This window comes from Corvus cornix, chromosome 7, assembly GCF_000738735.6.
Source record: "Corvus cornix cornix isolate S_Up_H32 chromosome 7, ASM73873v5, whole genome shotgun sequence".
Taxonomy (NCBI): Eukaryota; Metazoa; Chordata; class Aves; order Passeriformes; family Corvidae; genus Corvus; species Corvus cornix.
In genome coordinates, this window is record NC_046337.1 from 31,276,325 (window position 1) to 31,853,040 (window position 576,716).

Below are 576,716 nucleotides of genomic sequence, written 5' to 3' on the forward strand. Positions count from 1 at the left end.
TTTTTAAAAACCTTTGCATGTTTTACATTCATAAACAATTGCTATTTTTAAAAGATTGGTTAACTCCATTGTTTTTGTATAAATGGAGCAGTCTTCAGCCAACTGTATTTAATGAAAAGCACAGTAATTCCCAGGGAGTAGGGATCATGTCTCCGCTGATTGTAAATGACTTACATGATTTCAGGAAGAATATACTTCTGAATTAAAAAACTTTGATTTGCATGTTCAGTTGCTTCCAGAATTTATGTGAACAGGAATTATCCCAAGCTCAAGGTAATGAGATCTTGTCTAATCTGTGCAATCTTGTGTTTTTTTCAAATAAAAGGCATAAAAGCAGATGGTAAGTTGAATTTTATTTGGTCCACAAGAAAATATTTTCCACAAAAAATATTGTAAAAATATATTGTAGTGTGTTTTATTTGGGAATACTGATGTGCCTTACTCCAGAAACGTCAACTTTACAAAGTTGTGCTGCAGTTAATGTATTTTGAACCATTATTAGAATATCAAGTCAGTCATATCATATCCACTCAGATTAATCTTGTTTCCTGGAGAATATATAAAGCAAATATATTTTTAACTCCTAAATAGAAGTAAACAGTTTTGCAGAGTATGCCAGTCCCAAACTGGAGTGCCTTTATTACACAAAATCAAGTCAAAGAATCAATGGTAACTTAGCTGGAAACCCACTGTCAGTGGCTCTATGACACTGTAGCACAGCTTAGCATAATCTGAATTTATGAAGGTAAAGAAGTCTTTATTTTTACACTGTATTAGTATTATGCCTATTAAACGTACAGCAGAGCTCTGGAAAGAGATCTTCCTCAATCTCTCACCAGACTGTAGTACTGAACACATTTATTTTCTGTTAGGGGTAAGTGCATTATTTATAAGGACAGCATCCCGTAAAAGAGATGATTTTCCTGGTGAGAAGCCCTCTCCCTGTTGTTTGCAAGCTTGTTTGCTTTCCATTTGCTGCATGCCTTTCCTGATGTGCCAATGTCATGGAAAGCATCATAAACCAGCTGGAATTGCACTTGGGGCCATTCTGAAGCTGCTGTAAACTTCAGGCACCAGTGAGGGCCGAGGTTGGTGGCTGCAGGTGCGGAACTGGTTGGGCCACCAAGCAGGTGCTGAGTCACCCTATGGGCAGCTGCGGGGGCAGGCAGGGCAGCCACCCCTCGCTGCAGCTCCTCCACATGGGAGTGGTCCTTGGGGCATGTTCAACGTGCCTGGGTAACTTGCTCCTCTGGGGAAATTCCGAGTGCTGATCAGAACGGACGCTGTGATGGAACCTTAGGCTGCTTTAGAACTCTGCCTGCTGTTGGAGCGTGCAGTGGCAGCCTGCCAACGGGGAAGCTGCTTTCAAAAGTGCATCTGATATTCCTGAAGAGCGTCAGATGCTAAGGCTACATCCAGAGGAAGGGTTTGAGACAGGCAACAGGATGCACTGCACCACCCGCTCCCCGTGGCAACTGCCAGGGTCTCTGTACAGAGCCAGGGCAGATCCACCTAAAGGTGCTCTGGAAGTGAGTGCAGTTTTCTACCTGCTCTTCATCTGCCTGGCCAACAATGGCTATGGAGCTTTGGCTTTTTATTTAGTTACTGTGGTTTAGCAGTGTTAACATTCTCAAGTCCAGACTCATCTTAGAAAGGTTGGCCCTTTTCTTCTTTTTTGTAATAAAGCTTTATTTTAGCTAGAATAAGAATAGGAAATAGGAAAAGGAATCTTTTTTAATACTCTGGTTAAGCAATATCCAATTGATATGTACTGACTTGATCAGTGTTTTGGCTTTGCTTTCTAACACACTAATATGGAGATATTTTAGAGCAAACAGACTATGATCTCATGTTTTATATGCTGTAGAACTTGAAGGAATGTCGCTGTTAACAGGAGAATTTAAGTGAACCATAAAACCTTAGTCCCACTTCGCAAATGGCTTTGCAGATGACTATGTAACTTCAAAGAGGACGACATTACAGCATAAGCTGATTGTGTTCCCTATTCCAGCAAAAGCCTGAGAACAGCCTTAATAGCAGGTCACTGGGAATCCAGTCTGCTCATTGGGATTTAATGGCAGCCTTGTGCTGTGTCACAGAGAAGCATTTTTCACCCTTTATTCCTGATAAACCCACTTCCCCATATAGGTGAATTTCAAATACCTAGGTTTGTGTCACAACATTTGCAAAACAGCTCAATTCGTAGACTGTCTTATGTCGGGGAATAAGCTAAAACCAGCAATTGACATGGTCCTCTTTCTGCTTGGTTCCCATTGCTTGAAAAATCATGCTTTGTATCATTTACTAGAACTACATGTACCTTTTAAAAATAGTAACAGCTTCGAGCCAGTATGGAAAGCATTTCTCTATAAAATGAAAGCAAAATGGAAAGCACTTTGATCTCAAAAAAGGAACTATGTCTTTTAAACTGGGCATCACAGAAAAATGAACAAACAGGTGGTAAAAGCCAGGCTGTTAGAAGGCCTTCACTTTGTATAAAACGTCAGCAACATTGTACCTTTAGGATGAATAGGAGAAATTCATCCAAGTCCTGATCTGTCAAATGCCAGCTGTGAGTGCAGAGGGTCAGGCTGCGAGTCCTGGGCAAGCAGGGAGCAGTGTGTGGATGCAATGGGGGAGGAATGCAGCCCTTGAGCTTTGGGCCTAAGGCTTAGTTCCTAACTCTGCCTTCAGAGCACTGCTCAGGGCTGGGGCTCCCGTAGCTCCTACTAGCATTGCCACAAACAGGTTTTCCAACTGGGAAGCAGCAGCCTACAGAAGCTGAAGGAAGATGTCCCAAGGGTGGTACTTCAGAGAGGAATTTCAGTGTAATGCAGCCACAGTTCCCATGAAACAAATTGTCCTAAAGCACTGCCACACCTTTGAAGGTTCATTTCACCAGTTACCCATTTGCACATCTCTCTGGGTTACAGTAAAACAACAAAACCAAATCCTCCCAAACCAGCACCCTAACACAAAAAAAACCCCCCAAACAAAACCAAAAAACCAAGCAGCTTTGGTCTGAACACAGCGACCAGATGTCATTAACCTATCTTACTGCAGGATTTTAGAGACAAGCTCTCATGCATTTACAGAAGCATCTGTTAATGATAACGCACTGCTTATCAACACTGGCATGTTTCTCTCTGGTTCACTTCAATGGAAGGTGAATAGCATCATCATCCATATGGTTGCCTGAACACCACTTGGGTTTACAAAACACTTCTCATCACCTTCATTATTTTATGGTATTACAGATTTAGTTAGGTCACAGAATCCAAAGTAAAATTTATCATAGCAGTAACCTTTGCTACATGCAGACCTTGATTTCACTTTAGCAAAACGCAGACAAATTCACCAAGCACAGAGAGTTCATCTCACCTATAGACAAACCACTCATCTTTTATGCAGAACATAGAAATAATCCACGTTTTGTCCACTGTAGCAGTGCTTGTAGAGGTGCAGGGCAGCCACAGTCTTCCTATCCTCTTTTTAACACTAATTTCTGGTCACATCCAACACATACAAAGACAGAGTATACTCAACATATGGCTGACAACAAATGACACTTGATGAAATAGGTTCTACTGCAATCCAATTAGTTTGTTAGCAATCTGCGTTAAAAGGCAAATTTTCTCCCTGCAAACACCTCCCCACAGTGATGCTCAGAGGACAGCTTGGGGTGCTTTGTCTGCACTGGTGCCACGCAGAGCACTCGCAGGCGGGCCAGGCTGCGGGAGGGCTCAGGGCACGTCGCTCTCGATGAAGGGGATGTCGCTGTACTTGCTCTCGGTCACCGCCCACTGCTTGACCGCCTGCTCCAGGATCTCGCGCGACAGCCGCTGCGCGTAGTCCAGCACGACAGCGCTCGAGGGGCCCTTCTCCTCCGCCTTCACCGCCAGCAGCGACGACTTCTCCCCAGTGCACCCTTCGCTGCCTCCCCCGATCCTTTCATCCTGGACGGCATTGGACCCTTGGAAGGCAGCCTTGGATTTGATGCATCCCATGGTACATTGGAAAATGCAGCTGCAAAATTCAGTTCAACAGCATGTTTTGATAACCTGGAAGCAGTTCCCTCGTTCGATGCAGGGTTGCTGCTTCTTGCCAGTGCCTCCAGTTATTTTCAAAGTACAGAACATCTCCTTTTGTGCTTCTTCTGAAGAAATCTGTCAAAATAGTGTTTCATATAAAGGCAATAAATAGTTTACCATTCTCAGTGAGCTCAAAGGAAACCTAAATTCACTACAGGCGCTTGTAGAAGCGGCTTAAATAAATCTCTGCCCAGTGTGCGTAAAATGTTTTTATCGGTAACATCCATCTACTACAAGTAGGCAAAGTTTGACCTGAATTCGCGCTGCCTTTGAACGCAATTCCCAGTACAGGATGTAAGCCATCTAGGAATGGAAAGGTCTTAGGGAAAAAATAAAGTCTGTTTCTTCCAAGCTGACAATGCATTGCTCTTCTCCTGAAACTGCAAACAAATACTGTTTAGCTCCAGGGACTGCTGCTGCTGCTGGAAATAAACACCAAAACCACCCCACAGAAGCACCACACAACCACCATAACCAGAGTTCTGTGTCATGGCTGTCACACGCCCTCTGGGCACGATGACACTAATTCCCAGTGTCATTCTGCTGTTGCTCAAGGAGGCTTGAGCAGGGCAGCCACCAGAAGGTATTCACAAGGAACAAGAGCTGTTTTTGTTTTTTCCCTGGAGAGGGTAGGGAAAGCAGCAGCAGCCTGCTGTGATCAAGGCAGTTCCAACAGAGCCAGAGCTCTTCTCACTAGAGCAGAACAACTCTACATCTAGAGAAGGGAGACTGACAAATGAAACACCTGATAGGGTCCCTTTCAACTCCTCAAGATCCAGAACTGGTTGACTCCAAATTCTGGTATATGGATTTTTGTTTACTGGCCTACAAAGCTGTTTCTGGGGCTACTTTCTCTCCGCAGGCAAAGCAGAATCTCACGATATGCCTGACTTTGCTTGGCATGCACTTACCCACTTATCAGAGTTAACAGACTGCCAGCCAAAATAAAGACTGCGCAGCACAGAAACCAACTGTTCCCTACAGCTTCACCCAATGACGTTGTGCTAAGGTCAGCCAAAGTTAAAGATTTTTTGTAAATAGCCTTTGAAAATATAATCATGGCAAAGATGTTAAGCCTTATTTATTTTCTTTATACACAGGAGGAAATAAGGGCTCCAATCCAGTAACCTGATCACAAGCAAATATTTGCAGAGGAAATCAATCCCATTTGCAGGCAAATAGTGCTTCACAGGTAGGATGGGACTTCCAGGTCTAGCAGCTGACTCAGGAGAACCAGATTCCTGGGACAAGCTCCTCTCCTCTCTTTGCTGGTTGATAAAAACCATTGCTACCTGTTTGTAGGGCTGAAGTGCAACAGAGAAGGGGTGGCTGGTGCTCCTGGCAGGAAGTCAGCCCTAAAGGGCTTCAGAAACCACAAAGTCCATACAAATGTTTTTACACCTTTAGCTTTGTACCAGGACATTCCAGCATTGTAGAGAAACATTTGTAAACCACTTCAGTGAAGTTCAGCAAGTCTCTTTTGTGCACACTCACCTGCTGCAGCACGTGCCCAGTGCTTTGGGGCAGGCACTGTAGTTCACAGGCCTGTAACACAAACCCTGCTGCCAAGGGCTGACCTCCACTTGCAGTTTTACCCTACACAGAAGAGAGCCAAGCTATCAGGTTTTTATTCCTATAACTTATCATGAAATGAGTAAAGACTGGATGAATAACTTGTCATTAAATGAGGAAACAGCAGGATTCCCTTCACTGCACAAGAAACTACATTTATCCCTATGGAGGTTCGTACCTACGTCTATCCATCACATACACTGACCAAACTGAACGTGCCTACAGACCAGAGGCCAAGGAGATGCCTGAAAGCAATTCAGACAGCTAAATAATTCAAAGCTTTAATAGTAACATCTTGTGCATGTCTAATTTCAATATTTACCATTAATAAAACATTAATACTAATCACTTCGCCTTGCTCTTCTGGACAAATATGTAGTTCCAAGTATATGGTAAAGAATCACTAACAGCAGGTACCACCCAGCACTGCTGACACCTGAAAGCTGCAGTCTTGATCCAGCCAAGGTAATGCACAGCTTCAGTGTGTTTTTATCAGAGTTTATCCCTGACACTTTCCTTAAAATAGACAATTTGAATTTTTTACGCAAGTTTGGAGCTCTAGTTTTTAATTTGGGATTTTGGGTTTTTTTGGGGTTTTTTTTGAGCTTTATAATGGAGGCCTGATAAATAGAAGCCAGCTTTAGTTAGTATTTCATCAGTGCTTTAATGTTTTCCTTGTGCAAGTGGAGATTTCTGTTAGGGAACACCAGCAGATGAGTTAGTGTCTAATGGAAAGGACAGAATGTGAGTAGAGAGAGGATAAACATCGCCTAAAGCAGGTAGGGAGAAATTCCCTAAGGTCAGCATCTTCCTCTGCAGAACCTACCACCTCTGCCTCTTCATTTGGGCCAAGTCAAACATTTGTGGGACTGTCCTACACAGAGCACAAGGTGGGCTCCAGAGCTTGCAGACAGCAAGGCACACAATACAACTCAACTGTTCCAAATCAGTTGAGCTTCAAAGTTACCGATCTTAGTTTAAATTCTTGCCTGTTGCTCATTTCAGTCTTTACAGAGCTCAGTACTTTCCAAGCCACTCCAGTGAGTGTTACAGTTTGCTTGGTCTACTGGAGTTAATAATTGTTGGCACAGAAATGATTGCAAATGAAGCTGCCCTCAACCTTCTGGCTGCTTTCTTGTTTTCCTGACAGCCCTTGCCTGCACATACACAGTGAAGTGCTGTTTAAATCCTCTGTGCCTAACTCATCTCCAGAGTCTTAAGTTCTGACAAGGATTTTAACATCTCTACCTTTCCTTGCAATGCTCGTACCCCAAGAGAAGAAAAACCCCAACAAATTAAACCAGCTCGTTTCACTCCCAGCACAATGTTTCATCCAGTAACTGCACAAGGCAAAGTTGTGTGATAAGAGCCTGTTTCTCTCAGTGCCCAAGCTCTGCTCTGTGGCCAGTTGTGCCCCAGACACCACTGCATAGATGGTTTGGGGCTCAGGCCAAGAGCTCTGCAGCACAGTTGCTCACATGACAAAGCTGCTGGGCTTAGCTGGAGCCAGAGGTCAGTGAGCTCAGCTTGCTCTGCTCGCTCTCAACCAGGAGCTAAAGCAGCACCATCACAAACCAGAACTCATCTTCTCTTTTTAGAGACAGATTTTACAGTAGGTGAAATGCTGATTTATTCATCTGAAAAATACAGGCTCCTAGTTGTGCTCAATTTTACTGGATGTACAGTCAAAATGTTTTTAAAGGCTTCATTTCACTTCAACATGACAAACACTGTATTAGTTTCAGGACAGTCCTAAAAACAATCAAGTCTGTATTGGAATTGGAAGTTCACAAGGATAAGTTCAGGTGTTGTTTCACCTATTACATTATTTACTGTGGTAATACAAAGAGAGAGAAAATATTGAGGGGGTGGTAGCTGAACTCACCTGGCATGTGAGGGCTAAGAGGTCTCTTTGCCAGCCTGGCAAAGTGTTTCCTGCCAAGATAAGTTCATTTCTAACTACTGAAGGAAACAAAACAATGGTGAAAGGATGCCTGCAATTCACTCTTAGACAATATAAAATACAGGAAAAAAAGCATTAATCATATAACTGCCATTTTTAAAAACAAATAGGATTTTTTAAAGACTTAATCAATAAAAATAATTGCAAAAAGGTAAATGTGAAATATCAAAAAATAAGGGTTCTATTGGCCTCTGCAATACACCATCATATGATGAAAACAGGCAGAAGAGCAAGCGTTTTGCTGTTATGCAACATCTGTAGCCATCATAAGCAAGTAAGTTCCTGCTGCCATTTAAATATTTTCCACCCATAAGAACATCAGAAAAAAATCTTGAAGTTCACTATTATGCTATGAGAAACTGCTGTCTGCAACACTTTCTGTTACAGCAGCCACCGGATTAAAAATAAGTCATAGTTTTCAAAATAGCTTCAAAATGTGCAGCTCTGCCCAGCTGAAGGCAGCAAGTAATTCCTGCTGTGACAGAGCCAAACTTTTCGGCTCAAATATGACTCCTCCTCCAGCAGGGAGGCTTTCAGTTTTCCCCTGGGTATCCACAGAAGAAGCTCAGAGTGCCACTTACCAGAACCACGTCTGCTTCTAACAGGTTGTCCCCGTGTCCCCAGGAGAGCACAGACAGCTTCACGTCTGGGACTCTGCAAAGGGAACCCAGGAACAGAGCTTAGCACTCGCCAGGGTGTCAGAGGTACACGTTATTACCAAGGTGATGCATCTGTAGTGCTGGCCTTGCACAAGTCTGCCTGCCTTTTCTCCCACACAGAACTTGACTTTGACAAAGGTAAAAGGATGATACAGCACTTAATAAATTAGACTGAATGACAGGCTGCAACAATTTATATACAGCACCTAATCCCGGGTGCAGGGTGGGGCCACTGCTTGGGCAAGGATGCCCATCTGCAGGATGCCAACCTCCTCCCACAGCAAGTCCAGGTAAGGAGGATTTCAGCAAGGATATGGGAAGGGTAATGTGCCCCATCTGTTGCCTAACCTCAAAAGTTCTCTCCTGTTTTCCCTTCTCCCTCTCAGAGCTTCTGCTGAGACCTGGACCTCGATCATCCAAGGACACAGGGCAAACAGTCAGACAATCCCAGTGCTGCCATTATCATGGAAACAACTCTGGAACAAAGGTATTGAAAGCTGGAGTTTGGGCAGGTGACCCAGCTGACCTAGCAGCAGAGGTAACAAAACAGTACTTGGGCATCCACACCTCTGAACTGCACCCAATCACATAAAATACTCACACCCTCCATTCATAACGGAGAGGAAACCCAGAACATCCTCTGTCTCTCCCTAACAAGGTGGGCTGTAATTCAGGAGCACACGTGGCATTAGCCTTTGGATACTCTGCAGATCCAAGCAGAGCAGCGGCACATAAATGGCAGAGGGATGAATCATTCACTCAGTGCACAGCATCCCCTCCATCGCTGCAGGACTCAGAGCTCCGAGCAGAGCAGCCCCAGGCAGGGGTTCCCAGAGCAGCCCAATCCACCAGGCTTTCAATTCTGCCTCTCCTTAACATCCAGCTTCCTGCAAATCCTACAGAGGAGATGCACTGTGCAACATTTATTATAACAATTCTTCCTAATCATAGGAAAATGAAGTTTTAAATGAAGTTACTTTAAGACAGGCACAATATCAAAGATTCTTCTGCCTCAGGCAATCACTGATACCCAAATATCCCAAAACAACTCAGGACATGAAAAGCAAAAATGGAGATCTCATTCCTCTCAGGGCCATCCCCTCCCTCTCCTGTCGCTTAGTGCCAACAAGAGATAAGAGCTACAGATTGGAAAGGGCTGGATGCAGCAACTGCAAGCAACTGCTGTGCAGGATTAGCGTGGAAGTAAAAGTCTCCTGGTTATCTGTCTCGAGGTACGTGCCGGAATTTCAAAGGCTTGGGTTTTTCCCCTCCATGGCCAGAATTGATAAAGCTTTTCCAGGCTTCTAAGCCAGTTTGTAACTGAATGGGGAAACGACACATTTGCTTTTCCAAATCAGGCAGACCTCTAGTCTACTTTCAAAGGTTTTTCAATAAGAGCACAGTTGATCACAGAATCATAAAATTGGTTTGGTTGGAAAAGGCCTTTCAGGTCAAATCCTACCATTATCCCAGCACTGCCATGTCCACAGCTAAAACCTGTGCCTAAGGGCCACATCTACACAGCTTTTAAATACCTCCAGGGATGGTGACTCTACCACTTCCCCGGGCTGCCTGTTCCAATGCCTGACCACCCTTTCAGTGAAGAGTCTTTGCTAATATCCAACCTAAACCTCTCCTGGTACAACTTGAGGTCAATTCCTCTGGATCTATTGCTTGTTACCTGAGAGAAGAGACTGAGCCCAACCTGCCTACAACCTCCTTTCTCAGAACACTGAGTTACTTAATGGAGGCAATTTCCATGACAAATTTCATCTCAAGCACTTTCAGCAATGCAGTTAAGGAACATGAAAATCTTCAAATTAGAGGGAAAAACAAGAGAGAATAAAATGTTTCTTCTTACTTCACTTTATGATTTACATGCAAGTGGGGTGTTTTTACGGTTAAATAGTACAGCTGTGTTGATGTTTTTATGCTGACAAACTCTGGAAATTTAAAATGAGTACTGACTTGAAAAAAAATAAATAAAAAAGGCAAAAGCCCCCACAAAACCAAGTAACAGACTCCCCCCTCCTCAAGGTACACAACCACAGAAGCCAGGAACAAAAACAAGTGCTTTCTGCACTGTTCTAGCAATCTTACCCAAGCTCTGGGAAGCAGCAAGCAAAGATGAAGTACCAAAAGAAACCTTTAGGTGAAAATACCAGTAGTTCAGAGAACAGCAATACCAGTAGGTACAGTCCTCAGCAGCCACAGTGTTATTCCTCATCCAGGAAAAAGAAGTCTTGTTAGAAGCAAAGAACACTGTGTGCTTGGTAGCTGTCTAATTTCATGAAAGTAAAACTGTACCCAGTCGGCCTGTCCTGAAATCCTCCCTCCTCCCTCCAGTGCAGCAGTTTATTCACCAGAACTGCATACACACAGCTCAGGCAGCAGCCTGAAGAACACCAGAGAACAGGATGCTAAAAACTTCTTACAGGTTCTGCTCATATTTTACCTTAGCTGCCTGTCTAAACAGCTGTACAGACTGCTGTTAGTCCAAATTTGGACAGAATATACTTACAAAAATACTTACAATGTATTGATGGGTTTTTTCCCAATGTCTCAGAATGTAAGCAAGCAGACATGCACCAGTACAGACTCTGCCAGACCATGGACAAGAGGGAACATTAACTTAACTACCCCCATAGGGACAGGAGAAGGATGCCTACCATTGATGGAAGCCTGTTTCCTAGGTGGGTGACAGTGAAGCAATGGATTTCCTTAGCAATGAAAGCCTTGGAGTAAGGCTGTAGAAGAAAGGGCATGAAGAAGATGCAGAGCTTCTCAAAAACTCCATCTGCAGGAAGTTTAGCCAAGACTTAAGGAACTCAACTACAGAAACTATAAAGGAATGCCTTTGGAAGTGGAAGCTAATAGTGATAGAGGAGATCCAAAATTCTCCAAGACCCCTAATACAAAATAATGCTCAAAACTGGTGAGTGAACAGAAACAAAATATCAGAAATCAATATAAAGTTTTTGACATAGATGTACAGCTGTTTCCTTGCCCGGCATAACACAGAAGGATGCAGGTTCAACACATTAGTCAGCACAGCCCACAGTTCTTGTAATTATCAGCCCCTCCCATCTGTACTAGCTGCAAATCCATGGTCTGAAGACCATTCCCACAGCAAGGGAAAACACAAGGTGTCAGAGACACTGGCCAAGTCCCACACCGAGGTTAGACTGCTCTAAGGCACAGCACCAGGTCCAGATGAAGCAGCCTCTTGGTTTATTACAATGCTCTAACACTGGAACAAACTAGAGTGGAAACATGAATTTTGCTACATATACCACAAAATATCCATCCCAACAACTCAACTGTGGAGCCACAGCCTTCCTATTAACAGTCCTCTTCAGGAACACATTAAAACATTAAGCTGCTTACTCTAAGGCTCAGGAACTAGCCTTGTTTGTAAAGGTGCCTTACTGTCCTCCACAGGTGCCAGGCAGAGACAGAGCTGTAGACAATGAAAAGGGATGCACAAATCTTTACGAGCAAGAAAAGCCCCTCCTGCAGCTATTGCTGGCTGCTGCCCAGCCTGGGGATCCTGCCAGCAGGAACTGAGGAGCAGCAGCAGCTAAAACAGTGATCGGTCTCTCAGGCTGAGAGGGTTGGGTTTTATTGTAGTGGCTGTCACAAGACTCAACTACGAACATATGGAGCTGCAGAGCATAAGGTATGAATGAGGGACACTGCCTGGCTTTGTGATGCCCTCAAGAAGCCAAAGGTTCCACTGGAGTAACACAAATGAAAGTCAGAAGGAAGGAGACCATCAAGATCTGCCTAAGATCAACCACAGAAAAGCAAAATAAAAGCAGCACACAACCCCATTCTGTTCTTTAATCTCCAGAAGCCCAATTATAAGGTAATAGTATATATTACAAGAATGGGAATTAGGAATACACCAGAAAAGCCATTTTTCCACATCTCACATAAGAAGGTACAGGAAAACACAGCCCCACATTTTAAAACCACAACTATGTTACTACTGATTAGCACAAATTGAGGAGTAAGAGGACAAAGTGAGGATTTAACAACCAGATGCTCCAACTGTACAAAAAGTGCCCAGAGTCTCAGCGAAGAACTATGTCAGCCTTAAAAATCACTCTGTCTCACGGCTCTCCCCCGGTATTTGTTTCCTTGAATTCCATCACTCCTAACGTGCCAGCTCCTACTTCCAGCAGTTGCCGCCTTCGCGCCTGAGAAGCGGGAAGGCCGGCAGCCAGGCGAGGCAGCCGTGCCCGCACAGCCTGGCACTGCTGCCAGCTGTCTCTCCCCCAGGACCCTGCCCACAGAAACACCTTGTACCCAGAGACACGAGCGTCATGAGGCTCTGCCCAACCCCTTGGGCAACTTGTACAAACCAAGGTGATTTTAAAGCAAAAATGTTCTCAGCAGAATGTGATGTTCAGAAGCAAACTAATTTGTATGTGCTTGAAGGTTAAAAATGCTACTTTGTTAAGGCTACAGGATAAATCCCTGCATTTTTCCTTTTTTTCCCAATTACTATATTTAGAAATCTAATTTGGACTGCTACTTACTGAACTATGAGAAAGCATAAAATATTTCTAAATGTTTAACAATTTTTGCCATGACAGGTCTTGCATTATTAAATCTGTATTTTATAACATGCCAGATGAAGGTAACCTGCTCTGTATAAGGCTTTGTGTGGAAGCCTGGAAAAGGTACTCATGGCAAAGCAGGGGCTGACAGACCCTCGCACCACCTCGGCCAGCAAATACAGTAGTCTCACGTCTTCCCCACAGCAGGAACACCGCTTGGAGAGAAGCAGCCACGCCGTTTACCTTCCCACTCCGCATCACTCTCATTGCTGTCCACAGCATCACCTTTCCTCAGGGTGCCCAGCGGGAGCGGCACCTCCGCTTTGCTCAGTTTGGAGGAGTCCGTGGCCGGCAACCTCGCTGCGAGATGATGGGAGGAGTAAAGCAGCACCGCCGCCTGTCCTGCAAAACCCCACCTCAAAGCACGGCTCTCCCTCCTCTCCTGCACAACACGAGCCTAAGGCGGCTGAAGGCCAGTGCTGCCCACGGCCAGCTCGCCCCGCGGGTGCGGCCGCGCATCCCCCCTCCCGGCTCGGGGCGGTGGAGCGGGCACATACCGGCGCGGCGGGGCGGTGTCCGTGCGAGCAGCATGCTGGAAGCGTGGCCCCGCCGCGCACGGTCCCCGGCCGCCGGGCTGCCCCTTCCTCCGGCGGTGCCCGCGGGATCCGGCCCTCGTCCCACCGACGCCGCCGCCTCCTCCGGGCTCCTGAACGGCAAAGACGCAAACCCACCGTCAAAGTCCATGCTGGGAGCACCTCCCGGCCCCCCGCCCGGCCCCGCGGCGCTCGCACAGGTAGCGCCGGGAGGGCCCCCGCGCCCGCCGCCGCTCACGCCACTCCCGCCGCTCCGCCGGGCGCTCCCCGCCCTCCCCGGGGCGGCGGCGGCGGGGCCGGGCGGGGCCGGGGGGCGGGAGCGCCGCCGAGCCCGGGAGCAGCGCCGCGGCCCCGACCTGTCCCCCCGCCGGCACCTGTGCCCGCCCCGCAGCCCCTGCGCGCCCCCGGCCACGGCGCTCCTGCCCCGCCCGCGGGCAGCGCGGCCGCCGCGCCTCAGCGCCAGCACCGGCCCTGCCATTTAAAGTAAGGGAAAAAAGGGGGAAAAAACACCCAGGCGGAAAGCCGCCTCCCATTGGCTTCTCCTCCTTTAAATCCTCCTCCCCCTCTACTCGGCCCTAGTGAGGCACATCTGGAGTGCTGTGTCCAGCTCTGGGCTCCTCAGTACAAAAACAAGAGGAGCTACTGGAGAGGGTCCAGCGGAGGCCACAAAGATGATGAGGGATCTCTCTTACAAGGAGAGACTGCGGGAGCTGGGCCTGTTTAGTCTGGAGAAGAGAAGGCTGAGAGGGGATCTCATCATTACATATAAATATCTCAAAGGCAGGTGCCAAGAGGATGGTGCCAGACTCTTCTCAGTGGTGCCCATCAACAGGATGGGGAGCAATGGCCACAAACTAAAACACAACAAGTTCCACCTCAACACGAGGAAGAACTTTACACTGAGGGTGGCAGAACACTGAAACAGTTGCCCAGTGAGGTCATGGAGTCTCCAGTGACATTCCAAACCCACCCGGGTGCATTCCTGTGTCCCCTGCTCCAGGTGACCCTGCCTTGGCAGGAGGGGTAGACTGGACGATCTCCAGAGGCCCCTTCCAACAAGCCTAACAATTCTGTGATTCTGTGAAATGTAGAAAAGCATGCTCAAAGAATAGCGTTGGCATATAAAAGCTTAGGGCCATTGCCATTTCGTGTTCCACTCAGCCCTGTGACAGCACTGAGGTGCCAAAACACGTTGAGCATGCAAGGACTGGTGAGTGTTAAAGCAAAGAAAACAGTGGGAAAGACTGGGGAAGAGGCCTGGGTGATGCATCTCTGATTTTATCCTGTCAGGCAGCATCAAATCATGTACAACCACAGAGAAGTATTAATTATACCAAAGCTTTTTAGGAAACGCCCCCATTCCAAAAGAAAGCTTCCAGAATGAAGGAGATGAGCGACCTAAAATAACATTTTCAACTTTCAAAAATAAAAGCGATGCTAAAACTGAAAACTATTTCATAAGAGAGGCTGCAAACAGACATCCTGGGTAAAGCATTCCTGTTTTGGGGGAGTTCTTGACACCCAAACTACTGCACAATACACACGAGCATGCCTGGGCATCACCTCTGGGAGGCTGTCACAGAGCTCACACCTGGCTGGGGCTGGCAAACAGCACCCCAGGACTTGCAGAAGTCTCCTGGCCCTGAGAGTGACAGGCATGGGGACACGAGGCTCATGCTGGGCCCTGGCTTGTTCTGTGGCAACAGGCTAAAAGCCGGGGTGCCGCAGGGCTGGGCACTGTGCTCATGCCCCTCACTGGAGTTAGCACTCGCTTTCAGTGCCTGTGCTGAGCTGGGGCTAAGTCTTCCCATCTATTTAGGCAACAGTTTTATAGAATCAGAGAATCATTTAGATTGGAAAGGACCTCCAAGATCATCAAGTCCAACTGATAACCCAGCACTGCCATGTCCACAGCTAAAATATGTCCCTTAGTGCCAGAGCTACAAAGCCTTTAAATACTTCCAGGGATGATGAATCCACCACTGCCCTGGGCAGACTGTTAAAATGCTTGGCCACCCCTTCGATGAAGGAACTTTTTCTAATATCCAACCTAAACCTCTCCTGGCACAACCTGAGGCCATTTCCTCTGGATCTATTGCTGCTATGTGGGAAAAGAGGTCAACCCATCTCACTACACCCTCCTTTCAGGTAGTTCTAGGGTGCAATAAGGTCTCCCCTGAGCCTTCTTTTCGACAGACTAAACACCCCCAGCTCCCTCAGCCCCTCCTCATATGACTGATTCTCCAGCCCCTTCACCAGCTCTGTTGCCTGTTCCTGGACACGCTGCAGCAGCTCAATGATTATTGCCAAGCAGGTTTCCAATTGTCAAGCCTAATTCTAATTTTCAGGTAGGTTTCTAACACATTTCCAGTCAGTCATGGGCCTGCCAAAGAATCTCTTGCAGCATTTTCAAAGCCGAAGGCAACACTACACTGGTAACATCAGTCAAAAGAAACACCACTGTAACTGTAGCTGCTGGTCACAGATCATCCATTGCACTACTGTGATCATGTCCTGAAGGGACTGTGCAGGGCTGGGAGAGCCAGGGGATGCACAGGTGCAGAAAAACAGGAACAACATCCCTCTGGTCTCCAACAGCTGGGAACCCTCCCTAGCCTGGAAAGCTGGGAGACTGGGAGCAGGCACCCACCCCTGTATACCTCCACCAACAAAATCCAGCAGCTCCTTGTATGAAAGGGCTGCTGCTACAGCTGTTGTGACCACCCAACAACAGCACACAATATTACACTCATTACTTGCAAACAGTCCACCTGTGAATTAAAAACCCCATATATTTTACTAATTACTGCCTTCGGAGCCCAGAGAAAGCATTGTGCTGACAAGTGCTGTGCACAGGGTTTGTACACACTGCGTTTGCTGTGTCATTTCATCCAGCTCTAATGGGAACTATGCTCCCTTACAGACCAAAGGAAGGGTTTCTGGGGCTGGGTTGCAACAGGAGACCTAAGCTCGACCCTCAGCAGCAGTTCCCAGGGCAGGCAACCTCAGGTGCACATCAGCTCCAGGTCCTCACGTGTGATTTTTAATCTGACAAGATCCCCAGCCAGGATTAAGCCCCTTGGGCACTAAACACGTGCTGCAAGTGTTTGCAAGGGCAGGTCTGAGGAGCTCGACCCAAAGCCTGTTAAAGCTGGTGACACTGTGCCCTCTGATTTCAAGGAGCTTTGACTTGGGACCTGCTGACCTGGGTAGATTGTGTGCAGATGTTTCATTACTGTTTTAGGTCACCTGTAGGTGGCTGGAGGAGAAAATCAAATAAACTCCTAGCCCTGAGAATTAAAACAAGATGAAGTATTGGAAAGGCATGGTTACCTTGCATTAACACACTGGTATTATTACAACAGTGATTTTTAAACTATCTCCTGTTTTTTAACAAGAATTTAGTAACTAAATTATAAATATCTTTGTATAGGTTTAGGGCTACTGTGCTCTTTATTATTCTAGCCCGGTTTCTAATGCAAGGCTCTACTTTTAGCTTCAGCTTTTAATCAATGCAGCTCCCACTGAGCAACTTGAAGCTGTAGGGCAGACATTCCACAGGCTGCCTTCCTCTGCATGGCACAGGCTGCAAGCACAGCTGGTGCCTGACTGGATCACTTCATTGCATCCCAACAGATAATACCCTGGTCCTGGTGCACTGCTCATCTCTTGTGTCACGACCCAAAACAAGCCTTGTCTTGAGCAGCCGCACCTCAGTGTGATGTGGCAGGGACAGGAAGCTAAGGAGAGGGAGAGACATGGGATGAGAATCTCGAGCCTGTATTTATTTTTGGGTGCCAAAACAGATTTAATATTTTATTAGCTGTGGAGTTTGTAAGACAGCTGATTATGTTGGGCTGAGGCAAAGCAGTCAGTGCTTTTAAATGCAGAGCATCCATTTGAAATGACTACCACAGGCACAGGCCAGGCAGTCGATGAAATATTTAGATCGTAAAGCATTTCAGTGTGCAAGGCTGGGGCCAGACCTGGGCGCTGTGATGTTGAAAACCACAATACCCAAATCTGAGGTGCCCCAGCCCCAAAATGGAGGCCTCAGAGGTGCAGCAGTTGCCCATGGAGTAGGGCTATGGGACTTCAAGTTCTCCTACCCCCTGCCCGGGTGCAGGAACCCTTGCTGGGCATGAACTGGTTTGGGAGAACACAGGCATCAAAAGCCTTTCCTGAGACTCAACTTGCCAGAAAATGCTGCCTCTTGCACCCCTCTCCTGAATTTCAGTGGCTGAAAGCATTTTCCTGTAGGGGTAAGGAAGGCACTCTCCCTTCAGAAGAAGTTGTTTTGAAGCAAGTTTGACTTTTTGTTGTCACAAGATCTGATATATATTTTATTAGATTTTTTTTATTAGTTACTTGCTTATTGGAGTTTGCTAGATCTTCCTATAACATGGTCCAAATCCTCTAAATTCTTCGCATGCCCTGCTCTGTGTGCACATCTTCACCCCAGAGTGATGTGGATGCAGCATCAATACATCTGCAACGGAGGAAACTGCTGCAAACTGAACCACAGAAGCCAGGGAATGGTGTTAGCATTGGTACTGCTGGAGTGGTACCCAGACTGGACGATAGCTATGCTGAAGCTTCAGAGGAACTTGGGTAAGAAACTACTAAACTACTTCTTTTGGGTTAAAATTTGTCACTTAACAACCTCTGCACCAGATGGCAAAGTTGTAATGAGTTTGTCCAAGGGTAACAGAAAAAATGAAACCTGGTTTCTGCCTCCTCTGATACAATTTCACAGTTCCTGCCCTTGCCCTTCCATCTGCTACTCTTCACAACTCCTCCACATCTGCAAACCCTTCTCCAAGACTTCAACTCCTTCTCTCTGTCCCATAGACCCACAATAACCCACTCTCATTTCTGGACTACTCATGTCCCCTTCTGCCTGGCAATACCTCAGCTCCCTGCCATTTCTCCTGTGCCCAGTTTACAGTAACCCCAGCTTTCTTCCACATCTTCTGACCTGAGTTGTGTGGTTGGCCAGGTGGCAGCAGGAGCACATGCTCTGGCTTTGCCATTGTGCTGCCTGGATGGTCAGTCCTTCAGTCCTGCACACCACAGATGCTGGCTCAGATTCTCCCTGCCTTCCCGACAGAAAGCAGAGAAAATACAATCATTTTTCCCAAGCAGTGCTTAAGTTCATTTAAGAACCCACTGACAAGGAATGCGGCATTCAAAAAAGGGCTACAAAACTCCATGGATTTATCCAAATCCAAATGCCAACTCAATCCCTCATCAGAGGTCACTGGCTGAAACACTTGCTCTGTTTCTCAGTTCATTTTTTTAACTATACACTGGTACTAGGGAGGGCTTTACTGAGGCACAGATTTCTAATTCAGCTGAAGAGTTAAAGGGAAGCCATGACAAGCACTCTCTGCCCCAGGTGTTCCCCCCAGCATGCCCACAGCCACACGGTGACTTTACAAAATCTATTTATACGTGCAGTAATCCACTATTGGTATGGGTTGGAAAATGTTGCGCAGTCTGAGAAGAATCAATATGGAGTCTAAAGAGCTAGAAAGCCCTGAAGATTTTTGTTAGTAACTAAAATCTCCTAATAATCCAAAAGCCTTGAAGTTATACCTGTTATGCTGCGAATACCTTGTAATAAGTACTTAGGTAGAGTTTCAAAATCAAACCCATGATGCAAAGCAGGTCACTGCAACACAGCTTTATAGACTAAGGAACCTCCATCTAAACAAAGGCTCTATTTTCAAAAACTCTGTGCCTGGGAAAGGTGTTCCTTTCCTCAGCTATGGATTTTTTTTTTTTTTACCTAATTCTTCTTTCATTATACACTGCTCTCAGCTGCTCTCGCTGTTCTGCATAGAACTGAGATTTACCAAAGCCTTTTCTCAGAGCTTTTATTTTCTTAGAATATTTCCTTCTTGTTTGCAACCAGGTTGATTAAAAGTAAGGACAAATATGATTGCAGGATACCCAAGCACATGCCATGGAAGTCACTCAGTGCTGCCCTAATTTTCAACTCTGTTACTACCAAAAGTACATGACAGTGGGGATTGCACAATTGCTCTAAACCTTAGGGCACAACATTGATTTCTATGTCATGATTATTTTTGGAATGTGCCATCCTCCTGCTTTCAAAAAAAGGTTTGATAGTTTTTAAGTTAAAATATAACAGAATATAGATATAAAGCCTAATTCCACTTTCTTGTATGAAGAGATCCTGAATATTTAAAATAGGTTTAGCCCATTGCTATTAGTTTTAATTCTTTTGGTGTTAGTTGGATGTGCATGTACTGCTATAACTCAAAGAAGAAACACAAAATCAGTGTATGCACTGAATTCTGTACCCATTAAAGAACCCCCAGCGATTATCACTTTGAGACATTTGGGGAAGGACTTGGTTTGTTTTTTTTTTTTTTAATTGATAAAATATCCCATTTAGCAGCAGAACTTGAAGAACATGCTCAGTTTTACTCATGTACTTACACTTCAGTGTATCCTGCAGGACTTCATTGGATAGGGGCTGAGTTGCAGAAATTCATTTCATCCAGTCAGCAACATCTGTGCAAAGATATTTAGAACTGCTTAAACCATCATATTTGCAAAATTTTCCATGAAAAAAACCAACATTATTTACTTAGAATTTGCCTAGATGCTTAAAAATTTGCTAAAAAATAATTATGACAAAGTTACACTATAAAGGCACTCTGCTCAAAAAAAAAAGAGATGGAATAGGTGGGTATTCTTTTCTCCCATAGAACAACCTATACTTACCATCCAAGTAAAAAAGAAGAAACCAGAATCACAGAATCATTTAGGCTGGGAAACTGCTAAGATAATCAAGAAAATAAATGACGCATTTCTACACAGCACAAATGTTTATTCAACTGACTGTACTAGTTGTTAGATGCTTTTGTTTCCATTTGCATAATTAATCCAGCAATCATTAGGAAGTTTGTAGTGGAAATCCATTTGGGCAATTTTAGGAATCTTTAAAACAAAATCTGTGCTCTTGGGGATTTCCAGGTTTTGTGTCCTGGAACAGAGAGTGGTGCTGACTCCTCGGGACTCTCCAAACTCTCCCCAAGGGCAGTCAGATCAGTGTCTCTGAGTAACCACAGAGCAAAGACACCCAAGGAATTCAGAAGCAGCCAAAAAATTGAGCACTAATTCTCACTGGAGATGACAGTTTTCTGGAAGAGTGGAATTTCTTCCAGCACGAGGAGATTGAGCATTTCAGCTAAGGAATACTCACTGGCAGTGAGCCCTGACCTGGGCCCTGCAGTAACAGAGGAGTGCACCCTGTTCCCCACACACAATGGCCTCAGGCCAAGGGCTGATCTTGGGGCCACAGCAATAATTAGGGGTGTTTTTTTCTAAGAAACCTTTCTTCATGATGGCTCCTTCTGTGGTGCACACAGAAGCTAAATCACCACAGCAGCACTGCACATTCATCATGGAGGAAAACTGAAACAGCAGCAACAAACCCCCCCAGGAGCTCTGCCTGGGGAAGAGGCAGCTATTGCTTTTTTTCAGTCTATTTATGAAACTGAAGACTGTGTTTGGCAGGAGGTCAGCAGTGAGTCTGAGCATACATTGACTATGGACACACGTGGCTTCTGCCACCCCACAGCCTGAGCAGCCCTGGTGTGGTTTGCACCAGCCTGTGCAGCCAGGCACTTACCTCCTGGTGAGCAGAGACCATCCTTACCCTGTGCACAGGGCTGGAAAACATAAATAGATACAATAAATACCAAATCTTATTCACTTTTTTTTTCAAATAAGGCAGTATACCAGCCACAGAAATATTCCTAATTTATATGCAAGTCCTCTTTTACTTAATTTTTTATCAGTACCTAACAGCACTAAGGCATGAGGCCTAGGCAGACATGCAAACTGCAGCCCTGGAAAACCCAGGCAGCAGCACAGCAAGAGGATTAACCAAACATGAGGCATTAGAATATTGCAAAGAGGATCAAAGGAGATTTGTGACTGAAAAGCCACCCACCAGAATTACAGTCAGCTGAGAAGCCGGACAGAGAAAAAGCGGGTAGATGTTTTGCATTTAGATCTCTCCTAGAATAAACTCAAACTTTGGGATGTGCACTGCAATACACCACCAGATCAGGCTTCCCTGTGACATAGAGCTGCAAACAAAGCCATCTTCTTTCTACACTGAAAATTATAGCTTCGTGACAGTCAAATATTAGATGGAAAAAAGCAAGAATCATGTTGAAAGACGGTTGCTGGCACGCCTAAAACAAAGAGCCCTGAGGGCACCAACAAAGCAGTAGCTGTACAAAAATTGCCACACAAAAGGAAACAATACAGAGAAATAAGAGGAATGTAAGGCCCAATCTTGCCATAACATTTCCTTCTCCAAAATAAAAATCACTGTCAGGGCTCCTGCTCCAAAAAGATACTAAAATTAATTATTAAACAGGAAATTGCCTCCCAGCAGAGATAAAGACAGACATCACTGCAGGCGAGGTTGTGGATCAGCAGAACAGTGACACTCTAAAACCCTGCTCCCCCAAATTTTGTAACATCTGTGGACGTTAATGTACTTAATGTAGAGAAGTCGTATGTTTCAGAGGAATGTTGTACCAACATCTGTACCTTCAAATTTCCACACTGAGATCAGCATTATGATGAGCAACAACTCCTCCCTTTTCCTCCCCCTCTGCCTTGCTTTCACACCTTGCTTTGGCTGCACCTGCCTTTATATCCATCCACAAGTCTTTCCTTCCTCCTACTTTCTTCAGATCCATCAGGAGAGAGGAGGGTATGAGCAGCCAGGTGGGTGTGTGGCTGTTAACTGAGCTTAACCCACCACATTATTTCATCCCAGCTTTGCTCATAGTAAGTCATCCTGCCCCTAAGAACTAATTCATCCCCTAAAACATATTCTTCGTGTGTTTTTAGGGACTAGGCTAAAGATGATGAATGGGTGTGAAATTGAGAGTTTTTCCTAGTACCTGTAGTAAGTCCCCAAACCATGTTTCTCTGTGAGACCAGTTTCTCCACCTTGAAAGATTAAGCACTACAAACATGTGAAAGGGTGAACTCTTGCTGCCATAAGAGCAGTGGTGATGGCTTTTGCTGCTTTAAGAGCCTGGCCCACTTCTCTCAATCTTCCTTGAGGGCAGGCATGCATCCCCCCCAACTCTCAGGGATATCACAGGCAGCCTGTGGAGAGACCACCAAAGACTGCTCCTGTCATGCAGTCTGAACTGCTCAGTGCCTTAATGAGGTGGGCAATAAAACTGGCTTCCTTTGAGCACAGGGCAAATGCATTTTCAAATAGGAAATGAGACAGAAGATGCCTTAGGAAGAAGCCGGGGTAGTGACTCCTTCAGAGGATACATTAAAGCAACGACAGGGGACTGAAGGATACAGATGCTGAGGAATCACATCCCTTGGGGAGATTTATGGATGACTGAATTTGAGCTACTGCTGCTGCTGAAAACTTCCATTTCCCTAAATTGCCTTGCTGACTGAGATCAAGCCCTCTGTACACTTTTTCTCATACACCAACATCACCTTTTGCAGCACAAATGGAAAATAAAAATAAAGTGTCTTGGGGTGACTTTATGATGTGTATCCCCTATTGCTGCTTTATGCCCAGAAATTAACTTTGTGCCTTTATACGGAACCTGGTGGGGGAGGGCTGGTTGTAACCTGTTTTCTATTGGAGGATATTTTTCCTCCAAATTTGTCCAAACCGGCACATAAAGTCACAAAATCACTTCATCTGTCACTGAAATGAGAAGATGAATTTGAAATTAATTTTCAGAAGAGTCTAATTTACCAACAGTGTCATCATGATTACCTCACATACTAAATATTTTGATGTCTCCAGACATTATTCAATACCCAAATGTTCTAATTGTCTTATCTGAGATACCATCCAATATTAGATGTCCTTTCCACTTTATCACGAGGTTTTCAGCTGCATCGTCTTCAAATCAGACAGGGAAGTTTATGACATTATATAGATCAAATAGAAAGATGCAAAAACATTTTTTGGAGGTTGTAACTAGAAATATTATCTATAACCACATAACAGCAAAGAACCAAATAATGAATTTCATTCAGTCTATAGGTAGATCCCTATACACATAACTTTGCAATTTGATTTCAAGAAGAAAAAAATAACTTTTAACATTGAAAAAGTCATTTATTTGGGGGAACACAACTGTCTTGAGGACATCATGAGCAAGTGGAACACCTCTGCTGAAATAAATGTCAGTCATAGATAGTCTGTGTAATGGTGACGCTGCGAGACTCAACAGAGCATGAGCTCACATTTCAGGGGCCCTTTTGGACTAGAGTTCTTCAAGTCTCATTTTTCCCAATTTCTCATTAATTTTATGATATCCATTCCTACCTTTAATATAGCAGTGGCAAGAATATTTCAGTTGGAATATGGAGTTAGATGGCATAAGCTTGCTACACATTTACTTCATTAAGGCAAGGCTTTGAAGAAAAGCTAATCTTGAGCGCATATAAAAAAGTTTTTATGACTAAAAAGACTCAAAGTATTTGATCTGTTAATATGCATAATTCTAAACAAGCCATTGCAGCTAAAGATTAGCTACTGCTAAAAAAATCTAGAAACTGAGATGGCATGATTTGAATAGTAAAGGGTTTGTGGAATAAGCTTTGAGACAGAATAACATCAGGATTAATACCTAGGTTTTAGTGTTAATTGAGATATAGCATTCACCTTTGACAGGTGGTGGGTGCACTCATAGGTTTGGGACTGGCAGAGGCTGCTGAGCTAAGCCAGGGCTGGAGCTAGGGTCAAGTCAGACCTACAATACACTACCAGTATGCCCTGAGAGGTGATGCCTAAGCATTGGGTTAGGCAAAGACAAATAGGGTTTAGACTGGAGGAAAACTTGGATCTAAGGCAAAATCTTGTTTATAGAAGCCTGCCAAAAAACAACCAAGGCTACAAAATTTATCCATGGATGTTTAATGGTGGTAGCTCCAACCTCCATCCATTTTCCAGCAAGCTCTGGCTTACGAAAGAGCACACCTCGGGCAGTATGAACTGATGCTGGTTTTGTTATACAAGCAGAAGTGCACGTGAGAAAAATGTGATGAGTATTATATGAGAATTAAACCTCTCTGGATCAGCACTGGGCTGTTGTAAAGTGCAGACACCAAGAGGCATCAGACATACTGTATCGCATTGGTTTGGGATGTGGCCCTAAGTTTTAACAAGGACAGATATGCACAGACATACACACAGAGAGAGTTTTGTACTCTAATAATCTATGATCCAGTAGCTCATAAAACTAGAAAATGCCTTGGAGGGAGTTTCAGTATGATATGGTTATATTTTGATAAAGTAGTTAATATAGGAAAGTAATACAATCTCTGAGAGAAAAACGGGCTACAAAAAATCCAGGAAGGCCATTCTAATGCAGGTGGTCTGCCAACAATTCTATAGCTTAATACTAACTTGAATAACTTCTCACTCTCTTTCTGGCTGTCCCTTCTTCCCCTTGCCTTCAAGTCAGAAGTCTTTTTGATGCTGAATTAAAGATTGTTCATATCACACAGTTCAAAGTTCAAGATCCTGCTTGTATGCGGCATGACCTCTTACTAGCTGGAAAACTTTACTCAAATACAGGCTCTGTGATGAGAGGCCAACTACTGGATGCAGTTTCCACAGCAAAATTTGTGTCACTTAGCTTCAAAACAAGCCTGCATTTAGTGAACTAAAGGAGTTGTTCAGTGGCACAGCTAAGAGCTCACAAACACACACAGTCTGACAAATTCTTTTCAGCCAGCGTCAACAGTATCCACATACAGACAGGCATTTCAAGCCTCAGTTCTTCTGAATCAGACAGGATGAATCAGGATGAATAGTTTCAGCCAAAGAAGAATATTTTGTGTTTTTATCCATCTCATCTAGGAACAGCATCACATACTACTAGTAGATAAATAAATAACTGCTAACTGCCTGCAACCTGTACCATTTGCCACCTTCATACCCAGCTGCCTGCTAACAGAGGTCTCACTGGGGCACTGTCTTGGAACACCATACATTCTGTTCTCACAACTGTCCTCCAAGCAGAAAATTAGATTTACTTTTGAACAGTGGGGAAATGAGAGACAATGAGGGGGAATGGGTGTGGAAGTTTGGAAAATGTGTAGGCTCACCGTATGTGTGCAGTGAGGAGCTGTGCAGAGCGATCTGAGCCAGCACTGCACAAGCCGGGCCATGGCACTGGGCACAAGGAATCGTGTTGTGCCGTATGGCTGTGCTGCAGTGACAGCAGGGATGTGTCACCTCCCTCGGAGCTGGCTCCAGTGCCTTAGCAGAGCTTTGCTTCGTGGGTGCATGGCCAGGAAGCGGGTGGGCCGACAGCTGCCGGAGGCAGTAGGAGGAATACAGTCCCTGATCAACTATTAGTGCTCGTGGTGCCACTGCTGCTGGGCGGGAAACACCAATCTGTCCATGGTGACCCCAACAACTCAGAGAACAGAACCAGAAAATTGGCTCTTCAGTTTGCCATAGTGACTCCATAGAGCAAGATTTCATATAATGAAGAGATGAATCCATATTTGCGTGACAGAATTATCGATTATTTCAGTAGAGCCAAGACCCAAGTTTTAATATTCTGAAACCAAATATGATCCTTTGAGCTTCATCAATCACCTTTCTCTATACCAAAAAAAAGATCCTAGGCCCCTCCATCTTGTTTATGGCTGTAAACAATTTGCTACCCAATTTACTACTGCCTTGATTTTAATTAATAAAGGAGTTCATAAGATTTTTTCTTCTAAAGTCTTTGGACAGAATTGATGTAAAATATACTAGATAGAGACCTGCTATAAGTAAAAATAATTTTGAATAAAGATATATCTATTGAATTCACTTCTGAGATTCCCTTCAGGCTTACAATACAAGCACTCTATTCCAAACATAATGACAGGCACGATAAATTAATGACTTGTATTTATGAATACAACATTATTTCATGGATAGCACATACATACTTATCACATCATACTGTCATAGTATTTGTTTGATGTTCATATAAGGGCACAGTTAAGAAGAGAGTGTTCATCACCTTTTTATTAAGGTGACAAAAAAATGAGAACCATCTCTCACTTGGAAGAAGCTCGTTTGGAAATAATTTGAAACACTAGCCCTCTCAGGAGATGCAGCAAAAATATCTCTTCTATCATCTTACAAGAGTAGCCTGTGAGCCACGTTAATCATCTTGGACTGAAATTTATAACAACATATGGAAGACTTGCCTCACTATTATTAGAAGTTGCAAGTTTCATATGTGTTCGTCAACTAATTTAAGGGTCACTCCTGCTTCGAACATTATACCCCAAGTAATAAGTGCTATAACAGGTCATTTGCATTCAGGAAATTATTTTTGGAAGAAGCTCCTGCTTGATGCAAAAGGGCAAAGGACACTGGAAACTAAAGTCAAGAATTTAGTTCTCTTGGACCCTGATCCCCACAGCTTTTGCAGGTCCATATGATCTTTTAATTCCGTTTCAAAGGATTTTGATAACATTGCCTTTGGAATATTTTGTCTTTAGTGATATTTTTCCAGGTTTTATTAGTATTTACTCATGGCTTTGTGTATGTGCTTCTTAAAGAACAGAATCGCACACAAGATTTGGTCTCTTCAACCAGCACTGTGACTTTTTTGCACTTTTCCCATGCTTCAAATTTATTATTTCATCCTTAGATGGAAGAAAGCCACTTCATGCTATAACATCTCTGTTTGACTCTGTCAGTATTATGGGCATGAATAAAGAATTTAGTGAAAAGCTGTCTCCATCCTTTTGGGGATTGATACAGCTTCTCAGCTCTCCCTAGCAGAAAACTACAAGCAAGGTTTTGTGCTCCGCCCTGCAGTGAATTTGATGGTGTTAGAAATGTTTACGTAGGCATGTTGATGATGATACCATTGCACTGCAATAGTATCCATACCCCACCCTCCTCCCCAAAATCAAAATCCCCCAGGCTCAGTCCTACAGCCATGAAAAGACATTTTGGAAGGTTCTCAGCCACTTCCAAAAGTCGCCACTGAGCATCAGTCAAGTGAACAAAGCCTGTTTATTTAAGCTCTGAAATACTTTTTTTCCCTCATAAATTTTCTTTAAATATAGTCATGCTGCTCCTACACTCAAGCATACAGCAGATGGAAAGTAAATTTATTCTAGCTTATTTCCTCAACACTGAGCATGCAGCAGGCAAAATCATAGGTGGTGGTGTATACACTGGCTGCATGATACACCACTGGGTAGTAGTAAAAACGATATTACATTTTACTTTTACCCTGTGAGAAGTAGATTTCAGATCTTCTAGAGGAAATCAAATCTCATCTTTGAAAAATTTTGTGTTCTTATCCACTGTTAAATTACATTTAAGGGATGTCACTGACAGAAGTATTTAGTATTCTAATTATCACCCCAGTAAACTCAAGTGCAGTACTTAAAACTATTGCATGATTAAAAAAAACCTTAATAATACATTGTTTGCACAAATTAAACCTATGCAAATTTCTTTTTAGATTCAAGACATTTCCGTGTCAATGAAGTAGCCGGAACCACCCAAAGTGGAATAATTTAGAGCTGCTTTTTAAGAGCCACAGTTCTCATGAGGTTTGGCCATAGCTAAATGGGAAGCACTTTGGGAAAAATGCTTCTGTTCTGCCTTCCAGTCAGACAAACCTGTGAAGCAAACTGTTCAGCTGGGAGCACTCAGGCAGCCAGAGGAACAATTGAATTACCTGAAAGGCTTACAGGGTTTCATGTTTATTACTATTTTAAAGAATTGTTATTATTTAAAGAGAATGCCACTGCGGATAGCTTAATTAAAAACTTCTCTTCAACATGCAGCTGGGTTTTTTTGTAACTTCCAAATACAGGTGTGTAGAATGAGTAAATATAAGACAACTCCAGTTTATCTACATCTGTATAATCTATATGTTACCTTGCTAGAAATATTGTAGACAGTTGCAGAATATTGTTGATTACTCCATCTTCAAAGAAAGAAACTCCATGCAGAGTAACCCTAGAGAGACAAAAATGATACAGAGCTGAAGCACCAATACCAAAAAAGCAGAGCTGTTTACTATAGAAAAAAAAGAACAAGATAAATTATCTAAAGTTATGCATGGTACAGAGAAGGCAGATAAGAAATCACTGATTTCTCGTAAAAATAAATTAAAAAAAAAGAGAGTACAATAGACCATATAATGGAATGGAAAGAAAAGACATTTCATATGGGTTAAAAAGACAATACCTAATACATAGAGAGCCCACAGGAAATGCCACCATTATAACTGATTTAGAGCACCCAGATCTACTGCAGTGTGCACCTCAAAGCTTGGAAAGGATTTTTGATCGCAGGCTTTGACACTAAAGCCAGTCCTTAGCAGAGCTCAAGGTGTGATGCAGTAGATTATTTTGCAGGCTTGCTGAGATTTCTTGAGGATTATACAGTTTCCTAGAGTCCATGATTTTGGTAATATAACAAAGGACCTGGTTATATTCAAACAGGTACATGTTATCTCTGATTTCACAGCCTCAGCCAAAATTGGTGGGTTATTAATTAAACAGCAGAAAACAGAAAAGCACATATGTCATAGAACATGCAGCTTAAAGACAGTTTTCCTGGAAAACAAGACACTGGTGAAAACCTGAAGAGAGAATGGAGAGATAAGAGAGGTGAGATCAGGTCAAGTTACAAAGTTTGCATTCCCTGTAGCCATGTTTCCCTTCATACCTCTGGATAAAGCCCTTTGAATCTGATGAAAAAGAGGCCCATAAATTCTAAGGAATTAGCAATTAGTAAGCACAGAAATATAAATCAACTGAATGTTAATGCTTAGGACACTAAATGGCTGAATTAGATCCAAGAATACAACCCTGAGAGTCGGCAATGAGATATTGAAAAGATATTTGCGTTACATCTTTACAAAAGCAGAGGAACCTTACCAGGCTTGTTTGAATTGGAATGAAAGCAACCTCAATTCCTGGCTCCCAAGGATTTTACCATATGGATGCAAAGCCTGCTCTGGAGATGTGACTCCTCAGACACTCACAAGAACTGCCCCAACCCCATTAGCTTTTTGGTTGATTACAACTCATTAAGAAGATTTGTGTTTTATCGTGGTCTTCTCTTTAAACACCTGCTCTTACTCTATCCTTTGTAGAGTGCCACAAAAGATTTTTGCAGGAAAACCCCAAACCAAATCCACTCTATTTTATAGCAGCTACTGCAGTTGTTGCAAATTTGCAAATGGAGTACCTGGATGCAAACTGTGAGGGATATTTTCCCCTGTGCTCTGAACCAGTGTAGATAAGACAAAATAATTTCAGTTCTTTAGCCATGTCTCAGACCAACCTTCATCACCAGCTCAGCTGAGGTAGTGCCAGTGTATTTGGGCAAGCTGGTTCCAGCTTCTCATTTTTCCCCTTGCCTTTGCTTCCCTTCTTGGCACTTCTCAGGAATAAAAAATGTGAGGAAAGTGTCTCCCAAGGCAAAGCTGGAAAATGTACTTGTCCTCAGAGGAAATCTGACTTCCCCCCAGATTAAAGCCTAAATAATACACTCCAAGCTCAATTCACTGCTGGAAGATGGAAAAATACTTGTTTATCATCACCACAACCTGCAGCTGGGAGAAGAGGAACCACCATTCCCATGCTCCATAGCTGTTACTTTACAAACCAGGCAGCTGCAGACCGTGTGTTGGTCTCCTCTAATCCTCCACAAATTCCCGTGATTGGGAATGCTTGTGCTGTGTGTTCTTGTGCTGTCTGCTTTTATGCTGAATGAGAAACTCCATGGGGACCATGCTGTGAGAAAGCCAAAGTGGAAACACCCCCCTCGTACCGTTGGCTGATTTTTCTTATTCTGTACAGAAAGAGGAAAAGTTTGGCCAGGGCACCACAACCCTTCTCATGTGAGGCGATCCTTTGGTGCATTTCTGGCAAGGGTGTGGGCTCCCTGACTGCCCTTCCTTCCAGCACAAGCATCCAGCCAGCCATGCTCTGGTCCCAGTGCCTGTTACTTTCCCAAGGAAGGAGGATATGTGATTTATATACTGCAGATGCCAAACACACTCATTTGAGAGGAAAGAGGTGCACAAAGCATGATGGGTGTGTTGTAGGAACTGCATATTAATGCCAGTTCCCAAAGAGCAACTCAACCCCAATGACTGGCTCTAATGCCCCAGCTTAGGAAGATGGCTGTTTTCAGGAAGCAAAACCCTTTCCAAATGCTGCAAACACTCGGAGCATTCTGGGGCTCTAATCCTTTATAAGCTAACTAAAAAGAGCACATCTCATACCTTCCTATTTGGAGCAATTACTGACAGAGGTGACTTTCTCATGGTCTGCAAACCATGAATGACACCATTATACTGAAACACACTTTTCAATTAGATTCTCTCTGGAAAATAAAAATTAAATTCTGTGCTATGCAATGGTATTTGCTGGTATTATCCTCTGAGTTTGTACTTGCTGCACTGTTCTGTTTTACTCTGGGCTAACACAGCTTAGGGCCTTTCCAAAAACTTCTTGAAACACAGCATATCAAAATGCAAAACTAACATCCTTTCACTTGTAATATGCTTATTTCAAAATTACTCACAGGAAAGGCTACAAAATTGCCTACCAGCTTTGCTCATTTTGTTACACTTTATTAGGCCTAAATGGCTGCAAGAACAGGAAATTTAGCCCTATGCAGCAGCAGCAATGCTCAAACTGAAAAAAAAAAGAAGCTGTTAATCTGAGTTACGATTAATAAATTACTAATTTATATCTATATCAGGTGACACTAAATGTTAGCCCAAAGTGCAAGATGTTAGCATTTTTAAGTACAGCATTCTTCCTATACGAACAGCAAATACCCATTTCATATCATTCCAGATACATACTGAAATAAGTAATTCCTTCACATTATTTTGATAAACCTTATTTCTTGTAAGAAACATTGACCATTCGCCAGGTAGCACAATTGTGGCAAGTATTTTGTGCCATTATGGTCCCCCAGATAATGCCTGATTGACTGATGTGAGGGAAGGGCTATACAGAAAGGAAATCTCATTTCTTAAACCAGCCAGTGCAATGAGAAAGCTGTTGAGCAGAAACTGCTCTTTTGCTTGAATGTCTAATTAAACATATCTATACCTATCTATATGGAATTATATGTACACAAACCATATAACTAGAGATTTACCAACACAGTAATTTTTAACACAGTTTAGGATCTAGTGAAGCAATTTCTCTCTACCAAGTTATTACTAGGATATTAAAATTTACCACACTGCTTTCTCAGAGTTACTCATATAAATCATTAGATACATCAATTAAAGTTCAGAATTAGCAAAGCAGACAACTGCACAATTCAATAGTTATTCACTAATTCTCATTTGTTCTAGAGGCTTTGGACAGAATGACAAAATGCTTCCATTTCTTAATGTTGAGCTACTTCAGTAAATTGTAGAAAGTATAATAAAGTAATTTGATGTCGTCAATTTTATTTCCATTTTGCACTGCATTCCTAATTGTACCATCCCTCTCTTTTCATTAATATGCTCTGGAAAGCCTCAAAAGTTTGGTCAAGTGCTTACATTTTTAATTGATCATAACCTTGGCTTTTGTATGCAGCAAGCCTTTTTTCTTTTCAAAACTTCAGAAGCAATTGTGAAGTTCCTCAGATTTGTGTACTGGAAAAACCCTGGTGCAAAGTTCACTTGACATAAAAAAAGCTTTGTGTAATTATCACAAAATCAGTAGCAAATAAATAACTCTGTATCTATTAATCTGGGTATCCATGGAATATTTTTCTCCATTAGCTCTTCCAGATCTACTCACTAAAAGCCACTCTACAGCCTTCATTATACTAGGATATCTTAAAAATAATCTCTAAAGAAACAACCACTGTAATACTTCAGACTTAATACGTGATCTCTGTTTTTTAAGCACCCTTTCAATTCTTTGCATAGTCAATAGAGAGTATGAAATCTTCACATGATTTCCATGAGTGTGGGGCATATATCCATGGATACAGTGATAGTCAGGCTCTTTGCTATGAAGAGTTAATCCTTAAGTAGTTTTAAATTTCTGCAGAATGGTAGAGGGGGTTGAAAGTCTGTTACTGATGGTAAAAACCCCCCAAACAGTAAACTCCCTTGTGGCTTATTCTTGTTTATCAACCAGTTGGCTAATGTTGCCAACTAGCAGGCTGGTGGGAGAGAAAAACTTGAAATCCCAAGGATAATAAACAAAAACCAAAACCAAACTTTTAAATTTTTAAAGCATCAGCCTTTAAAATTGTTAGGAATTGGAAGTGTCTCCTAGAGGAACCAGAGGCAATTCCCAAGAGAAAAGGGCAGTAAATCTAATGCTTTAGCCAGTACAGGCAGCTTTCCTTCTGTTGGTGCTCTTATGTGATGCTTCATAATGGAGCTCATAAATAGGGAACGTCTTTACTACATCAGCAGGGAGCGAACAACAAATAAGGGAAGATATAAAGGAGAGGGAGTTAAAGCTGAGTTTCTTCTTGGATGCCCCAACACTTGTAAACAGTTGTAGTAGTTACGTGAAAATCCTCCCAAGGTACCTAATTTATTACAAAACGTAGCATTTATGTTCTTTTCCTCCAAGTGAGAATCAAATACATCAAGCAGTTTTACGCAGCCTCCGATCTGCTCTCTGTCTTCTAAAACCCCAAAGCAGCTTATGTGATTTCCTGTCTCTGTATTATTTTGTACAGCAGTTTTCATAAATACCTGATTCTTCAGGGTCCTACTTTAAAAGAAGCAGCTTCCTCAGAAACCACAGCCTTTCATGCCTGCATTTTCCCATAATACACTTATGACGTTAAATAACTTTGTAGGGTTATATGTTTGTAATATGTCATATTTCTTCATAATCAGCTATTTTCTTAACTTTTTCCATAGGGTTATTAAAAATTTACATTAACATTAATTTTTAATGCCAGGGTTAAATCGGGTAGCCTAGCTCTCAGTAGTAAATTCAACCTTTGGTGATGAATACACCAGATTCAAAGGCGTTCTTGAATGAGTGCAGATCTGAATGTTGCTTTATTTCTTCAAGAATGTTACCGCTGCTTTTCATTCAATCCTAGAGGCACTAGGATTGTGCCTGTCTAAACCTGACCATAGATGAGCACATGGCAGAAAGGAAAGTTTAATTTCACCATAATTTCATCTTATTGCTGGCATCAGATGGAATTCAGCTTCCTCAAAGGTCTTTGCTCATGAATCAGCAGGGCTGACTAACAGAGCTTTAAACTAGACTTGATGGGAGAGGGGATAACATCAAGATTGGCCATGACAAGTTGTGGGATGACATGCCAGGGTTAGAGGGATGGGATGCCAGCAAGAGCCCTGAGCTGGTGGCTCCAAGACACAGTGGCTGTGCTGGAGCACACTTCAGGTCTTGCAGAGATGAACCAGGGCACTGTGAGGCAGTCAGAACCAAGATGGAAACACCAGTGAAATACTTCAGAGTGCCCAGCTGAGGTGCCTCTACACCACTGCACACAGCGTGGGCAGCAAACAGGAGGAGCTGGAAGCCACCGTGCTACTAAAAACTGTGACTTACTTGTCATTCCTCAGGTGGGACAAATGCCAGGACGGGGGTGCGGCTATTGATGCCTACAGGCTGTTCAGAAGGGACAGGTGAGGAAAGAGAGGGCGAGGGTTTGCCCTCTACATCAGGAGATGGACAGAGAGTGAAGAGCTGTCTCTAAAGAATAGCCATGAGCAGGTTCAGAGCTTATGGGGAAGAATCAGAGATGAAGTCAAGGAATGTTGTAGATAGTGTCTACTGCAGGTCCCCCAATCAAGGGGAGCCTATTGACAAAGCCTTCTTGGCCCACCTACAGGAGGCATCCCATTCACAGGCTCTTGTCCTGCTGAGGGGCTTCAACCACCCTGACATGCTGGGAAAGCAACACAGTGAGCTGCAGGTGACCCAGAAAACTCCTGGAGTGCAAGGAGGATAACTTCTCTGGCCGGGTAATAGACAGCCCTACCAGGAGGGAGGTGATACTGCACCTGATGGTCACCAGTGCAAGTGAGCAGAAGAGGGAAAAAGCTTTCTTAGCCCTGTATGTTGCTATATTGCTGTGATTTTTCTTATTGCTTATAGACAAGTGGGTGTTACAGGCTGTTCCCATCCAGCCTGTGGATTCAGTAGAGGCAAAAACCACAGAGTGGGACCAAAGCAAAGGAGGCATGCAGGTCATAGAGAAGGCAGCAAAGGGATAGTTTAGGATGACAAGCCAAATCTATTCCACAAATAGCTATCTTCTGAATAAAAAAGCTAATTAATTCAGTCCATAATGGCACTGGGGAAGATTGAACAGAGCCAAATTCACTGCATTTTGCAAAACCACGTTTTCTTGTTCTTTCAGGAACATGTTAGCTTTTAACACCTTATGCATTAAAAACAAACAAACAAACAAACAAACAAAACAAAAAAAAAAAGAGGAAAAAAAATAAAAGGAGAAAGAAACAGGAAAAGGAAAAAGAAAAAAAACCACTTCAGAGCAGCAGCCCTCGCTTCCCAACAGATGCTGTTCCAGAACAACCCAGCAGAGGACACGCCACTCACACAAAATCACTGACCTCCTGGGGTGAAAATCCCCTTCGAAGAGCTGTGCCTTGGAGTAACAAAAACAACCGTTTTTGTGGCTGGTGATGCCAAGAGAAAGTATTTTGGTATTTCAAACACTTTGTGCAAATGCACAAGTGAAACCTCTCCAAGCACGGTAACAACTCTTTAGAGGAATCCAAGGTTTGTCATCAGTGATGCAGCAGCTGATGCAGCTATTTTAAAAGACATTGAAGATGAAAGCCAGGATGAATGTCAGGAACTACAGGTAAAAGTAGAAAAGCTACAACTATAAAGAAAAGAAAGAAAAGACAGCATCCTTTAAGAAGGGCAGAACCCTTAGAATTAAGTTAATGTTTAATAGGGCTCTTTTACAAGATATATGATAAGATACATAGACACCTTAGCAAAGGCTGCAGAATAAAATCCTAAATACAAAAGAACTCAGAAAAACTGGAAGCTTTCACGATAACTGCACCCTTCCTTCAAAGTTTTAAGGAACTTAACATACTTCCCTATCTGTTTCTAGAGTTCATTTCAACTACTGTATCAGGCTAGTTCTGGAGCAATGTGTACTGGAACACGCAGGAGAGGAAAAAGCAACAGGGTATTTTTGGCCCAATTCCAGAGGCACAGTTATGCACGGCAACAAAAAAGCTGCAGGCAGGAGGGAGATGGCCAGGAGCTGAAGGTAACCCTATACAACTTCCCCAAAGGCTATGTTCAGCAGCATCTCTTGGGCAAGCTGAGAGGTGCATCATGGGCTGAAATGGCCACAGCAGCCCTTTGCCACCAGTTTTACCTGTTTGCCCCATTTTATCCATTGCACAATTGCATACCATGGCTTGTGAGACACTCCTTCCCGCAGCTTCTGAGTGGAGGAAATCATCTTCCAGAGAGAGTGACATTTTGTCCTGCTACTCAAACCACAGACCCAAATACACCTCATGGGAGACCACTGAAAATCCCAAATCGCTGAATGTTCTTGGTCTTCATGGGAAAGCCATCTGCCAGCAGGGGTTGAGAAGGAGTTGCAGTATAGCCCATCCAGATGCCAGTGTACCAAGTAATCCATTCCCTGAGCCATGCCTGCTCTTCTCCCGTGTGAAACAGGATATCTAGAACTCAGAACTGGTAAAACCAAGATGGACATATTTCTTTCTTGGCAAGCTGAAGGAATTAAATATTCATACCATCAACATATATGAAGTTGACTTCCAGAATGTTTAAAAGGTTATATATGACTACTTTCTTAGGGAAAAAAAAAAGTATAGCAAAGGACAAACTCTTTCAAGCCATTTGTTACAGAGCAGGAACTCACACGAGTTACAGCCTTCATATTTTAGTTCATGGTAGTAAGTTTAAAAGTGGCTATGCTTGCCCTACAGTGGATGCATTTACATAATGTAATTGCAATCATGTTTCCACAGGCATTTTGTTACTGCAAGAGTTCTTTCTAGGTGTTTTATAGACATGGCCTTATATCTGCTTTGTGGTTCAAAGTAATGCATTTATCTTGTGATTCCAGTGGCTAAGAGAAAGCATCTGGTGAGCTAAGACAGCTGGACTCATAGTTAAGCACTTGAAACACCCTAACTCCACTACATTTAAGTACGTCTGAATTTTTCTATTCAAATTTCACTGTTCTAAACAAAATAACTTCACAATAATTATTTCCAGCTTATAGCAGCAAAGAAAGAGATGAGTCTAGTCCAAAAAGACTTAAAATTGAGTTTTCTATCCATTTCATTTTGCTATTCTGGAATTTAGGCTTTGTGCTGACAAAAGTGAGAGAAAAGCTTACTCAATTAGTATCTTCCACAGCAGCTCAGGAGGAATGTTATCTCTTCCTTATAAGCAAACCAGGGAGCGAAGCCAACTGGTTCAGAGGTAGGACTTGACATCAATGTAAAGAGCAATCACAGATTTACAGTGCATTTTGCAACACCTGCTTTGTTTCTTCAAGTTCTACCTTCTGAAGTGAATCAATTATGAGAAATATTTCATTTAACTTAAACAAGAGATTAAAGAAAAGTGAATTTCTGGTCCTGCAGGCTGTAAAGAAGTGTTTGAAAATGCAGCCTACAGCAGGATGAAGTCGTCCAGTTGCTGCAGGGTTATAACCCATGTCCCTTTCCTCCCCTGCCAGGAAAGCAGCTCCTTCATACTCCTGTAAGTCTCCTTTTTCTCAGAAATGTCCTGGTTCCCTTCCATGTCCGCTTGGTCCTCCCCCAAAACAAGCTGAGATCCCATCCTGCTGTCCCTGCGCACACTGTGTGCATTGCTGGCCGGGCAGGGGTGACAGGCTGGGGATGGTCCAGGGCGAGTGGCGTGCTGAGCACTGCCGAGGGAGCACGAGCTCACTGGCTAAAGAGCCTGCCAAAAAGGATGGGTAATGCTTGGGCTCTGCTCACCTTCTCCTCAGGGAGGGCATTAGTAATCTCCTTTTCCTCTGCACAGTCACTGTTTTTCCATAGAACTTGCAGTTACAGCATGTCTTTGAAACCTCTATATCAATCAAATTTGTAGGGGGTGGGTTTAGTTTCTTTTTCCTTTTTTTTTTTTTTAATTTTTCAAAAAAATTTTTTAAGGTTTTTCCAAGAGCTCATGGTGGAAGGGGGAAAGTAGAGGAGAAGTTGCCAGGTAGACAGATGTATGCCTTTTTCCTTTAAAAAGGAACATTCTTGCAGTGCTTGATTTTGGGGGCCTGAGCCATGATCTCCACATAGTCAGGATTGGGAATACTATTCACTATTGGCAGGCACAACGGGTAGAATGACACAAATCCCAAAGATACTATTAAAATGCCATAACATTCAGTAAGATGTGCATTTCATTTTTAACTCTTCTTTAGTTTTGATAGTGATAATGTGTTAGGGTTTTGTTGTTGTGGTGGTTTTTCAAAGTATTTTTTGCCTAATAAATTTTAGAACAACTTTTACCTGGTCTCTTTATCACTTATTTTCCTCCCCTCTATCACCTTCTTCTATAGTCTTCACTTTCCAAAAACACTACAATGCCAGTCAGACAGAAAAACCACATATTCTATTATTATTATCAAAGAAATTAGATTCTTCAAGAGCTCCCGATCAAGTGCAACTCATTGTGCTCTTCCCTAAATTCTTGCAATTTCAGAGAAAAAAGAATAAGCCAGAAACCAGAAAAGATGAAAAGTATTCTACTAACAGCCCAGAGTTATTCAGAGTACATATGAAATGCATTTTATGAGGGAAATGGAAAAATATTGCTGTTATGCAGCTGCTGGTGAATTCTGGGGTGCTTTTGTCACCCTCAGACAGCAGTGCCTGTGCCACCACTCCAGCTGCTATTGCTGCCTCCTGAACAGCGGTGCTCAGCAGGGTCTGTTTGCCACCATGCGTCACCTGAGAGCAAGCTGAGCTCTTCCTCAGAGCTCACTGGGGTGTCAGGCTTACAGGAGAGGGCCTTGGTCCTGCAGCCATAAATAAGTGCTGCACAGAAGGGAGCAAAGGGACTCTAGTTTGCAGATTAATGGAATCTCTGCAGAAGCCTGGGAAAAGAATCTTGAAGCTCTGCACATTCATGCTGGCCAGCCAGAGCAGGAAGGCTTGCAGGAGAAGGAGCAGGCCAGGTACCAGTGTGGCTGCAGAGCACAGCCCAAGAGGAGGCACAGTGCTGAGGCCTTGCTGAGCACCTCTCTTGCCCCTCTCCCTCATGAGTGGCTTTTAGACATGGTCTGCCACAACACTGAATTACTTTCATATCAATGACTGCATCATTATTTCCATCTGTTTATTGATGAACCATTATCTTAAACTGTTTCTGCTGTGAAACCTGGTACCTGTCAAAGTTTCCACTTGGACTAGATTTCTTTTTACAGCCATCTGGTTAAGTCATTCTAGTTTAAAATAAAGAAATAATTAAAAATGATTTTATGATGGCATTTGCTGTCATAATAGTAAACAAACTCCAACTTAAATCCCCCCAAAAATTCACCAACAGGTCAGTGCTTTTCAGAAAGATTCTTACTGTGAATCATCCTATGCATCTTCCATAAAAACACATTTCTAGCACTTAAAATGTCCTAAGAGTCTGTTTTAAAGGTGTTATAGGCATGGCAGGCAGTCTGCACTGCAAACTCCTGACTTCTAGTTCCAGTGAACCACAGCCCATTTATGTTACCACATGTTGAGAGTAGCTGCATCGGTCTCTGTGTAAAACTCAGATGCTCAAGAGCTAAGGCAGCAAACTGCTCGCTTTGAACATGGGTTTTTGGCTAAAATCAGAATATCAGGGTCTGACCCTAAGGCTGTATGCCTGGAATGTGTGAGCATGATACATCTATCACTTGCATCAACTTTACATCAGGGCAGGACGACCAATTTCAATTGAATACTTGTGATTTATATCACTGGTAATGAGCTGAATATTAGGCTCAGTTCTGTGGTATACAGTGAATTTGCATGCCCTGGGGAGGTGATACCAAAAAAATATGAATGACCAGGCAGAAAAAAATTTTTTTTGAGAGTTCTGTCCACATCTTTACCTATACCAATGTTTTTCTTACATGAACACATGCAAAACACCTTTTCTGACATATTTTTAGGTGTACTCAAAATGGGAAAAGAAAAGAAACCATGAGAAACTGAAAATTCAGTCCCAACTTAGGCAAACTTTGGCGTATTGCATGAAATTCCAGGATTTCCCTTTGCTGTAATACACAGATTCCAAACATACAAATATATACAACACATACCAATTCCAGGGTTTCTGTTTGCTGTGACATGCAGTCTGTGCTGAGCAGTAACCCCCTCCACCCTGTGAGTTCCATAATTATTGGTAACAGCACACCAAAGGCTGACTACATTTGATTTTAAGATCCAATATAAAATTTTATAAGCCATAACCTATACAATTACACATAGATGTATCTCTCTTATGCAGAAAGAATATTAAAACTGTATTTTTAATATATAAGACATAAGAGAATTTCTAAGTATTTGCATAGAAAGTAAAAAAAGCACAGAGATACCACTTAAGTTGACATAATACAGAGACATTTTGAAGAGAAATAAAAGGTTACATGGAAACAGAAGATAAATACACAGTAGCGATTCAAATATTTTAAGGCTTTTAACGTTTTCACTAATAATGAAAATAGCAAGTTGAACTATTCCTGTGTAATATTAAAGTGAGTAGCTAAAGATACTCCTTAAAATACCTTTGTTATTAAAGATACTTAATTTACTGCCCAGGATTCTGGTGACAGCATGAAGAGGGGACAGACTCACGTTTCATAACTGACTGTTAATTCAGTAAAGGATTATTTCTGTGGATTTTAATGTATGTTAAAGGGGCAAACAAATAAGAGAGGCATTTGCATAGTGTCAGATATGCACAAAATCTCCAATACTGCTTTAGCTAATGTCTAGGAAAACCCAGTAAGGTTTTCTGAAATAGGAACTGCTGAATATTTATTAGTTGTTAAACAACATAAATTAGTACTCTTTGCAATCCATTTCTAAACTATTATTTTCCTGCCTGCTAACAGTAACCCCTTGGGATTTTCTTTTAAACAGAACAAACTTTCAAGTCAGAAAGATTGGTAGAAGCCTAAAGCAAGTTTAGAGCAAGGTCTCTCTTGATTCATAGTACAAGTACACAGTTGGTATAATATTTAAGAATGACAGTGCTGTCTTTCAGTACTGCTGCCCACAATACTTGGAAATATATCCTTTCAGAATGTGAAGGCATATCCTCTGCGAAGTATCCAGATAAATCAGTTCACCCTTGGCTGTAACTAAATGCTGTCTAGTGACTTGTGATCGACAGGGCTTTACCCTCTGACAGCCAGATTCATTGTTGGGACAGCAACCAATCGTCGGGTTTGACGACATGAGCCTAATCAAAGTTGGAGTATAAAAAGCCCCCTTGGAATATATAAGGTACACCAGTGTGGCAAGCTGTCTCTCAGATTGCATTTGCTTTCACGGATCTGTTTAGGACTGAAAGGGAAAGGGGGAGGGGGAAAAAAAAGAAGGCAAAAGTGCTGCACTGAATGTGAGATCATGCAAAAGCTAGTGCTCTATGCTTATATTTACCTGTTCATGCTGATTTCAGTTGATCTGGTGGCTCTAGATGACAGTAGTCAGCCCACAGAGAACGCTGAAAAGGACGGACTGTGCAATGCTTGTACGTGGAGACAGAATACAAAATCTTCCAGAATAGAAGCCATAAAAATTCAAATCCTCAGCAAACTGCGTCTGGAACAAGCTCCTAACATTAGCAGGGATGTTATTAAACAACTTTTACCCAAGGCTCCTCCACTGCAGGAACTGATTGATCAGTATGATGTCCAGAGAGATGACAGTAGCGATGGCTCTTTGGAAGATGATGACTATCATGCCACCACCGAAACGATTATCACAATGCCTACAGAGTGTAAGTAACCCTGCTTCTTTCGCCTCCCACTGCCCCTCCGAGAGAGTTGTCTCTCTGCTGTAGAGCCACACAACTCCTCCTCAGGCTCTCCCAACAGGCTGCTGACTGAAGTCTGCTGGAGGGAGGGAGGAGAGCATTATTACTAAAGAATTTGAGCCAGGTTCAGATGACCGTGTGGCAATCCTTTGTTTTACTGTTTGGTTTTCGGCTCCTTATAATGTGTGTGCCCTGTAGCACTTAGGATTTGCCCACTGCCTTAGAAAGCAAAGGGAGATCTGCAGTTTAGTCAACTTCATTATCTGCAGCACTCAGGGCATTTCCTCTCACAAATATAAAGTACAAGTGCAGATAACGAGAGAACTATATTTTTGTGAGGGAGGTTTCACTGGCCAGTATTTTTAGAAGCAATAGAAATCAACAGAAATGCAGCTTAGAGCACTATATCTACCTAACTGCAACATGCTATAGCAAGTGCAAGTAGAGAGTTAAATTCTTGCTTCTTTGCTGATCCCATAAACTAGCACCACCCACCTCGGAGTTAAAACTATATATTTAAAGCAAATATGTGTGTAACAGACTTAAATGTAAAAATGTCCGTGCTATAGCAATCAGCTCACGTAGTCATGCCAAGGAAGAATGAAGGCATTTACTGAATGAGCAGATTCTGAGTTATCTTCCGAGTGCTAAACATCTGCTATGGCTCCTATCAAGTATCTTTTGCACAGCTAATACTGTAGTATCTTATGTTCTTCATCAGCTAAGGTATTTGACTATGGCAGCTGTTTTTTTAAATAACACTTATGAATATGATGTCAAAAAGGAAAAAGATGACAGGACATATAAGACATGTTAGCAGTTAGAGATATCATTATGATATGCAGACTAGAATAATATCAGCTGCTCTCACCAGCTAAAAATGAACCCACAGATGAAAAAGTAAATTCTTCAGTGAAATTTTTCAACTTAGTAATTATTGAGATGGGCACTTAATAGCATTATTTTACTGCAGCCTTATCACAAAGCTGAGGTCTGCCTGCACTTTTATTCCAGCCTATTATGTATAAGGCTTTATAACTATTTTTAATCAAACTGCTTCATAGTTACAGTGACTGAAGAAAAGTTGTTGTGTTTCATTGCTGAGTTCATTTCCTACATCTTATAAAAAGCCCTTGAGCTATTTTAAATGCACTAAAGAGACAGGTATCTTAAGTGACGAGATTTATGAATGTTAAAGCCCTGCACCATTTAGGATTAGTACTACCCATTTTATCCTGGCATGGAAAGATATTGCCATGACTAGGTATGACAGCTGCATCATAGGCTACAGGAAGAAGGAGCGCAGCACTGCACGTGACTTTCCTCTAATATAATTCAAATGAAAACAAAATGATCCTTATATTAATCCTCTCAATTATTTTCTTCCACTGAGAAAAGAAATTTAAATGTTCATGCAGTTTGCCCAGGGCTGTATGGTCTGCAGCACGCTGAGGCTTTGGAGTAAATTAGAAATAGCTGGATCACCACACACGTGTCGAGTCAGCTTATGCAGAATTGCTATTCTGCATGCTTTATGAAGGTCCTCAGGAGGTGACCAGCAGAAATGAATTGGTAGTAGGTGATAGAATAATAATTTTGTTGACATCCATTAATGTTGCTGTAGAGTGTAAACCATAGAAAATCAATTAAGTTAAATCCACTTTATTACTGGTACTCTTTATAACATACTGTAGTATTTCCTATGCAGTCTGAAAAAAAATAGTCAGGTTTATATATGCTTTTTTTCTTGTTCTCTGTTCAGTAATCTGTTCTTTCCATTCATTTATAGCTGATTTACTTGTACAAATGGAGGGAAAACCAAAATGTTGCTTCTTTAAGTTTAGCTCTAAAATACAATATAACAAAGTAGTAAAGGCCCAATTGTGGATATACTTGAGGCAAGTCCAAAAACCTACAACGGTGTTTGTGCAGATCCTGAGACTTATTAAACCCATGAAAGATGGTACAAGATATACTGGAATTCGATCTTTGAAACTTGACATGAACCCAGGCACCGGTATTTGGCAGAGTATTGATGTGAAGACAGTGTTGCAAAATTGGCTCAAACAGCCTGAATCCAATTTAGGCATCGAAATAAAAGCTTTTGATGAGAACGGACGGAATCTTGCTGTAACTTTTCCAGGACCGGGGGAAGATGGATTGGTAAGTCTATTTAGAAAAATCCCATTTCACTGAAAAGCATTTAAGCTCTGTTTTAAGGTTAAAATGGATGCATTGTTTAGGGAATGGAAGATAAAAGTTCTGTATGTCCAATTCTTTCATTCTTTACTCTCTGATCATGCCAAAAATCAATAGCATTCCTCTGCCTGTTTCCCTATTTAAAAAATTGAGAGAAATTGTAGTATTTCAGAGAGACATTTCGAGGCATTAACTAGAAAAGGTTTTGGCAATTACTGATGGATGATACTATCAAAGTAACATTGTTTTCAATTTTGAGTGCAAACACTGCTCAATAAGGAGCTATTTCACATAAAGCTAAAAGAACAGTCTTTAGATTGTTTGATTGGTAGGAAAGATGCCTCCAATATTGCTGAGAAGGCAAGGGAGTTCCTACATACTCTCTATGCACATATTTTCTATTAAACAACAAGAATTGTCTCTTTACGAAGGTGAGAACAGATCTTCTCCATAATGTTAAGTTCTTTATATTCCAATACTTAATAGAGTGCATCATTCTAGAAACGTCTGAATAAAGAAATTCTGCTTGATACAATAATTGAGTCATAATGATAAGAAAGAGCATAAAGTAACTATCTGGTTTGTTTTTATAAGAATAGATGAACAAATTAAACCTGAAGTGTACCCACAAGTACACCTGAAGTAAACCTGAGGTGAAACTACAGTATTTCCCTTGCTATTTGTTTCTGCAAATCACTAATCATCTACAACCTATAAAAATTTCTGAACTTATCACAATGAAGTGATCCCTCCTTTTGAATACAGTATGAAGAATATTATTCTACTTCTATGTAGTAGATGAATCTGTTGATCACAGAAATATAGAAATATTTAGGTTGGAAAAGACCTTTAAGTTCATTGTGTCCAACCATATTTATGCAACATTTAACTTCACAGCAGCATAATATAATTAAAAAGAGCTTAAAAGAAAACTCTGTGATACCTTAATTGTACATCCAATATCAATACGGATCTCCTGTATTTGAAACAGGCCAGCTGGATATCATGATCAGGTATGTCTTCACCACCTCCATCCACTCAGATGATTATACATATGGATAACCCATGGCTATCACCATCTATAAATTAACATTTCAGTGGCAGAGCAGGGTTAGAGGCACAGCTGATAACGGAAGAGGAAATCTCTCCTCTCTTGCCTCCAGCTCCTCTCCAGCAGCTCCCGGTACAGGGGTGCTCCTCTCACCAAACTCCTCCCCATATAACTTACCTTTGGGAAGAGCACTTCCAGCAGCTCCACAGCTCGCAGCCAAGAAGGCGGGTATCGGGGCAGAGGGAAACCTGTGTAACAAAGTTAGCTGGGCTGTTACTCATTCCGGAGGAACGGTCTTTGTGGAATGGCCCCATCAATGCCAAACCAGCACAAGGGGCAGAAATCAGTGTGTGAAAGGGAGCAGCTTCGGGAACTTTTTCAAACTCATGATCATGATGGTTGCAATTCCCTTCTAGTCTCAGTTGGTGACTGTGGAAACACAACCTTGGTAGGAGGCATGTGGCTGGAAATCTGCCAAAAGTACATTCCTGGCCACAGGACTCTTCCAGGAGTCAAAATATTTAGCTGCCCCTCCAATTTCATTCAGTCACAGAGTCATTCAAGCATGGCAGCAATAGAGGAGCAACTTTTGTCCTCCTTGGTCTGGACAAAAAACCTTCCTTGATATCCAGAAAGCCTGAACTCAATATGCTTTTAATGGAGGAAATTTCAGAAGGACTCACAAAAGCTATTATGGAGTTTAAAACAAACAAACAAAACTCACACCAAAAGTAAAAATCCAGCATCCTCCAAATTTCTGAAATGTTCTTATAGCAGTTAAATGATTCTAGCACTGAGATAGTGGGGATTTCAGGGACAAATACTCAGGGTCTTAAAGCTCTGTATAGAGAAATAGCAGGGAAATACAGAGATAACTATAACAGAATTGTAGGAGGTAAAATTCTGTTTTTAAACTTCATTTCAGAATATTAATTTGATACATCTACATCTGAAATATTATTTGCATATTTTTAGTGAACTTGGGCTTACCCCAGAAATGATTCCAGTTCCTTCTCCTCTTCTCACAGAACCCATTTTTAGAGGTCAGAGTTACAGACACCCCAAAACGGTCCCGCAGAGATTTTGGTCTCGACTGCGACGAGCACTCGACAGAATCCCGATGTTGTCGCTACCCGCTGACGGTGGATTTCGAAGCTTTCGGATGGGATTGGATTATCGCTCCTAAAAGATACAAAGCGAATTATTGCTCCGGAGAATGTGAATTTGTGTTTTTACAAAAATACCCGCACACCCACCTCGTGCACCAAGCAAACCCCAGAGGCTCGGCAGGCCCTTGCTGCACACCCACCAAGATGTCCCCCATAAATATGCTGTATTTCAATGGGAAGGAACAAATCATCTACGGCAAGATACCAGCCATGGTTGTAGATCGCTGCGGGTGCTCATGAGATCCCCGTCAGATCCACTGCTTCACAAATCATGGAAGCTACCACAAAAAGAAAAAAAAGAGAAAAAAAAAAGAAAAAAAAAGAAAAAGTTATACCCCCTCACCAGTCTTTCAAACTGTGAAGTTACGTACACAAGGCATTGCCGACCTCCTGTGTGCTACCGTACAGATTTAGTGCAGCACCAGCTACAGAACGTGAACTAAAGGACAATGTAATTACCTGATGGCTGCTTGTGAGCCAGCAAAAGAGAAAAGCTACAGTCAAATCACCGGATTTAATCCATGAAGTTCTTACATTACGAGGGAATCAATATTCAGTCATTCGGATGCAAATTTATATGCAGGTTTCAGTACATGTTGGTAATCAAAAGCAAACTCCTTCTCACCTGAGGACAGAAGGAGCAGGCTTTTAGGTTCCTTTCTTCACAGCTTCACTTAATATCATAGTTACAGGAACATATATACTGGTAACATATACGCCACTACACAATACCACCAGAATCATCCTTAAACACTTGAATATATAGTGCAGACTTGTGAAATGTATCAGATGAAATTCCACATAAATGGACAAATCCTGAAATTAGGGATGGCATAGTGTATTTAGCGTGTTTCCATTCCTTTTTCTCATTAGTATCTTAGTAATCAATGGCAATGGTGCTACGTAAGCAGGCTGAGTAAATAGAAAGATAGTTATGTAAGTGAAAGAATTTAGGCTTAATAATGAATTTGCCCTATCCTCAGGTACACTATTCAACATTCGCAAGAAATCGATATTTTTTAAATGAAAAGGAATAGTTTTCTAGACATAGAAAAACAGAAGGCAGCAGAGAAGTCCAACATTCAAATTGCAATCCTACATTTTAACCTGCCTTTGCAACATTACCATTTGCACTATGGTAAACCAATGCAAATAGTTGGTTGCTACAGATATTGTTTAAAAACCACTTTGATATAACTGACTTGTGTAATATGTATGCATCAATATTTTGTAAATAAATGTTTATTTTTTAATCACTGTTGGTATATGTTCATCACAAGAAAAGAATAACTCTAACCTGTACTTTAGTTTAATAAACAAACCCCAATATTCTCTTCATAATATAATTTTATGGATTTTAACACAAATAATATGTAGGAACAATGCAACAAAGTAAACCATATGTTGAGAATTATTCTACATTTTATATGTTTTTTACATTGGTATGAGCCATCTAGGACAAATGATGGCTGTTGACATGTTTATAAGGTTCTTTGGTTTACTCTTTTTATGGTCATTTTGATCCACAACTGAATTTCCATATTTTGAATGTTATGTTCATAAATAATGATGATACCACAAAAGATTGCTATTAAATGCATTTTATTATATTTAAAAGTTTGCAGCAAAGTATTTTCTGTATTTGAGTAAACATAATACACGGATTTCCACACAAATTCTGTACATTTTCCTTACAGTAAAAAGTTGTTAATTGAAATTAAAAAGATCTATTTACTATAAAGTCCATTTTATTTCACATGTGAAATAGAACTGATAAACCAGGTGTTTGTTAAGACAACACAATCACTGTTAAAACACCTTCATGTTAGTATGATGCACGTTTTTGTTATATTCTGGAATTCAGTTTTGAACTTTCCTTTGTGTAAAACCACCCTAAAATTGCAAAACTGCTTGATTTTCTTTCCCTTCCCCTTTTATATATTTTCTGCCTTGGTGGTAAATATTTTGTATTGAGTTTTTTTACTTTTAAAAAATTTGTATGTAAGGACATTAAAACTTAAAAGTTTGAGCAATGAGGTTTGAAACTTAAAAGCAAACAGATTTTCTGCAATTTCTTTTGAATGATAAGGAGCTCTGCTAAAGCTGTGTCCAAGCATCAAGCAGATGTTCAGCTTCTCCTGATGCAGTTCACCAGAGCAGATCCCTGGGGCCCTTAAATACACTTTCAATTTAGTTTCCCACAAAACACCATCAGACTAAATAAAAATCTAAAAACTTTTGGAATACAGACTCTTGGTGAAGCCACAAGAATTAAAAGTACAACAAAATTCCCCTCCTAACCAAAGTTACAGAATTAAGGGAGAAATCCTCTGTTTGTTGAAGTCAGAGGCAAAACTTTCACTGGCTTTAAGGGAGACCAACGTTTTGCCCTTTGACTTTTAATTCATGACATTCAGGCACCAAGTAGTACCATCCTGCTCATGTGAACTATCAATAGCATCTCCTTGCGTGAGGCTTTTAAACCATTCAGAGACTTCAAATTAACTTCCATATACCCTGTAGCTAAACATTCACTGCTTTAATTGGGCCAGTTCATATAGCAACAGCTGCAGAGATGCAGCAGCATGGATTCTGCAGTTGACAGGGAACAAAATATATTCCCAGTCTGCACCAAAGTGCAGTTACAACACCTGCAGGATTATTTTTATTCATGATGCGTAAAGTAAAGCTAATGCAAATTCATTTACCCCCATACAAGTGACATCATTGGCTGCCTGGTAATAACCGTACCCTGCACAAAGGCAGCGTACAAGTGATGGGATTTTTTGTTCCTGGAATCAATGGAAACAAAATTAAACCAAGAAAATAAGTAATATGAATTCCAAAGAACATCTACTCCAACCAGCATTCCATCTTGACACTCAGACAAATTTTATTCCACGTAAATTTTATGCAGTATGCGTCTTTTATATTTTGCCAAACTTGAAACTATCATAGAGCAGTTCTGGTTCCCATGATTTAATATTGGCCTTACAGATAAGGGGCTACTCACAGAGCATGCTCTGGGCTTTGATCCTGCTGATTTCAGCTGCTGAATAGTTCATAATTAATGTGTTTATTGACAATCAATTTAAGATGTCAATGATTCCTTCTGTTCTTACCGCTACATCCTCATATTTCCAAGGCTCAGGTCTGAGAGACTTCAGCAGCATCTGTGAATACTTTGTATGGCTCTCAAACCTCACTGTTAAGCTGTGTATCCAGAATAATGAAAATAGCCCGTGAGGGATGATGTGTGAGAAACAAACAGCATCATTTCCTTGTCTGGCATCCTACGAATCCCAACAGGAATGAACCAGGTAGAACCCAGCTTTCCAAGGCAGTGTTCAAGTGCCCCAAGATGCACATGCACACCCACAACAGGGCAGTCCCTCAACTCTATATTGCTTCAGCTCTTCCCCTTGGCTCTACTGCCCAGCTCTTCCGCTCCCAAAATGAGCCAGTTGTTTTCCAGTGCAGTTCTACCCCTATTTCTTACCCAGCTCCAGTTACACTGTAACTCAAGTAGCATTTCCCCTCCCATTTTTCACAGCATCTCCCATCCCATCCCATCCCATCCCACTCCAGCCAATGTCCATCCCCAGCACACCCCACACTCTTGCCCCACAGCCCCTTTTGCAGGTGGAACAGCCCCCCTGCAGTACTGCCCTCCTTTCCCTTCTCCAGATCCAGTGCATCCTGCATCTGCTGGAAGCTGCAGTTAGGGGAGAAACCTTCCAATATGCTCAACAGAGCCCGTGGGGAATTAACAGCTGAACACAGAAGTCATCACCACTAAGCACAGATGCACTGCAATTTTCCACAGATGTACTGTTTTGTTAAATATGAGCAGATTTCAAAGGAAGAACTAAAGGCCAAATCCATTCACAGCTTTAGGTAGCTTTTCCTCAATTCTGTGGAGTCTAGGTTTGGGGTTTGTGGTTGTTCATTGGGGGTTTGGGGTTTTTTGAAGGTTTTTTTTGGGTGGTTTCTTTTTTAATCAGAAGGATTATTGAATTGACTCATTCTTGGATGCGAATGACCTATTTTGGCTAAACGACTCAAAAAATAAATCTGCTTGAGATTAGGTTTGGACAGCTCAGTCCAGGCAGACAGATTTTGTTAAAGCTACAGTAAAACAAAGCAGGTTATTATAATCTGAAGCACTGGATGGACAAACTTAACAACCATATTATCCCACCTCAACTTATAAACTTAGTACATTTCAACAAAAAAATAATGTTAGGAAACAGTTCATAATGGAATGCACTAGCCAGAAGCTTTGCAAGCAACACAGTACCTATGTAACTCAGCAAAATTGTCAGTAAGAACCTTAGTGGTGTGTTTTAACTGACTCAAGTTAGCTATGTGCTTCCACTTTAGCTTCCTCCCAACAATGTTAACTGCAGCAAGTAGATACCTATACATCGATTTAACACCAGCAAAGAAACTACTAATGCAACTGCATCTGCTTTTCTGTCAAGTCTTCCCCTGCAAGAAGTAAGACTGTAACTCTGGCTTGCAATGCAAGTGTAACATGTTTGAAGCCATAAAAATAAGATGTAAACAAACTCTGGAAACACTAAAGCTCCGATTCTCCTATTTAGTTTATAAAAGCCCTAACAAAATTCAAAGGAAAAAGTTAGGGCTACAGGCCAACTTCTGAATTTGAATAGGCAAAAAGTACAGTTCTGTTCACTCTTGGCTGCTTCTAAATAATCTCAAAATAAGTGATAGTGCTAACATCTGTTGTAGCAATCTTGCAAAACAAAAAGAAATGGAGAAGTGCAAACGTACAGTTCATTCAACAGTGAACTACTCCAATTAATTACTAGGTGTATTGATAAATTAAGCAGAATTATTCTCTTTGGTGGCTAAACGGGGTGAATTGGAGGGATGAAGAACTATTACAGTGAGTATGAAATGAAAAAACAAAACCTGTCTGTTTTTATTGCTCCAGAATATAGAGGAGAACAAGTTGTGAAGCCCTCTGTAGATGAGGTGTCAAGATCAGCAACAAGCTTTACAGAATTTTGGGTGTAAGTGTGGCTGATTTTCACCAGCCTTAGCCACTAAGGCCTTCTGAGGCTACAGGAAAGACTATTCCTTTTCTTTAGAAGTGGACATAACTCTCACACTACACATGCTTTCAAAACAGTACATTCAGAAAATATAAAATACCATAGTGTCCACAAGTCAACTTGTGATCTTGAACTTGTGTTCTTAATGTAGACACTCTCTGTGCTCTAAATCTAATTACGAATCAAAAGCAATCAGTGGTCCTAAAAGCTATCGCAATTTCTCCCTATAGAAATGCCTTTTACCTACAAGTCAATAACCGAGTAAAATTTCAAACCCGTAGATTTTCCATTATATTTATCATACTCCCTCTGTACAAGTAAAGCAAATCCCTCTTCAAGAGCTGAAAATATTCAGCTTGAATGAATCCTACCTGTGGAAAGGCAGGGGAACAAGCCCTGGCTCAGTAGTGTCTTTCCTGTTACTCCTGATGAGGCCTACAAGGTCTTGGGCGAGATCTGGTTAGGATCTCCAGTTAGGAAAGAATAAAACATGCTTGGTTTTGGCATTATGCTCCATGTTTCAGCAGTAAAATTACCAGGAGTGCTTAAAGGTTATGATGGTATGGGAAGAATACCTAGGAAAGCATTATGAAGGCATTACTTGGTAGACACCTTCCACTAAATTTTAAAAAAGGCAGTTTGGGAGACAGCTGCAACACAAACAGGACAATATCCTGAAATCATGTAAGGTGTAACATTAATTGTAAAGCAGTCGTGTGCTAACAATGGTCTGCTTCTATGCATTTCAAGGAGCTGAGTACAGTATAAAAAGTGAAATTTAAAGCAGTTAAATAATTTGAGGGATGTAACCAAGGCAGCAAGAAAGATTTTCTCTTCCCAAATCCAGGATGATACTGAAGGCATTTGCTAAACTTTTACTTCTTCTACCTTAAGAATGCTTGAACTGGAAATGTCTGCTCTTTGCCAAAATTAAAAGATGCTTTACAGCAAATCTAACTTAAGTGTAATCTGTTGCATCATAATTTGAATATGTAGCAATCCAAAATATAATTACTCATAACTTGGCTAGTAGCTTGCAGTTAAGGTTCATGATTCATGCACTCTTTCTGCAGAAATCCTTATTAGTTTTTTACCTAGGAGAGAAGCAATTATCTTCCCAACAAGCAGTGGTATTAGCGAGTTAGAGCACTATTTCAGGGCACTTTGTGGCACCCAATTAGGCACTCTTAAGCATCATACACAAAAGCACGGAGAGCAAAGATTTTCTTTACGCTTTACCCTCTGTGCATTTGAAGAGGAGGTTTATTATGATTTCAGTCAACAGCAATCTTCTTTCCTACTGACGTTTTCATCATCATGTTTTCCCGTTGTTATTCCTCAAGTCCGGCAATGCTGACATACGAAGCAGCAAGCTGAACACCTGGCTGTCACGCATTATGGCATCAGGTTGCAGCTTCGCCTCTCGCACAGCGCCAGGTGGTCGGAGGAGTGGGAGGCACGTCAAACACATGCCTTCGGGCTGAGCTCAGCTGCCTACTGTATGCTGCTGTCATGTGGGAAAGCTCAGCCTAGGTGCTAGTCCAGGGGAAAATGCCCGTTGCTTTGCTGCTCTAGGTGACACCTACCACAATCTGCTGCTGGCTGGCCAGAGCTTTCTGCTCATTTGTGTTGCTCACCCACTGCAGGGTGGGACAACAAATCTCACAGGATTCCAGTCATGATCCCTGTGTACTCCGAGGTACCAAAGAACATGGGTTATTCCAACTAACAGCAGCATAACTTCATCATAATTGAGTCTTTTCCTTCTAGAGAAGAGTGTTCTAAGAACACCCTAAAACTGGGCTTTTCCCCAATGCAGAAGTGTTCCTCTCATCATATCACAGCATGCAGCCACAGCATCAGAATTTTATACTCTGACCTGCAGTCAGATCTCACAGATCTGAGTCCTCACACCACCATGTATCAACAGTCACCAACCAACTTGATAAATCAAATGAATAATATTTATTTAACCTGGTTTTTGCTACCATGGCACATCCCATTTACAGTTAAACCATTTACCTAAGGAAATAGAAAAGGCAGCTACCCTAAATATTCTCTTCTGAGGTCATTGTGTTGTCTCTGAAATAGTCTCAGCATACTTGACTTACCTTTTTTTTTTTTTTTGCTTTTATGTATAGCTTGTGACTTATTTATCAATAAATTTTTTTGTACTGATGTATTTTCAGTTCTCCAATACCTTAGTAAAGCTGGGAATACTACTAAAGCATCTTCACAGAACTCTCCTTTGGTTTCTAAGAGCATCTTACTCTTCTTGTTCCCAAACAACTGTCTCAACTTTTCTTTTCAACAAACACAGACCTAAACACAAGCTCTAGAGCCCGAAGCTGACTATCAGCCTAGGGATTAATTTACTGATTTATATTTTAAAATTGCAGTCTTAGGAACATTTTAAAAAATTAGAAAAGGTATTTTTCAATAAAAGCACTTTTTCATCTTAACCATAATTTTTAGCAAGGTATCGCTCTGGAGACGGATCCTACATCAAGTGCTGCTTTTTACCACAACCTTCTTTTCACCACAGTGACACCCCTAATGCTTTACTTTTACCAGTGTACTTGTGTGAAGACTACTGGCCTTTACAAAATGCTTCAGAAATCTGTAGCTGTCCTTGATTGCCCACTTCTTTACATCACCCACGGCACTTGTACAAGACCTCATCTGAACAGAGTTGTGGTAATTGCTACTACCACATGAACACATACAACAATCCTCATGGATAAAACAAATCATGTTTATGGAAGGCACAGTGCAATCTTCAGCACCCATTGTTTGGGTTACATACAGCTAAACTTCAGGTCTTTCATTGAAAAACAACTGAAAATTGGTTCCACAAATTTCTCTTGCTATGATTAAGAAGGAGCTTAGTTACAACAAAATGCAATTACTCAGTTTTGGCCACGCAGCCTTCACGAGGCTTTTCCAGATCCGCTCCCACGGACCCTAATTCTGGTTTGGAAGCCAATTGTTCCTTGGCAGCGTTGCCATGGATCTCACTCAGAGATTTAGCAACACATTCTCCACCAGCTTACAGCAAACACCAATGTCTACAGCTAACCCACAGCTTGCTTATACCAGAAGTTGGAAGTTATCCATATAAGATCCTGCCTATTATAATGACGGGAGGGTGGAATGCTGTGCCACATGAGACTGAGTTGCTGTAAGTGTACCTGATACTGCATTTTCACAATAAGAAGTGCCTAAACTTAAAGTCATACATAGAGATAAACATGCAGGAGGAATTAGGATTTTCCAGACATTTGCAGAGCCACTGGGATCAAACTGATGTCCCCACCAAGGGAGACATCATGGTGGGTATCTGTTATGGAACATCTAACCAAGAAATCGGGAAGCCTCCTTTAAAGAGCTAGTTGAAACTTCACAATTCTGGGTTAACACAGGGACTTCAACGACCCCCAGCACCTGCTGGAAACGCAATGCAGCAGGACATCAGCAGTCCTAGAGGTTTCTGGAGGATGGCTGGGATGTGCTGCACAAGAGACTTTTCACTGGTACTGCTACTCACACCTCGGGAAGAACGTGATGACCCAGGATAACTGTTCTGTCCCAACCCAAGCCATTCCATGATTCTGTGACTGAGACAGTAGGGCAAAGGAAATGAGGGAGGCAGAATAATGGAGGAACAGCTTTGGCAAAAGTAAGGCTGTGTGGCATCAACATGGACATCAGAATCAGGTGCCTCAAATTGCCAGTATTTTTGACTATTGCTATAATGATGATAGAAAAATATGTGTTTACAGGATCTGCAAAGCCCCTGTTCCACTGGTTCTCCTACTGCACTGAAGCATCTGACTTTAAACGTGTATTCCGTAGAGAAATAAACTTCTGTTTGCTTTTCTGGTTTTTTTTTTTTTGTGGGTTTTTTTTTTGTTTGTTTGTTTGGGTTTTTTGTTTGGGTTTTTTTTGTTTGGGTTTTTGTGTGTGTTTTTGTTGTTGTTGTTTTGGGTTTTGTTGTTGTTTTGTTTTTTTAAAGTATGAGGAAGCCTTCTAAATTCTGTATTTCTTTTCTTCTGGATGAATGCACGCTCAAGCTAAGGGAGAACTCTCCTGATCAAATATTACTACCTAATGTGAATAAATAGATAAAACTTGGGGTAATGGGAGAATGGTACAGCCTCATTCACCAGGTAGGAGGAGGAATATTTTAATCCTTTGCTCCAATTAATTTTTAAATCTTCTCTCACCATTCATCAGCGGTGTAGGTAATGAGACTCCCATCAAGCACCCCAACTCTGTAAGCTGTGTGGACTTCAGACAGAAAGTCCTTCTTTCAGAAAGAAAGTTACGTAAATTTTTTGTAAAAATAATTATGTTCTTTAGTGATTTAAAAAGAAATATTTAACCTTTTCCAACAATACTTGACCAGCATGAATAATTGGAAGAATTATTGGCATTATTACTAAAAAAAGTCACAGAGAAATTCTTTTTTTCCCCCCTCTTCCCAGATGTCATATTTAAGCAAACAGTAAAATAATGAATAAAAACCCCTTGGACTCAATAACAAAATCCTGGACTGGAATCTGAATTTCATGACCATTATTTTACAAGTGAGACAAAAGTCTTCAATTCCAGATTTCAGTTGTGCTAAAATACTCAAGCAATCTTTATTCTATCCACGTGGAAAGAATGTAAGAGAATATTGCCATTGTGATGGTTTCCTTTAACACACTACTGAGATTACTACAAATAGATGCATTTAATCCCAGGAATTTTTTTGGGAATACCAGGAAACCCAAATGAGCAAATGGATGGAAACACACAAACATTAATTTGACTGCTATTCAGAAACCAGCGGCCTAGATTTCTGGCTTGATTTTTTGTATATGTGTTCTTAGCCCCTTTTCCTTTGGCTATATCTGTTAATAACAAAGAAGTTCCACTCTCACTGTTCGGAAGACAGTGGAATTTGGCTGCTCAAAGGCAAATTTTTAGTTGGACATTTTGAATGCTCTTTTATATTTCACATATTTGTGTCTAAAGGACAATCTGACCGTGAATAAACCCTTAGGTGAGAAAGTGGCTTTAACACACAGCTTTGACTTCAGCATTATTCCATAGTTTCATTCTTTCTTGAGAGTTCAACAGAGCAGGCTATAATTTATAGTAAATTACACTTAAGGCTACAAAATTCTGACAGTTTTACTCCTGTGTTGTTCAATGCACTAAGTGACCCTATCATGAGGCTGTTGACCTGGCACCCTTGGGAAGTACAGCAGATTTTTCTCAGCTAATGCATGGCCTCACTCAGCAGGACAGGGCAGGCTTGCTCTAAGAAAAGGGCAGCACAACAACCCCATGTTCCTGTTACCCGAACTACTGCTACACAAATGAAGAAATGAGAGGCACTCATCAGTTGAAATAAATATTGGAAAGAAATTCTAACATGTATTTGTCCCTTACAACTAACACTTGCACCAAAACTGTCTATCATATAGCAGAATGATTACTCCTTAATCAAAGCCATAATTAGCTGTGTATTTCAAAAACCTATTTTTCATATCAATGTGAGCATGAACTCGGACTGCCACAGACTGGGATACACATGCACTCTGACAAAGGGATACCCTGTTATCTTCTGTGCCACTGCTCAAAAACCCCAGACTGTTGCCAGATGCTAAAAGCAGACTTCATGGCTTGTAGTAATCATAGTAGAGCCACATGAAGTGCCCTACAAAGAAACAGAAACATAATTAAAAAAACCCACAGATGATTTAACAACATTAATCCCTTTATCAGTAATCTAATAATTTCCCCATCGAAAAAAATATTAGATTCATAGATTTTGATTCATATATAGAGTATTTTTAAATGACTTAACTCGAAAGTCCATCTTCCCTAAATGTGTACTGTGCAAACATGCACCACCAATCACAAGACGGAACTAACAAAAATAACCTTAATGAAAAATTGAAGCATAAAAGAGCTTCTGTATCCAGCTGAAGACTTCACAATGAAATTAGGACAATCCTAAACTAATGGTACAGTCACTGAAAGATTTTTCCATTCCTCTTTTCAGAAAACCCTATATGAAATGCTGAGATCTGGGAATGTACCTCTGGCTACGGTAGCTGTTCTTAACCCCACCAGAAGAGTTATGAAATTTGAAGCAGCAACCTTTGTGTTACCCTAATTCACACTTCAATTCCCAGCTAACTCCTAAAACAAAACCATGCAAAAGTCTACCTTGAAGACTAAATCATAAAAACATTCAAAACTACTGTGACCAGAACGGTGAAAGGTAGGTTAGAAGCTAATCCATGCTCCAGACTTGATCTTTTGGGGACACTGGGGGGGCACAAAAAGCCTCATCTTCCTGCAATTTCTGGTAATACACTCAATGTTTCCCTGAGTAATGTGATGAACTGACTGCAACCTTCATTGCCTCCCCCCCTGCACTGCTGGGGGAAAAGGTGGAGAAAACTGGGATGGAAGTTGAGCCTGTGAAGAAGGGAGGGCGGGGGAAAGGTGTTTTTAGGATTTGTTTTTATTTCTCATTACCCTACTTGGATTTGATTGGTAATAAATTCAACTCATTTCCTGAAGTCCCATCTGTTTTGCCTGTGACTGTAATGAGTGAGTGATCTCTCCCTGCCCTTATGCCAATCCATGAGCGTTTTATTATATTTTCTCTCCCTTGCCCAGATGAGGGGTGATAGAGAGAATTTGGTAGGCACCTGGCATCCAGTCAGGGTAAACTCACCACAGGTATGCAACACCTCTGGATTTTTGAAAATTCTAGAGATAAAAATGAAATAATTTCTCCAACTCCTATTATGTACTACTTAGAGCATATGTTAGATTTTTGAGTTTTGACTAGCTCTATACTTCTTGATCAAATTAAGCTCTTTACTGAATGCAAGCATACTCCTATAGCAGAAGGATCCTACACCACCAAATGCCTTTGAGAAAAAAAGAAATTCCCTACTGAATGAGAAGCTTAGAATATCTTATGCCTTTCAGTGAGGATACACTAGTAATGGAAATACAGTTTGCTTTTGAAAGTACTATTCCAGAAGGTGAACTGACTCCAAAAGCAGTAGGAAACTGAAACACCCTAAAACATTTTTTTCCTCCTCCCTCCACCATCATTATAGTTTACCACAGCTTAACTATTCTGTAGGGCCAATGTATCGGTGTGCAATGGGGACCCCAGCTGTGGAAGTCCAAGGTCTAAACAAGTAACCTGAATTAAATCATGGCAGCGGCAAGCCCAGTACTGTACCTTGAAGTGATACATCTACTCTGAGCATAGCACTGCAAAGATTCCCCCAGGACTGCCACTGTTTCCGAACACTCCTCTGTGATTTGGATAAAAAGCTGCCAGGGTGTTTCCTCGGAGACTTCACATCACCTCAAAAGAATGCTGTCGACACCTAATCTTGCAGCACAGAGCGCCAGACATTTTCCAGTAGGTCCATTTCTCTGAAGCTCTTTGCCACCAGGTGATTACCACCCTATATTCAACTGGAAATTCAATTTTCATCCCTAAAGCTAAAAACCCATCAGGTGATAAAAACCCCAACTCATTGCTTCAAGGACACCATCTCAAGCAACTACTAATGGCACAGACTCAGTGCTACTCATCAAGAAGACAAACTGCTAACACTTCTTCAGTATAAAACATTACCAGAGAGCTATTTCAGAATAACCTCTGCACATGGACATTTATTTTTAGGACAAAGTGTATTTTAATTCTGGAAGAATTACTCCTTTCAAATGTAACATACAGAAGAAAGAGAAGAATACCTAACAAGTATCAGTCACTCCTTGATGGGACAAGGATGGATAACACACCATCACCCCATGACCTACCCCAAGAGCAGTCATGCAACAGAAGGTATGTTTTTGGACAGTTGCCAGCTTCTTAGCCTTCCTCCAGGACCTTCACACAGTGTTTGGTAATTCCTGCCTTTCCATAAAGACACACAATTTATCTTACGTTGAGCACTGATGGACACTCAACAGTGATCTGCTGCTTTCAGTTTTCCTTCGTATATCTACCGAACTTATTTGAATATGGTTAATCTGGAAGAAGTTTGCATGGTTTTATCACTACACTCTGTGCAAAATGAAAAAGTCACAGTAAAAAACCAAAAAACAAACCACACCAGTTTTTAAGTCACCAGTAGAAAGAAGCAGTCTCCCAAAATAAAATTACTTGAAAGAGAATGCAATTCTGCTGCGTAAGTACAAAACTCAAGTGAACACAATTTTCCTTCATCCTTCTAAAAGTCTGTTGAAAAAGGATGTAGAGGAGTAGGAAGCAGAAACTTTAAGGATTCTTCAAAGATCCACGTGTCCTTCTGAATCCTATTCCTATAAAGGGAAGCCTTCCTAGTGAAAGGAGACACCTGCTTTTCTGTAGTGCACAGTTCCCCTATGGACCATGAATAATATGATACATTTCAGCAGTGGTTTTCATCCTTCTGAATCCAGTGGTAATCCTATTTAAAATACAGAATGGATTTTCTGAGGTAATAAATTATCTGTTATTAACATAAGATTTTTGTACAAATTTGGCTTTACAAAATTAACTACAGCTTTCTAAATACCTGGATAATTGGTCAGTTGTATTTTGATATCCTGCTTTCTCAGATTGATATTCTACTATTCAAGCTCAAACACAACTCAGACAAGGCAAAATAATATTCTGCACTCTAAAGATGATGTTTGTATTTCATTTGTTCACATTGTTACATGCTGAACTAAACATTTAGACACAGCTAAGAAACTAAAAACATTGATGGAAAGCTAAGCTACATATATATGTAGCACTCGAACATTCATCTGTTTCCCAGGTCTGAAAATCCAAGGCTAGAAGAAATATTTATTATTAAGAATCTCTCTTAGACATTCAATCCAACTAGTCCTGCTCAAGTTTGCTTATGCAAGCTATACTGAACTTAAAATAGTAATTCTCAATTAGTCAGTGATGTTTTTGCTTTCTTGCTTTTCTTCTAGCCTCAGGAATATTACAATCTTTGCTGTGCAGGTTTTTATAAGGCTTATACATACCTGATCATAAAAATAGATGCTCTGAATAGAAGGCAGTAAAACCCTCCTCCCCCCCAGTCAAGGTTATGATCTCACCAAAATTGACCACCTATAGCATGAACCTAGCAAAGCCAAGAAATACAGTTTGAAAACAAATTATTGTTAATTTTATAATTAGCTTTAGTATAGCAACTGTCCCTATCTGTCCTATATTAGGGGCAGCACCTCTGCTGCAGGTATATGCAGCATCTTCACCAGAGTGCTAGTGCCGTAAGAGCAGTACCAGAATACAATCACGAGCTGCTCTCAGACTGCCCCGATGAGTGATCCACTCTCAAACTCCACTTGACACATGGAGAGCAGCAGCAGCTACAAAGTCAGGGATAAGGCCTTTCAAAGCTGTAGCTCAAAGTCTTAAACAGGTTTGAACAAATTAAAACTGAAAACTCAATCAGCAGCCCAGACCTCTTTGGAGGGGTTTCCACAAATATACGTTATTTACTAATAAAAAAATAATTGCAGTTTTGCAAAGGTTTTTGCTAAGTCTATTTGATGAGTTTATTTAGTATTATTTTACATGGCTATGCTCACTTCAGCCACACTGAATGGATAATGAAAATCACTCAATATCACTGCCTTTCCAGCTGTAGTTCTAGCTGAAATATTAAGCTATCACATAACAGTGGCAGCTCTCCAGGCAGGGGAAGAGTGTTTTGCACCTGTTTACAAGTGTATTTAGGCATTATTCATCATTACCTTGACTCTACATCTGACTAAATACATTCATGGAAGACTCATTTTCCTTTATGCCTACTTCAATGCCCTCTTACAGTCTTAGGTCTTCACTCTGTAAATGAGGGGTAACCCCCAAAGGCACTTGCCATTTTGCTTTCCTGCATCACTGTGGTGGGTCGTTCCTGGCTGGATGCCAGGCGCCCACCAAATCTGCTCTATCACTTTCCTCCTCATCTGGACAGGGGAGAGAAAAAGTAATACAAAATATAATAAAAGGTTCATCATCTGAAAGGCAGGGAGAGATCACTCGCCCATTACCCTTGCAGGCCAAACAGACTGGACTTGAGGAAATGAGTTGAATTTATCACCAATCAAATCAGAGTAGGACCCTGTAGCACTCCCACTACCAAAACCTTGCCATGCAAACCCAATCTTCTGTGATTTAAAGAACCCCTAATATGCATTCATTTAACATTTCCTTTAAGATCTTTGAAGCCACCCATCTGCTGACCTACACCAAATTTACATATGCAAATTTCTCTTAGATGCTCCTTTCCAAGAGAAACCTCATCCCTGAGGATTGTCTTCTGCTACTGATCTTACTCCTCAGTGTCAGTAACTTACACAAGCATCATTCCAAGCACAGGCATAAAGGCAAAGGACAGTTTTACTCCTGCAAACACTGACCAATCCCTCTTCTTATTTTTAGTATCACAATTGCTCTAGGAGTTTGAATCAGGCTTGAGCTGTTTTGACAGCGTTATACAACTTGGGAATTGAAATCAAAAGTACAAATCAAACTTGATGACAAAATTTAGTTATTTTAGAGCCATGATATGATGTAATGAACTACTGGGAAAATTCAAAACTAATAGAGCTCCTTTGCTAAGCTTTGTCCAAGATATTGACATCACTGCTAAACCTAAAAAATATGGGAGGTTATTTGAGGAACAAATCGGACCGTAAGGAAAATGTATGAATTTCACCACCCCAAGATTCTGATTAATTCCAGTCACCACTTACCAGCTATGATCAACCTATTCTCCCTTAATTTGTCGGAATATCTCCTGTTCTTAAGGGAAGTGCTAGGCAAGAACCTAAACAATTTAGAGAGGAATAGGTCTTGAAAATGTTTTGCCCACACTGATCTGTATAAACTACACATTTGCTAAATGCCTGTGATGCCCGAAGTGGCTACCTAAAAAACAGAGACTAGACAGGAATAAGGAAATAAAGGCAGATATTTATTTGAAAGGCCTTTAAAGGTACCCCCTGGGGAGCCAGAGGCTACTGCCAAGATGGACCCCAAGATGGACCCCACGTCACTAGTTCTTCACACTTTTGTAAGTTTGGTTCATCTGCATATCAGGGTTAATTCTCCAATTAAAGCTTCAGTTAATGATGTAATTTCCACAAGCCTGCCCCCCCCTTTAGAGGCTTTTGGTTTATACTTTTTGGCCCTAGGACAGTCTGAGTGTCCTTGGAGAGCAGGCCTGGAGAGGCTTTGTTATGTCTGCCTAGCATGAGAGAGCAGAACTTAACAGGCTACAAGAAACTTCAGTTACACACTAGGCAGTACAGGATTTGAAAAATATGAAAGTTAAAACCTAAGGCATCACCTGCAATTAGATTTTTTTAGCATGAGTATTCCTTTAGGTGTGACTGTATCTTGTCTGCCCTCCCTATTGCTTTATAAGGGTAGTAGAGCTTTAACTGCATTTCAGGAGGGTTGGCTGATTGGTTGTTTTGTTTTTAACAAGACAGAATTTTTTAGACTTCAGAGTTTTTAACCTATATTTCTTCAGCTAATTGGGATGGTGGGGCAGGGTGGGTGACAGAAAAGGATCATTGCTGATATATACAAATTTACTTTGAAGGTATATACATGTTTCAGCATAAATGAAATTTATTCCCCAAAGACTCTCATCTATGGGATTCAAAGGTATTCTACACTGAGCTCCAGACAAAAAAGTGCAATTTGAAGACTGAAGAGAGCACACTACAAATCCTTTCTACAATTCTGCGTCAACAGGTAAAAATTTTATGCATAAATCTGATTCTAAACAGCAACACACAAAAAACTCCAAGGAACTGCTGAAGGGAAGCAGCATGGACAGTCAGCGCCTCAGAGGAACAGGACTTTAACACGTTCCTTGTTATTTGATAGCTAGTCTTAATATAGTTAGAAAAGTCTGACACAGATGAAGACTGACTTTATCAAGACAGGATTGGTAAAACTTGTTACTTTTGTGAGTAGGCAAAAGACATGGAGGGTATGAAAAAGTTCTAGGAAACAATGAAAATTCATTTTTCTCTACACTGAAACATAAAAATCGTTCCACATAGCAAGCAGAAAATTTAGCGTGGTTCAGAATAAAACAGGGGCTTTGAGAGGGGGGGAAAAAGATAAATAATTTGGTTACATTAAAAGCCTAAATCTACCTTTTACAGAAAGTTGAGAACATACCTACAACTTATCGCAACATAGGATATGAGATATTTTCCACAAGATCCTTTCCTTATCGTCTCTTCCAGTTGGGGCAACAGCCATACAGAAGACTCTACTTATCTAAAATTCACGGTAGCAGGTAGGTGGTTTCTCAGTGTGGGACCAGTGACACAGTAGACATATGGGAGTCCTCAGAGGCTGCCAGACTGATGGAGCTGTGGCTTTCCAGAGGGTTGCTATCAGGAGCATCTGGAAAGGACATGGACAGCAGGAACTCTGTCCTATACCTACACTGAGCAGAGGGTGAGAAAACCACCAAACCAGGATGAATGAACATGAGTAGCTGTTCAGGGAACATTTTCTTTTGATGCTCTATGGGACAGAGCCAAAAGAGCTTGCAGTGCTAAAAAGGGATTTGGTCTTGTAAGGCAAGAACAGGACAATTAAGGAGACAATCAGACCTGAGGGGGAAGAACCTCCCAGATCTGTGTCTGCTGTACACTGGTCAACACAAAAGCCAGAAGAGCCACAGAGGGGAGAGGGAGGCTGCTGCTCCACTTCTGCCAGTGAAGGCTTCGGCCTGTGGCCGCTGCTTGCCCTCAGTGGAAAGTTAAAACGCCAGAGTGGGAAGAAACAGGAAGGTTTTGCATTATGCTGTTATTTGCCATGCCAGCAACAGCCAAAACAGATTAGTCGGTGTCCAAATTCACGAGCATGTCCTTCAGAGCCAGCTTCCCAGTTGTTCACCATTTATCTACCCCTCATCTCCTTTTAAGAGAGTGTTAACTGTTTCAAACCTTAAGTAAGTCACCCTCAGATTATTTATCTCAATTTCAGTTAAAGTGAGTATTACTGGCATGGCTGGTTTCCCCAAGAGCAAAACAAAATTTTTGTGTAAAAATCCACCTGTCTCCACAACCAAGTTAACAAAATACTTGTAAAGAAATGGAATTTAGAGCAGTCATTAAAGACAACATCCCAAAATGATGATGAATTTTTGGAGAAGCTACAGATACTTCTACAGTTTCACTCTAATGAACTGCAATAATAATCTATTCTTCTGGGTAGACTACATAATCTCCTAAATATGAGGAGGTTGGGGCTCTGAGAAAATTCACTTCAATGCTTTTTTTGAAATCAAGTACGCTTCTTGCAGTTACTGGGACACTAATACTGAAAATTATTTCAAAAACCAAAAAAAAAACCCTACATCCCCCAAAAATTTGCAAGTGAATGCAAATTGACTCATTTTAAAAATCTTTTAGAATATTTAATTATCAGACTGTGCCTTTAATTAAATACAACCACAGAAGGAAATTTGGGTTTGGAGTACTGAAGATACAGGTTGAGAAAGAAGAAAATGGTAACAATGAAGAAAAAAAAAAGAGAGAAGAAACAGGTAGGAGACTAGGTGAAATAGGAACAAACCTTTGTCTTTCAACCCTAGATACGAAAGCTTCTACTGAGTTCTGTAAAACTGAATTTAGAGTGCAACAAAAAGGCATTTCTAATTAAAGTTAATTAGGCCAGATAATGCTACAGGGAACGAAGCTGTAGATGGAGAGTTTGAAAAGAACATGCAGACAGTTGTGGGTAACAAAAGGAAAGAGCAAAAGAAAGTGAAAAAGTTATGAATGAGTAGGAGAAAAAAAGAGCACAGTCCTCCTTTATAGAGGAAGAGGATGCAAGAAGCAGGAACAGCCAACAGAAAGCAAAGGAGAGAATCTACTGGAGAAAAATAAAGTGTGATAGCTTTAAGGGGTAAAGCACAAACAGCAGAGACTATTTGCTGAATGAATATCAGGATTAAGAATAATTTAATATGTAGAAAAATTTAATAAATTGTTTTTTGATATTAATTTCTGGAAAATTAAATTTGATACTTAAATTAATGGAAAACAGATGCACATGTGAGGCAAGGAAAAATATACAAAACAAGAGCTAGAAAGATCACAGATACACAAAATTATGGTTTATGCATTTCTCCAATATCTTGCTGTGAGTCACCTTCCATCTAAATAAAGCCTTTGCCACCTTATTCTATCAGATTACCTAAAATCATGACTCAAAAAAATAAATGTTTCTCTGGTACTAAAATACATGGATTTTTTTTTTCCTGCATGAAAGTTTCCAGGAATTTGTGTCTCATCTTGGCAACAGAACCTAGTACAAAACATGAAAGGATGCTGATTTGCCAAAGCTCAAACGAGTAAAAAAATGTAAACACTTTAGGATGCTTAGAAGACGTGAGTGCATGTGAGAGTTGGTGTCAAGAGTGAGTACAGAGCTCTTGTGCCTGTCAGGAGACCATCAGTGTGAAGAAAGCTATTTATACTTATTTACACTAACTAAAAATAACATTATTCCTTCTGTAATATATTTACAAACTAAAAGCTTTTTTAAACTGTGTTGGTAATAGCAACTATAAAGCATCATAAGAGAAATGCTTCAGAGCACAGCTGTATTTTATGGAAATATTTACTATCACACATTGCAATTAAAAAAGCACATCGGTTACAGTACTAAAACTATACAAATAGCTTACTTACATTCTAAATTGCAAACTGTTTTTAAATAAGAATATGTTTGAATAGATTACAGGCAAGAGAACTAAATTTCTTATTCCCGGTTAAAATCCATTAAAGCCATACTGAGTGGGATTACATAGGTATAACTCATATGAACATCTGGCTATGCAGTTAGTGCCAGCTCCTTTCTAAGCAACAAGCAGTAGAGCACATTGAGCTAAATTTAGTGTCAAATATTTAAATTTATTTCAGCTTTTATCACAGATTAGAGAGAAAGATATGTTTGTAATAGTGTCAGTTTTCATTAAAACACAATGGAAGACCTTGCAAGAACATTTTAAGTTCCAGGTTTTTAAATGATCTGTATTGTATTAGATGAGTCTTTTAAATGTTTTTTATGTAAATAAGAGTTTTTTCAGTTTCTTTATTGGCTTTTTTAATTTTTTTAACCTTTCTCAGCAGCACCAGAAAATGGCTGATGCAGGGTTAGTGCAGATCTCCAAGCATCCTGGCACAGAAGGCAACATAAAGAATCCTCCCAGGATCTCAAGTAGTGCATCACATTCACTTGCACAGGGTCATACATTGATTTTTTCCATTTGGGACTGGAAGAACATTTCTTGTGCTACCAGACAAGTCAAAAATCTTCAAAATCTGCAAAATCTTCAACTTGTCCTGCAGCACAGTGAGTAGCTCACCTGCTTAGGCCACCTTGAGGCATCTTCCTTAATTAGTGACGACATCATGGCACAGATCAACGATGTTCTTTCGTTTCTGTCTGATGTTCTAGGAGAGAAATATCTGATATAAACAACCTTTCAGGCTGTCAGACCAGACTAAGGGACCTCTTGAAAGAAGAGTTTAGCTCATTCAGGCTGGCATCTGTACAAAGGTTTCCTAGGTAGTGTAGACAGGCTTAGTACGAGACACTCCAAGAGTGAAAAGAGAAATCAGTGCTCAACTAAACAGAAAGATGTTCCCCCAGCCTTGCTTTATCCTGTTGGCATGGCATGTATCTGACAGGCAAAAATCCCATATTTAGAGAAGACTGTATTTGAAGTCTCTGTATATTTGGCACATACAGATATTCCCCACTGCCTTGTTAAACATTGAGTACTAATTACATATTTTTCTGCTTATAAGCAACACTTAAATTTACACATAATAAGTCTACTTACAATCAGGATGTAATACCTTAATGAAAATTATAGTGTCTTTATCATAAAAAGCTTTTCTAGAATAAAAAGCGGTAGAAGAAGAGTAACTTTTAGAACATAAGTTTTTAGGTGCTTCTTTTAAGGTTACAACAGAGCCCCTAAGCAGGAGGAATTTTACATATACATATGTATATATACACTTCAATTTGTACTTCAATTGAGGCAAAAATCATATTAGCCTTATTATATATTTCATATTATTCCTATTTTGTAGAGAACCCTTTAGAAAAGCTTCCTATACTTTTAGTTTGATCTTTTACCTTTTTTATCTAAAAAAAAACTCTGGGAAGAAGTTCAACAAGGAATGAGAACAGTTGTTGATGCTTTCTCATTCCGGGTCTGTTGCACACAGTTCACATGCATTCAGGGCTCAGATTAACCCAGTCCATCTTAAACAGCAGATAATTAAAAAAATAAAAAAAAATTAGGCATCATAAATTACATTTCATCCAGAAGGCTCTTAAAATGCTTTATAGACTCTACACACAGATCACTCCATCAGTCACCAAAAGCAAGTACCTCTGGGATGAAATGCAACAACTGTTCCACAGGGCACGGCAGAGAAGAGGAAGTGAGGAATACCAGCACATCGAATTGCAATTGCAGGGGGAATTTAGGTAGGAAGAATGTAATTACCCCGTTTGGAGCCTGGCCAGACCATGGGGGTTAACATCTTATAAAGAGCCCTCTGAGAATTTTAACAACCCCTAGTGCTCAGGACCTTTAATTTATATTAGCCCTCAGGAGCAAGGCTAACTGCTCTGCTCAACTGGGTTTGTGCGCTGCAGGAAACGGGGGAAATCAACTTCTAGCTGTTCTCTGCTTCCACCCAACTACTAAGCAGATTAATACTACTTAGGCTGCAACTTCTCACAAAAATGCAGCAGAAGGCAACAGGAATGAAAGCTGCACAGAATTAGAGCTGTTCTTATCTATCTTTCAGAAGCCATAGAGGAAAAAAATGTTTCCTACTTGAAAAAGTCCTAACTCCTCATACAGAAAGCACTCGAGATCATTTCAGATGGTATAACAATAATAGACACTATAAAGATATACAGGTTAGGAATATAACATCAGAAACACCCGTTCCCTCTCCAACATCAGCCTCTGAGAAAGAGCGTGAAACTAAAGCACGTGTATAGATCAGTTAGTTTCTTAAATGAAGGGAGCAGTTGTCACCAATTATTCTTACTTATATATCTGATGCATGTGCTTTTTAATTTTTTTGTAAGTGAGAGAAAACTAAAGGCAACAATGAAAATAAGAAAGATGAGTAGGTAAAAGAAAAAGAAATATAAGCATGCAGTTCATCTTACTTTTTTTCCATTGTCACCTTCAAGCAATTAAAGAAAAAACAGTAGACTTGATCCCAAGCTTCTTTCCTCTAAAATTAAATATCAAGTGAGGCTATAATGGAGCACAGATTTTCACTCCCATTGAACCAAAAGCATTTGGAGCAAGTTCCAAGAGATTGCCAAACTCTCTTTGAAATTGTTTACATTATGTATCCATACCCCACAGAAGGGTCTTACTCTTCAACTAGGTTACAAACAATTTAGAGTCATACAACTTCTCTATTATAGCCTACTGTAATGCAGTACAGATATTGTTACTTCATTGTTTTTAAACTTCTGAATGTCCACAGGGTTGGATTTCCTTTGACTGATTTATTTTGTCCACTTCAGACATGCAAAATAATAAAAGTATCACAGTATTCTACATTATTTTCTCTTAAAGCCTCTCATTTGTTTCATCTTATAATGAGAAACTGAAAGAAGAAACAATGAAAGGCTCCTCCAAAGCAAGCAAAGCAGAGCCCTTTAGCTTGTAAATATTGCTTGGGCCCAGCAGAGATGCTGTATATCACATGGACAACACTATTGCTGCAGGAGCTTTGTGATTTATGCTAATGAGAAAAGCCACCTTGACGAACAGAAAACAAAGGGCAGAACAGTTCAGTGCTGATGCAGATTTCAAATATTAGGTTTAAGTTTCACAGGAAATACCGAAGGCCAGTGGTTACAGGAATCTCACAATGCTGGCACATATCTGGGAATGCTCACTGGAGGAACGTCAGTCAGAGGCACAAATCATCAGTGATTTGTATCATGCAGTTTTATCCCAGGACTCATCAGCTCTGTGTGCTCTGGGGAAGAGTGGATCCCCTTAAAAAATCCCCTGCTTTTTTGAGGGGATTCACAGACCAGGACTTTTAACTACAGAAACACCTTCGAAAAAGCACATCGTTCAGTCTTTTTACGTAAGCCCATCTTGCAAGACTGCTCCATATCCCTGCAGCTATAAGGGAGAACTTTTCTTGCTACAGGTGTTTATGTTCAAACAGGTCCCAGCACCAGATTGGTGTGCTCCTCTTCCCTCCCACAAACAGCTCTGGTGTATTTCTAAAGGGTTAAGCAAGTGTTTAGGAGCCTAATATTTTTCCTTGACTTTCAAAATTACATGAACTTTTTTGAGTTTCTAAGAACTAGATTTTGAAAACCATTTAGGCACATGGAAGTTTTCACATGTGCTCATCCCTGACTTCCGAGCATTTAGGAAAACCCCAGTGCTGGTTTAGAATCTTTGTGTTCTTCCTATGTTCAAAGATGACCAAACCCAAAAGTGCAAACTTTCAAAGTCCATAAAAGGCAGAAATTTGTAATTCAAGAACTCAGAATGTGTTACACAATACAGATCTGCTCTGAGGTCTGAGTTCATTCCATGGACCTAGAAACTAATATGAATGAGTAGGTAGGTTACTTTTAGGGATAATATCTGTCATTTTAACCATACAAAGAATTGGTCTAAGTTAAAAACTAATTCCTTTTCCATATCTACTACGTGGAGGAGATCATGTCAGCTTATTGGCAAAGAAGAGCAAAAAGCAGCGACTTGAGATGTGGATTTATCCCTTTATAACAACCACACCATGCAAATTATCATGTACATAAATTAATCGCATGTTTTCACTTTTTACTTGACTAAAGTGTCACAGGCCATGGAGCAAATTTTGTCCTCATGATTACTAGAAACGCTGTGCCTCCCAGCTGCTCTAAGGAGGAGACCTGTGGGCATACACTTTGCCTTCAGGCTATTCGGGCCTCACCTTGAATGCAATACAAGCTAAGAAAGTGCTACACAGGTAATGACAAAATGCAGAACACTCTATGCAGACAACTCCAAGCTGCATTTAGGAGGAGTTCCAATTAGGCTCCTGTGCAGAAAACAGCTACTAAGTGTTCCTCTGAACATGAAATGGATCATTAAAATAATACCAATTGAAAACCAATTGAAAAATGCATCAAAACTCACTCTGGTTCAAGAGGCTTAAACTGCAGAAATACCCATCCTATCAAAACATAAGTAAAATCTTTTTCAAGCAACAACAATTAAAAAAGAGCACTTATGTGATTTGCAGGGTCAGCACTGCTAATTTATAGCAAGACCATGGTGAACTGAGTACCCTTTTTGTATTTCTCAAAATACATACTATCCTACAGATGCAGCACACTGTATCACAGGTGCCCAATAATTAAACAACATGGACAACTTCATGTAGTTGTTTGCTATGACCTATTGAAAAAATAACAAAACCCAGCAGTTTTCAGGCTTAATATAAGGTGTGGAAAAACAAGGACTGTATTTTGCCCCATTGGTTAAGGGGAACAAAAGTGGCCATGTATCTTAACACCTGGGAAAAGTCAGAGCATGCACAGCTGGCCGCGAGCTGGTCACACATTCCTGAGGTTACAATTACAGCCAGTGTTCTCAAACCAGGCTCACTGACAAGCAGTTGCAGATGGCCAAAACGCTTATGTATGGAAATAGCTTTACTCAGCAAAATCTTAGAAAAATAAGGTATCAATAGGAGCACTTGTATATGTAGATGTAGCACTTTCTCAGTGATGTTTTCTTCAGTTAGCCCACAGGTCATGTCATAGAAACCAAAAACAGGAAAACTTTTGTGTTGCACATCATATAGGCGATTTGGTACCAGCATATCATTTCCCCCTCAAGTAGAGTCCCCATGTAGTTAAAATGGGGATACTCTATTAGTGCTTTCAGTTCCCAGATTTGCCAAGAGCCAGCCACACAACCAGCCCTCTTTCCAAAACTCCAGTTTGATGAGGGGACAAAGGGGCATCATAAGGATAATTTGTGTACACAACTTCATTTGTGTATACAGTTTCACACTTCTGACACTCAGACAAACAGCTACCAACATTGTAAAGAAGGAAAACATGAAAAAAAAATGTATTAATGTTTTCTCTCTCTTCAGTACTGACATTTAAAAAAATACATCTACATGAATACTCCTCCGAGGCTCACTGAAACTATCAGAATTCAAACATAATAAAAAATGACCTGCTTAGATATGAGTACATAAAATGAAGGCTTTTGTTATTTGCAAAACCATTCTTGCAAGACACTTCTTTAAGGATGGGTCATCATACGATTGGGTGAAATTTTTTGTGATGCTAAAAGCATGGACACTCAATATAAAAGAAATCACAGCAGTTATTGTGTTAAAATAGAAAAGGAAAAAGATATTAGAAATATTTTTTAATAGAAGGAAAAAGATATTTAAGTGTAATATCTATTATGCTTTTAATTAGTAGTTTTCAAGCTCTTGGAGTGTTTGGCAAAATCTATACAAGAATTGATATAATAAAAATTATTAGACTTCGCACCAAACATGGCCAGAGCCAGCAATCAGGACAGCAATATCAACTGACATTTGAACTAGGGCATTGATGACTATTTGCACCACTAAGTAAAAACCTTTTTTACAAGAAAAGAACTGCTCTCTTTTCCAGAACACAATATGCAAAAATTGCATCAAGGTGTGATTATAACATTTTAATTGCGAAATTTTTTCAATTAAAAATGCAGTAGAAGAACAAATACATGAGGGTACTGCTTGTGCCTGCTATTCCCTGAGCAAGAATCCTGTTACTGTGATTAGTACAGGGCAACACACGAACATCCTTCTGCACATGATCAGCAAGACTAAAAGGTCACTATGATTTTAATTTACTATTTGATATAAAACTCATATCTTAAACTACTTTGCATATGTTTCTCAGTTATCACGCATACCTTGAAGTAAAAAAAATCAGAGGTTAGATTACAAATCACTCAACATAAACTTCTATTATTATTCTGTCCCAAACCGGCCAAAAGTAGAGAAGACCTCTCCAAAGCTTCTGGCTGTCCACTTTTTTGGGCCTTCCTCTGTACTCCCTGAGACAGGGAAATCTCCCTCTCTGAAAATCAGGGAATTTTGCCAGAGTAAAGAGTACAGGAACTGACCTCTTGAACAGCAGTAGACACATAGTTCTCTTCAAACTATTAACATTCACACACAACAAAACCTCGTTATTAAAAAGATTTTTCAATAAAATAATAAGCATGATACCCAATTTTGTACATTCCTATTTGTGAAAATGCTTAAGTCTCTTAAAAGTAAATTAGTTGTGAGGTAAATTTGAACCTGAATATTCCCTTCTGTATATTCAGCTTTTCACAGATTATTTTATTCAGCTTGTAACTACCAGCACAAATGCTGATTCTAAATATATCTGCTGAACTCTAAATGACTTCTGTTTATAGAAATAGGACATAACAAGCTATTAAATCTTCCTTACAACAAACTTCTATGCCAAAATACTTGCTCCATATTCTTGAGCTACAGTTAAAAGACTTAGACTGGTAACCAGAAGAAAACTGGCAAGACAGTTATTACAATATATTTTGTCATTTAAACCTTTCTTTAGATGGACTTGATTTTAATTAGTTCTGCATCCACAGAGGCTTAAAAAAATAAATCTAGTGGTGCTTGAAACCTTCATTACTTTATATGGGTAAGGAATTTAGCACAACACTTTGTTGCTCTAGAGCACCTAAATAAACTCAGAAGAAGCAGGACACAACAGTAACTAAAAGATGCATAACTTCTGATGACTTGGATTAATATAGAGTAAGAAATTATACAGAGGATTCCACAAGAAGTTTGCAATCAGGCAAGAATGAACTGCACACACCCATTAAACATTAGGTTCATGCTCAGCATAGTAAAAATACAAGTGTAAAACCGAATTGCAGCATTTGGGGTTTTCCCCCCTTGTAATTCTGCATCCCTCTCATGGCTGACTGAGCTGTTTCTTCAGTTTCCATAATCTACAAGTGGCTGGTGCACTATTAAGCATTTTCAGATTCTACAGCGAAGCTCACTTGAAGTATAAAATACTATTATTATAAAAGGTCAGTATCCGTTTTATTGCTGTTACAGTTGATGGATAACCACATTTACTCATTTGCAAACATAGACCAAAATTGAAATTTCAAAGCCACACTTTCTAAAGGAGTTGGCGGCATTTTCAGTTGCTCAAAGGTCACTGTAAATAAAGCATAAAAGATATGGCTCTCCTAAATGGCAATGATATCTGGGACAAGCAGTTTTGGAAAAGGGCATTTTGAAGCTTAATGTGAAGCTTTAAGGAACGGTTCTGTAACCCTTTTGTAAGAGAAGTAACTATGTGAATTCCTCTTATGAGGGACAGTTTTCGGGAGTTCCACTTGCCTTAGTAACTATTAACTGGTTCCTGTTCTAAATTATACACACATAAAGTGTCAGGGAGCATCAGGAATGTTAACTGACAAAATATTTCTATTCTGCCTGCTTAAGGGAAGAATAGACCTCCAACAATATATTCCTTTAAAATAATTTATTTACTACTAGTCTGTTTTGGCAGAGTCAAGACAAGAATCATAGTTAGATTTGCTTCTCACAAGCTGGAACTTACAAAAACTATTTTATATGAAAAACCTCAAATTATTTCCAAAAGAATATTCCTTTCATTCTCTTGAATTTTGATGACAGGACTCTTAAATCTGCTTAATGGACATGAGAGGGTTTCTCCCTACCTTCCTATTTTTTTTAAATTGAGAAAATAAACTCTCTTACCTTTCATTAGGAACATCTGTCATTTATCTAACACAAGCAGTATCAAGCTAATAAGAACAAAGGAAGACATTCCCTTTTAATTATTTTGTATAATTTTAGATAGTTTTACCTAAGCATCTTGAAGTTTTCCAAAAATACGCTGCCTGACATTAGAATTAAGACAGAATCTTAGTTCTACCAACGCAATTTTATTACTGCAATGACCTGACAAGCAAACACTCACACATAAATGCTTTATAAAGCATTCCTCTGTCAAAATGCTTGCCCCTTGTGAATATAGTAATTTATCAGGCATTTCAAGTGCTGAAGCAAAAAATATCAGTGATCCAAAATATGTAAAAAATGCAATGATTCAATTAATGCTGAGTTACTCCACGCATGAATGAACAATTTGACCTGGGCTTGAATACAGTATTTTTAATAATGCAGCTGCCATATTCGTTGGTCTCTGCATTTCCTGAAAATTAATCTGCCAAACAAGTTATACAGCATGAATCTTCTGCGCTTCCGTTCTTCGAGGGTGAGTTAGTAATGCTCCACCATCACATGTTAGGTCACTGAAATGCTGCATGCTTTAGAACATTTACACATACTGCAATTCTAAAATGAAGACATATGTTTGCCAGTTGAAGAACTCTTACTGTCACCTCTGAGCATCTGAGTGGCCAGTACAGGTTTCTAGGAAACTTCAGGTCAGTTTAGGCACTAATTCGTATTTTGAAATAGTTGTTTTGGGTTTTTTTCCCCTAACTACACAATACCGTGTCTGCAGTTTTGAGATATTTCTTTCCAAGAGATTGTCAGACTCATAGATTCTCTTTTTTTCAAAACGGAGGCAGCACAACACATTTGAAAAGAAATGAACTGAAACTATTTTCACACAAACCAAAAAAAAAAAGACCCTCTCCTGGACTACCTGACTGATACTATGCCAACTGCAGCACTTAACCTGAGTATGCTCTGGGAAAGGTTCACCTGTAATCGACTTCACATGGAGTTCATATTAAATGTGTGATAGCCTAGACGCTTAAGAGCAATTCTGCCCCCCTGCCCCCACCCCCCCCCCCCGGGTAAATACAGCTTGTTTCATTTCAGGGAGAAATCTGAAATACAGAAATAACCTTTGAGCAAAACCAAAATTAGGGTTACTTTGACTGTGTAGTTCAGTCCAGTGAAATCATCAGTAAAATTACCGATGTGAAAAAATCCTTAGGCTGGCTTGATGAAAGACTACAATAACTTTGGATGAACATTTACCACTTCAGATAAAAAAGCGATTAAAATAATAAGTAAATATTCTTTAACTGCAGATGACAGCAGTATTACAGTTAATATTTAATTATGACACTGTGAGAATATTCAGTAGTGGAAGACAGGATTAACATATTGCTTTAAAACATTCCATTACTTTCTGCATCTGTTTACTGATAATAAAAGAAACAGCTGTTCTAAATGTAACATTAACAGGTGTAAACCGTTCATTTGAGATTTTAAAACAATATTTCTCCTCTGTTTGCTCCTTAGCTATTCTGAAATGAAATTACGAACACCCCTCCTATTAGCTTACACAATTAACTTGTAATTGTTTAACCTCTCTGCATGTCCCCAAAACGTATACATGTGGAGTTAGCTTCCTTCTCCTTTTGGGCAAAAGCTCTGTTATCCTGCACTGCACATCCTGAACTAATGCACCAGATGTGTCCCATAAAATGGTTGGTCACACTATTCAGCAGCTTTCCTTTAGCAACTGTTCTATATCAAATTTACTGTAAAAAAGCATCATAATTATGAAGTAACACTGTATCAAATTCACAGACCGAATATCTCACTATGTTCGGTTAAACTATGAATGATAATTGAGCTTGAAATTGTATATTTACTTTAAATAAGTCCTCCAAATCATCTGCAACAATGTGTGCTTAATTCGAAGCCATTAACAAAAGATTTAACATTTCCACATTTATACTCTCCATAATTTCAGATATGATGCTCCTTACTTACAGAGAGAGGGAGAGAGGGGAAAAAAAAATAAAAGCAAGTCCTGGTAGCCTTCCATTTGCAAAATTAAATGGATGTACCTGACGTTTCTTGTAATTGCTAATCCATCCTGTTAAATACTGGGTAGAAAAGAAACAAAATTCTCAAGAACCCTTCAATATTCCACTGGAGCCAAAAAATAAATGCAGAATTATAAGTTTATTTAACAAAAGAAACCAATCCCCACTAAAAAACTGATCTGCTTTACAGAAGATAAAACAAACTCTGAAGACCAAATATTATAAACCTTTAAAAACCTAAAAAGTTGTTTGTTGAGGTTAACTTTCATTAAAGTAATACCAGTAAGTGTGCAGGGGGGAAGAAAAAGGAATGAAATCCTTGAGATTAGGGAATGTTTGCTTGTATAACTAAATAAAGTGCTTGGGAGTATTGATTCTATTGATACATATTTTAAATGTTCCATATCAGAATACAGAAATAGAGAAGAATCAATTCTAGCAAATCCCAAATTACATCATCTAGATTTTACCGTTACTAATGACTGCTAGGTGCTCCTGAAGTAGCTTCAATGTTCCTCTGATTTTTCTATAATTTTCTGAATGGCTACTATTCATGATAAAGAGAAAAAACCAAACATGAAATAATCCAAACTGCTTCTCACACACACTGGTTAACTGAGAGGAAACAGAAACTTCTATAGTAAGATTCCTACTACATTCAGAAAAGACACATGTAAGAGGTGCTACCTCTATTTCCTGTTTATATTCATATTTATATGCAAGAAAAAATAATTTTTTTTAATGAGATTTTCCTGTATTTATAAAGATAAATTGAGTTCAATGGTTTCCCATTAAAGGAATGTGCTTCTCAGAATTTGGGTGAGGGGGACTCCTGAGCTGCAAACATACCACCAGAACCAAACCTGTCCCAACCAATCATACAAACGAGCCTCCGAAAAATGCAAAGCTACATACAACCAATAGGCTTTTTAAGTTTTACTACGAGATCATGATTTGGGCCGGAAAGCTCCTAACTCTCCCCTAGGGAACACTGTTACCCAGATTAGGTGTATTTTAGGAAGCAAATCTGCATGCCACGAGGAGCAAGGTAAGCAGTAATGCTCTGACCTGCTGGGGACACAAAGTAAGAAAGGAATGATGCTCATCCATGGTCAGTCCCAGACCTCGATTTAAGTCCAAATTGTACAAAACCGAAATGCCAGCAGAGGGCAGCGCAAATACGAGAAGTCCCTGGAATGGCCCAGTCCGGCCACTCGTGGGGAAGCAGCTGCGTGGGTGCAGCATGAGGGACACAGGGAGGTGGCTGCCACTCGCTCGCCGCTGGGACACGCGCCCACCACGCCCTGCTCCACAGCTCTTCCTCTAAGGAAAGAGGTCAAGTATAACAATATCCAAGCCCACCCAGCATTACACACTTCAGGTTTTCTTTTTCCTTTCAAACAAACAGCCCACAGAGCTGGGGGCGGACTGACTGCAGGAATAGGCAGCCTTTGTGTGTTTCCCCAAGAGCTTCATGGGGCTCACTGTGGAGCACCCCGTGCTGATGCAATGGTGGAAGATGATGTGCCTTCCTTCTCCAGAACTGCTACCTCAGGCACACCATTTAACTTCTTTTAAGCTCGTAAACCTAGAAATGAGGTACTTCTATTCTTTAAACAAGGAACATAAAATGAATGCATCACTAGAGGAAGATGAACAGTGAGAACATCTCTAGAAACAGAAAGTAACGTTTCTTTTTGTTCACACTGGATAAAGCAAGGAGACCTCCACCCTGTCCTATCTAAAGCCATCTCCCATCAGCAGAGCATCAGTGTAACTCACAGTTGCAGCTCGCAGTCCGAACCACAAGTACTGTGGTGGGGAGACACCCAGACTTACAGCTCCAAAGCTGTGCTCCAGCACTCGCTGCTGCCACCCAGCCACACAACATCCTCCAGTGTTCCACAGAGACAGAAAACAACTTATGTACACATACCTAAGAAAGAAATCCACAGCAGCTCTCTGAGGTGTAAGGACAGCAGACACAGCCAGGAAAGGAGGGAAGACCCAGCTCCCAATTGCCTAACCTGGTGCACCTGCACCCACTGAAAACCCTGATGCTAATTTGCTTCCATAGCAACTAAACCCACCCTGGCACCTACGAATACCATTTGCCAATCTTGTTTGTCCTCAGTCTAAGGCCTGAATAGCTATTAAAACTTGTCCTCTTGCTGTAGACTCAGGTGTTACCAAAGATACTAGCACTGGCTTCAGTATAATTAGGATACAGCTATCTTATATTTTGGAGAAGAACCAGCAATTATTAATCCCATTAAATACTATATATTACAGTCCAAACTGACTAAAATTGGTGCACTATTAATTTAAGTTCCAACAAACTTAGTCAGGAGATAAATTTCTATTCTGCAGCTTGCTTTTGGCTTTTCTCACTTTAATAGCTACTCTCTAAACTCCCAGAGTTTGTATTCCAACAAGAATAAAAATAAACAAAGTATAACCTTCTGTATCCCGTGCAAGGCTGAGATCCTGTTTCCCTATCAGAGCCAAGGGTCACGTCTCCTTCCTCCATCTCTATCCACCTTCTCACTTCGATTCTAAAAATTCACATCTTCTGCACTGAGTGACATTTAGAGCCAGCAAGTGTTCAGTTTGCAAGTGACATTCTCACTTTGTGCCTTGCTCACCTTCAAGCTTGGAAAGATATCCTGCTTGTGCCCTCTGATGATCCTTGCTCTTTATGAAAAGGATAAACTTACTTTAATGGCATAAAGAAATAATCATAGAATTGCAGAATAGTTGGAGTTGGTCTTTTTAAAGGTCACCAAGTACAACTCCCCTGTAGTGAACAGGGACATCTTCAACTAGATCAGGCTGCCTAGGGCCCCATCCAACCTGACCTTGAGTATTTCCATGAATGGGATATATACTACCTCTATGGGTAACCTGTTCTAGTGTTTTACCACCCTCATTGTAAAAAACTTCTCTCATACCTAATCCAAATCGATCCTCCTTCAGTTTAAAACCATTACCTCCTGTCCTATTGCGACAGGCTCTGTTAAAAAGATACTCACTGCCTTTCAGGTTAGAATTTACATGTTGTGATGTATGGCTGGGATGTGATTTCTTAAATTAGTTCACCAGTTCAGCATCAGTGATTACATACTCAAATACTACATTTACTTGTCTGGTCCAACACTCCTGTCCACAAACTAGCTTGTACTTGGGCCTTTCAGCAACCTTCAACCATTTACCCAGCAGGCACAGAAACACTACAAAGCTAGGTCCTACCACCACATCTTCATAGGGCCAAGATTTGTAAATGGCAGCTGGGGATGGACATGAATTTTCAGGTGAGCTTCAAACTTCTAAAACATACTCTTCCAGAGACAAGGCAGCTGCTATGCACAGAAGGCCTAAGCGGGTAGGTTTACAGAAGTAGGCCACTACTTGAAATAGAGGAGTAAACATTGTGTTCTGGTAGAATGAACCAGTTTACCAAAATCAGTAGCTCTCTATATAGCAGACTATGCCCTAGTTATGCCACATTCTCCCCGAGGGAGGACAGTTTAAGTTTCCCACCCCCAAACAGTTTGTGTATAGCACTGCACCAATAAACAACCACGGGCATCTGATTTCAGTGCTAATATGTGCTTCTGTGACTCAGAGCCATTCTGCTTTCAAGTAACTGGCCAGTTTTTGTTGATCTGAAGTTTTTGAAGTGTACTACACTTTTAAGAACCACACTTCCGTAAGTGTAGAATTTTTGGACATTGGACACTAGGACTGTCAATACTCATTTACATGAGCTAAGAATTTCCAAATATAAATACAACACCATAGAAGTCTAACTAAAATACCTGCTTATGGCAGTGCCATATTTAAATACTTACAGCTATCTGGCATTCCTTTGAAAATTAACATCTGATGTCCTTAGTACAGTAAACTTTGCCATGCTCTGTTGAAAGCAACTTCTAACCACTTCACATCTAAAAAATTCTGACATACTGGTATTTCTTAAACCTGCAGCAGTAAGAGAAGGATGAAACCAGTTGAGAACACTTCTTTAATAAATTCTTTTTAAAAAATAGTGGGGAGTTGTTTCTCTACAGTATTTATTTCCAGTTTTCAAGTAGCATTTTTATTTAAATAAAGTCTTTAGGAGGTGAACATATAACAATGAGAAGTCATTATACAAAAGTTTTGCACTAAACATACTGAACTTACAGAGTAGTGATCAAAATTAAGCAAGAGAAGTATGACTCCAAACAAAATGTTCCATTTACTGAATAATTTCCATGGAGTTGTGCTTGTCAGCTTCTGGAATATCTGTTAAGTGATGAAAAAAAGGACGACCATGAACGCAGCCTTTATTTTCCTTTCCAAGCTGTTGCTTCATCCTGTAAATTGTGTTTTGTACATCTTCTTTTGACAAATGTAAGGGCAGCTGCCGAGCTAAACGTACTGCTTCTCCCTGTGGAAAGGAAAAACAAAACCCCAATAGTTTTAAAGTACCATTTTTTAGCACATTAGCCTGGGGCTACCAGAAAGCAGGAATTAAGCACTCACTGTTTAAAGGTCATCCCTTTCTGCCAATTAAATATTCCAAATCCCAGAAATCTAAATGTAACTCTAAACATACCTTACTGGTCAGTTCATGACATTTCTACAATGGAGGCATGCACAGTCAGCCCCTGGTCATGTTTGCTCTCTTTTAGCCTACTTTTTCAAGACGCTTTGTGTTTCTGAAGATCTCATTTCCTGTTTTCACCAGCATCAGCTGTAGATGTTTACCAGTTCACAAGAGACATTTCACACCATAAACTTTAGAACTATCATAAATTAAGTCAAACAGTCAGTGAGTAAAGTTTGAAAAATACTCTAGCAAAACTGCAGATTAATGTTGTATTTGCTATGGTCTATTGCATCCACTTATCTCAACATTCGAAAGCAGATGTGACTGCTAAAGCACCCACCCTCAAAGAACTAAGCAGCTTCAAAAAGAAGTTTTGTTTTCTCCTCCAAGATGGGCCTTCTTGCCATTGCCCTCTCTTCTGTCCTTAAGTCATGTTGCCTAGGCAGAAATGTATGTGGCACACAATCTCCCTTCATACTGTACAAACCTGAGCAGCATTCATAACAATTTAATCGAAATCATCCCATTTTCTTTGTCTGAGTTTTTTTCCCACTCCTCCAAGTGAGAAAGAGATCACTGTGGACTGTGGACTGTTTTATACCCTGGAAGGCTGCTGCTTCAACCATTACCTATTCTTTCTTCTGCACCTATTGACTGACAGCAAAGGCTGCAGACATGTTGCCTGCTCAAACATGAAATGAATAATCAAAGTTGTGATTCTGAACATGACAGTGAATGCCATTTCCAGTGTTTACCTCCCAGAATGGTCAAAAAATTCAGTGCTTACTTCTGAATAACAGCTTTTATAGCTCTTTGGGGTTTTTTACAAACCATTCCTGTCTCAACACAGAACTTACCCCTTCTTTAAGCTTCTTTCATGAATGCATGAGAGTGGTCCAGTAGCACTAACAATCCCTTGCTGCAAAGGCAGCTTACTGCCTCAAAAGACAGGGAAACATTTGTATAATAATGCTTAAAAGATAAAACACATATTCTGTGTAAATATGTGCCTAAGTCCCAATTTGAAGTAACCCAATTCAGGAAGGCATGTTATAAGTACTTAAGTAAGAAGAGACTTTACATATATTTTGGTAACCTTTTTGAAGAGAATTGGTATTAAAGAGCATTAGTGACACAGCCAGACAAGAAGTAGTAACTACTACTGTTGGTTACTCCTGCTTTAACTAGTACCACATTTATTAGCTGTCTCTGAAACTTCAAGCTGTTATTACCTCTGGATGGACAATTTATTTATTTGCATAGACAATATTAACACGAGTCACTGCCATTCTGTGGCAGTTCTGTATTCCAACATGGAGAAATGCCTTTCTAGTCTGAAAAGTGCCTTACAGAGGAAACACCTTGTGAACATCAGCTTTTGGCATGTGTTATATCCCACTGGGTGACTGCTTTGGGTATGTCTAATGGAAGTATTTTGGTAAGGAATACACAACTCAGGAGGATATAATATTCTCTTTTTCAAAAGTAACTTCTGTTTAGAACACAGTAACATTAATTAAAACACAAAGCTGAAAAAAAGATTTTCAAGCAGTTTAAGGAATTACAAGTTTAGCTGGCTAATACTTAAAAAGAAAGCTTCTGTCTCACCTCCAAGTAATTTACCACTTTGAGAGGCCTACATTCATACACTTCCTTTGCATTTCTGTTAACTACTGCATTCAGAATTTCTTTCAAATCAGAAATTCCAAAATATGGCAGACAATTTGCCATCCCTTCTATTTCAAGATGACTTTCTGTAGCCGAAACACCTGAAAATACAAAAACAAAACAGTAATTCATACACTGCTTTAATTTCTATTCTATAGAAATTCACTGAAAATTAAACTGATGCAAAGTCATTTAGTAATTTAGTCCAATACAATTAGGAAACTTTTTTGTTCCTCCCTTGGAATGAAAAGCATTTATTTGCACAATGTTTCATTATGATGATGTGTGTTTATTCACATCACAAATGTCTCAGCTTACATTAATCCAAATCCTAGCTGGCACCGTTTAATGCTTAAAATATTTGCAGCATTCCCAGTCTTGAGCACAGCTTTAATTAAAGCTTCTGTGACTTTAATTAAACATACATAAAACTAAAGTAGAAGCTAGCAATAAAACACAATTTAGTTTGAAAAAAATTAAAACATTGTTCGCACTATTTCCTATGTAATTGGTTGAAACATCTGTAAAGTTCAAATGTTATCATAACAAATTCAAATTCTACTGAAATAAAAAGCAGTTTTTTCTCCTACCACATCTGAGGAAAAACTCAAGCGCATAAAACTAGAGGCTCTGTGACTGACTTCATATTATCATTCATATGGTATCACTGCTGGAGCAGGTACTACTCTGAGTAGGAATGATGAATAAAAAACTAAACAGCCTTTCTAACAGAGTATCTATTCAAGTTTTGAGGTCTACACAATTTCTCTTCTTATTCACATTATGGGAAAAAAATTGATGAAGTTGTTCCCGTACAGCAACCTTTTATCCACTCCCAGTCAGAAGCAAGTTCTCTGGTGGTCAGGCTCACATATTCTCACTCAGTCCTTCAGACTATCCTCTCGTTCATGCTGGGTGCACAGAAACCTCAACCCAACCTGCACAGTCACCTTCTCTTTTCCTCCACTACAAGTTTAACAAGTAAAACGCTTCACAAAGACAGCATGGACAAATTTAATTAAAAATGAAAATAAATCTAATCTGTGTAATGGCTCCAGGTAGGATAAATAACCTTCAGCCCAAGTCACAAATGGTTCTTGTGAAGTCAAAAGAGCTGGAGACAAATATATTGCTCCAAGGTGGATTAAACTAACAAACTGTCACAAGGGATAATTCCTGTTCCTAGTCCAAACAACAATATGAAATATTTCAGAAGTGAGAGAAAATATATATGCAACGTAAGTCAGCAAAATGTACTTTCATTAGCTGGTAGAATGAAGCTGAGTTACCCATGTCCAGGCCCTGTTTACTGGACAGTCATTAAATAAGAGCAGAGATAACAGGATGACTGTGCAGGTTGAAACTTTTCCTAAATATGGGTGTGTCACTGGGCAAACAATGCTCTTGGGCCTTTTTAAGCCTCACGGCACGAGTTACTTTGACCAGTGGGAATTTGATATAGGAAACAATCCCCCATCGCCCCTCCCCCCGAAAATCACATAACCTTCTTCCAGCTATGTATTCAACACTGCTTTACATCCGAAACTTTATTTCGTTTTTCACCCAGCCTTGTCTTCCTTCTCTTTTTCAAGCTGCCTTTCCCTAATCACGGCCAGCAAGCAGAGACATATTTTTATATAATACTGTAAACCTGTGTTCAGATTCAGCTTAAAGCAAAATGTTAAATTATAAGAAAGTTTGCCAGATATAAACATTTCCCCATGGGAAAGCCTTTCAGTAAGGGACAGGGAAAAGATAAAGCCTCTTATAAAAATCTTCTTCAGCTCTTTTCTCTTAATTTTTGTCATATTTTTGATTTAATTACAGATTAGATTTGAGGAACTATTTCAGACCATTTGATTACGCTGCTTTCTCTCTAGAATTAGAACTTAGTTTATTTGAAAACCTTTCAATAATTACCCCTCTATATTTTACCAAAGACAGGACACAATTTTTTTTAAGTTTCAAGTATTTAGATATTCAGTTTAAAAACTTGTACTTCCTGTGCTTCCTTTTAAAATTCTATGACAGTGAGGTTCTGGATTTGCAAAATATTTCCTCATATACTCTTCAGCTTCAACAATAGCCATTGTTCATCTGCAAATTTTCACAGCCAAATTTAACTTCGCTAAGTTTCCTCTTTCATCTAAAAGTCAAAGCAGGCTTGAAAGTGTTTAATTTAAGAACAAACAATACAAACCCTGGCTAAGGGAGGTTTATTTCTTTGGCATTTCTGTTTGTGTGCCAGTCTCCTTTTCTGCCAACATGCTTCAAACTGCAAAGTAGCCCAGTTGCATTCTGATTAACAAGTTTATCTGCAAGTCTTTGCAGGAACTCCGATACTGGCAACACTCGATGATATAAGCAGATGTCCAAGCCTCAGTATACTTAATATATATTTTGTCAAAAATTTACAAGATTTTTGAGTATTCAAACAGCAGTCCTCAAGCAGTTGCCATGGTATTTTCTATGAAATACTTTGCAACTTCCAAGGAAAGTATTTCCATGAACAAATAAACTAGCTTTCAAATTACTTTAAAAATGTGGATTTCTCATTGTTACAAATTTCCCCTTTCTCTTTCCAAACAAAGCATTTACAATCATCTTTGGATAATTCCTTCTTGATGGCCAGGAAAAACTGTTCCCTTCCAGCTGCCACCTAGATTAGGTGACACTATAACACTGTCTATCTCCCAGTCTATGGTCAAAACTCAAACTGAAATTAAATTGCAGCATGCTTTTCCACTGGTGGGTTGCAAGAGCTGAGGCAGTTTATATTACCAAGAACAATGGGCTATTTACCTGTTACTGCTCTTTGAGGCCTTATAAGCATATTCTTTGTACATACTCTCGTTGACTACATGAGGCAGACTGCATTCTATCAGGCAGACAATTCTACCCTAAAAGCCTGCCTTGGAGCATGGCCCAAAACCCACCATTGATACAATACCAGCTAAGGTGTTTCCTTGGTCTCATTTCCTCTCCAGCCAAGAATTCCCATCTCTCTCTAGGCCTTTCCTAAAGGCAAATGGACAGATGTGCAGTGAAGGCACATATAACAAACACATCTTAAGAAGAACTGGACAGAAAGTAATCCATCTTACTTCTTGAAATGTTCCCTGCACGTAGGGGTCACTGTGAGCAAACAAATGCCTGGCAGATCCCAGAACGCTGAGTATTAAGTAATCTGCTTTATTAAGTAAAAGCAAACAGACTGCTCTCCCAAAGGTAGCATCACTTGAAGTCTCAGTAAGGCCAGAACATGAGGGGGTGGGAGGGCAGTGGAAGACAGACTGGAGCTCAGCGTCACAGCTTTGCAAAATACAACTGGCACATTCCACAAAGAAACCATTGATTTTGCTTAACTGACACACTGACAGCAAGAAGTGTTTTCTTGGCTATTTCACAACATGTTTTTCACTGTGAGCTATCCAGAGAAAAATCTAGTTGAAAACTCCTTAGACTTATGAGCAGTTAATACGAAGAGAAACAGGGAGACAATACAAAGATCTTCCAAAGGTCTACCAGAAACATGAAGCAGATGGGGCACTTTCAAAATCTAGGACACTTGGAAAAACTTTGATTGCAGTCATACAGAGTCTCTGAAGAGAGTAAAGGTAGATTACCTTTCTGTCTTCTAGCAGGAACACATTCAAAAGGCAGACTTATCCTCAAATGAAACAACAGGTAAGTAAGGCCTGCAACTCCCATACTCTTGTAAAAATAAACATCCAAAAGTGAAAATACAGAAGTTTAAGCAGTTTTCCCACCAAAATGGCAGAACAAGAACAAAATTCCATGTAGAACTGAGTTCTTGCCAGGAAGAAAACAGCTAATTAGACCTTTCAAAAACCTACTAGGAGTAGAGTATCAGGTGCCACATGTTGCCATGGGGTTCAGAGCAAGGCCTGTGAGAAAGACTCCTGGTAAATTGTGAGAGCAACTAAAACTCAGAACCACCCCACTAGCTAAAATGTCTTGGCCATTAAAGACTTAAAAGACATTAAAGACACTAAAATGTCTTGGCCATAGCTGTATTTCTTTGAATTCCAAGAACTGTAAGGGAATAAGATTCAATTTCTGAATATTAATCCCAAGATTAATGCATGATTAATGAATTACTCATTTTTTTATCCTATGAATGACACTGCCCCTTACATGTCATCCAAATAAGGAAAAATTAATACTTTGGGGGGGGGGGGTTTCAAGTAAGAAACCATAAGAATGAAAATCTTCATAAAAAGCCCGTCTGTGTCACAAGTTGCCAGAAGGTAAGATTCTGAACTGCAAAGAAGGATTTTTTAAAGAGATCAGTTGAGATGCAAGCTTAATGCAGCAAAGGGATTACCGAATTCGCCTTCCAAATTCAGGCAGCTGCTTAGGGTCTTCTTAAATAAACAAACAGTCAGTTCTGTAAAACACCCCAATGCCACAAGGAAATAAGGAATAAATCTATGGTCCTATACTTAAATTTAAATCATTACAGTCATCTAGGAAACTCCCCCAGTGAGGTGCACTAGGCAAGAGGTCCAGTGTTCCAAATTAGTATCTGAGTATTATGAGTAGACTTAATATATGGTAATGGGCAGCAGTACTCTGGGTCCTTCTCTTCTTTGATAGCAGAATATCTGTAGAGATTTAAACAAATAATCAGTGCAACCTACTAGACCAACAGTCCTCTTCAGAGACCACCATGGGTCAAGGAAAGCCTCTTCCATGACTAAAACTGCTGAACATTGAATTGGAGCAGCTAAATTTCCTATGTTCTTGTTTTGGGAGGTATCTTAGAGCTAGTGATGGCATCACAGCCTTATTCACATGAATCAACAGAAAGGCTTGCTATTTTGTAAGAAGAAATTATCAGAAATACCACTTGTAGGTTGAAATTCAAAACCTTAAGAAATCAATCAATCAATCAATCAACAAATTTGCTTGTGATGTAAGGGGATCTCTGTCAGAAAAAGTAAACTTTCTAGTACAGAAAATAACACTCTTCACTCAGGATGAAAAATGAAGGAATGCATATTAATAAGTCCCAATAAGTGGCTATTAATGAGAAATCTATCAGCAGTCAGAAAGGAACATCTAATACGACTGTATGAGGGCAGAAGTCTCAAAGGAAAATACAAACCTTCGAATATGCTACAGTGGACCCTGACAGAGAGAAATAGTTGATAGGACTGACCCAATTAATCCACAAAGTTGGTAAAAAATTACAAGTTACAAAGGTTGTGTGCACAGAGAATGGGTTCTGGTGTGCTCCTATGGATGCTGCTAAGGAGGAACTCTAGTTACCACAGCTTAAGTGCACGTTTCCATTCTAGGACCTCTCCACATCAAGCTGTGACTTTATCATCCACCATGCAAAGTAGGAACCTCTGGCCCAAAAAATGAACAATATATCCTGAAGAAACAAAATCTTTCTTAAGCAAATTCTAGTTCAACATCATCTGAATACCTCTCTTTCAGGATGTGTCTGAATTTCAAAAACGCCACAAAAACAGACACCGAATACAGACAGTGGAAAAAAGTAATGCTTCTATAAGGATAGTGAAAGATGTTTTATAGAACAAACTGGTTCTCTCAGAGTTAAGAAATCCTACAGAATACTCAGGGTCTAAGTGGGACAAATGACTCCTGGTATGCAGGTCTCTTTCTGTAAAGATTATACAAGAACCTATGAATTAAATAACCTTACACTGCATAGTGAAATTCCCAGAGAAGGACACATTAAGAGAGTACCTGTGTGTCTAAAAATCAGCTCTAATAAGCATTTGTAGAAGATAGTGTATTTCAGGGACAAATTTAAGAAAAAGAGGAGGGACTGATTAAGTAGAAATCCTTAGCTCAGTAGGAAAAAAGCCTGGAGAAATTCCATTTGTTTGCTGGTATTTCTACCTTCATCTGCAGTGGTATGCTCTTTTAATAAAAGAGGCTGTAACTGCTATAATGTCACCAGCAGAAGCTTATAAACATGACTGACAAGACTCAGATGTTATTAACTTTTCACTCAAGTAGTTAAAATAGAAGACTGGGACAAAGAACTGAATTAGATTCCCATTCTTCACTGGGCTACTCCTATGGTTCATAAACCTCCACAGGGCATACAAAGCACTAACTGTAAACCAAATGAGAAAAGTTTCCTTGAGATTTCATTTTCTTAAATTTACATCTTAGGAACACGGGATTGGAAGACTACTTCCCAGTTACTGTGTCAAGTCCTTTGCTATTATACTGTTACAATGCTTCTCTTAAACAAACCAAGCTGTCTTAAAAGTAGTTTCCCATTTGGTTTAGGCCAAGACAGCCAATTTTGTTCACAGTAGCTAGCATGGGGCTGTGTTTTGGATTTGTGCAGGAAACAGTGTTGGTAATATAGGGATGTTTTTGTTACAGCTGAGCAGGGCTTACACAGCATCAAGGCCCTTTCTGCTCCTCACCCCACCCCACCAGTGAGGGGGCTGAGGGTGCACAGGGAGTTGGGAGGGGCACTGGGCAGCTGACCCCAACTGACCAAAGGGATATTCCAGACCATGTGGCATCAAGCTCAGCACACAGAGCTGGGGGAAGGAGGAGGAAGTGGGGAATGTTTGGTGTGATGATGTTTGTCCTCCCAAATCACCATTATGTGGGATGGAGCCTAGCTTTTCTGGGGATAGCTGAACACCTGCCTGCCTATGGAAAGCAGTGAATTAACTTCTTTTATTGTTTCATTTCTGTACACAACTTTTGCTTTACCTGTTAAACTGTCTTTATATCTCAACCCACAAGTTTTCTCACTTTTACCCTTCCAGTTCTCTCCCCCATCATGCTCAGGGGGGAGTGAATGAGTGGCTGTGTGGGGCTGAGCTGCTGGCTGGGGTTAAACCATGACATATCTGCAGTACAATGAGATCTGTCAACAACTCTCCACTGCTGCCTAGAAATAAACTAGAAATTAAACTTTCCACCCAGGAGGAAAAAGAAATTGTCTTCAAATTTTCATATTCAATTTATTCACGTCTAGTTTACACTAACTAGATTTCAAGCAAACTTAGAACATCAGGAGGTAAAAAAAAAGTTTGTGAGCAAAACTGCTAAGCCACAATCCCCCTCTCCCCCATTTGCCTAGGGACATATCATAGAGGTCCCCAGCTTTTGATTTGCTAGTCTGAATACACCATGTAATAACTGCCTCTTACAGTACGTTTTATTTCCCTAATTATTCATTTCATGATTTATTACCATGAACACCTCTTCTACAAAGGTGGTGTTATTTATGTAGAGATTTAGTCAGTCAGAAAGAAGTTTCCTTGGTTTTTCTGTGCATGATTCAGTAAGGGAAACAGCTTTGGCTCTGTTCTTCACAAGAGCCAGCCTCTGAGTGAAGGAGTTGGTCTACATCCCTTTTTTGTACCTACCCTTAAAAGATCCCATATGTTACAGTACATCTGTCATCACTCTACATATGTGGGGATCTGTAACACATGAAGCTATAGCATTTCTAACAGCTCTTATGGCCAGTCTTTTCCCTGAGCTGTCAGCTAGGTGCTACCCCCAAAGATGTTTGCTTTTCTTGGAATTCCGCTATAGAATTCGTGATCTGCAGAACCAACAGTGGGTTGCCCCTGTGTTTCCAACACATCCCTAGAAATCATTCTTCAGAAAGATGTAAAAACATCTGAGCTCTCTTACTAAGGTAAAATAAACTTACATAAAATGCATTTATTCTGTGATCAATGAAGAGGTACTGAAAAGTATACTCCCTCAAAAAGTATGTTCAGATCAAACTCTGAGAAAAGGTGTGGTGATCCTATGACCATCTCTTTGCTGGCCCCTTTAGGCTCTGTGTTACAATTCTGATAGGAAAGTATGACATCAACCAGGATCCAGCTCCTTACTGGACCTCCTCAACTGCTCAGCAGTACAGGAGTAGCCAGCTAAAGCACATACATGCAGTGTGTTACTTCTGCAAGTAACACCATTCTGGGCTAAGGAGTTCTTATCCGTCTAATCTAAATTATGTCAGAATGGCAGTTAAGGATATGGGTATTGAGCATTTTGAGAAAAGAAGAAAGAAGTGCGGAAAACATGGATTTCAGAGCATTCTTTGAAATACTATTAGAATTTTCTGTTTAGTCATCAATTTCCATTGCTCAATGTTCTGTGTAGAAGACTACATTCTTTGCCAAGAAAATAAAATCTCAGTATTAAGGAAAGCAAGATGCTAGTGCTTTAAAAGACAAGGTGATGTAGAATAACATGATCCACATTAACAGTAATTTAAATCATTAAATCATAAGAAACAAGCTAAAATGCAATTAATAGTTTTTAAAACTATCATACCTTCTATCACTTTTATCTGGAATCCATTTGCTACAAGCCTTGGATCTGACAAATAACCTGATCCATGGAAACTCTGGTAATTCTTCTGCATCTTATGAAGAGCTGCCATATACTGAGATCCACCAAGAAGACTGGAAAAAAAATCCCCCAAGTGTTAAAAACCAACATCCCTTACGTGAAAATGACAAGCGTGCAAAAACCACAGAAAAAATGCAGCAAGTGGTAAGGAGTGATCAAGATTTTTTAAAATATTTTAAAAAAGCAATTTGTTTAAAGAAACAAAATGAGAACTACTAACTTATCTTAGTGAGTGACCAAGCTAAAGCATACAGTAATAATAATTCTAACAGCCATTTCCTAATTCCTGGGGGAAAGTCAGCTACAGTGAAGTTGTGAATGTGGAGCATTTAATTTTCTTCTGGGGGAGGAAATTTGTATTTGCTTCACTACTAATGAAACTGGTCAAAATCATACTTATTTCAACTAGAGTAAGACCAAGGGCGCTCATTACATCAAGATACAAGTATAAAAACCAAAAATCTGTTTTAATAGGTGAGTGCACAAGTAAGCACAGCATTAGCAAGCAGGGCCTTGCCAGAGTTTACTGTGAATAATTAACAAATGATGCTCAAGTAACATACACATTTTTGCTCAATAGTACTATACCTGTCCGTTAACACAATTGGATTGTCCAGTTTCTCTACTGGAAGCTTATGGTTCATCAGTAATCTCTTAAATAGCAGGGCCTCTTCCAATCTGTATGGATTCAGCAATTTTAGATTTTTTTCAGTAGCAAGTATCCACACATCAGGAAAACTCTGACGACGGATCAGGAAAAGCTCGCGTTCATCGGAAGCATTTTTCTCTTGTCTCTGAAGGTGACGTCTACAGGAACTCAGAGAAAAAGGCACTGGGACAATTTTCACAGGCTGTTCCAGTTTCCCCTTCTTTTCAATCTGGTCATGGAATATCTTGTCAAGCTTCTGCTGGTCAGATGCAGAACTCTTTAGCTTGGGTTTGTGTTTTTCTGCTTCCTTTGCTGGTCGGTGTATCGGCTGTGCATTGGCTTTCTTGACCTCTCTGTTGTACCGTTCCTGGTCCTTAGTGGCTTTTATCTCATAACTTAAAGGAGAAAACAAATCAGAAGCATCAGCAGATAAAAAGCTCCAGACCCCAGCTCCTAACACACTAAAGCAGAAGGCAAGGTAACCATTTCAACAGCCAACAACCACATCCATGGTCCATTCAAGTACCTGCATCAATACGCTGCCCACTGCGATGGAGATGGCGACTGTGCCTCTATTACATCACACCTTGAACAAAAGCTGGAAATTTTCCTTCATCAAGACAGCCAGCAAAACATTAATTACTGTAAGGGGGAGGAACTCTTACTGTAAGGAAGAGACTGCATCATTTAAAGATCTACAGCAAGGGTCTTTTCACCTCAGTCCCTTGTTTAATTTGCAATCACACATAGAGTTTTGGCAGGAGTTTTGTGTCACAGGCACATCCAGCTCAATTCCCAGTCATTTAAGCTTCTAGAGCTCTACAGACTTCCAGGGGAGGCCATGTGGCTGGCAGGAGTTTGGAGCTTGAATAATTTCCCAAGCCTCAGGCCTTACTTAATAAAAGCATATTTGATTTCAAATGGCCTAAAATTAGCCATATGAAGTGTAAGAATACAGAATATGTATGATTATCACAGAATTCTGTAACTAATAATCAATCTTACAGATTTTTCAAAAACAGTCAATAAAAAACTACTCCTAAAATCTGTCTAAATGGTAAAAACATTACTACATACTAAACCTCTACAACATGAACGGATTCTTAATGAGTTTATAAATGTCAGACAGATAGCTAAACTTTTATTGGTCCCAGGTTTATGCTTGCCTACTGAATATGAATTTCACTTTTCTGAAAGCAAAGAGCGTCATTTGCTGAACTCCCTCTTTTTGCCTTTATTTGATATTCTGAATTCTAGAAGGTAATTCAAACCAGTCTAATCTTCAATTAAAACAAAACCAAAAAAAAGTAGTACTATCATATGTTAGTATTGGAAATAAGTATTTTAGCTGATCATATTTATTTATTGCTACTTGCTGGAACAGTTTGATTCAATTATGTGTATGCATGCTGGAAAATTAAGGTCAACAGAAGGGTCACCATTTGCAATTAATTATGATGTGCTAGCATTCACATATGGTACTAATATTTAGTTAACTAAAAAAGTCAGCTTAAATAGTTTCTTGCAATAAATCACATCCTAGAAAATATGGAGCAAACATTAAGATAAAAAACATCTGCTCCTTTTAAAATGAATGGATGAAATCACTTGAACAGATTTTTTTTTTAATCCCAAATTCATTTACAGCTTTGACCAGATCGATAAGTACTTTGTTTTGAATAGACCTAACAGTAATGCACAAAAATATTTAAGTGTAAGAGAACTGAGCTTTCAGTGATCACTGATAATCCAAACCAAAAGCACTTCCAAACAAAGTCCAACTTGCCTGTCAGTTTAGGCTACCACCAGAAAATTCCAGTCTTACAAAATTTGATTGCGAGCATCTTCCAAATTCATACACATCATTATCAGTGATTTGCTCAGAACCAAAGAAAAACTGCAGATTGACAAACTATGAGGGAACACCTTTGCCTTTCTGAAAATCCTTCCACAGAGGAACATATAATCAACAAGCGCTACAAGAACAGCTTTTCTCTGCTTTGTCAATTAAGACTGCAAATTCACGATTCTTTTCTGACGCTACAAAACCTGAAGCCAAGGAAATCTGCAAAACTGGGTGTAAGCACAGAGTGGAAGACTAGAATGAAGTCTAGTTTCAAAGGCAGTTTTGGTTTAGCTAGAAAAACGGATCCACAATATATTCTTTTCCCCTTGCAATGTAAACCCAAACAAAATAATCAGTATACTAAAAACCCCCTTTTAATATGTAAGTCTCTCAGCCCTTATGAAACAAATAATGTGAATTTGAGTATTTGGAGCAAACTCTGACAGCAAAGACCATGCTACCTGAAAAAATGTTTCTCCCAAGGCACAAATCTACTCATGAAGAATTACTGCAGAGTGCTGACAAGGTGATTAGTTAGTCCCCTGGTAATGTGTGTGGCTTTGAACCTTTCCTACACCTTCAGGGTAACTATGCCTGCCACTGTTACGGCACTTGGAAGGATTTCTCCCACTCCTACCTGAGCCTGATAAAACAGGAAACACTAAGGCCAGAAACATGCAAACTGTATTAACCAAGAGCTGAGTGACTGCAAGGACTGAAATCCTTTGCAAAGCAGGGGGATATGCGATGCTGCCAGCATGGACATGCACGGAGCTTTCCTCCTCTATTATAAACCTAAAGACCATAACATTTGACATTCCGGTTGTGTAATAAATGCTGGCTTGTTTTGAAAAGGCCATCCTGTGTCACTGTGAGACATCTGGTGCTTGTACAACTCCCAAAAGGGATTTAAATTAATTTAGACCCGATGGAGGGGCCACAGAGAGAAACAGAGATGCTGAAACCATGCACACCCATTGCACAAGGCAGGACTTTATCACAGAAGGATGGAGGACTAGAGCCCAGGAAACGTGAGGTTATGCCAGCACGGATGCATGAAGGAGAGCTGTGGCACTTGGGCTGCCCTGATGTATATACGTTTGTTGTTACCTCTAGGTGGCCCAATTTATCCAGAGTACCTGGAGGCAAGACTTATGTTCTCTGCTCCAAGTCCTTCTGGATTGCTGCTTTGCAGGAAAAGTTGTCTGTATATCTCTTCCTATTTGTTATTCTCTGAGGCAATTTTAAGAGAATAAAAGTTGAAAGGTAAACCGAAGCTGGTATCTATAGATACAACTAGTGGCGAATTCTTAATTTCTTTCAACATCCATGGGATTCAATCCTACATATAAGGAAAATATATATACTACATATAATATATTGCATTCAATCCTACATCTAAGGAAAACTTGATTACCAGAGAGGTATCCTTCCTGAACTAATGCAAAGTTAATCTGTAGGCACACTCTTTAACATAACAGTTGTACCAGGAAAGCAACCATGAAATCTCAAAAGCTAAAGCAGAGCAAATTAAAATTTTCTGAAACAGCTGGCAGAACCTTTTGTTTCATTTCATTTAAAGCATGAATATAATTGGAGTAGATTTCTACTATTACATTAATATTTCTGCTTATGCAGAGATGGACACCAACACTTTCTCAAGCATGGGTTTGTGACCATAGCGTGTTGCTTGCATAATAAACCATAAATTAGGTAAATCAGAAGCTAGGTGAAAAGGTTTCACTTAACTCTCATATAACTGACATTCAGAACAATGCAGATGTTTTCCTAAAATATTTTCTTTTCTTGCAGATGGATTTCAAAAACTCAGTGACAATTCATTTCAGAAAAATATGGAATTTAGCTGTTCAGATTGCAACCCAGGAAGAGACTTGGTCTTGCTTGAAACAGATTAAAATTTAGACTGTGCTGTTCTCTCTGAACCAGCACTAGAATAGCTGTTTAGGGGAAAAAGTAATTCCTTGTGTCATTTGACTGAGTTTTGCAAATACGAGGTGTCCTAGGTCAGGATACAAACTAAGTTTAGAGGAATGGAATTTACCAAATGTTCAAGGACTAAAGTTCCTAAAAAAGAATTCTCACTTTATAGCAATGAAAGTTGAAAAACCTCTGAAGAACTCTACAGCGCCTCACCCATCACCGTGCTGGTTTTCAAGGACAGTGCATTGGGAGTGACATGCCCTTAGAAGTTTGTAAGATTCAAACAGACACTTTCTTGCCTGTTATCTTAAATAACTATTCAGCAGAACTGTCCCTAACTACTGCTGTCTCTAACCTAACTGCTGCACAGCAGTAGCAAAATGAGTAATTCCAATCAGCAGTGCACAACTGCACACAGCAAAACGTGACAACTCACAATACTGATTCTGATCTTGAAAAGTCAAAAGTCTTTCTCTATTTTTTCATAAATAACTGGAAAGTTACAATTGTTAAATTTCATTACAAGTGACTCTTTGGTAGCTTCCAGATTCAGAAGCAGGACACGGCCTGAACTTACTTCTTTTTTTCCTCTTCACTCAAATTCTTCCACTGCTCTTCAATTGTCAGCAGGATGTCATTCATGCTGGTCTTTGGATTATCATTTATCAATTTTGGACGACATTCATGTGTGAAAAATTCAAACGCAGACTTTGGTTTCTTTATTATTCTGCTATTAATTAAGTCATAAGCTGCCACACGTCCAAATTTTTCACTTATCACATTTTTTTTCTTTATGCTTTGATTTGAGATTTGTGGATCACTGCTTTTTTCACCAGTGTATTCATTTTGCTTATTAGTTGTCCCTCCAGCTCCAGGAATCAAAATCTTAACTGGTTCCAGCTTGTCTCCCAGACTGTCTTTAAATCCACTTCCCATACTCCAACTATCAGCAGAGATTTCAGGTACGTCCTTAGGGACTAAGGCTTCCTCATTTTTATCTATTTCATCAGTATTTTCAGAGCTCAAAAGATGCTCATTGGCTTTTTTAGACTCGGGATCCACAGGAACACTATTACTTTGAATATCAGCCATATTCTGTCCATTCTGTTCCTCCTCATGCAATAAATTTAAGGAACTGTCTGGAAAGGCATCACTCTTAGAAACCTCTCTTTTGTCCAGGTGACTGTGTACATTATCACCACTAAATGTCTGATGATTTAAGCAGATCTCTGCGTTTTTTCCTGCTTGACAGTTTTGCACATCATTGCTGAGTGAAAGGAATGAAGTATGAGCATGTAGCTCATCATTTCCAGATGGTCCCATTTCATTAACAGCCACATCTGTTTGGTCTGTTCTATGAACAAACATGTCTTCTGAGGTAACATCTGTTTTATTACTTTCACCAGGGACTGTAGCAGGTAGTGGCCCATACAGTGATTTCAACACGTTTTCAACTGCAAGTAAGACAGATTCCTGGAAAAAAAGAAGAAACAAAACAGAAAATACACACACACAAGTGTAACTTGTGAAAATATAACAAGTGAAAATGTAACTGCCAGATACCAAGAATATGGAACAATATGCAAAATGCTCTCATTTGGAATAATTTTTAGACAAATCTGGACAGATTATTGTACTTCAGTTGTTCACACATTCTAAAAGACTCTGAACTAGACACTTTCAGCCTCAAGTATTTTGTGACATGTGTTCTGCTTCACTAGTTTACTCTGATATCACAAAACTAATTAAATGCTTTCTTTGTAACAGGGTTCTGGCTGCTTAAACCAGCATCAAGTAAAGCTATTCCTGCCTAATATGGAGTTAGAAGTTTACAGCCAAAACAGGTGCACCAGCAACATCCAACTTCATGTGAATGCTTTTGTGTAGGTGCTTTTATGGTGCGTGTTTCCAAATCAACTTTGCACCAAGTGATGGAAATTAATAAGATAAAAACCCTAAGCCCTAAAAAACAAAAATAAATTTTAAAAAGCAGGAAAAAAAAAGAGAAAAGAAACTCCAGCCCTTTTTCTGATGACAAAGGAAAACTAGATCAAATCTAAAAATGTCGTGTTAATTTTCATACAAGTGACACTTGACAGGCAGTACATTTACAAGAGTAACACAGACAAATACAAAAGGTTCTCATGAAGAAGAGGATTAACATACTGGTGTGATTACCTATATTTACTTTGAATAAGCACATTATAACCATCAATTCAATCTTTCTAATTTCTGTGCCACTTAATTGATGTCATCAATAATCTATACACATAATGACAATATAGTGCTTTGATGAGAAATCAACTCCCCTCCTGCCCACCCTCACCTTAATGGTGGTGTTTAAATAGTGATTACTTGGTTTACATATGAAGTTAAGCATGAGATTTATGTAGGGCCACATTTCGTAATTCCACTTAGCTTCTCTCACTGTAAAGCCATTTGAAACCAAAGTGGTACACACATATATTTAACAGCATCAAAATCTTTTAAATCAACTGGGAAACTAATTTTGAAGAATCCCCCACTTAGCCTGTTCAGTACTTTTTGATGAAAACAGTCCTCTGACAAAGACAAGCTGTCATGTAACTAAAAAAAACCAAAAACCCAGTGGCACTGCTTATGTTTGAACATTCTGGTAGTCCCAAGGCCCTTATTACGCTTATTTAAAGACTGACAACTCAAAAACAGAGTAAAATGGTAATTACCTTATACTGCAGCAAAACTTGTGTTTTATCAGGTGTTATATTCACATCCACAGCAGAGGCAGGTACAGCAATATTCAAAAAGAAAACAGGATATAAACGAGTACAGTCCTTTTGTGTCATCTGACTGTAGTACTGTCGAATTAACTAGAAATTGATTTAATAAAGAGATGTCAGTAAAGGCAATAATATACACAAAAAGGCACAGAAAAAAATTTTGACATTATAAAAGCATAACTGGTTTGCTGGTTTTGTTGGTTTCTGAAGTTAAAGAAAAGCTTAAAAGGTCCTCAAATACATGTATGCCAGAATAATCACCAAAAGGGCAGCTCCTGGTGGTCTCCATGACTTCATAGCATGGAGGTAAAAGTGATATGTAGCCTATTTTCCATGCAGGGCACTGTATGTTTACTTTGTATGGTAGTATGCTGAACCCCACTTTGAATCCAGGCTTCCCTGCTCTCATTAAAGAACCATCTCTGTCATGGGATTCAAGCTGAGTTTTGAACTCCTAGAAGAGCCAGGCACATCAAATAATGCATTGAGATGGATTACCCTTATTCTGCATTTAACATACCAACACAGTTACAAAGCTTTGCTTCCCAATTGAAAACTACCGTTGTGTCCACTTTAAAACCTACATAAACACTTTGGCATGAACATGATTTTCTTCCCTGGTGATGAAAAGGATTAGGACAGCAAGGCTGCTCCAAGTGAAGTGCTGCAAGGTTCAGTAGTGAGAAAAACCCAAGAGTATCAAATTCTGCCTACACAATGCCTAGCTGTAGCCAATGCTGCTGCACTATCACTTTCATTTCTACCCAATGCATACACAAATTTAAAGGGAAAGCATGGGTGTTTGCTTGAGAAGCCCACAGCTGGAAGTGGACAAAATCAAAACTATTTTACAGAAGAATTCTCTTACAAGAAACTACATGAAGTTCCCTTATGGGAAATTGCACAGGTGATTTCTGCAGATTAATACAATAAAGAACCAACTATTCTGGTGTCTTGCACAGAGCATCTGAAATTAGTTTTGTTAAATAGCCAAAAACACAACCTCCAGCTCTGTGGTCTGACTGCAGCAAATGGAATGGAACTGAGGCACCAGCAGCGTCAGATTTGTGGAAGGGCTTTCTGTTGTAAATGCTAGTATCTTCACCTGTGATATTCTTAATTATTGCGTGTGGGAAAAAAAAAAGTTGTACCTTGGTTAGGTGTCTCTGTCCTCAAAGAAATCACATTTCTATTCTTTGAATTACAAGCTAGAGGATGTTACCTTCAGTATTTCCTTCTGAAGAACTGGACGATTATTTATAAAAATGAAACTCCTTTCCGAGCTTGAAAGGCTTGTCAAAGAACTGTCTGACTCAGCTTTTGGGAGAAATCCAGAAAGATTTATCTGTAATGATAAAACAAATACAGTGCAAAAGTCTTCTAAAGAACGTTTCTAAAGAATGTTTCGTTTATAGAGGTGAGATAGTAAAAGAAAACAGTACAGGAGTCCAAGTCATTCAAATGCATGCACTGCTTCTTGACAGTTACAATATACAAAGATAAAGGCAGCTAAAGGAAAAAAAGAAGAGGCTGAGAAAGATGCGTTTGTATCTATTTCCCTTGATCAATTTATTGAGATATTTCCCATTTGGACTGCCAGTTACAGCAGGATGCTGCCTGGAGCTGAGGCTGTGGAGAGCCAGACCAGCAGCTCTTGGCTTGCTGACTGCAGGGTCACCAGCATAAGCCCTGTCAAAGCTAAAGGCACAGAGTGCTGCCCAACCTGGCCAGGGCAACAGTGAACCACCCCTACAGGGAAAGCCCAAAACACACAGTCCCTCCCTTTCTATGTGCAAAGCACCTTAAATAGCCTGTCATAGGGCATTTATTCAGGGCACCTAAATTTACCTACGCCACCTGTATCCAAATCATCTGACTCTCAAGAGTGCTGAGCACCCACGATTCACAGGCTGCAGCAGAACCTGTGAGCACAGCACTGCCAGGGAGCCTTAGAAACAGTACATGATTTGTGTACCTAACATGAACTCCCAAGCTTCAAGATTTTTCTATTGAGACTCTTTAACATGTTTTTTCAGGTCAAAATAAGCCTGCTGACTTGTGCTCCCTGTCCTTATCTCTTCCCCCTCCCCCCACTAAGCAACGCTGAAACTGTTGGATGGATTTCAAATCACTGATAAAGAAGCAGAAATCCCAAAGATGTATTTCCACAATTCCTGTGATAACTGACAGCTGTTTGGAGAGAACAGCCTCAAGATAATGACCTTACTAAGGAAAAGGCAATTGTAACTTTTCAAAAGACAGGAACCAGCAGCACGCATGAACTGACATGCTGGGCAGCCCACATCCTGCCCCACACACTGCCCTCTGCCACCTGCCCAAACTAACAGGTGAAGAACCCTGGGGCAGCACGAGGATGGAGATTTTGGAGATATGGGAAAGTCTGGAGAATGTTCTGGTAGCAGGGTGGATCATTGAACACAGAGATGAGTCCTCATAAGGTCTGCTTTTGGCAGAACCCCTTGTATTTACTAAAATCCAAATTATCATGCATTTGAAATGGAATTTAAAATCCAAATTTGGGATTTGGCCTATCCTTCCCATTCATCTACGTCACACCAGCTATCTGCTCATGTGCTCCCTTATTCCCTCCTGACCTTGCACCAAGCATTCTGTGCTAAAGCTGGCGTGTTCTGGTCAGCAACGTCGCACAGAACCAAACACCACTGGTCAAATTAAAGAGGTGTCAAGTATCTGTTGGATGATTATCAGAAAACAACATGCAGCACTTCTAGATTTTACTCTGCAACTTTAGCACATCCTCCCCCAATGTTCTTCCTCTATGCTTCAAGCTCCTTTTCTAATTCGCAAATATTTGTACAAGTCTTTCACTTCAAGCGATATTTTTACATACAGAAAACATAAAAGCAAAACTGAAAGTCTCTAAATAACTCATTTAACAAGTCGCCAGATTTAGAAATGGCTGACTGCTGTTACTATTTACAGCCATGTAGACTATCAGTATGCTCATTGAAAGTTATCTACAATTTATAAAACTAGTCTTAGTAGAACTTTCATATATGAAAGTATATAAAAAAAAAGGACAAAATTACGGAGACTGAAAAATATTAATGAAACTTTAATTTCATACTAATCAACTGTTTTCAAAATTAATACTTCAATAAAAACACCAACTTATACATGTATTAAAATATAATGTGATGGGTGGACAGCAGAATGCCTTTCTTTAATACTTATCTTTCTCCCAGTGGCACATGTAGCTGCTAAACAGCCTTCATAGGAAAAGAAGGGACTAGGGAAATTTCCTGTGAGAAAGTTTTCAGCCCAAATAAATCTATCCGTTTACAAGACTGGGGATCTGAAAAGTGTAAATACTGCCTTGTACTTGTAAAAAGTTGTGTCATCTCTTTATTTTCTTAGTTTTCTTTTTATTTTACAAGTAGCTCCTGAGTCTGCATGCTTCAAAGCTAATTTGAGATGTGTTCCTGTTTCATTCAGTGCTCATAATAGAGATGTTTCCAAGAAAGCCAGTCTAAAATCCCTGGATCACTTGTTCAAGAAGTTTTAACTCTGCAGTAAGGAACAGCAAGATTAGTTTTGTCTTCAGAGGAGACTTTGCAGCAAAGGAGCAGGAAGCTACACAATGAACAAGTAGGAGTTAAAAGAATTAAAGAGCTGCCCTCTGGTCTATATAGCAAAAAAGACATGGACCTAATGGGAAGGAAAAAAAGCAGTATATGCCTTGCCCTTAAATACCTGCTCCAATACCTGCACTCAAGGGAGAAAAAAATGGTTACATAGGCAACTTAACTCTGTCACTTCGTAGTGTTTGGCTGCCTAGTTTAGAAATGTCAGAAACAGTTTCTGAACATCGACATTATGCATGGATCACTTATACACCTATAAATGATGCACATGGTATTTTACACACTATTTAGAGACAGAGAGAGAGATGGAATGTTCCCCAACTTCTATTCAAGGAATATGGATGCCTCATGATATAGCAGAGAAGTAATGTGAGAACCTGAGTGCCCCCTCCAAGCTAGTCCCTTCTAAATACCCCGTTCTCTTCCCTTTGGAGCTCCCTGCACTTGTCCTGTGGGCACATCCAAGCTACATTCAGGTAAGAATAGCTCTGGATGTTCTATTCAGACATAAACAACTAAAACTTTGTAAAGTACACGAAGTGACCTTGCTTTGATCCCCCTCATTTTACTGCATGTATAAAAGCATTCTGGCAAACTCAGGATTTAAGTCTGAATAATGCTGTTGAACTGTACATATAAACAGTCAGACTTTAAAGTCTGAATAATCTTATTAAGCACATGCTGAATGCAGCATTGGTAAGTTGTCTCATTGCAACCTTACAGTGATTCATCTCATCCTGTCACGGTTTATTACTACAGGATACAGGAAAATGCAGCTTAGAAGGTTCCAAGATAGTAAGATTCCCCTTTAATAAAAATGTCTCCCAACAAAAACGGAAGTAGAGTAAAACATTTTTGAAAACATAAGACAAAGGAATTCATGGGGAATTCCTTCATATTCAGAAGGGGCAAAAGAAGCCAAGAACACGAATTTTTTTGAAAACTAGGAAGTATTTCCTTGAAACACATGGTTGGTGGAAATTTTGCATAACTTGCCCTTCTAAGTATGTATTTCTTTCACTGCTCAGGTGCCCCCACTGAAACTGAGGGGATACTCTTTAGACTACAAGGCTAAGAGGCCACGAAGATGAGGACAATCTCAATGCTTAGATATTAATCAGAGCACAACCTGCCTGTGGCCCAGGAATCCCAACTGAGACAGCTCTGAGCAATCAGCAATTCTGCATTTGTCATCACAACTGTTTTTACTGCCATTTGATCAGTGCCACATGAGTCCTGACGAGATGATTCTTGGAGTGGATTTTCAATCACCAAACCAATTAATTTTACGGAGAGGACAGTAATAGAATCAAATGCATTAATCAGATGTCAATCTGGAGATACACCTTCTTTTTTGAAGTCTCCTTCTTTCTGAATTTTTCTTTAGCTCTCTTCATTGACAGACCTGAAGTGAATTTGGGAGAAGGAAGTTTAAACTCACCTCAGGATATTCGCAGCAGTGTTGAAAAGGTACCATACTGCTCATAACGGCTGTTCCCAGAACTGACATACAGGCCATTTTGTGATCTGACACCCTGGTCTTCTGCCAAATAACTGCCTGAAACAAATGGCACAGAGTCAAATTTTTGACATTATATTGGTTGAACTCATGTCATGTCTATGAACATGCATATGCAACTGCACACACACCGTATATGTAACATTCTGTACCTTGACCCTCTGAAAATCACAACTTTCAGTGTTAACAGACTCGATATGGTACCTTTTGACAAGTCTTCTCATACTGTATTACTTATTTACACACCCAGCAATTGGAAAACTAAGCAAAGCTTGTATTCATGAATGTTTTGTGGCTACTCTGGATTTCTGTACCTGAAGCAACTGTTAAAACCAAATCAATACAAATACTACTTCTCTTAGATATAAAGCAGGGCTTTGTGCTTTTCCTGAGCATATAAATTGAGGGTTTATGACATGTCTCTCACAGGTTGGTCAACATTTGAAGGTGGGCACGGCAATGCTTGTATTATTTATACCAAAGAGGTTGTTTTGGTAGAGATCAGGCTATTAGCTGTCCATCCATCTCTCTCACCTGCATACTCTAGGTCTATGACAAGCCTGCCATTTAGAAAGAAAAACACTTTCTAAGGAACTATATTAGGAAAGCAGTTATTTGTCTAATGAAAATCTTGTACAAGTTAGAAGGATGAAGGAATATCTGCCGTATTAGCTACATGTCTTGAAATACTATTACAAAGATTTAATAAATACAGTAAGGCAATATGAACTGCAACTTGCAACAGAAGTTACTTGTCAAGTCCACTTATGCATACAGAAGGTATTAGCTACTTTGGGAAGTGAAATTTTGTCTATCACTAATGAGAAGTCTTATACCAAACAGTCACAAATTTAACTCTGAATCTGCTTTCATTGCCGTTGTATCAACAATAAAAATGTTATCCTTGGTTAGTTTTCTGCTTCTAGGCAACTGAGACTGCTACATTTAGGTCCACTTCGTTTTTGCCACCGTTAGCTGTCTGGGTGTATTCAATGTGCAACCTTTAAACACAAAAGGAAAAATAATGCAGAATGTTGCATTTTAAATTGGATGTTACAGTGCTGTTACAATTTATGTTTTTAGTAGGTACTAGGTGTCCAGTAAATTCAAAATGAGTTCACAGTATTCAAGCACAGGATGTTAAGTGAAAGGATGTGAGAGAGCAAAAAATACACATGCATCCATCTCAAGAAATGCAATACATAGCCTTAAAATTCCACCTGTCCAGGGGGATATTTGCTGCCCTTCAGGGATGAATTCCACAGAAGAACATGGTGCTCCTGTAACATGATAATCCCTTCCTACAGGACAGGTGGAATTGTAAAGCTTTTGAGACTGTTGACCCTAAACTATTCCCCAAACCTTTTAATTTTCCAGTTCCATGTACAATCTGCAGCATTTGTGAAGTGGGGCTTTTTAGCCCTGCCTGAATGTAATTCATTCCCTATACAGCAGCCTGACAGCCCTTTGCACATGCTGGATCACAGCTCAGTTATCCTACAGTGAGGTGAACCCCTCAAACATAAAACACAATTTACATCAGGGAGAGCAGTGAACAGAAAAAGGGGAGAAGGAGAAACAAGCAAGCAGAGCCATGGGCTGGGTGCCCACAGATCCGGCAGGGAGTCCCCCCACCCCGTGCTCCAGAGCAGGCAGAGGCAAAGGACAGCCCAGGGCTGCCTCTCAGCCTCTCTCCTCTACACCTGCTCTAAGCCTCCTCAAAGACATCCTGGAGTGATGAAAGAATCTGTCCTCTTCTTTATAGCTCCTCTTATAAAACATATCCTGTACTGCTTCTATTTTAAAATTGATTACTTAAAATGGAAACAGAAAGTGCCAAGTGATTTTTTTTCTTTACTGGATGTATTTTAAATTAAATGCATGTGACCAAACTGAGAAAGACACTTGTTACATGACTAATATAAACATCATGCTGTTTATTTTAGGGTATCCTAGTGTGATGCTGCAGGTACAGATATAAATCTTAGCTGCTGATTATTGCAAGGTTATTACACAGCTTGACCTGCTTGAATGGCTGATACTCAGAACTGTGAAAAGATTGCTTGAGTAAGGTTGTTATAAGAAAACTCTGGAAAATAAGAACTTATTAAATGCAAACTTGCTAAAAGTAGATACTGTAATAGGTTCAGCTTAGTTCTTTAAATAGTCATATATTCACCAGATATTTATACTCAGTACTACAGACAAATTTTAGGAAATAGTTACCACTGTAGGTTAAATTAAAGCCTACAAACTGAAGAGGCCATGCAACTCCTAAATTTCTACACCATATAAAGACAGCATAGAGTGTGCATTCATTTTTAGCCCTGGCTGCACATTATGAAGCAACAACACAGGAAGATCTTGTAATTTACAAAAAATTATTCTTCTAGATTCACCAGATGCATCAACAGGCATTAAAAAACATCAGAGAAACAATGCCTGTTCCATTTCATTTATTTTGGAAAGTGTTGCCATGAGGTCCCTGCAACACCCTATTTTTTTAACCTTGCTTATACCCTTTAGTTTAGCTAAAAATATACCCCTCACACACCCCCCATATTTTTTTTTCTAGGTCATATAAAGCGGGTGTCTAGGATGAGCCAAGGAAGAATCTGACTCTAGTCAGTATGATGACGCTGCAGAAACAGCCTACTCAAAGATATATTATTACACATGGCCCATCTTAGGTTTTGCAAGAGCTAGCCAAATATATCCCACCTCTCTGTTTCATTGAAGGGGATTGCACGATGCAGATATTACAAAATGTCATAACGCATATAAAATCTATTGCACATACGCAGAAGATAATTATGTGTGTGTCTGTGTGTACCTATTTCCCCACCCCAGGCAGCCCTAGGACATAGGCAGGAGGATGACAATGTACATTCCAACCTAAGTGATTCTATGACTCCACGCACACATGGACTAGGCATCTGTTATTTCAAGATGAACACCTAAGGCACAGAAGGATTCCTTGAAAAATGTGTAAAGGGTGGAGAAAGAGTGTGCAACCTCTTCCCACTGAGGTCCCTGCTATACAGCACTAGAGAGAATTAAGAGCTGCTCAGTATTTGTTTCTTCAAAGACCCCAAGGAAGAACAGAGAAAAAAAATGCAGTTGCTCTGCATCCCTAACTATCCTTCATATTGTAGAGTTTCTACCAGCAGCTACAGTGATTTGCAATCCCAGATAAAAGGAAAATCTTAATTAGAGCTGGGACTGGATGCTGTTTCCAACTGTGGCTACTTCAGCACAATTATGATGCTATGAGTTAAACCAACTCATTCCATTTACCTTATTACTACATAATGGCAGTAACTTTAAGGAGACTTTTACTACCCAAACCACACCTATTTTCTTCATTTATTTCATGACAGTCATATTCTTCACCCTGTAATAAAGTTTGAGGGTGTAAAAGTCTAGTTGAGCAAGCAGCTGTACATGAGCTATAGGCTGGTAACCTGAGTTAGCTCTGTAAAAGAGAACTGCATTTCACAGTCTCTTTAATTTTGTGCTACATGCTTCAAACATCCTGTCACCCTGGCATCTGAGATCTCACTGCAGATAACTCTTTGGGCCAGTATGTTCCTTAGCGTCTTGACTTCAAACCTAATACCTTACTAAGCTTCAAATGAAAGCATTGCTTCCTACCTGGTAAGAGAGTACACAAACAGGAACAAAGCCAGGCAGAAACATCCCAAGTTTGATTGAGGCCAAGGGAAACAAAACCACATCATCCTGTACGGTGTCTATAAGCTCTTCGGCTTAATGATGCACAGACACCCAGCTCCAAGGGCTGGCACATTCTCTGCAGTGAAAGAAAACCTATCTGCTAAGATCAAAAATTGATCAATATAAAGTCTTCACCACCTTCTTTAGAATACCAGCCTTGAAAAGCACTGGTGTTTTTCAGCTCCGTGCCTTAACTGGTGTCCTGTTTTAAAACCAATGTAAGTTACCTTACTAAAAAGGGAACCCTTACATAAACTACCCTTGAAAACAGAAATCACAACAGTTTTTCAATTTAGCTTATGGAAAAATTAAGCAACTAATCAACTATTTTCCAGGAAATTTTATACTCACCCCATAGGAATCAGTTTGTACACCCCATTTTGTACACGATGCTGGGACAACTACCAGTGGAGATATGCAATAGAGAAACTCAAGGCACCATTTTTCCCCTCATCAGATGCAGTTACATACCTGTCTATCCCATGGGCATTGGATATTAGAGCCATCAAGGGGATTTGTTGAAACACAGTCATGTTCCACAGCACTGTTCATTCTACAAATTCCAGTGTATTCCTTACTCAGATTTCCCGTTCATGACACTAGAGCACCCTCTCAATTAAAAGGGCTTCTTGAGCATGACACCGTGGAGAAATGCTTGGATTTGTGAGTTAGGAGGTTAGTTAGGAGAGGAGACGTATTACAAGGAGCCAAGGGTCTTTATCTGGTAATGTCTGTCTTCAAAGCCTTTCAAGAATTCCAAAGACTATTGAGAGTTGTACTTTTTTTGATTGCTTTAATCACACGTGTTCAGCCATGGGTGTTCAGAGAACCTGATCTCCTTTTATGACCAGGTGACCCATCCAGTGGATGGGGGGAAGGCTGGGGATGTAACCCAAACATCAGTAAAGCCCTGGACACTGTCTCCCACAGCACTCTCCTGGAGAAACTGGAAGCCCATGGCTTGGACAGGTGCACTCTTTTTGGATGCACTCTGTCTGGATGGCCAAGTCCAGAGAGTGGTGGTCAATGGGAGTTAAATCCAGTTGGCAGCTGGTCACTACTACTGCTCCCCAGGGCTCGGTATCAGGGCTTGTTTAATATCTTTTCCAATGATCTGGAAAAGGGGATCAAGGGGACCCTCAGTCAGTTTGCAGGCAACACCAAGTTGAGTGGGAGTGTTGATCTGCTGGAGGGCAGGAAGGCTCTGCAGAGGGATCTGGACAGGCTGAATTGATGGGCCAAGGCCAATGGTGTGAGGTTAAACAAGATGAAGTGCCAGGTCCTGAACTTGGATCACAACAACCCCCTGCAGCACTAGAGGCTGGGGGAAGAGTGGCTATTAAGGTGCCCACTGGAAAAGGACCTGGGGGTGCCGGCTGACTGGAACTGAACATGAGCCAGTGTGTTCCCAGGTGGTCAAGAAAACCAATGGCATCCTGCCCTCTATAGTGTAGCCAGCAGGACCAGGGAAGTGATTGTATTTCTGTACTCAGCACTAGTGAACCCACACCCCAAGTCCTGCGTGTAGTTTTGGGCCCCACACTACAAGTAAGACATGGAGGTGCTGGAGTGTGTCCAGGGAAGGGCAATGAAGCTAGAACACAAGTGTGATGAGGAGAGCCTGAGGGAGCTGGGGGTGTTTAGCCTGGACAAAAGGAGGCTCAGAGGTGATCTTATTGCTCACTACCTGACAGGAGGTCATAGCCAGGTAAGGGTCAGGCTCTTCTCCCAGGCAACCAGCAACAGGATGAGGCAAATGGCCTCAAGGTGCATCAGGAAGGTCCAGGTTAGGTGTAAGGAAAAATTTCTTCACTGAAAGAGTGGTCAAGCATTGGAAAAGGCCCCCCCAGGGAAGTGATGGAGTCACCATCCCTGGAAGTGTTCAAACACTGAGCAGACATGGCACTTCACAATACGGTTTAGTGGGCATGGCGGTATTTGGTCAAAGGCTGGAATGATGCTCTTGGAGTCTTTTCCAACCTTAATTTTTCTCTGATTCTATGAAAAGGTTAATTACCCCGGAGGGTGACTGGGCACTGGAACAAGCTCCCCAGGCCTATGGTCACAGCACCAAGCATGACAGAGTCCCTGAAACAAGTGGACAACATTCTCAAGCACGTGGTGGGATTCCTGGAATATCCTGTACAGGGCCAGGAGTTGAACTCAATGATCCTTGTGGGTCCCTTCCAACTCAAGATAATTCTAAGATTCTATTAAATTCCACTTCCCTAGCAGGAGGAAAAAATAAATAAATAAAGCCTCATAATCAATTAAAGTACAGTCAAAAACCAGTTTCCAATCCAAAATTGTGATTCAGAAAATGTACATCACAGTGAATTCTATTTAAATAAAAGGACGTTTAAAAGCCTTTTGTAAAACAGTAGTTAACAAATAACATATATAACAGTGACAAAGTACTTTGCTAAAGAAGAGGGAAAATTCCCATGCGGCTTTGGAAACATCCTTTTTTCCACTAACCTTTTTAAGCCTACAGTGTGAGTGCAAAAGCCTTGCAAAGGCACATCTCAGATTCTGCAGCACACACTGCATATGTGAAACAGTAATTGTTTTGAGATTTTAGATATATACTGTGCTGTCATTTGAAAAAAGTGATGGATGAGAAACTGGAAACCTCAAGGAATTAGTAATAGGATATAAAGCATTTCACCTCTGGGTCACCAGTTCAAATTCAACCAGGTTGGTAGTGACCAAAAGTAGTTACCATCTGGCAGCTGTTCTCTGGCTGCTGTAAATTGAGTTGAGGGTCTCAGCGCATTTCCTAGTGGACAGGTGTCCTCAGCACAAAAAAACACCATAATTAACTCTCTGTTTGGCTTTCTCAGCAAAGCCACTGAACAACGAATGGAAGCAAACACTGAGATGTATTCCAGGTTAGCATGGAAGCACTGCAGATTCTCAATCGTAATTCCTCTTTATATTTTAAGACACACAGATTAGTGAGGGATTTCATTCATCATCATTACATTAAACAGAATAACCTTTCCAAGTCAAGATAGAGTTTATGTGCTGCTATTTCTGCTCAATTCAGATTTCTTTTCAACATGCAGCTACAGCAGAGTTTGAAAGCACAATGAATGAATGAATGCAAAGTATAACGACATTATTAAAAATGGTAAATTTACCCTAACACACCCACTCTATCTCAAAAACCCCACACTTATTAGAGAGCGCAGGGACACAGGAAAAAAACCCTGGATCTGGATTATTTAATACAAACTGTTGTTTAAGATTATGCAACTTTGGAAAATAGAGGAGACTTACTGTAAAGGAAACAAAGATGGCATCCTTTAAGTCAACACCACCAACGAAAGGGGATTTGGGGAAGAATACCACCCACAGTTATTATAAGACTTTTTAAATTGACCTTGCATCCAAAAGTTTTGACTCATGACTCTCTTGAGAAACAAACAAGAAACAGTTCTAGGCAGAACTGCGTGTGACCAAGCTTCAAAATGTAATGTGTGAAAAACACTGGAAAAAAAGTATTCACTTATGCTGCTCAAAGAGGAACTGGAAAATTTACTGAGCCTACTTATGGCCCATCAGTACTTTTGCACAAGACATGGGACCAGTTGTGCATGCTATGACCTGCTGATAGGCACCATCTAAACCATCTGTTGCTGAAGTTTTTTTGGCTCTACTAAATCTGATATTGCTAAAATAGGTATAGTTACTGGGTGTCCTTGCTCATTTTGGCATTTGTGGAATAAAGGCAACCGAAACAGAATTAAAGCATTCCATGTCATCAGTCTTACAAAACAGAAAGGCATTTCTTCAACATCAGTGGTTTGCAGAGACTGAGCCGAGGGCTACTGGTAGAGAAGAGCATGAAAAATTCAGTTCCAAAAAAGAGCTGGAACTACTAAAAGCTGTGTTGTACCACCTTGGTTAAAACACAGCCAGAGCTCAGCGGTTGCTAGAACATGGCATTTGGGGCTGAAGGGTTTGAGGCAGTTTAAGCAGTAGCTGAGTTTGAAATGTTCTTAACACGCCTTCAGATAACATTAACTTTAAATAAACTTGCTAAATACTCATGTAAATTATTTCCATTTGGCTGTCTCATTATTCAATTTGCTTTCAAGGAACATGGTGATGAAAGAAGAAAAATACCTCTTTCTAACATAACCATACTGGCAAGAGGATCAACATTATCAGTATTCAAAGAATGTCTTGGCAGGATAAACCTTCATAAAAAGAAGGAGCACTAGCTAATCCAAGTTGTCAAAATAGCACTAGTACCTCAAGAGTTGATCTGCAAAGTGATTCATTATTTATTGCTAATGAAAACAAAACATTCTGAGCAGAAAGAGCAATTGAGTGTTTCCTACCTTGGAAGCCCACTGATGGAGAGCCCACAATAAATAAATATGAGGAGGAATAGAGAATATCTACTTTCTTACCCACTAAAAATCAACCAAAGGCTGGAAGAGGATTGTCTGATTTCCTTTCTGTGAAGAACCACACCTAATGGCAATCAGTATTTTCCAAACTAACACAGATATAAAATGTAGCAAGGAGAAAAATTTCTGGAAATTTCATTCACAAGCTTAAGACATACACCTTTCGAAAAAATGCAATCAAACATGGTGGAAATTACACATGCAATGTATCATGCATCCTAAAACCATCTCTACTTCAACAGCTCAGTAAGAGGCCTGACTTGCCAAAGTAAGTTTCTGCTGGAATCAATTAGGCAACCATTTCCAGATGCTTAAGCTCAGACACTTTGTGACAGTTTCAGCATTACTACATTCTTCCTCAGTAAAGCCAGGGCTATGCTTTCACAGAATCACAGAATGGTTTGGGTTGAAAGGGACCTTGCAGACCATCTGGTTCCAACTGTCCAGCCACGGGCACCTTTCACAAGACCAGTTGCTCAACCCCCATCCAACTCACCATTCTCCTTTAACTTCATATAAGTACAGGACTTTAAAAACTGGGGGAATTTGGTTTTTCTGGGGAAGGGTTGTTTTTGGTTCTGTTTTCCGGTATGGCTTTTTTTAAAGCACTGGTTTTGCAATTTATTGAGAAAACTTCCTTGAAATACACTTTCATTTACACTTTTTTCACTTTTTATCTTTTTTACTCTTTAAACCCATCTTTCCTTATCTCCTTCTGTAATAGTTCATCTCTGCTATCTTCTTGCTCTTTTAAGCCCCGGAACCTGATCGTACTCACAACACATATCTTCTTCCATTGCAACAGAAAGTACTGGCTCAGCCTCAAGAATTTGGGATTCTAAGAACTCCTCTGAATATTTGCATATATAACTTGTCTCTTAAATGAAGACATAATCTATGAGCTACATAAAAAATGAAGCTATTCTAAAAAGTTGATTCTTCCTCCTAGTACATTTCTAACAAAAATATAACAGACACCCACTAAAAAAAAATCACCAACAACCCTATTCAGCAGGGTATTACTATAGCACAGATATGCTCTAGTGTCTGTATAGAAAAAACACCTTCCTGATCCAAATTAATAATTGTAATGACAACAATATTTAGCATATAAAGGAAAAAGAAATAAAGAATATTCATGTTCTGTGATACGGTAAAACAAATGCACATTGACCTACTGCAAGTTGCTACACACTGGAAATTCAGAATTTCAAGTTTTTTAAAAGGTATGATACAACAGGTAACTTTTTATTTTGCATGGAATGCTAATGGCAGTAGAAAGGTAGGAATCTGATTTCAAATTTTTTAAAGTTCAGTTCAGTTTTTAATTTTCAGACTATTTTAAAGCATCTCCACATGCAGAGAGACAGACTACACTTTCTGTCTACTTAAGCCTTTAATTTTCCTGTCTCAGCAATAGCTACTGAGCGACCTCTTGTGATGAAATGTTTGAGCACTTTCTCACTTTTCCTTTTTTAAAAAAAAAAAAATTAAGTGAACAAAAGGTTGGCAGTGCAAAATGAAGAGTAAAAATAATCAGCACCACCTCTATCATTACAGTGAACGAAACTGCCTGGAGATAGCTTTTTTACCCATTCATATAACCCCTCAAACTGGGTATTGAAGAACATACCTCTGAAGCTAATAGGAGAGGTGCAAAAAACCCCCAGTGTGCAATGGCAACTATCATGTCACTCTTCACACCATTTTTGCAGGAAGTGTTGCGTAAAAGACATGTGATCACCTTCTTGTACCTTACTGCCATTGTACTAAATTAAGCAGAGAAAAAAATGCCCCGATATACTCAATAGTCTGATCAAGCAGATTAAATCAAAATACCAGAAAGAAAATAGCATTTGCAACTTGTCAGAAAGGGCAAAAACAAGCAACCAATAAGGCAAAATTAGTCTTATTAACTAACATTTAAAGACCAGTATTGTGAACCACTGCTAGATCTGTCGAGGAGGTCAGTACAATCTTAGAAGCAGACAGTCCCCTAGCTGTCTGGTTTCAAACTCTCGGTGATCTCAATGAAATAAGACTGCAAGTAGCTCCACTTTCCTGGCAGCCAGGTTTAGTTTTTCACAGTATCTACACAGTGATATTTAAAAATACATACATAAATACAATCAAAGCATGATAAGCAAGTGCAGAAAAGGAAGGGAAATCTCTTATTGTTTCAGAAAAGCACACAGTGCCATTTACTTCTCCCACTGAAAAGGAACTGAAGTGTGAATGTTTGATTGATGGGGTAACTGCTCAAGTCTCAATGAACACGACAAATACCAACAAACAGCGTTATTCTAGAACAAAAACAGAATTGCTGAGGGATCTGGCCACGAGATGTCACTCTCTACTTTGCGGCAACTTGGAAGTTCATTAGCACAACTTCCCCCTCGGAGGTGTAAAAAGCCAGGGTATAGCCAATAAAATTTGCCATGTTAAATTTGGGTCAGGTTAAGGCAAACTGCTCAACATGTCATTTCAGTAGGTGTGCTGTAGAAATACTATTCAGTATGCAGTGAAGTCAAAGTAACCTCCAAGTAACCTCTGCATTCATCCTCCTAGGTCTAAACCAAGAGCAACTAGCTCAACTAAAGCTTGTTGTTAGAACATACGTTACTGTTCTTACACCAATGACTCAAATTGTTTTGAATTTTCCAGCCTTCTAAAATATAATCATTGTTATGTACTAAGCTCTTATGACTCGGAATACAGCAAGCTGCCTCTATGAACTATAGCTTCTATCCAGGTAGACAGCCTAAAAAGTAAGTTTTGCAAGTTTTTTTCAGGTAGCTTTGGTTAACACTTTATCAGGCCCCGTGGTCTAGTAAGGTCTCACTTCTTTGTTTGCAAAATACCACCATCTTTACTAACCCCTAGCATGTAAAATAATTTTTATATTTCCTATATCTAACCAGGCATCTGCTGCAAGAGACCAAAAATACCTGAGCCTGAGTTTTAGGAGTTTAACATCAAAATCTGTAGCCATTATAAATGTACACCTATGAAAGGAAAAAGTAAGTGGAAGTCCAAAACAAAGCTATGATGAAAGAAAAATTTCAGGAATGAAAGATTTTATATAAGCACTACATGAACTGCAGAGATTCTCATCAGAAACTGATCCCTAAGATAGCTGACAGAAAAAAACCTCATTATTACCTTATTATGTGTTAATGTTATCCTCAGGTCCGGTTTTATGATACCATATGCTGTCAGTAGATCTTGGACTTTTTTCAGTTCTTCCTTACATTTTCTATTTGTTGAGTAAAACTGCTTTCTTACAGGAAGATTCTTAAACAAATTTAGGACTGTTACTGTAGTACCTGCAAGCAGGTGATAAAAATAAGTAGAAATTACAATGAAAGCAAATCACTGACTGGATATTGAGGAAACTATTTTTACTTAAATAGACATGTTTGTATGCTGCTGCAATAGATTAGGTTATTAGCATGAGAAGAAATATACCAAATCAGCAGTCATCCCCCCCAGAAAAGGTATGTCAAGAGCTTTGACTCCTCTTCCCTATTTACAGTTATGGTTGCAGCATTAAGCTTACTTTTATACACCCTAACAATAGCGAGAATCAGCACTAAATAAAGCTGAAGACTCTTTAAGTGCATAAGTTAGCCTTCATTAGTAAAATGATAATTAACAGACTAGAATCTAATCACACATATCTGGAGGCAAAGGAACACTGTGTTTCATTAAGGGCATTTGCTTTAGGCTAGTACCTGAAGTGCCAGATACCTCTGCTCAAGGTATAGCACACGGTAGGAGGAGGAATATTCATCTACCAGCCCAACCACATAAATTCCTAGCCCATAAGGATATTGCAAAGCATTAAATATATGTCAGAGCATTCAACAATTTCAAGAAAAGACAAGGCATTGCAACCTGCAGGCTTTCTGGCTGTAGAAAACACTACAGGCTAAATCTTAAAAAGATTCCTTAGTTAAAAGTAGGTACAGACCCTTCCAGCAGGTTAGAAAGAATTGTGACTTTGCATGGTCCTACAGCCACACTGCTTCCAGCAACTCCTATGTATGGCAGCAGGGCAACTCCTCCTTCTTTAAGCAAGGATTTTGCTACATACTGAAACATTACTTTGGTCCTGAACAAGTATTTCATGTATTTATACAGACTTGGAGTATTTAATTTTTATAAGTTTTATTTCCACTGTCAGCTTGGAGAAGTGAGTCAGAGAATGAGAAACTAGTTTATAACTACAATCTAAACAACTTTCAAGATGTATCATTTCTTCTGCTATGACAACACATTCTCAGCTGACAGACATAAGTCAAGAAATGTCTACAGCTGCAAAGATTTCATACTCAGCCTTCAAGTACCCAACAGGTATTTCAACATCAGATAGAGCCTCCGAGAAACACAAAGTACTTCTGTCACAGTGCAACACCAGAACAGTGATATCCCTACCTTGCCCAAGATGGGAAGGCTTTTTAGAAGTTACATGTCCGCTGCTATTCAAAGCGTACTGAATGCTGAAATCATCAGCAGCTGTCTTTGTTGTGACCAAAACCTGAAGAGAGTGATTTTAAGAAAACTACATTAATCAGGGACAGACAAAGTTCACAATGAGCTTAGATAAGCTTTGCTACCACACTCACCACTCTGTTACTTTAATCACCATAATTACAGTTAATTAGTTTATAAAATTTTTCTTCTACAGGTATTTCTTACAGGCACAGAAACATTCTGCATTATTCTGCATGTTTCCATCCATTTAACTAAAAGCATTTCTAATACACTAATACACAAACCATAGCAATTCCTACTACCTACAACACACACTGCTCTACCTTCTATTCTAGCAAGGATGAAATAAACTTAATCAATTGACAGTTTTGCATTCTTACCCTCTGTGAGTCAAACACACTATAAAAACTTAAATTCATGTGAGATTCCACAAACTTAAAGACTATTCTCAAACAAACAATATATTATCGTTCCACACCTAAACATATCTAGCAATCAGTCACAGCATGTTTTGTAAGCTATTATGGTAATAACCAGATTGCTTTAGCAAGAGCAGTCATAAACCAGAGTTCAGGAGCCAACATTGTGGACAACCAAACCAGTGCCCTTTAACCATCTGAAAGACAAAGTTTGACACACATACAGAGTTTCAGGATATTTTGGTTTTTTATTTTAGTGTCTCATATGAATCATTCAGCATTCAGTCATGCCCCTGGAGAGAAAAACAATAATTGATTAACTGGAAATTACAGTATTGCAGACCTACTTAAGGGCCAATACAGTTTCAAACTGAAACTTCAGGAGACAGTTTGGGTAGGTAGAACACAATTAATGCCAGGAGTGTTAATTAACATAATTACTGATACAAGGAGTAATACCTATTAAAGCACTGCATACACTCAGACCACCTCCCATCTCTTATGAAATGTACCATAGAGTTGATTAGAAGCCCGGAACAGAGGGCATTCTGCTCTGAGAGCTCATTAGAAGGAACCAACGATTGAGGTCTGTCATCATCTTTCAAAACACCAAGACTTTTGAAAGCATCTTTGGAAATCCCCATCCAAATACACAACCCACTCCTGCTTAGTGCAATGTGAATGTAGCCCAAGGTATCAAGGAGTCCAGCTGTAACATCATCTCTCCTGACCTCAACAGCTGATGGTTCCAATCAGACACAGGTATCGGTACCTTCCTGCACGATCTAATGCTCGGCAGACTCGAATCCAAAACTTGACCTTGGTGTAGCATGAATACAGAAAGGCAGAGCACAACAGATCTGGCAGATGCTGTGCCTTTAGCAGCCTGAACACTTTTCAGATGGTTTTGAACAAACTTATTTACTTTTAGCCAACAAGTTAAGTCGCAAATATCAGTACACTGCCAATCCTCCTAACACAAAAATACGGCTCAGACTCAGATAGGTCAGGTAGCAGGTTCCTGTTTAGTCATAGGGACAAAGTTTGTGCAACTGCAGTCACATTCATGTCAAAGAGCAATAAGGAGCCCAGCAAGATCCCATGACTGCTGATCACCTAGATAATGAGGCAGAAATCATTACTGGAATGGTGGCTATGTGAGCCATCAGTTCCCTGAAATTATTTCTCCTGGCCATCATCTGCTGCTCCTTGTCTTCATTTACCCTAATTCATGTAGCCAACTCAGCCATACTCTTTGACATGATACTCCTTGATACAAAAGGAAAGAGAATACAACACAATCCGTCTGTTACATGTTCTGATAGAGGAAAATAAAGAGAGCACTGCTGTGACCTGTGTGACAGAAAGGCAGGACTGACGCTAACAAGAAAGTCATTATGACATGGCTTCTGGGGCTGGGGAGAAAGGCAGCGTACACAAGCATATCCCTGGAAGGCTGCTGGAACATTTAAACTCTTTGCACAGAATAGAACTTTCATGAACACATACAGACAACAAAAATCATAACACAAAGGCTACATATTTATAGCAAGTGCTCACCTCTGACACACTGCAAATCGATCCCAAAGCTTCCCCACGGAAACCGTACGTTGTCAGCCTTTCGAGGTCCTCAGAAGAGCTGATTTTTGAGGTGTAGTGTTTAATTGCCATAACTGGAACATCATCAACCTTGATTCCACTGCCATTGTCTCTTACTTCTATTTTGCTAAACCCGTAGTTCTCCTAAAAGAGAACCAACCAAATTAATTAAGACACAAGTTTGAAGCAGCTAAGGTTACAGCTTCTAACCATCCATACAGAAATGGAAGTTTTGCTTGTTTGGAGGAACTGAGCAACCATTAAATGTCTCTGTTTAAGGAAAAAAACAAAAAAAGAAAAATACATCATGTTAGGATAACAGTGATGGTTTCTCCAATTAAATATCATAATTCATATCCTGTGATTTGGAAACAGCAAAACCTAAGCTCAAAGAGAGACCTATAACATCACCTATGGCCATTTTGTCAATCAAGACAAACACCAGCCAAAGCTTCCGACTACAGTTCACCACTGCCACAACTTCTATCTGAGAACCATTCCATCTTCAGGTTCATTCCTGTCTGTCTGCAAAAAAGTAAATGTTATCTTTGTTCAGGCAAATTGGGTAAACTATGCCCTCTTATCCCATCTGAAAAAGATTAAAACAATGAAAATGCTGCAGTTTCAGGCAAAACCCATCAAGCTGCAAAATGGAATTTCGAAGTTTCTCTTCTCTGCTATGCTTTTGAACTAATCCAGAATTAATGTGGTCATTGACCTCTATTACATGGTCAGAGTTATTTTGATTTCCCATTAAAAAATACCAGAAAAAAATCCACTGTTTTACAGTATTACTGTCGAGAGTTGTGCACAGTGTAGGTTTTCTCTTCTCCCCTAGTATCCACAGAATAATCAGCAAATCTCTTTTAATCACTGAAACTTGTGTAAAGCCAGGTTTGTTTGATTGGAACTACAGTGTTTTGGATTGGGCTGGACTGACAAAGAATGTAAGAGTACTGTAGATGACTCATGCACTGAAAATGGTTGAAAATGCTCTTTTTAATTGATTTGGAACTTCTCACTATGAAAACAGCTGGTTACTGTGCTGTAAAACCCACGCTGGTTAGAGGGCTCTCTCCTCTGCAAGGTTTCTTCCAACTATTCTGGAAAGCTCCAAAACCTTTCTGTTCACTTCTCACAGTTACTGATAAGCTCCCAGGATCTAATTCCAATACTCTTGCACCCACAGCTGTGCACACAATACTCACTTTGGAGTTACCCATGAAGCAAGGTACTCTGCAATCTAAATATTGAAAAGACAGATGTTGACAGACCATAGCAAAGAGAGTATCTTCAGCTCACTTAAGGCAATAAGAAACACATTCCTTGGCATCTCCAGGAAACCATTCTCAGATGGAAAAACTCTAGAGTCATTCAGAAAATATAGCAGACATGGACAAAGAAACAAGCAGAAATTGAACCGCTCTCCTAATTAAGAGCATTTGTCTAATGCTTAATTCAAGAATATCCTACACATGCACTGTTATTTGCAGAAAAGGAAATTGGATACAATTCTGAATACATACATTTATACGGGATATAACAACACTTCTTTCTTACTAAGCAGGAGATACTGCTGCTATACAGCTGCTGACAAAACACTGCAAGAGCAGAAATATGACAGCAAGAGAAGCAGCTTAGTTACCCATTTTACCCAATTTTGGGGAAAAAAAGCTCAAATTCTTTATTAAAAGTAGTATTTTCTACTGTCAGAAACTATCCTTGAGTGACATGTCAACTTTTTTTAACAGCTTATAAAATAAAGAGTTAGAAGTAGCCAGAGTTCACCATGCTAATTAGAGACAGGGTGGTGATTTGTATTATAAAAATGTCTTCTGTTTTGAATGGCCATCAACCTTCGCCATTGTCTCCATTTTCACCTTTCTGAAAATACTTTGTAATGAACACTAAATATGTCTGCCTAGCAGCAAATCCAAGTCAAACATCTTTTAAAACAGGCTATTAGTCAGAAAATGTAAATTTTATGTAGGAAAAGGAGGATTAAGGAAGCTGAGATTTTTTCCCCCATGATACACTCAGAAGCACAAATATGCTTTACTGTTTCAGAGCAGGGCCTCAAAAACACAAATGGAAACTAATTTTGTACCATTTTTAGTTGAGGTAAAAATATATACATATAAACATATAATAATCATCACCATGTCCCAAACCACAATAGCCTAAAAAACCACATTTGCAGGGGAACAATTTTTCATGCTTCTTATTTTATATCCAATTATTTTTGAGAGAAAAACTTACCAGTTTAATATCAATGCCTGTAGCACTGGCATCCAAGGAATTTTCTATCAGCTCCTTCACCACGCTGACAACTGAAGTAATCACCTGAGAACTCGAAAGGAGCCGAATTGTCTCTCCAGGCAGCTGTTTCATGATGGAATAAGATTTAAAGAAGCTGCATAGAAAAATAACAGAAAAAGAATGTAAAAAGGAACACTAAAATTACACATTTCTAAGAAACTGTTTCACAGGAACTTTTAAATGCAGAAAACCCCAACATTATGGCTGGAAAGTGAAATTTTCAAGTTACAGTAGGACCCAGCTTCCTCTGCAGTCAATAGGTGTTGGGAGAGAAATGGGGAGGCAACACCGTGGTGCTGAGGAAAAGCCATACTCAGTGGCAATGTGATCTACTGGCAAAAATGAAAACCAAACAAAACCCAAAACATTTCCCCATTACTATCTTGCCTCTCTGATCTGATGTACTGTGTGTCCTCAGGCAGGTCATTTTAAGTCACTCCATCTCTCACTTAAAAATGAAGATGCCTTATAAAGCAGTGGAGATTTCTTCCTTTAATCATTGGAAACACGAAGAGTTATAAAATTCTTGCTGTATTTTACAGACACTCTACCATGAAGAGATTGTATGTGGATCTGTGAATTTTAGCATGCATTTCTGTTTAACTACCTACATTGAATAAATAGCCAAGCCCCAGGAAAGCTATTTTGCTGATCCTTGTAGCCTGCCAAAAAAGAACTCAACCACAGTTTTATATGCATATGAGAGAGGCGGGGAAAAGCAGTGCTAGGCAGCACTTTGCACCTCAAGAATGGTTCAAACAGGCTTCTTCTCTTCTCTGGGTTATGTTACATAATGTTACTTACACTGAAATGCAAACAATCCTGACAGTCCTGGCTTCCCCATTGATTCAGTCCAAGGTATCTGCTGAAGAACACAGACTTCACACTCAGCACCTGTGCCAAGGATATGAGCACATGTGGAGGAATGGAACAAACCCAGATTTCCTCCTGACACAGTCAGGACCTAGTGAGGGATTGCAGCCAATACCCCTAACCATCACTACCCTGCAGGGCATAAGCAGCTGATGCAATTACAGGACATTTCTCTGTCTCAACATCCTTCTAAAGACAGCTACTCTTTAAACATAAAAGACAAAGTAAAAATGTGGTTACTTGGGTTGAGGGGGAGGAAGTACAGTGTTATGAAGTACAAGCAGCACTGAAACTTTTCTAGGAACAGCTACAATGGGGTTTTCTCTTGTTATTCACATTGCAAAGGGAGTTTGCCTTTCAGATGTGATAAAAGGATCTGACAAATTGTTTTTCCACCAACTGGAAAACAAGAGGAGCAGGAGAAAAGGTGCACTGCTGAAGATGGACCAATATTAATATCATGTACACGTGTTCAGAGAGGCAGGTTTTGAGGCATTCACACATTGTACAGGACTCCTGTGTCAAGTGCTTCATGAGTTACTCATGGGAGTAAATCAGATGGAAGCTGGATGTCTCCATCAAAAGACACTAAGATATGGGAGGATCTTAAAACAGAAATGTTGCAGATCTCAAAGACATATTTTTTATGAGGTGTGACTGATGCAGGCAGTTTGGGAGAGGAACCATCTCCTGGTGTGCCCTCCCCTGCCCTGGACCCAAACTGAGGGACGCGACACTGGCCATGTCTCAGGAACACCTGTTGGGAGGTAGAGAGGGACCTCTGGGACTTCCTACCTATGGAAATGCATCCAACCCCTGAGGACTGTTTGCTAAAATGTTGGGGTCTCCCCCCACTAAAATACACACATTTCAGCTCAAGCCTCCTTACTACTGTAACTCTTCAGGGACCAGACGCGTTACAGCTGTGTTCTGTGGGAAAGCACAGTATTTTCTGCGTGTGAGCCCCATCACTGATGTAATTCCTGTATCCCTCTACAGCAAGTCCGACATACCAACAACTGCGGTTCTACACACCCTCAGCTAAACCGGGAGTAAAATCTCCCTAAACTTCACGGCTCCGGCACCACAGACGTCTGGAGCCACACCAAGAACCTCCCCCCCCACCCTCCGACCACCGCCTTTCTCAGGGGCCCTCCCCACCACGCACTGAGGCAATTCTTCGGTTTATGAGACGAAAAAGCGGGCGAAAAGCTGCAGATAAGCCCTGCGGGCCCTCGAGTTTACCCCAAACCGCACGAGTCGTCCGCAGTTCCCGGTTCTCGCTGCGAGAGGCGGGGCACCGCTCCCGCTCGGCGACGCGCCCGCTACTCCCCAGGGCCTGCCCGGCCTCTGCCTACGGCCTCCCCGGCTCGGCCGCCCCGGCTCGGCCGCCCGCGGGAAGCGGCGCCCCGGCCCCGGCGCGGCCTCAGCGAGGCGGCGGCGCTTCCCCCCTCCTGCTGCCCCCGCGGCTGCGCTACCTGCGCGCCCGCCCCGCGCCCGTGGGCGGTGCGGGCGGCCCGGCCCGGCCCCGCCCGGCCCCTCCGCTCCCCTCCCGACCGGCCCTGCACACGGGCACCGCGGGCTCTACCTGCGGCCGGCGCCCCGCGCTCGGCTCCGGCTCCTCGGCGGCCGCGGGGCTGCGGAAAGGTGGGGCCGCGGCGGGGGGCGGAGGGACGGGCGGCCGGGGCCGCCTGCGCGCCGGGGCTGGAGAGAAGGCCACGGGCACGGGCGGCCTGGGGCAGCGGCGCGGCCGGGGCGGCGGCGACGGAGCGGGGCCGGCAGGGGAGGGATGGCAGAGGAAAAGCGGCGGTGCAGCGAGCTGCCTCTCGGATCGGGCTGGAATCGTGGGGTGGAACGGGAAAGGATGGTGGGTCACCTCAAGATGTCTGTCTAGGTACTGGCTCGGCGGGTGCTGCATCCCAGGGAGAGAGGAACAGCCTCGCGTCGCCCATCTCAGGTAACGCGTCCCCTGCAAGTGCACGGCTTGCAATGCTTTGCGACAGGTACTAATTAATGTCGGCAGTGCCCCGGTTCGGGTTCGGGTTCATTGTATCTATTTTTAGTCTACTGCTGTTAATATTTCAGAATAGTCGGGTATTTTATATTTACTTTATACTCTGTACAGCGCTAAGTAAGTGTCAGAAACAAACTTCTTACCAAAAGCAAGCTGCTTTTGCTGATTAAATAGTGCTTTTGTATTGTGATTCAGATGATTGCTAAAAAAAACCTTCATCCCAGTCCCACAAATGAATATACGTAGTCTCAGAGATGACGTGAGTTTGAACTAAGCAATAGGTTAGGGGTTTTTTTAATTATCATTACAAATTTTACTGCAATAGGACGAGAGTGGCACTTTAGGTAAGTTCTGTCAGTTTCCTGAATATATCAATATACGAAATTATCCTGTGTTATCTCTGCATGGGTCTGTTGCTTAGAAAACTTTTGAATCTGTTTTCTAATTTCAGCCGGATTTAAAAGATGGAAATGTCTGTCTGAAGACTAATAGATGGGGAGGGGAGGAAATCTGCACTTTGCTTCAAGAAAAGGAGGTGTAGATTACTCCTTCATTGTTCTTTCTAGAAGTAGGTGGCTGGGCAGTTGGTATATGCAGAATTCTTCACTAACTTTTACATGAACAAGAAAGAGGAGGAAGATTGTCTGATGTAGGAAGCAAAAGAACTTTGGATATTGTCATGGATGGAGGAACTTAATTCAGAGGACAAAAGTTATTAGCTCGGTTTCTTACAGTTTTGCAACTTCAGCTTCTGACATCACAGCTTACTATTTTTTTTAAAATGTCGCTTCTGTAGCAGGCTAGTGAATTTTATTTGTTTGGACTTGTTTTAAACAAACAGTTCCCAACTGTCCCTTTGTATTGATTTCTCTATAAACCATAGTTTGAAGATCTTGAGGTACATCCTGGTTCATGCACTGTGTTCCCTCCAGACCTGCTTCTTTAAAGCAGCTTTTTCCCACATTTGAAAATTGCATTTAAGTACTCCTCTGTAACAGATCTGTTTTATAGGGTAAAAATGAACGTAGGAGTTGCCCACAGCGAGGTAAATCCAAACACTCGGGTGATGAACAGCCGTGGAATGTGGCTGACATACGCGCTTGGAGTTGGCATGCTGCACATTGTCCTGCTCAGCATTCCCTTCTTTAGTGTCCCTGTCGCCTGGACTTTAACAAATGTCATTCACAACCTGGTGAGTACCCTCTCTTGGAACAGGATTTCAAAAGTTGTTGTTCCTATGTATTTATTTTCAGTAGCAAGGGAAGAGGAAAATAGCCAGTCTGTATGAACAATGAGATCCTGCTATCCAAATCACCACCTATCCTTGGCCTATCCACAAATGATTGGCTGCTTTGGGGAGGAGGAGTGATACATGACCATTTTCGGTTTAAGCATGAAAGACCTGAAATATTCTTTGTGTAGTTATGTATTCTTTTAAATGGCATTTAATTAGGCTGGAAGGTTGCAGACATAAAATCATCATGCCAACCAACTTTTACAGTGTTCTGTATATTATTAGAGAGCTGTGCTGAATCCATAAATTATCACATTTTTAATTCTTGGACACTATCTACTAATTTTTCCACATAAATCTGTTAGCATCCCGAAATGTTTAATTTTAGCACCTTACTTTAAGAGAAGTATTTGTATTCTATTTCTTATAGCTTAGATTTCTGGCCAAGCTACATAACTCAGAATGAGTTCAGCATACAGTGTTGTCACTATACACGATGTTAGAAAAATCATGCTTGAAAGCAGTGGGATAAACTGGACAACTTTGACCCCAGCCCTGAAACCAGTTGTTATTCAGAGAGTTGTGATTTGCATGATGATTTTTGTATGCAAAAGATTTGGTAAGCTGCTTTCTGCTCCTCTCCCCAGGATGCTATCATTTTCTTGTAATCACCTAAAGTAATGCTATCTATATTGGTCCTACCATGCTTAGAGAAAAGAGGGCCATAACCCAGAAATTTTCATCAGACCTGAGGTTTGCTAACTCAGCTTTCTAACACTACCAGCAAAGAAGACTTGACAAAAAGATAGCTCCTTCCTTATTTAGGATAGTTCACTGAGGATGGACAATATCCTCTTGAATGTAAGTTTTTATTTAAGCTTTTTGGTTTTAAGGATAGGTTTAAAACTATTGGTGGAATTTGAACTGTGATTAGAGCATTATGTGTGTTATCTTTGACAACATCAGACATGTCTGACTTCAGAAGATGTTGGCAGAGACAAGTATTACTAAATATTTCCCACATGCCTTACTGAACTCATTGCAAGTAGCTGTAATGACAACAGGGATGAGAGCATGCACTGGCAAGTAGTTTTGTAGTGGAACACTGGAAGATGAGTATAAATTGCACTTTTGGATGTTTCAGAATTTAAATGGCACTTCTTTTGGAAACAAATCCTTGAATGGTTTGACTGAAAAAAAAAAAACCATCTTGGATTTCCACTAATGGAAAACTCTTAGCTAACCTTGAAAGCATTTTTGGTGGTTCTTTCTGCAAGTACCACTGTGAAATAAAATGTGTAGTAAGCATTTGGAACAGTCATAAAAGTGTCTTTATGGTTATTAAAACTGACACACTGCAAACATCATGAATCAAAAAACGAATTTAAAAAAAAACCAGTAGTCCTAGGTTCCCAGGGCTCTGGTCTGGAGGCTGTTCCAAAAAAAGGTGGAAGGAGACATGAAGTGATTTGCTGAGATGTTGCCTCCATTATAAGACTTTGGAAGAAATGTGATTTTTTTTTTTTTTTTATATAAAGCTTTCTATAAAATTTTTTCTAGTATATAAGAAAGGGAAGAAAATCTTTGATATTTTCTGATAGAGACTCTTGCTTGGAGTTGGTGTGCACTCTTTGATAGAAAACAAGTGTTTTTTAAAACTGGAAGAGGGTGTAGTCCCCTATTTGAAACCAAGAGGCCCAAATTGGTCTTTCAGAACAAACCAGACATGGCATGTTCCCATCAAACAGGAACAGTCACAGAGAAAGTCCAGTGTGGTTAAGGAGAAGCAGCAAAGAGGTGGACAGATGGTATTCAGCAGAAGGCTTAGTCAGCTTCTAAGGATTTGAAGCTGGCAGGGGGCTGAGAAAGATTTCAGGAACTCGTGTGATATTGTCAGTATTTGTAGTTAGATTTTTGCTTTGTGCACACTCTACTTATCACTCAGTTCACACTGTGCTACAAAAATGGAGATACAAATCAGCAGCCCCACACTTGTTAGCGTGCTTGTTGAAATTCTGTTGAATTAATGGTATTTTTGCCAGTTAATGTAGAAGGCAAGGGAGTGGATTGGATGTCACACAGACTTTGGCTTTAATTCTGACTCTGCCAATGACTGCACAATCTCGGATAAATCACTTCTTGTCTCTTCCTTCCTTTTCAATAATTTGTCATTATAGGCTAGCAGCTCTTCTGGGTGAGAATTCACTCACTCTATTTTTTTTTTTTTTTTTAATTTTATAATGCACTGAACAATGTAGCAATTATTTAAAAATACTACTAAAAGTGCCTCTGTATTCACTTTTTATTTTCCCCAGGGAATGTATGTGTTTTTGCATGCAGTAAAGGGAACTCCTTTTGAAACACCTGATCAGGGCAAAGCTAGGCTACTAACACACTGGGAACAACTGGATTATGGAGTACAATTCACATCTTCAAGGAAGTTCTTCACAATCTCTCCTATAATTCTGTGAGTTCAAAACTGTGTTGTAGATGAATTGACACATAAAGCCATTTCAAAAGCTGCAACGTAATGGGTTGCAATTTACAGTCTAAAAGCATTTCCTGTGTATTTTTTCTTGTTTGTTTGTTTGTTTCTACATCGCAGATGTAGGGAGTATTTATTTACAGGCTGTGTAATCAACAATCTTTCTTCTGCTGCTTTTGACACTCCACATACTGAAGTCAAAGTTTGTAAACAGTTATTAATGGGGCAGGTTTTAAAGACTAGAGATGCTGTGAGGAAAACTTACTGTTAAGTCTTGAAGTTCTTTAAGAGATTGTGAAGTCATAAATATTGAAAATCTAAACTAATTGCTTTTGTGACAGCGTTTATTAACCATTTTGTGAGCTATGAGTGTATCAGTCCTCAGTGAATGGGGTCTGTTGTCCGTTTTGCTTTGTACATATTGTCTTCTATTTACACTAACTATGTAAATGCCTTAGAAATTCTACACACCTGTCTCTGTTGACAAAAGTGTGGTTGTGTAACTAAGAAAAATCAGATACATATTTAATATCCAATTTTAAAAGTCTTTCTGTTTGTCCCTGAAGAAAATTTACATGTTCACTTACATGGCAGAGTGAGAGGGGAGGGAAGATCTTGCATCATGTTTAGAAAGTTGGCTCATACATGACAGAAACTGAAAAAATATATATAACTCCTCAAAATAAGGTGGTGAGAAGGGCTGGAAGAAAATAGTAGACTAAGAGTTACATTTTAGCACCTTGAGAGGTATGGAAGAAGAGACTTAGACCATAATTTTGCTGTAGCTATTCTAGAACCTCTGGTGAGATATTTAATACAGGAATAGATGTCGTTAACCAGTAAAATCTTATTGATCACTAAAGCACTTCTTTCAACTATGCTTTGTGTGTGTTTTAGAGAAGGCTGCCATCCACTAAGCTTGCTCCCTTTTTTCCTGCAGGTACTTCCTGACGAGTTTCTATACAAAGTATGATCCAGCACATTTTATCCTCAACACAGCCTCTCTCCTGACCGTGCTTATCCCCAAGCTGCCACAGTTGCATGGGGTTCGAATCTTTGGCATCAATAAATATTAAGCAGAAGGTTCAACACTAGCCGTCCCTGACATGGCTACTGCTGCTCCCCAGGTGAAGGAAGCGAGTAGTCTGCTGTGCTGAGTATCTCATCATAGTCAGGGAGAGATGCTTTTACATCTGAGATACAATTCCTGCTTCCTGCAGCATTGTCTGGGATGAAAAATGGCTTTATAAGATGCCTTCAAATACTTCAAAGTGGATTGGAAACCTGTAGCAGAAAGATTTCCATGAAGAACTGGGCAGGCCCAGCTCTAAAGCCTAATCCCCACTAAGACTGTACATGTGGCTGATGCAAGTGGCTTGTAAGTAACAGCTGAAATGGAGAGCAGAGTTTCACAAATACCCCTCATCCATAATGCAGGTGGTAACCTTACGTATAAATCCAGAATCCTCGATGCCAAGGACTGGTGAGGCCGCATTCTTATATTAAGTGAAATTAGGTAGTTTCTGCTGTATGGATTGTAGGTGGTTGTGCTTGTTATTGCATCGTAAAAGTTTGTCCCACAGTAAGTACTGTGACAGTGAGCATAAATTGATGGTATAATTCCTGCCTTCTCTGTTCTTGTGATTTTTTAAATTTTTTTTTTTTTGTCACAGTGACTGAAGAAAGTCCTTAACTGCCAGCTCAGGGGTTTTCCACATCCACTCGATGGCTCAGTTTATGTATACTTTTACAAGTTGCCACTGTTGTGTTTATTTCATTTTGCTTACCAGGATATTGACTTTCCTATGTGTAAATGGGACATCCTGAAAAATTGGAATTTCTTTTTAGGTGTGGATTTTTGACTGTTTTCTCTGATATTGACTGATGGATTATTTCTCAGTAGCTGAGAGGCCTGTGAGGTGGTGGGGAAAGGGGTTACTGCTATGGTAGGAGAAGCTGCTCTGTTACAGAACAAGTGTCAGAACACGTAAGGGAAACTGTGTAGGTTGTAAGCTAGAATAGAAGCTGAACTAGAAGTAGGTGAATAGGCAAATCACATGGACTAACTATGCTTTTGCAGAAAAAGGTATAGATAACTTGCATGTCTTGGAAATGTGGAGGAACGCTGTGTTTTAGGGGTACTGTGTAGTACGGGGTAATCTTGTATATAATCAGCTCTGGAATTAGCGTGAAGGAGGTACATCTACAGTTCTGAGCGCTTATTTCCCTGTTGTGCAAAAAGGATGAATTCTGAAGTCTGCCGTGTGTCTGCCAGCCAAAACCGGCTCAGATTTAACAGAAGACTCCATTTAAGACTTGATTTACATTTTGGTTGCAGTGGCAGCCAGTGAGCTGGAAAAAAATAAAAATAAATAAAGAAAGACAAGCCCACAGTTGTGTACTTATTTTCTTGCTACAGTATTTTCTGGCTATTTACTTAAGCGATAAAGATGCTGTTAAAGCAATGAGTTATAAATTTTCTTTAGCAATTGAAAGTAATTAGTACTTTGTGTTGTTTGCACAGAACGTGGTAAGTGGCTGATTTTTAAATAATGGCCATCACAAGTCTGTGCTACCTTTGACTGTCGCTGCCGAGGGGCAGGGACTGCACGACATGGCCCGAATTTAGTGTCCGCAGGTCGCGGGGCCGGGTGCCTCGAGGCGGCTGGACAAAGCCCTTGGGTTGCAGAGGACTGGGGAGGGCTCCGCGCTCCCGGCCGCGCTCCCGCACGGCGGCTGCGCCGGGCCCGGAGCACCGCCCCGTGCCCCCGGCGGGGCGGAGCCGAGCCCGGGAGCGGGGCGGGCGAGGGGCGGCACGGGGGCAGCGCGGGGGCAACGCGACGCGGGCGGGGCGTCCGGCGGGGGGTTCCGGCCGCCGCTCCCCCTGGCCGGGCGGGACGAGGATCCGCGGGGATGGGCCCCGAGCCCGTGACGGGAAGCGGCAGAGCGGCCAGCTCAGCCCTGCCCTGCCCTGCCTGCACAGCAGCGCTCACCCACGGGCGCTTCTGCTGCGGGCCGCGGACGGGCTGTGACCTCCCTTAGGGCTGCAAGAGGCACCACCAGCAAGCGTGGTGAGGAACTCTCCTAACACGTAATTCAGGTAAAACAAGACATTACCTCCCAACTATTTTTTCTTAGGGTGTTAAATGTCATGTGTGGCCGTTCATAACTTCCAAAGCTCTTCAGAAAATCAGCAGAACACGTGCTTGAAAACCCTCCAGTAATAATAAATTGTACAGTTCTCTTCTAGACGTAACCACCAGGTAGATTATAAACAATGAGCAGTATTGCCAAAAGCCTTTTGCAGTCAGTTAAGCACGGCCGAGCTGCGTGTCTGAGGAGCAGTTCTGCTCACTCTGGAAAGCAGCGTTTTCGAAGACTGGTTTTGGGAATAGAGACAAGCTGTGACGACACCGGCGCTGCTGTGGTGGATGAAGCTGGCTGTGTTCTTGGAGAAGCACTGCACTGTCAGAAGGATGTTCATTTACAGTAAGAATAGACTTCTCTCAAGGCTTCTGCCCCAATAACGATTTTATTGTTATTGTTACTTAGATCATCTTTATAAAAGTCTTGCCTGCTCTGTAAGACTCAGTAAGTGGTGGGTAGGTGTGAAGATGTATCGCTTGGGCCACAGCACATACTGCCCGAGATAGTACTAAGGGGGAGGAAAGAAATGCCATGCATTTAACAAGTTTTCTCCAGTATTTGCGTTCAAAGAGAGATTACTTCTCTAGCTTGAATAAAAGATGAAATCATTGCTACTGTTAAAATCACCAAATGTCTTGACTTTTTAAAGGGAAAATTAATCAAATATAAGCATTGGTGGTTAAGAACATGAACTGACGAATGAGGGGTTGTGAATATTAAGTTATATTGTTTTGGAACAGTGTTGAGATACATTTAAAAAGCATCTGTACCAAAAAAGGGAAAGTTACATCCTTTTCTGACCTTCCACTGATAATTATGCTCTCTTCAGTGCTCTTGACAGTGCATTTGAGAATGCACTAAGGAAACAGGCAGGATAGACAAGGTTAAGAGGTGCCTGAAAACTATTTTTATGGCATTCTATCTGTTATGAAGTACCGATGCATTGTAATTCCTTGGTTTTACTAGAACAGGCGGAATAATTCCCGTGGTGGCACAGCAGCTTCACAGAGAAAACATCGAGCAAGTGGTACAAGAGGCCCTTCGTGCCAGTGGCGTTTCTGTAGCCGAGATTGCGGCTGTGGCGACTACAGTGAAACCGGGGCTTGCTCTGAGCCTGGGCGTGGGGCTGCAGTACAGCCGGAGCTTGGTCAACAGGCACCAGAAGCCTTTCATCCCCATCCATCACATGGAGGCTCATGCACTGACCATCAGGCTCACACATCACCTGGAATTTCCCTTCTTAGTTCTCCTAATCTCTGGAGGCCACTGTCTCTTGGCAGTAGCACAAGGAGTTTCAAATTTCCTCCTGCTTGGACAGTCCATCGACATTGCACCAGGTGACATGCTGGATAAGGTAATATTTTCTTTCCTCCCTTTTTCTTAGTTGTTTTCTTCTTATTATTGCATTTATACTACATAATGGTAGTATTATCATTAACCCGAGGACAGCAATTCAATGCGAGTTTTATGTAACTTTTTTTTCTATTTTGAAGTACCATAGATTTAAGACACGAAAGACTGCTAAAAATGAACACAAAGCATCAATTGCAATGTATGTACATCAATTATATTTTACCAAATAGGCAACAGAACCAAAACTGATGTTGGAAGTTTCAAAGATACTGATTATACAGAGAAGTTGTATTAATTTGAGAAGATTGATAGAGGTATCTTGAAGGATGCTGTCAGGTTTAAAACAATGCATATTAAAACATTTCTTATTAATTTTAGTTTTTACAGTTTGAAAAGTGTGTTTTGGCTTTCAGAATCTAAGTTTTCTGAGTCCCTGAGTACAGTCTGTAAAATTGGTCACTTATGGCTTTGTTCTCAGACGCAAAGTTTTTAAACAGTATTCGTACATATTAATTAAAGAATTGGGGGAGTGCATGGAGTCAGAAAGAGGATTTTTGAAAACTGAAACCAACTTTTCTCCAGTGTATCTAGTAATACAGTATGGCAGTCTCTGTGTGTTTCCTATTGCTTGAAAATGGAGTAATTAATGTTTCCTGCAAAATTTGTTGATCCTTATGTTTGCTCAGATTGTTCTAGAATTGCATTTCTAAATACTCCAGGAAAAAAATATATCCTGCTGGGCTGGTGTTACATCTTATTCTTACCATGCCCTGTTTGTAATTTCACATTGGGTTGGATTTTTTGGTGTCACATTTTACTCTGTGGACTACAGTACAGTGATGCAGTTCCAGGAGGAACTGATTCCAAGTCTGTTGTTTACCATCTCCTTAGGTAGCACGAAGATTGTCACTGAAAAAGCACCCAGAGTGCCACAGCATGGCTGGGGGGAAGGCCATAGAACACTTGGCTCAGACTGGGAGCCAGGAACTGCTCACCTTCCGACTGCCCATGCAGCACTATCGGAACTGCAACTTCTCCTTCTCTGGACTTCAGAACCTTGTCAATAATGCCATTGTACAAAAAGAAAAAGAAGAAGGTATTTTTAGGCAGTCAGATACAAACTGAGCTTTTGATGACCTACACTCAGGAACCCCCTTTGATGATATATTTTTATAGGTATTCAAGAAGGTGAGATCCTGTCCTGTGTTAAGGATGTTGCTGCTGCTGTACAGCATGCGGTGGCTGTTCATATTATCCAGAGGACATACCGAGCCATGCTGTTCTGCATCAAAAACAGCATATTGCCATCAAAAAATGCCACTTTGGTGGGTATACTTTTTTTCCTTTTTATATCTGACTATATAACATCATTTGAAGATGCAGATGCCTTACTGTACTTTCTACCTTGACAGGTGAGGAAGATCTCTGAAGGTATTATGTTGTTAAAATACCAGGATTGAAGTAATGGTCATATAAACATTTAGCTGGGTTTCAAGCTAGAGTGAGATTTTCTTACTATCTATTCTAACCTCCCATAACAATTTAGGCCATATAATTTGACATTGTGGTCCCCAGTACTTGCCAGCTGTTCTAGTTACAGCGGAACCATAGACTGGTTTAGCTTGGAAGGGGCCTTAAAGATCATACAGTTCCAACCCTCCTGCCATGGGCAGGGGCACCTTCCACTAGACTGACGTGCCTCAGGAATGTCTTTTAGCATAATAAGCTCACTTAGCTCTTTTTGGGCATGTTTTAATCTTGAAATGCAGCATTTATTGCTGTCTTTAGAACTTCAACTGATAACCCCTTTTTGAACAGGATGCTAGTTGTGTGTGACCCATCATTAGTTTTGAGTTAATGCCTTTTTTTTTTTTTGGAATGCTGTCAGGTTGTATCAGGAGGAGTTGCAAGTAATCAGTACATCCGAAAAGGTCTACAGAATTTGGCAGATGCAAATGATTTTGCTTTACTGTGTCCTCCTCCAAGACTCTGCACTGATAATGGTGTTATGATTGCATGGTAAGATTTGTTTCTCTTTGTATGTGCTCCTGTAATGTTGTTTAAAGTTGACAGGAACCAGAGGAATCAGTCAGGAACCTCTTTGTGTGCTGACTGAACCCTGTGCTCGTATTCAGAGTTGTGACATACACTTTAATGTAATTGCTTTCTTGCTCAGGAATGGCATAGAAAGGTTACGTGCAGGACTGGGGGTTCTACACAGTACTGATGGCATCCGCTACGAACCAAGGTAAGTGACTGCAGTCCCAGTCTCTTTCCTCACTGCTCGCTGTGGGCAGTGAAAGGGGAAGAGGTCACGATAAAGAGGCACAAGCTGCTGAGGAGTGACTTTGCAGCACATACAAATTTTAAAAGTTACTTTCCAAGGCAGTTGTTAAATACAAATGATCGTGGCTGGCATTTTTGTTCATTTTGGCTCAGAAACTTAGTTTACCATATATCGCAACAGTTCTATGTGTTTTCCTATTATGACTGTGTAGATCTTAGGCTTAAGGCCAAACAAAATGTTGATATTTCAAAAGTACCAGCTGGTCTTAAACTTAGGATTTTTTTCAGGTTTTTTCCCTTGCCCTTTTCAGAAAAACAGACTTGATGGGCTCAATACAAAAAAAAAGTATCAATTTTCACATGAAAAATGATAAAATATCCTACTTCAAAAATAATTTGCTGTATATATTTCAGAGAATAAAAGACCAAGGTTAAGCTGCTGTAGAAAATACATTATTTAATATTGTCCTAGGAGATACCTGTGAATCGCTCGTGTGTCTTGCATTCATCAGTGAGATATAAAATAAATTATCAACTAACATCAGAATCTAAATAAAACAGCCCCAGAAGATGGCTTTGAAATCACAACTGTGTTTCTAGAGTTTGGAATGGCTAAAAATGCAAATATTTCCTTAGTGTAAAGATGTTTCCAGGTACAGCTTCAGACAGATCATTTTAATGGTCACAGTCTTAGAAGTGCAGGGAATGTACTGAAATACTTTGACTCTTATGCCAATTGTAAAAAAAGTCTGTGAAGCTGTACATCTGTGTGCTACGGCAATGATGATGTTAATTTTTAACAAATTCATAATTTTGTTTTCTAGAGCTCCCCTTGGAATTAATATTTCAAGAAGAGTTGAAGAAGAGTCCATTAAGGTGCCAAAATTAAACAAGATACGATGGTTGGCATCTTAAAAAGTAACTTAATAAATGCAACTGTAACTTGTTCAATAAGAACTGTTTCAATGCTGTTACGTTTAGTGACTGCACTTGGATTACAAGTGTTGACAATCACCCATCAGAGAAACAAATGCTGTGTGCTATCACCAAAGTGATTCCAGTTACTATGCCACACTAAGCATTCTCAGTATTAAAACAACAAGAAAAATAAAAGCGCAGGATGCATTCATAGTGAGTCTCTCGTTCACGTACACAAGTACAACTCTGATTTTTAATAATTATGTCCAAGTGTGTAAAAAAAACCAGACTGAACATTCTAAGAAAACTTTAAAGATTTACTGAATTTGCATATAGAATAAGTGCAGCATCTCAAAATATAGCTTTATAATTCATCTACTGAAAGTAACTTCAGTCTGCTGCATGTGTCAGATGCTTTTTCACTGTTGCTCTCTAGTTTTGCAATCCGAGATCCAAACTGTACAGCCCTTTTTGGCAAAACAGTCGAGGCTGTCAGGCCCAACTCCTTGGCTGCAAGGCGCAGAATCAGTTTCTCACCAATCCCTCGAGGTAAAGTCAAATCAGCTTTTTCTGAGACAGGCAGAGAATTAAGGAATGAAACAACATCTTCATCAAGAAAAGGAAACCTGAAAGAGATCCAGGTGGGGAAGGACCCTTTAAAAATTTCATAGGAATAGTCTTGGTTTTCCTCTTTACCACATGCAAAGACTGTGTGAAACTACACCATAAATTTGAAACAAAAAGATTTACACAACAAATTCTGATATCATTCTGAATTTCAGGCATTCACACCTAATCACATGCATGGTTAAGAGCACTGTACATCCACCACTACAAGTGTTCTTGTGCTGAACTGAAAATGTGCAGCTACGAATGGATTTGGAAAAACTCTGGCACAAAGATCACATGAAGAAACCTTTCATGCACCTGAGTGGCCTGTGCTCCTAGTAACACCTAAGGAATTTTTTGCAAGTTAATGGTAGCATGGAGGAATTAGACACAAATAAAATGATTCTTCAACTCTTCAGATTTAACAGCCAGGAAATGTGGTGGATATTGACTGTGCCTTTACTGCATGGACAGTAATACACAACTTCTATTACATGGTCATGCTCCAAAAACACTCCCCAAAGGTCCACACCAGAACACTTCAAAGTTGTGCAAAAGACTGTTTAGCTTACAATTATAAAGCCAGCTTAAATTTCCCTATTTCTACATCTGTTGCTGCTTCTTAAAACTTCTAGATGGAAATCAAGTTGCTGAATTTCCTTAAGTAACTCTTCCACAATATACTACAGACCACTTTTTAAAAAAACAAAACCAACAACTCCACAACACAGTACACATTAACAAAACTGCAGCAGAATTAGACAATAAAACACACAGAAGTTTCAATTAAGATTTTGTTAGGAGTGTTAAAAACTGCATCTAACTGGCAAAACCAGTTTTGCTCCATGTTAAAACATTAATACCTGGCTTCTTTTCCATGATCACTGATGATCCTGTCATCTCTACCAAGATTTCGAGAAGAAATGCGACCTAACTCCATTTCAAGTTCTTTATTAAGACCCTCTAAGCCATCTTTTCTGAAGCAAACACGATGTCGAGAATACCCAGCAAGCTGCTCATCTGCTCCAATTCCTGTAAGCACAACCTAAGAAAACAGAATATAAGAAATCTTAGAGTCTATGCAAGCTAATATGTAACAGATCTTAAATGTTTAACTACATCTTAAGGAGAAAAATTTTAATACACATCTTCTAAAGATATTACCTATCAGGATGAGCTGTGCCTTACACATTTACAAAGCCTGAAGTAATTCCCAGTGAAGTCACTGGTAACTTGAATCATGTTCACAATCAGACATAAAAGTACAGACAAACACTGCTAGTGGAGCAAAGAAAAAACATCTAAATAATGTCATATGTATCATATACACCAGTATATTTGAAGAATGTCTTTGTTCGTTTCTATGATAATAAACAGCATTTGTTGAACACCAGCCTTTAAAAATTATTGCCAAAGATTATGTCATATGTTGTAAATAGTCACCTGAACGTACACCCAGAGTACTATTACTTTACCAGCTAGTGGGTTAGTAACAACTACATTACACAAAGTAAAAATGGCTTACACTACTCAGTAAGTACAGTAAAATGTTATCAAGAGAAAAAACTATTACATCTGGCCCATTACTGTGCCTTCAACAGCTGAAATTAAACAGTTCATTCTTCCCTACACAAACCATCAGGAATAGAGAAGTGAGAAATCAGAATCAAAAATGATAGATGGTGGTTATTTTTTTCCTATTCATATTATTGCATATCCAAGTTCACTGAAAAGCCATGCACATTACATGACAAAAGAACTGAATGTGATTTTTAACTCTAGAATTACACAAATTCTGTAATTATAGAACTATTCTACATCCTGACACTGAATTTCAGAAGCCTTATGAATAGCAAAAGATCCCAGCTGATTTCTGAATCAACAAAACTGTTTTTACATCCAGAGGTCAAACGTAAGGCAGAAAACAAAACAGAAAAACCCAGTACCTTTGCAGGACTTTTATATGGTTTCAGTTCTTCTCCTTGGTTACTAATAAAACCCTCTCCTCTGGAAGCAAACCAAATTGCACAGCCAATACTGTCATCTAAGACTGTATCCAGCGGATAGATTAGGTAATGAATGCGTTGTTTTCTCATTTTTTTCAATTCCTCTAGTGTTACATTAATTTCCACAAAGTTCCAGGTTCTTGAAGGGTTAATGGCTTCTAATTCCTTCAGTCCTGCCCTACCAGTGATTCTGTCAGGAACATCAAAGCAAGATAAAGGAGTACCAGTGTCAGCATCAAGATCCTGACAGCTTTCTTGACGAAGCAAATCAAGCTGTACTTCATGGCTGGTATGTCTTTTAGTGGTACCCTTGTGCTTAGCTTGCTCTTTCATCAGGAAAGCTACATTGAGAAGATCAATTGGCTCCTCCAAAGGCACATGTTTATCAGCCAGGGCTGCAATAACCATAGAATCAATGCCACCAGAAAAGAGCACTGCAACATGTGCTTTCTTATGAGACATGCTTGGAACTTCCCTTGTTTTCTGATCGCGATCTCTGAAGAGACATAGAACTCGTCTCTTGACTGCTTCATTTAAAACATCAATAAACTGACAGGCTAATTTTTTCTTGTGTTCCTCTGCAAGAAATTCTTGAAGGGTTTCTACAGAAACCACACAGTTAATGTTGCTAAAATTAGATCCTGGACATGCACCTGAAGCCTGAGCAACTGTTTTATTTAAGGGGATAACTGGTGCCCTAAGACACAGCTTTGATTCATTCCCCACAAGACATACATGGTTTGGTAAGTCTTTTGACACTCGGTCAAGAACATTAATGCATGTTTTTTCTACTGCTTTCTCTCTGCAGCTGTACTTCCAAGGAAACAATGTTAAAGACAAAGATTTAGTTGTTGCACAAGCTTTGAGATCAATTTTGAAAATTCCAGATGCTGGGACTTCTTGCCATTGGCTGCCTGATTCAGAACAACCACTTACAGATGTGAGACAGAAAGCACTGTCAACCTCATTACTGAACTGCCAAAGCAAACTACGACGACCAAAATAATCTCTGCCAAACCATAAACTGTGTCTGGGTGCTTCATAATAAATAAAAGACCAGGGACCCTGAAGTGATGAGAAGAGTGACAAAATGTCTATTTCACTGCTGCATAAAGCCAGATGATGAAACATTACTTCAGTATCATTCTCTAGGTCTCCTACATGCACTCCATTGAAAATTTCTCCATTCCAAAGAAAAATATTGCTATTGGCATCTTCCAGAGGCTGAGGAGTCACCAGTCCCCTCAAGTGTAGTACATGGCCTGAAAACAGACATTCATAAGAGAGATCAGACACAGTTTTTATCAACTGTTGACTACTGTCTGGTCCTCGTCTTCTCAGATGGCAGAGGATGTCTTCACTAAGGAAATCACAAATCGCACGCTTGCTGCACAAGGTAACAACACAGCAAATACCACACATTGCAACAGGGAATTCACAGGAACTACTTCTTGATTTTAGCCTTTTCTGAATTTTCCAGCTCCTGATGTGCCTTCTTCAACTCATCTAATGTATCTGTGTAAGACAAAATTATACAAATAATCATTTTCATAAACAGGAAGGTTTATGTGTAGATAAGTTTAAGAGTATATCTACAAAGTCAGTAATTCCAGCCACTTGATCAATTTAAGTGATAAACATAAAACACTAATTAACCAAAGTGCTATGTTTGTGTTCCATCATTACTAACACAAGCTATATAAGCTTACTGTAGCATGTTCCTCTTTAATTATACAAGGATGATTGGTTTTTTTCTTCCACAGAAAGCCACAGTGCAATAGGGGAATAGCCAACTCCCACCTATATAATCAGTATGACTTAAACATTTGTAGTAAGAAGAGGGAACTGACAATTAAAATGGCAACACTATTAATGCAAATCAAAGCAAAGAGAAGTAGCAATTCTTCACTCCAGAAAATTAAATTTATACTCTTCTGATGCTCGTTCCATCATCGCCTCTATTATCCATTCTATTACTTGTATTTGACACACAGCTGCCAGTTTCTCATTTTAACATACCTCTGAAATCAGCTACAAATACAGCTTTTAAATATTCAACTATTTGAGATACTTTTACACTGCAAACTTACTTTTGCATTGAGACAGTGTTTCTGTTCGGTCTGCAAGGAAGAATATGTTGCTATTGGGTTGCTGCTTATAAACTTTCTGTAAAACAAAACCCACACTGCATTAAGTCAAATCAGCACATTCTGGAACCACACTGCAGCAGGAGCTGGTGTGGGTCCAAAGAGACACTCCTGGTATAAAAGTGAAGGAGTAAGTTTTGCCCTGCCAACACCAACATTCTAATGCTGTACCATCAAAAGCATTTAACTCTCAACCCAAGACAATTCTGAATTTCTCTTTTCCTTATCCACAAGGGATCACATTCTATTTTAAACAAATGCACAGAAAAATTAAGAACACTTCATGAATCCTTGTAATCAACTCAAACATCTTAATGAAATAACTCAAAACATAAAAAAAGAAGAAATCCCAACAACATACTGTGTTACACTGCACAAGTACACACAAATCATTTGCAGGACAAATTGTTCTGGGAACAGCAGACCACATGTGTATTAAAATCTGTATTAAAACAAACTAAAGACAGCATGTTCTGATTTTGTTTTCCTTCTTGTCTCTTATTTTATTTCTCTGCTAAAATGAAATAGTCAAAAGCAAATCTGTAAAATCTTACCCGGTTCTTCTTCAAATTAGAAAGCTCGTCGACTACAACCTTCTGCTCTTTAATCTGAAAGGCAAAAGACGCATTTGAATTTAATGATAAATACAAGCCATCGTATTATAATCCTAGTGGTGAGCATGTCTACTGATATTTTAAGACAGCAACATGCCTATGTAGCTCCAAATGAATCGCTGAAGACAAAGTAAATATAAAAGTTACATACTTAACTTCTCTAGAAACAAGTTAGCTTGCATGCATTGGTATTTCTCCTACCCTCAAAAGCCTCCGGGAAGCCAGAGTACTGACAGCTATTTATAATCAGAGAGCACATTTATCCCCCTCAGAAGAGAAAACATGTACACAACTAATACAACATCGAATAACTTTAGAAAACAAAATTCAGCATAACATCAAAAATACACTTTATAGTCACATGTATGCTCCAGATTCAAAATGAAATGAATGAAAACCCAAATACTCTAGAACTGTACTAGGAGCAATGGCAACCTTTCTATTGCTCTGGATTTTTACATTAACTTCATTAGTGGGACTTACCACTCTGTTCTGCACTAAGAGATGTGGCAGATATTCCCATTTTCTTTTACAATGACAGCTGTCAATGCTAAAGAGTAATCAGAAGGACTATTGCAAAAGCCAAAAACTACAACAAAACCTGTTCAGAGGGTACAATGCTTTTTGTTAGAAGCAAACAATATGGGTTTCTGTGTTCTTCTTTTGTATCTCCTAGAATTGGTGCAACAGTAGGAAGCTGCCACAGAGCGAGGTCAGCCAAACTGAATACGGCACACTGAAAGTACAATTTTTCCAGCAGCTACATTAATGTCTTATATCTACAACACCAACAGGCAAAGCAGCAGTGCCATCCTCTTCAATGGACTAAACCAGCCACTTAGGCACAACAGAAGTGACAACCTGTAGCTCTGTGATGCCCCAGCTTTGCAGCTTCCCAGGCAATCAAAAACATCACTGGCTCTATACAACATGGCTATATAGAAATAACTTTTTCATAGAATCATGGAATGTTAAGCGGTTGGAAGGGACTTCAAAGATCATCTAGGCCCAACCTGCCCCTGCCATGGGCAGGGACACCTCACTAGACGTGGTTGCTCCAGGCCTTATCCAACCTGGCCTTGAATACTTCCAGGGTTGAGGCATCCACAGCTTCTCTGGGCAACCTGTGCCAGTGCCTCACCATCCTCACAGTATAGAATTTCTGCCTAGTATCTAACCCAAATTTGCCCTCTTTCAATTTGTACCCGCTACTCGTTGTCTTACCACTACAGTTCCTGATGAAGGGCCCCTCTCTGGCTTCCCCTTAGATCCCCTTGGGATACTGGAAGGTTGCTATGAGGTTTTTTGGAGTGAAAGCAGTTCCATAGGGCTTGGCAGATTGCATACTGAGCAAAGCTACGGGCACCAGGGAAGAGGGAGCAGATGCACAAGGAGCACCAGCCTCTGTGGCTGAAATCCCCTGGGACATTTTGGGCAGATAAAGCTGAAGTAGGTACCACAGGGAAGCCAAATGAGAAGCAGCTCAGGACACTCGGTTTGTTCAGCCTGGAGAAGACTGAATGGAAACCTCACAGCAGTCTACAAGTTCCTCAGGAGGGGAAGTGGAGGGGCAGACACTGATTTCTTCTCCCTGGTGACCAGTGACAGTACCACAGGGAACGGCCTGGAGCTGGGTCAGGGGATGTTTAGGTTGGATATCAGGAAAAAGTTCTTCACCCAGAGGGTGGTTGGGCACTGAACTCCCCAGGGAAGTGGTCACAGCACCAGCCTGACAGAGTTCAAACAGCTTTTGGATATCGCTCTCAGGCCCATGCTGTGATTCTTGGGGTGTCCTGTACAGAGCAGGAATTGGACTCGATCATTGGGAGTTTCTTGCAACTCACGTTATTCTGCGATTCTATGAGAAAAATCTCACTGCGCCTCACTTGATATTTCAAGCTCAACTTGAAGCAGTAAAACCCAAAATGCCAATCTGGCAAGCGAGCTATTAGCGAGGCGACACGGGCTCGCTATACGCGGGATGCCCTCGGGGCCTGACGGCACAAGCCCGGGCACAAGAGCCCCGGTCACCGACAGCACCCGCCCTCCTCTTCCTCACGCTGCTCGCACCCGAGGCGACAGACTCCGGGGGCTGCCCGCGCCTCGGCCCAGACCCCAGCAACAGGGCCCCACACAGCCGCCTCCGCTCACCCGCCGGCTCAGCTCCTCCTTTTGGCGCAGCGCCGCGCTCTCCCCATCCTCCTGCCGCGGCAGGAGGCCCGACATGGCCCCGGCGGGCACCGGGCGCTCAAACCCGACGGCGGCGACAGCCCCCACGCTCCGACGCACGGCCGCTAAGGCCGGGCGCAACAGAGCGCCTGCGCGCGGGAGGGGCCGCGCGGAACACCACCAATCAGCAGGCGCGGCCGAGCGCGCGCAAGGGCGCGAGCCGATGGCGCGAATCCTGAGGGGGCTCGCGCCCCCGCCCGGAGAAAGCCAGAATTGCGCCGGCTGCCCCGGGCGGGACAGAGTTCCCGGGAGCCGTGTCACGCCGTGTCCGGGACAGGCCCAAGTTAAGATGTTTGGAATGAGGCTTGGAAACTGTGCCCCTTGTGGAGTGTGCCGGAACACCCGGAAGAAGAAAGGAGCCGGCTTGGTGTGGTGTGACCCCAGGCTGTTGTCGGGCAGCGGGCTGTCAAGCCCTTTTAAGCGGTTTGCTTAAAGGTATTACAGGAGAGATATGAATCATACACTGTTTATAGATATTAGGATCATATGTTTCACTATGTTAATTATTAGGACTTGTTTCTACAAGAAAGATACAGAAGGACTTTTTAGAAGGGCATGTAGTGACAGGACAAGGGGGGATGGGTTCAAACTGAGAGAGGGCAGGTTTAGATTAGATACTTGATGGAAATTGTTTACACGGAGGGCGGTGAGACACTCGCACAGGTTGGCTGTGGCACCTCCATCCCTGGAAGTGTTCAAGGCCAGGTTGCACAGAGCTTTGAGCCACCTGGTCTAGTCCCTGCCTACGGCAGGGGGGTGAAACGAGATGACCTTTAAGGTCTCTTCCAACCCAAACCATTCTATGATTCTATGAGGTTTTTTTATATAAGATGGATGTTTAAGACCATCCACCTAAGATGATCTTAGCATTTCTCCGTCTCTTCCATTCTAGTATAGATATGACACAATGATGCATATGTCTACCTGTCTTTATAAATACATTATTGTCTTATTTTTATCCCTCTTCTTCTTTTTAAACATTGAATAATTATTCTAAACACTCAAGCATAATCCAAATTTACAGACGGCTCAGTTGTAGGATTTTATGAGATTTCTATCCCACTTGTGGTCTTTGTGGTACTGACTGCAGTGCAAATAAAGTTCAAATCTTCATGAACCATAGGAAATATTTGCAACTTTAGTAAGAGAGGTAAGAGTGTTGACTTTTTTTGCTTTATGGCTCACATAATCATACAAATTATAAATTTTGATAGTATTTAGAGTTTGTGAGCAAGATTGCCCCTTGGTTGTATCCATGAGCTTGGTTGTAATGTCTGTGATGTTGATCAAAATTTTTGGCAGCGGTAGAGGAAGAATAAGGATTTTGGCTCCTAGTAGAAGGATGAAGAAAGACAATTTGACTATAAGAATATTTGACACTAATGTGCAAACATGATGCTTATTTGCTTTTAATAGAAAGAGAGACTGAGGTTACACTTCCCTAAAAGGGCAGTCTTGCTCTTCCCTCCACCTTTAAGCACACACTTGTGCCTCCAGCCTTGCCTCACCACAGCTGCATGTGGGGCTGTGTGGTGGGACAGGTGAGGGAGGTGATCTGTTTTTCTCTGCAGTGCACAGTGCTGCTGTGATTCTAGCAGTCCCAAAGCAGAGCAACTGAACCTGCTGCGGAGTTGTTGCCCGGGGTTCTGGGGCTTGTCCTTTGAATTCTAGAAGAAATACACGTATCTGGGTCACACAGATCAGTTCTGGTGCTATTGCTCAGTGCGCTTTGTAGTTTGTCACTGTTGTTCTGTTGAGTAATTTGTTTAATCTGAATAAGTCCCAACCCGCTGCTGTCCAAGTGTTTTATTTGTTGTTCATACGTTACAAAGGTTGAGGATCAAGTAACTCAATAGTCAAAGTATAATTTCTGTACTGACTATCCTTTTTATGTTCAGTAATAAATGCAGTTAATGTTTATTAATCAAAAATCCATCACTCAGTTTTATTGATTTGTTCAGAAGAGTGATGATAATGGTTTTGAGGCATAATAGCAAATGTGGAATGTTTTTAACTTCTGGTCTTACCACAAATTGGTGATTTTTCTACCGATATGGAGTCGGCTTTTGATAGGTCCTTTTTAAAATGAATGGATTCCTGTGACAAGATGACTCCTGAAATTACAGTCATACCCACAATAAGAGCAGCTGTGTTCACAACTCAACAAAGGAAAAGGTCAGCACCTTTTCCCTCCCAGTGCAGAGTGGTGTCATGTCCATCCAAGCTCATTTCAGGGCTGCTGCAATTCTGGTGTTGCAATGTGCCTGCACTGTTATTCCTGAGAGCTGGGGCAGTGACTTAGAGCTCATCTGGCTGACAGCTAAGCGGGCAATGTCATTCAGTGACATATCTCTGGTCATTCTGCTTGTGTCTGTGCACTTGTGCCAGCTCTGGTGCTGTAAACTGTTTTTCTTTTTACTTGCATAAAATTATCTCTGGATATTAATAATGCCTGATACAATGTTTGAAAAGTATCCAGAAATATTTCAGGCTTTTAAAGTCCTCACCTTTTCAGCATCTGACGTCTTTAAAAATATGCAAAACAACACAATTTACCCAACAAGTCATATAAATAGCTAAAGACCAGGAAGTAGTAACTGATGCCAGAAGGTCTTTGAAGTTGCCATCACCTGTTAGCAAACACATGGCCAAAACAGTAATCTTTAAATAACCAAGCTCAGGCTCCAAAAGGCTGCTGTTAAAAGCATGCTGAAAAGGTGAGGCCATCCTTGTGAGAACACTGTCAGTCTTAAAGCCCTCTGTTCATGATGTTGGCAGTACATTTGTGTCAGAGGCACAGGGTAGGACTGATACTGCCTTGGAGGCTTAGACCCTCAAAGTTTCAGTGTTTCACTGCAGGCTGGGAATCTGGAAGTACTTGGTTCTGTATCTCTCAGCTGATGCTTGGTAACATGTTAAGCCACCATAATCAGTTATGGGTTCAAGTGTGAATGGTTTATGAGGTTCAGCTGTAAGTGACTGTAATCTGAGGAAACTTGTCATGCTTTAGAAGAACCACTCACACAGGTCTTTGGAAGGGAATAGCATCAGGACAATTGTAGCTCTAATGTTGGCCACAAGAGAGCAAGCTGAAACTGTGCTGGCTGCTCAGAGACAGTCCAAGCAAGAGTGGGGCAAGCCATGAAAGACAGATGGATGAGGTCTCTAAAAGGGGATGGCACAGTCAGAGGATATTGCATTTTTGTAGGTTTTTGTCTGTTTTGGAACATCCCCAGTTCTGATCTTGGGTTATTTTGTATTCAGACATTATTATCATCATAACCCTCATGAGTAGATTCTGAGATGTAACATCGATCTCTGTGTTAATTTCACAGTTGAACCTATATTTTAGTAATTTGCTAATTTATACCAGTCGAAGAAAATTCAAATGGTTGAAATTAATTGGGTTTGCTTTATGGCAATCCTTCTGCTAATTTGTCTGAGACATCAGGATTTGAAGGGAGTTAGGTTAATTTATATAGCCAGGGATCTGGATATATATACTGGAATTTAGGCAAAATTGTGAGGTTTTTTCCTTAGGTTAAGTATCTGGATTGTCAGTTACAGGAGAAACCTTGCAAAGCCTATAATCATTCTACTTTAAAAGTCCTGTCACTGCAGGTGAAACAAGAAATCTGAGCACTCTTATGGTCTTGAAGTACAGTCAGCTTTTTCAGCTCTTTACTTCTGATACACTGTTAAAGCAATCTGAGAACTCCTTTGCACAAAAATTCTGTGTAGTTCACAAGCATAAAATTATTAATTTTCTAATTAAAAGCAGAATTTCACCACTTTCACATGGAGGATTTTAAGACTGTTGTCAAAATAGCTGGGAGCTATCATCAGTCTCTCATTAGTTTTTACAATCTGATGGCATACCTCAAAGCTTCTAAAAGTGCTGAATCAAACAGCTTGTTTGTAAAATACTCCCAGGGGTCTTTCAACTGATGATTTAAGTAAGAGAGGATTTAAAAATAGACTTTTCTGGGTCCACTCTGTGGACTTCAGTGTAAAACTGAAGACAAGAGCCTTTCTCCTGGTCTTACGTTGCTGTAGTTGAGAAGACAGTTTGACCTTTGATTTTCATAACTTTTGCTTCCTTAGTGTAGAACAATTTGTTGTGCACTTTGTTAGACTTTAAAAGAGAGTTAGGATAGTGCCAGTTTCACTTAGAAAGGCACAACTAAAAGATTTGGATTTGTCTCTTGCATGGCAGTTCCTCACATGCTGAGAATGACCAATGCACAGGTTTACTGCAGTAACCATCTAGTTTGAATATGGGATCAGAGTTCCAGATACACATTTTGAGCAGTGAATATTCAGGGATCTTAAAAAATCAGGTGATCTGCCTTACAAAACAAACATTTTGTTTGCGGTATGAAGATGGAGGGCCTGCTGCCTGGATGCTGGAAGCTATTCTATTGGTGCCACCAAAGACCAGGGGTATGAGAGGCTTAAAACTGCTCAGGAACATTGGATAGACCAATGCCTAATTTGGATTACCTTGGATTGGGCATTGTGATATAAAATCTGATTAGTGCTAATATTTCTGCCTAATGAGAAAAGGAAAAGAACTGCACCAAAAACACTCTGAGTGAAGAGTCAACCTGCCCAGTAAGTCTGCTTTTTGGAAGCTGAGCTAGGAAGTCTGGAGAAGACTGGACGGATAATTATGGACTTGCTTCTCTTTCCGGTTGGGAGTGCCTCCATGACAGTAAGTACTGTGTTTAATATTATGTACAACTGATATTTTCTGGAAGATAAGACCCAGAGATTAGATTGTTTTGAAGGAGTAGGCAGGCCTGACCAGGATGGGCTGAAGGTATGGAAGTAGCAGCCTGCTTTTGCTGCCGTAGTATGGGCCTCCTGGAATGAGGGACTTGGTAATTTTGGCTGAGATAGGTTACAGCCCCATAAAGCATGTTCCATACACAATGGACCTGCCTAAGGGTGAGCTTGGGCAGAACAGAACATGTCTGAGCAGGCTGGAGAAAGGGGGAAATGCATAATACTTTTGCAAGGCTCTCTGAGGCAAGAGTGAAGGTAAGGCTGTTTGCTCTAAGATGCCCAGTTTAATTAGGATCTTGCCTAGGTTTTTTTATTATAAATGCGTTGCTCTCATGCGCTTTTTGTGCCTTCGTTCTTACTTGTCACATAAATTTGGACTTAGCTCTTGCTACTGGGAAAATAGAGCCACTTGGACCCCAAGGAGAGAGATTATTTTTCCAGGTTTGGAGATGGGAGTTATTTGAAAGGAACCACTTAAGTTTTCAAATTCTAATGTGCCAGAAGCCATGTTATCAAACAGCTTGTTGTGCTTCATTTATTTTTAAACTTCATTCTTTCTGTGCTCAAGGCTTCCCTTTTATGCCATTACCCACTGTCCTTATTCCTCTCCAGTTTTATTTTTATTTTTCTTCTCTCTACTAGAAGTTTTGGTACAAATCAGCCTGCACACATGGCAGAACAACCTGGAATCCAAAGAATCTGAACCCTTAGTAGAACTTTCTAGTCTTGAGGTTTACACTTGTTCACCATCCTTTTATGATGAATATGATGCTTAGTGCTTTCGGAAGAACTCAAAGTACTTTCATAGAACTCAAAATGCCTGACTGAGATAGATGAATACAGAGAGGAAGTCTAAGCCAAAGCTGTATGAATTGGCAGGGTGAGGAACAGAACTTGGAGGTCCTGGCTTTTATTCACATTCCACCTATGAGCATTAGTATTTCCATGATTAAATTACTATTTCCATTTTTAAAATGGGGCAATTTTTGCTTTATGAAGTCACAGTCAGAAAACTCCTTGTTGCAGAAATATTCACTGCACTGAATGGCAAATGTGTATCTATTTTAATTTTATCACAGTTTTTGTGTTGACTGTTTTAAACCTTCATGCTTGCTTGGCAGCCTAGACCCTTCACCTCAGTAGCTAGAAGGAAAATATTCTGATCAAGTTCTCATGGAGCAGCAGACTAAGCATTCCACAGCTAGGTGAGCTCTGACAGAAAAGCTCATAGAAAAGAGTTCATGAAACATTTATTTTGGGTTATCACAGAACAAAACATTTCCATTTGTCATGTTGATGTAAAATGAAAAGCAAAATTCCCTGGTTGCAAGTTGCTGTGCCTTAAGCTTTAGTACGATTGTCATCTTATTTAAAGTCTAGACACCACTGAGATTTAACTGCTTTCCCCAAATACTCTCCTGTGAAACACCATCACTGATCCTATACTCTTTCCCGCTTTTAGCACACTTTTTGGAGTAACTACAGCTATTACAATCAAGGAAGAAGGGCCTATGGCAGTACAAAAGGGCAGGCTGTAACTACTGTGAGCTGTAAGAATCTCATGTTTCGGGTAGTGTAATAGCCATCGAAAGATTTCCTTCTCCTTCAAGGCAGAACCACTGGAACTGAGAAACCAGCAATGTAAATGCTGATAGGCTTTGAATGTTTGCCTTATCTGTATCTGATACGGTTACTTAAAATGCAGTAATGCTGCCTGCATTCCTGGTATTTTCAGTGCTGATTTTTTAAAACATTAATTCATCATTTGGAGCAAGAATAACCACAAGGGAGGGAGAGGTATCATTACATTTTAATTGTTGAATATTTAGCAAAATGTTGCCTGTGACTCTGAATTTAACAGTAATTTAGGTAACAAAATTAAGGTCTTTCTGCCACTGACATACATTATTGTGTGAGAGAGGTAGCCTAGATAAATCATAAGATTTTGTAACATTGAAGATTCGAGTAACATCCTTTTTATAAAAGGCATTTCTTTAAAGAAAGGTACTGGTATTTAGCACGTCAGAAATCAGTACAGTAGCTGTCTGAAATACAAAACAACCCCAAACTAGCACTAGATACCTGTAAGTTAATATCTCAGGCTACATGCAATGTAAGTTCAGTTAATACTATTAAAGCAAACTTTAAAAACTTTTTTACAAGGCTTTAAGTATGAGAGTATCAGTGTAACTTGACAGACTTACTCAGAAACCGTGACCTTGGTTAGCAGTGGAAGTCAGAAATAAGAATACTGAATTTAGAATAAACAACCTTTGCCAAATTTTGCTTATAGTCTCAACAGGTTGAAGTGACAGTCATGTCAGCATCAGTTTTCATGGCATAAAGGAGGAAAATTCAGAGTGGCCATTAGTAAAATGGTAAAATTGCAAGCAACATGAACAAGATGCGACTACACTTGACTCTCTCCAGACCAGAACAAAAAGAGAGGCATGACAAGAAATTGTAGTGAAGGAACATACGTTCCTGGAATTATTCCAGTCCTAAAGGATAAAAGTTCTCTCTAAAGAAGGGAAAATGGGCAACTATTTTTCACTTTCTTTGTCTCTTCTTAGCCTTCTCTGCTGTTTTCACCCTCAATGAAATCCTGAAAAATGATTATCCAGGAGATAATGAATTGGTTAAAATCCTCTTATGGACAGTGTTCAGAGCTCAAAAGACAATTCAAAATTTAAAGCAGTTCTTAGACACAGAGTATGGTTAAGATTTGACTGCAGGGTTCTTCAGTTCTCTATTCCAGTAGGAAAAAACCCCTACATCTAAGCCCCTGAACAGTGGTGTCACAGGCTATGCTTGGTTTAGTGGTAAGCAAGAGTTAAACTGATAAATCTGTCACAACTATTCTAGAATTTATACAGTAATCAGCACAATTAAAGCAGAGCAGGTTTGGCCAACACCTGCTGAAAAGTCTTCATCATCCTTGCAACTGTCAGATTTACCCTATTACTTACACTGCTACTGCAGAGATGACATTAAGATATCTGATAAAAAATTGTATTATCTAGAAGGAGGTCCTGATCTCTTTAAAAATCAGAGGAAGACAATAATTGCTCTTTCTTTTTTTTTTTTCTTTGCATTTTACTTTTTATCTGAAGTATTTAATTGACTTTTAATCCTTGTTTAAGTAAGTCCACTATATATAGCCTAACGTAATATTGTTTGCTACTGAAATGGATGCAACAACTCCTCTGCTGCACATAAAGCCATTGGAAGTATTTTTGGCTAAGAAATGAAGGCTCGAGCATTCAGTTACTATTCATGTAACTTACACTTATTTGTTTACTGTGTTTTCCACAGAGTGTTGCCAGGAGACTTTGTCAGGCTTATTTTCAATCATGCACTAAACTAGACTGCAGCAGACTGTATGCTTGTTCCATTAGTGCTCTACCTTTATATTTTTAATAAAACAGCTAACAGCTAACAACTTGGAGAATAAAATACATTATTTGAATGACTGAAAAGCTGGAATATTTTGTTCAGAGGTGACGCTGGGAAATGAAATGCATTTCTTGTTCTGAGTAAGAATCAAAAAAAGGATTTATTTTTTGTTGACTCTTGTATTTGGTATTTTAAACTGTAATTAAAGTCATTATCATCTTATAGAAGAACTTGGATATGTGATCTGCATCTTGCTTGCTTAAATGAATAGTACTCTGCAAAGCTAAATTCTGCTGCTTTCCTCTTGTAGATAATTTGAATCATAATTTGAATCATAATGACTTGATTACAAAGCAAGGTGAGCAAGGTTTAGCTGGTGAAGAACTTTTTGGGTTATTGCATTCTTCTTGCAGGGAATTGAAGCAGCACAGTCTTGAACATCTTGCTGCTGGAGGATTTTCATTAGCTTTAATCAAACTTCAGGTCTCATTTGTATAAATTTAAGTGTATGCAAGTTTGTTAATACAGAAATACAAGTTTATATATATGTACATAAGCCTATTAGATAATAATCCTAGATATTCTATTTATTGTTAGTAGCATTTCTTTATATTGTAGAATTCTGTTTCATATGTATTTATGTTGTCAAATAAGGAAAAATAAGGAAGTTAGATGATACTAAGCACTTAAAAACCCCTGCAAACAAATAATAATAATAAAAAAAACACTTAAGGAGAGCAGAAAGTATTTTAAATAGCTTTATACCTTAAGAGATGCTGTTCTTGCTCCACTTCTGATCTGTCTTGCCTACCGATACACAATTTTGTCTTAGGCTTGATGACCTCTGAGGATGTCAGATGCTGTTTTGAAAAGGATTTTTAAATCATCATGGATAACTCAAATAGTACTTTTTCAATTTTACAGAAGTCATTGAAACCTAAACTCAGGTGAGTTAACACTTGTACAAAATTAGAATTCATACAAAGAGAACAGCAAAGGGGGCAATTTGACAGGCAATGAATCAGACCTAAATATACATCTGATACCACTGCAGTTTGCTGTTTTCTTTCAGGCACTACTCTGCTCCAAAACCATGCAGGATATCTTAGTATTTCTCTTGGCAAGCATATTCAGTATTAAATGTATACCTCAATATATTATCTTGATAGTCAGTGCTCAAGCTGCTTTTAGATTTTCAAAACTGAAGGTATTTTTCTTTGACCAGGCTGCATCATGCATGTAGGTGATGAAGAAAGCAGAAGATTTTACTCTAGTTACTGGACAATTCAATTTTTAGCCATTGCAGGTTGTGAATGTGTCTCATATTCTGATGCTGAGGACAAAGCTGAGGAGACTGAGGGTAAAGGTTTTGTGTTCCAACATGTAGATAGGGAAGCGATTTGGGTGAGCAGAGGAAGAGAAGGTTTGTAGTATTCAGCCTCTTCCCAGCAGAGCTTCTAATGACAGGTTGCACCATCTATTCTGCCTACATATCTAGCCCTATGCAGAACAAAAATGAGGAAATACTTGCTAGATGATTGGCAAGATGTTTGCTAACAGTGTTGACAGTAGCTATCTTTCTGATCTGACACTTCACTGGTTCTGTGTGTTTGACATGTGGGAGAATTATTTACAACTCTATCAGAAATGGAAAAATGGTTGAAAGAGACATCCAAATAGTAGAGATTGTTGCCTCTTTTAAATTTAATTTTATAACAGAAAAAGCACTGAGTGGTGGGGTTTCAATATATTTAGAACTGAAAATATTTATGTTGTTCATGGTTGGTAAGTGAAATGTAATGCCACAGAAATTCCTAGTTTTAAAATGCTGGGTTTTTAATAGACTAATTTTCTGAGCCCTAATGATATTTTTTTGTCATAGAGTACAATTAAATAAGGAGAATGAAATCTCATGCTTCAATAAGTGTCAGAAGGGAATTAATTTAAGCCCCTAAGTCTCCTGTAGTTGTGTGTGCAAAAGGAACAGTGACTTGCAGATCTACCTAAATCTGCTCTGCAGTACTGGCTGTTGTAGGGCAGGTCAGAATGTCAGGAACTTAGGTGAATCTGATAGATCTTACACTGTGGGATCAAATGTTCCTTTTAAGAAGTGAACAGCAACAGCAAAAAGGCACAGTATCTTGCACTGTACTAACTACTGCTGGCTGTTCAGTACTAAAGCAGTTGCACAAATGCTGGTGTAGTCTCAGTTGTCTTGTATCGGAAGATAGGCAGTTGGCAATCCTAAGCCTTGGTTATCATCTTCACTTTTCAGGCTTTCACTGTGCTAATTAGCATGACTAATTAAAAATAACTGGATTCCCTGAAGTTTGTTCCATTTGCATTTTAGCATTAGAACATTGTTTTTCCACTGAAGCATTTACTTGAGTTTTTACTGAGATACAGGTACAGGGAATTCTGCTTAGACATTAACACCATTTTAAATGGTTTTTCTAACTAGTTAATCTTCAAGATTTTGCAATGTATCTGTAGCTAGTAAATAGGTCTTTTTGCAAGGGTTTATTTATTATATATCTGTCAATTTCTGATTTGCAGAACAGAGCTTATACATAGGAAAATAATTTAGCAGCATTTTATTGTTTAATTCTTTATGATTTGTTTCTCATCAGTGTACTGTGTGTTTGGATCAAGTAGTTCTCACTGCCTGTGGAGCATCTTTTGTATGACCCGATAGGTGAAATATTTCTGGTAAACTCAGTTGACTCTGGTTAATTTATGTTCCATGTGTTACTGTGATTGGATGTTAGACTGTACTTCCAGTTCTTTGCATTTGAAAGTCATTAAGCATCCTTCCTGCTTGACTTCAGTGTCATTGCTTCATGTGTTTATTTGCTTATTATTTAATTGCAAAATAAAACTTTACTTCTGAGAATTTTTAAAACTCATCACCCACTCTGCATTAGGTATGAAGTAATCTTCATTTCCTGGCCTTAATTATTGCATAACACTGCAATGCACAGTGGTGGAACAGCTGCAACATCCTGACTGAAAATTCTGCATTATCTGTCCTTGAGCACACTGCAGTGTCTACAGAATCATACAAAACATGCCAACTTCAGACAGGAAGGATTATTAATTGGAGGAAATTTCCTGGGTGATCCTGCCAGGTTTAGAGATTATATTATGAAAGGCTTCTACTAGGCAGTAGCTTTATCTAGCAAGCTGTTTTCCTGCAAACAGAGATTTGATGAAAGATCAGAGTGCCACACCCTGTGCATAGGTGTGGGAAGAACATTTATCATTGTTTGGTTTGGTACCCAAATGACGTTGCCAATTTTTAATTTGCTGACGTGATGGCAGCCTGACCTCTGTCTCAGAGGGCACAAAGGCATACCTCAAAATTAATAAAAATCTTTATCACAGAGTATCTTGCTGTTCTTTTCTATTTCCCTAACTATTTGACTACTTCTTCTGCAGCTGTTGCTCTCGCTTTGACTCTCCACAGTTCTCAGGGTGCAAAATATACAGCTATGTACTCCAATTACTGTTACTATTTGTTGATTATTTTGGCAGGAAATGCTTGTACAGCTGCTTTTTTCCTTCCATAAAACATCCCTGGGGACCGAAGTCCTTGTTCTGATGACAGTGAGAATGTTTTCAGCTTGTACAGAAGTCAGGTGGTTCTCCTAAAAGCACTATGCTAGAGCCTTTTAGCCTGCAGAATTTAAATATAAACTGTGAGACTGTTCATAATATGGCCATCCTCTAATGCTTTATGATCCCATGAACAAAGGTGGGGGGTTAAGTTTATAGCACAGCATCATCTTCCTTGACTCTTATTCTCCTCACAGTATGAAATACTGTATGAAATGTGTAAAAAAAAATTCAGCTAGTAATGTCTCCTTAGCAGAATGGAAAATTCTAAGGTGCCACTATCAATGAGGATGAACCAGTAGCAGATACAGGAGATATTTGGCAACTGGAAGCCTTAATTAATTTCTCAGATGAGATAGAAGAAGATGCAGATGATGACAGAGAAGCAGTGGAACAGGTTGTCCAGGGAGATTTTGCTGTCTCCAGCCTTGGAGGTTTTCAAGACGTAACTGGATAAAGCTTTGAGTAACCTGATCTTGTAGCTGACTTTGCTTGGAGTAGGAGATCAGACAAGAGACTTTCTGAGCTCTTTTCCAACATGAATTTTCCTAGTATTCAAATCTTTGATATCAAGAAAAGCTTGAAGGTGTCTAGCATCTCACAAGGCCCATAAAACCTGCCACAATGTAGCCTGATATTTACCTGCAAGATGTTCCTTTAGTCTATGACCCTTCTTTCCAATAAAGCCTGCTCACATCTCCTGCTTCTGTTAAATGACTTGTGTGGAATGCTACTTAAACCCCATTTCCCATATTTAGTGATTTGACACAGACTCCAGTACAAAGATTGTACTTATCACTTGGCCCCAAGACTGCAACAGAAATTCTGTTTAACTTCTGTGAAGTTACAGTGGAGAGAGAGAACAAGGACAGTGTGTACCATATTCTTTTTATTTGCAGGAAGTCTTATTGACTTCTGCATGCTTAACTACTGAAGTTAATTTCCTTACTTCTTCCATGCTGACAATACTACTGAGATCAATTAATCTGTTTTTCTTCCTTTCATGCTTTTATCACACTGTTTGCTTTGACCTGGGCAGTGAAGCCACTTTCATTGTTTTACTCCAGCCATTCTTTAATTTCCATTTTTTTCTAATACCTAAAATGACTTGCGTCTTGCATTTCAGATGTTACTGTTATTCGCTCCACGTTCCCTATTGTCCCCTCTGATCCTGCAGCTATGAGCTTTGCTGTATGGCTGCACAGTTACTGCTCTAACAGCTACACTTCATCGAACAATTCCTGTGCAGATTGCTCACCAGAAAGCTGTTGCATATCAGAAAGCCGATGGCAAACACATGCAAAGCGTGCAGAGGGGAGAGGGCTCTGACCACCTTCAGGGAAAGTGATGTCTGACTAAACTCAGCACCTCTTTACTCATTACACAAGGATCTTCTTTCCTTGAGGAACTATAATAAGGTGAGACACACTGGATATTAGCTGGTCAGTAGTTTTCAGTGTGACAAGCTCTAGTGCTCTTAGCTAATTTTATATCTATATATCTATATACATAAAATGGTGGTTGAATTAACCAAACAGCTAGTGATGTACACACACACATACACATATATATTGTAACCAAGTAGGTCAGGAAAAATACAGTGGTATCCCCAATACTTTGTCCAACTGCTCTGTTTCCTGAGGAGCACCCAGTACTGTGGACAGTGTGCAAACATGTTTTAGGTGTTAACAGTGTGACTTTTCCTCATAAAGGACAAATCATGACATTTCAATCCTGCAAACTGCCTACAATTTTTTTTTTTTTTTTTTTTTTTTTTTTTTTTTTTGGTTTGGATTTTAAGAAGAGCTCAGCATCCTGCCACAAAGGAACTTGACTGGTACCACTGGGGGAGGAGCTTATTCTTAGTACAGTAGATCTGTAAACTGAATTACACATTTCCTATAAAACCAATTCTCCATAAATAGCCAAACAACATTAGTCAGTTGGTAAAGTATCATCTGCTTATAATGGTCATTAATATCACCCTGGGCACCATAACATCGCTGTTCCCCATCTCCTGCCCCCTAGCCTCTCTGTAGAGTTAATCTTCATGCAGTATACATGTGGTGAAACTAATAAGCAAATTCGTTGAATGCTGTCTCCATTTTCAAGTTTTCAGAATACTTGACCAATACTCATGGACTCAACCTCTTATTGACACGTAAAATAATCCTCATTCTATAGATGAGAAAATTGGAGCACATAAAACTAGACATGCCTGCATATGACAGCGCTCTGAATTTACTGTGCATGACACTATCCATCCACACATTTTAGAAGACTTTAGAAAATATCTCTCTTTTTATAGCACAGGAAATCAAGACAAAAAATGCACTTGTTAGCAAAGACATCCCCTGTGATAGATCAAAAAGTAGACTGACCAGTGGATTCTCACTTTGCAGTCACTCAGCTTCTGATAAAGCTTAAAGGAAAATGTGACAAGCTATTGATATGCTTTTCCTGGAGCTGGTAGCTTGTGCAGCATTAGTTCAGTATTGGTACCAACAGGTTTGGCAGCATGAAGCTTGACATGAGCTTTCTGAGCATGTACCCCATTTCCCTAGCCAGGCTCTGTAGCTGCTGCTGCTCAACTCCATGCTGCCAGAACGAGACTGGAGTGAGAGGCTGCATTCTAGGTGTCCCCTGCATTGGTGACAGACCCCCAGGTGGGAGGAAGCCAAGATTACTGGGATTACTGGTTAGCAAGCTGCTGTATCATTTCATTTTGGTATCAGCAGGGAGAAAGCAAGCAGTGAATTATCAGTGCTTCCATCCAACTTTCAGTTAAGCCAGTTAAGCCACAAAAATATTCTTGTTTTCCTTTCATATTCACATGTGAAGATTTAGATGTAATGTCTCTTTCTGCAACTTCTCAAGTCATGTTATATGTAGCATTCTTGAAAAGTAGCAATTGTGTTCTATAGTTTGGAGATGCAGCCTCTATTTTTTAAACTAGCTGTTATTTTGTTTGTTAAATAATTGCAACTTGCTGTCTTTTTTTACAAAACCTGTATGTGTGCTTGGTTGCGTTCCCATTTGAACATCTTGCAGAGATGGCAAATTATTTTTCACTGGGTTGCCTTAAACTAGAAATGTATTAAGCTATAAAAGTAAATTTTGTCTCAGAATTTAATAATCTTCTGGCCTTTCATCAGGTTTTCTAGTTCTCCTTTGAATGAAAAATATGGCTTATTCACTGATTATGTAGAGGGGAAACAGAAGTGGACTAATCACTTGATTAGTGTGGCATATCTGGTATTTCATATGCTAATTCACACCGAATAACTGACTTTTTTATTCCTATATTAGATCATGATAATATGCTTAAGGAGGCAATAAACACAACAAATCTTAATTGGCAACAAGCTAAAAATTTAGTTCAAAATATTTATTAAATAATTTTTTTGAATAGTTCAGAAATAAACTTTATTTCAGGATGGCCAGTGATTTTTCTCAAGTGAGCTTTCTTCTTTTACACAACATTACCAAATCAGGTGAAGTTGTGATTTCATAGATAGTTGAATCTATAAAGCCTGACACACAAAACTTTATAAGTAGACTCATAGAAAAGTCAGGCATATTAAGTTGGATAGAAATTGCAGTTGATTTATGGCACCCATAAAACACTAATGGCGTAACAGCTAAGACTATTTTGCCTTCCTGAAAGAGCTTAGCCTTGAGCAGAGGAATCATTAGGGAAAGTCAGTTTGTGGTGATTTTTATAAATATATTTTAATAATACAAAATTCTAACAAATGCCTGTCATCAACAGTTTACTTCGATGCTAAGGTAGAAAAAAGCCTTAAAAATGGTCCCAACTTCAGAGAGCTGATGACCAATGCTAAATATATTTGTCATATGTATGATAATCGACAGTACTCTGTATACCATTTACACTTGGAATCTAATTTGACAATCAGTTTGGCACTTGATTAACTTTAGCTGATAAATAGTACACATATGATTTGCTTATCAACAATAATATATAATAATTGTGAAAATAGGTAGGGAAGGGAGTAGATGGCAATAACAAATGGCGATTTCTTTCTTGCTTTCTGTAAGTATAAACTGTTTTTGCCGCAAAGGAATGAGCAAATCAGTTCAGTGCCCTTCTACTTTGAATTTGGCCTTTCATCTTCAAAGTACTCTCCAAACATTTATTAATTATCTTTACAGCAGTCCATAAGGCTAATAGATAAATACCAGTGTGCTTATGAGAAACTGAAACACAAAGGTGGAGCCATTGGTTGGCAGCCACATGGTGAGTCAGCACGGAATCTAAGATCAAAATCCAGAAGGGCCTGGCACCCGCTGTGTTGGTCAGTCGCTGGATTTAGTCTCTTTCTCAGTCTTGTCTTCCTGTGTGCCAAAGAATTGATTTTTTTTTTTTTTTTTTTTTTTGCTTGCTTTCTTCCCATTTGCCTTCTACTTCCTGCAGGCCTCACTGGAGATCAGATCATGTGCAAATTGGCAGGTACAGTTTTCATTTTTCTTTCTTCCCTCATCCTTCCCTACTTAAGTAAATGCCCAGCCTTCTTGTCCCCTTATGTCCTATATTTCGACTGTACATTTCAGAGAAAGTAGTAAACCTTGAATTGACCGAATCTTACATTTGTTAACTTGACATATCAGGGCATAATGATGTAATTTTTCTAATTAAATGTCTGTATCTAAAAAATCACAAGAATGGATCTCATGTCTTGAATTACTTAATGAAATACTTCTTTTTGATGGTTTCCTATAAATCTGCAAGTCTAAGTTCCTACACAAAATGTTAAGGATCTGAACTATTTTATTCCAAACAGTGATTCCCACAGCCCATATCCATATATTTAATTATCTAAGGAATAATGATTGTGAAGGCAGGCATGTTCCCTTGGACACTTTGGGATGATTCTCACCTTCCTAGTGAGTACCTTATTCAGTTACAACTACAGTTCGCTACAACAAGCTCATATGGGCACAAGCCTCATTTTCTTCTTTCAGACTGCCTCCTAAAAATCAGTCAGGATAAGTTCCCACTAAAGACTGCATCCAAGGGTTCTCTTGGCTCCAAGGGATCATCCTGGAGAAAGCTATGTAAGGCCAAATGCAGACCATACAAATGGCAACTAAGTGATACTGTTTCAATTGGTTGGCTGTAGGGTTTTCCAGTGCAAAATGCTGGACATAAGGACTGAAGTAGATTTGGGAAAACTGAATGGGGCTCTCAATCTCCCCAAACCAATGTTCTTCCCCAGTGTTGCTGTAAAACCTGGTGCAGAAGTGCTGCTGAGTCTCAGCATAGAAATACTGGCAAAGTATTCTGAGAAAAGCTAAAAACTTGCCATACTACTAAACACCTGCTGTCCTAAAGATCAAAAAGCCTTAGTAAGGCTATTAGAGAGTAGGAATTTGATCTGTTTTTCTAAATTTAGACATGTATTATCATCTGAGATGACAGAGGCTATCCTGTCTGCCATTCAGTTAATACACCTGTAGAGCTCAGGTCTCCTACAGGACCTATGTTGTATTTGCCTTTTGGTTGTTATACTTTCACAGGGTCTCTTGAACTAGATGCCTATGTTTGGCAGCTTATTTTGACCCTAAATAACATGTAGTCACTGTGCAGTTTTTCATCTAAATTAATCACTGTCTTGAAACTCGTTACGGACAAAGCATAAACAAAACACTTGTTTTGCAAGGGGAGGTATGAAATCGATTGCTGGCAATAAGAATGTGGTCAAAACAGAAAGACTACAGAAGAAAGGAATTCACAAATGAAAAACCTGTGCTCCTCAGGATGGATGTGAATATTGTGTAAGTAGACATTAGTTAGAGGCTTAATTGTGACAACATTGTCTCTCATAATTATAAGTTACAGGAACTCTTGTGTTTGTTCGCAAGGTTAAACACATCACAACAATGCTTCTGACCATGTCTGACATCCAGAATTGCACCTTTGCTTAAGAAACATCCTCTGCCTGTTTATCCTATATAATTTCCCAACCACTTTGGAGACCTATACTTAATTGACTTTGGCATGGATTCTTATCCTGAAAACACTTGGAAGCACGTGCATAATTAATGTTTGAGTATTTCCACTGAATACAGTAATGGGCAGTTATGTGTTTTAAAGGACAGAAGACATAATTAGTGAGCAGCCCATAGATTTAAAAGACTACTTACTTGAAATTTACCTTGAAAAGCAACTTAAGTCAACCTCTTCTGCAGTGAAGCAAAAGCCTTCCCTCAGCCCCAGCTGAGGTCAGAAAAAAAAATCAATGTACTCTATTGAGACAACTTGAAATCCTTTAATCTTGCCATTGTTTTATGTTTTCTATGTGTGAACCCAAGTGGTGTAGTTTAAAAATTTAGCTATTTATTTACATCTGTTCTTTGCAGTACTAGTAATATAAAGACTTCTTTAGATTTTTTCCTTCTCATAGCTGTTTTAAGTTGCTTGAAAATATTTTCCCTTTTTCCTGACATTAATATGTCAGGAAAGGATTCTTGTTACCTCAAGACTCATGTGCCAGGCTTTGTATGACCAGGATCCTATGATGTTGCTAACTTTCCATATCAGTTCCCTTAATTTATTAATGATCATTTCATCCATTTGGGAGTGCTAGCCATAATAATAGGGTGAAGTAGTATTAGATAACAGCAAGCTATCGGTCATATTTGTGTTTTCTTGTTAGCTGACTTAAGGTACTGAGTAGATTTGTGCTTAAGATATTAAAAAAAAAAGAGCTCTGCCAAAACAGGTAAGCCACATTTCCAACTCTGATAGGACAGTGTTTGCACAGAGCTGAAGCTGAGGGCTAAGACCACCTCTGGGACCAAAGGCTTTGAAAAGCTTTCTGAGGCAGAGAAGTTTGTGTCCTGTCCCTGAGCACACTACATAAATATACTGGTGCCAGCAGATTGCATGTTTCATTTCAGACATTGCAGGGTCTCCCTGGCTGTATCTCTGGAATATGATTCAGGCCCTGGGTGTCATTAATGACACAGAGAGTGCTTTCTGTGGTATTATCTTAACTTTCACTTCAGATTAGTTAGAAAATTAACAAAACAATATTAATATGAATGTTCTTATTAGAGCCCTTATAGAAGAAATTTCAGAACAAACTTAAATTTTCATGTTTTGGTTTTTAAAAATTTTTTTAATTGGTTATTATGCTTCCCACCCTCTAAGAAAATAGCCTGAAGATGGACAAAGCTTTCTATGGGAACAGCTTTCCCTGGCTGAAACAATAGTTAGTTGAAGTTTGCTGTGATAGTGAAGGCATATACCATCAGTGACAAGAAGGTATCTGATTGAGTCTGATGGGTAAACTACTCTTTGGAAGCTAGGGTTAGGATTTATGAGAATTGAAAGCTAAGTAATTGTACAATGATGACTAATTACTAGATTATTATGTTGTTATTATTATTGTAAATAATCAATATAGCACTAACACCAAAGGGTTGTGGTAATGACATTGCAAAAGAGAAAGAGACCGGCTTACTATTCTTAATAAGATATGGCAACTTAGTTAATCACTGTCTAACATCAAATACAGGCAGGTGGTAGTATGAGGTTTTTCTCATACTCAGAACTGTGTCAGATTCAACTCTGCAGGTTTTGCTAAAAAGGTATCTGGCTCAGTGTCATGCCCCAGTGCAGAGCCCTGTTCACACAGGGTGCTGTATATGGGTGAAGGGTTCCACCTGCAAGATTGATGGCTACACAACTGATGGCTGTTGAGGTGCATGTTATTTGTATAACCCCAGAACTGTTCAAATCAATGATTTTATTTGCTGACATATGCTTACTTCATCACGTGATTCTAAGTACATCTTGTACTTTTTTGCTTTGCGTTCCAAAAAATTGCTTTCAAGTTGTGGCTAGTTTGAACATAAGTGTATCTTGGTCTCCTAAAGACAAACATGTTTTTATGAAGACTGTTCTGGAGACACCCAGAAACAGAAATTGGTAGTGCAACTGAAGCTCTTTCCTTTCCGTGCTGTGGGATCACTGATACTACAGATTGTTCAGTTCAAGCTAGTGGCAGGTCAAAAGAAACTTGTATTCCCTGATTCACTTATATTCCAAAAGGTTTTTCAATGTTGACGTAAATCTAGAAATGTTTTTGTTTGTTTTTTATTTCATTGAAATCAACGGAAACTAAACGTGCCTGAAGTTAAAAATGTGTTTTAAAGTATTTCGTTGGCATAGAATCAGAATAAAACATTGCAGAAAGGTGAACAGGAATGTCAAAATCTGACTGTCTTAAAGAGGTCAACCATAACCTCCAACAGGAGTTATTTAAGAGAAGAATTTCTTTGACATTTAACAGAGTTTTTTTTTAAGGGATACAAATACTGTCTTGACTTGCTTTCATATTTGATTTTATTGTATGTATCAAAATTCCTTTACAATGAATTAATGAATAAAAGCAAAAATCACAGGTATTAGAAGGCTGTGGGAAAAATAACAAATCCCAGTTTTTTCATATTGCGTACTAAAATACACACAGGAAACAAAATACTGTTTATTGAGCATTGTTGTATTGTTTAGTAACAGAACAATGACACCCTGTAGGAGACAAACTGCAGTAAGTTCTAATGAAGAAAACGAACCAAATGAGCTTAAATTGCAGATAGGCTGTTATCTTACCCTCCAGACTCATTTCAGTCTCTTCCTCAACACAGTGTTCCAGGTCAAGTAAATAATTCCCTCTCTTGAGAATGAATGTGCAGTATGACATAGGGAGTTTGCAGAAATGTTACTCTTGACATTTGGGTGCAAAACATCCACTTGTCCCTAAGTAGATGTGGTGTCTTCTTTTCTTTTAGGCACATTTTTCTCATTTGGTACAAGATGTTTTCTTTATTTGAGTTTAGGGTACAGTGCTTTCTTAGGACTGAGAAAGATTGCACAAAAGGAGTCTCTTCTTGAAACAAGTTGTCATATAACATGTGGCATAACATATAACGTATGGTTTTAAGCAAGTTGTTTTGGTCACTAGTCAGGCTACCACTTATCAGTTACAAACGTCTTAGCCTGCTTATGTGAGCACAGAGCTGGTTCAGCTCCCTGAGCTGGTGCTGTGTATAAGCTATATAATTCTAGCTTCTCCAAATAAACCTCTCAATTTGGAATTTGCAAGAGCTTCTGGTTTTCTCACAAGAGTTTGTCACAGGAGTCTAGCTCTGGTCCTGAAAATAATGATTGTTTCAGGTTAAAATGACTGGTCTATCATCTAGCCCTGAGAGACAGGAGCTGTCACTTTGAAGTCTGAATGAGACAAATCCCATAGCAGCATCACACTGTGGATCTTAGAGAAAGTGGGAGGGAGTAGACGTTTAGTTAATGACCATTAGAAGTTATAGATACTCAAATTGCTAATATGTAAGTGAAATGAACAGTTCTGGAGTAAAATCTGGGAGTTTTCCACCTCACATCTGCCTGTTTCCCTGTGCAAGAGCGTTGCAAGCATGGAGTGTCAGCTGATACGGAGATGGCAGGTCTGAGGGTTGAATGTATGGGGTTATGAGCAGCAGAGCCACAGCTTCCCATGCTTAAGTCATAGCAGAGGGCAGTGCAGTAAAGGCTTCTAAACGTCACCCTTCAAAAGACACAGATTATATATATTCTTTCCAGTTTTGCTAGGCCTTGTGTGAGCTAAATGAGTAAAAAACCACTTTGCACACCAAGAGGTGTGTCTTAATGAAGAATGGCAACAGCATGATAATTAAACTTCATGAAACCTCTCAGCTGAGTGTAAGATCCGAGTGTGCATGAGGTCTCTCACTATGATTCATGCCTGTTTGGTTAAACCATAATGACAATTGCAAGTATTATTTGGTAAAATTGCTATTGTTCTGGGTTCAGCAGCTCTATTACAAGCACAGTGCTTAAAGAAGCTGCCACTGATGTGGGCAGTTGTTTGAAGCCAAAATACATACTCTCGTATTCTTTAAGCCATGTCTTTCCTGGAAGTGTATCTTTGACTATTACTGACATCATAGTTATGAACTTACCAATAATGAAAATATTTTCACTTGTTTACATCTTGTAGTTGAGTTGTTGCCCTTGTTGCCAGACAAATTAAATATAAGGGTTTTTTGTTCTAGACAGCTGTCTTATTAGAAATATTTTGAAGAATGTCTTTTGAATGAAATTATTTTTATATTTTAATCATAAACTTAACCTATAAACCAATTTAGTATTTATATTTCTTCACTCAAATAATAACTAGAGACATTATATTAGTAACACATTTTTAAGAAAGCATATGGAATTTATCCACTGAAAAAACTTTAGCTAGGAAGACTATAATGTGAGTATATGCCTTGTTAATTCACATCCCACTTTTTTGTCTCCATGTCCATTCTGCCAGTGACCATTAGCCAGGCCTGGTCTCAAATCTGTGGCTGGTGTGCTGTGCCATTGTGTAAATTATTGCTGCAAGACTGCTGAGTTGGGGCTGTACCAAGTTAAACTGGTAACTCCTCTCGTACAACTTCCAGCTATTAAACACCTCCCTAAATACATCAGAAATCTGTGAATGTTGTGGTGAAAAGACTCTGGTGAGCCAGTCAACCTGAAAAAAGACCTGCATCTTTAAAAATATATTTACAAGGGCTTCATAAAGCAATCTAATAAAATTTGGATTTCGTGGAGTATTTATAAGAATAATTGGGGCTTTTTTACCAGCATCTTAGACATAAAAATCAAAGTGCTCAAGCTACTGTATTACGTTGGACATCAGTATTGTGAGGGAAAAAAACATGAGCTGAGACTTACTTTAATAAGCATTTGGGGAAAGATCATCAGCAAAGTGGTGGCAATTTAGAAAAAAAAATATGAATTTCCCCTACCTGCCAGCTGCCCTGCTTTTGGAAGGAGACAAATGCCTCACAAATCAACTGGCCTTTTAGCTAAGACCTCTGGACATTTGGCAGGGAAATTGTTAAAAAAGGATATAACATAGATGCCTTTGGATATCAGAAATTCTGGCTGGTATCTGCTGGCAGCAAGTACCCTGTGTCATTGTGTGCAGTGACTTTGGTGTGTCTGGGACATGTGTGACCTGCAGTGGACAAACTGCATGGTTTATCTGCACTATGCAGTCATGTGCATCACACATTGTGCACTATGGACAGACCAACCTCACTGTGTGCACACCATACAGCCTCCCCTGACATCCCATACAGCAGCATTCCAGACACACATTGGGTTCACTCTGTATCATACTGGACAGAGCACACATTCTTCCATGTGAGAAATCGCAGAGAGATATAGCAACCATTGCTTTTCGGATTTCAAAGGATGTTTGCTATGTTTTCTTTGCCTTTTGTTATAGCTGAAATATCACCAAAACCCAAGTCATTACTAGTAGAAAAAATAGCAGAGATCACGATTTCACCTATATAATCCCATGCACTTGTATAAAGTTCAGCGAACACTCAATCAGAAATGATTATTTAAACTCTTAATTCATCCACATTGTTCTCTAGTAACAGAAAAAAGTCTAACCAGCAGTACTGTGCTGGTAAGTGTTCCTGGTGTTACTGGATGAACTGCTGCTGTATTACATATATGTACATATGCATTATATACCTGACAGACCAGATCAGACCCCATCTGGTCCAGTGACCAAACCATAAAAGCGGCCACAAATGCCACCAGGGACAGGGGTGGAAAAGATGTGAGTCAAATGTGATAGTCTGCAATGGAGCATGGCAGGCATCTGTCACACAGAGCTCCTAGAGATTGTGGTCCCTTCCTGCTGAGATACGAATAACAGCCAGGGGTTAGACCCGAGTTAATCTGTGCGTCTACCTGTGGAATACAGTGCCCTTGACAGCAGATGTGCAAGACCTGACAGTTAAGAGACTTAAAACCACTAAATATCAATTTTGGTACACTGTAGGGTTTTTATTTAACACGGGCTTATAATACTAAAATTTTTAAGGTTTAGGAAAAGTAATTATCTTTTCAGCTGTTAGTAAAGAAGAATACAGTTTAAGCAGTAAGGCTTTATAAGACAAATCATAAAGAAAATTTACTCTGCTTTTGCTGCCAATCTGAGAAAAGATTTTCTGCAAATTTGTAAGGAATATACCATAAGAAGAAACACTAAACTCACCTGAGATAACCAATCCCATTAAAATAGCAATTTTAGGCTTCCTATGTTTATATGAAATTTTATTTCTGAATGACTTTTTCCCAAGGTATAGTTTCCATTATGCAAAGGATAATCCATGATTCATGCATAGAAACTCATCTAATTAATGTAAGAATACTTTGAACAAGATCACAGGAGTGGCAACACCAGAACAGGTTATTGGTCTGTTATGTCAGGCATTTGCTTCTGGGGTGGCCTATATACTTGGGGGAAAAAATCAAACAACAACAAAAAAATCAAACAAAAAACCCTCAACCCAAAACAAAAGCAATTTTACACATAGAAGAGGGAACTTTGCAGTATTACCCAATGATAAAATCACCTCAGCTCTGGCAGCCGAGAACAATCATTATATTTTCAACTGAAAAGGACAGATAATTCTTAAGTATTTTCATAGTATCTGCAAAAAGATCTAGCTTATTGTACATTTTAACGTTTTTTAAGTTCTACAAACATGTAGTTTTTCGTGGTGGTCAATACCAGAAAGTAGGTCACACAGTGTGCAAAAAAAGTGTTTGTGGTAGGAACTGGGATGCTTCATCTGAAGCAGAGAGCCTGAACCAGCAGCAACTGAGTCAATTCTGTGCGATCTTCATTAGAACAGAAATGCTATTTCAGTTAAATAGCTTTAATTTTGGTACCTTGTTTAGCTTTTTTTTTTTTTTCCATGGAAGCTCCGATTTGGGAGCACTGTCCTTGGCAATGTTTTAACCAAAGGCTTGTGGTACTTGGTGCTTCTCTTACAACCCCAGCTTCTTGAATCTTCAGATTCCAGAACGTCACGTTTTTAAAATGCCAGAAAACAAAAAGGCAACAGCAGAGTGCCGAGCCAGAGGCAGGACTAAGGGGCCCAAGGCATGGAAAGCCGGGCTCATGGTTGCTGGGGCCCCACCCGCGGTGCCCGGGAGCCGAGGCTGCGGCATCTAGCGCTGCCTGCCCGGAGCCCCGTGGAGCGCCCCTCCTGCTCTGCCGGGCGCTGGCGGTGGCGGGGCCGGGGCCGCCTCGGGGAGGGCCGGGCGGGGGCGGTGCCACCGCCGCGTACAAAAGGCGGTGCGCCGCCAGCTCCGAGCCCGCAGCTTTCGGCGGCCGTGAGCACCGAGCCGGGCGTCGTGCGGCGCTCGGCCCCTTCGCGGCGGAGCGTCCCCGCCGCCCGCGGCGCATAAGGCCAAGGCTTTCCGACTTCAGCTACAGTGCTAGCTAAGTCGGGGAAGGCAACACGAAGCGAAGCCGCGCGTCCCTACTTCTCTCGGCACCGGGCAGCGGCGGAGCGGGCCGGCATGGCGCGGGCAGCGGAGCCGGAGGGGCGGCGGCGCGGCGGTCAGTGCGGGCGGGCCGCCTCCAGAGCGGTTCCTGGGCGCGGAGCGGGCGCGGGTGACCGGGCGGGGCTGCCCGCGGGTGGGGAGCACCAAATCACATCGTGTCCCGGTGGTGCCTCCGCTCTCAGAACGGTGTCCACGGCAGCGAACCGTGCCTGCGGTACCGAAATGCGGTAGATGTGCCCGCATTTGCTTTAGCATCTGTTTCTTATTTCTCATTTAGGATCTGTGATTGCCTATTTTACGTCTGCAAAGTTTCTTCTTTATCTTGGACATGCACTGTCCACTTGGGTAAGTAAAATACTGGCCTGGTAGAAGTAGGATTTGATTAATCTGGCTATGATTTACCTGAGCCTTATTGGTATTTTCCAAAAATGTTCACAAACTAGTACACTAGTGTCTAGAGGTCTTGTTACACCACCTTGCTGTTAAAAGTCTTCATAATCTTTACAAGATACACTGTAGTAGGTTTAGTTTTTGCGCATAGTGGAGGACTCAATTTTTGGAGGGCCTGGTTCTGTACCTTTTAATGTTTTTAAATAACTGCAGAACTAGTGAAACTCCTTATAGAGGAGCAGAATGAGAGACAGCCCATTGCAGCATATATGTAAAGGACTCATATACTTACTGATGGGATATGCTCAGTGTTTACAATGGACCCATTACTGCTACTCACTAGCTAATTTGTTGAAAGCATCAGGAGTTGTCCTCTGTAAAATTGTTTGCCTCCTTCTGTGCTAGTATAACTTACTATGCCCGCTTTTACTCACTTGAAGAATACTAAAAAACAGCTACCTTAAAATATGCACTAAAAATAGACAATCCGGTTCTGTTTCACAGAATAAAATTAGGAATATATGTGTAACATAACAGAATCTTAAGTCTCCATACAACGGCTTGGTTCAAAAATAAATGGAACGTTTCCCCCCATTTTCCTTGTTTTGTGTTTTGGTCCTGCATTTGGACTGGTTTGATGTATGTATTGAGCAAATGGTTGATCTACAGTTACAACACTGCATGCCTAACTGGCAGCTTCTTGCTTTCACTAACCTGAAAGGTCGTACTGATGTTTCTCTTAGTGGAAAAAGGCTTTGGGTGGTATCAAATGTTTGTTTAAACAAGTGCAATATTTTGGCAGTTGTTAATATTGAAGGAGCTGTTTAGCTCACTGCTTTTTAGAGGTCAGGGTTGTTGCCTGCAACAACTTTTGTCAGTCATACCCACAAAGTGCCTCACTGGCAATTTGGCCAACCCTGCTTAGTCCTCTCTGAGCAGTGCTTCACAGCTTCGCGGTGGGATTGCTCTGTCCCTCAGTAAAGGTGACTAAGCAGAGTTAGAAAACAATGTTGCACACAGTAACAAATGTTTGACTACAAGATATCTGTGTAGCAATATTAATGGATACTCCTGGTCATGCCCTGGTGGGTTTTGTGCTGAAAATCTTGGCTCAAAAAACCCTCAATCAAATCTGCTCAATCAACAGAAGTTATTCTACACCACCTTATTTTGACAGAACTGGGTGCAGGACTTCACCTTTTGTATCTCCTAAGCTTTGGTGTTCCTGTAGTGTGAAGGCTTTTGCTAACAGAACAGTAAACAAATACCTGAATCTTCAGAACTCCAAGTAATAGATCATCTTTGTTTTAGAATGGTTCTGTCTACAATACAAAACCTGAGAGAAGTGGGCTTTTGCTGTAACTAGGAGATCTAATTAGGTTTCTGTGTTACTGTACCATTCCCAAATGCCAAGAGAACCTGTAAATGATTAAACACGTCACATCTCCAGAAATGTTCAGACTTGAACAAAGTCTAGACTCTGTTGGACTCTTGCTTAGTAAAGTATTTGAATGTGTGCCTGGCCTCAGGGATCTTAATAGGCTGGACAACAATGCTGAACTGGAGTCTCAGACCTTACGCTATTGCTGTCTATCCCTCAGCAAGAAGGAAAGAACGGCATGGAACTGGGTTCACCTTGTGGCTGTCATGCCTAATGCTTCCCAGGAGATCAGTTGATTGCAACTTCCCAGCCTTATCTGTGCCCCTCAGGCCTCAGGAGGCCTGTCAGTAGGTGGTAGCCTGGCTATTCCTCAACTTGCGGCTCAGTTCTGATGTGCGATTGTATACATTCAGTTTAAGGTGATTATAAAGGTGACTATAATTACAGAAGGGGAGGAGCTGTCTTTAAAAGGATAATGATGCTAAACAGCTGTAGCTATTAAAAAGTTTTGAAATATCCACATTTTGAGACATTTTAAGGTGGGACTAAGGATATGTAATCAAGGTTCTTCCTGTTTCTGAAGACAATATTTGCTGTTCAAATTTCAGTAGATCTTAGCTTGAAATTGCATACCTGCTACAAAGCTCTGCAATTCACTAATACTGTTCTTCTCCTTTATCTTTGCTTGTTCTTCATGGTTTTTAATTCTTGAAAGAAAATCATACTTCCAGGTTGTAATAGCTGTGGTTACCCCAAAAATTATCTCTGTGGGTTGGCCTGAACAAAATACTCTGGGTAAATGTGTTGGATAAAGTTTAACAGTGTTCACAGACTCTTAAGTGAAGTGTACAGCAAAATCATGATGTCTCTGGAGTCAAAGGAACATTTCCATGAGTTTGAAGTGAGATTCAATTTTTCACTCTAACAGTAGTGACTGGCACTGACTTTAACATGCTTAGATTTTTTTTAAAAATGCCTTTTTCATCTTGTCAGAATCCAGTAACTGAAACATCTCTGCACAAATAAAAAACCCAAACTTAATATGAAAGGGTTTTTTTTGGCTCATTTTTCTAGCTTAATAAACAGTTATCTGGGTTAATTCACCTGCATATATTTTAAGTGAAATTGTATAAAATACCACCTCAGGTCATACTAAGTTTAAGTGAAAGCTGGACTTGGGAAACTGTATGCCTGTGGATTCATTGCTGGCATGTGTTCTATGTATTTATACTAACTAACCATGGAATGTAAGTGGAACATATTTACAGCAGACCTTAGGTGTCTCTTGAGTGAAAAATGGTTTATAATATATGAGAGGAGACATGTAAGATGATCATGCTTATAGTAGCATTTGTCACTGGATTTAGTTTAAAAAGCATACAAAATACCCCACGGTTTTTATTGGACGGATTAAATTTTTCTTTCCATGATTGGAATATAATTTTTTTCAGCCTGTGGTTAAGGACATATGTACAAAAGTTTACATGTTACAATGCTTATGGAAATCTCCTTCAGTGAAGTCAAATAACATTAAAAGGCAAATGCTTTTTATGTCTGTACTAAGCTGAAGACTAATCACACTTTGCAATTATTTTGACCCTTCAAATAGTATGCTTTTTTGTGTATCTCTTGACTGCTGTGTTACATGATAAGTTAGATTTGGCAGGCTTTGATTTTTAAAAGTACTTTTATGTTACACCTCCCCCAGCCCTTCTGACTATTTGAGGTCCTTAGAAATTTGTACTCTTTGCTGTATCACATAGCAGTTGTTTATTTAAGATAAATCAGCAGAAGAAAACAGTTTCATGTTTGGTTTGTAGAAGACTAATGTTAGGGACCCTTATTAAACAACCTGTGTGCCCCAGAATGGTATAAATGATTTCTATTCATGTGCTTTGTTAATGATTACATAAAGCATTTTCTGTCATGCATTGCTTGCAATATGTTTAAAAGTAAAGTGAGATGTGACAACAAAAACCTCCGTGTATTTATTAGCAAACCTAAAAATGTTTTGAGTAGTATGAAAATTACTTCACTTGGATGTGTTTAACAGTTGAGGCTTCCTTCTTGTACCTGTAGCAAGTGGTATCAGAACATGAACATGTTGTATTCTAAATACTAGGTTAAATGGGCAATAGGCTAAATGGGCTGAACAAGCAGTGAGTTTACGATAGGTTAAATGAGCTCTGAGTAATATGCTAGTGGTTAACACTAAAAACAGCTGAAGTCCATTGATTTCAGAAACTTCAGTTAACATTTACCCATATCTATCCTGAATTGTATGATGACTTGTTTTCACTTGACTCACTCTTGTGTTATAAAGCAGGACTTAAGCTTTGATCATCTAAGAGCGAACTTCTGTCTTGAAAAGTTATTTAAATAGTGATCGGTAAATCTGTTATTAATATTTGATCTGTGGAGAACTTGTATAAGCTCTTTGAGGTTTTTTTGATGTGGTCGGTGACAAACTTTGCCCAGTAATATAATAATAGAAAATATCTGGGATTTTTGGATTTGTGGTATTATTGTAATGATCCACTTGATTAGGATAGATGATCTTAGTGATACTGGGATAAAATCCATGGTGACAGGATGTAGCAATCAAAAAACCAACAACCACAAAAGAAACCCACATCACCTCTGTATGTGTAACAAACCTTTATTTTAGTACAGACTTTTGACGGGGCTTTAGTAAAATAGTGAACTTGTGTGCTTCTAAAAGTGAAACCAGTAATGTTGTGTATGTTCTCTTATTCTTAAAGGGAGATCGTATGTGGCATTTTGCCGTGTCTGTATTCCTGGTTGAACTTTATGGAAACAGCTTACTCCTGACTGCGGTCTATGGCCTGGTTGTGGCTGGATCAGTTCTTCTCCTGGGAGCCCTTATTGGAGACTGGGTGGACAAGAACTCCAGGCTCAAAGGTTAGATGCCTAGAGCAGGTTATTTACTTTACAGATGGATCGAATTCATGTTAAAAAGGTGAAGCTGACAGATTGAATTTCTCATCAGATATGAGAATGGGGCTTGCTCATCTCCTTTAAGAAAGGCAGAGTGGTTTCAGAGTGGTGATGGTTATACAAAGATACTCTCAAAGACAGGAGGAAAACAGTTTTAAGTCACAATATGCTATTACTCAGCCTAAACCCATGATGTGTAGAGATGTGTGGAAACACAAAAGGTAAAAAATACGTAACTTTAGGACTACAGACCAAGTTCTTCTTGCATTATAACACTAACATACACTTGTATTATTTGTTATCTTCTGTCTGGATACAAACATCTTTCACTTAAGTGTAAACACACTGCATTTGTGTTATGCATATTGTAACTATATATGCTCTAGTCTGTTTTATAAATAAAATGGGATCAAGTTCTTCAAATGAATTTTTACTTCCCAAAAATTTTCAGAATGGTATCCCATCCATGGTAGGTTGAAGATGAATTTTAGAGGCTTGAGCTAGGTTTTCACTTCTTGAAACATACTGCCAGCATTTAAACAGGGACTTAGATTGAGAGAAGACCTACCTGGACTGTAAATCAAGAGCTATGAAGTTACATTAGACATTAGTTTGTTTCTCTAAGACAATGGAAGGTTCAGAATCTACTATGAAGTATACTTTTGCCACTTATATTTTGGGGGAGACTAGGAAAATAAAGTTATTTAAAAAATATGTGCATGTTCCTTAATTATATCTGCCTTAAGGCTGTAATTAGCTCATTCTTATGTTCATAACTGTTGCTCTCTGTTTGGTTTTAACAGTGGCCCAGACATCCTTGGTTGTGCAGAATTCATCTGTCATCCTGTGTGGGGTTATCCTGATGATTATCTTCTCGTTTAAGACACAGCTCTTGACATTATACCACGGATGGCTTCTTGTGAGTGCTTGAACTTGTTGATAAGAAATTAATTTACAAAGAAACTTTGGGGAGCATGGGAAATGGATGAATTTTTATCTTTTCCCTAATCTGTATAGGCTTTTCTGGGAGCTAAAACTGGCAAATGAAACTGCACTGCTTAGGTAAACAGAGATGAAGATTGTTTTCTGCCAGGAATTGTAGACTTGATCTTGTTTTGTCTGAAGAATAATGCTAAAATGTATGGAATCAAATACAAAAGTCTTTTCTGTTTGTGTACAAAGTGGAGATCTCCATCAGTTTTCTCACCTTGTAACTCTTTCCCCTCATCTCTCTAGACATTGTGCTATATCCTGGTTATCACAATAGCAAATATTGCCAATTTGGCCAGCACTGCCACAGCGATCACAATTCAGAGGGACTGGATTGTTGTGGTTGCAGGGGAAGACAGAAGCAAACTGGCAGGTGAAATATGTTGCCTTTATAATACCTTGCATGTCTCACTTTCCAAGATTGATTTTTTTTTTTTTTTTTTTTTTTTTTTTGAAGACTAGAGTTTTACAGAAATCAGTACATCTTTGAATTCCAGATATTATGAGAATACATTAGGTAAAAGGGCAGCCTTTATTTTGCTCTTCCTTACTATGGACTACAGCTACTGAGATCACAAATTACTGTTGTGGTTACAATTCAGTTAGGCATCCCCAAACTTGTTTTGCCCTCCTCTTAGTCCTGCTGCAACTCTGTTAGGAAAACTAGTCTTGCTGAACAAGCCAAGTGTTGCAATACTTTATTTTTAGGTCCCTGGAATGAAACAGAGAACTCTTGCATAACTGGGCTCCTCTCATAGGGATCAAAGAAAGAGATGCATGAGAATGAAGTCCAGAACAGTTAAGTAGGTGTATTAGGAAATTGCCAGTAGGTAATACTGTGCATGCAGGCACATTTGAAACCTTGCATTTCTCTAGCATTCAATGTCTAACTCAGAGCTGTGAACACTTTCCTTCAGCTGGAATCAGAAGCTCTGCTTTCCTTTCACATCTGATGCTTTTGAGCATAGACTATAGACTAAATAATCTTTTCCCCCTGTGCCTTGCACTTGCACGGTGACATTGATACTACTAGGAGAGAGAATTCATTCCCATTCATATTCTATTGCTGTTTGGTAGTCGTGATGCTACTTGGATGTGAGATATTGGGAATCTCACCAACGATACACAAAGCAAATTACATAAAAGGGTGTACAACAGATCTTTGGCTGTCCTGCTGCTCTGATTGTAACAGATAGATAGTGTGGGAAGCAGCATTTTTTTGTGATTAATTTGGTCAGGCTATATGGGCTCTGAATCAATCCCATAAGGGGACTTAAGCCTCCTCAGATTGAGGAACTGATACTGAACTGCAAACAAGGCACAGAGCAGTTTAACAATATGAAGAACTCTATAGGTCACTAACTCTGGAACTAAAGTTTAAGTCTGACATACTTTAGATACCTTCAGGCTTAGACAGCATTTCAGCTTCTGGACTCTAAATTTTCTATAAAGCTGCCTAAATTGCCCATAAAGTTCAGAGTCCTTTTAGAAATTTGAGCCCTGTATTCCAGATTTTTACTTGAGGTTTATCTCCACTGAAGGAGTATTATTTACCCATCTCATCCAGGAAAGGCTAATTCTTAGATGCATTAAAAGTGTCATACTTTTATTTCCCAGTCTACAGGTTATACTCGCTAGTCTTTTATTTTGACCTTGCAGTGCCTTTCTAGGTCATGCCTTCTGTAGAGCAGCACTACAGGTGAACTTTCTTCATGCATGTGAATCACAGGTACAAAAATAGCAGCTATCTGTAAAAGTCTTAGGTTAATGAGAACTATTAAAACTTGTGTCAGATCTTATTCAGCAAATCATCTCCCCCATCCCTGTCCCATATACTACACATGAGATAAAGTACAGATCACACCTGCAGAGAGCTGCTGCCTGGGAGTCAATCCTGCCTCTCTACTGCTTCATGAGCTCAGGCACAATTGTATGACCACTTACATTTTTGTACTGAGAAATCAGGCAAGAGGTTACTGTAAGTTCTCATGCGACTTGATTGAAGAATGAAAACAACCACTGAATTAAGCACCTTAGTTGAACAGATTTATCTAAAGCATTCCTTTCAGGCTGAATAGGCTTGTTTTCTGTTTAATCATGGTGTAACTTGGATGCTGTTGGAATTCCTAACCTTAAAAAAAAAAAAAAAATTAAGTGCTGACACTGACTTTGCAGAAGATACTGTTATCCACCTCTGCGCTGTTACCTTTCCTCAAAGAGACATCTTAGCTATGCAGGTTAGTGGAACAGGGAAATAAAAAAGTTACCTTAACTCTACTTTGTTGCCCTTGATAGTTTTCCTATTCACTCTTTGTACCTTTTCCGAGTGGAATTACTAGCTTCCTCAAATAACTCAAAAAACAAAGGTTAGTTCTTGGAATTTTTAAAGCCAAATATTATGCAAGTATCTAACTTAACTATTTGACTGAAGGTTAACATTGAATTGACTTTGAATTTTAAATAGAGTAACCTGAATGCTTCTTTGAATGGCAAGGAGTAATTCTCTAAAGATTCAATAAAGCAGCTTCATACTCATGTAGAGTTTCACTTGCCCTTCAAAAGCTCTAATTTTATAGTAGGACTCTAAAAGGGTGAAACCCTTTCACATGTGAAACCACTGAGTGTCTAGCAACTTTTAGGAGTGGAAGAATGGCACTATTAATTGGAAACTTACAGGAACCCAGATAGTTTAATGACAGTAAAGTAGATAAGATCGAGCTGGGTGAGGCATTCCCTAGCAGCAAATGAAAGATGAATTTGTGCTGAGAATGAGCTGCTTGTTTTGACTGTAAACATCAAAGGACCAGAAAGGAGTGAGGACTTTGCTCAGTAAGATCTAAGGACGCCTACAGCTGCCATCAACCAGTGTGACTTAACAAGGAAATGTAAAGCCATTTCAAAATTCTGCTGCCATCATGGTGGTACTGTGGCCACCAGCTATTAGAATTAAATAGAGGAGACTCAGAAATATGTGTTCCAGTGTTAGGAGATAGATTACTATCTTCACAAGAAACAATTCCACCTTATGAGATTCCTGGAGTTGTGCATGCTAGGTTTGAGTGTTACAGGGATAGAGCTAGGAGTCCACAGTATCAGTGCTGTGTAAAAGTGATCTGAATGATATCATGATGAACAGTTCTACCTGATCTCATGATGAACAGGACTATGCTGCCACTGTAAACCCAGCATGCTAAACCTGAAAGACCTCACACAGGCGAAACTAACAGCAGCAGGGATTTGGCTTACAAACACCTTGGTTGCTTGCAGAGAACTTAAACATTGAAAGAGTCTGTAGGTGCCTCTGGTTACTCCTGCTGGAATCACTTACAGGTGGAGCAAGACTTGTAGCTTTAACTTTATACATGTGCAATTCACAATTATGTTAGTGAATATTTCACTGTAAGTGTTCACCAATCATTTCATATCATCAAATAATTTCTGACAGATATGAATGCCACAATAAGAAGAATTGATCAGCTGACCAATATCTTGGCCCCAATGGCTGTTGGTCAGATAATGACATTTGGCTCCCCGATGATTGGCTGTGGATTCATTTCTGGCTGGAACCTGATGTCGATGTGTGTGGAATATCTGCTGCTCTGGAAGGTTTATCAGAAAACCCCTACTCTGGCTCACAAATCTGCAAAAGTTGAAGCATCAGAACTGAAACAGCTGAATGTAAAGAAAGGTACTGAAAACACAGAAGTAACTATTCAAATTCACTGTATATTCATTGCATCAGTCAAGCCAAGCGTTGACTTTTGATTTCCACAGGCACTGCTTTGAGGTTATATATCTTTCTATTCGTAGCTTGGAGATTTCATGTTTGGGGTATATATACCAGAGACTCTAATCTAAGTAACAATACTCAGGTTTTTGAGGAATTCCATAAAATTTAGCCGAAGAATTAATTCTCTCCTCTTCATTAATCCCTTAGAGTTACAGTCTGCTCTGTAACTTCAGGCTGATCATAAAGAATGTTCCTATCCATCTGTACTATAGCTAAGGAGCTGGACCAGATCCTTGGCTCTGTAGTGTCTACGGCCTCTGTAAGACTGTTCCTTGCTAACTGATCTCTGCTTACACATAGTACTAACAGGCTTTTGGGAGGTTGCAGAATAGATGGTCATATTTCTATTCTGACATGATTGAATGATTTTTACATGTGCCAGGGAACGATGGAGAAAAAAAAGAAACTCTTTTGGCCTTCAGTTCTGCGTCCTTGGTCAAGTAGTACAAGTGGGATATGCAGTGTAGATGACTGTGGCTATTACTATAAGATTACTATTACTATATCAATAAGAAATTGATACTAACACTACTTTAGGTAGTCTCAATGCCAGAAATTAAAATTGTTTCAGAAACAGACTTATTATTGTGAAGTATTGGAAATGTCAGATGCTGAAATACTAAACTTAAGTGTTTCCCCATTTTTAAGGTAGCAGTATATGAATACTATTGAAAGCTCATGTTACGGGCTCCCAGCTACAACAGGCTGTGGGTTTTTGTTTGGGTTTTTGTTGTTGTTTTTTTTGGGGTTTTTTTTGAAATACAAAGAATTCCTGGGTTTCGTTTAAATACTAGCTAACAATCTTGTCTCAATATATTGTGAGTTAGAAAGCTGCTATTAAAAGTACTGAAGAGATCTATCTTCCCACCCATCAGATCCACGGTGGTAATAGCTGGTCCAGTAAGCTGTTGGACCAGGCTGATGGCACTCTAGTATTAGAGAACAAGAGAGTGTAGAAGGCTCCATAGCTTTGGAACAGGCTCTTATATACTTCTGGAGAATGAAGCATTTAGCAAATGTCAATAAGTAGGAAACACTTCATCTTTGCTGTTGCAGTATTCTGATTTCATTAGAAGACTTGTGTTTTTAAAGTTGCTGAAGTACTTCATGTGTCTCATTTGCTGTATGTGAAGTTAGTTTTGAACTTAACAGTGTAAAAACACTGCTCAGGCATTTAGACATTTGTAGAATTTCTATCCTCCTTACTAGTGTAAATACTGCTGGGAGTTTTTGGATTTTTGTTTGGGACCAGTGGAAGTGCCTTTTTCCTTTATTACAGTGAGAATGGAATTGTAGAAATGCATAGTCTGAGATTTTGGGGTTTGGTTTTTTTTTTGTTTTTTTTTTTAAGTCAAGCTTTGAAAGCTTTTGGCTCTGGACAGGCTTCAGCCTTGGTTCTTCTGCCATGACATGAGATACTGACAGATGTTTAAGTATTCCCTTCTTTTTTCAGTCAGTGCTTTTAAGCATACAAAGCTGTGTGACATTCGCAATCATTAGGCAAATGATTTCCCTATGGAACTGGAGCATTCAGTCACAAGTCTAGAAGCAGGCAATGCTTTCTCCTATCACTGTTTAATTAAATAAATTGATAGGGATAAAATTTACTTGATCTTACTCCCTAGGTAGGATTTAAGAATGCTTTAAATGATTTAATTTAGGTAATTAAGAGAAAGCTTGGTAGTGGAGTTTGACTGATGCACTTCTGCAGTAGCAAACCTAGTGTAAACAATTGTCTGTCACTTTACACTGTGTGCTTTGCAGGCAGGAGTGTATCTGACAGCTCCATTTCTGTTTGCAGAGAGTGACATGAAACCCACTGAAGGAGTGCAGTTAATTATTGAGAAAGATGTAACTGGCTTTGAGCCCCAGCAGGAGAAGGAAGTCGGCTGTGCTACCCGGATTGCTGAACCTTTCATAACGTTCCGGGATGGATGGGTTGCGTACTACAACCAGCCAGTGTTCCTTGCAGGCATGGGCCTTGCATTTCTCTATATGACTGTTCTGGGATTCGATTGTATCACTACAGGCTATGCATACACTCAGGGGCTGAGTGGCTCTGTGCTAAGCCTCCTCATGGGTGCCTCAGCAGTCACTGGAATCATGGGAACAGTAGCTTTCACTTGGCTTCGGCGCAAATGTGGCCTCATTCGTACGGGCCTTATTTCTGGAGTTGCTCAGTTTGCTTGTTTGATCTTATGTGCCATCTCTGTATTTATGCCTGGAAGTCCTATGGATTTGACTGTTTCCCCGTTTGCTGACATCAATGCCAGGCTGTTTGAAAATGAACCATTGCCTACTATAGCATCTCCAGAACCTGAAATGATTTTTGCAACTGGAATGCCCAACTTGTTAAATGGGTCTATTGCTCCTGCTAACAGTGACCCAGAGATGAGTCCTGAGTCTGTGCCTTTAATCTCTGTTAGTCTCCTGTTTACAGGAGTCATTGCTGCTAGAGTTGGTAAGTACTATGTCTCTATTACAATTTGGTTTATTATCTGCTTTTAATTCTAAAAATCATAGTGCCTGTCAACTAAATACAATTGATTTTAGAATTAGAGGCTATAATTGAAGTGTTACATCATGTTTCTGGGGCTAGTTGATTATGCTTTACATAAAAAGGAAATGATCCTGCAATAGTATCACCAGGGTGAAGACTGCAGTACTAATTCCATGTATATTGTATGTCACTAGTAGGAGAAAATTTACCACATTTGGAGATGATTGTAACGTATTTTTTTGGAAAGCTCATCTCTAAATGATTTTTGTTCACAACCAAATGAAACCACTTGTTACTAGGAAACAGAGCTAAACACATCTGCTATGAAAACCTTTAAATTTCACACTTTACTAAATTAATCCACGTATTAAAATTGTCTAATCTTGGACTTCAGAAGGGAAGCTTTGATTTGGATGACAGCCTAATTTTTTGAGGAATTGCTGGTTAGCATAGTGTTAGTATCTGTCAACAGAATAGGCAGTCAAATATATAAATGTAATGAACCATAGTGGTTATCTGTAGAATCTTAATACTCAGTTTCTGCAGTTAGTTTTTGCTGAATTCTGAAGGAATAAAATACTTGATTCATATGTATTAAGATTGTTTGCAAGATAAGCTTCTAAAGCTGAATCACAGACTAAACCAGTATGGAAGCTAGTGTCAATCATTTAAAATTATTGAGTATTCTGCATAGTTTAAAAGAGGCTTGATTTTTTTGCAAAACATTTTGTCCAGAGCCTTAGTGATTGCAGCTAGCATGAATACACTGTAAATAGCTGTAAGCCAGCTATTTAAGCAAGGAAAGGATGAGTAAAACATTGGCTTGATAGTCATGGTGAAACAGGATGTGACAGGCAAGTTAATGTGTAAAGTTGTATGTATTATTTCAGGAAATTTTTGTAAAAGGAAAGTAAATTGCTCTTGACTGTGAGCATGAAACCAGTTCTAGTTAACAAGAGGATATCTTAGCCTGTGCATTTTTGGCAGAAGTGAATTCTTGGAAGGATGAATTTAATTGTGCCAGTGATGAGTTTGCCATGAGAAGCCCAGCTGTATGGATAACTGTTTTTTCTCTCCATAGGCCTTTGGTCCTTTGATTTGACTGTCACACAGTTACTCCAAGAAAACGTCATAGAATCTGAAAGAGGCATCATAAATGGTGTCCAAAACTCCATGAATTATCTTCTTGACTTGCTGCACTTCATCATGGTCATCTTGGCCCCAAACCCTGAAGCTTTTGGCTTATTGGTGCTAATTTCTGTGTCTTTTGTTGCAATGGGCCACATAATGTACTTCAGATTTGCCCAGAAAAGCTTGGGAAAACAACTTTTTGTTTGTCACACTCCTGATCCCAAAGCAGCCCCTGACAGTTCACCACCTGGTAATACATCTACTGTCTGAAAGGATCCACTTCTCTTACTAACTTTGCTTCACAAATATCATGGTTAAGCAGATATACTTCCTTTTATGAACCTGCCTGAGGTGTTTCTCTAGAGTTCAATGCGTAACTTAGCTGTCTGGGGAAGCTGTCCCAAGAGGGAAAATTCCTATTACAGTGACTCTGTAAATGTTTCATGTTTGGCAGAGGACAGCCTGGTTGGATCTTGACAGCTGCTGTATCAAAGGTTCCCCACAAGTCATATGTCTGGTGTTTGATCACAAAAATACTGTTCAAGTTCCATTGCTGACCCCCACAGTGATACTGTTAAGTGGTCATACATACCCACTTAACTTATGAATTCTGAATAATTCTTGTGTGCATTGTGTAAAATGAGGGTTTGTTCTTTTTCTTAGTTTCTTTAGAATAACTTTTTATACAGTGGTTGGTTGGTTGGAGTTTTTCTCCAATATTCTTTTACCATGAACAGTTCTGCTCACCTATCTTCTTAAATTGGTATAAACATCCTCTGTAAACATTAGACTTCAATGGTCCTTGTGGCTTGCTTCCTTCTAACTCACAATATTCTATGATTCTTCTTGGATTCTTCAAATGGACTTGATTTTTTTTTTTTTTTTTCCCCAAAACCTTTATAGTATTTTATGTTTTGGTTTAACTTTATGGAAACACCTTTGCAGGTTTTTTGCATGTTTCCTTACAAATTAGACAAGTGTTAGGTACAAGATATTGTATTACACTTTTGTTGCACTTCATAGAGTGAAACAGCCTCATTTAGCAGAAGCTATTGATGTAATATTACAAAGCACAGCTTTTTAATTGCAAAAGGCAGGTTTGCTCGGGTTTGATGTAACAGAAAGTGCTAAGGTCAGGAGTACTGGTACAGAAAGATAAATTCTAGTGCTAACTTAGTTTTTGCCTCAGAGTACAAGCAGCTTAAGTTGATTTTCCAATATATCAGGCTTTAACAGGGTTTCTGAAAACAATTGCATTTGAAAATAGTTAATATTTCATTCAAAAGATGGATTACTTGCATTTATCTGATGTGTATGTGAATTTTGACTTTGTTCTAAAATACTGCTAAACCAATGAGATGGTGGACTGAGAGGCCTTCTACAGCAACTTCAGAGCAATGAAAATATGTCCCTCTGTTTAATAAGTTCTTGCTTTTCTTTTTTTTGTTTTGTTTTTTTATTACCCTGCATGCATACTAACACAGTACTTCCATAGTCATTAACCCTATGTGCACTTTTGTGGAAAATACGCACTTTGCTTTCTCTGTAGAGTTGAACCTGGTGGTGTTCTGAGTTTTCCTATGGCTTGGCAGTCTGACTTCTAAATTTAAATATTGGTAAAACGTTTGTTTGCAAAATAAGTAGTATGTGAAAACATAATGTTAGCAACTTGTGAAAAGTATCCTCTTTAACTTTTAAGGGGTTTTTTTAATTTTAGGTACCGTCCTTCACAGTCATATATGTTGCCAGACTTCAACCCTGGAATGTGTGTGAACTCCATTGAAACTAAAGGCATGACACCAGGGCTGAATCTAGGCCTGACTACAAAAGTCACCACAACTTTTGTAACAATTACATTATCTATCAAAGAATGTAAAGAACCTCTAGTGGCTTTTGTCTCAGATACAATGTTTTGTAAGAGGTGTGAAATGGAATGAATGGTATTCCAATGTACAATCAATGGACTTGGAGCCCATAGCTTTCAATAACTGGATGTAATGACTTTTCTCCTCTAATGGACCAAACCTAATAATTACTCTATGTTGCTGAAAGCTTCTCAGGGATGTTTTCACTAGGTTTATAAGTGTTTATAGTTTGACCAATCATTTGGATTTTGTTTAGATATAATAAAGAAAAAGATGTAATTTAGAGTAGGTTTAAAATTTGTGACTCAGTCCTGAGTGTAACTTAAGGAAAAGGGAATTTTGGCATCAGCAGAATTTGTCAGAAGACAAATAAAACAAGCTTATGTAGATTTGTAGAGTAAACATGTCCAAAGGATAGCCTTATGTGGTATATGATAAGTACACTAGTAAATAAAATAGCTCTGATTTGCCAAATATATTTTTTCATGTGTATCTAATCTAAATTGGGACCAGATTTTAATATTGTTAAATGTAAATAAAGGCAGTCCAGATGTCAGTGAATGCCTCTATACTGCACTTTGAAAAACATCTGAATGCCACTGTATGTCTTGGACTCACTGGCCATCAGGGAAACAAAGCTGAAAATGCAGCTTTTTTTTTTTTGCACTGTCTACAGTGCACAGAACCCAGGGTGCCTAAAATTTAATGCTGTAGCACTAAGCACCAGACATCCCAGAGAGGATGTATTCCTGAAATCTAGAGAGCTCCAAAAAATGACAAATAGAGCTGGGAGCATGCCATGTTCCTGCCTGCTCCCAAAGGCTTTTTTTTTTCTTTCTTCAAGAACAATTTAGTCTTGTTTAATTTGAGTAGCAATTTGTTTCATAAATAGTTCCACTAGATAGTGCAGTACTACTGGGAGAGGACTGGAGCTTTGTATTTTGTAAACATGATGTGGTTAGGATTCACATGTGCACATCACAGCTGGAAGGCAAGACAATCCTAAAATAGAAAAGTGAATGCTACTTTTAAGAGGAATAAGGAGGTTTAAATTGGAAAACTTGTGTATATTGGTCTGTGTTGGATATCAAAAAATGTATGCTGCTTGAGCACAGCCCATTTGTGTGAGTCCAAGATGTGTGCAGACACCTGTCCTCAGTAGTGCTTTGAAGCAGTGTGGAGCCTGAAGTCTTACTTAGCAGGGCTTTCATTAAGTAAGCATTTTTGGCCTTGTATTTATTTATTTTTTTTTTTAAAGTGTCCAAATTGGATGAAAACTGCCCTTAAAAATGTACGCACTAGAAATCACTCTTACCAGAATATTTTATTATACAACCTTATGCTGGACATAGTATTGATTTATGTATTACTATTGTTAAAGCTAATTAATAAATTTGCATAAAAACTTATTTGTCCTGTATTTTTCAGTTTGTGGGTATCTTGGTATGCTACACTTAGCATGGATTCTGAGCAGAAAACTTGTTTTGTAAGATGGGTTGGAACAGCCATGAAGCACAAAGAAATAGCATTAAGGAGGACACAAACGACAAATGTAGTCAAGATCTTTCAATAACCCTGTAACTCTTTGGTGAATTGCTTTTATTTACTGTCCACTGTGGTAAGTTAAGACACAATAGATGAAGGTCTTGAAACCTCAGCCTGGGCCTTGCATTGGTGATAGAACAGTTTTGTGTCTTGGCCTTCTGAGCAAAAGAAGGCAAATGATACCTTCCCGTGTATCTTTACCATACTGAATTTGAGATGATGGCCTTCTGCAGCAGCAACCTGTAGGCGAGAGCCCTAGGCATAGGAGTGGTCACAAATAAATGCAGTATTTTTAGTAGTCAAGTACGTTTCGAGACTAAACCCAGAATGTTTCATATAGGACTGCTTCTGGCTTTGTGCATTTAAGATATGTTTGCACAAAGAATTGATCTTTATAGATGTTTCATTAGTTCACTAGGAGTTTTCTGAACTGATTCCTCTTTGAACTAAGATTTTTTTAAGACCTTTATGGTTTGTCCCCAGTTGTTAAGGTTTGCTTTCTTCCCTGCCCCTTACAAATTAAGACGTGTTAGAATACTGACTTGAAAATGTAGGTACACCTAACCACACCTGTAAATATAAAAGTAAAAAGAAAAAGATTTGTGAATGGTATTCTGTACTTAGTAGGTAAAGAACACTTCTTTAAACTGAAGAAGTCCCTTCACAATTTACTCTTTGATGGTTTCACTGGTTTTTTCACTCAGTTGTAAGCATTTTGCAAAGTTCTGAGTTTTTAAAGCCCCTGTGGAATTCACTGCTCAGCAACCAAAGGTAGAATGATTGGAGATATCTACTGCTGTTTGTTTGCTTGTTGCACTACTTGGCTTACCAGGTAGTTGAGATACCTGTGGAGGGGAAGGTATATTGTACAATATGTATTGGATTCTTCCCCTCTGAAAGATTTAACTACTTTTGTTTTCAAAAGCATTTTCTTAAAGTGAGCACTGGTAATGGGATGTGAAGGTTGGATCTTGTTAAAGAAAAAACAGTGAACTCAGACCCTTCACTCTAAACTGTTTTGTTTCTTTAATGAGAAATCTGACTCAGAAATTTCAAAGGAGTAAGCAGGTTCATATCTAGTAATTTTAAAATACTACAGTCACTTCAGTATTTGCTTCTGTAAAGTACGTGGTGGATGTCCTAGGAATCAGAGTGAAGACTGTTCCTGCTAGGGAAGAGTTCAACTAGTAGATGTGGCTTTTCTGGATCTAGCATTCTTGAGGTAGTAATGCCTTTCTATCTGCCTCAAGGCTGGCCTGCTTTCAGGTTCTCCAGGAATATATTGTGCTGTACTTTACATTCATGTCTTTCTCAAATACTTAGTACTAGAGAAGTTAGTAAGCGTTAGAGTTATAGTCCTTTATTGTCTTGCCCTCTGTAGTTACACATTCTCTTTCCTGCTTGTGGGTACTTTAACTGCACGCTGTCATAAAAAGTATTTTATTCCTGGAATAAGACTATGCCTTTAGCTTCTGCTTTAAGAAAGACACTATTTTGCCACTCTGAAGGGCAGAAAAAACTGAATAGGGATGTTTGCTTAAAGGCTTGCAGAGAGTATGGACAAAGTGCATGCTGCTCAATAATGCTTTTTCAAATACTTCAGCTTGTCCTTGTGTGGGTCAATATTTCTTTCTAGTTAAACTTTATTGTATTTGGTCACAAGGGAAGCATGCAACTGTGTGCTTTCTACTCTTAGTTATAGAGTGATGTAGCAATCTGTTTTCACACATGCAGAGTTAAGAGTTCTTAATCCTTTGTAAAATGCATGGGAAGTTACTTATGTTTAGGAAATCGGAGTCCTTCCTTTTGGCAGATAAAGGAAAGAGAATGTACAGTAGATATCTAAGCACAACTCATTAGGATCAAAAAACCCCACCCAAAACACATGTTAAGGCTGTACAGTATGGCTCAGAAGACGACCCAGCTTTTTCGTGGTAAGTCATTGTTCATGTCAGCCAGGAGGGAGACAATATAACAGGATATCCTCATTCCAGTGCCACCGTACTCGAGTCTGAAGGTAAGCTCTTCCCTGAGCAGCACAAACACCGAAGCGCGGCTTTCTCTCTCTGCGCGTCCTTGCCCGTACACAGCACCAGCTGCAGTAGCTGTAGCTCCTACCCCTGTTTTATGTAATCCAGTTTCTTCCACGAGGTGGTCCCGCAGCGCTGCCCCTCCCCTGGTGTATCAGCAGAGCAAAGCAGAGCCCGTGCTCTGCCTGAACCTCGGGAGGGCCACGTGTGCAGAGGGCCCGTGAGCGCTCCGGGGGAGGGATGAGCCAGCTGACAGGACAAACGGCACCGGGCAGGCTTGTGCTCTGCCAAAGACCTTGGGGAACAGAAACAGCTCCAGGCTTCTGCTCTGCCCACCTGCTGAAGTCAAAATTGGAGGCCTTTCTCCTGGATGGAATTAACCAAGTGGTTCAAAAGCTGTTTGTCAGGAAGTGAAGGAGGTGGCAGAGAGCAGTGTGATTGAGTAAGTTCTCTGTCCCTGGAAAAAAGTGGGTAAAAATATGTCATGTCTGTAATGTCAATAGGTCTATTGCCAACAGCACACTGTAACAAACAGATGAAGTAGTCCAGGAAAAAAAAAAAGATTAAATTCAATGCAAGGCACTACATTTAGGCACAACCAACTGACTCCTCAAATACTGGGTTGAGAATGCTTATCCACTGGTGTAGAAAGTAATTGTGAGGTTATAGGATAAGAGAAAACATAAGTAATGTGAAAAAATAAATGGAAATGGGTTCTATAACATCTATGGTTCATGAATTGAATCATACAGAACGCTGTTTTCTTTGCAATTGAAAAAAATGGAGATTTGCATCCAATTTTTCCTTTGTGTCTGTCTTGAACAGCAGTGATAACCAGAGAGAAGCCAGAACTGCAACAGTTGTAGGCAGAGCTCTAGGAAGTGCTGAGTAAAGTGCTCTAGGGAACCCTGCTTGGGTAGGGAGGTTGGACTAAATGACCTCCAGAGGTCCCTTCCAACCTTACCCATTCTGTAATTCTGTGAAATGAGTGAAACAATTCAGGTCATTTAGAGACTGAGGTGATGTGCTAACCATACCTGCCTGTGTAAAAGGGAACGGAAATAATGTGTAATCTTGCTTGAGAAGACAAGCATTAGCCAAGTCAGATTACAGCATACTTGAAGCCCTGCAAGTTGTGGAGTTTCCAATGCTGAATCTTCAAGGGCTGGTACCATTTTTTTCCAGCTCTGTTTTTTTCCAGTTGCATGTAATGTATTTCTGCAGTTTTTCCAGTTCAGTGTTGCCTCTAGAACTGCTGCTGAGGCAGTGGAATAGTCTTACTGTTTGCGTTCAGTTTATAAGAAATCTTTGGATTTGCTATTAAAAGTAGTTCTGCAGGATTAGTAAAAAGTTTGGGCAGCTTTTATAATAATTAAGGGGTATTTTCCTAAGTACTGTCAGAACTTCAGAATTACCACAGATTTCATCAAGCACTAATACAGCAGATCGTCACTGTTTTTCAAAATGCTCACATAATATTCCTGTGCAGAGCATGCCTACATTTTATGTGTACATCTCCTATCCAGCCTCCTTCTTTGAACTCCTTTAGCTGTCAGTATCCTGCTGATTTAGGTAAGAGCTGCAGCTCTTAACTTGGAGAATTTGGACAGTGTATTTTCTGGGCCTGCTTCTAGAAAGGCACAATTTAGTTCTCAGGCTGCTGAAAAAGTAAATGCCATGTGTGAATTCTTTCTGGGAGCTTCCTTCCCCTGGCCGACCACATCAGGTGTAAGAACTGACAGGGAGTTGTACAAATATGTGGTCTGTCCAGCTGGGAAAGAGGGAGGAGTTGTCCATGTTAGAAATATTTGCTCAGCTGCTACTGGAGTAAGGCCAGTCAAAGTTATTGTTTACAGTATGAAGTGTGCTGCAGTCCATTTATCTTCTAAAGATAACCAAACAAGATAAAGAATCCATTCTTTGGGACAGTTTTGGCTTTATTTGCTTGACTGCAGTATACTATTCCCTGTCATCCTGTACTGACCTTGGCATTGTTTAGCCATGCCTGATGGGAGCAAACTGTGGCACAGCTGGGGACCAAAGAGACACCAAGCAGCCCATCCAAGCTGTGGAGCTTCCTTAGTGGCTGTCTAAGCACAGACACATCTGCTTTGCACAAACTCCCTGCAAATGTCAGTAGTGTAATCTCGAGGTATCTGTTGACTGAATGGATGGTACGAAACTCTCCTACAACCCCTGCACACAGTGGGGCACTTGGAATACAAACAGCACTTGGAAAGAAACACACGAAATAGCACTAGTGGTATATGCCCATCAAAGGAATGTGAAAAAAAAAATTAAATGCTTTTCCAGGTAGAAAAGTTTTGTACAAGAAGTTCTCCTGAATGTCTTTTGAAAAGTTTCTTCCCCCTCTGGAATACCAAGAAACTTTGTACGTATTGGGAAGCCTCTATTTACTTCCTTTTAAGAAAATGTTTCTCTTATATCTTATTATAAAGCCATTTTTGTCTTGCACACGTCAAGGAGCTTTAGATATACTTTTAATGCCTTTACTGTCCCAGGATAGCCTTGCCAGGGATTTTCAGTTGTCAAAGAAGTAGAATCATGCTTTGGCTTTTTTGTTTTCTTCTTTCTTGCTCTGATTAGTGCCTGAGGCTGGCAGATGCCAACAGCTTCCATGCAAAATCCACAGTAGCTACGAAAGAGCAAAATACATCTCATCACCTTTAATTCCTTCCCCTGAATCTCTGTCATTGGGTTCATCTTAACCAAAAGAGGGAAAAGAAACTGCTCTCCCACTGTTTGTTTCCTCTATTTTCTTTAATTTTGTGTGACTGTGTGGACACAAGGAGGAACAGACTTTCTGAATAGTGGAATCAGACCTGAGAAGGCCTAGTCTTCGGTTTCACAGCAAAGGCAACCTGATTAGAAAATAAAAGAGATTTTCCTTTTCTTAAGATGATTGCTTAGGTATGTCCTCCCTCCACAAATAATGAATTCTTATCCAGTTCTGCTTTGCTAACAGAGAGTAAATTGTCAGTAGTAAAATGGTAACTTTACTTGTGTTTTTAGCACTGCTATAACCTGTATTTAGGTTACCAGTTGAAGTTCAGGGCTGTATAGGAATGTACAGTTTCATTTTATCTGCTTAGCTGTGATAAAATCTAAATGTTGTCTTATCTAAATGGAACAGAGCAAACAGAAGAGAGCAAGGCTGATAGCTGGATGTTCAGCAGAAAACTGTAACTTCAGACTGATTTTGTACTTCTTTTGCATGTTGCCTCTACTGTCTAGTTGTCATTTCCCACTTGGTCAGGGAGGACAGAGGTTAGATCAGTATCAGAGCATGGAAACAGAAGTGCTAGAAGATCATGTGAGTAACCTCAGCACTTTCTGGCAAATCCTCTTAAATGCCACAAAGGAATTGAAGCACAGGTCAGCATTCTCTTCAACCCTCACCCACATTCCTCCACATCCACAGAGCTCCACACCGTGGAAGTTGTGCCTGTGTCTTTGGGACAGGTGCTGATTTCCGGGGCTGTACATTTCCAGTGCATCACATATTTGCTGAAGATAATTTTGTATGCATTGACAAATTTAACACCAGTAAAGGGGGATAAAGAAGGCACCCAATTAGTGGCACCCAGCAGGGTTCTTAATGGTTTTCATGGACTACCCTTGTGACCTAGTGCAAACATGATGGCCAAGGCAACAGCAACTTTTATTTCTGTAGTTCATTGAATGTGTGTAGCATTTCTTGGGCTCCTACTTAAGCATTACTTGAGGTAATTCTGTGCAGATCTCCACGCACTATTATAAATTCCAAGTACCTTAATGATGGGAGAGGACAACAAGCAAATGTTGTACTGAATTAGCAAAAATGCATATTCAGATAATGATTATTACCATTTTGGTCTTCTAATTCTCTTTATTAAAAGACAGAATCAGTAACAAAAATTACAATTCTAATCCTCCTTGTTAATACTTCAGGATAGATCAGTATGTTTTCCTGTTTCTTGTTAGATACATTAAAAACTATTTAGTCATTATATATTGCTGCTTGTGAAAACTGTTACTGAGTAGAAGTTTAAGCAATAAAATAGTGAGGAATAGCTCACTTCACTAGTACTGACTGTAGCAATTCCTACAATGCATTTTTACTCAGCTAACTTTTCTTCCATCTACGAATAACACTGTTAATAAAAAGTGAAAAACCAGTTTCTCAAGACCATCCTGAGGAAGTGATACAAAGCATTATTAGATGTGCTTGAGGATGACTCAGCGGTTCTTAAGTTACATCATGCTAAATAAATTATGCCAGAAGTTTGGCTACGACCACAAAACAACAGGATGGGGAAAGTAAACCAGTTCTGGAGACTGAAGTACAAGCATTAGTTTGAAGTGAGAAAGACAGTTCTGTCTGGGTTTCACAGAGAAGCAAAGTAGGACTGATAGAAGGAGAGGCATGGGAGACTGGGATGATAAAAGGAAGAAGGAAGTGCAGCAGCCCAGCAGGAGTGTGTGACACAGGATATGCTGCAGAGTAAGGATCGCCGGTTTCACGGGATTACCTCTCTTCTGGTCATTTAAATCACTGCACCCTTCAGACCTTCAATTTATTCCACGGACATTCCCATCTTTCCCTGGTCCCTTACTCTGAAGCATCACTTGGTCTCCTGCAGTAAATTGCCTCTAGATCCTCCTACTGCCTCTGAAATCGCCTGGACTAAGACAGTGTGTACCATCCTACTGACACTGACTGAAAGTTAATTACTACAGGTTGTTTGTGTCTCAGGCTCAGTGACTGCAGGGGATCACCATTTCTGGATTCTGAACATCTCTGTTACTTGTTGTTGAAATCTAAACAATTAGGATCATGAAGCAAAATGTGTTTGGGGACTTAAGGAAAAAGAGCAGCCTGTGTGGCAGAGACCAAGAGAAATTACCTAGTTAGAGCTGTGCTGAAGAGTTCAGTGAGTTACTCATGAACTTGTGAGAAATACATAGCGCAAAGGTAACTGTGATTATTGTGTGTTGAGGGTTCATTCTGTATAGCAGAAATATGTTGCACAAAGCACCTGTAACCCCCTATGCCATGTGGATACAGCAGCTTTGCTAAAGCAGCAAATTAACTCAGCCTGTCTCTTCAACAGACCCCATGTGCCCAGCCTCCCACGAGTTACAGTTCTGAAAAGGAAACTCTGGAAACACCACCCTCTGCTTTCTGAGTGAACTGCCCTCCACAGAGACTGGAGAGCCAGGCACCCATGAGATTATTTTGCTTTTCAAAGATGGATTTTATTTGCAAGAAAATTTATGTAATGATATGTAAGTTATAGATAAAATGCAAGAGCTGCAACTTCAAGTGGCTGTGGCACTGCAGACATTTTTCTTACCCCTCCTATATTAAAAAGGGCATGAGAATGTTTCTTTATGTGATACCCAGACTCTTGGGTAAAGGTAACAGAGCAGATGGTTAAAGGGTAATACACTTTCTGCTTTTCCTAAAAACACCAAGGTGTTTTATATGGTCAGAAACTACATGGATGGCAGTCAGCCACTGCAGAGAGGTAAAGTCAGCCAGAGAGGTGGGATGTAACACTCCCACACAGAGCAGAGAAAATATTTCTTCCCTTCTTAGTTTTCCCTCTACAATTTTGCATTGCCTGTCCCCTGGCACTTCTGGTGAGGGGCTGCTCTACTTGACCTTTCTATTCCTTTCCTTATCCCTCTCCTTATCCTTAACTCTCCCAGGGTGAGGCTGGCAGCCGCTGTGGTGCAATGGGGACAAAGCAAGAGGCCCTGCACACTGGCACAGGGGCTGGAAAGAGGATGGGACTTGTGCTGCTGGATGAGGGGTGTCCAGCCACCTCAGACAGATGTGTCCAAGTTCATCCCAGCACCCTGCATGGCACCCTTGCTGCCGATAAACCCAGGACTTCAGTCTAGGGCTCTGTCACACTGGGCCACAGGCAATAAGGCAGAAGGTAATGAGGCACACAGAGAAACTCAGAGGGCACCTCTTGTCTGTCCTTTCACCGAAGTGATGCTGAAGGCCAGAAACCACAGTAATTACAAAGCCTCTTAGAGAACATGATTAACTCCAGCTGGAGCTTTTCATCTCAAGTTTTTAAAACCTCTCCCTCCTCATTAAGGGCATTAAGCAGTGACTTTTTCCTAGATCTCAGAGAAAATCACTTTCCTCATATTAATACAATCTTTAAGTGGCCAAGAAATGTTTTTTTCTCCCCTTTTAAGAAATAACTTACAAATCATATACAGAGAACATCAGAGTTTCAGCAGGAAGGATTACAACTGAGAGATCTAGGTGTGTAAAATAGCAAGTAAAGTTTCTTCTGAGGTGTGTTAGATGCAGAGAGCTCACAGAATGCTTTGAAAAGGTTTTGGTAACTTTCTATTAAAAGCTGATATTGTGAAAGGGAGAACTACTGTAGGAGAAAACATATTTGCTATTCTCTTTCTCTCAAGGAGACAGAAAAGGTAGGAGAATGCTTTTCATGCTTTGTGACCAGCAGCTAATCAGCAGGTTGGAACAATAGGGAACATTTATAGCTTGTATGTGCTTTGCCAAATGCAATGCTATTTTTGGTATGAGTCTAAGGGCATGATTCAGCAGTTTCTTAGCCAGCAAGTAGTTCAGACCTATCTCAAGAGTATTTTCAGACTCATGGTATCACATGTTCCTTAGTAATAGTTTTCCTTTCTTCTTTTATCTGTGATTACATGGTAATTCCATTAATGCACCACTCATTAGTAAGTATGGGAACACATTGGGTTATACAATTTAGTGAGAGAACTCAGTCAAATAGATACACTGATCACTAAAGGTGTTCCTGCTGAATAGAAATATCTGAGGTGCTCTTTAACAAACTTTAATTCTTGTAAGACAGTTAATTTGAACTAAAGATAGCTGAAATCCATGAAATATAATCATGGCAGGGTCAACTCTGTACCATATTAGTTTTACTAACTTTGCATGCAGGTAGGAGGGTTAGCACTCTTCTCAAGGCTACTAATACAGAGGAAGCAACTTGCATGTATTTTTAGGATTGGGGTTCTGATTGCAGTTACTCATTTGACATTGTGAAGAAAAAGATGCAAAGGTCAGAGGTCACCTGTAAGGCTGGAAATTTGAACTGTAAGTGTGAACATAAGTATAATGAGAAAGGTAGGATTCAACTATCTTAAAATACAGGGTGTATGTGAGAAGCTCTTGTTTAATCTGCAGTCAGGTGTGCACTAGTCAAGTTCACTCTTTATATCAGAAATACAGCTTCATGAGCAGCAAGCAATGTTCTTGCTGCCTTTGCCAAAAATATCCTGATTAGAACTAAAAAGGAAACAAAACTCACATGATAGAATCTTGAGCAGTTTAAATCCCCTTTCTTTATTCACAATGAACACTTTGCACAGATCCCCTCTCCCCACTGTCCTGCCATCTCAGTGGGTAACTAGCTAAGAGCATGTGAAGGAGCTTCCCTGGGAAGAATCCTGATGTGGTGGTGTACTGTGGGAAAACACTTTGGCCTTCTTGTTACAGTAGCCTTCTTGTTCCATAAACTCAGCTTTCATGGTTCCTTCTCAATTTTCAGGCAGAAAATAGGATAAAGCACATCATGTCCCTTGGCACATTCACCCCATTCCTTGCATGCAGAGGAAAAGAGCCTGTGTGGGCAACTACCAGTATCTGTGAAATCAAACATGTTCCTCTGGAGAAAAATTTCATGGTATTTCCTTTGCAGGGAAGGGCTGGGAATGAGAGATGGAAAGAATCTGACCTGATAGTGCAGTGCTCACTGAAAAAGTGAAAAATAAACAGCACAGTTCTCAGTGGAGGTAGTGATTCCTGTTGCTCATGTGGGAATTGGGCACCAAAATGCCTTTGCACCTTTGGTCCATGATCTAGCTCTAACGTGAAGTGTCCATTAGTCAGTGGAACTAGATATTGGTTCAGTGACTGAGCTGGGGGAAAAGAGACTTCTTGAGTAGGTGAAAACAATCCCAAACACATGGGTCTCACCCAGCCTCAAGGACTTGGATGTTCTTGGCAAAAACAACAAAACATTAACAACAAAAGGAGACACACTCCAAAATATATTTTGGGAAAGACAAAATACTGAGCCTTATCCAAAGTGTGACTTAAAAAGCTGCATCCTCTAAACAAGAGTAACTCTGCAAAGTAGGACATTAAAATGTCAAACCCCAAACAACTTACTTGTTTTTGGTTTGTTTTTTTTTTTAACTCTAGTGAAGAGGAAAATTTGTGTATTTTGTTCGAAGCTGTTCTGTGATTTAAACCAAATTCACACCAAAAATTCCTCAATGCAATAGTCCCAGCCCACTGATTTGTATTTTAGAGGGGTAAAGGTTTATGAAAACAAAATGGAAAGAATGGGTGTTATGTCACATCAAGGCACCAGATTTAACCAAACAATTAACAAAATAAAACTCTTCCAAGAATACGTCAGTTGTCCTTTGGTAAAGGTAATAAGAAAATGGCTGTTGAAGGTTTGGGGGCTCCCATGTTCCCTCAGCTGTTCATGAGCAAGGTTAAACACTTCAGCAGTGAAATACAAATGTGGGACATGTCATGTGAGGTTTTCTCTTGTGTGTTTCTGCCAAATCAGGGCTCTTTAGGTTAAGAGATGAATAAATCCACCCTATCAGGCAGTATATGGTGTGTGTGGGAAGTCTTTTTGAGAAGGTATGTTAAAAGAATTCTGTCATAGCTGGGTAGCAGAGTAAAAGCCAACCCCTGACTACAGGCTTAGCACAGTATGAATTAGTTACTTACAGTGAAAGCTTTCTCTTCCCCCTGGATTCCCACAGAGTTAACAGTTCTGTAAGCAAGTAAAGCCAAATGAAAATATGAAAGCTGCACAGACCTCTGGCCTTGTCAGCCACTATGTAAGGCAAAGTTCAGCTCGCTGCTCTCCATTGCTGAGATTCTTGGCAGGCAGGACAAAGCTTTCCTCCTACCACTGCTGGAGCCTTGCCACAGCTGTGCTGAACATCTCCCTGCTTAAGGCTCTGAGAAACGGATGGAGGACATTTGACATTGTACCTGTATCTTTTTTTTATGGGGAAAAAACTAAAACTGTACTCTTGCTGCTGTGTTTGTTCCTTGAGAAATTCTCAAAGCACTGAAATTTGGTTGGAAGCTTCAAACACTTCAAACAGATCCTTCTATTAGACAGAAATCTTCGGCAATCTAGAACACTGGTAAAGGTAATTATTTTACAATATCTTGCAGTTGTTTCAGATTCTTTTAGTGAAGGTGCTCATGAAATTCCTAGGTGGTGACAGCCTTTTCTTTCTGTCTTTTCATCTCCTTATAAGAAAGCCCCTTACCAACACACACTGTGCTTCTGGATGGAGATAATGCTTTGCTTTTACCTGCTTTAGCTTTATCCTTCTGTGTGAAATATCCTGTTACTCAGACTGTACATGCCAGTGGTTCTGGATGCCTGGAAAATCAAACACCCTTTGGTGTAAGCACTGAAATCACTTCACCTGGATAACAGTGTTTAATGACAATGGGGAAAAATCCGTACAGGATCTTCCAGCATTTTAAAGATAAAACAATATTGCCTTTACCAGTCAACCTCATTTTTGGATTCTTAAAATGTTTATTACAATGAGGAGGATATAAACTTAAAGGTTGAACACCAGAAATGTGATGTCTATTGATTTGAGGCCTAAACCTTTATTTTTTCAAGTAAACTTTCATTTTAAACTATTGCATCAAGCACTTTACACAGATTCCCTGCACGGACTATTGCCGTCAGGAATGAGAAGGAACTAAAACCCTTGCTTGTCTTACTGGTAAAATGTTATCAGAATGACAGTTACAGCTGATCACAGAGTAACAGTCCACTTTTCTGTCTGCAGTTCTCCTCACAGGGTCAGGAAATGTGTGTTGTCTACTCTCAGACAGGTTTATTACTACTAATACATATTTTGAATTGCATTAAATCACAAACCTGAATTCCGATTGCCGAGTCACAAAACTGCTCTTGCAGAACACAATAATGTATCTCCTTAAGTAGGAAACAATTTGTTGCTTTGAGGTAAAATAGTTCAAATTTGGTTGCTAGGATTTTTAAATTTTTTGCAAGTTCAAGTTTCTTTTCTAGGTTAGCTTCACACACAAGGAATGATAGGAACCAATCACTAGAATGATTTAAGCTTTGTTGCACTCCAACTCAAATAATGAGTTCTCCCTTTGCCTGTAACAGTGCTCGTTATTGGTTCTGTTTCCTGAGTTAAACAAAAGCCAGGAAAACTGCACAGTTTAAGATGAGAGACTACAAGTGAAAAATCTGCATAGAAGTTTTCCAAGCAGTCTGGGTCCTGTTGACTGGCTGAGGTGTAGGAGTGGACACAAGAAAAATTTTCTGCAGTAACCAAAACTCTAAAAGAAGCTCTCATGTTTTGAGAACAGATTGTTGTTGTTCATCACCCTTTGCAGAAAAACAACACAAATTTGTTGATTCTGGTAACTTCTACCTAAAAACTACCAGCAAGGTAGAAATTTCAGCTGTCCTGCCCTCGAACAGAGTGAATAAAGGCTCTCTATGAACTGGGAGTCAGCCACCGTTAAAGGTTACTTTGATATTCAGACCTGCTGGACATCTTTAGCTTAATATCCAAGCTTGAGGTTTTTCCTCCCCTGTGCTTCCACATAAGTGGTAGCACTTTGAAGGGGTTTGTTAAGAAATGTCTCAGAGCTCCTGCCCATACTAGCCCCACCTTCCCCTCCATCCTCCCTGGCACACTGCATCTCTAAACACAGTGTGACACAGGCTCAGTTCTTAGGCCACAGTCCTGTCATAGTGTGTCTATAACTGGAAGATTTTAAGCTAATTTTGGGGCAATATCAGTAGTCTTGACTATATTTTGTTAGGCTTCAAATACTTATTTACTGACAAAATAGTAGAAATACTTCCTTAGAGATGCAGGGTACAGTAAAACATTTCTATGCACACTGAAAAGATGTGGATATGAGGTCAGCAATGTAAAACAGCATCTGCAGTGTATCAAGTCTGTGCTTAATTTACACAATGAACTTCACCTCAGCCATGAAATAAATGTCTTCCATGCAGCCACTGATAAGGAAGATTGTGCTGGAGAGCAGATTCATCTGCTTTTTCCAAGGCTGGGAATAGCAAGGATGCATTAGCCACTGAACAGCCTGCTCCAGTGCCTAGTCAACATTAGGAGGGCTTACTGTGCCTTCTAATATGAGGATCTGTCAACTCCAAAGCATTACTTCTGTGTGAATCAGAAAATTCATGTGGTGCCCTTTACCTCAGGGTCACTTGTTAGAACATTGCTGTTCTTTCTGTACTTAGAAAGAAAAACTCATGTTTTTTCAGCACAGATATTGCAAATGTAATTATGCTGATACTTGTAACTGGAGAGTTTCATTTCCTTGAAGTTCTTCTCTTTCCCCTGTCCTAGGAAAAACAGAAATGCACTTAGGAACTTAAATCGCTGTCCATTGCCTATCTATGGAAAGTTGGCACATTCCTCACATGATCTCTATTTTTGCCTTGAAAAGAGCTAATGTACCCTCACCTTGCATGTGGTCTAGAATGAACCCCTACCTCTTGTTTGCACTCTTTCAGAGAAGTCACTTTTTTCCCTAGGAGAGGCTTAAAAATTAAAACCAAACCAGACCAACTTAAAAAGGAAGATCAATATTTTATGGGTTATAAATATGTGCATAATACTAGTTTCAAGTAACTTCAGATTCTAGGATAAGAAGGGATTCTCAAATGAAATTTTGATTAAAAATTTGTTTTGTAGAAATGGTATTTTGGGCCAAAAGTAATTTTCACATGATGCAGACACTTGCCAGAGAGGCAGGGATGGCAGACAGTGACTGTGGAATGACTGTGTGTTGCCAAGAGGCTCTGAGCAGAAAGATGTTGTAAAGATGTTCAGACACTTTGAGAGGTGAGTGGTGTAAAATGAACTAGAACAGGAAAAAAATCCAGTGATGTATGTAAAATCCTATTCTGTCTGCCTACAGAGCTGTAAGGCTAAATTTGCTTATCTGCTTATCTGCTAAAGTTAGTTAGTCAGGCATTTTTTTTTGCCTTTTGGTGAATCAAAGTTATTTTTCACTCTATTAACTTTACTACAGCATCAGAAAAGCAATTTCTTTATAAGTCCTGAAAATACTTGTGCCTCTACAAACAGGGAATGTGGGTTTCTCAGAGGAGTTTGGTGGTTCTCTCTGGCGAAGACCTACATGTTCAAGGGAAAACAGGTTATGCTAGATCAGCTTTTGCACTTTGGTACCAAAACCACAATATGTGCACTGTGCATAGTGGTGCAACCTCGTCTAAGCATATATGTACCATCAAACTCTACAAGTGCAAAAAAAATTGGTATTTTAGAGGGGAAGTTTCTTCAAAAAGGAAACCTTTGCTGTAAATAGTCTATTTTGATAGATCAAAACCTGAGTTTAGTGCGTTCTGATTCTAGCAATAAGCATGCTCTATGATTTGTCCCTGGGAGCAAGCAAATTCATTGTGCTCATGACATGTAAAAATATACAAGAAATAATACTTCTGAGGTTTCACATCCTTTCACAGTGTAATCAGAAGACCCAGGAGTAGATGTCTGAGCAATGATAGGAGTGCAGTAGAGTCATATGTTTCCCATGGAAATCATTTGTGACTTCCCTCTCTTTACTGCCACACATCTTCAAAGCACAAAACCAGCTTGTATTTTAAGCAGAACAATTATTTGCTTTACATCAAAGTTTTATGTAACTCTTAATTCAAACTGGATTTCAAAGGAGTGAAGTTAAGGGAGGTCTCTGTAACACATGGGTGGTGATGTGTTTTCCGCTCCTGGTACACTTTCTATTGATATATCTTGACATACTTTACAAACATTAATAATTCATCTGCTTTGCCAGAAAGAAAATATGGTTTGCTGTTTCAGAAGAATTATTGCCAATTCCTTCTACTTTTGCAGAGAATTGTAAAAGCAGTCATCTTCACACCTTAACTGCTGTGTGATTGCAGTGTGATTATGGTGTGGTGTATCTCCAAGTGTTTCAGTTGAAGTGTCTGGGTGATCTAATCCTGTATTTTATAATTTTGCCTTTCTGAACCCTTTTTGCTGCTTGTGTTGTTCCTATGGGTCAGAGTTTTAAAAAAACAGGCCTGTTGTATTATATTTAATTGGGTTAAACTGCTGTCTGAACAGGTTGTTTGCCATCACACTTATGATACAACTAGAATACTTGGAAAATTAATTAAAAGTAGAAATGGGATTACTCGTACTATAAAAATCAATACTTTTACTATCAGCAGAGGCAACTGTTAAACCAAATTTTTTATCCACATGTTAGACAATTTGTTTCTTCCTCAAAAGAATAGTTCAGTGTTAACTAGTAAAAAAATGGGGACTGTAATATTATTTTGTTTGTGCTGATTGGATCATAAAACAGCTCGAAGCCTTGTCTGTGATCACTTGGTGTGATTGTGTACAGTTTGTGTGGTGACAGTGGCCCTCCTGTACTGTGGGACTCTTAGTTCTGTCTGTAAAACTTCTGGTGCTGCAGATTATTTGCAGAAGGCTGGTTGTGAACATTTTGCTTTTGAAATTCATGCTCAATCCAAAAGTTGTGTGAACTGACTATTGTTTCTGTTTTCTGGAAAGGTCAAAATGGCTTCAATTCTATAATGAATTTACACTAAACTACCCATTTGAGCTGTTATGTCTGTAGTTCTGTCAAGAAGTTGTATGGCTCCCTAGGACAGGAGGTGCAAGCAGTTGGCTTTCAGTATTACATTTGCCTCATAACCCTTTACAAAGGGCTGTCTAGACTTGATGGTTTTTAAATGGTATTAGGTCCTGATTATGTCAAAGAACAAAACTAAGGAAAAAATTATTTTCTTTTATACTCTAGTTCCTTGTGGTCAGGAGCTGAGGTAGCAGAACTATTTTGCTTTCCAGGTCACTGTTGCACCAGTAACAGCCAGATTAGGGATGTCAGGTCTTATGTCAGCAGATAAATAACTGTGTCTTTCTGGTTTTGTGACTGAGATAGGCAAAGGCTCCTCTCAGAACAGGGAAACCTCTCTCCTCAGCCCCAAACCTCCATCTCAGGTAAAGTCCCAGTCAGGACCAACAACTAAATATTTCCTTTTAGTGTCTACCTCTTTGTTACTCAGTGATGTTAACATTTGTAATTTATAGTTTTACTTTAAACTTCCATGTTTTCTTTTTCTACTTAAAAACTCTTGATTCTTTAGTAAGATGAATTTCTTTCCAGGCCAAGAGACATGTTTAGGGAAGAGAAATAAAAAGGAGTGTCTAAGGAGTCCAGTTTAAACAGTGTGCTTTCTTCTTATGTTTTCAATCCCCTTAGACAACTCTGCCTGCCTTCAGACGACTTGTTTGTTCACACTGAAAGACTTGCTGGAGTCAAATCCAAGGGGAATAAAATATATTCCATTAACCCCTTTGAATAGTCCAGTTCTCCCATGTGTCACTCCTCAGTGGCTCTGTCTGAGGGCTAATTTCCATAGTAAGGGACAGAAAAACTTGAAAATTTAAATTTTTTCTAGCAACCAGAGCCTAGTGGAAGTCATCATTCCCTTATTCTCCTTCAGTGGCAGACAGGGTGAATTTGCATGTTCTGCATTTTTCTTTTTTTTCTTTTTTTCTTTCTCCCTCACAATGGATTTTGGGTCAGGATGGCTACGTGGTGCTGCTGAGGGCAGGAGAGCTGCTTCCACGCCCAGCCCTATGAAATACATGTCGTCCCAGGAGGGAAGCCAGCTTTGGGGAGCTGGAGGAAGGAAATACATTTCCTGTTTTGTATTGGCCCAGAGACTCTAAAGCTACTTTTGTGATTAATTTAGCCAAGTGGAGTTTGAGAGATGTATATGTTGTTAATCTCTGAATGTCTTTCCTCTTTGGAATTCAAGCATGGTATAAAATCCTTGGTACAGGTATATTTTTTAAATAAAAGGCATATTTTTTTTCTTAGTTATGCAGTTACCACACATCACAAATTGAAGATAAAAACACTCACTTAAAGGCCCACTTCATGCTTCCTCTATCTCAGTTATTTTACAGTTGGGTTTTTTTTTTTTCAAAAAAGTAGATTTTTTCCTGGACAAAAGTTGCCTTTGTTGACAGCTTCTGCAGGATGAGGCCACACAGCACAAGGTGTGCTTAGTAGTGTGAAAAACGAGGTTCACTCTCCTGTAGAATTTAAAAGTTTAATAAAAAGACAGTAAGAGACACATAAAATAAAGCAAAGGGATAACGGCCGGGTGCCTTGGCGCTCTGCCCAGAGCACACCTGATGCTCGAGGTGAGTCCTTTTTATACCATTTTTAACTGTCTGTTCTCTATGCATATTCAAACTTTTCCCGGAGCTGTTCTGCATGGCCACTCCTTGGTCCCACCTTTTTAGAGCATGCGTAGTTCTCTGCCTTGCGGTTTTACTTCTTTTGATTCTTGGGCTCAGTAGGTGAGAGTTGATAGTCGGGTGGGCCTCTGAATTCCGCAGGCAGTCAGGACTGATGGCAGCTTTGGGCCTCTTTGCCCCGCCCCGGGCAGAGCGGGGATAGCGGCTCTGGGCCCCTTTGTTCTCCGGGCAGTGCTGATAGCCGCTTTGGGCCTCATCCTCTGTTCGCTTGGAAGTTATCTTGCTCGCTCACACTTGCTAAATTCTCGCTAAAAAGAAAGAAAACTACATCCACACAGTAAAAGCAGTTCTAACATTATATAATATTCACCTTAATATTTGAGAGAAGCCAATATTACGATGTGCGTTTTTAACAGTAGGAAGTAAATGATTAAGGATTGTCTGTGTTTCTTGTTACAGTCCTTTCTGTGGCTCCAGAGGCCTTCGTGGGAATATATTCCAGTGAAACAACAAAACCATCCATTACTTTATCTACTGTGTGGTTCATTCTTTAGCAAAACAGTTAAATAAGCAAGGTATGAAAACTTAATGGAAAAACTGAAAAAAAATCCATGTTAAAACAGGACAGGGGAGCACTAAAACAAAGACTCTGCATTACTCAATAGTTGTTTTGTTTTTTGTGGTTAGTCAAACTGTCCTTTCCCTGCAGAAGTGAGGATTGCTAAGCATGAAACATCCCCTTTTTTAAGTGATCCAAGCCACAGCTTATCTGCTGTGTCGGCTTTCTCATCGCTTTAGGTACTGTGAGCAGCAGAGAAGTGCTGTGACTTGTGACTGGTTCAATGACCACGAGTAATGGTTAAGGAATAAAATCGACCTTCAAGTCATATGATTTTGATCTGGAGAATATGTTCTTGGAATTAAGGCAAAGTTTGCCATGTTTTTCAGCTTTCATTTACTAAAAGACAAGATACTTCACATGGCAATATCTCAATTTAAAAACCATGTGTGAGAAATTAAACACTAGAAAAGATTAAACAGTTTCGGTATACTGTCCCCAGCAATATTATTGTCCCATGCAAGATCAGCGTTCTCAGTAGTGTAAGTAGTTATGGACCATGGCTTCAGCTTTAATCTTTGGGGTATATGGCCTGAAAACTGTCTAATTGTATATGATAATGCAAATCTGGCACTATTTGTATACTGTTTAAGTTTGTGATTGTAAATTGGGCTTGTTTTAGTTTCTCCAGAAGTGAAAGCAAGTGCTATTTATTTAAACATCACCAGTGCGCTTGGAGGCATTGCTGCTCATTCAGGCACTGGTGCCTCCAGCTGGGTATGCAGTAAGAGGCATTTGTTACCCAGTACAAGATTTCCCTAATCCTTTACATAAATACAGCTTTTTTTCTCATATTTATTAAAAGGCTGTAGGTTTAAAAGTTTTTCAACCATATGATACACGGAACAAGTTTCTCATCAGGATCCTTAACTTCTCCAGCAGAGAAGCCTCAAATTGTGCAGTAGTGCTGATGGTTACCCAAATAATCCCAAGAAACAAGCCTTTAGTATGTCCTTGACACAAGAACAGGCTTTTCAAGGAGTTGGTTTTTTTTATCCAAGTGTTCATAATTTAGGATTCATAAATTCCTTGACTGCTGAAATATTGCAGAGTGACATCTTGGCTTCCCTAAGGATGCAGGGAGTTAATATCAAATTACACATGATTTCAGTGCCATGGAGCAAGAGTCCTCGTCCTTTTGGTGGCAGCCTCACTTTCAGGTTTGTGGATGTGTGATATAATTTCTCTCTTAGAATTAAATGGTTTGAGCTTCCCACTGCCTTTACAAGCCTTAGCTCCTTGTCAGGGACTACTGCAGCAGATAACAGTTCCAACTGTGTTAGGTAATGGGTGTGTTACTCAGAGACAGTGCATCTCAGGGGCATGAGGTAACCTATACCTGTCAGGACTCTGAGAAAGGCTTCACTCCATATGCTTGGAGATAGAGAAGTATGTTATGGAAAATGTGAAAAAGCATCCACAGATAAGCATTGGTATTCCAAAGCCATAAATTCTTTTAAGCCACGCAACCTTAGCAAATACAAAGTACAAATATAATTATGTGCCTGATTACCTTGAATTGTTGTTATGCACTAGAGGCATGAACCAAGGAAGATCAAGTTACTGTTTGCTCAGCTGAGACTTTTGCTCAGCAGAAGGGTCCTATCTGCCCAACTTCTCCATCTGATTGATGTCATGGGCTTCAGCAGCATTTGTTTGTAGTCCTAGATGTGGCTGTAGGCACAACTGTTGTCCAAGTAAGCTTTTCTTTTGGTAGATCTAGAAGCTCAGGTCTTCGGGGAGATAAAGAATGTCATCAAATTTTACACCAGTAACATGTGCTTAATCTTTTGGAACCCCTTCACCTTATGTGGTGTTGGAAAACCAGAAGCTGGTTGAGCAGCTGTGGTGCCGACCTCCTTCACATGAAATTTCTGTCTCCTCTCCTACCCTCATTTCCGCTCCCTGAAAGGATCTAGAAGTCTCTGATCTTTGCAAGTGTGTATGTAAGTAATTCCTAATGCATCTGAATTGTCCCAGTAAATTGAATTAGACTAACTTTATGTGCTTGAACTGATGCAGAAGGACTAGGTCTTCCAGTTTGTAACTCTAGTGCTATTAAAGTTCTGAACAGAGAGAGAAACTGAGAAAAATTCAGATCTTATTTGGACTGGTAAAATTCAACACACTAGAACTGCATCTAGTATTGTAGGAACAACTTCTCTGGCAAAGTGAACAGTTTCTCTGACTAGATTTGGTTAATTAACAGTGTCCCTTGGTCTGCTGCTCTACCTTGTCTGCACATACAGCTTTATGTAGGGCTTGATTTGGGGGGAAATACTTATTTAGTGCAAATAAACTACCATTGCAAGCTAACTTAGATTAACTTGAATAGCTTCTTTTTGTCTTTTTAAGTACTACTATCTGCCCCAGTGTTTTAGAAAAATTAAACTAAGAAAATAATAAATTATCTGTGTATATCATCTGGTTCTGATTACCTAGTTTATTTTCTAAATCGCAGTGGAACTTATTCAGCAAATCAGTGTACAGTCCACAAATGTGGTATTAATTAATGAGGTACATGCTTTGGACTTGTCTGCCACCAGCTCAGTGGTTTCTGAGCATGTTGGTGCATTGCAGAGAGTTCCTGATTTCTCTGGCTAGCTCCCAGCTGGGAGTTGATATTGCTTAAACTACAGGCACGGCAAAATACTGAAGGAAATACATTCTTTACTATGGAACAGCACCCTGTATTGTATTTATGGAGTGCTCAGAGGATCATTTTACATTAATTATGATTTCTGTAGAAAAAACTCAGAAGTAATTGGATCAAGTATTATAGGAATATAATTTAATTACAGGCATGAAATTAATGTAAATAAATAGCAGACAGTTTTCTAGTAACTTCTTTTGGCTAAGATGATTATAAAAGTAGATAAATAAAAAACCAAATAGTCCCCAAGATTGTATTTCCTCTTTCAAAGTAACCAGCTGTTTTCAGAGGGCAGAAATATACACCATTGAAAGAGTTTAGTGGAAGAAGTGGTTAGTAAAATCTGTCCAGGCAATGATACCTGTCTTCACAAGAATGATACTTGATAAAGTAAGAAATTCTTGTCTTGTTTTATGGAATATACCACTGAGATGTCAAATTCCTTTAAAGAGGTATGAGACATGTCTAAAATGTGTTCTACCTTTCTATCTTTTCATTTCCTCTGGTTGAAGACAGCCATGGAACTGTATTATATTAGTGATGGGTGCTGTGTTTGCTTGCCAGCCAGTTCTGCAGACCTTCCCTACGCTGTCAGATGGGCCTTGCCTTGTGTCTCTGAAGAGAATATGCTGTAAATCCCAGCACCTGCTCACACACCTGTGGGATGTGCCAGTGCATTTGCAGGAGGTGGAGTAACAGAACAAGTCACAGACCCACTTGCCAGGTTACTGCTGCAGTATTTTCCCTCTCTTGAAAGAGCAGAAGTGTAACAGAACTGTGTCCTCTAGAAACTGGAGGCTGAAGGTAGACTACCACCAAGAAAACCTTTCAGAGTAACTCATACTTCTTTTATTTCTATCCATTGTACAAGTGTGATGTGCCTTCCACCCCTTGCTTCCAGATATGGCTGTAGCAAAAGAGTACATAAAAAATTAAATTAGTTAATTTCCAATAGTCTGCAAACATGCTGCGAACTTTCTAAACTATTTTTTGAGGTTACTCATTACTTCAATCAATTAATGTTTGTTTAAATGCAAACACAGCTGTTTTGTAGGGTTGTTTGGTTTTTACCCCACGCATGAGGGACTCACAAACTGAGCAAATGAAACACTTTGGGTTAACAAACCCCATTTCTCCAAAGCCCATAATCTCAAATGACAAATATTATTGCTCTCCAAACTGGGGGCTTGAGGTTGAATGGGAAATCGGCTCAGGTTTGTTTGACTTTTTTCTGATGTTGTTGCCTTTTGGTTTGTAACCCTCAAAACCATAAAATTCATAAAACTGAGCTTCCAGTAATTGCTTTTAAGATGGATTTTGTCTCTATCAGTGTGCCAAGAAAAGAGAAAAATATGTTTGCAGTGTCCCCCTTGTGCCATATCTGGAATATATATTTGGCCTTGCAGGCCCCAACAAACCTGGTGTTGACTCTCATCCCTGCTTGTGCCAGGGACCACACACAGATCCCCTTTGCCCCAGATGATGTTTGTGCTTTATTTAAACAGCAGACACCCCCCTGTATTACAAGACAGGCTTTGCCTAGTCAGAAGAAGCAATGATAACCTTTCTCCCTCAAAAAACTTGGACCAGAGTAATATTTGCTGGTACGTTTCAACCCCTCTGATCCACAGTATGCACGTTGTAGCCCTATTTCACTATTGTTTTACAGAAAACAGCCCCAGAAATCCCCCCTTTTTTGAATCTCTCTCAATAATACCTTCCTAGAGGGCACTTGAGCATTTCTCAATTGTTCATTTTTCCAGATTTCTAATATTCTAGTTTTTCTTCCCCTAAGCAGATATTTCCTGCATTTACGCTATTTTTTCTTTTGCGAACATAAAACCCTAACCTTTTTGTGGGCAAGTAGTAAATACAGGATTAGCAAACTTGCACAATGGCTTGGTTCACATTTCATTCTTTGCAGTGTGATCTCATTAATGAATTGTCAAGTTGAATTTGGAAAATGAATACAGGATAAAAAAAGCTGCTTTGTACCACTCACATTCTGCTTAAGAAATAATTAATGTTGACTGGATCTAATAAAAAGGTAGACTTTTCAATTTATCATTTTGAATTGAATGTTTGCTATGGAATTTTTTATTCTTCTAATTTCTTGAGAAATAGCAACACCTAAAGATCCTGAGATCATTTCCTTGGAACCCTGCTGATTTCATTCTTACTAAATTCTATAGATCTGAGCCTGTAGTTATTATGAAACTTAAAGTAAAATGACAATTAAAGTGATTATTTCAGTAAAATGTTAGGAAAATTAACCTAATCCCTATTGTTAAGCAGACAGATTTTTTTCCCCTATGGAGAAAAAAGTTATAACTAATAATTCATTAAAAGTTTAAGTTTTCTGAGTTATGTTAAGCTGTTCATATTTTAAATTTTATTTTGATGAGAGCCACATCTGCACAAGTGTGGATGTGGTTTCCTTGTAACTCTTGAATCTCTTTAAAAAAGATGTCAGAAACAACCACATGTTTTAGATTCCTTAGTGAAAGCAGCCTACTTGTCCAGCTCAGGTCTGTTTTCTTGTAATGAATATTTAGCACATCAACCTGAGCACAATGGCTTGTTCCATATTTCAGGCTGGATATCAAGTAGCTGTGAACCCTTCAGTCTCTTGCATTCTGTTTGATCAGCAAATACTTGTGAATGGATTGAAAACAGCACAATTCACAGTTCCTGCCAGGGCTTAGCTCGGGCAAACTGCAACTCACCTATGAGAACCACACACATCATGTCCAGAGCCTGATTATGTGTGGAAATTAAAACAGAAGCAAAACAGTTTCCAGGAGCCATCCATATTATCCTTCCCTCTAAAACTTTGATATTTTTTAAGAAAAATTTTTATTGGTGTAAGGCTCTAGGTTCTGTGAATTTGGAGCAAGCTAAGATGGTAATTAAAAAAACAGAGATCAAAACAGATGAAAGTAAGAACAGCAGATGCTAAAGAAAACTGTTACAGAAGAAATTCATAAGATAAGACTTCAGTAAATCTACAGGAAATAAACATCAGTTCTATAAACGTCCAACTGATAATCACAGGAATAAAAATAAAAGGAAAAAAAAATCTCTATGAAAAAGAACTAAAAATCAAACCTTAGAGTCAAACCTCAGAGTCAAACCTAATCTGTTGTTCTCTGTGGTGTGATCTGCTGCGTTGCACATGTAGAGTTTTTGGGTCATCTCTGGTTGAACAGCTTTTCACTAATTACTGTAATAAAACGGTTATGAAATTTTAGTTATCTTTCAACTCCATTTGATGTGCCTGCAGGAAGCCTCCTTTCTGTTCTTTCCTGATTATTCTTATTTAGAACAATGACCTACACTAACTTTGTTAGATTTCATTTTTTGGAATCTATTTTAAGTCCATGGGTCAGCAGGGTCTTAATGTGAGATTCTTGTCCCTGTGCATTTGTGTGTGATCATCTGGATCCTTTTCCATCCCTGGTACTGCAGGTGGCCCAGTGTGTGAGTACAGGGAAAAGGCACAGCAGCTGCCTCTCCCACTTGGCATGATTGCCTAGGAGGGAGTTATACAAAAGGAGAGAATTATTTCTACATCGGTTCCATGAGAAAAATGAAACTTCCTGCAATTTCTCTGTGTTCCCTCACCCCCTCTCCCCTTCCAAATAACTTTTGAACCCTTTGGTCAGTTGTGGCCCTGTTGGATCGGGAGGTTAGGCTGCAGGAAGTTAATTGAGATGAGCAGTAGGTAAGAGGAGAGAGTCCATGAACATCTCAGTGAAGAGGAGCCTGTGGCTCGGCATCCAAAAATTCGTACAGAAAAGAGACCTGAATGCTCCAGGCAGATGAAAAGTAGCCATTGGAGATCAAATCAAACCCAAACCTACAAAATTATGGGAAAAACTAGCAGCACTGTGCTGTGCACAGAACTTTCTGATTTTCTTTCTCCTGAAGCTTTAAGGAATGTTTCTTTTCAGCCTATTCCCCTTTGCTGCTCCTTCGCTTGCTGACACTACTCTTGCAACCTGCGTGGTACCTGTGAGTCTCTGCAGATTCATTCTTTCTTACCAAAGAGCTAAGCATGCTTAAAATGTATTTCTCTGGATGCAGGATTTCCATATTATACATCACACAGTTGTATTTAGTCTGAAAAACTATTTAAGAACTTCTGAATTTTTTTGGAATGGAAACAGGAAGCTCTCCTTTTTTGACGTTTGTGTTTCCACTGGTATCCATCCCTAAGTTAAGGTCTCAAGCATGGTTGTGTTACATTTATCTATCTTATCTATGGAGAGATCTTTGCAGCATTTCTACAGGAGCTACTGAATTGTTTTACCTGAACTGTGTAAGTGGCTTGATTTACTTACGAGCTGAGAGGGGCTGCTGGAAACCTCCACTGTTTGTATATCCCAGCCTATCTTTAATTCTTTTGTAAGTGGTTCTACTTACATTGCATTATTCCAAGTTGAAATGTTTTTGGAACATTCTTTGCTGGTTAATTGGAAAGCTGTTATTTATGGCTTCCAGGTGATTTCACTGACGGGCATTCAGGGTGGTTTTCTGGCTTCATCTAAACCTGTTGATTTAGAAGTGGGTTTTGATTTTGTAATTGATGTAAGTTTTTCTTTCCACTTAATCCTTGAGATCAGCTAGTAGGTTTCATAGAAAAGGAAAGATAAACTGTCTCTGTATCCTGAGCCTACTCACAGAATATGCAGTCCAGAAATAACATACTGTGCAGACTGAGGGAGCAAGCACTAGGAAAATTTTCCTTTCCTACAGATGTGATAGTTCTCAGAAATCCAGCTTTCATTTGCGCTATGCCAAGTGAAAAAGGGCCCTTTTCAGGATGGTGTATTTCAGGGTCTAAACAGTCTCGTTGTACTAAAAGCTCATGCACTGTTTTTTACCGTTTATATTTTTGGTACTTTTCCTTCTTTGAAGTGATAGGGGAAATGGAGCAATCTGCACTCACAGAAAAATCAGGAGGCCAAAGTGATCTGCCCTGGGACTTGCAGTTCATTGTCTTTGCAGCCATGATCCCAAGAGTTGATGTGCTCCTGGTTGGTCACAGGGTGATAACCCAAGGTGTCAAACCCACTCTGATCCTTCCTCTGAGGCACGATTTAGTTGTCTTTCATACTGAGAATTTATCTTAACATAATTGTAATGCATAAGATGAACTTCTTGCTATGTTAAGCTTGATGTTCAAAGTGGAAAAGGAAGAGGACTGTGAAAGATGTCCCTGCTTTCCCTGTATTTCTTCCGTAGAAGAGTTAGGACTGCAAGTAAGAGAGGAGCAGCACCAAGGAAACTCAAAGCACAGAGGAAACTTAGCCTGAACAAAACCTTTCATTGCAGAAGTGCTTGACTTTGGTGAAAATTATATATTGCTTTTGAGTAGCAAACTTTACGAGAGTGCCAAGTTACTTTATTATTTGTAAAGTCAGTGACTAAAAATGAAAGAGATAACATCTCAGATAATGTTAGAGAGTTTGTTTGTTTGTTGGCTTGTTTCACTGGTTTGAGGAAGAAATGAAAACTCCTTTGGTCACTAAAGGAAATCAAATAGCCAAGATATTCAAAGCTTTGATCACAGTCTTGAATCTAAAAATATAATAAACTGAGTAGCACTGCAAACAAACATAAGTTGAGGCATCAGTAACTGATAGCCAGCTTTATGGCTGGGATAATTTAGCTAGTTTAAAATAAAGGAGCTAGCAGTATAAGAAAGACATTTCGAAAAACTGGCAAAAACTCTTGCTTTTCTGGGCATTACCTTCTACCTATTCCTTTGTTGCTGCTCTCATGAAGGAATTAGATGAGTTAATGACTGCAGTGTGTGTTCTTGAATGATAAGCCTAATTCTTAGTTACACAGTTGCATCTGGAAAGGTCAACAGAGGACAAAGGTCATGGCTCCAATAATGATACCTACATGCTAAAAAGTTCTTTAACAGTTTTCATTTTAGAAGCTAACAGAATAATCAACCCCAACAGTTTAATGCCATCAGTCTAGAAGTATTTTCTTTGAACTGCTGGCCACTGCTTTATTTGTTTATTTATCTATTATTTTAGGGGAGGAGGAAGAGGGAGTAAGGGGAAACCAGGAATTGCTGCATGAGAGCTGAGCTGTCTCGGGTATCACACCAAACAAACATCTCTTGGGAATGTTCTAGGTGTGGTTGCAGCTCTCCTAGCACAAGGGACAGGCTCTGGGAAAAACGAGTGAAGTTTGGGTGTATAACATTAAAACTTCATGTCCTGAGCATAGAAAAACCTCTTGAAGAAAAGTCCTGCCCTGTTCTCAGTGGGACTGCAGTTCTGTGAACATCTTAAACTATTTATTAATGTATTATCTGCTTTCATTATAAGCAGATTTTTTTTCCCCAGCCAGTTCCCCACAAAGGCAATGGGAGCTTGTGTTGGCACAGAGATGCAGGAGTGGGCAGCAGATGTTGGCTGGAAGGTGGGAAAGCTTCTTTCCATGGTGGCCACTTACGTGTTCAAAGCATTTGAGAAAGCCACAGCCTCAGGAACTGCTGATATGCAGGTTCCAGAGCTGTGTGGTAACTTTCCTTACAGCCACATCATGGTATTTACCTAAAGGGCTTTGCTCCCTGTATTACCAACAATATTAACAAGAAATTCTTTGTAAGAAGCTTGGGCTACTTTCAAACTACACATACAACTCAGAACACTGCTTATAGCAGTATTTTAAGGTTTAGTACTTTACCTTGTTGTTGGCAATGTGACTTTGTGACCCTGGACTATAGAGTCAAAGGGTGCTTTGTCAGTGATTTCTGAAGAGTAGGGATTTCATCCTGACTTGGCTTTATGGTACAAGCACAAGTGTTGTTCATGATTTCTGCCCTCTGATAATGATTTCATATTGTGAAGAGACTGTGCTGTGACAAGCTCAACCCTTTACGTTAGTGAAGCAGTTAAAAGGCAGAGCTGTTCAGAGTATTATTTAAATGTCTTTTGCAACCTTAGAGGCGAGTGACCTTGCTGCCCTGGCTAAATTCCAGTTTACATCATTACAATCTACTACTTAACGAAATGCTGTGCAGAGGCCAAAGCCGAACCTGCACTGTTCAGTCTGAACTGGGATATCCACAGAAAACAGTGCCCTGCAGGGATTCTGCATCGGGAGAGGTGTTTGCTGTGAAACACTGGGGTGTTAGCTGATGTATAAATTGCTGCCTTTGCTGCTGCCATCACCAGAAAGACTCAGATACTAAAGGTAATCAGCAAGGAGTACAAGCCAGAACAGAGAAAGAACAGGCTTTAGGACTATCCAGAAATATATTAAATGACCCTGACAGGTTTTGCCCTTGAAATTATAAATTAGTCAGAACAGTATTTGACCTGTAAGCCATTAGCCCAAAGAAGGGCTGAAGGACAATTCTGGTGCTGCTAAGGCCCAGGGAAAAGCAAAAAAAAAAAGTTAAAAGGGATGATATTTTATTTAAAGGAAATAGAGTAGCATGATTTCATTTTTTTCTAAAGATTGTTTTCAAAAATTGGAATAGAAATTTTGCAGGAAAGGAAGATTACTTCTATTAGGAAAAACTGTGTCTGTCAGAATAGGTAAGCACTGAACAGATGCCATACCACAGAATGGCTTCTATCAGAGGTTTGCAAAATTAGACAAATATCTGTCAGGAATAAATATACCTAAGTTCCTCGGCTTTGGGGCAGAAGGTCTGTTCAGGTTTCTCTGAGATATTTGAAGTTGCTGTTGTTTTCCTTTGTCCTATTCTCGGCTGGTTCTAATTCTGGCTGTTAGCATGTGCTTTAGAAGGCTCACTGCAGACTGGGATTTGGCAGATTGAGGTATCTAAAAGAGCCTCCCCAAGGTTAGACAGACAAACAATTGTTAGGCTGAAATACAAAGAGCCAGGTGATCCTAAAACACGTGGCACAATTTGCAGGGTTTATTCCCCCTGTTCTTGAACTCAAAAATCCATAGCAACCACTGTTAGTAATACCAGCCCCTTTCTCACAGCTTTCCTGCCAAGTCGGCCCACCAAGGACAGGGCACGTGTTGGAGCTGCTGTTAACTAATAACTGGTTTGGGCTTCACAAAATACCAATGCACTGCAGTGGTTTTCAGTCTCTGTGGAACTACACTTGACTGGAACAAATGGGTTAAAATGACTAGTCAGCTCTTCTGCATTTAGAGCAGCACCTGAGCAATTTCAGGGAATAGCCCCTCAGTCAAAGCCCATTGCCATGATGTACTCCATAAGGCCTTGCCTGTGTATTTATTTTTTGTAATGCTTGCCATAGCTGCTGGAATTTCAGGCCCTCATGTTTATCCAACCTCTTGTCTGAGTGGAAAATTTGTGAAGTAAACAAGTCCCCTTCTAGGCAGCTGCATCCTTGTGTGGTCTGTTCCTCAGCCTAAATAAAGCTGTGACTGCTTCTGTGAAAATTGCTGTCCTGCTGTGATGCACAAGGCACCCACAGGTATTCAATGCTGACCTCAACATGTCGCTGAGGTATTTTCTTACCTGTTGTATTTATCATATAACTGGAATAGTGAGATTAAGTTCAATCTACTTCTCTGTGGTCTTTTGTGTCAAATCTTTCTAATAAAGAATAATAAAATCTTTGTAAAGTAGCCTTTAGAAGGAAGAAGGAAAAGCCAAAATTTAAGGTTTGACTTAGGGCATTACAGTAAATATGTGGACCGTTCATGGCTACTGAGATACACGAGATTAAAAAAAAAAAAAAAAAAGTAAAAATACTGAGTAACACCAGGAAACTGTTTTAAAACTGAAGCATTCCAAAGCAGCCACAGACGGATCAGTAGCAGCCCTCCCTCTGTATTCTTCATTGTAATTGCAGTATCATTCAGAAGACATTTTCTAAAAGGTTGGTCTAGAATGTGCCTACTAAATGTAGTAAAACTGTAACCAGAAATGTATTTCCTTCTTGAGTAGAAAACACACAGAACTACAAAGTGAGGTCCCTCTTTGTTATCCCAGTATGTTCAGTCAAAGTGCAAATGTGCAAAGCAAAACCACGTCAGTAAAGACAAAAGATTTAAGTCTAACAGCTGTATCTTGATGAAGATTCCTAACAATGCACTACTGCCTGAACACAACACTAAACTGCACCTTCAGATGCTGGCTTGCATGTGAATTGTCTCTTGCTCATACCAGGATGGCTTCCAGGAAAGCACTTGACTTTCACAAGAACATGTGAATTTAAAAAAACCCCACATGAACAGATAGTAAGGTTTCCTCCTTTTTAAAGCCACACTTAAATGTTGCTGACACAGTAACACAACCAGGCTTTGACACAGCACTTTTAAAGCAACATGTGTATAGATCTCTGCTCAACTCACACTTGTTTTTCACAGAGCTGAAGTCTGATGTTATGTAAGAAAAAATACAAAAACCTTTCAGTGTGCCTTTCTTAGTATAGTGCATATTTTGAAAGGGGGAAAATCTATTTACTGATCTCTTTATTTTCCTGTATTTTCTGTTTCTTAATGTTTCTGAGTTTTCAAAACCTATGATTTGTCAGTTACAGTCTTAACACAATTTCCCTATTTGTTCTGTTGAAACTTTTCATTTAGGGAAAAATCCACTGGGTCCAAGGTTCTGAAAAGGCTGTATCAGTTTCAGCTCCACAGATAAGAGGGATGGAAATAAAAATTGCATAACATTTGGGGGAGCTGTGATTTTTTTGCTTCAGCTATATATACCATAAGGTTATCTAAAAAGCTGTTATACAAAGGGAGAAAAATGCAAAACCAGAAAACTGGTGAGGTGGTGATGGGATTAGGGTGTTTTCCTTCTCTCCCTGTAAGTTTGTGATAGAAATAAAAGATACATGAACTTACAGGCAAAGTAAATTTGTAAAACTTTTACTGGTTTTAAAGTATTATTTTTTCTGCGTACCAAGGCCTAAACAAGAAAGCAAGATGCTTAAAAATTAAACACATTCCTAAAATTCTCAGCAATACTAGTCCTAGGTAAGTAATCTGATAGAAGAAAATGTGCCTCACAGTCGTAAGTAATGATGATCTGAAGAGCTGCAGTACCTGACTTTATTGTATGAGAAGATGCAGGAGCCCTTTGCTGCCATGAGACTAAGTTAACCCTAGCTGTTTAGTCTGAAACTGTATCAATTAACTATTTTTCACATTATTGTCTGATGAGAAGGACATATAAAGAGTGGGCAAGGGACTATCATCACTCAATTCAAGCTGCATGGCAGACATTCCAAGGCTCTTTACAGAAACCAATGTCTTCTGAATTATCTTCATATCCCCACATTCATGTTTTGACATCTATGACAGTGAACATAAAGAATAAAAAGGTAAATTTTCTTTAATAACGAGTTTTAAACTAATTTTTGGCTTTTTCTTTTTTTTTTCTGAAGCCAGCACTCAGACCTAGTGGCAGACTTGTTTTTAACAGTTCTTTTCAGTACCTGTCTCTATGGCAGTGTCTCCATTTCTCAGGGATTAAGACTCCCCCCACACCCTCACCATGGCAGGCCCAACATCCAAAGTACCTCACTCCTAAATGCAGAAGTGAAGTCACTGCTGTGCCACGTTCTGGGTACAACATCCATCCCTCCTGGCTGCAGCCTGGGACCCGTTTGACCCCAAGGCAGCTGATGATGGACCTGCCAGCACACCAAGGGCCAGCGCTGCTCACTAGGAGCAAACACTCTGCCTTTGTGTTAAAATGGGAGAGGTAAACCTGCCAGCAAAATAATTCTGAGGTGCTTTCCTTGATGCCTAAGGATGACCTTCAGTCCTTCTGTACATGGGTGCAAGTGACAGATTTTGTCTGTTGTAGGATAATTTCCCCCCAAAAAGGAAAAAAGTGTTGCCACTAACTGCCTTCCACTATACGGTGGTAACAAAAGAGAGGAAGGAAAGGGTCTTCCACTTTGTTGTTTCACTGCCAGGAGTTGGATTGTTCTTGTTCCAGCATTTTTCATCTGAATAGTTTTAGCAAATATTGTTTCTTCAGAACTTTCAGTGACCTGTGCCATTTGCATCTGATTGCCTTCATACTGCAGCACCACAGGCAACTCACTCTTAGGCTCTCAAATTCACCACTTCAAACCAATTCTACACTCTGATATGTATTGTTAAATGATATATAGGAACTCCAGCTGATGCATGAGAGGCCTGTTAAACTGGCTGCCACATAAACTGATACATCTCCTACACGATGCAGTTGTCTTGATATTTGGAAAGGTTTCATTGTGCTCTGATACACTGAGTACCCTCTGCCTAAGAATCTCCATACTCCGTGAACTCCACAAAACACTGATATCTGTATTCTCTAACCAGCCATGTTAAAGCACTTCTCATCTCTCTCCACACCTGGAGAGGAACTTCTGGGGAGGAGACTTGTTACTGATCTGTATACAGCACTAAGAACCACCCTGATTTCCCCTGCCACACCTTGAGCTAAGCTCTATCGACTGAAGGCATTTGCTGCTGCTTCTTTGGCAGCAGTAACCCAGCCTCAGTGGAGAAAATTTTCAGCAGCTGAGCTGTCACTCTGCTAGCTGATCACAAGTCAAATAATGAACTCAGTTTTGCTATTAGCCTTTTAAATATACTTGCAAGAGGGGGGAAAAAAGTCCCCAAACCAGGTTAAATGTTTTCTAAGGTCACAGAGAATCAGTAATAAACTAGGAGCAGAATCAGCTTTTCAAACCTTTAATCCCTCCCCCTAGTTCTGCATTCCTTTGGAAAGAGAAGCTGCTAAAATTTTTGGCCAAAGGACCTGAAAAATTTTTTTAAAGAATATTTAATCCACAGAGCTTCAACTTGCAGTATAAAAAACCATAAGATGTCTGTTTAGAAGGCTGATATCCAACTGTAGTCCGTTTTTCTTATTTTTCGTAGTTCTTTTTCCTGGGATTTAGACAGTTTACATGTCATCTCTCCTAATAATTCCATATGGCTTGTATCTTCTTGTTCCATTTCTGTGGCATCTTCTTCATCTGAATCATCCTCTGCTTTTTCACTTTCCATTTCTACTTCATCAGCAACTTCTTCAGCACTGGAAGATGGTTGGAAACAACCCAATTAATAGGTACTCTCACATACTACAGTACTATGGGGTGAAGTTATCATGCAAATAACTAAGTAAACATTAGATTTTATCTTTTTTTTTTTTCATTTCAGTCTACTTTAAAACTACTATACTTCTCCTGCCATCTCAATTTCAAGCCATTTTTCAAATAGCTTTCTTGTAAGTAAACTTAAAATAGTTTTCTTTCTTGAAATGTAATACATAACTGCAAAGCAGGCAGGTCAGCGTTATGACAAATGTTACAACATCACAGTCCTACAGGATTAGGAACATTGGATAAACTGGTAGGTGAGACAGTATCAAGAAGGCCATTCTTCTCTTTCAAATCTGAAAGAGGTCACTTGGTCTTAAAAAGAGCAACAATACCTAGAGTGTTACTAGGAAAGACAAATTCTTTTTTTTTTTAAACATAGTTGTTTAAAGTGGCTGTTCTGTTCTGAGTTCAAGAGGTTTAAGCCTGTGCTGAAGTAGAAAGCAGAATTCCAAAGAATTATATGGAACAGCTACCATTTACAATGCATTAATTAATAGTATTAGTTCATGTGTCTGTTGTATAAATATTCCAGATCTCATTAGGAGTGAACTGCATGGCAGAACAGTAGTGGTCTTCTAAAAATCATCTGTTCTAATACAAACTATTCATCACTCACAAAATGTAAATGGAGAAGCACACAGTAATATCATAGTGCCAAGGAAAATAAAAGCATTTAATGTTAATAATTATCCACTGTATAATATATACACTGTACAGGGATAAATTCTGGTCAATCTTCAAGGGCCCACTGCTGCAGCCCTTACATGGACCTTTAAATGCACAGCCATACTAACCATCACTGTCAAAGTACAAGCTCTACAAGTGCAAATATTTACACAGGTCACTGAACTCTCACATTCTTCAGAACTGAAACTAGATGTGAGTTTCCATGTATTAGATTTTTGTTTTGTTGATGTTTTGCTGTGCCATGCAGTAAGAAATCTTGCAGCAGTGGCTGGCACAGTGTGGCAGAAGCCAGGACACTGCTGTTATGGCACAACACAGAGCACACTGAGGAGCTGCTCCAGCTGGTGTTTGTTTCCAGGTGAGCCCCCGCCCAGTGAACCACCCGCTTGCCCGTCTGGCAAATCCACAACAGCTGATTCCAAGGACAGGTTTTCATCTCTGGCCTGGCAGAGTTTAATGAAACACTTTAAAGAACAGATGGCACAAAAATGCAATCATTTAACTGGCTTCAGTGTAAATGACAAGATATTAATCCTAAAACAAAACTACTGTCATAATCCCTGGGCCTGCATTCCTTTTTTAGCAGCACACATTGATCCCGAAGGGGTAAGCTACAATTTTAAATACCTCTCAAACTATTCTATTAAATTGGAATGAATGCATTGTAAGCCAAACTGAGGTGTGCTTACACTTGTATTTTGTAGCTTAATTAGAAATGAAATTTGAATTCTAAACAAATTCTTAAGACCAAGCTTCTAACTTCTTGGTGTATCTAGAAACTGAAACCAAAAATTATGCAGGAAGTCACAGTAATTTCAAATAAAGTTGAGAACCTAATATTTAACCAAAAAAAAGCCATTAAATCCTTGCAATAAAGTTAAATTCATAGAGAGCATCTGAGTGCAAAAGGCAGCATTTTGCATATAAGCACATTATGCAAAACCCAGCAAAAATAACAGCAACAAAAGAGCCAATACACTGAACAGCCAGACCATTGCCACACTAAGTATTCCACTAACTTACTGCATAGATAAAGTGTTGGAAAACTGCTTTTACACTTTAAATAAAGAAGTACGTAATTTAAAAGAACTTTGATAACTAAGGAGAGTTCTTGAAATTTTCTTACCTTTTGTTCTCTTTGGAGATGAGCAATGAGTTAATAAATATAGTGCAGAGGAAGGAAGCAGATGGCAAAATGTGTGCTGGAGTGTGCAAAAGCTGCAAAGATAAAACAGAAAGCTTTATGAAAGATTCTGTTTGTTGTGATTTTGCTTGTACATTTGCTGGAATTACTCCTACCTCTTTAACAGCAGGTGAAGCTTGCTCCTGCTTATTATGAACAACTGGTTTTCCAGGGTCTATATCCTCTTGTGCTTGCTGATGTCTGTGCTTTCCCAAGAGCAAACTAAATGGGGTCACAGGAAGACTTTCTTCTACTGCCAGCTTGAAAAAATTTAAGTAGAATTTTAGTGTCACACATCTAAGTTCTATCTCCTTTTAAGTCACCAAAATTCAGAATAAACTCAGATGACCAAAGTTTACACTCCAGTTTAACTCAACTGAGCTATGTGGCTCTTTGTACTCATTCTCAGGGGTCTGGAGAGAATACTGCACAGAGGGTTGCAAAACTCTCCAGAATCTGGACCCAAGAACACCAGATTTTAGTTGGCAGATGTACCAATTAACTTCCAAATATGGAAGGTGGTGCACATGTCAGAAAACCAAGAATGGGTTTTTCAAGTTCCACTTTGGACCAAAAAGGTCTTTTATACTCCAGCATCATCTGCAGAGAGATTAAGTTATGTAACGGGAAGCAAAACATGGCACCTTGTCTTTTGGCATTTTCCTACATCAATGTACCTTGATCTGAGCACCAAATTATTTCCCCACCTTCCAAAGAAACGGATTGCTTATGCCCACATTCCAACAGGATTTTGTATTAGAAAGATACTAACTTCTACTTTGGTCTATTTTATCTAATCAAACAAATCAATCAAATGCTGCTATTTCAGCAAGTATGAAACACGTCTTCAACATGAATCAAAAAAAAAAAAAAAAAAAAAAAAAAAAAATCCAATTTCCCAGGCTACTTCTCCACAGAAATACATACTAGAATGCAATTCTGGAATTCCTCTTCACTGATAAGTCACAATTGACTAACAACTGCTCATCCTCATCAGAAAGCACAGTTCAGACCACACTCAAGGTTCCAAGTGTTACAGAAACCAAGAAAAGGAAAGAACTTACTCAAACATTTTGCTTCATTTGTGTAACCTGAATCTTTTAGAAAATGATTTTTTTTTCCCCCCCCCAGGGGAAATGGAGAGTGTCTTACTGATACTTTTAAAAAAAATTTTTACAAATAGCACTTCTTGTCAAAAAATAAGCAAATCCAGATTACTGCTCCTTCAGCTAAGTGGCTCCAGGTAAGGGTCCGGTGTGCATTTCCATGACAGAAGGGAATTTCAATATGACAGAATGAACACCATCTGAATTGTGAACTGCTCTGTCCGTCTGAGTCAGAACTTCTATGAGAGGTACCTGTTTGCTTGATGGTGTAAGCCTTTCTTCCAGAGACTTTGTGCTAAGTGTCATTAGCTCCTAAAATACAGAAGGAAGTAGCACAGTTATCACATGTGAAACTGCTTTCCATATTTCCATACCTTGCCTAGAGAAGCTTCCAACTAGCCCAAAAGCTTTTATCAGTCAAGTGGAAGAGGCAAAACCATCCCTTCCTCTTTATTTTGGAAAGAACCTGAAGAGAAGCAAGAATGGACCTAGAGGTTCTATAGACTTTTTGGGAAAACAAACAAAAAACCCCCCACCCCCATCCAGAAATTACAGGGAAACTGAACATCACATGGAACATCTGTACAATCAGCAGTAATATATACAGCTTCTAGGTGATTGTTTAAGTTAAACTGCATAGGCAATGTTCCCAAGTTATCTAGTTTCTTCATTAAATATTCACAGTAGAAAACCAGTAAATAATTTTGAGCTTAGGCTGTTCTGGCAGTTGAAAGCCTTCAACAAAGCATGGCTTACACTGACTTGAAATGACAGAAAGAAACTCCTACACTCATAAGCAGAACTCTGAATTTGCATCCAACTATTTTAAAGACAACAGTTTTTCCCCAGGAACCACCTGCCAATTACTTTTCCTTACTTGTGTATCTGTAAGAAAAAATAGCTGGGATTTTCTTAGCCAAAGGTATTTTTCTGAGCTTATAATTTCAGGTTCATCTCTTGGAACGAAGGCAGCAAGCAGGATCTTTTCTTTACAAAGGTTTCTCTGGATGTAGATTGGCCGTGGCTCATTTGGTTTAAACACAAACACTGCAAAACCAAGAAAATGTTCTCATTAAATCAGGAAATTCTTACCCTCCTGGCAGCTGTCAAAGCTCTGCATTGTCAAAGTCCAGGAAGGCTGGACAGGATTGCCTCCAAGCACTATTTGCAGGAATATAACTGGGTAACTTTACTGCATAATAGAAGGTACCTTTCACAGTACTCCAAATCCAGAGAACACACTTGGAAATTAACATTTCTGTAGGAAGAGTTATCTTAATTTAATGTCAGAGCTCTAAAATGTAGCTGTACAGTTCTGCATTTATAAGAGAGGGTCAAGAACATTTGAGACTGTCACCCAGAAAGTGTGGTTAATCCTGAGCTGTATCCTACACCAGAAACTACCTGGAGGAAGAAAAGATAACATGCTTTGTTTGAATGCTGCTGTCAGATATGTCTCTGTTTCCACAGGTGCAAGCACACACTGAAGTCCATCTTGCAGCTTTCAGAGTCTGAATTCTAAGAAAACCTTTTCTAGAAATGGTGCTTTCCCAGTTTTAAATTATGACTTGTCAAAGAAGGCTTTGTACTTACAGCTGGACTCTTTGGAGAGCCATGAGACTGCAGCAATATGTTCAGAAAGGGGATCAGGTTGCAGAACTACGACGTTGAGGTGGGCACTCCACTCCACTGAAAAGCGAACACAGCAAGAGCCAGAGGTGAAAAGGAGCCAAACTAAAGGTCAAACAAACAACGCACAGGCCCTTAGCTGCTGGAAAAGGCAGCTTCACTCATTCCCTGGTGAATAAAAACACACAAATGCTACCAAGTTCTACACAAGTGTAAGAAATACTACCTTTTATTGGGTTATCATTCACCTAACTTACAATATATCTTGCACATGCACACAAAGCACATGCATGCGGGACAGGATACTATCCTAAGTATGAAAATCATCCCATTTCCACAGGGCATTTTGTAGCATGTAAATCTGGAACTGAACTAGAATTATTTCAAGGTTTCACAGTAATTTCAAGTATTAAATTATTGTAGCACACATTCAAGCTGATCTTACATGCACAAGTGAGCAGGTTCCAGCAACACAGAAAGCCATAATCAGTGGCACCAATAAGGTACTTGGAACATGTTAGTCTCCCAAAGCAGATGTTCCTACAGAAGTAAAAAGTCAAAACAAGTTAGTCACCTTCAGAGTTCATCTTTGTTTCTCTATGTAGCAACTACTAATAAATCACAAAAACCATTCAGTTATGATTTAGTTTTGACACCTAAATCAGAAATTTGCTTTTTCAATTAACCTCTAGTGGTACGAAACTCCACACACAACTATAAGGGAAGTTTGATGATTTAAAGTATGCATAAATATATAAGGATTACATGTTTCTACAGCATTCCAATATAAAGGAGGGATTTAAAATGCTTAAATAGATTACAAAACCATACATAATTTTACGTGTTCATATTGGGATTAGAAAATAACTTCCATATTTAAAGAAGGCCTACTATTGTTAAGGAAACAGAAAGATAGGAGTAGTTAAAAAAAAGTTATTATAAGCTGCTCCAGTTGAAGAAAGCATGTGATTTGATTTCTCAGTCTCTTGTTTGAAAGTAACAGAACAGCCTTATGACTTCTAATGATGAAAGATTTTCAAAAAAAGCTAATAAGGGACAGAATTTGTATATTAAAGCATAGCCCTTTGAAGTTATGCAACTAATACACTAATTCATTATATTCCTAGAGTAATTTGTTTCCTTTTAATATAATAAATAGTAAAGGCTATAGGAGCAGCTGGCCTGGGAAAAGCTTGCCACTGCACCAAGCCGGTGGCTCACATGCCTCCCACAATTTCCTGCACACCAGTTTCAGAATACATTTCTCAATTTCTAATCTTAGAGGACCAATACAAAACAGACTCCGTAACACGAAAGAAAAGCTTACAAACATACACACAACACATGGAAGGGACAAATCCCTGTATGCTGCTATGATTCTTTGTGTCAGTAGTCTTTAAAACATTGTGACCACAAAATGTTGATGGTATCTTTTATCATGACAGCATAGAATGGAGCATTGCTGGGATAGTCTGCCAGGCAAACATGGATTTTCCAACAGAGGTTAAGAAGGATCAAGATATGTATTTCATAGTACAGGTAAGGTCATTATGCCTTTATTGATATAATTTCTATTTGCATGTATACATACACAAATAAAGCACCACTTCTTGTATTTATACTTTTCCAGGACTTTGATTTATCCCTGGATTAATGTGGAAAAAGAGAAGGGCTATCAACACACTACTTGTGTGTGCCCCATGATACAGATTTAAGGATGAGAGGTACAGGAGACATAAGCAAGTAAGAAGGAACACTTGATCTTATTTGTAATAGTATTTTTAACCAACGACCTAAAAGCCACTTTAGTCTTTTCTATATATGAATTAATAAGACTGTTAAATTCAATGTTTATGTGAACATATACAAGGTCTTGGACTGCTATGAATTGATTCTTTCTGTTCTGAGAGTTCAAATGAGACATAAATGAGCAGATGAAAAATGTACCTTATATTTCCAGGTGGATGGCAAAATGTACACTTAAGATCCCAAGTAAGTGAATCCCATACAGTGACAGTTTCTTCAAAGCTAACAGCAAGCAAAGAGCCATCTTCTGAGAAGCAGCAGTTTGTAGCTTGGTAGTTGTGGTAGCTGCCTACAAAGTCACAGCTCCAGCTCACACTCTGCTGTGCTGCGTTGAATGAACAAGCCAGTTAATTCAAGTCTATACATGACAAAAGAAGAATTCAAGTATTATTGCAAAATAGGCTCAAGAGAAAGGCAGTTTTCTTTCACAATTTTTGATGAGTACAGAGAATCTGCCCTGTTCTAGTATGAGAAACAGCTGGTAGGGTTTTCATTTGTCCTCAGTTTTGCATTTGAACAGTGAACCCTGAGACTGGCATGGTACAATATTCATGCTTAGTGTGCCAACTCCATTAACTGTGGTCTCAAATAGGCAGAGGTTAGATAAAATGATACTCAAATAGATTCAACACTTGTTCTGAAACATTGTTCTAACTCTAGCAAAAACACGAGCATTACTCAAAATTTGAACACAGGCTGCATTTAAGTCCAACAAAGCTCATGGCTCATTTACAGAAGATTCGAGGATCACCAAGTGACCCACCAGCATGCTTCCGTGTGTTGGTTCACCTGCCACTGCATTCTGTTGGGACACCTTTCCCACTGTGGATAATCACCATAAAATAAACCAGAGCAAAGTGATGTACTTACCACATTAACATACATTTCCCAGTATAAAATAGTTCCTACAGCATGCTTTTGAAACATTTGAGTAGGATGAGGAAAAAAAGGACAGTAAGTTCATCCTATGCTAAAATACCCTTTATATAAGGGCTACAAGTTGATGATTAAAAGACCTGACAGTAAAAAAAGAAAAAAAAAAAAAAAAAAAAAAAAAAAAAAAAAAAAAAAAAGCCAGAAACGATTGAGTACTTCCAACTGCATGGCACCATCTAGGGGCCCAGCAGGAGACCTGCTGCAGTTAACACATACCAGAGTGTACTCAACTGAGGAACTCATTGGTAAACTAGTATTTGCTGCACAGAAGCTGCAGCATGTCAACCCTTTCTACCTGTGCATTCCTACTCTGCCCCACTGGGCAAATACACCACAGCAGTCACCGCTAACTGGTACTTTTACATATGCCATGAAACAGAACCATGTAGTCACTTAAAATACATCCTGATGATGGCAGGCAGCAGATACAAAACTATTTTGTGGAAAGAAAAAAAATTCGGTTTCATCCCCAACTGACACTACACTCAAGACCAAAGTATCTGCTCATTAAGTTATAATTTAAGCTCAGAATAATTTATGAAAAAAAGCAAAACCAACACTCTTTCAGATACCATTGAGGGGGTTACTATTAATGCAGTAAATAACACAAGGTTTTGTCTTTCTTCTCATCAGCAGCCACTGTTGAGGAACAAACAGCTTGGAAAGAGAAAGTTGGTTTGGCAAAGTTTGCCAAATGGAAACCCTAATAGCTCAAAAGTACTTTTGAACATGTTCTCACCTGCCCATGAAAAGACAAACAGATTACTGAACTGCAAGCAGTTCAGCAAGACCACTATCACAGCTACTGGGAACATGAAATGACAAGACATCCAAATGGCAGCAAAGTGCCACTTCACTTAAGTGTGCCTGACACTGTAACAACATTTAAGTAAATGGAAATTAGTACGTTAGAAATCTTTTGTATTTCGCATTCAAAGGCATACAGAGCAATCAAAACACAGATGGTCTGTTTGAAGGAAGGGAACATCATCATGTCTTTCAAGAGGTGAAATTTGGTTATTAAAAGCATCTCAGAAATACCTAAATACCCATTCTATGACCTAATGGAAAGGAAGGAGGTTCAAAAAATGAACTCTGAAGTGGTGCATCTGGAGAATGGCAAAAGAGCTATTATTTTACACTAAGTCAGCTCAAACAGAATAACACATTTCTGCATCCTGCTCCTTTGAGCAGGAGTCTCAAATGAAAAGCCTACCTAGAGGACTGACAAAAATCCATTTTCTCAATATGGAAAAATCATTACCACAAACAATTCTTTAACCAATAAACACAGGCTGCCATTCTCTTCTGCAGCAGCTTGCCAAGGTCTCCCTGGCTATTTCAGGAACCTCAATACCAAACTGTAATACTGTGGAGCTACGGCAGAACTGCACCACAGGATGCTCAGGAGAACACAATACTTCATACAGCAGCAGAAACAGATCAACGCATGGGACTGAGCAAATGAAGGTAAGGTCTTAATTTCTATAGCATGACTTCAAATGTCATTGTAGGTCCTTTCCAACTCAGGTTATTCTTATGGTTCTATGTTACAAGGTGCAAGTAAGAGTAAGTTTATGTTTTGACCATGCTTACTTTCTGGATCAGTGTCTTCTACCATCACCCAGACTTTAAACACACAGTCTCTGCCAGTTGTTACCAGTATGAGAGAGTCATCTCCCAGTTCATCCATGTCACGAAAGCACATGTCTGTGATGTGGTTGTCATGGGGTGTGTTTATTCTGGTATTCAGCTGAAAGCTGTAAGAAAAGAAAACAGAAGCTTGCCATTCTATTTCATTTGGAACTTGGGGAAGACTTCAGTTAAAGCTGATTCTGGAATGGGCAGGGAGAAGAGCAATCAAAGTTCTCATTAAGACAGTTAAATAGTATTGCATTAACAGATCAGATTTCCCTAATGGCTTCCACAAAGTAACCCAGCACCAAGAATGATCACTAGGCAAGCATCTCTCAAAGTCTGAACTCTGGGCAGTCTTTCCACTACTTTAAAAATCAGTTACATAGCTGATCTGTGTAGTAGCTTTCTTTTGCCTTGTTTCTTCTTTAAGAAAATAACGATTTGTAGTCAAAATGTAATTTTTTAAATAGGAAAATTAGGGAAAGCGTTATTAACCAGATGCATATGTTTGCTAAAGACAAAGATCAACAACAGAATTATAATCTTCTGTACCTTCCGGAGAAGGACTAATCAATTCACGATGGATTACACACAGGTGGGAAAACTATATGGGCTATAGAACCATTCTGTCAGCTCCCTGATTTTTAATATCAGGAAAATATGTGAATTTAAGTCCCATGGTTACAACAGCCTCTGATTACTGTAAGTGTATTCAGTGCCACTCTGTGTTCTGTTGCAGATGCTGTAGCATGCAGAGTGAACTACCTAGATCTGGAAAAACCGCCTTTGCAAGGCAACGTCTGTGCAGGGATTTGTGTGACAGAGAGCTGGAAGGGCAGCTCTATTCTCACTACCTTTGCATTTCTTCATGGTAGAACCACAGTTTCAGCTGTAACTCGGGATCAGTCACTTCTTCACTCTCCTCTACTGTGGCCAGCCAGGTGCCCTGAGCACTGAATGCCACCTTCACCAGGTCTGACTGCTTGAGACCCGCCTGGTGGATGTACTGGCGCTGCACAATGTCCAGCTGCAAAGCAAGGCCAGAAGCGTATTTTAAAATTCAGGTAGAGCTATAAGAGATACCACTCATAAAACCATGGAGAAAGGATGTTCTGAAGGCTCCAGTTATACCTGACTGGGCTGTGGCACAAAACAGTGCCCCAACATGTGGGGAAAGCAGATTTGGGCATCTGTATTCCAATGATGCGAAGTGAAGAAAGAATGAAAAATAATTTGAAGTTGTTTTACCTAGAAATTTTTGACATTTAACAGGACAGCACACTGTTTTGAAGTACTTTTTTCAGTATCAATATTTAGACTTGCTTAGCAAGTGAAGTCTCAGATAAAGCCAAGAACATCTCAGTCTGGAATCCAGCTTTGTGGAATAGCTGCAAGGTTTTTTTTTCCCCTTTGCCATATTAAGTCTTCAAATAAATTCTGATTCACAAGTTACTTGACTGAGTAAATTAAAGTTTTGGTACAAGCCCATCCAACTTACACTGAACAACTGCTGGTCACTCTGGAGGGAATAGAACTGCAAGTGGCCTGGCTCCCCATTCAGGACCAAAGCTTTGGTTCTAGGATCAACTGCTAGTCCAGTCTTGACATCCCGACCTGGAAATGAAAATCAGGTGACAAATGACCAAAGCTGTCAAGTGACACATTCCACTCTCTAAGTGGACGATAAATCTTACTGCTCTTACTTTTGATTAGCCCTTGAATACTTCTGGAAAACCTTAGGTTGCTGTTGATTATCGTAATTCCTGAAAGAGAAAGCAAAGTCTTGCAAAAGGCACCCATCTCCTGGTGGGAAAGGGACTGTAACCATCTGTACTGCAAATTTATCTTTGCTCAGTTTATGACACCAAGGTGGAAAGCCAAGTTACAGCAGTCACCAGGCAAATTCACAAAATTAATCAAAGAGCAAAAGATTACTGCAAGCATCTGTTTTTTCAGATCAGTAATGAAATTTTATGCAGTTCCTAGTTAATTAATCCAAAATCAACAAAATAAAGCTCATACAGATTTGCATTTCCATTGAAGTGATACTTGGATGTGTTTTGCCTTACTGTTATCTGTGTGCAAGGTGCAGCAGAGAGCGCCGTCGGAGGACATGGAAATGTACTCGATAGGAGACCCCAAACGAGGCAGGAAATCCTTCTGGCACGAAGATTCATTGTGCCATTGGACTAGAACAGATTCCACTCCACCACTCAGCAACCTGGTTCCTTTTCCAGCAATAAAAATACAGTTAAAAGGTTTTGCTTAAAAATAAAATCAGCAGCCTATGTCTTTACAACAACAGACAGACATGAGTTTCTCAAAACTGTCAAAAGCAAACATATTAAGCCTGGGCAATACACATAAATATGTTTCTCATTATACCCTGTTAAACTGCTAGAGAAACTTGGATTAACTAACAGGAACTTGTACCTACAGTGAAATTTAAACAATACTTTGGCAGTAGTAGATCCATCACTTTCTGAATCAGCTGAGTATTTGTGCTAGGATATGGCTGAATTGTTCTCCTTCTGTAAGAGGTATTTTGCACTAAGAAATACCTTAAGAATAGTTCAGATCACAAAATTCAGATACATGTGTAGTATTTCTGACAGCAGGTTTGAGCTCAGACAAGACTGGCTTGTTTTATTTGGATGGAAGTAAAACTGGAAAGAACTCATCAGTATTATTAATGAAATGGAAGGGGAGGGAGAGCGGAGGTGAGGGAAAAGAGGTGAGAGAAGGGGTTAGATTTTTTTCTACCACAGAAGGCAGATATTTGACATTATAAATGTCAGTCAAAATATATATAAAACAATAACAACTCCGTTAGTTTTTATTTCAGATCCTTCCTGGACATACTTAAAATTCTAGAAATTAACTTGGTAGTAAGTGGACAAACTTGGAGCTTCCTTGTCTGCTGCAACACTTCAAATTTGAGAAGGTTTTGTTTGTTTGATGGAGGTTTGTTGGCTTTTTGGTATGTTTTTTTTTATTGCTCTGTTTTGGTTTTATTTTTCTTTTACTCACCCTCCACAGAAAAAGCCAGATCCATGACAATATCATGATGCCAGTGCAGTGTGGAATATGTGTACTCTTTCCTGTGGTGGAAATTCCTCCTGTGTAGAGAGGAACAGAACAGTTCTTTACTCACAACATCAACAACAGAGTAAACAAAAGGAAATACTGAATTGAATCAATTATATCATCCTGTCCTCTAACTTTTAGACTAGTTTATCCTATGCTTAAGCGATACAGGAGGGCAGGAACCAGGCTACAGGTTTTCAGAACTCTCCTGGTCCACATCTGAGTTATACTGAGCAACTCAGCCCTGGAAGCAACTTAGCCATGCAACGTTTTTAATCATGTATTCCACTGGTGTGTTCTCCTTAGGACTCATCCATAAAGAGTTATTTAAGCTGCTCTTGCATTACCTTTTACACCTAAGTTTAGATTCAATGGAGCATAACTTAACATAGGCATTTTTTCCACATTATACTGTCAGCACTGCAGGTTCATTGCTCATTCTGACTTCTGAAAATGGCAATGCTAAAGACAAATTAGATTGCTTTGCTCAGGTTTGACTTAATTCCTACAGTGAGAGGAGTTTATGGGATACACAGTTAACCAAAATGCACATACCAGAGGCGAATCTTTCCATCAGCATGGCCAGTTGCAATGCAATCCTCCGTAGGATGGCACACGACGCAACTGAAGTGATTGTCTCCTCCTTTTGTCTTCATTGTACTTAAAGAAAACCTTCAAGAGTTAAGAAAGTAACTTCAGTTATAAGAGTTGGGTTGGTTTTTCTAAAACAAATCTTCAAAAGGATCAGCTAGTGCACATAAAAAAAAATTCTGGTTAGCAAAATTAAACATCTTCAAGTTGTTGTGGTTACATGCACTCTCAAAAAATAAGTGACAGACTTACTTTTCTCTTGATTTCCTTAATTCTCTGCCTTCAATCAAGCTGAAAGAGATTTTGCTTCTCTCTTTCTCTCCCTCTTCCACTCTCTTTTCTCCTCCTCCCCTCCCACTTCCTGGGCCCTGCCCAAATGATGTCACTTATTTCAGTTCAGCACCAACCTAAGTATTTAACTGAAAAAAATACATTCCTGAGCTGTAAAGGTAAGGTACCACTGCCACTGATCTGCTCACTGTTCACTTCTAGAGGAAACTTCCTACACAGTGACTACATCCCCTCCAGCAGAAAACCAAATATGAGATCATGTGCGCACACATCATAAGTTAATAAACATTTAGGACATACCAGACTGAATCAATACCTGATATTTTCATTCTCATTCTTACCTGTTCAACAGCTTCCGTTTAAAAAAATAAACTTGGAGATTCACATCCTTCACTGATGCGACATATGCACCCTGTTAAAGTAAAGCCATTTAGGACATACAGATTATGTTCTTACACAAGAAAAAAATAAAGCACATTTCGCTACAAAGTACTTTACACTGGAGGCAACATATAAGCTGATATTAAGTACTTTTCCATTATAAATGTCAAAGTTTCTTTTATTTTTTGTAATATAAAAGAAAGCACAGGTCTTACACTGATTCATTTACTTTCACTTTTGTTTCACTAATGCTGTGCTTGTATAAAGACATAAACAGCATATAGTTCATCTGAGAGGAAAAAAAACCCCATCCAACCAACACCCCAGAGAAGAAAAAAAGCCAAAGGCGAACATACTTCTCTTCCAAATGCAATGTGCTTCATTGATGCACCCACACCATCCAGAACCACTGACAGCTCCTTGGCTTCCAGATCTTGGCCTGCTCCTTTTGTCAGCTTAACTGAGACCAGCTGGAATGTATCTGACAAAAGAAAAAAATCTGTTTGAAACCAACAGTAGTACTGAAGAATGAGGACCAGACACTGGATATCAGTGCAAGAGTAAGCAGAAACCAAGGGAAGCCACACAGTATTTGCTCTTGCTCTGAAATAGCAATATATTATAGTACACAGTAAGGCCTAGATGTATTTATTGCAGACAAAATCCCATAAAAAAATATCTAGGCATGCTGTTAATAGGACAAGTCTCTTTATGTTAATACTGCCTAAGGTGGGAGGAAAATCTCAAGCACTCATACCCAACTTGAGTACTACAACCTGTACCTTGGTGAGCAATGCTCAAAGATTTACTGCATCTACAAGATCACATCCATGCAGTACATGCTTCAAAAGCAAAGATGAGCACTCTTCTAGACAAGTATTGGAAGGATAGGTGTCATAGAATGAAAACAAAGAAGTACAAAATGCAGGACTACAGACATCTGCCACAGGATTTAAGAAATATTTCACAACTAACATATTAAAGCCATTCTTGCAGCACACCGTTCACTGCTGGGACAGTGGCACAGACACAGAATGACTGAGATGACATGGATGATGCTACTTGTACTGTACCTCGTTCACCCTTCTTTGGAATGACAACAAACACTGAGTCCTCAGCACTAGCAGGTGTGTACAGTGCCAGAAGTTTGGATCCTACAGTGAAAGTCTGAAGAAAAAAAGAGAAGGAAATCAACAATTACTACATTTGTGTGTATGTCTTTAAAGTAAGGAAATAATATCTTATAGAAACCTTCATGTGTTAACTGAAATTCTCGACTCTAAGTCAAATAAATATATCTTTATTCTAGCAAGGACTAATACAAATGTTAAAACAGTAGTAATAAAATATGAGACATCCAATTTACTGAAAAACCTTTAGATACCTTACCCCTAAAACAGAGCAGAATACCCACCCAGAGGGAAATATTTAGCAGAAAATGTGAGCAAAAGGACAGTCAGCAGCCCACATTTTCAAGCCATTGTAACAATTCCTGTTGGTATATCCCAAACTGCAGCACACTTTCCAGAGCTACACTGGACTCCAAACTGCAACAGGCAGCAAAGTCAGTATGTCAGTACATCTCCCATCTTCTTCCCCAAAAGAATCTGCATCATCATCATCACCATACATTCTATTACTCCCATAATTAGATGGGTTTTAGGTAGTGTTCATAGTAGAACAATCCATCTCAGACTGATTTGTACCCATTTTTGACATGCTCTTAAAAAGAATAACAACATACTTTAATGGGAATCCCATCCATGAAGTCCCACAGCTTAATAGTGCCATCGAGAGAGGAAGAATAGAGCTGAAGAAAAAAACCAACTATATAAGTAATAGCAATATATCAAAGCCAGATTTTACATACAATCACAACTGCGATTCCAGGTAACTGAATCATAAAAAACTCAGGACAGACACCAGCTCTGTGTGACCTTCAAGGGAGGTGCAAGGGAAGTACAACACTATTACTCTAGTTTAAAATGTACATTGTCACAAAGTGTGAATGCACAGATACCCATCACGTGAACATCTATTAACACCTACATTAGATTTTGCACAGCTAATATGCAGATCAGTCCCTCTTGTTAAATAACTCTTGTTTACATATAGACATCAAAAAAGCCCAAGCAAACTGAGAGCAGGGAAGGCAGGCTGGGGGCAGAGGGAGCCACTGGGCAAGTTAAAGGGATTTAGTCAAATCTGTATCAGTACCAGCAGATACAGAGTGGCTAACACCAACCACAGTATTTCTGATTTTCTCACGTACTTCTTTTACCCTTTCAATCAAAGAACCGGAAATTTTGCTGATATTTCCGTTTTGTTGTCATTCCATTCAAGGAGTGTAATCCAGATGACATTTCACGTTTGTGTTTGTAGGTAACTGACACAGCGTCTACCCTTCTTGTCAGGTTCCGCGAAACATCAGCCCAACGACGCCCTAATGACTCCCAAACTCCAGGCAGCCCCGGGACAGCCCCCGCGGAGCCACATAAGGCTCAGGGGCACCCGCGACCACCCCCAGGCCAGACCTGCCCCCGCAAACCTGCATGTGGTTGTGTGGGTTGAGCTGGATGCCGGTCACCAGGTCGGCGTGGCCGCCCATGAGCCGCAGGGTCTCCTCGGTGTTCACGCTGTACACCTTCACGAAGTCCCCCGAGGCGCACAGCAGGTACCTGCAGGGGGGAAACGCCGTTACCCCGGCGGAAAGGGCCCGGGCGTCCCGCGGCAGCCGCAGGCCGCGGGGACACCGGTGGGCAGAGCTCCGCTCGGAGCTCAGGAGCCCCCCCGAGCGCGGCAGCCCCGGCCCTCCTCCCCGCTTGCCTGCAGTCGGCAGAGAACACGGCCCTGGCGCCGCGCAGGGCGCTGCCCCCGCACCGCACCACGCGGAGCGCGCCCGGCGACACCATCTTGTCCCGCCGCCACCCGCGCGCCGGCCCCGCCCCGCCCCGGCCGGCGCTGATTGGCGCCGCCGCCGCCGCGTGCTGCGGGCGGGCTGCGCGCGCGCCCCCTCACGGAGACACAGGAGCGGCGCAGGTGGGGAACGGCCCCAACACCCCCTCATCAGCCAGAGCCTTGTACCCAGTGCCGCGTCGAGACTCTCCTTAAACACCTCCAGGGACGGTGACTCCGCCACCTCCCTGAGCAACCCCTTACAACCACTTTTTCTCTGAAGAAATTCTTCTTAATGCCCCTCCGCTGGCACAGCTTGAGAATGTGTCCTCTCGTCGGTTGCCTGGGAGCAGAGCCCGCCCCTTACCTGCCCACAGCCTCCTGTCAGATAGTTTGTAGAGGGCGCTCCAACCTCCATTAGTGCCCCTGCCGAGCGCCCCTCAGAGCGCCGGTGAGTGCGGGGAGCTGGGGAGGTAGGGCGTCTGCGGGGCTGCTGCCCCTGCCCGGGGGATGCTGCTCGTGCCCACTGCCATGCTCAGCCCTTCGTCTGAAACATCCCCTGGCCGCTGTCTCCGGCCATTCCCAGGATAAAAGGCGGCGGGAGCGCTGAGCGGGGCTGTGCCGCTGTCACTCCCTGAGCACTCCGGTCCCCCCTGACCTCAGGGCGTGGCACGGGCTGCCAGGGCACTGCAAGGGAGAGTCTTCTGGCTGGGTTTGGAATTGCGCCTGTCTGAGGAGAAAAATGCGTTAACTCCCTTGTTTAAGTGGGCAGAAAGGCTGAGCAGAGGAAACTGATGGGTAAGCTTTGCTAAAACCCCCCTCGTTCGCCGACGTGGACGAGCTGTGGGTTTGTTGAGTTACGGAGCACATCGTGTTCTCGTATCTGGAGAAAAACCGCTGTTAGAAACAATGTGAATGTCTGGAATACACCGTGATTTATGGTGTCTGGGCCCTTCACTGCTGCTTTGGAACAGCAATTGCAGTTCTTGCGCAGCTGTGTAGTTTTGGCGGCTGTTTACGCCATTGAAGGTATCTCTGGTATGCTTGTAATTGATTTTTAAACAGTCGCCCTTCACAGACAGTAATAGGGACAGGTGCGTTCTGGGGGAGGTAGTTGTGATCATCCTGCTGTAAACCAAGTTATGTCCTTTTCTTGCCTGCGGACTGAATCCTAGTTCAGAAGTTAACTGAGGATTGTGTAGGGACAGTAGCACACACCGTGGAGTATTGTGGTCATAGGGAACGGGGGATGAGTGTGAGAGAGCACAATGCACCCAGAAACCTGGCTGCCAATCTCAGATGCTTTGACAATTAAACAGTGCACTCTCTCTGGAGCTGAGAGCAGAATCTACAAGTTCTGCCTAATTGCAGTTGGGTTTAACAGTTGTGTCATGCTCTCATTCTGGTGAATATTTTAGAACCCAAAGGCAGATGCAAGCTAGTGCTCCTCCTGTATGGGACAGTACATCATGTCCAAGTTCTGAGCCAGAGGCACTGAGTAAAGCCAGAGTTCTGTCATAGGGGGAAAAAAGCAAGGTTTCTAGGAAAGGACAGTCCCTTTAATCCACACTATTATGTGAATGGGACTCTTTAGTCCAGGTCTACACTAAACATAGTCAAGTCTATTTAAAGCACAGAAACTTGCCCTGTTCATCTTTTCCCTTAATGAAGGAGAAAGGCAAATACCTTGTGCATCTTCATGCATATGTTTTTGCAATGCACATTTATTTTTATCATTTTAGGAAATCTGCCATAAGCTTTGAAGCTGATAAACCATGCAGAGATCAAGACTACCCCCAAACATATCCTAGGGCAGGAGCACAGATAGATAAAACAAACCATATACCACCAGCACCAGTGCACAGCACTGTTCTCCCACAGCACTGCCACTGCTTTCAGGACTGGGTTTCTCTGCCTCCAGAAGCACAATTAATTCGATTTTCCTTCCCACACTTCAGCAGAAAAACCCAGTAATGCAGCTGCAATTAATGTGATTTCAGTAACAAAAGACTGCTTGCTTGTTACTATACACAGGGCTTTTTCAACTGTAGATGCTCTGTGTAATTCCAAGTAATGCTGCCCAAAGTTATTAGTAGTCCTATTCTAAATATGGAACATGACTGTGAATGAGATTGGGTCACTATGGCAGAGTTTAAAAGGCTTTTGTAGTCAAAGTTAAAATAGCTGCAATAAATTTATTAGGAAATAATAATAATTGTAAATAATTAATTATATATGAGACATAATTATATATAACTATTAATAAATAATGAACACACATGGTGTGTTTTAAAAAAAAAGTTGGTTTTTTTTTTTTAGATGCACTCAGCCTTTAATTCATTGTCATAACCTGTATTTTAAGTGTGGTTTAGTGCACAGGTGTATAAAGAACTAAAGCTTACTTGTCCCAGTTTTTGGAAATTGAGGCAGTAGGAGATATTGAAAGTATTATCTGGTATTCAAGTGAGTAAGCAGCAAAACTAATCTTACCTGTTGTTTGTTTTTATTTGTTTGAAGGGGTGGGTTTGTATGCTTTTTATAATTTATTTGTTTAAATTTACATTTCCAGTATTCAAAATTCATAGGTTTGTCTGTCTGCAGAAATTTGCTCTTGTCTTTCCCAAAGAAGTAACTTGATTCAGTAAGGATTCTAGTGTATTCAGCTGTTGGTTATTTAGGAGGAATCAATCAATTGAATGTGATTGTAAGTATTACAAGGTGTATTTTTGCAAATTTAAAAAAAATTGTATTGCAATGAATTGGGCAAATAGCTCATAGATCATGGCAAATAGTTTTGGCCAAAGATTGTTTGCATTTAGAATTCACTGTGTATTTGTGTAAGTAATTATAGGTAAACTATAGTTTCCCTAGTTGGGGAGAATGCAGCTGTAGTTCTGAGACATCTATTTTTAATGTTGTAAATAAAAATAGAATAATTTTAAATATGTTACCAACTTAGAAGGAAATCCTTCAGGCAAGAGTCAAGTTCTTTCTAAACAAGTGTTACTAGTTAGGTTTATGTACTCTGTCTAGACCGTAAGTTTCTAAACTGTTCCAACACTTGTGAAATCCCATGGAAATAATACAGTGTAAGAGGGATTAAGAGGAAAAAACACTGTGACTTCAAGGAAGCAGAATGACCGTCCCTTAAAGCAGGGTGTGATACACTACAGTACCGCTGCAGTTCATTAAGTCAGTGGTACAACACAGGACAGATGTCTAATTTGAAATGCTAATTACATTTTATATTTGACTTTTTTCAGCAGGTTTCTTACTTTCCTGTACCCTATGTGATCTCAGCCTTGCTCCTTAATAGAATATCTAGCTATGTATCACTATCTGAAGCCTGGGAGCTGTGGTAACTCCCTTGTTGTCCCCTGTACTCTGCTTTCCCACTGGGATGCTGGTTGGCCAACATTTCATCATGGGGCAAGGTATCTGGTATACTTCAAAATCTGTTCTGTTTGTAAACTCCACAGTAGCTCTCAAATGGCTTTTTGTCTTCCATTTTGTGTCTTTCTCAACCAGCTTGTGGCTGCAAAGACAAGAGGGTTCTGAAATACATGCCTTGAAGTCTTCTGTAAGGAAATCAGTGCTAAGAAAGGCTGCTTGTTAAATAATGCCTTCATGTAGGAGGTGATGTGACTGACTCAAATAATTGAGTACTGATCTGCCTAAGTAAACTTAAAGCAAAGACAGTCTACTCATATGTTGACTTCAGTTTGGGGAATATATTTATTTGAAGGGAAATCACATTGTTTTCTTTGTGGTACACAAAATGTAGCATCTCATTTGCTGAAAGAAAAATTAACATGACAGAGGTGAGAAGTGGGTATGCGGCAGGAACACGTGGTGTTGTGGGAAGGTCCTGCAGCAGGACACATCAATAGTTTTCAAGTTGGCAAAGCAGCTGTGCGGGGAGGGGAGGCTTGGTTTATAGAGAGAGGGTGTCCCCATTATAGAAACGAGTCAAAGCCGCCGTCAGCACTAGAGGGTGCTGGAAGAACGACTGCAACATGAACAACTCCGTGTTTGAAGTCCAGAGCCCCCGAAAAGGGGAGCTTGCCAAAGGTGTGGTGCCCCTCAGAGCTCTCTGTTCTGACCCAGCCTTGCCATAAACAGCACACTGATGTTCTCCTACGGGATCCGCTGCTGTCAAAGGGAAGGCAGGCACCTTGGAGGGACTCTCTTGTGTGACACGCTCTGTTTCCTTAGCAGTGCTCCACAGGTGATGGCAAAACAAATGTAAACACTTAAACCACTTTTTCAAAGAAGTTTTGTTTAGAAACATCTCTAACTAGGGGGACTAAGCATATGGTGAGAATGAGTAGAGGCAAACTTTATAAATGGAAATTTGAATCTTGATAGTGATTCTGAAGTTGCTCTTTAAAATAATTTCCCGTCTGTATGTTTTGATGTCTGATAAATTGTGAAAGAGTAAACAGTATAATTTCAGTTTAATTTAAATAGTTGATTTGAATGTCCTTTTTTCTTTTGAAGATCATAAACTGTTTAATACTACAGAGTTCTTGATTATGATGTCATCCCATACTAGTTTGATTTTACAAGTTCTCTAAGTACCTTGGAAATATTGGCCAATACGTACTGCAGTACATTTAGTTTGATGATAGAGCTGTTTGGAATTTTTGTTACCAACTTTTTAAGATAAGGAGATATCAGTTACCTAGTAAGGAGGTAATGACACAAGTGAGAAGCCTTGCAAGTAAATAAAATGGATATTTCATATAAGAATTTGACAACATGGATTCCACTGAAATTTCTTCCCATTTCATGCATTCCTTTTTTTTTTTTTTTTTTTTTCTTTTTATGGGAAAGAGGGAATAGAATTTGTTTTCTGACCATTTCTAGTAGTTAGAATAGAAAATACTGTAACATATAATGACAGCAGGAGCTCACCTTGGGGTGGTGTGGATGTAGTTGACCTTTTCTTCATTCATTGGATTGTGCCTTTCCCTTGAAAAGGGCATTTTGTGGAGATGTGGTACCAACTGACCTCCATACGGGCACAGCTGGGCTGTTGTATCCAGGTTGTGAATAACGAATAACCTTCTAGCCTTGCTGTGGCGACTCTATATGGTCCTGGGTATGTGTTCCCATATGGTGGTTTCTACAAGCTGTGCATTGTAGGGTATGCCCAGCCACTGCCCTGGAGGGACATCTGCTGAGATAAGGAGATTGTTCAATCTCCCAGGAGAACTCCCCTGGAAAGGCAGCCACTTTTCAGTTACGGCAAGAGAAGAAGACAAACCCAGAACCCTCTGGGAGACCCTATGCAGATCCTTTGTAGCCCATTGGCCTTTACCCTCTGACACCCACCCCCTGTATCCCATAAGAGCTAGCCCCCTGCCCCTGAGAGGGCAGAGAGATGCTCATCCCTGGCTTCCCTTTGCTGGGTACGGACCAATAAAGCTGCCTTGTGTGAAACAGCTACACGGGCCTCTCGTCTCTCTCTGGTCTGGCCTGGAGGCTGCCCTGCAGAGCTGAGCTGAAATCACGAGCTGACAATCACTAAAGAGCTGACAGCTTCTGCACGGGCCCTCCTAGCCAGCAGCTGAGGGAAGACACTGGGCCTCAGGAAGGCGATTCCTTTTGGGACCATCTCTCTGGACTGACCCCTCACCAGCTGTCATAGTGCATCATCTGCATTTTCTGCATCAGTATGTGCCTTACACCAAGGCATTTACAGAAGAGTCAGGGTTTCAACTGGAGGAACAAATGCCTGGTAGGTAAAGTGCCAAGAGTCTTCTAGATTAACCCAATAGCGTGGAGACAGTGTGGCTCCACATGCATTATACAGCTCATTTTCCTAATTGAAAAACAGAGATGATGTCTTGTACACATTTGTAATGGCAATGCCAGTCAAATCCCATGGCTATTAACTGCTTATTAATACCAGTCAGGTGTAGAGGCGTGAGGCTGGTTTTGTGTTCTGGTGTCTCTCCTGTATTCTGGTAATGAAAAGAAGCTCTGAAATAAATGATAATAAGTATTTCCTAATTAGCTATGACACTTAAAGACTTTAAGTTACGTTATCAATAAGGCATTGGCTACTGCTGGACACTTTTTCCTTTCCACAAAAATGCGAACGGAGCAACTCATAACTGCTGAAACAGATGTTGAGTATTCAAAAAATAACCTGAGAAGCCAAACAGAACCTGCACCTCTAACTTCCTTCTGAACTGGAACTGTTCAGTGCAGAGACTCTGCTACAAAAAGACAGGCATACTCTATTTTACTGTATGTGGAGGTCTTGCTTCAAGGGTTTGTTCTTTAAATAGTGGGTGTTAGTAAGCAAGGATACAGTTTAATGGAAGCAGTGCTAAAATGGGCCTCCATTTTATTTATGTTAAGCAGCTGCTGAATCTTTAGTATCTCCTGTCTCATGTCTTTGAAGATTTAATTTTTTTCTTACTGGTAGCAGAGGAGACAAAGCTTTCTTCACCTAGGGAAGGTAAGTACTGCAGTAGTTACAAAAAGATTCTGGCTTAAAAGGAGAGACTCTCAGTCTTTTAGAAATGTTGTGCCTGTAGTCTAACAAATGTTCACAGCCTTTCCTCTGATACAAACCAGCTGTAACCATGCATTACTGTGTGTAAACAGTGTTCTCCTGCTATAAGTGTTTCCAACAACAAAGCAGGAGATACAAGGTTTACTGTTCTCTTCTCAACCGACTTGTGTTAATTCCCTACTACTGATAATCATCCCATTTTAAAAAATCCTGTCCCATTCTTGAAGCCAGCAAGAACAGGGGCCAGCACTGGATTACATGCCCAGTGATGGGATGATAGCTGGCCTAAGAGACTGGGATCTTGGTGCAGCTTTTAGTGTCTTTGTGAAAAGTCGCATTGCAAAATCTTGGAACTCATGGAAACAATGTACTTTTTATGCATTAGTTCATCAGGATAGCCACGGCACTACTTTTCAAGAAGGAATTCATTGAGCAAGCATAGACTCTTCTTTTTTTCTTCAGTGTTTCATTAATTAATTTTAAAATATTCCTTACTGGAGGTGGTTATCTTTAATGGGAGAGAACTCTAAGAGGAGCCTCAAGGGTTCATAGATCCGAGTTAGTGATACTTCAGAACTGGTGGGTGTCCTGAGTAATGTAATGTAATGGGTCAAGTAAATATCCACTTTTCCTTTTCTGATACTGCAGCTAGCAGGGTTACTTGTTCCTTTCTCTCATACATCTATTTCTTAAAAGAAATGTACCCTCTACTTTTTTCCTAAATTTTGCACTGATGCCTTGGCATTTGTGGCATCTGTCTGACACAAATGGACTGACTCTGAAGGGTGGATTCCCTTTGCTATTTGTGTCTTCTCTGAGATAAAAAATGCCAACAGAACTCTAGTTTGTAAGTGTATTCAAACTGAGGTAAAACTCATTTCCCAAATTATTTCCAAGCACCAAGTCCAGATGCCTGTTGTTAAGGTTTGGATTTTTCTCTTGCAGCAGCTGCAGAGTGGATTTTTTCTGAACAGTTGTATTGAGTTTCATAGCAGGGAAAACTGCTTTGTTGCCAAATGGTTGTTACCATGATTTCTATTGAAAGAAGGATTTTGGAGGGAAGAGTGAGTCCAAGTGTGCTGTTTATTTCAGAGTTGTGTGGTATCTTTTAATGCACAATGTTTTTAGTAGCCTGAGTAAATTCTGCTGCTTTAACTAACAGGAGAAAACCAGCATGAACCATGATGTATTCTGAACTGGGGCTTTGTAACTGTTAGAAACAACAGTTAGTCATCATGGAATAGCTTTGTATTTTAAGGCCTATTGAACTGAAAAGTGTAAATTAACAGGAGAATATCTCCTAGCTAATGTGCAAGTAACAGGTTGTGTGAAATGTGGTTTAGGCGCTACACCCTCCAAATTCTGTCCTGCCTAACCCAGACATGGCTGCTCACTTGTAGTACTGCATACCTGCTCTTTTCACATTCTTCATCCACAGGCACTAATTCTGTCTAAAGGATCTTCTAAAATGCTGTGCACATCCATTATATCCTTCACATACTCTTTTCCAAAGTTTGCCAGAACTTGGTAGCTGGTGGAACAAAGATTGCCTTTGGGTTTAGGCTCATGTTGCCTTTAGCAATTGTTGCTATCACTGATGTTGCTAATGTTCTGTAGCTTTAATTAAGGCATTTTTTTTCTGAAGGCTGCATGTTCTACTGGCACAGCGTGCTCTATATCCACATGGTGCACCTGGAGGGCCCTGACAGAGTGAGAGTTCATAGTAATGAACTGCAGCTGATTTTGTGGCTTAGGAGGAAGGCATTGCTCCAATGAACTAACAAGGATAGCACCATATTTTTGAAGGCAGCAGTAGCACAGTCTTTGCTGTCTTCAAATGATGGCAGGTCTTATTGAAGGATCCCAACACAAGTAGTTGCATGAACTTCTGGACTTATTTCATGCTATTCCTGAAATGCATTATTGCAGCAAGAACCTGAAGCTGCTACAAACCATGCTTTTGGTTCATCTGGAGCAAACACTGTTAGACCCCCCTTCTTTTAGAAGTCTCAGAAGTGGTGGAATTTACCAGATGTTGGATACAGTTTCTAATTAATTAAATGGAGGTGAGAGAAAATGCTCTGTGGAATGGAATTGTTCATTTGGATTACTTTGGTATTGTTCATGAACACTAAGTCTTCTGTTCAAAATTATGCTTAAATATAGTTTTGCTCTCTTTCTGTTGGACTAATAAGTCTTTTTGAATAAGCACATTAGGTTGTATTGTTTTAGGGCACCTTTGTAAATTTATGCTGATTTAGATTCTTTGTACATTGTGGTAAAAGTAATCTTAATCTGATTCACCTGAGCGTCCATACTTGTTGCTCCTGTGAGAGAGAATCTTACTGAGATACTTGTTCTTCTAAATTCTTACCCAAACCCTTTTTCATTGCAATTATTTGCTTATTTGTCTTGGTTCCGTTTGTTTTTTTTCTTTCATGTAAATGCCTTCTCCTATCTTGACTATGTATTTAATTCATGGCTTGCTGTGAGTAAGTTAATACATCCTCAAGCTATTATGGTTTCTATGGCAGATTTTAGTTTGGCCTTATTACTTCAAGTTCTATTCTATCCTCTTTGAAGGTAATTAGTATAAATTCTTGTGGTATGTTCTGTGTAGTTTCACTTCTAGATTCACAATTGCCTTTCATTGTCTTCAGTGCTATTCTGCTTGTACACTGCAGTAAAACTGTTAAATGTGTTATATGTTTGGGTTTTGTTTTTTTTTTTGTGAAGCTGAGTGTGTTTACTGTGCTACTGCTATATTTTTCCTGCTTAACATACTATTCTTTTTCATTTTCAAATTGTTTCCTTCCAAATTTCAAATATTTCACTAGTTTCTTTATCAGTATCAGTGGTAAATAAACTGACACTCCCTAGAAGTTTCCTCTGTCTCTGAAGAAAAATGTCCCCAGCACAGCCCACAATCTAGGGTATGGTGTGTCCTGCTGTTTTGCTGCCTTAATAGGTAGGTGTCTGGGTAGCTAATGCCCTTTAATTTCAGCAAGATTCTGCCACATGCCCACTTCTATCAGTTAGATTGACATACCACATAGGTATTTCCTATCTCAGGGATGAATAAATAAGATCATATTTGACATTTGTGGATAAATATTTTGCCTCCATTCTTCCCTAAGACTTGCAGCTGTCATGATTTAGGAGAACTCATGGTTACTGGCTGTGAAAGGCCAGACAGAGCTCCTGCCAGAGCCATGAAAATCTTCTGTTTGGTCAGCCAGCAGACTGGCTGTTGAGCAATTTGAGACCCTCCCTTCCCCAGAGACTGGGTATTTTGTTACCGCAGTGTTTCCAGGCACTCCTGCATGGACGAGAGAAAGCCATCGGAAATGTTTAGTGTCTTACATGTTGGTATAGGAGGAACTGCAGAACTTGGCTGGCAAGGCAGAATTTGATACGTATTCAGGCTCTCTATAAAACAGATTGTTTGTTAGCCACACGATGACTTCTGTGGAATCTGTGCTCTTCAGTAATTGTCAGGGTTGAGGAGCAGGACCAAAGGTTACAGTTTGCAAGTTAAATAATCTTGTCCTAAAGGATGTGTAGCTTTGGAAATATCCAAAATAATCTAGGCTGTCAAAGTAAAATAGCAAAGGTATCAGCAACTGACATTTTTTGGCTGAATTTTCAACCTCTGTTGAGCAATAAGGTCTGTGGACAAAAAAAAATTCTGAGAGCTCCACAAGAGAGTGGCTGCCAAATACAACAAAGGTTTCCTGTGCAAATCTAGAGAGCCAGGCTTCAGTCAGCCTTATGGCAATTGCTGAAATTTGCTTACATCTGCATTTTTTTTGACTGGGTGTGCTTCAGGCCCACAGGGGTAACCAGTTTTAACTTTGTGAATTATGAATTTTCAATTTAAGTGGAAAAGAAAATGCAAATAGTGTAAGAGAAAACCATATTAAATGGTTTGAGCGAAATGCCATGAGGTTTACTTTTACTTGTATGCTGCCATTTATTACTAAGAGCCCACAAGCACAAGAACTCTGATGCCGTTGTATTTATAAACTATTTCCATGGGCAGTGCTGCAGTTCTTCCTGTTTTCTGTTACTTGAAGCCAATTGAATGTTAACTGATGAAAGGTAATTTCTGGGTATCGTTCTTTTATGATGTTGTAACAAGAAGTATTTTGTTCCCCACTAGCAGACCTTCCTAGCTGGGTCTGGTGGGCAGGTACCTGGCACCAGCTGCTTAGTTGTGTCATTTTCCATGTTATTCTCTTCCTTGGGTACATGTTGATGTCGTAAGAACGATTTCTCACCTGCTTATGCCCCGCGTTGTGGTTGTAAGTCTCTTACAGCTTTGTGCAGGAGTTGTGGTTGAGATACAGGTGTGTGAAAGGAACTGAAGCATAGCACAAAATAAAATGGAAGGAATATGAAAGTTCTGGGACAAACCCTTCTGTTTGATATGGACTCACCAACAAAAATATTTTTCTCTGCAATATAGTATGTACACTTCTGTAAGCTAGGCTATGTGCTGCTTTGGAAGTCGAAGGGAAATAAATGTTTTATGCATACTTTGTCACACTTTCAATTAAACAGGCTTTCAGTATAGACCCTCCTTTGACCTAGGATGTCCTGATCTTAAAAACACAGTCACCTGAAACTAAATTGGAATCATCTTGAAACAAAATCACTGAAGCTTTAATTTCCTTTTTTATTTGTGGATGCATATGGAATAATAATTTTGCTTCATAACTTCAAGCTGAAAAATAGCTTTTCATATCTATCAAGATTTTCTTTCAAATGCATTTAATATTTTATGCTTGATTCCTAAGAGGTATGTTGATGTTAGGAACAGGGAAATGAAAAAGGACCTCCTCTTCTCAAGGACAGATTAAATTTTTTTTTTAATTGATTAATTTTTTGTCTCTCTGTGACTTTGAAAGCTAGAGGACAGCTGAATTTTCCAGCGGCAAAAGAAGTGATGTATAAAAATACAGGAGGCAGGGCGGGAGAGTCAAGACAATGAAGCAATGTAGTGTGAAAATAGAAATATCAAGTTTTTCTTTTGACAGTATTGAAAAAGCAGTAGGTGAACAGAGCATATATTAGTGAGGGGACAAATCTCAGTGTGATGTTACGGCTTTCTGACTTGTTAGGCACACCAGGAATTCTTACAAAAGAAGGAAAGACTGTTCAAAGCTGAATGTTGTGAACTATGATTAATCTGAAAAGGCAAGTCCCCTCGTTGAAACTTTTAGACTTAGCAAAGAGGAGTGTCGTTCCCTTTGTGCCCCATATGGAAGGATCTGAGAAGATTTAGATCAAGAGACAGAAGAGATGTTTATGGAATGTCAACAGCACACCAAGAAGCAGTTTGTATTTGTGGTGGAGGATCAGCAGAAGCAGAAAGGACTCAGAAGGCCATGAAACTGAATTACTTTCATTTGACCTTTTTCTGTGGATGGTCACTAGCCTAGAGTTTTGGAAATGTGTTGAGCCTGTTGAAGAGATGCTATATTGCCAACTGGCTGTGCCGTGTGGGTGAAATCAGAGATCCTAGTTTTCATCATCATCTTCCACTTCACTAGCCATTAAGTTACACATAGTCTCAAAGAAGTGAAAACTGCCAGCATGATCTTTCACAAAATAACAAAATGAACTTATTTGTGGCAGCAAAAAGAGAAGCCTTTTTTCATCAGGGTCTTTGTATCCCTCCCCAAGGTTTTTCACTAGCGGTCTTTGTACAGCACCAAGTATGGGCATCTAACCTTTCAGTTTGCACTGAATCATCACAGAATTGCATACAACCATACTGTAATTCCATCAAAATGGACAAATTACTTGAGTACTTAAGGTCTGTTTACCCTGAATAGGGGAACAGAAGGACTTTTATAGAGGTTTATTTCTATATTCCTTGTGGATGATGCACAGTGCATAGAGCGAAGTGAACTTAGCTGAGGGGAGCTTGGTGATAATCTTTTTTTAGGACTTGCAACATCATGCAGTCTGGACGAAACCAGCCGTTTTGCTTTGAGGATAATTTGAAAAGCATCTGTTTTCAGATACTTTCATTAGGTCATTCCATTAGAAATGGAAGCGCTGGAAATATTTTTGATGGGAATTATGCAGTGGAAAAAGAATGCAGTTGTATTTTATCTCTAAATGGCTTTGTATTTCAAAGAAGTTTACAAAAAAAATGGGCTTCTAAGCATGTCAAGCAAGTTTGAAAGTGTGAAGATCAAACTGTAAGTGAACTTGATAATTGCATCTCCAGTTTTGATGTAAAAGTGGCATTTTGGTGAACACTTTTGTTACTCAATTTAATAATGAAATTATTTCCTGTGAAACTCATTCTCGTATTAAATTAGAATTTTATCTAGAACTCATATGGCCTATATTTGCTTGAGATTAATGTTAGATGTGCAATGAGATGGACCTTGAGATGTATTTTTAATGTGATTTTATATGTGATACTGAGGCCATGCTATTCTTTGAGAGCAACTTCCATAGCTGCTAGAGCCTGCTGTGCTGACTTGTTGAATGTACCCCCAGAGCTGAGGAAGTCATGGTGACAGTGTCAGAACTGGAGCATTCTCTTGCAGCAGATCTGCAGAGAGGAGACAGAGACAGGTCATTAAATACTACCTGCAGAGGGTATTGCCAGTGTCTGCAGACAGCAGAGACTGGCATCATGATTAATGAGAAAAAGGACAGATTTTACCCAGAGAGGGTATTGTGGATCTCTGCATCAAAAGGGTAATGTCAAATAATGCCTTTTTCTATCATGTAGATAGAAGCCTCTGTCATTGGTACAGCACGTGAAAACAGCCTGGGGGAAATGGTGATTGTAGGAGCTGGAAGTGATGGATTATCAGGTGACTGTGTTGGAACAGTTGGATATGTCTATAGCTAAGAGAGCTGACTGGCGCTTGGCTGTGTCTAGGGAGGACATGGTGACAACACTTGTGTTTTCTTAAGTACTGTTTCCCTCTCGAGTTACTCAGTTTAAATGCAGGCATTTAATTTAAAATGCATTAAAGAAACTAAAACTAAGAGCAGGTATGATGTTGGTAAGGGTTATTCTCTCAGGTAACTAGGTTAGTATTTACAGAGAAGACCTGTTTGCCCAAACATTGACAGCAGTGTTTTCAGTTTGCTTCCAAAGGTAAAAGGAAAAGAAAAAGGAAAATCCAAAGAAAAATCAAAAGATAAAATTTCCGTGGTCTAAATTTGTTGAAATGCTAAATGAGGGAGATGAGAGGAGAGAAGGAAGGTGCTGGACACTCTTTGACTAGAAGGGCTAATATGAAATGAAATTTGAAAACAAATGAAGACAGGAGGTGGATGAATAACTTCTGTGAAGCTTTTGGGTGGATTTGTAGGTTGTTTTGGGGTTTTTTTTGGGGGGGGGTTTGGGGTGGTGGTGGTGTTTGTTTTGGTTTTTGTCTTGGTTGGCTTTGGAAATCTTGATTTCTGTTCTAACTGTTAAGGGTATGGAGTGCTAAAGCAGGGAATCTGAGTGGGATAGATGCTGGTTTAATTGCTCTGCAACTGTCAAGAGCGTGCAACCCCTTGGCAACTTCCCTGTGTTCTGACAGCAGGCTGATGGACAAGCAGGCAGAGGAACAATCTGATCACTTTTTCCACTGAACTAACTCCTGAGCACCTAGTGTTATGCACTGATGTTTAAAAAATCAGCTCTCAGAAAGTGAGTGGGGAGAAGTCACAATTTATGTACAGCAGTAGGATATATGTTTGAATATACACTGTGTAGATACTGATAGCTGCTCAATAAACAGTCACCATAGCAGGTGCTAAAGGACATCCCTGTGTTTGAGCTTTGGGGAGAGTACAACTGTGGTATACATTAGGGAATCTGCACCAGATCATACTGTTCCATGGTGTTTATTAGTTCTTTATCTACTTACACTTTCAAAATCCCTTTCTCTGCTTTCTTTGTGCCAGCTCCTGCTTTTGGATTCAGGGGTCAGCCCTGATTGAATGAGCTTACATGAAGTCAGCTCCTAAGTCGTCCTCCCCACAAGCTGAGAGGTGTTTTGGCATAGAAAAGAGGAGTGGCAGGAGCCTAATGAGTCATACCCAGCTGTTAAGTAAGATTTATGTTGATCAGTTAATTGAAAACAAAATAGTAACATTTCTGTTTCGAATGAACTGCATAGTCTTCTACTTCCCTTTCATAAGGGTCCTTCAACTATTTTCTAGCCATGCTTTTTAGTCCCAGGAGACCTTACCGTAAGTAAAGAGAAGGTTGGAAGTAACTTGCCCTTTGCTTAAAGGCTTAGTTTTGCTTTTAAGTCTGTCCCCTGTCAAACAGAGGATCTGCTTTCCAGAATGTGACTCATAATTTTTAAAGAAAATAAAATACTAATTACTAGCTGAACATGCTAATTGCTAACTGCTCAAGCAAGAGCAGGACAGTCTTCTATTAAATTTAAGTGAATTCTTTTTGGTTCTCTCTGCACTAAGAGAAGCCTGAATTGTGTGTTTCCATTTGGCCTTTGGGAGTACAGCTGAGACTTGAAAAGATATACTTTAAGAAAAATTTTTTGTCTTGGAGAAGTAATCACTTGTTCTGAACTGAGATCTGAGTGCCAAAATGTGTATGGTGCTTAGGCAGGAGAAGGGAAAAGCCTGTATATCACCCTAAATAAACTAGCTCCTCCTAGGTATATGTAGGAAAAAGATTAACTTGTTCTAGAGTGAAAGGTACAGCATGGTTAAAAAGAAAGGCATATTCAGTAGTTAGGAGTTCTCTAGCAGTGAATTTGTTGTGGTTCTTTTGTTAGTTTGTGAATGATAATGAACAATTTGTGGATTGAAAAGAAGCACCGTTCTGCTACATCCAGCTTGCAGGTAAAATTTTGACATGAACAAAACATTGGGAGTCTAGAGCTACACTGGTTAATGTATATAGTTAACAACATGTATTCTGTCAAGGGGTTTCTTACCAACATCTGTCATTACATATCCCACATTCTCCTAGTGGTGAAACTTCTCACTTACCAGTATTCTACACATAGATTACTTGAGCTTATAAACTATTCTTTAATGTTTTAGTTATTTTGAGCATCAAAACAGCCAGGTTTTCTTTCCAGTGTTTACTTAGAACTGCTCCTCCCGGAGAGTAAAAGAAGTATCCAGACCGTGTTATTTTTAAGGTGTTGCCTAAACCCATTCCAAAGCCAGTTCTTCAGAGGAAAGCAAAGACATAATTCATCTGCTGAAAAGGAATAACTTTTTTTTCCCCTAGTTCTGGCGGAAAAAGCATTCCCTCATTTTGTTAGACAGCCAAGCAAATCCATGACAAGTAATTAATCAAAATAATATATCAACTTTTAGTAAGAAAAAGAGAAGACTTGTATTCCTACTCAAGAAGGTGTCTTAATGTTTATCTATACTGCAAAATATGTATTTGTATTAGTGACTAGCAGTAGGGAGAGAATTTGATTGTTGTATGTTTATTTCTGTGGGCCTATTTGAAAGTCGGGGTAAGCATTTTCCTTTGAAATAATTCAGACACCTACAGAATACCATCCTATATTGAACAGGTCAGAGCCAGTATCTTCCAAGGACTTAACATAATGCCATATCAAGTGATACTTGTCTTCCTAATTCTGGGGTTTTGTTTAGCCACCCATCTTCCTGGGAAATTTACATGATCCACTTATTCAGAGAACCAGGCTTTAAAGCTTAGGATTGCAAACAGAGGAATAAAAATATTCACTTTTGGCTTTTTTGTGTTTACCTTTGTTGTAGGGTTTGTTACTTGTAAATATTGTGGATTCCCCCACTCAGCTCTTTTGACTTCATTGCACTGTACAGCAGTTAGCAGTGTAAATTGTGATCCAGGCTGGCCTTGCTACCAGAGATGATGCCACAAAAGGTGGGGATGGGAGTAACTGCAATACTCTCAACCAGAATTTTACCTTCAGGATGACAGCAGTAGTACTATAGTAAGTGGATTCAGGAGGTAAACTGAAAACAAAAGTAATTTGTGTGTTGTAGACTTCAGACTAGTTCAGTCGTAAAGGCAGTTTCATGGGCTATGCTTGAAAGCACACACCCAGAAGAGAAACTTCAGGAGGAGCAGCACAGTACCCTGCACAACCATCCTCATGATGTTGCTTTTCTTCATGTTGCACTGCCCTCTTCACTAACTTCTTGCATTTCACAGACTCCATGGCTGGGCACCAAACTTTTTGTAGCGAGGTTTGTGATTCTCCAGCAAAATTCTATTAACACAAATATTTTGTGTTCTTGCTTCCACCTTGCTTTGGTCAGTAGTGGGATAATTTTCTCTTAATCCACCTACACTGCTTTATGAAAGTGTGGCATTTTAAAAGGGACATGAAAGTATTAGATACCTAAATGAACAGCTTTGGTTTGTATATGAATTAAAAATAAATGAAAACAGATGTGTCTTATTTCTCATTTAAGAATGATTTTCTTGGCTAATAATTAAATTATTCTTAGTTCAAGGCTCTCAGAATAAAATACAGAATACAAATATAGTTGTGCAGGTCACTATTTTCAGTCATATTTGCATAGGTTGGGTGATTGAAAGTTATCTAGAGAGACCAGTTCTAGTGGGAAAATACCAGTATATGTTTGACCTATATATGTGATTGTCTCCTAACACCTGCTGTTGGCTGTGGTTGGTGATAGGAGAATTGGTCCATTGTGTTTTTACAGTAGGATTAAAAATAACTTCTGTTCATTCTTGTTTGTTTTTAGTATACTAAACCCATATTCTCTTATTCTTTTTGAACAACATTTTCAGTGTTCATAAAGGTAGTAATATTTTTAACTTGAAAAAATATTCCTGCTAACTGCAAACTATTTTTCTATATTTTGAAGCTGCCATGAGGTAGTTAAGATATGCTGAATGTGACTCCACAGGAGTTTCTATTCAGCTTTCTGTTTCACTTGGTTACCCTTTCATGCAAACTTAGCTAGTGTTGCTCTAATAAAGAATACAGAAAACCAGTAATTTGATCTTAATATCTAAAAGATCTGTACCATCTTGGTTCATGTCTGTTTGTGCCTTTAGCTAATGGGACCAGAAGGGTTTAGCTTTGTGTTCCAAGGTCTGTTTTTTAATAAGAGATTTGGTAAGTTAAGAAAGATAACATATGTTCATGTGCTGCATTACCCAGTTAGAGCCCAGGCTTTGTCCTGTCTTCAGCTGTCTGGCTATATGTGGCGCATCCTGAGCAGCTTGGCATGTGTAAGATCTTTATCGCCCCGTAGCTCTCTCCGATGGTCAGCACTTGCCCCTGAACATCACAGCCCAGCAGTAACTTCACTTTATTCCTTGCTAACTGGAAGTGTGCAAAGTTCTCCTGCTTTGGAGAAGTGACATTTGTCATTTGTCAGGAGCAGAAAGACTGAATAAAATTACTGATGTCTGTTAGCACTCACTTTGCTTTCTATTGGGTGTTCCCTTGTTAATTGCATTAAGGATGGGATTTGTAACATGTACCTTACAATGCAGCTCAAGCTGTGCCTTAAATTTAAGATTCATTCCAAATTCCTGCTTCAGAGGTGGTGTTCTACCTACTTTACTAAAATCACTGAATCTAATTCAGTTTGTGAATAAGACAAATAGTGAAGTCTTCTAGCAGGACCTGTGGAGAGAGAACTGGAAAAGTTAGGTCATGTTCTTAGTCAGTGTCATGCCCTGCTGGTCACTGGCTTGCATCAGGAAGCTGAAACTTCCTTTTGCTTGGTTTATTGATTATTTAGGGATATTTTTTCAGAATACAGAGAAACAATATTTGAAGACTTGTCAATAAACTTTTTAAACTCCAAGACACTCTGGCATCTGAACTGTAGAGGTTAAATTATTCAGGCAAAATACCCCCAAACAAACAAAACCAAAAATCCACCCCAAAAAGCAGAAAGAAATTCACAGTGATATTTTCACATTATTTAAGAATTGCTGTGTGATGTTTTTTTTTTATTTTGCAAGTCATTACACTTTTAGGATGATGAAAGAAACTATGCTGTAAATGCAGTCATCACAGTTTTGGAATGTCCTTGCTTTGAAATGTATTGCTTTAAAAGTATAACTAGACAACTTTGATTTGTGTTCTGCCAGTGTCAGGTCCCAGGCTTTGATCAGCTTTGACCAGTGCTGTGGTTTTTCTCCAGAGAGAGACTGACACAAGGAGAAGGGAATACTTCAACCCTAAGTATCTGAAGGCATGCTTTAGTGACCATGTTTTTTCTTCATGAAAGAAGAGGATGGAGGAAAAGGAGATGGGAGGCTGAAGGAAAATGAAGTAGTTTTTGTTTTGTTGTTTGCATTATGCCACTGGAATGTTTCATGCACTTACTGGCAATAATTCAGAAAAGTTAGCTTGGTAATTTACACAGTGGATCTCTGGATCTCTCTGAAGCTTTTCCCCTTCCTCTATGAATGTCCGTGTCTTTTAACAGAGACGACTTGTCAGCTGTGTCTTTGCCTGTGATACCTAAAATGGGTACCAGCACTTGCATTAGAGAATGGTATTTTTCTTCAAGTGGTACTTTGTTGGCACCTGGAATAATGAGATTACTGTTGTCTTGTTTTAGGCATCATTCAGGTGTGTGATGTATATAGTTGACATTACAAGTAGGTGTGCTGCCACACACAGCAGGTACAGCTAAAGAAGTATTATACCAGTCCCTCTGTCCCCAAGGACAGTTACAGCCGGAGGTAGTAAATCATATGCTCTTGTTGGTTTGGATCTCTTCTGACTACTCTGCTGCTGTCATATACATCATTAAAGTAGTTTAAAGGGAATTGCTTCTGTGTGTAGCTGTAGTGAAAAAGAAATTTTCACTACTGTCTTGACTATTATTTTTCCATAACATGTTTGAGATGAATGGGAAGGAAAAAATGTGGCAAGCTCCTACTCTAAGATAAATTAGATTGGTATGTTTCAAAACACTTGAGAAAACTTTTGTTAGGAAGTTGACTTACAGATAGGTTGATTTTGTTTATCCAATGCACAGCCATAAATATTTTGAATTTTTGTTAACAAAACCAAAGATGAGTTGATAGGTTTTTTTTCCCCAAGATCTCTATTTCTTTTGATTGTTCATTAGAATGCCTTGATCCATATACTTAAGAGTCTACCTTAAAGCTGTGCCAGTCCAGCTTTTTAGCTGTCCATGTCCAGGTGACTGGTGCATTTTTCTTGAACCTGTCTCTTACTTTCGCTTGACCTGATGTACTCCCCGTTTTGAGAAAAACTAGATAGTTAACCCTGCTGATTTTTCTGCTATTTACAGCTACATTGATTAGCCACCATCACCTGAGTTCAAGGCACAGTTGTCTAGGCTTCTGTATATTTGGGCAAGATATTGACAGAAATAGCCTAATGAATGTTTTTTCTAGAATTCTTAGCAACTGCTTTTGATGACAGTTTTAGTACCACATATATAATCTCCTTTTTTGGAAATTCTACTGACCTTATGATTTGTAAATCTAAAGAAAAGCTCTTCTGTATTTATCTGTTCTCTGTCCTTGCTGTGACAAAGTGCAAAACCTCATGTCTATGGCATGTTTTTTAAGTTAGGGGGGAAGAAAGCGTATTCATTAACCATTTGCCAAAGCATGCCTTTGAATTTTTTCTGTTCATCTCTTTTCAAATATGTATATGCTGTGAAATGAGTGTTTTGTGCATGAAAATGGATTATTGGCAGCTTGTCTTCTGACCAGTATTGTCAAGTACACTTTTTAAAAGCTTTCTTCCCCTTTGTGCAGCATTCCCCAAGAGATTCTATTTTGAAGGAGCACTGAATTTTCTCCTGTATTTCAGTCCCAGTTTGTCTTAATTAAGCTTTTTTTTTTTTCAAACAATAGCCTCACTTTTTAATCTAGTGTTACAGTGAATTCAAACTGAGAAGACATTTTTCTCATGCAGTTCTGTTTTTTTCTGGTGTTTAAATGCTCTTAAACTGCACGTGTTTGAATTTTTAAGAATCTACAGCACTTCTCAGAAAAACAGATGCCATACATCAAAATCCATTTATAAGCTGGTGTAGCTTGCCTTTGCAATCACAAGTTTCTGGTTTGGGTAACAGCTTAAGTTCTAGATGTGTATGTTTTTTACTTTTAATGGGTCTGCTGGAGTGGCAGTCATGACATCAGTCCAAAACAGAATTACACAGTCACTGGAAAATGCACACTTTCACTAGCCAGCAGTGAAAGAAAGAAAGAGTGTGTTAGACTGTCAGAGTTTATACTGTGGAACAGATAAAAGGCCAAGTGTAGCAACTGCCAGTTAAATAATTTCTAAAATAAGCCAGTGGATTTTTTTCAATTGAAAGATCAGTTTTTCCATAACTTCTCTAGTTACAGTTCCTGCTTTAGAAACACTACTGCAAAGCAGAGGCAGCAATACATAATCCAAGCTTTTTTTTTGTTAATGTAGGTTTTATTTACATATGTGTACAAATTACATGTGTATAATTTATTTTTTAAAATCACTCTCATTGCAGCATGAGGCACTATTTATCATCAGTCTGCCTAAGTCTTTGAAATAAGCCCTGGTGAATTTATTTTTTAAGTCTCTTTGAAGAGATTTGGGAAATCTGTGGCATCTCAGATGATGCTATCAGTTAATGAAAATGGGAGCGAGGGTCGTAGGGCAGGAAATAACTTCCAAGTACTGAAGACTTGGCTTCCTGCATGTCTGAAAGTACTGATGTAGGACAACTGGCAACCTCTCCCCCTTTCTCCATCTGGAGCTCTCTAAACTCTTTTTCAGGAATTTTTGAATATTTTTTCTTCAGTTATAAAATTTAAAATATTTTGCATGAAAATTATCAAACAGCATCTTAGTTCTGTACGTGATCTGTTCTACTGTGATCTGTTCATGTTGCTTTAGCTTCAGAATTGAGATTAAAGGTGACCAAGGCTTTCAACAAAACCCCTTTGAATTTCAGTTTGGAGTTTAAATTTACTTATATCTGAATCAGCTGTGACTTGCTCACATTTTTGTCTGTGCTTACAAAGCTTACTCCAAGCAGGATAAAAAACCAAAACCCAACATTTTTCATCTCACCAGCCTTTGGAACATTCTGTGCTATTTATTACAGCTCTTTCCATCCACAGTGTATTCAGTGGCAAAAGATGCATTGCAGCTAAAAACCTACTTCTGGTTTTGTAATCCCACTTCTGGTTCCAACAAAACTCTCAGTACAAATGTGAATTGAAACTTTGTCACAGGTTTGTAAGAGATCAGGCATGTGAAAACTAGGTTAATTTAGTAATTGAGCTATTTGCTCATTTAGAACCAGCCTTCAAAGATCTCTTTCAAGTCAGACTTTGGAGCTATGTGTTTTAAGTCATAGCCTGCTTTCTCGTGAAGTGTAGGATTATAAGGTCCAGGACACATTTTGTGTTTTGTCTTCCTTAGTGTGTTTTTGCTTGTTAAAGACAAAGACTATGTATGATTGTCTCTGGCTTTCTTTGTTTCTTATTTTGGGAGGGGGAAAAAAGAGTAATACAACTAATTGTGTTCATGTAAAAAAGATGTTTAGAGCCTGATGGACCATGGAGTTTCCAAGCTTTCAACAGTTTAAGTATTCATACACTGTAGATTTAATTTTCTCAGTTTCGCATACATAAAAGCAAAACTTGGTTGGATATATACCAGCAACTTTCCAACACAGTAAAATGAAACAAACTTTTGAACCTCTTTAATGGGTTGTTATAGAATAATTTTTCTTTCTCTTCTATTACGCAGTTTCTGGCTCTGTGGAGTATTCATTTTCAAACTAGAGTTGCTTTACCTTACTGCTAAGGCAGTTTCTCCCCATTTCAGGGTTGCTTCACAAATCATTTGGGTAGGTTTAAGGTACAGCAAGACAAAATTTGGAAAAGCTTTGTTGCAAGGGAATAAAAAGTTAAGGGTTTTCCCACTTAATAGGGGGTATAAAACTACAGAAGGAGAATAAACTTGGACAAACTGTAGTAGATATTCCACAGATTATGTCCAACTGGTTTTGATGCCATAAATAGAAATCCAGGAACCATCTAAAACTCTTGCCAGTCAAACAAAAATATCCTGAAATTAACCTTTGAACTTCATTCATATTCCTTGGAACTGCATTGACTAAGTACATAGCATAGCAGCTGCCTGCTTTGTAAATCAATAAGAACTTTATTTACCCATTGATTTCAAGCATTTTAAAGAGTTCCTTTCTGGATCAGTGGAAAGCATGTTAATGGGTTTATGTCTGTCCTCTTATAAATCCATCTTTAATGTGCCAGCACTAGCCTATGCTTTGCAGACATGCTTATTTTTCTTCACATATCACCTTCTCTGCCATCTCCCTTTGCTGTGTTATGACTTTAATTGCAAGTTTGAGGATTTACTAAGCAGTTTTATTGCATGCTTGGTGTTAAAACAACTATTCTACCCTTGCTTTTGATGAATCTGCAGTTGAGCTCAGAGTTGCACTGATGCCTGGTGCTGTCACTTTACACAAGCATATCACAGGACCATTTCCTCACAAAAATATATTTACCACCATAATTTCTGGGGAACTGAATGCTAAACTGCCACCACAGTAAATGCTTTTAGAGAAAAGAAAATAATAAGAGGGTTTTAGTACATGTTTCCATCTGCTATTGCTTATGGCCCTTTCTGACTCTGAAATAACATGTAGCATTGTCATGATAGAATTTTCCATGAAAAAACCTACTGGCAAAATCTTGGTTTCTGCTATTGGAAATTATTACCTATTTCTAATAAGTAGGCCATTTCAGCCAGATAAATTACTCACATTATTGAAATATTAATTGCACTAAGAAATCATCTCTGGAGAAGGTGTGAAGCTTTGAAATGTAGTACGAGTTCAGTTTTGAGAAGTCTAGGAGATCAGTAATTAATAGGACTTAGCTCTGTGGCAGGGCCAAATAGAAAAATGAAGATGTATGAATTATATCAAGAAGTATTTTCTGAACAATGAATAATATTTTTTGAACTAGTACATGCATTGATTTCTCTATCCAGCTAATACCCTGGCAATTATGGAGAGGAGATGAAATTCTATTGTATGAAAAAAAAGAAAGGCCCTGGCTATAAAAAGCTATCAAAATGTATATGTGCCTGTGTTGCATGTTGGATTTGAGAGGCCTTCCAGAAAGACACAATACCTTACAGATTCCCTCAAAACACACATTTGTGGTAACTGCTGCTGTAATAGACAGAGCTTTCTCTTATCTGATGGCCACAGAAATTTAATCCAATTCTCAAAAATCTTTCCTTTTATATTTGTAAATCAAACTTTTAACAATAGCTTCTAAGGAGTACCTCTGAAATCTCTCTCCACTCTTAACTCATTTATCCTACATCAGAGGAATCACAGAGATCTAATACCCAGCTGACCAATTTTTAGTCCGAAGTCTCTTTCAAACTCTTTACAGGATTTGAATAAAGGACCTGAAATATGTATCTAATAAAAAAGTCTATCATGGCCAAAGGAAATAACTTTTATCTGTGTTCAAATATTCTGTTCTGACCCACTTTCCTAGGCATCCATTAATTGCAGTATTTTTACAGGTGTTAAAGGGCATGAGTTTATTTTAGTTTTTTGCAAGCTCTAAATTGAAAACAAAGAAATAATCAACAGCCTGGTAATTAATGTGGAAATAGAAAGAACAGAACACTTAGAAATGTTGAATATGCTCAAAAAGAATCAGCAACTGAACTTGTACGGCCTTCTCTCGAAATAGTCAAATTTCTGTTGTCCTTTGTGGCCCTTCTGTGTGTACATCAGTGCCAGGTAGCTTTGTGCTTCCCTATAATTTATAAACTACCCTTAAAGTTGGTTTTAAAGATGTTTGCTTGAACTCATGGTATTATATTGTTCCTTCGTAAAACTCACACATATAACTCCTTAACAGTAGAGGATACCACATCTATGTAACAAGAAAAATACCATCTGTGGTAGATTACAGAGTAGAACACACATGGTTCAAATAAGGAAAAAAATCCATTGTTTACTAGAATTTTACATTCTGCAACAAATACCGCATGAAACTTAGGCAGGTTTTTTCAGGCTTCTGTGTCAAATGTCAGGGAGTAAAGCAGGAGGAATGCATGAATTGTGGCAGAAAATCTAGTGTTACATGTCTTTTTTCTTGAAGTATGCCCAAAATTTGTTTGTTTTCAGAAAGGGCAGCTGTAAAGCGGGAAGGAAGGAAGGAAAGAAGTACTTTCTCTGACTGTCTAGGAAGTCAAGCTTAGAACAGCCCTAGGTATTCTGTGCATGTCACTATGTTCACATGGATGTAATAAAGCTTTCCAGGCATGGATGCACTCCAGACTTTCGTCCTCACCATGCAGCTTACTACTCAGTGTGCCTCCTGCACAGCAGATGAGTTTTCCATTGCTATCAGCAATGTGGTGGCGTGTACATGGCCACCATCACCCCACCTATTTCATGTAAAGTAACAAGAAAAATCTTCATGCTATTACATTTCCCAAACTACTTGAAGCAGCTGTGAGGAATTTTTAAATTTTATTTTATTGTTAGTAGGAAAATCCCAAATATTTATCCCCTACCTTTTATTGTAAACATAAAGGTGTTGTTAAAAAAAAGGTATTTTACATTGTGAAGCAAGCTGTGTGTTTGACTTCAGGGTGAAAAGCTTGCAAGGGCAGCAGATTTGGTTTTGCCTGGTAATTCTGTAGATTTATGTGCACTTGTAACAAATTACCCTTGAACAGGTGTGCATTAGGGAATGCATGGTCTGTTGAGAGAAGGTTTTGGAGGCACATATCTGCATTTTTAGGATTTGTTTTGGGTAAGTAGCCAAAAATAGCTGCTGCTACATGGTGGCTAAGTAAGGAATCAGCAGAGATCTAGAAAAAAAATTTGAGAATGTAACTTATAAGTAGTTCTGAGCAAGGTGGGTGATACAAGGAGGTGGTAGTAGAAGTGCAAGAACAATTTCTCTGCATACAGGCAGCTTCTGAAGGCAGTGTGTCTGGGTCTGAGTCTGTCTGTTTTTATGATCCTCATGTAGGATGTTCCAGGCTTCCACACTTGTCTGAGCTTCTTGGGTGCCCAGAGCACAAACTTCAGGCAGTATCATAAGCTATCTTGAGGCTTCTGCATATGTATACAAGGTTGGTTTGAAAGCAGACTCCAGTCACTCCTTGGGATCTGTGAGCTGGCTAGTTTTCTGTATGTACAGCTGGAGCTGTCTTGCTGTAAAACCCATCCAGAATGCTGAGAAATTAGCATGTGTGTGTTTTCACACACATTAATGTGTGGAACAGTTGATACCAAGTGCTACATCTCAGGTTAAAATCATATCCCAGTGAAAACAATGGAAGATTAACAATTTCATTGTGTATATTGATATCAGGTTTAACTGAAATTGGTAAAACTGCTTAAAAAATAAGCACAATAGACTGAAGTTGGTCCCAATAAGATTATTATTTCTCCTGTAAACCTTTTTAGATACTACATGTGTATCTTGTTTAATAACCTCTTATTCAGAAGTCAACTGTCCCACTGTAGAGACTGCAGAGGGAGCAGCAATCCCTCGCTTGCTTTCACAGTGCCTGTGAAAGGGTTCTGGTTGACAGTAGTGGAAACTCAAACCTTTCCTTGGCGAGGCCTTCATGCTGGTTACTGCTGGGAAGGGCAAACTTTTCACTCTGGCATTGTGCCGTTGCCCAGGGAACAAACCCGTCCTGGTGCAGACTGCAGTTCCTGGGGCCATCCCATGGCTCTCACCTTTCCTGGAGCTGCTGGTGAGGTGTTTGCTGCAGCCGGGAGAGCAGCCAGTGCAGGGGGATCAGACACTGCCAGCTTGGTGCTCCAAGCTATGCTGGATAGGAAAGGTTACACAAAAGCAAAAATTTTGTGCAAATTGATGTTGGTTGGAGGGCAGGCTCTTGTTTTGTAGCAGAATAAGGAGGAGATACAAGATGAGTGAACAAATATTTATTCTGGTAGTTGAATGTGTGTTACAGTTACTGTGATGAGAAGGGCTTGGAGCAGAAATAAGCTTGGACTGCTTCTGTGATTGGAAATTCTTCAAAGACAGACACTTGCTGACATTGTACACAGGAATCAATTTATATTCATTAAATTCTTAGATCTTCTTGTAGAAACCATTTTTTTTCTAGTTGGTTTATTTGAAGTCTGAAAACAGTGTAGTATTAAGCCCCAACAGGCCCCAAAACTGAGGATGTTTTGGAAGTGCCTGTGTGACAGTGCAAACCCCTCCCTAGTCCTTACAGTTGTTTTCCAGAGACCTGGGTTTATAAGAGCATGCCAGGAATCCCCTTGTCCTAACTATGGAAAGGGTGGGAAAAGGTGAAAAAGAAGGAGCATGACTGAGAGCTTGAAGAAGTCAGAAATGACTACATTGAAGTTTTACAGTCAGACAGGGTACTATTTACTACAGAGAGACTGCCCAAATCTAAAATTGTATAATGATGGGTCCTGAATTTTTACACATACTGGCAGAAGAAAAATATAAATGTCATATTGCAAGTATATGGAAGAAATGTGAATTTGTAGTTCAGTGCATTATTATCAATTGTCATGCAATAATGTTGAGTTTTGAAATTGTAGGGAGGCTTTGTTTCACTATGCCTGTGGGTTGTATCACAGAGAACCTGGTTTCTCCTTGGCCATACTTAGTAGGAGATGTAAAGATGTAGAGGTCAATTAGCAGTCAGTAAAGGCATAATTAGAAAAAAAAGATTTTTCTTTTGGCATTGAGCGGGCAACTGCAACATGTTGTAGTTAGCCAAGCAGTAAAGTTGTTTGTGTTGCAGGCCAGTGAATAGGAAAACAATCCATTCTGGTTGAATAAGCTGTTAGTCTGATGATGAAAATCTGGAAGTGAGATAGAAAATAAAGCAAAAAGGACAGTCTTTACTGCAATGTAACATGATTTGAAATTATAAACTGCATGATGAGCTTTTATAGTAGCTGTGGGAACTTTATTTGCCATTGCTTCTTGCCCAGCTGTCTGCTGCTGTGCTTGAATTGCTTTAATTCCCCTCCCACAGTGAATTCCTTCCATCTTATCTATTATCTAGAGAAGGAGAGTTTCACCTTGTTTTCCACATTCTTTGATTTACAGTTATTTTTTAAAAGTAATGCACACTCCTAATGTAGGGGTTAGAGACCATCTATAATTCAAGTGCAATTCTTGTAGTGACCACATACTGAATTGCAAAAGCAACCAGTAAAATAAAGTGCTGTAAACTGTGTGCCTTCTATACTTGCTCATATTTCCTTACAGCAGAAGCTGCTGCTTATTAGGGATTAGAGAACTGAAATGTCCTGGCATCTCCTGCAAGTGGGAAAATTGCAAACCTCAGCCACGCATCTGCTGAAGTAGCTGTGGTACTTAAATAAAGGTCTTGAAACCTTAATTAATTAAAATGGAGTGAAAACTAGTCAGTAACACTTGGCACTGATCAGGCAAATTGTACTTTAATTTTAGTTGTGGCTATTGCACCTCCTTCCCTGCACATACATTCAAAATCCTGAATAGTGTTTTTCCCTACAAAATATAGTCCCCTGGATTCTGGGATTTCAGTATCCCTTGTTCTGGGATTTCAGTATTTTTGACTGTCTCTATTATAAAATAAAAAAAAGAAAAAAAAAAATCTAAGAAAAAACACAAGGAAACTCTATGTTCCAAAACCTCAAAACTTCACAAAACAAATGCTTTTCCATTCACGGAACTTGCAGAGCTTATTACTGTTTCCGTGTTTTTTTAAGGAGGTGGGGTTACAAAGTTATCCAAAGTGTTCTCTTTGGATGGAGGCTTGGTGTGTTTCTCTCAATCAGGCTTTACTCATGTAATCACAGATTTTTGAGGCAGTGTTAAATTGGATTTCTTAAGGTAACAGAAACCTCTTTGTCTGAAACCTTCAATTCTAGAAATACCAAAGTGCAGCTTAGAAAAAAGAAATAAGAAACATCTGGTAAGTCAGGATGCTGTCTGCACTGGCACAAAGATGCAATAATAAAAAGCCATTTTTTTCCAAGTCTGTTCTTGCAAATAACATTATTACAAGAGTTTGCTGGCTGCAGAGTGCCTTAGGGAAACAAGGACATGTTGCAAAGTGTTTTGCTGCGTGGAACAGCTACACTTTGGAAATAGTTCTCTGTTGGCTACTTGCATGAGAGAACAGTGAGGTTGGCTTGTAATTGGGGCAGGTTTGTGCATCTCGCACAGACACATTCAAGCTAACAGCTGGTAGCAGAACTAAGTGCAGTGTAAAAGCTTAGTTTCTTAGTAGGTAAGACAGTCATACTCTGTTGTAATTGGTTCTTCATAGGCTTGAAAAAAGTCTTTTAAATACCATTGGGATCATCCTCTCTGGTGTGTCAGCCTGTCTTTGATATTCTTGGTAGTGAAAGGCTGTGGCCTACAAGGAAATGGACATTACGTGTGCATGTAAATATTGCACCCCAAGCCTTAACTGTGCTAGACTCATTGATACAGATTGGGCTCAATGCTCCATTGCCTAGGGACAGTTTGTTCTGGGCAAGTAGCCAGAAAATGCTGGCACAGAGGGATTCTCCAGCCCAGAAAATGGGACATGTAGTGGTTGTAGCAGTTCAAGCAAGGTAAGCTCGTGCCAGCCACAATCTAAGCCCTTGCTTTCAGAATGAAACAACTCTTCTGCTTTTTCTAGTGTGCAAACTCTGCTCATCCTGGCACAGATAACCCTAATACTGTTTTCACAAAAATAGAGATCTCTATTTTAGCAGTAGCTAAAATTATCTTGAGGTACGATAGCCAGTAGCACCATTTTGGAAAAAGTGCATTACAGAAAAAACATTACAAATGTTCTCTCATTTTCTTCTCCTGGCTTTAAGTATGTCCCTGGCACTTTTACTGTTTCATTTCTTTTCCCTACAGTCAGACTCTGCTGTGGTTTGGTTCTGAACAGGAGATGCTGATTTGTCTTAGTGTCAAACTAGCAACTCTTCAGTGCAGTGTGAAGTGGGATCTTTGCCCCCGTGTAAAATGGCTCTGCTGGCACCAGATGTCAGTGTTGGCCTGTGCTAACCGGGCACAGGGCCGGGCACGTCTGTGTGTCCCCCTCTGCCCCAGGGGCTCCAAGCGCTTCAACAAGGCTGGATGGTGAGAGCCTACTTGTGAGGAGTCATCGTCCACAATTGAATTATAGATGAGAGCTGCTTTCTGGTTAAGGGATTATTTTAAAAATAAAACCATTGCTTAAAAAAGTGATTTGATAAATTGTATCAACAAAACAATAGCCATTTTGCTCAGTTAATATGAACTGTTGTTATATAGCCAATTCTAGTTGTATTTTACCTCCAGCTGCTCTAACTATACTGAAAGTGCAGCCTGTGGAAATCTTCACAGATTTTGCATTTATGTCGTGCTAATTGTTTACAAGCAAATTATTTTTACTAGACAGTGATTACAAAGAGCAGACTAAGATAAATATATTAGCTTTACCAAGATGCCTCATAACCTAAAGAAATAAATGGTCATTATTGTAAGTGAATAATAGTCCTTGATGTAATGAATGACACAAATGATGCCAACTCAACCCATTGCAGTGTGTGTATGTGGGGAAAAAGGAGTTTGGGCAAACTAGGAAGGCAGATGTTTTGAGGCCAGTGACTGAAACTTATTTCTGGGTCAGATTCTGTGTTTCACCTTTGGGAGGATTGTAGAGAATTCTTGGCTTCTTGTGATCTATGGGCTGAAAGAGCTTTTCACATAACTTTGCCAGGGAAAAGTTGCTCTGTGTAATGGAAGCAAATGCTGGCTGGCTTTGCTTTTAATGGCCACAGTGATGTGAAACCTGGTGCCAGCATGTTTGGCCAGCACTGCTGGTAAAGGATGGCATTCCTGCATAATGGGAGAGTCACAGTTCAGGGTTAGGGATGCTATTTATTGACTGAGACCCTCACTTTCGAGAGGAGTATACAGCCTTTTGAAGTCATTTAAGTGAACCTAAGTAAAACCTTCTGTGCCTTGAATTGCCTCTAGAGGTTCCCGTTCATCTCTGATCATCAAGGGGAATACAGCAAGCAGTACCTTGGGTTATGGACATCATTTAAGTGCTTAAGACTTAATGCGATTATATCTTATTGTTTAATAGATCTTGATAAATTTTTCTACAATTGCTACTAAAAAATTGATACTTTCTACTATCAACTTACAAAAGTGCGTTTTGCATTAGGCCCTCAGAGGAGGGAGAAGGTAAAGAAAAGCAAAACAGTAACTTCAGCTTAGTAGTACTGAAAAAAGAAATCTTTTTGGTAAGAGAGAATACCAACTGTGAGAGAATAGGAACATTGCTCTAATTGAAAGGAATGCTGAACTAATGTTTGTATTAGAATAAATTACTGGAAAAAAAACAAGAGAAAGTATGAAAACATATCTAGACCACAGAGTCAAAATAGATGAAATTTTAAGAGAACATAGAAGTGAACTGGAAATTTCCTGTTATTCTCCTAAGTGTGATTTGTAATAGAAATAAGAAAGTGATCTTAGTTAGAAATGTATTTCATTCTTATCTCTTGTGTCCTATTACCTTGAAAAAACAGGATAATGGATATTAAAAATAAGAGCTCTATGTGCCCTTACATACATGCTTTGCTGGTTTATATTTTTGTTGGAAAAATTCTAATTCATATTTGTGATGTAAATTAGGGTATGAATGATATGAAAAAAAAAAGCTTTTTCCCTAATTGAGAATAAAGGGTACTCCCTATCCTGCCATACCCCAGGATCTGAACAGAGAGCAAAAGGACATGAAGGAATGGGAACACTGGAACTTTAGAAAAATATTGAAGTATTAGCAGGTGCTATTTGATGCTGACATCCTCTAAAAGGAGATAGTGACTAACAATAGACTGACCTTTTTTGTGAATGTATGTGAATATTTATATCAGGTCTTTTAAATTTTCTTTTTAGAAGTGCGAATTCCTACAAACTTGGGCTTTTTTGTAAATATTAAGATTTCCATCCTTTTTTTTTGGGGGGGGGGGGGGGGGAAGGAGATGGACCAAGCTCTACAAACAAACAAACAAAAACCCCAAGGAAGAGTAAGTCTATATCATATTATGGATGTTGTTACATACCTTTTGCAAACTCACCTCAATGACAGCTCAATTTGTCTCCCATCCAAAAGTCTGTTTTTCTGCAAGAAAAGTACAAAGTGTTCTATAAGTTGTAGAGGTTGCTTCTGGGATGTTTGCATCCAAATTAATCCTACTTGTACTCCATTTCACAGTACAAATTTAATTCACTTCTAATAAGTAAAGATATTTTCTCTGACACTCCCTTTTTCAAATGAGTTTCTAGGTTGGAATGTGTAGCTATGAATAAGAAAGGATCTGGATATTTGTATTGTCCATTTAAAAGTTGTATTTCATACACTGTTTCATAAACTATCCTTACAAGAAGAAACCCCTTACCCTTGCCCCAAACCCCAACCCCTACCTGGGGTCCTCTTTATAACTCCTGTCAACCTGGAGGTATCTCAAATACCCAATAATATTTAGCCAGGAGATTAATTCTAATTTTATATTGCTTAATCATCCTATCTGCTTATTACTTTGTAGTTCTGTCTACGATTTGCAGTACCACCTGTCACTCTCACTTCTCTCTTACTATTTCCTGTTCTCACCATAATGCTGTTATGACATAAACTTTGCCTGGCACTTCTAAGGCCTTCCACAAAATAAAATTAAGTCGTCAGTTGTTTGAGTATATTCTGACAAGAGTAATCTAAAATATGTTAAAGTTGTAATAACTTGGTTAATAAATGGAAATACTGGTCTATTTTATAAATATGTAGAAGCCAAAAAGTAGCCACAGCACATATTATAGCTTATAATTCTTGAAGAATTACAACCTGTTAGTGTATTTCTAGCTGTGTAGTAAGACTGCAAATTAAATACTCTATTTACTGAAATTTTCCTTTTTGGTGGTAGTAAGACCAACTGATGTTATGGAAATGGTATGTTAATAATGTTTTGAGAGATGAAGTAATATTTTGAGTACTAAAAAGGATTGTCTTTCTTTAAGGATCTTTGTCCTGATTTACTGAAAAAACTGAAGAGCTTTCATTTGTGTGGATTTTATGTGTTTTATCCAGCGGAAAAAAGTTGTCATCTTCTAGTTCAATGTCACAGATCCAAATACTATTGAAGTTTAAGAACTTTCTATCTGTTCCTGTAGGTTTTTACATCAAGTTAGAAAAGAATATCCTTTTGACTTTCATGTAAGTGATCTACTTGTGTCTCAGATCATAAATCTAACCAGCAGTGCAAGTCAGGCAGAAGAACGCCTCTTTGTAGGCACTGAGCCATTGTCTAGAATTTTTACACTCACTCTTTCTCTTCTTGTGTGCAAGTAATGACTGAGCAGGACTCAGCTTTCCAGAGGTGAGGGCTGATGACTCTCTTCCCCATTTCTTCCTCAGGGAGCAGACAGTTGTTCTCCTTCCCCAAGGTTGCCCAGCATGGTGTCCTCCTAAGAAGGCAAGAATAAGAAGAATGTTTAGCACAATTATTTCTCACATTTCTTCCTTTAATTAGTTCTGTGCTTTATTTTCCTTGTACTGGATTTACTCCAAATTTTACATCATGAGCTCAGAGTTTTACTTAAATCACACATCTGTTAAAATAATCTATTTGTGTGTGGCAGACTGCTACAATGATTAATATTTCCCATCTTGGTATAGACAGTTGATGCAAAACACAGGATAATATTTTCTAAACTGCACATTTCTAACTAAAATCCTATTAGCAATCTTTTCTAGACAAAAATGAAGGGTCATGTCTACACTCAAAGTGAAGTTAGTTTAAAAAGCAGACAGAAAATATAATGTAAAAGCTCACAGCATTTTCAGACCATGCATTGATATATGTAGCTTTAAAAAATTCCAGGGTGTGAGTTTTTTCATTTCTGGAAGAAAATACAGATATTCGAACTCCAGCATTACCCACAGCACTAGTCATGTTTTCCAGGTTGGCTTCCTGGATGGACTGTAGTTTCCAGTCTTATATCTCTGGGATTCCTCTTCAACTACATCAACATCTGGCATAGTGATTTGATACTGTTTTGTTATTACTTTCCCCATTTAAAATACATGCACCATGAAAAATGTTACAGGATGGTGTCATGTTATCATAAAAAGGAAAAAGGTTGTCGCTGCAAAACATCACCTCTGCTTTAATGGTTAAACATGATTTAAGTCATGGGAGGATAGAGACCCTGGTCATAATTTAAATTTCATTCTATTTTTCTTACCTCTGAGTAAGAACCTTCATCAAACAATGATCAGTGATAACCCAGGCATCTGAATTAAGCAGAGAGAGTGGTCTGTGGAGCAATGGAAGCACCAAGAAAGTTCTCAGTCACAGCTCAGTGACCTTTAGCATGGCTGCTGTGATACAGCCCTCCCTTTAGCAACACTGAAAAAATGCTACTGACAGCAGAAGGTTTCAAGGAAGGGAAAGTCAATTATGGGTCTTGTTCATTCTACTTAAGGATGATAAAGCAGGTAAATAACCTATGTGTTGCACAAAACTGAGTTTTGAGAATGAAAATAATGCCCAAGGTGAATTTGGGGCAGACAGGAGAGTGACAAAATCAGCTGACAAAAAGTGACTTAATCACTTTTGATCATTTCTATAAGTCATTAGTTTGTAGAACCCAAATTGCAGGGTTTTGTCTTCAGCCTTAAATCTCTCATAAATAAAAAAATTGACACGCTGTATTTCCATTGCCTTTCCCAATTCCTAATGTAAAACTGTGGGTTTTATACATTTAATTTTATGGGGCCTGTGCTTTATGATGTCATGTAAGGTAATTTCTACTATTTCTGCCCAGTTTCTGTCAGAGTTTCCTTAATGTGTAGTTCCATGTGCTGCAGATACAATCAGTAGAGCTTCCAGAGCTATATCCCCCTGCTATTAAGGTGGCTGGGTTGCACATAAAGCCATCTTGCTGGGGGTCAAAGACCAGGGGTTTTTTGGGACTTAGAGTCAGATTGAACTTGGTGGCTTCTAGGGATACTGGTAAATAAAACATGTCTCTGCCAGGCAGATTAAATGTTTCAATTTTAAATTATGGAAGAGGAAAGTAGTAGCTAGCCAAAGTTCTGTTTTAGTTTAATTGCAGTTTATATAATTAAATTAAATCATCTAGTGCCTTAGAGGTAGATTTCAGAAATTGATTTCAAATTAATAATAAAGACAATTATTAGTGCTTACATTAACCTAGTTCAGACTGTTCCATAACCCAAAGCAGAAAGGTTGGTTTATATCAAATTTTATGTTCTGAATTTTTCATTTCATCAAGTAGTCCTACATGGCTGTCTTTTTCCCTAGCCTGAAAAAGGCAATTGGGATTCACCACTTCTGTGGAATGAAGGAGGGGAGCTGAATTCTGAGTACAGCAGTAAATGTAACACTACCTATATTCCGTCCATGCCCACTACCCTGTAATTCAGAGAGAGATGTCCAAATCCGTCTATAAACACTCCGTCATAAAATATGAGTCTCAAACACTAAACCTTGATATTTTCTTTGAAAAGAATGCATATGAATAAATCACTTAATAAACACATTTACCACTCCCAAGCTTTCCTAGCAGTTATGCCATTGTAAAGTCTTGCTTCCTGCTCTGTGCTTGCATTCTCAGAACTTTGAGAGTACAGCTTTGACTTCCTACTGTAGCATCTCAAGTTTGCCAGAATTTCTGAACTGTAGTCATCTTTGTAGCTGCAACCATGGCAAAGTCTCTTGTCTTGTGCTCCCCTGAGAGTGCCTCTATTGGGATTCTTGGAAAATAAATCAGTGACTGTTTCAGCCCACGTTCTAGTGCGTGGACGACCTCTGTATCCCTTTGGATAGCTCTGTAGTGACTCACAAGTCTTGTCCAGTCCTGGCTTTCTTAGCATTTTTCCATTCACTTCAGTTGCAGAACAGTGTTTTTTCTGCACTTCAGTTCTAAGAACACTAGGGAATTCTATCTAGCTTACTTTAAATTAGCTGACTAAATCTGTGCCTCTTACTGGGTTCTTCATGTGGCAGTTCATTTCCTTGTCCCTGCCATGAGCTTCTGTTGGATGAGGTCGGGCACTGAGCAAACCAGGCAGGCATCACCTGGCTGGCTCTTGACTCTGTGTGCCAGCAGTGTGACCCTTCTCTGGCACTGCACAGATTGCCATGCTCAGCCTGATTTAATTTACCCGTTTGCAAAGATTTTATTTTGGAAAAGAAATCTGACCATGCTGATATGTGGAACAATGTGTTGACAAAACCTCTGTATTGCACTGTGGGAAGTTAGTGATCTGTTTGCAGAAATGGACAACCCAAGTAAAGTATGCAGCTGTGACATAAAATTTTTAAAAGTATAAAAACCTACCAGGAATATAGCAGACATTAGATTAAGACTTAGTTCTCATACAGCATTTTCAATAATAACCCTTAATTGAAAACCAGTTACAGAAAATGACGTTTTATTACATGTACTCCCTCAGCACGGATAATGAGGCCTTGGGAGCTGTGGGTTCACCACTACCGGGTTTCTGTAACCATGGCATCAGTGTTGGCTCCCCACATTTTGAGGAGGTAATGGATTTCAGCAATATGCTTCTATAAGACAGCTTTGTCCAGTCCATCAACAGAGTTCTTTTCAGCGGTTCCATAAACTCTATCTCAGTTTAAAATACCTTGTAATTTACTCTATCAAACAGCATGATTTCTTATAAGAAGTAAAACTGAATGTTTTTATATTTCATAAACTATGAAAAAGTATAATTTTCTTTGTATTTTTCTAATTTTGGGAATTTATCATAAGTGTTGTACATTGGCAGACAAGCAACCTGAGATTTAGAATCATGGAATGATTAAATCCAAGTTAATGAAGGTATTTATCTACCCATCTTAAGATTCACGTCAGATGTCTAAGGGCAGATCTAAAAGACATTTAAACAGACAATAAAATGCTGTTATTTGAACGGTTTTTTACTCCGCCCTCTGAAAGACTTTATAAACTGAGAAATGCCAATTTTAGTTTTGTTCTGGTTTTGAACACAGTATGAATGCCGTTGTTCAGGCTGTACCAGTCACCTGCTCTTGCACAGAACCTGCCCAGGTCTGTGTGGGCAGCCAGGCTGTACCTGGGCATTCCATTGATGTCAGGTTTGGGTTTTAGTCTAACTGTTTCTGGCCATAGCCCAGCCTCAGTTGCTGGGCTATCCTGTCCACATTGCAGACAAAATCCTGTCAAATAAAGCCAGATTTAAGATTGTACCGTGTTCCATGTAAAACACAATATCCATCTGCTGGGACAAAGTTTAGCAATCACAATGATGGGTTTATTGTGTGGTATAAAAGGAGCAGGTCTCCTGATCCAAGTCCTGAAAGTTGTCTTGTATGCATAAACATGTCTATGCAACAATCATTACACAGGGGAAGGCACAGTTGTTTGAAAACAGAATGTGTAATTTTTAAAATATAATGTTGTAACTGGAAATTTTTATCAGCAGATTTGATCTACTTGGCAAGAAAGAGCTATTTTGATGAAAAAGATTGGATCTGAGTGATGGAGTCTTTATTCTGAAGGAGAGATTGCATGCAGTAAGTAGCAGAAATATTTTGTGATTCTTATTATATTCTTAAAATATTTAAGACTCCATCAGAGTGTGCAGTAGAAATGGTTTTATTGTGGCTGAGTTACTCATGTTTAATACTACCAGCTTCTGGAAAGGCTAGAGCTCAATTTCTGTAAAAGGTCAGCTGCCTTACATTGTTAACATTAATTTGGCTTTTTCCCCCCCTTTTCCAGTTAAAATTAACTACTTGAACACGTTTAAGAAAATATTGCTCTATGACTTCACTGAGCTGAATCCAAGGGCACTGATGCCTTTCTGTATTTATGGTACATACTGTATTCTTCCAGCTTTCACTTCCATGTGGTGGTGGATGAAAGAGAAGAGTCACTGATCTCAAGTAAAAACAGCTCTCAATGGCACTTAAAAATAAAGATCTGAATGTTGTATTAAAAAGCTGCATTTCATGTATTCCACTGTTAAATGGGGCTTTCTGTGCTAAACCCTACCCTTTAAAAATTTGTCCTTTTTTAAACACTAGAGGTTACTTGAGAGATTGTTTTTTTCAAATAGGGTAATGTCTTAGCAAACCTATGCCTGAAAGGTGTGTCTTTTTAAGAATAATTAACTGCTGAGAAAAGACAGCTTTGAAAAGGTATAGCAACCAATTATGGCAAAATGTTAATTAAAAAGCTGGCTTTGCATTTGCAACTGATTATGTTTCTGTGATTATTTCTCACAGCAGCCAAGAAATAGGTGCTCACTTGTTAGCAAAAAGAAATCTTAATGACAGTTGTGAATCATCCAGGTTGCTAAGAGGTTAACTCACAAACCAGGTGGTACTAAGTGGAGTTGAAAAAGTGTGCCAGGTAGTGTAGGAGCTTTTCTTCTGACCAGCAGTCAGAAGAAACCTTCTCCAGTAGCGCACAGCTGTGTCAGCTGGAGGTTCAGGGTAGGTGAATTGTAGCCTTCACTAAGATCTTGAGGAAGTAACCCTTGAACGTGGTGTTTCTGAACTGGACTTCTAAATGTGCAACATCTTAAATGAAAGAACAAAATGGATCAACAGTCAAGTGGAGGAGTTGATCTCTTTGCGTTCCTGAGAAGTGAGTAAGGTAGCTTCATTGCTTAGGTACTGTGCTTGCTTTAAAAACAACAACAACAAAAAACCCCATCAAACCAAAATTCTACACTAATCCCCCCCTCAAAAAATCCAAAAACCTACCACCTGAGTATATATATCTGTTAACCCGATTTTTGAGATGTTTGCCCTCATAGAGCTTATATGTGACAGAGTATCTGCTGTTTCAAATCTTGCCTGCATGTATAGACAAAAATGAAAATTGGTAGGTATTAACTAGAGCAGTAATAGAAATTGCTAAAACATTTCCTTTTATCTTTCTGAAATAACCATAAAGAGCTCTGCTGCAAAATTCTACTTTTTTTTTTGGGATTTCTACTTATGTGATAGGACGGGACCACTTGGTAAAAATTACCAAATCCTCTAGATTCCAGAAATCTAGAGGAATGTGGGTGGTGTTGCCACCAAGGCAAGATAACTGAAAATATCAGTTCTGACCTGGTGTATCTTTACTTGAACCAACAGAACTCTTCAGAGATGTCAGTTACTGTTGTGATAAATCTTGAGGAGGGAAATTTTCATTGTTTTCTGTTAAAATTTTTGAGAACAGGGTCTTACAGGCCAACTCCTGAAGTTTATGAATTAGAGATGTGACACACAAAACCCCACAGGCAAATTCCCTGTGCCTCTGGGGCTGGTAAATCAGCCAGTATTTAGAACACTAAGGAATCGGTGGTAAAAACTATAAAATCAGTAACTAGTAACAATTTTTTTGTATGTGCCAGCATTTGTGGCACAAAAAATGTGACCAGTTTTTCAAAGGGTGATCTAAAATGCCTCTTTGAGTTCCTCTGTGCAGGCATGTGTGGTGTTACTGAACTGTGTTTACCCAACAAAATGATTTTACAGGTGTGATATTTTGGATCAAAATAACATACCTGTTTATATAGAGTTTTGTAAGTCATAAAGGTATAATTGGGCATTTTATATGAGCAGTATCTAAGAATGGTTGTGTTTTAATAATTCTGAAAACAGTAAAGCTTGCACAAATTGTTTGCATTAGCCTTTGAAGTCTGTTTTCTTAACATCTTGAATTCTGCTTTGGCTTCCTGGCTTTGTGACAGAGATGCTCCCTGGAATGATTAAAGAATGGTAGCAACTACACTTGAGCGCAGGTGCTTCACTGAGTCCTGTTTTTGGTACATGGTTCTTACAGCTTCCACAAAAACTGTAATTTAAAATTGGCAGAATGAAGAAGTCTCGTTTGTAACATCAGTCACAGTAATGTAGTCCTTGCAACTTCTGCCTGCTAGAAAACTTGTAGAGTTAAAATTGTATGAATTTGTTCTGTATTTCTCTAAAACTGAGCAAAAAAATCTAAACTTTATGCTCATAAAGCTTGAATTCATGTGCTTTTGTTCCCTCTCTCCTCTCATAGGAATTTTAATTTAACAGGCACTTAAAGCATTGAAGTAAGTCACTGTGGGACTGATGCTTTTCCATGCTGCACAGATGTGTGGGGTTTTTTCTTAGCTGTGATTCTCATCAGGTAGTTTGGATTCTTTACTAAGTTATGTAGCAGTAGGGAAAAGAGAAGAGGCTTGTTAAAAGGGAGTTTAAGACCAAGTGATAGATACATGGGAAAGGAGAAGAAAAACTTTGTTATCTCTCTAAAAAAGTATTGGGTTTTTTTTTTCATACAACCATTTCCTCCATATTTGTTAGACTATAATTTTCACATAAATTTCATGTTTTATTGAAAAACATGTTTTTTTTGGTTTTGGGAAATTTTATTCTAAAAAAAAATAAGGTTTTGTGTTTTTAACTAGGTGACTTATTTCAAAAGCACTTCTAAATTCTACTGGGTTTTATGAGGAAGATTTTCACAGCTGTATAGTGAGGTATTCCCATTCAAATTCAGCTGTAGTGGAACACTGAACTCCTATTCTTTGAAAACTTCCCAGAGTACATCAGAGTATTGGGAAAGGGCTGCATGGCTACCTGCAAGCTTGTGCAATGACTGGAACATTCAGAAAGCAGCTTCATTTGTAGCTTCTAAAAGCACTGTATGGGAAAATGAATAATAAATTGTGGTGAAGGATCTAACACTGTTTTAATAATTACACTGATGAAAAATTATGAGAGAACTTGTAAAGAGAGGGACAGCCAAAAGAAACCTCTAGCAACAACAAAATTCCAAACCAACTAAAATGCTGATTTCGGTGTTCTATAGTTTTAATAAAGAAGTAAATGCATGCACCCCACCCCCCCAAAAAAACCCAACCCAAAAACAACTCAAACCTGAGGGTCTATAGTGTTATAAACCCATGATATGCTATTTTTAATGCGAATGTGAAAACTCACAGTGGCCAAATCATGAGTTCCCCAGTTTAATAAATGTATAAGTCAACAGAATATACTTCCTAAAACTCTGCAGTCCAATTGCTCTTTTTAGATTAAGCTGAAAAACCAAAAAATTTGCCTGTTATTAAGGGGTTTGTTTTCACAGTGGGTTAAACTGTTACCAGACTATTTCCCTGAACATCCTTGGAAAAGTGAAATTTAATAGATGTTCTAGAGTGTATTTTTGGGGTGAAAAAGTTTTATAAATACTCCATGCCTGTAGGACAAGAATAGTGCAAAATTAGAAAGGCGGAGAGGGGAATGCAGTAGTGAACACAATGCCAAATCCCAAAGAAGCAGTGCCTGCCCCACGCCCCTTCTTGGCAGTGGTATGGGAACTGTTGTCACCTTGAGGTGCTTATCGCTTACTGGGTGACATTTGCTGACAACTAATTTTACAGTAATTGGAAGAAAAATTTTAAAAAGGCACTTGTAAATGACTCTAATTCCCTTCTTATATGCTATGTATTAGTAATCTAACTCTCAGAGTTAAGCTGTGAATTAAGTGCCTTTGATGTAACGCATCGAAAACCCATATGGGCAGTGGTCTCAGGGTTTTCTGATGTCTGGCACTTTGCCCTGGCTCAAATTTCCATAGATACTCTAGAGAGGAGTAAAAGGACACCTTTCCCTCAGTCTGTAAAAAGCTGATGGAGCATTGCTTGGGTATGAAAGACAAAGACCTGTCTATGAATTATTCAGTGGAAACTATATGGGAGAAATTAATACTGTAGGTATGACTCTCCTTCTGCTGGGTATTGGCAGTAGTTCCAGGTTATTGCTGTGCAGAAGTGCTGTATGTTACTGACAGAGGGGAAACTTCAAGGCCCCATGCAGGTCTGGAATATTGCTTCAGAAAAGCAGTAGAAAAATTCAGTCATGTCAGACCAAGTAAAACAGTAATGAAGGAACTGTAACAGGAACAACAAAAACATTTGCAGTGTCTGCCTTCCTGGTCCTCCCTTGCTACTCTTCCCTTTTGCTCCTGAGCCTCTGGTAGCAGTCAGTACTTGTTGGTCTTGTTTGTGAATGGCTGCTCATGTTCTAATTAACTTACTGAGGAAAAAAAAGAAAACCAAAACCCTCCAGGAATTAGGATGAACAGTTCCCACAGACAGCAAGAGTGGAGTTTAAAAAGGAGGGCTGGAGAGGACTTCGACAATTCCTGTCCTGACCTCCTTAATGCTTTATCTGAAGTTGTATCTGAGTTTTTGTTCAGCAGTTTGGGCAAAGATTGATTTATGACACATCCAGTTTTCATCTAAAGCTGCACTGAAGTTGTGAATGGGTAGGATAGGACTTTCTTTTGTGAAGGCATTATAAAAATAGCACTGTTTGGAAGCAATTTGAAGAGTCCCTGCAACATGAACAGCACACTATAAAGGCTTTCTGATTTGTAAAATATTTCCTGCTCCATCAGACTTAACCCTTTGGTGACTGTAGACATGTAACTGCTGACAAGTTACATACAGTGATGTGATCTAGCAGTAGACAAGCCAAGAAGGACATAAAGTTAAGATATTATAAACTCATATATACTGGTATTCCAAGGATGTGAGGATAGATTATTCATCCAAGTAGCATACTGCAGATTAAATGTCCTAAATATTTGTGGGTTTTTACTAAACATTATATAAATAGATATCATATTTACATATATGCATAGAATTGAAATACATGTGTGTTTCATGCTTTAGGTACATTTTTCATTAATATTAACTGGGTTTGCAGTCTGGAAAATATTTGGACTTAAAGTGTTTACAAACACTGTCCCAAGAGCACTTTCTCTCTCATAAAAGAGAGAGCTTTTATGTAAGTTGGAAGTGCCTTGCTGTTTATCTATAAGTGCATTCATAAAAGGGACATTACAGGTAGGTGTGTAAAACAGCGTCTGCAAGAAGTTTGTGGCCAGCTCAAGCTGCAAACTTTTATCTGTGCCTAGGGATGTCACTTCTTGTAACAACAGTGAAAGGACTTTGCTCTAAAACTTTGATTTCTCAATTGCATTTTTAATACAAATAAAAGATGTGTCTTGCCTGGAAGTAGCTGATAAGATTATTATTCTTAGATTCATGTTGTCTGAGCTGCTCCTGAATTGAAGTCCACTGCAATTTCCCTTGTAGCTTTAAAAGAAAAGTGATCTGTTGGTTTGTGTTTCCTTAAAATTCTGTGTGAACTGTGCCAGCTGAGGAGATGATTGCTGAATATTCCAGTTGCCCCAGGCAGCTGAGGCTGCTGCCTCAGCAGTTATCCCAAGCCAAGTAGTTTGTCTTTGTGGTCAGTGAGCTATGGCTTATTTCTCTTTTCCAGTATATTTTGGACTTTAATGTACAGCTTTTTCTATTCCTTTTTCCTTAAAAAATCATGAATTGCAGTGTTACTGAGCTGAGAAGAAGAATGGCTGGTGTCCCAATAAATGCAAGGTGGCTGAGGCTGGCAGGGTGTTCCTCCAGGGCCAGTGTGGGGAAAGGGAGCTGCAGGCAGTGCAAGTGCTCCAGACACAGTGCAGCATGGAGAGGGCTTGGATGAAGAGCAGTTTACTGCGTGTCTGGATAATCTACATTGAGGAGGGCGTCTTTCTCCATTGAGATGTTGTTTTTCTATGTGATAGGGTAGATTGTCTTCTCTGGCTGGAAAGCAGAAGGCAGAAAACCACAGTATATTAGAGCAAGTCAGAGGTTTCAGGTTCTACAAGCAGGAAAACATACATTTCTGGAGGAGCATATCTTATTGCATAAGCTCTGCTTAGCAGCTAAAGGAGAAAGCAAGCACTTTCTCCAGGCTAACACCCACTCATGACATGCCTTTTGCTCCAATCTGAGAAGCTCATGAAATAGCCATTTACTTTGTACAAGTTTTCCATGTGAGCTGAAAGAATAGCTCAGCTTTATGATTGCAGCTATTACTTTCATCCAGTGTCAAAGCTGAGTTCCAGAAAAGTCTGTGTTTAGTCTCCACCGAATGAAAAAAAAGTTCCCTGCTCCTACTGAAAACTCTCTCATCTTTTCCAAATAGCTTCTGTGTGAAACAGAAGATGTGTCTGAGCAGTAGAGGTGGCAACAGTTATGCTATGCTTTGGCTACGACTGGAATTTGCAGAGAAGTGCTCTCTGTCTGGAAACCAGGCTAAATATCCCTTCCCTTGAGTAACATGCCCATGAAAAAGGCAGGATAACAGAAGGAAACCATGTCGCCTGTGTCTGTGCTCCCTGCTTAGGGATGCACATGAGCAAAGCCGTAAAAGAACAAAGCCTGAGTGAACTTCAAAGTGCTTTCCTTTAATGAAATGTTTCCTGCTTTATGTACTAGCTATTCCTCTTTCTTTATATACCACTAAACCACTTGGTGGAAGATATTTAATCAGGAAAAAAAAATATTGCACCTTCAATTTTGATTTTTATTTTATGTTAGTTTGTAAGATTAGAAGTGCAAGCATTTTAGAATTAAGATTCTTTAGAGTTTTAAAAAAACATTAATTCAGTGTGATTTTTGTTATTTGGAAGTAGTAATGAGAATTGCCATATGGTTGTGAAAAGATTTTTAGGTTATTCTGGTCTAAAAACTGGAATTAAAACTGCATTGTGTCCTTACTGTTCTTCATACTTGTACAGAAGCAATATATGAAGCTGTTGTCTTAGAGAGGTGGGAGTTTTCCACATACCTCCATCAGGTACAAATAGATCTGCAAAGAACAAAGCAGAGGAAATCAGTCTCTGGTTCTCAGTGCTCTTTAACAGCTTTAGCGTATGACATGCAAGGTCTCCGTCTGCTTTTCAGAAGAGAGGAATTGGTTACGGCAGCGCCCTGGCCGGATTCCAGCAGGGAACTCCAGAGCTCCATCTGCCAACTCCCTCCTGCGGTTACAGATGGGTAACTCTTGCCTAAATAAAGCATCCAGCCACTGCAGGCTCTCTCCTGTGCACAAGTACATGCAGTATGCACAGTTTAAGTGTCTTCATGCATATATCTAAATAATCTTGTTATTATGATAACACAGCAACTTCTCACTGTTGGGTGTTACTTGGCATGGATGTTTGACCCCCATCAAATTCTCTGAAATGCTGAATTATTTTCTTCTTTTTTTTCCCCGTCATCTTTGAGCATGATTTTGGCTTTAGAGAAATTTTTTACTCTCTATCAAGTTCAATACTGAAGAGGAAATTGGTAGAAATTTCTTTTGTAACAACGTCTAGAAGTATCAAGTGCAAAATGAAGTACTATTATATAGGAGTTGGGAATCTCTGTGAGGGAAGGCAGAGAAGGCCTGGCATCTCTCAGACTGACGATACTGGAAGGAGGGAAACTTCTCTCTCCATCCAAGAGTTGGATTTAGGTTTTGCAGCAGACTTTGACTTTTGAAGACAAGCTTCAAAGAGGCAGTCATTGTAGTTTTACCTACAGGAAGTCTTTATATTGCTTCTCATGCAGAAATCAAGATGTGTGCCTTTAGCAAGATGTGACTGAGCATCTTTTCCAGCCCTGGATCTTTGCTTTGTTTTGCTTCTTCTAAACTGGCTCCTTTGAACAAGAGACAATGCGAAGGAAACTACACAACAGCCTCCCAGGAAGGACAGTGTTTGTTTTAGTGAAAAGAGAAAAAGAGGTGCAGTTCAACAGAGGCACCTGATTTGAAAGACATTTGCAGACAGTGGCACAAGGCAGTATTAGTATGACATGATGAACATCCTGAGTCAACAGTTGCATTGCCTTTTCATTTTTGCTGTCTGCAAACCAGAGCATTTAAGCCAATTTTTCCTGACCATTAGTGTTATATACATGGTATATGCAGGCATTTTCTGATTCCAAGAGAAGTAACGAACATCTTTATTTGATGCTGAAAGTATATTTAAGATTACTGTTTCAATGTATGTTTCTATTTTAACAGAAACATAACCATTATAGAACCAAACCCATGCTGGTGCTTCTACAGTCTTTGTAGTTAACTGAGGGAAAATGAAGTTCCTTATCTCTAGTTTTCAATAGATTTTGTTTTCCCATTTCCCCAAGGTTTAAGAAAGCAATTGCTCTTTGGCAGTCAAATTTGCAAACAGATTTCTTTGGCATATGTGCTTCTGGCATAGCTGTATGTTGATAATCAATTTTTACAACAGAATGAAAATAAGAAATAGCTGATAGTAATTTAGTATTTCCTTGATAATAAAAGGGTTATTCAGTATGTATTTTTGTACCTTAGCCCCAGATTTATGTTAATTCTTGCTAGACTCCTGCAGAATGCAATTATTTATAAACTCTTGTTAGTATCAGAAAAATGGACAGTAGTTAGAAATCTGGGTGCATCAGATGCAAGTAGGTCTTTCACAGTGATGGGATTTCACCCTTGGATTATGCTGAGAGTTCTCAGTCAAGAGATGCCTGAAAGCTTAAGCAATTCCTTTTTTTTTTCCTACTGAGAAATAAGAAGTTGTTTCAGGCTTATGTCAGAATCCATCTGAGTGGGTATGGAAGCAAGCAAGTTCCAAAATCACTTTACATTAAAAATCAGGCCAATGATAGTTTGCATTCCCTGCAAGCAAAAATTTCTCAGTATCCAAATATAGCTTTAAAATGCATGGCCCCAAGGAAGGATTAGTACCATTTTATGATAAATATGATTAAATAGAATAGTCTATTTGAAGTTCCTCTGGAATTTGCCACTCCTATATTTGTACACCTTTAGCTACTCCTGGAGGAAAGTGAGTGAAAGGAATTTTTCTGAGATTTGTATTTGCAGACTTCTAAGAGCCAAAGAGTCTTAAATTACTCTAAAATTTATTTGGACAATGAGAATGTGAATCTATGCTCTTTTTCATATTTTATCATATTGCTGATAAATAAAATGTTGTGACATTTCAACAACAAATCCAGAGAAGCTGTCAGTCTTGTAATGCAGTACAAGATTTGGTGAACTATTGAGTGAATGGTTTCTATTTTGAATGTTCAGTAAAATGAGTGTGAAGCATACACGGATTGAATTTACATTCTGAAATGGAATATTGTGGTGAAGGGAAGGAAAAAACATACAAGGGCTATCCTCTAAGCAACATTCACAGAGTAAAAGTATGAAAAAAAAAGAATTCTAAAATGTATCAGTTTAATCTCCAGGTTTTGTGAGATGTAGCAGGCTGTGGATCAGGGTCTTGGCAGAAAATTAATGCATTTAAAACTTAATGTGAAAATATGGGAGGGCATGACACATGCAATGAATGTTCAGGGAGTTGTGTACTGTGGTGTTTTGGTAGATGATGGCACAATGTGGCTCAATGGATCTTCTCCTTCCCTCATTTGTTTGATTCCTCATATCCCCAGGACTTTTGTCTGAACAATTATTGTCGTGGAAATCACTGGGTGAGCAGCTCTGATTGGTACCACGGTGATGGTCTTGGGTACAGAGGTGGAATTTTTTTGACTGCTAAAGCTGTTTGTAGCCATAGGCACACTCAAGGGATCAGGAGGTTGTAACTGTTTCCTTGTTAGATACTGCCCTCATACTTCATTCTGTTTGTATGGATTCTATACGTGTGTATAAATATGTGTGTGTAGAGTGTGTATATTCATGTAGAGTGAGTGAATTTTGTGAAAGGAAAATTCTTAATTTGGCCGCATATTAGCAAAATGATTGGGAAGTAAAGGAGAGTCTGTCAGGGCAGTAAGGCCTCAGATTTTTTTTTTTTTTTTAAAATTTAACCAGACATAATACTTGGGAGATATGTCATGTTGATAATACTAAAATATAAAATTTATCTTTTATGAGAACAGACTCAGTTTACACAGGTATAGATCAAGCTGTTAATTTACTTACCCTAATTCAGAGAGACAACTTTAAAGCATGTTTCAGCCTCCAGGGCATCTTTTGATGGATAGTTGTGACAGTTTATGTACTAATAACACTTGTTCACTAGAAAATAATTTTGAAACCATAGATCACCTATGTAGTCATCCCACAATTTAACTTTCAATCATTGTTGGACTCTACATTTGAATCACAAGCCTACCAGTCAAAATATTTATGTTTCTTTACAAAACCTCTAGGTCCTCTTGTCTCCCCAGAATTACTTTATTTAGGTACCTAAATAAGCTGACATCTATTTTAACACAATTAAGGTAAATAATATCGGTAACTTAGAAAATCAAAGTAATCTTTGGCAGGGTTATGCGAAATGAAAAGTCAAGCTGGTGTGTACAAGGTGGGTGGCTTTTATAAAATAGAGCAAATTCATTTAATAGCATACCTTTAAAAATTCATGACCTCAAAAATTCATTCAGGTTGCTGGTGTCTCCTTTGCAATGTAGGTAAATAGGTTGCCTTTGACAGCTGCAGACACCATGATAGCATACAGGCCTCATGTTTACTGTGAAAAGATTGAATAAAATTTGCAATTCTTAGATACTTCTGCTACTTTTAAGACTATCATAAGTGCCTCTTTCCCTTTGACTGGCTACTGTGTTTATTTTTTACAGTGGAAAACCATGGCTGATGGTGAATCATCAGACAAGCAACTACCGGCCTTGTCTGGAATGATGTAACTGGTAGTCAGATGCATGTGAAAGGCAGTCATTATCTGAAACAATGCTAAAATTACAATATTCTAAACAAAGAAAAATAAAAAATCAGGTGCCACAGTATAAAGGTTGCATTTGAGAAGGATACTTAGGTTACTCATGATACTTTGAAAATTATCATAGAATGCTGGATCCTTTCCTGTTTGAAGCAGACAGGGTTGTTCATATGTAAGTTTTCTTCTGAGGAACTACAGACATGGTGTGTCATATTTGCCCTATAATTTTATCATCACATGCTATATGGCTGCATAGTTGACTTTTAAGTTGCAGCTTTAGATGTGTTCATGATGTGTTAAGTTTAGAGTGATCTATATTTAGCAAGTGCAGTGGTTTTCAGGATAGCATTGCTCAAATGTTTTTGGCATATATTACCCTGTCAAAAGGCAGGGCTTGAAACAGGTTTGTGCAGAATTCAGAATTTAGTGTTTGGTGAATGGAAGTTCTTTCTTAGCACCATAAAACGGCAGCAGGTCCATGAGCACTGAAGATTCACAGCCTATATATTTTTAAACAATGGAGAACACTTTAAATGGACTACATTTAAACATTTAACTGTCAGAGAGGTACTATTAATACCTTAATTAAGAGCCGTTCTTACTTTGCTCCTCAAATGCTTTTTAGACTCAAACTAGAAACACAGAGTGCTTCAATGCACTGTTAAATGACTTATGCTTTCTGTTGAGTCACATCCTGCCCCTTTTTTAAAGGAAATGAACATTGGAGACATTAGATTTTATGCCAGCAATTGTATGTTTAATATGAAACACTTGGCGCTAGCAGACCTCACTTTCTTGCTCATGCTGATTTTGCAGATCAGTAGCTGCACTTAGTTTAGTGGCACTAGTAAGATTTCATCTTGGAGAGCAAAGATGTGTTCACAAAGAGTAAAATGCAGTCTTCAAAATGCATTAGCAATGGCTTTGGGGAAAGCAAGAGTTTTTCATTTTCTACTCTACATGAGGATATCCATAATTTCTACACTAAGCTCCTTATGGTAGCTGGGAAAGGCAGTATAAATTCATTAATGCCTGGGTAGAGAGGGTTGCTCTCAAAAGAGAGCTTGAAACAAATAATTTTAGTGTCATGTTATTTTATTGGCATTGGTAATTAGGCACAACAGTTGTAAAATTCTGTAGGTGTTTTAGAGACAGAAAAGAAATTAAAATACATATTTCCTGTGTCTCTGCAAATTTTTCTGCAGAGATTTGTTTTTTTAATGAGACAGAGCTAACAATTTTTCTATCATTAACCAGACCAAAATGTCACTTTGTGAGATGACTTTTAGTTAAACTCCTGAATGGTTTCATGACTGTCTTGAGATTTCAATAACTTTTTATCTTATTAATAGCCAATAGAACAATGAGCTAACATTGTAACACAAATGTCTTGCCCAAATGGAGAATTAAAAATGGGAAATGTTAATGCTGCAATGGTCTGTGAAGTGATTTGTTTATGGTTGTTCTGTGCTGATAGAAGTAATCATCCAAAGAAAACAGATGGGAGAGAGAGGTGCAGTTTTAGGGAATTTGATGACAGATGGATTGAAGGTGGAGAGATGCTTCCTTATTTTGGAACAATTGTTGTAAGCACCCAGAAAAGTCTGCTCCAGAAGCAGCATAGGAGAAACAGTCAGCAGAGTGTGTCCAGTTTGTGGACAGGCAGGAGGTGACCCTGCTTTGCTTCCTTCTTGCAGCAGGACAAGGCTCTCCAGCTCCTCCAGAGAAAGGGGTTGTGCCCAGAGGTTTGTTCCAAAATTTTCATTCTGGTCATAGTGCAGTATTTCCCTTCGGGTCCAGGTTTCAAACTCTTGAATGAATTTTATCATCGGTGTTGAGACTTTGGACACAATTTAGGTTTATATCAACTTGCTTTTTAAAGATGTGTATGAGATTGATCTCTTGCCCATGTTTGCTCAGCAAAGGTATTTTATTAATTAGGCTATGAAATATGACTGCCATACCTAGTTTAAAATTTTGGAGTTACTTTTTAAGTCAAGAGGCATGCAGAAAAGAACCTATTCCAATTTCTTCTTTTTTCGTAGAATCATAGAATGGTTTGGGTTGGTGGCAAACTTAAATGTCATCTTGTTCCAGCTCCTCTGCCATGAGCAGGGACACCTTCCACTAGACCAGGTTGCTCCAAACCCCATCCAACCTGACCTTGAACACTTTCAGGGATGGGGCATCCACAGCTTCTCTGGATAACCTGTGCCAGGGCCTCACCACCCTCACAGTAAAGAATTTCTTCCTAATATCTAAGCTAAACCTGCCCTCTTTCAGTTTGAATCCATCTCCCCTTGTCCTATAACTACATGCCTTGATTTTTCTTATACTAGAGTGTAAACCATATTTACAAATCTTAGAAGTTTACATTTCTAAAACTGCAGATTTCAAAAAGTACCGTCTGCACTGTTTCTTGAAAACATATTAAAAAGATAAGACAAAATGAGTGAGCTGCTCCTTAAAGAAAAAAGGATATTCTAGAAAGTTTGGGTTTGCACATATTCAAAATAAGGTTTTTGTTTCCTCATCTTTTTCTTCTTCATTTCCTTCACTTGAACATAGTTGTGGAGAAGCTTAACCACTCTGGAATACCAGACTACTTTGGTAGGAACATAAATGATGACAGATGAAACTATTTTGGGGACTGAAAACTGCTAATCCATGTAATTGTAAAAACACATGAAACTCCATAATGGCTTTTTTGTACACTGAAATGAAGATGCTCACCGGCACTCGTCTTTAAGCCTAATCTTAAGAACTCAGGGCAATCAGACTTCCCAAGAAACTGTGGTACCTCAAAAATAGAGCACTTAAATCTGAATTGTGAAGTTAATTTTCTCATGTCTTTCTTAAGTAGGGTTGCAATTAGAAAAAATGTTTACAGAGGTGGAAAAAAAAAAATCTTTATGACCCAAATGAACTTACTTGGCCTGTTTTTTCTGAAATGCAAACAAACAGCATCTTTACATGATTTACAGCTATTCAACAATGTTTGATTGTACTCCAGAGGAAGTCTTTTGATTGAATGGAAAACTCGGGCTTATAAAGTGGCTGTTCTGGTTACCATTCCCCAGTTGCTATGCAGAACTACTGTTTTGTTAAAAAAGGAATATTGAGATGTTTGTGAATTACTGTGAATTTCCATATGACTTGCCTCAGATTCCTCACTTGGCACAAGGTAGTTTCTAGCTGCCTTTTCTTTTTCCTCTCAGCTTCCAACCCTCATTTGATATTACTTCAGACTGGTTGAAATAGAGAATGTTTATTATTAGACTACAAGTGTATAGTGGAATTTTCAAAATCCCTTTTGATTTTTCTTTAATGGACTAAAAGGCACACTTGTAAAATCATTTGAAAATTAAATAAGGGGAAAACCAGTTTCATTTTCTCCATATTTGCTTTGCAGAACTTAGAGGAACAATAAGAATGTACGGTCTAATGCCTAAATAGGACTATTGCTTTGCAAATCTGGTTTTACACAGTTGCCGTTTTTTTGGTTTTTTGCAATGTATCTGAATGTCTAACATTCCTTTTCTTCACTTTGCAAAGCAGATGTATGACAGTGGTATCTTGGATACTGGGAGATGTTTAAGCAGTAGGAGAGAAGTGTCATTCAACTGGCATTAGGTTGGTTATTTATACTTAAGACCAGCAAAACCCACTAAAACCCCATACCCTTCCAAACAGCCTTTTCATGTAGGAAGCTCAGTGGTTAAATTCATCATTCTCATGTTTTCCTTGGATGCTTTTTGCATGTCTTTAAACACAGCTAATAGCTTTGGGTAACATCATAAGATGGTTTGCAGTCACCTCTGTGAGTTTTTCATCCTCAGACCCTCCCAGCTCCTTTGCAGTCTGTTTTCATTTGTTTACTTGCTGTTTGGTGGCAGCCCCACATACCTGCTGTTAGTTTCAAACCCTTGCAGCTGGATTATAAATGTTTGTTAACAACATTAGTAATGGCTAGTGCCCTCGATTTGGATGCAATTCAAATACATTTTATCATATATATTTCCTGACTCTGTAAGGATCAGGATGTCTTTGAACTATACTAGCACACAATGACCAACCATTTGTGCTGCTGCTGTATGAGATCTCTGGACTTCTCGGCAGCCTGAGATTCCCTGGTAGGCCATCAGTGGTTCAGGAAACTTCATCAAGCACAGAAACATGTACAGAGATTTAATTTGCGTCATTGCTTTTTTGAAGAACGAAAGGGGTTTGTTTGTTTGTTTTGTAGAAAATGAGAAAACTCAAAATTTTACTTTTCTTGAGTAGAAGTAATTGAAATTTCTGTCTGACTAGAAGTTTACAACAGTGGGGAGGACATTTTCTCTTAGATTTATTGTTGCAGCCTGTGCTGAAACTGTATGGTCTTTTTAAAATAATATCTGCCTGAGCTTTAAATGTTAACTACTATGGCAAAACAGCTATCTCCAGGTTAAAAGAAGCACTTCAACACAACAGGGCAAGATTGATCAATTCAGATTGGGGCTTGGAAGCAAACGAATTCATGAAGAAGAACAAAAATTAACTGGAAAACTTTTGTCTGCTGAGTGTTAGCGTGAAATTAGTTAGTGTTAGTGTGGCTCAGAAATTCAGAGTTAGCAGGGAACAAGGAGCCTCCAGAGCATTTTATTTCAGACAGAGATCAACACTTGATTCTCATTCTTATTGTGGAATTCTACTCCATATAAATTATTTTAAAATATTAAAAACTCACTCCTCAATAGATGGTCTTTTAAAATGTGCCATCATTTTTTCCTTAATACTGTGCAGAATAAGACATAAAGTTAGTGACTTGCAAAAGTGTAGTGAGCTCACAGGACAAGCCAAAATAATATCCTGGTGTACTGATAGTGAATAGGGCTCTGTTTTCCTTGGGCTGTGATTGGATAGAGATGCTTCCACTATAATTGTACCAGTAAGTGAACTAACAAAAATCTCGATTTTTATCTTAATTTCTTTAGCTCCTATTTATTGCAACATTTAATGACTTGGATCAAATGTTCATATCTAGTTCCTGAGAAAAAGTTGCAGGAATTACAAAAAATGTTTTTCAACATTTGAACTCCACCCTTCTCGGTGTTCCAGTGTGTTTTGTGAGATACTCCTATTTAATTAAGCTAGTATGTCCATTTGTAGGTCTGTGAGAACAGTCATAAAGTTGTATCATCTTCCCTCCTCTGTCTCCCAGCTTCATGAAGTAAATACTAATGTCAGCACTGCTGGAAGTTAAAGAATTTTTAAAACACTTCACAAGGAGCAAGAAAGATGAGTCAATCGTGATTCATTTAATTGTTTGGTCCTCCTTAGTCTTGTAGTATTTCACATCTCACTAACTGTATGGTCAAAATTCTGGCAACCCATCTAGTAGTAAGTGGAATAGGCAGTTTGTGCTTTCTCTGAAGTGAAAATCCAGCTGTGATCCCTGAGGATGTCAGCAGGCAGGTTTGCATTGGCCTCCAAGCTAGGTCTTAAATGACATTGTTTAAGGTCCACGACTGCTTGTCGACTGCATCACTTCTACTGTCTGCTCTGAAATGCCAATATTTGGTCATTTAGAGTCTCCTGTTAGATGGCACACAGCTGTTTCCTTTTGTTACGTGTGGCTGCACGTGTGAAAAGACATCTCTTCTATAAGCATAAATTGGAAAAAATTCCATCAGAGAACCAGACTTGTCTAACCCGTATAACTTGGACAAAGTTTTCCTTGGAAGCATAAATTCTTGGCATAAGCAGTCAGTGATGGGTACAAATCAAATTCATTTGAAGATCAAAACTGTAGAAAAGCCAGTTGGCTTCTAGGTTAAAAATAAGGTGGATTGAAGTGAGAGTCTATTTAACAACAATTAATAATAACGGGAACAAGATGATTTACTGAAAAATATTTGCAAAAATATAAATAATATAAAGGTAAATATAAGTACTATATATTAGAAATCAATTACATAAGTTGTCAAGAAAGAGAAATTACATCTGTTTCTACAGAATTATTTCATGTAGCAAACATACAGCAGAACACAAATTCAGTGAAATGTCAGTGTAGAAAACAGCATTGCACAATTGCTACATTTTGTATTTACATGATGGGCAGATAGATTTCTCTGCCTGGAAATGCCTTTCATAATTGTGGTCCCTGTTTGTGCCCCTCAGGTGACACAGCTAGCAAGGGTACAAACATAACAAGGAAGTGTCTGTAGGGAAATTCTGCACAGAAGTTGGGCATGCTGCTGGAAGAGCAGCCCACATTACACCCTACTATATCATGGTGGTAGGGCTGGATTGTTCATCACTGGTTTTAAAGGGCAAGGGTATCATTAAATTGCATTTCTCCTTTCAGTCTAGGATACCACGAGGTAAAACTAAGGGCTGCCTGAAAGAGTTTTGTTTGCTATCAATTAGACTTGCAGTGACTGAAAATCATTAAAATAGCTGAATGTGGAAAGACTTCCAAAGTAAAAAGCCAGTTGCTTGTTTTATACAGTTTCTCAACCTATGTGTTCCCTGCTTACCCGGGAGCATCCACAGATGCTTGGCAATGCAGGAAATGATGCATAAATCATTACTGCAAGGTCTGTAAATTCACTACTGAAAGTTAAACGTTACTTGTGTTCAGAGAGAAGCAGTAAAACCTTTTAAATAGAGGTTGTGGAATTAAAATAAAATTTGAACAAGCAGATAAACATTCTAATATGATATATGTATTTCTACTTTGCTTTAATAATGGCAAATTTAAATTTTTGCATTTAAGGCTAATTTTATCTTTGGTTCTTTGGTCTTTTCTGGAAATGAGAAGTATCACCATTAATGTGAAAACCACATTTTATGTTTTATGGGAAGCTTTTACTCTCTGTATTTTTACAAAGTGATACTTCAGGTAAAGCTGTGACATTCTGTGTCTGAAGCTTGACTGCTCTCCTATTTTTCTGCCAGCAGCCCGCATGCTCCTGGCAGTGTAGCTGCTCTCTGATTCTTAACCCCATTTTTTCTGGATGGATCTGGTATGTAGGCTCTTGGAGCGGGAAAGGAGCAATAGCAGCACAGAGGTCTCAGTCTCTGCACCCGCTACCGACATCCCTGTAAGGCAGCTACGGTTCCCCATTCCTGTGGGAGTTGCCAGCAGGGATGTAGCACATTCCTGTCAGGCTGGGGAGAGGTTTCCCCATCAGGTATTCCCAGGGGTTTGGAGAAATGCATTGAGGCCCAAGAAGTTTATTCAAGGAGTTTCATTTAATTCAAGTGCCCTTATTATCTCTCAGTTAGCTGCTCCCATTGTTATGTAAAGAGCGTTTCATTTCTCTATGGCAGAGCTGCCAGGACACAGGCACAGTCTTGGGTAAGAGCTAAAACTTTGGCTCAGAGAAGGAATTAAGAATTTCCTTTCTGCTTCAGCCCTCTTGTGTAGGACACCCACAAACTGCAGCCTCCAGAACTGGCACATCACAGCACTGTTCCCCTGCACACTGATGCACTCAGAGATCAACAGTTTGGTCATTCCTTCCAGCTCTGGGAGTATGAATATTACATGGACACATGGATGTTTTTAGGCACACAAATGAATTTCATCATTTTCTTGTCTCTCTTCCTTGTAGTTATTTTGTACCTTTCTGCTTATTCTTTTACTTATATTTGTCTCAGATGTCTGTCTTAGTGCCTATGGCCTTCATCTGATTACTGAATAACAGGGTTTGGATGCTGAATCTTTTGGCTCCAGGTTTTCTTCCATCCCTACCTCAAATAAAAGTGAATTGCTTCTACAAAAGTAAATGCAATAGAAGCCCTGAACAATATTGAGGACAGGAGTACTTTTGTATAAAGAGTGGTATGTGGACAAGATTTTTTTTCCTATTTCAAGACATATAATCAGTAGTGCTGGTTATCCCAAAATACTGTTTTTACATGTTGAGCTTGCCCATTCAGGAATGATAGTATACCTAATGTAATGAATGGTCTTGGCTCTGATTTTTCCTACTGCTGGCCTGTTCTTTTAAGCTGGTCTTTGCCTGGTTGGCTATTTTTTAGTGTAATGATCTGTATTCACTTCTGGACCACCAACTTCATTTATCAGGCAAATTCCATATTTCAAGTTTTCCACATAGGCAAACTGATGAAACTCTCATCTCATCTGTAGACATTGGCAAGCTTCAGTCAAGGCATTGCCGATATTGCATCTAGATCTGCATCTTTGTGATCTGTCATGACATCCCATAATGTGGATTTTCCACTGGTTTCCAACATTCCATCTGCAACTTTTTATATGCAGTTGTTACCGCTGTCTTTCCCTTTGCTAATTTGTTAATTTAAGATTTTTCAACTTTATGTTATGCTAGGAGCTATCACCACATTTTAACTAAATAAATTTTAAAAATGTTAGGATTTTTATGGACACTGACTCCATCCAAGTCAAACTTTATTGTGGATATTGATATGTGGATATCGGTGTTAACAGCTGTGGGCAGAAAAACAAAAATCCATGCCCGTTTTCCTTGCTGATCTACTGATTTGTGTGTGTGTGTGTGTGTGTTGGGAGAAGATGAAATACTTTTATCCTAGACCCAAGGCACAGGTACGGAAACCTGTGAGAAAACTGAGACTAAAGGATGAAAGCAATTAGGGAATAAACACCATTGCATAGAAAAAGTACCATTGCACAGTGTTATAAAGCAAGTTATGGAAGTGGCCCAAGTATGCAAATATTTTCTAATCTACTTTTGAGTAGGGAAAAATGTACTATGCCCCAAATACAGAATTGTTTTTCCCATCCAAACGTGCTCGGCACTCCTGAACTTGAAGAGAAATAGGACCTCTTTTAAAATCTATTTTTAAAGGATTGCAACCTAGCAAAAGGAGTGTCCACATAAAACACATTGTGTTTTCTCTCAACTTAGGCAGTTGTACATAATCTTGTATTAAAGCAATGTAATCTTTATGCCCAGTCACTTTGGTTTAATGCTTGAAGTACCCATGGGAATCTCTCAGTTCAGCAACAGCCTCTGTGTCATAGCCTTTGAGGTGACATGATGCATCTCAGAATGACATGTTCATCTCGATGCAGTTGAAGAATTTTTAAGTAAGAGATCATTTTCCTCTGCAAAAGTACAAGGCAACAGGGTTGTAATTACTTCAGTTGCTTTCAAACAATATTATTTTTCTATTATCTTTTGCATGTCCTCCTAAGATGAAAAACTTTAAAGTCTCATTTTTAGCCATTATTAACACTTTGCATTTTAAACCATGTTGCTTCACTGTGGAACCATCTCTTCACTGGATGTTAATAAAAAGCAATTGCAAAAATGGAAAGCAGGCTGTAGTTTTCTCTCTCCTGTTTGCTTATTCTCAGGTTTTCGTTCTGTTTCTCACTTTTTCTTTTCATGTAATATATATCTACCAGGTTGATTAAAAACAAAGTTTTCTTTTCTAGGCAAATGGTAGACCATGTGTTACTTTTGAGAAGTATTTTGGGCATCCTTTCACAAGACTTGATTTATTATTTCTGCAAATTACAAAGGTTACCATTATTTCCTCAGAGCTTTCTTGGATTCAGGAATACCTTAGTCATTGAGCTTGAAACCCTTTACATTTCACCTTTTAATAATTTTCCAGTTGCAGTGGTTGTCTGTGTTGTTTTTTCTAAACCCAACATATGTAAAAAAATTTCTCTAATTAAGTGAAAACAGATTGAAATGTGACTCATCCTGCTTGTCAGGGATTGTTTTGCAGATGTAATTTTACTTTCTATAGCCAAAACCTGGGAATAGTTATAACTAGTCTAACATGATACTATGTTTCTGTTCAACTAAATTAAATTTCAATACTTTTTAAAAAAGTTTCAGTAAGAATTATATTCTTTCAGCCCTCCTATTATTAAGTAAATTTGAGCACTCCACAAATCAGTCCTGCACTCCTGCATGTCTCACTAGAACTTAAAAATCCAGGAGGGAATTTTTGAATAAAATAGCAGCTTTTATGTTCCAGTAAGAGGAATTCTTGGTGGATGACTGCACAGCTGTAGTAACCTCATTGTTCAGGGGAAAGTGAGGTATTCCTTAGCATAATTCTGAGTTTCCAATCTCCCTCTGTATTTTCTGCGGGACTTTGTTAAGAGACCAAAAAAACCCATTTTTAACATTGCATTGCTACAGAAATACACAGGAAGTTAATTTTTGATACATTGTAAATTCTTTGGTTCCGCAATGCTTTAGCTCACAATCTCTTTGCTTGCTGGGAAAAAAGACTTTTAACTTACTTTTAACTTATGTGGGAGAAGGAGGGAGGAGCAAGTAGATTAACATCTGAGAGAGAATTACAAAGCTGGGAAATAAAAATAGCTTTTGGGACGGCACTGTGAAGTGAGTCAGACTTTTGGTTAGGGACTCACATGAAGTAGGACTATGTAAAGCAGAGAGCCAGCTGCTGAGGGATGGCCTGACAGGAGAATCGTTGGCTATCTGATGGAAAGTGGAAACCTCAGGCATGTCTGTTGCTTGAAGAAGATGGGATTTTAAAGGGGGATGATTTATTTCATGTTTCTCAGCTCTCTTAATCTGGCCAGAATTGTGTTTCTTGGACTTTGCAGACCTTTGAATGTCCTGAGCTGGGCACTTGCATGAAGCTTGCACAGGAGAACTATCTTTGAAACAGTTTTTGGTTCTCTGCTTGGCTCTGCCCTAACCCTGACCTGCTATTAAAGCCCCAGCAGCTTTCATAGCAATTTAAAAGGATGTATTTGAAAACCCTAGTGAGAGGTAGAAATGGGCCCTGAGGAAACAGGACCCTGCCAAACAAGGGATCAATTGTGTCCAATCTGCAGTGCTGCTGTGTGAGCCCTTCCGGAATTTCATCACTGGGTGCAGACACAAGCAGCTCTCCTCATGCCCGGGTCTCTTTCTGCGTAGGGGAAAGCTCAGAGAGTAAGAGGCTGTCACTTGGATGTGACCTCCTTTGAATTGGCAGTGCTGGGCTGCCAGGCTGAGTCCCTCACTGTGCCCTGGCAGGGCAGGGACCATGGGAGGAGCTGTGCCCTTGTGAGCCACAGCTGTCGGCAGCTCCATATCCAGTACCCAGAGCTAAGCCTCAAGCTAACACAAATCCAAAGCCAAAAAAGTTGATTTGTCTGTCGAAACATACTGTGGTTTTTTCAATTTTAAATTGTAGTCTGGCCTACAGTCATTCAAGAAGAGCTGCAGCTGTAGGAGAGTGTTTTGCCCTCAACAAATGTATAAAATGTCAATTAAGTTTAATGGGACTTACTCAGGTGCATTGATGACCTTGGGATTTCAAAGTATTTCATTTTTTGTTTGAACACTAGTGACTGAATTTTCCTGCCTGGCACACAGCTGGCTTTCTTACAAAAATATTTATCTCCAGTTAACCATTTAAACCCTTCTCCATTTCCACAATGGGAACAGAGGATTGCACAGATGAAGAACTTGTGCTTATTTTACCTGATTTCCACAAACAAGTTCTGTAATTACTCAATGCGTCTGAGTATACACATAATTAAAAAAACTGAATGTGACATTACACCCTTGGGGGGGTCATTTCACAGTTCTGCATTCATCAATTCAAACGTGAAAAAGTAATATTTACATGAATTGTTTGCTAGCTCTTTACTTTAGAAGTACATTTGCTTTTAAAGGGATATTGTGTCACTCTTAAAGGATACGGAAAAAGTATTCACTGGGAACATTTTGCTAGATTGTTAAATGACAAACTACTGAAATGCTTTAGACACAAATTTTCTTTCAGAGATGGAGGAAATAGGTGAATTTGTAGAATTCCAGGACCAACGGAGATAACTTGGAGAAGGACTAAGTTCCATAAGCCTGGTGTAGATCATGCATGTTTGCTAAAGAAGTGGATCAAACTTTAGTTATGTCAGTCCTCAATAATATGGATAGATTCACTTTCAAATAAAAATAGGACAAAACATTTAGAGCACACTTATCAGGATAAGTATTGGGCATCTCTATGTTTGGAGAGGAGTATTGTTGACAAGCCAAGCTGTAGGATTAAAGCCTTCCAGTAGGCCCTGTGTAAATGTGAATGAACAAAAGACAGAACTACTTTTGGTATATCCTTCTTATTGACAGTGGAGAATTATTTCCATGAATGCTGGTAAATATCAGAGACTTAAGTTTCAATACCACTTACAGTAATTGTTTCTGCAGTTTCTTTGAGTCATTTCTCACCATCATTAGAAACACAGCATTTGGCTTTGGGTTTTCTGACATTGGCTGACCTCTGTGCTCAGGGCACTTAGAGCTGACTTGAATCTGACTGTGTAAATGTAACACTAAATACAGCTTGAAAATAAGCAACTCCAAACAGTCTTTAGATGCATTGAAGGATTTACTGAAGCATCCACTGTTGTAGAAACTAATGGTCTTTTGGGTACAACACATATCTAGAGTTTTAAAACCTTACAATAGCACTGAAGGAGGATGCTGTTAAAAAGGATCTAGCTTCATGAAAATAAAGGAATCGTTCTATGATTATTTAGCTGTTCTTTTCTTTCCTGTATAGCTTTGGGTAGTGTCTTTTTTTTTGGAGTTTGAATACTTTAGTTCCTGCAAAAAGTGCATGATTTGACCATGTTCCTGTTTATACAGACTCATTCTCTGCCAAAGAAAATATTTGTCTGTGTGCCACTCTAACTAAGTACTTCCTCTAGTCTATGTGTGTGTTAAGTTCAGCTTGGCCTTCTGATGGTTTGTTGGAGCCTATATATAAGATAGTGGGCTTTTAAAATTCCTTGTTATAGGTCTAGCAACAAACATTCAAATAGCCACTGCAAGATTGTCAAAATGATGTTGTATTGTGATCTCATGTCCTCAGTGTGGGGTCATGGAGAATGTAAAAGGCTCCATCTGCCTTGTTGGTTTTTTCACAGAATCTGTATTTTGTTATTTTGTTGGTGACAGGAAGGTTGTTTTCCTTTGCCATGGTAGAAGCCCTGTTCCAGGACATGCTTTAGCAGGTCAGTGGGCTGTTTCTTCTAGTACTGATGCTGAAGCTGTAGTGCCATGAGCTCTTCATGGCCTGTAGGTCCCCCTCTTCTCCCTGCTTTTCCCCCCAAATGAAAATGGCTTTATTCTACAATTTGAGTGATTTTTCAGGGGCCTAAAAGGTCTCCTTCATGGGTATAAGTAGTATTCTCAAACATCTGTGGCACTGAGAAGAGGTTAGGAGTAACTTTTTCCACCTCCTTTCTCTTCTCTTCTCTTCTCTTCTCTTCTCTTCTCTTCTCTTCTCTTCTCTTCTCTTCTCTTCTCTTCTCTTCTCTTCTCTTCTCTTCTCTTCTCTTCTCTTCTCTTCTCTTCTCTTCTCTTCTCTTCTCTTCTCTTCTCTTCTCTTCTCTTCTCATTAGAAACCTCACAAGATTATTCAAAAGGGCTGGTGTACAAGCCAGAATCTAAGATTTCAAAAAGACTGAAAAAAAAAGAAAAAGAGAAGATGTATTAAATAAACTGAGTCCTGGAGAATGTCTAAGCCCTAGGGATATTTGACCAAATGCTGGTGACCTTTTAAGAGTTTGCTATATCCTTGCGTTAACATCTGCATGGAGCCCTGTGACTTCAGTGGGGCTTGCGACACTTGTGACAATTCCTAAGGGAGTCTTACAAGGTAGGGCTGGGATCAATGTCAAGTTCCTGATGGGACTTTGCCTCTGACATGTGTTTCCTTTCTCTTCAGAGGGACATTGTCACAGGCTTCCTGAATGCAAATAAATTAGGTCAAGATTTTATATTAAAAGTTTTCCTGTATTCTCAGAAGAGTAGGGCTAGAACTTCAGGACAGTCTCTTATTCTTAGGTGTAATTATAAAAACAATTCCACGAAGCAGATAAAAAAAATCTGAAAATTCCTCCAGCTTCATTAAAGTTGTATATGACTTGAAATTTTCTATTGCAACCTTTATAAGTAATAATAAAAAATATTATATGAAATAGTAATAGTAGGTAGCTAAAACTTGCATTCTAGTTGCAAAAAATAAGGTGTTTTTTCATACTAAGCAAAAGCATCTATTTCATGCTGCTTGAAATTATCCTTCATGCAATTTAAACTTTGCACTTCATAGGAGAATTTAGTGCATTGTTGAATGTTGGAAGTATACAGAAGAAATTGAACCAGCATTTTCATCTATGTTTTCTACCTAGTGTATGAGATGCTTAAATATAAGGATAAAAATAGCTAATTACAATCAAAAATTTCATTCCTGTTCTCCTAAAATCTGTGGAACATCAAGTACTTGCTATTCAGTCCTCTTTTCTTCATAAAGATGTGATCGGGAGTGTATTTAAGAGACAGTAATGATCACATTAAATAAACAATGCCAAACAATCCTTCTGAAGGTACCCTGAAAGATTGGTAGGAATATTATGATCAAAATGATAACACAGTATGAGATATCACTAATCAACCAGCCTGATTACAAGAAATACAAGTTGCAATTAACTCATACCTATACTTGTTTTTTTGGATGTGTTTGTGCTTGGATTGTAAAAAAAGCTTAATCCAATAAAGTTTGAATATATGTGACAATTAGAAATATAAAGTAGTGGATGTGGAATGAAGTAGACAGAGAATATTAAAAATCTGTCTTCCTACTGCACATGTGCAGAGCATCCTGTAGTGCCCAGGGCTGCATCTCTGAGCAGTGGGAGGCTCAGTGGGTGCAGTCTGCACTGCATGGGCATTTTCCACATGACTGTGGGTTTGGTTAGGGGATCCACATGGAAAGCACGTTAGCTGATGGAAATAAGCATGGTGAAAGAGATCTCTGGGGTTTGCTCACATTTTGTGTGGGGCTTTTTCGTACATGGCTCACTTTGTGTGGGCTTTGCTCTGTGCAGCAGTGTTTAGACTTGATTTGCCTGCTGAGGTAATGTGGTTGTAAATTAATGTCCCAGCAGATTTGAGGGAGAGTATATGTGACATGGTCTGATACTTCTGAAGTACCTGAATATAAATCATCTATGCAAACCCTTGCTTTCTAACAAGAAGTCTAAATCTTCCCCAGATAGCAAACAGTCATTAACCGAGGGGAAAAAGAGCAGTCCAGTTACCCACTGTGGCTATTACTTATCTCTGGGTACATTTTAAACCACCCCATCACTGGATCCAGGGTTACAAGGTGAGGTTGTGTTCCTGTGCTGCAGTGCCGCCAGGTTTAAGTATGTCAGCTGCTGTCGGAAGTGACATAACAAGAGATATAAGAAGACCACTTACAAGTTTTTGCCTACCATGGGCATTTAGGGTAGGGGGATTTTTGAGAAGGAAGTAAGTTATGCTATTGTGGAAACGTACAATCATCTCTAAGCTTTAATAACTATTCTGTAAAATGACTGAGACTCATCTAAGCTATCAATCTTTAAAAAGGGTAAGAGGATGATTTCCTGAACTACATCATGAAAGCAATCAGTTGAAGCAAAATAAAGCATATCAGTGGAGGGTAGATATTCTCTTCAACAATCTGCTTCAGCCCATTAAACAGATGAAAATCCACTTGCTGATGAGTCATAACTTTGAAAATAAACCTACCTCATAAAGAATTCTGAAATAAAAACTTCAAGCAGTTTTCTAAAAGGGCTTAGTTTGCACATTTTTTCACAGCAAAAGTTAAATGTAAACTTGATTAAACTATGTTTTCAATTAGCACTTAATGTTTAAAGGCAGTCCAAAATGTGCTCCACACATGCATTCATAGAATCTTAGTGCAATAAGGCTCATAAAAGCTATAAAATATTGGAAAGAAGACAGCATGGAAGGGAAATGGAAAAGTAAAACAGGCAGAATAAACCTTTTTTGCATTCTCTGTTTGAACCTAGACACAACATCACTGACATTTATTTAATGTTCTGGGCTTATAATTCTAGTAGTGACACCAACACCCCCAGTGCTAGAATTATAACTCTGTTACAGAAATTTTTCTATGTTTCAGCTTTGTGTGAATGTGACGCTGAAATTCAAGTCTTATATCCCTGACTTACACAAGTGCTGATTTCTTTTTTCCTCCTTTTTCTCTATTACTTCCTTCCACTGTTGTTGCTATTCCCCTTTTATTAATTATCCATAATTTTATCCATGTCGGCCCAGCTTTTCCCTGGCTGCTTAAAAGAAAGAAATAGGGAATGTCTATGTCAACATGGAAAATACTAAGAATATGACAAATTTTCCTTTTTCATGATTTTTAAAATTGTTTTTAAATTGGGTTTTATGAATGCCCTGATTTTCTATTTATCAGATCTTATCACCTGATAGAGGTGGATCCTATTTTCTAGAAGAGGACTCACTTTTAAGAGAGAATATAGCTACTATATAAATCACATTTTCTTGCTAGAAGAAAAATAGTGCTGGAAAGAATCTAAAAGGATTATCTCAACTCTTCCAATTCTTTAAAGCAGATTAAAGATTATGTATTAACAGAGTGATGAAAAGATGGGTAGAAAGGGGTGGAAGCTTCCTTCACAAGAGAATACATTAATTCAGTAGCTGAACTATTGCTGCTAACTTCAACAGGGGCAATCCTTCACCTGTGTCTACTGCTTTGATTTGGTGTCAAAAATGCCTGCCCCAAAATCATTAAATCTATTTCTTCTTACTCATTAAAGATATTAATTAAAAAGATTACTTTATAAAAAGATGAGCAATTCCAGTAAGATGCTGAGCAAGCTAAGTTCCTTTTGTCAATGGAGCTGAGGCCTTTCCTGATTTTAAATGGTAAGTAAGTAGAATTAAAGGCACTTCAACTATCCCGGACAAAACCAGTATGTTTAAAAATGGGGATTTTCTGGAAAGTGTAAATTTAATATAGGGCATTATAGCAGAGAATATGCTGAGTTGGAAGGGACCCATCAATGTCATTGAGTCCAACTCATGGCCCTGCACAGCACACTCCAAGAATCCCACCACGTGCCTGAGAACGTTGTCCAAACATGTCTATATATACTGAACATTCACTAAACATCTGCTAAGGTTTTTTTTACATGGAAAACAATATCCTGTGTAAATGGATCCCTTCAGTCCTACTTTATAGTGTGTGTAAAGTCACAGGCACTTTGTTTCATATGGATGTAATAATAAATATGGGGTTTTAGGGGGAAAATATATTCCTTATTTTAGTGGTCCTTTCCCTCCAAGGGAAGACACTTCTTGGACCTGTCTCCACTTTTGGCTTGCACAGTACCCCATCTGCTCAAGACACTCCCTTCTGCAGGCCACCCAGGGTGGTTCCCCCATAGCTCCCTGCAGGCAGCAGGCTCAGGCCCAGAGCAACTGCTGACAAAGTCTCATTTTGAGCTAACATTTGGTTACCTTGGGGTTTATCTCACTTGGAAACTCAGTCTGTAGAGCCTGATCAGTAACTAGCTTTCCTTGGAGCATTATGTATATCTTTTTCTCTAGATTAATTTTAATGTATGTATTCTGTGAATAGCTTGGTGATTCTAAAGTCCATCCTGGAGCTGCTTTAGCCATTCTCCAGTCACATCTGTAGGCCAGCTCTGTTAATTGGCATGTAGTGTGTACAGGCTTTTCAGCATTTTTATTTTGCTAGGAAATCAGATGTAACTTGGGAGCAATGTGGTATGTAAGACTGCATTCTGAACTTCTTCCTCATGTTATGATTGGTAAGAATTTTGCTACAAACTTAAATGTTTTATTCCCCAGGTTTCAAGTAGATGACTCCATCAGCTTTGGATATTCCACAAATTCAACTCTAAGGCTGAAGATCAATGCTTTAAAAATAACAGTGTAATGATAGGGAAAACAATTGGCTGGGGTATTTACCATGCTTTGGTCAAATATTACAGAGTCTGATTGCAGCCAATGGGATGTTAGTCCATGAGACCAACAATGGAAACCACAGTCTCTTTTCTTACCCAAAGTGAAACAATTATACAGACAGGAGAGCTGAACACAGGTCCAGGCAGCATGCTGTGATAATATGACTATTTTGCTTCTGGTAGTTGGGGACACACACTTTTAGGTCCTTACCTTGCACATAAATACTGGTGACTATAGGGTTCCATCTGCATGGGACTTTAGATAAGAGCATGGGCAATAAGAGTTTAATTGAGCTCCACATCATCTTCCTGTCCTTTCAGTGGGGTCATTGATGCTTCTTACATTTTTGAGAATAATTTCTGTAATATTTCTGAATATGTGAAACCTGCAGCAATTACATCCATTTAAATAAACAGCAACAGATACAAAACGTCAACAACAATGGATAAAATCAACAGATTGAATCATGTCCTAAGTTAACACAATTTAAGCTCTAAAATACAGATACAGTGTTTTGTTTCTTAAAGACAAGGTATGTTATACTAGGACATGATGACAAGTTACCTAAGGGCTCATTTTGTGCTTGGGGCTGCACTGAGCATATTAAAGCACAGTTTAGTGGTCTGAAATCTGTGTTAAGACGAAATAGTTCTACAGAGTCTTGGACATGAATTTTAAAATAAAGGAATGACAATGAAAAAATATTATTTTAAAATTGTGGATAAAGTTTAGTGGTGGTGATTAAGTAGTCCTGAGCCTCAACACATCTTGTAAAAAGCCTACTCCTACAAGAGAATAGAGTTAAAAATATACTTTCAGCCAGATTCTTTGTTTACAGTCCCATTGGTTCAAGTGATTCCCTGGGTGAGAAAAGTTATTGGAGATATGAATATGCTTGTTGGATAGGACTTTAACTCCTTTTGCAGGGACTTTAACTCAATGTAAAAGAACAAAGTAAGCTATCTTAGGGTCCCTAAGGTAAATTAATTAAATATTAGGCAAAAAAGCCAGTGAAGGCCATCAGCTGGGACCTATTTGAATTACGGATTAGCATTTGCCCTTGCCACTTAAGTGGGTAGCTTGCTGTGATCCTTTAATGTTCTCACTTAATCAGTTTAAGTTTTTATGCAGACAAAAGCCAGCTTGACAATGAATTTGTAATAAGGAATAAAATAATGATGCTGTTTTTCCTGTTCTAGGTAAAGAATAATTTTCAGAAGACTTCATGCAAGACTTTCCATAATTATTTGCCTAATTAATTCCTTGACTTTTTTTTCTTAGACTAATGTTGAGTTTAATTTAATTGAGACATTCTAAAGGAAAGGCTGCCAGTGCCAATAACTTACTGAATACTGGGTTTGGAGTTCTTCATAGCAAAAGCCCATTTATGGTGACTGGCATAATCCAAGACTCCACATTAGCAGTTTTAAAGTGAAGTATCATCCTATGTCCCTAAATTAAAAATAAACTGAAACAACATTACAAAGATTGAATGCAACCAAGAAAGATATCTTTCCTCTATTAGGACTTAAATTCATTTATTAAACCTTCCTACACAAAGGCTGATGGGAATATTCTCCTGCAATTGGGCACCAATATTACTGATACAGCATCGTTTAAATCTCTAGCTGATCCTTGCTTTTTTGGTGGATTTCTCTGCAGGAAGATTATGATTTTGAGGCTGTGCAGTTTGGAATATAGTCCACTTAAAAATATGATTGAAAAGTAGTATAATATTCCTCTGTTTTCATTCTTGCCCTTTTCTATAGCTTCCTATTACATTTTCTCATTTTAAATAGCAGGATTTTCTCTCCTTTTACTATGTGAAAAACCTGTGTAAAATGGGAAAACTGATTCCTTATGCAGGAATGGTCTTAAAAGTGCAAAGTGAACACACTTCAAAGGAAGAACTATTTTCCTCTCATATATTATTTCAGTCATGTTCATTTTAATGGTTAATTCCAAGAAAGGGCAAGCATTTTATGTGGACTATATTTTTGTTAGTTAAATATACGGTGTGGCAATTTGCTGCCTTTTTTTTTTAAGCTAAGTGTGTGATCGAAGAAGTTATACAAGGTGGAAATTTCAAACCGCGCTTACCGTGGATTTAACTGCCTACATAAAACTTGATGGCAACTCTCACATTGACTTGAGCTCCCTTTGGTGAAACGACACTGCTTTGCAAAATCTTGCTTGTCTTTGAACAGATACCTTTTGAATTCCGCTAGAGCTTATTTCCAGTTTCCATGAATGCACTGATTTCATATTGATCTAAAACACTGGCCCAGGTTCTCAATCATAGCAGATAGCGTGCTCATTTAGATGAAGATGTCTTTTGTCAGCTTGGTACAGATTAATTTAGAACAGGAGCACTGTCACACTGTACGTAACAGCGTGAAAGGTGTGAGAGGCCCTTAAACTCTAGTGGAGAGACCCTCATGGAGATTGGATTTTAATTGCTCATACGTATGCATGCTCTGATGCATCTGAAGCTGCTAAATTGGGTTTTTCTGGCCTGACTTTGATATTTTGAAAGGTTTAAGTGTGTGAATTATATTTTAATATATTTCTGAGTCCTCACAACTAGCTAATAGTATTCCCTAGCCTCATCTATCACTCACAATGCTCTTTGACTTTTGAGTAATTTTGAATTTTACATGCAACTTTTAGGTCAGCTATCTGACTAGTACTGACTTACTGGCTAAAAGTAGGTAATATCAGCAAACAGGATATTAGGGAGCATTTAGTTTTGGGGTTTTTTTTCCAGAGTATTGTATCTTGACATTTCTAGGAGTGTCCTAGCTTTGGGGACAGCTTTCATTTCACAGAGACTTTTTAGAGCTTATCATTAAGGAGGACACACTGCTTTTGTGTGAAGATTTTGCTTACTGTGGTGTTGTTTCCCTTCATGTTGTATAAAGATTCTTCAAACGTGAAGGTTGCTCTAATGTGAAGCATGAAATACCTCTCCTGTGAAGACAGGCTGGCGGAGTTGGACTTGTTCAACCTGGAGAAGACTCTGGGGAGACCTTATAATATCCTGCCAGTACCTAAAGGGGGGTCTGTAAGAAAGATGGGGACACATATTTTGGCAGGGTCTGTTGCAATTGGACAAGGGATAATGGCTTTTAAGTAAAAAAATGAAGATTCAGACTAGACATAAAGAAGAATTTTAGGATGAGAATGATGAAATGCTGGAAGAGGGGTCTCAGAGAGGTGGTGGATGCCGCACCCCTGGAAACATTCGAGATCAGGCTGGACAGCCTGATCTAGTTGAAGATGTCCCTCCTTGTTGCAGGGTGCTTGGACTAGATGACCTATAAAGGTCCTTTCCAAACTAAACAATTCTGTGATTCCATTAGGGAGTGATTTTTTAATCATGTCATATCACTTTTTCATCTCCTGTGAGTCAATAATCAGCCACAAATTGGTAACTGAGACCATCCTGAATTCCAAGTGTCTCCTGCTGGTGGAAAGAGCCCAGGTTTGTGTTCTGCATTTCCACATTTATTGCTCTACTGAGATGGACTAGACAAAGAGGATTCGGTCCTACCACTTTGCAATGTCTCTGTCTACTAAATTTGGTGTGGTTACATACTGTAAGCTGGATGTATAGCAATTATTAGCTTGAAGGTGGATTGGAAAAGAATCTGCTCCAGGAGCTGGGGCCCAGGATTCTCCTCCCAAGGAATTTTCTTGTGTAAGTTTTCCTTGGCACAGAAGAAAAATGAGCTCCAAAAAAGGCTTTACTAGTGAATCCATGACCTTGGGCTAATTTGCAAAATTCCACATTCCTCTGTCCTTACAGAATCCTAAAATCTATGGAAAAAAGTGAAAAACCATTGGAGAGAAGTTGCTACATAAATGTACAATATTATTCTATGCAATGTTGGCTGCTCCCCTCTTGGGAGGAGGAGGGGAGAAGTGACACTGAGCATACTTGGAATTATTTATCTGCCCACTCTTAATTGCTTAGTCTGACTCTGTTCACAGTGGTGCTACCTGAAGATTTTCTCTCACTCATATCCAATGGGATGCTATCAAATAGGTCAGACCTGGAAGTGAATTTGTTTAAATGAAAAATGGTAGACTTAATGACTCCATATGGTGCTTGTAATAAAACTGAAAACATCTTTAATGCAGAACCACGATAAAAGGAAGTATTTATGAGGAGGCATAAGGGGATGGATTCAATTTGCATCCTTTTCTGTTTTATTGTTCATCTGTTTCAGTTATATGTCATATTTTGTTGGTGAGACCAAAGCAGAATTAGATATGAAGGGCAACTTCTAGATATCACTGTAGGAATCTCTCCTAGGAGTGAAATGGCAGAAGGTATCTTTGAATACCTCAGGAAAAAAAAAAAAGTGTCAACACTGCTTGGTGCAAGAGAGTAGGGGACTTTGAAGTTGGTCTCTTTCAGTGTATGTTTTCATTAATCTCTGGTTTTACTGTTAGAGTAGGTTTGATGTAGCATCGAAGTGCTGTGCCATTTTCTGGGTTACCTTTCTTCTTCTGGGCATGCTGGTCCTTTGAAGAGACAGAAGAAAACTTCACAGGCTTTAGGATTCTGCATCACTGAGAGGTGCTAAATCATGCTGTAATTAGCCAGGGAGTTTCCAATCTGTATGAATCCAGGTGAAGATATTTACTTCAAATGGGATTGTTCTCAAGCCAAAATGGCTGAACACAGAAAACCTCCCAGCAGATGAATCTACCTTGTCCTGCAGCAAGTATAGATGACCCCATTCTTAGCTAATGAGGGGATTAGTGACTGAGCTTCCTTTCAGCAGACCATAAACACTGTGGGAAGAAAGAAATTTAACATTCTACTCCCAGTTGCAAGTGATCCACAAAAGAGATTTGCTTAGTGCTCACACTAGTATGCTAATTAAGGCACATTGTTAAGGGCTAAATACTAGGCTGGGGCTTAGGTAGGTTTCTCAGGGAACAGAGGCAGAGAACCTTGAAGAAAAGCAGGTAATTGGATAGTTTGAATCGTCATTCTGGTGTTAAAAGTGTAGAGCATCTTCCGGTGATTTCCAACAGTCTTCCCAACTGGTAGGACAGTAAATATAGAGCACGTAGGCATTTGAGGAATGATTATTCAGCAACAGAATTCATTTGAGAATGATTATTTCCCTTTGGGTGAAGGGTGCTTACTTAAAAGTTCCTGAAGCAAACTGCCTTATTTTAGCTCTGTGAGCCTCTCTTAAGGAACTGGAGTCCCGCTTGATAACGCAGCAAGGCCGGGTGCACTTATCAGGGGAGAGGAGGAAATCCTCTGGCGCGCTGGAAGGGATCACGTTCCTAATAAGGGAATCGGCTCCAAATGGGACTATACCCTCCATGTCCAGGAAGCGTGCGCTGGGTGTGTGAAAAGCAGAGCTTTCTCTTCCCTACAGTGTCTTAAAACTCTGCTTTTGCTTGCTTATTAAATGGTCCTGACAAAGCACATGCACTGCACAGCAGCAGGAAAATATCCTGCAAGTGTGCTCGTAAAGAGAAAAGTTCAAGGAAGAGTGAAGCCAGCTCTGATTCGGTTATTTACCATCAATCAGACTGTTGCTTGGCAGGGAGTGGATGATTAGGAGCCTGAACAAGCTGAAAAGGGGCAGGAAGAAAGTGGAGGCAGCATTCTTCCTATTTAAAGCTGCATCCCCTGAAAGGAGCGTTTGCAGACTGCGCTGGAATTGGTGCTGAAAAGAGGGCTCGCAGACTTTGTCCTGGAACTGATGCGGAAAGGCAGAAAGACTCCTCAGCTGGCTTCATGGTGCTAAAATAACCTTACGATTCTGCACTTTTTGCTCCCCGGGGAGGATACATGTCTAATATTTAGGCATGATGGCAGTCTTGGTACAAACGAGAACTTTTTTCATCCTCGCTGCTTTATTAGGCCGATTTGTAACCATCAAAGCGCAAGAAGTGGAGGAGTATGAAGGTGGTGAGTTTCTCTCTACCTCTAAAACAATTATCATAATCCCCCCCTCTTTGCATGCAGTGTGTTTATTGTGTGATTTGGCTAGTAAGCGGAATGGAAAACCTCTGGGGTGCAAGAGTAACTAGACTTTTGCTTTTACCTACTGAGAAGGGGGCAGAGAGGGGTTTGCGCTTAGGGTTTTTGAGCGGAAGACCGAGGCTGGCGGCGCTCGCTGCGGGCACAGAGCGGGAGGGGCGGTCAGAGGCCAAGTGCTGCCGCGGGGCGCTCGGGTTGAGCCCCCCGTCCCGGCGGGGCTGCGGCCGCTGGGAAGTTCCCAACAAAAGAAAGGGCTTGGGACGGGGCTGGAGGACAGCTGGGCAAGCGAGCTGGGAGAGTAAACACCGAAGCCCCGAAGCCTCGCAGGGCGGAGTCGTTTGCGCTGAGCTACATCTGCTTTCTCACATTCTTTGTTTTAGAGAAATGCAGAAACGTGGATTCTCCCTTTTTTTTTCTCCCCTCCCCCTTTTCTTTTTATTTTCCTTTCTTTCTTTCTCCGACTCCTTTCCCCCTAGGCTCTTGCGGAGGGGCTGCTTGATGCCGAGGATAGCACAGAGCCTCCCCTCCGCCCTGGGGTTCGCAGAACGGGGCAGCTGCGGTTCGCGGCAAGCTCTGTGAGGGCAGGAGCGCTGGCGAGCTGCGAGCCTCACCCGCCTAACCTGCACTGTCTGCGGCTGCTTGCTAGCCCCTTTGTGGTTAATGTAATTTCAATGCCTCTGAGAAAGACACTGATCGTCGGGAGAAGGCGTACTGACCCTACTCTTTCATCAGTCGGGATGGATGTGGTCTGTGTTGATTTCCTGAAATGTGAGCAGGCTGGTTGTGGGACAGTCTGGAGCTATTGTACTCCTGAACATACTTCCTAGGCTTCTTATATGTAACACTGACTTCTTTTCCAAATTATGTCCTATAAAGGGACTTTGTAGGGCCTTCCAGCACACTGTAGGATTTACCCTACAATGCAGTTTGCACTTACTTTATCGTGTATTTTCAAGAGTGTAATTTTTCTTGTAACTGAATTTCTCTGGTAATACGCTGGATTGCATAAGTGAGGAGGAGTCAAAGCCTAATGAATAAACCAGTGCAATATTTCTGAGACTTTTGTTCTACAAAGCAAAATGAGACTGTCCTGCCCATGCACAGCTGTGTAAGAAGAGGGGGCACTTTATATAAACTTTTGAGTGTAATTCATATACTTGCCATAAAGGGAGGCATATTTTATGCATTTTTCAGTTACATGTCATACCAAACAAAACATTTGTGAGAAGATTAACCTAATTTTTGGTATCCACTTCATAAAAATTACAGCTTTTTGTCTGTTTAAAAAAATTTCACTATTTATATGAGTTTTCTGTGGGGTTATTACATGCCATTTACTGTTTTGTTGGTATTATGGGATAAACCAATAATGTAGTAACACGTTATGGGACATATTTCCCGTGTCCTGATGGCTGAGGCAACTGAGAGGTACGTGGTAAGTCAGAGAGCAAAATATGTTGTAATAAATTAGTGACATCTGTTTACACTTACTTCACTTACTCATCTTTCTGTTTGAGAATGTAATAGCTTTTGTCTACTATTCATACCCTTCTCCAATGTTTGTTATTTAAAAAAAAAAGAAACCAAACCTATTTTAGTGTGATGTGAGGGTTGGTGCAGTGAAGATAGAAGTAGGGTGCATTCTATACGTTGGTCTGGTTTAATTGCATAAGAAATGGATTTCAGCTTTTATTGAGTTCCTGATTGAAGCCTACAAATGCTGAAGAGTGGACAGGTTTTACCCTTAGTTTGTCTTGGGTTTAGTACTTATGCAGAGGTCTAACATCAGTCAACATTGTATTTTACTGCAGGTGACTTTGTCTATACAGCTGCTTTGTTTCTCCTTCACATGGTCAAATGTACCACTTGAATATAGGTACTACCAGGTGAATAAATATTGGAGGTATCTGGGAAAGCAAGAAAGGCACTTCAGGAAGTGTAGATTAGAAAAAAAACTATCAGACTTTCAGAATGGTAAAATACTGGTTTACATCCTGTCATTTTTCATGACAATCCTAGAAAAAGTAATAATTGAATGCTGCTTGTCAACTTCAGCCACAGTGGAAAAAAGAAGTAGCTCTTGTGGTAGTATGTTACAAAATTTATCGTAAGGGGGATCGATATTGATAGATAATAAACCAGGTAAAATGGTTAAAAAACCTTAATGAAGGAACTGTAATACTTCTTCAAACCAAACATACTGCTTAACAGTAATTTTTTACTTTTTTGGTGCTTACCATTGCTGTGCTTTTAAGTAATGCTGGTTTCTTTATTAATTTTTTTTCCTCTTGAAACCATTGCAGATTGATATGCTCTGTACAAGAGCACTTGGCTGGTAGTGCTACATGGTGCACATGCTTAAAATGCATGTAAAAATGTGAAAACCAGACACTTTCAAACGTAGTACAGCAAAATTGGTCATTTTGAGACTGACTGTTTAAATGTGCCTATTTAAAAGTTATTAATTAATAAGGTCAGTGTGGCACAATCTAGAAGGACTGAAAGATCCTGGCTTTAATTTCTGTGTAGAGACCTGGTCTAGTTCAGAAATGCAATAGGATCATAAAGTGCCCAGGAGGTGGCTGAAATTATGTGCTCTTTAAATACTGAATACTGAAAGCTCTGAACCTTTGGGGTAGGGATTTCCACACAACTCTACAGTCCTTCCTCTTTCCATAGGGCTTGGGATAGAGGAAACTACTAGCAGAAGCTGGGTGTCCTTCTGGGATCCTTCCCCATCCCCTTGGGAGTGTAAAAAGTTTTTTAAAAAATAAATTAGAAACACACCTTTAGTGGAAAATCAGTACACTTGAATCAGATCTGAAATTGTGGGAATCGCCTTGTTCAAGAGGAATTGCCTGTGCAAATTGCATGTGGGCATGGCAGTGGTGGTTTATTGCCGCCATCTCCCATACTTCTTTTCAATCCTATACATGCCTTTGGTTCTCATCAGTTTTTGCAACATACCCTTGTCTGAATTCTGTGGTGAACTATATTTTCCTGTCCACCTCCTGTGGTGTCTACTCTCCTTCAGCTGAGATCATTGTGAGACCTGGTATTGATTTGAAAGTATCTAATTTGCCATGTTTGACAGTGTGAGCAAGGGAAAAAAAAAAAGCATGGTCATTTTTCTGTTTGGATTAATGATCCTCTTTGCCTTCTTTGAATTCTCAAGGTCTTTAATTTTGTCTGGGAACCGTGCAAGGGAAACTTTGGAGACAGAAACAGCTCAGCTGGTGGAATGGGAGCTATTAAATCTGTCCATTATCTTCTCACTGACACTATCTTTAGGGAGATAAGATGTTACATGGCACAGTCCCCATAGTGGGGCAAGTGTTGGGAATAAGTTGACAAGGAAAAGTCCTCTGTAGCTGTGAGAAAGTAAGAGAATTATTGAGTATTTGTGCCAAATGCTTCTTTAGCTTTTATGGCTCTTTCATCTATGTAGAGTCCTCACAGCTCCTAAGGAGAATGATATTGTATGATTCTATATGAAAGCGGAAAAATACCCGTTTTTATGATTGTCACAATTTTAGTGAGGATCTGATGGATAATATTTAGAACTTCAGAATTATTGTTTAGGTTGGAAAAGACCCTTAAGATCATTGAATCCAACTGTTTGCACAGCACTACTTCAGCAGATTGATACTCCAGCTCAGCTTGGTGTTGGCTGTGAACTTGCTGTGATCCCCTCGTGCAGATCATTGGCAAAAACATTAAACAGGACTGGGCCCAGAACTGAGCCCTGGGGAGTACCGGTAGTGACCAGCTGCCAACTGGATTTAACTCCATTCACCACCAGTCTTGGGGCTTGGCCATCCAGATGGTTTTTTACCCAGTGAACAGTGTACCCATCCAGGCCACAAGCAGTGAATTTCTCCAGGAGAATGCCATGGGTAACAGTGACCAAATCTTTACTAAGTTCCAGGTAGATGACACCCCAGCCTTTTCCTCATCCAGTAAGTGGGTTACCTTGTCATCAAAGGAGATCAGGTTGGTCAAGCGAGACGTGCTTTTCATAAACCCATGCTGGCTAGGCCTGATCCCCTGGTTATCCTGTATTGATTTTATTTTTTCCCAAAAAGTTCCAGATCCCCAGATTGTTCTATTATATCTGTACCTCTGCTTTCTTAGTGAGAAAGCATGCATTTGTGTGTGCGTGCATGTAGGTATATATATTTGGGGGTTCAATCATAGCAAATAATTAAAAAATAGACATTATTATAGCTCTAAACAAGCAGAAAATGGCAATCTAGTATCCATTAAACAAAGTCATAATTCTGTGGGGACTAACTCATTGACTTTGAATATTTGGGGTTGACTTTCCTCACTGTAAGGGATATTCTACAAAGAAATTTCTACAAGAAGAGTTCTTCTGTTCAGCCTGAGCAAAACTTTGCTCAAAATTATGGAATGCATGAAATTGAGGGTCATGTTAAACTATCCATATTATCTTGTACTTTTTTTGGAAAATACTTTGTGATTGATGAATAATTGCTTGCTGTGTTTGTTAGTGCATGCATTTTTCCCCTTTTATGTTTACAAATATGGATTATTGCCATAGAAACCAAATGGTCATTTCATGACTCATGCTTTGACATGCTCAGTCTTCATTTCTTGGTGAGGTCTTTTCATCCTTGCAATTTGTTTCAGTGTGATGACATTTTATCAGCTTGATTTGTTCATGTAAAACATGCAGGACTGGTCCTGTTTAACAACAGTTAGTTTAACTAACATAAGTTAGTTAAAAATAAGTATTTTTTAACTTGCTAGCTCTTTAGAAGTTTTCAGAAAAAAAGAAATATCTACCAAATCTCTTGACTGATGATAAATGCACCTGGGAGCACCTCCTGGTGTTGCAGTTGTATTTCCTATCTGGGTGAACTGTGAGTTGTGATTTTTCTGTGGTTAGAATTAAACTGGTCAACTAGCCATATAACTTGGCTTTTGGTGTTTTTTGAGAAAAGAAACACAAATTCTTGTGTGTATGTGCAGGGAAGCAGAAACTGCAAAGGCAGATCTTTGTGCAACAATATAATCCTTTAGAAAAACTGAGCAGATGTTCGTGGCCTGTATACAACTATTTTTCTGTATACAGAGAAAGGCTACAAACTCGGTGCCAAGAAATAACAAAGTAACAATAAAAAATAGTCGAAATTCCAGCTGGAGGCATGTGATCTATCCTTATATGTACACTGTTTCACTTATGTTTGTCATTGTGACCCTGCAGATTTTTGTGTGTGAAGTCCTGATGATATAATTTTCTCAGAAATTCTTCTTAGAAAGAATCAGTCAAAGTGCTAATCCAGTGGATTCTCAGTTGGGTCAGGGAAGAGAGACTGGGCTTGCACTTGAGTTTATTGTATAGACACCCCCCTGCACCCCTCCCCATTCTTAATATAACGAACAAGGCAAACCCAAGTATCCTTTAGTGTAAAATGAATAAATTAATCAGATTAACTTGGAATTTCAGTTTTTGACAAAGGCTTCTTGGAGTTTGAACTTTGAGAGCACGAGGAAGGATTGTTGCACTGCCTGAAATCTCAAGCTGCAACAGACCCACCTTGTTCGACTGTCTTTGAATGCCCTGGTGAGACTGTCATGTGCAGAGGGTAATTTGAACTGGAGCATAATTTAAACTGGAATGTAGGATGCATTAATTCCAAGTTTAATGAAGAAAATATATTTCTTTCCATAGTATAAAATAAGAAACCAGGTACTTTCAAGCTGGAGAAAAATGTCTCAAGTCAGGTAACACTTTGAGGAATAGAGGTACCCAGGGGGTGGCATCATGTATTGCTTACATCTTTTATGTAATCAGTACATTGTGTGTGTATAAATAATACTGTTTCTTTAGATACTTTTTTTTTTGTCATGGGTTGTTCTGTGATTCTGTGCTTTTCCTAACTTAGAGAAATTTGAAGAGTTAGTGCTGTTCCTGAACTACCAGAAAGGATAAACCAATGGTACTGACTATAGGAAGTGACACAATTCTTTTCGTACAAATTCTTTTTTCATAATTTGATTTATAATTATGAAAACAGTAATGTGCTGGAAGCTTTGGATGCTGGTAAGCCCTTGATGCCGTGGTAATTAAAATATCCAAACCGTTGCTTACAATTATCTCTTCTTAGTAAGCAATGTACATTTTTCATAGCCTGCTGTGCTGTCTTTTATTCTTGCAGTGAGAAACAATTCCATTATTCCACTATCCCACCCGCATTTGCTATGGAAAGGTCATGTGTTATATAAGCACGAAGACTGATTGTCAGAGGGCCAGCGGTGGGATACTCTGTGTTCAGGGAGCTTCTATTCATGCAGACCCTCGGGATTCTGCTTGTATCAGCTGCTGAAGATAAGTCTTGTCTTTGGAGAACTGTCCTAAGGTTGTTCCTTGGCCGTGCTGCTGCCAGCTGAAACTTCATTGGAGCTTTGGAGAATTTGCATTTTTCTGCAGCTTTGTGTGAGCAGTATAGTTGGGAGAGTGATATAATGAAGTTGTTTTTATACTGAAAAGCCTTCATGGTATTTTGTCTTCATTACTTTTCATTTATAGCTTTTGGGCTATGTAGCAGTAGCATGGGAGGACTAAAGAATTAATTTGAATCTTTGTGCCCTTGTTCTTTGGATAATGTGGCTGAATAGAAACACAAACAGCGACTCTGATACTGCTGGCAGGAATTCAGAGCTTTGGACATGAACTCATTTAGAGTAAGAACAGAAGAGTAAACTGTCTCCCTGAGGCCTGCTCCCTGCTGTGCAGTAGATGTCTGGCAGAGGAGGTCCATACAGTATCTTCTCCAAATATTCTTTGGTCATTAAATGCTTGCCAGCATCCTTCAGCAAGCTGGCCACCTGAAGTGCAGGATTATGGGCATAATGACAGTGTAGTGCAGGAAGAGATTGAGGGAGGTAAAAGGAGTCATCACAGAATCACAGAACTATTCAGGTTGGAAGGGGCCTTAAAGCCCATCCTGTTCCACTCCCTGCCTGGGCAGGGACACCTTCCACTACACCAGGTTGCTTTGAGCCCCATCCAACCTGGCCTTGAACAGTTCCATGGATGGGGCAGCCACAGCTTCTCTGGGAAACCTGTTGCAGTGCTTCATCCAACTCAGAGGAGAGAATTTCTAAACCTGCCTTCTGCCAGTTCCTGAGTTTGTCCTGGTCCAGTTGCTCCAAGATTATTGCTTCACATTAAAATGATAGTGAAAATACAGCTAAAAGCCAGAAGGAAACTGTTCCTCGTTTGAAGAGAACTGCCTCTGGCCACTGTATTATCATAGGTAACCTCTGAGGTTATGCTGAGTGAGCATTTTGTTTAAAGCAATTCTGTCTCTCAGGAAATCATAGACAAGCTTGATTGATATTAAATCACTGTCTAGTCTGAAATCTCATGTCTTCTGTCAGGTTAAACATCCCAGTAGATCAAGAAAAAATATTTAAGGAAAAAATTAAACAGAACCATCAAACAGAAGCCGTTTTACACTCAGCTTTTCACAAATACTTTCTTTACAGGGTTCTATCAAATCTTTTGATGTAATAAAAATGTGCTGAATTGCCATAGTGATTGCTATTCTTTGACAGTTATTTATGACTTATTTTCTGTCTACCTTAATGTAGGAGTTTTTTTTCCTCAGCTGGAGTGTCTCAAATTTTCCAAATATTGAGGATGATTTAGTCATCTTTAATCCATCCATGCTATTTCAGAAAAGTCAAGTTACCCTGAATTTAGTTGATACAAATTATGAATTATAATTATAGTTAACAAGTGATATAATCAATAAACTAATAAACTTTTTTTTTTTTTAATCAAGTATGATCTATTTTTGGCTTTCTTGCTTACATCAGTGATGAACTTCTTGGTAGGAAAGATACCATTGAATAACTGGGTTATCTCACTCTTCAAAGGCTTCTGGAGGCTTCCTGCAATTCTTCTGAATAATCCTCAGTGTGTCTAAAGCTCTGAGAATAGAAGATGAAGGGAAGCAAGAGGCAGGAACTTCCAAAGAGGTGTTGGGAGTGTGGTGGGGTGTGTACCTCTCAAGGAGCCCTCAGCTCCATACAACCGAGGGGTCATTGTCCTGTTGTGACTTAAGGCTGTGGAAAAGGAATGGAAATAGCCTGCATTTTCCACTCCTTCAGAGGCACAGGCAAAAAATGCTATCTCTTTTCCTCTATATTAATTTTCCATTGGAGTTACTTCTTTTGTCCTTAAAATTCCCAAACCAGCACACATAATGCATGCATTGAAAACCTTTTGGTTTCTAATATTAAAAAGATTTCATGCACTAGAAAAAGAACACAATTCTAAGAGTAAATATCTGTACTTTAGAACTCCCTCAAATCAGGAGTGTTCTGGTCTGTAAAGCTACCCAGGATATATGCTTACATCTTTAAAAGAAAGTAACATGTGTCTGTAACTTACTGCACGTTAAGGATTAAAGTAGGTTAATATATAGTGTGTTAGATACATGTAGTGCATTTTACATATATATGTGAGTGTGGCGTCTTCCCCCTGTATGGGAACTACAGTGCAAGGCAGATGCATCTCACTGGTAAAAGTAATGGAGGATGATTTCCAGATGTTCAAATGCTTGCTTTGGCAAGAGGCAAGAAGTACTGGAACATGCATTGGCGGCAACAAAGGAAGGGAACAACCTGATGTCAGAGGCATTGAGCCTGGTGACAAGGAAAGCAGAACATGGAAAAGGGAGCCATGTGGGGAAGGAAGAGCCAACATGACAGTATGGCTGCTGTCACCATACTAAATCTTGAAATTATAGCGGTGACTGGCAGAGTGCTGGGAGTCTACTTCAAAAATTAGGACTGAGGTTAGACAAATTGTCCTTTACTCATTTTTTTATACTTCTTTCTTTTTCTTTTTCTTTTTCTTTTTTTTTTTTTTTTTTTTTTTTTTTTTTTTTTTTTACCCTGGGGGAAATGTTTGCTGTAATGATAGAAAATTCCATCTCAACCTGGACACTGAGATTGAGTAACTTTAGCATGCTTTGATTTTATATTTTCCCTGTAAAGTGCAGGGCCTTCCTACGAGTTTGTGCAGTGCAGAGCACAAAGCATCCTTGATATCAATTGAAGCCTTAGGGTACTACTGTAATAGACATACTGAGTCATTGTGCTAATAATACATTTCTGGAATGGCATGGATTTTCATGTTGAATAGCTGGCTGATTTCAGAAGTAGAATCTGGATCCTCAGCAAGGAAATCTCTAGCTAGAGAATCACCTGCTTGCTGAAAGGATTCGGTAGGCACTTCTGTGGGGCTGGCCGTCCTTTTTAGGGTACTCTCCAACACTCTGCAGCTTTACCACATTTTAGCAAAATGCACTTCTTGGTTTGGTTTGTTGTTTTTTGGAGAGCAAGGTGAGATGATGGGGAGAGAAGAGCTAAATCTTGATCTCTTTAGGCTGTGCATGTTTGCCCCTATAAAGAGTGCCAGGGCCAACCAGTGGGAAAGGCGCTGCTTTAATTTTTGTTAGCAATACCATTGTAATGGTTTTTAAAATGAGGTTATGGAGCACTTGGTTCTTGGGGTTGGCTTTTTTTTTTCTTCCAGCTGTTCTCTGTTTCTTTGAGTCTTTCCTGGTTTCCTAGGAAAACTTTGCAGTATGGAATTTATCTTTTTTACAGGCAGTTTATTTTGTTTGTGTTTGAATGTAATGAACATGGAAATTAAATATTTGGTTATTTGAATCTCCCATGCAGGAAAGTACTTTAGAACCTAACTTGAGGCACTTGAATAGTCTTATTTCTTGTAATGAGGTGACTTACACCTAGTTTATTTGCTCCTTAATGAATGAAAACTTTAATTACTTCAGTTTTTCTTTTAAAAGAGGGCAACAAACTTCAGGATCTGTTAATCTGAAGTATGATTTGATTAGGTGAAATGCAGCAGGGAGTTATCTTAAATAGAGTAGTTATCTTAAATATCTTTTATCAGTTCCATTGATATTTTTGCACAAATTCATGTGACTTTGACTTCCTGTCATCGGTAAACACAGCCCAGTTTCTGGTTTCACAGGAAACCAAGGGAGTCTTGGTGGCTTTGCTTTGAGTTTGCTTTATGCTCAAATCTGACGTAGTAAAGGACCTTGCATCATCATCTCAGATATACATGTACAGAAGAACATGGAAGTTAAGGCTTTTGGGGTTCTCAAGATGACATGTGTCCTTAATATGATAGATGAACTCCTGGTAAATTTTACATGAAGCTAGAAGAGATTCAGTAAAAGCTTAAGTTCGGGACAGAATTCAGTATGCCTAGTCTGTTTAGTAATTTGGCATTTGGTGCGAGTAATGTCCTGATCTGTACCTTTGTCTGGAAGAATGCTTCAGGACCCCTAGGCTGGAGTGATGATAGCACAAGGGAATGTGACTGCCTGGAAGGGGGATGCTCGTATGGTCCTGTTTTCTAACAGGATACAGCTGTGGCTTACTCTGAGTCCTATAAATGTCAGTGAGTGTTGACTCAATGTCATGAGAAGAAACTTTCTGGTGCGACAGTACCCTGCCTTTCTCTTACTGGGACTGGAATCACAACTGAGCAATCCTGACATGCATGCAATTTCAAAATGCCACAGAAGAGAGCATGACCCTGCTGCTGCTTTTCATGACTGCATCCAACAACCCTGCATTCAAAGCCCAAGTTACATCATTGGTACCACCTGCCAAGTAGAGTTCTCTTGAGAAAAGGAGTAAGGCATTCTGCCTGTGCTGCCTTTTTTTTTTTTTTTCAAGTCTACTTATCCTATTGGTTAAGTGTTTAAACTTCTGAAAAGGAGTCTGCAAATACAGCTGAAATACAGCACTGCTTTTTAGCTAAAGCTGGTCTGTGGGCTGAACAATGAGTTGGAGGGGAAAGCGTGCACTCTTAAATAGTATTGTTACCCAGACTTAGAAGGCACCAATACTCAAATTAGCTGGGATGGTCTTAGGATCCAGGTGTGTAGCTCCTGGGAGTGTACAGCTTCATTGAATAATTCCCTACATGACTTGCTCTTGGACACAGCTGTGAGACACTGTGCAACACTTACTGTAGGGAATTACAGTAGAGGTATAGGGTGTGCTGAGCCCATGTTTAAAGACCTTTACCCAGTTTGTCTCTTTGCTTCCACCCTCACACAAGAAGAAAAGGTATGGCTTTAAAGGATGCCTGTTATCTCCCAGTATAATCATATAAATCTGAATCTGGTTATGAGTAATGGAGTGGTTCACCTTCTGACTTTCAGTTGTTTACTTTGAGAGCATAGATCTGGGGCTGGTTTAGCAAAAGGATATGCTTCTACTAAAATTAGTTTCTAGTTTGTCAGAACTGCCAACTTATACTTCTGGTCACCAAAACCAAAAAATCAGAATTACTTTTTTACCCCAAAGTGGATTTTATTTCTTCATGAGATGGCTAAATAAGTGTTCATCTTTTTCTTGTGTGCATGTACTTTCTCTCTCTCTCTCTCTCTCTCTGTCTCTGTCTCTCTTTCTTTTTATTGTTTTTTCCCTTTAAATCTCCTCCCTTCCGGAAGTTGAAAGACTGAAATTCCTCCTTGAAGTTTGCAAGACTTAGAAAATTCTAAGTAATTTGTTTATACAATGGAATGCAGCGCACAATGAGATGTAAATACCAGCACTCTGATCCTCTGGCTTTTGCTTTTGTCTTGAATTATAACTATTTATTGAAATGGCAGAGTGAGCTTTAGGACATTTTGTCAGAATCAGGCAAGAAAAATAGCTAATTATTATGACCCCTTTTGATATCTAACAAACTGTGAAGCTTGAGGCTAGATCTTGCTTAGGCCTGGTTCTTTTAGTGCTTGCCTGAGTAGACAGGAGGCAAGATTTTTTCACAGGGATGGATGGGGGTGGTGTAAGTGTTTTTAGATTTTTGAGGGGGATGGGCATTATTTTTTTTTTTCCTTCCCCCTGGAGTTATCTAGAATAAGGATGATGAAGACTTGACAAGGGATTTTAGAGCTAATGCAGAAGAAGCTTCTCTTGCCCTTTGTGTGTCCTGTTAAAGCAATGCTTCTTGTACTGCTTGCCTTGCTCTGAGAAGACAACCACAAATGGTATAGGACAAGCCTGGTTAAGGCAAGTTTAATAAAAGAAATTGCAGCGGGTTCTGGCTGACAACAGCCTCTGTCAAGCTGAAAAACTTACCTTAAGTTTGATTAGGAATAGAATTACAATGTTTGAGGAACACAGATATGAAAAAGCAAAGGCATCTGCTGTGTAACTTGTAGGTTATTACAGAGGCAGTTACAGCAATTACACTTTTTGTGCAATGCAGCACAATATCTTCAGGCATCTAAAATGTTTCTTTCAAGTCTTAATGAACTAAAGATAGCCCCTGTCCCTGAGAGTGATGTAGGTGTGTGCCATTCTCTGCTACACGTTTTTGTAGCCTAGTAGGAGATTTGAGGCTGGGAGAAATTGCAGATCTAACTATTATCCCTAATGACAGATATACTACTGAAGAACACAAAGTATTTCCTCAAAATGCCTTTTTTTTTGTTCTAGCTTACACTACTTTTCTTGGTGGTGGTTGTTTTTTGGTTTTTTTTTTTAGTTCCCATCCTGTGGGAAACTTGTAGGAGCCTGCAACCAGACAGCTCTGGTTTTGGAAAGGAGATTGTCTTCATGCAAAGTGCCTGAAGGGTAATGTTTTCCTTTCAGTCCACCTAAATGCATAATGAGTTTTCCAGTACCTGTGTTAGCACACTCACAGCCCTATGAGGAAGAGTCTGACATGATTGCAAAATCCAGGTTTTCGTAGCTGGTGAAATTTCTGGTATGTCATATGTGACTAAAGCTCATGTCTTGTGTTGCACCAGAGCTTTAGACCATGCTTACTCAGAGAAACCGTCTGCAGAAAGAAATGTGAGTCGTAGGAAAGAAATGTAGGTAGTAGGACCCTAATGTGAACTGTTTGGTTAGGGCATGAATATTCCTTTTCTAATAAAAAAGGAAAAATTTGGTGATGCCCTAAACAGGCTGGTCTGTATGTTATGCAGTCTGCATAAGAGTGTAAGAGCCGAACAGAGAGCAGAAAAAATGTACACATATTGCAGCTCTTTTTGATCCAAACTGACTTTTCATTTCTGATTAAGGAATATTCTCTGAGTCATTGGGCATTTGAATTCTCTATTTTCATAACATGTGAATAGTTCAGCAATTACGTGAAATTAATCAGTTGTTGTGTAGGAAAGTTTCCCACTCAGTTTGAGGTGTTACCTGCATTCATAAGAAGTTAATATTAGGGAAGATGGTACCAGGACATCAGGTGCTTGAGGCCTGATTGAAAGGGAGTGAGTTTGTAAAGCCAGTTCTGGAGCCTGTGTGAAGCATAGCTTGGCTCCTGTGCAGTGCACCTCTGAGGCAGTATTATGAGCTTTCCTGGTCTCTCAGGCTTGATACTAAAAATAGCAGGAATATTCAATTGTGTAGCTCAGTTGCAGGAGAATGTTTTGCAAAAGACTGTTACACACATTTTGCTGCCTGGTTTGAAAGAAGATGCTTCTGTAACCAGGTAGATGATTGGACATCAGTGCTGTTCTGTGCTTTCAGTGTTTATTACCAGGTGTGCATCTGGGATTTAATTTATTGCCCTTGAGAGATTCCCAAGGGTAATTATGTTCTGAGTAAAGCAGTCACAGGTTCTGTACCTTACCAGTTGGCTCTTCTGTCTTTGTGCCTGTATCACTGGGCTCCTCAGATCGTATTCTTTTCAGAGAGAGCTTGCCAGTGAGACCTTTTTCCATGTTGACATCGAACGGTTCTTAATTACCTAAATCCAGCCAGCCACAGAAAATATACTTAATGGAGGGACCTTATAGAGCTTAAAGTGCAGTTGAAATTACATAGCAGTTATGGGAAATGCATGGTTAGGTATGCCCTAAGCTGTGCCTTCCCTCAATTCTGCACCACGAAAGAAAAACATCATCTGTATCATTCACTCCAAATTTGCTTTTGTTGTAGATGAATTACTTTGAAGGTAAAAAGGGAGAACTGTTTTCTTTAATATGTATCAATTCCCATTAGTAAAACAGTTAGAAAACTAGTGCTTAATGATCCTAATTATAGTTCTGAGTTGATTCCTGCATTGGAAAAACAGAATAAACATGTACACTTTTATTGTTTGCCTTTATAGATCAGCGTGAAAGTAAGAAAAGTGATTAATTTCAAGGCAATGTTTTGAACAGTGAAATTTTATTATCACAGTTAAGATGGTTGTGAAGTGGAAATTTGATTCTGATATGCTTGGCACTGAACTACCAACTTTAGATATTTTACATGTAGTGAAAATACTTTTCATGAAGTAGGCACTGAAATAGTTTGAGGGAGAGCTGCCTATGCAGATTTTGTGTATAACTGGGATGATAAACACTTTATTTGAATGTGATATTTACAGGTTTATTTGTACAATAAAAATTTTAGCTGAGAAAATGATGAGTGAAACTTTTTTTTCTCTTACCATGCAGCTCCCAGGAGCTTCACATGTTTTATTTGTTTTTCTTCTGGTCGCTGCAGCATGTAGTGTAAATTCAGAGCTTGGTCACCAGTGGTCTTTGGAAAATTGCTTGGAAATGTCTCCCTTTCACCAGACGAGGTTGGGCCTGATGTCAGTGCTGAGACCTAGGAGCAGTTACTGACTGATCCCGGGGTGACATCCAGGCTGCCACTGTGTGTGATGAGCTTGCTCCCTTCTTTTAGGCTGGTACCTTTAAATGCCAAGCCAGTATTTGCAATTCCTGAATTTGACACAGAACCAGTGAAATAAGGGCAAGCCACCATTTATTTACTTCAGCTTTCATGAAGGAGGCCTATCCCAGGCTCTAGGCAACCTGCCATCAATTATCCACACAATTCATAACAAAAAAGGCAAAAAAGCAGTAAACCATACCCACGTTTGCCAACTGCCTTAGCTTAGGGGAAATGAAATCATCCAGCCCCTTGCATTCCCTTAGGCCCTGTAACTGCCCCTATCAAACATTTGTTCCAGAGACAAGCTATGTCTCTGTTGGAGTTAAAAATGTACATGGTAATATATTCCAACAGATCATGAAATTTCCTAGCTTAGAAAGCTGGCTGTGCCAAGCTCCTCTTCTATAGACTATAATTTCCTTTCTGAAGAGAGAAGGAGCATCTGGACCTACTCAGTCCCCAGCACAGAGCTTGTCCACGTCAGCAAACTGGAGCTCCAGTGCAGCTGCCCAGGGTCAGCTCTGGACTGCCTGGAATCTCCTTATTAAACAAGCCCAGAGTTTTGGATCTGGACCAAACCCCTAGAACTGAACATGCTGGGACATTTGAAAAGTCCTGTTTCTATACCAGAACACGCTTGCAAAAGGTCATTGATGCGTGCTGCAGACATTTCCCTGAGTGCTCCAAGTCTCAGATTTCAAGCGCAAAATCTTATCCGAGCATAACTGTGATTAAAAACCCAATTAATGGAGGGGTCTGCTTTCATTTGTCTCTCCAGCGGACAAGGGAATAGACTGTGTTTAACTTTTATGATCAGAATCAAACTGTCAGTTTAAGATTATATTGGTTTCTTTAGAAGAATTTGTTTAGATCTTATATTCTCAGCCATTGTTGCTTGACAGAAATTTTCCAGTAATTAAACTTCTGTCAAAGGCCATCCTTGAACTGTGCTAATATAAAGGTATAATTTGGCATGAATGGCAGATTATTAATTTTGGGGAGAGGTTGGTGTGATATCTAATTTCATTCCTGGTTCTGGCTCCATGGTTCTTTCATAGATGACTGTTCTTCTGACTTTGCTAAGAGAGAATACAGTAACATTATTCTTGGCACTAAACCCAAGAATTATTGGCTACTGACATGCTTGGGTAGAGGGAGACATACAAATGGGATCCTCAGTACACATTAGTCAGGGAGATTGGAACAAGATGCTTCCACTGGACAGCAGTTGTCTCCTGACCCAATTGCCTCAAAAAACCCCAACCCCAAACCCCACACTAAAACCCCAACCCCCTTATCCCCCAAAGAAAACCAGCACCAGTCTGGGTTTTCTGATTTTCAAGGTGCTGTGTTGGCTGCCAAGTCCCACCTAGGATGTTTCTGAAAGGCTTGGTTGAGCAGCACTGAAACTGGTCACATCTGCAGTGGATTCTCTGGGGTTGGTTTACAACACCAAATAATTTTGCAGTATGTTTTTCCTTTGATTGCAATTTTATACTTAGGTAACTAATGCATGAAAAAATGTACTGTCAAGTCAGATCATTTGACTTACTCTCCTGACATTTCTTTTTGGAAGAGGCAGATCTTGGAATAGGTTTTCATCTGGTGTAAATTACAGTGCTACTGTTACTTCAGTGGAACAATTTATGCAAGCTAAAGGTCTGCAAGATTATCCAGAGGCCAGGTGTGCCACACATTCTGTGTTTTACCCCACTCTCTGTAAAATTGTAATGTATTAATGACTGATGGATTCCTATTTTGGTATTTGTTGGGGTGTGTATAGCTAATGCTAATCAGTGTTAGCAATCATGCAATGAAAGTATTATCCTTAGTAAGCTTCCCTTGTGTGTAAAGGACATGCATGAATTTGGAAATATTTCCTAGCCTCCAAGCTGTAATTTGGGGTTAGGAGAAACTCCCACCAATGCGCACACACTTCTTAAATTGGAGAAACAACGCCTGAAAATGTAACAAGTTATTTGCTACCTTTTGGGTTCTCATCCAACACAATCCTGAAAAGCCTGAATTAAAGCTCAGATTAGGGCCTCATTCAGTTGTTGTGATGATGTACTGAGATTCACAGTTCTTTGTCCTAATTGCAGAACATGAAAGATAATTTTTCTGCCCTCCTGGGTGAGAAGCTGGGCCCTGTTATGGCCTCGTATTGAGTGGACAGTGGATGCCATTTCAGGTATCTTGTGATGTTGCCCATGAAAACAGCTGAATTTATAGCCCTATGAAGTTTGCATCAGAGATGAGGACTATGGGGAATGAAACAGACATGTTTCAGTGTCTTAATTCCCATTCAGAAGTAGATAACTTAGTATTTTCACTGATACTACTGTAAACATTTTGAGAGAGGAGCAGATCTTTCTGCCTGCTCCCTCAGGACTTGGGTAAATCCTCGTTAGGACTGCAAGTGTTGCCTTAGATTCTGTGATATTAGTAAAACTACTGATACTACCACCTAAATGTAACCTAGGAAGCTTGTTTGTCTCCTCCTGACTGAAATGTTTTATTATTTAAATTAAACATTGTGGTATCATCAAGCTTGTGATCCACGGAAATGAGTAAAATTAGGCAAATTATGTCCATGTTGTTCTTTCCTGTATTTTAAGTCAGGAAGAAAAGCAACTGGTAAGAGTAGTATCCAGGTAAGTGAACATTTGAAGTTCTGTAATCTCCTGGAAGTATAGAAATCCCCTGATTGCTACAGAGCTCTTCTTAATAGACCGGGGCAAATGCTGAAGTGTGTATAAACAAATATGTGTATGCATATGTGGGGCAAAAGTAAGGAAAACATTTATTATGTTGATGAATGAATATTAGTGTATCACTTAAAAAGAAAAGCAAGACATTGTGAATGTTGGCATAGTGAGATATTATTTCTTTTTTTCCCCCCAATTTTTATGGAAATGTTTAGGAATAACTTATGCTTTAAAATTTCTTTCTCTTCTGGTCAAATTGTATTTCCAAGAAAGAGGTAGAAAATAGTATAAAACAAATTTAACTTGTTTTAAACAAATAAGATTTTTATTTCAGCAAAATTGAATTACTAGAAAAAAATGTACTTAGATGTCAGGCTTTTTACCATAGGAGAATTTCTTAACTGATGTCCATGTGTAAGTAGTCCTCAAATCAATGAGATAAGGGCCTCCCATCTCTTCCACAGCATCTGTAACTGCTGTCCCTAAAACTAGGGAGATCACTGCCCTTGCTACAGCACTACCATGGATGTTTCCAGTACTGCTGACTTGACTGAAAAATTATGTAAACAAGAAAAATGGACATGGAGCCAAAGAATTCACAAGCCGTGAAACTCAATTGGGGAAGAGTTGAGTTCCATGTTGAGAGGAGACATTTGTTGTTTCACTGGTTCCTGGCTTTGCAGCATCACACGGCAGCACTGGATTGTTGGGGAGAACTGGAAGGAAGAAAAGGGGGAAAAGGGAGGTATACCTTTCTTTCAATCTTGTGCTAAATCAGCAGTTTTCAATTAAAACGTAGGGATTTGCTGGTTTTTTAAGATCTTCAATTTCCGTGCTATTTAGTGTTCTCTAGAATTGTCCCAAAACTTAGTAACCAATATGGTTGAATGTAAGTTATTGTTTAATATTGTGTATTGGTTAATAATATGCCTTATGTTCCAGAACAAAAATAATCAAGAAAACATACACAAAAAGAAATGAATTAATGACATGACCTGTTTTGTATTTAATGAATAATTATAATGGGATATGTTTCTTTGTTTCTCTAAATAATTCTGCCCTCTTTTTTCCTGCCATTTGATAAGCATAGTTTGGGAAAATGGAAATACGAAATGTGACACTGATATCAGCTTTCTAAAATTTCATTCTGACAAACATTTTCTGTACTTGATTGGATCCTGACAGAAGTGCAATCAAAATATTTTGTAGCCAGTGCAGAGAGGCAGGAAACACTATTAATCTTTGTGGGCCATGGTCTTTATTTTTGTAGCTAGGGATTAAAGTACTCCCCTATATTTGGCAAGAGAAGACCCTTATTTGATAATACTTAGTAACTTGGCATCACATCAGTTTCCATAATTGCTTTTGCATGTATTACACTGCAGCTGTTTCTTTTCCAGTGATCCAGGTACTGCACTCTGAGTTACCTGAGATGAAACCCTTGTACTGTGTTAATAAGTATCTCTCCTGTAGGTGTAATGGTGGTGAGACCCTTTAAAAAAAAAGACTTTCTGTTTATAAATTAATTGGAAACGTTTCTGACTGTAAGTATGTTTGTCACTCCAGTGTATGGAAAAAACGCTGCAGGTTCTGGCTTGTATTTCTGGAGAGTCAACATAAATGCTTAATTAAAACAACAGCAACAAAAGTTGTGTTTTCCTATTGGAAGGGACCTTAGGTTGTGATGAAGGTAGTGTAAGTAACTGTGTGTAACAGATGATCCTTTTTCATGTGACAAAAGTTTAATGTGGAGAAATCATATTTATCTTAATTACAGAGGGGACTAATGAGAAAAATTACAGAATAGAAAAAATATGCAGAAGTTAATGTGTAGTGTTTAAGTGTAAAATCTGTTCAAAAAGTGCCCCTAGAAAGTTTAAAAACCTGCCTGTGGAGTCTGTGCGTATGAAAATGGGGGTTTCCACCTAGAGTCAACTTAAGCACCTTTGGGGCAGTCAGAAGCCATTTCTTCAACTGCAACAACCACGCCAGAGGATGAAATGTCCTTGCAGAAGAATTGCTTTGAGGAAAGGTACCAAAAACGTGGGAACTGGACATCTTTATTTGTGTTTGATAATTGCTCATGCGACAGAATCGGACTGAAGTAGTACCATTGCTTAGCTGTTGTCTTTGGTTGGGGTCAAGCTGTAGTTCAGCATGACAAAATAGGACATGCAGTGTATTACAGAGACTTCTGGCTGTGAAGAGCAGGGAGTCATTGCTTTCTAGTAAAACTGCAAAAAACCCCCAGATGCTTGTGGATCATCTCAGAAAAAACCAGATTTTTCTTTTTTTTCCAGTGGATGAAAGGTAAGTGGTTGAATGTGTCCTTTCAATACCAGTTTTGTTAATGTTGCATCTGATGTAGCTGTATTTCTAAGTAAGAGATACCTCACTTAAAAAAAAATCTCTAAAATACTTAAAAGAAAACCTTAGCAGAATATACTCAGCAAATTTAACTTCTTGTCCTTCAAAATAAGGTGAAATTAGGTCCGGTCCTCTTGAATACTTTTAAGATGTGACCAGAGAGGCAGATAAAATACAGTATCACTCCTGTAAAATTCTGGGAACAAATTTCTTTCCAGGAAACAGAATTACATGACTTCTCACAATGTATGATCAGGCAAGCAATGGTGAAATAATTATAGAATCATAGAATATCTTGTGTTAGATAGGACCTGAGAGGATTGTGGAGTCCAACTCCCATCATCACATGTTAACACCAAAATCATCATTATTATTATTATTGTGGAGAAGCAAGTAAACTGAACAAAGCAATAGTTTTCAGTCTGATATTGAAAATGCTGTCAAATTTTATAAAAGCTATTAATTGACACAAATCAGGTGGTAAGTAGAATCTAGCTTAAAAAAAAGAGTGGAATTTATCTTTCCAACTTAGTGCAGACTAAGGTCAAATTTCTGCGAAGTGACCTCTAGCTGGCCTGCTAAGAAAAAAAAAGGAGGAAGGAATGTACTTGATGAGTAGCCATCCTTACAGTGTCTCAGGGTGAATGGGCCTACTATTTTGGAGAGGTTAAGATTTCAGTGTTCTAATTTGGGAGACATGTAGGCCTGAATTTTTGAAAGAAGCAATTTATTTGCCCTTTTTACTTCAGGTTGAGTGGTGGTTGTACATCATTTCATTAGAAAACAACAATAAAAGAAATCTTTCCAGCTGAACAACCACAAACAAGGGACAAATACTTTCAAATACTACACATTCCTCAACTGTAATATAGGAACAAAGTAATATTATATAACCTACATTTTTGGTTTTTTTTTTAAACTTTGAAGTATTTGATATCCTTTGATGGAATTAATTAAGTTTCAAAATATTTTATGTACATTAAATTTCATCTTCAAATTGCTGTTTCATGATACAATGGAAAAAGATCCCCTTACATTATAAAATTTTAAAAATAATTTCTTTAATATTAATCATAACTAAAAGGTAGTGTGCTCAAACTACATCTATACATTTGAAATACTTGAGAATGTATACAGAATATATGCATAGTACAGAATTTATGCAATGCAAAGGTAAGGATCCTGATCTTAGGAGGAGATTGTACAGGAAACTTCACAAAGCCTGTGTTTTCTGAATTCATTCAATGAACAGAAAAAGAAATCATCAGGAAAAAATAAATTTCAAAAAAGCTATCTGAGACTAATTAGCATAAGTAGTTTTTAGGCAGGGTATGTGCAAACTGTGTCCCTGCTTCCATTATTTGTCATGCTACCTCAGATGTTTTAAGGACTTCAGAATTAGCCAACATAATCTGTGTTTTCTGTGGAAGGCACTGCATACCAGGAGACTGTTTTCAACTTCATTAGAATTTACAGCACATGGTTCATGTTAATTTGCAAACTAAATATCAGGTAAGTGATTTTCATGTTCATGATAGAAAAAACCCCAAATTATGGTTTAAGGCTCTAAACAATTTTGCAGCTGGAAGATTACCTAATGATTGTATTTGAATTCAAACATCAGGTTTTTGCAAAGCCAGACATGTGCAAGCTGAAATTGGAGTTGAGTCACACCAAAACACAGGTTATTCTACAAATACTAAAAACCTCCCAGCCCTGTGTGTAGGTTATTCAAAAGTAGCATGAAACTTGCAAATCAGTGCCAGCTACAATCCTGTATCTAACAGCATGACCCAACCTGCTGGTGAAGCCATGTGACAGCCTGCTGAATGCACACATGCTTTTTTTGCACACCTCAGAAAAGTAGGTTTTTTTATTTGCTGGGCCTACTTAGAGGTTGTGCACACCTTGGAATATCACTAGATAGCCTATATTTAAGCAACCAAATCAAGTCCAGTATATTGATGAATGTGTGCCTGTGTAAGTTTTTCTTCTGCACTCTTTAAATATGTTTTTGTGGCTACTTTGCACTTGAACTAATATTCAGACGTTATTTTTGTCAAGTGCAAACCTGAAATTGTTTTTTTGGAGGGTAATTCACAGCCACATTTAAATTACTAGTTCATTTAATGTAGTATTTTGAATCTTATAAAATGCCAAGGAATTTCTAAACTGAAACATATATTTTACCTGTAATTTTAATGAGTGTGAAATTGGACAACTAATAATGATGATGCAGTTACAGAATAAAACCAGCAAGCACATTAATAGTCACCTATGCTAAGTCTGTATTGAGAGGGTAATGGTGAACCAGTTGAAAGTTGTGTGGCAGGTCATGAGAAATGCAGCCCAGAGCAAGGTTCTCAGTGATAGACAGACATTGAGGGAAGTCAAGGATGGATCAGGAGAACTAAATAAGGGAATCCAGAGCAGGAGCAGGAATGAGAGCTCAGGAATCCAGAGCTTAGTTTTGTGAGGATGTCTGTCAAGCAGAAAGCTAACCCAATAGCTTTCCCTTATGTAAATAGCATAAATAAATATCTGATATGTCAGGATTTGAGTTTGAGGAAGATTGATTCTGAGTAGAGCAGACCTGCCAGAGCCTGACACTAAATGTGCGATCAGCAGCAGGCCAGGGCTCATTAAGTTTTTTCTATTCTCATGACCTGGAAAGGATTTTATGGCAAAATACCTGAGCTCCATTTTATTTATAATTGAGTTGTTTTCTACAAGGTGAGAAGGTAAACTAAGTTCAAACTACTTGATATGCAGAAAACTGATGTCCCCTTCAGTGTTTTTGGATCAATGCATATGATGAATGCCTGATACTCTGATGCTGACTAAATGGGAATTTATTAGTCATCGGTTGCTTTGTGTTTTTTTGTGTGACTCTGTAGATGGTTTGTGGGAGGAGGACGTAGGAGCAAAGGTAGGAGTTGGGAAATGATTAGATGTGTCTGATACATACATTGCTGATGTTAGGCTTTTCTTGAAAACTGGGGAAATGCACATGCAATTAATTAAAACTTGGGTACTAATAAAGCATTTTGAAATGGAAAACTAGAACTAAACAAAAAGAAGGAACAGTCTGATGATGATAACAGTAAATGAGGTTAATGTCATGAAACTAAAATAGAGTTAATGCTGTGTTGCTCATTAAGATCTTTAGTTTTATGAAAAGTTAGCTGCTAAAAGTCTAAACCATGACTGAACAGTACATTTGTTGCCAGAGATGATATTATTAAGCTTGTATTTTTTGTGTAAAAGACTTTAACCTCTCAGAAACAATAGATTAAATGCAGCCAAAATGTGGGAGGATGTTCTCTGTTTACATGCAGGGGAGATGAGCAGACAGACGTGTGCAGTTCTTGCAGTGACTGCTCTGTGTGAAATCTGTGTTTGAGTGTGATGGCTGCAGAGCAGGCCAGTGTGTCTGGTCTTCCCTGGGGCTTGTTCACATGTGCAGTCAGGTAACTGCAGTGTTCTGTGCAAGGTCTGGGTACTGGGTGTCTTTTACCACCATGATAAGGTATGGAGGGGATTGGTTACAGTTTGCTTCATGCATTTTTTTATTGCACAAAATGTGTCAGTGGGTTGGGCTGCAGCTGTGGGAACATAACAAAGGTCTCTTTTTTAGAAGGTTGAGACAATATACCAAAGAAGAGTCTTCCTGAGTGTTAGGAATTACAGAGTTAAGTGTAAAGTCTTAACAAGGGGCAACTTATAATTCAGAAACATCTTAATAGATTATGTCAACCTTAGCAGAACCTGTTTATGATTTTGCCTGAAATTTGTAAAATTCAGCTGTGGCTGGGACCCCACTGGATTTAAGGTAAAAGGCACAAATGTATGCTTATTTGGGAGCAATTCCACTTTTATTTTTCCTTAATTTATAGATTTGTAGATTGATAGTCTTCTCTGATTCTGTCTCCAGCATAAAATGGAGGTCTAAAACAGAAAAATCAGAACTAAACCTGTGTGGTAGTGAGGCTAATTTTACAGATGTCTTTTGTTCATTTGGCTTCAGCTGCTTATAACTGCAGTGTTTTAATGGTTAGCAGGTATATTGATAATTAAATAATTAAACATCAGGTATATTGATAATAAACACCAGAGGTGCCTCTGGATTAATATCAGCCACCAAAATGAGAGCTGTGCATTCTAAATGAATCTGTGAACTGTTTCAATACTATGAGATGGAATATACTTGAAAACTGATTTTGTGCCAAAGCGAACAAAAAGATAGCTCTGTCCTCAGTGCCAAGAATATGTGTTTTCACCACTAGATAATTAATGTGCATTTACTCATGCCAGTGTGGAAAACCAGCCTGGATTCTGCTGTAAAGTAACTGTGTGAGATAGAGTTACTCCAGTGATGGCTGACCTTGTCTCCACTGGGATTTTACCGTGCACTTTCTAATGCTAGTTTTCCCACTGTGGAGAAAAAAGTCCAACAAAGGAAAAACTAAAAACAGCTGTTTTGCTCTCATTCTGAGAAACCAAATTTGTATTGATAAAGATTTGTTTTTTCATAGTAACAGTTATCTTAGTCTATATTTATTCTTTCCAACCAACTGCAATTATACCAGGTAAGGAACATGAGTAGGGCAGGTCTAGTTTGAAACCTGGAAGCCTAGATAGAGAGGGAGAGAGTGGCAGGGACCGGGGTGTTTCTTTCCTTTGTGGAAGGACAATAGAGAATTTTAGGGGATGGTGAAGGAATATTTTAGGGAATGAATGGGGCTGAAATTCAAGGGACAGAACATGCTGTGATTTGGTAAGGAAGGGGATACACTCCTGACTACACACTTCTAAAGGAATTGCTGGAACAGAAATGTGTCAGTATTTCCAATTCAAAACCTTATGAAATCATGAGTCATATTAAAAAAAATTTAAAATAAGATCAGCTTTTTAGTTATCTTCCCCACTTGTTTAACTTTTTAGGCTTCCCTCCATGCTTTTTTCTTTTTTTTTAAGTTACTTTGTGTTTTAAAGATTTCCTTTGCACACTTGGGGCTATAATTCTCTTTCTTTTCATGAAAGATTAAATCCTTATAAGTAATATGACCCAGAACCTAGAGTTTTAAGAAAAATACCATGCCTCTTCAGACTCATCATCAAATCATGAGAGGATATAGAGTAATTGATCCACTATACGTTACTCCTTGGTACTGACAGATGTGATTATGTTTGGATCATATATAAGGTGGAAATGGGTAGAATTCACATTAATATGCCATTTAATAATGGAATAATAACTCTGCTTATAATAATCTTTATTATTATTGTTATGATAAATATGTTCTACTCAGGACCAGCAGAACAGATGCCTTCCTGAGTCATAATGAAAACCATGAATGTTAGACTAGTCAATGTATAGAATTTATTGTCTCTCTATAAATCACACTTTACTTTAAAATGAAGATTTTAAAACCTTTGCATTTTATTTATAATTTACACACTTTATTTGTTATTTTGAATTACGCAGATATACACATTTACTCAAAATAGGAAGGAATTAGAACACATAATGCATGTGTTTGATACACCTGGAAATGTCCAACCAAACTAAAACTTGGTGCTACACCACACAACATGGTGCAATACAGTTTCTAAATAATTTTTTGTACCATTGCTCTTAGAAATTTCCGGAGCTGTTCACTATCTGTAAGAAAAGATGATACTGACCTGACTTCAGAGGTAAATGGCAACTAAGAAATAAAGTTCAAGTGTTTAAAAACAACCAGTCTGAAACACTCTCTGAAAAAGGTATTTCGGACCACACCGTACCTTAATTTTTCTGTATGTAAGAGAGAAAGAGATGATCTAATGGATTTTTTTCTAACTAAACTCTAGGAAATTATTCTCAGGTTTGCAGCTCCTGTAAGTAAGCGTTGGAACAATGTTTTCTGAGAGTAATTGATAAAACCTGCCATCCTTTATGTAACAATTAAATCCATAGATGAATAGGGGATTGACACTGATTTGCCTCAGAGGGCTTGGTAGTTTTCAACTCAAAGACGAAACACTGTGGTTGGTGGTGTTGGGCTTCTTGAATGCTGTTCCGGTTCATTAATGTAAAATAGTGTGTCATCAGAGGAAAAACTGTGTACTGGTCTCTAAACCAGTATAAAGAGACACAGTTGTCTGAACTGTGTGAATCCATCTCCTTTTGTTATCATTGCTACAAATATATTGATTTGTGCCTTAGTGCAAGCTATGTATAAATTCTACATTTTTTTTTATATATATATCTATATATATATAAAATACATTGTTGTTATAAGCTGAAAAATGGGAGGGAGCTGATGTGATCTTCAGTTGTGCCATTTAATCTCTAGTGAGAAGAATGACTTGTGTGGAAAAATGCTCTTCAGAAAGACATAGTGTGTTTGCAAGGGACCTTTTTGTGGGAATTTTGCCACCAGGGAGCCATTGTCATAAGTAAGCTCTGTGGCTAGTAGCATATATGATTCTGTGTCAGTGAGTGCCATGTGTCAAAAAATGTAGGTGTTTTACATATGAAGAGCATTTTTAGAAATTGAAAATCTGAAGCAATTGAAATTTAACAGGCAGGAAGCTGGGTGGGCATTGCTTTACTGAAAGGAAAATGCTCCACAAGTGCCTGCTTTGCATTTCCCAAACACGCTGTGTGGTGAACGTGCAGTTGCCACACTGAACAAACACTGAGTGTATTCATTGAAGGCTTATTGGAGCTGGTGGGATGTTCATACTCTAGCATGGGTTCCTACAGCTCTCTGGAATTGCTGTGCATTTACTATGATGTTCTGTTTGCTTTATAAAGTAGATGTCGGTTAATGCCATGCCATGAAAATGGTGTCCTCTCACCACCCACTTGGTAATGCCTGCTGGCCATGAACTGCACTCCCCATAAACTCCCCTTTGGTGACATGTTTGAGATTAAAAAGCAACAGTGCCAAGCAAGCAGCTGAATTAGCGCTCAGCTCAGTGGTGCACCTCTGCTGGATTATGCCTTTCTCTTGCCATGAACGGCACCATTTCAGGTGCCGTTGCCTAGAGCAGGCTTTTTCTTTGAGTAAGTCAGGGTGATAATGTGAAATAGAGAGGAAAAAATGCACAAGCAGTGATTTGTTGAGTTTAAGTAAGGAAGGAAATAAACTTTGGCCAAGGGCTGAAAATGAATCTCATCAAGCTAACCTGGGCCTTCAGACTGATTTGTATTCCACGTTTTCTGGATTTAATCTGCTTTGGGATTTCAGAGATATTTTTAAAGAAATAGAATAGTTTTCTGAACTCTGGAAGACTGAAGCTATTTCCGTTTGAAATGGCCTTGCTGGCTGTATCTCAGTATCCCATATGTACTAAAATACTGGAAAATGTGCTTTAGTTCTTTAGTAGTATGATGGGATGTAATTAGTTATAAAGACAGATGAAATGTAGATTTATTTTTTTTTTTTTTCCCATGCTTGAGTTAGTAATTATAACTGTCAGGAATTTTCCCTTATCACTCCTTCATATTTATCTAGTTCTCGGAGTACAAAATATATGGGAACTGCAGGGGGCAGGGGTGCAGTGACTGCAGGAAAGGAAACCCACAGATATTTGCTATGAGCAGCTGATCCCTGGAATAATGGCTTTTCAGCATTTTTTAATATGAGGGCCCTGAAAAATGTTGGCAGTGCAGTGTACTGCAGAGCATTTTAAATCTGCTAACAACACATTGCCTTTTCCGCTGGCTTTCTTTAAGCAGAGGGGCTGAGGTGCATGTCTTGACTGCATCTCAGTTCTATGTTGGAAACAAGGGAAATTTCCACAATCCTGGCTTGTTTGTTTCCTTTTATGCCCTGGCTTTTTTTGGGAAGAAGTGTCAGGGGCTGACTTAGAAGTGGCCTCTGATGTCATCTAGTCAGGGCCCAGGTTTGGAATATCAGGACACCTGGTTTCAGCTAGGATACACAGCTGCATTTGCATTTTATGCACTTCATACACAGCTGTAGTTATCTTAGGGGAACTCTGTATGTTAATACTGGATACATGAAATTCATTTTTAAGGAATGTGAAATATTTTTAAGGAACTATTTAAATATTTTGGGTTTAAATATTTTTTTACCATTTTATATGGAATTTATTGTGTATATTTAATATGCTCTTAGTTTGATAAGCAAACACCTCTATTTGCTTGTAGCTCCCAGAGCTATATGGATGATTTTGAGAGTTTAAGTTTGGTAGACACATTTATAAGACTGGTAAAAGTAGCAATGGAAAAGTGATTGGAAAGACATTTGCTTGATTATATTAAGAAATGTATTTGGATTGAGTATTGCTAGAAATTGGTGGCCATGATAGCAACACCATCCACACATGGAAAAAGAAGTCTTTTCCAGGAATCCCCCCAACCCACTTTTATTGTCTTTCCTGTAGGGAAATTTTCTGTCTTCAGTGCCTCTTTGTATTGCTGCACTTGGATAAGTAAAAAATAGGTAGGATAAAAGAATTATTTAGAATAATATAATATATTCCTAATACAAGTATTTTGATGCCCTCTCTCAAATTAGTTTGAACTTTTAAAAAATGGAGCCCTACCATCCTATTGTGGCCCTGGCCTCCTATATTATTATGGTGTCCCTTATTTAACTGGTCAGAACATACACTAAATGTCTGTTAAATACAGCAAGTTGAATCTGGTACATTTCCAGACTGGACTATTTGAAAGACAGAAGGAAATTTCATGCATATAAATCCATAAAAAATTCTGAATGAATGAAATCCCAGAGTGATCATGTCTGTTTTCCATTTATTATATATGCTATCCTGCACAGAGCAGGATATTATAGAATAATGTAATGCATAAGTCATGAACAAAAATTTCGTGAGGGATTTTAATTCATGGAAAGAAAAAGGAAGACTGTGGCTCACATTCCTTGAAGTCACAAACTCCTTTACCAAGGACAGCAATGTACATTGTAACCTGGTGGTAAGGTGCTACTCCAAGTGAACAAGTTTCTAGAAGAGATTCTGCACCCTTTTTTACCCTGCCATGTAATGTATCTTTTGGTAAACAGTGAAATAATCCACTGTGTCAATAATTTAGATTTTGTCTTGCCAACAGAAGTTATTATTTTGGGTCATTAAAAAATTCTGGTTTAGGCTCGAATCCATATCTTAAGAGTTCCTTTGTAAATGTGAGATAATTCTTGGTTTAGTTTAAAATAGGAAGAGAAGAAGAAATCTCCTGTTACTTTATGCTGTTTACCATTATAGACAGATGTCTGAAAGTACTTTTTAAAAACAGTTGAGGCCATTTCCTAACAGATAAAATAGTTCCTGAATAATGTGCTTGTTAAGTGCAGGGGTGTGTCTGATTCAGCTGCTTCAGGTTTCCAAACCATCAAGCAATGGAAAGGAGTGCAATAGGGTCAAGTCTCCTGTTCCCCGAAGTGGGATTGACTGGGGTCCTAGGGATGAAATAACAGAATCACAGCCTGACTGTGATTAGCAGCCAGTGCTAGAAGATAAGTAAATAGCAGCAGGACATATTTCTCCTCACCATATGAGAGAGAACACTTAAAAGGCAGAGCTGCTAGTAAGCTCTATATAGAAGAGTCTGGAAAATAAACTCCTGCAGCATCGTTTTGATTTTCACTACAGGTCTCAGAGCTTTGAAGTTGTTCTGGCAAGTGATGATTGGTTTGTTGTTGTTGGATACCTCAGCATGTATTCTTTATGCTTGCAACAGACATGAAGATTGCAAATAAATTGGGTAAATCATTTAAAATATGCTATGTGCTGTAGACAGAGGAAATTTGAGGAATGTGTTTAAATGTTAAGCCCTCACCACCTGTTTGCAGTACAAAAAAAAGCTGATAGATGCTGTCTCCTTTTTGACCCTAAGTTATGGGTAACTTCTGTGGAAGGATTCCTGTAACATAAAAGTTGCTTATGTCTTGGGGGTAAGTGTTTTCAAAGTGATAGTTCAAGGTCCTTCATGCAAAAAAAAAAAAAAAAAAAAAAAAGGTAGTTGTTGTTTGCTGTAGTCAACTTCTTAAATTTTACTCTAAATAATTTGTTAGTGCTGGTAGAATTTTTCTAGATGTACTTATTACACTTAATGATGAGGTGAAGCAATATAAACTCACAGAGAGAACAAGGAAAATGGACGAAAAATGGTGTTAATAGTTTAGTTTCTTATCTATCATCTCTTGGCAATATGCCACTACAAGGAATTATCTTTTTTTTGAAAGAGAAAATCCAAGACTGAGCATCAGTAATGGTCGCAGAGGGGAACTTTTATGTGTGTTAAGGTGAATAGCTGATGCAGAAGATGGATTGTGTACTGAAACTTTATGTTGCAAAACTTTGATCAATGCTTTTTTTAAGTTCTTTGATCTGTGTTAAACTGAAATTCCTCCTCTGGATGTTGTGTTCACCATGAGAAGCTGCAGTATGAGTGGGTGGATCCGGCCGGAAACTACCACTTTTAGCCTAGAAAAATGATCTCCAGTGGCATAAAAATAGATATAAAATGTGGCACAGAAACTCTTTTGTCTCTTGAGTTTGGATGAGTTTCTGTGAGGATGGAAATTCATATGAAAGTGCTTATTGGAGGTATTGGTCAGAGGTTTACCAGTCATCCACTGAAGGAAAATGAAAGCCGTACAGGTGACTTTTGAACCACTTGAGATTTGGGAGCCAAGAAATACATCTGCAATAGTTGAATAGAAGTCCAAAGGTGTTAATTGAGTTAATCTTACATTAAACAAACACAATTACTGTAGTTTAAGATAGTTTAAGTCTAGTTACTTTTCAGAAATACTTTGTTAGAAGATTCAGTTTAGTTTTAAAGCTTTTAGAGCAGATCTTCATGAAGAATGAGAAAATCAATGAAGGACAATTAAGGCAGATTTTAGGCTTTGATTTGGAAAAGGACTTGTCTGTTATTGCAGCATGGGAAACAGTGCATCAATGTCAGGGGACAATATGCTTTGCTTGGCATTGAAGAAGTCCTTAGTTACCTGTCTCTCATTCTTGTCAAGTTGCTTTTGGACTGTTTTGTGAGATCTGACATTCCCAGTGGGTCTTTGTAGCCACAGGTCAATATTTTGGTTTCTGCATTTATGAAAATACATGTCAGTGTTTCAGTTTTATTAACTCAAGCTCTTGAGATGAAGACATCCTGCAGAGCACATGGTGACAATCTAAAAAATGTTGGTTTTGTTGAAAATAACCAGTTTACATGTATGAAAGCTTTTACATACCAAAGTGGCAATAAGCATCTATAGTAGGGAAAAAAGTAATCAGTCTAATGTAGTAATTTAAGATTAGTTATTTCATAAAGCTTAGTATGCTGACTCTCCAAACTGTTCTGTTGGTGTGGGCATCCAGGCAGTTCCCAGAGGAACTGCTGGCTTGCTGCAGTGTGGGATTTAGCATCCTGCTGGCTCTGTGCCATTCCAGCCTTTTTCTGGGATCCGTGCTGGAACTGCCCAAAGCTCGAGCTCACCATGCAAGCAGAGTGCAGGTGTGTTTGGAGATGTCCATGGAGAAGCTGCATCTGCCTGGGCAGGCAGAATCTTCTCCACAGTTCTTAAATACCCTCCTGCTGCTCTCTAATTGACTCAGGAGGAGATGGAATTTATCACTTAGGACTGCTTTGCTAGGCACTGCAAATTAGGCTTGGGTTGGGTATCCTGCGCTGTGCTGCATGCTAAGAAATTTGTAGAAATCACTGGTTATGAAAATGCTCAGGAGTATCATTGGTGGCTCTTTTCACCACCCTGTGACATCCCCAAACCTTACCTGGATTTCGAATCCCGGACCACGTATTCTCACAGGCCATTGTGATTTAGTGAAGTTTCGCTTTCCTCTTTTATTATCTAAGGTAGCATCTTTGTCACTGAGTGAAAATAATTTCCTATTTGTGGAGATGGGAAAGTTCCCACCTTTTGAAAGGAGCATTATAACACAGATATGTTAAGGCTGAACCTCATGCTATTTGAGTAACTGCTTAGTGTCTGTGCTGTGTATTTTGACTTCAGGTTGGAAGTGGAGTTTCAGAAGGCAAACATGGAACAAACGTTGCTCAGTTCTATAGATGGTAATATATATATATATATATATATATAAATATATAGAGCATACATAGTGAATACGAAAAGTTGGGGGTCCTTGTGTATTTACAACTTGTAAACCTAAATGGTCAGTCAATGCTGAAGAGGGAATTTCACCACTGTGAAGAAGGTGGTATGATGTTCATCTGTAAGCCATGGGTTTCATCCCAGAACTTTTCTCCAGTATTTAAAGAATAATTCTTCCAAAGTATTTGAGTGAACTCCTTATTCCATAGCACTAATAAAGGATCCTATAAAATCATATAGTTTGGAGTAAAAATAAATAAATCATGCTGTCCAGTTGTAAATATAGATATGTATAAACCAATAAATTCTGTAGCACTTTCTTAAATTTCTGAAAGATTATTCACTGGATTCTTGTATTTGGAAGTACAAGTAACTGTTAGATCATCTATTATCTGACCCTTTAATATCATATTTCATTTGCTCTCACCACTTTACCTTGAATCCAGTATTCTGTGTTTATATTGATTACATCACTATTGAAAAATGTAGTGTGCCTCATTATCCTAGTTTTTCCAGAATTGTTAGAGGTACCTTTTAATTTTTTGATGGCTCCTCACCCATCTAATTGGAGAATACAGTATCTCAGGGAGAGGTTAGGTTCTTGTGGACACTTGGTTCCCATCTGTGCTTCTGGATAATGTCAGTGGGGTCTAGTATATCTGGTGTGGTCTAATGTCATGTCTGTTTGCATGCTGGAAGTCTTGGGATCTCAGACATGCAGATTGAAAGGTATTGTCTGGTATCCACACTCTCATTTCCTAACAGGACATAATCTTTATTATTCTTTAGTGCCTCAGCACTAAAGCTCAGCAGTGATTTCTTTTCATTAGAGACTGAAAGTTTTAGATTATATCAATATTCACATCTACTAGAAATCTTGTCCTAGTATTGTTTGGGGTTTTTTTTGAAGGCTGACTACAATGTGGTTATTCCGCAATAGTGGCCAGGGATCATGGATCCCACTACAACCTGGGAGGCTCCACTGCCTCTTACAGTGAGATTTAGTGGACATGCTTTAGTGGTATTTACCTAGAGCTGTGAAAAGGCCTCAGAGATCAGCTCTAGTACAAATAACTTCCTTTGCCTTTGTAAGAGTCCTGGAACTGCTGCTAAACCAAGTGCGATGAGGCACGAGTCTCAAGTAAATTACATTATGGATAATAAGGAAAGACACTAAGAAATCATACAGAATTGAAATGATTTTTGAGAGAAATAATTTGTTCAGAATCCAATCATTATGCTGAGCTCTAATTGCATATCTAATGTTATTTCTTTAAAAATGAGCAGTGACTGGCCTAGTAACATAATATTTAAGAAAATGTTAGATTAGCAGCATAAATTGAAATACTGTTTGAATCAGATCTTGAAATGTAATTACCAAGTGCTGTATAGTCATTATGGAGAACATGGTTGCTACAGATGTACCTGATAGTGTACAGAGGTGATCTACACCAAACCAAAGCTTTCAAGTCATTTGACAGGTTATATAATAGAATCAATAAATGTCAGTGTCTAAGAATGAGTTTTATGGTGTAATAATTTCAGTTTGATCATTTGCAAACATTACTATCAAATGACATCTTTTTTTATATTTAGAGACTGTGTGTTTTCTGGTGATCAAATAGAAACTAGCAAGTGCAGGTATTTCTGGGTTTTGCATTCAAAACTAAAGAATACTAAGACTTTTAGCCTGTTTCAATGGCCAGATACTCAGCAGCTATGCAAGATTATTTTTTAGAATGGACATTTCTTATTTATAATTAGTTCTTTATTAATGCCACAACTATGTCTCACTCAGCAGTCACCATTCTGATTTGTTGGCAAGATTCTGTGAAGTATGACAAGCAACATCTGAGCTATGTGCTTTTGTAAGTTGTTATATTTGATTTATAGACTGTATGGAGTGTAAACTGCACTGCTCTGCTTAATGTCAAGAGTATAAGGGGCCCTGAAACAACAAAGCTGTTTATATTCTTGAAGTGTTGATATCCAAGGAATGCATCAGAGTGAGGTTTGCTACGAACACAATGTATTTATAACTTTATATTATATATTTATAACTTATAACAGTTATATTTATAACTGTTAAAATGGCACAGCCAACCATGTGGAACTTGGAACTATATAACTGGTATTGTTCTTCTGATACACTGAAAGGATATTTTGCATCCCAGAACCTTGTTGATGCAGCTCTATTGAGTAACTGTGTCCTAAAATATGACTGGATAATTACAAAAATGAAGGTATACTTTGTAGAACCAAAAGAACAGTCTATGTTTGGCATAATATAGTTCAAGCATTAAGTCAGACTGACTTCTGGTATTTGCTCCTGGTAGGAAAAAAAAAATCAGAAAACCTGCAAATTACACTGTTATGGTTTTAAATTACTAGATTTCTAAACTGGTGAGCATTGTATTAAAACCAAATCAGAGTGATTTCTATGTAATATAGCAGTTTATCAGGTGTGCACAGTGGGGCACTTCTTATCTTGAAAGTGATCTTCTCCCTATTTGTCCTGCAATGCATCAACAGGGAAGGTTCTCCACGCACCCAGAACTAAACAAATTTATATCAATTTTTTATGTTTGAACTTAGGGGTTCATAATTGCAGAGGAGGCTACATCCCTGCTGAAATGTCACAGAGCTCAATACTCAGCTGAATTGGTCATTCACTCAAAATTCTTTCAAAAAACCCCCAACCAAATCCAAAAACAAGAGTCTTCAATTTTCTAAAAATTGCCTATTGGGAAAACTTCTCTAGTAAAAATCCCATGTATGTAATTTACATAATATGTAACTTTATATATACACATATATATATATGTGTGTGTGTGTATGTATATATATATATAAAGCTATTGCCTAGCTTTAGGTGGGTGCAACCTTTGTTGCACTTTGTACATTTTCATGGTTTACATATGAGAGTAATTGCAATAGCTCATGGCATCTGATAAAAATTTAATATGTCATGTATTAATTTTCAGTGCCTCCTACAACAGTAAGAAAACCAAAACAGCCTGCCAACCACAAATAAACCCTGTCAAAAATTCCTCTGTCAAGTGGTGAGCAAATTCCTTGTCAAGAAAGGATTTGTGATCCAAATATAGGAAATTCAAATGCCCCAAAGTTTCTAGCAGAAAAACAGAGAGCTAGTCAATGTGAATTCTAAATGTACAAAGAGGAGCCTGATCCAAATTTAATGAGGCTAAAAAATGTTTTTGTAATTGTTAAATTAAGGGGGTCTAAACTTTAACATTAAATTCTGGGTTGGATCTATAACATTGTTATATTTGTTTTCTACATAGGTCTTCAAAATCTTTAATATAGATAAAGTTATTGAAAATACATTAAATTATCCCCAGTAATCTTAATTTCTAGATCAAAGCAGTCAATGCTTTTGGGAAGGAAAAAGCTGAACTAATGTTTTCCAAAATGTATCTGAATGTGACTTGTTAACTGGGGATTTTTTTCAGCAGTAATGAAATCTGTGCTGGCTCATCCATTAGACAGAGATTTTTACTGGTGTGTTTTTTAGGACTGACCTTTCCATCTCTCACAAATAGCTATCTTATCTGTGTTATTTTCAGTTTCTAACAGGTCTTATTCTTGGTTTATGACTATTCTTAAAAATACATATTGTGTCTGCACCTTTGTGCATAGATGGCACAGTGTTTGTGCATGTTGGACAGCCCAGGACAGAGATGCTGTGGGTTGGGGTTCCGTGCGCCGTGGGGTCGCCGCAGCAGTGCCTGAACAGCCGCGGAAGCTGGCTGAGGTATGACCGTGCACAGCCACTCCTTTCTCTCAGGAATCTGCTGGGATACCACCACACCCTCTCCCAGGCTGCCCCCACAAACCCCTCCCTTCTCTCTTTTCCAATGCTAGCTCAAGAATTACTCTTCCCCCAGTTTTTCCAGGTTACTCCTGCGATTGTATCTTGCTATTTGAGGTAGAAATGTTGCCTGCCAGCTGGGAACTGCTGGAAACAGGGAGGCCTTTTATGGAAATGCTGACACAACTTTATCTATAGCATAGCAGTGTAAAACATCTGTTTCCAATAAGGTGGTTATTATCTTTTCTTGTCAAACTTATCACTACAAAAATATTTTCGGTTTCTTCAATAAAAAGGGGTGCAGTTATAGACATAATAAGAAGGAGCTTTATGAAGGATGGTTTTCCCTTTTGATACTAATTTATGCAAGTTTATTTCATTGCCAGAGGCAAAAAGCTATATTCCTTTTATATTCTCCCAGTTCATCAGTTTTGGTAGTTCTTCAGGGATACAACACAGAGGACCACATGTAGACATGCATCTTATTCTGCAGCTTTTAAAATTGCTACAATCTCCTTGTTTAAAAACTGGTGCACAGGTGACTGTGCTGAAGGGCAGTTGTAAACAGTGGGAGAGTCTGTCAGTGAGGATGCTGATCCATGAACTTCAGTGCAACTTTACCTCTTCACACATATTCCGTACATTTAGTCGTGAGAATTTGTCTGGTTTTCTCTTTTGCTCACTTAATGCAGTTCTGTCTGCTGTCTTATCATGTGTAATAGTAAGATTCGTGACAACAGCTAGAGGTTAGGAGAGCACAGGCCTTGAAGGATTTTACTTTAAACATTGAATAAGGCCCTGATGAATAGAAGTAGAGAATTAATTCATACGGTATTATCAACTCAGTGCTGAAGGCCTGCTTCTTGTGGGTGGTCTACGAGTATCAGTTTGTTTTATTACTGGCATCTAGTATATGTTGCAACATTACTGAAAGCCTGAACTCTTACATGAAGTTTTGAAAAGAGCCTGGCAGAAAACCCTCTCCCAAGGAGATGTGCACTGGTGTGTCAGCAGTTCCCTTTTAGATCACTGCTCTCTTTAAGGCAGAAGTTATGTTATACTTGAAGGCTGGTGAAAAGCTATTTTAGAGTACTGGCTGTTCACTGAGTATTTCGGAGGTCTGGGTGCAGCACACAGGTGAGGCACTTCTGCCTGGGATGAGATACAGAGCTTGGCCTCGCTGCACGGAGGACAGTCTGGCTCATTGCCCATATCTCACCTCGGTGTTCATGCAGATCAGTTGTGTCTCGTGTGTTGTAGCTCTACTGTGGGACACTCCTCCCTCAGAGTGCTCTGTCTTGAGCACTGGTGTGCACCTTTTATGGCTGAAATAGTCACTTCTTATGTCCTGCAGCACATTTTATTTGAGAAAATTTGATTCTAACAGCCCTTTAATAAATTTGATTCCGAGCCTACTAACCTGTTAGGATTAGTGATATTTAAAAAATAATATAGTGATGATATATTTAGACTTATTTGCAGAAAGGATTGTTGGGAGTAGCTGCATGAGGCTGTGTTAGCCCAGACCACCAGTGGAGAAGGGGTTAGTGAGGCAGGGCATTGGCAATACTGCATTTCTTCAGTAGTGTAAATAAATTTAGCAATAGGACACTGTGTTCTGGAAATTGTCACAAACCTCCTGTGCACTTTGTGGATAGATGCCAGCTATTTCTAATCCTTTGAGAATTGTCCAGTAGATAGGTATCTATGTGAAAAACAGTTCCTGATCAAGGGACTGTTAAGTCAAAATCTTCAGCTGGTGTAAACTGGAGAAAGTTCCGTCTACTGACAGCTCCTGATTTCTCAGAGCTGACTCTTCTAATCAGCTGTGAATGCAACACCCTATTTCCAGGCTTTTTCTTCAAGAAATATGAGTACTTTTGGTGGTGCCCTTTGTGATTGTAAACTTCTGAAGGAGCTAAAAGATCAGATTTGGTTCAAAAGCTCTGTTAAGTCTGCAGTATAACATCCTTAACTGATTAATTGAATTGCAGTACCAGCTAGAAGAAAACATGTTAATATGCAGAGATGTTCCAGTCCTGCTTTACACAAAAATGTGAGTAGTAACCAGGCAATAAAGCCACCTCTTAAAGGACTTGAACATAAATATGTTACAGGCTTTGAAGAACCAAGATAATGTTCTCACTTCTGTCCTTTGATGATCGCAAGCATTGGACTTTACCGTTTCCTAGAGTGTGTTCCAAGATGTCCAGTACTTCGCTAAACTAGATTAATATTTCTAAATTAACAGTAAAAAATCTCAAATGACTGTCTATTTAAGGTGTTGTGGTTTACTTCTTGCTATAGAATTACTGACCCTTAAAAAGTCTTATCGAGCCGTTCTTGAATGGGACATTGTAATGTTAAGGTGTCTTCTTGGTGTAACACTCGGATGTGTAAGGTGGAAAAGTAAAGTAAATATGTTTTTTACTTAGGGAAAAGGTTTCAAAGAAAGAATTTGGACCTTGAAGGGAAAAAATGAAGTGGAAGGGCTTTGTGGTTCAGAAAATGAAAATGTGTAGGAATCTAAAAAGATAGGAAATGAGGGTGCTTTTTGAGAAGTAAGACCTTTGAAGACTCTGGTGAGCTTGTGTTAAACTGGAGTTTATCTGAACCAAGCAAAACATTATTTGAGCTTCCCCAGGGAGTGATTTGAAAAATACTGCAGAGATTTGGTGAATGGACTTGTATGATGTTTGTATGCCAAACTGCTGTTTCAGTCACAGTATATTGTTTTAATGCAAAACCTGCAATAATTCCCTGTTTAAATAGAGCCCACCAGGCCCTAAAGTGAACCTTAATGTCCTTTATGAAAAGTCCTAAACTGTCAGGTTGAAAGAAGTAATTGGGCTGCTGTTGTTTGTTGCTCATATTGCAGTCTTAAATGCTGTGTGAAAGATGTAATTTGAGATGCATTTCTTGTAGGACAGATAATCACTTCTAATGATCCACTGCATTAGAGAGAAAAACCCCAAAACTATGCTGAAAGGTGTGTATAAGGAATTGATACGATTCATCATGAAATTTTAGTGCCTCTAAATGTAACACAATAATGCTTTACATGGTATCAAAGCCCACTGACATTAATAGGTGTCTTTTGATGCCATTAGCTCTGTCCCCAAAGGTTTATCATTTAATGGCACTAAAGACTGAATTAAAAAAGCTGGTTTTCAGCTGGGTTTGTGCTACTATCATGTAAGTTTGGAGATGACTAAACTAAGACACTTTCACCATTAAACTGAGTCTAAGGTGTTGTGCAGGACTCCTGGCTTCCAGCTGGTGATTTCCACTTCAAAGCCCAAAGTTTGGTCATGTTAGAGCCCAGTTCTATGTCAAGGTTCCCTGTGTTGTTTATACCGATTTCTGGGTGCAGTGAAGGACCAAGTTTTGATATGAGCAATGGGGCATAGTCACACTAGAGTGCCCACATACCCTGAATTGTTCCCTAGAAGTGATCTTGAGTCTAATGTTTGAGTTACATCCCTTAAGAACGGATGCTTCTCTCAACCACACACAGGTTTTCATTCTTTTATAGAAATGTTTTATTTTCTCTTTTGTATTTTATGCATTTACATGAACCTAATTGCAGCTCCTAGCTCTGCTTTCGGAGTTAAGTGATTCAACAAGATGTCAGTATTCAGAATGCTTTGCTTTGGAAAAAAACGTTATTGTAACTTGGATGCTGCCTCCTTGGGCTTTTAAAGGCTGATATCAAAGAAACAATAGTAGGATAAAATTAAAAAGATCTGAAAAATGATGAAATAGTTTTGAAAGGAGGAACTAAGGGAAATGCTAAGTAGATTATGTTCAAAGCAAACAGTAGCTGGAGGTGATGACGGCTGGTTTGTTTTAAACTAGGCATCCCTACTTGAATTTTAATTCATTCCAAACTTTTTAGTATGGATTATTTGCTTGACAAAAGTTCATTATGCTTCCTCCCTGAAGTATGGAAAGATATCCAGTGATTAGGAGCAGGAGAGCCTGCAGGAAAGCCTTTCATTTCCTCTGTCCCAGAAACCATAATCCTGCACCAGAGCAAAGTAATGGCTGGTATGTATCCATTTATTACTGCAGTGCATCTAAATGACAGGGTGGATAGTATGTCGTCTTTGCTGATTTTTTTTCTTTTTTTCTTTTTTTTTTAAACATTTGTATGGACCAAGAATTGGGACAGTAGCAAAGACAAGTTAGAAATTAAATGGAAATAAAAATTTGTAACTTTATTCCAGTGCATCATACAGTAACACAGAATCTCCAAGTGGCAAAGATACCTGTAGTTCTTCTTTCATGGGATTTTTCTTGCCAAGTTAATGTCCTTTTCTACTGTTGCATCAAGGCAAAATAAGAAACTGGGTTTTATTTAAAATTCCTTCTTAAATTTAATGAAGTTATGCAGCACTCTGAAAATGGAGTGAGGACGTTCTTCACCTGACCTAGCTCTGCTCTTCTTCCAGTGGGATTCAAAGTACGTTGTTCCGCAAATATGAGTCTACTTGAAGTCATCCTTGTTGCAGTGTACAATCACCAGCCTATGCTAGAGGGGAAGCTGCTCTTAAATAACTGAGTTTTCCCTAGTCAGCCTGGATGAGTTGGGGCAACCTTGAAAAGGTCTCATGGCTCAGAAATGATGAAAAAGATGGAATTGGGTCAGGTCAATGAAAACATTTTTCCGCAGCTTGACTTGGATGTTTTTTTACAAGACTTTTGTTGGTGTGACATTCCCTCTAGCAAGTCCCAGTAGGTTTTTTTGACTGAAATAGGTGATTTCAAACATTGTGAGAATGAAAGAAAAGGTTTTCAAGTTATGTAGCTAATAAAAGGACTGTCCTTGGTATTTTGGTAATGAAATGCTTTCCAACAAAAAAAAAGCCCTCAAAAAACCCACAACCCACATTGTAGAAAAATTCTTGAGCAATACTATTGTCTTTCTTTTATATTCAGTCTCAAAGATTTTTTTCATCCCAAACCTTTATTGAAATGAACTGAGTCCTACTCACTTGTTACTTACTAACATTGTTACTTTTACACACTGAAAGGAGGAAACTACTTATTGCTCCTGTATCTATAAGTAATAAATAAGTTTCACTCTCTCGTGGGCATGAGACGCATCTAAATCACTGTCTTTTCCTCATGTACATGTGTGATTATCTTCAGGATTACGCTTGAAAACCAGTCTGCTCCTTTAGAACCTTCCTCCCTGATGCTGTGCAGAAAGCAGCCATGGTGCCCTGAGGGCTGCCGAAGTCTGTTCCATGTCAGCTTGGAACCAGAAGCTGCTGATTGAGCTGTCTGAACCGTGGTAAAGGTAATGGTGGCAGAAAAGAAACAAGAGGCTTTGTTCCTGAAACTTTTGCAGACTTTTTTGCTTACCATTCTTCTTTTTTAATTTCTCACAGGCCCAGAATTTCAGCAAATGAATGGCTTTGCTGTACAAACAGTGTATTATGAGTACTTTCCAGCAATACCTTCCTACTCCACCCAAACACTGGGTAGTTTTCACTTCAGTTTGAAATGCTGAGGCTGTTGGAATGCAAGGATTTTTAATTATGGAATTGAATTTTCTTGCTAATTACAAATCTTTAGTTGAAAAAGAGGGTGATATTAGCCAGCAAGGATGCATTTAGGGGATTACAGGAGTCCACTTTGCAAACCGCAATGTAGAATAGCTTTGTGGAAAAGGCAGTGTGTAATGATAGGTTTCTCTTGAACTTTGATGTGTATGGCTTCAAAGAATGAGGGTGTTTGGGCAGCAGCAAGTGTGTTTCTCTTAGATATAATAAGAAAAGACATCCATATGCATTTTGTGTGACTTCAAAAGAGCTAAATCCTACAAAACAAGGAAGGCAAACCAGTTACTTTGCAGTGCATTGCTATTTTATTACTTAGACTCTGAGTATTAGAGCATATGTGAAACTGGTACAGTGGAACTTGTAGGATTTGGAATGGATGGGTGCAGAGAAGAGCAGACAGCAGTTAGGGCTATTTATTTAATGCATTTTCCCCTTTCCATTAAATTGATTGAATCTGATTGCCTTCTACAGTGAGATGATTGGCTTGGTGCATAAGTGAAGATGTTTACTTTTGGTTCAGCAACGCTTTTGACACCATCTCCCGTAACATCCATTGGCAGTTTGGGGAAGTGCTCAGTATGGGACTGAATGGGTGGGCAACAGCGTGAATGAGGACCTGGTGGGACTGTTGAGTTCAAAGAGTAATGGTTGGCAATTCTTAGTCCAGCTGGTGGCTAGATAATGGTGACATTCCTCAGGGATCACTTCTGGGAACATCAAGAGATGGTAATTTCAGAATCTGGCTGACACAGTGCAATCTTACCCCGCATGGCTTGTTCCTTGGGCCATTGCTTTCTGGCTGACTGCACAGCCAAGGTGGTTTCTTGTGAATTGTCCATAGATTTACTACAGGAGTGAGTGGAAACTGTCACTGATAGTGACACAGGAAGCAACTGAGAAAATTTTCTTCCCAGCCAAAATGCTTTATTTTTACTAATTCACCAAGTCCAAGTCTGGCTTTTCGAAAGACCAAAATCAAACATTTATGGATTCCAGAACAGGGAGCCAAAATAGACTGTAGAAGAATATTACATTTTCGCTGTAATCTTGCTATTTTAGACTTAAGTTTAGAAATATTATGTGCAGTTCGTTATGTCCTAATCAGATTGGCTTTAATTTGCAATAGCAGCAAGTTGGGCAGAATTTCCACTGTTGGGGTGTGTTTGCTTTCAAAATGAAACCTCTTATATTTTAGGAAATGTGCTAATTGCAGGTTTAGTTTTGTTTTAATTTTGAAGACAATGCCTGCATTGCTGAACTTGTGTGTGTTCAGCAGTGCCAAGCCCAGGCCCTGCCTCCACCGCCTGAAATGGGTTTGCTATGTGTTCTCTTTGTGAGTTGCCCACCAAAAAAATCTGATGTTTCTCTGGAACCAGCCTGTCTTCATGCAAATGAAGTGATTCCTCTTAAAAATGTCATCCCTTAGTCAAGAATGTGCTCCAGCATTTTGCTTATAAAACTGAATGATCTCTGTTGCCTCAAGCCTCTTTTGAGATAATAAAACATAATAATTGCCCTTGATAAGCACTTTCAGGCTTTTTCTGCACTGAGTCAGCAGTAGCTCAACTGACTTTAACTACCTTTCATGACAAAGTCCAAGCAGAGCGTTTGTGGCCATATGGACTCCAGCAGAGACCAGGGACCCCGCTACCGACTTCAGCTTTTGACTGATTTGCTCCAACTGCTGGAATCTGCAATAGTGTTTTCTCAGGCGTGCCCTGAATGCCTCCTCATTACAGTCTCTGTGCAGCCTTAGACATTTGGAAGTAATTTCATTTCCCACTGTATGCTGGAGGCTTGATTGGTGTCATCTGAGAGTATTTGTATAAGCACTGCTGGCATATCAGACTCTTCAACTCTCTCCTTCACCCTATTCTCCTGCAGGCACCTAGTGTAGGAACCCAGAGTGCTGAGAATATTTCTCTGCCTGTTCTTAAGGGTTTTTACCCCCCTGGACACCACTGGTATAGCTTTAAACCTTGGAAAAAATTACCAACAGTCAGATAACAGCTAGAAAATACAGTGGTGTGAATTAGGTGATAGACTACTATGTAAGATTGTCACAGGGTGAAAAATTTAGAGGTTTTAGGCTTCTCTTTATAGTATATAGATAAGAGTAAAAAATACCAAAATGGAGGATTGTTGTTGTTCTCTAAACCTTCTTCTCCTTCTTCTACCACTCCTTATTTTGCAGTAAAAGTAGTTTGGAATGACTGGATAGAAAATTCCGCAGTTCCTAGTCGTGTTACTGAATAATTGGTAAGAAAGTAAAAATAATGTATGTTTTTAGTAACTATTGGTTAAAATGTCTTTAAAATGCTGTGTGAATCTTGATAATGGCTCTCACTCCTGCTTTTCCTCCCTCCATGCTGTACCTGGGTCACGCTAGTGGCTCAGTTCCTCTGATAAGACTTCATAAACAACTATCTAGAAGCATTGAAACTACAGAAGAAGTCTCGTTTTATCTTTTAAGCGCCTTGCAAGGACTTTCAGCAAATTCTCTCCCATCAGGAGAGACTCGATTTATGGCGCGCTAAAGTGTCACCTAGCAATGTGTCCAGCCAGCCTACTTGTGAACTGAAATAAAACCAGAGAAAAAGAAAGTTAAACATGTTTATATCTAACCTTGTTCTTGGGATAACTCTAATGAGTTAATTTAACTAAGTGCTTTTCAAATAGACTGGTCCAAAACTGGGATAACCAAAAGGAAAGGGCCAGTCTGACTAAACTTTGAGCAAAGTTGCTTCTGCAGTGTCCTGCCTTGTCTGGGGTGTTTACAAGGGTTGAGTCCTGTTTAGCAGCTCAGGACCAGTGAGCTTAAGATGCAGATACACCACCATGATTTGCTTTTGAATAGTATAATTGAATAGTATAATAAACATTGGATAGTGCTGTGGGACCAGCGAGAGAAAGCCTTTTTACTGGAAGGGATCCCAGTGTATTCTGCCTTTGTATTCAGCATGTGTTGGATCTAGCTGTAAAAATATTGTTCTTGATTGTTCTGTCTTGGAAATGAAACTTATCCATAAAAAGGCAAGCAAAACTTCTGCTTGCCCTGATGGAGACATAAATCCATGAACCTGTGAGAAAAAGGGGAAATAGAGGCCACCAACCCAAATGCATGGCAGAATTGATTCCATCCAGATAAGTGTAGAAGCAGTTGTGTACTTCACATATTGGTATAAAATTAATTTGGAGGTTTTTAACTGTATCCTAAGCATGGTTTTTCCTATCCAGTTTTCCCCATTCAGTCAAAATTGAAATCACAATGCTGAGTGGAAAATAGATTTATTGATTTATTTTGGCACAATTTTCTGGAAGAAACAAACCCCAGCTGCCAGGTCACACTAAGAGTGCCCTTTATCTGAGAGATTATTTCTTCTCCCGAGTCAGGGTATATCGTTCTGCTGTTGCTTTCTGCTTCTAACTGGTGTTTAGAGCTTGGAGGCTGGATTTTCTTAGTTGGTGAATCTCAGACGGTGAACTCCCTCCCTGTAGTGCCAGCCAGATGGAGTGTATGGCTTTAGGAAGGCTTCATTGATAGTCACAGCAATTTCAACAATTAATTAAGTCTCTTCTTGGGGACTGACTTGCACCTTCATGCTTCACAGTATTTATTCATACTTACTGGTATTTGTGGCCTCTGCAGGAAAACCAGTTGAGCCTGTAATTTTCCAGGTGAAAATATGTGTTTTAAAATTACCTACATCATTTAAGGGAACACCCTGGAACTTTTCTATTTCTGAAGGCTTGCAGCTCCTTGTCTAGAGAGATGGCCTCCCCAATCACATTGACACTCACTTGGACTTAAAAGCATTCAACATCTTTCATTCTGTGGAATGCTGTTAAAAAGGTTTATTAATTGTCAACTTTGCAAATTATCCCCTAGGATTTTTTTTAAGCAGGAACTCTGGGGGATACCCCACCTCTTTTCCTAAGAAAAAGTTCTGATGAAACCCAGTTTCTTACAGGTTTGTGTTTTAAACTTCATGCTTGTGTGCATTCCCAAAAGTATAATGCAAGGGATTTGTTCTTACCCACTTTTTTACAAGTGAGGTGGGGCAGTAACTTGGAGCTCCCTTCTCTTCCTGAATGTGTATGTCCACAAAACTGTGTATCAGTTCAGTCTTTTATTAGTAAAGTATTCCAGGTTCATCCTCATGTGTGTAACTGTAAAGTACTGATGTGAATTTTCTCTGTTAATCATCATTAACAATAATTGTTTCTATGTAACAAATGCAGAATAGATTTTGTATTTGTTAGCACTCCTGAGAACTATCTGATTTTTCAGAATAATTGATGTTTACATTATAATTTGTAAGTCACAGTAATTTGGATAATACGTTATTATTACTCCAAAAAAAATTACCAAAATATAAACAAAACAGGCAGTCTGATTCTTATTGGAGTAAATGAGAGGGTTTTTTCCATTGATTTTATGGGATCTGGATCAAACCCTACATTATTGTTGCAGCAGGCTGACAGTCAAACATTATTAACACCAAGCTCCCGTTGTCCCTGTCTTGGCAGTCTGCACACATGCACAACAGTACATCTGCAGAATGATTGTTAGCACGTATCATCTTTCACTTTGATTTACTTCTGCACTTCTGCTTTGTGAGTCAGTCAGCAGGATTAACTTTTGTAATTCATATCTCAAAACTCAGCTTTTCATTTTCTAGCTTTTTAAACTTTAAAACCACTGTATCTGTGTAATCTCGTATTTCCCTATGCTTTTCACAAACTAGCACAAGGATGACAAAGAGAGGATGACAAGATACCTGTGCAAGCTGTTTTATTTCTAACCTTTTTTCATTAAATAACTATACCTCTTCTGTTCCAGTCTTTTTATGTTAAGCAATGCAAAAGAATTGGGGTTTGGTTACACTACACATCAAGACGCCCCTCCTAGCAGAAGAAAGCCTAAAACTGGCAGACTGTGCTTTCACTACCAGTCATCATCTTTTTTGTTTTTGTTAGGCTGTGTACTCTACCACTGTAGGTCTGTCAGCCTCTAGATTCCTTTAACTAGCACATTGGTAGGACCACTAAAAATGCAATGAAATGGAGCTGCTTTGATGCCAAATCCTTTCCTTTTCCTTGCCATTTCCTCTATGAACCTAAGTTGTTCATGTCTGCAGAAAAAACTCATATCTGCAGGTTTTGCTCGGGCCATTTATTTTCTTCAAGTAGATCACTGAGAAATGTATTCCTGTCCTTCATATACCTGCCATCACCTCAGCTGAGGGTAGTGGTGGTTCACCCCTTCTACTTTTTATTGTGCACATTTTTGTGGTGTCATTTTCCCCTCTTTCTTTATCTTTCTCTCACTCTCTCAGTCTCTCACTCTCGTTTGTTTCTACCCAGTTCCATGTCCAGGCCTTACTTTCCTTTTTCCATGTGCAAGATGTGAACCAGGAATCAGTGAAAGCAATATGGGCACAGCAATGTGAAGCACATAACTTTAAACAGCAAATGAAGCAGCAGTAAATTTCCAGGTGTTGCTTTCAAAATGATGTGGTGAAAAATTGAAATTATTTAATATGCTGTCTTTTCAAACCCTTGTCCTGCTGTTTGTTGGCTTGTTGAGGAGTGGAATTCACCTTGAGAGAGATGTACTCGAAATGAAAACAAGCTCAGCTTAAGCAGCCCAAAGCAGGGTAGGCCTTACGCGCCTGGTCTGTTCACAGACTTTTGACACTTGCTCGTGAAGACTGATGGGCATTGACGGCCATCTAGTGGCTGGGATGACATGTTGGGGTCCCTGTCCCCTTCTTCCTCCCCCCAGTAATTAGTACAGCTTCAGTGGTGACACCAAACTGGGGCTGGGTAGGTCAGTGCCTGATGTGATTTTTACTTCCAAGCTACTGATGCATAGTCTCTGTGTCTGAGGATCCAGTAAATTACCTGTAACCGACTGTTTGACTGCTGATAAATCAGTTCCTTAAAGTAAAACCCATATTCCAACACATCAATATATAGCAGAAAGAAATTGCATTTTACTTACTGTGCTTTGCATTGAAATCCTCTTTCTCAAGGTTGGTTGTTGTGTAAGCTCATGAATGAATGAGTCCTTAAATATATCATTGGCTATTTCCCCTGCCTCGCCTTTTATATTTGCAGACTGTATTGAAACTCGATGGGTTTTGAATCCTGTCGGATCTTTACTCAGGTCCAATACCAACTGGAGTTGTACTTTTTAGTTGGTAAGAAAAGAACTGGTGAATGGCCTAGCAGATCCTTTTGCCTCATTAAAAATTTCCAAAGCTGCTTCTCAAGCCACTCGGCACCTTGTGTTACAACTGTAGAGGTAGAAAGAACATGTGATATATAAAGAGTTTGTAAGTTGGTCCCTGTGATTAAAACAAACCTGCAAATTTCCAAGCTATAGAGGAAATGGTAGAATGATTTCCTTTGCTGCTCTGGGTGTAGCTGGATAACATGCCTGCAGTTCAGGCCTGGGAATAGAATGTCAAAATGTTCTTGTGAAATGAGTTGGCTTTGAAACAGCTGCTCTTTCCAGGTTACTCTTTCAGTGTAATGCAGTCACAGCAGAAACAAAAACTAGGAGCACTGAATTGAATCAAAAGATGTACAATTGTCTTTTCTGACAATATTATATGATGGTGGGTTTTTCCTTTTGTTTCTTGGTTGGTGGTTTTTTTTAATGACCATCATATCTGCAATCTGGTAGGGGAGCAGACTTAGTAGCTTTCAGAAGTTGGTATATGCTTTTTTCCCCTGTGTTTGTCTGCCCCTGTCTTTCCCAGCCGCTGAGCGGGACCCAGGCAGAAGCTAGTCACCATATGGCTGAGCTCTGATTTGCCAAAGCAGTTGCTATGTGGTTTATTTGAAGTTATGACAGAATGCTGACTTTGGGCTCAATAACTTAGAAATTTCATTTATGCAAACTGCTGCTCTTTTGAACAGCACAACGAGTTCTGCGGGTGATACGTTAAAGAAGACACAGACCATATGCCAGACATCTGGGGCGAAAAGGCTAAATATGTCAGACAGTGCATTATGTCATGCTCACAAGGGAGAAGTGAGAAGAGTGGTTTCCAAAATACGATCTGCAGTTTGGAAAACGATTCTCACAGTGTCATAAATGGACTGTACAGCACACTTGGTTGATGTCTTTACTTCACACTGAAAACATTTCCTCCCGAGCTTCTGCAGCACCTCTTCGAGTCATTTTGTCTGTTGGTGTAATAAAGTGGTTGATGAGGAGCTGAGCTGGTGAAAATTTCAATTTGAGTTTGTGTTAGAGAGCTGTTAGTGATGGCAGGCAACAGTTAATGACACATCTGCTCCCCTTCTTCAAGCTTTGACATTGATGGAGTAACTGGACTTGAGATGAGGCACGAAGCTGAAATTCCAAATCTGCTCATGTTTATTACTTCGTAATTTTCTGTTTACATCTGGTTTAAATTAGGACAGAAATGTATGGAACAGTGAAATTGTCCTTGTGCTTAGAGCTGTTAATTTTTATACTAGTAACAAGTTTGCTTAAACAAACAATGCTTGTGATCTTTGACTAAGGGGATGTGTCCTGTGTATATAATTGACCTTACTCTCAGTCTTGTATCAGTTAGAAGTTAGACCTGTTTGGGAATTTTCAGCAGTAGTTTTAACTGGATTGTCCAATTTCAAAGAGCTTTTTGAGGGATTTCTGTGGTCAGATGGCGTTCCCACCCATGTAAGATCAGTCTTCTCTGCAGCATCTCAGGGGTCAGGAGAATAATTTTTGGACTGTGAGTGACAGCTTTGCCGTGTATGGCTCAGAAACTGTCTTGGCACTGGGATTCTTGGTTTGCAAGTTTTGACACATGGTCTAGGGACAGCCTGGGGATGGTTCTTTGGTCTTGCGGCTGCTTGCTCTGTTAAAGGATGAAATATTCGTTGGGACAAAATGAAAAAATCTTTTCTTGCTGCTAGGGGATTCTGTAAAATACTGGATGCACAATCAAAACTTTCCAATATACTTCATTTTTGAACTCTTTCTCAGACATATTTTAATTTTAGGAGAAGATACTGAGATATACTCAGCTAGTGATTAAAAAAAAAATTCCAAACATATCTGGAGTGTTTGGCTACAAAGTAGGAAAAAAACAAAGGCAAAGACTTAAATATGGGTAAAAACAGTACAAATGTGAGTAAATGTGATTGTGTGAATAAGTACACAGAGAGAGGGTGTATGCATATAGTCAGTCCCTACTGGTCCTATATAAATAGTGATGTAAGATGGTCTTTCATGTATGGTTAAAATATTTAAGGGGTATTTTGTATCCAGTTAAGATATATTGTGTGTGTGCTGGGTTAATCATGTGGGGCCATGACCAGCTGGATTATAAAAACTGAGCATAAATCATGTGAGGAGCCTCTCATCACTCAGCTGGAGACACTGCTGCAAGTGCCACTGCAGTCGGTGCTGCTGTTGCCACTGGACAGAGGCTGGCTCTCCTGTTCAGAAGATTTGATTCTTTGTGCTGGTATTCCCATACACCAATAAATAAATCTTACCCAATAAATGGGATTGTCTTTTTTCTTTCCCCCAACTGCTGCTATGTCTGTCCCATCTGTCTGTATAAGCCAGCAGGGAGCAGGCAGCATGTGCCGTTCTGGACAGAAGTGTCACAGGTTCTTGTCCCCGGTCAGACCTCTCCAATGCCCTGTGCTCAGCACTTACACAGAGCAGGGAGTTGGCAGGAGTTCCTCAGGGCAGAGGTGACACCCCTCTGAGCAGGCTGACATCCAAAAACTCATGAGGCATTCACTTGGTACTGTGGAGGAATTGTGCACTCCGTGGCGATTCTATTTTTCTTCTTTCTGATCAAGAAATAAAGGGGTAAATTAAGAGAGACATGTAAGATGACTGGTATTTAAAAGTCAGGAACATCAGCTTCAGCTATGCTGGTGCACTGTTTCCTCTGCATACGTGATGCTGCTTCTGATCTTGTGCTCTTTCCTTATCCAGTCCTCTTCCTTTGATTTTGTGGTTGGAAAATGTGTTGTATATTCTCTCCTCTGTCCCAGGAGAAGATGGTGAAGAAATAGCCTGCACTCAGAATGGACAGATGTACCTGAACAGGGATATTTGGAAGCCTTCACCATGCCAAATCTGTGTCTGTGACAATGGAGCTATTCTTTGCGATGAAATCCAGTGTCAAGATCTGCTGGAGTGTGAGAACCCCCAGGTGCCCCCGGGAGAGTGCTGTCCTGTGTGTCCCCACACATCACGGGATTTTGACCCCACCATTGGTAAGAGCCTTTTCTAGTTTGAAAGGAGAGACAGCCCAAAGAACTAGGAAGCATGTGATATTGAACTTTCTAAGGCTATTTTTATGGTGAAAATTTAAATCTGAAAATGGTAGGTAGTTGACACTTAAAATCCCTCTTGGGTTGCCCCACGGCTGACTCAAGACAGTTTGCTTTAGGTTATGAATCTGATATAAGCCCAAATGGCTTTACAGCTAAAAGGTTGATCTGAAATCCATCTTGATATTAGGTCGAATACTTGCTTCTTTTTGTGGTTCATCTGAAACATAAATATATATAATAAACATATTAAGATAAATATATATTGAATACATAATGATATGTAATAAGTGCATTCTTTAAAGTGCTCAGTTCAGGGACCCTCTAATGGATGAATAAATGTAAACAGTGGAAAGTGTTTCTCCAAAGTGAAAACAGGGATCCTTTTGTGAGACATAAAAGAAGTGTGAAGTATTATTAGCTCCCTATTTGCATCCTTTCTGTTATATACCTTGAAGATTGTCTTTTCCAGTCAAGTTCTTCTTCCTGGAGAGATGTGGATAAAGGAATCCTTCCTCAATTTTTCTAAAAGAAAATTTCTTACTGTGCAATGAAAGCTACATAACACTGTGCAATGAATTATATAAAACTATGTTCAATGTATAATAGTTAATTTCTTCAGGAGATAAAATTGTTGATCAGCTTAATATTGAGCAAAGTAGTGATAAAGACCAAAGCAGAGACTTGTGTAATTGAGCAGTGGAGCAATATGTGGTGAGTATTAATAAAGAAATGGTGCATCCTGCTCTGTTTTGGGAGGCATTGGGCCAACACCAACAGGGTACAACCAGCAAATATAAAAGCAGTATGGATACATTCCTAAATACCTTACTGGTATTTGAGGTGTTTATAAAATATTCTTCTGAAGGATTTTTTTGGGCATGAGTGTGGCTATATGGCTCTGAATGCAGGCCCATGGTGTAGTACAGGTGCTTTTTAAACAAGAAAAGGTCAAAAATCCCCCTGTGAGCTCTGTCTTCTGAAAGATACCATGTAATATGTTGTGGATCCATCAACAGTTATTGTTGGAGTCAGTATTAAAGCTTCCCTTGACTTTCTGTCAGTCATTAAGCCAGCATCTGACAACCCCCCACAAGATACTCTGCTTTCCTGAAGTGTTTTTCGTTATTCTGTGCAATGAGGAAAAAGGTTGAGGATCAGAGGACATTTTTGCGAAGTGTTTTGGTTCCTCACACCTGAACAAGGGAGTATGTGTGTCCCTGGGATCTCCCCCCAGCTCCCTGTAGGCAGTGCACCATCCACTCTGCATCCAGGATCAGGGATGGCTCTAGCTGCAACACCTTCACTCAACTCTTACTGTATTGTGTCTCTCAGAGTAAAACCACTAATTTCTTCTCTTTTCTCCTTTGTCCTTTCTCATAGGTAGAGGAAGAAAGGTAAGATTTCTTTTACTTTTTTTGTAATGTATTACTACTGTTAAAAGATTCCCATATATCTCCTTGAAGCACATCACAAAAGATATATATATAAGCTCTGTTAAAAACATTTAGTTCTTTCCCTTGACCTTCCTTGGTGGCTAGGGAGATTGCAGTCCACATGAAAAAAATGCTGGGATGCAGGCAGAAATCCCGATCTTAATACAGAGAATCCCCTGGCTGAAAATCCCTGCTGTCTACATCAAAGGAATTCCAGTTTGAGTAGATTGGTTTTCACCTCTAGCAGTGCCACAGACTGAGGGAAGGTAGTAATAATGATGTCAGTAGATGCTGAACTGTTAAAGCTTGCAGCTGGTTTTTGTGCTGAGGCTGAGCTGCCCAGCGGGCAGGAGGTAGTGTCTTTGCCCAGAGCCACGGTTCGTGTGTCTTTGCCCAGAGCCACGGTTCTGTGGGTAGCTCCTCTTGTGTGCAATTGAACAAAGGGAAGACCTGTTCTTACAAGAGAAGTTAAAATGCATTTCCATAAGTAGGCCTCTAAAATAGTAAGCAACTGCAAGAAATAATTGAAATTATTTTTAGATGATCAAGTACATACACTCACCAAAACTGAGTACTCTCTCTGCAGAGGTAGCTCATGGAAATAAATGGACTGTAACATCCTTATTATTACTTGATAGGCAAGGCAGGAAATTTTTTATCTTTACAAAGTCCTCTTTTTTTCCTTAAAAAACCAGTTACCACCAATAGGCCTAAGCCCACGTTATTTGCTGCAACATGTAATCATTGTCAACACATTCAGCTCAAAGAAAAGTCAATTGTTGAATGCTGTTGTTCTTCACTCTGTAGCTATGCAATATCATTGTCTTCTGTCCCTAGGCTGCAGATGGATTCCTATGTTCATGGATTTGATGATACATATTTTAATTTAGTATCTTGAAGAAATGGAAACTGAATGCTGCCCCAGGCTCTGTATTTCACATGAATCAAATCGTCCAACAACAGAACTTCAACATATTTTCTAGCACTTTCTAGTGGTTCTAGCAGGAAAGTTTCATATTTTTTTAGTTTGATTCTTCTTTCAGACAGTATGTTATGCAGCTAGAGAATAATGTTAATTTATAGCCTTCATTTAATCAGTGTCTAGTCATTAAAATAATGCGGATTATTTGTCACAGGTACTTTAATCTTGTATTGTTAGAGAAGCCTTAGTTTTTATCACAGTCACAGGGATGGTATTGGTGAAACTGGTACTGTTAATTGTACTTGTACTTGTTTTCTGGCATCTGATGTTTTGGTGTCTTTTTCCTGCAGGGACAAAAAGGAGAACCTGGAGTAGTGCCACCTGTAAGTCAATATTTTCTTCATCCATCAGCACACCCTAGAAGTGTGCATATTAGTGCTTTAAAGCAGAATTGCAGTAATGTAGTAAATACAACAGAACTGTACAGCCTAGGAATGAAAGGAATGAAATTAAGTATGCTGTTTCACGTATGTAACATTAGAAATTCCTGTTAGTTGCATTTCGGGTAAAGTTCTTCTGCCATAATCTTTATTTTTATGGTTAGGTTTTTGTGGGAGTGTAATGGTAAATTAGTATCTAGAAAGTGGTGAAATAAAATTTCATTATCTATTAATTCCTTTCTAGTGTGAAGGCAAACAGATTCAAATAATCAATAAATTAAGCCTAAACCATTGTAATTCACTTATTTATTTAATCTTTTTTAGAGTAGCAGTGATACTTCTAGGATTTCGCTCACATTGCTAATAAAAAGACTCCAAACTGGAAAAAGATAACCAGGGGAAATTTTATTTACTTTTCTTCTTCCCTTTCCCTAAAAAGCCTTTTAAATTGCTTGGTACTTTAATGTCCTACCTTGCTATTTGGTTTTCAATAACTGATTTTCTGTAGGGCAGTCATGACAAATGCAGCCATGATGTGTGGTAACTTTAATTTGTATTCCCTGCTCAAGGTTTCAGGGATACGAGGCCGTCCCGGACCAGCCGTGAGTACTTTTCGATCTTCTGCTTCTCTGATGAGGCATCTGCCACCTTCTGCCATTTCCGGTTTGTGTTGTGAGGGTGATGTGAAGGAGAACTCTTGCACGCCTCAGTGGGTATTGTCTGCAGAGCCACTGGCTTTGAGGAGGCAAGAAGGTTATGGGATGTTTTTACCAGTGTCAGGTCAGCCCATGGCAAGTGAATGGATGTGTGCTTGTAGCACATGAACGTCTGAGGCCCTTCGTGCCAGGTGGGTGCTGGGGAATGCCTCTCCAGCAGGGACCAAGCAGGAGCAGGAGGAGTTGCAGGATGCTTTATGCTGTGGCTGAGCAGAGAGCAGTCCTGGACTAGCTGGGAGGGTGTCTCAAACCTGTACATCTCCACATGAAGAGCCTCCAGCATTCAGAAAATCTTTGCTGAATTAACCTGTGGAGCATGTGAGAGGTGAAACCATTTTGATCTCTGCATCATGGTTCTGCTCCGTTCAGGCAATGTACAGTTGAGAAGAAATACTGAATACTTGGTGATTATAGCTGGTTTCTTCATGATGATGTAGAAAAACCCCCACAAATTAATTTTCAAATAAGCATTGGATTTCATATTTGCAGAGCTTTATTAATCATTATGTAGTTTAAGAGACTTAATATTTCTGGTCTTTCTTTTAGGGACCTCCAGGCTCACAAGGTCCACGAGGAGAACGAGGACCAAAGGGAAGACCTGTAAGTTATTAAATATCTCAGAAATAAATTACCTGAACCAACCTCAAAAGATTAGATGGCTTTAAACTGTCTCTCTGTCTCCTAGAGTTACCAAAACTCCCCGTATTTTCCAGGAATCAGGTAACAAACAGGAAAACATTACTATTTCATCATTCCCAGAGTAGATTGAAACCTGAATATTTTGAGAAATGGACAGAGGTTTAGCAGTAATTCCATTAAAAGCTATACTTTCTCAACAAACATTCTCAGACAGAACTGGAACATCATGCTCCCTTGATTAGAAGTCTATGCCTGTTTGCTGGTGACTGCTGTGCAGCAGAAGCAGTGTGAGCTGTGTGGCTCAGAGCTCTTCAGAAAAGACAAAGCTCAGAAGTTAGCAGGAGTTAATATGTGACTACATTTGTTGGTATGCTGGTGAATAATGTAACCAGGATTGCTCACTGGAAATAAAGACTTCATAAGGGAATTTCGGTGTCTGCATGTGGAGAACCACAGAAAGGCCAAAAAGGAGTGCTGAAAATACCCAAAATGACATGTTCCTTTTGAAAAAGCTAGGTCAAAGAGCAGAAGCTGCTAAAAGCAGATTTTAGAGTCGAATCATTGTAATTTCAATGTGGATATTTTCCTATCCCTCAGGAAAGAGCAAGCCAATACTGAGGTTAGGCATAGGCCTAAACCAGACTCCCTTGCCCTGTTTCCAGTGTGTGCCTGTTGTGTGTGGATGGTAATGGTGTTTTTAAAGCAGTGGAGTAAGTGTGTAGCCTCTTTGAGTTGGTTGCCAATCCACTGCTGCTCTTCAGATCTCCGTAAGAGATTTGTCTGAAGAATGAGTATCAAAATGCTTAATAGAGCTCTGGGAGTAATTGTGCAATCTTGAGGTGCATAGAGGGATCTTGACTGTGTTTTCTGAATCAGACTGTGTCTGAAGTGCTTTCCCAATATGCAGTATTGTCAATGAGACACTAAATAAATTCTGATTGCCTGCCATGCATCTTTTGTGTCTCTACAGAGTGGTGGCTACAAGCATCTAAAATCCCAAAAGGTTGTAAATGCATTTGAGTCCTTTTGACACAGGTTATTATTCTGCTTTCAAGGAATAACAAAGGATTGAGAATCAGTCAGCTCCTTTGCAAATGTTCCATTAGAGGTTCTGGTGAGCTGTGTGTATGTGAGTGTAGGTCTGAGACCAAGAGCACTGCTCTCAGAGTCACAGTGACTGCTAGTGCAGGGATTTTATTTTTACTTGTGGAAAAGAAATGTTAGCTCACACCTGCAGTTTATATTATGAAAACCCCTCATGGAGCAGGTAGCCTGGTACAGACTGCCTTTATAAAATTAATCCGGGTAAGTACATTACTGACTGGGGTTGTTACTAATGCACTAAGCACGTTTCCAAACTATTTATTTCTTCAGATTATTTTTTGTTGTTCTTTAAAGTCAGGCTCCTCCTGACTAGTGAGCAGAAGGACTCTGCCGTGGGTCTCTGCCTTCTACAAAAGCAGGACCCTTGGGTATAAAATGAATTCAGGAATATTAGCATATTTTTTTACATCAGATTTTTTGCTAGTGTAACAGTGAGAGACAGCTAGGGAATAGTGTGGCTGCATTTGCAAAATGCATCTAGGGAGGGGGAGTTTTGGAGCATGATGATATTTTAGTTGTTTACAAATGATCTTTTGAAGACAGAAAATAAACTTGGACATCCTCAGAACCATTCATATGTTTTTTCTTTCAGTGTGGATTTACACTTGATTTTACTTGCAGTAGCAGTTTCAGTAGATAGAAATTTAGGAGTGTTCTACCATGAGCTGCATTTATTGCAAGCAAAACCTTTGTTTCCTGACCAGCAGCAGCGATAGGCCAGAATGAGACAATTGTGTGTTTAAATGGTGCCACCTCGTGGCATTTGTGAGAATGTTTTTCCTTTTTCCTCTTCGTTTTTTTTTTTTTTTTTTTTTTTTGTTAAACTTCGCTGACCTTGAACTGGTGAAAGAAAAGGGCTCTTTTCTATACATATAAACATGTAAATACTGTAAAATTCATAAAATTAAAATCAATATTTCATTAAAAACCCACCAAACTGGTTATATACCACTAGTTACTTGCTACCTACAAATACAGACGTGCATTTTGGTGACTTTTTGGTTTTCAGGTATGTGGTTGCATTTTTGCTCTTGAAGCAGTTTGAGTTTTGGTGACTAAAAAGCAGGTCCTTTTCTAAAAAATAAATTTAAAAAGGCACTTTTTCTCTATTAGATTTTGTTAAGGTGTCTTGTTTGGGTATTAAAAATCAGCAATCCTACAAAAACTTGCTAAATTCTTTATAGGCAACTGTGGTTTTGTGGGGTTTTTTTTGTCTAATGCTTAGCTTTGTTTTCTTTTTGTTTTGAGAACAAACAAATAAGGTGTCTCCATTCTTTTCCTCCTTGGGACAGTAAGCACTTTTAGGTTTGGCAGTGTATACTTGTGTTTATAATTGATATATTAAAGAATGAAGTTTTGTGCTAAAACCTTCTGTTTCCATCCAACATGCACAGACCTTCTCATTTGTTCAGAATGCCATCTCTTCACAGCTCCTTTTGTGAACCATATGAGTTCAAACCATACCAGTTAAGATACAAATTCCACTGAAATGTGTTGCAGACACAGTCCTCAGCTCATGGAAATAAAAGCAATCAGTCTGATTATTAATTGTGTCTGAAAAGATGACTCAGTGAGCCAGGCTTCTAAAATTTTCTGTTTAAGGATTCTTAAAACAGAAGAGCTATTACATAGTCTAAACTTCTCTTTGCTTTGGTCAAGCATTTTATTCTAATGAAAAAAGGAGTAGTAACAAGCACTTTAAAGTCTGTATTTCTGACTGAAGCATGTCTTTATTGGCCCCATTACTACTCATTTTGTTCCACTAATGTTTTATTACCTGCCTCCATATTTAATTTTAGTTCTTACATGAGTAAAGATGTGTGCAATTTAGGAATTTAAAGTGGGGATGAAAATGAGAGCCATAGGATGGGCTCCTAACCTATTCTGTAAATACTAGCTAGAGGTGACTTCAACACCAGATAACTTACCCTGCGTTTCTGGTATTATAACTGTGTTGAGAATTCAACAATGGTATGAACTGGCTAAACCATTCATGATGTCAAGTAGGCTGTAAAAATCCAGCATTACTCTGGAGTTTCCTAAGCTTCTGTGTGTCTTTACATTTATCTGAGCTGTGCACATTTTAGAAGTAAATTAACTTTATTCCTTATGGTGTGCAAAACCAAATAGTTTTTCAGGAATAGGATACTCTAGTATGGAATGATAGGAAGCCTGAGTTTTCTAAAAGAGCTTCTGATAGAAATTACTGCAGTTTACTTATGTGTTGGATTAATGATTAATGTCAGTGCTTCTGATCTGAAGGTGGGAACAGATCTTTAGGGATGTTGTTTGTTTGAAGATCTTTCTGTAGAAATACAGATTTATCCAAAGAGGCAGGTGTTCATCAGTTATAATGATTTCAATTAATACCTTTGCACACTGTTGACATTCCTGATTTTCTTTGTAGGGTCCTCGTGGTCCTCAAGGGATTGATGGGGAACCTGGTGTCCCTGGCCAGCCTGGTGACCCTGGTCCTCCAGGGCATCCCACTCACCCGGGACCAGATGGAATAAGCAGGGTAAGTTTTACATTTGCTGTAGCTGAAAGTGAAGCAAGTGTTGGGCTAGATCCACACGATATAAATGGTATCTTGCCTTTGGTTCCGTGACCGTGGAACCCTGTGCCCATGCTTCCTCTCTCCCAGTCACGAGGGGCAGCAGCTAGTGGCACTGCAAATCCTGCCAAAAGCTGGGGCAAGCTGAATGTGAGAAACCTTGGAAAGGATGCAGCTTTCACAGCAGCTTTTAGCATCTAGAAAAGCCAAACTACCCTAATCTAGAACCACCACGAGGGTTCTGTCACTTCCACCAGCCAAGGGATCTGAGAAATAGCACAGAGGAAATGAGCGCACCAAATTAGGAATATAGAAAAGAGAAAATGAAGAATTATAAATAGCTAATGAGAGAAACTAAAATGTGGTTGATTATACTTCTTGCTGGAATTATTCAGACCAACACTGAGAAGATTAAGAAAGAAATTGTTTGTGAAAGCAATGCTAACCAGCCATAGATACAGACAAGGTATTCGGCAAGATTTCTTTTCCTCCTCCCTCTTCTATTGGACACTAATTATGGTTGATAATTAAGTACATATTTGAATTTATTAAGTGTATTCAGTTACACATTTATTGCTGTTTTGACACCTGTTTTGACTTCTCATTTCATTGTTCCTGATGTGTTACTGGAAACAATAGAGTTACAGTGACAAAAATCTGCAATATTTGTGTTAGGCCAATGGCTTGCAACTTTGGGCAGCATTTCATGACTTAACCACATTTCCAAATAGTCCTGAATCCAGCAGACTCAGACCAAGTAAATATCTTCAGCAGACAGGAATCTCTTAGAATCACAGAAGCACCATAATGGGTGTTAGGCCATTATCCTACTTAAAATTCCACGGAAAATATGGAAGAAAGGTGTGGCTGGAAATCGAAGACGTTTTTGTTTGTATTCCTGTCTCTGACATCAGGCAATCTCTGGCCTTTAGAAAATGTGTTTGGGGACCAATCTAATGAGGAGCTAACTGTAAATGTTGGGAGATTTGAATCCACGTTTGAGCAGTTGCTCCTTCTCAGCCCCTGTAAACTCTGGCCTGCTGTGAATGAGGATCTGGCTCTGAATGAAGCAAAATAAAACTGTTGATTTCAGCTATGTACTTGCAGAACAAGGAGGGCACTGTAGTTTCTCCCTTCTCTAACTCTTTGGTCTCTGTGAATTGCTAGGAAAAGCAGTGCCTTTCTGCTTTGCTGGATAAGGGCAAGATACTTAAAAATTCTAATCTGCAATCATAAAATTGGCTACATTTCTGTTTATCTTAAGATATTTCTGAACTCGAAGCATGGTAAGTGAAAAAAAAAGGAAGGAATATGGTAGTTTTGGTTTAGATTTGAAGGTCATAAAAAAATGTAATTATTTTAATGGGAGGCTTTCTTCTTTTTAGGTTATTTTACTACTTGTTTAATATTAAAGTGGAAATAGAATAATAAGCATATCATGTATTCATGGTGTCTTTGAAGCTTTAAACACCTCAAATTTACAGGAAGGATAATTTTGTTTTGGTGATTAAAACAAGAATTTAGTTGTTAGTACTGCAAAAACAAGGTAAATAATGAAGATGTGATTACATGGATTTTTGCCTTATAAAGCATCACAATGACTTACAGCTAAAATCACCCATCTTATTTTTCCAGCCCTTTTCAGCTCAGATGGCAGGACTGGATGAGAAATCTGGACTTGGTAGTCAGATGGGCCTGATGCCTGGTGCAGTGGTAAGACCACATTAGCCCTGTACAGTAAGAGAGGCTGGAAGTGGAGTGCATGGACAAAAACCTGAAAGCTTGCTATGCCTCTAGAACCTGGATAGAACCTCTAGAACCTCGAGTAGAGTTTTGCACAGTACCTGGGGAAAAAAGTGAAAAAACCCCCGTTTTTCTGTAAAATGGCAGCTGCTTCTCCCAGCTCTAGCCTCCCACCTCTATCCTTCTCTCCTTCTGAAATATAGCAGCTACTAACAGCAAGGCACAGGAGAAAAAAACAGCTCCTTTTGAGTTGCTGCAGAGTGACTGAAAATTGTCAGGTATAACACAAAGCAGAATAAACAAATATGTAACATCTTTTCACATGGTGACATCAAATCAGAGATTTTTTTTGTAGAAATTTAAAAACTTATTTCCAAAACCAACTCTTAAATCTATGCTTTGTTATTTGAAGACAGACTTCCTGTTTCTCCAGTGGGTCCAGTTTTCTCACTGGCATTCCTCACTATATTAGATATGCCTCACCTCATTAGATATGCTCTTTACTTTGAGTGCACTGGGGACTTTCAATGGTAACATTGAAATTTTCTACTGTCTGTGAAAGCTGTTTCACCACCCTAAGTTTTTTCTTCTGGGACTCTTGGGGTTGTTTCTTAATAATACCTCTCTTCACGTTTGATATCTTGAAAATACTGTTACCCTCTTTACTGATATTTTTTAACATCCATTCTGAAGGAAACCATCTTTTAGTGATTTTACTGCCCATGAGTTTGCCCACCTGAATCGTACCCAAGTCCCCACTGGTAGCCTTCAAAATCAGTTCCAATGCCATACAAAAGGTTCTAAAAATAATTTGATATTTTGCCTTAGGACTAACCTTTGCAATGAGTTCTTCAAAGAACTTTTCGCTGAATGTCTCTCTTCAGTGAATTTGCTTTCTGAACATAACAATGATTTGTTCCACATGTCTGTCCTACTTTGTTGCTTACATTGTTTTGCTTAATCCTTTCACTCAGTTTGTCTCAAGGTATTGCATGTCTTGTACTGCCTCCTCTCTTGTCATTCTCAAATATGGTTAATTTTAATGTTAATATATCTATGGCCTTGCACAAAATCTGCTAAAGTCAGCTGGCACTCACTTGTGGTTTTTGGATCGATTCACCATGTTACGTGACATCCTTTTTTTCTTCTCTTGTAAACTGCGTAACTGACAGCTGAAACATTGTTTTGTTTCTAATGTTCATTAGCTTTTTTTTTAAATGGCCCATTGCTAACTCTTCTACATTTGCTTTGTAAAAATTATTAAAAATTAATGAATTTTAAAAGACATAAATCTTGAATTTCTGTCAAAATGAATGGTTGTCTGTTACAGCTATTTTTGTATTCCTAGAACCAAGATAATGACTTTCAAACAAGAGAATGTTTATTTCATGTTACAAGTTACAATTAGATTTGAGATTTTTCCGAAAAGTCCCATATGACACTTTCTAAGGGACAATCTGAGTTTTGTGTAACAAACCACAATGATTTGGAAAGCTCTTTTGGTGGTTCATATGATATACTTAAACACATCCTTTCATTACTGCTTTTCAGCTCATGACTGAGAAGAACAAGATGAATTTATTTTGTCAGTGATTCCATTATGGGATTCATCTGAGTAATGAGATTCCCTTCAAGTGAAGACTATTCCCCCCAACTCTTATTTTGTTACTACATTTTTTTTGTGGAGCTAGACAGACAGTTTGGTTATTCTGATTCCAGAGACTGTGAGGTTGCAGAAAGCAGCCAAGTCCATATTTTCAGCTGCTAATGAAATTATGCTCCTGTGGCTTTTGGACTTTGAAGATTTCATTCAACATGCATTTGTATTTCATAATGCCAGTTTTGAGTAAAAGCCTTTCTGAGGTTTTACTGTAGAAATGCTCATGGTCACTATCAGGCCATTTTGCTCTTTCTAGTGTGAATGTTACTTGAGAAAGGTTGTTTTCCAGTGTGTAACAAGTTGTGTGTTCAACAGGGTCCAGTTGGTCCACGAGGTCCTCAGGGTCTCCAAGGAAAACAAGTAAGTGCTTCACCTCAGGGGATTTAATTGGCCAGAGCTGAAGGCAAAGCTCGTAGTGATTGGGGTTTGTACGTCTCTGGGGCAGTGTCCCTCCTCAGTGACTTGTGGCTGAATGCACCTTCATCCAAAAGGGGAATTTAAACAAGGGCTCTGCTCCACATGGACTCTATACACAAGAATTGGCTCCAAAAGAACAGTTTATTAGATCTTTAACAGGGTTTTAACCCAACACATTTTTTAATGAGTGAGCAGCAAAAAAATGGAGACTGTTCTGGTTTTGTTATTGGCATGGTGTTAAGTTTCCAGTGGCACTTGTGTATGGCACAGGATTTATCGACAGCTTGAGGGGTTTTAGTATCCAACTTTCACTCATATGGAAATGTGAACTGGTTCTGAATTAGAATCCAGACTCTCACATGGGCTGTGATTTTCCTGGTCATGGATTTTAATTTATATCCTTATAATTGCTTTTGGAATTTGTAACTGTATTAATCTTTGGTTAATTTTAGGGTGGTGCTGGCCCCACAGGCCCACCTGGTGAACCTGGGGATCCAGGACCAATGGTAAGACCAATAAACGCAAATATTTCTACAATAGAATTGCAAATATGCTATACTTTTTTATTTTAGAACAGAATTTTTGTCATGTTGCTTCAGCTGAAACTATTAAGTAACTTCAGTGAAGAGTTGTGGTGTTCAAAGCTTGTTGTCCTGGATCTGTGAATTTGAATTGTTTTGAATGTGAATAGCAAGAATTATATTATGAACAGTCATTGTTTTCCAGCACAGGCCTGAGGATGATTAGGCACTGGTAAAACCATACCTGATAGTGTACGCTTACACAAAGGGTGATAAGACTATTTTTTTTTGAGGCAACAAAATGATTCAAAAGTAAAAGCAAGAACCAGAGATTTGAAGCAACAGCAACTGTGATTTTTAATGTTCTGGTTTTTTTTCCTGAAGAATTTATCCTATAATTTCTTATAACATAATGCAGATTTTTTAGGGTCAGGATGGTTAAAAGAGCACCGCAAAATTAAGCAAGTGTGCTTGGGCGTAAAATCTTCCTTTTTCTACATCTTTTTTTTGTAAAACCAGACTTTGAAATGGAGCAAATAGATATTTTAGTGATGGCTAAACTGACTTCTCAACAAATATATTTATTTTGTAGGGGCCAGTTGGCTCTCGTGGACCAGAGGGCCCTCCAGGCAAACCTGGTGAAGATGTAAGTTTGTTATTCTTTGTATCTTGTTTTATTTTTAATAAAACAAACATTGGCATCTGTGAGACAGTGACTAACTAGCAGATGTGCCTGTTCTAACTCCTATTGTCTGCTTACTTTGCTTTGTAATTGTACTCCTCATTAAATCCACTGTCACAACTGTGAATCTTGGCAACCATTTTCCAACCCCTCCTTTCTTTTCCTTACATGTCATCATCATACCTAAAGTCTAAGCACCAACTATGCTATTTCTTGCTTCAGTAAGTTCTTAACTGAGATATCTTTCTTGAAATCAAACATAATAATAAATCACAGTTACAGGGGGTCAGCTGGAGGCATCTCATGTCTTTTGGGATCGCATGTTGGGGTAGAAGAGCTGTAGTGGCAGCATACATGTGTGTCTGGACAAGATTTTAATATTTAATTTCTTTAAAAAATTGATAATTGATATTCTTAACAGATTTTTTTTTCTCTATCCATGTATGCACACATATATATGTAAAATGTATGTTTTATACATGTTACATGAGTGTATATGTACTGCACGACCTTACTGGTCGATGTATATTATTTGTTTGCAAATCACATTAAATCCATCTGAACTGTAATTTATAACTTGGAAATTAATTAGAAAACTGCAGATGACATTTTAGTATGGAAATTAATTGTGTAATAGCTACTTTCCCATTAAACTGTACAAAAAGTTTTAAGAGTCCTTGGCAACAGTTAACTCTCAGCACAGGGAAGTCAAATCTTGACACTGTTCTAAGAACTTCTTCCATTTCCATTGTTTGGGTGTCTTTAATTGCATTTATGAAACACTTTGCCTTTTCTTTGACCTGCAATTATTTTTCTGAAGCCTTTCATTTTCCTACTACCCAGCGTCCTGGGTGTATTTGAACTGATTGATGCATGTAAAGGACTGTTTGGCTGTGACTCTGAAGGGCTTTGACTAATCTTCAAAATATACTTGTTTGGTTCAGACTGACCGTATTGTTTTTCCTATTGCATTACAGAGAAAATAGTCACTGTCCTAGAATGAAATGATACACATTTTAAAACTTTTGAATGGAAGGAGAGTAAAAAGCTACAACGCAAGTAGTTTTAGATTGCTGTGGGAAATAACAGCAATTTGATGCTCTGTGGGAAGATGACAGTAGGTTGCCTCATTAATTTCCATCAGGGAAACCAGGTGACAGCACCATCTCCTCATGGCTGGGATGCATTGTAGGCTCAGCCTTCAGCTTTCCCAGTCCTCAGTTAAAAACCCTTCATAAGTTAATGTGTCTAATGCACATTTGCTAGGCATGTGTGCAGTTGGTTTATGTTACTGACACTGTTTACAGCAAAGAGAGGATGCGTAATACTGATGTGAATGTCCTCATTTGTTTGAATGGAAGAATGATACAAAAAGTCCATTTTCATATTTCCTGTTTTAACATGTTCCTTTTTTTCCCCTCCTTCCTTAGGGTGAACCTGGCAGGCCAGGACAATCCGGTGAGCCTGGATTTCCAGGATCTCCAGTAAGAGCGTGATTATTTACATTTTAGCAAAATAATCATATGTCGTCATATGATACTGGTTTCTTATCGCTTCATCCTCATGTGACTCATCTGTTTTGCTTTTAATTATGAGTGCAAAGTTCTGCCATTCAGTATCTGCAGTCCTTGTCTTAGCTTGCTCTTTGGCTCCAGATTGGTGTTTGCTTTGTTGCTGAGAGGATAACTTGTTATCTGAGATCTTTGTTCTAAATTCATATGACCAATATTCTGACACAAGGCACTTATCTCCCTTCCATTAGCCTTTCCAGAGAAACTTGGTAGGAAGCTAAGTGAAAGAGAGCTTTGGTTTAATTGCTAAATGTGTTTTAGTAGCAGTGGCTTATCATGTTTCTGGACTGGCATATTCTGAAAGAACAGGTACAGTGTGCAGTTCTGAGTTTCTGTTTTATTTTAAATGATTGTTCTGAGTTTTGATCTCAGCTTAATTAATGTTTCTCCATATTAACCCTCAAAACTTGACCTGCTGCTCCTCTTATTTCATTGCTTCTGTTGAAAGTTGAAGTTTGATCACACAGCAATGTAAATGATAAAGCTTTTAATGTCAGTGAAGATGTTAATAATGCTGAGACTAACTTCAAGGCTGTATAATCTGTGACCTGTTCAAATGTTGTGCCTCACTATGATGAAGGTGAAGGAGTGTTAGCAATATTAGTATTACTGCTGCTGCCCTTGTCCCTGTTAGCACCATTATTGCTCGGTTTATCTGCAGAATCAGGATTGGATTTGTTTTTTTCTTTTTCCTACCTAGGGCCCTCGAGGCTTTCCTGGTGCTCCTGGTCTCCCAGGTCTCAAGGGTCACCGGGTAAGAGACAAGGTTTTCCCTCTGTGTATAGATGATATTTCCTGGCAGCTTCAGAATGAAGTTTTTTCTTTGTATCTGTGCAGAATTGCCTACACTAGAGACGAGGCAGCTGTAGCAGAATTACTGACATTTGAGAGAAAGAGGGCCTTGCAGAAAATCAGCACTATTCCCCTTTAAGCTGACCTCTGTATTACATGCTCCAGTGCTTTCTTCATTCTATTTTCAAATGTTCTGGGAATCTGGAAGGAGTTTGCATGAGCCCTGCCAAGCTTCAGGAGGCGCAAACCTGACAGTTCTCTCACTTTGTTGGCAAGTCTTGTATTAGGGTGGGGAACTTGAGAGGTGGATATGTTTGCAACATGGAGTGATTACAAATTACCAACTTTTCTGGCCAGAATTTTACTTCAGGGAGGAATAAATACGTTTCCTATGGCTCAGAGCCTCCTCCTTGTTGTTTTAGGATTTTTTAAAAAAACTTTCTTGTTTTAAAAAGGAAACCAAATCCAAGGAAATGTACCTTGTACAAATGGTTTCCATTTAGGAAATGTTTAAAAACTTTATTCCATCTGTTTTTTTCTTCTTTATCTTTTTTTTCTTTTCTTACTCTTACCACCTCAGATCCATTTTTAATCCTTTAGTATCAAGTTACTTTAACCATAATAGTAGGAATGTTCTCTGTATGTACATCTATAAATACAATTTCTTCATATTTTTATAACTTACAGGGATTGAAAGGACTTGACGGTCCAAAAGGTGAAATTGGAGCAGCTGGAGCAAAGGTATTTTCATGGCCCAAACAACTAAATGGTTAAGCATGTTTTCTGTCATACCAAAATCATGAAAGGCAGGAGATCTTTCAAACACAGCTTTGCACCCTCCCTGACCTTTGTATGGGGAGGGAGTTCAGTAGTGCCAGTCCCAACTTCAGCTGGGGCTGCTTTAGGCCTGTAAGGGATCACTGGCTGAGCTGAGTGCTCCATTTGTGACACATATGTGATACTGAAGACAGCAGAGTCTGTTAACAAAGGGCCCTTGCACTTCTTGCAATTCCCTACTTGAACAGTTCGTGGTTCTGTTGGCTCTTTGTGACCAAGTTGAACATTTTTTAATATAATCAAATAAAGCAATGCATAACTAAAACCTGATTCTCCTCTTTCAAATTATGAGAGATTGGCATAAAAGAAATAGGCATTGGAGAGGAGAGAGGGGATATATTCTATGAAACTGACTATTTTATTAGTGTATTCTCTTAGAATTTTTGATCCCCACTGGCACTGCACCACTCTTACAACTTTAGATCAAAGCAGTGGTAATACAGGATAGCCAGCTGGAGTCAATCCTTTCAAGATAGGTTAAAAGATGTCTTAAAAGAGCATACTTTTTTCAAGCTTTTTCGCTTTCGTCAGTACTGATACTGAAACATTTTTGGCCTAACATAGGTGATAATTGAATGTGGGACAGAACTATTCCTTTAGATTAAAAAGATAGTAAATGAAGTGAATCTTCCAAAATCTGAATTTAAATGTGAGATCAGTAGTTAAGGAGAGTTTATGTAAGAAAGCATTTCTTTCCCAAGATTGCCTACCACTTTCGGTGGAGGCAGCAACAACAGCAGTCTTGGCAGAGAACGCATAAACACTGAGAACACATTGACATTGCATTTCCATCAGCATGGGGAACAGTGTCCTTGCCATGTGTGATGCACACAGGTACCTGTGCAGATCTGCCCCCACGGTCCAACGTAAGCATGGACGACAGGGATGAGATGTGACTCTATTTTCCTTTCACCTTTTTCTCTAATTGTGTCATTTTGCTTCCTTTTCTAGGGAGAGTCCGGACCAACGGGAGCCATGGGTCCAACAGGTCCTCTAGTGAGTGTCACATGCACTGGGTGTTGCAGAAGTGATTGTAAATATTATTGCCAGTGGGAATTTCAGGGGTTTGGTACCTGTATTTGAGCTCATGGAGCTGAACTTTCTCTTCATGAAGGCTTAATTTTCTATTACTCTGACAGTGAATTTGGTCCACTGTAAGCTGTTACTGCCCTGCATTCACAGACATAGGTAATAATGATAAGTCAGAAGGCTCAACAGAGACTTGGCTGCAGGTGTGGTGCTTGTTTCCCAACTCATGTAAGTGTAGGGTGATAGTTTTTGCTTTTTTACAAGTTGATGCCTCATATAGAGTGATTTCAACATAAGAAAAACTGGCTTAGGTTGCTCTGAGATAGAACTGGAGTAATTTAGATCAGGAGTAAACTAGGTAAGAAAACCATGGACAGAGGGTTTTGGAGGTTATGGTGAGGATAAGTATGCATGACCTGGAAGTGAAATGGAGAAACTTTTGCTTAGAGTAATCTTCATTCAGATGTGGTTTTGGACGACTGAATATGTGTGAGTAGTGTTACATGACAAAAATTGACTCTTGGCAGTGCTTTTGGAAGTAAAGCCTCTTTCTGATATCAGATAAGGGCATCTTTCTGTGAAGCATTATGTTGTGTGTAGAATGTAATACCCCTGAAGTGGAATCTAATTTGTGAATGAGATTTAGTGAAGGAAGTTGCATTATTGTCACTGGTGAGAAAATACAGAATTAATTCTAGTGTGTTTAAAACTGGAAATACTGTTGGAATGCAAAAAGAGAAATTACAGTTTATTAAGTTTCCACTTGTGAGGCTGTAAGGATTTAGATGAGCTGCTACTTCTTTTCTGCTATAGGACAAGATAAGCTACACCTGCAGGAGTGAAAAAAACCAACCCTTTTTATTGTTCTGACATGAAGACCTCCTAAATGAAGCACTTTTTTTTCTTTCTTCAAGGGACCTAGGGGAATGCCAGGAGAAAGAGGACGAATTGGACCACAGGGTGCCCCTGTAAGTAGCATCTTCCTTCTCTCTTGTAATTCTTCTCCTGTTTTACTTAAATTTAAATCCCTGAGCCTAAAAGTGTTTGTTAATGTGACTTGCTACTCACTTGTGTGGTGAGTTCTGCTGTAGCTTAAGAAAGTTAGGTCTTAGCAGTTTTGTGAGGTGAGATCTTTGCTATAAATTTTAGAAGTTAAAAACAGTTTTAAAATGAGAATGGTTACTATATGGTAATTTCTTATAGCAGAGCTGCCCATGAGTCCAAATACCCTCACAGCACAATTTTCTGGGCTATAAAAATGTCTTCTGTGTTTCTGTGGAATTTCTTGAGAGAGGTTCTTTTCAGAAAAAATTATTTAACTGGAAATAATATGTTGCAATTTTGTCTGGAAAAAGGTTTAAAATGAATGTTTAGATGCAGCCTTTCCATTCAGATTTCAATTTAGATGAAATCTAAAAATTTAAATCCAGATAATAAGGCTATCTTCTTAAAAAAATTTTGACTTTCAGCAAAAAGAGAGATTATCCTTGACATGAGATCATATTTGAGTTAGAACTTTCATCCTGCTGCTTTTATGTCCAGTGTCAAGTATTGTTTTTCTGGCATTTCTCCCTATGACTTTCCTATGCTCCACTTGTGTCATGTGCCCTATACAATGACACTCTCAGAATATCGTCCTTTCTGAAAATAGAGAAATCCATTAACTCAAATGGGAGCATAATTTCTTCCAGACGTTTTCCATGACAGTGTTTGGAGGAATTTGCAATCCAGCATTTCTTCAATCACTTTAGTATATGTGGCTTTATCACAAATGCTGACGACACATAATTAAAAAAGTAGGTCGAGGTCTTACAAATAGTCTGTGTTTTCTGTTTTCATGTCTAGGGTGGACGTGGCCAGCATGGTATGCCTGGGAAGCCAGGCCCAATGGTAAGGGATTGGTTCTCAACCACCTACGTTTTCACTTCATATTTCCACTTGCCTTTCGACACTACCCAAAAAAACCAAAAAGAAACATTGGCAGTTGGTGGTATCAGTTAAGTGCATCTGGAATTAATTATCTGAGAATGATTCCTAGTTCTACTGAGTTTTAATGCTGTCCTCTGCAAAATTGTCCTCTGTAGTTTACTTCATCTAAAGGTTTTAATTTTCAGAGGAGTAGGCCATAGCATTTCCCAGGGAGGTGATGCTCTGCTGCTCTTATGGAGTCCATATGGTAGGGAGGAAAGTGCCTGCACTGCAATCTAAAGCAGTTCACAATTGCCTGTTATCTTCCTTCACATGCAAAGTTGGCAAATGAGGCTGTACCCATTGTCAGCAAGAAGAAAGGCGCTCACTGATAGCACAACTTGCTCCCTGCAATTGTGCCATTAGCAAATGTGTAAAAGAGCCGTTTAATTAGGGACAGTCACTTTTTGAACTGAAGAACCAGAAGCCTGTGTCTGAATGTCTGCCAAGCTGAGAAAGCCTGGCCTGCATGGCTGTTCAAGTTCTCCCACCACGGCAACAGGGCTGCAGAGGAAGACGTGGCTGTTTACACTCAGAGTGTCAGCGTAGCAAAAGATGTTGGTTTTGATCTTACAGTCCAATCTCACACTGCATTTGCAAAATACACTTGTGTATTTTGCAATACACGTGAGTCAGGGATTATTCCCATGCATACAGTTAATTTGTGTTGCTTTTGCATGTGAAAACTAGTGATGATTTTGTACTATTTGTGCAACGCCAGCTTCCACTTTAAAAATGTGGTATTTATGTTTGCTTTTTTTTTAAAAGCACCATTTGTAGGATATGGTGGACAGCTCCTATCTGTTGATGTAGTCAGCCTTTACCGTTTTGCAATGTTCAGCTTAGAAAAAACCAACAAACTGAACACAAACCCAACAACCAAACGCCCCAAAAGCAGTGCACCAAAACCCCCCCCTCAAAACCCTAAACCACACCTGTCTGCAATTAGAATTTCCTTCTGTGCATACTCTTGAAGAGACTTTCTCAGACTAAGTTCTGAGAAAAATTCATTTACCTGTTTCATCTTAATGAACATACTGTTTTATTAAAAACTTCATTAAAAAACAATTAACTGTAATAGAAGCTCAAAAAATAAGTGTGAATACCTAAAAGCTACAAAACTCAATTATTTAGTTTATCATGAAGGAAAGGTAAGTTGTTATAAGAAACTTTAAAACAAAGAAACGATTTTAAAAAAAAGTTCAAAAAAGCTGGGTTGCAAGCTAAGAGGTTTTACATGAAGCTTGTAATTTTTCTTTGGCATAGATTGTGAACTCAGCTTCACTGGACATGATAAGTGGTTGGCTAATATTTTTGGAAAATCCTACATAGTGTCACAAGGGAGACACTCGTCCTTAATGCACATGTTTCTCATTGGAGAAAGTGTTAATAAAATGTGTTGTTTGGGTCAGTGCAGTGGTGCACCAAAATCCTGGAACTCTTCCTGCAGAAAGAGAGAGATTTGGCAGACATTATTTGTGATCCAATAAACTGGGACATAGGTTTTCAAAAATATACTTAGTGAGCTGTTACATCAGTTCTGTAGAAATCCAGTGCAAGGTCACAGCAGAAGTGTTGTTAAGCAAAATAATCAGATTGTTCTGATTAAGTTTGTCAGGAGAGCTTTATTACATAGAACATTTTTCTCAGTATGAATCATATTTTACAAAAAGAAAATCAGAAAAAGATAAAGAGGAATTATCTGGGAACAGTGTTGCAGTGAGTATTAATAACCACTGTGTGCCGCTATCCAGAGACTTTGGAATACAGTAGAAAGTTCTGTGAATGTCTTGTTCAACCCAAGAGGCATTATGGAAATGGAAGCATCTCTGCCTCTATAGCCCTGAAACATTGATACAAAATCTGTGTTTTACAGCTTGCAAATGAATTTGCTGTGAATTTAGGAATCTTAATTCCCATAATTGTTAACTGTGAATTGTGTATGTTGCAATTTGGGCATTAATAGCTGAATCAAGAGGTGTAGCTTTGCTGAAATCAGCAAACACATTTTTAAAGAACTGCACCACAATTCCATAAAATGTATATGTATCTCTTAAAAACCTGATATTTATAGTTATTTTGGTTTTGTTATAAACAAATGTTTTATGACCAAAAAATACATGTAATCCTAGACCCACATTTACCTGGTGATGAGATGATAATCTGTGTGATCTAAACTGATGAATTACAGCTTTATGTGTCTGTCTTTTATAGGGCCCACTTGGCATAACTGGTTCTCCAGGTTTTCCTGGTGTTCCTGGTGTAAAGGTAAAAAATAAAATGAAAGTATCTTTTTAAAATGTCTAACAGCACACAAGTAAAAACGTGGACTAGACTACACAAAGCTCAGACTGACGTGTGTACACATCCCCAGGAGCTGCTGTGAAATCAGTCTTAAGACCTTCAGGCAGAAGATAAATGAAAAAAAAAAAAAAGCCAAATGAAGCAATTGCAATTCACCACTGTTAAGATACTTTCCTTTCCCTTTTTCTCATGTCAAGGGGTAATTATAAGATAACTGTCATGCTGTGCCTCAGGAATCTTGTCCAGTATATTCAAAGAATTGCAAGATACATATTTAGAAGTGAGTTTGTGGGGGCAAGTCTAAGACAATATGGAGGCAGGACCTTCCAGTGCTGAAACTGCTAGTTTTGGCCAAGAACACTTTTTGAGTTGATCTGGACTGGTAAAGGAAATGCCTGAACCCCAGCAGAGATGTGCTGCAGTTCATCACAACAGAGCACATCACAATTACTACATTTTGTGGCTTGGAGTGATTGGGCTGTGAAATGAAAAACTTTCATTGGCTGCAGCACTGTCTCTATGGCACTTCCCTCTCTTGCTTTTCAAAAAAGTGTTCAGGTTTTTTTTCTTCTTCTTAGCCTTGAGACAAGATAGAAAATATACCTCATACAGCTTCCTTCACCCAGCTGCTCCTCTTTGTTCCTTTACACTCCTAAAGCCTGATAAGAAAATGTTATACAAGAAGAAACTCTCAATTGGTCGGGTAGCCAAGTTCAGCAGATGTTTTGTGTTGTTGTGAAGCTGGCAACGTTCATGAAACTGTTTGGAAACAAGTCTTAATAACAGTATCAACTTTATAATAGAATAGCAGGTTGAAAGGGGACCTCTAAGATCATCTGCTCCAACCTTTCTTGGAAAAAGTACACTCTAGACAAGATGAGTATACAGTTAAATGACAGCTCTTGTAGTGCATGTCATAAAATGTTTTAGTATGGCTTAGCATGATATTACCTAAGTAAATGTTTGAAAAAGCTGTCACATGGTGAATCGATTACAGCTTTTGAAAAGGAGAAGCTACCTTCAAGTTTGATCATCAGATGATGTAAAATTGGAATAGTTGCTTTGAACTCATGAAAGCTCAGCAGATTATACAATGAAGATGTGGATTTGAAGTATGAAGATGTGATATTAACAGCCACCAGTTCCAAAAGGCATATTTCCTCATAAAATTAAAATTTGAAGAAGATGCTGGGAAGAATTTTTTGTCATCCAGTCTAATCTTACAGGGATTTGATATTTAATAGAGTGCTGTAACAGTGAGTTCATCTGTACTGTGCAAAATAAACCCCAAATCAACCAATTCCAGATGTGTTATCACATCTAAGTCTTGAGTCTTGCTGTTATGAAGGTAAAAAAAAACTTGTAAAATTACAGATAGTAATTACACATAGTGGGATTTTAAAAAGACAGGTCTGTTCGTGATCTGATTTGGACTCCTGGATAGTGCTGCTTTTCTGCAGAGTTTCCTTGTCTTGTATACATTGAGAAAAAACCCCATCTATACTTTTAATGTTGGCATTCACCTAGAAGTAACAGAAGCAAAATTAGGTAAGCAAAATCGTATTTTCAGGGTAATAAACTATGTCAAACATGAATTGGTTTTCTGTTATAGCTCAGTATTCCTCCTGAGATACTTTATAGTGCTGCTTTTTAGAGCAAAGTAATCTCCAGTTGTTTTCTCATGTGGAATCTTAGGGTGAAGCAGGCCCAACAGGACCTCGTGGCCCTGAAGGTCCTCAAGGACAAAGAGGTGAAACAGGTCCTCAGGGACCAGCTGGATCACAGGGTCTTCCTGTAAGTACATTGAATTGAGTTCCTCAGTGCTCAGCTTGTGCATGTTCACCTGCTTCGGGGGGTTTTTACTGCCCCACCCTGACAATGAGTTTTATTCAAATTACCTTTTTTCCCAAGGAAAAAAGGTCTCATTCCTTTGTTTTGTGCTAATTGTACTGATAATAACTATTTGTTATTTTATTACAAGTTGGAAAACTGGCAGTTACACAGCTTGATACAGTCTCAATCCTCAAAGTACTTTAAAACTTAAGCTTAAACATAAGATCTTCAATATTAAAAATCACGCTAACTTGCCTGCTTTATTGCCCTTTTTAGCATTTGCATATGTTGCTGCATTTATTTAGCAGCCTTTATTTTCTAGTCTTGTAACGTGGATAAAATAACTATCTTCTGCTTTTGTAATTGATGCCCTTGTCATTAAAATGATTTTTAATGATTGGTACCGTATCTTCAGGGTGCTGAAGGGACAGATGGTTCCCCTGGTGCAAAGGGCCCTACTGTAAGTAATCATATATCCTGTTGAAGAAATTGCATGATTTATTTTTTTTTATTTCCTTATTTTGCTTGTGTTTCCTTACTGTGCTTGCTGTTTGTATTTGTAGGGATCTCCAGGCACTGGGGGCCCCCCTGGTTCATCAGGCCCCCCTGGTTCCCCAGGACCACAGGGCAGTACTGGACCCCCTGGGATTCGAGGCCAGCCGGTAATGGGGTCCTTGTCTCTTTGGGAATTGTAATGTCTGGCACGTGTCACTCTGTGGAACTAAAGCAGTGATTAGCAGTGGGCTTCCTTGGAATATGGCAGTAGCATGCCAGGGAGAATGCTTACACTCAGATCCTGTGAATCTTCTGTGTGTCCAAAATACCATTACTTCTTTGAGAAAGAAATGTGTCTTTATAAATCTGGGAAAAGAGATGTATTTTTAAGTTTTTGTCTTGATAACATAATAATAAACAAGCTTAATAAGGGTAAAGACAAACCATTATAAGCACTCTATTATATTGCCTACAGTTAGTGACTAAACTAGGAAATGCTTCTCTGTTTCATGGCATAATACAAAATGATGAAGTGGTTTATGCAGATTTTAACTTTACGGGTGCTATTCGTGTGTTTGTTTTCAGGGTGACCCTGGTGTCCCAGGTTTCAAGGGAGAAGCAGGACCCAAAGGTGAACCTGTAAGTCTCCATATGCTTTTTAAGATGAAGAGGAAACACAGAGGCTTATAACCATGTAACTTTTGGCAGAAAACTGGCTCTGCAGACTCTGAGTTGGTTTGTCAACCAATCTTTAGCTTTTCTTTCTCACCAGTTAAATGATCATGTAATAACTGACAAAAATATAGAAGTAATAGTTTCTTTACCCTGTCTTCTCCTTTGAAAATTTCTATTAGAACCTCACTGAATTTTGACTCCTTTGCAGCTTGACCAAATACAAATTATTGTGGGTGATCATAAGAAGCAGTGTACAGCCCAACTGCAGAGTTACAGTTTATTAGCTTATAAACATTGTAAAAGAGAAAAGCAGATGCTGAAAAGCTGTTACTTTTTAACTGATCCAAAACTTTACTATTTTTTTCTCCTTTATTTGGAAAAATGTTTATAGTGTTCAAAAGACAGTCTGTTTCATTATGCCTGAGAAATGGTGAGCTTAACAACTTTTTTTTAAATAACATTTTATTCTCACTAGGGCCCACAAGGTCCCCAGGGTCCCATTGGCCCCATAGGTGAAGAAGGGAAAAGAGGTCCTCGAGGTGATCCAGGGTCAGTAGGTCCACCAGGTCCTGTTGGAGAGAGGGTAAGCAACCTAGAGGAATAATATGTTTTAAGAGATGCACTGCTAAGGTGAAAAACCTTTTGACCTACCCATGGATATTCTTACAGCTTCATTGTGGATGTAGTCAAACTTTATTTTCCTAGCAGTAGTTAATACTGTGTGTTATTTTTTTTACACTGGATACTTTTATGTGGAGATCCAGTGCAAAGGATAATATGGTAGGAGAAAGGGTGGAGATAGGACAAGCTTATCTGCAGACTTTTTCCTACACCTGTACAGCTGTTCATCTTTGCTTTCAATGAGGCTGTTCATGGAGAAGGAGCTGTCCAGCATGCATGAATGAGACATCGATATTTTTACCACTCTAAGTCATAAACCTCCCCCAAGTTTAAGTACTGAAGTAAGAAAACTGTAAGGAAATGAACTGAACCCTCGAACCATAAATCTGGTCTTTTATTTGTAATAAGTTATGTAAAAAATAAGATAATCATCTCATTTCTACTCCTTTTCCTAGGGTGCTCCTGGTAACCGTGGTTTTCCAGGTTCTGATGGCTTGCCTGGACCAAAGGTAAATTAAATTAAATTAAAGCGTCCATCTTTTATTGTGTAGTTCGTTAAATTTTCATATATCCAGACATATAAAAAGCAAGAGTTCCGTTAAAAATGTCTGCTTCTGGGCAAATAGGCAGATCCAATTTACAAATGCCAAAAGGGGGCTGAGTGTTTAGAGGCAAAAATTTTTTGGGAAAAGTCACTTTCAGTTCCCATGATGTTCAGCTTTGCTTGCTTGTCCCTGGCTTAATGCTCCCTCATTTTGAAATGTGCATGGATAAGGGATTGACCTGTTCTACTCCTATATTGCTTTATGTATTGTTCTGTAGGAGGTGGCTCTGAAAAATTGCCTATTCATTGTGTGTGGTGTGATTTTCTAGACTTGCCCCTTAAAAACAGATGGGTTTATCTGGCTTTCCTAACTGCTCTAACACTTCCAGGGAAGTGACTCACATAGGCATTTGTCTAGTACTTCTGTAAATTCCTAACATGGTAAAAATACAGGGATTCTAAAATGCTTCTATGAACTTGCTTTAAGGAAGAGACAACTTTTAAGTAATCATTTTGGGGAGAAAAGATAACAATTAGAAAACCAGTAATAAAAAAAATATTAATGATTTGTAACTTTGTTTGCAAAAATAGGTCCTTAATAGAAGATACTGGTTTTATTTAACCTTCTCCTGCTGTCACTGTTCTAGCTGTTAACTTGTAGCTCACTGGCATCTTTCTAGGGAGCCCAAGGAGAGCGTGGTCCAGCAGGATCTTCTGGACCTAAAGGAGGTCAGGGAGATCCTGGACGCCCTGGAGAGCCTGGCCTTCCAGGTGCACGGGTAAGGGACTAAGAGCAGTACACTATAAACTGCGGTACCTTTCATTTAGAAGCTGTTATACAAGGGCAGACTGGTTTCAGTGGGGCTAAAGGCCAAAAGACCAGTCTTTATTTCCTGCTGATGTTGGGAAGCACAGGTTTTGTCTCAGAAAAAGGAGAAATAGCCCTGATTGAGAACAGCTAAAGCAAATGAAGGAAGTGTGTTTGTAAAGCACAGTTGCCACGGAAAACGTGGGTTGAAGGCCAATCTTCATTAAGTTGGTGATTGATAACGTACAAGGTTGAGTGGTGTATATCACCTGGAGATTTTTTTCAGGAAAATTATTGGAGGAAAATTCAAAATACCAGAAAAGGGGTTAAAGGGAGAAGTAAAATATGATATAGATCATTGGGGAATGTTGGCAGAAATAAGGATGAGCCTGTGAGAAGCTGAAGAGGTGTAAAAGCAAGAAAAGAGAGAATAGGGAAGAAGGAAGATCAAAGACAGTGAGGGATGAAGCTGTAAAGTGAAAATAAGGATGAAGACCTTTGATATAGAGAGGTTTGTGCTATGGTAGTAACTGAGCATTTCTTTGGGATTTATTTCTATTTCTTAATTGTTACAGAATTATAGAACTAACCCTAACACCATACTATTCCTGCTTTTAGGGTTTGACAGGGAATCCAGGTGTTCAAGGCCCTGAAGGAAAACTTGGCCCCTTGGTAAGTGACAAAAATTAGTTTTTTTCAGTTAATGTCATAGTAATTCAAAGGTCCTACTAAAATTGCTTTTATTAAGATGAGTTTCCTTGATTTATTAAGGCTCATCTTCTCTTTTGATAGTTCCCTTACATACTTTCCTAACTTCAAAATTAATACCAGTAATGTTTGTTTAGTTTTGTCTGTGTAGCAGTGTCTTTTGTTTAGCAGCTGCAGCATCATGGTTAAATGTTTGAACTAAATATTTTTCTAGTTGTCACTTTCAGGACACAATAAAGTATTTGTATTTGTACATGATTCAATTCTAATAATTGCATAGCATTTGGTTAAATCCAGCAGTATGGCTATTGCTATGTCTGCTCTGAAGACATTTTGACTGATAAGTGAAGCACTAAGCCACATTAATGTTATTTTCTTTATATGAACAGGCATTTTCTAGGGGTTAATAAGTTCATATTAATAAATATATTTAGAATTTAATGTGGAAAATCCTGTATCTCTGCAGGGTGCTCCTGGTGAAGATGGACGTCCAGGTCCTGCAGGTTCCATAGGAATCAGAGGTCAGCCAGGCAGCATGGGCCTTCCTGGGCCAAAGGGTAGTAGTGTGAGTATGGCAATCCCTGTTTAACCATTTTCTTGTATTTTAATGGATGAAAAACATATCCAAACCTGATGATTTTTATTTCTGCAATTTAGGGTGATCCTGGAAAACCTGGAGAAGCAGGCAATGCAGGTGTCCCAGGGCAGAGAGTGAGTGTGGCTGTTATTTGCAGTGATTACAGAAAATAGTGCTTTTCTGTTATGTGTGTTCACCATACAAGATTTCTTCCCCTGTCATTTCAATGTAGGGAGCCCCTGGTAAAGATGGTGAAGTTGGCCCTTCTGGTCCTGTTGGCCCACCAGTAAGTCAGCTGCTACCTCTCTGCCTGCCTGCCTGGCACTCCATATACTCACTACTCTTTTGGCTTCTATTGTTATCAACCTTCATGCCAGTTGTTGATTCAAAGCAAAAAATTCCAAGAACATTTAAAGAAAAAATTGTCCTGGAAAAATTGCTAGCTTTGTATTAAAATATATATATTAGTAGTTAAGTTCCTTTTACTAACCATCACAAAAAATAGCGCAAGGAGTAAAATATCCTCGTGGTTCGTTTTCCGGGCTTTCTTGGTTTTAATGGAACTGAGTGTTTTTCTGTTACCAGAGAACCTTTACGGGAAGGATTTTAAAGAAATAATACACATCTTACTACATCTTCTAGATAGGCCATCTTGTCTTGGGATAAGTAAAAATGTACAATAAACAAATACCTAATGGAAAATATGCATATTCAGAGAAAAGAAAAATGGTGGAGCCTGCCTATATTCCTCTACTGTTTACTTACTACTTCCTTTTGTGTAGGGTCTGGCAGGAGAAAGAGGAGAACAAGGCCCTCCAGGTCCTACAGGGTTTCAGGTATGTGCATTCATTTTTTTTTTTTTTTCTTTTAATTAAAAAAATAAACAGCCATGTCTTTATCAATTTAAATTGGAGAAATTCAGCCAAGTGATGTGTAACGTAACACAACCTCCGAACTAAGGCAAGGATGTTCAGTATAGTTAATGATACATAATTTTCATATCAGCTGTGCACTAAACCGAACTGGCAAAGGCTTAAATACCAGCTCTGTATCCCTCAAGAAAACCTTTGATGTTATTAAGTTTTGATTTGAAGATTTTCCAAAAAAGTTCCAAATACAGAGCAAAATAATTGTCTTGATAATGAAGTGTTAGTGAAATCATTATCTGTTTATAGAGAACTTTACTTTTAGGGCTGATGTGTCCTGCAAATGTTAAGGGGAAACACTTTGACTTCAATATTTAGAGAGGGGGAAACACTTTGGTGCAATATTCATATAATTGTTCCTTGGGGACCTCTGAGGGTGTGCTCTTGTACTGAGTGTACTGCTACATTCATAATCTTGGTGTCCTAGTTAAATCTAGTTTTACATAACTTTCTATCATGTTAGTGACTATTTTATTTACTTGTTACAGGGCTTGCCTGGGCCACCAGGTCCTCCAGGTGAGGGAGGAAAGCCAGGTGATCAGGTAATATACGTGTAACATAACATTAAAAAGAATACACTTTATAAAGTAGTTTTACATTTTCTTCTCTTTCTAATTGAATTTCCCACTCTTTTTCAAAATACACACTGATGTAGTCTGCAAGCTGTCCAAGAACTGCTTTGGCATAAAATAATTACAATAATCTGTGTTCTTGGACTGAGATGGATTATCACCTCTTGCCATTAACAGATAGTATTTAGAACTGGCCATTTACATTCACAGTGCTTTGGAAATAAAAACATTTGTCTCTAATTTCCATAACTATAAAGTTATGAAAAAGTATTTTATTCTAATGGTGAGTTCTGTTCTGCGTAGGGTGTGCCTGGAGATCCTGGAGCTGTTGGTCCATTGGGCCCCAGGGTAAGTGTTTTCTTTCAGAGTTTAAATATTCATAACAGTTCTCTGAGCTTGGAAGTTGACATGTAATATGGACTTTAACAGCTAAAGTCAGTATTTGACCTTTTTCCCCACCAACAAAATGTTTGTAAATATGGATATGTTTTAAGATAGTTTCTGTAAAATCTACCACCTTTAATTATTTTGTAGCTCCTGAAATGGTGTCGAGTACTAGCTGCTGTATTATTGGTTTATGCTGTGAAATGAGTTTTTAGTTTGCTTAGCAACATATGTCCCCCTCCTCTAACAGTAAAAGCCTAAAACTAGTTTTTATTTGATCAGTTCTCCTAGAATTTGTTCACAGGCTCTACTACACTTACATGTATTTAGGATTTTGTCTACCAGAGCTCTACTCTGCCTTCTAAATAAATAATAATCTTCCATTTTGTAGGGAGAACGTGGCAATCCAGGGGAAAGGGGAGAACCAGGTGCATCAGGACTCCAGGGTGAAAAGGGTATGGCTGGAGGCCATGGTCCTGATGGTCCAAAGGTAAACTGAGTGGAGATTTGCATTGCTGCAGTGATGTGATGTATAATTCTGCTCATTTGCATGAACATGAGAGAGCTTTTTTATTATAAATATGAAAGGCATCTCCTTTGTTTAAGGAAGGACGCATAAGTTATTCCAATTATAACAATATTAATAATTGCAATATACTTAAATGTTGAGAACTCACAGTAGAACTGGGCAAAGCCATTGCTGAACTGCAGAAAACCTCCTAGCAATGTTTTACGAGCCATGCCAGTTTACACAAAGACACTTGGCAGGGCTAAGCAGTTAAAAGAAAATGCTGAAAGCTTCACACCTGCATGCATGTACCTCCTATTGATGTGATTAGGCCAAGAAAGACAGGGCAAGCAGGGAGTGCCTCTAGTTAGCGAGACCTGTAATAGACATGAGCATCTCTGTCCCTGGCAACTTCGACCTGTACCTACTTTTAATATTAAACCTATGTGGCATCAAGGTCAAGGCAGAAAGATGCTCAAACTTCTTTTTATTGTCTGTTTTCCTCTCCAGTATGTGCCAATTAAATACTAATGTGTTTGGAAGAACTATGGTATTACAGTTGAACTTCCTGAGTAACACAATGGGAAAAGAAAAGTATTTGGATGTGAATAAAGTCCAAATTTCACATAAAATTATTCGTTAAAACTGTACCCCAGAGACTTCAAAACAGGCACAGCAAATTCTGCAGCCTAGAGACAAAGATGCTTCTCAGATGAATAGGCAACAACTTCTTTCTCTGTTCCAGGGAAGCCCAGGCCCTAGTGGGACACCTGGTGATCCGGGCCCACCAGGCCTTCAGGGCATGCCTGGAGAGAGAGGGATTGCTGGAACACCTGGCCCTAAGGGTGATAGAGTAAGTCTGCTTGTTTCTGTCCTCCTGAGTAGAATCACCTGTCCCTTAACACTGCAGTTATTCCAGGGTATGACCTGCTCATCATTCAGTGCCATAACTGGGACTTTCTGGGTATTTTCCATAGGGTGGCGTAGGTGAGAAAGGTGCTGAAGGTACAGCTGGCAACGATGGGGCAAGAGTAAGTAAATCTGTCACTCTCTTCAGACCCACTCTTCACACATTGATTTGTTTACTGTGCTAGGGGACTCAGCTTGTGGAGTTAAACACTGTGCAGTGTTATCATGGTATATCATGGGTTTATAGTCATTACCTCACCCTCTAAATTTTCAAATTTTCAAGACTGCTGTGCACAACATTTTGGGGTGTCTGTGTTCCAAGCCCCTATTTTGTGTCATTAATAATGTGAGCTAAGAGGTCAATGGAAAGGATTCACAGTTGATTTGGGATTCCTCTAAGTTGACTATAGTAAAAAATATGAAAAAATGAACAGGTAGAAATGAACAGGCAAAAAGCAGACCTTCCAGCTCTGAGCCATGGACTAAGGCAGATGCCTCCTTATTGTCTACACTGAGTTGTCCACAATCTGTCCTGAGTTTGACAGGTGAAAATTCCTGTAAATGTACTAAGCTTCACATAAACAGTAAGTTGCTGGCGGTTCTGGAAAGTTTTGAATCTCCATTGCATAAATAAGGTCTCTAGTCTGCTCAAGATCTGTTCAAGACACATTGCACACACACTGCTGCATAGACCAACTGTGCAATTGCACTGGGTTTTCTTTGTGTGCACTGACCATTTTTCCGTCCCAGATGTTATTTGAGTTACTTTTTACGTGAATTGAAAATGTATCTGAGATTCTTGGGTTGTGCAAACCAGTTGGAATACTAGCTGCTAAGCATTTGGAAATCTGAGGTACAGTCAAAATATGAGGATCCTGTCTGGATTAAATTTATAGTTAAAGAGGAAAAATGTTTTTGAGAAACCCTACTACAGGGAAGCACTAATGAAATGATCATCTGTGAGCTGGAATTGGTTATATAATTCAAACATTATCCAGAGATACGGAGTGGTTCTTAGCCGTGGTAAGGGATTTTTAGAACTTACAGGGGTTAATGAACAGGTGAAGTAATGGTGAGCTGACGGATCATTATGTGGAGTTGGTGGGTTTGGATGGAGAATTTGCAACCTCTTTGCCTAACTGCCTCATGAAGAGAGAATCGACACTTTTGAGGAGTTTGCAAGATCCAAATGAATCTTCAGAACTAATGGATACTTTAATTTAAAAAGTTAAATGCGAACATAAAAGAAACAGAGCTCTCAGCAAGTGGAAAAAAAGGGCATGATTTCTTATTGAGAGAGTAAAATAAAGCTGGGGCTTTTTTTTTTATATCATTGGCCTTATTTGTGAATACTACATAAAGATGATGAAATTAGAGAAGAGAATGAGGGAAAGTAGCTCTTTTGTGGGGAGTCTGGTCATTGGGAGAAGAAATGCAGGTCAATTTTAGATAAAGGAGACAAAAGAAATTTCCAGAGATAAAGTAGAAGAATTCAAAGGAATGAAAAAGCATATGGGAATGGTAATATATGAGAAGTTTTAAACTAACTGTTTTGGAGCATCACTTTTCTAACTTCCTTTCATCTTAATTGTTCAAAAGGGTCTCCCTGGTCCAATAGGCCCAATGGGTCCAGCAGGTCCCACTGGTGAAAAGGTAAACAGTTTTTTATTCCATTCCCTACTGAAGTTTCTTAATACTATCAGACTTCTTTAAAATTTTAATGAATCAACAAGTAAGTTACTTGGGAAATAAACACCTTCAATTTTATTTTAAGGGTGAACCAGGTCCTCGAGGTCTAGTTGGTCCTCCTGGCTCTCGTGGAAACCCTGTGAGTAAACATGCTTTGTTTTTGTCTGGTGTAAGTTAACAATACCTAACACTGATCCAAACTCTAGGCATTTTTCTTATTTGCTGATATATTTTCCCCTTTTTCTTTCCCTTTCTCTGTAGCTAAATGTGAAGTGCTGACTTGTTGCTGTGCACTTGCAAAACTATTACCAGATTTTCCTCCTGTGACCTATACTTGTGTTAGGGCAGGCTTTATAGAGTTACCCTCACTGACCTCACTCCTGAAACTATGCCACCACTTTTAATTGTGTCAATGTTTTTAAAAGCATGCCCCTAGCAGATACCACTGTACAGACACAAATATTTAATGGGCAAAGTGCAGAGGTCATCCTTAGTTCATCCAGTTATGTAAGTCTTGTCATCTTCCATCTACCAGTGATTTTAAGTATTTTAAGGGTTGACTTCAATTAGGGAATTAGAGGCTCAGCCCTTGTAGATCCTTCATACTGTTTGAAATTGATTATGTCCCTGTCATAAATCAGAACAGTCTTATTTCCAGTATAATTTGGAGCAGCTTCCACCCTTTTAGGGAGTGCTGGAGTTGGCAGCCTTCAGCTACTTCTTTTCCAATCAAATGTTGTGGGGAAAGCTCAGTTGAAGCCTATTCTGACCTTATAGAAGAGTACATCTTTGAACTACTGGTTTTTTGCCCAGTGTGATTGGAATGGTAGGTTGCATGCAGTATGCGCTCTTTGGCCATCCCTGGAAGGGGGTGGGTTGTGACCAGAATTTCTCCTAGTGCTGTTTTAGTGCTTGCCTGTGCCTTCCATCTCTGAATTCTGAAAGCTCAATATAGCCTTGAACACATGGCAGATTTTAACAGCATAGCTAACATCCTTTATTTTATGATTAAAAGATCATTTGATTCTGATTAATAGAGCAAAAATATAATGGCACTTATGACATTAAACAGTAACATCCTTTCTTATATATTTAACTGTAAATGATACTGTTTATTGAAAAATGGTCGTTAAATACAATTATTTCAATTTTTCTGACCAGGGTTCCCGAGGAGAAAATGGCCCAACTGGCGCTGTTGGTTTTGCTGGCCCCCCGGTATGTGTTTTGGAGCACTAATGAGTTTCCTTTACTCATGCTTTGACACACTTCATTTCCTTCATTATGAATAATATTGCAGTGTTCTGGATCAGGAGTCACATTTTTGCTGCAAAAAGAGCTGTTTCTTTTTCCCATCAGTATATCAAGTGAAGAAAAGGGCCAATAAGTGCCCTAGACAGTTGAAAAATGGTTTTCTGGTTAAGATTATGTAATTGCTCACCAGATTTCATATTTTCATTAATATGTTATGTTGCTCCTTTGAGATTAAAATGAGGGAAGTTAAAAACTGTCTACTGAAGGTAGCAAAGATTTGCACCGTGAGTACTGAAGGCTGGAATGAAGTGATGGACCAGATGGAATGGAATACCTTAAACTTTCCCACAGCCTAAATATCCTGTTTCAGGATCCTTTTTGCAAAGAGCCGTGCACCTGCTTCCTTTGGTGGGAAAAAAGCCTAGAAAAGACAATGTTTGTTTTGTAGCTGCTGAGGAAAATAGAGAAGAAAAATATGAGCTAGATAAGTAAAATATTTTAAATGGAAATACTGGCTTCACAGAAGGTTCAGAAAATCTCATGTGTGATCTTCTAAAGACCACGCTGAATTGATAAACAAATGAAGGGTTTTCTGGACTGATTTGTACCCCTGGTATTTTTTTTTCATTTAAAAAATTATCTACAGAATTACTTTGTTGAGAAAGATTTGGTATTGTCTGACCTGATGTTTCTTGTAAATATTATTTCTTATAGGGTCCTGATGGTCAGCCTGGTGTGAAAGGTGAACCTGGAGAACCTGGACAGAAAGGAGATGCTGGATCTCCAGGTCCACAGGGTCTTGCTGGGTCTCATGGTCCACCAGTAAGTATGAATAACATCATCACAGAACCAGTGACATGGGCTGATCTTGCTTAATTAAAAAGTTCTGGGTGTTCACTATCACCCCTCTCTTTCTCCTTTCCTTTTAGGGTCCTCCAGGTGTTCCTGGTCTGAAAGGTGGTAGAGGAACTCAGGGTCCACCTGTAAGTAGACTTTATGTGTTGTGACCTGACTGCAGATAATCTAATACTGAAATTTTATGTAATGTGAGTGTTATTCCTTATCTTAGCTTGTTTTGTCAGTCTGTAAATTTAACATATGCTCACTAAGCTGAGAACATTTGAGGTAACTAGTGCTGTATTCCTTTTGATAAAGATGACATTAAAAAGGGTTATTTTTTTTTCAGGGTGCTACTGGATTCCCAGGATCTGCTGGAAGAGTTGGGCCTCCAGGACCTACTGTAAGTCAATTATAATTTTCCTAATAGGTGTGTTTTAGAAAATGGTCATCAAGAATCTGAAGACTAAATAAAGCAGGAAAGGTGAAGCAGTGTTTAAGGCCTGATGTTATTGAAGAGAGCAGTTTGTCAACACTGACTTCTCTGACTGATTGTTTGTATCATTAAATAAAGCTCATTATTCTTTAGCTTGGTCCAATGCCTGATATTGGTCCAAGGCTTTCCATTGGGTTGAGTAGCCTTCCAGATTGCTGCTTATATTGCTCCAATGACTTGATTGCTTACAGGAACAAAAAAACCACAACTTCTATTTTCCTCTGTATTTTATTTTTTGTCCCTTTAGTGGTGACTGAAGTTAGGACAGTTTTTGGAAGAGAAAGAGCCTCTTCCGGGCTCTCTCACTGGTGGAGTTACTCTCAAGTTCCATTAATATACATTCAAAACAAACCCACAAACACAAAATCTCTTGTGTTCAAACATTTTCAGAAACACTATAAAAAAATAAACTAGCTGTTGATCATGTTGAGGATTGAACTCCACACAGAGAGCTGTGTCATGCTTCATATGCCTTTTAATGTTATGATGAGAAAAACAACTTGCCGTCGTTGTAAGGTTATCAAATGCAAAGTTTATGGAAAACTTAATATACATGTGAAGTCTCAAAAGTATTTGAAAAATAAACAAAGGACAGTTAAAACACTAATTTGTACCATGGGAATGAAAAGTTTGGATGTAGACTTTAGCTTGATGATACTAGAAAGAATGGGCAAGGGTGAGTTTTCTAGCAGTGGTTGTACACTTGAGGGGAAAAAAAAAGAGAAAAAAAAGTGTCTTTTAAAGGAGTGAGTTTGGAATTGAAAATGAGGGGGGCATGGGTGGAGCTTGGACATAATTTGATGAGATGTTTAGTTAATTTCATTTATTTGGTCATAAAAGAGATGATAATAGCTTTTAGCTCATTCACATTTTTTGGCCTTTCTGAGTATGTATATTTATAGTTAATCGAAACACAGTCCTTAGAATTTTATTGTCCTGATCAGAAAAGGGTCCAATGTAATGAGGTGTTTTAATTTTCTTAGGGTGCCCCAGGACCTGCTGGGCCTATTGGTGAACCAGGAAAAGAAGGTCCCCCCGGTCTTCGTGGTGATCCCGGTTCACATGGCCGTGTGGGAGATCGAGGGCCAACTGGGCCTCCTGGTGGCCCTGGAGACAAGGGTGACCCGGGGGATGACGGGCAGCCAGTACGTCCCTTGGTGTTACTGATTGTCCCTACTCCAGTTCCCGGCTTGGTCTCCTTGTTTATTGCTGCTGACATGACAGTGACATTGCTTTCTCCTCTGTGGATTTCAGGGCCCAGATGGCCCCCCTGGTCCAGCAGGAACTACTGGTCAAAGAGGAATTGTTGGTATGCCAGGACAGCGAGGGGAAAGAGGCATGCCTGGGCTGCCAGGTCCTGCAGTAAGTAACAACCAGGCTATGTGCCACCAGCCTGGGTGTTCTCTGTGTGGGATTCACAGCGTAGTGCCCCTTAGCAAGAGCAGAAAGCTGGAAAACTCCAGTTGCAGGAGTGAATAGAGAGAGAATAGTAAAGAACTAAATCTCATACAAATGCATGGAGGTGGAAGGTTTGTTTCTGCCACAATGCAAAGTCTGAACCTGAATTGAGAGTAAGTGAGCAATACCATTAAGGCTTCTGACTAAAATGTTTCTATTTGACTTAAAACTCGATCCCTGAAAAAAACAACCTCAAACTCTTCATTTAGGTACCCAAAGGTGACTTGAATGTGAGTAGATACTCCGTAAGCACTGTTTCATGAATTGTGAACTACAGCCTTCCAAACTGCCATTTGAGCTCTCTTTGCTTCAATGTAGTATTTGGAGATATTTATTGGATAGCCTTATGATCCAGGAGATCAAATAATTAAATAGATTATTAGTAAAAGTGTTGCTATGCAGGATCCGTCATTACCACGGAATCTATTAAGTCACTTTATAGCTAAAGTTGGCCAGAAATTATGCCAGGCTAACAAGATTTGCCAGTGTTGAGACAGAGAAAAATCATGTTAATTATTTCAAACTGCTTTCAATTCTTCTGAAATCTAAAACATCTTACCTATTGCAGATAATGACATCAGACTTACTGATTTATCAGTAACTTCTTAAAAATACAAAGTATATTACGTATTCAAATTCTATAAGAACCTTTTCTTTAAATGTCAGGCTTTTTTTCATTTGCAAATGTAGATGGTATTTCACTCTGGATTAATGAGTAGTTTGGCAGGTAGCAGGGTTTCTGTGCTTTCTTTGATTTATGATTAAATTTTTTATATGATATTTCTCATCTTTTTTAGGGTACTCCAGGAAAGCAAGGTCCCACGGGGCCACCTGGTGACAAAGGTCCCCCAGGGCCTATTGGCCAGTCAGGTGCCACTGGGCCTGTAGGTGAAGCTGGTCCAGAAGTAAGTATTACAGCATTGTAGCATGCAAGAAAAGACTAGTGGTTGTTACCCACAACTTGAAGTTAGAGGTGGAGAACAACTTTCTAGTTACTCTTCTCGAAGTGCAAGATAACAGAGTTAATCAATAGCTTTATTTTACCCATAACTCCAGGGACCTGCTGGTAATGATGGTACTCCTGGACGAGATGGAGCTGTTGGAGAACGTGTAAGAATATATTATTTTCTTAATTTTCTTCTGGAAATCCCTGTTTTATTATTGACTTACTGTTGATTTTCTTTTCATTCAGTTAACCTGGATGGAGAGCTTGTTCTGAAAGTGTATCACAGCTTTGAATGTAGTACCTGTCAAAGCTGAGGATGTCTGGCTAAGAGGCTAAGAACATCTGCCTCCACAAACTCAGAGTTGAGTTTTTGCAGCAGGAATATCTTTGTAGGCTGCAATTGCTCAAAAATAGACTGGCAGTGCTGCAGTTTTGTTGCTTTGGTCTAGACCAGTCCTCTTTAGATAAACAGTTGAAATTCTGCTTTGCAGGGTGATCGTGGTGAACCTGGCCCTGCAGGCTTACCAGGTTCTCCAGGAGGTCCAGGAACTCCGGGTCCCGTTGGGCCTCCAGGAGATGCAGGACAAAGAGGTGAAACTGTAAGTGAGGCTTTTTTAAAAAATCATTTGTTTATCAAAACCAATTATGTATGTTTTTTGTGCATTGCTTCACATACTTTCTGTATGCAATCTTTGTAGGGTTCTCGAGGTCCGATGGGTCCCCCAGGACGTGCAGGAAAAAGAGGTTTGCCTGTAAGTTGCCCATGGTCACTGTGGTTTTATCTGAGATACCTTCTACAGGAAAGTGTGTGAGGAGTTCAGCCCAAATTAGAATGCTAAGCAGGGCTTCACCTTGTGTTCTGACTGCAAGTAGGTGCAGGTAATTCTGAGCTGCAAAGCTGCACAAAGTTGGATATTTGTATTTGGATACTCCAGTAAAACTTGGAAAGCCTCTTTGGAGCATGTTGCTGTCTGGATAATGGTAGGACCTGAGTTAGCAAATGGCTGGAGTCTGGTCTAAATGAGGGTAAAGAAATGAATGCTGAACAAAAAGGGATGTTTTTAGAAAAAAATGGCAGAAATACAACAAAATCACCTGCTACCATTAAAAGGCCTTAATTCAACTCATGAACTTCCGATTTCAGTCCAAAAAGGAAAATAAACAAAACTCCTCTTTTTTATGTTACATAAGTCTTTTACAATCCAAGCCTGGAACAGAAAATTAATTGCAAACTTGGGAAATTCAAAACAATGTTGTCCTGTCCCTAAGCAGATGTCATTTGAGAGACTGTAAAGTTTATTGAGCAGTTAGTGATAATGATGCCATTGATAAACTATTTGGAATCTGGCATTGAGAAATTTAGCATGCAATTTGAGCTGAGAAATACAGAATTGAAAACAGCAGCCACATTTTCCAGTTATTCTTGAATTAGTGTAAGAAGTTTGCAATTATTGAAACTCACAACAATGAAATCGTGACAGTAATAGAAGCAAGGTATTTGTGTTGCCTGGATGTTGTTGTCTACAGTTAGGGAATGAAACTTCAGTTGTACTTTAATCATAATGAATGTGAAAGAATCTGCGAGAAGTAAAGGTGTAGCCTGGATGATTTCATACTCAAAATATGCTTTATCATAATGAGTCTGTGAGAGATCAGCAATATTTCAATCTCATCAACAAAAATATTTTGCCATATACAGTAAGGCAGAGAAATATATACCTATTAAAAAATTTGGTTGTGTAAATTATTTGTTATCATTATTACAGGTTTGGTTTTTTACTGTATTATGTAGCTAAGTAGAATAAATTTGTTTCAACTGTATTTAAGCACAGCACAGTTTTCTGTAATTATTTACTTATTCTTTGGTGAAAAATTAAGATTTTTAGGGCTGCCCTGACATCATCATCTTTCCAGCTTTAAAAGGGAAGGAGGTCTGAGTGCAGTGTTTAAAAGTAAATGAGGGCTTTTTGAGGTCAGGGTTTTTTTCCCAATTCAGAATTTTATGTTTCATTGTTGATATTTACAGGGTCCCCAAGGACCTCGTGGTGACAAAGGTGACAATGGAGATAGAGGTGATAGGGGCCAGAAAGGACACAGGGGTTTCACTGGACTTCAAGGCCTTCCTGGCCCTCCTGTAAGTTGTTCTGCTTTTACTAGAATTTTATTTGCTTGGTAGTTAAATAGTGTATCAGGAACATAGTTACTTAAAATGGGGGGAAAAAAAAAGCACACTAGTTGTTTTTTCCACACAAGGTGTTTGAGTGGCCTGCTGTCTGTACTTGCTAATATTTTTAATGCAATTTTACAATACATGTAAATATTTACTATACATGTTGTGTGATGAGGTGAACCTGTTCTTGCAAGATGTGTGTTCTCCTATTCTTGTTCTCTTTGCAAGACCAATCCCTGACAATCAATGACCTGTAAGCACAAGATAGTAACACAAGCTGGTAGTTTCAGATAAGCAACTTAGAGTGTGAAATGCTTTTTGGCAGTGTTTGAATTTGTAAGAGTCAAGGAATCCAGTGTAAAATCCCAGAAGGACTGTGAGAACATCTCTTGCTAATACTTTCAAAAACTTTGTGATTTCATTGTCAGTTGAATGGAAATATCATGGAAAACTTACTTTTTTTTTTTACATTTATTCACTTGGTCCTGTGCAAACACTGGAAGTTTCAACACGCAGGAACAGCAGCAACAAAAAGACCTTGACACCCAAATTATCTTTTCACTTTCTCATAGCACTATTTACTCTCTTGTAATCCACTCTGATTATAAATACCTCAAAACCAAGGCTTTTCTAGAGAAACAGCTTTATTATATATAGCCAAGCACCAGTAAATTCTATTAAGTTACTAAGGGATTAAGGGAAGGGTACCACCCAGTGTTTATGTATATTTTAGTCCTATTCATACCAACTTGTGTATATCACACACTAATGCCTTCAAACTAAAGTCATATGCTCTAAATGGCACAATGATAAGATAATTTCTTCTGATTAGGGTCCAATTGGTGAACAGGGCAGTCCTGGCATTCCAGGCCCATTTGGTCCTCGGGTGAGTATGACTTTTAAGGTTTTTCTTGCTTGGGTTTTGGTGGTTTTTTTTAATGCTCATATGTCTATTTCTGCATCACTTTATTTCAATAACTTTCTTTGACTTCGGTATCATATGGTGATTACGCTGATATCTTTTGCTGAGACATCACCTTGTTTAATACAGTAAAGCTTTGTCATGAGCATAGTTTATAGGTAGATAAAAATGTCAGCTCAGGATGACTACAGGGCTCCAGTCTCTTTTAGGAGGCACTTTTGCTGCAGCTGATGCAAAGCCAGATATGTGGCAGCTCTGCTAAATTGCAACTCTGCATCTCATTACCCCCATGTATGTCATTCACTCAAAAGTAAAGGAGAAATACTGTCCCTGGGGAACATCCAAGGGAGGCATCTCCCTCTGAGCCTGTATCTGTGGGTGTACAGGAGCTACTCCAGTCTGCACAGCATCTGGAATCTGGAACTGATCCCACTTAAATGGTTAAGGAAAAAATACAGTTGAGCCAAGTTATATTGTCTGAGGTGATTCACTTGAGAAGAGCAGCTTTGAAACTCCCTTCTTGCTTTTACAGAAGATGAAAAAAGGTGATTTTTAAAAGTTTGGTAATAGGCACAACTAATCAGATTGCTTCCTAACAAGATGCTGCTTGTAACAGGCTGTTTTGTAAAACTTTGTTATTAAATGCTAAAATGCATTCCTTCTGTCTCTGTATTTTCTAGGGTCCTCCAGGTCCAGTTGGTCCTTCTGGAAAAGATGGAAGTCCTGGTCCACTTGGGCCAATTGGGCCTCCTGGTGTTAGAGGGACTGTGGGAGAAGCTGGACCTGAGGTAAATTGATGGGAATATGGAGGGGAAAGGTTTTCTTCAAATAATGAGATTTTTTTTTTTATAGTCCATAACATTATTTTCTTAAACATCTATGAGTTCAAGGCAAATGATAAAATGTGATAGCTTCTTCAGCAAACATCCAGGGCAACTGTGAAATTGAAAGGGTTCATTTCTTACTCATTTTCACCTTCTGAACCTGGGATGATCCCAGCCTCACCCACCTGTGCTCTCCTTAGGCTGAGCTGGATCTACTTCTGCAGTTGGCTCAGTGGATCCAGCTGGATCTGTGGTTCAGCATGGCTGTTTGGTGAGTGGGGCCCTAAGCCCTCAGGCCTAAGCATGGGCCAGCAGTAGCTCAAAGCTGGCAGTCCCACAGAGGTGGCACTGAGTGAGCACAGCCACGAGCCTGACTGCCAGCACCCTTCTTGTGCTGTGTGTTAGGGAGATCCTCCAGTCCAAATAAACAGCCCAAACTCTAATATTGAGCCCAGCGGACCTTCACCCTGATCTGAGGTTTACAGACACCAAACATGAGCTGATTCACTACTGATGAAAACTGGTTTAACCAGTTTGGAAATAGTCCTAAACCTTTGCTGAATGGCCTAGACATATTCCACATGTACCAAATCAAAATATCCTGTCAAAAAAGGGTAGTTACACTATTTGAAAGAAGATAAATTAAAAAAAAAAATAGAGGAATTTGAGAATAGAGTGACCTGGGTAATCATGTGGGGAATTAAAAAATTGATATTGCTTATTTTGTGGAAGAGGTGGAACAAAATAATGAGCAAAACAAGGGAGGCAGTTTTTGCTGTCTTTCTGTTTGGTAAGACATGGTGTTTCCTGTGTTTATCATGTGCTAATATTCTCCCCATTTCATTTGAATTTCTACTAATTGTCAGTATCTCCACTTCTGCCCAGGCACCAAGACATGTATGAAAACTTTATGGCAGAGCGTAAGAATAGAATATATCTAGATACTTCATCTGTTAATGAAACCATACAAGAAATATCACATTCCAGTATTTTTAGTGCTGCGTTCCTTGGGGGCTTGCATGCAGCTATAAGTTAGAACCAAAAAGCAAGAAATAAAAGTTGAGATTTCACTTGTCAGACAGTGTGTGTTAGTTTGGATGTGTGCTCTGTAGTAACCATTTGGAGCACTAGTTATGAGTTCTGAAGTACTGACTCTCAAAGGAAGGGCCAGTTCTGATCCACCACCTGATGCACCAGAGCATCAAACTTCCCATAAAGGTATGTTGCAGACTTTGTGCTGCCAGAGAAGAGCTGGCAGGGTGACACATGGTTATTAACAGATACCTTCTCATGTGTCACAGTGCACGGTCACAGACAGACCTCACAACCTGCCATTTGGGAAAATTTACTCAGTCAGGAAAACACCTGCTTTTCCAAAGTGAGGATGATTTAGATTCTTTCCCACAGAAAGACCCAAGTTTGGTGGCCAGAGAGCTCAGCACTGTGCTGGAAAAATACAAAGATATTTCTAGTGCCAAATTTTCCATCCAGGAAAATGAGCCTGAGGTAATTCAGGGGAAGCAGGAATTTTAAGAAATGAAGTTATTAGCCAGGTATCTGCACAAAAAAGGACAGATGATTTAACAAAGGAATGAGGGCATTCCTTGGTGTTTTTCCAGCTGTTTAGTTTAAAATCAGGAGTAAGAAAAAATTGAGCAAGGCGTTAAGGCAATCAGAGAGGACATGAATCAAAGTGAATACCTCACATGCAGTTCTAATCTCTTACCCCTGTTCTTTGAAAGGTGAATTGTTTATATTTGAATTATTCCCTGTGCTTTAAGGTGACCAGTCCTGAAGTTTTGGCTTTTTTTTTCGGTGGGAGGTGTTGCTGTCATTTGGCATAGTAGTTACTCTACTGGACCTCTGTCGCCTTTTTGTTTTGAACCTTAGGGCCCACCAGGTGAACCTGGTCCTCCTGGCCCTCCAGGGCCTCCAGGCCACCTCACTGCTGCCATTGGTGACATCATGGGACACTATGACGATGCTATGGCAGATCCACTACCAGAGTTTACTGAAGATGAAGCAGCCCCTGATGACCATAATAAAACAGACCCAGGAGTCCATGCCACACTGAAGTCCCTGAGCAGCCAGATCGAGACCATGCGCAGCCCAGATGGCTCCAAGAAGCACCCAGCACGGACCTGTGATGACCTGAAGCTGTGCCACCCGTCCAAGAGGAGCGGTGCGTGTTCACACCCTCTGCTGTGTGCTGTGTGAGGCTGCCTTGTGTCCAGCACGGGCTTAGTCACTGGCCTGTTCTGCACTGCTGTAACATATTTCTACTTATGTCTTCCCAATTGTTTCAAAAATCTTTATAAAGTAATGGAATCACTTCTTATGTTCTTTGTAGGTGAATATTGGATTGATCCTAACCAAGGATGTGTTGAAGATGCTATAAAAGTGTACTGCAACATGGAAACTGGGGAGACCTGCATTTCTGCCAACCCATCTACTGTGCCCCGCAAAACATGGTGGGCCAGCAGGTCCTCGGACTTAAAACCTGTTTGGTATGGCCTTGATATGAACAGGGGATCACAGGTAAATAAATACAGTCACTGTTAAGAATTGGCTTCTGTAAAACTTGTTGCCTTGTGGTTTGGAACTTCATCTGCTGCTCTGAGCAGGTTCTGCTACAGTCAGAACATTATACTTGTTGATTGACTGGCATATATTCAATTGATTGTTAGTACCATAAAGTAAAGATAGGAAATAGCTGGGAAAAACAATGCAGTATTGGCTAAAGTAGACCACTGCTGGAACGGATTTATTTTTCTTGATCCCAAAACCATCAGCTTCTCTATCAGTCTTTTACTAAATGTCTATCTTGTCCTTAAGCAAGTGTACTTCTACCCTGGTACATAATCCAGATCCCTGCTGTTTTAATTGAATTCTACTCTTCCTTTCAGAAAACTCTATACTGCTAAGAATTACAAAACTTACTTTATGAATTTGTTTTTGAAAGAAAGTATGATTGTTATCATATGTGTCAGGTTGATCCATGATGAATCCATCAGTCTCTAGGCAGAAAAATTTCCACTCAGCTTTTTGCTGGATTTTTCCTCAATAGTAACATCTAAAATTAGGCTTAATGATCCTAACAAATAACAGAAGTTTAGCCTATGCAAAGTATATAATTAATTAACTAGTTTTTGCCATTTTTTTCCTAGTTTATCAAAAGCACAGAAAATATCTTCAAGTGTTATTTCATTGAGCATTAATATCTTTAAATTAAGTATTTGGTGTGCAAAAAATAATGCTGTTATCAACTGGATTACTGAAAACAGTTCAGAACTTTAACAGCTGAGAACAGATGTGATACTGATGGCTTTTTTGAGATGCTGTCACTTATTCCTAAATTCAGGAAGTCTTGCCATGACCCAACATATCACAGTTGATGTTTAACTGCAGAGCTACACAGAGGGGTTTGTAAGGCAGATGCTCCAAGGCAGATGGAGGAACAAATTATCTTCAGGAATATTGTAAAAGAATATCTCATTATTTTTGAAACACTGTAAGATTTGGTAACTAATAGTATGAGCTATGTAATAGTCACATGCACTCCTTATGGATTTTAAATATTAAATATGTCCAAGATGACTAAACAGAGGAACCACACTTTATACATTATGACGGTGCCAGTAAGATTTTCTCTTCACGATTTCAGTGAAATGCATGAAGCTTTAGTCATTCTTGACTGTTTTTTATGTTGCAAGGATTCACAAAACATGAATAAAATGAAACCTGCACAGATAGGGGGGAAAAAATCTCAGGAATTTTAGAATTTCTGTTATTGCTAGAAAAATTGCTTGTTTTTTGTAGAAACAGTGGCACTTTTTAGAACATTTGTCAAACTTCCATGCAAATTGATTCGTTGATAAAGCCTGTATACAAATGTATAGTTATTTTTATACAGTCCAACTTTGGTAAAGAAAGGGCTTCGGTGGATCGATGCTGCTCTTGTCCCTGCTGCCATCCCGTGGATGGCTTAGGCAGCACTCTGCCAGCACCTACGTGGGCACACAACCTCACCTGCGCAGGTGGTTGTGAACAGCCGCTCACACCCACAGTCTGTGCACGAACCGGAGACACAGAGGCGAGAGGCGTTCTCTGTGTGCAATTCTGAGGTGTTTGATGGCAACACCCTGAAGGGAACAGAGGCAAGAAGAACAACAACCGAAAGCCCGCGCCCATTTTATCCCGAAAACTCCCGAAGGCGGGCAGAGCATCCAAAACCAATAGTCTGAGGGCCCTCCCGAAGGCGGGCAGAGCATCCAAAACCAATAGTCTGAGGGCCCTCCCGAAGGCAGGCAGAGCATCCAAAACCAATAGTCTGAGGGCAAGGGGGCAGAGGCAAGGTTGAATGACATAGCAGGGACCAATGGGAAAAGGGATGGGAGGGGCGAGAGGGCCAGTGACCAGCAGGATCTAGACAGAGGGAGAACTTTCTAGCTCAGTGTTGTGAGGAGAGACCACTTTTAAGGCAATTTTAGGGGTGTAAAGTGGACTTCGCCACTGCAACACATTGGCTGTTTGTGCTGCTTCTAATACAGCACAAAGCCTATAGAAAACAAGTTCCTAAAGTTGCAATATAACAGGTACACTCTAAAATGGTTTTCTGTGCCTGATATATTTTACTTGATTTAAGGTTGCTCTAAGCACTATTTCTTATGTAAGAATCCCTTTTGGAAATGAGGCAGAATTCATTCCAAAGCTTGACATGTTTGTGGAGGCCCAACTTGAGTTGTTCAGTTGCAGAAAATTACAGTTAAAATTCTCCAAAATTCTCCCTGTTACAGAATGTTTACATTTCTTTGTCCTCAAGTGGCAGCAAATTACAAAAGAAACCATCCTTAGATTTTATGTAATAGGGCTCCTACTAGTCATGTCTGACAGATGGCAATAATGGCAGATGTTTCTAAAATTCGCCAACTCTTAATGAATTCCAGTGTACTCTAAGTTGACCTATTTCTTTATCTCTGCAGTTTGTGTACGGGGATACAGCTGTCACTCAGATGACTTTCCTGCGCCTCCTGTCCAAGGAAGCTTCCCAGAATATCACCTACCTTTGTAAAAACAGTGTTGGGTACATGGATGACCAGACGAAGAACCTGAAAAAAGCTGTGATTCTGAAAGGGGCCAATGACCTGGAGATCAAGGCAGAGGGAAACAGCCGGTTCAGATACACTGTTCTGCACGACAGCTGTTCTGTAAGTTTGGGGCTTTTGCCATTTGCTGGGGGGGAAAAGGACTTCAGTCCCTTTTCACTTCTCTCTTGAATTAGAAAAAAAACCCCATACAAGGAAATAATTAAAATGCTGCAGGATTTTATAATGAATTCTAGATGTAACTGATCAAACAGGGGTTTTACTATAATTCTAGCTTCACATAATAGAAATCTGCACTATTTAGAGGCTGTTTGCAAATTCCTTCTTAGCATACTGAGATACGTATCTTGCCATTTTGGATTTCCCAATACTTGTTTACCTCTGTGTGGAATCACACGAACTGGTGAGATAACCACAAACTTCTGTCTGCCAGATGGGCAAGATTATTGCAGCAGTACTGTGGAGGAAACTTACTGGTACTATGACTGAGCTGGAAAGGAATATGTCCCCCAAAACTTCGTGGTGGGCACAGAAACCAGCAAGTAGTAGATTTTTCATGTTCAAAAGCAGTTGCAGCCAAGTCCAACATAACGGCAAATATTCCTTAATCTAGTCTTGTACCTGAAAAAGCTAAGTACTCTCTGTGCTTTAAAGTAAGCCCCCAATTATGTGTGCAGGAACATATTATTAACACATAGAAAAGAATTTCATAGCATAGAGAAGCATCAGCCCTGATGTGTCAGTCTGATAGATCTGCTCATTACTGTATTTAGATACATTTCAAAATAACCCAGGTGCAGGACGGACAGTGTTGCTCAGGGTGTTACATAGCAAAGGTACAGTGAGACCCTCCTGAACAATCAGACAGCTGACTCACCAGCTGCACTTTGGGCTGGTTTTGACATGAGCTCTGGCCTAAAGCCTAATTTTTTTTTTTTTTCCCCCCTCTAGAAACGTAATGGGAATGTGGGCAAGACTGTTTTTGAGTACAGAACGCAGAACGTGGCACGCTTACCTATCATCGATATTGCACCGGTGGACATTGGCAGTACCGATCAGGAATTTGGAATTGAAATTGGGCCAGTTTGCTTTGTGTAAGAGCGAGGGGGGAATATAACACACTACCCAGCAACAGCAGCAATTAAACATGAACTTAGACTGATTGAAGTTAATCCTGAGACTCTTGAAGTAATGGCTGATATTGGATCAGCATTGTATATACAGCTCTTTCTAAATGCCCGGCCTCCTTTTGAATATTTATTTTACTTACAAACCTTCTGTTTTCAAAGTTGAAACCAACTTTTTAGTACAATTTTAAGAGGATTGATGACCACCTTCTAAAAGTAATATGAATCCTTTTCCTCAGTTTTGTTTCAAATTATTTTGCCATTTCCAGGTATTCAAAATAGATAGTTTTCATGCAGAACTATGTAAAGCTGTAATGATTATTTCTTTTGCTTGGATGTGTGCTGAATAACAGAAAAGTAGAGCACTTTTGTGAACCATTGGCTGTATTTCAATCATACCTGCTCCCTCTACCCCAGTTTGTGTTCCTGTGGTTGCCAGTACAATAGCCATTCACGGAAATCTGTGTGTTTTGTAGAAGAAAATCTCTTCAGACAAGACCATCTTAGTTTGGCATTGTTTTTCTTGCACTTTTCTATGTAAGTCTGCTCGGAAGAGTGATCCATAGCCATGGTTAATTTATGAAGTGAAAGCATTACTGGGGTAAATATGAGTTTTCAGTAGGGGTGTCCCATATCTTTAATTTTAAGGCTAGATTTCACTTCTCACAATGTATCTGTGTAATTCCATTAAATTATCCTTAATCTTCAAACTACGTCTTAAACCCAATACTTGTTGATTTTCCAATATTTGCCCATCTAAGAAGCCATTACGTATCAAATTATACAGATGTCTTATATATGGTGCCAATTTCTGTACGTTGCAGACAATTCACATGTATACCAGACCAATTGCTAATAAAGAAAGTTTAGAAATGCATTGGTTTTAGCTGACATCCAGACGTGCATCACCAGGAATTTGACTTACTAGCCTTGAGTTGTCAAGGCAGGAAATTTCCATCATTTCTTAGCATGAGCTACCTCATCTCTGGAAGTTGGGATGCAATTAATACTCCTGTTTTTATTTTAGATATTAAAAGGTGCTATGCTTCTGTTGTTATTTCAAGATAGGAGATAGGCAGGGCAAAAAAAAAGCAACAAAGTGATGGTGCTAAATGACTCTCTAGAAGGCTGACGAAATAAAGATGCCTACTGTCAATGTCATGTTCAGAGCTTAGCTATTAGGCTTACAGTGTTTGAGAGAACAATGTTACAGTGCATTTATTTGTTGGTCATTCAGTATATAGAATGTTTTGTACCTCCACATGCTTTATTTTGTAAAGTATGTGGGTACAAACTTACTTAGATTTTTTGTTTCTTTACTGCATCTGTGGTCTCCACATTTTTTTGTTTGTTCCTTAAAAAAAAAAAAATAAACAGCTGGGGCTCTCCCTAAAGAAAGTCATGCACATAGCTTTATTCATGTATCTTTGCAAAGCATTTAATTAAATACATGCTTCTCGCTATGTAAGTGGTTTCCTTTTTGTAAAACTCCTTCCAGTGTGTTCATTCCGTATCAGTTCATTCCCAGGAAATTAAAAATAGAAGTATTTAATTGTTGTTTCGTTGCTCTTTGCATAAATCATTTGCAAGGCATTCTGAAATATTTTGAAGATAGGAATATAGGACTATTTGTATAATGCCTTCTGTGTCAGTTTTTACAGGTAGGTCATTTGTATGAAGAAAATCAGCAGGCCTAGAAATAATAGCCTAATAATAATAGCAGGCCTAAATAATATTGTTTGAGACTCCAGAGAGAATTTTTATTCAAGAATGAAATGCGATTTGGCCAATTCCTAATGGCAATGTGAGTTAATGCTGATAAAAAACAGTTTCTGGACAAGCCATAAAGTTGCATTTGTAGAGAAGCAGGCCAGAATTTCCCTTCCTTTCCTCCTTCTGAAGGGGCAGGAGTTTCTAGGCTGTCTAAATGCATGTCCCTGCAGGGGAGGGAAGGACTGGGAAGTTGACAGGTTCACACTCATGTTATCTGTTTGCTTTTGCTGCCCATGCAGGAACCCTATGATTTCTTTCTTACTAGCATTAAATAATTTCTATAAATATGTGACTCAGGAGTTAACTTATCATACTGCATCATAGAGAAGTTTTAGATAACATTCATTTCACTGAATAGCTCTAAGTGTAATGGCTTGCTGGAGCCTGCTCAAGCGCAGGGGCTGTAGTCTTATCTCTACAGCACATCTACAGCAGATGCACAAAATCAATAACATTTGGAGTATAGGTTTATGTTTGGAATTTAGTTTAATCTCTAATTTTAATCAACAGTGTGTTATAATCCATGTTTGGTATAAATAGTTTGTAAGTTTGTTGAATGAGAAAAGGATTTCATTACAAAAAGTACTTTTCCTTGTCTTTTCAAGTCTCTGTTTGCATCTCTATCTCCATATGAAGCTTGCAGTATTTCCTCAGCCAGGTGCCTTGAGCACTGAAAAGGAGCTGTAACTAGAGAGTCATTTAAGGTAATATTCTGTAAAACTCAGGGCTGGAGAATCACTGAAAGAAAGTCTGATTTGAAGTGCAAGCTCTCAGGTAGTTAACTGAGGAGTCTGTAATGCAAGTGTTTGGACATGCTTTTCTCTTCTGGCTGTGTTCAGAGCATACGTAGATATTGTGCTTCTTTCCGTGTTCATGCATTTCTCAAAGTATTGTAGAATCATTTTAAGAAGGCAAAAAATAGGGGTGCGATGGGACATTGTCTTATCCAGGCAACATGGCATAGCCTCATGTAAATACAGCTTTAATTTCCTGAACCAAGAATGAAAGAGCGAATAATTTGCAATTTATAAAGTAGCATTAAGTAAATGTCAGCCTATCATTTAGTGAAGTTCTGTCTTAGTGGCACATAGCTTCAAAAAGGGTAAAAAAAAAGCACTTTTGAGTGATTAAAATAATACAGGGTGATTACAATAATATTATATCAGACATTGCATTTAAATTAAATTTGAGTTACAAGAGTTGGTTCTGTTTTCTATAACTGACCTGTCCTTAGTGAGAAACAAACTCCAAGGCTACCAGCATTGACACCTTCTCTTGGTTTCTCAAAACCAGTAGTGCAATATTTGTGTGACAACCGTTCCTAAAAGGCTCATCTAGAAATTAAATTCCCAATCTCCTTCTTTGCCTTCTGTTAGCTTCATTGTAGCTATGATAAGTTGTTCTGACTAAAAAGCTTCTGTAGAGCACCAGCAGTACTACATGCAGTAGAATAATGCACCAAGCAACACAAAAACATAAGAAAGAAAATACTGTGGCATTACAGCTAGAAACAACACAGCCAAAGCCCACAAAATAGCAAGAAAATGGAAGATTTTTCTTCTCTGTAAAGGCAAGTAAAGAGTCTAAAACCAGTTTAAGAGCAAAAAGCATTATTTTTTTTCTTATATAATGCAATTTTTGTATTATTGTAGAATAAGAGGCCCTATGGCTTTCTTTTATCTCCTATAGCTGCCTGAGATTGAGCATAGTAATTGAGCTGGTAAACACTCATAATCTATGGATATTTTAATTACTTTTTCAGGAAATGCAGGCTACACTGAACGTTTAATACTCACTGGGAAGTTTTTCTCACTGAGAGAGGATTCCAGAAAGAGTAAAACGATCACAAAAGTAAAAGCAAAACTAAATAGAAATGTAGAAATGCTAAGGAAGGAAAAAAGATTCTCTGCAAGTATGCAAGTATCATAGAGAAAACAAGGTAAAAATTATAGCATTAGACAGTGATGGCATTATGGTTTAAAAAACATAACAAAAGGTAAAACTAAATCAGCAGTTCAATAGCTGAAACAGAAATGCCTTAGAAGCTGTGGACCCACAGACAAGTTTTATTGTGAATTTGCTGCTCATTCCTGTGAGGTGATTATTGGCCAGCATCTTCAGGAACAGTAAAAGAAAAAAAGCCATTTATGCTTTTTCTGCAAGCCGAAGGAGAAAGGGCACAATATCAGAGCCAAGGGCCTGTGCAGAGCTCAGCAGAACCTGAGCAGAGTGGTGCAAATACTAAAACTGAAAAGTTTCATGGTATTACACAGCACCAGAGAGCTTGATTGCTGATCTATCTACTGTGCTACTGCCATTACATGTTTTATCCTTTGCTGGGAGAAGGTCTGGAAAAGTACAAAAATATCAGGCAACTCTACTTTAAGCAGGATGCTGAAGAGTCCCTTTTTAACTCCCTCCCCATGTTTATTTTGTGCACATTCTCCTTTCCTTGCTGGTAGAGTTAGAAGCCATCTTTCTATAAGCTCTGGCTTAAGTTTTGTTATGATCTGTTATGTTCTCAATATCAGAGAGTAGTGCACTATCAAATGTTTCTATTGCCAAATTAGTTCCTTAACTGAGATATTACTGTCCATCCTCCAGGAAAGGCTGCAGCCTAATTTAGGAATGTTTGTGCATAGAAAAATGAAAAAACAACCAAGCAAGTTCACATGTGCCAAAGCACATCACAGAACTGCTTTTCGGCCTTTAGTCAACTGAGTGAAAAAATCTGATACAAACCCAACCAAGTATAACAAAAGAATGTTACTACAATTCTAGAAATTCAGTGAAATATTTTTGCATGTTTGGTATGGTACGATCTTCCCTGCCACAATGAAGCATGGCAATGACAGAAGAGTGTAATGACTGCAGGAACCATCACTGTAATTCAGGAGCCTCTGCCCTCTGAGGAACAAGCTGTGTGACTCTACACAAAAATCAAAGTCAAGAGCATTTCCTTCTGCCATATTGCTGGGGTTTAACCCAGCCCCTAAACACCAGACAGACACTTGCCTATTCCTCACCCCACTCAGTGGGGCAAGGAAGAGAACTGAGGGGTAAAAAAATATGAGATTAATTGGTTGACAAAAAAGGAAGGGAAAATAATGATAATAACAAAAGAATTCAAATATACAAAACAATTATGTAGAATGCAGTTGCTCACCACCCAGTGACCTATACCCAGCCAATTCCTGAGCAGTGGCCCTTGGCCAGCTTCTACCACAGATTTATGTGCTAGCGATGACTCCATATGGTCTGGAATGTCCCTTGGATCAGTTGAGATCAGCTGTCCTGGCTGTGTCACCTCCCAGCTCCTTGTGCTCCCCCAGCCTCCTTGCTGGCAGGGCAATGTAAGAAGCTGACAAGGCCCTGACTTAATGTAAGCGCTGCTCAGCAACAGCATCAGTCTGTCAGCAGCAGGATTTTCATCCCAAATCCAAAGACAGTACTGGGAAGAAAATTAACTCTATCACAGCTGACACTTATGAGCCATTTCCTAGGAATTTTGATCCCTGCTTTATAGATGCACCCAAACTGAAAAGAGGAGCAAGCAGACTTTTCCAGGTACTTGGAGTTGTTATAACAAATATAGTGAAGTTGAAATGCAAGTTACAATAGGAATATTCACAAAAACCCACAGAAAGCACATCTCCAGTGCCTCCAGGACTGACCTTTCGATGAGTGCCTTTTCAGTGGATGTGGACTCAACAACAAAACAAACTTTAGTCCAGAGATGCCCATGGCTAAGGGGTATACTGAAAGGAGAGAAAGTTTGGATAAGCATAGCTTTGCCAGATACAACTTAAGGATTAAAAATAAAAAAAATAAAAAAAGATGATCAGTGGCTTTCTCAGGAGACATCTGAAGCAAGAGGGGCGGGCTGCTGTGATGGGGAAGCAGGAGTGTGCATTACAGTCACTCTTTCTAGAAGACACTTTAGGGTGAAGCTATTGCAGGATGAGGAGCAGTTGGGAAGACAAGACCCACCAGGATTTGTTCTGGTGGACCTTATCCATTGTGGACCAGCAATCCATCAGTGTAGTGTGAACTACATTTGCTTCCTCCCAGTAAACAGGTAGGCAAAAAAATAGAAAGCATCTCTTCATTTCCCAAATCCTAAAACCTCCAAAATATCTTTCTATTCTAGTTCTTTAAACAGAGGTGTCTACAGGTTTTCTTTAACATCATAACAAGATATAATTGAGGACATCTGATTACAAGCACATGTTGAATTAAATACACTACTGCAGCTTAAGCAACATTATGTATCTCATTACTCACATTTCCAGAAGAGAGGTACTTGGTTTAAATATGGAGTTTGCCAGACCCAGATTCTTTTCTGGTGCAAAGAACTGGATATGCTTTTTCATTGAACCATCAGGCTTTTGGCCTTGTGAAAGGACTATGAAATTTGTATTAGGAAACATATTCTAATTGTCTACGATAACACAAAATAACACCTTTTCCAACCTGTATGAATAACATGCACCTGACAAGGAACACTGGACTTTAGATTTTCCTGGTGAAGGTGTCCAGACAGCCATAGCATAGCAAAGCATGTGTAGGGAAGACCTTCCTCCTTTATTAATTCAAAATTCTTATAGACAGCTCTTCCTCCAAGTTACTGCCTCTAAATGGAGGTGTAACACTATTTAGCTGACACCAAACAAAATGAGGGCTGCAAATTACACCCCATGCTTATTTAAATGTTGATTTGTTTTCAGAGGGGAAGTTATTGACAATTGGCCAGCTTCCAGAAGAAATTTGAGCAACTGCTCAAATCTGGAAACCATCATGATCCCACTCTAAGAGCTGCTTTACCCGGGCCTGGCTTTAGCTGCCAACTTAATGCTGGGAGAGGGGTTGGGGAGTGTTTAAAGACACCGCCAGCCATGGTGGCCATGGCGAAGCCTTGCCTGTCTCCCAGAGGGAGGCTGAGGGTGTAACCCACTGAGTTACTGGTGTTTACAATTTGTTTGCAATTAGGGCCTAATCAGGTAGCAAAGCTTTTCTCTTAGACAGGGGTTGGCTGGGTTGTTGTCATGTTCTAGGGTTTTGTAAGCATAATTTTTGTAAAGAATGTAGAAACAGGATGTTGCAGTAGTCCTTGTGCCACAGACAGTAGTCAGGAAGTCCACATTCACCAGAAGAAGGTCTCTGGTGTCCTGCAAATGAGCTCCACCCTGAGATGACAACTTGCAGTTAACCAGAAAGGCAAAGTTCCAAGGTAATATTAAAGCCTAAATTACTGATATTTTAAAGTCTTTGGTATGCTCTGGGAAACTGTTTGAAGGAGGGCTTTTTTCTCATTTCTTTTCTTCTTGTCTCGGAGAGCCATGAGAATGTGCTGCTGTGAAGCATACGGGTATCAGTTGGTGTAACAAGTGACTGAGAAGCTGTAGATCAGAGTAAGAGATTTCTTGTATCAGTCTTATTGTGGTGTGGGCAACTTCTTTCCTTGTTTTTTTCCTGCCATTCATTCAACTTCATGCCTCTCTTTTAACTGTGTAGGCTACAATATTTTCTTCTTTTCTCCAAGACAGCTTTAAATTTAAATGCCAAAGGAATATGCACTTGAATGTACCTAAAAACAACTAACCTTAAAGCTTGAAAGCAGGTCTTGGTGTCTTCATCTAGACCAGTTTATACTGAGCCGTTCTGGATGCTTAAACTATAAGGAAGGCAAACAGGGAATTCATGGCTTCAGCCCTCTCTGGGTGAGAGGCTTTGTTGAAGCCACAGTTTTGGATTTATGCACCTCAGTTTTAGACTGTGAAGAAAAGTTTACACTTTTATGGATTTTTCCCTCTCTGGAGGCAAGTAAAAAGTCTAAAAATGGATTAAAAGCAAAAAACCGTGATTTTTTACTACTGTAGGGTGAGGGCCCCTAGGTTTCTTTGTTCCCCTGTAGCTACCTGAGACTGAGCAAAGTAGCTATTAGACTCATAATCAATGGATATTTTAATTACTTTCTCAGGAAGCTGAGGCTATACTGAAGGTTTAATTTTACCAATATTACTGATAAGGCAGTTGGTCTGGCTGAAAGAGGGGGTTCCAAGAAGACAGCGAGTAAAACAGTTTCAAAAGGAAAAATTAAACTAAATGAAAATGAAGGAAAGAAGATTCCCTGCAAGTATGCAAATATCATAGAAAGAACAAGACAAAAGTGATAGTTTTATACAATGATGGTATTATAGGTTAAAAAATCATGGCAAAAGGTAACACTAAATCAGCAGTTCAATGGCTGAAGTAGAAATGCCAGAGAAAGTGGGAATCCATTGATGTAGTTGTCCAAACTGTGTTTATGCTAGAAGGAAATCCATAATCTTGGATTATTGTGTCCAGTGGATCACAGTTTGCTTGCTGGGAGTTTAGTGGTTTTGTTGAATGGTGTGATTTCAATCCAATGCTGCAGAGTTCAGAATATCCACAAGGAGCCTGTTTGGGCAGAATTGCTGCCTGAGTAGCAGAAGATTTAAACTGGTTTTAGCCTGCCTATTTTACTTGCTGTCATGCTATTCAGAAATTCAGCCTGTGTTAAGATAAGAGGTAATGCTTCTTAATGTATGAAATAAAGATGAGAGAAGATGAAGATGAAGGCTATGAAGATATTATGGCTGAGAATCACCTGTGTTCAACCAAGGGAGCACTTGTAGGCACAAAGGGAACACCTTGAACAACAGAGCAACTTTCTTGTGAAGCTGTTGCTCATTTCTGTGAGGAATTGGACAATATCTTTAGGAACAGTAAAAGAAATCTGCTTTTTTCCACAAGCCAAGGAAGAGGAGGCTGGGTAGGTAAGTGAATGAGTCACAGGTGTTTATAATTTGTTTACAATTAGGGTCTGATTAGATAGCAAACTCCTTCTGTTGGAGAAGAAATGTTTGCTGCATATCTGCTGTGTTTTAAACATAATTTCCATTAAAAAAATGTAGAAAGGAGGGGTTGAAACAGTCGCCATACTAGGGAGTCTATCTTCATCAGAAGCAGCAGCTCTGGTGTCCTGCAAATAAGATGCACCTTCAGGTGATGACCTCTAAGTAATTGAAGGTGAAGTTTCAAGGCAACATTGAAACCTAAACCAGTGATATTTTGAGCTCTTGGTATGATTCAGGCAACTTTTTGTGGTGGGGTTTAGTTTGTTTGCATGTTTGGGGTTTTTTTTTGTTATATTGAATGAGTATTTTGATTTTTGGGGAGTTTTTTTTGTTTATTTTGGTTTGACTTTTTTTTGGTGGGGCAGTTGTTTTTGTGTTTTGTTGGGATTTTTTTGCATTTTGTGATCATTATTGTTGCTTTTTTCTTGTTTTCCCCAAATAGTAATGTGGTGATATAAAAGTACAGATATATGAGGGCCATGGTAGCATAATGGGTGACTCTCTGAAGAAAATGAAGGTTTTTTACATCAAGTAAATATTTTGTGGTCTTCGTTATTTCTTTGTGTTTTCTACAAATGTTCCACAAATCACCTTGCATTAGTAGAAATTAATGAAAAACTTGATGACTGTGTGTGCTTTAGAAAATAGCCCCCAAAGCTTGAGTTTTAAGGTTGAGTAATTGTTCCCAGCCACCCACCTGGCCCCAGTAGCACTGGAGATTGCAAAGGCTATTTTCTTCTGCCATGAGGATTAAGAAAGGTGTTTCCAATGCATTTTTCCACCAGCTAGCATTCTTACCAGCTGCTTTTATAAAACTCCAATCAAAAGGCTTCCTACCATGTAATTTATGTCGGATTAATATTTTTATGTACATGTAATTCTCATTTTCTGTAAACAGTACTTTATTTTCACCATCTATGAGGAGGGAAATGAGGAGGTTTCCTGCAAGAGCCAGGACTTTTTATGGATTGTTGGCACTATCCTTATATGTTGCACTAAGTACACCCATGCCTGTGGTAATACTGCATTTGTGCTGTTAGGGTCTCCCCAGAGCCTCACTCTCTTACTTCTGTGCTAGCATGTCCAAATTCTGGAATGCCAAAGCAGGACAGTGTCTTGGCCCGGCCTCAAATCTGGTGAGATTACTTAAAAAACAGCACTTCTTTATTAATTTTTCCTGCTTGTGCTAATCAGAAAATATTTTCTGAGGATGCATAATCCATATTGTCAAGGAGAACATTCAAGAATCTGATTTTTTTTTTTTTTAATCCCTAATTTTTGTTATCTGATCATGTTGTAGAGTGTCTTTAATGATCCTGGGCTGTGGAACAATGTATGGCTGTGCAATAATGTTGTGGGGACAGGCTCTGGACCTTGCTCTATGGGAAAGGCTGAGTGGCATCTGTCAGGATGTAGCTGTGGGAGAGGATTCCTGGCCTGGGCTCCTTGGTGCTGTTTTTTTCCTTCTTCTGGCCTCGAGCTCAGGCACTACCAACAACTGTTGCTCCTTAAATGTTGCTGTGGTCTCTGTTGTTCCTTAAATTTTTGCTAAGATCTGGGGATGACTTAGTTGTACAGCTCCATTGGCCATAAAAAATGCCAAGATGTTTAAACTGTCAGCTTTGTCAAACTGCTGGTGCTTCTGGCCTGCTCTGTGGGAGCCTTAAGCCATTTATTTAAGCTGCCCCCTGAAAGGCTGGTAGCCTGTGACTGCCTCGTTATTCAGACTGAGGCAGGTTTCTTGGAGGAGGGAAGGTTAAGATCTTGTATTTCCTCCGAACTGACCTGCTTTGGTGCATGGGCTCTGTTCTGGATGTTGCTGTCAGATCTGCGTCTGTGCTCACCATGCCTGCAAAAGTGAGCCTCTGGATGGAGAGGAGTAGAAAAAGCAAGAAAGAAAATTTCATACTAGTACACCATGAACTGCATCCCTTAGGATTACCAGTGCTACCTTCAAACAAAGGAACTAACCTTTGAAAAATCAGTTATAGTGGTACCAGAGTTGTGTCCTGCCTTGTTCATTTGTTTGAACAAAGGTATAAATAGTAAATTAAAAAAGAAGTCAGTTTTATGAAACAACAAGAATTTTTATTAAGATATTTTATTATGTGTCTCTGTAAGGAATAGACCAACAACCATATAAAAGCTTAAAAAGATGGTTAACCTTCAACACTATAAATGTGTTAACGTGACAGAAGAAATTCACAATTTTGCATCTTTATTGACTTTTACAGGGTGAAGGGAAAAAATTCTCAACTATGACATGCCAATGACAGTCTTTGACAGGAGACATTTACACGCTTTAAATCTTTTTGGTTTTTTGAGCAAGTCAACAACCCCGACTTGCAGAGTTAGAAGTGAAAAATACATTAGCACCATCATATTAGTCTTTTACACTTCCCTAATTTTAGTGGTCTTGACCAGCAATGACAGGAAAGTAGAGAAGCACCTTTGACAACAGAATACAATCCAGCAATAAAATTATGGTGACTACTGACATTAAGGTATTAAACTCTTAAGATACACTGTACCGTTCACAGCTAATCGGTACAGAAATAGACAATTTTGTACTAAATGAATCCACGGAATTGACCACTGGGTCCAATGCATTTTGATTTGATTGATTTTTGTTTGACTCATCAGACACATCCCAGTTTCTGTCCGTGTTGAGGTAGTTGAAACAGGGAGGTCTTTCTAGCTTTATGGACTGCATCTTGGAAGAAAGGGTAAACTTTGGTACTGGGAGCAATCAGTGCTTTTTAAATTGGCTAACATTCAACTAATAGAACACAGTGTTGTTTTATTAAGTGTTGAAGTTTTATTATAGCACCACGGAGACATGTTTCGAAGATGGAATTTGGTAAAAAAAATAGAGCACAAACAAAGCATTTTTACTGTATTTTGTGTAATAGCAAAAAAAAATGACCCTTGATATCAAATTGATTTTTCCCCCAGAAATTTTGTTAATAAATAACTGGGATACAGATGGGCATCTGTGCTAGCTGACAAGGCTGAAAAAAAGGAGCACGGTTGGAGTGTGAATCTGTTTGCTGGGGTTTCAGAAAAAGCGGGATCTTTGATTTATAAGAAGCAGACTGGGCCAATGTCCACACCAAATTCCTGATCAGGACCACCAATATCTAATGGTGCAATATCAACCACTGGCAACCTCATTGTCTTGCGCGTCCTGTATTCAAAAACGGTTTTACCCCATTCACCAGTGTGTTTCTGTGAAGTTAAACAGAAGAGAAACAAATGTTAGAGACATGAGCGCTGGGCTACGTGGAAGTCATCCCACAGTTTATCAGATTTCCTATCTCTGTAATAACGAACCCTCTCAACCTGTTGAAAACTGGTTGCAGTCTCTGTGGACATGACCCCAGGAGGGAGAAGTTGTGGACAGTATTAGTGTTTTCCATTTGTTACTGAAAAGGCTGCAGGTGCTGCCAGACCAGCATGCTCCTGGGTGTTCCTGCTCCTCTCCAGCACTTTCTGCTGCACTGACAAGGCACAGGGAAGCAATGCTGGATCTTCAAAATGGCTGTGTCCCTTCCCCTAACCACAGCCCATAGCTTCAACCAGCTAGCCTTGGTTTGGTATGACTAGTTTTAGCATTGGCATGGGATGGATCAAAACTTGGTGACTGTGACTTGCCTGACATTGACTCTAAAGCAAGGAGATACCTGTGAGGCACAGATTTAAATGGAAGTGCACCTCACTTCCTATGGTTGCTACAGGAATGGCACTTCTGTACAGAATCTAGGTTCCCCCTTCTAGCTGCAGCTGTATCTTTTCCTTACCCAGGCCATACAAAGCTCTTTCTTCCTTTATTATGTGTCTAGTCCTCTAGATGGAATTATTTATTAACTACAGCACTAAATTCCTGTTTACTTACAGTACAGCCATCTTCTAGAACAGCATATGTGAATTTGCTGTTTCCTTCAGCCTTGATCTCACTTTCCATAGAGCTCATCAGTTTCAGAGCTTTTTTAACATTCCCACTGTCGTGGTCCATGTAGGCAATGCTGTTCTTGCAGTGGTAGGTGATGTTCTGGGAGGCACGGCTGGAGAGAATGCGCAGGAAGGCCAGCTGAACTTCGGAGACATCCTCTGGAAGCTCAGGATCTCCATAGCTGAACTGCAGAGTACCAACACAGGCAAGAGTGTTTGTTTAATCATGTCTAGGGACAGTCCACATCATGACTTTTTCACATACTAATTGTCTCATTCAATTTCAGAATTATTTTTTAGTGTGTTGTGATGTACAGTTTGGGCTGTTAAATGTGCTCATTTCTCACCTGGAAGCCTCCATCCATAGATTCTCCAAACCAAATGTGTTTCTTTCCACTGTTTGCACTGGTCCACCAGTTTTTCCTTGGCACAGTCCTGGGGTTAGCGCTGAGGCAGGTCTCACCAGTTTCCATATTGCAGTAGACTTTAATAGCATCCATCTTGCAGCCTTGGTTGGGATCAACCCAGTACTCTCCTAGAGGTAAGGAAAAATGTTAAGGGGCTTAATATATTTGGAGAAGAATCTAACTGCATGGTGGTAAAGCTTATTTCTATGCCAGATTTCTGAGCCAAATTAGGAAGCCTATTCATTTTGACAGAAGAGATGCCACAGGAAATAAGATGATATAGAAAGGTACTGAGTTCATGTGAATACTGTAAGGAGACTGCAATTTGGAATAAATATAGAACTTGTAATTTTTTTTTTTCCCCAAAATTATTTAAACATGTTCACTTCTAAGGACACAAGGAGTACAGTTGAAGTCAAATGTATATTCTGTGTAAATGCATAGTTAATTATTGTTTAAAATTATTTTTACATTTATCATCTTTTTCATGACATTTGTTTGAAAAAAGTCAAATTTTTATGGAAGATATCTGCATTTAAATACTCAGGTTAGAAAAACTAAAAACCAAAACAATCCTCAAGACCTGCTACCATCAGTGAAAATAGAATCTAAACATACCGCTCTTGAGCTCGGGATGGCAGAATTTCAGGTCTCGGCAGTTACGAGCTGGATTCTTCTGGGACCCATCAGGACTAATGATGTTTTCAATCTGGTTGTTAATTGATTTCATTGAAGATATGATGTCACCCAGATTGATATCATTTTCTTTGGGATCATCTCGAAATTCATATTGTCCGTAGAGAACTGGACCTTTCTCACCTCCAATAGCACCACCACCACAACATGGACCAGGAGGACCAGAAGGACCAGGAAGACCAGGCTGCCCTGGTGGACCCTAAAAAAATAGTGAACAGGTTAAAACTAAAAGTCTGTGTGGGCCCTAGTCTTAAAAAAATGAGAATTCTTACACAAATATTTAGTTTACTTATTCATTAATTAAACAGATGTTTAAACATCTGTTAGATTTTCCAGGCCTTTATTTTCTTAAAATTGTTTTTTTCCCCTAATTTTGTCAAGTTTGACTGTCTTTATGTCTGGGCTTTGACAAGGAACCCTTTCCACTGAAATCCAGAGAATGACCATTTCTTTGGAGAGCTTTGGAAAGCTTTTGGCTTTAGGAGGTGACTGTGATAGTGACACCTTTGCAGCCCTGGCCTCTCTAGAGCAGTCTAGGAAATGCATTCCACGGCTTCCCAGACCCAAAGGGAGTCTGTGTGAGGAGGAGATCCTGCTGTATGCAGAAAATTCAATGATCAGCCAAGACCAACACAACACCCAGGGCATCAATAATTACACTAAGCTACAAATGAGCTGCATGGTTTTGGATTTAGCCTTGGTAACTAGATACCTCCTGCCACAGATCTTGTATATGAAATAGAGGATTTCTGAGGGAGATATTTAAAGAGTGGAGCATCCTATGTTTCATGAATATTCCCTAAAGATTTGCTTGTGTGAATTTACTTACGGCAGGGCCACTTTCGCCTCTGGTACCGCGGGGGCCTGGAGGACCAATTGGACCTGGGTAGCCACTGGTGCCATCCTTTCCAGGTGGCCCAGCTGGTCCTGGGGGACCCTAGAACAATGAAGAACACAAATAATATGGTCAAAATAGTTTATCAGATAAGTCAGAAATACATTTTGAGGTATTTCAAATACTTCTGTATGATTTATCTGTTTTTTTTTTTTTCTTTCTTCAGCTGCTGTCCATTAAGATGGCCAATTAAAATTTGTCTGTATCTATCTGAATATTAACTAAACAGTCTGAATTTTCCTTGCAGTTAGACTGAGTAAGGAGTTTTTCTTACCCTTGCACCTGAAGCTCCTGGACCTCCAATTGCGCCTTGTGGACCCAGGGGACCCTATGAAAAAAAGGAAAAGTCAGTCACACACCTCCTGGTAATATCTTGCAACTAGCTGGATGTGCCTTAAATAAAGACACTGAAAACGTCTTTAAGATTATACAAAAAATATCCTTATAGAAAGGCTATGTCAGATATGAGAGAATGGTGGCCATTCTTTAATCACAAAAAAATATTGAGTGCTCTCTATATGAAAACATATTAGAGATGTGTTATTCAAAATGTAAGAAAGCCAACTGACACCAATGAGCTTTGGATGAACTCTTATAAGAATATGTAGCTATAGCCAAAATATAGCTACATACCAGTCATGTTATTTAAATAATTTGACAAACACTCATGATTTCAAATACATTTACAAATTTGCTGTCTGTGCACTGCAAAGCCATTTGTTTAAAAGTTATTGATCATCAAATGAGAATTTATCAATTTTTTTTCTCATGTTATATGTTAGACTCCAGGTTCTAATTTGTTGTTTAATAGGTTGGTATTGGTACCATCTTTGGTATGTTAATAGAATGAGCTTTGGTTTCTTGATCTCACTTGTATCATGCAGAGTATTGGTAAGTCTTTTTCAGTATAAATCCCTTCTTAAACTTTTACCAGTCGTAAATACCCATGGCATGCCAGTCTATTCTTGCCCTTCAATTCTTTTAGCTATGTTCAAATGGTAATGCACGTTTACAGTTCAGTAGTTTACAATTTCCTGCCCATTTTGCCCCAGTATTACTTTCTATAAAAGATACATGACAGAAGAGAGGTATTTGGACTCTGAGTTGCTTTAGTTGTCTGTTTAGGACAGATTTCTAATAGATGTAGACATTTCAACCCCTACTATCTTTCCTAATTGAATCAGGAATAGCCTGTATAAATGAATATATAAGAAGTTTTTATTGAAATGGTTATAGTAAACCCATCTTTACTTCCTAGCAGCTTCTTCCAGTTCTTTAATAATGCTTATGTCAGATTGATTCAGGGAATTTGAATTTTGAAGCACTTGACAATCAAATTTATATAGATTCACATCAAATTAGCTAAGGTTAATTAGGTACCTGGGGCCTAAACACAGAAACAAAGATCAGCTGTAATTCCCAATCCAATGCAAAATACTCACAGGAGGACCAGGGAGACCGGGGGTACCAGGAAACCCTCTGTGACCCTTTATGCCATTGCTGCCTCGTTCGCCAGGTTCACCTTTATCACCACGAGGACCTTGAGGACCCTGTAAGAGTAGATTTGCAATGAAAGGAAGATAGAAGGAGATAAGAGCAATGCCAATATAACAGGAAATTGGGAATGGACGACATCACAGATACTTTAAATATGACTTACAGCAGGACCACGAGCACCAGCAGGACCAGTAGAGCCAGGAGGGCCAGGTGGACCCTGTGACATGGTAAGAATGAGAAGGTATGGATCACTTGGAGCTGCTGAGCCCACCCCTTTATTTCCAGATAAGCTGTATGTTCACAGCTAGCAGGTGTTGGGAAACGGGGAAGCTCCACACACACTATAATCAGCAAGAATCCTGGCCAGGCCATTTCTGTACCAATGCCAGCCTTTCTCAGCTGCCCGTAGGCACTGATCTGTACAGAGGCACTACAGCTCTTCTTCCCTCTGTGAGGGGCTCACTGCTCAAGATGTGCTGGTGGCAGCACTCATGAGAAATAACTTGAGGGCTTCCAAAGTTACTCCCTTAGTTTAAATAACTAACACATTTCTTGTGCTGCATGAGCACCAGATGGGATGGAAATTAGGATAGGGCCTGGTGGGATGATGTACTTTTTGGCATCCTACAGAGCATGTGAATTCTGAGCTTAATATCTATACAGTTGTCAGAATGTAAACAGAGATGTCTTTCCCCTGGATATTTTTATAGAAGAGGTCCTTGATGTCAAGAAATGCTGACAGTAACAAATGTATGACTCTTCAAAACTTCTTCTCTATTACTGCGTGAAATGGGCTTTGCATAGGAAGGGTATGCAAGTAAGCAGCAACCTATTTGCTTAGGTCTTACCTGAAATCCTCTTTCACCGGCTTTTCCAGGTGCACCAGCATTACCTGCAGGTCCAGGGTGGCCAGGGGGTCCTGGAGGGCCAGGAGAGCCACTTTCACCACGGTCACCCTGCAGATAGTAACAGATGACAGGATAATAAATGTCATGTTTTGTAGAACTCAATACAAGGAGTATATTCAGTGGAGCACAGGAGGTTTAAGGAACAAATTTACATAGCACAGAACCACATATATTGCCACGTAAAGTTCATGTGTCATTTATTTGGTAGTTTAAGGATATTGGTGATTTCTTACTTTGCCTCCTGGGGATCCATCACGTCCAGGCAAGCCATCGGAGCCCGGGTTACCCTGCAAAACAGTGGTACAGTTTGTTCATAAACTGAATGAGCAGTAGACGGCTTGTTTCCCATTAAGCTTAAACAATGCTCATCAAAGAAAGGGTTTTCAAGACGGAAGAGTTCCTGGAGGCAGAGTGGCTCCTAAAAGACCTGTAACACCTGCATTATTTTGTGGGCATACAGACAGTGCAATGTCCTGTTCACTTCCAAGTGGGACAGATTAGGTCCCTGGGCAGTGAAGGGGATGGCAGGGACAGGAGGCTAGACCTCCTTACAGGAGGGCACAATGTGCCCAGGCCCCTGTGCATCAGGCTCTTGAGGGAGGCTTTGTGAATCGTAAAGCGTATTTTCTCCCAGAGTTTCCCGTTTGTAACTCACAAACTAGCAGGGAAATCCCACCCACTCACATCTCTGCCAGGCTCTCCAGGTAAGCCTCTTTGTCCAACAGGACCTTGGGGACCAGGAGCACCGCGTTCTCCTGGGATGCCGTTGGTGCCTGGTTTACCATCTTCACCCTGAACAAAAAGGGAAAGGATTCCATTGCAGATAATGCTCTTAGGAAATAGCAGTGTATTTTGCATCTTATTAACTATGCAGAGATTTTGAAGGAGACCTAAGGAAGCGATGGGCCAATGTGGCTTTGCTGGTTGTGAACACACAAGAGATAAAAACTTGGCCAAACTGGTTTCTTTTCATTTCTGGTAATAGTCATGCAAGGCCATTGAATGTTCCTCATTGATTGTCAGCTAAGAAATTATAAATGGGTATGTCTCTTCTCATGTGCCCAAAAATAATGGCCAAAGCAGTTAACCAAAAAATGCTGGTCTGTATTGGTGATAAAATACAAATCAAGCCATACCTCAACTTTTCTGAAGGGAGGTGAAAGTATTTTTCTGTTTGGGTAATAATATTTAAGCAAAAAACATCTGGAGAATTAAGCAAAGGTAAACAGCTAGTGCTAGGTGAGACTATGACTTGGATCTTATACCCAGGAGAGGTTACAGCCTCCTCGTCATGACCGTCCAAAGTGTGTGCAGTAGGTAATATCCTAGATATATAATCTGAAAGACAATCCCACAGCAGCTGAATACCAGATATTTTAAAGCCTCATTTTATCAATGTAAACATAAATAACTGTAAATTCTCTCATCTCTGGACTAAAAAGCGTTAAACCCTCCAGACCCCCAACACATTTACTACTTTTTGTGTCTCTAAGCTGGTTTTAGCACTTTTTGTGTCTCTAGGCTGTTTTTAGCAGCTGGGTTAGGGTTGTGTTAGGGTTGAGACTGTAGCTGCAGTGAAGGGCACTCACCCTGGCCCCTGCCATCCCAGGTGGGCCACTGGGGCCGCGCAGACCTGGCAGACCCGTGTTCCCCCGGCCGCCAACAATGCCTTGAGGACCTGGCTCACCTGGTGCCCCCTGTTTGAGAAAAGGACACATCAGTCAGTGGGAGCATCTTTAACATTCCATAGGTGGCTGCTTGTTCTGGACAGACATAACCCCTGTCTCCTGGTGGAACAGTCCCTGGCTGAAGGGGCACTTACCCTTTCTCCTCGTGCGCCTGGGGACCCTTTTTCTCCTGGTGGGCCGGGCTCACCTCTGATTCCAGCAGGTCCTGGGCCTCCAGGAGCACCAGAACTACCAGGGGGTCCGGGAGGCCCATCCTTGCCTGCAGGTCCTGCATTACCAGGGGGACCTGGACTACCCTGAAAAGAGTTTTAAAGAGGAAAGCGTGAGCTGCACACATGTACTGGCATTGGTCTCATGAAAGGCAGCCAGGCTTGAGTCATTGCCTGGAGGCAGATTTAGGGTCCCGCCCCTGAGCACCCAAATCTGATCTGGTGTTGTAAGAGAATCCTTTCATGTATCACTTTCACAACTGGTATTTTTTATCCTTACTGTCTGGACATAGACCTGCACATTTTGGATGCCCAGTGCCTGTAATGCATACAACACAGGGTACACATTCCTAACTCATGGCTCTACCACAAAAATTGGAAATAGTAGCAGACCCTTCTGCTCTCTTGAATCACTCCTGCCATATGCCTTTAATAGGGTGTCTTAGACATGTGCAGAATGAAATGTCTTTCATTACAATCTTAGCTGAGCCAATGCATAGTAAGAATTGCATTGATTTTAATGGTACCTTAATTAAAATCCTACTTTCTATTTCATAGAGTAAGGAGGGTTAAACTCATTTTTGTCATTTTTTGTCCTGAAGTACAAGCATCATATTCAGAATTTTTTGCATAATATATTTTAATGTATTAATATATGTCTAAATGTATCCACAAAGTAAGAATAAAAGAAAAGGGGGATAAACCAACTTACATTGTTACCAGGGGGACCAGGTAGACCGCGGGCACCAGGGAAACCAGCAGCACCCTAGAGATCAAAGAGATCAATAGTTTAATTGTCATTTTCTGAAGACTGGAAACACAGGAACAAATTTATTTTTACACACTGCTGGGTTTAAATTATAGTCATGTTTTGTTTGAAACCTGAATTAAATGTCCTGCAACTGAACAAAAAAGTCACTTTTTTTTTTTTTCTAGGAGAGTTCACATATTCTCCTCAAACTTGAGCTAATGGACAAACTTGAGCTAATGGCAAAGATGGCAACTAAATATAATAACTGTTGAGATAAGCCATTTTAGAGCTTTGGGTCATCATACCAAAAGCTATTTTGGCACCTTACTTATATTAAAATCAATGTAATCCAGATTACTGAACACTTCCACTTTAATTACTCCTTCTAGAATACTTTAATTATTCTTGAACTACCAATACTAAACTCATTGAAGTTCTTATTTTTCATTTACATCACATGTAAATAGAGGCATTTAGCAGTGACTAAATTGAAGAGATACTCACAGGGCCGCCAGGAGATCCACGGTCTCCTTTTATTCCTTGGGGACCAGGTGGACCCTACATGGAAGGAAGTAGATAAAGCAAATGATTTGATAAAGATTAAAATTATAGGAGCTGTCAATAAGTTTCAGGCAGTTCATCTCCTTGCACTTGGGCCCAGCACCCTGAGGCTGAGGGAACCCTGAAGGAGCCTCTCTGTAGCAACAAGGAACAGCAAACACTTACTGGGGCTCCAGGGCCACCTTGTGGGCCTGCTGCTCCGGGGGGTCCAGCCTCTCCTCTTAGACCAGGGGGGCCTCTTTCTCCTTTCCCACCAGGTTCCCCATTTTGGCCCTGCAGAAAAATTATATTGTTATATTACCACTTAAAAAGGTAGATGATATAGGGATGAGAAATGCTATCCAGGTAGTCTTCTGAAGGGAATTTAAATACTAAATTAAATGTGAATGCAGTTGAACTCTATTGGCCTACCAGTGCAGAAGGGGAAGGACAAAGCCATGTTGCCCTACTTGTGCCTGAGTACAGAAAGAGTAGTATAGACACTTACTGGGGCTCCAGGGAAGCCAGCAGGCCCAGGAAGACCTTGTTCTCCTCGTTCACCCTGTGGAAAACCACATGTCAGCAATGGAAGATATTAGAAAGATAAACTTCGCTTTAAAAGTTAGAGAATACTCCTATTGATGCTGCTGAAGTTTCTTTGTCTTACCAGCTTTTGGAGGAAAAAACCTCAAACCTCTGATCTGGAACAGCTGTTGCTCGTAAGTGCTAAACACAACTGTTCAGGAATTATCTGATAATTACCTAAAATGTGATAAACTTAACTCAGCTACACCTATATAAACCCTGAGCACAATCCATGGTGTTCCCTAGATCCAACTGAGATCCCAATGTGTTCAATATAAAAAAAATAAGTACAAGAAAGAGTACTTTTAAAAGTTTACTTAACTTTAAATTAAGATGGACATGACTATTGCTCACACTCTTGCCCTGCCCTGTCACCGCAGCCCTCGGACCCCTTTGCAGAGCTAAAAGCCCTGATTTTCTGAAGACTTTAGTACTTATAAATCCCAAAAGTCAACAGGAGCTGAATGTGCTTAGTTTATTTACAACCCAAGCCACGTTTTCCTGACAGGGTTGGTGCAGCACTGATGTCTATAGGCAAGAGGAGCCATGGTAAAGTTATACAGGCAGAAAAATTCTGTCACTTACAGGACCTCCACGGGAACCCATTGGACCAGGGGCACCTGCTGGGCCAGTCTCCCCCTGCAAGGAACAAGGATGGTCACTGGGTGTTTGTCTGCTTCCCATGCCCTGGGACTTCTTACAGTACAAGCACCATTATGAGGAATCTTTACCTTATCTCCAGGTGGGCCGGCAGGACCAGGAGGACCGATGGGACCTACATTGCCCTAAACAATTGGAAAATTAGAAAATGGTATATTTTGCATCAAAATATGGCAATGTTAACTCCTCTGTTTTGATCAATAGTGTTTATGTTTCAGTGTAAACAGATTGCCAAAGATATTTAAATGAAGCAAGTCTACTGTGCCAAAGTGCATTTGCACACCATGTTTTGGAGTGATGTTCTGAAATCAAACCATTTTGCAGTGTGAGAGATCTCCAACCGAGTGATTCTTTTTTTTCTCCCACCATCCAAACCTGATCAAAAACCACCTGAAGTTAACAGGTCTCTTTCAATGGAATACAGTAAAAGTGACCTGTTGCCCTAATTTTCAGATAGATAATTGATTCACATTTCTTCAGCATATATTCAGCATCTCCTGACTATCTCCCTGACTTATTTCTTTCTTGGAAATTTAATGTGTACCTTATGGTCTGAAATAAATTTTTTTGTATTTCCTCCAACTCAGCCAAGCTGCATTTTTCTATTTGTCATCCCTCATTACTTTGATGTATATACTGCCTGCAGGTACTGATTTGATAGATGTACGTATTTCAAGTGTCTATTTTATGTGCATTTGCTATATGGATGTGTAAATATATCATATGTAGTAACCTGTAGGAGTATGCTGTATGAGAATATTTACTATCAATGTCTTTTTGTGATTCATTATAACGTTAGTCGGGTAGATTTTCTCTACTTCCATATGATTGCTTTCCCTCTAAAACATTGCCCCAATCAACTGCAATCTTTCTGCCAAAACAATCCATTATGTTTACCCAAGGAGAAGTAATCACAAAAACTAGTATTAGGTCTAATTTAGTTTACAAACCTCATTTTGCACTGCTGGAATGAAACACTATGAGATTACAACTTTATGTGTCCTAGATAGTATTTTTCCACTGTGAAGTTACTCATGTTCTAAGTGCAGGCTGTGTAAAGCTAATGGATAAACTGTTGGATGTTTAAATACTCACTCTCTCTCCTCTTGCACCAGGAAGGCCATCAGCACCTTTGCCACCAGGTTCTCCCTAGGAAGTTTAAGACATAAAAAGCATGAGCAAAAAGGAAGTATGAGATTAGCCTAAATGGGGGGAAGGACCTCATACTGAGGGTCTCTGAATAACCAGATTTCCTTATTGAAACTGGGGATGATATTCTGCCCAGTATTCAGCATCAGGTACTACATACTTTGATCAGAAAAACCCCCAAATTGATTCAAAATGAATCCCAGGCCAAATTGTCTGCCCATTGTATGAACTATTCTCATCGTTCATTAGATTAATTAGAACTGTTTTGATGTACCCATCCCCCAAGAGATCCAGTGCAGCAAGGTATCTAGCATGTATCAAACTGAGGGAAAAATCCCATATTTTTCAACATCTAGGACCCACATCCCATTGCTAACTCAACAGTACTGCTACAAAATCTGCACCTCTGAAATCAGACCAAAGTGAAGACGTGGACAAGCCCAGTGCCTTGTGGGAAGCTAACATTAAATGAGCATAAAATCAAAAGTGTGTATGTGTTACCCTCTCCCCTTTTGGTCCAGGGCTTCCAGAAGCTCCTCTTTCTCCTGGCATTCCCTGTAAGCCAGGCAGTCCTGTGCCTCCAGGGGGACCAGGTGGGCCAGGAGGACCCTAAGGAGTGACAAAAATAATTACAAAAACCAAAATTAACCCAAATGGAATGCAGAATAGCAGAAAAGGAAGAAAGTCTGTGGGTACCTTGGCACCTTCTGTGCCAGCAGGACCTGGTCCACCTCTTGTTCCCGGAGGTCCTGGAGGACCTTGTGCACCACGTTCTCCTGGGATACCATTTTCACCCTGTGATAAAATATGTGTTATTCTTTGTTTTCAAGCTCATACTTTGTTAATTCATTTATGTCATTACAAAAAAGTTGCTTTATTATTTACCTTAGGGCCAGGGAATCCGGGTCCTCCAATATCACCTTTTGGCCCCTAGTTATGAGAAAATAAATGTAAGTTATCCATGAACTTTACTCAGTAAATCTTCATTGTAGTTGGCATCCTGTTTCTCTCCCCTATTATTCCTAAAATCAGGCTTTGCTGCTCTGAAGAGAGCTGAGAGCTGTCTGAATTTGAAAATATAATTTAGGAAGGACTTCTCATTAATTTTTTGTTACTTAAAAAAAAAGGAATTACTACTTACTGGTTCTCCAGGCTTTCCATTCTCTCCAGCTGGTCCTGGTCCACCAGGCAATCCCTGTATTAAGGAACAGTATTATCCATGTTACACAGATAAATTATGCATTTTGCATCTTCAGATTTTTGGTTTTGACACAAAGATGTGTGGCCAATTCCTTCCAATCCTTCAGAAAGAAGGAGATGCCAATTCGATGGCTGAGGGGTTTAGGTGACACAATCTCAGCTAACCACCTGGTTTGCAATGATCTGTGATGCAGTAAATTCTCTCAAGTGGTTGATCTGTTATATTCTATTATATTCAAAATATGATGACATGCACTCCAATGTAAATGTTCAGATGCCTTTATTGTTTTTTTTAATTTTGCATGTGGGTGTTAGTCTGTTAAAAAGAATCAGAAAACAATAAACACACAGCACCTGGAGGCCAGGTGGGCCTGCTGGTCCTGGTTCTCCTCTCTCCCCAGAAGCACCCTAGAATCAAACAAATGAGGAAAGAAAATCCATGAACTTGCCTGAAAACACTTCAACATATCAACACCTCCACACCACCCCTAATCTATGCCTCCTTATCATGACCTGATGACAACATTGCACAGTCTCAAAACCTAATCTATTTTGGTGTTCTGGTATTAGCTCTTTTCACTCCAACTCTTAGATGTGATTCAGCAGACACATTTTAACTTGATAGGAAATTGAAATGACATAAACATTAAAGGGAGCAACAATACACTTCTCTCTGAAAAGACTGAGAGCTCTAAATTGACTTTTCATTTCAATCTACACGAGGTATACCTGAGTCAAGTTTCTCCCACCAAAGTTTCCAATATTCATTCATTAAAATAATGGCAAAGAAGAGCTCTTTTATTTTTCTTCATAAAAGGAGATTTCTTCACATCATTAAAAATATTTTCCTTCCCTTAAATTCTCAGTGTCTATCTGTAGATGTCAGACCCCCTAATCATTGCCTCGGATTGGCCCACCACACTTACAGTAGGTCCTGGAGGACCTGGAAGGCCAACATCACCATTCTTCCCAGCAGGACCCTATTGAAAGACAAAATGAGGCTATGGTTACAGAGTGATACCATTTTTGTAAGACTCGTCAAGTTATTATTAATATTGTGCATTAATTAATATTAATATAATTAAACGAAATATTAGCAAAACTTACAGGTGTTCCAGGTGGTCCACCGGGGCCTCTTTCTCCATTCTTGCCTGGTGCACCCTTACAATAAAGAAAGATTACATTTGAAATACTTGTTTCTGGTCAGTGGACAACAGTCTAAAGCAGCAGTGTGAGATAGCCCCATTGTGGAGCAATTCAGTTTAACATTTGACTCATCAAGGATCAGCACAGAAAAGGAGAAATCCCACTCACCTCATTGCCCTTAGGACCAGGGAAACCCATCACACCTGGCTGGCCACGTGGGCCTGCAGGGCCAGGGGGGCCAGAGCGTCCAGATTCACCCTGATTACCCTGGGATAAGTGAATAAGAACGGGAGATATGGCATCTGTGAGGTGAAATAAAGCAATACCCATGGCTCATTAAACAGTGAGTGAGGGTGAGACGCTGTTCAAAACTCATTATGTGTTTTGTATTGCAACTCTTGTCCCAGAGACTGTATTTACACAGTATGAAATGACAGGGTTTGCAGGCTGCTCTTACAGCATAAAAAGTGCTCAGGTAGTTAAAGCAAACAGAGAGGAGATGATTAATCTGGCTGTGATAACAACCTGTCATGTGGATACTGTGGGATGAGGGTAGGGTTGGGTCAGTAGGAGGACTAGGATAAAATATTTGCACAATATACATACAGGAGGGCCAGGTTTCCCATCACTGCCTGGGCTTCCTGGAATTCCGGGCAAGCCCTGCAATTGAAGAAAAAAAAGAGTGTTATACTTCAGCTTAAAAAGTATATTATTAAATTTTAATTCATAAATATAAATATATATATCTATAAAGACTACTTGCTTGATTTCATCCTCTTTAAAAAAGATTAAAAGTCTTCCCATTTCCCTCATCCCATGAAGGGAGAAGATTGGAGAAAGCAAACAAATTCTGTTATTATGGGTTTATTGCTTTTTCTGAGAGTTGTATATAAACAAGACACCAGACATTAATCAACTAGCACAAAAATTTTGTTCTTTCATAATGTGGGAAGAAAACTAATTTTAGATGGAAAAAACAAGGAATGAAACAATTCTGACTATGTACCTCTACCTGAAAGCAACACAATGTGTAGCACTTTTTCCTTAACTTGTTTAAATTTCTAAACATTATTTTTGTTGTATTTTAAATAATTCATTTTCATTGCCAATAAAATCTTGTTTAGTTCTCAGAAGCCTGCAGTTGGGCTTTTGAATGTCAATATATTGTTGTTAGGAGTCGCTAATTCCTAGTACAGCTCTCAGAATGTTGTTCCATGTACACTTAGACATTGTTACATTCTGTCAGTATTACACAATAGGCCAACCCTGAAATCTTACTGATATGTACTGTAAAAAACTGACCAACAGCTTATTTGCTTTAATTGCAAATAAGCAAAAAATATAATACTTAAGTCTATTGAAATACTTAAATTATTGTCTAATTTAATTATTTAAACATTTAAGACTATTTCCATAATAATTGAAATACAAATATATTTAAATAGAACCTTTAAATACCTAATGTTAGAATTTGCTGAAATGTGGAGAGCTAATGCAGAAAATCATCCAATGCTAATTCATGTTAAAAGCATTTCTCATGGCAGGGCCAGGCGTGCTCTTGGAGCCTCTCCAAAGCCTCCCCAGTTTGTTGTGGCAGTGTCCTGGGAAGGCCCTGTGTCTCTGCACAGTGACCTGTCCCACCATGAATGGATGCTACTACTGCCTAAAGGAACTCATAGAAAGGACTTCCAGCTGGACTCCTCTATCATATCAGCTCAGATGAGTCATCTCTAACAGAGTTTATCTCATTTGCTTGGAGATAGCCTCTCTTACTCTTATTCCAGGAAGACCTGGGCCTCCGTCTTGTCCACGCTCTCCTGCGGGTCCGCTGGGGCCAGGGGGACCTGGGCTGCCACGCTCACCTGCAGGACCCTGGAAAGAGATGTGGAGATTCACAGCAAGGGAATCAGCATCACACTGAATCTCAAACTGTGCACCCAAATTCACATAGATTCTCCAAAGTTTGGAGGACTTTTTTGGAGGAAGATTTATACCTTTTCACCTGGAAGTCCATTGCTACCGGGTAAGCCACGGAAACCAGGGGAGCCCTGCCAGATAAAAGAACAAACTATGGATGGTAGGCAATGTAACACAGGTAATGGCAACTGGGTTTTTCTTCTCAACAATTTACCACTAGACATATCAGTGTGAAAATTAATGGGAAAAAAAAGATTTAAGTGGTATTTCACTGTAGTAAGAAGGACTACAGAATATTTTCTCTGTGGTTATAATGCCCCTGCTGAAATTATAGCCTGTCTTCCTTTAATTTTAACTGGTCCTGAATCATTATTTATGAGTTTTCTAAAGTAATACAAAAACATAAAACATCACATTCAGTATTAAATAATTATTTTCCTCCAATTCAATACTGAGAAGAGCTCTATTGTATTATTTTAATACTTCTATTTACTACTATCTTAAATGGTTACAAGAAATTTGAATGATAAATTTCATTTTGCAACCCCATTTACATATTTAGTATGATTAATCAGTTCATTCTGCATCTTTGGTTTTCTCATAGCTTCAGCAAATACTGCAATCAATTATTAAGTTAGGACCTACAAATAGGTCAGCATAATTTCCTTTACTTCTGATGGGAGCATAAATGTAAAATTTGTAATGATGTTGCTATGTATTTTGTTGAATAAAACAATTAGTGAATTCCTCTGTGAGAATTATTAAATTTTTGGAAAATTATTTAACATACTAGCCAAAAAACCTGTATGTAGTATTGATATTGTAGCATAGAAGACATCCTGACAATATTGCTGTTATTGATATTTAAGATGCATTAACAATAGAGATGTTGACATAAAGACATATCTTGAATGGAGAAGTATTTGCATTAATTTCACTTTCCAGAGTGGATTATTTTTGATTACTGAGAAGTAAGTTTGAAATTTTTATTATTTATTCCCCCTTGTAGTTCTCAGAGCTTATGATTGTTTTTCAGCAAGAAACTTTTGATAAAACTACCAGATACATAAGATCACTGCTTCTTCTATATAAAAAAACTGAAAGAAATTAATTTATTTCCAACTGAGATAGATCCAAGAGCTGCAATTCAGAGGAGAAACTAGATAAGAATTCTTCCCAGTTTTGTAACCCAGTTTTACATCTGGAATTTGCTGAGAAGAGATATGGAGTGAAATTTCTCCTGGAAGTGTTTTGAACTTCAGAAATTGCTGTCTCTGTCTTAGCTCAAAAGGTCGTGTACCACAGCTCACCCTTTCTCCAGGGGTACCAGGTACTCCATTCTGCCCGGGTTCACCATTTGCACCTCTTTTTCCTTCCTCACCAGGAGGTCCAGGAGCGCCTGGGGTGCCATTTTCACCCTGGCAACAACAGAAACCAAGGCTATCAGTTAATTAGAGGTCTCCAAAAAGCCAAACAGGTTTGGTATGGGGAATGATTCAGGGTTCAGACTTCCTTGAAAGAAGTCTCTGGACACATTTTGAAATCACTTACACGCTCGCCTTTTGGGCCTGGCTCTCCTTTTGCGCCATCCTTACCAGGGTCTCCCTAGAAATGGAGAAAATCCCATTAAAATTATGGGTTGCAACTGGGTATCATTCTGGACCTACTAGATGTACTGAAATACTAGGGAGTAGACATGATATTCCAAATTATTGACTCCTTTTTATTATTTAACATTCTGCAAAGAAATTAGCGTGCACTGGCTGGACCTGGAAGTCATGGGACTCCTTAAAAATCCGGTAAAGGAAAGAAGTGATACAATCTTAAACACCATTGAGTAATATTTTATGTCTGTTCCTGAGCTATTTCAGATATCGTTGAGTCTTTTGTTTAAAGTCCCTGAATATTTTCTCTGACAAAGAGCTACACGTGGTGTTAGGCTGTAAGAAAAGGGCCTGCTGGGGTGTCAGGATAAGAGTAGGTACCACTCATGGGGTGTAGTGGAGTGTGGACTCAGCCCTTGGGAATTTAAACGGGTGAAACTAGGATTGTAAAAGAACAAATTTTGTCTGATGTAGCCAATTTACACAAGCTGTATCTTTCTTGTATCTGAATTGGTGGATAATTTAGGAAAGCAAATAGGTATTATTACCATATTTATGTGTAATCCTTATATATAGCAAACGTGTCAAAGAAATGTTATATATTTATAAAAATAATTGCCTATTTTCATTACAAAATAAGTTATTAGGCCATTTCAAGTGGATAAGAGAAGATCAATGGGGTTTTTTTTAATGGTTATCAGGCTTACTTCCACCATATTTGCTTGTACCACCAATGTAAATACCATTAGTAACTCACCGGACTGCCTTTCGCCCCAGGGTTTCCACTTGCACCTGGAGGACCAGGAAGACCACGGCCTCCTGGCAGACCAGGTGCACCAGGAATACCAGAAGGTCCCTGCAGAGAGAGAACAACAGACAGAGATGAAGAGAGAATGGCATTGATGGACTCTACCCAGTCCAGTGACCCTCACCAACACAGTGCAGCAATGGCAGTGATATGAAAAGTACCCACCATTTCACCCTTGTTGCCAGGGCTTCCAGCTCTTCCAGGAGGGCCCTGGAAAAATAAATATATGAGTCACCAATGCTGCTAACCCAGGACCAGAACAAAGGACACCCAGGGCTCTGTGAAGAGCAGGTGACACAGCACCTCTCAGCTCCCATGTGTTACTGATGTACCTGGGGCCCAGGTGGGCCGGCATGACCCTGAGGACCAGGTTCTCCTCTCTCTCCAGGACTACCACTAGCACCAGCAGGACCAGGAGGACCAGCTTCACCCTATGGAAAAAAATAGTAAAAGGAGAAAATGAAGGCAATTTTAATCATCTCTAGGTCAATAAGCATTAAACTAATGGTTTGTTCTACTGTGGCATCTTTGTGTGATTTGGGAAGAAGGCTTCCAGCATCATCACCTGAGTGCAAGAGCCAGATGAGCTGAGGCACATAGGATGCAGGTGCTCCAGGCAGTACATGGTGCACAGCTCCTGAAGCTATGGGACATTGACTCCAGTCCCTCCCACAGCAAAACACAGAGAATGGGGGATCCATCACTTAGTAGTGTTTTGTACACTTAGTAGTGTATTCATGAAGATAATGAGGATTGGGTTTGTCTAGTGCTGCATGTGGCAGCACATCTGTTCTAGGCTTGCAAACTGTAACAGCAGCCAGGAAAAGGAGGACTCATAAAATGGTGATCTACAGTGACATAAGCTGTGTAAGTAGAGAAAGGACCAAATCCCAGGTAGTTATGCATCTTTAGTTGAATACCTTAAAACCTGGAGAGCCTGGAAATCCTGCAGTTCCAGGGGGACCTGGGGGACCCTTAAAAGTGAAAGAATTACTATTAATGCAAAAGGTAAAAGCCATATGGAATTAATCTTAAGTTAAAAAAGAGAGTCTGATTATGGGATTTTTCTCTGAGTAAGGAAACACCTGGCAAAACAGCAAATATAAATCATGCTGTAAAAGATGAAATTTGGCTAGTCCTAAAATATCACACCTATGCCTTAGTTACCCTATTACATGTTCAGCTGAATTTATGTGTTTTAAAACTAAAAACATGAAATCTATCATTAAGGAGATTAAGTTATGAAAAACGTTCAGAATTTGTTCTAATTATAAAAAAGGAATGAGTAAAGAAAGCCAATACAGCTGTTACACACACAAGTGGACATGCTCAGATTTCTAGGCAGATGAGAAAGAAAAATGTTTGCCCACTCCAGACAGCTAAATAATATAATTGAAAAGATCATTCAAAATTTGAACTTCATGGAGTACAGCAATTCCATCCATCTATATGTTCTCTGAGAATAATCTGGGTTTGGATTTTTGCATTTCCTGATTTGGAGTGGTAAAGCTCTCCTATTGCACTGTGTCCTTTAAGTATCTTAACCAACACAATTATGAAATACCATTAAATAAAATGCTCATCCTTCAACAAGTGCACCCCAATTTCAGGTTTGCTGGCACTGCAGAACATCAGCTAGAAGTAATTAGACTAAAGCAGCACAAATACTTAAAGTAAAGTTGTCTCACAGGTGGGCCTGCTGCTCCTGGAGATCCGTCTTTGCCGTGGGCACCCTACAGAAAGAAGAGAGATGTTGGGTACAGAACACTACCCCGACACAGAACCCACATCCTTTCAAGTCCATGACTTGGAGACCATATTCTTGTGTCTGTACATCCCCACTTAGTTTACGAAGACCCAAGGATTCCTTAATTGAGAAATTCTAAAGTAATAATTAACTAAATATTTTGTGAAGGAATATCCAACACTTTACATGACTTGCACTGAGACAGGAAGATGTAAAAATACATTCTTATTACATTTCTTAAGGAAATGACAGCTACAAATCATTGTCTGTATGAATAAGTAAGATTGCAATAGATGTATATTTCAAAGTAACAGTTACTTCTGATTCACATAAGAGAATAAATTTCACTCTAAAAACCTGATGAACACTGATGATTTAAACCCTGTTGCCTGTCTTGTAGTCATATTAGACCAGATCCTCTGCTCAGGTTATGCAGTGTCTGCACAAACAAGGTGCTGGCTGTTAAACTGCTTTGTTGGTTGTGTTGAATGCTATGAACTAAGAATTCCTTCAGGGCAAAGGAAGTACCCCCTAATCTCAGCCAAAGAGGAATTTTATCTCTTTCCTGCAAGTTACTTCTGAGATTGCATTTTTTCCCTCTCTCTGCCTTCTCCTGGCACTCTTTGCTTCCACTCCTCTTCCCTGCTTCTCTTGGCCAAACTTGAGCTTATGCCGAAACACTGAACTCTTCCTCAATGTGTAATCTATTAATTTTAAAAAGCGAAACAGGAAATAGGATCTTGAACATGTTGTGGGTTAGAAGTGTTACATCTTTATTGGGGACTGAAAAGTTTTCATGTGAGATTTTTACAGATGCTACATAGTTTTTTATTCCTTTGCATTAAGACAGCTTTAAGAAAGTAGGGAAATCTCAGCATATTGAACCCAAATATAGGTTGCCTCTGGATAAGAACAACATCTGCAATTACTTACAGGGCCACCGGGATTTCCAGGTCTTCCTCTTTCTCCAGCTGGACCTCTTGGTCCCTAGAAAACATATAAAAATGAATCTGTTAAATGCCTTCTAAAATAAGAAGGCTGAGCAAAGAGACATTGCTCTTATTTGCATAGCTCATTGTTGTTCATTGCATATGGTGGAGTAATTAAAGTTAAAAGATGAGGAACAACTCAGTTAACATTTAAACACTACAGGATGCACATATTTACCGGTTGGCCCGGTGCTCCATTCACTCCAGGAAGACCAGTTTCACCCTGTTATGGAAAGAAAACAAAATGAACTTTGATGAGAACATTTTTTGGTTTATCCAAGGGGAAGAGACACAGAAAAAAGCTCAATTTGTTGTTCCTTTCTAGTGGTGCTGGGTGTCCCCAGCATGAACTGAGTTCTGAGAAGTCTAAACAAGTGTCAAATCAAAAATTAAACAGGATATAAAAATCAGAAAGACTCAGCTTTTAAAATAAAATGCAAGAAAGTCAGATGACCGAGACATGTCCTTTCATTTTGGTATCTCATGTTTATTACAGCTGGAAAATTGGGACATGAAATGGTTCAGAACACCTAAATCCTTTGGAATGATTCCTATTTTTTCATGGAGATATTAAATGGGTTTCTTGAATGCTTATTGTAATTTTATAATTGGTTAAATATGCAAAGCACAGCTATACAACAAATAATGGGGGTCATTCATCTGCCTACTAGAAAGATGACACTCCAGATTTTTACCTTTGGACCAGGAGCACCACTGTCACCTTTGGCACCATCTTTTCCATCAAAACCCTGTGGGAAAGTAAAACCGTATCTGTGAATTGTATTCTTCCTGCATTCTGGAAAACTTGATTCCTCTTGGCAAAATATTAAACCCCCTAAAGGGGCATATTTTCAATAACGAGTGCTATCAGGTGTTGGAACCCTTTTTGGCATTAGGATGGAGCTCTACAATTGAGGTAACCAGAATAAAAGTAAGTCTTTGTTATGGAAGTCCAGATTACATTGTGCAGAAATTAACTTTAATTCTATGATTCAGTCTTGGAAAGGATGACTGAGGGATCACAACAGTGCAACACCATAATTCAAGGAGAGTAACAGACACAGCTATACTCAATATATGCAATACTTACTCGTTGACCTTTCATCCCAGGCATCCCAGGCATTCCAGGGTGTCCTTTGTGACCCTAAGCACATAAAAATAGAAAGATTAATAAATCACGTCCTTATCGTATGAAGGCCACAAGCCAATATTCACTGTGTGTCATGTTCACTTGACTAACTTGAAATGGGCAAACAAAACCTCTGGTAAGAAGACCTTTGTTATTGTGGGCTTTTCCATACCGGTAATCCAGGGATTCCACGATCTCCATTCCTGCCTGGTCTTCCTGGTTCTCCCTATTGAAAGAAAATAATTTTTTTTTAGTGTTTTGCTATTGCTTCACTTACTGGCAAAGCACCAGTTGTGGTAGATCAAGGTGAGTTGGAGGAAGCAGGTGAAACTCCCACCAAAGACAGTGGGGAAATCCTATCAGGGTGACAGTTCCCTCTGTGACCGCTTTCTGGAAAACAATTGCCAGAATTTATAAACTCAGCTTTTAACAAGATTCTAGTTAATTTCTAAGTTACTTGAAGACAAACTTTAGAAAGAGATGATCCCAGAAAACTTATTTTTCTTAGTAAAACACTCAAAATGGACACAAGCTCTAGATGTTTGCCTTGGCTGGTACTACACCTGTTTGTTTGTGACACAGAAAATGGTGTTAATAGCTGTAAGTCCCATAGTAATATTTAAAGGGAACAGAAAACTACCACTACTGTCTAGTTTTCTTTATAACTGCTAATTTATTTTGCGCCAAATAAATACCATGTTTCGTGCTTATGTTGGTTTTGTTGTTTTTTTTTTTTTTTCTGGTGTCAATCAAATTGCCTGCTAAAATTGAACTTTTTATGGAATGGACAATTAGACCTAAAGTGAGACAAATTTACTTTCTTAAAGTCATGTTGTCAAATGGAGAAACAGGGAGATGTTAAAAATTCTCAAATGCATTAATATCTCTGTGCTCTGTTGTCTTGAAATTTAATGAACTTTTTTTCTTCCTATTTATTAATAACTGAATGACTAATAGTGAACTTACATCTTTTCCTGGTGGACCAACTGGGCCTATCATTCCAACCGGGCCTGGAGGTCCCTGTAGAAAAAGAATTAATATTAACTACGATAATAACAAATATTAAATCTCTTTCAAATTAAAATTGCATTAGGCATCATAAAATACTTTTACATTTGACATGCAACATAGTAAACAACTAGGATGAACTGCAAAATTTCCATCCACTCCAGTGGTGACACAGATTCATGCTTTTAAGATCATGCTTTTAACATACACAGTGATACTGAATGGGTACGTACAGGAGGGCCAGGTTGTCCTGGTTCTCCAGGGGATCCTTGGTATCCAGCAGAGCCCTAAAATGCAGCAAAATACTCACTTAAGATGTGAACAACTACATACATGATTTCATAGTGCTGTTATATTTTATAATCTCGTAATTGTAAGGAAAATTGTAGTCAGATCAGTCAACAAATGACTGAAGGTGAAATTACCAGAACCAAGCAGAACATGCCTCCATGAAAACAGAAACTGCTCCTCTAAAAGGAGATGGACACTGAAAAACACAGACCCTTTGTGTTATTCACTGAATGTGTATCTTCCACTTTCCTTTACCTCCTGTTAAATTTTTGTATGGATAAACATTTGGGAATATTAACAGAATGGCAGGCAGTGGCATGTCTTAAAATAATGTTAGCTGTCACCCCATGGACTTGCAGAGATCTCAAGGGGTACACAAGGATTTAAGCCAGCACAATATACTGGCCTCAGCTCTCGAGTCTTGCTGATGGTACGGCCCAAGACGACATTTATGCATAAAATTCTTCAGCATAGTATCCAGATTTATCAGTTGAAAAGGTACTTAATATTTATGACAGAGAAAAGGAGGAGCTAATATAAAAGAATAACAAGACAGTTATGAGAAGATTAATGTTACTTACAGGGGGACCTGCATGACCAGGTGGGCCAGGGGGGCCACTGGGGCCAGGGGGTCCTGGAAAGCCACTCTGTAGTGTAGATTAAAAAATAGTAGTTATATTCATGTAATATAGCTATAAAGCTTAATAGAGGTGCTATAGTCAACAATAACTGTGAAATAAATTTTTACATAATTAGTACAGAGAAAAATCCTTGGTGACCTGGACTTGCTGCAGTAAAAAGGAAGCAGCAGTATCTACACACAGTGCAGAAGAAGTACATTGTCTAGTTGTCCCTTCAGAAAAGGCTTCACTGGGTTGCTCCTTGCAGGCTTGGCTAACATCCTCCCAAGGTATTTTCAGAGCTGCATCTTTTCCTTTTTGAGTCGCTATTGCCCTTCTCTAGACCCCAAAGGGTTGCTTAGCTCAGCTCTTGTGCTGCCTGAAGGGGAAGAATAGAAACTGGATCTGAATTTGTTAACCACAGTAAATGAGCATCAGCATCTCCACTGTGTAACTGAGCTTAATCAGCTCAACACTTGAGATTTCTCATGACCTAGACATGACTGAATTAAGGCCATACTTTTGTTGTTGTCAGTAAGGCAATCATTTTCACCAGTGAAGTTCTTTTCTGAACTTTAACAGTACCAAGCCATAAGAAAGAAATGAGGTCTGGATTAACCAAAACCTCAATATTTCTGCTTCCTGTAGCAACAACCACAAAAGCATTTGATACTGCAAAACAGAAAACATTTAAAAGTTAGCACAGTGGTCTACTGCAGCTATAGGGGGTTCTTTAAAAAAAGCTTTTGTTAAATTAAACTCTTCATGTGTTTCATACAGCCAAAAGAATCACATGTATGAATGACATGAGGATCGCTGTGTGCCGCCGTACTGGCAGAATATTCCATAGTTAATACTGCATATAATGTGTTTCATGGGATGTTGTCATATTGTGTCAGAATAGGTCACGTATTACAGGTGTTACATGAACCTAACTTTCATAATACAAGATTAACAGTATTGCTGTGCTCTACTGGCATGTCTAGGACAGTACTGTGCTATACTACAAAAATAAATAATATTAGTTCACAGTTGTCTTCTGTCTAAAAAACGTCAGCCATTTTAGTATTTGCTATTTTCTAGGACAAGAAGTACAGCAAGAGGCAGAGCTGTTAGGGTTTGGGAAATGTGGTTGCCATCGATGTGTGAATACAATGAGCAGTCCCTGTTAATTGTTAGAACTAATTTGGTATAAGGTAACTATCGATTCAACCAGGATTAAGCCATCAACTCATCAATAGCAATCAATCAATTAGACATACGGCTATAAACAAATGAGATATAATTTTTTCGAGTTACACACTGAGGAGATAAACTGATAGTTAGGGGTGTACTTGCTGCCAGCATCTCCAAACTGGGAACAGATGAGCATCCTTCAGTTAGAGAATGTGCACTGGTGGAAGGAGACAAAGACAATATGTGGAGGTTACGTGAGTAAGTGAAGAGAAACTGTGATGTAAAGCACAAAATCAGTGTACAAGCAATATAAAGCCATGGGAAGAGAGCAATGGAGAGGTGTGTGATTGAGGAAATACCAGGCATGGTAACCACACAAGGACAAATGTTGGTGCTGCATTTTTTTGCTTTGTTAATCTTGCAAATTATTTCAGTTTGGATATTTATTCATTAGGAGTATTTAAGCTGAAAATTGATAAATATATAAATAAAGAAATTAGTCTATATAATGCTAATTATAAGCATTATTTAGAAAAGTGATTTCAGTCACATCTGCCTGTAACTGCTAGTACTTTGTGGTCTTGTATGGCACGAAGCAATATAAAAGACCTTATGACCTGAAACCATACAGACAACCCTGAAGATATTCTAGGGTGCCCAGTAAAGTAGTTTGCTGGGGTTCTTTAACCCAAGTCCAGGAGTCAGAGCACAAGAAATCACTAACCACTTCCAGGGAAAAAGCCAAAACAGAGAGGTGTAGCCATAGTTGTTAACTGAAGGTCTTGGTTACCTGCCTGGTTCAACACATCTGCTATTAAAACACCATGTAGAAGAATGCAGATGGTATGATAGCTGTGAGTGAAAACTGTGAGGAGTGAATATGAATAAATGAATAAACAAAGACACAAATGGATGGTTGAAGAAGACCAATGCGTGGATGAACACAGTAGCAAATGAAGGAGATAGAAATAAAACAGATTAAAATAAAGGGGGGAAAATAATGACTATATTTCAGGAAAAACAGCTGTTGTGATCAGTAAACCTTGTTTCACAAGACGATCTGATGGAACCCTGAGAAATAACATATTTGCTTGGAACTAACTTGATATGCTACAACATGTGATGCCCAGACCGTGTTATGCAGAATTGGGCTGAAAATAATGATTATGCTTAATGAAGCACAGCCAATTTCCAGTAACAGCAATTCACCACATCCTCTATGTAGCAGATTGCTTGAATCAAGAACACTTCATGTTGAATATCTCTAAATCCCAGTGCCTAAAAGGAAAATCATGAGATGCAACATCCAGATTTATTTTATACATCAAGCATAGCCCGGGTATAACTCTTTGAGGCTTTTTCTCGCTTAAAAAACTGAAAAGCTTGGACCAGGTCTAGCAGGCAGATACAGCATCTTTAGCACACAGTCTGAGCAGCTGCGGGTAAAAAGTGGTAATCATAAAAAGTAAAAATATTTTGAGCTTTGGAATGAATAAAGTTTATAAACAGGATTTACTCAATTGTTGTCAGGTAAGTTTGAATTGTGGAAAAGTTAGCAAGTATGGAGTATCATACTGAGTAAAGACAAATGATACTGAGTGGGTAAAGGAAAATTAAAGGCAGTGGAAGAGGTAAAAATTGTTGGAAGGAAGGGAAGCAATTAGTGGAAGAATATCAAGCAGACGAATAAGGAATGTACATGAGGCAGAAAGGGAAAAATGTTTAGGTGGTGTAAGAAGGTGAATCACAGAGATTAGGAAAAGGAAGGTAAGAAACTGAAGAAAGAAACCGAAAAAGTAAAAAATCCAGATGATCTATAGCTACTTTCTAGAATATTGAATTGCTGAACAAACTGCTGCCTTACATCACATTCAACTTCCAGGCAATAATTAAATGAAAACTTATATTGTTAGATTAAAATCAGGATACATACACATCCAAGGTATAATCTACGAGCAGAAAATTTGTTCTTTAAAAAGAAGAAAGAACAGAAAAAAGGTTTTATCATCTTACAATGGGTTGTGGGTACCCGATACCAGCTCCACCAGCCTTCACATCATAGGAGTCATACTGTGGAGAAAAACTCTGTAAAAGAAATAGAGAAAAAAAAAGAAAAAAAAGAAAAATAATGTGATTGCTCCAAATCAAATAAGACTTTTTTTACATTGGTATGGCAGATGCATGGAAATGACTCATTTGTATCTGCTGAGTAGTACTAGCTAGACATACAGCTGCCATATATTTACATAAGAGAAGCCCAGCCAATGTCTTCCTTCTGAGGCCATGGTGACATTAGCTCCCTAGGCTGGGCACATCCATTTTTCTTCTTGACAGCTGGGCCTCAGCTGAACCACAAAATTACCCTTCTCTCTCCTTTTACTCTTGTTTGACTCCTTCTTAGCTTCTTTCTCTGTCTGTCTCTTTTCTGTTGGACTTAGTTGTCACTCAAGGTAGTTGATGAAATATTATCTGTTGCACTAAAAAACAGAACTGTTTATTATTATTATTATTATTATTATTATTATTTTCGTGATTTCTTGCACCTGTGCCTATTGAATGACTCATTTCACATGAGCAGACTCAGTCAAATGGTGTGGCATTAGTGCAGTGATGCAGTGATTAGTGCAGTGGCCCACAGGTAGTTAAGCAGGAAGGGTTGAACACGTGCAGTGTTCTGCCTGCTCTCCCAAACCACTGTGGATCCAGCTCCTGCACTGACCAAGTGCTGGACTCCTGTGATCCTGATACCAACCCTTCTGTCAGGATCCAACACCACATCTTTGATACAGTGTTGGAATGGGAGATTAATTCAGCCTGTTATCCTTTCCTGTGTTTGCATCTTCAAGCCCCAAACCAGTATCACCGTGATGCCCACTGGGACTGGTTAACTGATCCACAGCTCAGTCCTGCAGAGGCAATCCCTTTCAGAATTAAATAAAAACAAGGCATCCTTCCTCGGTTCCTGGCTTACCTGGGAGTGGGAAGTGTTTATGGAAGTTATAATCAGCAGCCTATATTCAAAAGTAGTAATTGTTTTAACATACAGTTTTTATCAGCTTTGTGCTAAAGAAGTCCCTTCTTGTAAATCTCAGCCTGGTGGCCTGAATGGATGACAATGGCACCTCTTAACAAAGCACTGCCTGGGGCTCAGTGTTAATAAACTTTAGTTACTATTAGCTCTCTTGTTGAGTGCATCCAGCTCTTCAGAAATGAATTCAACATTCAGTGAGCCAGAAATAGAGGGATCATGACAAATAGTACTTGCATGGCACTTCCCTGCAAGCAGAGGACCAGTGCTTCAGTCTAGTCTCATTGGAATGTTCCATTATTAAAAATGAATTGATGAAATACAGGAATGTAGGAGAGTTCCCTAACCATTAAGCTTATGGGGAAATCCTCCATCACAGTCTTTCTGATCAGATTATTTCTGAGTTATATAAGTCCTTCAACAGAACTGGCCCTAAAAGTTTTAAAAAATAAGGTAAGGCAGAGATTTAATTGCACTCTGGAGAAATTTTATGGACAAACCCCCAAAACAACAGCAAGACCCCACATACCACCCAGCTCTGTTTTCCAAAGGCATAAATGAGATGGATGCCACCTAAAGCAAAGCACCTGGGGAGGTGCAAGGGACAGGTGCCTACAACATTGCCTTTCAGGGTTATGAGCACCAAGGTAGAAGCTGAACATAACAATGACTTACACCTCCACTTATACTGGGACATGACTGGCAGATTCCAGGGGGCCCAGGAGCTCCAGGGCTTCCTGGTTGTCCCGGTGGGCCAGGGGGACCATTTCTGCCTGGAACTCCAGGAGAGCCCTGCAAAAACACAAACAGAACAGATATAGATGTTGCCTCCAACTGCAAGGACATTGCAGAACAAACCTTTCCATTCCTTACAAAGTCTGTGTGACTGTGGTGGGAAACCTCTCCTAAACAAGGCCACAACCAAACATTCAGAGAGGAGAGACAAAATTCCCACATGGTAACACTTGGTTGCTGGAGCCTTATTACAACTAATATATAATCAAACACATTAGACATATTTAGCAGTTCAGTTCCTGAATCTAAAATTATTACTGCTAGTGGAGTCCAGTAGATTTTTTTGCTCCTTCTGTAAAGAAATATGACAAAACCTAACAAATGTGATACATTTTGGACTAAACTCTGCGTTCTTTCAGTTTAAATTTTTGAGAGTGTTGTTGAAACTAAAGTTCTGCTTCAAAACAACTATGTGGTACAGTCCTGCTGCCGACAGTGCAGACATCAATGAAAGCAGGATATCTTGGCAGCTTGAATGGCATATATAGCACTAGAAGAATGGGGTCTTGATTTAGTTCATTTCCTTGGGGAGAAAAAAAAAAAAAGTTGCACTTACAGGGTCTCCTTTGGGGCCTCGGCTGACTACTCCAGGAGTCTATTAAAAAAAAAAAAAAAAGCAAAGGTAATTAAATTTAAAAAGAGAATCAAAATAAAGCAAAAAATTTGCACATAGATACAAGAGCAAAACATTTAAAAATTTGAATTCAGTTTTATCACATGAATTCTATTAATTCTTATTCAGTATATTTAAAAGCTGTAGAGTTTTTGGTCAGTGTATCTCCATTTGCTTGGATCATCCATAGAATTACACCTCCCCTGCAGGCATAAACATGACACTAATGAAGTCAGTACAGCTTTGCCACTGAGTGCAATGGGGATGGAAGTCCACAGTGGAATGCTGTGACAGTTTTCTTGTGTCCTTCTCAGTCCACCATGTGAAGTGTGATTAGCTATTTTAAAAATTTCAGCTCTATGGCTCTAATTTATTTATTTTTCAGTTAATAATTCAGTTACATGTTACTACCGGGATTTTCAATTTTTGTGTTCAGCTGCTAGCAGTAGCAAAGAATGTCCAGCTGAAACTATCTTGGATCTTTCAAGGTGGCATTTCCCTATACACCACCCAAGGTCATCAGAACAGCTCCCAGTGGGCTGACCTAACCCCTATATCAAAGAGAGAGGCTGGGGGAAGTAGTCCATGTGTTCTTCATTATCAGAACCTCCAGAACTGATGAGTCTCTAAACACAAGAGAGGGAGGTGTACTTAAATCTCCACCACGCTTGTCTATACCCCTCATTTCCACCTCTCAAGAGGTTCAGTGAAGTAGCTCAGGTGATCCCCGAAGCAGTGGAGTTGCACTAGTGTGGTGCAAATAAGACTAGGGGACATATCTGTGTGTGACGTATTTATGTGACTTCCATATTTAAACAGATGTGCTATAGAGCTGCACAAATGCATCTTCTCTCTCTTCCACACATCTCTTTCACTCTCTTATCTTCTAGATAAGGATCTTCAATGTGTCTGTGGAAACAGAGTCTCACGGATCTTTAACACTGTTGAAATGTTCAGATAAGCTGAAAGCTCAGTACAGCTGGCTCACTCACTGAAGCACTTAGGCAGGGGACCTGGCATGTACTAACATTCTTGATTTTCCTGAGGTTAAGTTGCTGCAACGGGTTTATATAATATTGATGTCTATAAAAAACCTGATGATAAATTAGGTGGGTACTGTATAATCACCTTTCCTTTTCAGGGCATTAAGTCAGCAATAAGCCTGCAAAAGGAAATTCATTCTGTGATGATGTAGAATTAATTGAGTTGATAAGAAATGCAGACTCACAGCATGCTATGAAAGTTCTCTAATTTTCTTTCACTCTGTGTTGGTGTTATTTTCATGGATATAGATTGAGTATGCAGTCAAAAATAAGGTGTTTGCATAATTCCTATGCTTTTCCATAAAATGAAAAATATAATGGCTAATTGTGGCCCTCTGTCCCTGTCCACTATTTTTGGTGCCCGTTGTCTGCATAAAACTGAGCTGAAAGGCTTAATATTTTTCAGCTGCATTGTCCATACTAAATATTTGCCTAAATTCAGAAAGTGGCATTGAAAAGAAAAGAGTTTAAGAGCATCTAAGCCAAAATGAATTGAGGTTGACATGCATCAAGAAGGCAGAAACACTAAAGAAACAACACTGAGAATAAACTTACTCTTGGAGGTGGTGTTGTTGTTTGTGGACAAACTGGACAGCACTCTCCAAAAGGAATCTCTGGGTTGGGGCAGTCCAGCTCCTGATCATCACAGATGATGTCATCACAGAGAACAGATCCCGAGTCGCACACGCAGATTTGGCATGGCTCTGGTTTCCAAACATCCCTGTCAGCATAAGCCTGCCCAAGATGGGTACATCCTGTGACTGGAGAGACAAAATAGTGTTGGATATTATTTCAAATGTGTTTTCCAAATTACAAATGAGTAACATGAAAACTGTTGGATAGTTTGTTTTGTTTTCTGGTTCATGCATGTGAAGTAAAAGGCTAAATGCTCCCCTTCAGGCACTGGGAGGATCTGTTACATTAATTGCAGAGTCTCCTCTGAGTCTATAAACAGACATCAATGGAAACCTCCTGGAGCTGAGCCAAAGCCCAATTAAATCTCTGATAATCTTCCGTCTTGAGTAATTTTAGTGTCAGATTGAGTTACTGTCTGATTAGCAATCAAATTCTCTGCTGCAGCTAAAGAGTAAATGTGTCAAAGACTTCCAACAAGAGTACCACTGGCCCCATGAGCCAACACGAGCACTTGTACATGGATGTGGAATAAGCCATCTGTCCAGCACCAACTCCTGTCACCAGCATCTTGCAGTAATAGCTGCCACCAAGGGGTTTCAAAGAGTTTTTTGAAAGCCAGTGTATGTGACAGATCTGAAAGGACGCTCACATTAATTGCCCAAATGGTTTGCAATTATTGTATCAGCTGGCCTGCTCAAATGTTACAAGTGTCTTATTTTCAGAAAAAAACATTGTTCATCTGTAATATTCATGGATTTGTGAATTCATTCCAACAGCTGTTTTACTGATCAAACTTGTTATAGATAAAAACTGCCTTCAAACATTAAACTTTGAGTTGGTATTTTCTTAGAAAAACATGATCCAGAAAGCCAGGTCATTTAGGAAACCAATATAAAATAACACTAAGAGCATCTAATTTGAGTTTTGCAAGCTCATTTTAAGTTTTGCAGACATTATTAGAAGTCTTTGATTGCAAACAGAAGTATCAGTGAATGTCATGAATAATATAATAATTTTTTTTCATGAATAATTAAAAATAATTCTGTTTATAAAAGCAACATTCTGGAGAAAGAGCTATTCTTGTGCCTACATCATTCTTAAAACTTTAATACCAGAATAATTTACCTACTATACACCACCCTTCAAAAAGAAAAACAAAATGACAAAATATGTAATTCAAATCTCTGACATTAAAATTGCCACTGGCTCCAGGCAGATATTTCTGAATACCATAAAATTGTAATGGCCACAATTATCTAGTATGAGACTGAGCCCAAATTTATAGTGCAGCTCCTTCCTATGGGTTATTCAGTCCCCCTTTGTTTTTCTCTCCCTGCATCTTTTATCTCTTTTTTTTTCTCTTTTCCACCACTGCATTAGCACCCTGGTCTCTTTTTTTTCCTTTTTCTTCCCCTCTGTATTTGTGGGTGTGTGTTCCCATTCCACACCACTGTTCTTTGGCAATGTGCACACTTAGATGTGTTTCCTCTCTTCTCATACTTCCTCTGCATTTCACCTTTCCCATAACATGTAGCTTCCCTTTTAATCTTCCATAAATACTCTTTTATTTTTTACCTAAGCAGTTCCTGTTCTTTATTGCCAAGTACTCAACTGAGCTTGGTTTCCCCCTGCTCCCTTCCCACTTTCTCACTCAGCTGCTTTTCCTTGGTCCTATTAACCTGACACTTTCCTCTATTTCGCCCATGAAGCTCACTGCCTCCTATGAGCTCTGGAAGGGCAATGGGGAGCATAATCATGGCTTCCCGAGGGGACAGCCAGAGTGCAGATCTTGGGTCAGAGCACTCCATGGGACAGGAGGGTTTCTTTTCCCAATTTCAATCCTACCACAGGCTGACCATGTCTGTGCACAACCTCTTAAGTTATTTTTGCACTTTAATTATAAAAGAAGCAAACAGGAAAATGTTGACTTGTTAAGACGGGCACTCCTTATGTCTAAGAGTTTATTTCAACCACTCTCTTGATTAAAACAACCAGAACAACAAAGCTTCAAAACCCTTTACACAGACATTTTCAAGCCAATATTTTTTTCTTTGCCTGATATCAGGCTGGGATCCAGTATTTTACCTTCCTTTGACAACACAAAAAATCTTAAAATCAAAAACCTTCCAATGGCATATGAAAACTCAGTCCCCTCAGATGTTCTCTATCACTTAGAAACTCATTTTTCCCTTTTCCACCCCTTTTGGGCCTCACTAGAAACTTCATATTCTGCACAAGAGAAATGGAGAAGAACTGCTCATTTCCAGGACAGCCTCTTCCCCACACCCACATGTCACAGGGTTACAGCATCAGAGGATGCTGCTTCAAAGGACACTGCCTGAGCACCTTTGAAGAGGATCTAGACATCCTTCCTTAGTCTGCCAAGCTAGAGCTAGTTTCTAAAAATGTTGCTTGGCCTCCCAGTTCTCGCCCCATGGAACCATATCAGTGAACCCCAGGTAAATAAGCTGATTCTCTGCTTAGCTAGGTGCTGACTGTTTCTGCAAAAAACACTTTCCTCCTTATCACAAACCAGGACCTTGCTGTGGTCACTTAGGGAAAACAAACTGCCCAGTCTTGACAAGGCTAATGACAAATGTTTCCTGAAAAACAAGAAGGCTGCAACGTAGAAGTGAAAGATTATGAATGAAATCTTTATAGCCTCTGTAGTGACTCAAGAGAAAAACCAAATCATGGAGTGGCTCATTGCACACATGAAGCCCTCGAAAGCTGTGTGTTGTTGGAGGCAGAACGTCAGCAGAGCTGCTGGGGAGGTTAGAGTTTGCAGTCCATCTCGAAGGAGTGGTTGGATGCGCCCTGAAGAGCATGGATGGGCACAGATCCATGTCACTCACAGCAACGTCCTGCTCAGCTGTCACTCTGCTTAAGCACCTCCCAGCTCCACAGGTTAAAATGGTCTTTTCATTTACAAACATAGGAAGGGAAGAAACTACTTTTCTCTAGGGAAAATCATAATTGTAAATACCATTATATGGAACTAAAAGAACTTAATATTGTTACTATTTGCACTTGTACAGTTATATGAATTGCATACACATATAAGACATGTATTGCACACACACCTTTTCTGCACCCAAAAGATGTGTTTGGTTAATTGTAATATTCTCATTTTCAGCTCCCAGTATCACTTTCTTAGTCTTTCAAAACCATGTATTTTTTTTTATTATGTGCTTAAGACAACAAGGTCCTTATTCACTAGGAAATTCATATCCAAGGATTTTTACTTTCAAAAGTCAATTTTTTCATCATTCTTACTTCTTTTTCATTGATTTGTTTTGTTATTTTCAGAGATGTGATCCTGCTGCCTTACAGTGAAGAGGACAGCTCCTATGGGGAGCAGAAAAAGGCCATATTTCCCCTATTTTTGCACTGCTGGTTAGAAAAGATTATGTTTCCAAGACAGAAATAGAGTCTTTTCTCATTGCCCGATTTTTCACACTGAGAATACTCACCTGCCATGTATTATTCAAAAATATCAATAAAAAAAATTATTTAAATTTAAAATATGTCAAAACAACTGATAATTTTACATTAATAAGCAAATAAAAGAGATTTCTCTGCATTTTTACAAGTTTGTCATTCAGTTATGCTACAGTAGATGGCATCATTTAACAGGAAGATGACAAAATTTTTAAGACATATGGATATAATGACATTCATATTTGCTTCTAACTTTCTGGACATTGTTAAATGAATTAAGAAATAAGCTAGGAGAGCTGCAATGAGAAGTGCTGTGGCCTTTGGCAGAATGAAAGTATTAAATAGATTTCCAAAGGAAACTTACATCTGGGAAGACTTAGTGTGTTAAAGACACCCCCTCTGTGCTCAGATGTAGATCTTTGTGTCAGCATGTTATGACATAATGCATTTTGCATTGCTCATAAAGATTAACTGTTAGCTCCAAAATCCTTTGGAAAGCTGATTTGTGCTAAAGCACTGGCGAGTAACATACAGGAATATTGAGGTTATAAAAAAGCTGACTTTTCTACTTCTAGACTTGTGGTATAACAGTCACAGACTTGCCTTAGCCAGTTTTTCTTATTGATTCCTAAACATACGCATTAGCCTCAGATTTAAAAAAAAATTAGAACTCAATGGTATTTGTCTATAGCAGTGCAAAATCTTATTCTTCCTCAAAAAGCCCTAAATATCATGGCTATACAGGACTTCACTTCTGTGGCACTTACTGCAATGCTTTGTTGGAAGCCCTGTCAATCTCTAGTGCACTTTAAAAAGTTTAATATTTGAAAGCCTGAATTAATTTGAAATTATGCTGTTTACTGAGCACTCATGTTGTTAAAGGTTTTGCTGCGAGTAGCACTTCCCCGGGCCAGCGTAAACAGTGAATAAAATAAAAAAAGGCAACACAGTAATTGTCATATGCTGGTTTTGACTTATTTCCCATTCTAAGAAGACTGGCAGCTGTGCATAAGCAGACCAATAGTGAAAGCTGAAAGAAAAACCACAATTTAGTTCCAAAGGACCTATAAGTGTGGTACATAGAAGAGCCCAAATATGTACAAGGGAAACAAATATGGCTGTTGTCATATGGCCTGAAAGATGACAGATGTCATATGGGACATAATCCCAATCCCAGTGAGGTGAAGGGGAATTTGTTATCACATGCTATGACCTGAGAATCTGTTTTGTAGTTGGTTTTGGCTTTGCATTTGTGCAAGCACCATGACTGTGACTTTACCACAATAATATGGCAAAAGGAAAAAATTTCCTAACAGTACCCTCAAAAACCACAGGCTTTTCCACTTTGGACAAAGCTGATGTCCAGCTATTGCATTAGTAGCAGACTCACATATCCCATTTGCAGAGATGTGACTAAAGGGTTAGAAATTAAAAAACATCTTGAACTTGTCTGGTTCTGCTTCAGAGAGGGCAATAGTCCACACAGGAGTGACTCATGATCCTCCAGCAGCTGCCTGATGATGGCCTGGGAAGCAAAACCAAGGAGCTTTGGTCTGTGAGAATCTGATCATAAACACAATGAGTCAAACAAACAATTTCTGCTGTATTTAAAGTGAATTTGGTAAAGGCTAAAGCACCAAGATGAAGAAGGCCTTGCCTCTGACTTTGACAGAATCCAAAGCCTGATGAAGCTAAGAAGGGCATTTCTGTTACTTTTTAACTGTACAAAGCCTGTGCTTCCTCACCCTGACCTAGTTTTGGTCATTTGCTTTACAGGATGAGTACTTCAAAAATTGTTTTACATTTCTTCTGTAGTAAATACATCTGTTAATTGTATACGCCAGCACTGTTTGATACATTGTTTGACCAAAGGACAAAGTAGAAAGGAGATATGCTGTCTATTTTCAATGGAAACGCTATCATTCTTCCCTACTGGAGTAGGTGGAGGAATCCACCCCAGCATGTGCAGAAATGCTGCTTTCCATTTCCTGAGCAGAAAAGAATGCCACAACTTCTACCTCGAGGCAAATGGTTTGGGCTCCCTGTCTGGTATTATGATGATGTTTATAAGAAACCCAAACACACTCATTCCATCCCATCATTAGTAATGGAAACAAGCGGACTCTCATAATGAATGAATTGGCTGGAGGAGACGGGATGGCCTGGTTTGTTGGCATGTCAGGTCACTGCTGAGTACTTGAAAGGGCTCAAATCCTGTCTGGGTCACAGGAGCCAGGAAAAGAGGTGGAAATAAAGGAAAAGAAATGGATTAACAAGTTGGGTTTTTTTCAACTGCAAGGCCTTCAGACATTCTTTCAGCTGGAATTTTCTTAAACAGCTAATTAATTGAATCTGGTTCACACAGTGCATGAGGACATAAGGGCCCAATTTGGGTATCCATACCTATTAGGATATTTCCAGGTTTAATAGTACTGATGTAATATTTTGTAAGGCTTGTCCACGTGATTGGAGGTAATGAAACCTCCATTTATAAAACACTTAAATGCAGACTGTGAAAAGCCAGAGCGGGTCAATCTTAAAAATCCTTTAGTGCTCTGTGAGCTGTAGAAGGACGAGCTGCTATCAGGTGGAATTGGAAAGGTGTATGAACGAGTAGTTCACAGATTTTCCAAGTTTCACACCAAGAAGGACAGCTATATCCTGTGCTTTCAGAATGAAACTGAAGCTTTCTTACTTCTAGGGATGCTTGTCTGCCGAGAAAGCTGGCATTTGAACAGTTCTGCCACTGCACCAGTTCCAGTTTTCCCCTTTCTCAGATGCAGAGTAAGAAAGACAAATCTGCTTAAAAGAATGCTGGTTAAGCATAATACTGTACATGTTTCTCAGAGGTGTTGCAGGATGGAGTCACGTGCTGTTTTGCTGGCAATGTGCAGAAGAGTCTGGATCCTCAGGCAAAGGATCCTTGTGTCACATAGCCAAACTGTCCTTGCTTCGAGACCCACCCAGTCTGTATGTCAGATTACAAAATAAATAAGAAAAACCAGGCCTGCACTGGCACAAAGAAGTGCTTGCATTTTAAACAACTCATTCCTTATTCCCTTCATTCATCTTTATGTGCTACCAATGCTACAACCTTTCTGCAGCCTTTAAAAAGTTTTAGAAATATCAGGATTAGAACATATCCTAAGCATATTTGTTACCAAGTAAAACACAAAATGCTTCTATTTTCCCTGCAGGCTATTGGCTTTTTTCTAATCTTTCAAAGTGTTATTTAAAAACTAATTTTTCTGCTTTATCTTCAGAGGGCTCTTCTTCTCAAAAGGTAATGTGGTCTAAAATAGCTGATTCTGTAATACTGTTCCATCTCAATATATATATTTCACAAATTGATCTATTTGGGCACGCATGCTGACACTGTGGAATGATGTTCTTCATACAACTTCCAAAGGTCACCCTGCCACAGCAGTGCTGCAAGGAAGTAGTAACCAGAGATAGCCCATCAGAGATGTTGTTACGCAACAGCCTCACTGCTTCAGCTGGCATGAGAAGCCGTGGCAAAAGAACTCCCTTGTTTCAAAACTGGTAATAAACAAACAAAGTGCAAGGCTGTTTCTTTGCTGTTTTAGTTGGGGAGGGTTGTTTTTTGGCAGAACAGTCATCTCAAGCTGAGTCATACGAGGGGCAGGATAGAGCACACTGCTGTATGTCTATCACCTTGCTTCTTTTTTGGGGCTGCCCAGAGAATAGTTGTCTGTTCCTGAACTCATAAAGTAATTTAGAGGAAAAACGTCCGATGGGTTCAGGAGCCAGTTATACCCCTTTTGTTCTCAGCTATTCCTTGACAATGTCATGGGCCAAATCGCTTTTTGCATAGGAGGAAGATATTCCTGCTTGACCATCTGTATTGAGATGTTATTCTGGGATTTCCTCTCCAGTGTCTCCTCTCAACAGCCTGACTCTGTGACCCAATTATATTCATGCTTCTGTCTTTTAAGTAGAGATCAACCTCTTTTTGCCATAACATGCAGAATTCACATAATTCCTCCCCAATTAAGTGTAATCACTGCCTGATCAGAATCTCCCTTGATTTTACTGGGCTTTGAATCAGACCTAAAAAATGTCAACTTCTAACTATTCTGGTGGTAACTGCAGCTCTTCAGTGACTGACAGATCAAATCTCTTACTAAGGGTTACATTTGCTTTAGAGCAGGACACAAAGTGAGAAGACATTTCATCATAATTCAGTGCACTCAATGCCTTTTAGACCATTGCACCATACTTCAGCTACTCTTCAATTATTGGTATAATGCCTATGAGATTTTTGCATCCCCTCTCTTATATTGCAATATTTTTTGGCACATCACCTTTATTGCCATTTGGTGTCATGCTAAAAATAAGCAACAGGCTGAGAGAACTTCATTTGTGGCTATTTAGTTGTAGTGATGGCATAAACTCTAATACTATTCTGCAGTAATATGATTTTAATATGTTTCTTGTCTTTAGAGTGAATGATACCAAATTCTTGGCATAAAGACTTGTGTCTTAAACTAAGCAAAAATGGACATAAATTCAAGTTCTAATATGATTTCTGATGATCTAATGGATTTATTAGTTTCCTTAAACATGCATTCCACTCATTCCTTGGGCAGTCAATGAAGACTTCTACAGTCAGAATCCAAGTGTCAAGGTAATGTTAGTTTTGAACACTTGACCACTTCCAATTATATTCCATAAATAGCTGGCCTAACATTTTCCTAAGGAAAAGCAATAGTTCAAGTTCAACATTATTAGGATCAATTAAGGGGAAAAATTTACTAAAATATAGCACAAGATTTTGCCAAACTTAAACAAAAAAAAAAAATCACCCTCAAGGTGTGGCTCAAAGACATTCTTCTGCATTCCTGATTTTAGCTAGAACCAGGAAGAGTTTATAACATTGGAAGGTCCATTGAAACATTTTTTGCAGTAGGTCTGTCCTGGGAAGAATAAAGAAAAACTGGAAAAGTCATTGTACACAGGTTTTCCGGACTTTACAACCACTCTGACAGATCCAAAGCATCATGAAAGAGAGATGGAGCTTTTGATCTGATAAGAGAAAGGGAACAAATGGAAACTTATAATTGTTAAAGCTTGGTCTACATAGCACCTAATGCAAAATATTGAACCACAACTAAATTAATGATGCTTTAAGCTTCTGGCGTGATAAAACTTAAATACTGTGTGGGGAAAAATGTATGACTTTTGGTTTGTGTCATATAAATTTGTAATTAAAACAATTTTTGGCAGGTAATTAAAATTTCAAGAGGCACACAGTCCTCTATTTCCCTTCAACTCTGTGAGAGGGCTAACAGATTTATGCAATGCTGTTTCTGTGTTTTGCCTTGGAAGAGATCAGCCTGATTCAATGCTTCTCTCCTGAGGCTGAAGCAGATGGGAAATGTTACAATGGCAGTATAGTACATGTGGTAATATCATTTGTATTTTCAGATACCTTGGACAAAGTCAGCCCCAATGTAACGCCACAGCCATAGTGAATTTACATCTGAGATGAGTAAAGCAGCAGGGGGGCAAATTCTACCCTAGCCTAAGTCCCTGCACAATTTTATTGGTTTCCCTGTAATTTCAGAAGCTGGAAGTAAATGAAGGGTTTGGTTCTTGCATTTCATATTCCAGTGAAGGATTAAAGTGCTCTGGCATACTGTCTAAGGAAAAGAATCATATCTTTGGCTGCCAATAAATTAAGGGTATTTGTAATTCAGAAGGTTGTGGTGGGATTCTGAATGCATAGAGCATCATTAACCTAGTTTCATCTGTAAAACAGTTTGTATTCATTCAGTCCTTATTCCAGTTTGTGCTAATTCACCACACATCTATTTTGGACAGTTTGTTGGATATGGATGGCAGTATTTGAAATTCTTCTTAATCTGCCTCATAGAGGATATTAAATGGCTATTTGTACACTGGATACAATGCTCTTATTGTCAACCTCCTAGGGCTACTAAAGTAAGTATTGTGAGGGTTTTCTCAGGGTACCAAAGACAACTTAATTTTTGAGCCACTTTTAAATATCAAGTTCTATGTCTGGCCGTTTTTCAAGCACAAAACCTTCCTGACTAATTCTCTCGTGAGGTGAAAAATCACACTTTTGGTGCTATGAAGAGCCTGCAAGCAGAGAGCTGGCTTTTTATTAATATCAGAGGTCAGAAGCCTTGCTACTGAAGTGACTGCCTGAGACCTGGCACACATTTAGCTCTCCCTGCTCTGTGCAGCAACAGCTTCAGCTGGCCCAGGGCGAGAATAAACAGCACCACATAGCCCAGGAGGGTTGGAACATCTGCAGCAGACACAACCCAATCCAGCACAGTTTATCTGCTGCAGCCCTTAAAAGGTATGAGTGGAAGAGCCAGAGCCAGAGAACACCTGATAAATGAAACAGCTCTGTACAATTCACTTTTTTTTTTGATTCTTCACTGAAAGACATTTACAGCAATCTTTCTCTCTTCAGCTGCTCTGAAATAATCAGTTGGACTTGCAAACCTCTCTTCTTTCTTCCCCCCATTCCTCCATATTAATGCTATTCTGTTCATACAAAAAAAGAGGACTCTACAAAGAGGACCACCCTGCCAACAGCTGAGCCACCAACAGCCTTAGAATATTGTGCAAAGAATCTTCAAAATGTCTGAGCAGATTTCAATTACCCTTTTCAAAGATTTGCAATTCCCACTACACAGCCCATTGTTTGCTTTCACTAGGACATTCTTCTCTTAAACAGCTGGCACAGAATGACTGCTGCTCTGTAGGGAAACAAGCAAGCACCATACAGTAGATTTAAAGACAAAACCAGAGAAGATGTAATTTTTTTTTTTTTAAAGAGGCTCTCATGAACATAAAAGTGTTTTCCAAGAAAATATGAATCCTATTTTTGCTGCTTGTAGCTGAAGGAAAGCATGGGGATGTAGTTTATTCTCCTTTGATGCTCAGCATGGCTATTACAGTGAATATCAAAGGAACAATGAGCAATGCTTCCCATATTTCCCATTAACTCTGTTCAGATGAGCAATTGTTTCTGTTGGGTCTGTTTGAAAAAAAAGATGCAATTTTGTTCTTGCTTATTTTCCTGAACGAAAATGGAAAGAAGGAAAAGAGAAGAAGCAGCACAAAGGGAAAGAAGAGAGAAAAAAGGATGTTTGCCACAGACAGCCTTCTAATGCACCGACTGGTCACTGGGCGTGAACTGCAGGGAGTTTCAGTGGGAACTAATTATGTCCAGAAGTTTTCCAAGAACTGCCAGAGCTGAATTGCTGTGGGAAGTAGTTTCCAGACACAGATCATCCTTTCATATCTACTGCTGCAAAACGTGCCTGGGATGTTCCCGTGATTCTGCTGCCCTTTGCAGTGCTGAAGTTGGGAATAAAGCAGTGCCTGAAGCTGCCCTAGCAGCTCACAGAAGAGCTCCACATGGGAGGAAAGGTTTCACCTGGCAGGAGAGCAGAGGTGCCTGTGCCACCCTCCAGGGTGGGATGCACAGTGACCTGAAAGAGAAATCCAGCAGCAGAAAGGGATGTGTCTCCCGTGGCTGTGGATAACTGCATTTTGCTGAAGGGCAAACTCTGCTAAAGTCTTAAATCTACAAGTCACATCCCTCATTTCTTGGCAGTCATTTGGGTGTCCCTTTAGCTGTAGGAGAAGGCCTAGGCTTTCAAAACAAAAAACCACATTCAACCTTGAAATATGTATGTTTTCATTATCCTTCCTGTTCAAAGTCCTGTGCATGCTCTCCCCTCCCCAGCAGACATCTCTTCATGGAGTACTTGTGTGAATCAAAGCAGGACAAAAATGTGCAGACATTGTTAAAGGAGGTACCATTTTCATTCCCATTCTGATAGTTCATGTTTAAATGAAGAGTTTGACGTAAATGGGGGAAAATGGAAGTAGTCTCTGAGCTAATCTGAAAGGAATCTCCTCTGCTAAACTAAACAAAGCCAGAAGTCCCAGAGCTGAAGTTTATCCAAACTAAAGCCAACAAACGGTTGTTGTTGGACGGGGTTATATCATGTTTTCCATTGTCCTGTTGACATGAAACAGGCAAAGGCTTCCACTTTGCAAACTCAGAGACAAGATTGGCTCTGAAGTGAAAATAAATAAATAAAAACAGTGGCTGGAAGCAGGTTAGGTTTTCTCAAAGCAAAATTCAAAGAACCTTTCATATGTAAAAGAAGATGAGAAAAAATATTGACTGCTTGAAAATATAAATGAAAAATATGATTTACTATACCTTTGTGTGAAAGATGTGCTACTCTACAGCCAATGGTGGATCTCATTCCTCCTTGCACCCTTCCAGCATTTAAGATAGGGTTAGCAGATCTCTCTCTCTCTCTGTTGTACTTACAGAAGAGACTTTCTGATTCCTGTAATTTGTAATTTTTTAATGCCTATGGAGGTTATCTCTTGATTAGCCATAATCAGAAACAATGCAAGGGTTACTGAATTTTTTTTTATACAGTCTCAAAGCCACATGAGAAATATTAATAGCATGGTCACCACATATAAATATGTAAATCTTATTACCCTGAAACAAAGTGTCTGACTTTGTTGAATGGAGAAAAATCAGAACATTCTGTGGGATTTCCTTACAGATTTTTCCAGTGACAAAATGCCTCTTGTCAGGGAAGCCACAGAGAGGACAGAACACAAATTTTCACAAACCCTGTGCATTAAAAGATTCAATGGAAGAAAGAAAATCCCTAGGGAAGTAGCTGTCCGGCAGCAGTAACCAAGGCAGAGCACTGGCTCCCATACCTAGAAGCAGCATGGCTGCAGGAAGCCGACAGCAGCCAGACGCCACACAGCACCTCTGCCACAGGGACACCACTGCTGTGACAAACATGGCCCTACACAGCTGTGCCTCCAGGAGGAATCCACTGCATCCACTGGGCTGGAGATGGGCAGCATGCTGAGGGCCAGGGCCTGCAGCATTCTCTGCACCCGGCCACGCTGCCCTCAACAGCCTGACTTGAAATTACAGAAGTAAAATAACACTTCTTGCAGCTCTCCTGGAGCAGGAATCACATCTGTGCCCAGTTCTCCTTCTGTACAAGGTGTATTATCACGGATACATAGATGGAGGGATAGGCTGGTAAAGTATTGCAGCAGGTAAAATGATGACACTAACATTTTTGTTCCATTTCAGGCTGAAGGTTATTTATCATCTGCCAAAAAATGAAATCAGAATGTCTCAAAATTATAGACAATTGGTGGTAGATGCTGAACTCTAAACCATGTTAAAGTCATGTAATCTGCAATTTACCAAGCTACTACATGGAGAATGAGCTAACAGTTGTTGAATCAGAACAGATTTTATTATACCTTTTGCAAGTCTTTTTTATTTTTTTTGGGTGTTGCCAATAATAAACTGAACGGTGTTCTATCATATTGAACTGCAATGCTGTAGGACTCTAATGCAGTTACTTTAAGACCATAAAAACCCCTATTTGTTAGCAACATATTTTTGCCATTGCCAACAATTTCCCTTTTCTTAACAGAGATCTTTTGCCCAGTTTCTTAAACAAGCATGACTAAAGGACAGCACAATCTGGAGTATTAATGGTATGACCATTGCACTAATTTCTAATTGTGACTTTTGATGAGTTATTACTTCAAACCAACAAATTAGATGTTACACTGTTACAGCAGCTGTGGCTTGTGCTCTTCTGCAGACTAGGAACCTAACACAGAAACATCCAGAGCGATACAGTGCTCCAGGTGCCCGCTAGCTGAGGAAAGTGCACTTTGTTATTGTTTGCCCCTCCTGGTAGGCTGAACCTTTCAACTCTGAAGAGGTTGCTTTTAACCCCAAGTGCTAAATGCCACTCTGCATCACTTCCGTTACCGACCCTCAGCATGCTGTCCCAATTATGAGGGCAGGTATGGCCCATTTGCTGCAGATTTCTGATTAAAACAAGGAGTGAACAACGTTAGCACATAACTAGAACAACGACTAATGGAACAGTGTCAGTCTGGTTTCTCAGCCAGCCTGTGGGAAAAAAGTGATAGTAATTCCCTCCTTTCTTTTTCTTGAGTACAGCTCTCCCCCAGCTGTTGTGTAAGGCTGGCATCAGCAGAGTTTGCAAGTGACACCTGGCTGCCTATTTCAAACCTCAACACTCTGGCAGAGGGTGGAAGAGGAAATAGGATCTGCTTGTAATCTGCAGCGCTAAGAGGAGAGCAAACATAATGACTCTGACTGAGGCATCAACAGTGAGGTTTGTGCCAGTGTCAACACCCTTCTCCCTCTGCCTCTTTCCCCTGCAATAAAGCAGTGGATGTTTCCAACTCCACCTCCTCCATTAGAAAAATCAGTCTGTGTAGATTTGGTGATTTGGTCTAAAGTCAAAAACAAATCTGGAAAATAATGAAAGGGTTATATAACAGTCTCATTTTTCCTAAGGCTAATGTGTTCCAGGGATGTGTGATATAAAATGTGTTTATGAAATTTGTCATATTTCCAAGAACATATATATAATGTTTAGAGGGGGTGGATTCCCCAGGCTTTCATTTAGCATGATTTTTCCAGACCAGAAAGGAATGTTTCAATTTTCCTATGCATAACCTTGTCTGCCATGTGCTTGGTAAAAACTAGTCAGAAAAAGTGGAAGAAGAGGAGTAGATCCCTGATATTTCATTACTTCAGATAGTCCAGGTTACTCACAATGGTTAATTATCCCTTGGCACACAGATGTGCCTCATCTGGTTTTACTGTCAAATCTCCGGAGGGGAACTTTACTTGGTTACCAAAACCTTTGAGGAGAGATAGCTCTGACTGTTGTTAGCATTACCCTTAGACTGGAAATTTATCAGCAAAGAACACATGTGTGCAGTGTTCCATACAGCTAAGTGCTAAACATGACAGTCTGGCAGGCTCACAAATAAACTACATCTGTACAGTGCCCATCTATTTCACATGCCATCTAATCCTTGCCAGTTAATTAAGAAAAAAAAAGTAAAATGGCCAAATTAGCTGTTTACAAGTTTTCCTAAAATATCTTTTTTTTTCTCGAGGATCAGGAGTGGGTGCTCAGCAGGAAAAGTCATTTGCATACTGCCTCCTCAAACCTACACGTAATGGTTATATATAGTTTTAAAACTGCAATTTGCAACTGCAAGTAATATGAAAGGTCAGCATTCAGCCTCAGAAATGAGTTTCCTGACCAAACATCCAAGATAATACTTGCATTACAAGGAAAACACTAAATTACATTAGAGCAAAAAATTACTTGGAATAATAAAAAAGAGTTTCTGGCATTGCTCTCACACTGCTTTCAGAGCAGTAGAGTTTTCCTAATGACCTCGGTGAAGGTCCTCAAGGACTATGGGTGTACCTATGGGAAGTGTCCCGCTCTGGCTGCCTGAGGTGTCCTTTAAGCATCGCAGATGTAGCTGAGACAGGCCCAAATCCATCTGGCTTCCCTTTGGCACTGATGTGAGGACGCTGTGGATGTGCTTCCTTTGTAGGCAGTGGAAACTGCCAAATACTTCCAGTCTGTGTAGCTAAAATTTGTGCCGTCTTCTGGAAGTAGCTGTCATGATTGCCTCTACAAATTCAAGATAAATGGGATGAATGCAGGCTGCAAGGCTTAGCAAATGCTTTCACAAGTTATGCTCACTGGGTGGAGAATGGATTTCTTTCCTAAAGAAGCATTCTAAGATCTTACACTTTTGAGTAGTTTAATATGCAGGATGTGAAGGTGCCTTCAAAAAGGTGGAACAGAATACACATTGCTGGACTTGGAATCATCTGTCCTGTCCAAAGTGCTGGCTTCATGTCCTGTCAGCCATCAGCAGGCATCTTATCTTGGACATGGACAGGGCTTGAAAGCTGTGGCACACATCAGAAAACCTGGATTGTGTCAAGGTGTTTTCACCTCCAGGCTAAAAACATCCTTGTGGGTTACAAGGACATACTGCTTTTGGTCATGGAAGTCACAGAACATTCCTTGTTGCACAGTATCCGGATGCCAAGCTCTTGAGGAGGTTTAGCCTGAGACTGTACTCAAATCTCCATTCCAAGCTATTACAGCAAGACAAAGAAACACATAGCCCGGGGGTACTTCTGACTACCCTAAACTCAGTGATACTGAGCAGTTTCCTTAATATCTTGCCAAGTCTTGTCTCCTGGCAGGCTTTCCCAAGGAAAATTTTATATTGACTTACATTTGATACTAACCATATAAACATTTTTCTTGACAAGAGAGAGCATTTTAGCATGTCTGGAAATTCACTTTTCAGTTGTGGAAAATTTGTTTTCCCAGTCCATTCCCTGCCCTGCATGTGAATTAGTGATGCTAATAAGAAACTCCTTCAATTATTATTTTCTGTGAGAAAAGCATATTCAAATGTATGGAAAGAAACAGTCTAAAGTGAGGAAAGAATCCAATTTTTTGAGGGATAACTAGTGATTTATCAGTCTCTCTGTGTAATGTCATCCCTGTAAATAGTATGGAAGTTAGCCCAGTAAGGAAATGTTACAACACCATGAAACAGAAATGTGGCAGAGAAATGAGAATACTCATTCACACTTCATTTGTGTATTGTTCTTCTACCCAAAATTTGACATTTATTGAGTCAAATATATGTTGCACCTCAGCAATGTTCAGGGATATGACTGGAGTGAGGGAAGGAGACCTGGCACTCAGGAGGAATTTGTTTATGGGGAGAAATAAACTTGATGTTCCTTCTCTTTATATTGGATGGTCTCTTAGTCCTCTGATGATAGACATAGGTATGTAAAAGTACACTTACTGCATGTTGAATATAAACAATGTATATATTATTTGCTGCTGTAAGCAGAGAAAATTCACAGCATATATTTGCTCGAATTTAATAATAACTGAATTTTATATTTATAATATTTACTGAAGATTATTGGAGGGAGTTTGTATATGGCAAAGCAGAAACAGAAAAGGATCAGTTCACAGTAAATTCTGTTTACTCTCTACAGAACATCTTTGTATGCATTGGGTGGTTTTTTTTATAGACAGGCTTAGCCTGTGTCTGTGCTGGGTGAGGGAGGCTGCTGTTTGGGCATGCTGCTGCTGCAGAGGCTGACTTGCTCATGTACAGGTCCTCCTGAGCTCCAAGTGCTCCACTGCCAACAGGCTGCCCCTGGTGGACTCACACTCACCCCTCAGCAGAGATTCCTGTCCAGGTATGGTGAGACAGATGGGTTTGCCATGAAATGGCTCAAGTAATTGTTTTCATGATATGTGTCATACACAGTAGTGTAGGGTGTGGTGTTAAAGGTACTTGGCTTTCCTTCACAGTTTCTTTGGCTGCTGCTTATCGAGTTAATTCTAAGGTTATTCCTTGCCTCTGTGTAGGAACAAATAAATTGCCAGTCTTTCATATTTACAGGAAAGAAAAGTGTTTTATCTTAAGGAAGGTCTGGTTTACAATATCTGGCAAGCAGGAACTGAGCACATCCAAAAAAGGTCAGCTGGACTTTTGGAATGTCATCTGTTTAACTTAAATACTCATACCACACTTATCTTCACTCTAGGTTGAACTATTGTATACAAAGTACTTCTCTCCCCTCTGAATTCCATGTTCACTTGGTATTTGGCGTTCTTGCTCTCTGTAAACATGCACACACATACTCGCATGGACTTCCACATACCATCAACTGCTAATCAGTCTTGTGAGGGGCTGAAACAGTCTGCAGATGCCTGATTCAAACTGTAGCGGCTGAGGGAATTAATTTACCCTCCTGGTCTATGCCAAAGTAAAAATTCTGTAAACTGACATATTTTCATATATCACTCTTAAAAACCCCTTCGACAAAACTGGTTAGAATTTTAAGGCTTTTTTTCTGCACACAAATTGTTTAAAGAAACCCCCACTCTGCCGGTGTAAGACAAACAAGTACAAAGGAGAACTTCAAATAAAATAGTTGGAAGCAAAGACTTACTGCTTGTGACAAAGAGCTCCCAGGCAGCACGGAGCTAACAGTTAAAATGTTATTCCAAGAGTTAAAAGAAATAGCTTAGAATCTCTCTGGTGTCTGTAGCAGGAAAACAAGTAAGAACAAGAATAAATGCAGCCAAGGCAGACAGCACTGTACAGTCCTCCCAACTGTATAGAAAGCAAAGCAAAGAGAAACCTTTGGGACGGTACTGCAAGCCCCTGGAGCTTTCAACTTCACCATTAAATATCTGACTGCTGAAATAGTGAAGGAAAAATGTTCTGGTGAGATTCGTGCACACACATTTCTTACAAGCTACTAAAATTATTGGTAAAAATAAAAATAAAATAAAAACATGAAATCATAAGAAGCTTGAATTACTCACCGACTTGTTGTGCCAAAATAACTGAGGGTTGAAACACGGCAAGAATGAGCAAAGTAACTTTTTGCACAGAGCTCATCATGTCTAAATATTAGACATGAGACTCTCTGTGCAAAAATAAAAATGGGGGGGGAAGAAAAAATCTATTCAAAATAGCAACATCGGTTGTTCCCTGCCCTTCCAGCACCGGGCCATGTACAGAACTCAGCCACAAGCATTCCCCAGCTTTGGCCTTAAATAGGAAAAAAATTGGCTTACTTTTCTTTTCCACCCCCTTTACTGAAACATGAGAAGAAGACCCATCCCCTAACAGTAAATGAATGATTAATATTTCTCTTGGCTTTACAGAAGACTAAAGTCAACTAAACAAGATACACAGCACATCTGGAACTTTTGTGTGCGTACAAAATGCACACTGACACTGTATATGAACAGTTAGGGTGCAATCTATGTGACATACATGCATGTGAAAAAAGAGCCCTGTGCCAAAGCCCCCAGGGTGAAGCATTTTTTCATGTTAATTAGGAGTCAATGGGTACAACCCAAAGAGGATTTTTAAATCTTAGTGCTCCCTAACAAAGATAAAAGGTAAGAACTGAAGTAGCTGCACAGACTGAAAGAATCCCAGAAGTGAAGGACCAAACCTGGGTATTTGTGCTGATGAGCACTCAGAGTTAACAAAAGGAAGGACTGAAAAATCACAATCCTGTTCCGGTGCTGTTCTAACCATTTCCACCTCACAACACGATTTCATGTTACCTGGGGAGAAAGCAAACATAAAAAAAAAATTATGAAGAGAACAAGACCGCAAATCACAAGCCTCAATCTCTCAAACAAAATCTTTTCAAATAATTCAGTTTGATGCTGTCATTACAACATTTGAAAGGAATGCAGAAAATTTTTCTTGTCTGTTTGCTCCTCAAACAAGAAGGTAAAGAGGACAAAAAAAAAAAAAAGAAAAGAAATCTTGAGATTACTAATCCCTTTTAAACATAGCTATTTCTTTATTCCACACAAAACTTTACTGAGAATAAGATCAGAACACACAAACTTGTTTTCCAAATCAGATGGTGTGAGCCAGTTTTGTTATGAATGTAGTTTTGCTGGTAATGTAGCCTTAAGCCCAAGTTTGGGAGACCCCAAAGTGAATGTAGAAAGCTCTCACAGTGGGCATCTCTGCTAAAACAAAGATCAAACCAATTACTGCTCTCAGTCGATCAATCTGATCCAGGTCATGTCCTGCAGAAGTGCTCATTCATTTGTTCTCAAGTGTTGCTGAGATTACAGTTACCCAGGGAACCATCCCTCCTATCAATAATTTGTGAGCGCATGAACTGTCATCCAAAAAAGGACCCCATATCTCTGTATGCATCACAAAATAAGAGCAGCCTGAGGTTTAATCTGGTAGGTGTTGGATCTCATTTCAAAACCTATTTGTCTGACATACATTTCCACTTAAACAGAAACACCCTCTTCTGCTGGGGTCACCTGAGGTGGAGGAGGTTGAAGCAAGTATGAAGAGGTCTTAAATAATTTGATGTCATTTTTAACATATCATGAGTCTCTTCTTAGATGTTCATAAGGTATGAATGGCTTGATACATTCCAAATGAATTACACACCACTTTTTTTCCTGAGTCTTCCAATATTTCATGCTGTCTCTGTTGCATTGGCAGAACTATTTCCTGCAGGTCTGGGTTTTCATATCCGATATCATATCACTTAACAGGTTAGGTTATTTGGTTTATAGCATTCAAGTAGCTACAATCAACAAACAGATAACCAGCTCCTGTTGAGCCATTCAGAACATAAGACAACAGGCTTCAAATTTTTATGCATGGGCCTAGAAGGTTTTCTCCTCTTCTGGAGTTATGCTCAGAACATAAGATAGAACAAGAAATAAATCCAAGAACCTGGATTTACTTGCTTGTCTCTCTTCAATAAAAATGTATGAACAGATAAAACCCTGAATACAAACTGTTCTCAGCTGTGGAAAGACAATCAAACTGAATTAACTATTTAGCAAAATCACATGCAAGTCGATTTTCTGTAACAATGTCTACATGTTTGTCACAGCAATTGCTTAATTTTCATGAAGCCTAATGATTGTTACTTGGTAAGTGAAGTGTTCACATTTGAGGGAAAAAAAATTCATGTCTTTGACTTAAAAACACTTTCACATTGAGTTCTGCAAAATATTTAGCCTATTTGACCACAATAAACATTTCCCTAATTTTCTTAAATCTAACCTTTCAAAAAAAGAACACTCTTGGTGACTCCCTTATTTTCACTAATGCTTGCCTCGGGTTTTTACACTACAACACTTTTCTGAGTAAAATTTAAATTCTAACTCTTCTGGATTGCCCACCTTAGATATTATGCTACTCTATAGCTAGATTATGAACCCAAATTTATCCATGACACCTCCAATTTGCCACAGGCACTGGAGTAGCAACATGTGTGCTTGAATTTGCACAGAAATGAAGCCTGAGGTTTCTGTATAGAAGCACAGACCATATCTCTTGATGATTACATCCCATAAAAACAATAACCGTTCCTTGCGTTCTGCAGTGTATTTGCTGTGGTTCAAGTACAGCAATGCTCAGCTACACTAAAATTCCTCATCAGTGCTACCTTCACATAATAGTGGTCGTAGAATTGATTTTGTAATTCTAATGTAAAATTCTCTGGCAATTGCCATTTACTGTCACAAGCCAATTCCTTTTGAGTGGCATTCACCATTTTACTTACATGGCCTGAGGAGGCAGTGGCACAGCAACTTTCCTGAACATCCTCTGCACACTTTGTGTTCAAAGTCTTCCTTTTCACATCCTCTGTGCAGAAAAAGCCCCCCTAAAGAACAGATCTTTGACTCTTGCAGGCAATTTTGGATTACTTAGTTAGTAGCTCCTGGCCAATACTCAGCTTCCTAGGGATGCAATGTCTTGGCACCATGACTAGACTGGGAAAGGTACTTATTTAAAAATTGGTGCAATTTTTACGGAGGAACCTGAAACAATTACTTGTAAAAGTTATTGAATGTACCTGTGCTCTACTGTAGATACCATAAAAGATGTGTAAATAGCAACTGTTGACTACCTCTACATCAGATGCTGGAATATTCATGCAATCTGGGAGTCCTTGTGCCTGTTTGAGTCTTGTGGTTAGTGACTTTCTGCCTCAGAAAGACAAATGAGAGACTTGCTCTTACATATTTATCAGGTGACCTCTGGTCCACCACCCCAAAAGGTCAGTCCTGAAGTAAATTATATAAGTGTTGCTTTAAAAGTTCCCAAAGTTCTGGCCTGTAGAATCAGCTGGCAACTATTCCCTGTTTCCAAGAGCTTAATCTGAACTGAGAATCTTCAAATTTTGCCATTGCAGTTACTCCTATACCAGCAACAAGATAGTTATTTTTTTGGTTTTTGTGGATTTTAATGATAGTAAAGAATCTCCAAATTTTAAAAGGACTGTACAGTCTCACAGAAATAAAGCACTGTGAATAGTGAAAATAATGGCAGAAAGCATAGTGGGGTAAAGAACCTACAAGAAAAGCTGAATCTAGAGCCACTAAATAAAAAAACCCCAAAACACAGCCACGTACTTCTTAACCATTCCTGTTTGGGAGCTAGAAGCAATGAAAACTATGACTGATGCCCTAATGGACGATTACAGGAATGAAGGCAGCCAAGGCAATGAAATGGTTTCAGTCTTCTCCCATCTTGCCATTTTCACTGAAATTTTATCCTAAGACAATGGGAAATCAGGTTTTGAGACCCAGCCTCTTGTTCGCATGTGCTCTTTTTTCAGCTTTGCACATTCTCAAGGTTTCCACAAACAAAAGCTATCTTTTTTTCCAAAGTCCTGTGCAGATTAAATAAAATCCTTCATCTGAGTCATGTTGGGAACTGTGTTACAGCACAGCTGTGAAGTCTCTTAAGGCAGAGCCAACATTATGATTGCATACGGGTGAAGCAGAGACAGCACCCACAGCATTTTCTCTTCACAGCAGGAGGGACAGAAGCCAAACCAGTTTAATGACCTCTGGGTGTACTGAATTCTGGGGAATTTGACATCTATGGCCAGGGCGGGGTTTCTCTGTACTGAACACGCACCTACTCCTGTCGCCAGGGACAGAATCTGTTAATTCAGAACACTGGCTCCACGCCTTTGTGAGGATGCTCCTCCTTTCCATGAGGTGTCAAAATTATTTTGAAAGGAATCCTTTCTTCTTGTCTCCAACCCAGATTTCCACTGTACAACTGAAAATAACCCCAGATCTTCACTTTTTAAAGAAATAGAACAGTTCTATCCACCTAAGGAAGTACTTAAAGAAACAGCTACAGGTCTTTCTGGCAGGAGATTGTCTCATAAAGACTTTTGTGCTCTACAAGTTGTGGTTGTTGAACATCAAAATAATATAAGATGGTAGAAAATATTTAAAAATTAAAAAAACCCCTTGTTTCTGAATTTGTGTCTATGCTTAATTTTATACAATCACAAAATAAATTGTATTTTGGTATATCTCTAAGTAACAAAAATGCGTAAAATTCATCAGAAAGACAGTCTGAGAATGAATTATCATAAAAAGCAGGATATCCTTTCATCCTCGGGGCTGGTGTAGACAGTGAAGTTACATCATGCAAATCATTCCCTCTTGTTGGCTCTGCTCAAATCACCGTTGCTCTAGACAGTACACATAGTTCCCAGAAGAGCCCAGGTTTATCGTACTTCGGCTGTTGGTTCCTATGGGACCTCAGCATCAAAAGTTTCCAGGCTTTAGGCTTCAGCAATAGCAATCCAGTAGATTTTAGGAGCACTTTTTTTTTTTTGGGGTCATCTCTTTTAAACTAAAAAAAAAGAATAATAACACTAAGATATGGTCAATATCTTTTAAAAATCATTGTTTCACATTTTTCTGTTTGCCGATTTATTGTTTTTCTAATGAGGGAATAAATATTCTTGTTTAAGTTTACTAAAGAATAACAAAAGGCCATCCATACTCATGACTCATCCATTAGAAAAAACAGAAAACAGAAGAACACAGGATTAAAAGTTTTAACTCTTAATCTGTTCGATATTAACAGGCTGGGAAGCAAAAGAAATTACCAAGGCAAAAAATATTGAAATTTTGAAAAAAACCCAACCGATTCTAAATGAAGGCCACCAGAGATGTGCAAGAAGGTCAGAGAACACTGAAGTACAAGAGCCTTCCATTAACAATGAAATCTCAGTTTGGAAGGGAAAGAAAAAAAAAAGCAGTCTTCAGGAATAGAGTCAGCCCAGTTTTGATGGTATGAGGCAGGTATGACGTTCTCTTCTGGACTGTAAGAGCTCCACATGTCCCAAAAAGACCACAGATTTCCTGGAAAGGAGAAACAGCATTCAGCTGCTTTTCCCTAATTTTCTGGAAAGAGGGGAAGTGTACCACACTGGGGCCAGCCCTGATGCTGCTCACACTGGTGGGGGGACAGCCTGGAGGGCTGTCCACAAGGATTCTCTCGGCATCGATGTTATGGGATTTTTTCTGATCTGTGACCTCGTCACACTCTTTTCTCTGCTGTTAACTCCAGTATCCTGTCATAGGATCCTGTCATTATGCCTCTGCTACTGGAAAGTGGTGCCACTTATGAATTATGTCATGCATGGAAAAACTTGGGACCCTAATTTAGATACATGGGTTGATCTGTTCTGCTTTTCAAAGGCAGCTTTAAAAGAATCTTTCCTTTCAAGATGAATCCTGTCCTAAGAACATTACATCATCACCTGGTATTCAAGAGTCTTGAAGTTCATACCAACAACATCAAATATAATGGCATATAAAGAAGATATTAAAAAATATAAATAGGTATGCAGCCATGCTACTGATCTGAACTGATTTTGTGGATAAGGTCTCTATGGGCTTGCAGGTTTTGTTTTAATATTACAGAACAGAAAACCTTCAAACAGGTCAGCTGTATGTCAGTAAGAACTGTCTGGGCTATGATAGGAAAGTGTGGGAAAGTTTTCTTAGATACACTGAGTAAAAAGACACCACAACCCCACACCCATCACCCACACCCCCACTCCTCCAAAGTAGTAACAACCAAGCTGTGGTAGGCTCTGGTGACCAAGTTAAATAGTTAGGAAGAATCATCTGGAAAACCAAATGAAAATACCACACATTCATTCATTTTCATCCCTGCAGACTCTGTGGCATGAAGAGTTATAACATAACTATTTTAAAATTATTACTTGAAACCCTTATGCAAATTGGATTCAAACTATTCTGTGAATCAGAAAATTGTTGTGCCTCATTCAAGATCCACTTGCTCTTTGTTTCCTAAAGACAAGGGATGCTTTCTATCTACTATCCTACCAACTCTGTTTCATGGAAAATAGGAATAAATATAATAGGAGAAATCTGCTTTTTAATTGGAACAATATAACTTTTTTCCAATAAAACAGCTTTGAGGTGTGAAATCTTCTTACTCCTGAATACAAGAATGTATTCTTCTCAGCACTTCATTTTCTACACACATGGAAAATACAGAACAGTGCCTCCTCCAATTATCTAAATCCTTATTTGAATGGTATTAAACAACCTTTTTTTCAAATGGCAGAACAGTGAATAGGCTGGTATGATTAGACTGAAAAACAACACTCTTAGGCCAGCATTGTGACTACAGAAGAATACCATAGTCATGATTTTGAGAGCAAAGAATTGAGAGTATGCCTTAAAGGAAGACACATGTTATTCCACCTTCCCAGCCCAGGTAAACTCCCTGTCCCTCAAAGGGATATTCCACCAAACTCTTGCTAGAGATCAGTCAAGCTGCACGACCCACATCACTGAAGAAATCTTGGATGCAGAAAATTAAAAGAAGGAGCAGTTGAAAGAATCTCTTGGTGAATGCCACTATGCCTGATAATCTTATTCCAAGATTAGAGATCTGCTGTGGGTAACTCTTTCCTGATGTTTACAGCAGTGGCAGCATTCAGCCAGTTCAGTTGGCATTACAGGAGAGAAGCAGAGTCTTGATTGCAAAGAGATCCTCTGGTGGGAAGAGAGGACTATACAAATACCCCCTCTCCAGGGCAATCTGTATCCCACTAGCATGGAAAGAGTACCAGTCCCCTGCCACCCACTCTGCATCTCCCCAGTGGCTTCTGCTTGCTCCTGAGGCCAGAACACACAGCTCTCAGGAGGGCATGAAGCAAGCAGACACGTACACAGGACTGAAAGTCTGACCTACTGTGAAGCTTCGGGTTCTTTGCACTACAGATAATTAAGGCTTGTTTCCATTCCCAGAACTTCTGGTGCTGGTTTTGATTTAGAAATTGCACTTCCTAATTTCTAGAGTCCAGGAGGTCAGGGTTGTTATTGTACTATGTTTCCCATAAGCTGCCTTTCTGTGCCTCTTTATGTTTGGCCATTTTGAACTAAACCACTGCATACCACGAATTTTCCAGCTCCCAAGGTATCACCCATGACCATTTTAACTACTCAGAAAGTAAAGGAAAGATTTTCCTTTGGAAGAGCAATGAAATTTCAAAATAACTAATTACTTCACGCATTTACCATCTATAGAGGTCTGAGAACTTTATCAAGTGCCATCCTTATGTTAATCAAATGGGAAACTACAACATAAAGACGGGAGAATATTTTCTAAAAATACAAAATAAATATATGAGCAGAATAATGGTCCCATTCCAGTGCTATATTTAGTGAATTACAGTTTATGGAGACTTTCAGGTATGTCAGACTTGATCCTCAGCAGCCAGATGACACTCACCATTATTCCTCAGAAATATAACTGGCATTCCCATCAAAGTCTTGGTACATTTGGAAATAGAATGATGCCACCAGGGAATGAAACAGTAAAACATTCTGGAGTACAACACTGCGAATTGGTTAGTCCTCTGCGAGTTTTCAGATAGTGCAGATCCCCAGATTCAGATCTTCTATACTTTTGGCTGAACTTCTGAAGGGAAAAAAAAAGGCATTTCTTAAATACAGGCACAGCCTAGAACAAATTTCTGAGGATGTATTTAATTAATATTCTTATAATGGTTAACATTTCTAAAATTTTGCATATGCACAAGCTACAGAGAGCTGCATTGCTGTTGAGATTCATGTTCCAAGCTAAACTGGGCACTGCAGTGCAAAATATATCAACGAACTTAATCAATTTTACTAACTGATACAAAAAATTTCAATACAAAAAATAAAAGACTTTCTGCTCCATGCTTGTTCTTCTCAGTAAGTGCTATTCCTTCCATTTTCGTGATTTGAGGTGATTGTTGTAGGGAAACAACAAAAAAGACAGAACTTGCAGGATGCTTTCCATCAGTGTCTGTTCTAGTGCTTTATAGCCTGGGGTGACCTCAGGATAAGGTCTCACAGTAGCCTTCTGCAGGTGCGTGCATGCACGTTTGCCTGGGTGTGATACAAACCAGGAGCCCTGTAGGTTGTTAAGTATGAAGAACATACTGACAAGAGTATTTACTTGGTTCTACATTGCAAAAGAGAATAAAAGATCCTTTCCTTTTGAACAGCCCTGCAGTTCTCTGTTATGCACCCTTTGCACGCAGAGCCAAGCGGTGCCTGGCTCTGGGCGCTGCTGTGTCAGTGCAGGAACGCACAGAAGCACCTTGAAACCTTAGTGGGAAAAGAAGCAGCAAATTTGCCACATGTTGCAACAGGTTGTCACAGGATATAGTCTCTAATATTTTATAGTCACCTCCTGTTGTAAAGTGCTGAACAGCCTGTGTGTGGTGTGCCACCAGTGCATGCCACTGTTAAAATTAAGGACAAGGGAAGATCATGGAAAGGTTTATGAACTTCTACTGGGATAGATCCTCACTATCCTAAAAATCAGAGCTGCTTTCCATGTGAGCAGTTGCTGTTGAAGCAGATAGCCCCTCCTGCCACACCTGGCTGCCACAGGCACCATGCTCTTCAACAGAACCAAGGGCAAGGGCACACGTCCTCAGAAAACATCAAGGGAATGAAGGCTGGACATTATATTTGGTAAGAATTTGTAATACTTCTGCTGTATGGACTAAAAACTGATACTGTGTGCTGTTATCACCAAAAAAGTTTTGAGTGTCAGGACCTCCATTTAAAATAAAATCTCACAAATTATGCCTTAGGAAAGCCTGAGTTTTGCTACCCTTCAGAGCAGATGATACTATGATACAAAGAAAACACTTGTACAAGGTATGTGTGTGTGTGTGTGTGTTCAGGGCAAATTTATGACACCATCATTTAGTGCATTTGCAAATTCTACCTTAAAGAAGATTTCTAATAAAGATGAACATACATGCAAAATTTCAACAATGGATTTTGGTCATTATTTTTTCGTTAACATGAGAATAAAATGTCATGTAGGTGAAAAAACAACATATATTTAAATCAAACATTTCCTATATGCAAATATGTGAGGAGGAGGAGAATGGGGTCTTTTCTATCACTTTTTTTAAAAACCTTTTCAAAGATGCAATGAGAGGTCTTTTCAGAGCTCATCTTTAAACCGCAATCGAAACACTGCTTTCAAACAAATGACCATTAGGTCAAAGGACTCAAACAAATCACTCATCTCATCAGTGTCTTTGAAAAGCTACAAAGCTGTCAGCAGCATTACTTAAATATTCATATGATGCTTTTAATGTGATATTCGTGAAAGTACACAAGTAGGGTGGACTGCAATTTCTGCTAAGCAAAGGGTAAAAAATAATTCAATCCATAAGAATTCAAAGAATTTGACCTTGAATAACTTATAATGTTATCAATCTAACAATGTGCACTACTTTTTCTTTGGACCCAGTGCTTTGCTATTTTGGAATACAATGAGCAAGGAATCTTTAATCTATTCATGCAGGGCTAATAACCCCTCCAAAGAGAAAAATGCTATTAATCCTTCCCAGAAGTTTCTGCATCTGGCTCTTTCTGGAACTGATATTGAAGTACGACATTCTGATACGTTTCAAGCTGAAAGGAAACTTTGAAGATTCTGTTTAAAGTAATTCAGAATTCCAAAACATGTAGATGCTCATTATGCAAGTGTTAACATAGGTAGGAAACATATTTGTAGACAAACCAAGGTCTTTTTAATGAACTGAGTAGTGGAAAGAAAGCATAAAAACCAAGAATTTTTCTCTATTTTCTGTTTCTGTGAAAGTGTCAGGCAAAAATGGCACATGAAAGAAACACTTGCACTGTAGAGTTATTTCTACCACTGCAACAATGGGTGTGGGAAGAAATGTTGGTTGATTAACACATAAGTCAGACACTTGGATATGTTAAACGCCATATAAACATCACAACTTTATCATGCCAATACAAAGACACTTCCCACACTCCTTATCATTGAAGCACTTTTGATTTCCCTAGAGTTACACTAACCATATCTAGGCTGGCTTGATCTCCTTGGGAATCCAGGCTCAAAGGCATCTGAACTGTGCCTTGAGGAGCAAAAAAAAAAAAAAAAAAAAATTTTTTTTTAAAAATTACTATCAATTTGTCTGGAGAGGGCATCTACTAGGAGGTAGAAATAGGACCCCAATACATATTTTCTTATTTCCAAGAGGAGGAACCTGTGGAAACCTGCAGAACTCAAGGCTCCTGGATGGTGTATATACCTGCCATTTTCACTTGTTCCATTTTCTTGTTTTAGAGCTTCTGATCTAGTTTTCATTCCAATTACACATCATTTGGTTAACTAAGAGCACTGGCAACATCTGGAGTCAAGTTGGACAAAAGGAAAAACCCCAACAACGAGATTGGAGAGAAGCTATTCAGACCTGTGGCAGCCGGAGAGCCTGCTCTCCAAAGTCCTCACCCCTGTCCCCAGAGAGCTATAAAGCAGCCCCCCAGCCAGCCAGCAAGACACGAGCAGGACACTCTGCTTCCACAAGACACTACTTGGCTGACCCTGCAAGCTCTCAGCTATCTTCAGGGAATCAAGAGCTAGAAGCTGCTTGCTCTTTTAACATTTCAGAGTTTCACAGTCATCACACTAATGATTTTTTTTAAACTACTTAGCACAGTAAAAATTCAAGGACAGCTAAATCGGTGCTTTTTTTGTATGCTGCTCTTTCACTGCAACTACATTTGTAGCATGAACAGAAAAGTTTGCCCCAAAGAGTTTACAGTATTTCTTGTGTTTTGCTTTGACAATTACGTCAAATTCAAATTAACTACTCAAGTTTCATGGTTTTAGCACTAATTTCAGAAGTAAGAAATGTTTGTTTTTACAGACCCCTCAATTTTTAAGCTAGATGTACTTACTGTAAAATGGTCTTCACATGTGAGATTGTAAAATAAGTGTTGTAAATTGTTCCTTTGCAAATTAATACAAATATTTTGAATATTTTCACTAGTGATCTTTATCTTTAGCCAGCTCTATTTCCATGAAAGCATGTTTTTCTGCTGTGGGTTACCATCTAAGCTCAGTTGAGTTAACTGGGCGGTTCTGCCTTTTTGCTCTGCCTTCAAACAGGACTAATGTCAAACCACCAAAACAATCACCTGTTTCAACAGGTAACTGTAAAAACTTACAGTGTCATCTGTTCAAGGAGGGAACTATCAAGGTGTGTAGGATAGGCATTGCTGGAGTGACCAGAAAAAGGGATGCTGGGATTCTGAGAGACTTGGTTTTTGGTAGGAATCAGACCAAGCAGTTTTGCAGGCAAGAGGTTGACATTTGAGCAACGGACTCAGTGAATGGAGAAAACTGGAAAATCAGATCACACGAGGACAGAGCAGAAATTCAGAAAGGTTGACGCCTCAGCCCTGCCAGCCCTCCTGGAGCTTTCTGCTCCATCAGTGCCTCTGTGGGAGTGTGCTGGAGGAGCTCTTCTCCTGTCTGCTGCCTCCAAACTCATGAGGCAAAGCCAGCAATAACAGAACAGCATATTTTCTTTACACATGACAACCTCCACCCATTGAACTGGAGTCAAGACATTTGGCAAGTTAATAAATAAAATTTATTCTGTCTGAAATATGTCAATATAAGGACTGATCCTTCTGCGCTCCAGAATGCACTCTGGAATGAGATAACCCTACAACAAAAACACTTCATTCACTTCACCTTTACCCTTTGCCACTTGGTGCATACAGAAGCTTTGGGATTAACAAATTTTGAGTTTTAAAAAATTATCTTAATAAAAGGACCTTGCAAATCATGAGTAGTTTTTAATTACACTGATTTTTAGAATGATAAAATGACATATTTGAGTTTCGGACAAATAACTTATTTTCTTAATTCACAGGACAGTAACAGTTATACTTTCCTGTAGGTCATGCGAGACTATTTATATAACTTTATGGTTTTAGCACGTTCTCTTGGACCAGATTTTTTTTCTTTTAAACTTCAATCTGCATCTACCTGAACTTATAATTCCTTATCTGAAAACATAAAATCTCACTCTGTTTATCCTAATGACAAAAACCATCCTTTTTTTAAAAGTGCAACTTCTTTAAGGTGTAACTCTCCTTTCTGCCTTTAAAAGTATTTTTCTACTTAATACTCTTGAAATAAATATGGTTTTATATAATATATTTTATTATAAACTGTCCTTGCTTTCCCAAGATTTGGCCCGTTTCATGAGATGACTGCCTTGGAAAGCATATTTGGGTGTCCATATTTTCACAGTTGCTAGTTATCCTTTTCCCAATCTCAGTGTATTTTGGGAAGGACAAGGCCTGGACAGAGTCACAGCTATCCAGCTGAGAATTCGAAAAGCAAAAGAAACACCCACAAAATGAGCAGTCACTTCGTTTAGACATTGCTGCAGCAGAAGCAGAAAGGTGTCGATTTGTCTGCCAACCTTCACCAATCCAGCCTTGTAAGCAAATTTCTGGCATGTCTGCCATACAATCTTCTGGAAGGACACATTTTTATTTAAAAGCTGCTTTGATGGCTTTTTTTAAATTTATGGCCAATAAATTGACTAATTTACTGCCCAGAGATTTCTTTTCTAGGGTGCATTTTTTTTCAACATTTATTCCTAAATCTATCAAGGGCAGAAATAATGTGTGTAAACTCAGGGATTATTCTAACTCACCTCAATAAAGTGGTATTTTTGGTGCTGTAGGCATAGGCATATGCAGTGACATGGGAAAACCTTTATGTTTCTTTGAAAACCTGAAATTAATAAGTTAATTGATTAATCACTGAGCACCTTACTAAAATCAGGGAGAAAGCAGATTAGGAATTTGCATCAGGTTGAAATATTTTTGACTCCTCAGCTTTGGAAATCCTTTGATGATCAGAACACACAAAACTAAACACTAATAATGTTGGGGAGTGTTTGCAAAAGATATTACACATTTCTCTGTAATGTTTGGATTGCAGTCCCTTTGTCCTGGCCATATCTGCCTTTTCCATTTTGGACTGAGTTTTACACCTCTGCCCTGTTCATTGTCCTGCACTTTTACTTCCATCTTCATCCTATTTTGTATTTTTTATTCAGGTAACTCAAGGAGAAATGTAACTGATTAAAAAAAAAAATTATTATTGCACCATTTCCTGCAGCCCTTTCAATAAAAATATCCCTGGTATTTTCTAATTAGGAAATATCAGACAATTGCTGGCTGAACTTTCTGAGTGAACTAAAAAATGAAGGTGACTAGATCCACAGACTGTATATGCAGAATTAACTTCTGCCTATGCTGGCATATATGAAATTAATCTTTTATTTACTATGCTTAAAAAATTATTTTTTTCCTAAAACACCCATAGTATTACCTGGACATAAAGTTAGTCATAACTTCTCAATTTTTGGTTTCACACTTCATCACTTTGGTCTTCACTAATACTACAATCCTCAACTGGCCCAGCATCTCTTTTCTTACAAAACATTTCACTGTCTTCCTCTACAGTGTTTTTTCTCAAATGCTCTTTTAGTACCTTCACCTAGCTCATTAAAATCCTCTTTACAGGCTTTTTTGTCCCCTAGATTCTGTAAAATAAGGCAAAGGAGCAATGTTGAGACACAACTTTTTCTGCATGTCTACAGAAGTTCCTGCTAACACTCTCTTTTGTGGAAGTCTTAATGTCAGAGAAACATGAAAATTCTACAAAAATCATAAAAAAGCTCTCACAAAAGTTAAGACACTGGTGTTAAGGCACTTTTATTCTTTTTTTCTGGGAAAAATGAAAAATATTTTCTTCCCGACCTCTATACTAAATAATACATGTTTTGTAATTGTACACAGCATCTCCTTTACTTTCCAAATTCCCATCTGCTGAAAGTCTGATCAAAGTCTCTGTATGGTCAGGAAAACTGTAGACTTCACCAAAGAAAACAATGTAAAGTTTATAATGTCCCATGAAAATTGATACATATGGAAAGTTTGCATTAAATTAGGTTGGAAAGACTTATGTAGAGAAAAATTTGAATCTTTAATATTCTGTTTATCTGATACTGAGGCTTCAGTGTTTACTTTCCATCAGTCTGTGTTTACAGTGGGTTTGTGGACATTAGATTAGATAGCAATGAGATGTGTAAAAGCCTGGGAAAAAATGAAGAGTTGACTTCTTAGTTCCAGAAAACATATAAACTGGCAGTAACTTTGATATCATAATGACCAATAAATACATGCTATAAAGTAAGCTTCATGTGTTTCAGCTTCAGAGTGAATCACTTTGGGGTTTTTTGTGGTTGGGTTTGGGTTTTTTTAGTTATAGGGTATTCTTTTTAAGGCAATCATATCCAGAAGAGCTCTTGGCACTTTCCCAGGAGCCAAAAAAAACCCATGGGCTAGAATTTGCAATTTGATGTTCTAGATTTATGTCCTTTCCCAAATAAAGAATTAAGACAGTTTAATCATTATAACAAATATATTAGCAGAACAAAGTTCAAAATGACTTCCTTGATTAAGTGGAATGATTGGAACTAAGTCTCCTGATTTCTGGGTAAATATCTTTCAAGGTAAACAAGGTATTTTGAAATAAATACCTCTTGGTTCCTGTTGTCAAATCCATTTCACTTGCTCTCATGAAGACCCAACAATCAAGGCAAGCTGGAACTTAATGTTAGGAGAGGTTATAAGCAAAAAGTTTGTGGAAATGCTGTGTTTATGTATGTTGTAAACAATTACTTCCTTGAACAAGGTATAATTCAGCATAAATATCTTAAGACATTTAATGTGTTTTCTGCCCATGTGTAGAAACTATGTTCACTTCAGTAACTGTACTTTATACAATTTCTCATTTATGCTTGTTTTTTTTTTCTTCAAGGCTTTTGCAGTAGTTAAAGAGACCTGAAATAAAAGGTACAATGTTGTTAGGACACAATATGTAGCCATGTGTTAGGAAATAGTTTTTGGTGGATAAACAGCAAAACTCAGAGAAGTGCAGTTACTGAGGTCTTACATCCTCAGTCTTAAAAGAAGAAGTTGCCCAGAATCCCCAAAGAGGGACTGAACAGTTATTTAGAGAACTAAAAGCATTTTCTACATTTTGGAACAGAGCGTGGCAGTTTCTTTGCAAGTGCCTTAAAAGAAGGAAAGATGAAAGAACAGGCCCTGGAGATCTATGCAGATGTTGATATACCAAAGCATTTGTGTTTCCTCTACAATTATGTGAGTACAGCAACAGAAACATTGGACCTACTGTGTACATCCAACCATGAAGAGACATTTGTCTTTGGTTATCCAGAAATCTTACGCCCAAAAGCATTTTAAGTAGCAAACTACCACTTTTATGCTAGCTCTGATAGATATTCTGAGGATCCTTAACTATCTTATACCTTGCTACATTTTTTGGTTTTTTGGAGCTTACTTTTGAGGACTGAATCTCATGAAGATTCCACTGACAGGAAAAAAGTACTTGTAAATCAGTCAAAATCCGAGAAGCATCAGGCGTTGTGCAGGGAAAGAGCTGAATCAGGAGTTAGATAGTGTGGGAGATGGCCCATAGAGCCTCATGTTAACAATGTTTGACTTCTGGAAGACTAGAAAGGTTTTAGCCTGGGGATTATGTCCATAAAGGGAGAGCTCTGCTTAAGAAAAAAAAAAAAAGGAGGAAAAAGATATCAAAAATTGTGTTTCTGAACAGTTTAAATTGTCAATTTTACCCTTTACTCTGTTCCCACACCCAGAACTATGCAAGTTCTGATGCAAATGAGTCTGATAAACAATTGAAGAATAAGCTTCAAAAGTTGTTTTTTTCAGTTCCAATGTAATTTTAAGCCAAAATTACTGCTTGTGGTCTCGGTCGAAAGAAGAATATGCAAAATCTTCCAGACTTAGTGTTAGCTAAGGTGAACAAGACATGCAGAATCTGCAAATGAGAGCCTTTTTCCACAGAATTTTTTGACTGAACTGATAAATCCTGCTTCACTTTGTACATGGCACAAAATGGCAATAGACAAGGAATTAAATATTCACTTCAGTGCAAAATCATGCACTGGCAGATGGGTAAACTGGATGACCTAAAAAGCCCTTTCCACTTCTAGTCTCCAAGACTTTGTAGCATCCTCGAGAGAGTAGTTTTTTATTAAGATGTCAACTGAAGATGATCTTGTTTGGAAAATGAACAATTTTTGTAAAAGAGAGGAATAATTCTCCATGAAGGCTTGTGAGCTGTTGACACAGCATCTGATAGTGTCCAGGGCAGTAGGCAGCTTCTCTACAGGCAGGCCAGACCAGAGGGCTGTTTTGACTACAGCTTTTAGCAAACCCAATAAATATTTTTTTCCCCCCATATGCTAAAATAGGATCCTTAAAATCTGCTTGTGTCCTGTCTGTTCCACTGATATTTCCACTTTCTACGGCTTATGTGGTACTTGAAATATGACCTGAATGCAATGGTACTCCAAGGTACAACATTTAGAAGTCTGATCAGTCCTCAGAGACTGGGCAAGAAAAGAGCTACCACTACTAGGTTATGCTAGAGTTCATTCTGCACATAATTTCACTAAAAGGGAGTGAATACATTACTAGGCATTACCATTTACAGTTCCTAGTTGCTACTGTTTTCTCCCCTATACTGTAAAGCAGAAGTCTAGTAGCATGTCACACATGCAATCTTTATGACAGTCAATCACAGCACCATAATGCTGCTGGCAAGGACAGCAATCTTCACCAGAGACAATTAATGGCTTCCTTTTTTTTTTTTTTTTTTCTATTTTTTCCAGATTCTGACACACAACTGTCTGTGTTTTGCTTTTGGTTTTAATTTTTAACTTCTTTGTCATCATTGGGCCATGTGGAACAGATTCTGGATTGGAAGATGACTATGTAAAGCCAGTCTTGTCAGATAGGGCTGCTGTGCAGCTGTGAGCAGCTACAGAGGATGTCAGTGCACAGCATGCAGGTGTTGTCTGTACAGACTGAGGGTGGGGCTTCCACACTGAATACCATGAAGGACGCATCTGCTGCTGCTTGGTTTGGCAAGAAGCAAAATAACTTGAAAAATTTCTAAAAGATATTAATTGAGAAATCAAGATTCAAATTTTCAAAGTAATAGGACTACATTACAAACTCATGTAGCCTATAAATATAAACAGTTAAATTAATGCTGCTCTTGACGAATTTGAGGCAACATGGTGTGGTCTTAAAGGATTGTAGGTCCTAGACCACATGTTTTCTTAGGGTATGTGGGATGCTACCTAGGGAAAACTTATTTCCTGACAGCGTGGGTAGCATTAGGTTTTATATTGAACCTTTTGTAAAGCTCTGTGTTGCAGAAGCCAGGAAAAAAAAATACAACTCAACTTTGCTAGATAACTCCTTGAATTGTGTTGATTTCTTTGAATAATTCTTCACAAGGATTTTATTAGGACTTTAGAAATTTATATTTTAGTAAATGTATGTTTTACACCAGAAACAATCTCAGCATTTATTTATGATCACTTAGGATATAAGAGTTGTTTATAAAACCACGCAGATACTCACACTTCATAGTCTCATAGAATCAAGAATTAAAAGTAAATACACATTGTTACAAATTATTACATAGGCACTTGTTTTTTCAAGTCTCCATAACGGGGTAAAAAGACAAGAACTAATCCAATGGGTGATATTGCAAAGCATTAAACAGTGTATCAGAAGTAACAGAAAAGGAAAGAAGATACCTTATCTCACTGCTGATGCTTGACTGCATGCATGATTACAGTACATGTGGGTATTAAGCAGTGCTAAACCAGAGGTGAAGTTGAAAAGGCAACTTGACAAAGGGAAAAAAGAATATATAACCAAAGGGGAACATCAAACTTTGCAAAACCCATTCCCTTTAAAAACAACTATTGTCCCAACTTAGTATTAAATAGCCATAAGGTTTATCTAAAGATCAAAAGAAATGGACCTGATATTAAAATGCAGACGTGATTTAAACAACAAAAAAATAGCCACTACGGTGTCTTCTCCTCAGGCAGATTAGAAAAAAGTTTTAAAACAAAGTGCAGTTAATTAGAAAATCAGTTCATTAGTAAAAAAACAGAACAGGATTCTTAACTAACTCAGAAAACAAAGGGTACAAGATCTATGAGCAGCTGATTACCAGCTCAACTTCTTTTTGGAGCAGGGTTACTCTACTGTGAAAATTGCGGGTTTTCATATTCTCAACTGCACACCGTTTAACCAAAGACTTTGTTAGAAACAAAGAAAGCAAATAAGACAAACCATCATTAGCTCTTCAGTCTTGTACAAAAAGAAAAAGGGTATACAATGGGTCTATTTGTTAAACTAAAAGAACAGGATGAAAATCTTTTCTGAATTACAGACTTTGGAACGAATAAAAATAACATACTGAGCATATTTATGTGGTCTGTGTCCCGCTCTCCCTCTGTTTCCATTACAGATTTCATCTGCTGTTGGCTTCTCTGCAGGCAAACTACGTTGCGTTCTGCACTGAAGACAAATTCATCATTAAAAGTTACTCTCCTCTATTCTCTAAGAGAAAGCAGTTAAATTTTAGTCTGTTTTTTACATATTCTGGTTTCTGCAAACTCCTAAAATTGTGAAAAACCATACTGTGTGCTATTCCTATCTGAGTGCACAGGTAACAGCAACATTTTAAATACTCTGGCCTTGTCCTTGTCACCATTAACATGATGGACATAAATCCCTACAAAACCTATGAACTCAGTGCATGTTTTATTTCTGCAGTCATAGATACATGCTGACTACATTACATACTTTCATATGCTATATAGCATATAAATAATTTCCTTTATTCCCTCCCTACTTCCCTCCCAGTATTCCCTGAAATAATCTGCTGTCATGAGACTTCGATTTGAGCTGTAAGAACTCAATGATGAAAGGGACTCTTTCACTGTGCTTCAGACAGATATCCAAAATCTTGACTGCTTTATTTTATAATAACTATTCCTTATTTATTTATATTTTCATGTAGTCCTATAGTTGCCCAGTGACATTATTAACACTTGTAAATTTAAATGAGCCATCAATACTAGATGCCTGGATATTTACAAGAGAAAGCACCTGATTCATAAATATTTCTAGGACTAACACACAGACCAGCATTCTCAGTGTGGCCTTATTCCATGAAGAAACAAACATAACAAGGAATCTATGTCACAGATAACGAAACTGACCCTCTCCTATGCCAAACATCTTTGTAAATATGTGGTGCCCTACGTCCAGCTCATATGAACATAACTGCATTTTGTTAAGAGATGGTTGTACAGAAGCATCCAGCAATTGCAATTTAGCACTGCATTAATTAGTCTGTCTGCTGGGTCATTGCTCGTTACCCCACTTTCTTTCCTTCATTGAACGTGTTACATTGTTAGAAACATATTTACTTCACTTCACACTGTCCTTTTACTGATGAACCACTGTGCATCAGGGAGTTTGCTGCAAAATGCAGTACGCATCACTTAGAATGGGAACATTATTTTCCCTATACTGGGTCAGACTAAAGGCCCTTCTAGACTCAGATTCTAGTTTGACCAGTGACCAACAGCAGATTACTCAGGAGGAGCGTTAGAGCAGGGCAAATTACAAACTGATACTCTCCCAGAGTAAAACTGCCTCTAGCAATTTACAGCTATGGGATTTCCTAAGCAACAAGCAGTGTATCTGGTTTAATATCTTCCAAATGTGATTTTGCTTTTTTTGGTTTATTTTCTGTGTGAGTTCTCTGGGAAAATTCTGAACCTATACAAACAGCATTCAGAGCATCCCATGGCAAGGCCCATGGCCTTGGCAATTTGAATTTCATTGTGTTGTGTGAAGAAATAATCCTTTTGTGTAGTTTGCTATTGGCACTTGCTAATTTCATTCAATGTCCTCTAGCTCAAGGCAGCACAGAGCCATTCCTTATTTATCTCTTTCATTCTCATTATTTCATAAACCACTCAAACTCTTTCTCCAGCATTTGCCTTTCAGGCTGGGGGAGCATTAGTTAGAGAACAACAATTTGACCAAACTGTGATCTCAAAACCTCCTTTGCCAGCTGGGAGGCGCAGGTATGGAATTGGTCTGAGCTCAGACTCATGGACCTGGAGAGAAACAGAATGTGTCCCTTCCCATCTTTCCCCCAAAAGAGTTCAGCTTGTCACATGTATGGTCACTGTTTTGTGGATAGAAGATTGATCATTGTGCCAGGAACATGAATTACCCGCTGACTTTTAAGATAAACTTCGAACTTACTCAAAGTAACAGCTAGGGCTGGGCGAGAAATAGGCAGAGAAGTATCAGAATATTTCATGCAAAGTATACCTGAACTTGTTCTTTTCAGAATCGTGGAATTTTTTTTTTCAGTTGTTCTTTGTGACTTGTTTTTTTCTCTTTACTTTTTTTTTTAATCTTGAAAAATTATAATACAAGATTGTATGACTCTAAAGATCATATGACTGCTTGAAACCTTTATGTTGCATAAACAAAATGAGTTTGGGCAATATCACTAGAATGTCCAGAATATTTTATTTCGCAAAACTTACTGGTTTGGTTTTTGTTTTTGGGAATAATTGGGCTGAAAAGGAATCAGCTGACATATTCAGAAGAAGATACTAACACACAAACAATAATTTTCTGAGAAGAAAACCTAACAAGAAATAAAGCTGTTGCAGACTGTGTATTTCAACATCATATAAGCAAATCTTTCACTCTGTTCTTTCAAAATACTTCCTCACTTTTCATTTCTTGCTCAACAGTTAAACTTCAGTGTAGTCATGAGCTAAAGATTCAGCAAACTTCCTTCATACTGGACAAAGCTGGTGTATCATCCCTTCTGTCTTGCACTGCCTCAGCTGTACTACATCCTTTAAAAAACTATGTTCATAAATGGATATGGACATTTCAGATCCAAAGCTTATCTGTTTCAACTCAGTTCTCCATTTCAGGCTCTGCTGCGTAAGGTGTCTGTTTTCTGAGAGGTTTCAACACCAGAATGATACTTAATACCAAAAAATGGGACAATTTTAAGTAGGCAGAGAATCATCCCAGGCTGTAAAAGATGATTTATCACAAACAAGTCAGCCATCACCACCTTACCTGCATTTTTCTACATTTGGCCAATTAGAAATTAGTATATACAGAAAGAAAAATAATTTCAAAATGCTGAATGAATAATGAGGCTCAGATATCTGTCAGTACATGGATTTGCTTAATTGCAACTTAAACACTAAGAGATATGTAGCTTTAGAAGTGCTTGTTTTCCAAGGTTGTCAAAAGTGCTAATTTGTTTACACGAGCCAATGTTCCTGCATTTTTTATTGAGATTGCCTACAGTGAACACTTATTTTCCTCAAAACTGGAAAATTAGATAGGAATTCTTTTATGGCTGAAATTAGGAAAAAATGCTACGGGAATCTAGTGGATTACAGAAGACATGATCCTTGCCTTCAGAAACTGGAACTAAACGATTAAATTACTACAAAAATGTTGCAGGAAAGAAAATATACAGAAGTCCCATGCAGGAAAGGCATCATGACAACAACTTTCTAGTGTCACATGTCTTAAACAGGGATTTTGTTTGCAAAAGGACAACTTTGAAATTACATCTATTATATGATAATTAAGAGCCCATTTCCACAGGATAAAGTGGCAGCCTTAATTGTAATGCTAAAATCAATAAAAAAAATTAAACTGTATCTTTATTCTATATGAGCTACTGGGATGTAATGTTAACAAGAAAAAAAAGGTCTCTTAATTATATTCAAATATTTTCCATATAATCCTTTAAGGGAATAATTTTTACTCACATTGACCTCAAATTCAATTTCTCAGGTCTTGCATCTGATTTTGTTTCTCTTCTCTGTCTGCAGATTAACATACCAGGGAAGCTGCACGTATCTTGTTTGAGTTTGTCTGGTTTAACTTTCCCATATTTCCCTGTAATTCTGTAAAAGCAAGAAAGATATTATGTTTACACAAAGTCCTAGCTCAGCAAACCTTTGCACTTAATGTTAAATACCTGAATAATCCCAGTTAAGTCAGGACAATATTTCATAGAAGTGATACATATGGTCCAAAACTGTACCTTCTGAATTTTCATGTAATGTGTTTAGGCTAAATTTAACTTAACCTATTAGGTTAAAAGTAATATTCTAAATTAAATACTCTAAATTGAATGTTTATTAGGATATGAACATCTCCATGCAAAGAAAAAAATGTGCACTGAAAGAATAGGACTCAAATATTCATATCATGATGTGGTTTCACTAAATATTTTGTTAGATGTATTAATTACAAAACCTACAAGAAGAAATACATCAGTATACAGGAATACTCTGCTTTTTGTGTGCAGAGAAAACTTAATAGGCAGCAATGCTGGACTACAACACAGATTATCAAGACAATTATCCGTTTGGGCTCCTGCAGACATTGCTCTCTGTGTATGACACAATCAGCAGCAAAATACAAACACATAATCTAACCAGTAAAGGGTGTCCTTTCCTATTATTATTGTTCATTGTGTATCCCAATGAGATTTAGAAGGAGGCTAATGTAAAGGACTGCAATAACTATCACAGAATAATGGAATATCCTGAGTTGGAAGAGATCCACAACGATCATCGAAGTCTAACTCCTGTCCCTGCACAGGACACTCCCAAGAATCTATCCATGTTGTAATTCATAAATTCACACCTGTCCATATTGTAATTCATAAACATGCACAACAAACAACATGGTCTAAGAGTCTTGAGGATTTCCCCTGGTGTTCCAGTCTGGCGAGTACCTGAAAGAGAAAAAAAATTGTGGAAAAAAGGAAGTTAAACCCTATGGATTTCTGAATGGTAAATGAACACCTGAAGGGAAAAGCTTGCATACAGTAGACAAAATGTTTTTCCTCTCCATCTAGTCCAAGGTTTTTGGGAAATATGTTTTGTGAAGGCCAAAATGCTATTAGCAGAGCCCAGAAGGAATGAACAGAAAGGTCAGTCGTGCAGGAGCAAGAGTTTCTTCCGAGAGTCTCCTGTTTTGGAGGCCTCATTACTTTGCTCTCTCTCACTACAGTCTTTTAAATCAAACTATGTCAGCTGCATGGCTGCCTTCCATACATTCTGGCTTCGCAGGGACACGGGTTGCTGACTTGCCAGAGACGTGAGCTGAAGTGTGGGAAGGTTTGTGCCTTATAAAATAATTCAGCTGTGCCAGAGAAAAGTAATAGCCAAAAATCAGAGGAGTCAGTATTTCTTAAAATGAATAAAGCAGGGAAATACCTACTGGAGAGATTTAGAAGATGCAGAACTGCAAGGCTGTGATTTGGGCAGCTCTAGCCACAACCCTGGTGCTCCAAGAAATACTGAGATACTATCATTTTCTGTGGGATGCTTCTTACCTGACTATTATGCAATCCAGATAACAGCTAAAATTAATGAACTCAAAAGTATACTTTAATACTGAATTGGAAACTTGGTAGCATCACTAACCTTCTATGTTTTCTTAGAGGCCAAAGTAGAAAGGCTGGAACTGCCATCGTGATCTTACATGGACTTTCAGTGTGACTTCACTGTAGTATCTTAAAGCATATACACTGATAATTCTCCAAACATCTGTGTTAGAGGTGGAAGAACCAGGTTTTAAATGGGATATCTGTGCTAACCAAAATATCAGGCAAAACAGTAGGCATAGATGCTACAGCTTCCTCTGAGTCACGTGTTTTGTTCCTAGCAAACTACATTAAAAACCATAAAACTAATTAGGATGTTGTCCATGGAACTCAATAAATACAAATGAAACAAACCAAATTTAAGGCAATCCTTTGTTTCACTTGGTCCATCAAAAGTTAGTCCAAACTATCCTAGATTTACAAGAGAAAAAGCTTTCAGAACAGTATTCTGAACATAGGGAGAAAAAGATGACTTTAAGGAAAAAAGGGATCTAAAGACAGAAAGAAAATAGAAGCATGGAGTGAAGGAAAAGATACCAGGAAGTCTGAACTATTGAGAGGACTTCTCTTTTTTCCTCTGAAGACTTCAGCAAGTTAAGTCAGTCTTCTACATTTGTAATAGATGGGACATCTGTTACTTTTTGGCTAAGCATATGCAGCATCGGGACAGGAGAAAGTAGAGACAATAAGAGGAAACAGAACGAAAAATACCTAAAAATATGTATCTAAGTTTGGAATAGCAACATTGTGGAATAAATAAATAAAACACATTTCTTTTGTATTTCATAAGTGATGACTGGATAATAGAGAAGTATGCATAGAAGATGCCTTTAACATTTGTAAACTGGTGTGAAGAATTTAGTTGTGAATGGAATTTTGTCATGAAAGTACAAAAATTACAGCATCATTGTTTTGATTTAGTTACATAATAGTCAACTGTCCCATGAAACTCTGCTGGAAGTCCAATTTCACCTTTTCTTAATCTATGTCTCCTCACACGTGACCATAACCAGCACAAAACTAAATAAGCTTTGTTGTGTGGCAAGAAAAAGAAGATAATAATAGGATGAAAAAAATCTTATTTCCATTCATGCCCTTATCCAAGATATGGAGCTAACTTCCCAGTGGTGAAGGCTGAATGCAGCATCCAGCTCAGCCTGACAGCCAGCAGTTCTTAGTGGCTTAAACTGAATCATGGTCTACTGTAAAAGTATGGAATGGCAGCAAGAATCTGTCTTACTTTACAAAGAAATGGAATACCTGAACAGCTTCCCTAACCTGATCAGAGCTGAAAGTCTGCCCACAAATCCTTACCTCTGCATGGATTTCCACTGACATCACTGAACTGTGTAGGTAATTGTCTGTGCAACCAGATTTCTCTGCAGGTTATGGGCCAGAGTTCGTGTCTACTGGGCTGTCTGGTTTGCTGTGTTCATCTGGGAGACCTTTCAGTTTTGGAATTAAACTTCACTGCTCAGCCCCCAGAAATTTTCCCTTCTCATTCTTCTCCAACTGAATTTTTGGGATGGAAAATGCCAAAGAGAACAAGATTTTCTCAAGGTCATACTTTGTGAAGCAAGACTTTTGCCTTATCTGATGACTGCTGAAAAGTTGATATGTATATAAAAAGACAGATGCATGAACAAAAAGAACTAAATTCAGATTTAAACTTAAAAAAAAATTAAAATACTGAAGAGAGATGATAAATGCTACAAATACTCTTTCAATACCTAGGTTTCACCACTTTTATTAAAAGGCATCCCTGAAAGAAATTCTAGTCTTATTGTTCCTGCCTGTGTTTCCAGCAAGCCAGTAAATCAGAATGTGCTACTTGAAAAGTTAGTTAGACAAGTCCAAGGTATTTGATGGCATTTGCAGAGATTTGGCTCATACTTAAATTATATACAGTATTTAAGTATTTAAGAAAGAGAGATCCACGCCATGATACACAATAATTTTTCTTAAAATAACTTTTTTCTCTTTATACTACTTAAATAATTCATTATGATTGTCATAAATTTGGAAAACAGTTTCCTAAATGACAAAATAATGCTTCAAGAAATCTTGTCTTTCATTTATGCTTAAAAACACCACAGCCAAAAAAACCTATTAAAAGCCACTCTTCAGGGTTGCTTACTTCTATTACTTACAGAGTGTCCGAACAAGAGAAAAGAGAATAGAAACATTTGCCTTTGAAGATCTGACTGGTTTTACATTCCTGAGCATCTTGCCTATGGTTTTAGAGGGTAGAATGCTTCCAAAGGATTTTCTTTGAGCATTTCATTTCTCCTGTAGTGGAATATCACCAAAGAGTGTTTCTGTTTTCTCATTATGAGTCTGATAATTTTAAGTAAGAAATAAGTGAGCAATAAAAAGTATGGCTGTACTTTTAGAGGGACAAAGAGGAAATGCCAAGAGATAATCAGAATCTTGTACTGTGCGTGACCTCTGTAGCACAGTCCCTTTAACAAATACATGGGTCAATCCAAATACTTGTGTGAATGCTACAAAAATTGTAGCATTCATGGATACCCTGACTGACTCTTCACTGTCTCTCAGGAATTATGCTGTGCAGACCACTTGGAAGCAGGAGGAGCTACTGTGCAGGACATGAAGTTTGCCTCTTGTTGATTGAACAAACAGTACTTAAATTTCTTCTGGCCCTGGACCATATCCAGAGCATTCTGAGTGTGTGACTTTGAAGGTTCATGCCCTAGTAGCTCTCCCCTTCTGGCACAGGCCTGGGTCACTGCTGTTCTGCAAGTGCTACTCTTCCTGTCTCACTCTCACTTGGCCAACAAGTTATAGAGTGTCAGATTGCCAGATTACAACTGTGTGCTGTTAAAGTGTGGTTTTTACATTTAGGTTGCCTAGCCAAATGTATCTGTCATTTTCCAGTCTCAATAACTGTGAAAGGTTGAAAAAAACAGAGAATAGAGGTAATGGTTATACTTGGCTGATGTAAGAGCTTTCCTATACTTCTGCAGTGGTCACTTTAAATAGAAAAAAGGCAATAAAAGTTGCAGTGACTGGGAAATCACATGTAGAGGTAGACACAAGCCACAGGATTCATGCTTCCATTATATTTCAGTTCCTTACCATACAAATTTGTGAATGTTTAGCTCTGTGACTCAGCTCATGGTGAAGCAGAAGAGAACCAAGACTTTCAGTTCACAACACAGCAGTCCATATGAAGGTGAAAACCAGGGACTGATCTCTTCTCCTTTGCAGTAAAGAGACTAAATGAAAATTACAGTGGTGCTGAGCAGGAAGGCATTGTGAAGGCTGAAATCTGTCTCTTCCACTCTGTTCCCGCTCACATGGAAGAATAAAACTGCCTCACAACATCAGATCTGACATAACTATGTTGTCATGAGGCAGCACATCAAAGCAGCAGCCCGGTTTCCCGTCATGTTTGCTTCTGATGTACACTGGGGGGTGGTTGGGGGTGACTGAAGGCAGAAAAATATGACATGCTAAGAGAAATGTGTGATATTTATTTAGGATATTCTAAGTGATGGAACATCAGGCTATTATTTTTTCTTCACAGATGCCTATTTTCACTCAAATATTTTAAAATTAATTCCTTTGTCTTTGTCATCTTCCCTCTTGCTTCAAAGGAATGCCATAGGGCCTGCCAAGAGCCAACATAAATCAAGAAGCCTCATTTCGAAGTGTGGCTGTATTATCAAGCAAGACTGTTTACTGTAAGAAAGTACAGTGGTTAGTGTGTATTATAAAAAGCCCCAGCCAAACATGATAGATTTTCTGAAAAAATTTTAAATTGGGTTTGAAAGGATATAAGCTCAGACTACTTAGGATATTATTCAATCAAATTTGGCCACTCAAGTAAGAGTGAAATATTGAAAGGATGTGAACCAAAGTCCTTTTATCCCTTTCTCAACTAATTATCAAGAAAAGATAGACTAATACAGAACAGATGCATGCATCTGTTCAAGTGCAAAAAGCAATGGCTTTTATGGTCCATTTGAGAAGCCAGATAAGAGAGAAGCTTGATCACAGTGTCCAAATACATTACTATATATGCCGAAAATCCAAAATATTGAACAAAATTATTGAGACAAGCAATTTAATTGTAAACATCATACTGTGTAAACAGACGAAAAGAGAAGAAATGAAGAAAATACAGAGGAGGGAAGGAAACCAGGATACTTGGAAACTCAGAAACACCAAGAAATGTAGACAATGGCCTAAACTAAATGGTAGTTTTTCCTGTTTTGCATCTGACATTATAAAACCTTACATAATATTGAATCATGCCTAAATCTAATAAAATTAACTTTTGTTCCAAGAAGAAAGCTATGGAATATTAAATGCAAACAAATCAGAAATCATTCTGATTGATTAAAAGAATTACTCTTTTTGTCCCACATGGCAGCTTTGAAACATGTTCTTAACTACAGAGAGACCTCATTTCAGGGGGAATAAGAAATGGAACAACCGAAACAGATTTAAAGCAGTATTAGTTCCAGGAACAGAGACAAGAATTTTGTTTTGTGACCCTGAAGAGATCTTTTCTAAGCTAATGCATAAAATTAAGTGTTTAGTTGTTTTTTTTCCTCACAACTTGACTTATTTAACAGACTTTAGAACGAAAAAAATGTTCATGTAAAAACAAACAAACAAAAAAAAACAACAACAAAACAACCCCAAACCCACAAAAACCCCTAGAAGTAGAACATACATTGCTTGAGGGAAATAAATTGATGCTGGAACTCAGATCAAGTAACATAAATTACAAAGGAACCCGGCAGTCACTTCTCACTCTGGGCAAGAAAACCTCTCAGTGAAATCGTTTGTATCTTGCAGTAGAAAACCAAGTCCTAGAAATTTAAAATCTTGTTTTAACATGGATTTTACTTTAAACTCTCATAAAAGATTTCATTGGATTTCATTAGTGTCACACCATTGAACGTATGGGGCCAATATTAAACTAACAGCACACTGTGAAAACAAAATCCCTCTAAGAGCTTGAGAGCTGCAGCAAACAAACTATAATTGAGCTTGGATGGCAGGATCACTTCAAAAAGGATTGTTTTCTCATATATATGGGTTACATCAATATTTCTTTTAAAGGAAACAAATTTTCTGAAAACCTAATTTAGCCACAAACCTCTATCTTTTCATTAAGACTGATTTGGGCTATTGCCATTTTAAATGCCAGAAGGGTGGATCTTAACAATTTTAGTGCTTTTGTTCTAAATAATGATTTCTATAACTTAAGATACCATTGCAGTGACTTAATGTTTTCTATAAATGTTTGATATACGCATTACTTTTTCATATCTTCTATGCAGAGAGGACTACAAATAGAAAAAACCATTTTATTCAAGTGAACATTAGTCTCTCAGCAAAGGTGCCTTCCTGCTTGCACAAATGGCAAAGTTGTGGAGACTCCAGCAGGACTAAACCACGAGCCTTTGGTATACAGACAAAAGCACTGAAGAGGCCCAAGGAAACCAATAGTGAAAGTCTCCATGGGGAGACAAAGGCATGAGTTCTTTCAGGCTGGTAAGGAAATGGAAAGCCCATCTGCAACACTCTACCTAATGCTTAGGGCAGAGCCTTCCCTAGACCTTTTAAAAATAAACCAGTATAAACAGAAGTCAGAAGTGCTCCCCTACAGAATGTACGTGTTGTGCTGCATGCATGTTCCATATAGTGGTAGGCAACTCTTCTGGCCTTTTTTAATCTACCACAACTATTACAACTTTAAAGTTCTCAGCTTCCCAAGAACATGGTATATGTGCTCCTAGAGCATGTGCTGCACTGGGGCTGCCTTGTGTTTCATTGTTTCGCTGTCTAGTTCTTGGAGCAAAATCAAGTCTGGGTAGAAAACAGGCTCTGAGCTACCCAGATAAAGGCAGTTCTGGACACGCAAAGAAGCAATGCATAAGGTACATTGTAATATCAAACAAGAAGATTCTGAGGTGAAAACTGGCAGCACCTTCCACTCTGTCTTTATTTCTTTTTTTTAGTAGAGCTTTTGCCTCAGAAGGCTCCCTTTACCCAGGTCTTTCTTGGGGTGCTAAGCTAGTTAAGGTGATACTTAAATTTTGAGGGGTATGACCCCAAGCCATCAGCACAGTCAACATTCAAGCAACACTTGAGGAAAATATAGCACCAAGAGAAGGAGCAGCAGTCTGAATCTCTGGAACTGTCTCAGTTTTGCTGATACGGTGAAAGTTTGGTCTCCTGTGGTCCTGCCACCCAGCAGAATTCAGTACCCCAAAGTTTTCCAGCCTCTTCCAGGCAGAAGCAGGCTAGGCACTGAGCAACTCTTCCTAATGAATAAGTATTTCCTTTCTTGAGTATTCAAACACAACTCTCATTTTTTAACCTGAGCACTGGAAATTTAATTGAATCACCATGTGTTATAGGGTCATACAGGTTTACAAGATTTTTGCATGCTTTTTACAAATGTCTTCTAAACTGTGCTTGCAGTTTTGAAACTAGTATTTGATATATAGGCATATGTAATACACAGAGAAAAAGGATAGAACTTTTATGAGATGACATTTTAGAAATTTTGGTGTGCTATTATATTACTCTGAAAGAAATCTTGTGCACACTTAAATAGCTTTATGCAACTGGACCACATGAACAGATGAAAGTCTCCATTGTCATGCTTTAAGTTTGTTCATATTCAGAGCTGGCCTCACAGTGAAATACAAAATCAGAAAGATTTAGAGAGCTTAGAACATCCCTTATATAAATCACACAAGTCTCTTAAACTCTGTAACAAGAGTTGCTCGTTCAGGAAGCTAAAGTGTTTATTTAAAGCTGCATGCACATACATGAAAAATTCAGACCATATTAAATACCTATTTCATATTTTGCTTTGCTAATCAGTTATCTCTCTTGGATGAAAAGAACTGTTGATTTACTTGTTGAACTTTGCTTAAGACATTCCAGACTGAAGCTAATACCACAAGTAATACAAAATATGAAAGGCAAAATAAGCAGACTTAAAAAAAAAAAAGGTGCTCAAGACTTTTCATTTGCTTCTCAAAATTAGTCACGCAGAAAGTGGTCTGATTCTCGAGCCATGTTTTTCCTACTCCTAGCCAAATCAACAATTTGCATTATTCCTAGTGTTCAGCATGTGAAGCAGAGTGCACAGATGTATGCCTGTCAGCTTTTCCAGTGCAACACACAAATATTTTCCTTCCACTGAACTAGGTCCTTGACTCAGTGTCTTAGCAAACAGACGTTATTCATTATAACATAACACAGATGTAATTCAGATTTCATTTACATTACTTTCATTCAATGAGTCAAGCTGCACATTTAGATGAACAGAATTCCATGTCCATAATACGTTTCAAGGAAAAGAATGGAAAATTACTGAAGTTTTTAGGGGGTTGCAGAGGTGGCTTTCTCAGCATGCCTAACCTATCTACACCTCATTTAAAGACCTTAATAATGCTGTTTATATGTATTTCTAACAGTACCATGACATTAATTGTAGTTTTGGAGATGTAAGTGTGCTACCCCATGCAGCCTTTGCTATCATTGTACAAACAAGGTTATTTCCTTTCCCTCGCCTCAAGACCATGGAATAGTCTGGGTGGGAAACTATTTTGGTTTTGCTTCTTTTGCCAAAGACTTATAATAATGATGGATAAAATAAAAACAAGAGGAGAATTAGTAGTGAAATAAGTATAAAAGCTAAATCAATCTTTGTTAGGTAAAATTCCTTATGTCCAGCAGAAGACTGCGTTTACTAATGTTTGTATTACCCCTTGTAACTTCTAGCATAACTATCATGTAGTGGGTTTAAGGTATTTTCAGCCATGGCTTTGAGTAAAACTGGGACTTCAGCTCTATTAAAGTCAAAGTAAACACCATCCCTACCCTCTGCTATTATTTGGGTTTGATTAAATTTGCATTTAATCAAAGGGTCCTTGAACTAAAAGACCTTAAGTAAAGTTGGAAAATCTGAGTTAATTCATGAGGATTTGTGCCTAACATAACATCAGTATATAACATCAAATAATTCACTTTCAGTGAATTTTATAACATTTCTGTACTTCCACTTGCAAGTATGAGGATCAACATTCCTATAATGAAAGACAAAAGGAATAGGGTTTGAAAATGGCACTCCAAAACAGTTCTGAGAAGGTAGATTACAGAACCCAGCATCAACATTAAGATGTGCAAAAGTGGAAGCAATGTGAGGCACAGCTGTCCCAGAAGGCACAGAAGGATTTCTTTGGACATTAGCTAAAGCTCCCTGAGCCTTGATGCTCAAGGTACTGCATATCATCTGTAAAACAGCAGCGACCACAGATGGTTAAGACTATCTGAAAGTCTTTGTGGTACAAAAGACTCTTACTACTTCCAGCATGGAATTTGGAGGTGAGGACCAGGCAGCTTCAGCTCTGCTGCATCTCCCAAAAGCAGCTGCTTGCTCTCCACCTCCTGCCTCTACTGAAGGTGACAGGTCCGACTCTAAGCTGCTCCCAAAGCATATTCCCACCATCCAGCACAATCAGGGGTCCCACTGTTCACAGAGCTCCCTGTGAGATAGGCACACTACCATGGGAAACTTCCCTATGATTTAAGACACACTGCAATTTTCATTCTATTTCATGCAATACAGATTCATGGAATTTCAGGAGGGAATGGAGGCCCAGAACAATTCCATAGACACCGTAGCACTATATTTTACTGGCCTGAAGCACAAAAAAGGGATTTTTTCTGGGTGAGGACCAGGCAGTGTCAAGAGTTCTAAAGTACATCAGGCATCTCTCAGATTCAGTAACTATTGCGTAGCTGCTATATTCAGGCCATAGGAAATACAACCCTGAGGTCAAGCATTTCCACCTAAGTATCAAAGATACTTCATTTAAACCAAGAGGAATGATTTTCAATCTCCTTATTCCAAGGACAATAGCTTCAAGCTAAAAGATTTGAGCGATTGTTCAAAATTTTGTTCTGAAGAGTGAAAATCTGCCACAGGTTTTCACCTTCAACCATGTACAAATGCGAGCAATATATACAGTGAGGCAGACGTTCCTTCAGGTGTTCCAGGTGAGGGAAAGACAGGATTTAACCAAGTGTTCTTTATACCTAGAGGCTGAAGATGCTGTGGATCATCTCAAGCATAGTATGTGCCACAAATGGGAACGATCAATATTATTCCCAGGAGGGACTTGGGTGGCTCATCCTACCAGCAAGGATGTGGAAAATGTGCAAGAAAATGGTAATACCATGCTATTTAGGAGAGATAGTAATTCAGACGTGGGGAAGCAGCTGACATACAAATCCATATTGCATCATAATTGTAGACCAGTGAACAATATGCTGAACTTCCAACTGAAACCCAGTTCATAAAGGTAAGTGAATGGATAAAATAACCAAATCCACAACTAAAACTCCCCAAGGTTCACAATAAAATAGGTGAATTAAGGCCAATTAGTGAATTTATTACTACTAGAAAAAATCTTTAAAGAGGTCTTATACCACTTTTCACTTAGAGGCATTTTATCCTACCTTCTTTGCCTATTTTAACAGAGTTAATACTAAAATTCTGGTTATCCAAACAGAGATAGCCATCCATAAGCTGCTAAAACTGACTGCATGAAGGCCTTACATTTTGTCGTAAGTAAGCAAAAGAAAATTAACTCTTAAAGACACAGGATTTTTTACATTAAATTTCTGTATTTGAAGAAGGCTCAACCCTGTGGCTGTCCAAGCTGCAGACAGTGTACTCTGTGCAATTTGATCACATATCGCTAGCTTAAGGTATGAAAAACAAATCCTGCACAGCAAAACACTGTGCTAATGTCCCTCAGGATCTCCAATAGACTATCAATCCCATCTCTGCTTGTACCTTAACAATCAGTCAAGCACTCAAAACTTGAGAAGTTAACAAAGTAGGTTCATAAGACTTACTGGCAAGACCTGCCTAAATCAGCCCTCAGTCTTTGCATAAAATGTGCTATCTTTGAAATCATTAAAAAACTTAAGAGTTACATTTTCACAGACTAAGGTGTAACATCTCAACACTCAAGGTTTTTTTCAGAGGAAAGATGTGATGTAACATTACTCTTCAGTTTTCCTTGGCAGATATTTTATAATGTAAGTCTATAATCCAGCCTTATGGATTGGCAAGCAAATGTTAGGTATGCTGTTACCTTTTGAGGTTTAACTTACAAGGCTCAGTAGAAAGAATTTTTTCTTCCTTCAGGACTATTTGTCTTTCCTCAGACAGCTTCTGCAAACATGAAAAAGTGATGGCACAACTTCTAAACCTAGATTGTGCTTACTTCTCCTTCTGTAACTAATGAGTTTATGGGTTAGTCATAAACTGTAGGGGATCCTCTGTCACTCCAGACATCTGCATGTCCAGGAATGTCTTTGGAGTTTTTTAATTATAAGAATTTAACAAGCTTAAGATTTCTTAATTTTCACTCACTGAACTAATGGGGGTTAAATGGTAGCCATCTGCCTTCTTGTGTGAGATTGCTTTTATATTTCATTCATGAAGATATATCGCCCTCCTGTTGTACTCTTGCAGAAACTGTACATTTGGCCAGTGGGTCACAGCTAAACACTACATTCAAGATACAAAAAACCCAAGGAAGAATAGATTTCCATCATACAATAAACTTCTGTATCAGATCAGAACTCCAGCTATTCTGACTTCCATCTCCCATACTAGCTGGTGTCACTTGCTTCCAAGAAAAGCATAAAACATTCTTGCAGAGCTGCTACAGAATAACAAACCATCAAATTAATCTCTCCTCGTCATCTGACATTGCCAAAGCTTTGTTTATATACAACTGTATATAATTCCTTCCAAACCTTGTTTCTTGTTTTGCTGTATTGTAAATGTTTTGATAGCTGTAATTTACTTCCAAGACTATCAATTAAAGTCTGTGAAAAGTTTATCATCCTTCAGTATTTTTTTTGATGGGATACCCTTCCTTCTCGGACTAGGGTAAGAGAGTAGAAGAGACTGCTATTCTGCTAAGTTCTTAATTTCATAGTCTCATAGCTTTCTTGAAGGCAGAGTTCAAGGGGGTTACATGATAAGGCCAAGCAGCAACAGCAAACAGGAGGCAGAAAACAGCTTCTTCTAATTCTAGGTTCTTCTATTATCTAAATATTTTCTTACAGAAGTGAGGATTATATTTGTTAACTGACCAATAAGATTAACACACGATTCTAGTTTTCCTTTTCTTAATCTACCCTGGTCTAATTCTAACAGTCATAAATCTTACACAAGTGTTACATAGGTATTACATAGATTTGCATACATAATTTCTAACAACTCTTATTGTTTATGTGAACACTTTCTAAAAAATGTGAACAGTATAGTTCTAACTTTATTTTGTCTAAAGAAATTCTATGAAAAGGTAACACTGCTGCAATAAGAACTTTGTTTAAGGTCTCTGCTGCAGCTTTTTAATGTTTAAGGCACTTAGCATATATTTCTACTAAAAGTTAAAAATCTATATTTCTATTTCACTTTGTTGTGACTTCATGTATCTCAGCTTGTCCAAAGGTTTTAATTCAACCCCTGTGCTTTGACTTTCCTCTGGGCCTGCGTCCAGAGAAGCTTTCACTCCAGCAGTTTTTTTACTGAATTTTTTAGTAGAATATTTTGGGAAGCAAATAAAAAAATTAAATTCAGCATATTGAAAACCATCCATTGCAAAATTTAATTAGAAGCCCTTCCTACATGCTATGCATATATAACTGAACAGAATGGAAGTGGGTATTCAAATTCCATTTCAAACTCTGCCTGTTACTACATTCAGAGGAGTAATTAATTCCCTAAGAGCCTACTTTTAGTATTTTATATGTAATCGTTCTTTACATGTGTTTCTAGAATGTTTAGAGCATTAACAGTTTAACAGTAGAAAGGGGAAAAATATGAATATTTTTATTTTAGTGAATATATCAGATGATTCTCTGTAATAACATAACATTAAACAACCCACTAAAAGTCCCAGGTATCCTTCTTTCAACTACTTCTCTTCCATTACAACAAGGAAAGCAAACGTTGGTTTTAACTCACTATAGCTGTGCCCCTGAACTATAGTTACACTGCCTTCAGTGGGCACTCTAAAGAGGCTCTATCCTGCCACTTGTGCTAAAGTTGTTGGGCTCCCTTATGTCCTTTTTAAACCCAGTTACATGTAAAAAGTCTAATTTTTTCAGTTGCAATACTCTTTTACATTGACTTTGTGGAGAAAAGTGAGAAAGTTTGGTATACAGGCATGCCAGACACCATGACATTTGATGAAAGAAATTTAAATTCTTTCAAATTCCTCTGCATTAAATACAGAATGAAATTTACGTTCCAAATGAAGGGATGAAAAAAAAGAATAAATTAACCAGCTGCAGAGTACAATAGTGTGTATCTACATTTGTCTGTAAAAGTGCAGCACACATTGACTGAGCTAATGCGCCTTTTGGAGTATCATTCAAAGGAATTGATTAAAGCTATCAGAATTACACACCTGCATCTTTCAAACAGACTCCTTACCTAAAAGCTGTACCATTAATTTTGTTAGAGAAACATTTGGGCCAAGGATTCACACAGCAGGCAAATGATTTGATACCTGAGAGAAAGGAAAGGGTAAAGTAATATTCATGGCAGAATATCCTCTCCCAGAACTTCAGACCTCAAAGGGAAACCACCTTGAGCTTCTGATACTCAGCTTGGGTCTGATCTGAATGAGCTTCACTGCTTAAAATTATTAGAAGATGTAAAAACATGTGGACAGGCATGTTAAAGAGACACTGCACACTGAGAATTTGATGGTTTTTCACACTGTATTGCAAACCTTTACTATTTTAAGGTATAAGCTAATTAAATTTCTGATGGGTTTTCCTTCATTCAGAAAGAAATTGGAATAATTTGAAGTAGTTAGAGATAGGTATGAAGTGAAGAGGGTGACTCACTGCAATGGCATAATGGTTAGCAGCTGTCATTTTGGAGCTCAGAAGATCCTAGCGATAAGAATCTGAGTGCTACTTAGTTTTTCACTCAACATAAACAGATGGGATAAAATACAACATGCTTGGATTTACTCTTGTGAAATCAGTTTCTCTCTTTAGAAACCATTTCCCATTGGATGACATCCTTCTCCCCATTCACATGCTGTGGCCTTTCTTTTCTTAGGTTGGTTAATTTAATTTTTTCTTTTATTAATTTATTTTCCATCAAATTCCACTTTTTTCCGTCATTAACACTAAAATGCTTTAAACAATCTCTTGATCTTCTAACCGGGTCCCTATTTATTCCAACACTTCTTTTTTTGCCATGTTATTTAGGTTAAAATGAAGTTTTAAGGAAAGAGTTTGGAAAAGCGAGGAATACATAAAAGATCCCATGAGAAACAAAGAGTCCCACTTTAATCATGGTACCCACAGAAACCAAGAGTATGCAACAGTAGGGACTGGAGAGAAGCAAGTTCCATTCCTTTTTGTCCCCTAGTGATTCTTAGAAGTACTACATTTGAGATGTCCCTTCTCTTATTTCCTATGGTTTGACATTCATACCCTCTTCTCAATCTCTCAAAACACTTATTTCATATAAAACTATCGCGCACTCCCCATTTAAAATTTATGCCAAAGCTTTCATCTGCACGTTGTATTTTTGACCTTGTTGCTCTGTACTTCAGAGTAAAACATCTCCTTTCCCTAAGTGTGAACAGAACTTAGGTGGCCTGCCAGAAAAGTTCTAAGTGAAGAAAGTTTGGATCCACTAGTGAAAAGGAAAAAACCACTCATAATAGTTTGGTGATTCCTTTCTTTTTTCTTTAGTGAACTTGTTCTCCTTAGAATCCAAAGAATACCTATTTATCTACATAATTTGCTGTTAGCTGTGATTGCTACCACAGTAGATCATGAGAACTTTAATCTCTAAAACGAGAGCAGATGAATTCTGAACAGTGTTTCTGCTTTGCCATGTGACACAGAAATTGTTTTCTCAATAATTCTAAGATATTATTTTGATGATTAAAAAAAAAAACAAACCTGCATTTTTGTTTCTTTTTTATTAATTTTATTAAGCATTCTTGATAGTCTCCAAATTTACCTAACAAAAAACTGGAGACCCTGATAGAATTTTTGAAACAAATTTTATCCTATGGTTACATAAAATGTCTGAAAGTTAAACTGAAGCATGTAAGTGGAATCAATCACCCATACTGACCCATGGGTCAATTCCATTGACCTTAGGGGAGTACGATATGCTCTAAAAATTGACTTTTTAGGAAAAAAGAACTTAGCCTCTGAGAAGATTAATTAGATTTCAGAATAAAATGAATGGATAGAAGCGATAACTTCCTCTTCTGAAATGACAGATATTCTCCCTTACATGTGAATGCCTCTTGGTGAAAACATTTAAATACATTTCTGTTAATAAATTATGGCCCCACCGAAGCAGTACATTAGATGTAAAAGAAAAATGGAGTCCCTATGGAAAGATAAATGTTTACATTGTAGAAGAACTGCATGTCTGGTAGAGTTGTATTTTCTTATCAGGTTGAGATATTGCTAAATTAATGTTTCATTTTGTTTGCATTTTTATCCCCTACCATGTCCCCTCCTGCTTGGCTTTGTCTATTAGAAGCTGTAGGTACATTTCCCATTTTAAAATCATGTTAAGTCATCCAAAATTGACAGGATTTAAGCATAACTCTTCTATATAACTACACCCTCAAAATAATTCCAAATATTTCTAATTTTACATTTGCAAAATAGTGCCATTGCTCATAGCATTAATGTTTTACAGAAGAACCTTTCAAGTGAAGTAGATTTTTACAATTAACATGAATTAATAGGAACAATTATTCCCTCTGAACTCATTTGTGGAACAGCCCCTAGTGGAAAAAAAGAATTAGAATGCATGACTCTATTAAACAAGAATTCCAATTTAGCCTTGTTTTGCTCCACCTATTTTAGGACTTAACTATTTTTACAGCTGTATAAAAATAAACAACGCTTGTTTACGATGATAGAGAGAAATAGAGCAACCCAGAATAAAAAAAGAATCATAAAAAAGGCTAGATAGTTTGTATTTAAAAGTGTAACTCTGGCATGGCAACATCTGTACAGTTGGTTTTCCTTTTCCAAGTTCCAACTGGCTGTGCTGGAGAAGTGTATCAGTGTCCCATCTTACAGAGGATTATGCAGAGCCCTGGAAATCACACCAGGTAGGACAGAAACAACCAACAATCCATTAGATCTTTTCACTCTGGCTATCTACTCATGTATATCATATTGTCTACTTATATATCAACTTATGGTTGTTTCTTGTACTTGTAGATATTTAAGTGATTCAGGATGCCCAGTGGACAGCTGGGATTTAATTTTTCTTTTCCTTCACTTAATTTCAAAGTATCGCTGGCTGCATTCTCATAAGCTTTTGTGATTAGAGAGACCAGGATTGGTCTCTGTTTTTGGCAAAATACTCAGATTTCTTTCTTTGGACACATATGGCTGTTTTGCCCCCCCTTTCCATTCAAGGCTGTTATAGACCTTATTAGACTCTAAAATGTTATATTGTAGTTTCCTGATGAAAAATTTAATGTTCTGTGATTATTACTGTAATTTTATTCTACTAGTTATGCAATTTTTTTTTTTTTGGTAGCAATTTGTGACTGTGACTATGAGAAGATTTCTGCATATCCAAATGTCTGCAGAAAATAAGATAGGACTATCTGAGGGGAGGCAGCCCTGAATGCCAAAGACAAGTACCACAACAAATAAAACAGGAACAGAGGTTTTAGACATCTCATTTTCCCCTGGTTCATGCCTGCACAGCACTTACATATAATGCTAATATGAACCATGTTAATACATATGTGTTTGTAAGACCAGCCCTTTGGAAAAATGCAAGATTCCTAATGGTCCATTATCTGAAATGAGCTCACCACAAAAATATTTCAGATATTTCCCATAGCTTTTAACTTAGGAAGAAATGGCCAGAGCATGGCTTCATTAAGATAGCTCTGAAAAGATGGCTGATCATCACCAGCAACAATCTTTATTCTTAGCTGGATTAAATAAGTTGCTACCTCCTTCCAGCCCCTCCTCAGTTCAAGAAGAACTCTTTTAAGATGTTTTAACTTCAGGTCTGGGGCTTTCCACATATGTCACAGACCCATCACATTTGCATTAGTTTTCCTTTCTTGTATGCAAAATAAATGTAAATTTTTATGCAATACCTTCCACAGATGTCATTTCTGAATCTTTTTTAGAAGGCCTGTGTATGTTTGCCTTGAAATCCTAATTTTCTCCTAAACTTCCATTAGACTTTCTCTCAGATCAGCGTATCATAATTTTCATTTTTGTAGAAGCTATGCCAGTTTGATTATCCTTTAGAAAATTCATGTTGCTGTAACTTATTTGACTTTTTACAAACTTAGATAGTGGTAAATTTTGAAAACCTGACCCATTCCACCACTTTTGTACCCTATCATTTGATGAACTTGCATAAGATGTTTCTACAGATTGTATTTACCAATTTTCACATTTACTGTAAAGATTGTAATTCTAGTATTATTTACTTATTTTTACATCTGCTTTCCCTTCACTCTGTGTCTCCCCTCAGCACTGTCTGTATTCTACACTTGCAGAAAGGTTGTGAGGCCTGTCAAAGTCTAAAACAGAAGCCAATGACATTAGCTCATTTTAAGGTTCTTTAGGAAAATTTAAAATTTCTGTTTATTTTAATCACAACTGATGAATTCTGATATAGGATCAAAGAACCACACTGAGTGACACAGATGCATAGAGAAGACAAATCTGCAGGCACCTGTATCCATCTGACTGGCTGTCCTGATCATGGTTGCACGTCCTGCTGCCTCTCAACTCACCAGATCCTTGCTGACAAGGTGTGAGTCTTTCTTGACTCAGTTCTACATGCAGCTAGCTCATGAGAAATCTCAGAGGAGGAATTTCTTGGAAATCGGGATGAGAGTAGAAGCACAGCAGCCAAGAGTCAGACTGACCTAGCTTTAACAAACTTGCATTTTGCATGTGAAGAGGCTGTGTGAGGTCAGCCCTGTGCTGACTGTCAGCTGGAAGTAAAGCACTATCAATCCACAATGAGAACAGATTTCATGGGTGCTCCATGTCCAGCTCTATATAAAATCAAAATTACTCAGTTTAGGTCACTCAAAGTTTTTTTTATTTTTTATTTTTAACCTAATACATTTTGCATCCCATAAATAGTGCTCCTACCATTTATAATGTGTTGTAACAGAGCCCTACAGAAAGAATTTTAAGCAAGAGAAGGTTTTGCTGCTTGTGGTATTTTGCAATCTCCACTAACTTTAATGACATTGTGTTGTTTCTTAGCAGCATTTGAGTTATGTAAAGAATGCATTTCTGCATCTTATGCTCCCTTGTTGGAAGCTATTACAAGCAGCCAGTGGACGCAAAAGGCACTCTCTTTTGACCAGGCAACTAATTCTTACTGATGGACAACCGTAGGAAGCCAAATTCAGGGCTGGATTATTCTCAGTAGTACTTGAACAAGTTTTTCTTTCCTTCTTTGAATATCTCGAATGACAATCCTTCCATCACTTTCTGATGATTATTCCACCATCACAAAAAGAACCCAAACCAGTACTTTAAAAGACTACAAAAATCTGAAGTTTTTGATTTCATCCTGAGATCAAATCACTGATTATGGATGCTCACAACACTTCCATAGCACCCATTTTATGTTTTGAGCTACCAGGAAAGAATTTAGAAATTCTGGGGTTTGGTTGACCTTGTGGAGTTTAAAAGTTGAGCCTATTTCCTCTCTTGTCTTCATTTTGACAAGCTGCACTCCAAGAAGCACGGTAGTGCTCCAAGGAAGCAATCAAGAAAGCACAGTAGAATTTTTCCAAACAAGCAAAAACCAAACCAATCCAATCTGAAAATGAAGCTAATTTAAATTAAAGAAATTTTTCTTTCATGCAGCCGCATTACAGTATAGGGTCACTTTTGTTGTAAAAAACCCTTTGTGCATAAATATCAGCTTTGTCGAGCATCTCTGCAAACATCAACACCATAAAGATGCAAAATGAACTCGATGAACATCAGACATGTATATTTCATTTTCTTGTCAATCTTTCAAATTCTTTTTCCCTTCAGATCTTCTCACAGAACAAGCAAACTTTTTAAAAACAAAAGCCTCTTTTGAATCTAAGATTTTCTCTTTTATCAAATTAAAACAAAACAACAAAAAAACTCCCCACGTCCTCAGCTAAATCAGGTTTAAAGGCCAATTCAAAACACATTTCCCTCTGTGGTGCTCCTCACACTGATGCTTTAGTTTCTAAGGGTTGTCTGGAGCTATTTTTCTCCTGTTTCAGACTATGTCTGTGTGGCATTTGCTTTGCATTTTGAAAAAAGGCCTGATTAAAGCCAAAGAAAGATCTATCAGAACTGTTCCAGCAATGCACAGCATTACTGTACTGCCCTTTGCCAAACTGAAGCCAGCTGTGCTGACCACTGGAGAACATTTTCAGGCTGATCTCTGCTCTGGGGAAGTAACTGAACTCCCAGCTGTGTCAGGACAAAATGCAGGAATGAGCAAGGGGCTCGCTGCAAACCCTCCTCCAGTGTCACCCAGGTCACAGCTCTGCCTGCTTCCCTCACAGAGCTGAAGAGGGGGCAGCTCCCACGGGGAGTGGTGAGGAGAAAGTGGTGGCCAAAGGTTAGTGCCTGGAACTCTCCACAATGTGATGTGAATGCACAGAAGTTTTATGGAGCTTCCTTGGCAAAGGTTAGGCAGCTGTGCTCACATCCCACTTCCCTTAGCTAGTAGGGCTTGTTTATATTTTTTTCTAATGAGCTATAAGACTGACTTACAATATCAATTTTCTGCTTGCAGTCAAAGTAGGATAATGCAAAGAGCAGCTGCCAGCAGTTTTACTTCATACTGGCCCACATCTAATCACTTTTTCATACCAATCTGCAAGAAATGTTTCAGCCAAGAACTTCAGGCCCAAACCCGTTGGCTTAAGCTACTTCAAAGGTGATTTACACTTGTTTTTACACAATGTCTTCTGCAAAAAAGTTGTGCTTCCTAACATGATTTTTCTTTGAAAATATATTCCATCCTGCATTGCCTTTGCACTGAATTTCAATGGATTGATTGATAGGTGGCGAGTGATGCCTGGCCACAGCAGCAGCCAATGGCTGTGCAGAGCTGTAAGTTAAAATTGAAGGGTCTTGTTTGACAGAGTTTTAATCATTAGCCAATGCTCTCAGAAGCTCTAATCTACATAAATTAGAATTATACATATAGCACTGCACAGTTTCTTGAACAATCTTAACTCCTCATTTCAAGGATATTTTCCTGATGATGTAGCAGTGGAAAGCATAATGCATTTACGATGCTGCTGCAGAAGTACAGGTGCTGCCCTGAACACAGGCTCACACACATGCACATACCTCAGACCATACTGGTAACATCATCTTGATCACATTTGTACCAAGGGTGTCACCACACAGTTCAACTTTTGGAAGTTTGTAGAGTTCTAGCTCCTTAAACTGAAATCATCCAAGACCAAACTCTCTTGCACTAGTATGGAAGCATGATAAGGAACAATCTTGGACAAAAGACTTCTGTCACTTCTCAAAACGAAGCAAAAGAGAGGAATAATGCTTATTCTTTGAAAGCCTTTCACGTCTCCAAACTAAGGAACAGTGTTGAAATTTGACAGGACACGGCCTAACTTTTCTTGTGAAAACCCACCAAAGCCTGCTGAATACAGAAACATTTCAAACATTAAGCCTGCACATGCTTATTAGGATTTGCCTCGTTGTCATTACTCCAGAGGCTCCATCTGTCCTGCAATCTGGCCAAGGATTCAATAGGGATCCTCTGCAACTGGAGCTGTGGGTTGCACTGGTCTCCGCAAAGTTGTGGCACTGAAATGAAGTTCTTTTACTCCCGTATTTTCAGTTATTCATATCAGTCATTGAACCGCTATTTCAAATAATTTTTGTTATAATCCTTACTAAACGGTTATCAAAACCTCTGCAAGCAACGTGGTGCTCAGCATGGAGCCCGATGGATCTTAATCTGTGCAAAGCCTGATGAAGAGGGCTCCGATGTGCTTGAAAGTCCCTGTTGCACCAAGAAAACATGAACTACTGAAAACATAAGCATGGCCCTTGATGTTTCTGTGCTTTCTTCTTCCGGACAGTATAGGAAGATTTACAGAGACCATCTGGACCCTAGTTTTGTTTTATCAAGCAGCAGAGGCTTCTGTGGGTTTTTTCTTTCTTTCCAGTTCTCTCTGAGTGACTCATCCACTAATGTTGTTTAGCCACGGCTTTTTGTCTTTGCCAGAATGTGTTTCCATTGAACAGTACATGAATGGGGGGAAGAGTGGGAGGGAAGAAGAGCTTAATTGCATCTCCAGCTTTGTATGTTTTCTGCAACAAACCTCACTGTTTCAATAATAGTTATTCAAAATGTTTTCATTTAGCTCTTCTAAATATTTGCCCAGGTTTCAAAAGCCATGGGCATCATTCAGGAAATACAGAAATGGGTCAAGACAGGATTGGGTCAAACAGAGTTACTTAAGTAAAAGGGACTCCACCTTACTGAGAAATTTTTGGGGGAGTCTGGGGGAGAATTCATTAGGAAAAAGGAATGGATAAACTTTGAAATTCCAATGCTTTGATGAGGTCACACTTGATGAGAGTCACAGGAAGAAAGGTTTTGGATGAAAATGCATAGGAGGGGAAAAGGAATTAAAAATTAACTATAAAGTGACCTAGTTAAAGTTAGAAGACATTTACTCAGTAGAAAATACTAAATACTGTATTAATGGAAAAAATTTCCTACCCTCACACATAGGAAGTCAAAATGGCTCGTCACCTATGGATCATCAGATTCCAGTCACTTCTCAAAGCTGAAGCATCTCCACAGTTAATAAAGTATCTTTTACAAAAATCACAATTAACAGGTAGAAAATGGAAAAAAAAATAAGGCAATTTATACTGTATCTCATACTTCACCTACATAAAAGGCTAGAAACATACTCTAACATGCTAGGTTTTCATAAAAAATGTTTGCTAAAAATTATAAATAACAGTTACTGATGTCAACTACCACTATGAAGAACATTGCAAGGGAAAGAAAGTTTGAAGCACATAAGAATTTCCTTAGTGAGAGATAAAGAAATCATTCATTCCTACAGTATATCAGTTTGGTTTGTCCTGAAAATGTGGTCATTCATGTGCAGAGACAGGATATGCAGTCCTCAGCAGAGGTTTGTACAAGGTAAATCCCTGCAGCTACCTTCTGAGTCACAGATGGGCATGGACGCAATGTTTGACTATTTTGATAGAGCAGCAAACAACTGAGGGAGCACAGTGAGTAATTCCATACAGCTGAACAGTTGATCCAAAATGTATTATTTACATTTAAAAAATAATTAATAAAAACCCCATAGGATATAATACAAGATTTTTCTTGTCAGGCTTGACAGCAAACACAAGTCAATGCTACTTGGCCAAGCTATTCCAAACTACCTGATCATTTCTGTTGCCAAAGATGACATGAATAAAAGACCCTACTTACAGGACCTGCTGCTTACCAACCTCCTGAAGATCAAATTGCATAAGACATGAACTTAATTTTCCTTTTTTCCTGTATATTTCACACACACACACCACACCACAAAACACCCAAGCCAAACCAAAGAAAAAAAACAACAAAAAACATCCCTGAATGCTCTGCAGCAGTCATGGAACTGTTTTGGAGAAAACTGGAACTAAGTCAGCCATTTGATTCAGAAGTTTGAAAATTAACATCTTTCTGAATAATTCCCACTTCTATTACCGTACCATTTATTTTGTGATACATGACTGGTATGTTACGAGAGAAAAATCACTTTGCAAGGTAAGGTAGAATTTTTTTAAGCCAGATATCCCTGTAGTTGGCTCTTTTGTGCTTCTAAAGGGAGTGTCCAACTAACAGATGGCAATAATTTAATAACAGGCATGTGACTGAGCAGATAAAAGGAACTGGTTGTATCTGCAGTCGACAAAGGATCCTATGAAACTATGATTTCTGGGTCTGGGAGGAGCTCTGCCTTGTACCAGCCATGCTTGCCTGACTGTTCCTGCTGACCATCAATTTGTGTCATTACCAGAACCTCATTTAGCTTGGCATGTGCTGGGGACACGTACTCGAAACTCCTGGAGAGCTGACTGTTCATCTTGGTTAACTTTATGCTACCACTAGCACAGAAATGTGAAACACACTCTTTAAATTGGCCATTTATACAAACACACACAAATGGTGGGACTAAACTGATCACTCTTCTGGAAGTAGGTCTGAGAGGACAGTTTTGGAGACAGGAACTTTGCTGGTGACCAAACCTCTGGGAACTGCAAAGTGGTCTGCACAGCAAACTTCCATTCAGAAGTATTGCAATTTTTATGATAATAAGGTCTCTTTAAATTAATAGGACCTAACAAGGCTCAGGGTTAGAACCCTCGCTTGGTGTAGCAGCTGTTCTTAGGAATGACTTGTTATTCTGTATCAGATGCGTGATGATTCTGCCCCGGTCAGAGCACACATTTTTTAATCCAAAGACTCTGGCCCAGTACACTGCAGCTGGCTTGAGAACACTTCATCTTCCACCGCAGTCACAGAGAAGGAAAATTGTCCTCACTTTGGCTGATGCCTATAAAACGTTGGTTCCAGATAGGTTCTCTTGCTTGGATAAAAAATTGTGCTTCGCTTTTACAAAATTTGTTTAGAAATGTACAAAATTTGTCAGGCAAAACCACAATGTCCTGCAGCTATATTTTGTACACAACATTAAATTGAGGCCTCCCTCAATTTGGGACAGAGATATCATGCAGACATGGACAGGCTGCGTGAGTATCCATAGGTGCACAGAATTCACCTTAGGCATTAGCAGGAGATAAAACTTCAGCTACCGCCACGGGGGAAAAAGCATAGATAGTATTGCTCAGCCACTGTGGTGGCCAAATGCACAGAGATGGGTGAATTATTTTAGTTTCTCCCCATTTCCATAATTCATCTTCTCTGCTTCTGAATTCTCCCTCCACATTTTTCTGGAGAGCTTTTTTCTAGCTATATTATTGTTCTGTAGAAAGATTATTATTTGATTTGTCATTCTTACAAACTCCTATATTTAAGTATAATTTTAAATGACCCATGCTTACATAGCCTTTTCAAAATTGTATGAGTAATATGCAAATTAAAAAAAAAATTGTTTCCCTGCCTTTGGCTGCTTTGTAAAGAATATCTGTCAGTATTTTTTGACATGAAGTGTTACAGTGAGGCAAGTTTTTCCTTTTAGAAAATGTTATTTTCAGACAGGTTTTGAACGTATGCTACAGGTGAGGTTTATATAATTACACTATTCATTTTAGAGGTAGGTAAACAAGACAGTTGAAGCTCACTTTGTCTACCCATGCCAGATATAGTAGTACAATATTCTATATGTACATAAAAGAGATGTGGTTTTGATGGAGTGGTTCCACAAAGAAGGAGAATTTGCTTTGGCCTTAGAGCAAGAACTACATTAAAGGATTTCAGACATTTTCTGTTCACTGATTGACTCATTAGAAAACCACCACTCCATCTGACTGACCAGCCAGTATAAAGGAAGCTGTAATTTTTTAAAATCTAACATAACCTTTTCCATAAAACCGTACTAAATAATTTAAGTCCCAATAAATAGCGATACTTTAAGTGCCTCTCCTCTATATGGTCCTGATGAGAACCACTGCGAAGTCTCTTGCATCTGAAACACAAAACCCAGCTGCTTTCATTGCTGCTGATGACTCAACATGGAATGGCTCCCAAGAGGAACAACTATAATACAGGGAATCAGGAGTCGGAAGGGCAACCAGGAAAGATCACTGTCGGGATGCGATTGCTGTACTCCGTGTACTCTCACATTAAAAGGAAGACAATATTTTACTAGCTGCAAGCACCTTGCCAACAGATCCTTTGTAACATTTTGTGGCACTGCTTAGGAACTGCTTGACTACAAAGCCTGTGCTTAATCCACAGGCATAAATCCTAAAGCCTCAGGCAAGTATTTGCTGGTTCTGGCAAATTTGTAATGGTTTGAAACAAGAGGTTCACAAAACAGTCTTCTGAGATTCAGAAAATGTTTAAAAATGCAACCAGCTGATTAATCGGTGAGTGTCTTCCCTGCACTTAGGCTGTTCTTATGGATAAAAGTCAGCCACTGTGCCTAATCCCACCCAAGGTATGTCCTGCAAATGTGTCCTGTCCTCCCACTGTGTTCTCAGGCAACACTTGACCACCATCATTTAGTGTCTTCACAAAACAGTCAGAAAGGCTGCAACTGCATCAATCTTCAATGACCTCTCTATTATACAAGAATGTTGGAGAAAAAAAAGCTAAATTCTGCTGCTTTTGGACCTACTTGTAATGGTTATCAGCATGTGCTTAAATCTGCTCATTGTAGTTGAACATAAGAAATCACACAGTAATCTCTTTGTTAATTATTTGTGCTTATCATTTCCACAGTGATGAAATTCTGCAGACCTTCACTTATTGGGCTAGCTCTAATTTAGGCAAATCATAACCAGCAGACTGTTACCACCCCTGATGGACACAATGACCCCTTCATGTTGTTACTCCATGCAGGGGATGGAGCATCAGGTTCATTCTGGTGAATTTACATACCTTCTCCTGTGGTCCAATGCCCAGCCCAGTGAAGAAAGAGACATAAAATCTATTTGTGCATTTTACGGAGGGATGCAGATTTTGTGGCTTAGGAGGAAGAGAAATTTTTTTGGGGAAAATGGCTTTATATTTAAATTTATATTTAATCCCTCAAGATTTTCAAAATTCAGAAAGCCTACCACTTAGTACCAAAACTGGAGGTTTAAAAATAGGAATAAAAATGAATTACGTGTTCATTTAGAAAGGAAATTCACAAATATACACATTTTCCTCTCTAATTTTGTCCATGTTTAAGACTCCAGGTCATTAGATTAGTTATGACCATGTTGCTGTGGCTTGAAAATGTACAGGTCTTAGAAGAAAAAAAGTGATGACATAGGAGACTGGATAATACTATACCATATTCTGAGATCTTTAAAGAAAAGAAAAATTAAGTGCAGAACCCTACATGAGTAAAAATTGCTTCTGGCACAGACAGAACACAAGAGGTAAAGTAGTAATACCATCCTGAAGAACTCACTGCATAGATTCATATGAGAATTCCAATGTAAGTGAACAATATCAGTTTAGACAAAATACTGCAATGTCCATTCTTCACAAATCTGAGATACAGAAACAACTCAGATCTCCCCAAATATTTAAATTATATTTTTTTCCTCTACAACCCTTGTGTTTTGTTTCTTGGAGAATGCATTCCCTACAGTAACTGCACAATTAGAAGGTGCTTTCAAGAACTTTTGGAAAACTGTGTTCATTTAAAAAAAAGAAATACAATGTAGTTACCACATTGCAGACAACCCATTACATCAAATGGGAAAGTCTGAAGCAAGAACCTGAATTCCCTAAAGAGTTACTGGAAAAGACACAAGCCAGCCATATGCCAATTTGGGATGTGAAAGCGTTTGCAGTCCTTTCCACTGCCAGAAAGGGACTATCTGACAGAACGAATGAGGTGTTCCCTAGCAAAGACAACCACAGTTAATCACTAAAATATTTTCCTGACTATGAAATAATAATGTGGTTTTAAAATATCCAACTGATAATAGTAATAACAGCTTTCTATTTGCAATATGCATGTTTTTCATGGGAACAAGCAGAATAATTCTGCATAGATCTTTAATTTTATAGCACAGACACATATATATAGCAGCTTCACAGAAAAACATCACTTGAATTTTTTTAGAAAAATGATCCATATTTAAGATCCTGAAAGCTTACAAAGAGATGTTAAAAGATATTTTGACCCGACAAAAATCTTTCTATAGCATGGTTTGAGAAAAGAATATGCTGCCTTCAGATATAGAAGGCATAAACTGCTAATAGCAATTTAGCTCTTTACACCCTTGATGCCATCCCAGTTGTATCTTGGTATTCCTCTTATTGGCATCCTTGTCATTTGCCTGCTGTTCCCTTCCTTTTCTATCCCCAAAGTCTGACCTGGGCCTAATGGTTTTAGCGAGAGCTTTGCCACTGAATTTAGTAACCACCTGTTCTTTCTCTTTACAATCTTTAACAATTTTACCAACATCTTTAGTAGTACTGTTTGTAATAACTTTTACTGCCCATCTTACATTTCCCATTCCCAGGATCATAATTCTGTTGGAATCAAGGAATCTGCCCCCTTTCTCTTTCCCTGTATACTGTACATATTCTTCGATCTTCATGCATCTATCACTCTCTTCATTCTATCTCAGCCCATTTGTAGGGACCTTTCTCTCTGCTTATAGATAATTTCTCTCAGTCACACTGCGACAAAGACTTTGCAGAATGTCTAAGATGCAACTATCAACTTGTTTTTCTGTCTCAACATTGCTGACATTTGTCTTTGTCTAAATCCATCTCCCTAGTGTGTTTTAGATTCAGAGTTAAGCTCCTTCTGTTTGTTCACAGAGCAGGTGGAACATGCCACTTTCTCATCACAGCATTTATGAAATCCTTACGTTAATCTAGCAGTCTACAATTCCAGCTTGTTTACATTTCACATTCATCATCTTATTTCATATTTATTTCAGGAGTCTTTACTGGTTTGGTTAATCTGGTCTTTATTTTGGCAGCTCTTCTATAAAAACTCATTGCAATGTCCTGTGAGATCTTTCTGTTTTTGACTGTCTCTACAGTTCAGCATTCCATTGGATACATGCACTGGAATTATTACAGCATTGCTGATAAGCTTCATTGCTCTTAAACATAACCCCCGTTATTGAACAACACTCTGTTCTTTTACCAAGTCTTAATTATGCATCCCTTAGTCTTTATTTCTCACTGCTGAAACTTATGATAAATACTGGAAGCACACAGGAAAAAAGATAACATGCAAGTCTTGTTTTGTTTCTTTCCCCCGTGTTAACTATCATGTTCAATCCCTTGGGGAATACTGGGTTTTTTGTCTGTGTTGTCATCTGCTGGGAACAAGGGACAGTCATATTTGCTATTTTGAAAAGTCAATTAAATTTATGAAACTACAGTATTAAATATTATACCCATTTAGCCCATTTTGTTTTCAGCTCTGCAGGAAGCCCACAGGAATAGCTGGTGTATTTTCCTAGAAAAATCCTGGGCTTTGAAGTTTTGAACTTGGCTTTTATTTTATGGCTGCAGAACATCATTTCCCATTTATACAAACAAATTCTAAAATGTTTACAGTCTTTGCAACCATTCCTTCTGAACAGCTATTGCCAGAACAGGTGACTTAAATTCAAATGCATTAAAAAATAAAAATTAAAAAAAAATAAAAGTGAAGTTGCTCTTTCCCCAATACTTATATGTAGCTGCTTTATTTCTTGACTAAGGCCATAGCTTGCTTGATGTTAAAGACAACACTCCTACAGAAAATTAAATTGAATATTTTCAGCAAAACTTTGAGCTAGGCAAATGACCCTTGGCATTCCCAAGAAACACAGGAAGAGGAGGAACCACACAGTCAGCATGGAGCTGACTAACAAGCCAAACTACAACTTATTAAACCGTTTCAAGCAAGAATTTGGTGCAAATCATCAGTGACGGAATTTATAAAAGTCCCTGTATCCTACACTAATAAGAAAAAGACTGTGCCACTAAGTCATTGACAAAAGCGATACAGAGAACCTACTCCTGTTAATTAACAAATATTAGAAAAATACCTAAGTTGTGAATCAACTTGATTTACGCAACAACCTTGATACTATCTTTACATGATCACAAGTCTGCCTCATGCTGGAACAATTCCATATCAAAAACCTGTTTAAATGGTGATCTTGTTATCCCCATTTCCCAGCACGTTGGGGCTGTTTGCAGAGCCAGTATGGTACGGTAATATCCCAGAACAATCATATTAACTTCAATAAGCACTGCCAGCAACAAGCTCCAATAAAAAAGCCCTTTAATTGCGTCAACAGAATGCTGTATCTGACTGAAGACCACCGAGAGCAGCATCGCTTGGCAGCAGACAGCTTCTGGCCAAAGCCAAGCTCTGACAGCCACTTCAAGTAAGAGCAAAAGAGTTGATGTCTGTATTTGCTTGTGTTGCCATCCCTGTGCCTGACATAGCAAGCCTTATAGTTGTATTTTAAATCTGTGAACTACTTTGGTCTCATTTCTCTGTGCAGAGTTTTCAAAGAAGGCTCAGTATGCAAAATGCCACTTGAGTGGGTACAAGCCCATGCAGGGTTGCATCTCGGTAAGGAGACATGAAGTATTCTGCAAATAACAGTGTCAGTGTTGGCTTCAAGGTATGTCTATACTGAATCTGCTTTCTTCTATTTGACTTCTTTTGTCTCTATCTTTGTGTGATTCTGGTGTATGACTGACATTTAGAATCAGTGGACAGCAAGTTTAGGACCTATTGTGCTGTCAATGATACTACCAAAATAATCTTTTCTCCCCCAAAAACATATGCCACAGCTTATGTACAACTCATAGTACTTGGTTGCACATCTACTTGATTAGTACTACAAAACAACAGGGAAAATAAGATAAAATGATATCTTAAAAATAAAAGCTCTTACAAATGTATAGAGATTGACACAAGCTGTTTGTTATTGGCAGAGTTGTTATTTGAGGCCTCATTTTGCCCTGGTCATTAAGACTGGTTAACACCGGCATTGGACGATTGCAGCATAATAGTGTCAAGCACGTCAAGGACTATGAAGAATTTCTCAGGGTCTTCTAAAAGTAGTTTTCTCATGATCTTTTGAAAGAACATCTGGACTTGCTTATGCAGAGATGTTCAGGAAAGACTCAATTAGCTATGTGAAGCTAATGAGCATAAATTAAAGCATATTCAAAATCCAAATAGGATCATCTGCAAGGGGATTTAAGATGCTACAGCTCATGACCACTAATCCTCCACCAGTCACTGAGTCATCCATAGCTGTCCTAAATATTTCCACACAAAGCTAGCTACACTAAGAAGAACTCTGTATTCCTCCTCTGGATTCTACTGATTTCCATAAAACAAGAGCTAAATTCTCATGAATTGCACTATTCAAACTGGAGAATTTCACTTTTTACAATGGAAATACTTACTCTTCCCTCCATTGTCCATGAAAGATGACTCACCAAATGTCTGCATAACACTATCCGAAAGTGGCAAGACAATGTTTATTGTTGCACTAATATAGCTGGTCCTGACCCACATCAGAACCATTTCACATATTCTCCAGTAAAGCTAAACTTCCAAACCAGGGGATAGAACAGTATTTACTTATTTGAAACAACTGTTTAACAGCAGAAAAATACACATCCAAACCCACAGAAACACCAAGCTTTTTGGCCTGCATTTTATGGCTTCAAGAACATTTTTTTTCATGTGTCTCTCAGCACAACAATCCCAACAAGCAGGGTTCAACAGGCTCCACTGACATATAATACGATTTTCAACTATTTATTTTTGAAAAAAATTCTTTTTTGTTATAGATATAAGCATCCTCCACAAAATGTAGGCTAAATTCCAGTCCTAATGAATAAAGTGCCTCTTACAGGTGATATTTGTGTTCAGAAAAAAAAAAGAAGAAAAAAGCAAAAAGCATGGTGGCTTCAAGAACTCCCAATCCACAAAAAGTAAATAAACAGAACTTTGACTGAGTTGTCAGTTTGCTTACATATTTTTCTATTGTATTCTCAGTCAATGTACCTTTTATTCCTGCATTTAAGGTCTTTCTTGTACTATTTTCATCAAAACTTGTGTCCAAACCAATGCTTTATATAATGATGCTAAAGTTCAAGAAGAGAAGGACAAATAAGCCACTGAGGTCTACTTTTCTAAATTGCATGGGATCTTGGCAATGGCGGCTTATGCCTCCTCACAAGAGAAATGCACATTCTGTGAGCAATAGTGGTTTGACTAACCAGATATAGAAAAATTTAAAGCATCAACAGACAGCATTGTGTCTCCATACAGAATGATGTGGGTAGTACCAACAGACGGAATATTTGACAGGAAAAATGACAAAGGTGACAAAAACCGCCACTTTTTTTTCCAGAGCTGCTGCATGATGTTTCCCAGTATGTTGGCAATGCCACAAAAGGTGGCTTTTATTTTTAAACAGCATGACTAAGCATTTCAGAGTTTTGTACCAGACTTAAACCAAAAATAATTTTCCAAAGCTAGACTATTACTCTTGCACATTACTCTTGAAATGGAAAAGCAATTGCTCTAACAGACACCTACAGTCTTACTAGACTGACCTCAGCAGTATATGAGATTCAGGACTCATTTGAGAGAATATTTTAAAGTACTTACTGGAAAATGTGGTAGAATGAAACAAAGACCGCACAAAGACATATGGCACCAGATGAAGTGGGTATCTTTCATAAGACTCAAAAGCAAAGGAAATTAAATAGATCTACTCTTTCTAGATGCTACTGAAATATTCAATATTGTGTCACACAGTATACTGCTTGTTGTCCTGGATTTCAGATACAAATGAGTTATGAGAAGGGAAGTTTGGCTAAATGGGAGGTAACTACTGTTGCTGCTGAAGGAAAAAGCAGGACTCCCTAAATGGTTAGTTATGAGGCACACTTTTATAATGTTTACACCAAGTAAACTATAGAGCTCAATGAGATAAAGTGGGGAGTATTGTCAGCAAATATGCAGGAAAGTGACCTATCAAATTTGGTATCTCAACAATAGATACAATGGAAATGGGACCAAACTAAGTGTAAGAAAACACAGCCCCATGCACCTCAGGAATAATAAGAATAATCTAATTAGTTAAAGTCAGAGAAGGATTAAAACCTGGATGCAATAGGAATCACAGTAAGAATATGAACTATCAATACCACTCGAAGGGAAACCTCCCCTAAAATTGAGCAAGTAGAGTGTGGATTGTTCTTGTTTAAGAAAGATAAGAACAGACTGAAATATTTTTAGAATTACAGAAAAACACTCCACTGTTTTACACAGAGAACAAAATTTTACCTGTTCAATATGATAAAATAAAGACTAGAATGGGTGTGATTGCCATCTAGAAGTTCATCAAAGGGATTAAATGGCATGAAAAAACCCCAATAAAACTACAGCTGTTTAGAGTTTATAGCTATAACAAGAGCAAATAGGTACAAATTACCATGACCAACTTAAGAGTATGAATCCATGAAGATTTATAATCATTGAGGGGGTAGGGTGGTGGAGGTTTGATCCCTTTAGGAATTATTTATTCCAATTTATTCATAGTAGTTGAATGAAAACATCAAGACTGCAATCACTGACTCTGAGACCTTTTCCAGTCCTGTTCTACAGGTAAACAGCCATATTTAGGAGTGCACCATTTTAAAACAAAGACATGAATTTTCAAACTGGGAAGATGTCCTATGTACAGGAAAAAGGAAGATACAAAGCTGAAAACTTATCTGCATGATCAGAAAAGATCCTTCCATTCTTATTCCAGTGTTGGCAGATGACTAAGGCTTGTTACTCTCATGTTCCAGATTACTTTGCTAAAACATTTTGGCTAGCTCTACCAGCTAAATTTCCAAATAAAAAGGCTAAACACATATCAGAGCTCATGATGATGGACAGAATCAAGCCCTGAAAAACATCTTAGTGTTTACAAATTTCCACACAATGAATGTCTTCTAGATTTGGATTGGCAAAATGCCAAAACTGCATTGCTTTTAGTTTGTAGTTATAAGAAGGTGAGCTTTTTAGCTTATATATATATCTTCATTTTTACTGGTTTTAGCGGAAAAAAAAATTGACTTATATGACTAATTGAATAACAAAATGATATTACTGCTGGTTCACAAAGTGACAAATAATTAACTTAGGCCAAGGTATATTGAAAAGCAAATCTTTATCTTTGGGAGTCTGAAGGAATTTTAGGTCATTATGCTGAATATTGTTTGCCAGATTCTGTGTTATTATATATTACCCTTGTTACGATGAAGTCAATAAACTCCTCTTTGCTTTCACTAACCAAAGAGCTAATCATCACACTACAAGAAAAGAAAGATTAATAAATATAATTATAGAATATCAAGCTACTTTTTCAGAGTAAACAATTCATATTTACTCTCTCTGTTCCTGACTTCATAATCTCTCCCCACTTTCTCTCTCATGATCTTAATTGCCTATCCTCTTTATTTTTATCCTTTTATTATTTTCATCTATATTTACATGGAAAATCTGAAGATCTTGTGTCTTGGATGATGAGTTAAAACCAAACACAAATTTCAGTATGAGGCAGAATCCCTCAGTGCCATAAATGGAAATAAGGATGGCTAAACATATCCATTAACAAAACAGCAATTCCCCAAGCGCTTAGTGTTGACTTAATTCTTCTCCATTTTAAAATCACAGGAGGACAAGGTCTTCCCCAAAACCAGCCCATAGGAAGTGCTTCTACTATAAAACTTTACACTGCAAGATAACACACAGGTGTCTGATATTTCTGTGTTTATCCTGTGGCATTGGCATATTGTTTTCTGTTTGTTTGCCTGTTCTTTTACTCTTTAAGGCTAAGTTTTTTAACAGCAACTATAACTCTAAACTTCAAAATGAATTTTCATTATTTAGATCTCAGAGGTTGACATTATAGTCGCCCTGTTACTGTTTCTTAAATATTTCAGAGAAACTCCAACTCTGTCCTAAAGAAAAAAAACCAGTTGCTGTTCTGGTTCCACAGCTTTTTCCAATAACATTGGCATCAACTGCAGAGTTTTAGGTCAGCTTTCAGTAGGAATTGCAGGTATCTCTCTTCACTGTCTGTCCTACAAACATGCACAATACATTTCTAACAAATAGCGTGATGCTATACTACTTTACAGAAGGAATAAATTAATGACTTTCTTTCGTTGGATTGTATCACCAAGCACTCAGTTTTTTTTAGCAACTATTTACACTAATGATCAGTCACAGTCTAAGAAAAGGATAATGATGCTGTAGGTATCTCCCAGAGTGCTTTGTGCTCTGTGGCACTGCACAGTCACAGCAATGACTCATTTTATGGCCTCTTCCTGTCGCAAGAGGCGTGAAAGCTATGACCACATTCATTTCATTTAAAACATTCTGATCTTTTGACAATCCAAAAAAAATGACTAACCTAACCGAAAGAAACTTGATAAGGATCACTACTGCCAGCAAGTGAAATTCCTGAAGCAATTGAAGAAGCATACTAACACTTAGTACTCACGGAAGTAGTGCCTCTGCCTTGTTTGAACTAAACCTGAGGACATCACAGCCAGAGGAGTTTCATGTAATGATTAAAGAAGTGACAGCCAAGAAGTGACAGTGCTAGCCCAGTATAACAAAGATTTCCAGCATACTTTTAAGGTTAATTCATTTGATTCATGCCTTACAAACACTCCTGATTTGGGAACTTCATGTAAATTTTTTGCAAGAGTCTCAAAACTCATTGGTGAGTGAAAACACTAACTAGGAGTGGAAGATGAACATTTGTCATGACTGTCAATTGAAGGGGCAAAATTGAAAGCCAAAAATTGATACCTTGATTTATGATAGTCATGGTGACAGTCTTGCAGAGAATTCAAGAAGGAATTTTAGACAGACCAGCCTTTGCTGGTCTCTATGCTTCTACCAACACCAATACCTTGGTTCCTTAGAATCATGGTACACCAGACTCCAAGTTTTGGTGCGCACAAGATAACTCTACTAAAGCATAAAGCATATCAGAGGAAGTGACTATAGAGATTTTATGACTGCGGGAGTCTAGACTATGGTTTTTTTCCAAAATTAGGGTTACAAGAGTTGAAACAAACCAAATGTTCAATGTGCTGGAGCGCAGTAAATTTGAAGCGATTGCACCATTCCTTATTTATTGGCTCTCTCTAAACTAATAATATGCAATTAGTTAATTCTATAAACAGTCATTAAGACAGTACTTCATGTGAAGACAGCATTCATATATAATTTATGTATTATTAAGCCATTACTGGAAAAGACAGCATTACTACTCTCATGCAGCTGTTGGTGGATGCCACATCAACAAATACACAACTGAAGATTCAGAGTACTAGAATATGTTTGCCTCAGAACAGGGAGAGGAGTGGGGCTGGAGAACTTATCACCATTAGTTAAAAGACAGCTGTACACTGCTGGGTTGCTGGAGCAGCTAAGTATGAGCTCAAGCATCATTTCCTAAAAGAGAAAATCTTGGGCTACTGATCCAGAGCCTTCTTCTCATAGAACACCTTATGTACAAGAGTAAGTCCCTTTATTATTTAGGCTATCATCCGTATTCCACAATCTTTTGGGGCTTCCTGTAGGCCTACCAATAAGTGTTTCTTGAACACTGCCAATAGGGTAGAGAAGGATACTATTATGCAATTCAGAACCACATGGCAGACTAGAGTATTAACATGGATAAACTGAAGCCTAAACAGGATTCACAGAGTTTACACATGTTGTATTTTTGGTAGTACTACAATGTGATCATGGATATCCATTAATCAGGGTGCTGGGTCCTCACTGACACACCGAATACGAGGCAGTTCAAATGACAAGGTTACTTCATCAGCTATTTCACCATATTTACTTAAAACTGCCTCACTGGACACCTTGATGCCCAATTAACCAGCAAAGCTGGGCTGCTTTAACGTGTGGAAGAGCTGGAGCTGGAATTGGCACCTATCTTTGCAAAGGAGCCAGCAGTTGGTTACTGGTGGGAATCCCTCCTGCTCTGAAGCCTTCCACTTATGCATAATCTAATCCCTATTAAAAAATAAATCTATTTTTTGAATTTTAATATAAGCAGGATGAGTGTGCATCTTGAGTGGGGGTATAAAGTTTGACACTTTACCTCACTTTAACCTGGTCAAGCTGATGTCTTCCATGGCATTAGTATTAACTGAGAAATCAGTAGAACTGAGAAATAAGAATTCGTCCCTCTGTTAAAGAAGTAATAAGGAATACATGACCAAGTATTATCATGATAGATAACATCGTGATGTGATATAGCTCTTCTTGTGTGTGCCTTTCTCTGAAATTTCTTAAGTGAACTGCCTCAAGGAAGGACTTGAAGGACTTTATTCAAATCCTCAATGTATCTTTTCCTGGGTTGCATACACAGCCCCACAGAAGCCAACAGGAATTTGGTAAGGGAGGTGGTGGTGGGGAGGGGAGGGACAGACACTAGAAAAAACTGAGAAGGAAAAAATACTTTAAGAGTGACATGATATTGATAATGTGCACCAGAACACTCCTAAGACAACAACGGAGTGCAACCATCCTTCCCCAGACTTCATGCAAAAGATTTTGAAGGATTTTAGATGTACATCAAGATAAACCTTCATCACAGAACCACCAACATGATGCTTCTTTGACTTCAGGCACACAAATGCACATTTTTAATCTAAGTAAAATAATGGTTTTTTACATATAGTGATAGACCTATTGTTTTCTTTCCAGATTCTTAGTTATAACAAATGTCAAAATATTAATTTAATCTGACTATTTAGGTATTTTAAACATTTTTTTCACATTCTAAATGAAGAAGTACATTGTTGAAGGTCCACGTTAAATCACCTGTAATGTCTCATTTTGTTTCATAAAAGCTGTTCTTGACAAGAGAGAAATTTCAGTTTATTCAATGTAGCTTATTTACTTCTTGAAAACAACAGGTGGTGTAACTTGTTTCTGATAATAAGCCTCTTAGTCATGAATTATTTTTCCATTGACTAAAGAAAATTATATTATGAATCTTAAAAACCCTAAAAATTTCTAAAGGGATAATTTAATGCTGTGTAATAGTATAATAATTTAACTATCAGTTGTTAGCATTACAGCATCTAGTACAGCAGGACGGTGACTAAGGGGTCCCTGGTATTGCAATAGGACTAATACTGATACACTATCAGCTGACTTTTTTAAAGTCAACTTTAAAACAAAAATAACTTTAGAAAACAAAAAGTTTTTATCATTTTAACAATTCTAATGTAGAAATATACTTTTAGTTTTGGGATTGATGAAAGCAATACAGTTTAATATTTATGTCAGTCTTCCTCAAAGCTTAATGAAGTGTGCATTAGCTGGGGGCCTTATTTTGCAGTGACAACATGTGGACATGAAAAAGACACTTGCTACAAGTCCAGATTAAGCCACTGGACAAAAGCACCTCTTCTTGGAAAGCTGGGTATCCCAGAAACCTGGTAAATCTGCTGTGTCTGTACCCTCTTAGTGCCTCTTCCCTGTTGCCAGAAGACTCTGGCTTTATTTTGCCTACATCCACAGCAGCTCTGAGCCTGGCTTCTGCCGCATCCTAAGAGAGATTCTATTTGTGTCCTCAAAAGTCAACCACAAACTTTGGGAAGTAGCAGCATCTCCACAGTGGAACATATGAGAGGCACCTCTGATGAAATCACATTGTGATACATTTATAAATTCACTGAGATTGATTGAAAATGGATGTTGGGTAGCAGAAAAAAGGGTAGAAAAAGTTCATCGTCACCTGGAAGTGATTTACAAGACTGTGCTGCACTTGGTAACAAAATCAAGATTTCCCAAACATGTAAACATCTCTCTGGGAGCTGCTGAAGTCATAGGTTCCATTTTTCCATTTTCCTTGGGCAGTCAGGAGAAAGCAAGCTGGTCATTGTTGAACCACCACAGAATAGAAAGTACTTTGTCTTGGCCACTGACCTGCTGTGCAGGTAACCTAAAAACTGCTTTGAACAGGGTCTGTCCAGGATGCCCAATTCTTCATTACATAGGCAATTTCCCATTATTCAAGTTCCACTAGTTTGCAAAACAGATTATTCTCCCTTTCAGGTACAGTTTTTAACACACCTGTATTTTAAGAAGTAAGAAATGCCCAAGCAAGATGGAAGTATACCAATGTCTTGGGGTGACTTCATGATGTGTATCCCATATCACTGCCCTATGCCCAGAAATTAATTTTGTACATTTCTATGCCTTTAAACTGAGCCTGAGAGGGGGAAGGAAAAACTGAGCAAAACTTTTTCAAAGCAGTTTGCAGCTTGTTCAAGGTCACACAGAGATACAGATTTTTTTTTCAGCTGTGGCAGGAGAGCGAGAGCAGAGGGAAGCACCCGGCTTGCTTTTCTTTCCAGCCAGCTTTCGGCAGTTTTTTTTCCTCAGCTCTTTTTCCTCCGGAGAGTTGAACTTTTGTTTTCCTGGGACTTCTTTTTTTTCCTTTTCTCTCTGCTGGGCAATTTCAATATCAGAATACATTGGGAGGACTTTTCACCAAGACCTTGGCCCTGGAGGTGGGCCCACCACCCCATCCCAGCTCCAAGGAGGGGGAGAGAGAGATCTATGGAAGGACTCTGAAATTTTCCCAGGTTTCTCTCAGCAGAGCGAGAGGTTTCATTATTTAGCATTATTATCCTTTTCCTGTGTGTTTGTTAAATAAACAGTTTTTCTCTCTTTCACTTTCCTTCGAGGAAAATTTATTTTTCCTGAACCTGGTGGGGGAGGGGTGGTTGTGCCTTCTCTCAGAGGATATATTTCTAAATTTGACCAAACTGGCACAACCAACAAGAAATGCATTTCAGCATCAGAAGTAAAGGCAGAAGCTGCATAATTCTGAACTGTCAGCAATATTCTTAGATTTTCCTTAGACTAACCCATTCCATACACTGTGGAAGAAATTTTATTGCAACTGCACTAAGAAATCAGTTTCATGAATTTCAGCTGCTGTAATAGGGAAAGAGATATTTTAACAGGTGGTCCTTAATATAGAGAATAGTGTTAAACAGAAGAGGGCAGCTCTTTTAGAAGCTGATGGTGATATGATCATGACCACTGGAACATTGGTGTCTCTGGCTGCTCTCTAAATCCCTGTGGAGAAACCATGCCTTTGTTATTTCTAATTTTGCTTGAAGTTTCAATTTGTCTTATATTTTGTTTCATAATTTTTAGTTGTAAGACTGTAAGAAAGTAGCTATACTCTGGGTAAGATTTTTGAAACTCATATAAAAAGTTTATTAGTGTGTGCAAAAGCCTTTGGGGAATACTCATGAGGAAACAGTTCTGCAACACTTAATAAAGAAAAGCTGCAATTGCAGTGGAATTCATTGTTTCAGTCTTCAAACCAGGATAAAAAGGACCATGGGTTGCAGCAATGTCGTTGTGGCAATCAAGGGGAAGCACTAATTGTGAGACTGTGTGAAAATAGTCCCTCTTCTTTCTCTAAAAGCAACAATAAAAAGCCTACCCTGGATACTCAGTCTTTCATCCTTATTGAAGAGCAGCTACAGATGTCTGGAGCCTTAAGTACCCAGGTTCACTTACCAGGTGTTAAACCTGAAAACCACCACCAAGTTTCCACACAGCGCAGACGTTTTTGCTGTCTTGCTGTACTGAGTGTGGTTGGGAGGGAGCTAAGTTTCTTCAGAACAATCTGTAGGGTGCTGGGTTTGACTTGTGTGACCGAACCAGTGTTGACAGCACACCAGTGTTTCAGTTATTGCTGAACAGCTTTGCTGCACCCGTGAGTAGGCTGAGGGCGAGTAAGAGTTTGGGAAGGGACACACCTAGGACTGCTCAGCCCAAAGGGCCAGAGATATTCCATCCCACATGACATCATGCTCGGCAATAACACTTCGGAGGGGAGAGGGGGAAGAGTCTTTCCAAAGTTGCTGCTGCTGTCAGTGAGCTTTGTTTGTGCGATGCTGTGACAAATTCTTTGGACAGGCACACACTGTGTCCAGTATCCTGTTCCACTACCTATTTCCTTTGATAACTTCAAGTCATAAAAGGAAATTTTATGTCATTTAAATGCAACAGGGGCGTGGAAAAGCAAAAAAAAACCCCATAACTAATGTAGCTAGACTGGCAAGGCACTTGAACACACAGTAATTTCCATTTTCATATAATTACTTGCCATGAGGGAAACCCAAGGGAAATCTTCTGTCATCATAAAAAAACCACTTTTTCAATGTTGATGGTGCCTTACTTTTCCTGGCTAAATGCATACTGTCCCGCTATGATTGCTATATCAACACCCCGATGGAAGGCATTCTAACAGCCTTCATTCCGGTTACCCCATCCAGCGTTACAGCATCCCCACAAGTCCTTACAGAACTTAAATCACACCTTAACTCTACTTAGATAAAATACATTGTCTCCCTTGAACTGCTATCCACGACTGCTTTGCAAGGAAGGGAATGGGGGAAAAAATGTGAGCTGCAGTGGAGATCTGTGAGTGGACATCATGCCATGCTGGTCCACCTCTGCACATGGCTGGGCACAAGAGCCAGCAACCATGACTCAAATTTACTGCTCTTAGGTAGCAAATGCCTTGGAAAGAGAGATTCCACTTCATGGCTTACCCTCCTTAGTTAGCAGACAGGCTAATAAGATTTTCTTTGAAAAGGTTTTGGCCAAGGGCACTAATATGAGCCTGTTTTGATAATATTTTTATAGGCACACTACCAGATAAATTACACAGCTGAGAAAATCCCAATCAGTTTGACACAAACACTGAACTTGAGCAGAAGAGCACATGGTCTACTTAGCTATTCCAAATTGCTTCCTAAATCAAGATTAAGGACTAAGGATTATGACAACAGAAGATAAGCTACCCTCAAAGAAAAGTCCCCATGAAAAAGGAAGTCTATTCAAGCCTTCTATTAGGACCTGCAGGCCTGATTTAAGGTAGAGCTTTTAGGTAAGCTGACTTTGGAAAAGGTCGTGTGGAGATTTAGAATGGCCTGTTATTAGACGTGTGTCTGTTCTAAAAACTACGGATCATTGCTTCACTCAGTTTTATGTCATTTAAGCCAAAATAACCTGAGGCAGAAGAGTTGCACCCCCAGATTCTCTTAACCTCAGGTTCACTTTGTGTTCTAGCTGCACTTCTCCTCAACAACTTTGTACTGAGTCCACTGCGAATAAACCTCCCCAAAATGTTAAAGAACTGTGCTCTCTACACTATGATTACAATTTGGTATGGACAAACTTAGTGCTATTCAATGCATTCCAGGACTCACTTTGCCTTACATTTGCACACTATAATTTAAAGGGAAAAAAAACCCAAACCAACATAATCTGCATAACTGTCCATCAAAACGCATGAAAGTATTTTCAGTTCATACCAGAATTCTTGCCACTGAAATCAGGAGATCTATTTGTCAGGTTACCTAAACACATAGCACCTGGATTAGAATCCAGTCCTTAAGGGATGACATATTTACTGCTTTTTCTGCAGTATCTTTTGTTTTCTTAACACAGAGCAACTTCAAAGAGAAAGCAATGAACAAATACATGTAGTAAATATGATGGGAGAAAAACTGAAGACACAAACAGGACTTAGTTCTTTCCAGGAATATCTTGAATGACTCTGTTACCAGAGCATTTGATGTCCTAGAAAGCAAGAAATAGGAAGTGAGAGGTAATCTTTAGGAAGCTGAGTCTGTTTTCTCCCTGCTGTTTCTGGAGTTTCTAGGCACTAAAAACATTCATTTTGTTGAGCTCAACTATTTTTGCTCAGGGTGCTAAATTTTATAGCCCAGAGCAGAAGCTTCCGAATGCGCTCTGAGTTTTTCAGTTATTTTAGCATTGCAAGTTATTTTTTGATATCTTTGAGAGAAAGAATTAAGTTAGAATGGCAGGGAGCCTTTATTAAAACGATATTTTTGCCCTCTTCGCGTACTTTTTCTTTTCACCTATACAAGTACTCATGCAACATTTATTAGAACATGCATATTTTTTCCTTTGTCCCAGCTGGAAGTTTTTGGAATCTTTTTATCACTTTTTAAATCAAAATCTGAGACTATATAAAAATTTAGTTACAAAGAACTGTATGAAGGATATTACCACGGCAAGGAATTTTCACTGTGGACTATTGCAAACTTCTAATGTAGAAGAAGTGTAGGCAGATTCTGCAATACCTTGTATTATCCTGAAACATAGGCCATGGTACAATGAATTTTCAATCAGATGCAACACTACAAGCTGAAAGTAAGCCTAGAGAACAGCAGTGAAGGCCCACAACAGACCTACACATGCAGATGAAGCAAATGCTTCTATTTGCCATGTAAGTGTTTCATGGACTGCAAGCTAATAAATAATTCTCTTCCAGCATAGCTGGATTTTGCATTCTCATAAAATACTGGTCATTTTTCTGGATGGTTCTAAGACACACATGAGTGCAAGAGCACGCAGAAAGAAAACCAAGAATGTGAGAATATCACGGGAAAGAGGCAAGCACAGGTGTGAAAAATATCACTAGTCAGCTTTAGATCAGAAGAAAATGAATGTGTTCTACCAATTGAATCACTTAAGTGTCTGTAACATGAAGTAATTCTTCCCAAGTTTTTTTAATCCTAAAGGGAACTGAAATCTGTAAGCTGATTGAAAATTCCTGGAATAACTTAGCACTAATTTTATCCTGAAGTTACATGCTTCCTTTTTTTTGGAACTTGCCACCTATAATTAAATTACTATGGACCACCTTGAAAACTTGAGCACATGTCAATTGTCTTTTACCTTGTTGGTATTGAGTAGTTAAAGCTGCTTTATCCTCAGAGAATTCCGTTTCAGAAGACGGGATAAGAAGAGAAAGGTAAATGACAGGCAGTAACATGGAAAGCACTTGGTAAGAACCTCAGCTGCTCAGCTGAGTGTTGCCCAGAGCATACGGGTAATCTATAGTAATTTCGGAAGTCTTGCTAGAAGCATAACATTTAGTGGTTTTTTACTTCAATTTTGGCAGAGATGCAGAAGTTCCCCTTTGAATTCAGGATACTGGATTATTCACAGTCAGAGATGGGTAGAGGAGTTCATTCACTTGTGTGTATTTTTTGAGTAAATTCTCTTATGAGTGGTTTCTCACTTCTGTGAATGAAAATAAAGGCAGGTGCCAGCTCAGATCACACCACTCAGTGCTCGCTTGTCTACTAATTCTGGAAGGACATATGGCTCAACTTGCTCTAAAGGTCATTAAGTTTCGAGCAAGGATTTAGTTGAATATTCACCCATCCTGCTGGGTTGCTTGTCTTGCAAGAATGTATTCTACTGGAATTGCTGGGATTGTTAATTTCCACATTTAAAATGTGCCATTTGAAAGTTAGTAAGAATTTCCTGTAGAAAACTAGTGATTTCTCTTTATTTCCAGATCTTTTAGAATGCACTGGCATGTGACATTTGGCAGTGAAATCAGGCGACACAGGACAGGAGGGGAAACCAGTTCATTTTTAGTAAAACTGCTGATTTTGACAGATTTTAATTTCTCCTTTCTTGGGCAGGAAACATTGAATGAATGCAAGAAAAATGGCACCAAGGCATTTGCTATCTAGAAATAATATTTTTTGTCCTTTCCTATTATCTTTGCTTACTTTGGATTGTTTTTTTCTCACTGATTGGATTCCATAAACAAGAAAATTCCATAAGCAAGAGAGAAGATGAAAAAATAACACGACTCCTCCTTCCCTCTAAAATCTTTATTTTAATAAATTTTTCTCTCTCACATCTGCTTTGCTATCACAGAAACCTTTTTGAGGGGTGGACGCAGGGCAAAGATCCATATTTGGGTTAATAACAGAGCCTTTCACACCTAAAATATTCTGTATTGTCGTAAGGACAAAGAAATGACCATCCAGATGTAGGAAGACATTTAGTTTGAAACTGTGGGGGATGATCAGAGATTAAAACCCCCCAAAATATGGGACAAGGGAACGGGAGAGGGGGCAGTGTTCCACTGATCACACACCTTGTTTGGTCTAGACCACAGTTACCTTATTCTATTGATGCATTACTGCAGCACCTAAGGTGACACAGACAGCATTAGAAACAGAAACCAATGGAGAAGACTCTGGCACTTGGAAATTACTACTACTGCAAATAGAAAAATTGAAATAAGGCCTAACTGCTTAAGAAAGGTTTCAGAGAACACCTGCAACTGTGTTGCAAAGAAAGGGCAGTGCAGCCACAGAAATATTGATCTTTTCTTACCGAGTCATTCATTCCCATTACATTATTTTCATTTATTCATCATCTCTGAATAACAGAATCTGCAAGCATAAAGCTTCAAAAAATATTTGGTGCTGGTTTTCCCCTGCCCTGGAAAAATGCCACCATCTTATCCAGCAAGGCATACCAAAGTGTGAAAACTGTACTTTTTTTCCATACCTAAATATACTTGGATATTTTTCCTTCTGTGAAATAGCATCAGAAGAATAATACAATATTTCATATCCTGAAAATATTCAATATTAAAGAGGATATGAAATGGATTTCTGGATTTGCATGTAGGAGGAAGCATAACTGGAACGTACTGCAGCATCAGTCAGAAAGATTTCTGTCTTCAGGGGATAACAAACACACTGAAGTAGTGAAATAATCAGGTACTGGTTAAGTGGACGCCTCATTCACGGGAAATTAAAGCACATAGACCCCTGTCCCCCATCATTGCCTTTAGTGAACACATGAAACAGTTTCGCTGAAATACATAGAAAATTAACTTCAGGTGGTGCAATGAAGCATATCCATTCCATGCCTACCCTAAAACCCAAATATACTTAACAAGATTATGTACAGTTCAATATCTGTTAGCAAGTCAGATAAAAATCGATTTCTATGAGCTTGCTAAGAGTACAATGATTGCAGGCATCTCCTATAATGTTCCTTCTCTCTCCTGTATACTGTAGAGAGCATTCATACCACTTCCTTAAGGTGCTGTAACGTTATATGTTCTGTATATTTTGTACTATGGGTTCAGTATTGCATTTTGGTCAGAACATACCCATGGCAACACTGCTCTTCTGACCATCCCATAAATTTGTTCAGAAATGGTCAAAGCTTTGTCAGGGCAAGAATTGGGTTTTCAGAAAAAGTTCAGTACTAACCCAGTACTTGTTAAGAAGAAGTAAGATTAAAAAAAGAAAAAACTGGCTCCAGAAAGATGTACTAAGTTTCCTGAGCTGCTGATTCATCTTGGTGGAGCTCCACGCATGTGTTTTGACTTCCAAAAACATCTTCCCTCTGTATACAAGCCCTGGCCAAAGGCGTTACAGAATCCAAATTTCAGCTGACAGCATCCAGAAATGTTTTGCAAGCTTGAAACCCTGCACTGAAGAAACAGCATTGCAAACTTACACAGACTGTGTGCTGTGTCCACAATGCAAAGAGGGATCTATGCTGTGAAAACATAAGGAGGACTTTGTCTCACGCAGTTTTGTGCCACTTTGGGGCATCAAGACCACCTTCTCTTCTCTAATAAGATTTTCCTGAAGCTGCCTCTGGAAAATTCTTGCAATATACCAGTGCGATGTCACAACCCTGGGGCAAAGGAAGGCTTAGTATAGTGTGTTCAGACTGTCTGAAGCTACTAGATGGTTTTTGGAGAATGTTCCCTGTTACACTTGATAGAGCCAACCCAAAGTTAAATCAATGTATGCGAAAGTAAAAGCAGAGCTCAGCTAGGCCCAGCTCTAGGAACTGGCAGTGACTCCTTAAAGTTTCCTCTCCAATTTTCTCTGGAATAACCAAGTATTTACTGCTGCCAAGACCTCAGCCCTGGTACCTCTTTTTCAAATGCTTTTTCAGTTCTGTAGAGTGAGGAGCAACTTCACTGGAATACATAATTGAATGAAACTTGGAGCATAGCAAACCAAAAAAACCCTGCAACACTGAAAATAAAGAGCATTTATACAGAAAAAATTACATGCTAGAATTGTTTCACCTAGGGACCTTGCACAGCTTCACCTTACACTGCCTAATGCTACAGTAAGACAAAAAATTACATTTGCATTACTGTGCCTTGGTGATGGAAAGAGCAACTTTAGAAATGTCACGTATAGGAAACCACCCGTAGCACACCCAGTTACGTATTTGAGAGACAGGTTAGGTCAGTGCAGTATTTAATGCTGTAAAAATCTCAAATTAACCCCACATTTTAATGACAGATGCAACATTTCTGCAGTAAAAATAGTTCGGCTGTGATTAAAATGAACACTTCTAAATGGCATAGACCATTATCTATAGACCTTCTATAAAATGTCACAGTTTTCAGTGACTTTTTACTTGGTCAATAGATCTTTTGACTGCAAAAAAAGGTTTGCAACTGAAAAACAAGAGTGTCTCATTCTCAGAAGCAAAAATCACTTATTCCATTATCTAGGCTTCGGGCTCGGGCCAGACACAGAAGATGTTTGCATTTGAATGACTGTACACATAAAAAGAGAGTTCTTGACAGTGTCTGCCCAGTTCTCTTCCACAGCTAAGCCATGCATTGAGAACAGAGTTTTACAAGGGAAAACTAGGTACCAGTACTAAAAACCAGCACAGCAGAAGAATGAAATAAGGACCTTTTATTCCATCGCTTCCTTAACCATCCAAGCACCAGGCTGTGGATTTGGCATAGAGATGACTAAAGAGATAGCTCTAAGAAGGGGGCAGGGGAGGCTGGCTTTAAGAAAATTTTCTTAATAGTCACGGGGAATCAAGAGATACCTACTAAATATCTATATTCACATCTGATTCAATTTGAATGCTAACATTTAATTATTTGATTAATTTTTAAAATGGTCAGTCTCTCTTCAGATTCTGCCTCCTCATCTCTCAACCTTAATTTTATTCTTCAAAATGGTTCAGTCAAATTACTCCCTGTTTCCACAACATCAAAGCACATTCATGTGGAGTACAGCACATTTTCATCTTAAAATCTAAGTGCCATATGCTACCAGTCTGTCAGTTGAACCAAGAGCAGAGAAAGTTACAAGGGGATAATTGCACTGCACGGGAGGTATGCTCTACTTTTTCCAATTTAAAAAGACCATTCAAAATAAACCCCCAAGCAACCAACTCCCTGCCCCCCAAAACCCCCAAAAACAATGACAAAAAAGTGATGTGTATTAAAGTTGTATTTTGCCCCAGTTCTTATATTTTACAAAAAAAAGTCCAAAGTAGTACAATATATACTCCACACAACACATGACAAGTTCTGAGGATTTACTGCTAAGAGTTCAGTAGTCTCCTGTTTGTTTTCCTTGAATCTTTTATCAATCTCTTCCCAAGGTGTCATACCAGATACACAAACTATTTTCCTTGTATTCTGATGATCTTTCATGAATAGGACAGCACTACAGCACCTTCTTTAGCTTATAGAACAATTCTGACTTCTGTTTGGATATAATTTGACTTTTTTGCATATTCTGTAACTCTGGCATACTGTCCTCCTGAAATAAGATATGCCACTCCTGTTCATTGTTATAATGAATGCATGATTAGGTCTAAACCAACCATTTCATTTCTCAGTCTAAATAAACACAGAAACTCAGAGTATAAAGAAAAAAAAAACCCAACCTATTTTAGTTTGCCTTCCAGTTTTATCAGCAAGCAAAAACATCAAACTTTTCTACTCTAAATGCCCCCTTTTTAACAGTTGAACTAAAAGGGATGACCATGTTTAAGTAATTTTTAAATCTTACCTTTCAAAGATATCAACACTGCCGACCACCATTTTGCCAGAGATTAGCTTATGAATCACTTTAGGAATATTAAAACAAAATTGGCATTTTTTTAGTCTAGTTTTTCCAAGTGATATATGCAATCCATGACTTAGTTTTGGCATTCTCTTTTTCACGCAACTCATTCAGCCAGAATGTTTGTGAACTTAGTATTTTAAATTTAATTTCTCTCAGCTAAAGAAACTGCATCTTTTTGTGCAAGTCTTTTGGTGGTTTTTTTTTTGTTTTGTTTTGTTTTTTTTTTGGCTGCATTACTCTTACTATACCTAAGAATACTTCATTACTTGGATTGCCTACATATAACCTTCTGTCCCTTGGCTATTTTCCTTGTTAGGAAATACCTTGCAAAGACATCTGTGCTCATGGCACTTGCTTTAGACATCTGATCCATAAGAACAAATTCAGATTTTGCAACTTCTTAGTGGATGATGATAACAGTTTTATCCTTTTTCTTTATTTCAGTAGACAAAATTATTATTATTTTAGTGTTGCAAGCAACAGAAAAAATACAGCTGCTGAAGATGTGAATTTAGAATTGGTTTAAATGGAAAAAAAGTCAACTTTTCATTCGTCTGTATTTTCTGTTGCTGTATTTCTGCTGTGTGGAGACTGGAAATCTTTCTTTGCAAAACAGAACAGAGTAACATTCATAAAATTTACTATGCCAGCAAGACAGTTCTCAGGGTGATGTTTAATTCATGACTAAACACCAACAGTTAAAACCAGTTTTTGTAAGAGTTTACCATGAGCTGGCTGTAACCTATACCTTAAACTGAGTTTTCCCCTGCTGAAGAAACACAGACAGGGAGGGCATTGCTACACAGAGCAATTTCTTTAGCAAAAATGCATGTCTGGAATAAAACTTTGCTCCGAGTCACCTAAAAAAAACCCAAACAAACCACATGGTGTCCCACTCCCATGTTTTTAATTTTTTTTAGTGTTGCAGGAAAAGAATGGAAATGCATAGAATGTGCTTTTAGTTAACAGTGTTGTAGTGCCAGTTTCTCAAGTGACTGAAGTGTTTCACCAAAAGGTGAAGAGCAAATGACAGTGCACCTAAGCGTTGTTATGAAATATGACATAAGGAATTATGTAAAACAGACTTGGCGTGATACAGAAGAAAAAAAAGTGTATTTATATATCGCTGCTTATTGTATGTAATAAAGAAGAGGGAGATTTTATTTAAAAATAGAGAGTACACTAGTGCTGTCAAACAACCAATTCAGAGAAAATTGAAGTCTTATTAATTTGGTACTTTGCTAAAACAATATTGCAGGAAAATAAGTTCAGCGTCATCTACCAAAACCAAATGTCCCAAACTCCTAGAGTATTTAATGCAAGGACAGATAATTCATGCATCTGGACTAGTTCATATATTAATCTAATCTCATCTGGCCTAGAAATTGAATTACCTCACTTCTTGGAGATCCACAGCATACTGGAGGTCAAGGACAGGCAGGGTTTTTGACCTGGCTTGTTGCAAGGTTATGTAAAAGATTGACACTAGGTTTAGACTCAGTTGAAAAGTGTATTTACCAAAGAAGTCTTAAATAAGGGAAGAAAGCCTGAAATACAAAACTGTCTACAGCAGTGAACTTTAGAAACCGAAGAGGATCACCTGAATACTGCCTTAAGGGTACACTAAATTTTTCCACTTCAAAATGCTGCTGCTTAAAATATTGGACATTAATTTTATTTAACTTATTCTAGCAGTGTTGGGAGCCAGCCTCACACTGGTTCATAACCGTGCTGGGAAACAAAGACACCTAAACTGACAAATACAGCAGCACCACTTGCACCCTGGCTTAGACAAGAGTTTTAGTTACAGGTAACAGTCATATTTCCTGCAAGTTTATGGCACTGTTAGTGAAGGTCATTGGGAAGAAGTTCCTCACAGAAGGAATGATTAGACATTGGAATGGGCTGCCCAGGGAAGTGGTGGAGTCACTGTCATGGAGGTGTTCAAGGAAAGACAGGATGCGGCACAGAGTGCCACGGTCCTCTTGACAAGGTTATGACTGGTCATAGGTTGGACTCAATGATCTCAAAAGCATTTTCCAGCCTAGGTGATTCTGTGATGGAGTGAGAAAAATGGAATTTCCTAGGAATTAATTAGCAGGTAAAGATCCTCCAAACTGCCATAGGATTGTGTCACTTGGCTGATTTGCTGAAAGCTAGCTGTAGAAATGCCAGAAGAGTTTGCTGTGAAACTTGATTTGTCTTCTGAACTCCTCATGCAATTCCAGAAGAGCATCTTTGAAAAGCTTCTTCCATAGGCTTCTGTTTTTCAGATTAGGTTGGTTTTCTCTGGTACACATTATATTTAAAACCCAAACAAATACAACTTCTGCTGTGTGTTTGGGAGGGAGCTGCTGCAGCAAAGCGGTTTGTATCTAAGAGAGCAATAAATACCACTGTGTGGCCAAACACTGCTGTAATGAGGACATAACCAAACCCCTGGAATCCAAGGTTGCTGTAAGTGCATGCAAACTGCAGCATGTCCAGAGTGTTACCAATTCAGCACTACAGCAGATCTGAGTGGGAAGCATATTCCTCTGTCAAGGACCTTGGAGGACACTTCCATCAAAGGCATGCTGACAGTAATCTGCTTTTATACAGGAGGTGTCCCTTTGAATCAGAAAGCAGAGGGCCCTGTGCAAAGAGCAAACTGCGTAACAAAGAAAATGGAGACTCAGATATGCCAGAACCAAATCACTTATTGTTGAAAGATGAAAAATAAATTGAATCCCTCTTTGCAAATACAGCAGACCATAGTCTTTGCAAAGTGCAAAAGCACTCTACTCCCCCAAAGAACATATGCCCAAATGACTTCTGAAAACAACTCTCATCTAAGATGCAAATGGGATTATTTCCAGCACACCACATGAGCCCAATGGCTGATGTAAGGAAAGAGAAATCCACTAAACAGGAATTTCTAGGAACATCCCATCTGTGTCTTCTCTGATTTACAGAATTCTAATTTTCTAACCCTCAGCTATGCCAATTTATTCTCTCCAAAGGTTTCCAAAGTAAATAATGCATTTCTCTGAATCTGTGCTTCAAAGGATACTGATCTGTTGTCTTAATTTTTAAGTCAGTGTGAACAGACCAGAAGCAGGTAAGCTCCAGAGGAATACAGAAAAGCTTAAAGAAATATTTGCAAAGTCTTGAGGCATAAGTGCTAACATGAATATAGATTACATAGACAGTATTTCCATGAAAACACAGCTCAAGCAAAACTCTTCCAGTTTGGGCTCACAGATTAAAAACAGGGTGTGAACCACTTCATATTCCTGGACTTCCAATTTCCCTCCCTCTCCTCCCTACACAAGCCTTCCAAATTTATCTGGAAGGCAGATATTTTTCAACAGCGAGCATCCCATGAAAAGAAGGAATCTGAGGCTGGATTAAATACATACACTGTAAAGAGATTTTGGCAATCTTCCTACTGCCTGGGTCTTGTTAAACTCCTACTGACAGTCATACTTGCATTGTACAAAGGAACAGAAAAGGTCAGGTGCATTCTTAAACAAAATCAATGCCAAGGTTTCTTTTAGATAAATTTATGGTCAACAGTTTATGCATATAATTCATTTGTTGAACTTTTTCTCAGAATTGTTGAAATTAAATGTCAGTTATATAAATTATGCAAAAACATTGTTTGTGTGTATACAGCAGAGGATTCAGAAAACGCTCAGTGCCACAAAGGCATTCCTCAGACTCAGTACACTGAAGATTTTAAAGGACAAGATTGTCTATCTTCTCAATTCTGCCTCTTTGACAGGAGGCACCAATAAAATGCAGTTATTTTTTTTTAGTGTAAAAATTACCAGGTTTTATGCTTAGACTTCTAGTATTCTTTCTGGAAGTATACTCCAAAGAGGTTTTAAAGCTTCCTTCTACTCTCCAGATAAAAGACCTTTGATCATACAATCAGAGAATCATTTAGGTTAGAAAAGACCCCCAGAATCATCGAATCCAACTGATAACCCAGCACTGCCAAATCCACCACTAAAGCATGCCCCTTAGTGCCACAGCTAGGTGTCTTAAGTACCTCCAGGGACGGTGACCCCACCGCTTCCCTGGGCAGCCTGTTACAATGTTTGAGAATCCTTTTGGTGAAGGAGTCTCACTTAATGTCCAGTCTGAAACCACCCTGGCAAAACCTGAAGCTATTTTCTCTGGGCCTGTCACTTGTTACATGAGACAAGAGATTGAACCCCACCTGCCTACACCCTGCTTTCCAGTTCACACACATGTTCCTGTGCCATCCTTCACCAAGGGAAAAGTGTCCTCAAACAAATAGCTGGCTGCTGTAGAGACCTTCTCACAGGATCATAGAATGCTTTAGGTTGGAAGGGAGCTTAAAGACTCAAGTCCCTGTTGTGGGCACACACACCTTATAGTCCCTGGTCAGCCTGTGCCAGGGCCTCACCCCTCTCACAGGGAAGAATTTGTTCCGTTCTCCATCTTTAACTTTGTAGCTGAAAGAAAGCAAGGTCTTCTAGCCTCTTCCATCCCCACTGAGCATCCTCACAACCCTTCCCTGCTTTGGCGGGGAACATCTTTGCCTTTTCTTTAAGGCTGGCAGGGCACCGACTTTCCAGGTCATCTCCCAAAGGCACTTCGTGCAGCACCACTTGTGCTGCTCTGCCGAGCCCCGGCGGTCACCGCCTCCCTCACGGCGGGGCCGCGGGGGCCACTCCTGACGGGCGCCGCAGGGATGCTGCCGCTGCGGGGGGGCAAGCGCAGCCTCCTCCTTCATTCCTTGCTTCCCTTACCTCCCCACACTTATCCGGACAACGACTGCCCTCTGCCTCGCCGAGGGGAGCTGCGCACGGCCCGCGGGGTCCCGAACGGGGGGCAGCCCCGGGGGCGCAGGGCCCGGGCAGTGCCTGAGGGGGCCCGGCGGCGCGGGGAGTGCGAGCGGCCGCGACGGGAAAATTGAGATCTCAGAAATCTTTCCCGACCGAATTAGTTGTGTGAAAAACGGGGCTCCTGAGGCGGGAGCTGCGGCGGGACCTCGGGATCCCAGCGCGGCTGCGGGGCGTGCCTCGGGAGAGGGATGTCTCTGCTCCATGGCTGAGGACTACCGGGAAAGGAAAGAGGGAGATTATCGGAACTGCGCCGACCTTCCCTGGGATGGGTGTGTCAGGCAGACTGTGACAGGGGCATGATCAATTCATGCACATAAATCCAGAGGAATTCATCCCAGGGTAGAGAAAGAGCTGGCCGGCATCACTGTGGACCCCTTTGCATTATTTTCAAGTGTCTCGGGGGTCTGAAGAAGTCCCAGTACACTGGAAGCTGCCTAACATTATCCTGGTTTTCAAGAAGGGTAAGAAGGATGACCCTGTATCTACAGGCCTTTCTGTCTCACTTCAGTGCCTGGTAAAATTATGGGGAAGGTTATTTTGGGAGGTATTGAAAAACACTTGAAATAATTGATCATAGCACAAGTTCATGAGGGAAAAGTCCTGTTTAACCAGCTTAATTTCCTTTTATGACAAGTTCACCCATCTAGGTAGCCAAGGGAAACCAGAAGATTGGTGGGTTTGGGATTTTAGCAAAGCTTTTGGTACTGTCTCACAGCACCCTCTGGATAACCCTTCCAGCTCACAGCTAGAGATGTCCATGGTGTGTTTGCTGAGCAGCTGGCTGACATGGGGGGTACGAAGAGGTAACATAATGAATGGGATTATATCAGGCTGGTCACCAGTGGAGCTCCCCAGGGCTCCATCCCAGGGCCAGTGCTTTTTAATGCTTTTATAGGTGACCTGGATTCATCTACCAAATGTGCATTAAGTACATTTGTTGATGCTACCAAATTAGGAGGAGCTGTGACTGTTCTTAGGGGTGGAGAGACCTTACAGAGGGGCCTGGATAGGCTAGAGAGCTGGGCAGCCAGTGACCATATGATATTTAACTAGAGCAAGTGCCAGGTTCTCCACCTGGGACAGGTAATGCTGGTTGTACCTACACACTGGGAACAAGATGGTGGAGAACAGCCCCATGGAAAGAGATCCAGGGGTTTGGGTTGGTAAAAACTGAGCTCTGACTCATGGCACTGACATCTATACATACTGTCTCAGCAGTTTAGTAGCAACGAAGTATGTGTGTGAAATCTTTTTTTCATTTCAGTTTAACGGAAGTTTCATTGCTGAGTTCAATGAATCCAGAGACCGCATCTTTAAGCGCCCATTCTGTCTAAAGTCTGCATTGGATCACATGCTACATAAGAGCATTTGAAGTGGTGGGCACTCTGTACCACAAACACAGCATGTTCTGGGTATTCCAAATCACCAATGCCTGGTCTTGTACAATCAGCCCTTGTCTAAATAGGAGCACTTGCAGGTAAGTGCTCAAAGTAAAATAAGCGTGGCTAAAATCTGTGCAGCTCCACTGTGGAGGCAGTTCTGAAGTTATGCGGACTCTAGTCTCTGTTAGCTGAAGGATTATGAGTTAAAGCAAATTTAAGTCAGCATGTACTTTTGGTCACAGCCCCACATGTTTAGAAGTAAAAGCAGGCAAAAAAGAGTACTTATTAGGAAAAAAAACCCCAAACCAACATCTCTTGGGATATCTGCTTAGCCCTAATTCAGAACAGGCTCTTGATTTAACAGAGATTACCCTGAACAACCTAGCAAGACATTTGTTTCTCAAAAATAAAAATGCCAAATCTGTTTCTGTAAAGAACGACATTTGTTTTTTTTTTCCTACCAGGACAGAGATGGTTTGAATCAACTGCCTTTACTGATATGTGAGCAGAGGAAAAAAGAAAGTTCTAAAGGATTTGATAGCTTTCCTTTTTGCTATTACTAAACCCACAATAAAATGCTGACTGGAATGGATAACTAAGATTACCAAATTTTGAATTTTAGCTTTTTAGTGGCACATTTCTGAAATATTTTACAAATTATATCTAACACAGTTGTGAACAAAAACTTCTCCTTTATTCTTAAGGTTTTCCTCCATCTGGAAAAATAGTTTTAGCTAGAATTTTGTTGATGTTCTGACTGTGAGGCCTAAAGCAGAATTAAGCAGGATTAAAACATTTTTTTGATTCCCAAACTAGTAGAAAAATGAAAAAGCCCTCAAAAGCTTGAGTCTATTCTTTCTCTGCAAATTGATGTCTCCAATTTGAAGTCCTGGACAGACAAGGATGTCACAGGGATATTTTGGACATATCCCTGGTGGAAAGCCAAGGCCATTAAAGGTTTTAAGGACTTGAGTTGCAACAGAGGGATTTCATGTGAGCAAAAAATCTGACAGTCACATCTTGCATCCTATGTAATTGTTTCCAGGAGGCATTTAAGAACAGCATTCCCTGTTTGCATGCTTCACTGTTCTCCAAAGGAGGGAAGCTCACTAAGGAGCCTGATGTAGTGCTGCTTTGTAGGATATTCGTGTCTCTGATACTTAATTTCAAGTACAGAGCTCGTTCAGAGAAGAGAGGACGAGTGAAAAGGCAGTCTTTTCATGTGCTGCAAAACCAGGTACACATGTCCAACATGCAGAAATTACAGGGAATCAGACCTGAAATTTGAGTAGCAACTGCTCTACATGTTCTCAGAACATCTTGGTGACAAAGTTTTGGAGAATGTTAACAGATGGCATCTTGGGTGATAATAGTTACAAACTGCAAAGTTCGAAAAGGGAGGAGAAAAGCAACAAAATAGTTATCATACACCTCTAAGAGGCCAGCTTCTGTAGGGCCAGAGAATTGGCACTTGAGCACTCACAGAGAGCAAATAAAAACACAGAAATAAAGAAAATTGCCATTAATCACTGGCTAGGCAGATAAGAAGAGATTAATTTGAGACAACTGAGAAGGCAAATAAACTGATAAAACACATCAGGAGTCAGTTACAGGAAGACCACTCAAGTCTGGTCCAATGTTTCCCCTCAACCTTCCATAAAAGGAAGAGCAGCCAGGTAGCTAGAAATGAGTCCTGGTTGTGTGAAGGTCCTATTTTGAGCTAATCAGTGAATTAACAGTTTAAACAGTACTTAGTTGCAATAGGTATTTTCAAAATGGAACTCTCACATATATAGAAATTTGGCACTTTTCTTTGAGACCAGGTAGAAATTGGAGAAGACTGGAAAAGGGCAAATGTAGCGCTAAACATTTAATATGATATGTCTGAGAACTCAGTTCCAGGAGAAACAGGGAAGTCTTTTAAACCTATAAGAACAAAAGGAACTGAGTAATATCCAGGCTGTATTTTTCGAGAACAAGTGGGTATAGCCACTGCAATATTTTTTGGGGACAATATTTTAAGCATTGTGGATAATGGAGAAATCTTGATTTTAATAAGGCCTGTCTTTATTTCACATGACAATCTGAAAACTGGGGAAAAAAGTCTTTGAAAAAACTAGTAAAATGTAGGTGGAAAACTCTGAGTTTTTATTATTGACCCTCCATGAAGTTGAAAGCAGGGCTGGGTGTAGGACACGAGGTTCTTCTGTCTGCTCTGGAGCCAGGGCTGCTCTATTCCAGTTAATGATCTAGATTAAAGAAGTGAGACCAGATTTTCAGGAGCTGACTGTCTTGTAGGACAAGATAAGAATTAAAAAGCACTCTGAAAAATTTGAGATAAGGACTGGAAAAGCAGAATCCCATTAAACAGGAAGAAGAGCCATATACTGCATCTAGGAAGTCACACTTGTTGTGGACAGCTGCATGTGAGCTGTTTTTTAAAGAGGGATGTGTGGGTGTTTGCCTCCCAATCAGAATGTGACTCACTGATGTCATACTGCTAAGAAAAGACAAGCATTAAACTTGCAGAGAAACAAAAGTCTGGGTTATAAATCACAGTGGAAGAATTATTTCACCTAAGCCTGAGAGCATTTGAATTCTCAGAACTGTATTTCAAGAAATTTGTGGATCATTTGAAAAAGTTAAAGGGGAAAAAGCATAAATTACATGAAATATAAAAATATTTTTAATCAATGACTTAAGAGAACAGGACAGGAATTTTATTTCACTCTGTACTCCATAACATAGAAGATTAAATTGAAAGAAATTGAGATGTTCAAAGGAGAGATTGATTTAAAGGGAAGAACATACAGAAATGGTCTTCAAATACATGAAGTAGAATATATTCTCAATACTCTATGGATAGAGCAAGAAACGGCAGGCCTGAATGGGGAAAAAGTGTGTATGGGGAAATGTGGTCTAGACAATATTTCATAAAAATAAATGTAGCAAAGTCATGAATAAGATGGCCTTGAAGTATGGTGCAGTGTTCAACAGCAGAAATCTTCACAAAGAAGCTAAGAAAAACAAAACCAAACCCAGTCCTGTCCAGAATTACATAGATATGCTTTGGCTCAGCTAACTTAGGCATCTTTCATTTCTTTTTCTGGGACTCTGAGATAGATATGTTAGGAACTACCTAATTACACTTAATAAGTTAGTTAAGCTGGATGAGAATGTAAACTTGTAATTAAAAAAAGCACTTCAGAATAAGACATAATTTTCCTATTGGGTTTATTTAGCTGCTAAGACAGAGCCAACCAAAATATCACAACAATGACCAAACTTCAGTGTGCTGAAATCATATACATGCCAACAAACCTGCAAGGGTTTTCTTTTTCCCCTTTAGATGTATTAAAATATATATCAAATGCTAACAAACTAAGAAGATTCTAAAAGCACAACAGTAAATAAGGTGCAATAAATTGTATTAACTCAACATAGATGGATTTCTACTCTGACTACTTAGAGCTAGAGTCTTCCAACCATAAATGGATCAGCCCTGTAGGGAATCAAGAGCTAAATATTTCCTGCAGTCTCTTCAACTGTGTTTGGAACTCGCCCTGTTCTGGACAAAGGCACTGGAAAAAAATCTGGTTAAGTGAGGACCAGGGAACCTCCTTCCCACTCTTGGCTCTTCTAGCCAGTTTTCCTAAATTGTGCTGAAAGCTAAAAATACCACACTGACAACATTGAATGGCAAAATGAAATTAGGTGGTGAGATTTGGCTGCACTGAGAAAGAGAATTGCCTATCACCAAAGGAGTTTAAGTGGATTCCAGAAGAGCAGAGAAGTGTCATAGCACTCCAGCAAAACAGGCATTGTTTTAAAATGTTGTGCAACAAAAATACTGCTCTGGGATTAACAAAGGCAATTCCAGGTGTTTTTAATAAAGAAATCTAGAATAAGAATCAGGCAGACTTTTAAAGTTGTTAGGCCTTTTGAAAATCCTTAAATTATGGTTTCCAAACCAGCTATTGAGACTACTTAGCAATGGCCATTTTCTTCGATATCAGATGAAGGTTTCTTTGGTCTATTTTTAGGCTAACTCATATTTATCAGGCTTAGTTCTATTATAAATATGGCAAGATGTAATATTATTATAAATGTCAATGATAAGGACATAGGATTGCAAAAAAACTGCGTCCAATAACCAGCAGGTCTGATACCAATTTGGAGGTACATGTCATAGAATTGCTAAATTGTAAGGACCCCCAAGATCATCAAGTGCAGCTGTTTAACTATCACTGCCATGTTCACCACTAAACCATGTCCCCAAAGGCCACATCTACACATTTTTTGAACACTTCCAGGCATGGCAACTCCACTACTTCCCTGGGCAGCCTGTTCCAAGGCCTGACCACCCTTTCAGTAAAGGAATTTTTCCTAATATCCAATTTAAATGTCCCCTGGTGCAACTTGGGGCCATTCCCTCTTTTCCTTTTGCTTGTTACCTGGGAGAAGAGACCAACTCCCACCTTGTTACAACCTTGAACATCATCATATGGGTATCAGGCATTAAGATGCTGGTTTTTTCTTGAACAGAGATGCTCTTTGCCCAAGTTCCAGGAGAAAATTGCAAAAAATTCACCCCACACACCATTGGAAAAGTGAAAAACATTTTGACCTAAAAATGTGGATTTTTTAATGTAAACAGTGCACAGTGTGTAGAAATATTTCTTGAAAGCCTATGTCTGACAAAACCAATTATCTGTATTTCCCTTTCTTCTATTACAGCCTATCAATCATTTTTACCCAGATGACTGTTGAGAAAGAACCACTATATTTTGCAACACAAGTTGCACAAGCAGCCCAGTGCAGGTGCAATCTTATGGGAGAGAGGTAAGAAAAGTCAATACCCCAAGACTGCAACTAATTTAAACTTCTGATGACTCAAATATCATTCTGGTATTTTATCTCCTTGGAACAGAAAGTACTTTAGCCTGTAATATTAACCTCCCAGTGCTGCAACTGGTCCAAGTTAATTGGAGAATCAAGTCCTTAACCTGACATCACAGAGGAACAAAAAATCTCAGGTTATTTCACTGTCAGCATTGCTATTCTTTCATGATCCTGAAAGAGAAAATTGGTTGATTTTATATCAGTTTCTAACTCAACCATGTGTACTTTGATTGCAGTAATAAACATACTAAGAAACACTCAAATTTTTATTTTCAAAAATTTCAGAACAAACAATTTATCTAACAGCAGATTGCCACATCACAACTGTGAGAGTGAAAGAAAATGCTACACTACTCTTGCAGTTGACATACCATGACACAATGGAAATTTTTTCCCCCCCATTTATTTTTCTGCTGGTGAATTGTCATGTAGACTACTTCATCTAGATCCCTACCCCCTTGGAATCTAGTAAAGGATTTCTGTCTTGGTTTGAATTAAGGAATTTTTTCTTTCAATCATATGACTGCACAAATAAAGTGTGATTTTCTCCTTTGGGGAAACCCCCTTAGGTACAAAGGCTGACTTCATTTAGGAATGTCCCAGATATGTAACAAAATATATTCCAGATTAGACTAGTCCTTCCCTCATATTTTGGTGTCTGATCCTCTATTGATAAGAAAGTGTCAATTCACAGTTGACTCGGAGTAAATCCTAATTCACACCAAGATGAGTTGCTGCCCGCTGCACATTTTGAAGGTGGTGTATTCTTGCACTTGATAGTTGCTGCAAAGTCAGCTTCAACAACATCTACGATTTTCACATATTCTCAAATAATTGTGATAAGTCTCTGACCCTAGACAAGGCGTTAACATCTTCCTTACTGATTAATTAATTTCCTTTCCCCCGCCCATCCCCATCGGGCCTCTAAACAAGTTGGGTTTGCAATCTGGACTCAGCCCTCTATTTCCAGTCTCAGGTGTCAATTTGAGTGAGTCTGTCAATCGGACACTACTGAGTGTATAGAGAGAATGGATTGGGATAAGACCAGAAAATATTTCTCTCATTGACATATGAAGTAATTAGTTTTTGACTGAGAAATCCAGTAATTTTTAAAGCCCTTTGTAATTTTGCATGCGAGGGTCCTATTCTTTTTTTTTTTTTTTTCATTGCATGAAGGGATCAAAGCTGGTAACAAGCAATACAATAAGCATTGTGTTCACTGTTGCTGGCTTAAGGACTTACCTGACAATATCAAGTAAAAAAAGAAAAAAACCACAAAGCTGCTATAGTAAGATAATTCAGAAAACTATTAGAAAATTAATAACCCAAGGGAAAGAGTCATCCATGATTGATCCCAGTGTATTCTTATGAAGAAACAGAAAGCTTGTTAACTTTCCAGAGCTTCAGAGCCCTAAGTGCAAAGTTCATCAGTTTGCTTTTGACTTCATTCCCTCCACACTGATTCTCACTAATGACTCTCCCAGTGTTATGCTCAAGAGATGAATAGTGATCCCTGTGCCAAAATATTCCACTGAGATTACTCTCATGCACACACACTCCCAGAATGTCTCCATCTCGCATGTGGAGTTCTTGTGCTCTGATTTAAACCACATCCTTCTGAGCATCAACACAAATACCAAAACCTATAGAGAGCACAGAGCTTTTACAGGATTGCTGTGTGGCCATAAATAGGAAGAATAAAGACGATGTAACAGCTACAGTTACACTTCTTCTGCATAGGAGGACATTGTGTAATCTCATGCAAAGGTTTGTTCACAGGGAAAACTTCCTAATACAGCTTTTAATGGAAGACTGAGAAAGTTACAGAGTCCAGGCTATGCCAGAAATATCATGCTAAGGATTTGTGCATACAAATTTTATATTAAAAAGTTTTAGGAAAGAGTCTGAATTCCCCGTCTATCAAGCAGCAATGTGACAGAAGCCTGAAGGGAGAAGTGCTGGAGGAAGAAATGGTTTGTGTCTTTTAATTTCTCTGAAAGCTGGGATGCAGAATATTGTCAGTTCGTGGCAGAGGTGAAGATAACGTCTCATTTTATCTCACTGCTCACTGCTCCTCAGGGGAAAACTCTTAATCCAGAATACATGAACAGCAATTACACTGCTGTGCCTGAGTAAATAAGATCATTTTGTTTTCACATGAAGATATGAAAAATGAAGGAAAATTATGAAAAATTGAATATTCTGTTACAAGAATCTGACTTTTCCAAGAGGACTATAAATTTCACCTTATATTTATCCTGGTAGAGCAAAATTCTTTGCAGTTATATTGGTACAGATATTTATACTAGTGTCAAGATAATTATACCTCCATTTCATTGAACAAAATTACTTCTTTTTTTTCTTCAAGTTATCTAAAGCAAAACTATCCAATAGGGAAAAAAATGAAATATAGGAACGATACAGACCCTGAAGAAAAAAAAAATAGGGGTGGTTTTGAATTAGTTGTGAGGGGAATAAGTTACATAACAACCAATCTGTTGATTTTAATTCAATTATCTTAGTTAAAGAGTACACTTGCACTAGCAACCGTTCAATATGCTTAAACTGAGAGAAAAGAAAAATTAAAACTACAAGATGTTTGGAGATGTTTCTTCAAAAGTAAACTTGCCTCTTAACAAGGTAAAACCCAACAAATTAAAGAAATTAAGTGCTTATCATTCAAGGTTATAATGCTGTCAAGGTAGAAGCCTTCACTAAAATCACAGCATAGCTGGATCTTTCGCCCTACAGCACACCTTTTTAAATTGTTAGCAGTGAGTTCCCACACCCTGAGCACTGATGAGTTTCATAAAGCAAAGAAAGAAAACTCTCAATTTCAACTGTCCGTTAGAGCTATTACTCAGACCTCATTCAGCACCTACAGCTTATTGCAGCTGTGGAAGGACCAAGATGAACAATAACACCAAGGAGCCAGATTCCTACCCAAGTATAGATGGTACTGTACCCTGCTTATTGGAGATTTGCCTACCTAAAATCCATCAAGTGCCATACGCTGAACCCAAAGTTACATCACTGGGTGCGGGAGCTTGGGTGGTTCGGACGGTCGGGACGGACGGAGACGAGAGATCTCTGAAGTCAGATCTTGGAACATGCGGTTTATTGCAAAGGGCGTGGGTACAGGGGCACTGCTTAGAGCTGCCAGCTGCAGCTCGGAGCAGGCCCAGGAGAGCAAGAGAGTAAGCGGGTAAGTAAAGAGAGAGAGAGCGAGAGGAATGAGAGTGAAGAAGTGAGAGAGAGTGTAGTAAGAGTGTCTGAAGTCCTGGTTACAATACAATACAATACAATCTTCTGTACTGAATATTCTAATTTCCACTAACCAATCTAATACAAGATACAAATCCTATAGCATTTACATACAGCCTATAAGAGTTCTTATATTACCATAGAGTGTTACATCTTAACTTCTAAAAACTACTCTTTGGACCCCTTCTGCTGAGCTAGTAGGGTCTGCTCTGACCCTTGGACCTGCCTGCAAGCAGAGGGTATTGTTCCATCAAGAGGGGATTACCTTCAGTCGGCCATACCATTGTTTTCCAGTTGTTCAGTAACTAAGACTTGGTATTTCAAAAATGGCTTTCATTTCGATGTCGCCTGTAGTTTTCATATTCCCAAAATCTTCTGTCAGGCAATCATATTTATAAGGCTTTCCTGTTTCATCTTCCCCAACAACTGGGGATGGCTGATGCTGGCATCTCACCCATTTAGTAGCTTGCCATAACAAAACCCCAGCAAGGCTACCCTGAATCAGACTGAAGAGAGGAAAAAAGATAACAAATGCCAAACCAAACCAAGAACTTCTTCTAGCCAAGTTAAGTTTCTTGCTTGCCTACAAGGGCAGAAAATCACCACATTTTAGGAGCTTAATGACAGAAGAGTGAAACTGCAGGGTTTTAAACCTACAGAATCCAAAGGAAAGCATTAGCACTTAGGTGCTCATCTTCACCAAGGGTAAAGTGGTGATGCTTCAAACATCTTGCAGTCCAGCTAGTCATCCTTAAGCCCCAACTTACAGCTCAAACTGGTCAGCCTCTCACTGACACAGACCAGCACTCAGCCTAGCACAAGCCTACACTCCACATAACCTCATCCTGCATAGTGCAGACACTGCTTTTTATCACTGCTTCTCTTAGCAATTATCATCTCTGCTATCACACAGGTAAATTTGAATCAAGGCCATAGCAAAAGCACATGGCAAGTTATAAAATTAACTAAAAGAGAAGTGTTGCCTCTAAGGGTGAGGTACTACTCAAAAGCAGGGCCAAAATCAACACATTTAGCCTTACTTCATGCTTCCTGACCCCCAGCCCTCTCTTCCTGGGATCAAAGCCATTGTCTTAGCCCCAGTTCCATCTCTTCCCTTGGCAGTGGGCCCTGATTGCTTGATAGATCCCAGCTGCTTTGATCTCTCCTCTTAACTCCCTCCTCCCCAGTACTCCAGCACTAATGACACAGATGGGGATGGTTGTTACTCGCACGTGTGACAAACCTGGTCCCAAGTATCCTTTTAATAAACAGAAGATAAATAAATGTCATAGCAAAAGAATTCAGGAAAACTTTCAGAATATTTTTGTGTAATTGGAACCTCCTAAGCTCTGAGATGGAAACATCTCTGAGAAGCAGCATTTTACATAAATGTGGGTACAGGGAGCACATATTGGCTTAATCCAGCAGCCAGAAGTTTCTGGAGCAGCTATTTTCCCCAGTCCTCCCCTCGGTGTTATTATTAGTAACAGAGATGGCTTGTCTAGCCCTCTCCTTACTTCACTGTCCTTCCTCTGGCAATTGTGAGAGAGACAGAGAGAGAGGCAAGAGGCAGAGGGAGGATTTCTTGTTTCTGTTATCATGGCTTAACGGGTAGTTTGAGATTCATAGCAACATAAACAGGCGGAAAACCAAGAACAAATTACACACACAAACTAACTTAGGCCCTAGAATTAAGAGCTGCTTAGTATGTGTCATGTGGAGGGGCAGAACACAATGCAAGTTACCTTCCAGCTGATTTGCAGACAGCAGTGGATCATCATCCTAGGGATTAATAAGTCTGGATCACATTTCCTATTTACTGCAGAGCTATATGCTATGCTCTGCTACTGACTACAGTGGGGTTACACAGGTTTGAAAGACAGTGATTTGGGCACAAACATGGTATTAATTACACCAGCTTTTGGCAGCTCTGGTCCTGCTGCTGCCCAAGAAGAATGATTTCCACAAGCCTCCCTATTACATAAATCACTGAGTAGGTGCTTGGGGCTGGACAATCCATGCAGAAATACAGATTGGCTTTTCATCTCTCCAATTTTTCCTCTATGACAGTTTTTTCCTTTGAAATTTGAAAGAATGGAAACTATTTTTGCAAATTCCTTTCCAAATTAAAACGTTCAAGCATTCAATTTTTTTTTTTAACCATGAAATTTAATTTTCTTCTTAAAACCTGGATTAAAAGTGACAAGTATACTGAACTCATGAAAATCATACCCTGTTGGGGAGATATTAAAAACCATATGTCACATTGCCTCTTAAATCCAGAACTCAAGTCATGGGAACCAGATCCTCAGTAAGATTTGAAATGCACATGACATATGCAGGGCTCAGCAGTAACAAATATTTCCCATAGTCTGTTATGGGACTGGTATTGCACTTGGGTCCTCTTGTGAGCTCCGAAATGGACTGTTCAGGACAATGAATTTATCAGACCTGCCTGTGCACAAAGGCTGCAAAATTTTTTCAAGTTTTCTTCAACTATTTTGAGAGACCTTGGAATATCATGGAGTTCTTGAAAGCACTAGAGGCCAGCTTAGAAGCACCCATAGGAATGGGTAAAAAGATGCAGTTGGTGAAAATTGAATTCACCTTGCACTTTTTCATCTGTTCTGGCATAAGAAACAGTGAATTCCATAAACAGTGCTATTAGTCTGTACTTGCACAGAAGATCTTCAATAACATCAGCAGAACTCTCAACAGGACCAGAGACAATACAGCAGTACATGCACTTCCATTTATTCCAAGTGCTTCTTTCTGGAGGCAGCTCCAGAGGGGTGAATATTTCAGTGTGAAGAATAGTTATCAGGAAGCAACAAGATTTTAAAGATGATAAGTTTTGACTGTGACATCTCAAAGATCAGGTGCTTAGTAGCGTAGTTCTAATGTTCCCTCAATAGATGACACATCAGCATTTGCACTACTGAAGAAGGAAGATCAGGTAGATCTATTCTGCCCATTAATATAATAAAATGTATTTATGGACAGTTACATACTTTGCAATAGGACAAGCTTAGAAATTCAACTGCCTACCACGAAACAATTAATTTAATTCTCTTGGGATTCTACTGGCTTTCAGTTCTGGCTTTTTCCTTAGAATGTTCTGATGTTGTTATCTATTATTGTAGAAGTTAGACTAAAAATATTCTTTTTTTCTCTTTCATTCTGATAGCAAGTTATACAGACATATGGACTCAAAAGGTCTCATTTCACCCTTACCCAAGGCCAGCAGACTTTTTTTTTTTTAAATAGGCATTGCAAATACATGATCTGCCATCTTGACCCACATACATGAGGGGCAACCAAGTTTCAGAGTCTGATTTATTTGAGCAGCTCTTACAGCATTATATTATTATGAACTTCTTGTTAGACAGCTTACTGCAGTAAGCCTTGGTGTCAGCTGAAAAGGGATATCTGGAACTGTAAGGTTTCACTTGAAAGTAAGGAAATCTGCATGACAAGAAATTTTTATTTCTGGCAATATGGATTCTCAGACAAAAGAAGTTCAGCTGTCACCACAGAGTATAAACAAGTACAAGGAAAGGTGAAAAGAAAGTCAACTGACTATACATGAAGTAACCTAAAATGACCTTCACACCCTACTAGTATAGAAGTCTGCTGTTTACAGACAGTTCAACTCCTCCTCACCCAAACTGAGTAATGGCTGCTACAAAAGCCTGACCTCCCTGCAGCAGAGGGCCCTGCACACCTTGGTATTTGCCCTTCCATTGCACAGTAAGTCTTACAGAATTCCAAAACACAAATCAAGATTAAGGCTCGTAAGAACAGGACTGACATCAGCATCCTGTACATGGAGTTACTTAAAATCAACCACAGGAAGTACTAAGTGGTTTAAATCCTGCTCTTGTCACAAGTTTCTCCTCTCACTAAAGATTCACAGAGGAGTCCTATTGAGGGTGAGATCTAACATGTATTCTGTACAAAATTCTTGGATAAATAGTCCTTCTCTCAAATTTGATTCTGCATTTCCTCCTTACTGAATTAAATACAAAGCAAATGACTCATAAATATATAATGTATTTCAGCAAAGTATGGTACTGGCTGTTGCTGAGTCTTTGGGAGAAAGCATTAAAATGGGTGGGGCATTTTAAGGTCAAATCAGTTTTGTGTTTTTTGAAATACACAAAATGCACTTATATTTGTTTTTAAAACCTTAGGATTGACATGAATATGAAGTAACATTATAGCAGTGGAAATGTTTAAAAACACTTTATAATTGCAATTGGATTTTTCTTAAACAATTATAAATGAAATTATATAGCCACACTGGGAGGTAATTTATAATTTACCATAAAACCACAAATGAGAACTCCCAACAGAGAATCTTCAGTCCACAAAGACACTGATGGATTACAGTTTATAGCCTAAGCAAAAAGAGTTGCTAATTAATCAGATATATAAACAAGTATGACCGATTTTACATGGACTAATCTGTACATTATTATAAAATTACTGGATATAACTTCGTAAGCCAAATGAAAAAATTACAGATAACTCTAGAGTGCAGGGAGGTGGCTATTCTAGCAACTTCTTTTATATAAGACAATACAGAGCCTATCCAAATATCATGTTACTGGAAAAGTGTACCACGGTAAACCCTAGAGATGAAGTAATAGGGTAAGTGAGCCAAGGTTTCTCTTTCCTAGCCTGCTTTAAGTGATGTTTTTGTCACAGATGTACCTAATGACACACACTATTGGAGTGAATATGGAAAAATCTTTGCAAAGAAATGTTATACTTTATTTTCCTTGCCAGGCATAAATTGATTCCATATAGTGTTACCACAAGTCCTGTGAATACTCTGTTCTGTGCAGAAACATACTTCGGTGGCACAGATATTCTGTGTTCAAGTTCTAGTTTTGCTGGTTTTATTCAATATTAAAACTACTCTTTGTTGCTTGAACTCTTATTAGAGGCATAGAGTTTGTATGACTAAAGATGAAGGCTTAGCTTGTACCACTAGAAAAGCTTGTAGAAAAGGAAAAATGCAACAAAATAACCAAACTTTTTACCCCTTTCAGCGAAGCTCTTGTTCAAAGTGCATGTCAATTCTGTTTTTACACAAAGATATTGAAACCAGGGTCAAAAACTTAGACCTCGGTTGTTTTGTGTTCGGGGTGGTTTTTTTGTCACTAAGTTGAGTCAAAATGCCTCCTTGGCTTTCCTGTGTGCTCAAAGGGTGCTGCAATGGTTTGTTTTCCCCTTCCCTTTGCCTCCAGATCCCATATAATTGATTCTGACCAAGTGTTAGCAGTTACATCCAACTCCCAGAAGTTTTTCCTGAACTACAGTTATTCCTGGTGATTCATACGTCTGAGAATCTTTCTGAAAAATAAACGATTGGAACCTTTAAAAAAATTAACTTGGCTCTTCTAAAGCACAGGATCTTTCGAAGAGATTGCAGGGAAGGAAGAAATGTAAGAGAAGTGGAGGGCTGGCCCTTGTGCTTGTGGAATCCTGGCATTGGGAAAGCAGTTATCTTTATCTGCTTCCACTGGGGACAGATGCAGAAAGCCAAGGGCAGCTTACCTCCCAGATGCAGTGTCTAAGGCGTGTAAATGTATCAAAGAGGTCTCCTCTTTTCCAATAGAACAGAGTCCAACTTCATTGCTGCTTCTTGAGAGCGAAGGGGAAATTTAAAATAAAAACTAGAGGTGCAGAAGGCTTGCACTCTTATCTAAACTGGTCAGTACCTTCCTGATAAATATTTGTAAGTACCTTTCCTTTGCCTCATAGGTATTCAGTCTCTTCCACACTAAGTAAGGTTTTAAGCAGGGTAATAATCAATAAAAATTCAAAAGACCTACTGCTAAGCTTGTTGCTGACTCACTCACGGAGGTTAGCAAGCTGTCCAATCTGTTCCTAGTTCTGTTTATTCACCTGGAAAATTTAGCAGCAAGTCATAATTAGTGTTTATAAAGCACTCTGAAAAAACCCATATAATTACTTCCTCATTAAAAGCCTGTATGATTTGTTTGACTCTCTACACCACCAGTACCCTTGTGTGTCCTCCTAACTCAAGGATGTCCTTCTAATCCAAATACTACAATTTCTGAAAGACTTACATTGTTGCTTTTCTGATCCCTTTTAATCCTCTACTTTCTCTGGGATTTGATATTCTCCATGCTAGATTGTATATTGGCCTTAAAAAAGGTGAGAACATATATTTATTCCCTCAAATGCCAAAGTCTAAATATTGGGATTTTCAGAGGATAAAAAGAGAATTTGCACCTGATTCACATTCACAGCAAAAATATATCAAGTAGAAAACAAACTTCTACTCCCTGAGGAGGGGCTTGCTTTCCCAAGGGAGGAACTGGCAACTGATTTGAAGATTATTGACTTGAATCAAGAGCTCTCAAGCTTCAGGAGAAGTCAGGTTTGGGAATAACAGGAAAAACTGAGTTCAGTGAGTCCTTTACTGAGAATAACTCTTTTTTCTTACTTCCTGATACAAACTCTGTCATCTTTCACAACCTTGTAGAGTTCCCACTGGCTGGAATTGTGAGTCTGCTCTGTATAGGAGCTACTTCAACAGCCAAGAGCTTTCTCAGTAATAGCTTTCAGCTCCTGCTCTTCCTGTAGCATGCACTGAAGGGAATGAGTTCCCTTCTCTTACAGTCATTAGAACTTCATGCCCTGTGCTAGATTTGCATTACCCAGGCTTGCTCTCCTTGTTCCCCGGAAGTTTGAGCAAATCTGCCTTCAGATCTCAGTATTTATAGGAGCACATATTGATTGAAGACAAAAGGAAATTAGGCAATAAGTTTTGGTTTTCATTAGTTAGTTGGAGAATATCTGTGTGCATTCAGATAGACAAATGTATAAAAGCCAGACTAGCAACTACTTGTCTGCTCACTTTGCCTCAATATTCCTGAGCCTTCTTTTGGCTGTGCTTGGATTCTTGAACTGTTTGTGCACACTCTGAACAGAGATTCTTTTTCTGTCTTTCTGACCGTTTGGGTCAGTGCTCTTCTGCTCTCCTGCGCACTGTGTGCTCTCCCTCTGAGTCTTTATGTCCTAGCAATTAGACATTATGTCTTTGTTTCTCCACTAGGGAAATTCCATTGTTCTGACTCCTGGCTCTAGGGAGGATGGGCAAAGACTAAGTTTTCCTCTCTTTTCTTTTTTTCTTTTTTTCCCCCCCTTCTTTTTGTCTTAAGCACATTAATTCAGTGTTAAGAACTGACTGGTTCAGGGATGCGCCTGTAAATGCTCTCCTGCTCCTTAGCTCCCATGCACTTAGGGAATCTTCTGTATTATTTCTGTTTTGTTTCCATCTTAACAGAAAACTCAACTACAAACAGTAATAACTAAACTAAACCATCTTCTCTCGCCCATGCAGTGAATCACCAGGACTTTCCATAATAATAAGATGAATAAGCACATTTTTTAGGCTTTTAATAGTCGACTATACTTCACAGAAAAAGGGAGCTTTGACACTACGTCTGGACCTAGAATCTTCTCCCCCTGCAAGCTTTTTGCTCTGTGGATGATAAAGGGGTTATGCACTTTTCCATCAAAACTGAATGTTGTACAGCTTGGTCTTATGAGTCAACACAGCTTTTTAACTAAGCTGCCCTGTAAGCAAGATAGCATCTACAAGATGAAAATGAGAAACAGCTGTATCAGAGGACAAAATAAAACCTTGTTTAGATACTGTGTGGAAATGCATATGGTGACACAGGGGTATTCCAAAAACTGCACCAGCCTCCTGAAAATTGAAGGCCACTATCTCTTTCATTTATTTTTATGCTGTTTTGAAGCGAAATGTGGTACATGATCAAACTGATCTGTCCGTAGGATAGACATAGCATGCAGTGAAAGCTCACAGTGCTGTAGAAATCCAGAAGTTCTCTCTCTCTGGCATGACTTTACAGGGATTTCAGTGTACTATTTCATATCACTGGAAAAAATGACAAGTGGAAATGTAAAGCTTGCTTAATAAAGGTTTTTTCAGTGTAACTGTAGAACTCAATATACTTCTGCTTTTCATAATGTGGTATTTCCCCCACATTATGATGATTTTGCTTTGTAACTCAGTTCAAGCACTTTAGACAAATGCAATTTCTATACCAGTCAGAAGAAAGGAACAGAATCCATCAATTTAACCACATAAACTATATATGAGAAGTTGTTGTTTTATTATGTATACCAACATTCTGTAAATGAACAAGGAATCAGTGAAATTCAAGTCCCAACACAACATACTCTTTGCTGTCAAGAGCAATGAGTGGTGTCATTAAGAGTGCAGCAGTCATGAGGGGAAATCATGTCACTGGGATACAGAAACTGATATTTCATATGGATTTGAGAGCAAGGCCTGCTCTCAAACCTTTTCAATTTTGAAAACAAGCTTGAGGAGTTACCAAAGTCCAGGGGAGGGAGGCAGAGCCCCTGTTAGGACTACTCAGTTATGCTGCCTGATTTCTAAGGCATGGAATGATTGCAAGACACCCTAGAAATACCTAAAGACTGGTCATTTCATCAATGCCACCTCAGAATGTGGTAATTTAAAAAAAACAGTGTGCCTCATAAGGAGGTACCACAAACTACCTGTTATTTTGTGCTCATGTTCCTATGTCTTACGTTTATGGTGGGTTAGTCTGGGGCACACCAAATTTTCTAAGTTAGTATCAATCTTGAACCTCATTGTCAGATGCTGTTTACTTCCAGTTTCAGATAATGCATAAAGTTGTTAATGGAGGCAAAATATTAACTGCTTTTGTTTCTAAATATTCACTCTTAACTGCACATACACATTCTAGTTCAGTCCTATTTATTCATATTCCTTGTCCTTGTGATTTTTATGATCCAGACAATTTAGACTGGGAGCAGAATTTAAAAAAGGTACAACGTGAAATAGATTGCAAAATAATGTACTCTCTAATGTATTTCATAGAGCTATACTGCGCCTATAATAAGCATAGATAAATTCATATTGATGTCTCATGCTTAGCACAGAGGTAAGTGGGCATGTAATTAACTCATTTATTTCATGTCTCTTCACCTAGTAATACTGTAATTATTTTTCTTAAGCAATCAAGTTATTACAGCACAATTTCAACCTAGTGTATGATTTACTGTACCACATCTTGTGATACTGTGAAGGCAAAGAAGTTTCTCCTACCTGTCTTCTTCAGCCTCCCCAACATCTGCCCCATTTCAGCAGGTGAAATGAAGCCACCTGACATGCCCCTTTCAAAGTCAGATTGAGAAAAGGCCTGGAATGTGCAGATGCATGATTAACCCTTTGCTATTGAGAGGGTGTGTTAGTTGATTAAAAAGAGCAGCTATACAGCCCTTGGGAAATCTATCTTTAAACTGAGAAAGTAAAAGAAGCCTAGGACTAACTTTATTAGTTAATATTAGCTTAAACCTTTGTTCCATATTAAATCTGCTCCTGAGAGCTCAGGTTTTCATCTGACAGGTAGAGTTGGTATTTTCTCCAAAGACATCTTGGACATGTGCTGGATATTAAAATGGAACATAAAGCCCAGCTACTGAAGCTTGTTGTACTCTCATTGGATGTTTTTGCTGGGTAGCTGTGTGACATATAAAATGATGAGAGAATGAAGACCAGAGATCCTTCAAGGTCATCTTGGCTGGATGCTTTTCTGTGCCCAAGGAATTTGGCAGGTTGCAGAAAATCCTGTCACATGTGTTTCTCAACATGTAAATTGAGTACTTTCCCCTTAGAAATCTAAGCCATTGTGCCTGTGCAGTTAAGGAAACTCTGCTATGTCCTCAGGAGCATGAAGTTATGTGAAAGGACTCTTCCCTTACTGTGTGGCAGAGACCTTCATTCAAGAGGAACATTGCAGAAATGTTTGAGAGAACAGGACCAGTCAGTATCAATCTCACAAACACTTAATTCGAGCAGCAAGATGACTGCTGTACATTTTCATTGTCTGAGAAAATGCCTTACCCTGCAAATGCTCTCTTTCTGCCTTACAAACAAATGTCAATTTTATTTCAGTTGCTGCCTGCACAAATCAGTTTAATCTACAATGCAGTTGAAGACAGGTGTCAAAACTGGTCTGTGTCATCAAGGATGTAATTTTCTCTTGTGCCTTTGCAAAAATACATGAAAAAACCCCCTAAGATTCCTCTTTGTTTGTATGTAAAAAAATGCTGGTGATGTTTCATGTTTCATATTCTGTTCCTGTAACAGACAGCTGCTCAAGAATCCTTTCTTTTACTGAGAGGTAAGAAGGCTATCTGTCTCATTACAGTTTCAGAATTCCACTTCAAGAGGTTAGAAAACTCATAATTCATGTGGCTGGCAGCAGCCTAGTTTACATCCTTGTATTGGTATGCAAAAATTTTATTCATGTGGTACAGCTCACCCCCCACCCTGTGGAGTCTTGCATCATTCTGTGTTCTGTGAAATCCATAAGGAAAATGTAATTTGTTTGTTTGCACTTGCCTCACCCCTGGCAGCACCTGTATGGAATCAAGTGAATGAAGTATAAGATTACCTATGTTCTGGATAGAAACCAGAAAGGATGGTGTCAGTCATGGCAGTGCAACACCACCCTGAAAAATAATATAAAACTCACTGCCACTGAATGTACAGCGTCTGTGGCAGATCCTCGAGTCATCCCCCATGTGCAGTGAAGGCATGAGCATATCAGACAATCATTTAGTCTAGAAAAGACCTTTAAGATCATCAAGTCCAAAATCAATATGCAGAACTACAGGCAAGCCACAGGTGAACCCAGTGTTGCTTAAAGCCATACTTCGAAAGTGCAAATCTATTCTTTTAAAAAACCCTGCACTACCTGAGACAATGAGGTGCTCTGATGTTGCACTGTTTGGTTCATTTGTGGAAGTCTGGGTAATAATTCTGCATTCTATTGACTTTATGGGAGGCAGTCCACAAATAATAATTCTGTATTTTAGGCAGCATCTGACAAGATAACTAATAAAAGCACAGGTCACCATGGGAAATTGGTTTTTGATGGGCAAGCTCAATCCTCCAAATAGAATGAAATAGCAATCTAATATATGATGTTGTAATGAAATGTATAAGCAAAAAGAATTAAATGGGAGTTGGAAAGGCAACTTCTTCACATGTGATTTTAACCCTTGACTTTGACACCTTGCAACCTCATTGCAATATACTTTTAAAATACAGTGTGTGATTCTAAAATTTTTTTTTCCTATCTGATACAACGTTATTCTTTTGTAAAGAACAGGTGTAGGTACAAAGGTAGATGGCAAAATCCAAATAAACATCTTCGTGCTCCTTCATGTTTAGCAAACTAAAAAAAGAAATTATAAATTGTAATTAATCCATTGATTTGTTAAGAAGAAATTGTTATACTTTTTTTCCTTTTAAATGTGGTAGCCTCCATGTTTCAGCTAATTGCACAGGAATGGGTATAACAATACTGCCTACTTGAACAATACTCAATATAGATTTAGAGCAGTACAAGTTGATTCAGCAAATGAAGTATTTTCCTGACAAAGATGATTTAGAAATAGGAATCACTGGAAATAGGAAAGGAAATTCAGTTACAAGCTGGAAAACAGCTCTTCTCCCACTTTCAGTGAAGGGGTGAGCACCTTAGCTGGCTACTACATAGAACATTCCCTCTTTTCAAATACTGTCTTACAGTTACAAATGTGATTTCTTGTTTAAATTAGGGAAGAAGGATGACAGTGTAGTTGCCCAAATTGCAACACTTAAAAATACCAGGGTATTTTGCTAGAAAGGTACTGTGAAAGTTTGATTATCTCTTCAAGTCACATGCTTCCATGCATAAAAGCAGCAGGAAATATACTCCATTTAGCTGGCCCCTGGGGGTTGTGACTACAGGCATAGTAGTAGAAAGAAAAAACAGCATGCTTCATATACCTGCATAAAAGGAACTGGCATTTTTCAGGCTGACAAAATGTCCCCGTGTGCCAGCCAACAGATGTGGCCAGATTTATGATGGAGTGTGCTAAAGTTTAGAGAGGGATGGAATAAATTACTCTGTTGTTCTGGCAACTGAGAAACAGCAAAAAGGTTGTGTTTAAGTCACATTTTTCTCCTGGTGCTGCTCCCAAAATGATACACTCTATAAACACTCTATTACTAAATTGATGAGCCTATCATTAATTCTGTTGCAGCTCAAGTCCATGAATAGTAACCTTTTCTGTTTCAGAGCCAGGTATTTATGTATTTTGTCTCTTCCATAAACCTGGAGCTCTTCTTATGTCAAGAATCTTACTTTTATACCAAAACTGCTTTGATTCCTCTCCACATCTGCCAGGTTAAAGATTAAATTTATGTAGAGGTTTGGTAATGCAAAAGAGTTAAACAGTGACTTCCAATAAAAAGGAACTATGCATAAACCCTTTCCTTTTTCTATATCTATCATAAGTAATTGATAGTATTTACTACTTGGCATACAGGTTTTATTTTCTTTTGAGTGGGATTAACCAATATTTACTAGGATAACTCAGCCTGGAATACCACACAGAGATTTTAGCTTTATCAGGCAACAAGTAACAGTTAATGAGATCTTTAAGCAGATCGCATGTCCCTTCTTCCTCTTGAGAACCTGAAAATCAAAGCAGAATCTTTTTCTATGGATGTCTTCAACTTCAGATTATTTACTCCTGGCGTGTCTTCCTGCTTCAAGGGACTATGAGGTTTTGGAAAGGGAAATAAGGTTTTCCTTATGGAAAGCTTGATGCCATTGTTACTAGTCCTTGGAGTTGAGTGGACAGATTTCCTACAATTAAACACTTCTGTATCGTGTAATAAGAAAGATGAAAATGTATTCCCAGTTTCAGGAGTACTGCACTCACAGTTTCACAGGAGGGAAGCACAATGTGGTACAGTATAGCACTCCTTCCCACGCAGTGTTTCTGGCTTCTGTGACATAAACCCTCTATGTTCAGCACTCCCCCATGTTAGAACTTGGCCAGGCGCTCAGTTGTTCAAGATTTATACCCATTTTGTTCCTGGGGACAGCACCAGTCATCTTGGTTGGCTGAGTGCAGGTTTCTGAGAAATTCTCTGTGTATCCAGTTAAATGGATGTCATGCTGGATTTTTTTCTGTGAGGAAAAAAAGAGCATTCAGGCATAAAAATTCTGTTCTGTAGGGTATGACATGCACAGATATATTTAGGACAAGGCCATTCAATTTCTTTAAATATGAAGGCGTGGTCATTTTTCAGCCACAAACTTAATCTTGTTTTCTAACTTTTTCTCTAAGTGAACATTATCTTTTTGCTGGTTCTCTTAAGCTTGAATTCTACTCTGAAATATCCTGTAGTACAGTCTGATTTTTGCTCTTTTTACCATGTCTGAGTCAGGGCTCAGTTGTCCCAATAAAAGGTAAAAGAGGATGATAAATTCCCACATGATTAGTCATAAAATGAGCAGTCCAAAGACTGTTTTTATTGAGTCAAAAACTAACATATTCAGATCAAAAAAGTGAAACGCTGCTGTCACCTACCTCTGCCAGCAAACTAATTGTTTGAATGAGGACAACTTTTCACTTTAGCCTCAAGTTTACAACTAAGTCTTATCCATACAGCAGGATCTAATCTGGTCTGATTGTTCTATATGGGTCTCTAATTCTATCATAGATCCCTTAATGACTTGTTTGTTCAGTATTTTTCCACATTTTGCAAAACAGTTGTAAACCTTTACAATCTGAATTTTTATCTCAGCTGCGCAATGCAACTGATTTCACATTTTCTTTGAAATTGACTAATGACATTGATGAAATTGTTCTTTTCCTTCAGATGTATGACTGTCATAAAGTTTACAGCAAAAAAAAAAAAAGTTGTGAGTTAGAGAGCAATCACATGAGGAGCACTGATGCCTTACTGAAAGTAAATAAAATATAAAATAAAATTTCTTCAGGGCAACTTGCATTGGACATTCAGTTGCCCTATATTCCTCCTCTGAATTTAAGTTCCACACTGTAGAACTCATAGCCTCCAAACTACCCAAAATGCAAATTCTATTACACTTAACTTCACTTTCCTCTTGTACTTGATTGTAAGCTATTCAAACTCTAACTCAGATCTGCCCACTCTCCAACTCAATTTAACATAAATTATGCAAAATGCCTGCAAAAACGATGTACAATTGTTCCAGTTTCCCTGCTTTGAATATGCATTTGAATGAACATATTCAAGTAAAATGTTACTACTGCTGTCTGTCCAAATATGTGTGAAAAATTCACTCTTTTTAATATTACTTCATGACTGAAAAATCTTTGAATTCCTGCCAATTAGTTGAAGTCTTTGTCAATGCATGCCAATTATTTGGCATAAATTAGGTTTTGCCTCATTTTAGGTGAACGAGGCAGACTGTACTTCAGCAGCAGGGAACAAAGCTTTCAAGGACATGCCAAAGAAGTGCTTCTAATTTGTAAAAGGAGGTAGGGCTACATGAAAATTACTTTTGAGATACACTTGAAAATGCATAAAATCCACCAGTTTTAATTTGTGTCAGCAATTTTTGACTGACATTTCAGAGCATATATTTTGACATCTTTTGACCTACTAACTCAGAACATTCTATGCATTATGAAAAAAGAACATTTTTATTTGACTTTTTCAGAAAGCCTGAGCAATACTAACAATAAAAAAGTAAACGATTCTTGTTTCAGTTGCTGAATGAAAAATGATAAGTTAAATTAAAACTATCCATCAACATTCCTTGAAATGTTTGCACTTTTTACTTTGTGTCAAAAACACAGCACACTGAAAAGCTGACAGTTTAGTTGAATGTCATGCACAGTTTAACTCTAAATATTATCCAGGAAAAGTTTAAATTTAGGATTAGATGGGTAAATTTCTCTTATGTTAGTGATTATGTATACACCATGTCTTAAATATGAAAAAGCAAATAAAGTCTGATTGGTTTATTGTAGGCCAATATTATTTATATTCCAGTCATATCTCATAAACTTCTTGGGCCTAAAGTATCAATTTAAAAACCTGATAAATATCACTAATTTTCATTCCTTGGGATTGAGGGCTCTGTACTAGCCTAATCATAAAAATGCAGCTTAAAGTAATGAAAATTAGCTGCTAATAAATTGAATATTAACACAAAGGATTTTATGCCTGGACCATGTGCTGAACAAACTGCCAGGTGATTTAGGCTGCTGAAAATGTAGTGATTGAGATTTTCTTGAAGTCTAGATCTGGGTATTTCTGGTATGTACAAAAACTACAATCCATCCTGTGATCTTAAAAAAAAAAGAAAAAAGAAAAAGAAGAGAGGCAAACATGCTATTGACCTGAGCACACAATTATACCAGTATTCTGTGGGAAGAAGAGACTTTGTCCCCTTAGACCAAAGGCAAAAACCACCTTCACTTTGCTTTTGAAGCACCCCACCTATATGTCTGTGGCGCACACAAGCAGCATCTGAATCATCCACGTTGACCAATTTTAGTCATCTGCAACTTGGATCTCTTCCCAGTTTTCTCTTGTGAGGAGTCCCCAGCACACAGATTCCACATGGAGCTCACTGAGTCAGGATGTCAGGGAGGGGGAAAAAAGGAGCAATATTAAAATGTTATCTTGTCCACCTGACTGACTCTGACTCACAACTGCAATGTAATTTAGACAGTTCAAAACATGGGCCACATTTCAGCCCATGCAAGAGGATTATAGTGCCACTCCAAACATCTGCAGTAATGCAAAGGTTGAGCTCTCAGCATGTTCCTTCAGCCTTAATCCTTGGCTTCATTCTCTGTTGGTGGAGCCTAGAAGGGCTTCCCCAGGGAGCAGCCTGCAGCTGTCTTGCAGAGATCCTATGCCAAGGCAATTTTCCTTCAGCAGGAAGCAGGTTTTGGAAATACCTTATATATCCTCAGCCTTCTACTTGTTAGGAAGACGCTGGAACAGACTTGGGGTGTTACTCAGTCACTCTAACTGCACTGTTTCCCTTAATACTGTACTAATGGGTAACACTTTAGCACCGACTTGGAAAGGTGATTGATATTTATTGAATTGCCAGTGCTATTTCCCCTGCAGTTTTGTCTCTAAATGTGTTTTCCTGTCAACCTATAGCCTCTTGCTATAGCTCGACAGATTTGAAGAGATTATAATATTGAGTGTAGAGACTGAATAATATCCTGTATGAATGACATCCTACATGCAGCACAACTATATATAACTACTAAATTAATTACTGGAAAGTACATGCTTTTTCTTAATTTCTTCTCCAACAATCATTACGTACAGAGTAATCATCAAGAAAGTACAAATCACAGATTACTTGAACAATTTCCTTAATATTTTTCTATTTCCTTTTCTGTGTTAAGACAAAATACTGTAGAGTAGATCAATGATCAAGAGGTTGAAAGTGTCAGTGATGTGCCTAGTCTAGAGTGTGAAGTAATGGGTGTACCCACAGCACTCAGTGGAACATTGTACAGAGACCCCTGAACATGGATAACCAAGCTGATGTGACATTTCATGACTTCACTAAAATATTAATGATCTTTCCTAACAGAATATCTTTACAGGTACATCTTTATTTTTAAAATAGACCAATTATAGTTCTTGGCTCTACAAAACAAGTGTGGAGTGACTGGCTTGGCCTTCTCTTCCACAACTTCAGTTCCTGTGTTTTCCTGCTGCAGTGCCCAAGATCATTCCCTAGCTTCTTAAACTGCTATAGTTATATTGAAGAGATTACAAGAAAGCATACATCATTCATACATACACATTTTTTTTTAACTGGATATATTTCATGTAATTTAGGAAACAATAAAAGCGTAGGCACCTTTTTATAAAGCAAAACGAACAAAACTATCAAAGCACTTCTTTGTACAGTGACTAACAGTGATTTATCCATTATGAATTCCTATGCAAGAAGTATTAGAGACTGGACTTCAGCATGTTTCACCACAGTAATGCATCGCCACCTTTTCACTGTTTCTCAAAGACTCCTGTTCTGGTGTACTTCAACTGAAAACAGAATAAAATACTTTCCCCAAAATCAAAATTCCAGAATGTTTCTCCAGGGCTTTAAATCTCTTTAGAAAATGAGTTATCCACACATGTTCCATCATACAGCAGTGTCAGAACACAGAACGAATGTCCTTATCTCAAGCAGAGCAGCAAGGTACCAGAACATCCCCCAACCCCAGCATGCCCCTGAAGCCAGGTGTTTCCACTTGTATCTGAGGCATGTGAGGCAAAGTCCAATTAATCTCATAAAATAGTAATGATCTTGTTCCATTTTGATCTAATGCTTATGAAAAACCTTCCCTTGTTCTAGTTTGGTATTAGTTTCAAGGAAAGATAGTTTACTAGCTCTTCACCGTCTGCAATTAATACACTTGTGAGGGGTTCCTCATATCCCGCTAATATCCCATTAATGAGGGTTGAGTGACAGAAGCATTTCAGTGCGCATACTTTGGAAAGTAGTTTTCCTCTCTTCATGTTGATAATCTCAGCCAGATATCAAAAGGTTGTTAGGACTGATCTATTTTTCCCTCCTTGCCACACTTATGGGTATTATTAAAGAAAGTAAAAGCAAAATTCTGCTATGTCATTTGTCCTGCGCCTATCCACTTCCTATACTGCTTCCTTCCAAGGCAGGAAACATTATGAGTTCATGGCTTTTGCTTTGAGTCCAGCAGGAGATATTATGATGCAGCTTTTCTGGGAATCTATTCATGGCAGACTGAATTAAGCTGGGCTAAAACCTGTTTGGAAAAAAGTTTTTCCTGTCTTGAGAAAATGAACCCAGCAGCTTCCTCCCAAATGCTGCATTTGGAGGCTGGAAGTATAAGTATTGAATGGTATGCAGCGTGTGTAGGAATATTTAGGCCTTAGTGTATTTTTGGATATTGGTCCCTGGTAACAGACTGGGAGCTCCCATTGATGCTGCAGGTTGCCAAGTTGTACTCTGCAATGGCACTAGGCTGTGATGGGTTTTGCATTACCCTTAAAAGCACTGCTGGAAGATACACCACACTGCTGGCTAGCAGCGTGATTTCTGCAAACACCAATTCAGAAATGGAGCAAGCCTCCAAGCATGCCAGCACTCCCCCTTCCTCCCTGAACTCCTATTTTATCTCCAGTAACAGGAGTATACTCACTTCACATATCTGAATTTCTGCTGCTCCTAGCATGTGCTTTCTGTGCAGCACTCATGGAAGCCAAGAGATTCTAGGCACAGGGACACAATGCTGCTTCTACCCATTTCCAGATCTCTCTGCCATTTTACTGCTCACAAACAAGCAAAACCATAGCCACCCATTTTCAGGGAAGGTGGGTCCTGTGCCTTTGATGGAAGGCAATACAGATAGAAACACTTTGGCCACAGCCTTGAGAGGAGTGCAGGAGCCAGTGCTGTGCTCCTGCACCACAGTGTGCTATTGCTACCCAGATTCCTCCCTGTACTACCTTACTTCCTCTTTCTCAGGACAATGAAACGAGATAAGTTCACGAGAAAACAAGAGGATCTTGTTCATCTGTGGGCTGTGAGCAACCCTTGCACCAGGCAGAAACAACAACAGAGCTGAAATTTAGGGGGTCATGAACAAAACAAGAGCATGACCAGAGCACTCAAAGGCTTGGAACTCTCCCCTCCTTCCAGCAGCAGCGATGCACACCTGGGAAGGCAGCTCACCAGCAGCAGGAACCCTACTGCCTCCAGCTGGAGTCATTTCTTCTGTCAAGTCAAGCAGTGTCAATTTTTCAAAGGACTTATGACCTATTGGAAAGGGAAATAAGGTTTTCCTTGTGGAAAACTTGATGCTGCTATTACTAGTTTCTGGAGTTAAGTGGATAGATTTCCAAACAAACACTTCTTCATCCAGTGGTGAAAAAGGCTCTCCCTTCCAAAATGTGTTCTTAGTTTCAGGAATACTGTACTCACAGTTTCACAGAAGAAAAGCATTATGTGGTTCAACATAGGGCTTCTTCTCACACAGTGTTTTCAATATTTTCACTGCTTTAAACTGCTTTTCCTTTATCTTTATGAATTCAGAGACATATTGCAATCTCTGTAGTTAACTTTACATATTTCCCACCCCTGCAGTTCAGCATAGTTGAAATGCTTAAAAGCTTCACCCCGTAGCTTCTGTGAAAGTTATTCCTCACTTGTGTCTTAATTTCTGAGGAATTTGGGATTCCTTCTCCAACAGTTATTGATATAGAATGAGGAAGGGAATGAGAATGAGAATGAGAATGAGAATGAGAAAACTATGTGTCTTCCAGGAAACATTCAGCTTTTGAGATCAACACAGAAAGCTAAAACAAGTTCTTCAGATACTGGCACCAAAGCAGAGGTGTGGAGGAATGCCACAATAAAGAATTTATTACCTTGGGCTTCCACAACATATGTTCCTGTACAGCAGCAATTTTGTGTGGTGATGAGGAAGACATAAAGAAACAGCACAGAGATGAACATAATTTTTTTATTATATAAAAAGGGTATACAAAGTTTCTGTTGAGTGAACCTAGGGCTAAAACTGTCAGCCTTTCTCCTTCCTGGAATCTATTTACTGTCATGGGAAGAAATAGTGGAGGGACAGGAAGTAGAGTTATAAATGATGGCCAAAGCCTGGCTCAAAGACCACTGCAGTAAACAGAAAGATGAAGTCCTGCTGCCTCAGCAGGTATCTACTCAAAACTGGATCTGCAAATCCTCATAGCATTGGGTCAGATCCATGATGGAAATCCAAACAGTAAATGCAGCTTGAAACCACATCTTCCAAACAATCACAAGAGCTAGATATGTTATAAACAGTAGAGAAAAAATAGAAATTATACAATCAAAAGGAGTGTTAGCATCAATCATTTCTTCATTTTATCCTGACTTGCGGGAAATGCATAGAGTCCAAAACCAAATGACATTTTGCATTTGTTTTCTATTCCAGGCCTAATTTAATATTCTTTCTTTAAAGGAAGGACAAAGCTAGTTCATTTTAATCACTGATCCTATATATGATAGAAGGGTACATATGTACTAATAAAGCCTGGCACAATTATAACCCTATTTAGAAGTTTTATTAGGAATAAAGGTTTTAACAGGTTTTCTACCTGGGAATCCTGGAGCTTCTGGTTATACTGAGGTTACATCCTGAAACAGAGGTTTGTGGCCCACATTCCTGCAGCTCAGCACAGCAAAAGCCTGCCCGCCCATTTTAGAAATGGTGTGGCAAATCCACTCTTCTCTTTTGGATTCAGAACAAAGTATGCCACTTTTGCTTTTCTTCTTATTATTTTTACTGTTTTGCATTGTATGAATGCCAGATATAGATTGTCTGTAAGGTTAATCTAACTGTGCTTGGTTCATGTTATTATTAAAGCTGCCTTCCTTTCTGTTGCTTTTGGACAGCTGGCAGACATGAGTAAGCAAATAATTCTGCTTATGGAAAAACTACTTTTATGGTTATTTATAACTTACAGTCTCCGATACAGTGAATCAAGTATTCGAGACATGGTAGCACAGTCTAACTGATCTGGTGCATGCTGTTCTGAATGAACTCCTCATTTTACCCTGTCTGTCCTGTCTCCTGTAGTGAAGAAGTCATTAAGATGGACTGAAAATGACTGAATACAGGGGTAGGGTACATAATGCATTTGGGAATTGAGTCCTGTTGAATTCTTGTCCTTTCTCTTATGAAATCTTTATTTATAAATGCAAGTACAGCATCAAATGAAAGAAGAAAGAATCTTCCAAACCACTCCCAAAACTCAAGGCCTGACACTAAGTCTCCTTACTGGGTAATAGGAAGCATCATTTCAAATCCCCATATTGGGAGGAAAGTTTATAAATAAGTTCATAAGATAGTTTCAAGATGAGAGAAAAACTTTTAGTTATTTAAAACAGATGAAATTCAAAGAATCTGCTCAACTGTAACCATATAATTCATGCCAGTTTTACTTACCCACACTGACTCGGGAGGAGAAAGTAAATGCCAGTTATTCATCATGTGCCTTGGATAGTTTAGAACTTGCTTCCATGTAAATTCAGAGCTCATCAGGATGCACATTTGCTCTGACAGGCACTTGCTCTTTTTTCAGCAGAGCTACTAGAAGAATCTTTTTATTTTATCATCTGTGTAAACCTACCGCAGATGTAAAACAAAAAATGTGCAAGAACATTTTTAGTGCTTGATTAGGCCCACTGAGCCAAAAGGGTGTTCTCGGTGTGAAACCGGGGAGAGTTCAACAAGAGAAGCCCCCTTGGAGGTCAGAAACGGGAATAAGGACAGAGGAGGATTGAGGTGTGGGAGGAGGCCCAGGTCTGCAGTGTCACACTGCATTTCATTTCAGCAATTGCTGAAAGCCAGGCAACATGGACTGAGGGAATAATTACAGGATAACTTAATTCTTTTCTGAACTCAATGAAAAATTTTAACTTGACTTGCATCCATTTACTTGCTTAATTTTGGAATATTGGGCCAAATCCAGCTAAGATCTTGGCACATCACATCATGCTGCTGGGATGTAATAAATAACAAGGATGCAAGTCCTGAGGAAAATAATTTCTCATCACGCTCTGTATATGCACAAAAGCAGAGCTGGGGGCCAAGCTTATGGTAGAAGTACAACTGTCTTTTACTTCCAAACTCCTGCTTCCTTCTTCGCAACTTCAGAGAGCTCTGCTAATCTTTGAAACCTTTATGTCAGGTTTTTCATTTTCTGGGTATTCTGAAGTTTTCTTTCTACTTTTGCTCAGATTTACCCTACACAATACCATGGGGATGTTCAAAACAAAGCTCAAGAAAGAAGACCACATATTATAAGAAGTTCTGGCTTTCAAAGAACTACATAGCTTAAAAGAATTGGAAAGATCCTGAACAGAACATGGCCCTGGAAGTGCATGAAGCTAGATCATTTGACACTGATAACCTGTGACTTTGCAGATTCTAAGCATAACTCAAGCCATTAAACAGTCCCATAAAATGGTTAAATGTGGAAGATTATGTGAGTAATGCAGCATTACAGAGTATAGTATTAAAAACAAAAAAGAAAAAAAGAAAACCCTAAAAAACTTTTCCAGACTAAAAAAGGAATAGCATGAAAAGTGGCATGTCATAGACAGTGAGCCATAAAGCTCTCAGAAGTATTTGCATAAAGCAAATAGGAAATATTTTCCCTTTGTGGAAGAGACAGGGGTATCTAGCCACATATAATTTAATACTGAACACTTCAGTCAGCTCCAACACTATCCTCACTACGAAGTAACAAGCTAGAGGGGCCCGTAGAGATCATCATGGCAAATTTAGCATGTCAGAAGATACACTTAGGAACTGTAACCCTAACCTGCTAGCAAATCCTTAAAATCATCAACCACTTTGTTAAAAAAAAAAAAAGAAGTTGTAAAGCCTTCTCAATGGCTTGCAGCATAAGGCCTGATAACAAAGCATTGCATTCATAAATATACACGAGTCTTTAAACACATGCCTCAGATGTATTTCCACATCACACAGCTAACTATCACCTCTTAATTTTAGGGTAAACAGGCAATTACTAGTTTTCTTTATGGGATTTTGATTGTCTCCACAGCCCATAACAATATTAAGTCCTTCCAAATGAAAATAATTTGATTTGCATTGCCCTCAATGCCTTTGGGTTTTTCTAGAGGAAACATCCTTTTCTGTTTTGGCTTGTCTACAGATATTTATTTTTTATTTTAGGGAAGAGGTTTTATTGGAGATATTGGAGATGGAAAGGACTTAATTAGTCACTTAGGACTGACTTACAACCATAGTCTTTCAGTCCAGCCCATTATAAAGTGGCCTTGGTTCTTGCTGTATTTCCCCATGTTGCTGTCTCCTGATATTCAGAACAGGGAAGTTCCCCTGAGATTTACAACAGAGTCTCTTTTCTCAGCTTTTTCCTTCTGTCCTTTGACATTGACCATTTGTCCCTTACTCTCGTATGCATGGTTTCATCTTCCAAAAAATGTTATTTCATGTATTCAGCTTCATTTCTTCTTTTTCTGATAGAAGTGTTAACAGTGTACCCCTTTCCTTGTATGGATAGACTGCTGTTTGGGAAGTAACACCAAACAGCACTTGCCTGAGACTCTATCATGCAATGAGGATACTTGTGTAGACCCTTACATTAGGGATTAGGCAAGACTGAGGCCTGCACTACTGTATATGAGGCAAATGGTTATAGATGAATTGATTAGCTGTCTTTCTCTTCAATGGTCTACTGTTTTAACTAATTCCTGGTTTGTAAAATGCTTGGCATTAAAAACCCCCTTGCTCCTTGAGCAGAAATTTAAAATGGTATCCAAACTAAAACCAGCAGTTTCTACCTTTCCCTTCATTAGTGACCCTACACATGAAATAATTTGGATTTCAGACTGAATTGAGGGTAAGATAATGGCTTTGTTTTTGTGTTATCGATTACTCCTTTTCCATTAAGTTTTCGACTATGGTGTGTGTTCAATTTGTTCTTCCCTTTGCACGTATGTATTAAAAATCCCTGCTATGTTTTCTTTCCAAATGACATAATTACTTCATGATGTCTTTACTTTTCTCTTGTTATTTTTGCTGGAAACAGTGAAAATGTACTTAAACAGATCTTTGGCAGACATATATCTCATACTGACCCAATTTATAGCATCTGCCTTGCAACTTTGTGTACCATCATTTGCCAAACATTCTGTAACTGCAAAATAATAAGAAAATAATAGTGAAGTGTTCCTACCCTTTCATGCTCTCTGTTCTGTATCCCACATGTCCCACAGAGCCTACATAATGAAATGTTTGCTAGGTTGTTGGGTCAGCATGGAGGAACAGAGTAAAAGCCATGCTGGAAGTACGCACTGAGTAGAGCTCATGGCTCCCCAGGCCAAGGTTCCTGCTGTTAAACCCACTGTGCTGCATCTGCTACTAAGCAAAGCTGGAGAAGAGTAGCCATTAAAGCTGCAAAGTTTAATGGCAGAACAGGATATCCTTCCACAAAAGTGAAAAACAAAAGGGCAACAGAAAACATTTGTATAAAACTGTACCTAAACTATTTGGATTATGTTTAGCTTCGAGTTATGCCTATGTTGTTTTCCTCTGATTTTTAGCACACTGCAATTAGCACTGGGGGGTTTTTTTTGACTTCTAAACCTGTGTTTGTCAACAGCAAGGGTCCAATTCAGCTTGGTGTACTTGGATTATGACACAGATGGTACTTCTAAAGCCTTACTGTGAATTTCAGACCTTTAAAATAACAAATTGGAGAAATATTCACTGAACTTTAAAACTATTCTTTTCTTTTTACCTCCAACTTTGGAAGGCTAATGTAAAATGAATTAGTACATTTCTTTCTGACAACTGTAGATAGAATACTTCCTTCTCTTCCCCTTCTACCTTCCCAGAGACAGGTTGATTTTATACTGAAATATGCAGAAGAGAATTGAAGAATTACATTCCATTTGTTTCCGAGAACTGAATCCTTCATCTCAGCTGTTAGATTTGTTTTGTGTCTTTTTTTTTCTAGTAGGGCTTCCTCCTCAATGGTTTCTGTAACTTTTCCAGTACAAAATGTGTTAGCCAGATTCTCAAGAACTTCTTCATTTCCCTAGACATTCTGCAGCATGGCTATTTTTGCTGGGGCATGTTAAAAATAATGGTCTATGTGGCCGCAAACAGGAATGACCTAGTTGAAGCCTCAAATTAATTCTTTGGAGGATATCACTTGTCCTTATTTTGAGTGATACACTCATTGCATAATTTATGAGAACCAACTATATGGAAGAAGTAGGGAGATGCAAAAACGTGATAGGAAAATTCAATAGCAGAAAACATCTTTTCAAATGGACAAGCTGTATGATGTGCAAACCTAATCATACCTTGGCTTTCTTGTTCAATATAGGTCTATTTTTCAGAAGGATGAGTTGCAAGATGCAAATCAAAGTACAGCATAAGCTTATAGAACCACAGAGGCATGAATGTTGAATGTTAGACCTACAACTTTCATATGGATATATCAGATTCCCTAGTGTTTCATTTAACGGAAACTGTTTTCCCATCTAAATTGTATAAAAGTTTCACAGCACATGTCTAGCAACTCAAACACTCATATAGGATGTAAAATACTTGTATAATTTTAATGGTTTTGGTGTTCTAATTTAGCTGAGTCATAACAGGTGTGGAGAGGTCAGAGCAGTAGGGCCATTAAATCAAAATGAAATCATCAGGTTTCCCTGAATACACAGAAAAAAAAATAGCATTTTATGTCATGGACCTGGGCCTAAATAAATGTACTTTTCTCTTTCTGCATGACTTGGATCTGCAGCTGACCAACTTTTCACAGAAGCCAAGATATGGTGGGAGAAGTTGGCATCTTGCAGCTCTCCCACACATACTGTATATCATCTCTGTCCCAAAATTGTCCTCTCAGAATAGTCTGGCACCTCCCACAACCAGGAATTGTGAAGAAGAACATGCATAATCCATTTTATTATCAGCATATTTTTCACCTTGTCTTCAGATTTTGTTTCTGTGCACAATTGTGTCTTAGAAGTGCCAGCCCTGCACCAGATCAACTGCTTTCATTGGTGTTGTATCTCCTCAGTCTTTGGAGCACTCTAAGTAGATCAGTCAAGAATGGGTGAGAAGATGTACAAAATAAAGGTTTCCCACCCACAGATACTTGGTCATGGCCATTCAAAGATGCACCACCTGATAACTACTGAGGAAATGGATTTGTCATTTTATGACAATCAGAATAGGGAAACTGGTTTCTCCAGAGTTAAGATTCTGAAATATTTTGAAACCAGTTTTATTCCATTAAAGTAACTAAGCATTTGAATTTATTGCCTGAGTGAAACCACCCTTTAAAAATCCCTGTGTACTAAGAGGAACATTATCTGCTTGGTGAGGATGGATAAAATGTGCAGAATGTGTTACATGCATTTTTAAAAATAAAAACACAGTTATGAAGAAAAATAGTGGCTTATTACTTAATTTGAATAGCTTTCTAATTTTAACTTATGAAAACGCTCTGCACTGAGACTAGAGAAATACTATAGGACTTCTGAAAATGAACAGAACACAAAAATTGACATGAATATGTCCTACAGCATATATTAAACTTTGTTAAAGAAAAAGTGGTGAAAACTTCTGGGAAAAAGGAATTGTGTTCTGCCTTAGTTTTGGTTTGGAATTAATGAGCACCCATAGCTATTAGTGCCTTTGTCTTTAGAGCTGGAGACTCCCCACGCTCACCATACAGTTATTTCTGTTGTACACCTGAGGCCTGGGAGGCTGAAAAAACCCCAGGGCTAACACACCTCCCTTCATTCCAGAATGCACTGCAGTTGCATTTAGAGTTGGTATCAGCCATGGAGCTCTTAGACACTACACAAACAGAAAGCACATTTTTGGATGCCTTTCTGAGAATACCTCACTGAGCTGGGAGAGTTTGTTTACAGAGTTGCTCAGCAGCTTCACTTTCCATTGACTTTAGCTGCTGACTCCTCAGGTCCTTAGTTTACAAAGGGAGGAGTGATGGAAAAGAGAGTATGTACACAGTTACAAAATCTATACTGCTAGATTTTTGTAATATTTAGATCTATTCAGAACAGCTGTTTCAGTTCATTTCTAAACATTTCACTTAAAAAGTGAAGTATTATAAAGAAGAGATTATAAGTCTCTTGGGATTTTCAAAGCAGCAGAGCCAATTCTGTGTCCAGCATCTACTGAAATTTATTGAGATTTGACTGTCTATTTCCCCTAAAGTTTACTGAAAATACCAGCTTTTTGTGCAGCTATGGAAAAACTGGAGCATTTACTGCTAGATATGCCATCATCTTAAAACACAATTGAAATATAAAAGGCATGCCAAGTGCCACAAAATTGCTTAGAAAAGAAGGGAGATCCAAATGTAGGGAGATTTCATGGCTGGGAATAAGGCAAGAAATGAAAAAGTTGTGTCCTATAGAAGACAAGAGTGTTTTAGCATCATCTGAACCTTTTGGCACCAAAATGAAATACAGAAAATTGTGAAGAATTTGATTTTGAGGGACTAGCATTAATTACCAGCCACACTGATACTTTATGAACAAAATCTTATACGCTTGAATAGTTCCACTATTATCAACATGACCACTATTCTCACATATGTCTAAAAATCTTATCCTTTGCTTCTGCATTTCACTCTCAGCAACTTTTCATTTTTGTCATAGTGTCACCAAATGATATAAGATTTCAACCCTACATGAAACAGAATAAAATTATAGTGAATAGTAACTTTGAGGTTACAGATGCTTAAGAGTACTCTGGACATCCTTGGGGTTAGAAACTTCACATTAGAAGGGAACTCTTAGGCTGCAGGACAAGTACAAAAATCTGATAATTCCTGTACTTTGGGAATTTTTCAGTTAGTTTTTAGGATGATTTTTAGACTGTAGAGGACTGCCTTGGGCATGTTCTTGTGGGAACATATTGTATGTTTATTGGTGTGAATTTAACTCAAGAAACAAGATAACTCTGTTTATTGTGAGAAGGGATTATGGTGAGAACTCTTCTGCTGCTGCTAAATTACGTTGTTTCTCTCTATTCCAAGAATAGGAAGAGGAAATACATCCAAACTTCTTTCTCAAAATTGCTTCCTGAGCCCATGATTCTTCTCATAGGGAAGCAAGAGGGTTGTACTCCATCACCCATCTGGCACAGTAATTCTGATGCATCCACATGGAGAAACACAATATCCACACAGAGGAGAACTTTTGTCTCAGGTGAACACTACACAGTGTAAACCTGCCCCTCATGCTCTGATTTAATAGAGAGAATCTACTCTTAAAACACAATTTAACTATGTAAATACTGTAATACTGAAAGCCATAAATAATTACCTAATACCACAGAAATTTTTCGCATAATTCACATAAATGTGAAGACTAGTTATGTTTGACTAGTATCACTGCTTTGGGAAGGGAATGTCACATATCCAAACCATCAATATTTCTAGTGAAAACACACTTTCTTCTAGATTCACTAAAGAAATTATAAAATTTGGCTATGTGCATAAAATGGTAACTTTTGCAAGTCCTGTCTGAAACAAATATACTTGGCCCTCTCAGCACTAGTTCTAAATCTGCATTTTCACTCAGACGATGTTAGGCCATTGCCTAACCTTGGCTCCCATCCTCCCCTTTACTCCAGATGGGATAGACTCAAGATACTGGAGCAGTGTGACTCACAGAAACTCCTTCCCTCATGAAATCCCCAGTGCTGCTGCCTAGTATGCAACATTGATTCAAAAGCCCTTCTAGGCCACGTGCCAGCACTACAGCTAGCCCTGAGCTTAAGATCTCTGTTCAGGCAGAAATGATCAGAAGGGAAAGCCAAGGAGCTATGACTAAGCTTGCATTAGGAACATCTTTTTCTATCACCCACCTCTAACCCCATAGCACCAGCCCTTGCTGACACTGTCAACCCACACCTATTAGCACCTGAAAGCTCATTAGCTACAAAACAATGTTGCTAATTCAAAACTAATTCTTAGTTTCCCCAGCAAGTGAAATTCTGACCCCTAGTTGTTGTCCTGTATTTATCCATAAACCAGTTACTCTGTCACGAGACCTGAGTTCGGCACGGGTTCACATCCACCTCCAGTGGCTTCCCAAGTCTTTCACAATACTGTTTAGGTCGTTGCTGTCCTGAGCCTTTAACCATACATTGCAGATAAACTAGAGAGTCTGGATTCAGGCAAGAGGTCTGATTTATCCATGTAGAAAACTTTTCCCTTTCATGGAGTTATAATTCTGCAGCATGTGACTTGTTTGAACACTAATTTCAATCCAGCAATATATCGATTTTCCTCTAATCTGAAATTCTTGGCAACTAAAAGA

At 39.1% G+C, this 576,716-nt stretch overlaps 11 protein-coding genes across 36 annotated transcripts; 5 read left to right on the plus strand and 6 right to left on the minus strand.

Moving 5' to 3' along the window:
- Positions 1 to 334: 334 nt before the first annotated feature.
- Positions 335 to 41,227, minus strand: C7H2orf88 (chromosome 7 C2orf88 homolog). Of its 13 annotated transcripts, XM_010406516.4 has the most exons (8): positions 41,145 to 41,227; positions 28,406 to 28,486; positions 21,110 to 21,149; positions 19,912 to 19,986; positions 8,208 to 8,280; positions 7,549 to 7,625; positions 5,586 to 5,687; positions 335 to 4,166 (listed from the first exon to the last, which is right to left on the minus strand). In XM_010406516.4, exon 8 carries the CDS (start codon positions 4,005 to 4,007, stop codon positions 3,744 to 3,746), a length of 264 nt encoding a protein of 87 aa, XP_010404818.1. In that variant the 5' UTR covers positions 4,008 to 4,166; positions 5,586 to 5,687; positions 7,549 to 7,625; positions 8,208 to 8,280; positions 19,912 to 19,986; positions 21,110 to 21,149; positions 28,406 to 28,486; positions 41,145 to 41,227; the 3' UTR covers positions 335 to 3,743. The 13 variants fall into 13 exon arrangements, with proteins under 13 accessions (XP_010404818.1, XP_010404819.1, XP_039410886.1 ...); XM_010406517.4 differs by lacking the exon at positions 21,110 to 21,149; XM_039554952.1 differs by lacking the exons at positions 19,912 to 19,986; positions 21,110 to 21,149; positions 28,406 to 28,486; positions 41,145 to 41,227 and adding an exon at positions 13,408 to 13,679 and having other exon boundaries at positions 7,549 to 7,618.
- MSTN (myostatin) lies at positions 41,007 to 48,124 on the plus strand. The gene is made up of 3 exons (XM_010406528.3): positions 41,007 to 41,484; positions 43,310 to 43,683; positions 45,799 to 48,124. The coding sequence occupies exons 1-3, from the start codon at positions 41,112 to 41,114 to the stop codon at positions 46,177 to 46,179; spliced, it is 1,128 nt and encodes a 375-aa protein (XP_010404830.1). The 5' UTR covers positions 41,007 to 41,111; the 3' UTR covers positions 46,180 to 48,124.
- Positions 48,125 to 76,129: 28,005 nt separating this feature from the next.
- PMS1 (PMS1 homolog 1, mismatch repair system component) lies at positions 76,130 to 122,546 on the minus strand. Of its 8 annotated transcripts, none has more exons than XM_039555475.1 (14): positions 122,466 to 122,546; positions 120,809 to 120,898; positions 119,945 to 120,098; positions 117,647 to 117,829; positions 115,608 to 115,710; positions 114,333 to 114,496; positions 102,937 to 103,053; positions 99,092 to 99,214; positions 97,816 to 97,959; positions 95,688 to 96,583; positions 91,263 to 91,718; positions 90,597 to 90,727; positions 82,212 to 82,372; positions 76,130 to 80,441 (listed from the first exon to the last, which is right to left on the minus strand). In XM_039555475.1, exons 3-14 carry the CDS (start codon positions 120,074 to 120,076, stop codon positions 80,250 to 80,252), a joined length of 2,802 nt encoding a protein of 933 aa, XP_039411409.1. In that variant the 5' UTR covers positions 120,077 to 120,098; positions 120,809 to 120,898; positions 122,466 to 122,546; the 3' UTR covers positions 76,130 to 80,249. The 8 variants fall into 8 exon arrangements, with proteins under 8 accessions (XP_039411409.1, XP_039411412.1, XP_039411408.1 ...); XM_039555478.1 differs by lacking the exon at positions 122,466 to 122,546 and adding an exon at positions 122,123 to 122,269 and having other exon boundaries at positions 120,809 to 120,866; XM_039555474.1 differs by lacking the exon at positions 122,466 to 122,546 and adding an exon at positions 122,123 to 122,269.
- Positions 122,404 to 129,003, plus strand: ORMDL1 (ORMDL sphingolipid biosynthesis regulator 1). Its single transcript, XM_039555483.1, has 5 exons — positions 122,404 to 122,524; positions 122,772 to 122,834; positions 123,903 to 124,083; positions 126,441 to 126,592; positions 127,551 to 129,003. The coding sequence occupies exons 3-5, from the start codon at positions 123,910 to 123,912 to the stop codon at positions 127,684 to 127,686; spliced, it is 462 nt and encodes a 153-aa protein (XP_039411417.1). The 5' UTR covers positions 122,404 to 122,524; positions 122,772 to 122,834; positions 123,903 to 123,909; the 3' UTR covers positions 127,687 to 129,003.
- Positions 129,004 to 129,455: 452 nt separating this feature from the next.
- Positions 129,456 to 134,527, plus strand: OSGEPL1 (O-sialoglycoprotein endopeptidase like 1). Of its 3 annotated transcripts, XM_010406505.4 has the most exons (8): positions 129,456 to 129,710; positions 129,850 to 130,099; positions 130,724 to 131,111; positions 132,002 to 132,206; positions 132,287 to 132,435; positions 132,999 to 133,129; positions 133,287 to 133,358; positions 134,221 to 134,527. In XM_010406505.4, the coding sequence occupies exons 2-8, from the start codon at positions 129,888 to 129,890 to the stop codon at positions 134,309 to 134,311; spliced, it is 1,248 nt and encodes a 415-aa protein (XP_010404807.1). In that variant the 5' UTR covers positions 129,456 to 129,710; positions 129,850 to 129,887; the 3' UTR covers positions 134,312 to 134,527. The 3 variants fall into 3 exon arrangements, with proteins under 3 accessions (XP_010404807.1, XP_039411416.1, XP_010404808.1); XM_039555482.1 differs by lacking the exon at positions 129,456 to 129,710 and having other exon boundaries at positions 129,717 to 130,099; XM_010406506.4 differs by lacking the exon at positions 129,456 to 129,710 and having other exon boundaries at positions 129,943 to 130,099; positions 130,729 to 131,111.
- ASNSD1 (asparagine synthetase domain containing 1) lies at positions 134,526 to 138,371 on the minus strand. Its single transcript, XM_010406504.4, has 3 exons — positions 136,870 to 138,371; positions 135,787 to 135,968; positions 134,526 to 134,940 (listed from the first exon to the last, which is right to left on the minus strand). The coding sequence occupies exons 1-3, from the start codon at positions 138,349 to 138,351 to the stop codon at positions 134,679 to 134,681; spliced, it is 1,926 nt and encodes a 641-aa protein (XP_010404806.2). The 5' UTR covers positions 138,352 to 138,371; the 3' UTR covers positions 134,526 to 134,678.
- Positions 138,001 to 142,013, minus strand: ASDURF (ASNSD1 upstream reading frame). The gene is made up of 4 exons (XM_019290484.3): positions 141,842 to 142,013; positions 139,631 to 139,684; positions 139,020 to 139,095; positions 138,001 to 138,444 (listed from the first exon to the last, which is right to left on the minus strand). Exons 1-4 carry the CDS (start codon positions 141,914 to 141,916, stop codon positions 138,374 to 138,376), a joined length of 276 nt encoding a protein of 91 aa, XP_019146029.3. The 5' UTR covers positions 141,917 to 142,013; the 3' UTR covers positions 138,001 to 138,373.
- Positions 142,014 to 166,950: 24,937 nt separating this feature from the next.
- On the plus strand, positions 166,951 to 183,552 carry SLC40A1 (solute carrier family 40 member 1). The gene is made up of 8 exons (XM_039555023.1): positions 166,951 to 167,193; positions 167,416 to 167,483; positions 171,672 to 171,831; positions 172,671 to 172,786; positions 173,104 to 173,230; positions 176,303 to 176,545; positions 178,449 to 179,108; positions 180,229 to 183,552. The coding sequence occupies exons 1-8, from the start codon at positions 167,154 to 167,156 to the stop codon at positions 180,546 to 180,548; spliced, it is 1,734 nt and encodes a 577-aa protein (XP_039410957.1). The 5' UTR covers positions 166,951 to 167,153; the 3' UTR covers positions 180,549 to 183,552.
- Positions 183,553 to 214,219: 30,667 nt separating this feature from the next.
- Positions 214,220 to 233,325, minus strand: WDR75 (WD repeat domain 75). Of its 2 annotated transcripts, none has more exons than XM_039554583.1 (21): positions 233,067 to 233,325; positions 232,353 to 232,482; positions 231,549 to 231,614; positions 230,878 to 230,971; positions 230,161 to 230,285; positions 229,765 to 229,835; positions 229,097 to 229,213; positions 228,485 to 228,573; positions 227,524 to 227,682; positions 227,158 to 227,217; positions 226,953 to 227,068; positions 226,309 to 226,481; positions 225,413 to 225,576; positions 223,022 to 223,205; positions 221,520 to 221,614; positions 221,039 to 221,134; positions 220,323 to 220,492; positions 219,698 to 219,757; positions 218,456 to 218,599; positions 218,283 to 218,374; positions 214,220 to 216,402 (listed from the first exon to the last, which is right to left on the minus strand). In XM_039554583.1, the coding sequence occupies exons 2-21, from the start codon at positions 232,410 to 232,412 to the stop codon at positions 216,198 to 216,200; spliced, it is 2,340 nt and encodes a 779-aa protein (XP_039410517.1). In that variant the 5' UTR covers positions 232,413 to 232,482; positions 233,067 to 233,325; the 3' UTR covers positions 214,220 to 216,197. The 2 variants fall into 2 exon arrangements, with proteins under 2 accessions (XP_039410517.1, XP_039410516.1); XM_039554582.1 differs by lacking the exon at positions 233,067 to 233,325 and adding an exon at positions 232,631 to 232,740.
- An 81-nt stretch (positions 233,326 to 233,406) lies between these two features.
- COL5A2 (collagen type V alpha 2 chain) lies at positions 233,407 to 404,566 on the plus strand. Of its 3 annotated transcripts, XM_010406502.4 has the most exons (55): positions 233,407 to 233,497; positions 269,753 to 269,843; positions 355,013 to 355,237; positions 356,678 to 356,691; positions 358,003 to 358,035; positions 358,662 to 358,694; positions 359,355 to 359,408; positions 362,959 to 363,069; positions 364,741 to 364,818; positions 366,824 to 366,868; positions 367,378 to 367,431; positions 368,039 to 368,092; positions 369,559 to 369,612; positions 370,400 to 370,453; positions 371,179 to 371,232; positions 372,280 to 372,324; positions 373,272 to 373,325; positions 374,203 to 374,247; positions 376,540 to 376,593; positions 378,325 to 378,423; positions 378,878 to 378,922; positions 379,026 to 379,124; positions 379,543 to 379,596; positions 380,108 to 380,215; positions 380,709 to 380,762; positions 381,478 to 381,576; positions 382,224 to 382,277; positions 382,780 to 382,878; positions 382,971 to 383,024; positions 383,123 to 383,176; positions 383,673 to 383,726; positions 384,305 to 384,358; positions 384,692 to 384,736; positions 385,164 to 385,262; positions 386,026 to 386,133; positions 386,258 to 386,311; positions 387,789 to 387,842; positions 387,964 to 388,017; positions 389,040 to 389,093; positions 389,844 to 389,951; positions 390,059 to 390,112; positions 390,316 to 390,369; positions 391,446 to 391,607; positions 391,717 to 391,824; positions 392,718 to 392,825; positions 392,977 to 393,030; positions 393,358 to 393,465; positions 393,565 to 393,618; positions 394,893 to 395,000; positions 395,869 to 395,922; positions 396,639 to 396,746; positions 398,673 to 398,964; positions 399,133 to 399,320; positions 401,765 to 401,989; positions 402,839 to 404,566. In XM_010406502.4, the coding sequence occupies exons 3-55, from the start codon at positions 355,054 to 355,056 to the stop codon at positions 402,983 to 402,985; spliced, it is 4,347 nt and encodes a 1,448-aa protein (XP_010404804.1). In that variant the 5' UTR covers positions 233,407 to 233,497; positions 269,753 to 269,843; positions 355,013 to 355,053; the 3' UTR covers positions 402,986 to 404,566. The 3 variants fall into 3 exon arrangements, with proteins under 3 accessions (XP_010404804.1, XP_010404802.1, XP_010404803.1); XM_010406500.4 differs by lacking the exons at positions 233,407 to 233,497; positions 269,753 to 269,843 and adding an exon at positions 304,010 to 304,593; XM_010406501.4 differs by lacking the exons at positions 233,407 to 233,497; positions 269,753 to 269,843 and adding an exon at positions 304,093 to 304,590.
- A 9,168-nt stretch (positions 404,567 to 413,734) lies between these two features.
- On the minus strand, positions 413,735 to 463,311 carry COL3A1 (collagen type III alpha 1 chain). Of its 2 annotated transcripts, XM_010406499.4 has the most exons (51): positions 463,099 to 463,311; positions 445,274 to 445,479; positions 443,619 to 443,657; positions 442,943 to 443,059; positions 441,253 to 441,324; positions 438,025 to 438,090; positions 437,386 to 437,439; positions 437,111 to 437,164; positions 436,317 to 436,370; positions 436,106 to 436,159; positions 435,711 to 435,764; positions 435,194 to 435,238; positions 434,960 to 435,013; positions 433,968 to 434,012; positions 433,200 to 433,253; positions 432,612 to 432,710; positions 432,445 to 432,489; positions 432,229 to 432,327; positions 431,419 to 431,472; positions 431,178 to 431,285; positions 429,945 to 429,998; positions 429,724 to 429,822; positions 428,557 to 428,610; positions 428,119 to 428,217; positions 427,912 to 427,965; positions 427,731 to 427,784; positions 427,159 to 427,212; positions 426,746 to 426,799; positions 426,490 to 426,534; positions 426,301 to 426,399; positions 426,106 to 426,213; positions 425,551 to 425,604; positions 424,527 to 424,580; positions 424,381 to 424,434; positions 423,719 to 423,772; positions 423,397 to 423,504; positions 423,175 to 423,228; positions 422,632 to 422,685; positions 421,845 to 422,006; positions 421,612 to 421,719; positions 420,707 to 420,814; positions 420,256 to 420,309; positions 419,963 to 420,070; positions 419,278 to 419,331; positions 419,060 to 419,167; positions 417,892 to 417,945; positions 417,552 to 417,659; positions 416,645 to 416,921; positions 415,967 to 416,154; positions 415,564 to 415,806; positions 413,735 to 414,896 (listed from the first exon to the last, which is right to left on the minus strand). In XM_010406499.4, the coding sequence occupies exons 1-51, from the start codon at positions 463,175 to 463,177 to the stop codon at positions 414,750 to 414,752; spliced, it is 4,377 nt and encodes a 1,458-aa protein (XP_010404801.3). In that variant the 5' UTR covers positions 463,178 to 463,311; the 3' UTR covers positions 413,735 to 414,749. The 2 variants fall into 2 exon arrangements, with proteins under 2 accessions (XP_010404801.3, XP_039410889.1); XM_039554955.1 differs by lacking the exon at positions 423,397 to 423,504.
- Positions 463,312 to 576,716: the final 113,405 nt, after the last annotated feature.

Excerpts from the sequence above, each read along its gene's own strand:
- SLC40A1 (XM_039555023.1), top strand. The coding sequence starts at position 167,154 with ATGGCGCGGGCAGCGGAGCCGGAGGGGCGGCGGCGCGGCG. Across the intron at positions 167,194-167,415 it reads GGAGGGGCGGCGGCGCGGCG|GATCTGTGATTGCCTATTTT; the intron begins GTCAGTGCGGGC and ends TTTCTCATTTAG. Across the intron at positions 171,832-172,670 it reads CAAGAACTCCAGGCTCAAAG|TGGCCCAGACATCCTTGGTT; the intron begins GTTAGATGCCTA and ends TGGTTTTAACAG.
- MSTN (XM_010406528.3), top strand. The coding sequence starts at position 41,112 with ATGCAAAAGCTAGTGCTCTATGCTTATATTTACCTGTTCATGCTGATT. Across the intron at positions 41,485-43,309 it reads TATCACAATGCCTACAGAGT|CTGATTTACTTGTACAAATG; the intron begins GTAAGTAACCCT and ends ATTCATTTATAG. Across the intron at positions 43,684-45,798 it reads GACCGGGGGAAGATGGATTG|AACCCATTTTTAGAGGTCAG; the intron begins GTAAGTCTATTT and ends CTCTTCTCACAG.
- COL5A2 (XM_010406500.4), top strand. The coding sequence starts at position 304,491 with ATGATGGCAGTCTTGGTACAAACGAGAACTTTTTTCATCCTCGCTGCT. Across the intron at positions 376,594-378,324 it reads CTGGTGTTCCTGGTGTAAAG|GGTGAAGCAGGCCCAACAGG; the intron begins GTAAAAAATAAA and ends GTGGAATCTTAG. Across the intron at positions 381,577-382,223 it reads CTGGCCTTCCAGGTGCACGG|GGTTTGACAGGGAATCCAGG; the intron begins GTAAGGGACTAA and ends TCCTGCTTTTAG.
- ASNSD1 (XM_010406504.4), bottom strand. The coding sequence starts at position 138,351 with ATGTGTGGTATTTGCTGTGTTGTTACCTTGTGCAGCAAGCGTGCGATT. Across the intron at positions 135,969-136,869 it reads CATATAAAAGTCCTGCAAAG|GTTGTGCTTACAGGAATTGG; the intron begins GTACTGGGTTTT and ends CTGTTTTCTTAG. Across the intron at positions 134,941-135,786 it reads GATCATGGAAAAGAAGCCAG|GTTTCCTTTTCTTGATGAAG; the intron begins GTATTAATGTTT and ends GATCTCTTTCAG.
- WDR75 (XM_039554582.1), bottom strand. The coding sequence starts at position 232,716 with ATGGTGTCGCCGGGCGCGCTCCGCGTGGTGCGGTGCGGGGGCAGCGCC. Across the intron at positions 230,286-230,877 it reads TCCAAAGAAGGGTGAACGAG|ATACATTCCAGCTGGTCTCA; the intron begins GTACAGTACAAG and ends TTCTTTTGTCAG. Across the intron at positions 218,375-218,455 it reads CTTCACCTGCTGTTAAAGAG|CTTTTGCACACTCCAGCACA; the intron begins GTAGGAGTAATT and ends TTATCTTTGCAG.
- ORMDL1 (XM_039555483.1), top strand. The coding sequence starts at position 123,910 with ATGAACGTAGGAGTTGCCCACAGCGAGGTAAATCCAAACACTCGGGTG. Across the intron at positions 124,084-126,440 it reads CAAATGTCATTCACAACCTG|GGAATGTATGTGTTTTTGCA; the intron begins GTGAGTACCCTC and ends TATTTTCCCCAG. Across the intron at positions 126,593-127,550 it reads ACAATCTCTCCTATAATTCT|GTACTTCCTGACGAGTTTCT; the intron begins GTGAGTTCAAAA and ends TTTTTCCTGCAG.
- ASDURF (XM_019290484.3), bottom strand. The coding sequence starts at position 141,916 with ATGTCGGGCCTCCTGCCGCGGCAGGAGGATGGGGAGAGCGCGGCGCTG. Across the intron at positions 139,685-141,841 it reads AGGAGGAGCTGAGCCGGCGG|ATTAAAGAGCAGAAGGTTGT; the intron begins GTGAGCGGAGGC and ends TTTGCCTTTCAG. Across the intron at positions 138,445-139,019 it reads AACACTGTCTCAATGCAAAA|ATACATTAGATGAGTTGAAG; the intron begins GTAAGTTTGCAG and ends TGTCTTACACAG.
- COL3A1 (XM_010406499.4), bottom strand. The coding sequence starts at position 463,177 with ATGATGAGCTCTGTGCAAAAAGTTACTTTGCTCATTCTTGCCGTGTTT. Across the intron at positions 424,581-425,550 it reads CTGGTGCAAGAGGAGAGAGA|GGCAATGTAGGTCCCATCGG; the intron begins GTGAGTATTTAA and ends CCAATTGTTTAG. Across the intron at positions 420,071-420,255 it reads ATGGATCCCCAGGAGGCAAA|GGTGACCGTGGTGAAAGTGG; the intron begins GTAAGAAATCAC and ends TACTATCTGCAG.
- PMS1 (XM_039555475.1), bottom strand. The coding sequence starts at position 120,076 with ATGAAACAGCTGCCTGGAGAGACAATTCGGCTCCTTTCGAGTTCTCAG. Across the intron at positions 117,830-119,944 it reads CAGGCATTGATATTAAACTG|GAGAACTACGGGTTTAGCAA; the intron begins GTAAGTTTTTCT and ends GTTCTCTTTTAG. Across the intron at positions 80,442-82,211 it reads AAGTGGTAAATTACTTGGAG|GGAGAAGCAGTACGTTTAGC; the intron begins GTGAGACAGAAG and ends TCCTTTCCACAG.
- OSGEPL1 (XM_010406505.4), top strand. The coding sequence starts at position 129,888 with ATGAGCAGTATTGCCAAAAGCCTTTTGCAGTCAGTTAAGCACGGCCGA. Across the intron at positions 133,130-133,286 it reads AATGGTGTTATGATTGCATG|GAATGGCATAGAAAGGTTAC; the intron begins GTAAGATTTGTT and ends TTTCTTGCTCAG. Across the intron at positions 133,359-134,220 it reads GGCATCCGCTACGAACCAAG|AGCTCCCCTTGGAATTAATA; the intron begins GTAAGTGACTGC and ends TTTGTTTTCTAG.
- C7H2orf88 (XM_019290275.3), bottom strand. The coding sequence starts at position 13,132 with ATGCTGTGGACAGCAATGAGAGTGATGCGGAGTGGGAAG. Across the intron at positions 7,626-8,207 it reads TAGAAGCAGACGTGGTTCTG|TAGTTAGAAATGAACTTATC; the intron begins GTAAGTGGCACT and ends TGTTTCCTTCAG. Across the intron at positions 5,688-7,548 it reads TCTTAGCCCTCACATGCCAG|GGTAAAACTGCAAGTGGAGG; the intron begins GTGAGTTCAGCT and ends TCTTCTGTGTAG.